The sequence below is a fragment of the Macaca fascicularis genome, chromosome 2 (assembly GCF_037993035.2).
Source record: "Macaca fascicularis isolate 582-1 chromosome 2, T2T-MFA8v1.1".
Taxonomy (NCBI): Eukaryota; Metazoa; Chordata; class Mammalia; order Primates; family Cercopithecidae; genus Macaca; species Macaca fascicularis.
In genome coordinates, this window is record NC_088376.1 from 132175380 (window position 1) to 132752095 (window position 576716).

At 40.9% G+C, this 576716-nt stretch overlaps 3 protein-coding genes, 2 long non-coding RNA genes and 4 pseudogenes across 26 annotated transcripts; 5 read left to right on the forward strand and 4 right to left on the reverse strand.

Moving 5' to 3' along the window:
• The first annotated feature begins 471 nt into the window (after positions 1-471).
• ARL6IP5 (ARF like GTPase 6 interacting protein 5) lies at positions 472-21745 on the forward strand. The gene is made up of 3 exons (XM_045385892.2): positions 472-673; positions 17575-17792; positions 20158-21745. Exons 1-3 carry the CDS (start codon positions 498-500, stop codon positions 20328-20330), a joined length of 567 nt encoding a protein of 188 aa, XP_045241827.1. The 5' UTR covers positions 472-497; the 3' UTR covers positions 20331-21745.
• A 1364-nt stretch (positions 21746-23109) lies between these two features.
• Positions 23110-71366, reverse strand: LMOD3 (leiomodin 3). Of its 2 annotated transcripts, XM_005547583.5 has the most exons (5): positions 71223-71366; positions 38546-38768; positions 37768-38084; positions 34416-35768; positions 23110-24743 (listed from the first exon to the last, which is right to left on the reverse strand). In XM_005547583.5, exons 3-5 carry the CDS (start codon positions 38059-38061, stop codon positions 24717-24719), a joined length of 1674 nt encoding a protein of 557 aa, XP_005547640.3. In that variant the 5' UTR covers positions 38062-38084; positions 38546-38768; positions 71223-71366; the 3' UTR covers positions 23110-24716. The 2 variants fall into 2 exon arrangements, with proteins under 2 accessions (XP_005547640.3, XP_005547639.3); XM_005547582.5 differs by lacking the exons at positions 38546-38768; positions 71223-71366 and adding an exon at positions 38178-38268.
• Positions 71367-78420: 7054 nt separating this feature from the next.
• Positions 78421-79237, forward strand: LOC141409698 (uncharacterized). Its single transcript, XR_012431351.1, has 2 exons — positions 78421-78572; positions 78887-79237. It is a non-coding gene; the product is annotated as an uncharacterized lncRNA (long non-coding RNA).
• An 8092-nt stretch (positions 79238-87329) lies between these two features.
• On the reverse strand, positions 87330-447447 carry FRMD4B (FERM domain containing 4B). 21 transcript variants are annotated; one of them, XM_005547586.4, is made up of 24 exons: positions 447067-447447; positions 345075-345202; positions 229926-229991; positions 227679-227773; positions 218460-218552; positions 202223-202307; positions 166910-166966; positions 166100-166122; positions 141530-141613; positions 138794-138859; positions 135218-135275; positions 133156-133242; positions 115437-115513; positions 113335-113473; positions 112678-112819; positions 111663-111796; positions 111454-111573; positions 110082-110307; positions 106293-106349; positions 104473-104620; positions 99736-99855; positions 98038-98849; positions 93666-93798; positions 87330-89317 (listed from the first exon to the last, which is right to left on the reverse strand). In XM_005547586.4, the coding sequence occupies exons 3-24, from the start codon at positions 229989-229991 to the stop codon at positions 89197-89199; spliced, it is 2943 nt and encodes a 980-aa protein (XP_005547643.3). In that variant the 5' UTR covers positions 345075-345202; positions 447067-447447; the 3' UTR covers positions 87330-89196. The 21 variants fall into 21 exon arrangements, with proteins under 21 accessions (XP_005547643.3, XP_073888776.1, XP_073888782.1 ...); XM_074032675.1 differs by lacking the exon at positions 218460-218552; XM_074032681.1 differs by lacking the exon at positions 166100-166122.
• LOC102119554 (uncharacterized) lies at positions 169863-176376 on the forward strand. Its single transcript, XR_001488840.4, has 3 exons — positions 169863-169952; positions 170062-170121; positions 176241-176376. It is a non-coding gene; the product is annotated as an uncharacterized lncRNA (long non-coding RNA).
• Positions 306040-306990, forward strand: LOC102119183 (small ribosomal subunit protein uS5 pseudogene; annotated as a pseudogene).
• LOC102118799 (large ribosomal subunit protein eL22 pseudogene) lies at positions 368388-369001 on the forward strand (annotated as a pseudogene).
• On the reverse strand, positions 381697-391900 carry LOC107128843 (RNA-binding protein 43 pseudogene; annotated as a pseudogene).
• LOC135969457 (histone H1.8-like) lies at positions 440434-443643 on the reverse strand (annotated as a pseudogene).
• Positions 447448-576716: the final 129269 nt, after the last annotated feature.

Sequence of the window (576716 nt, forward strand, 5' to 3'; positions counted from 1 at the left end):
TTAGTAAGACTTAGTTTTCAACAGCAGCTCATTCTCCAGTAACACTATAGTTGCCTTCCATTTCATTTCACTTAGATTGGCATCTGCACAGCTGCCAAAATTGTTCTCTGTAAGTCAGAGAACACACTCCCAGGTAAACCTTCAAAAAAGGTATTTCAAAGGAGGCAGCTGGTATTCGGACTGCTAGAGAAGGCATTGCCACCTCGCTTCAGACAGAGGATTTCCGCTGATTGCTTTCTGTCGTTTCATCTCTATTCTGCACTCAGTCCCTTGTTTTGTCTTGAGGTCCCTGTTTTCCTGTACCCAACCAAGAGCCAATCAAGAAGTAAAGAGGAGCAAACACGCCCGCCCACTCCCAATTTCCTTTGCTCTGCTGTCTGCCAACCGCAAAGCCGATCGAGACAGAGCCGCTGTCAACTCTTCAACTCAGCTCAGCTGATCGGTTGCCGCCGCCGCCGCCGCCAGATTCCTGAGGCGAAGAACGCGAAGCTGAGAACATGGACGTTAATATCGCCCCACTCCGCGCCTGGGACGATTTCTTCCCGGGTTCCGATCGCTTTGCCCGGCCAGACTTCAGGGACATTTCCAAATGGAACAACCGCGTGGTGAGCAACCTGCTCTATTACCAGACCAACTACCTGGTGGTGGCTGCCATGATGATTTCCGTTGTGGGGTAAGTGGGGTCCCCCTACCCGGGACACCGATCTGGGGAGAGCACAGAGGGGCCTCGGGGTGCAAGATTCCGGGATGTAGAGAGGCTCTCTGACCGCACTCAGCCCCTGCCCTGGCAATTCTGCAAGCGGCCAAGCCAGTGGAAACTTGTTCGCAGGGCGAGGCCGCGGTAACCTGGGATCCCCTTTTCTGCACCAAGGGCTAAGACTTGAGGGGGCCCCTTGAGGAAAGAGGACGGGGAAAATTTGCCAACCGCCGGGAAGAAAAATGAGAGGTCCCCCACCGCACCGCCCCCCACCCCCCGCCCCCGTGCCAGGATCGGGCTCTTGCTGGAAAGATATTTGTAGCGCCCTCGTCTTTTAAAAATAAGAAGAAAAAGGAAAGTGGTGTAACCCTACCCTGGGGCTGGCTAGGACGGCAGGGTGTGGACCCCGGGTAGTGTAAAAAGGGCAACCAAGTGGCGACGCACTTTGTTGGTTTCTCTGCCTAATGCCAGTCACACTGTACAGTAAAGCTGAGCTTGGGATCAAAAGGGTGGGTGTCTCCTGGTGGCGCATCTCCCATTGTGGGGTGAAGGCTGCCATGACTCTGAGAAGATGGCCTTCTGGCATTTTCTTCCAGCAGTGGCCAGGCGTGGTCACTTTCTCTGCCTTCGCTTCCTAGCCTGGGGTTTCAATGTATCAGAAGTCCTTTTCAATACCTGGTACTTACAAAGTATCCTGTATTAAGACTGCGTGTACACCTGCTTTCCTAGAAACCACCTTTCCTTGTAGTTCACCCTTTAAGAAATGCTTCTCTCGCTTATGCATGATGGGTGGTGATATTCTCAATCTTGCTGATTATCTCCTACGCATCTTTAAAGAAAAAGTCACCCTCAGACTTTATAAAGGACACACTTGCCCTTAAATGTCTGACATTTCTATTTCAGGGCAGAGGTAGAGGGAAGAAGGAGCAAGCTGGCTTGGGAGAAAAGGGAGAAATTCACACTTGAACGGTGTGGGAAAGGGTGAACAGGGTGGCTTTTCAGTTGGCTCACAGTTAGTTGGCTTATACATTGAGCCACCTCTCTGTGCCTGGCCCCATGCCAAGCTCCAAGCACACCAAGATGAATCAGACTTGAATTCTGGCCCAGGGGCTCCTGGCAGTTGTTGAGAAGCTAAAGGAGCAAACACACAGCACAGAAGAGAGGGGGAGACTTCACAGTTTCCGAGTATGGTTCACAGCAGTCACCCCCATGCCGAGGTGGAAGCTCACATGTGGGACTCTATAGACGACAGTACAGATCCTTCTTCTGCATTGCTTAAGGAATTCTTAAGGAATTGCACTCTGGGAATGGCTTGGTGTGTAGGGGGCACAGGCTCTGAGTGGACTCGGAACTAGTGTGGCAGCCAAGGTACAAATTAGTCAGGGCGGGGTGGGGCAGGCCCAAGGCCTGAGGCAGCTGCCTTCTGAACCTTCCCTCAGCTCTGTGCTTCAGGCTGCTTTCCTGGATCACTAAATTTCTTTCTTTCTTTTTTTTTTATTGAGACTGAATCTCGTTCTGTCACTGAGGCTGGAGTGCAGTGGCGTGATCTCGTCTCACTAAAACCTTTGCCTTCCGGTTTCAAGCAATTCTCGTGCCTCAGCCTCCTGAGTAGCTGGGATTACAGGCATGCACCACCGTGCCTGGCTAATTTTTGTATTTTTAGTAGAGACGGGGTTTCTCCATGTTGGCCAGGCTGATCTCGAACTCCTGACCTCAAGTGATCTGCCCGCCTCAGCCTCCCAAAGTGCTGGGATTACAGATGTGAGCCTCTGTGCCTGGCCAAAAATTTCTTTTTAAAAATTTTTATTATTTATTTACTGTTGAGACAAGGTTTTGTTCTGTTGCCCAGGCTGAAGTGCAGCACTGTGATCACAGCTCACTACAGCCTCAACCTCCTAGGCTCAAGCAATCCACCTACCTCAGTCTGCCAAGTGGCTGGGACCACAGGTGCGTGCCACAATGCCGGGCTAATTTTTTTTTTTTTTTTTTTAGAGATATGGTCTCACTGTGTTGCCCAGGCTGGTCTTGACTTCTGGGCTCAAGCCATCCTTTCACCTTGCCTCTCAAAGCACTGAGATTGTAGGCAGGGGCTACCGCGCCTGGCCAAAAATGTCTTTAAAACACAATAAGTAGTAAATAGGTTTGCATCAGTTGTTTTTTTTCCCCCTTTCTCTTTGCAGTGAAGCAGGAGGGCATCTTATCTGGTGATCTAGTTATGGAGGTATTTTCTTGAGGTAACTTAGATGTGGGGCAAAGTTTGACACAGACCAATAATAATTTTTAAAAAAAAAGCTTATTTTTTTCAAACATGTATGCTGCCCAGACGAGGCACAAGCTCAGGCAGCCTCGCTGCCTTTGATGGAATCCATTTTTCACTGTGAGGGCCAGGGGCCAGCCCTTTGACTAAATATAGCTCCGTCGGTATTGTGCCTTAGGCCACTAACTCAGGTGGTTTAGGGGTGTTGGCCCTCCTCATTTTCCTTTCAAATAAGAGTTGTCGGTTGTCAATAAAAATTTTGAAGTGAAAAGTGAAAAGTATCCATAAAGTTTTTAAAACTTATGCTTATTTTTAAAAACTTACAAAAGATACAGGCTAGTAGTAAAGGTTCATTTGAAAATTATGTGGATAAAATGTGAAATTTTCTTCATACTTCAGTAAAAGTTTGGTATATAACCTTCAACTGTTTTCTGTGTAACTGTAAACCCAGTCAGTAGTTTTTTCCACCAATTGTTATCTTTTCTTTCTTTATAATTTAATAATATAAATAAAGATTTATTGACTGCTCTGTGTATCAGATACTTTGCAAAGTATTTTACCTGCATTATGTCATAGAAGCCAATTTTTAAAAACTGTTATTTTTTTTAATTATTAAACCTGAGGCTCAGAGAGGTTAAATGATGTACTCAAAGTCACAAACTTAGGCTTGTGCCCTTAACTACTATTCTGTCTTGCTATGAGTCACGAGGAAGAAACCAAACATCTTCAGGGTTAGGGAGCTTCCTTGATTCCAGAACACTTCTCATTCTAAAGAGAACTATCCTCTTTCGGTGATGCTAGTAGATGGGTAGGTCAAAGCAGTGCTGAAAGCTGTTCATCTGGATCCTCCACAGACTTCTCTCTAGTTTCTCAGAGTATCTTGGTAGAGCGTATGTGAAAATGTGACCTGGATAAAAGAGTGTTCAACAGTGGTTCCATCCCCTGCTGGTGAGGAGAGCCTCAAGGGCATTGTAGGAGGGCTGTAGCCTCAGCTCTCCAATGTTGAAAACTGGCTTAGATGAGGATAGAGAAATCTTTAAGATTTCAGGAAGGGTGAGGGAAGAACATAGCAAATGCTGTCTAGATCCAGAAACATTGGAAAAAACTGCCCATACCAAGATGGAGATTAAGAGGGATTAGGATAGAGATAAATCTGTGTTTGAACTTCTGATCAGAAGAGATTGAATTATTTAAAAGGAATAGCGTGAATAACAGGTTAGGAAACTTGCATTTTGCTGGAAATGCCTTTGGATCCTTTACATTAAGAAGGAAAAGTGTCTAAGATTGAAGTTGCCATAGCTTACCTTCTGCATCCTTGATGTGAGACGTTTTGGGATAAAGATATTCTTTTCACATCACACAAAACAATAGAAGTCTCCACCGTGATCTTCAAAGTAAAAAACAAAGGCAACACCTAATTGCACTTGCAATTTAAGTATTAAGCATGTGATACATTCTACTTGTGGACGAGAACTTCTATATGCTTAATAGAATGCCAAATGATTTGAGCTGGAGAATTCTGTTCACTGTGTGTGAGCCATGGAACAGCAGCATCCTTCACCTGAAAGCTTGTCAGAAGTGAAGCATCTCAGGCCCCATTTCAGACCTACTAGGTTAGAATCTACATTTTAACAAAAGTCTCAGATGATTCATAGGTACATTAAAATCTGAGAGGCACTGGATTGGTCTGGCTCAAAAGAAAATTTAAATAAATATATCTATATGCCCAGGTGTCACCTTCCATGATTCAAAATGAATAGTTCTTGGCAGGGTCCAGGCATCTGTTGTTTTTTTCTTTTTCTCTAACTTCCTAAGTGATTGTGATATACACCCCTAGGAGAACCACTGATCCTCTTGAACCCTGTAACTTTCCGAAATATAAAAGCTTGAGGTCACAGGCTAATTGGAACTAAAGCTGCTAATAATAGGAAGTTAAATATTTTTTCCATTTTAAGCCATATTGCAAATTTTCTAAAGCTCTTGATTAACCAAATTCAACTGCATCCCTGACTCTTACAACATTTGCAATACTGTTGCTGTCTCATTCTAAAAAGTTCTTTCCTGGATGGGTGTAGTGGCTCACACCTGTCATCCCAACACTTCAGGAGGCAGAGATGGGAGGATTGCTTAAGGCCAGGAGTTTAAGACTAGCCTGGACAACATAGTGAAACCCTGTCTGCAAAAAAAAAAATTCTTTTCTGCTGTTAGAACTCATATTTTCTGGTGTGGCCTTAGAATCACCAACCACAAACAGAATTTGCAACATATAAAAATGCCTCTGCTGCTTCTCCAGCAAGAGAGGTGCATTTATGCTTGTGTATATACATTTGTGCCTCCCCATTTACATAGAACCATGTAGCTGCTGAAGGAATGAACCCGTGTTTTCTCAGTTAAGTAGCTCCTCACCATGTGGCCCGATCATTTGGCCTATGGAGATTTTGTAGGAGGGTAAAATTGACAGCTGCCACTTTATGCTTTCAGTTACTCAAGATTATAAGGAGTTTCTGGAAGGCTGGTAGTTCTAAGTTTGAAAAGAGCATTAGTGTAATCTTTTCAAAACGAATATAGCTCAGTGGCTCTGTAATATGTTCTAGGCCTGTGGCTCCCAGCATCTGGTTTTATGAAATGTTCATATTGTTTATACCTTTAAATGCTGCAAAGATGAAGAACCGAGTTTCCAGTTGGTAGAGGAAAAAAAGGGTAAGGCAACCCTGGGATGCTCTGGATCAGAATGTATTAAAATGATTATAGATAGAATGAGTTGCAGTCTGTTTATACTAAAGCGAGTGGAAATGTTTTTGAGATTAGTCAGCTTCAACACCAGTTCTACAACATTACTCTTATTTGTGTTGCTTCATTCATTGAATTAACAAAGAGTATGAAGCACTTACCAACTTCTCAGACACTGTTAGGAGATAGTGAAGAATAGGAGAGCTGTGTTTTCTGCCTTCACGGAAAGGCAGCAAGACCACACTGAACACATGATAATTTGTATACAAGTATAGCAAGTCTACAGAAATACACACCTACATAAACACATCCTTCTCAACCTGACTTACCTGATCTCCCCTGTTCATTATTATTCCAAATTCCAAATCTCTCAGGTGTTGGGAATAGGGGAGGCATTGAGTACGTAGACAGGAGAAAGGTTTATTAAATTTTACTTATCCTAACCCACAGCTCAGATCCTTCTATTCCATTGAACAAATACTGAGCACCTACCATGTGGCAGACACTGTCTAGGCCCTGAGGATACAGTCAGGAGTACAACTCCACCAGCCTTCCCAAATCCTCCCAGAATTCTCCTGCCCTTCCATGCACATTGATTTGCTCTTGAAGCTGGCATCTGTCTTCCTCTGATGGCTTGTGTGTTTCTTCTGAATACAGAACTTTTAAGAGGTCTGTCAACACACGGTAACATTGTAATCTAAAAATCTTTATCTAGGCCAGGAGTGGTGGCTCACACCTGTGATCCCAGCCCTTTGGGAGGCCGAGGAGGGTGGATTGCCTAAGCTCAGGAGTTTAAGACCAGCCTGGGCAACATGGCGAAACCCCATCTCTACCAAAAACACAAAAAATTAGCCTGGCTTGGTGGCATGCACCTGTGGTCCCAGCTACTCGGGAGGCTAAGGTGGGAGGATCTTTGAGCCTGGGAGGTGGAAGTTGCAATAAGCCAAGAACGCACGCCACTGCGCTACAGCCTGGGCAACAGAGTGAGACCCCATGTAAAAAATAAATAAATAAATAAAAATAAATCTTTAATAAGGATTGTTTTTCATTAAATAACCTCTGACAGAATGTGTGTGTGTGTGTGTATATATATATATATATTTTTTTTTTTTTTTGAGACAGGGTTTCACTCTATTGCCCAGGCCGGAGTATGGTAGTGCATTCGTGGCTCACTACAGCCTCTAACTCCCTGGACTCAGGTGATCCTCCCGCCTCAGCATCCTGAGTAGCTGGGACTATAGGCATGCGCCACCAGCCTGGCTAATTTTTGTATTTTTTTTTTTTTTTGTAGAGAAGGGTTTTTGCCATGTTGCCCAGGCTGGTTTTGAACTCCTGGGCTCAAGCAATCCTCCTGCCTTGGCCTCCCAAAGTGCTGGGATGACAGGCGAGAGGTATGCCTGGCACACCTTTGACACTATTTATGTAACTGTATTTATCTTAACTTCTCCTTTCCCCTCCCCGTCCAGCTGTTGTTTTTTTTTTTCCAATGTTGCCTGCTACTTTCAGCCTTTGGTTGGTAGTTTCTGTTTCCTTTCCCTAGGTAAGGATTTGCAATGATTCTAGGTAAGTGTGCAAATATATGAGTGTATTTTGGATTCCTGGCCCCCTGTCTTAGAGAGGAGAAGCTCTCAATCAGCTTAGGGACAGAGAGCTCTGTACAGGAAATCCAGTTCAAAAAGATCAAGACCATTCTTGACCTACCCACTTAATACCTAATTAAGCGTCAATATTGGAAATGTTTTATTTTTTTATTTTTTTTATTTTTGGACAAATGAATTCTATCCTTATCACTCAGCTTCAGAAAACTTAACCCTTAATACCGTCCTCTGTCTCTTGAATTGAGCGTGGCTTCCTGTTCCTAAGAATGCCTTCGAATCCTGTAATTTTAGGCAACACCTTCAGGCTAACAACTCAGGTTTGCAAGCATTCATCATTGATGTATGATAGGATTTCCTGGCCTTCCTTCTCATTATGCAATTTGCTAAGGAGACACCTGGAAGGCAGAAAGCCCTGCTTCTTCTAATCTGCTTCATATCTCATTGGTGCAGCTTCTGCTTGTCTCAGAGGAACAAAAAGAATGCAGACATTGGGGGTTAGTGAGGGGTAAATAGACAGGAAACTTGTGGGAAGGAAGTCTGTGTTACCAAGCTCATTAGCATTTGTCCAGCCTCTGTCTTCTCTCCACAGCTCTGTAAGAATTTGCCATGTGATAGTTCTCAGTAGCTTTTGTTTTGTTTTTTTAAGACAGAGTCTCGCTGTATCACCCAAGCTGGATGCCATGGCAGGATCTTGGCTCACTCCAACCTCTGCCTCCCAGGTTCAAGAGATTCTCCTGCCTCAGCCTCCAAGTAGCTGGGATTACAGGCATGCACAACTACACCTGGCTAATTTTTGTGTATTTTTTTTAGTAGAGACAGGGTTTCACCATGTTGGCCAGGCTGGTGTCGAACTCCTAACCTCAAGTTATCCCGCCACCTCAGCCTCCCAAAGTGCTGGGATTACAGGTGTGAGCCACTGCACACCTAACTTTTTTTTTTTTTTTTAAATTTACTAAAATCATTCAAGAAGAACAGTTTGTAAACAAATATCTTTCCACTTTTGTTCCCTGAAAAGTATTGATAAGAGTAACTGGGTTGCTAATTGTTGAAAGCATGTATGTTGAGGATACATGAGGATTCATTACACATTATTCTCTCTACCTATGTATATGTTAGAAGTTTTCCATAATGAAAAGTTAAAAAGGGTTTAATGAAGTCTAATCAGAGCTTTGTACACAACTATTATTTGAAGCTCTATCACTGTGGGAAGCATCAGATTTATGGTTTCTAATCCAAGTCCAACCTGTTGTTTATTAAAAACAAAATAAAATCTGATGGTTCCTAAGGCATGTCTTAGTATGAACACTTTTAACATGCCAACTGCTAAAAAGACAATGGTTGGTTTGGATGCGAGTGTTTAGTTTGTGCCAAATTACACAGGATACAGTAAATATTTAGGAAATGGCAAGAATGCAATAAATCCTCTAGGCCTTCCTAATTCAGTTGGTTAGGAAAATCTCACTATGACCTTTCTGTAACAGAAGACAGGCTCAGTTTTAACCTACTGTACAATCTGTTTTATTCCATGATCCTTAGGCCCAGGAGACACTGTTCTCATTTACTCAAGACTGATTTATGTCTAAAGCCCACATTTATGCCTACAGTCAAAAATCGCTCTTCACTTTGAGAGGCTGAGGCAGGGGATCACTTGAGGTCAGGAGTTCGAGACCAGCCTGGCCAACATGGTGAAACCTCGTCTCTACTAAAAATACAAAAATTACCTGGGTGCGGGAGGCTGAGGCAGGAGAATTGTTTGAACCAGAGAGTCAGAGGTTGCAGTGAGCCAAGATCGTGCCACTGCACTCCAGCCTGGCAACAGAGCAAGATTCCATCTTAAAAAAAAAAAAAAAATTAAAAATTAGCCAGGCATGCTGGCACTCACCTGTAGTTTCGGCTACTCGGAAGGCTGAGGAACGATACTTGAGTGCAGGAGATAGAGGCTGCAGTGAGCTATGACCGTGCCATCACACTCCAGCTTGAGTGACAGAGGAAGAACCTTTCTTAAAAAAAGAAAAGAAAAGGCACACGGAACTGGGCTCTGGTCAGAGAGTAAAGGCTGGCTGAGCTGAGACTTGAAGGAGGGTGGAGTGAGGCCTGTGCACAAACTATCCTCTCTGCCTGATTGACCTCACCCTGAGATGGCCAAAAGGCAAGGTGAGTTCTGGGGTAGATAGAAACCCTGAGTGGATGGGGGTGCAATCAGGAGATGGTGTGACAAAGCTGGCAGGTAGGCCAACTGCTAGCCCTGAGAGTTCCCTCATGCTAATTACTAAGGCACTTCTTCCTCTCCTAGCAGATACAACCTAAGCCAAATTTTGGCCTTGGCTCGTGGAGTGTGTGACCTGGATTCCAGGCTCCACTTACCCCCTCAGCCAGGCACCAACTCCACAACTGTATACAGTGGCCCTGGCTGCAGAGGCAGCAGGGGCCAGACCCTGCAAGGCCTTGTAGAATGTTTAAAGAATTCTGTTTTTAGTTTAAGAACAATGAGAAGCAAGAAAATGGTTGAGTGGGTTCATATTTGCAGTGATCCCTCTGGCTGATTAAGGACCACAGACAAACATCGCCAATTTAGAGAAGTCCACCGTGAGTAAATTGTTCCCCACTTTTTCAGTGAGTCAGCTTTCCTCAGGAACCACACTTCAAAAATAGCTTTTTCGGTTAGAAAATTGGAACTCAGTGCAAAGCTGCCTGCACTCCTCAGGAAATATTTTGCTGCCTCTTTGGTGGTTCTTTTTGGCCTTGCAACCTGACAGGAGTCATCAAATGTGGCCTTGAGCTGATGCGAGGATTTCTGTTATGGCAAACTTTTATTGCCAACTTTGCAATTGGTGGCCTTGGACATATTTATTAACTTGTATATTCCTGAGCTTGCTTATGTGTAAAATGAGGTAGGTTAGCAAGATCCTTCCTAGCTCTAAAATTTTGTGAGATTTTTTTTTCCCCTTTCGGTAACTTGTGGTTAAACTATAGATATAGCTACTGAATCACGTTGGCAAGTTTAGGACCTGTATCCATAGCCACCGTGTTTCAGAGAGAAATGAGAGTGTAGAGGGATTTTCCAGGATGATCCTTGGTTACAGTAGGTTACTTAGAGTGTGGGGGAAATCCCTAAAGCCGGTTAACAATACAGAATGGGATCTACTGTGAGTTGCTGCCACAACTGGCACCCTTGTTTTCTTGTTTCTCCCCTGGATCCCTTTGGATATGTTTCTTCACTTCTGTGGGCCTCAGTTTAGTTATCTGTATAATTGGACTAGACTGATTCATCTTTGAAGACTGCTACAAAATTGATGGGATTCTAAACCTTTTTACAACCATAAATGACTGCCCTAGAATGTGTAACTGTTATAGGGAAAGATTTATTATTTATTGGAATGGGGTAATACATGTTCATATTTTGAATATGTATAGTTAAAATATATAAACATATGTATTAATATATTTTTAATTTCACAATAGAAAAACATAATGGTTTTTGAGTTGCAAAACTAGGTCCTATTTCTCCCTTCCCTCTCATCGTCCTTTGTTCTTTTTTTTTTTTTTTTTTTTGAGACAGAGTCTGGCTCTGTCACCCACGCTGGAGTGCAGTGGCACAATCTCAGCTCACTGCAACCCCCACCTCCCAGTTTCAAGTGATTCTCGTGTCTCAGCCTCCCAAATAGCTGGGATGACAGGCATGCATCACCACACCCAGCTAATTTTTATATTTTTAGTAGAGATGGGGTTTTGCCATGTTGGCCAGGCTGGTCTCAAACTCCTGGCCTCAGCTGATCCGTCCACCTCGGCCTCCCAAAGTTCTGGGATTACAAGTGTGAGCCACCATGCCTGGGCCTCTTTCTTACTGAAGGACTACCAGTAAGTGAAACTCCACCCAGCAGACTCCAGAGGCAGTTGTCTACATGAGAGATGGGTGGCATATTTGTGGAAAGCTTTGTCCTAAATGTTTTTTGGGGTTTGTCGTGATTAGTGTGATAAACAGCCCAACTGTTGACTAAAAAGCACCTCAGGCAAGAACTGGTTCCCAAATTTCTGAGAATTTCTGTTAATCTCTAGAGGGTGTGTGTGTGTGTGTGTGTGTGTGTGTATGTGTATGTGTGTCTATGTCTTATTTTGCTCCAAGTGCAGGTAAGTGCCAGGGCATTGGAGTGGTATACATTTTATCAGATATAGAAGAAAATCATTTCTGCTCAGAGTAACTTTGTTAGTTTTTTCCATCTTGGAAACTTGGTTACTTTCTAATTATAGACTTGTTGTTGGGCAGATTATGAACTAAAACCAGTTCTATAGAACTTCAAACCGTGTTCTTTTCCCTTGAACGTGAACAACTGGAACAGGTGAAAGCAAATTTGGAATTGCTTGAGTTAGGCCTGGATTTTTCATTGTTCTTTGTCCTAGACTTTAGGCACTCAACTTAAATATGTATTTTACTTGTCTAGAGGAAAATAAAAAAGTTTGACATGAATTTTATTATATGCTTCACTTCATGAATTATTATTTTAATAAGTATTCCAGAATGAACTGAGTAGGAGCCCTTCTTTGATGCTTTGCTGCCAGCCAACCCTCTCCTACTTGCGGGGTGTGCAAAGGAATTTCCTTAAATTTCAAAATTTCAATCCTCCATTTGAGTTTTTTGTGTTGATTTGATCTTTACTTGTCTTTTCTTTCCTTTTTTTTTTTTGAGATGGAATCTCGCTCTGTCACCCAGGCTGGAGTGCAGTGGCACAATCTCGGCTCACTGCAGCCTCCGCCTCCCAGATTCAAGCAATTCTCCTGGCTCAGCTTCCTGAGTAGCTGGGATTACAGGCACTTGCCACCACGCCCTGCTAATTTTTGTATTTTTAGTAGAGACAGGTTTCACCGTGTTGACCAGGATGGTCTCGATCTGCTGACCTTGTGATCAGCCTGCCTCAGCCTCCCAAAGTGCTGGGATTACAGGTGTGAGCCACTGTACCCAGTGATCTTTTCTTTTCTTTTCCTTTTCTTTTTTTTTTTGTTAGAGACGGAGTCTCGCTCTGTCACCCAGGCTGGAATGCAGTGGCGCAATCTCAGCTCACTGCAAGCTCCACCTCCTGTGTTCATGCCATTCTCCTGCCTCAGCCTCCTGAGTAGCTGGGACTACAGGCGCCCACCACCACGCCCGGCTAATTTTTTGTATTTTTAGTAGACATGGGATTTCACCATGTTAGCCAGGATGGTCTCGATCTCCTGACCTCGTGATCCACCCGCCTTGGCCTCCCAAAGTGCTGGGATTACAGGCGTGAGCCACCACGCCTGGCCGATCTTTGCTTTTCTTTATGGCTCAGAAGAAACATTTGGGTAGGTTATAGGTCAATGTCAAGGATTTATAAAAGGGTTTTTTACATTCAGGAGCCTTTCCCCAATTCCATTTGTTCATTTTTAAATATCAGGGTTTTTTTTTTTATTCATCAAGGAATACATAGCCATTGAAAAAAATATGAAAATAAAAATAAGCAAATGGAAATAAACTCCCCTTATCCTACTATAATGTAGTCTTTGGTACAATTTCTCAATTTCTCTAAGTATCTTTGTATTTTTTAATTGAGACAGGATCTCACTCTGTTACCCAGGCTACAGTGTAGTGGCACAATCACAGCTCACTGCAGCCTTGACCTCCTGAGCTCAGGTGATCCTCCTACCTCAGCTTACCAAGTAGTGGGGACTATAGGTGTGTGCCACCACACTTGGCTAATTTTTGTGGGGTGTTATTATTTATTTATTTTTTTTTTTGGAGAGAGAGGGTTTTGCCCTGTTGCCTAGGATAGTATCAAACTCCTGGGCTCAAGCAATCCATCTGCCACCTCGGCTTCCCAGAGTGCTGGGATTACAGACGTGAGCTACCACACTGGCCTAGAATCTTTTGTGGTCTGGGAATTAGTTATATTAATCTCTAAGAGTTTCAAGGCCTCTTTATTCACTCTCCACTCTCTACAACCTGCTGAAGGGGATTGTGGTTTTGACTCATTAGATTCTTTCCTTCCTCAGTCGTATAAGGAAATTTTTGTCTTTCCCAGACCAATTCTGGGGTTATCTCAGAAGACAGGGAATAATCCAGATAAAATCAAATAGGAAGAAAGAAAAGTGCAGAGAGGCCAAGTAGATAGACCCAGATAACACAGAACCAAGAGGAGGGGGGAATCGGGCAGACAGAATGGCACATGTGCTGGGTATTGGGGAAGCTTGGGGCACTGGGGTGCTACAGACTGGCACAAGAGGATCTGGAGGATGAGCAGAAAACCAGGGTTTGGATTGGAGAAGGAACAGTTTTGCTGTGGTTCATCAATTGAAATTCCATTAATGTTGTTGGCAAGATGGGACAAGTAGAGATGGACTTTTGTGGTTGGCCTGTGCCAAGCGGGGGTTGTGGGTTGGAGAGCAGCTGCTTTTATATTTTTGTATTTCCTTTTTTTATATATTCATTTCTGATTATGAAATAATATACTAATTATAGAAATTTCTACTTCTTCTTCTTTTTTTTTTTTTTTGGAGATAGAGTCTCACTCTGTCACCCAGGCTGGAGTGCAGTGGTGCAATCTTGGCTCCCTGCACCCTCTGCCTCCTGGGTTCAAGTGATTCTCCTGCCTCAGCCTCCCAAGTAACTGGGACTACAGGTGCCCACCACCATGCCTGGCTAATTTTTTTTTTTTTTTCCGAGATGGAGTTTTGCTCTTGTTGCCCAGGCTAGAGTGCAATGGCACCATCTCGGCTCACTACAACCTCTGCCTCCCGGGTTCAAGCAATTCTCCTGCCTCAGCTTCCGAGTAGCTGAGATTACAGGCTCCCACCATCAAGCCCAACTAATTTTTTGTATTTTTAGTAGAGACGGGGTTTCACCATCTTGGCCAGGCTGGTCTTGAACCCCTGACCTCCGGTGATGTGCCCGCCTCAGCCTCCCAAAGTGCTGGGATTACAGGCATGAGCCACTGCACCCAACCCAGGCCCAGCTAATTTTTGTATTTTTTACTAGAGGTGGGGTTTCACCATTCACTCTTATTTTTTACTAGAGGTGGGGTTTCACCATGTTGGCCAGGCTGGTCTCGAACTCCTGACCTCAAAAGATCCACCCACCTCGGCCCCCCAAAGTGCTGGGATTACAGGCTTAAGCCACTGCGCTCAGCCTAGAAATTTCTACTTCTGAACTATCTAACTTGTATGATAAATCCACCTAACAGAGAATGCATTATGTATTACAGTTGCTTTTACCCACTCAACATATAATGTCTTCCCATATTATTAAATGCACTTCAATGTTTTAAAAATAGCTGTGTATACAATACCACAGTAAATTGTTGGCCATATAGGTTGTTTCTGAAAGTTTTTGATCATAAATACCACTAATATCAACACTGTTACAGCTCAATCTTTGCATTTTTGTTTAGTTCTTTAGACTATATTCTGAGGAGAGGATTTATTGGCTTGAAGGGTGTATTTGCAAGGATTTTGAATGAAATAAGCAACTTATTATTGTAGAGTTTAGTTTTAAATTATGTACAACTGGCTGGGCACGGTGGCTCATGCCTGTAATCTTAGCACTTTGGGAGGCTGAGGGGGTTGGATCACATGAGGTCAGGAGTTCGAGACCAGCCTGGCCAACATGGTGAAACCCTATCATTACTAAAAATACAAACATTAGCTGGGCGTGTTGGCGGGTGCCTGTAATCCCAGCTACTAGGGAGGCTGAGGCAGGAGAATTGCTTGAACCTGGGAGGCAGAGGTTGCAGTGAGCCGAGATTGTGCCATTATACTCCAGCCTGGGTGACGAGTGAAACTCCATCTCAAAAAAAAAAAAAAAAAAAAAAAAAATTGCAACTGCTCTTGCCATTGTTTAACTTTGTGCATCTTAATAGAAATTTTTAGCTTTTTCAAAGCAGTTTGACATTGATTTTATCCCTTAATTTCACCCATTCAGGTGTGAAAAGCTTTCACTCTTAATTTAAAAATGTTCAAAATTCCTTTTATGCTTCAGTAGGCAGAAACAGAGAGCTAAAATTTAAAGGAATTTTTGAAAAAGAATTGTTTATCCTGAATATGAATCCCAGTATGAGCATGAGTTCTTCATCTCTTCCATTTCAGAGAAAGTAAGCTCTTGGCATCACCTTCCCTTATCCTGTCTTCCCCCATCCCTCTTTTCAAATCAGCAATGTTACTATTCAGGGCATGAGGAAAACACACTACCCTCTGTGTCCTTCCCAAGTAAAATCCTCATTAGCCTCTAGGGTAAAAAGTTAAATAACTCATTGTACCAGCCCACCACAGATGTCTTGTTAAGGGTTTTGTATACACAGTGGCTTGGGGTGGGCGACTATAATGCCCAAAACTTCATCTAAATTTTTTCTTCTTCTTCTTCTTCTTATTATTATTTTGAGAGAGTTTCCCTCTTGTTGCCCAGGCTGGAGTGCAATGGTGCGATCTCAGCTCACTGCAACCTCCGCCTTCTGAGTTCAAGCGATTCTCCTGCCTCAGCCTCCCAAGTAGCTGGGATTACAGGCATGTACCACCGTGCCCAGCTAATTTTTGTATTTTTAGTAGAGACGAGGGTTCACCATGTTGACCAGGCTGGCCTTGAACTCTTGACCTCAGGTGATCCACCTGCCTAGGCCTCCCAAAGTGCTAGGATTACAGGTGTGTGCCACCATGCCCGGCATAAATTTCTTCTACATAATGTGTTTCCTCCATTATCAATAGTAGTGTAATTGCTATCACATACTAAACATTTGGCTTATATAAGAATGAATCTGGAACTGTGTGCTTGAAAATCTGCATTGATAACTCATCTCCTAATGATACTTTGGGCATTTAAAAACACTTATAATGAACTCTCTATGTGAGGAATCATAAACTCAAATACCTCCATGGGGCAAGCAGATTATGTAAGAGAGCGATTCAGGCCAGCTATTAGAAAAACAGTGATTAGACTTGGCATGGTGTGACTCATGCCTATAATCCTAGCACTTTGGGAGGCCAAGGTGGGTAGATTACTTGATGTTAGGAGTTCGAGACTGGCCTGGCCAACATGGCAAAAACCCACCTGTACTGAAAATACAAAAAATTAGCTGGGCATGGTGGCATGTGCCTGTAATCCCAGTTACTCGGGAGGCGAAGGCACAAGAATTGCTTGAACCCGGGAGACGGAGGTTGCAGTGAGCCAAGATCGCACCACTGCCCTCCAGCCTGGGCAGCAGAACGAGACTCTGTCTCAAATGACAAAAAAGAAAAAGAAAAACAATGATTAATAGCACCTCACTGTGGGCCTCTGTGTGCATGATGCAGTAGAGACCAGTGTGGACTGGGGCTCAGTGGAGAGCGTTTGTTCTGCCTGAATGAGCAGACACTCAAGCCAGCTGTTGACATGTGGGAAAGTGGGCCTAGCACTGTTAGCTTTTCTTGTTCCAGGAGAACAAGAAATCCCAAGTTTTATGGATTTTTTTTTTTTTTTTAAATACATGGGTTTCAAGTAAAAGTTTTTTCAAACACTGTACAGGCCAAACAAAAATGTGACTGTAGACTGGATGTAGCCCAAGGAGGCCATTATGTAGCCTGCATTCTACATTCATCCATCATGAGCTTCTATGAGGATTTAAATAAACCCTTAGAGCTAAGAAAACACAACCTACTGTGTACTAGAGCCCAGGATGTATGGAAGCTAAACATAGTACCTTCAAAAGAAGTTTTAGTCTTCAAAATTGTGGACCTCTAATGAGATAGGGACTACTTTGATGGGAACTGCCTGGGGTGTGATCTCAGTTCCATCTTTTTTTTTTTTTTTTTTTTTGAGACAAGGTCTCACTCTGTCACCCAGTCTGGAGTGCAGTGGTGGAATCTTGGCTCATTGCAGCCTCAACTTCCGAGGGTCAAGCGATCCTCCCACCTCAGCCTCCTGAGTAGCTGGGAGCACAGGTGTGTGCCACCACACCTGGCTAATTTTCATATTTTTGTAGAGATGGGGTTTTGCCGTATTGCCTGGGTTGGTCTTGAACTCCTGGCGTCAAGTGATCCTCCCACCTCGGCCTCCCAAAGTGCTGGGATTACAGGTGTGAACTACCATTCCTGGACTTCCCCACCATTTTCTAACCTCTGTGCCTTAGTTTCTTCATTTGAGAAATGAACTAGTAGTATCTCCTTTATAAGATTATGAGAAATCAAATGAGACAATTCGGATAAAGTATTAAAGTATTAGTAAGTTCTCAATAACTGTTTTTACTCCTCTTTCTCCTTTTGCTACTTCTATTGCTGAACTAGTCACCCCTCATTTTTTCTTCCTCATATTTCAGGTTTCTGAGTCCCTTCAACATGATCCTGGGAGGAATCGTGGTGGTGCTGGTGTTCACAGGGTTTGTGTGGGCAGCCCACAATAAGGACGCCCTTCGCCGGCTGAAGAAGCGCTACCCCACGACGTTCGTTATGGTGGTCATGTTGGCGAGTTATTTCCTTATATCCATGTTTGGAGGCGTCATGGTCTTTGTGTTTGGCATTACTTTTCCTTTGCTGTGTAAGTGAACTTGAGTTTTTTCTTCCATCATAAAAAAAATGTAGGAGCAATTATCCAACGGGAATTCCATAAGCTGTTTCTTATGTGCTTTGGCATGTCAGCAAAAGTGTCAGAATTTTCTAAAACAGCTTTCTACTTGTTATCCAACTAGACCCAGATAACACAGAACTGAGGTCAAGAACTATGAGGTCATTCTTTTTTTGTTGTTGTTGTGATGGGGTCTACTCTGTCACCCATGCTGTGGTGTTATCTCGGCTTACAGCAACCTCTGCCTCCTGAATAGCTGGGACCACATGCGCACACCCAGCTAATTTTTTGTGTTTTTGGTAGAGACAGGGGTTTCACTGTGATGCCCAGGCTGATCTTGAACTCCCAAGCTCGAGTGATCTAGCTGCCTCGGGCTCCCCAAGTGCTGGGATTACAGGCGTGAGCCGCTTGGCCCAGCCGTTTGTCATACATTCTTATGGGGACAAACAGTAAACAGAACAAAGACAAATCCCGGGTCATACAGCAGGAATGTGGCATAACCTACACTAGACCCCAGATTTGTCTAATACGAGAGTCTATTGTCAATTTTTAAGTGCCATTCCTATTGTCCTGATACAGAAATGAATGTATTTATTATTTGGAAGTAAACTATTTATTCTCCACTTGCTCAGGAGATCATAACTAGTGTTCAAAGTTTGGTAAGTCTATAGGAATAATTGGCTCAGAATATAGGTACTAAATACTCAGATTCTGGTGAGGAGATCTAGATATTCTCTAAGTTTTACATGAATTATTTACTAAGAGTCCAAACACTTGAAGCCTGAAATAGAGAAGAAATAAAATCCCAGCCTAATCAGCAGAAATCTGATTAAAATTCTAGTGTATTAAGTGACAGGCACATCCCTTTAACTTTCAATAACATTTGACATGTGCATTTATTCCACTAAATGAAATTATTTGCTTGTTTAGGGCTTTGTTAGATTAAGTCCAGAATATTTATGGATACATCCCATACCCTATTGGATAAAATATTTGAGTCAACAAATTCAAACATTTTTGGAATTTTCTTCAGGTTTTCTGTAGGTGCTATAGGCTTAGTATTTCAATGACACTATTTAATCAAACAGCTTGCTAATTTTAATACCTTTCCACATCAGAATCTGAGACAGGCCAGTGTAATGAAACGTATCAGAGGTAGACAGTTAAGAGTCCTGATTTCTATTCTTAGACTTGCTGGAAACCAGCATGTGATTTGGACCAGTCATCCTATATGGGCTGTAGCTCACTCATCTCTAAAGTAAGGAGATTATCTAATCTAATAATCTAATCACTTATCTAATAAGTGATTCCCAAACTGATAATTGTGAGGCTCATCCAGGATACTTTTTAAAAATATAAATTTCCCAGCCACATCTTTATTTTGTGGGTCAACAGTGGTACCCAACGATGTTATGTTTTTAGAAAGCTCCTCAACTCTTTCTAGATCCTCCAGATGAGTCCACATCAGTATTTTTCAAAATGAGGGTCCAAGATCCACCTACATCGGAATCATCCGGAGTCATTATTAAAATAATGCATTCTGGAGCCTTCCCTCAGTTGTAATAGTCTGAATTTGGGGTGGTGGAGACCAGGAATTTGCCTATTTAACAGGCTTTCCAGGTGATTTGAACGTACATGGAAGTTGTAAAACCACTGGTATAGATCATATGAGAGAGGGTTACCTGTTTAAAATACAGATTCCCAGGCCTGTCTCTTTAAGGCTCAGGTAGAGGAGGTCCAGGAAAGGCGACAGGGAATCTGTGGTAAAATAAGCAAGTCTGGGGAACAGTGGGCTATACAAACTCTGTAAAGCTCTTAGGTTTTTACATCTAGAATTCTATACCCAACACTTTGGGTAAAGCCTCTGGGAGGCACTTTACAAGTGACCTTTACTCACATGCTCCTGCAGGGAACAAGATACAGATAATCCCTGAATTGAGCAAGAGTTATTTTCTGGAAAGCCTCAGGTAAGTTGATTTTTTTGGTAGGATAGAATCCCATTGATTCACTCTGAATTTCAGGACATTTAAGTAGCATCTGCAAGGTGATGATGTCAGTGCATGAAGGAAAGGGTATGGCTTCCAGATAATGGTCCTTCCTGTTGAATACAGCATTTTCCTTTAATACAGGAAAAGAAAAAAAAAAACTGTATATGACTTGATGAAGAGCTTTACATAAAGTCCAAGGAGCCATTTGAAGGCTTGGATCAGTTAGAGAAGCAGACTGGACTGTAGCTAACTAAGGCAGTTTACTAATAGTGTGAAGAGAGGGAGTGTAATATTGATGTGGCAAAGGAGAATTATTGCTTTGGTGTTAACCAGGTGTCACTTCTCTGCAGTGATGTTTATCCATGCATCGTTGAGACTCCGGAACCTCAAGAACAAACTGGAGAATAAAATGGAAGGAATAGGTTTGAAGAGGACACCGATGGGCATTGTCCTGGATGCCCTAGAACAGCAGGAGGAAGGCATCAACAGACTCACTGACTATATCAGCAAAGTGAAGGAATAAACATAACTTACCTGAGATAGGGTTACAGCAGAAATTGAGTTGCAGTTTGCCCTTGTCCAGACCTACTTTCTGCTTGTGTTTTTGAAATAGGAGGTGCACGTACCACCCAATTATCTATGGCAGCATGCATGTATAGGCTGAACTATTATCAGCTCTGATGTTTCAGAGAGAAGGCCTCAGAAACTGAAAGAAAACCACCACCCTCCTATTGTATCTGAAGTTTTACGTGTGTTTATGAAATCTAATGGGAAATGGATCACACGATTTCTTTAAGGAAATAAAAAAAATTATGGCTTTTACAGCAACAATACTGTTACAGGAATAAAAAAATTGTCAAGTATCAAGACCATACAAGTAAATGAAAAGGCTGTTAAAGTAGATGACATCATGTGTTAGCCTGTTCCTAATCCCCTAGAATTGCAATGTGTGGGATATAGATTAGTTTTTATTATTCTCCTTTAAAAATCAAAGATGATCTCTATCACTTTGCCACCTGTTTGATGTGCAGTGGAAACTGGTTAAGCCAGTTGTTTATACTTCGTTTACAAATATAAAGATAGCTGTTTAGGATATTTTGTTACATTTTTGTAAATTTTTGAAATGCTAGTAACGTGTTTTCACCAGCTGGTAACTGTTGCAAACTTAATGTCATTTTCCTTAAGATGGTTACAGCTATGTAACCTGTATTATTCTGGACAGACTTGTTAAAAAACAAACAGACAAAAAATAAAACAAAACGAGTTCTATTTACCTTGCACATCTTTTGTTGTTACAGTGAAAAAAAAAAATGGTCCAAGAAAATGTTTCCCATTTTTGTATTATTTAGTTTTTAACTGGAACATTTAGAAAGAAGGAAATAAACGTGCATTTTATTAATTCCTTAGAGACACAAAGAGGACAATAATAGCTGATCTTTTGAAAGTTGAAAAACGTCTTTAGATGACCAAGCAAAAAGACTTTATAAAATGGTAATGAAAATGGAATGCAGCTACTGCAGCTAATAAAAATTTTAGATAGCAATTGTTACAACCATATGCCTTTATAGCTAGACATTAGAATTACGATAGCATGAGTTTATACATTCTATTACTTTTCCTCCCTTTCTCATGTTTTTATAAATAGGTGATAAAAATGTTTTGCCTGCCAATTGAATGATTTCATAGATGAAGTAGAAACATTTAGGTTTCCGTTGCATTAAATTGTGAAGACAACTGGAGTGGTACTTACTGAAGAAACTCTCTGTATGTCCTGGAATAAGAAGCAATGATGTGCTGCTTCTGATTTTTCTTGCATTTTAAATTCTCAGCCAACCTATAGCCATGATCTTTAGCACAGTGATATCACCATGACTTCACAGATACGGTCTAGAATCTGTACCCTTACCCAAATATGAAGAATAAAATTGATTAAAGGTTTTTTTGGTGAGACTTTATTTAATGCACATCTGTCTTAAATACCTGAGAAACCTGGCGACGACCCTATGAACAGTGAAGATGTTCTACATAGCAAACTTTACCTGTTTCAAATACTGTTTAGTGAAGCTTGAATACCTTATTAACTTGCAGCCAGAATAAAACAATTCTAGTGGGATCCTATTTTTAAGTCTGACATGAGTATTATATACACGTTAGCCCCTTCCATTTTCTACAAGGTGAATTCTGGTGACAAAATACAATCAATTTGGAGAAATTAATAAAAAAAAAAGATACTTGTAATTACTCATGGCCAGTGGTCAATTCTAGAAAGGTAATAATAGAAAAATATAACATATAAATATTATAAATTATGATTACATTTGAAAAACAAGTTAAAATCTGCAACTAAGATCTTTAGGCTTGGGTGGTAGAAAAAGCATAATGTGAACTGCTTCACCTCTTTTGGCAAAACCTGTGTATTGAGGACATAAGCTATGAAATTGGATCATCTTTTCTTCTTGTATATCTAAGATAAAAACCCTCTTACAGCACATTTTGAAATTCCTGACTTTATTAATAGGGTGGCTATAAAACAAATGCATAGGGGTGTTCTAGAATTTTTTTTTTTTTTTTTTTTTTGAGATGAGGTTTCGCTCTTGTTGCCCAGGCTGGAGTGGAATGGCACAGTCTCAGCTCACTGCAACCTCTGCCTCCCATGTTTAGGCGATTCTCCTGCCTCAGGCTCCCAAGTAGTTGGGATTACAGGCATGAGCTACCATGCCTGGCTAATTTTGTATTTTTTTTTTAGTAGAAACGGGGTTTCGCCTTGTTGGTCAGGCTGGTCTTGAACTCCTGACCTCACGTGATTCACCCACCTCGGCCTCCTAAAGTGCTGGGATTACAGGCATGACCCACCACGCCGGCCTAGAATTTCAACTACTAATTTACATTAAGTTTTTAATTGTGTTTAAAGTGCTTTGTCCTATCAGAGTTTAGCCTCTTAAATGTAGTATGTGCTAGACACTTAAAGTTTTGTTTGTTACAGCCCTTTCTTAGCTATCCTGCTTTGTATGCAAGGATGTTTTCTAACTAAAGGGTGAGAACAAAACTATCAGCCATTGAAAACTATATTTAAATTTGGATACTTTTGTACATACTAAATTATATTTTTAAAAAAATAGAAACACCATATTTCTTTCCCATGGCTTGTCTTTCCAAATAATGTTGTTTTTAAGTTTGTCCTTATTAGACCTATTCTCCTCTACCCTGTTTTGTTTGATACATGCCACTTATGATACCATAAAAGGAGAAAGAAGGCAGGTGCCAATTATTCACTCAGGTAAAGGAGAGAGAAAAGGCACCAAAACTTTTTATTTTTATTTATTTTTTTTGAGACGGAGTATCACTCTGTTGCCCAGGCTGGAGTACAGTGACGCGATCTCGGCTCACTGCAACCTCTGCCTCCCCAGTTCAAGCAATTCTCCTGCCTCAGCCTCCCGAGTAGCTGGGATTACAGGTACCTGCCATCATGCCCAGTTAATTTTTGTATTTTCAGTAGAGACGGGGTTTCACCATGTTGACCACTCTGGTCTCGAACTCCTGACCTCTGGTGATCCGTCCTCCTCGGCCTCCCATAGTGCTGGGATTACAGGTGTGAGCCACCGTGCCTGACCCAAAGCTTGGTTTTCTAATTTCTAGAGTTCACACTACTTCTATCATTACAAAAATCTCAAATTCTATGCACCTAGTGACTAGAATGAATAATTAAGGCCTCTAGGAATTTGGAAGGAGAACAGATTGAAGTTGTCTGGAAAGTTTTTTATGGAGGACACAGGACCTGACCTGGGAGTTGAAGACTGGGTAGGACGTTCATTAATGCGGAACAGGAGGGAAGTATTTTGGAAGAGTTAATGCGAGCAAAGGCACAAGGGTGTGCACAGGGATGTTTCATCAAGAGGAGTATAAAGGATTTGTGGGAGATGAGACAGGGTTAGTAAATTGGGGCCAGGCAATGGAGTGCCTTAAAGAATACAATAAGTAGTTCAAGTTTAATCCTGTAAGCAAGTTTCCTTTAAAATATGTTTGAGAGCGATAAAATCAGACTTACAGAGTAAACATATGCGTGTGTGTGTGTGTATTTAGCCAAAACCAAAAGCTTGTCAATAACTATATTATGTGAAACTTTTTTTCTATAAAAACAGCATGCTGTCTCCCATTGTCTCTCTATATATGAAAACTTGCTGCCAGGAAGTTTTCATCTATGCAGGGTTTACTTTTCCCGTTACTTTTCCTAGTGACACTTAGTTTTCACTAGGTTCTGTGGCTTACGTGTTCTGCCCCTCACAGGTACCCCTATAGAAAGAATACTCCAAAAACACCAAGGGAGTTGCCAAGCGAGAAAGCCAGGCAGGGTGGGAAACTGAAAATCTCCACTGATTCTCCAGAGAAGCGCTAAGGAACAATCCTTTCATTTCAAAGCATCAGAAGGGCCAGGAGCTCAATTCATCCTTCCCATTTCCATAGGATGAAACATAATTTGTTCCCTTTAAGATACTATGTGATGAATTATAGCAGAAGAGATGGAAGGAGAAAAGAATGGGAATACAATAGTTAACACTTCTGTTATATTTATTATTTACCAGAAGAAAATAATAAAGCAAACGTTTAAATTTTTTTTGAACTTCTGCTTCTGGAAACATGACTCTAAATTTCACCTAAGTCACTCAAATTGATTTCAAGTAGAAAATATTGCCTCTGAATATTATATTTTATCTCCTTCCACCTTCCTCTTCATCCCCTACTTCTTCATGGCCCAAACATTCTGCCTTTTACAAATACCCTTATCAGACAGTAGCATTGTTCCCAGTTCTGCCACGTGGATCCTAAAGTATTGCTGCTGACATAGTCTCCATGCTGTAATCCAAGAGCCACCATCCCCATTTCTTGTTCTTCTAGATGACTCTGTTGCCTCTTACGCCAGTTCTTTTGGCAGTTGCACCTGCGATTTAAGCATTTGAAGAAACGTAGGAAATTAATCCTGGAAATTTAAGAGCTTTACAGCAAAAATTACAAAATGTACATGCCTTAAAAGATACAGAATAGATTTGAAATTCCAGCCAAAGCACCCCCAAAGTCAAGATAAAACAACAGTCCTAACCACCATTTATTGGACATTTACTAATGCCAAGGACTGTTCCAAGGGCTTTGAGCACACGGCAAAGTACATCATGGAAATAAGAAGGCAGGTGCCCAAGTTGGCCTGGGTTCAAAGACTGGCACTAGCAGGTACTGGTTATGTGGTGTTGGGCATCAGTTTTCTCAGCTGTAAAATGATAATAACAATATCTAATTCACAAGGCTATTACACAAGTGAGTAATCCATGTTAACGCTTTTTTTTTTTTTTTTTTTTGAGATGGAGTCTCAGTCTGTATCCCAGGCTGGAGCGCAGTGGCACCATCTTGGCTCACTGCAACCTCCACCTCCTGGGTTCAAGCGATTCTCCTGCCTCAGCCTCCCAAGTTGCTGGGATTACAGGCATGTGCCACCATGCCCAGCTAATTTTTGTATTTTTAGTAAAGACAGGGTTTCACCATGTTGGCCAGGATGGTCTCAAACTCCTGGCCTCAAGTGATTCACCTGCCTTGGACTCCCAAAGTGCTGAGATTACAGGCATGAGTGCCCAGCCTAACACTTTTTTTTTCTCTCTAAGACAGAGTCTTGCTCTGTTGCCAGGCTGGAGTGCAGTGGCACGATCTCGGCTCACTGCAACCTCCGCCTCCTGGGTTCAAGCAATTCTCCTGCCTCAGCCTCCTGAGTAGCTAGGACTACAGGCGAGCGCCACCACACCCAGCTAATTTTTGTACTATTAGTAGAGACGGGGTTTCAACAACCTACCACTAATTTTTAAAACACTATCTCATTACATCCTACAAAAGCCTTGTAAGGAGGGAAATGGCTCAGAGAAGACAGTAACTTGCCTAAGATCACACAGCTAGAAAGTGGCAGAGCAAGATTTGAGCCAGGTCTGCCTGATTTCAGTGCTCATTATTATATACTGTCTGTAAAAATATCACTATAAGAATATAAAATATATGTTCTTTTTAAAAAAAGTCTTTCCTCTTTGAAGCACACTCCTAATCTGATGGTCAGAAATGTTTAAACATGAAATATAAGCCTGGCAAGGTGGCATGCACCTGTCTGTAATCCTGGCTACTCAGGAGATTGAGATGGGAGAATTACTTGAGACCAGAAGTTCAAGACCAGCTTGAACAACAAAGTGAGACCCATAAGGCAACCTCTGCCTCCTAGGTTCAAGTGATTCTCCTGACTCAGCCTCCCAAGTAGCTGGGATTACAGATGCGTGCCACCATACCCAGCTAATTCTTGTATTTTTAGTAGAGACGGGGTTTTACCATGTTAGCCAAGCTTGTCGTGAACTCCTGACCTCAGGTGATCTGCCCACCTTGGCCTCCCAAAGTGCTGGGATTACAGGTGTAAGCCACAGTACCCAGCCACCTGATTTTCTTAAAAGAGTTTTATAACAAGGCTAGGTGCAGTAACTGATGCCTGTAATTCCAGCACTTTGGAGGCCGAGGTGGGTGGTTCACCTGAGGTCAGGAGTTCAAGACAAGCCTGGCCAACATGGTGAAACCCTGTCTTTACTACAAATATAAAATTTAGCTGGGCATGGTGGCACATGCCTGTAATTCCAGCTACTCAGGAGGCTGAGGCAGGAGAATTGCTTGAACCTGGGAGGCGGAGGTTGCCTTGAGCTGGGATCCCGCCACTGCATTCCAGCCTGGGCGACAGAGACACCATCTCAAAAAAAAAAAAAAAATTATATATATATATGTGTGTAAAGCATCCCCCAGGGCAAAAAAAAAATTATGAAACAACAATAGAAGTCTAACACTGCAAACCCACTTCATACTTCTGCCTCATAGGAAAACATTAAGGACAAGGCAAGTTTTTAAAGGGTTTCAATTGTCATTGTATCTTAAGAAAGTAACTCATCTATCATGTATGTACCTTCCAGAGAACACTGAAGATGCCCAGTGTCCCCTGGGCATTTGTTTAACAATGACTAGGAATGTTTCTCCCTGTATTGCTAATGTCCACCTGCCAGTGTGATGAACCATTTTGGTCATCTGCTATGGCTCCTCTTGCAGCCAGTTCTTGGCCCACAATCTTTGGCTAGGAGTGTTTTTCCAGCATCGTGCCCACCAGAAAGGACCTTTGATGTGTGGCTGCCTACCAGCCTTCAAGCCAAGAGGACGTCCATGGCTTATGACCCTGTACCTCCCTTGTGCCAAGCTTTGAGAAGAGAGGGGTGTGACTGCACCCAGCAGGGCTCTCCCACGGAGAACACCAGTAGTTAAGAGAAACCATGAGTCAGGTATTTAAAATAACTGTAAAGCTGCAATAAATAGTTAAAACAGTGTGTTCTTTGTATTATGGAATGGAAAAAGAAGCATTTTATGTAAGTTATTCCCTGTATTTGTTTATATATGCATGGAAGAGTTCCAAAATAATATTTTAAATTTTAAAAAAATTAAATTATTTAGAGAGATGGGGATCTCACTATCGCCCAGGCTGGAGTGCAGTGGTGCAATAACTCATGCAGCCAGACCCTCCTGGCTTCAAGTGATCCTCTTGCCTTTTCCTCCCAAAGTACTGGTATTACAGGCGTGAGCCACCATGCCCAGCCCAGAATAATATTTGAAAAAGAAAATGTGGCACTGACCCAGCATAGGAAACCCAGACACATATTTACTTATTTAAAATATGACCAAGTTGGTAGTTCAGATCACTGGGGAAAAGAGGAATGAGTCACGAAATGATCACTGGTTAACTATTTGGAAAAGAAATAATAAAACAGCCTTTTTGCTTTCTACTGACTTTAAAAATTAACCCTTTAATCGATCCATAATATGAAATATTTTTTTAAAAACCGAAAACTATAAAAGTTGCATGAAAAGGCAGGCACACATTTTAATCATTTTCAAAGAAGCCATTTCTAAGCAGAATACAAAAGATAGAAATCATAAAAATAGCTAGCCATGATGTTATAAAAATGTAAAACTTACAAACAGAAGAGGATCAACTTGTGTTATTGTTAGAGAGCCTTTTCCCCCTTCGCTTGTTAGTTTTTAAAGAAAGTATGTCTAGTGTGCTTGTGTGTGTGTAACATTACACAGGGCGCACATATGCATACACTCAGAGGCTGGGAGGCAGGGTGGGTGGGAAGGTTGGTTTCAGCACAGGCTATTTAATTTGGTCTGCCTATATTAAGTTCCTGCTCTGGACCAACACCTCAGTGGGTGTCCAGGATAGAGATGAGCAAGACCTGCTTTGAAGAACTCAGAATCCTGTAGGAGAGTACACTGTGGCCAGAAGGGCTGTCAACCTGAAGCACAATGTAGGAGGTGCCATAAAAGAAGTGTGGACAAAGGGTAATGGAAATACACCACCTCCTGATGTTTTGTTGTAAGAAGTAGCATTTGAGTCAAGCCTTGGAAATTGGACAGATTCTAACAGATAGAGATAGAAGAAAAGGTAATCAGAGGCAAAGGGTGGTACAGAGGCAGGAAAGCAAGGCCCTTCAGGGAAGATAGCAGCAGACATGGTTTACCATAGATATCAGAGTCATAGTTGTCAAATGTGGTCCTGGAATAAGCAGCAGCAACAGCATTACCAGGGAATTTGTCAGAAATGCAAATTCTTAGACCCCATCCAAGACCTACTAAATCAGAGACTCTGTCAGTGGACTCAGTAATCTGTATTTGGCCCTTTGGGTGATTTTGATCCATAATAACATTTGAGAATCACTATATAGACTTTAGAAAAGTATATAAAAGACCTTTTTTCCCCACTACGCTTTAAAGGCAAGCAATTCTGGTTTACGTAATTCCTGGATTATACATGCTCTTGATGAGCTTGAAATGTTACATTCCTTTTTTCCTATGGAGGCTCCCTTTATAAGAATTGTAACATTTCCAAAGCTATGATCTATGTTTGGCCTTGGCTCTTATAGATCATCCTGGTTTCTTTATTGGAGGTCCCAAAAATGGGGGAGAAGGGGTCGAAGGGAAAAAAGGAGTTGAAGATAACCCTGGAGTTTTAGACCTGAATGCGTGACAGAATGCAGATAAGACAGACAACTGGGAACTAGAAACCACCAAAAGGCCTAAAAATGAGCAGCTTGGTCTGGGGACAGATTGAATGTGCTAAGAAAACCCTGAGTGATCTAAAGGGAAAGGGAGATTTGGGGATTGTTCTAGATTATGTGACAAGAGAAAGAGAAGAAAATTTCCCATTATGTGATGAGAAAGAGGAGAAAATTACAAAAGGATAGAATATAGAGAACCTGGTTAAAGAGAAAGAAGATTTTATAAATGTGGCAAAGAAAAAATGGCCAGCAATGAAGATGAATGCTCAAGGGTTTGTAAACTTCAATTCTGTAACCATAACAACTCCTAATGTGTCGTGGAGTCTGTTGATTAACTAAGGCCGCTCATGACATTTTTATACTGAAGTCTTTCTGGAGGAAAGTTTAGCAATAGCTTTAGCCAACTGGATGGGAGCAGTCCAGATATACGTGAGTAAGCCTGAAGTGAAATTGAGTGAATGTTAAAATAGTAATCTTGCGTGATTGGCACAGAAGCTTGGATATGATACAAAATGCAGCTGGCCTCAGTGAATTAGACAGTTGCTGCAAATGGGATTTTATCTCAGTGAAAAGTACAAATACTCATTTGAGATGATAGGAGTGAGCAGACCACAACATTTTTGAAGATGAAAGAATATTGCACATTTGTCAGGGAGGGATAGGCCTACACCAGCCTAATGTCTTTGTGCTATCATACTGACTCAGCTTTATTAACTCAGAGGGAAATGATTTAGTCATTATCTAATAAATTCAGTTTGTTAGATAAGACAAAGAATCTTAAAAACATAGCTAAAAACAACAAGAGCAAACTAAAAAAATTCTACAGAAGCCAAATAAATCATGTAAATGAGGGAAGCATGCCAGGTGCAAAGCAGTAAGGGCAAAAGAGAAAAACTAGAGGGTCCATGAGCATTCTCAAGGGTGAAACCAATGCACAGAAACAGCTGATTGTTTCCATGCCAGTGCGGTGTGGCCAGATCTGATGCTCCAAGTGGTGCTAGATATCTGGATTTTTTTGCATGTGGCATTCAAAAAACTTACACAATGATACCCAAGTCAAATAAAATGGGCCTGCAGATCTGACCTCATGCTTTACCAGTTTTCAATACCTGGCCCAGGGAGTAAATTTCTTTTAAACCGAATTGAATGGGTAATTTCTCAGAGGAGGAAGCATTTGAGCAAAGCAAGTATATGGATTTTCCTTTATTTTTTGCCAGCAACTTCATTTCAGGTATCCTAGGCCAGAAGCATGGGGTAGGGAGAGAATAAGCATTAAGTTTTTAAAAAAGACTTTTTAATTTTATTTTTTTGAGATAGAATCTCGCTCTGTTGCCCAGGCTGGAGTGCAGTGGCACCATCTCAGCTCACTGCAACCTCCAGCCCCCGGGTTCTAGTGATTCTTGTACCTCGGCCTCCTGAGTAGCTGGAATTACAGGCGAGCGCCACCACGCCCGAATATTTTTGTATTTTTAGTAGAGACAGGGTTTCACCACATCGGCCAGGTTGGTCTCAAACTCCTGGCCTCAAGTGATCGACCTCCTAAAGTACTAGGATTACAGGCATGAGCCACCACATCCAGCCTAAAAAACAATTTTAAAATACATGTGCTCTATCAAGTACAAAAATAATATTTCCAAATCTAGAAGGAAAATAACTACTTTTATTTTTGACAGAGGGTCTCACTCTGTTGCCCAGGCTGTAGTGCAGTGGCACAAACATGGCTCACTGCAGCCTTGACTTCCTGGGCTCAAGTGATCCTCCTGCCTCAGCCTCCTGTGTAGCTGGTACCACAGGTGCATGCCATCACACCAGGCTAACTTTTAAAAATTTTTTGTAGAAACAGGATCTCACTTTGTTTTGTTGCTCATGTTGGTCTTGAATTCCTGGGCTCAAGCAATCCTCCTGCCTTGGCCTCCCAAAGTGTTGAGATTACAGGTATGAACTACCGTTCCCCGCCAGTAACTACAATAAAAAATTTTTTTTCTGTCGGGCATGGTGGCTGAGGCCTGTAATCCCAGCACTTTGGGAGGCCGAAGCAGAAGGATCACTTGAGCTCAAGAGTTTGAGACCAGCCTGGGCAACATAGTGAGATCTCATCTCTACAAATTAAAAAAAAAAAAAAAAAATTAGCCAGGAATGGTGGCATGCATGTGTGGTCCCAGCTACTCAGGAGTCTGAGGTGGGAGGATCACCTGAGCCCTGGCGGTTGAGGCTACAGTGAGCCGTAATTGAGCTACTGCACTCCAGCCTGGGTGATAGAGAGAGACCCTGTCTCATAAACAAAAACACACACACAAAAAACTTTTCTAAGAAAAAAGTTTGTTTCTGAACAATGTTCTCATTAGGAACATCACACACACACACACACACACCCCTCCACAAGATTTCAAAACTGTGTTTTAATTTTAACCTCAGTTTTGAAAACCCAGGGATTTGGAGGGCATCTGTCCCAAACCCCCAAAACCCTTCATTTCATTTCACCTCTATCAAGTGAACATTGTCTTGTCTCATTTGATTGGGTAAAACCATCCCTTTCTGCTGGGATTTTGTGACATTACCATTTACAGTGTTTATTGTATTTTGAGTCTTAAGATGTATATTTTGGGATATTTCAACAGCTCTGAAATCAGAATGCATCTTAAATTTGATGGTGTTTTACAATAGCTGGCTGGAGACCCAAGTATGAACACATCATAGCTATCCATGCTATTATTACCTCCATTGAGTCATGTGCCCTGTTGATACGACACACACAGATGTATTGCCTCTTAAAATAGCTTTTAAAGAAAGATAAGTAAGCAAATGTGGTAAAGTGAGATGGTATGCAGGAATTCTTTGTACTACTTTTGACCTTCTGTAAGTCTAAAATGACCTCAAAATAAAAAGAAAACAATTAAAATATCTTTTAAAAGATTATACTATGTTTTGGCTTTAAAGCAGAAATTTATAGTACATGCAGAAAGGCACAGAAACAGAGTACTGGGAAGCAAATTGATACTAGTGAAGCAAATTTTCATTACTGCAATGAGGCACTTTCATATTTTTCTTGCTGCGCATTTTCCAGGACCAAATAGATGAAGTTGTGTGATATTTTGTAACTGAGACACATGCAAACAGATGCCTGTCACAGGCCAAGCCAGGCAACTGAAGGCAGGAGAAATTGCCCGTCCTTCAGAATAAATGAAGCCATTTCAAAGCCTAGGGAGATATGCAAGATTGTCATTCAAAAAACATGTCAGAGTTCACTTTGCAGCATGTTTTTCTTAGACTAAATTTTTTAAACCACCACCACCAAATACACTGAAAATTGGTAGCAGTTGTGAATTAAAATACGAAAAATGCAGTGCTTGGTAGGGTGTTTTATTCTTGCAATTATCACCATGAATTTATTTCAGTGTCTTTTGTTGTAGACCCTAGACCCAAAACTGTAGTGTTCTCAGTTCAGTAAAAGGCAGAGGAGCTGAAAAATTAAACCTACACTGTAGGCTGTGTGTGAGGTCGAGACTGAACCTGACTTACTCACCACTATATCCCCAGTCCTTCTCACCTGCCTGACATAGATATTTGTTAGATTAACAAATAAGTGAATGGATAGAATGGAATTGACCCAGGGAAAATGGATTTGCTCAGCAGAGCACTCAGAAGTCAGGGAGTTGGTTTAGATGCTCTTTTGAACTTCATTCCCTCTTCTACTCTGAATTTACATGCCACCTTTAACACAGATTTTTTTAAAAGACATCTCATCGTTCTTTTCAGACTGTTCTTTTCTGAACGTACAGCCACCAAGGTGGCTTGAATATTCTTTGCCAATGACTAGTTACTGGAAAAGTGGTAGAACTAGTTTCTCTCAAACAACACCCCAATTCACTCCCAGGGGAGTTCTGGCTGTCTAGAGAAGAGCAGGTGCAGAAAGTCTTGATGCTGTGCCCAAGGGCAGGCAAAGAACCATTGTCTGACCTCATGTGACCTCCGGCGATCTCAACCTGGCCACTGCTCCAGGAAGAATCAGAGCCTCTCTAAACCATAGATGAAAGTCAGCTTTGATTCAGAAGAATGGGCTATTGATAATTCTCCATTCCAGGAGTTGGGAATAAGGACCATACATATGTATATATGTGAAAGACTAGCAATTATTTCAGAATATCAAGCTCTTTAAAGCAGAAAAAGAGCAAGCATGCATAAAAATTCAACATGTCTTTAAAAAACACAAATCTGTGTAATAAAATAATATACTGACTATTCTGTCAACATAATCTCATGGCTATATTACACAAGATTTTAAAATAATATAGTTCATTATCAATCTCCCGTGGCCACCGAACACATCTTTCAACCTCAATAAATGCCATCATCATAATGACCAAAACATTTTTATTTCTGCAACTTAAGTTGCAAGGAAAATAACCTTTCCACTCAGCAGTAATTGTGAATCATGGTAAATATTAAACTGAAACAGTGATTTTAAAACCCCATGAATTCACGGTGATACCAACCTGAAGTTCATCATTTATCTGCCTAAAAAGCGAGCACTACAAATGTAATTTCAGACAGTCTCTCTTCATCTACTAAAAAGAACTGTTTCTATGCATTTTAGAAGCATTCAATTATCTACTATTGGCCCAATTTGGCCTTTTTTTTTGTTTTCTTTTTTGAGACAGAGTCTTGCTCTGTCACCAGGCTGGAGTGCAGTGGCACAATTTCGGCTCACTGCAACCTCCACCTCCCAGGTTCAAGCAATTCTCCTGCGTCAGCCTCCCGAGTAGCTGGGACTACAGGTGCCTGCCACCAAGCCCAGATAATTTTTGTATTTTTAGTAGAGATGGGGTTTCACCACGTTGGCCAGGATGATCTCAATCTCTTGACCTCGTGATCCACCTGCTTAGGCCTCCCAAAGTGCTGAAATTACAGGCGTGAGCCAATGCACCCGGCCTGGCCTCATTCTTATTTATTCCTCACTATAGCTTCCTGGGGATCTCTGAGTGTCAGCTCCATTGTGGCTGGAATGGTGTTCTTTTGAATATGCACTTGAAGAGGTCAGAAGAATGAGGTGAATTAAAGCTTGACTCTGGACTCAGAACCGGCTTTCAATGTCAGTTCTACCACTTCCTAGCTGTATCTCCTCCACATGTTATTAAATTCTCTAAGTTTCAGTATCCTTTTTATTAAATGGGGAGAATAACAGTACTTAGACTTATAGGGTTGGTAAGATGATTACATGAGTTAATTCATATAACGACTCCAGCCTGTAGTAAATGCTCCCTAAATATTAGCTGCTAATATTATTGTTACAGAAGTCATATAGGCGTACCTAGATATGGGGTGCTACAGGTATACATCCTTAGAGGTAACAGTAATTTAGTTCTATTGGTAATGCTCATTGGCGTCCCCCCGTTGGTCTCAATTAGTGAGTATCCCCTTACGTTAAAACAAATAGGGAATAAAGTTGGGATGCATTTTCTATGGAGGGTGCTCAGTCACCGTTTCTCCCTCCGTCTACTTACAGGTTTAAGATAGGCGACATTGCTGTGACGAATGTCGTTTAGCAGCTGATCTCTGGGAGTGATTTCCACCAATGGGGGTGGCCTGTTTCTCGGCACTGGCTTGAGTGTTTTGATGACATCTTTGAGGTTGGTTTTCTCGGGTGGTTCTCTGGCTTCCGGCATCCGAGATTTGCGCTGGATTCTCTTCAGCTTCACCACCCGGAAGGAGTCAGGGTCTGTCCTGTACTGCGGCGCCTGTGATGGCTTTTTCATCATTTCACTGTGTTGACTGAAGGGGACGTTTTGGGGGTTGGGAGGCCGAGGTGGCGGTGGCTGGAAGAACTCCTGCATTCTGGAATCTGGCATGGGTCCTCCCAACATCTCCCACATCCCAGGGGGCAGCCCCAACCCATTCTCTAACATGGCTATCAGCTTCTTCTGTTCCTTGAGTTGCTGCTGTTTTTGCTCCTCCTGTCGTTTCTGCCTTTGTTTATCCTGATTCCTGGTGAGCAGATTAGTGACCACCATTCTGGGACCCGGAAGCTCAAAATGGTAGCCCATCTTCAGGAGAGTGCTGTTTGCCTTCAAAAGCCTGGCTATTTCCATTTCAGCATGGTGACCCAACATGTGCCTCTGATTGTGAAACCGAAGCTCAGTTAGCATCTCATTAAACTGGAGACACCTCATGATGGCCACAATCCCTTTACCTGTGATGAAATTGGACTCGATGTTGAGAGTGGTGATGCTTCTATTTTCACGCAACATGTTAGCCAAAGCAAATGCTACATTCTCATCTGCACCCACATTGGCTAAACTGAATGTTCTGATGTGCTTGTTTTTCTTCATTGCATTGACAAAGTCCAGTAACATTTCTTTGGGGATGTTTTCAATGTTGTTCAGGTTGAGTTCCTTCATGTCAGGATCATTTTTTCTAACTCTCCTCAAGCTCCCATCCAGGTCTGTCTGGTTTCCTGAAGGCCTTGCACTTACCTTCAAAAAGCTGGTATCTAGAGCTAACTTCTTAGGATCTAATTTTGATATTTTTTTCTCACTTTGTTCTTGGGCCTCTGGTCTGTCTCTCTGTTCTTTGAATGCTTTGTCAGTTACCTGCTGGCAGTTGTTCTCACAATTTCTAATTTGTTCCTTTGCTTTGCCTTCCTCTTCTCTGCTTGTTTTTTCACTGTCTTCACCATCATCTTCTCCTTCATCACCATCTTCTTCTTCTTCATCTTCTTCATCTGTTTCTTGGACATTGCTGCTGCCCTTTGATTCTCTTTTATTCGCAACTATTTCATTATTGAGCTTTTCTTTTAAATACTGGGCCATATTTTTATTACGTTTGTCTATTTCTTCATGCTCTTCTTGAGTCTTTTCCTACAAGAGAGGTTTATGAGGATTAGAATACATAGCAGAGAAGAAATACGAAGTAGAGCATCAGCTACTGGAGATAAGAAAAATACTTGTTTAAATGAGCTGGTTGCTATTTTAAATAATGCTTATTTAAAGAGCTGATTGCTAAAAATGGGTGGTTATCCCATCCCATAAATAACAATATTAAAATGAAACCTTATTAATTTTGTTTTAATATTCTGTTTTTTAATGGTGTTTAATTTCAGAAGCAGTTAAAAATTGTTTTGAAAACCTGATAGAATTGTTCATCGATACATTGAAGCCTGGATTTTTTTATGCCAAATAGGCATCTAGTACTCAACAGTCCTGAGTCAGGGCAATAATTTCATTATTCCAATATATTATAAATATATTAGAATAATAAGGAAATTATTGCCCTAAAATTAACATTCCTACAATGTCTACTAATCTAGTGTAGAATGTACATGAACTTCCTCTGAGAACATAACATAATGTATGGAAAATTAGATCAGTTTGATATTTTGGAATATATGTATATTTAAAAACCTCAATTTTAATTTTGAATATATATATATGTATATTTAAAACCTCAATTTTGATTGTATTTTTTCAGTTCTTTGAAAACTGCCATGGCTACTCTGTCTGGGACAAGTTTACTATCCCGGTTTCTTTTGAAAGAAAGTGCCTAGGAACCAGAGCCAGCTGTAAGATGGAACAGGATTATGCAGACATTGAGAAATAATTGCTTAGTCTGGGAAATAAAATGGACCTTTTATCAATAATGTGTATTAGATTCTTGCACACCAATTATAATGCTTTTCTATGCAATATGTGTGCCTCATAGGTATCATTTTGAAAGCCAGTACAGCAAGTTGAGACACAGGTTCATCTGAGCAAAAATTTCATGCTCATAACTAGGTCGGAAGAGACAGTGACAAGTCACATTAACCACCTGAAGTCTTCACCACTGCATTTCTCATCTTGACCAGAAGGGGGAGCCAACTATCAAGCTGTTTAAGTTATACCAGAGGAAGAAAAAACATGTTGCAAGTACTCATTTTTACCCCCGACACTGAATTGGCTTTTAATCCATTGACCTCCAGTTGTAAAAAATCTGCAAATTGTATCGTGAACTCTAACCTGATCAATCCAGCTGTTTCTTTTCTTAATCTTAGTACATGTTTAAACTCTCCTGACTGTAAAACCAATTGACAACTTTCCTTAATTACAGCCAGCGTAGTAATTTAACAAGATGTGTCTTTGTCAACAGGCATAACCTAAAGAGACTTTACCTAGGAGGCATCTCTGTACTCTTTTTGTTAAGTCATTTTCAAGTGGAACATTAAAAAAAAAATTATACTCATGCACAGTAAGTTTGAAGAGTCAACAATTCTAGGTTTCAGATTTTAGAAAGTGAAGAACTAGCTTCAAAAACCACTTAATAGCCATCTATTTCTAAATGTCGTCACTGACAGCCAATACATAGTAATAATATAGGACATTTTCTGGTTATTCGACTTGGTTTAACTGCAGGGTGTGTGGCCAGACTTCAGGAGAACTGAAATGTTTGACACTGTGTGCAGAACACTGCATATGTTTGGATGTGCCAGAGAGACAGAGGCTACAGAACTGTCATTAGTTTCTCAAAGGGGCCTGCAATAAAAAAGAGAGAGAGAGTTAAGGACAACCGCCTGGGTTATGAGTTAAGAAACCAAGTATCGTGGCAATAGAACACAGGCTTTCTGACACAGCAAACCTGACAGCAATTTTTAAAAAGAGACATTTGCAAGAAATCACCCAATTTTCCCCTTGGAAATATAAATGTAAGTGTTTCAGAAAGTTCCAGTCTGGAGTAGGATTAAATATTATGGTTTAATCTAGATATTGGCAGAAACAAAGCAGAACGAAACCCTGGAGTCCTGAGAAATCACAGTTACAAAAGGGACACCTAACAGCCCAGCCCAGGCAGCCATTTCTCTGTTGTACACAAATCTCTGGTTACCTCGGATTTCACAAAGGTGACAGGAACTCGTTCGTCTTCCAACATGCGCCTGGATGCCTTTTCCCAATACATATAATCAACAAGAGATTTATGATTGAAGTTTCCTGTTGGTGGCTTGTCAGTTTGATCTTTCTGAATCATTCCCACGGGAAGGCTGGGGTCAGGGGCCATGACTTCCATTTCCGACTGCAGTTCTCTCAGTTCTTCAGCGGACAAGTTGGCCAAGATTTCATCTTCATTAATCTCCTCATCGAGAAGTTCTTCTTGATCTGAATTTCTGCTGTGCTCCGACATTATTTTTTCTAAATATTATTTTACTAGAAAAGAATAATCAAAGATGATTTTTAAAAAGAAAGAAAAAAAAGCCTCAAGAAGGTCCCCAAGTTAACAAGTGTCCCAAGTTAACACACCCTTGAGATATTTTTTTTTTTCCCCAGGAACCTCAGTGGTTTGCTGAGCAGCTAGGAGTGATCACAGCTAAGCTCTTGCCGGATCTATATTAAGCAGGGCTTGGCGGGTTGGGGTCAATTTATGGAACTACTATGCTGCTCTCTTTTCGGCAACTTGAGTCAGCTGTGCAAATCCATCTGACATTTCAGTACAGCTGCTATGTTTGCCAGAGACTAGCAGAGACCACAGAATCTCTGCAGGAATAAAATTAATTATCTTCCTATATGCCATCATGTTGCCACACACAAATTCATGCAGCTCGTACCTATATACCCCAATACTCCAGGGGATTCCACTTGTTTTTTTTTTTTAAATTAAAGCAACTTACAATATTTCAGAAGGGAAATCCAACCGGCAACCTGAATTCTTTTTGATGTGAAGAATTCACTTGAAGGTAGAAATCAAACTCTTAGGGTCTGCCTCTTCACTACAAGTTGACTGTGGAAGCAAATAAAGTAGTGTACGGTGGAGCAGAGGTCTTGCTATGTCATTCATCCTCTGTGTAAGCCGAACCTTTGCAAGATGTCCTATTTGCATCTAGATCCTGTGATCTAACAGATGGGGACAACCAGCACTTGAATTTCCACTAAAAGTGAGTTTAATATTTTAAATTATTTGCTTTTCTTATTAAGTATCCATTAAGCCAATATCAATGAAAATGGATCTAAAGTGAAATGTTAAAAAAAAAAAAAAATCCAGACCACTAATATACTAAAAGAAACCATGAGAAGATTTTTTTTCAAACCCTGAAGGGGCAATATGCAACATTTGTCCAAATTACAAATGTCCATTTCCTTTGACCCAGCAACTCCACTTTGAGAAATGTATCCTCAGATACACTACATGGGTAAAATGGCATGTGTGCAAGTTTACACAATATGGCAAAGTACAAAAGAGTGTGTTTTGCATGCTATTTGTGTGACAAAGGGTACAAGAATATATGATACACAAGTTTTATTATATATATCTTTAAGACATGGTCTAGCTTTGTCACCCAGGCTGGAGTGCAGTGCTGCGATCTCAGCTCACCGCAACCTCTGCCTCCCAGGCTCAAGCCTCCTGAGTAGCTGGGACCACAGGTAGGCACCACTACACCCAGCTAATTTTTGTATTTTTTGTAGAGACGGGGTTTTGCCATGTTGCACAGGCTGGTCTTGAATTTCTGAGTTCACGCAGTCCATCTGCCTCAGCCTCCCAAAGTTCTGGGATTACAGGCATGAGCCACTGTGCCTGGCCCGTAAATATATTCTTATTCAGAAATACACATTCATTGTACAAGAGTTAGGAAAACATAGGAAGGCAGAGAATAAAATTTTCCCCTTACCTCACTGTGAAGCTACCACTATCAACATTTCGGTTTTTTCATTCCAGTCCTTTCTTTAAAGCATATAAACTCTATCATTTTTTCTCATCTGTTTTTTTGACTGACAAGACAGGATTCTTTTTTTCTAGGCAACTGTGTACTCTACTACTAAATACTTTTTTATTGCCATTTGTTAGGATTCTTTATATGGATGCACCATAATTTATATAACCAATCCTCAATTGTTGGATGTTTAGAATGTTTTCAATTCTCACAAGCACAAATAGTTCTTTAATAAATATCCCTATAGCTAAATCGTTTATAAACACACAAGTTTATTTCCTTAGAGTAAATTGAACAAATTCCAAAAAGTGAAATTGCTAGGTCAAAGAAAATGAAGAAATTAAATACTTTTTATATGTAAATTAAAGTAACAGCAAAAACCACAATTACTTTTGCACCAACCTACTAGGACCCATCTCCAATCTATGTATATTAAATATTTACAGATACTATACATGTTGACTGGGCGCTGTGGCTCATGTCTGTATTCCCAGCACTTTGGGAGGTCGAGGCGGGAAGATCACCTGAGGTCAAGAGTTCAAGATCAGCCTGGCCAATATAGCAAAACTCTATCTCGACTAAAAATACAAAAATTAGCCAGGCATGGTGGCGGGCACCTGTAGTCCCAGCTACCCAGGAGGCTGAGGCGGAGGTTGCAGTGAGCCGAGATCACACAACTGCACTCCAGCCTGGGTGGCAGAGCAAGACTCCATCTCAAAATAAATAAATAAAAACAAACAAACAGATATACGTGTTACCATTCCAACATTTCATATATATGTAAGTTTGAAACTTGAGATATCCCTTTCCTTTCTCCAAAAGTATCCAAGGATTTTAGTTTCTTGTGTATCTGTCCAAGGATATTTTATTGATAAAATTTGTGAAAAAGGAAAAAAAAATCAAGTGTGAGTTTGAAATGGAAGTTAAAATATTTTCTTTCTACCCCAGTGTTTTATCTTGAGCACTCCAGGTTGAAAGGCTTTTCATACATAATTAATGCCCTGGAAAGGTATTTCCAATCTACTTGAATGAGAATTTTCGAAGGACACAGGTATGTACTGGCAACTTATCCTTGGCCTCTCCCCTATCAGGTCTTTTTTTTTTGAGACTGAGTCTCACTCTACTGCCTGGGCTGGAGTGCAGTGGTATGATCTCAGTTCACTGCAACCTCTCCCTGCTGGGTTCAAGTGATTCTTGTGCCTCAGCCTGCCCAGTAGCTGAGACTACAGGCGTGTACCACCACACTTGGTGAATTTTTGTATTTTTAGTAGAGACTGGGGTTTCACCTTGTTGGCCAGGCTGGTCTTGAACTCCTGACCTCAGGTGATCTGCCCACCTCGGCCTTCCAAACTGCTGGGATTACAGGCATGAGCCACCATGCCTGGCCAGGTCTTCCTTTTAGTCCCTGTAAAAGGGGGAAGAGTTGGCCTTGGTGGGCATGGAGGTAGACCACTTTGTAGACCACTGATTTGTGGACCATCATTTCATAGATTTTTCTTTGCAGAACAATGATCTAAAAAGACGCAGCAAAAAAAACCCAAAAAACAAAAAACAAAAACATTTTGTTCAGGGAGGCTTGGGAAATGTTATATTCTGCATTTGTGTTTTAGATACTTGTAAAGCACAATTAACTTTGAGAAATTCTGAGAAATCCTACACTAAAGAAACCAATTTTTTAACCCAACCCTCCCCAACCTTAAAATAATTCATACTTCAGGAAATACAGAGCTAAATATTAAAGAGGCGGCTCTGGAATCAGTATACCTGGATTTCAGTGTCAGCTGCATTTCTAAGTCATGTGATACTGAGCAACTTAGCCCATATCTGATAATAGTGTCTACCATATGCAATTATTGAGAAAATTAATGAGGTTTTATACATATATATGAGGTTTTATTTATATCTATATCTATAGATGTATATAGAGTAGGATGGTACATGGCACAGACTAACCATCAATAAATGTTCAACAGTATTATTCTCATAACTCATGGATAACTGCAGAAATACTTAAAGAAAAACAAAGGCAATGATAAAACGCAGTATGTTTACATAATGTAGTACATTTACATGTACTACATTTTAAAAGCCATTTTTAAGATAGAAACCATTATATTAACGGCAATAAACAAAAGAGCTTTCAAAAATCTTGTTGGTTTTACAGAAAGAAACTGAGAGACTTCTAGGTGGAATTGTGTATAAAGAAAATAGAAAACTACTATTTGCATATAAATATGAAACTCCCCCAAGCAATAAGCTTTTAGATTCAAATTCTCTTCTGATGAATTCCACTCATTTTAATGTGATCAAAATGCTTTTGATGATCAAGCTGATTTAGGAATTTCTGTAAGGAGTGCTCCTTCATCTGACTTGCATCTTGCTGAATGAGCGTAGGAAGTGGATAAATCTCTCCCAGCTGCTTCTACTGTGCATTTTATCCATATGCTGACAGGGAGGGTTTACTGGTGTAATTAGCCTCATTTGACACAGAGATGATTTAGTTGTACTTTTTCTTAATGATGTTCCACTGCTGCCACCTAAACAGCTTCTCATATCAGAATCCAGCTATGATACCAAAAGAATGTAGCTAGCTGTAGGATAATTGACAGAACGTTAGAGCCAGATAGGGCATCACAGATTATCTGGTTTTGAATCAGAGTCCTCAGGGGAAGTTATTAAGTATATTGTCTCTCTGGACCCCACCCAGAAGTGACTCAGGTCTGGGCTCAGGAATCTGTATGTTCTGAAAGCTCTCCAGGTGATTCTGATGTGTAAATAAGTGTGAGGGTCACAGAGCTACTGCAAGCCACTCCTTTTACAGATCACGCTCAGCGAATTTAAAACACATTGCACTCATTCATTTATTCAGCAGTATTTGCCCAGTGCCTGGTTGTGCCGTGTGCTGTGTTAGGCACTAGAAATACAAGAATGGTTGAGACAAAGTCACTTTCCAGTGATGAAGACAAGTAAATAATTGCTGGTTGCATTAAATACTGTGAAAGGAGATGAACACTGCATTTTAGAGAATCACAGGGGAGACCTACCTTGGTTAGGAAAGTCAGGAAAAGCCTCTCTGAGATAGTAACACCTAATGGATGAAATCAACCATAGGATAGGAGGGAACAGCAATCTATGCAGAGGGAACCAAGTGCAAAGTCCTTTAGATAGGCAAGATCTTGGGCTGTTCTAGGCAGTGACCCAAGGTGATACTCACATGACTGGACTCTGTTGTGCAAGGAGGATATGAGGACAGGGACCTAGGCAGGGGCTAGATCAGATAAGTCTTTATGACCTGGAGTGAGTTGGATTTCATTCTAAGTGTCATTGGAAACCACTGGAGGGTTTGAAGAACAGGAGTAACAGGTGATTTACATTTCTAAAAGATCACTTTTGCTGCTGGCTGGAAAATGGACTGGAAGAGTTAGGGAACAGGCAACAAAATCAGGAAATAAGTGAAGACCCCAGTCTCCTGACAGCCCTTAACACTCAAGGTTATTTCAGTGTTTAGATGATCTCAGAGGCCCTGGGTGTCCTGTTTTGTCATTACAAATAAGGCTTATTGTGTGCTGAGGAAGCGCCAGCATTTCTTTCTACAGCTCTGATCTTCAGTGATTACAGTGTTTTGCTGCATCCCCATACCCCCTGCTTCACACACCCATCCCCTGCAAGGAGTATACTAAATTTTGATAATAGAGAAAAAGCTCATGCCAAATAATAATTTCTGGCTAAATCTACAACTAAGAAATTCTAATATTTTAAAATAGACTAGAAAAAAGAGTTACATGCATGTTAACTGATCTCTGGTGAAAGATTAACATTAGTTCATGGTTATGTAGAAAAATTATATATATATAGATACATACATATATGCTTGAAAATGCATAAAATAGTCCTGGAAGGATACACAAGAATGGTTATATTCCTGAAGTAAGGTTACCTGGAGTGGGGAGAGGAAGAGCGGGGCTAGAAGACAGGTTTAAGAGGAAGAGTTTCCACTGAATACCCCCTTTTTTTTTTTGAGACAGGGTCTCACATTGTCACCCAGGCTGGAGTGCAATGGCACCAACATGGTTCACTGTAGCCTTGACGTCCCGGACTCAAGTGATCCTCCTGCATCAGCGCCACAGGTAGCTCAGACTACAGGCACAAGCCACCATTCCAGGTTAACTTTTGTTTTTTTCTTAATAGAGATGTGTTTTCGCCATGTTGCCCAGGCTGGTCTCAAACTCCTGAGCTCAAGCAATCCATCTGCCTCAACATAGCAAAGTGCTAGAATTACAGGCATGAGCCACCATGCCTGGCCTGAGTACTCTTGTATTTTGTAAAAACAACAACTATCTCTTTTGTTGTACCAGCCTACAGATTTCCTGATTTTTTGCTCAAGTTGAATTAGGACTTTTTGTGACTTGCAGCTTGAAGAAGTCCTAATATACTCTCCCACTTAAGTCCCTTCAGTGATTTTCTATAGCCTAAGGATGAATCCTAATTTCCTGACATGGCCTCAAGATCTAGACTCTGCTTCCTTTCCCAGTTGTGTTTCTCAGTCCTTATCTCATGCTATTTCAAACACAACCAACTTGAGGACCCCAAGGGGTGAAACTCCCTGTCATGCTCAAGTTTTGTGCAACTTGTTCCAGTTCTGAAGTTACCTCCTCCAGGAAGCCCTCCCTGACCTTGAAAACTGGGCTTGGTATTGCTCTGATGTCCTTGCCTAGAGCTGGGCACTTGCCCCCATGGTGTTGTCATTGCCATTTCACTGACCAATCCTTCCTCTAGGGACTGTAACTCTGTGAAAACCAGGTTGACTTTGTTTATATCATCAGTAATGCCTAGCATAGTATTTAGTGATATAAATTTTTTTGCAGCTAATCTCTTAATTTTTTAACCACAGAAACATCCAAACTGTGCAAAATAGTGGGCATTTCAAAACATCTGAAATCTGCTTCATTTGGTCATCATATCTGAAAACCTGAAATAATAACTTGAAGTCAATAAAGCAAGATGCTTCAAAGATAAGACTTGGGAGTCAGACTGGATCCAAATCCTTTTTGTGCCATTGACTGGGAAACCTAGGAAGTTCCTTCTCCCAACTGTGCCTCGTTGGCTCTGTGTGAGCAGTGGAAAAGCAGTTTAATTCAGTGGTTAAACACAGAGGCTTCGGATTCAGGATGTCTGGTTTCAGATACCAACTCTGCCCTGTCCTAACTGTGCCATTTGGGACAAGTCAACCTCTCCCTTCTCGGTTACTTCATCTGTAAATATGAGATAATAAACGTACCTACTTTATAGGATTTTTGAAAAAAACTAAGTGACAATCCATAGTAAACTCTTAGTAAACATTATTATACTTTCACAAGTAAATTGTGTCACTCTTTTCTGCCTAGAAAGTGCCTGATATCTAACAAATATTTGTCCATGACTGAAAAATGAATGACTTTTCAATTTTACTTTCTAAAACAGCACATATAATACATGCACAAAAACGTTTAAAGGTTAATACATTTATGAAAAATTCTGGTAAGAGGAAGCACTTCTTTCCTGTATCCATTTATTTTTCCATTCTACATTCATTCAGGATGTGAAGGCTGTGGATAAGCCATCCCATCTCTCCTCAGCTTCAAACCACTGGCTATAAATTGACACAACTATAAATGGTTTCCAAATGTCACTAAATAAATCAGTTCTGTCCTGTTTGTGGCATGCTATTCTCTTGTGCAATTCCATCTGGATCACCAAGGTTCTGCCCACTGGCTGCAAATTGCCTGAAGATTTTGTGAGTGTGATATGAATGCCTAGCTCTCTCCTCAAATTTCCCTGACCCATAGCTGCAACGCCTCAGGATGGGCTCTGAAATGTATGAGGCAAGCGCTTCTCTAAAGTTAAGACACCCAGCCTGCCTTGCCTCCACCAGCTCCCAGGATAGCTTGAATTACAAGAGGTTATGTATTACTTTACCTTAATTGTTTTGTGAGCCATCTAAAAAATTCTTAAATTAAATTGGTTTTATTTGGTTTAGTTTCAAAGGTTGATCAATTCTATATATTTCTGAAGTGTGAAAGGATGTTGCTTCAGTGCTACTAATATAGCTATTATACTAAATAGTACTGCTAATACCATTACTGCTATCACCACCACCACTACTGGTACCATTATTATTACAACCTCTGCTACTGAAACTGTAACTGCTACCACAACTATTGCTGCTGCTGCTGCTACAATTATTAATATCATTATGACATTCCTTCTGCTGCTACTACTCCTGGTGCTATGAATTTTACAGTTTCACTGCTAACATTTATTGATCACTCAACATTGCTAAGCTTGTGATAAGTGCTTTATATATGACATATCAATTTCTTCACACAACAACCTTGAAATATGGATACTTTTTTTTTTTTTTTTTTTTTTTTTTAGATAGAGTCTCAGTCACCCAGGTTGGAGTGCAATGGTGCAGTCTTGGCTCACTGCAACCTCTGCTTCCCAGGTTCAAGCGATTCTCCTGCCCCAGCCTCCCGAGTAGCTGGGATTACAGGCGCCCACCATCATGCTCAGCTAATTTTTGTATTTTTGTAGAGACAGGGTTTCACCATATTGGCCAGGCTGGTATCGAACTCCTGACCTCTGGTGATCCGCCCACCTCAGCCTCCCAAAGTGCTGGGATTACAGGCGCGAGCCACTGTGCATGGCTGAAAGATGGATATTTTTGTTAACCTTCTTTCATACATACTAAAACTGAGGTACAGGCATTTGAACTGAAGATGGCCTCTAAAAGTCAAGGCTCTTAATCAGCATCCTCTATTGCTTCCTCAGTTTAGCAGACATGGCACTCATGTACCTAAAAGGCTGGAATTACAAAGCACAGAAAGCAATTGCTCTTCTGAGTACAAATAAAAAATGGTGAAGACTGGCAGAATTTGAGTAACCAGCAGCAGAAATGCTACTGTTATCAGACACCTGTTGAGAATGTTGAGACATTGGCTGTAAATATTATTGGATCAAATCAGTCTGGAGAATGTTGGGTTAAAGAAAGCTAGAAAGGTCGGGCGCGGTGGCCCACACCTGTCTTCCCAGCAATTTAGGAGGCCAAGACAGGCAGACTGCTTGAGCCTAGGAGTTCGAGACCAGTTCTGGCAACATAGCAAAACCCCCTCTCCACAAAAAAAAATTAGCCAGGTGTGGTGGGACATGCCTGTAGACCCAGCTACCTGGGAGGTTGAGGCGGGAGGATCACCTGAGCCTGGTGGGTGGGGTTGCAGTGAGCTGTGATGGAGCCACTGCACACCAGCCTGGGTGACAAACTGAGACCCTGTCACACACACACACACACACATACACAAAAGAAAGCTAGAGAGCTTACTTAACCAAAAAGACTTAAACATGCCAATAAATATTATGAAATTTCTAAACCAAGGAAAATAGCCTTTTTTGAACTGATGACCACAAAAAGCTTTATTCTATGGGACATATTATGATTAATATTTTATTAAATGAACACATTTTGTGAATGTTGATCTAAGTCAAATGAAATCAAGAAAACAATATATATTATGTGCTTGCATAGAAAAAAAGATTGGAAGGAAATACCCTAAAATGTTACATCTCCAGCTGGAGGAATTACCAACTATTTTTATTTTGTGATCAAACCATTTTTGTATTTCCATAGAATAAATGCTGCTTACATTTTAAAACACAGAAAATAACTGCAAATACTCTTTAAGTTGATGTCAGAATAACTGCTTTAATTTTCCTACTAACTTGGGCTATGAGCAGCCTACTAAAACAGGTGAAAAATAAATGGGGATCTGATCAGATTCGCAGAACAAAATACTGTAACCCTTAACTCTCTGGCATCTTTTAAAACAACCCTGATATAGTTTGGCTGTGTCCCCACCCAAATCTCATCTCGAATTGTAATCTCCATGTGTCTAAGGAGGGTCCTGGTGGAAGGTGATTGAATCATGGGGCAAACTTACCCCTTGCTGTTCTTGTGACAGTGAGTGAGTTCTCAAGAGATCTGGTGTGAAAGTGCATGGCACTTCCCCCCGCCCCCCACCCTGCTCTGCCATGGTAAGATATGCTTCCATTCCCTTCACCTTCCACCATGATTGTAAGTTTCCTGAGGACTCCCAGGCATGCTTCCTATACAGCCTGGGAAACTGTGTCAATTAAACCTCTTTTCTTCATAAATTATCTAGTCTCACGTAGCTCTTTATAGCAGTGTGAGAACTAATAAAAACCCATTTGTATTTTTCTTTGACATTAGTAAAAACTGCAGGCAAACATCAAGTCTTTCTTTTTGAATATCTCAAAGATAAGACATTTCCCAACTACTTTGACAAGAGTCCACCTTACTGAAGACAAAGATACGAAAATGTTTTTAAACTAGCAAATCTATGATTTCCTGAATGTTGTCCCCAACACATTTTACCACACAAATTTATTTCTTTAATCAAGCTGTGGAATTAATGGGAATTTACAATTAATTAAAAGCCAGGGTGGTTACATCACAGTGTGAATATACTTAAAGCCACCCATTGAACTGTACTCTTAAAAATGATTTAGTACTTTTATTTTGTGTGCATATATATATATATATATGTATATGTGTATATACGTGTGTGTGTGTGTTTGAGATGGATTCTCACTCTGTCTCCCAGGCTGGAGTGCAGTGGTGCAATCTCGGCTCACTGCAACTTCTGCCTCCCGAGTTCAAGAGATTCTCCTACCTCAGCCTCCCTGGGAGCTGGAATTACAGGCGCCTGCCACCACACCCAACTAATTTTTGTATTTTTATTAGAGATAGGGTTTCTCCATGTTGGCCAGCCTAGTCATGAACTCCTAACCTCCGCCTGCTCCCAAAGGGAATATAGGCATGAGCCGCTGCACTTGGCCTGTTTTATGTATATTTTTAAAGCATATTTTCTTAAAAGCAAGAGTAAATAAATATATTTAGGTTAAATATTTTATTTTTAATGATCCTCACAACTGTAGGAATTTAAAATGTATTCATAGCATTGTTCATGGGACAATGCTGAAAACGACCTAAATGCCCAACAATGGGGTCTGATCTCATTTCTATAACCTAATGTCACAAAACCTAGTTTAAAAATTGACATATAGCTATGGAATGGTGTCTGTAATTTATTAAGTGAAAAATGCTTGCTATTAAGTGGCATATTTTGTTATAAAATTTTAAAAACTTTATAAAAACATATTCCATGTATGTATATGTTGTATATAAGCACAGAAAAAAATCAGACAGAATCTGTATCAATATGAAACAGTGATCTTTGTTTTCTTCTTAAATATTCCCAAGTCATTTGACTATTTTGCTATTGTAGATAGGATTTTATGATCAGAAAAACCTTCAACTATATTTCAAGTGTGTTGATAAAGAGGTAATATCTTTATGGGGGCCATTTTATGTTATTAAAATGTAGCACATTCTGTACTGGCATTAGCACAGTAGGAAGGATAGAAGACTCCTCTGTTTTCTTCCCTTTAAAGGAAAGAAAACTTAAGAGAGAGAAAAAAATTTTAAGAAAATGACAAAAGTAGGTGGGTCAGGGAGTCGAATTATGTGGGGAGATAATCCTATAATTAACAAAATCAGTATTTTGAATATTGTTTCACTTTAGAATAAACCAACTTATAGACTTAGAGGAACTTTAATCATTTTTAATATGTTAAGATAAACTATAATTTTAATCTAAGAATTATAATAGGTAAATATGAAAAAATAAATCTAAGATATTAGAATTAAACAATATAGTCATTGAAATAAACCATGCAAAGAATGAAAAATGAGTGCATTTTTGAATTGGGACACAGAACTGAGATGTCCAGAATGCAGAGGGGAGTCGAAAGGATAAAAGGCTGATTGAGGCGTAGAGAATGATTCTAAGGCTCCCACATGTTTGAAGTAAGAATTCCAGAATAAGACAGTGGAGGCAATTTTGAAGAAGCAATATGTAAGAGAATTACTGCTAATTTTCCAGAACTGAAGACAGACCTAAGTCCTTAGAGTGAAAGTATTTTATGAATACTGAGCAAAATAAAATTGAAAACATCTTAAACCAACAACAGTTTAAAAAAATTTGCACCTGGCCATACTTAGACAACCTGTAGTAAAACTACAGAATTTCAGAGAAACCACCAGAGAGAAAATACGTTATCTACAGAATAACAAAAATCTAAGTGACAACAGCTTTTCGGGGATTTAAGGGGAGGTCTTATCCCTAATAATAGATGCAAACATTCAGTAGAGTAATATAAACACATGTCTGGGCAAGAGAAGCTCCAAGTTCAGGACAGTGGCCTCTCTGGGCAGAGAAAAAGGAGAGTCAAAGGAAGATGGAATCAAGGGCCCAGCTATAACTGCAATATTTGATTTCCTTAAAAACAAATGTTTGAGGCCGGGCATGGTGGCTCATGCCGGTAATCCCAACGCTTTGGGAAGCCAAGGCAGATGGATCACTTAAGGTCAGGAGTTCGAGACCAGCCTGGCCAACATGACAAAACCCTGTCTCTACTAAAAATACAAAAATTAGCCAGGTGTGATGGTGGGCGCCTGTAATCCTAGCTACTCAGGAAACTGAGGCAGGAGAATCACTTGAACCTGGGAGATGTAGGTTGCAGTGAGTCGAGATCGCACCACCGCACTCCAGCCTGGTTGACAGAGTGAGACTCCATCTGAAAAAAAAAAAAAAAAAAAAAAAAGAAAATTGAGCACTGTTAGTGAGAATATAAAATGGTACAGCCACTATGGAAAACAGCATGGCAATTCTCAAAAAGTTAAAAATAAAATTATCTCATGGTCTGACAACTCCACTGCTAGGTATACGTCCAAAAGAATTGAAAGCGGGGTCTCACACATGCACACTTACATTCACAGCAACATTATTTACAATAACCAAGAGGTGGAAACCACCCAAATGTCTGTCAACAGATAAAGGGAAACAAAAAATGTGCTACATCCGTGTAATGGAATATTATTCAGACTTAAAAAGAAAGTAAATTCTGTCACATGCTACAACACAGATGCAGCTCGAGGACATTAAGTAAAATAAGTCAGTCACAAAAAGACAACTATTCTATGATTTCACTTATATGAGGGACCCAGAGGAGTGAAATTCATAGAGACAGGAAGTAGAATGGAGGTTACCAGGGCTTGGGCAGGAAGGGAATTGGAAGTTGTTGTTTAGTGAGGACAGAGTTTTGCCAGATGAGAAAGTTCTGGAGATCCATTGCACAACCACGTGAATGTACTTAACACAACTTAAAAAAATGATTAAGATGGTAAATTTTATGTTATGTGGGGTTTTTTTAATCATAATTTTTAAAATATCAAAAAAATATGAATATCAAAAAATATTTACAGCAAATAATTAGATTGACAAAGCTGCATGATATGACTACTAGTATTTATTATATACCCTTCTAGCCATTTTTTTCTGAATTATTTCACCAAAAAAGTCATTTTTAAAAAAATCGATGGTATTAAGTCCATGAACAAAAGAATAAATAAATTATGTCATAGGGATACAAAGGAAGACTGACTACTCAGCAATAAAAACAGATTTTTGCTATAAAAATTAAAACAGACTGAGTCATAGAAGCTAGACAGAAGTATACATGCAGTAAGATTCCATTTCTGTGAAAATCAAGAGCAGGCAAAGTGAGACTGGGCACAATGGCTCACGCCTAAAATCCCAGCACTTTGTGAGGCTGAGGCAGGAGAATGGCTTGAGCCCAGGAGTTCAAGACCAGGCTAGGCAACATAGACTCCATCTCTACAAAAAACAGAAAAATTGGCCTGGTGCAGTGACGCGTGCCTTGTAGTCTCAGCTACATGGGAGGCTGAGGCAGGAGGATTGCTCAAGCCCAGGAGGTTGAAGCTGCAGTAAGCCATTATCATGAAAAAAAGAGCAGGCAAAGTGAAGCCATGGAATTAGAAATTAAGAGTAGTTGCTTATGAGGAGTGTGGATTGGATTGACTAGAAAGTTGGCACCAGGGAACATTCTGGGATGGTAGCTACATCTTATTGGGGTGTTGGTTACATAAGTGAATACATTTCTCAAAAATAATCTGTTTTTACACTCAAGATGTGGGCATTTTGTTCAGTGTAAATTTTGCCTCAATGTATACATATATTCTAAAACAAAAGGTGAAGCAAAAAAAATTATACAGGCTATTTACAAGTGGAAAAAAGAACTGCAACACTGGTGACACCAAACACTTGAGGACACAAGGCAAAGGGCACTTCAGTTGATTGAAATGCAAGGAGAAATTTAGATAGCACAATTCTGTTACTCAAGAAGCATTCAGGACATTGGAGAAAAGGCCAGAGCTTCCAGAAACTTTAGAAGAGTAACCTGAAACCATATGCAGTTATTCAAGAATTTTATCAAATCTCACTAAGGTACAAACAAGCCTCCTCTTTGGTCCCTTTCCAAAGCAATGGCTGAAGAATATGGTCACTGGAAACAAGTTAATTCTCTCTTTAAAATAACTTGGCTTTAAGTATATATCATACATGTTCATCATAGAAAAACAGAAAATATAGATAAGTAGAAAAAAATAAATTGAAACCACAAGTTAACAGGTAAACATTCTTAACATGTTGCATGATTTTCCTCCATGCCCTTTTTATTTAAATGCTGTAATTTTTTCCTAAGATCATTTCCAGTCTTCTTGATCATGTGAGCGAATCTCACTTTGCAGAAACCTGTGGCTATCTTTGTTAGGGACGATCTAACAATCAGATTGTGTAACTACTCATATTTGCTTCCTAGGCTATGGTATAATCTTTTTCTTCCCACAAGAAAACATCTGTAGGTTTTTTTTTTTTTTTTTTTCCTTTTTTTGAGGCAGGGTCTCACTCTGTCACCCAGGCTGGAGTGCAATGCACAATCGTAGCCCACTGCTATGATTGGGCTGAAGCAATCTTCCCACATCAGCCTCCCGAGTAGCTGGAACTACAGGCAAGTGCCAATACGCTGGCTATTTTTATTTTTTATTTTTTGTAGAGTTGAGGTCTTGCTATATTGCCCAGGCTGGTCTCAAGCTCCTGGGCCCAGGTGATCCTCCCGCCTTGGCCTCCCAAAGTACTAGGATTACAGATATGAGCCCCACACTTAGATGGTATGATCTTAAAATACATTTTACATTTTCTCTTTTTCTAAAGATGAATCAACTGTCATCTAAGAGAAATTAAATTTGACTTAGAATGTTTTCTGTAATTCTAAGGGAGGAGTATTTCTCCATGAATATTTCTTTCCTATGAATATAAAATCACTGATACCTATACTTGTATATGAAACATGACCACAAATTGCTGTAGAACATGATTTCAAAAAAATGAATATACCAGAATTTACAAATCGAAATGTGCCTATTCCCTTCTATAGTCTTTAGACGTGCACTTACCCAAATGGTTCTGCCAATTTATCCAACCAGCTACACAATGCCTCTCTGAGAGCTGCCTTTAGACTACGGAGGATTCTGTTAAATATTCTCAATCAGGCTGTTCTTCTTTAGAATACAAGCTATGTAAGATCAGAAGCTGTGTCTGCCTTAATTTACTTTGTTATCCCCAGTGCCTAGAAAAGATGAAGAGGGAGTCGAAACTGATGTGTTGAGTGAATGAATGAATAAATGGTAATAAATTTTCATTTACTAAGGTCAAGTTGCTATTGAAATAATTTGTAGTCTCCCAAGATGATTATTCTTCTCCCTTCCTCCCCTATCCTCTCCCTCTTTCCATTGTGATTGGGGGTTCATCAATAAGGTTTAGGGTGATATGTAGCAGGTTTGGGAAGTTAGGCAGTGTCTAATTGTAAAGCCTTGTGAAACCTGATAAAGGGGTTTATACTCCATTCTAAATGCAACTGAAAGCTACTGAAGAGAATTCCAAGGGAATGAAATGAGTTTTAGAGTTATTTATTAATTTATTTTTGAGACAGGGTCTTACACTCTGTCACCCAGGCTGTAGTGTGCTGGTATAAACATGGCTCATTACAGCCTCAACCTCGCATGCTCAAGCGATCCTCCTGCCTCAGCCTCCTGTGTAGCTGGGAACACAGGTGTGCACCACCATGCCTGGCTGATTTGTGTGTTTAAAAAATCCCTGTCACTGCATGAAGAGAATGGATTTTGTGAGGACAAAAGCGGAAGGAGGGAGACATTTAGGAAGTTACTGTGAAAATCCAGAAGACAGAGGTAGTAACATATACTAGAGAGGTCACAACAGCACAGGTGAAAAGTGGATTGCTTCTGGATGTATTTTAGTGGTAGGACACACAGGGCTCCAGGAATCTAGTTAGCAGGATCCAATCGGAGGGTGACTTTTACATGCCTTACTGAGACAAATAAATTCCTACTATCTCAGCCTTCAAATTTCAGTTTAAAACTCAAATTCCAGCAAATGGACATCTGATTGGCTTAGCTAGGACACCATGACTGGCTGCTCCACAAACACTCCTATCTAATGGGAAAGATCTTAGAGAATCATGTGGTGCTCTAAAAACTAGAGGGTGGGGTGCTGTTCTTAGGATGTATGGTAAACACACCTGATAGCAATAAGTTAAGCATACCCTGAGAATGACCCTGTATGGCAGACACACCTGAATGCATGCTCTGAGCTAGAGAATCTGAAGTGGCCGACCTGGAGGTTTGTTCCTTGTCTATGAGGAACATCTGAGCCCCTGCCCAGTCCGATGAAATATTGGCTGTACAGGGGATCAAGGCCCTAAGTTTTGGGACAAATGTAAGTTTCCAGGTGTAGGTTGCTAGGGAAAGGATGCTAAGTAAAAATGCTATATAAACTGCGTGCCTTTTGTAAGTGGTTGAGGTTATTCTGCCCAGTCTGCTGCCACTAGATTGTGTGGTTCTCCCATCCAGCCCATCACCATTGGACTCTCTCCCTTGTATGTAACCCCCCAATAAAACCCCATGTCTCTTTTGCTGGCTCTGGGACTTGTCTTCAGTCTCTGGAACCTAATGCCATCCCCAGTGGAGTACATACGGGTTCAACATAACACAGGAGAAGAAGGAATAGTTGCTGGATTTACAAAAATACAACATGTCTCCTACATGCATGCTAAATTTATAATCACCTTATAGATTTTTTGTAGAAAAATGTCACAGCATATCACGTTATTGAACACATTAATCCTAGCTTATAAAACATTAAAGCATACAAGCAAAACAATATAAAAATTCAGATATTGGCCGGGCGTGGTGGCTCACGCCTGTAATCCCAGCACTTTGGGAGGCCGAGGTGGGCGGATCACAAGGTCAGGAGATCGAGACCATGGTGAAACCCCGTCTCTACTAAAAAATAGAAAAAAATTAGCCGGGCGCAGGGGTGGGCGCCTGTAGTCCCAGCTACTCGGGAGGCTGAGGCAGGAGAATGGCGTGAACCCGGGAGGCGGAGCTTGCAGTGAGCCGAGATTGCGCCACTGCACTCCAGCCTGGGCGACAGAGCGAGACTCCATCTCAAAAAAAAAAAAAAAAAAAAAAATTCAGATATTAAAACCTAATATTTTCTTCCATGCCTAAACTCTTCCCAAAATTAATTTCAAATTGACAAACTTTTCCATATTAATTTAAAAGTTTAAGTCCTTTACATTGTACTTTTTTCCAGAACTCAGGTGAAAGCTCCAAGCTCAAAGATAAAAGTCACATTTTCTCTCTCTCTTTCCTTCCTTCCTTCCCTCCCTCCTTCCCTTCTTTCCTTCCTTCCTTCCTCTCTTTCTTTCTTTTTGATGGAGTCTCACTCTGTCGCCCAGGTTGGAGTGCAGTGGCACGATTTTGGTTCACTGCAACCTCTACCTCCTGGGTTCAAGCTATTTTCGTGCTTTAGCCTCCAGAGTAGCTGGGATTAGAGGCATGCACCACCATGCCTGGCTAATTTTGTATTTTTAGTAGACACCGGGGTTTCACCATTTTGGCCAGGCTGGTCCCAAACTCCTGGCCTCAAGTGATCCACCGGCCTTAGCCTCCCAAAGTGCTGGGATTACAGATGTGAGCCACTGCACCCGGCCAAAAGTCACATTTTCTTTAGAGTATCCCAGGAGTTGCCTTCTCCATCTCTTTTTCTTTCTGTTCTGTACTTGCTTAGCTGGCATAATACATGGCACTTTATATTCTGCCAATGAATGCAAAGTAGAGGCAGCCATAAAGTAGTAGACAAACCACTTAGTTGGGCACAAGAAGCCTAAAGCCTGTCTCTCACAAGATGTGATTCCACAAACAAATCACCCTCTCAAAATGGAGCTTCCCCCTCTGTTAAATGTTGTCGAATATGTATATCCAACAGGTTGTTGTTGGAATCAACAGAGAGTGTCTGTGAAAGCACTTAGAAAATTGTGAAGAACTGTCCAAATGCAAGGTATTATTATTAATTTAGACTATTTCAGGATCAGGACTCCTGATCTCTTTACCTATAAGGTTATCTGTCTTACCCTCCCTTGTTTATACATTTGGACTAGAATATCATTGGTGCCATATTTTCCTGGCTGACCCCAATCTAAATTTCGAGAAGCAGCTTTTAGCACCTCCTCCAAGAAGCCTTTACTATTCTTTCCCTGTGTGAGGTATTTTCTCTTTAAACTCTCAATAACCTGTGCTACCCTTATTAAAACACGTCATGTTGTACTATTTCTTAGATAAAAGGACTTCTCTTATTAACTCGATTTCCTCATGCGTTAGTTCTTCCATTTCATGATTTTGTTGTCTTCCTTTTACAATGTTAGTTTTCTCACCTGTTTGATGGTTTCTATGTGTGCCCACCTTTGCATTTGAGATGAACTGTTAGCCTATTGTGAATGCTAATTATCTCCTTACTGAAGAATGACTACAGTGATTTTTAGTAAGGGCTCTACAGGTGCTATGATTTGCATGTGTCCTCTAAAGTTCATGTGTTGGAAACTTAATTCCCAGTGTAAGAGTGTTGAGAGATGGCACCTTTGAGAGGTGATAAGGTCATGAGGGCTCTGCTCTCATGAATGGGTTCATGTTGTTATTGTGGGAATGGATTTGTCATCTTGAGAGTGGATTTGTTCTAAAAGTGAGTTTAGCTCTATCTTGATCTCTCTTGCCATGTGATGCCTTCTGCCATGTTATAATGCAACAAGGAGGTCCTCACCAGATGTAGCCCCTCAAGATTGGACTTCCCAACCTCCAGAACCATGAGCCAATAAATTTCTATTTATTATAAATCAGTCAGTCCCAAGTATTCTTTTATAACAGCACAAAACAGACTAAGTCAGCAGGATATGCCAGTAGTTAGTTTTCTGAATGGTAATGTCTTCAGTTGACATTTTTTTCCTTTTCCACATTATGTAGAAGGGAGGAGAAATGACATTCTAATAGATGAAAGATAACTATTAGTAAAATGATCTAAAGTTTACTTGGTTATTCCTAGCATTCTTTTAACAAAAGATTTACCAATGTCTCAAGCATCAGAAAACTTCATAAAGACAAAAACTATATCTGTTCTTTATGTATTCACACTATTCGGTACACATAGAAGATAATAAAATATTTTGGCTAAGTGAATGAATTAGCCACTTAGGAAGAAACGGAAGATATGAGTAGTAAAAATAACCTGATAAATTTACAAGGTCAATAGGAACACAGAAAAAAGCCATGACTCATGTGTCCCCTTATCTACCCTGAAGAAAATGGCCCTTCTCAGAGTTTCTACCAAGCAACGGAACATACACAAGAGGATTTCACCTCCCACTCAGGACACAGGTCTCATCACCTTGCAATTGTTCACAACCTGGAAAGCAACCAGAGTGTCAATTTACATAGTGAGGCTGCTGGAGGTTGTATGACATCTTTTAAACAACTTGAGCCAAAAATAACCAATCATAGTGCAAAACAGCCAACCATACTGTAGCTGGTCTTCAAACTCCAAAAGTCACAATTAATTCACCTTGTAAACTCTTGTTATTGTAAATAAAAATCATGGTACTAGAGGTGACAAAATGCCACATATGTTCAGAATTGAGTTAGAGCCCATTCTTTTTCCTCCAGTTTTTAAGGCATAGCCAATATGCAGGATTATTTCAGAGCTAATTAGTTTCACTGGTTCGTATTTAATTTCTCAGCAAACCATTTCACTGGGCCATAAACGCTTTTTAGCAACACAGTTCCTACTATCTTCAGAATTTCATATTTGAAAACATCTCTTTCCTTCCAGGAGTTTAGACATTTAACCCACTCAGAAAGGAGAAAGAATCACAAAACTATGGAGAGAATTAGAATGAGAGATTTATTTGTGGCCACCCCACCATCTTTTTTTTTTTTTTTTTAAACATCACTCTCTCCCTAATCCTGTGACGAACATCATTTCTTAGGTATTTCACATACTTTCTGGGTTCTATTTTTAAATTAATGAAAGTGCATGATGCTAAGTGCTTCAAAACAAATTTCACACCATTGATTTCTACTGTGGTTTTTTCCTGATAAACATCACTAAGTGATCGATTTAATCATTGTTTATCATCTTTGTTTGCCAAACATTCCCTGACTTTGCTCAGCAAACGTTTCCATGTAACACAAACTGGCCCCCCTTTAAAAAATAGTTCTAGGTATGATGGAGACTTCTAAAATTGAAAAAAAATATTTATCTGTCTCTGTCCAAGGCCATCCACTGAAATGTAATCTGGGGATTACAGAGGGTCAGATGTTGCCTTTATAATAACAAACACCCAGCAACTAGAGGAATAAAAATGAGAGGCTCAAGGAAAGAGGCAAGGCTATGGGGACACAGTATTTGAATGTTAGTGCAGGAAATAATTTGGGAGGAGATATTCTACTACAGTTTTTACTAAAATAATTTTGGAGGCTATTTATGTGTAATAGCATGTATGATTTCTATGATTGTGATCTTTCTTTTTTCCAAAATGTATGTTTCAAAAATGAAGATAGCATTCCAAAGTTTCATGAAAAAAACAATTACTCGAATATTTTATTTAAAGTAAATCTATCTCTTGCATTTATTCTAATAGATTTTCCATCTTTCTTGGCATTAGTTTGTACATAAAAAAGTCACACTTCTCTTATATACATGTGTGTGTGTGTATATATATGTATATATATACACACATATATAATTTATTAGTCAGTTGTTTAAGTTAAAATACAATTTTAATTAGTGCAAAATTAGTTCTTGTCATTAGGTAAGATAAATAAACAGTGTAACTACCCAATTGCTACCAAGCCATCTGAATACCCTGCCAAGGCCATGTTAGAGCATGACCCAGCAGAAAATTACAACTACTACCACTGGCTGAGGCTCATGTTACAGATCAGGAATGATAAATACCTGGCACTTCTATTACCACTCTCTTACATCATGCTCATGTCTGACATTACTAACCAATCATAATACTCTCTCTATGCCCAGGAGCAACCTTCGAATCCTTCACAGAACCTCACAGTAGGCAGCCACTATCAATCAAGTCAGTGTTTGAGATGAAACCTATATTCAAATGCAATTAAAACTATTTATTAAGATATTAGGTTTTCATAAAAACCTAGAAGAAAACCTAGGCTATACCATTCAGGACATAGCATGAGCAAGGACTTCATGTCTAAAACACAAAAAGCAATGGCAACAAAAGCCAAAATTGACAAATGTGATCTAATTAAACTAAAGAGTTTCTGCACAGCAAAAGAAACGACCATCAGAGTAAAAAGGCAACCTACAGAATGGGAGAAAATTTTTGCAATCTACTCATCTGACAAAGGGCTAATATCCAGAACCTACAAAGAACTCAAACAAATTTACAAGAAAAAAACAAACAACCCCATCAAAAAGTGGGCAAAGGATATGAACAGACACTTCTCAAAAGAAGACATTTATGCAGCCAACAGACACATGAAAAAATACTCATCATCATTAGCCATCAGAGAAATGCAAATCAAAACCACAATGAGATGCCATCTCACACCAGTTAGAATGGCAATCATTAAAAAGTCAGGAAACAACAGGTGCTGGAGAGGATGTGGAGAAATAGGAAGGCTTTTACACTGTTGGTGGGACTGTAAACTAGTTCAACCATTGTGGAAGACAGTGTGGCGATTCCTCAAGGATCAAGAACTAGAAATACCATTTGACCCAGCCATCCCATTACTGGGGATATACCCAAAGGATTATAAATCATGCGGCTATAAAGATACATGCACACGTATGTTTATTGCGGCACTATTCACAATAGCAAAGACTTAGAACCAACCCAAATGTCCATCAATGACAGACTGGATTAAGAAAATGTGGCACATATATACCATGGAATACTATGCAGCCATAAAAAAGGATGAGTTCGTGTCCTTTGCAGGGACATGGATGCTGCTGGAAACCATCATTCTCAGCAATCTATCACAAGAACAGAAAACCAAACACCACATATTCTCACTCATAGGTGGGAATTGAACAATGAGATCACTTGGACACAGGAAGGGGAAATCACACACCAGGGCCTGTTGTGGGGTGGGGGGAGGGGGGAGGGATAGCATTAGGAGATATACCTAATGTAAATGATGAGTTAATGGGTGCAGCACACCAACATGGCACATGTATACATATGTAACAAACCTGCACGTTATGCACATGTACCCTAGAACTTAAAGTATAAAAAAAAAAAGATAATAGGTTTTGTTCTTTGCAACTATTATTAGGGCCTTGGGATACCATTCACTCCTTTTCCCTTTTAAAGTTCTGATCCAGAGAGTATATACACAGAGATCAATAGCAAAATCCAAAGGCAAAGTGCAAGTTTATTCACTGTTAGGTGAGACCACTGCACCCTATGGCAAAGCCTCGGACCTGGCTCAGGCTCAAGGACAAAGTGGGAGTCCTTCTTCTTTCTCTCATAGTATCTACATCATGGAACATGAGCATTTGGGATCTGTCTGTTGGCTAGGGGTGGAGGAAAGAGAAGTGGGGAAGGAGAGATGGGCAAGGGAAGAGAACAGTCAAAGGTGAGGGAAAGAATGAGCAGGGCAGGGCAGGCCCTAAAAGAGGCCTTGAATTAGCTTACTGATTTTACCACATCTCCTTACAAATAATAGGACACTTCTTGAGAGTTTACTATGCCGAAGGCACAAGGCACAGTGCTAAGTTTGATGTCATCATCTTACTTGGTAATCCCAAAACTCCTCTGAGGAAGTTTATCAGTTAAACATTGTACAGGTGGCGTAAGAATCAGAATCCCTCTGGGAAATGGGTGTTACCTTCAAGGCAGAGGTGGGGGCAGGGATAAGGGTAACTGACTAGGTGACACAGGGGTTGGGGCATGGAGAGGTTCTTACCCCTCTAGACCTGAGGGCAGGAGGCAGGAGGTCTGTGGAATCCAGAGAAAGAGCTGCAGCTACAGCAGAGGGCCATCTGGCCAGAGGTGTGGCTTTGGGTAGAGGACTACAGCTACTGTCCCATAGCTGAGAAGGCGGGAGCTAGAGCGATCTATTCTCCAACCTCTCTCTCTCTCCTGTTTCCAGCTAGTCCTCCCATTGATTGGAAACCAGAGGGCAATGGCCCTTTGATGTGGTTCAAGGCAGCTTCCCCTTGCAATGTAGCACAAGGGCACAGGCAGAACTGGATCTGGAGGTGCAAGCAGAATATCCAGCACAGGCGGGTGGCAGAAAACCCAAACATCAGTGACTTACCCATACAGGTTTCTATTGAAAAGAGAAGTTATAGCTGCTCAGCAGGGCAGTCGTTAAAAACCCAGCCTCCTGCGAGCTCTCCGCTCATGCTGGAAAGACCTCCTCCAGCCCTGGGTACCACACTCACACTCCAGGCAGCAAAAAGGAGGAGGGGCAAAGAGCAAAAGCCACGTTCCACCTGAGTCTATCAGGAAAACAATTAGTGTCCCCAGGATATTTTTACTTATATCTCATTGGCCAGAGCCAGGTCACGGGTCCTTTTCTGGGTGCAAAGGGAGCCTGGAGAGGGAAGTATTTTTAACTGAGCTACGGTCACCAGATAAAATACATAATAGCCAGTTAAATTTGAATTTTGAATAAATAATAAATCGTTAGTAAATGGGACATACTTTTACTAAAAAATTATTCATAGTTTATTTAAAATAAAATTTAACTGGAAAGCCTATATTTTTATTTCTAAATCTGGCAACCCTAACCTGGGCACATTGCCACCCAAACAAAATTGAGGGTTTTACTATGGAAGAAGGATGGTACAAATATTGGGTATGGAATGAGCTGCAGCTGCCACAGATGAGTACTCTTATTATTCCCATTTTATACTTTCAGAAGCTAAGGCTTAGAGATAGGGAGGAATTGAACCAGGTTATATAGCTAATAAGTGCTGAAACTGGAATTAGATCCTAGTTAGGTTAAAGCCAGTGCTTTTTAGCATGTATATTATCAGCCTCTGTGACTTAAGAGGCTTCAGAAAAGCAAAACAGAGGTCAAGAGCTCTCTAACACAGTGACTGCCCCATCAGTGACATGTGGCCTAATAGAGGCCATATTGTCACCATGAAAGTCAGATTGTTGCCAATCAGATTAGCAACTACACCTCTTAGAGCAGTGGCTCTCCACTGAGGGGAGGCAAGTTTGGGGCCGGCCCCCCCACCCCACAGAAGGGCACTTGGCAATAGCTAGGGATATTTTCAGTTGTCACCACTGGGGGGAGTGCTATTGGCATCTAAAATGTTAAGGCCAGGGATGGTGCTAAATATTCTGTAGTGCAAAAGACACTCCCCTCACAACAAAGAAGCATCTGATACAAAATGCTGCAATTCTAGAGGAAATGAGTAGAAAGTGTAGAAGAGCATCCCCCAGTACATATCCCCAGTACAAAGCAGGCTTGGACAAAGGCCCATATGTGAGAAGATTTCCCCTGCCATCTATATCTTTTTAAAAAAATTTCAACCATTTTATTTAAAATTGTGCCAATAAAAATGCAGGTGATGTATTCTTCTCATTTTTGCAATATGAGGGAACAAACAGGTTTACAAAGTTGCCCACATTACTTTAACATCTTCTTTATTATTACACATCTTACTGTAATGTATTTATTCTTATAGTTCCCACTTGTTTGTAAGCTTCTCAGGGGTGAGAAACAATGTCCTCAATTTGTTTCACTGGTACAATGCCTGGTATATGGTATGCACATATATTTTTAAGCAAAAATTAATTTGGTACCTGTACTCTAAACCTGAAATTAGTGCAATTAGTTCTTAATCTTTTAAAAATAATACTAAAAACCAAAAATTCTCTTTTTCTTGGATATAACCCTGAGATCAATTTGGTTGTTTATTACAACAGTAAGCAGTTTGCATAATACCTGTTTGTATACAGGCCTCGTTGCTTATTTCCCTAACATCTGTATCCGAGAGTACAACTGATCACATGCTATTTTCTTGCTTAAATTTGGACATTTAATATTTCCTACAGCACAGAAACAAAAATAAAGAATATGCCAGGGAATGATATCCTACAGCCAGAGAGACCAGGGCCCTCGCAAGGGACATTAGAGTTCAAAATTATGAAAACAGTTATGACTGCCATTATAGAACTATTTGTTTAAAACAAATAGCAGTATGCGCCCAAGGAATTTAACATCATTTACAGTCATGCGATCCTTAATGACAGGGGTATATTCTGAGAAATGTGCCCTTAAGAGATTTCATTGTGTGAACATCCTAGATTGCCCTTATGCACTCTATGATGTTCTTAGATGTTATATACTTAGACTATAAAGTAGCGCCTATTGCTCCTAGGCTACAAACCTGTATAGCATATGCCTGTCTTAAACACTGTAGGCAATTGCAACACAATGGTAAGCACTTGTGTATCTAAACATAGAACTTGCACAGTAAAAATGCAGTATTATAATCTTATGGGAACCACCATCCATGTGCGGTCCGTCATTGACTGAAACATTGTTATGCAGCCCAGGTCTATACTTCTTTACTAAAGCCAATCATAAGTAAAAGTAAAGGCTTGGCGTGGTGGCTTACACCTGTCATTCCAGCACATCGGGAGGTCAAGGCAGGAAGATAGCTTGAGTTCGGGAGTTCAAGGCTACAGTGAACTATAATCTTGCTGCTGCACTCTAGCCTAGGTGACAGAGCAAGATCCTGTCTGTAAAAAAGTAAAAATAAAAGTTAAAAAGTAGAAGTATCCCTGACCATCTCTGGGGATATGAAAAAAAGAAAAATAAAGAAAAAAATAGTAGTAAATATAATGCTTAAAATCATATTTGTAAAGCTAAATAGAGATTCTGTATAGATTATTTTGTGTGTGTATGGGTGTGTTTTAGACAGGGTATCACTTTGTCACCCAGGCTGTAGTGCAGTGGTGTGAACGTGGTTCACTGCAGCCTCGTCCACATGGGCTCAAGTCATCCTCCCACCTCAGCCTCCCGAGTAGCTTGGACTGTGGGTACACACCACTATGCCCGGATGTTTTTTGTATTTTTTTGTAGAGATGGGGTTTCACCATGTTGCCCATGCTGGTCTCAAACTACTGGGGCTTATGCCATCCTCCTTCCTCAACCTCCCAAAGTGCTGGGATTATAGGCATGAGCCACCACACCTGGCCTATTTAGATTATTTTGGATCAACTGCACTACTATTGTCTTCTCACTACATTGGATACAAATTTAGAAGACCAGAGTGCACACAAATTTAATCTTCCCAGATTGGCTTTTTTTTTTTTTTGATTCAAGAACAGCCTGTGTCAGAAAATGACTATTGATAAATGTTCATAGATTTAAATTTGCATGTAGGCTCCTTTTCACAGATTATCTTCAAAGGAATAGTAGTTGCTTTACTGATATCACTAATGAATGCATGAGAGCAGAGAGCTAGATTTGAGCCATAGTTCTACTTGTTACAAATATATTGATCAGAATCTAGTTTGGAACTATTTTCTTTCTTCTCCAATGTTTATCTGATTATCTTGCTGGTCTATGCACGGTGTCTTTTGATACTCCCCAACACAGATGCTAGGCTAAAGATGTTGATATCCCTTGAGATTCTTGCCAGATCTCTAGCCCAAACCTTACCCTGTTGAAACTGTGCCAGATCTACACTGGATGTCAAGCCAACAGCTTTTGAAGAGTCGACTGCACTGTCATTGCTAGTCTAGCATTATTTATATATCAAATCTATAAATTACCATTTGATGATCAAGGTGCTTATGTTAGCTGGAACCAGAATTTTAAGTTTATTAAAGATGTGCGTTCCATGAAGCTTTTCCAAATGGGACTTTAGCCAAAGGATATTGGTTACTTAAGTAACCAAAGGGGACCATTAAGAAACTGGATTCATTTCCAAAGTGATCCAATGGCATAATCCCAGGGAGAGGAACCAGCAAATGTAAATCATCTGCTCTGTTAGGAACTGTGAATATGTTTTCCCTGTCTACTTTTCATGACAACAACTCTTCATTACCATTTTAAGGATGCGGGAAATGCCCTTGAACATGTAACCTAATAAAGCATCAGTTTTTTTTTTGTTTTTTTTTTTTTTTTTTTGAGGCGGAGTCTCGCTCTGTCGCCCAGGCTGGAGTGCAGTGGCCGGATCTCAGCTCACTGCAAGCTCCGCCTCCCGGGTTCCCGCCATTCTCCTGCCTCAGCCTCCCGAGTAGCTGGGACTACAGGCGCCGCCACCACGCCCGGCTAATTTTTTTTGTATTTTTAGTGGAGACGGGGTTTCATTGTGTTAGCCAGGATGGTCTCGATCTCCTGACCTCGTGATCCGCCCGTCTCGGCCTCCCAAAGTGCTGGGATTACAGGCTTGAGCAAGCATCAGTTTTTTATATACAAAATGGGAGAAATAATAGTACTTACCTCATGAGTATGTTGTGAGGATTAAATGGGATAACACATGCAGAACTAAAGTACATGATAGCAATGTAAATACTGTTAGGTCTTGATTTTGTTTTTTGTTTGTGAGACGGAGTTTTGCTCTGTTGGGGTACAGTGGCGTGATCTCAGCTCACTGCAACCTCCACCTCCTGGGTTCAACTGATTCTCCTGCCTCAGCCTCCCAAGTAGCTGGGACTACAGGCATGAGCCAACACACCTGGCTAATTTTTGTATTTTTAGTAGAGCCGGGGTTTCACCGTGTTGGCCAGGCTGGTCTTGAACTCCTGACCTCAAGTGATCCATGTGTCTTGGCCTCCCAGATTGCTGGGATTACAGGTGTGAGCCACCCCGCCTGGTAGGTCTTGTTATTAATTTCTACTAACAGTGTGAGAAAGTGACTCCAGAGCCTTTCTTCTTTCCAGGATTCCACATAACCTTCAAATAACTATAGTAACAATTTTTTTCAGTGCAATCTTTTAACTACAGTAACATACAGAAGCAATTAACTACAGTAATAATTTTTTCATGCAATCTTAGGCCTGCCTCAGATGGACAATACACATTGACTTTTTTTTAATCTCCCAATTTGAACTATTTAATTTCCAGAACTCACCTCCAGCTCCCAAAACAGAAGGAAAAAAAAAAAAAAAAAAAACCTTGCAGACCAAGCAACATGTACATGCTCTTCCCTAATCTTAAATCATCCTTTCCTTCAGATTTTAAGAAAATCACGATCATTTTAGTCTGATGTGCTTAGATGACAGCAGCACAGAACTGTATTAGAGGAAGGATGATCCTTAGTTAGGCTTCCCAGACAGGAAACCTATATTTGGCTGGTGACCTGCAATGTGACCACTACCAACTGCTCACTGCTGACTCTGCTCTTGGAAAGCTACTGCCCGCTATTGCCTGACACTTGGTAGCGATTACAAAAGTAGCACAATCATGCATGGCCTAAAACTGTTTCAGTATAAAACATGTACCACAGTAGTCCTGTAACATTATAATGGAGCTGAAATATTGCTAACACCTAGTGATATCATAACTGTTATATCACAGTACAACCCTTTATCCTTGTTTGTGGTGATGCTGGTTTAAACAAACCTACTGCGCTGCTGATCATATAAAAATGTAGCATACACAATTTTGTACAGTACATAATACTGGATAATAATAAATGACTATGTTACTAGTTTATGTAAGCATAGTAATTACTATAGTAATAGTATAGTAATTACATAGTAATAGTAAATTACTATGCTTTTTATCATTATGTTAGAGTACATGCCTTCTACTTATTTTTTAAAAAGTTAACTGTACAACAGCCTGAGGCAGGTCCTTCAAGAGGTGTTCCAGAAGGCACTGTTGTCATAGGAGATGGCAGCTCCATGTGTGTTACTGCCCTTGAAGACCTTCCAGTGGGACAAGATGTGGAGGTGGAAGACAGTGATACTGATCATCCTGACCTTGTGTAGTCCTAGGCTAATGTGTGTGTTGTGTCTCTGTGTCCATGTCTTTGTTTTAAAAAGTTTAAAGAGTAATAGAAAAATAAAAACATTTAAAGATATGAAATATTAAAAAAAAAAAAATTGGCCAGGCGTGGTGGCTCACACCTGTAATCCCAACACTTTGGGAAGCCAAGGCAGGCAGATCACCTGAGGTCAGGAGTTTGAGACCAGCCTGGACAATATGGTGAAACCCCATCTTTACTAAAAATACAAAAAAATTAGCCATGCATGGTGGCAGGCACCTGTAATCCCAGCTACTCGGGAGGCTGGGGCAGGAGAATCACTTGAACCTGGGAGGCAGAGGTTGCAGTGAGCCGAGATCGTGCCAATGCACTCCAGCCTGGGTGACAAGAGCAAAACTCTGTCTATAATGTGTTTTAAGCTAAATGTTATTGTAAGAGTTAAAAAGTTAAAAATAAAATGTTTTAAAATAAGTTACAATAAGCTAAGATTATTGAAGAAAACTATTTAAAATAAATTTTGTATAGTCTAAGTGTACAGTATTTATAAAGTCTCCAGCAATGTTCAATAATGTTCTAGGTCTTCACATTCTTTCATGACTCACAGACTTACCCACAGCAACTTCTAGTCCTATAAGATCCTTTATGATAAATTCCCTATACAGGTGTTCAGTTCCTATATTTTATTTTTTTCATTGTTTGTATTTTTTACTGTACATTTTATGTTTAGATACAAAACTACTCAGCATTGTGTTACCTTTACCTATAGCATTCAGGACAGTAACATGCTGTACAGGTTGGTAGCCTAGAAGCAACAGGCTGTACCACATAGCCTTGTTGTGTAGTAGGCTATCCTACTTAGGTTTGTATAAGTACACTCTTTTTTTTAAGACGAGATCTTGCTCTGTTGCCCAGGCTGGAGTGCAGGGGTGATATCATGGCTCACTGTAGCCTTAACCTCTCAGTACACTCTATGATGCTCACAAAATCACCTAATTTCTCAGAATGTATTCCTATTCTACTCATGACTGTACATCTCCTTTTTTTCATATTTAACAAGATAACAGCAACCTCGAGCATGTGCACACACAGGCACAGAGTCAGAGTTCCCTTCCTTGACTCCACCTTGGTTTCCCACGCCCAGATGTCTATTGTGTCCCTAATCATATCACTTTGTGCTATGTTACAAGTACCTATCTATGTGACTTAGTCCCTGACCAAGCTGTAAAATCCTAGGAGATGGAGCCCATGTCTGAGACTGTGGTATTCCCACTGCCTAGCACATTATAGGTAATCAATAGACATTTAATAAGCAAACAAACAACATGTGGCAAACCAAGGAAATAAGAATGAATACATGATGCATTTGGACACACGTGTATGGGCATGGCAGTGCTGGAGACAAAAGGAGAGTTTTGAATGGGGTGGACTGTGGTCCTTGGACATTAAGTATTAAGCAGTAAGGTGGGCTAGAATATGGAGACTTTAAGTATTCAGGCCTGGTGATCTAGACGTAAAGAACAATTTTTTCCAATTTAAAAATTGCAGTAAAATATATGTTACATAAAATTTGACATTTTAACCATTTTTAAGTATATAATTGTGGGCATCAATTGCACTCACAATGTAATCCAACCATCACCACTATCTTTTTCCAAAACTTTTTCATCACTCCAGAGCAGTAATTCCCTATTCTCCCTCTTCCTTGAGTCCCTAGTAACCTATAATCCACTTTCTGTCTCCATCAATTTGCTTTTTGTTTTTATTCCTTTGGAGACAGGGTTTTGCGCTGTCTCCTAGTCTGGAGTGCAGTAACACAATCACAGCTCACTGCAGCCTTGACCTCCTGGTCTCAAGTGATCCTCCTGCCTTAACCTCTCAAGTATCTGGCTACAGGAATGTGCCATCATGCCCAGCTAATTTTTAAAATTTTTTGCAGAGATGGGATCCCACCATGTTTCCCAGACTTGTCTTGAACTCCTGCGCTAAAGCGATCCTTCCTCCTCAGCCTCCCAAAGTGCTAGGATTAAAGGTGTTTGCCACCATGCCTGGCTGAATTTGCCTGTTTTAGATGTTTCATGTAAGTGAATCCTACAGCATTTTTTCTTATGTATTTGTCTTATTTCATTTTGCAAAACATTTTCAAGGTTCATCTATGCTGTGGCATTTTTCAGTAGAGAAGTGATTTAGAGCCAGCAACATCTCGGAAAGACAGTGTTAGAAGATGTATAGGGGCGAGGTGCACCTCTTCCCAGTTGCTTCAGCACCTTGCTGGCTTGTTTACTCTTGTGGAGAGCCCTTATTATTTTCTAGGGGCTGGAAACCTAAATATATTACAAGTGTATCACCAAATTTTGATCAATATCTTACATTTGCTATGACTGAGGGCACGCATGGTTTATAGCAAAACCTGTTGGATGTTGATATCTGTTATAATGACATGGCAAACATAGGATACAATTGCTGGGAGAAAGGAGAGGAATCATAAACATCAAATTGGAAAACAAGCCAAGAGAGGGATAACTGTGGCTGCTTTTAGAGGTGAGCATCATTGTGCTGCAGCACCGGCCACGTGGTAATTATATCTGGTTTGTCACAAATGCATAGAGCTTTTGATACATTTTAGTGGTTGCCAAAAATGCTAGAATTGGAGAGCACGCTACATATACAAAATGTTTAAGAACAAATATACCTAGAGTCATAACATGCTCACATTTAATTTGTAAAGAGTCAACTCTATATGCTAGAGAGAGAGAGAGAAACAGAGAAAGAGAAAGAAAAATAAGTAAATTGTGCAAGTGATCCTGGTTGCCATTTCACTCAATGAGCTTATGTCCCAGAGTTGATGTGACCTGGGAAATACACATGAATTTTCATAGTTTCCGTTGTGTGATGTTGCACGACAGCATGAGTCTAGGGTTTAAAAAGACATACTTTTCATATAACTTGTTCTAAGAGAGTCTACTTCATCTGGGGCTCAAATAAAGAAGAATCAATGTATTCCAAAGTCAGTTGTATTGAACTTAATGAAAGAGGGCATATCACTTTTTAATGTAGCACATCTCTATTAGATTTTCTGGCACAATTTTGACCAGACACAATTTTCACCTTATGAACTGACTTTAGAACCTCACCTCTCCTCTGATTCTATATTCATCTTTATTGTAGAAGACAATGGAAAAGCAACAGCATCCTTCAAGTTTTCTTGGATATAATCTGCAGTGCTATTGAGATTTAGGAGTTGCAAACAGCAGAAATCAACTAGAGCTAGCTGAAGTGTAAAGAAAAGATACTGGTTGAGGGGATTTTATAAAAATCTGTATCTGTACATGCAGGTGTGAGGATGCAAAGGAAGCAATGAATGACTTCCAAGATCATAGATTTTCCTCTGAGTCTCGAGCTGAAATTGCATACGAATCACCTGGAGACCTTGTTAAACAGGCACATCATTATTCAATAGGTCTAGGATTGTAGATCATGTAACAAGCCCCCAGGTGCTGTTGATGCCACTGACCCTGACAGTAATTTGAGTAGCAAGATTCAAATGTTGCTATTTTGATAACAACCCAGTCTCTGAAACTTTCACTTCCCAATTTCAGATATCCAAGAGGGGACATGGTTGCCCTAGCTTGGGTCAGGCATCTGCCACTCCTGGATCCATCCACGACATCCAGGAGTATCAGGTCAAGAAAGAGCAAAATCACTACCATCACCACTAGCATGTAATGAATGTTAACCACTGGTCTGTCCCTGTGCTATGCATCTCATACATATTATCTCCTTTAATCTGCAAGTTAACACTTTGAAGTGAGGGGAGAAAACAGGTTTAGAGAAGCACGGTGGTTAATGAGTGTAAGAGCTGGTCTTTGGCCACATGGCCTGACTCTGGAGCTCCTGTGCTCAACCAGTTTCAAGATTTGGCCAGGAGAGTGGGATCCTTTGGGTTTGTGGGAGGCCAGTTCCAAGAGGAAGAGGACTCAGTCACCTGGGCAGTTGGCCCCTAGATTAACTATATAGCCACTTTATTAGTATTTGTGAACAAAGGTGGGAACAAGTTAGGTTACTGAACTTCTATGGTTTCCCCAATAAATAATACCCCTTTTTCCACCCAACTTCAGAAAAAGGACAGAGATGTCACATAGGAGTTCAAAGTATATATCGCATGAAGAGCAGCTAAAAGCAAGGACTGTGGGACGGTTTAGAATTCAGCTCCTCGCCAGCATGCCCTGGGCCTTGTCTGTATTCCAGACCTGGTACGTCAGGATCTCCACGTTCCCAGGGTCCCCAGGTGAAGGGTTGGGGTTCACCGACACTACCTGGAATTTCACAAGCAGCTCTCTCAGCATTCTTGTTGGTAGGAACCACCAAGCTCAGTTAACTCCAGGGCTGGGGAGCTGACCAAAATGCGTCCTCTCTCTGCAGCCAGGCTGATTGAAAGAGGCAGAAGAGGATTCCCTGACAAGGGGAAGAGGCGGGGAGGGGCCAGAGAGAGCTCTGCGGTTCTCGTGCCTCACACTGAATATTATTATAGTATCACCTGGGAACGAAAAAAAAAAATCAATAATTGGGTTTACCCTCAGATAGTATTATTATTTATTTTGAGACAAGGTCTCACTCTGTCACCCAGGCTGGACTGCAGTGGCACAATCATGGCTCACTACAGCCTTAACCTCCTGGTCTCAAGCTATCCTCCCACCTCAGCCTCTGGAATAGCTGGGACTACAGGTATGCACCACCATGACAGGCTAATTTTTCTTTTCTTCTTCAGAGATGGGGTTTCTCCATGTTACCCAGGCTGGTCTCAAAGTTCTGGCCTGAAGCAATCCTCCCTCCTCAGCCCCCCAGAGTTCTGGGATTCCAGGTGTGAGCCACCACACCTGGCCTGAATATTCTTATTTAGTTGGCGCATTGTAGGGTGGGCCAATTACAATGTCTTTTAAGAAGTCTTCTTAGATGGATATAACGTACACTGGTCTAGCTTCTGTCCTTCTGTGGAGACAGGAGTGGAGAGTGAGTGTGCCTTCTTAACAATTACTCTCCTACTTCAGTGTGGCATGGGGGAAAGAGCAGGGCTTCTCAGGCTTTTATGCACCTAAGCATCAGCTGAGGATCCTGTGCAGGTGCAGGTTGTAATTTGGTAGTCCTGACTGGGACCTGGAACACTGCCTTTCTAAGCAGCGCCTGGGGGTGCTTGCAGCTGGTCCTTGTACCACACTCTGAGCAGCAGGGAGCTACATCAGGGGTTCTCGGCATGCATGAGAGTCACCAGAGACACCTGTTCATGTGCAGGGCCCCGGGATTCCTAGCTCAGAAATTCTGATCCTGTGGGTTTGGGGAAGGGGCCAGGAATCTTCATTTTTAACAGCCATTTCTGGGGCAGGTGACTGAGTAGCTGGAGAGCTCCATGTTGACAAACACTGGGCTAGAGAAATATAATAAAACCTGAGAATTGCTATTAAGAAAACAGAGAGAAAGAGAGAGAACATCTGATTAATATTCTGTTCTCAACAGTCAATATCCTGATCTAGTAGAGCTATCTTTACTTCAATGTCATTATTCAGGGTAATTTTGAATAAGACTTTACCTCCCCAAGTCCTTCCCCTCAAGAAACTCCGCGTTTTAAAACAACCAGATTTTTTAAAACAACCAGAACCTGTTAGTCTCTCTCGATAGAGACAGATAGATAGATAGATAGACAGACAGACAGACAGACAGACAGACAAAACAGAGATTTATTCTCTCAGCATTTTGGGGCCAGAAGTTCAAAATCAAGATGTGGGCAGGGTTGATCCCTTCTAGAAGCTAAAAAGAAAAACATGCTCCATGCCTCTTTCCTAGTTTCCGGTGGCTTCTGACAATCCTTGCATCCTTGGCTTGTGGATGTGTTACTCCAATAGCTGCATCCATAGTCAAATGACTCATCTTCCCTCTGTGTCTGTGTCTGTTAATGCATAATTTTAGTTCAGAATTCTAAATTGTCTTCAGATTTGGGCAACTTTTCCTCTTCGTTTGGTGTGTGTTATAGTTGATTTGTGTCCCCGCAAAAGATCTGTTGGATTCCCAACCCCAGTATCTTAGAACGTGACCTTATTTGGAAAATAGGTTTTTATAGATATAATCCCATTTAAATGAAATCATTAGGATGAGCCCTAAACCAACTAGTTTGTGCCTTTTTTTCTTTTTCTTTTTCTTTTTTTTTGGGGGGGATACTGAGTCTTGCTCGGTCGCCCGGGCTGGAGTACAGTGGCGCCATCTTGGCTCACTGCAACCTCAGCTTCCTGGGTTCAAGTGATTCTCCTGCTTCCGCCTCCTGAGTAGCTGGGACTACAGGTGCGTGCCACCACTCCTGGCTAATTTTTTGTAATTTTAGTAGAGACAGGGTTTCTCCCTGTTGGCCAGGCTGGTCTCAAGCTCCTGACCTCAGGTGATTCACCCGCCTTGGCCTCCCAAAGTGTTGGGATTATGAGCGTGAGCCACTGCACTCAGCCAGGTTGTATCTTCATATGGCTGTGTCTTTACAAAAAAAAAAAAAAAAAAATTGCCAGCAAAACACCAGGAGCTGGCACAGAGAAGCATGGAGCAGACTCTCCCTCACGTTTTCAGAAGAACCAACCCTGCCAATACTTTGATCTCAGACCCTAGAACTGTGAGATAATAAATTTCTGTGGTTTAAGTCACCCAGTTTATGGTTCTTTGTTTACAGCCCTAGCAAACTGATGCAGTATGTATACACTACACAATTCCCTAAGCACTTGCTGGAAAGGGAAATAGCTTTTAAATCCTATAGGGAGGCCGGGCACGGTGGCTCAAGCCTGTAATCCCAGCACTTTGGGAGGCCGAGACGGGCGGATCACGAGTTCAGGAGATCAAGACCATCCTGGCTAACACGGTGAAACCCCGTCTCTACTAAAATACAAAAAAAATTAGCCGGGCGAGGTGGTGGGCGCCTGTACTCCCAGCTACTCGGGAGGCTGAGGCAGGAGAATGGCGTGAACCCGGGAGGCGGGGCTTGCAGTGAGCTGAGATCCGGCCACTGCACTCCAGCCTGGGCAACAGAGCTAGACTCCGTCTCAAAAAAAAAAAAAAAAAATCCTATAGGGAACACATATATAGATAACACATGGGCCCTGATTTCTAAGAGCTTGCAGTGTAGGAGAGAGGTCTACTAGGAAAGGAACTCACACACACATCCCAGTAATCCTGAAATTGGTAGACCATGTAAAGTGGTAGGCTGTGCTCTGGGGAGAATCTATTTATTTGAGAGGGAGCTAGGAAAGTTTCACTGGATGGATAGGCAGGATATGAATCAGAAATTGATTCTCAAAAAACTTAAAACAGAATTACCATTCAATGAAGCAGTCCTGTTACTGGGTATATACCCAAAAGAAAATAAATTGCTCTACAAAAAAGACACATGCGCTTGTCTGTTATTGTCTATTCACCGTAACAAAGACATGGAATCAGCCTAGGTGCCCTTCAACAGTGGATTGGATAAAGAAAATGAGGTACATATACACCATGGAATACTATGCAGCCATAAAAAAGATCAAAATCAAGTCCTTTGCAGCAACATGGATGCAGCTAGAGGTCATTATCCTAAGCAAATTAATGCAGGAAGAGAAAACCAAGTACTTCATGTTGTTACCCAGAAATGGGAGCTAAACATTGGGTACACATGGACATAAAGATGGCAACAATAGATACTGGGGATTATTAGAGGATGGAAGGAGGGAGGGAGGAAGCGGTTGAAGTGTTGAATAACTGTTGGATACTATGCTCACTACATGGGTGGCAGGATCAATCTTCCCCCAAAACTCAGCATCACACAATATACCCATGTAACAAACTTGCACATATACTCCCTGTATCTAAAATAAAAGTTGAGGCCGGGCGTGGTGGCTCATGCCTGTAATCCCAGCACTTTGGGAGGCTGAGACGGGTGGATCACTTGAGGCTGGGAGTTTGAGACCAGTTGACTAACATGGTGAGACCCCTTTTTCTACTAAAAATACAAAAATTGGCCGAGTGTGGTGGTGCACACCTGTAATCCCAGCTACTCAGGAGGCTGAGGCAGGAGAATCGCTTGAACCCGGGAAGCAGAGGTTGCAGTGTGCTGAGATCACACTACTGCACTTCAGCTTGGGTAATGGAGTGAGACTCTGTCTCAAAAAAACAAATAACCATCCCCCATCCTCCAAAAAAAAAAAATTTCTCAATTTTTTTTCTTAAATAGTAGCTAAAGTTCAGGCTAGCCTTGAAACATTTTCTCCCTCTTCATCTGCATGGAGCAACGTTATTAGAAGAAATAAATGCTGACAATACATTCAATTCACTGAACTCCAAGGAATTGAACCTTGCTAATGTTTCAGCTTCAGTTAGGCAGCATGATCACTAGTATTTTTAAAGAACAAGTTTCACATGTTCTCAATCATTTTCATTGCTCTGTGAATGGAAGCAAATCGTTGGGGTTCAGAATATTGCTCTGCCAACAAAACAATTTATGTTGCCAGGAGCTGGAGATCCTAAAAAACAACAAATAACATTTGCAGGCCAAACAACACAGGTCACCTAAATAATTTTGTGTATTTTATTCCAAGTCAGGCTTGTCATTTCTCATACCAAAGCATCTCAGCAAAGGCCAGAAAGGGGATTTGGGAAAGCCAAATGAAGCTCACGCTGTCCCTTTGCTTTTAAGCCTAGATAGATACCAAGCCAGTTTTCAATATTTCTTTGGCCCTTGTTACTCTATTAGAGCCATTTACTATTTCTGATCTGTGCTCAGCACAGAAATGGCAGGCCTGATCCAGCAGATCCATAACATTTTGAAATTGTGAGCTCTGTTTATTAAAAATGTCTGGTCGCCTGGGTGATGAGGTGAGGAAGATAGACTATCAGATAAAATAAAGATATGCATGGGACATTACGAATCCTAACAATGATTTGGTGATGTGCGCCTGTGGTTCCAGCTACTATCCCAAACTCAAATTTAACTGGGAATTTTATTTATTTATTTTTATTTTTTCTAAGAATTAAAGCAAACAATCTATTTTGAAGTAACTCAGATAGGTTTCATTTGTTACATCTAGTTATCTTGAAACACAGTAATCTTGGCCAGGTGGGGTGGCTCACACCTATAATCCCAGCATTTTGGGAGGCCAAGGAGGGTGGATCACATGGGGTCAGAAGTTTGAGCCCAGCCTGGCCAACACGGTGAAGCCCTGTCTCTACTAAAAATACAAAAATTAATTAGGCGTGGTGATGGGTGCCTGTAATCCCAGCTACTCGGGAGGCTGAGGCAGGAGAATTGCTTGAACCCAGGAGGTGGAGGTTGCAGTGGTCCGAGATCGTGCCACTGCACCACTCCAGCCTGGGCGATAGAGCCAGACTTGGTCTCAGGAAAAAAAAAAAAAAAAAAAGAAACACAGTAACCTTGACATAATGGTTGAAGAAAAGGGAGAAGCAATGTAAGCATAAATGCCTGAACATTTTACTATCTTTTATCAATAAACATTACTAGAATGTCATGCATTTGAATCCATCCTTTTTCTGAGGAGAACCCTCATTCTATCTTCTGCTTCCTGATATTGAAGCTGGATCTTATTACAAGGGTAGGATGCACTATGGAAAGCATGCCTGATTTTTTTGTTTGTTAGTTTGTTTTTTTGAGATTGAGTTTCACTCTTGTTGCCCAGGCTGGAGTGCAGTGGTGCGATCTCTGCTCACTGCAAACTCTGCCTCCTGGGTTCAAGAAATTCTCCTGCCTCAGCCTCCCAAGTAGCTGGGATTACAGGCATGTGCCACCACACCCGACTAATTTTGTATTTTTAGTAGAGATGGGGTTTCCCCATGTTGGTCAGGCTGGTCTCGAACTCCCGACCTCAGGAGATCTGCCCACCTCGGCCTCCCATAGTGCTGGGATTACAGGCATGAGCCATCATGCCCAGCCCGTACCTAAATGTTTTAAACTACGGAAGGAAAGCTACTTCGTCAGTTAAATCTCTGGATTATGCAGACTGACCACTGTGTTATTACATATAACATGGTGAAAAACACTATTATATATGGCTTATTGATAGGTCCACCTCAGTAATGTAGCTAAGCCTTAGATAGTCTGTTAACCACAAAGGCAGGATTTGATATCAGGTCAAAAATCAGATCCAACTATGACTTTGTGGTTGATGGTTCAGAGAACGCTCTACAACAAAGGGAATGGAGAATGCAGTAAGACAATATCTTTCTAACATTTAATTCAGGGAAAAAGTCATCGCCAGCACAGCTTCACATTAACTGGGCATTTTAAATTTGTATCTGCTCACCTGGCAAATCTAAATACAGCACTGGTAAAATTATACCCTGGAATAGAAAAACTGTAGCCTGAGTCACATGATGAAGGAGAGGTTTGTGTGAGAGAGAAGGGGGAAAGAATGAGCTTTAGAATCATTCTGATTTGGGCTTGATTTCGACTTGATCATGTGACCTTGGGCAGTATGTATGAGCAGTTCCTCCAGGCTTCCTTTCTCCCTCCCATCTGTAAAACGGGCGTCTATTTTACAGATGGGAGAAAGATGTCGCCTCTGGTTATTTCAGATGAAGGGTTAACTCAGTGCAGTGCAGTTCTGAGTCATATTGGCGTCTGAAGCCAAATGAAAAAATCAGTGATACTAAGCTCGTATTTATATAAAATTTTGACTTTTTTCGATTTTATTTATTTTTAAGACAAGGTCTGGCTCTATCACCCAGGTTGGAGTGCAGTGGCATGATTTTGGCTGACTGCAGCCTCAACCTCTCAGGCTCAAGTGATCCTCCCACCAGCATCCTGAGTAGCTGGGATCATATGCGTACATCACCATGCCCAGCTAAATTTTGTGTTTTTTTGTAGAGATGGGGTTTCACCATGTTGCCCAGGCTGATCTCAAACTCCTAGACTCAAGCAATTCACTCACCTCAGCCTCCCAAAGTGCTGGGATTACAGGTGTGAGCTACTGTGCTGGGTTAACATTTTTTTAATCATGGGAAAAAAAATTGCATGAAGTTGGAGTTTTTCAAAAGATTGCATTGAAATATTATTTATCTTGTCAACCAGGTTTTTGGGTGCACTCTCAAAATTCGCACGTGAGCAGGTACCTCACTCATTTAACCCTAAGCCTGGCCTTAGCACTCAATGACTGTTAAGTATTATTAATATTTAATGTTTGTATTTAATTTAATTAATATTTAAATTAAACAATGTTAAATGTTATTAACTCTCTTATATTCCATTTCTTTGTAGTATCCCATTAGAAACAATAAGGACAACAAACACTTATAAGGGCTCACTTTGTCCCAGGCACTGTGCTAAGCTCCTGAAGTACATCATTTTATTGAATCCTTAAAATTCTATGAGATTGTTACAATTATTTCCATTTTATAAAAAGTGGTATTTTTTAAAATTTAAGCTACTTCCCCGAGAAGAAATAGCTAGTAAATGGAGTTGTTGGGCATTAGAAATTAAGTTTTGTTTGTTTCTTTCTGCAGGGCTGCCGAAACTTGTTTGTATACCTCGTGTTGAGTTGAAGTGTGAATTCAGACTGAGCAACTCCTGCCTGCATTAACCCAGACAAGCCTCTAGATGTCCTCATTGACCAAGCTCCAGAATGCTAGGCCAGAGAAAACTACTTTTAGAAAAGGTTTTCTTTTTTTTTTTTTTTTGAGACTGAGTCTGGCTCTGTCGCCCAGGCTGGAGTGCAGTGGCCGGATCTCAGCTCACTGCAAGCTCCACCTCCCGGGTTTACGCCATTCTCCTGCCTCAGCCTCCCGAGTAGCTGGGACCACAGGCGCCCGCCACTTCGCCCGGCTAGTTTTTTTGTATTTTTTAGTAGAGACGGGGTTTCACCGTGTTAGCCAGGATGGTCTCGATCTCCTGACCTCGTGATCCACCCGTCTCGGCCTCCCAAAGTGCTGGGATTACAGGCTTGAGCCACCGCGCCCGGCCCTAGAAAAGGTTTTCTCAGATACTTGTGTAACATGGGAGTGCATATTTATGAGAAATATAGCAGCGTTGAGTGTCCGTGTGAGATGGTGATCATGACTCTAAAAATAGATCCGCTTGCTTATGTGATTTTCTCTGTGAATATTCAGCTCCTTGGCTACAGGTTGATTGCCGGATTTTGACACAGTTCTAAAGGACTGAGATTTTGATTGGCTGCAAATAGATTTGATGGATGGATGGATTCTTGACCAATGTTATGTAGATATGATGGAACCCAAATGTTTGTTTTAAGAACCTTTAAAACTGTGCCCAGTTAGCCAAAATTGTAACACATTTCTAAATAAAGACAAAGAAGAAAGAAAAGGTTTTCTCAGGCGTGTTCTTCCAGGGGAGTTTCTATATATTCTGTGCATGATTACAAACCACACTGGGCCTATCCTAGAAGGTTTTCAGTCTGAAAAAAGGCTCTGGGATTGAGCAGGGCCGACTTCTCTGTGGATGGGAAGGATATGACACCGATTTGCTTAGCCTACAATCAAGGGTTTGGGGTTTCTCAAACATCTATTATTGTCCTACTTGCTTCTGAGCAGGGGGGTGGCAAGCAGGTTTCCCAGGTGTCTTGTATCTACAGGACATGTCCTGTTTTAATTATTTTGTTTGGTGTCTTATATGGATTTTTTTCCAGGATGCCTTAAATGTCCTATATTCAGCTTTTTAAAAAATTAAATTACAAAAATTTGGTGGTTAGAGCTATTTTTCAAATTTAACTGGCCTCCTGTATTTGCATTTGTTAAATCTGACCATCCTACTGGCTGGCTTGTTTGCATTCGTATGAACATAGAAAAGGTAGGGACCTGTCTTTGAGGCAGCAGCAGGGCTGTCCTAGGATGTCGCAAGTGCTTGTCCTAGTCCTGACCATGCAGAAGAGCTGTAGCTGAACTGTTAGGCAAACACCTTGATCAGTCTGATTCCTCAGGTGAGACCTGCATGCAACCTCCCTGAACAATGGGCTCCAGAGTGGAACAAATTCATGCTTTTCAAAGTTTCTCTTTTATACATTTGTGAATTGGGATCCAGTCCTGTGTACCTTCTAGCTATGTAACTTGGGCAAACTACTTAACCTTTCTGAGCTTCTGTTTGGAATTAATAATTACAAACTTGCTGTGAAGATTAAATAAAAAAAAAAAGTGGTGGGTATGGTGGCTCAAGCCTGTAATCACAACACTTTGGGAGGCCGAGGTGGGAGGATCACTTAAGGCCAGGAGTTTGAGACAAACCTGGCCAACGTGATGAGACCCCATCACTACTAAAAATACAAAAATTAGCCAGGTATGGTGGTGCATGCCTGTAATCCCAGCTACTCGGGAGGCTGAGGTGGGAGAATCACTTGAACCCGAGAGGCAGAGGTTGCGGTGAGCCGAGATCGTGCTACTGCACTCCAGCCTGGGCAACAGAGCAAGCCTCCGTCTCAAAAAAATAAATAAAATAAAATAAACATAAATAAATAAATAAATAAATAGGAAAAAAGTGTTCCCAGTACCTACAACAGTGCCTGAGACATGAATCAGCCCTCAACGATGAGTTAGTTTAGTGCGGTCATTTCAGTGTTTAAACTAAGGCAGTGCAAATCCTCCAAACATTATCTTAATATTCAACATCTTCTGCCTTTTCTCCCTCAGAAAATAGTTTATATTATGAGTACATTCTAGAGACTTGATGTTATGCTGAGCTGGTTACGTGCCTTATCTTGTTCAGCCCACACAATGTCCTTGTGAGATATGTACTAGAGAGGAAACTGAGGCCCAGGGAAGTCAGGAAACTTCCCATAGTTCATATAACCAGCCAGTACCAAGGCCAGGAAATATTCAAAGCACAGCAGTCTGTCTCCAGGTCTGCATGACTTCAAAGCCTACATATTTAACCACTACTTTATAAAGATGGGGGTGTCTGCTTAGACACCCACTATCAAGTCCCTGGGAGGCTTCTTCTATGATAATTGAAGGGCTTCTGGAAATGCCCTTCGCAGTATTGGACTGTCAGTATTCTTTCTTTTTTTCTTTTCTTTTTTTTTTTTAAGATGGAATCTTGCTCTGTTGCCCAGGCTGGAGTACAGTGGCGTGATCTCGGCTCACTGCAAGCTCCGCCTCGCGGATTCATGCCATTCTCCTGCCTCAGCCTCCCAAGTAGCTGGGACTACAGGCATCCAACACCATGCCCAGCTAAATTTGTGTATTTTTTTTTTTTTTTTTTTTAAGTAGAGACGGGGTTTCACCGTGTTAGCCAGGATGGTCTCTATCTCCTGACCTCGTGATCCGCCCACCTCGGCCTCCCAAAGTGCTGGGATCACAGGCATGAGCCACTGTGCCCGACCAATTGTCAGTATCTTGATGAGATCTTTCTCATCATTGCTTTCCAATCCTTAATCTTCTCTTTTTTCTTTTTGGAGACAAGGTTTTACTTTGTCACCGAGGCTGGAGTGCAATGGCGTGATCATAGCTCACTGTAAACTTGAACCCCTGGTCTCTAGTGATCCTCCCATCTCAGCCTCCGGAGTAGTTTAGACTACAGGGGCATGCCACCACACCCAACTCTTTTTCATTATTTTGTAGAGACAGGACCTTGCTATAGTGCCCAGGCTGGTCTCAAACTCCTGGCCTCAAGTGATCTTCCTGCCTTGGCCTCCCAAAGTGTTGGAATTACAGGCTTGGGCCACTGTACCCAGCCCTGATCTTCTTCTAAGGCCATTTTCTTCTGAAAATGAGGAGGGTCACATAGAGAATGGTTTCTCTGGTGAAGTTCTGTGTGTGTTGGGAAGAAGAGGTTAGCTGCTGTGATGCCCCTCTAGTTAACCACATCTCATGTCTTCCAAGTACATTTCTTAAACAAACACCACTGCTCCTTTCCTCCAGCCTGTCTGCACAGGTAATTCCAACCCAGTCAGTGTTAATGGGCCCCACATCAGGAATATCTTCAAGCCATGCCCTGATCAGGAGTGTTGCAATTGAACAGCTTGAAAATCCATGAAATGCAGGCTACCCTAGACTGTTTTTTCTCCCCTTGGTTATTTTCACCCTGCTGATCTGATTTCCAACCTTCGCTTTGACCTTCCCTCTTTCTTCCTCCCCAGGCCTACTTTGGTTGTTTCTTCCCTTCCCTTTTCATTTTCATTGATTTCCATTTAAGAGAGGTGGTTGTTGAGCAACTGCTTCTTTTGTTTTGTTTTGGAGATGGGGATTTGCTCTGTCACTCAGGCTGTAGTGCAGAGGCATGATCATGGCTTACTGCATCCCTGCCCTCTTAGGCTCAAATGATCTCCCAATTCAGCCTCCCAAACAGCTGAAACTACGGGTGCGCATCACATACCTGGCTCAGTTTTTATTTTTTTCCATAGAGGGGGTCTCACTATGTTGCCGGGGCTGGGCTCAAACTTCTGGGCTCAAGCAATTCTCCTACCTTGGCCTCCCCAAGTGCTGGGATTACAGGCATGAGCCACTGCACCTGGTGAGCAATTGCATTTTTATAATGTCATGGTTAATAAAGAACATGATGGCCAGGTGTGGTGGCTCATGCCTGTAATCCCAGCACTTTGGGAGGCTGAGGTGGGCAGATCATAAGGTCAGGAGTTTGAGACCAGTCTGGCCAACATGGTGAAACCCCATCTCTACTAAAAATACAAAAATTAGCTGGGCATGGTGGCGGGTGCCTGTAATCCCAGCTACTAGGGAGGCTGAGGCAGAAGAATTGCTTGAACCCAGGAGGCAGAAGTTGCATTGAGCAGACATTGTGCCATTGCACTCCAGCCTGGGCAACAGAGCAAGACTCTGTCTCAATAAAATAAAATAAAATAAAATGAAATAAATAAAATAAAATAAAGTAACATGAGATGTGGAGTCAAACAGATGTAGGTTTGAATTTTAGCTTTACCACTTACTGTTTGGTCATGGAACCAAAGGAATATTAAACTTTCTGAACCTCCCTTTTCATATCCTCATCTGGGGATAAGACCATTTTTCTTGCACAGTTGTAGGGAGAATGAGGCGGTAATGTATGTCTGTAACCCACTGTTTATGGTGAGAGGCCAAAAATGGCAGCTCGCTTTCTTCTTACCTTGGTAGATTTCTTTAATCCTGGCATAATCTGTCTTCATATTCTTTTAGTTTCTAAAACTGGCCAAGCTTATCCTGGCTTTACAGCCTTGGCGAACGTTATATGTCATTCTCTTAAACCCTAGAGAGCTTCTATTCTGTTTGCTTAATTGTATCTTCTCTTACCAATCCTCAAGTCTAAGTTTAAACATCACTTTTCTGAAGGGGCCCATTGTGTCCCTCCGGTGTCAGCTATAGCTCCCACCCCTCTCACCACGCTTGGCTTTCATAGGATTGCCATGTTAGCTTACTGAGAGAGGTTACTTCTTTTTCTCCCCTATTGGCCTGTAAGCTTCAGGAAAGCAGGGCCCATTGTGTCCCCACTGACTATCACAGTGACTGACTGCCACATAGTTAGCATCCTAATATTTGTTGGACACATGGTTTTTCTTTTTTTTTTTTTTCTTTTTTTTTTTTCTTTTGAGACAGAGTCTCGCTCTGTCACTGGGGCTGGAGTGCAGTGGCATAATCTTGGCTCACTGCAAACTCTGCCTCCTGGGTTCAAGTGATTCTCCTGCCTCAGCCTTCCGAGTAGCTGGGATTACAGGTGCATGCCACTGCGCCCACCTAATTTTTGTATTTTTAGTAGAGATGGGGTTTCACCATGTTGGCCAGGCTGGTCTTGAACTCCTGACCTCAAGTGATCCACCCACCTTGGCCTCCCAAAGTGCTGGAATTACAGGCATGAGCCACCACACCTAGGTACAGTATATTTAATGATCCTGGTTCCCTCCAAATCATTAGGAGAAGTCAAAACATATTTCCAGATGCCCCACAGGGTGTGGTACAGTCCCAGTTGAAAAATCATGGATCTTTTAAACCTTAGGTACTTCACATGAATGTTATAACCATTCAAGAAGAGAAAATTACATGAAACTCGGAAGCTAGGTGAACTCCCATCCCCCTCCTAGTCCCAGCATACTATTCTTGCCAAGGCTTCTGATATTCAAAAGCAAAAGGAAATAGAATGTGTTTGTGCCTGTTTTAATGTTAAGAAGAGCAATCAGTTAAGTATTGCCAAAATGGATCTTTCGCATACTTCCTATTTTCTTTTGCAGAGGTGACAGATTCTCCCTGAATCATCAAAGGCAGAAAAGGATGAAAGTGGTGTAAAGACACTCTGATGGTGGGCTCAGATTCCAATCTGAGATTAATCTCAGATGCACTCCTTCCAAAGAGAATCCAGGTGAAGCCCACAGGTCCATACATCTGATAGGGCTGAATTTTGAAAGGGCTTCTCAAGGGCATTGGAGAAGAGCATTTCATAATTCACATTATCACACTGCCCCTGAACAATTCAAAATGGGGAAGGATCAATAGATACTTACAGTGCCACTGATCAATACTTAGTTTATTATGGTTATCTGTGATTTTAACAAGTATATTCACGAGTATAAGACATTTTATTGACTACAAAACAATTTAAGAAATGTACTTGATCCACTAGAAATAAATACTGTACTTGATCCACTAGCAATCAATAATTCAGCCCAGTGGACAACACCCGAGACTGGGTAGTTTCCTAGGTAAGGGTTATTTTGACCTGTGCTTGGACTGACTTAGCTCTTCTACCACTAGTAAATGAAAGAAAATTATGACTGTTATCTTTAAGAAGTAACAATGAGCAAGAAGAACTGGGCTTAGCATGTATTCATTCGATTTTCATTAATCCATTTAAAAAGTTATGTTGACTACTTTCACTCTTCCTATGGAGAAGTTGTTCCTGGATAGCATTCATGGAATGAGGAATTCATAGTTTAGTATTTGGAGTTTGCCAACTCAGGATTTACTTCCTGCTTTTCTCCTAATAGTGGTAAATTACATGACCTTTCTAATTCTCAGATTCTTTCTCTGTAAAATGGAGATTAGCTAGCACTATATACCCCATTAGGCTGTTGTGGGGATTAAATGAGAAAATACATATAAAGCACTTTTAAACACCAGCCTGGAGTACATTGAACTAGAATTCAACAAATACCAACTTGTTTTTGCAGCAGGACATACTTTCTTTTTTCTACTCCAAAGTGGCACAAGGATGGGGGTGGAAGGCATGGAGAGTAGTAGAAAAGACCCAGGGAGGTCCAGAGGAGGGGCACATGAAAAGACAGAAACAGGACATGGTGGCTCACACATGTAATCCCAGCACTCTGGGAGTCTGAGGAGGGCAGATCAGTTGAGGTCAGTAGTTCAACACCAGCATGGCCAACATGGTGAAAACTCATCTCTACTAAAAATACAAAAGTTAGCCATGTATGGTGGTGCACACCTGCAATCTCAGCTACTTAGGAGGCTGAGGCAGGAGAATTGCTTGAACCTGGGAGGCAGAGGTTGTAGTGAGCTGAGAGCATGCCACTGCACTCCAGCCTTTGCCACAGAGCAAGACTCCATCTTAAAAAAAAAAAAAGAAGAAGAACAAGAAGAAAAGAAAAGAGAGAAACAGGACATAAGAGGCTCACTAAACTTTTAAGCTGAAAAAGGAGTTAAGTTTTTCATTACCTTCTGGGCTTTGTGTACATGTCAAAAGATTTTCTCTTTGGAAATGGACTGTGTCTCCATGCCCTGTGAGATAACAGAGGACAACTATTGGCTTGTCTTGACAAGCATGGATGAAGCACCTCCCTTGACATAACACCAAGTCAGTGCTTAGTAAAGGGTGGTCTGTTACGTGGGGCAAGGTTAGTACAGAAATTGAGAGCTGGTGTTGAGAAACTTTGATTGCAATTTGACAGAGTAGTTTTATGTCTGTTGAATCTAATAATAAATAGGGATGTGTATTTTATGTTTTTTCAATTGTCTAATTTATCTTTTTCTGAATTAGCTTTTCTCCTCTAGTAATTTGCTTTCCATTTTACTTTATAAAACTATAGGTACACAATGGATTGGAAATTTTAAAAATTGGTCTTTCACTACTGATAGTTAGAGAAGCACTACTCTAGGAAATAATCTAAACTTCCCTATTGTACTGAAGAAAGTCATTCTTCCAGTTCTGGAAGCTCTTTAAGGACTCTCACATTTGTGGAAACTCTTTAGTCTGAGCCTTTGTTCCTAAGAACAGACCAAACTAATAGTTTAAAACAATTCTGGAATCTTTATTTCTTATAATATTTAAGCTTTTGTGAATACAAGGAAGAATTTTGAAAAATTTTCTCAAATGTTGAAAAATAGACAAATATCAAGGAAGGTGAGGCAATTTAAAAAATCCACCTTGCTAAATAAACATACATCTTTATGAGGTAGTTCAGTATGTCTTGATACAGAGGCCTAAGATATATTAGGCAAAAAACAAAACAAACAAAAAAACTAAGTTGTAAAACTGTACTTGTAATATGCTGGACTTTTAAAAAGTTGCTATATGCATAAAAAAAAATCCAAACAAATATACAGTAAATTAACTATCATATCTGAGAGTTAGTCTAATGGGCACGATTATGTTTTTGTTATGTACTATTTTGGTTTTGCATTTAAAATGTTTACCATGAGTATATGGTATTTTGTAATAAAAAAGAGGAAACTTACATGTTGAATAATGTACTCTTGTCACTTTTTGGCTTTTAATAAATAATGTAGTTTAATTGGTTCAACACCAATGTGGTTGAGAAATGTTTTTCAAAAGAGACGAAGAAATCCATGCAATAGGATTGCTGAGCTTCCATTTCTTTCTTCCTTTTTTTTTTCCCCTCTTGAGACAAGGTCTGGCTCTATTGCCCAGGCTGGAATGCCGTGACACGATTCTGGCTCGCTGCAACCTCCGCCTCCTAGGCTCAAGCCATCCTCACAGCTCAGTCTCCCAAGTAGCTGAGATTATAGGCACACATCACTACAACTGGCTAATATTTGTATTTTCATAGAGATGGGGTTTCACCATGTTGCCCAGGCTGGTCTTGAACTCTTGAGCTCAAGCAATCCTCCCACCTCGGCCTCCCAAAGTGCTGGGATTACAGGTGTGAGCCACCATGCCTGGCCCTGAGCTTCCATTTCTATACCATCTTTTCCTCTTTGGGAGCCAAGTGATACTTGCCCTTTCAAGGCATACTTGCAATTGTAATCATACCATTTCTGGAACAGAAAAATGTTATTTTATGCAAGATACATGTATGGAAATATTAAGGTCTCCCTATATTTCATTTCCACTCCCTTCTCTGCGTTATGTAGGATTAAAGGATGTCAGAGAACTAATTTCTTGAATTTAGAAGACCTGTTTGCCAGTCTGTGAAATGAGTATAAATTACCTGCTACAAATAAACAACATTCCCAAGATGAAAAAACCTAAAAATTCTCATCAGTCATCCTCAGTGAGACAAACTACTGTATTTCATCAATTCTAAGGCAACTTTATTGTAAGACACAGCATTATTTTTAATGTACTATTAAGAAAAAACTGCCAATTCAAGTAGAATATGCCATCAATCAAAAGATGAACCCTGTTTTCAAATGTAAATATTTAAAAATGTACAACCTGGAATAAAATATGGTAATACTATAACTAAAAATCCGAAATCTTGCCCAGTATGATTACTCGAAGTAGAACACTGCAACCTGCTTCACATGAAGCCCGGACATAAATGGAAGAATACATAAACATTTTCAGTAGCACACCTTTCGTTTATTGACCTATGTAAAAAAATAATAGGTCTTGAAAAGTCAGAACAATAAAAGAATATGCAAAAGGGTTATTTCTGTTTCTAGAAGGCTATACAAATATGCAAAAAAGGAATAAGTTATTTTTTTGCTTGTTTTTCCAAACATTTTCCCTAAACTTCATTTCTAATTATACAAATGACTAAGGACCAGTTTAACAAATCATTTTTATGTATATATTACATGCTTTGGAATATAGATAGAAAATGTTCCAAAAAGTTGTTCAGAAACTTTTCTATTCACAATATGAACAAGAAACTTGTATAAAAGAGGGAGGAAAGGAGCACCTTTTATGGAATTTTGAAACAAAGATGACAAAAAAGATCAAACTGGAATATGGAAATAATTTGCTTTAAAAAACAAACAAACAAAACCCTACAATAAACCATAGCTAATTAGTTCTTCCCAGGAAAGTATGAGGTAGTTTTAGCCTCATAATGAAATCCACTGCAGCTTGGAGTTTTTTGTCGTTGTCGCTGTTGTTGTTTTTTAACGTTAACCTTGTTTTTGTCACTTGGTGACTTGGAACTACTTGTGGAATTCAGACTTGTTTAATTTTCTAATGTTCACCATTTTAAGGCACGCAATTCATCTAAAATGACGTGGCTTTTTTTTTTTTCTGTTGTTTTGGATGCCTTCTGTATCATCTTAAAATACTTTTTCAAACTGATAATTATAAAAACTTTCCATTTTAAGTCTGCCACTTCAAATGACAGCCGAGTTGGAGAATTACCAGCCAGAACAATAGCTCATCATGCAATTAGTGGAGAAAGGAAAAAGGAGCTCAATGATATTGTACCTTAAAACATTCTCCAAGCAGACTTTGTCAATTATTCAGTGGGCTGCTTCCTTTTCCCCAATCTGCTACCATAAGTTATATTACAGGATGCTATGGTAATAAGTTTTTCCAGAACCCATTTTATGGTACTTATGAAAAACACCGCTCTTTATAATATCCTAAAAAACATTTACACTCATTCAGAACTTCATGAAAATCCAGCTTCAAGTAATTTTCCAATACTGTCTAAATTGTCCATGTCTGTGTAGAAAGAGCATGTTATTCTTTGTCAGCTCACGAATTCAAACTCTGTGAGGTGAGCAGTGACTCCGGAGCTTCTGGTTCCCCTTTTCTCATCCTGCTGAATTGTGCTCTGAGATTTCCCCTGTCTTTATTGCCATGGGACATCCTGAACGCCCTTTCATGGTTTTGAGGTTTGCCTTTAACATCTTTTATTCCCTTAAAAAGTGCTTGCTATTGATGAAGGCTTCACACTGAGTCCTCTCTTGGCAGTACTTCAACACGTGGGCAGACCCTGCAGTTAGGTTAGTGCCTAGAGTTTGAAAGGCCAAATCCTCCTTCAGGGGCTTTGTGGGGCTTCGTGTGTGATTCACTGATTCACTTCCAGGGCAACTAAGTCTTCTCTTCAACCTTTGATGTCTTTAGGTTTCTAAAACGAACATCCTCTCGGAAGACGAATACGATTTGCAAGGCACACTAGTGTGAGAACGCAGAGCTTGGTCAAGAGGTCCAACTGCAGTTCAGACTAATGTTCCAGGCTTTGAATCTTCATGCCAAAAGAGTCTCTGCTCACTACTCTCCAGGTTGTCTTCCAGCCGGTTTCCATCTGTACCATCCAGTTGACTGATTTCTGTGTATTGTCTATTAAAGAAAACCAGAAAAGTTACTACTTGTGGCCATATTTTTGTCCCCACAGCACAAAGACTACTACATTTAAAGAAGTTAGTAGGAAGCACTATTAAGAAAAATTTCCCAAAATGTAGAGATAAGGCAAAGGAGAAGGATGACTGCATGTTCTTTCAATGTCAAACCGGAGCATTGTTTAACAGGCCCATAAAAAGGATTATTTAATTCTCTGGAAAGACATACCTTTGTTTAACTTGTATTTACCATTGATCAGGACCCAGATTGTATTAAGTTACATGTTAACTTGTAGATTTTTTGTCTCAAAGCAATACAAATAACTTGTCTAGTAAAAAAGATTATGGTTACAGTTTTATTGCCCTATAGGATATTAACTGGTTTTGTATCTCATTTGGTAGTCTTTTCCAACATTCTCTCTTTCAGGGTCTTGAATTCTCTTTGAACCAGCTTTATCATTCTGCTAGTTCACTTATCAATGAGTTCAATAAATCTTTGGCCCATGCCCATTTTTATTTGTGTGACAGTTATATTTTTAACGTTTTAAAAATTATATTGTGACAATCACATTTTAAGTATTCTTCAAATTAAGGGAATATGCTAGATGCTTTCCTCAGGGACAAAATAATACATTCAGAAGGTGGCAGGGGCACGTCGGGACATACATGATATCCCTAGGGCTTATGGGTCAGGCATAATTGGAAGTGATCCAGGAAACAGCATCACATTAAAAAATCATAGGCATATTTAGATGGCAATTCCAAGTGAGAGCATCCTATCATACAAACCATTCTGATAAGCAAAACTGCATTATTGTCACGGTAGGTTAAGAGAGATTAGATGGTTAGTTGATTTCTTTTATATTTTACATTCCAAAGTATTTTAGTAAAGATGATTTTTTTTTAAAAGTCTTTGGAAGAAGAGCTTTGGAAATAAAGGTTTTTAGTGTTTTCATGTAACATAAAAAACAAAGGCAGATTTCATAATTTCACACATCAGTCAGTGCAAGCAAAACTCCTGCTATGCAAGAAGCAACACACAGATTAAAGGTACTGTACTTACTACAGCTGGCTACACTTAGCAAAAGAGAATTTACAACTGATCTCATTTCTGGAGACACAACCATTCTTGGGGATAGAAGCCCTTGGTTTTGCCTAGTAATAGAGTTAGATAGGAAAGGAGAAAGGGAATGGAAAATAGGAGGTGAAAGAAAAAAAGTTATTTGGAAATACAGTTTGCAGCAGTAGAGCCAAGAATTTCACTGTATTATGTACTAGGTAGCTTCAACATTTCTACTTTGGAAAGTTTATGCTAATGACAATTATGCCAATTGTACTAGAAAAAAAATTTATTGGTAAAAATTAGTACCTTTCTATAATTTTAAGACCTGGATACTCTAGGGCAAAGGATCTTTAAATAATATACACTTTATTTTAAAAAACAACAAAACACTAATATATTGCTATGCATTTCAAATCTTTGGCTTAAGGGAAAAATCTAGTTTTTCATTTTTATCTTAAAACCTAATTCCCTCTTATTTTAAAAATCATGTTTTCATAAAAACAATGTACAGAATTTGAGCAAATTTCTAAAGCTTTATGAATGATTGTTACTATCCTTGCCTTGTTAATAGGTTAAGTTAAATTGATCAGACTGTATCCTAAAAAGAACCCTAAATAAACAAATGGATGGGAATAAGCACTTCCGTATCTCTGTGGCCATAAGAGCAAAGTGGCACATCTTTCTGGAAAGCAAGAGCTTTAAAAAATACACTTTTCAATTTAATCCACTAACTCTAGTTATTGGAATGTATCCTATGAAAATAATCTGGGATTCAGACACATATTTTGGACAAAGATGTTAACAGCTGCAATACTGCGCTGGGCGCCATGGTTCACTCCTGTAATCCTAGCACTTTGGGAGGCCAAGGCGGGCAGATCACGAGGTCAGGAGTTCGAGACCAGCCTGGCCAACATGGCAAAACTCCGTCTCTATTAAAAATACAAAAATTAGCCAGACATGGTGGTACGTGCCTGTAATCTCAGCTACTTGGGAGGCTCAGGCAGTAGAATCACTTGAACCTGGGTGGCAGAGGTTGCAGTGAGCTGAGATCACACCACTGCACTCCAACCCGGGCAACACAACAAGGCTCCATCTTGGGAAAGAAAAAAAGTAAAAATGGCTGCCGTACTTTAATAAGAAAAAGAAAAATCTAAAAGCCTCTCAAAAAAAAAAACTTCAAAAAATGAGGAGCTGCTAAGTAAATTAGGGTTCATTTGAGGGGAATATCATCTTAGTCATATAAAATAAGGTTTAAAGAGTTTTAAAACACATGGGAACATGGTTATGTTATGATGTTAAGTTTTTTAAAACACGGAGATGTAGGATTTCATGTACAACATAAGATATAAAACTGTATGTACAATATCATTCCATGTTACGTGGACAGAGAAAAATGGGGAAAATATGCCAAAATGTTAAGAGCTGCTATCTCTGGATAGTGGAATTATGGCTAATTTATTTCCTACTTATTTATCTCTTTATTATAAAATTTCCACCATGAGCTCATATATGCATACGCATACACAAACAAACAATAGGGATTTTTAAATAGCTTCTAATTTCCTGTATGTTATGCCCCCTGTGATCCCCTATCAAGCCATCTTGGGCTGTCTGATACATATGAGCAGACTTTGTAAAAACAGATTTTCTCTAAAAATGCTTAACACTCCCTGAGTCCAATGACAGTAGTGTTAAGGATATTAGAACTGCGTAATGCACCAAAAACTGTATTATCATTTCTGAGTCAACAAAAAGACAAGTAAAATTACACAAACATGAAAATAATTTGCAAATATATTATTTAAAAATGGTTAGAACTAAACTGAAAAGGTTCGGTTCAAATTTTAGACCAGTCATGTTGGTTCTTGCTCCTAACTCATTTTCAAACATTATTTACAGAAGTCCAAGCTATGTGACATCTTCTGAAGTATATTTTCATTACAATTCTATTTTGAGTATACCCTTTGTTTAGCTGAGACAATTGGCTTAATATTTCAAGCCAAGAAAAACTCCCACTGAATGTGGAGAAAAAAAAAAAAAAAGGCATTTGGGCCTGAATATTTCCAATTTGCTTGTAACAGTGAGTGCCTTGATAAGAAACTGCTAAATTCTCAAATTTACCAGCATAGAAACCTTTATAAGTTGTAGCCTGTATAAGTCTTCTGTGCCTGAAGCAATATGACTTAAAGGAATCAAAATTACACATTCTAAAAAAACAGAAAATGTCCTACTTCTTGGTACCATGGGTGTGGATTATCTTTTGTGGGAAAGTAAAAGGGACAAATGACCTCTTCAAACTTAATTCCTATGGATAACAAGAATTTTTTTAAAAAGTAATTCAGAGTCTGCAATTAAAAAAAAAATCAGTTTTAACAAATTGCTGTTGTACATTTCCTCTAATGTTTACAAAGAACTACTTTTACAGACAAACAGGACAGCTGGCTGTGTCTGTTGCTTCATAACAAACATAGGATCAGATAAAAAGGCAGCAAATGTTTGAAATCCAGCCTACCAACTCTCTGAGGAACCTTGGTACGAACAGCCTTTCCTGGAGTAGAGAGATTATTCCTGCAAGGTTTCAAAAGAGACTTAAATGGACTTATCACTAATAGGATTTCAAGTACCATAATTTTTTTAAAAAGCTTCAGACTCAGAATTCAATGTACAGACTAAAGAACAGAACGCGTTAGATGAGAGGTTAGCAAACTTTTTCTTAAAGGCCAGATATTTTTGGCTTTGGTGTCTGTGCAAGTAGTTCTTTGTAAACATTAGAGGAAATATACAAGAATTCAATGTAATACTGAAGAACAGGGTCAAATTTGAATGAGTTAGATTAGGGGTTAGCAAACTTTTTCTTAAAGGCCAGATATTTTTGGTTTTGGTGTCTGTGCAAGTAGTTCTTTGTAAACATTAGAGGAAATATACAAGAATTCAATGTAATACTGAAGAACAGGATCAAATTTGAATGAGTTAGATTAGGGGTTAGCAAACTTTTTCTTAAAGGCCAGACACTTTTTGGCTGTGGTGGCCAGATATTTTGGGCTTTGGTGCAGCTACTGAGCTCTGCCCTCATAGTGCAAAAACAGCCACAGAGAACGTGTAAGTGAATGAGTGTGGCTATTCTCCAATGAAACGTTATTTACCAAAACAGGTGGCAGCTGGATTTGGCCCACAGGCCATAGTTTGCCAACCCCTGAACTAGATTATCTGACGTTTGTAAATTAGGATCCTTGAATTCTTTTGAACTGGAACAGGCTCCTAGGATTTTCAAGCACCGCCTCCTCACCTGCTTGGAGAGGGTAAAGGATTATAGACATTGCCATAGCAGCTGGTGTAAGAAGAATGTGCTGGAGTCTCATAATCCGACAGCCCTATGGTTAACTGGGTCCTCCAGTTCCCAGAAGCATTTGTAGAAGACACTGGAAATAAAAATGGAAAAAGATAAAATTAATGGAGATATTAAAAGTGAAAAATTGTTAAGGTCATTCAGATGAACACTGCAATCAGCTTTGTCAGAGCAGAGATTTAAGAGGGTTTGAAGTAACAGAGTTCCTATTCCAATTTAGTGAATTCCTGGCTATGTGACCTTAGGCAAGTAGTTTATCCTCTTTAAGCCTCAGTTTCCTCATGTATAGAGTAGGGATAATAATATTAATATATTCTGTATGGGTATGATACCAGGATTAAAGTAATTATGAAAATCTTTAGCACTACACTTGATACAGAGTAAGCACTCAATAAATGATAACTATTAATATTATTGAGAATAAGATTAATTGAAAGATAAATCTGTCAATTCAAAAAATAATTTAGGTTGGGGTCAGGCGCAGTGGCTCAAGCCTGTAATCCCAGCACTTTGGCAGGCCGAGGCGGGAGGACTACTTGAAGCTAAGAGTTCGAGACCAGTCTGGCCAATATGGTGAAACCCTGTCTCTACCAAAAAATACAAAAATTAGCCGGGCATGGTGGTGCATGGCTATAATCCCAGCGACTTAGGAGACTGAGACAGGAGAATTGCTTGAGCCCAGGAAGTGGAAATTGCAGTGAACCAAGATCACGCCACTGTACTCCAGCCTTGGTGACAGAGTGAGACTCTGTCTCAAAATAAATAAATAGATAAAAATAATAAAAATCATTTTAGGTCAGGCTCAGTGGCAAAAGCCTGTAATCCCAACACTTTGGGAAGTCAAGGTGGGAGGATCGCTTGAGCCCCTGAGTTCAAGGCCAGCCTCAGCAACATGGCAAAACCCCATCTCTGCGAAAAATACAAAAATTAGCCTGGCGTGGTGGTGCACACCTGTAGTCCCAGCTACTTGGGAAGCTGACACGGGAGATCACTCAAGCCTGGGAAGTCAAGGCTACAGTGAGCCATGTTTGCACCACTGCACTCCAGCCTGGGCCACCCAGCGAGATCCTATCCCCAAAAAGAAAATAACAATAATACATAAATAATTTTTAAAATAACTGGAAAGACAAGCAAGAAAACAATTCTCATATATTGCGAGAATCTTCCCATTCATGCTATGGTGTTATAAAGGTGAGATGATGATTCTGGGTTTGTCAGAGGCCTTGGAGGAAACGTGTTCCATAAGTTGACGTATTGAGACTTGACTATTCTTCAGCCAAAGATAACACTGGCCACTAGCAAGATCAAGGCTATTTTTTGTCTTAAAAAAGTGTGTGTATGGGGCGTGGGGTCGGGGAGGCGAGGTGGTAACTAGCACAGGAAGGAATTCAGGAAGAAGGGATTTAGTTCTACAGAAGAACTGAACTGGAACAAGACAAGGGCATAATTTGGGAGCAAAGCCCAACAAATGCCTCATCACTGGGTGTTTGTTGTCCTCTCTATAAAACCAGTTCTGCTCCATGCCTAGGATGGACAAGGTAACCACAACGCCATGATGCTCGTCCAAGACTCAGAAACCAGCACTGCTCTTTTCCATCTCTTTTCCTTTTCCGGTTTCTGGCTTCAGACCTACTCCTCTTCTCTCTCATCCCCACAAAGTGCCTGTGATCACTATAGGACAAACACATTTCAAAACTCATCTGTGGCCCTGCATGTCATGAGGTTTTGACTAACTGATGTAACACTCTCAGTTTGAGCTTCCAAGCCATTTCTGAACTGTAAATCAGAGGCTCTGAGCCTTGGTGGTTAAGATGTCAGAGCTAGGGGGCTGGGTGTGATGGCTCACGGTTGTAATCCCAGCACTTTGGGATGCGGAGGTGGAAAGATCACTTGCGGCTAGAGGTTGGAGACCAGCCTGGGAAACAGAGCCCAGTCTCTACAAAAAAAATAAAATCAGCCAGGCATGGTGGTGCGTACTTGTAGTCCTAGCTACTTGGGAGGCTGAGGCGGGAGGATCTTGAGCCAAGGAGTTTGAGACTGAGTGAGTTATAATGGTGTCACTGCACTCCAACGTGGTTGACAGACTGAGACTCTGCCTCTTTAAAAAAGAAAAGAAAAAAAAAAAAAAAAAGCTGAGCTAGGATAGATCCCCACCCCACCACTTAGTAGCTTCTGGACTTGGGTTATTTAAACTCTGTAGCCAGAGTTGCCTAAGCTGCAAAATTAGGATAGTAACAATAAGCATAACAATAGCAATCACTATATAGAACTGTTGCATACATTAAATAGGAGACTGCACATAATGTGCTGAATGTGCATGGCATCTAGTAAGCTGCCAACAAATAGTAGTTGTCATTACTAAAACTGAGTCCACCGAGAGAGCCTTCAGGTGGCTGGAAGGGACTACAAACCTAGGACTAATCTAGCAAATAACTGGAAATTTATCTCTCCATGAGAATGATGCCTGCCTGTTGTAATACATTTCTGCAGTTATAAAGTGGAGACAGAAATGAGGGGAAATCCAGAAGGGATTTCTGGGAGTACTGATTCCATCCCTGTAGTTCTTTAAAGAGTGATGCCTTTTGGTCTGTGGGGCCACATCTTGCTACTGTCAGCAAAGCTCACACCAGGTCTGAAACAGGAAGCTTCACTTCCATCTCACCTTTACTAAGCTAACAGTCAGGAATGTTGAGGTTCCTCAGTTACACCTGCTTCCCCTGGGTGCCACCCCAGTCCCGTGCTGCAGTGACCATCCACACGCATCTCAGCCCTCCTTGCTTGGTTTTTCCCTTGTAGTACTCTGCCCATCCTGCCCAGGTTTGACCTATGAAACTTTCTCACATCTTGAACTTTAAGAGGAAGAAAGGTGTTTTCTAGGTCAGAGCCATAAATAAGAAATAATTACAGAAGCCCTTTCATATGTTAGATGTGGTAATAGATGGGACATCCCTAGTAGAAGTCCAAAGTCCTGCACAAATAGGAGAAAACTTGAACCCAAATAGAAATCTCCATGGAAACGCCTCTTGTCAACAAGTATATGAAACTTTTTTTTACAGGTGTAGTTTTCAATGCAATGACTATTATGCAATGACTCAGGAATCCTTATACTATGTCTCACTAAGGTGTCATGCTAATAAGGGAGAAGGCGAGACTCGTGACCTATAGGTTTTCTGGCAGTTTGAGAATTTCTCGGAGTTTTAAATCATTTCTCAGAGTTTTAAAATTGCTTAATTTTTAAACATTCTTCTGGCTGCTGACTCTGAGTTCATCGTGACCAGGAACTAGTTCAACACTGGGTCCTCCACATTTTGAATGTGCCTGCTCATTTGCTGAATAAATAAAACCATACACAGAGCCTCCCCTATCTTCTATTTCTCTACTTAAAGTACCTAGCACAACTGGGAGTAGGCAGGAAGTCCTCCACAAATGTTAGCAGAGTTAGGGGCCAAAGTCAATATCAAGGGTAAAAAGGAAACATCTCTAATCAAAATTATCTTTGAAAATCCCTTAAGTCAACCATAACATAGGTATATATGAATAGTGAATTACAATGTGCGTGGCCAGGTACTGTGGCTCTTGCATGTAATCCCAATACTTTGGGAGGCCAAGGCAGGAGGGTTGCTTGAGGCCAGGAGTTTGAGACCAGACTGGGCAACATAGCGAGACCCGACCTAAGCCCTGTTTCTACCAAAAAAAAAAAAAAAAAGCAAATTACTTAGAACAGGGCTTAATCAATGCCAGGTCCTATCAGGATTCTCATGAGCCTTATGCAGGCACCTGAGCATTCAAAACAGTCCTTAGATGATTGAATCTTGGTGGTGAACAACGATGGATGTATAATTCTAATGTTTTCTGCTTACCTGAGGGTTTATTCTTTAAAAATATCAAACCTCAATGACGTGAACACATTTAAGAGATGTGCCTGTCAATGTAAATCCTAAAAAGATAAAGCAAGTGAAACCCCTAACACATTCCAGCCCGGGCAACAGAGCGAGACTCTGTCTCAAAAAAAAAAAAAAGCCAACAACAACAAAAAACCTAACACAGGGCAGCACAGAGAGCAAGTGCTCAATCAATATTTGCTGGATTTGAATCTACAGTTTGCTTCATTAGACTCGTGTACCGAGTTCTTTGGAGAGCTGGAAAGAACTGTTTTTAAGTTGGAAATTCTTATTGTGGGGTTCTACCACCGAATGGTTGCCACTCTTTTGACCTTGGGTACTGGTCTCATGATCCGTGAAGCGGTTCTGGGTGGGCAGGAAACATGATGTAAATAAAATCCAGGTGTCGTGTGTTTTTACAGTATTCTCACCTGAAGAGTAGGAGGATGCACGACTGCTTGGAGAACAAGGTACCTGCAGCCCCGCAAACCCCAGGCATCTCTGTGATCCCCTGTCTGAGTCAAAGCTGGTCTGCAGGCTGTGCCCCTGATCCTTCTGCCCAGTGGCCCGCTGGTACCAGCCACGCAAGTGCTCGGCGACTAAGGCCTTGTGGATGTTTTTGGTGATGTGCTCCGATTTTGCGGCAGCCTTTCTTGGCAGCCGGAGAGTTGCATATGGGTTATGGGGTACCCGGTCAACCTCATCTTCGTGAAAGGATCTGCTGTAGTCCCTCTGGCGCTCATATCCATAGTGGGCTGAGGACCGGTAGGAAGGGTTGACACTATACTGTCCCTCGGTGTCATTCTCATAGACATAACTACCACTGTAATAAAAGTCACACTCTGCATAGGGCGTGTACCCGGCAATGTAGTAACTGGAAGACGGTGGCTCCTGACTCTTTGAGTAGACACCATTCCTCAAACTATCCTTTTGTGCTAGGTTGGGCATGCTTCCTGAATTTGAAGTAGAAACATTCTGTTTCTTTGACCTCCTCCGACCCCTGGTGCGAGTGTCCAGGGTCTGGGTGGTGTAATAGGGGCCTGTAACTGGTGTCACACAGTAATACTCCGTGCTTGATTGGCTTGTATAAGAAGACCCGTCATCGAGGATTTCTGTGCTGCTGCTTCTTTGGGATTTGGAGAGGGAGAAAAATGGCTTATCGCTGTCCATCTCGGAGAGCAGGTGGGACTGGGACTCCAGGCTTCCACTCCGCTGGCGGCAGTGCTGAGAGGAAGATTCAGGTCTGAAAGAGGAGAAGGCAAATTTGTCAACACCAAGAAGAAAAGGAGGACCCAAATAGGAAAAAAGAATACCATGCTGAATGACTGAACAGCTCGTGAATCGCAATAGGACTTTGAAGGTTGCCAAAGCTGACGGCACAACAGAACCCATTTGTTCACCAAATCTATTGGCTCACACGTAAATTCATTACCATAGTCAAAATGAGAAAACAACCAGGTTCTGTTAGTTCCACAAGCGAAATCCTTCCTTAAGGGTAGGGAAAGACATAGACTGAGGATGCACAGTTTGCATCAGAGCCTGGAAAAAACAAAAACAAAACCAAAAAAAAACCCAACGTGTCTTTGGAGGGTCCTGTCTTCCTAGAGGATAGGAAGACATGGTACATTCAAGTGCAGGTCAGGGGTGTCTGGGCTGAGTCATGGCACTGCTATTTCCCAGCTGTATGAGCTCAGTCCAGATATTTAACCTCTCTGAATCTTGCTTACTGTTTTGTAAGATGACGATGAAAACAATATCTAATATCTACCTCACAAAAGGCTTGCTGTAGGGACTAAATAATCCAGTGCATATAAAACATTTAGCACAGCACTCACAAACATTTCCAAATGGTGCTATTGTTACTAACTTCATCCTCACCATTGAATAATGAATGGTAATATGTGACTGGGGAAATTAAGGTACTAAAAATCTAATGTATATTTGAACAAGTCAAATACATTTTCTTTGCCAACATATTTGAAACCATAAGTTAGCAGAAAATGTAAAACCATAAAACAAGGTCCTGCTATAGAAAGTCACTTGAAATGATTAAAAAACACAACAAAGCAAGACAGAACCTCAAAGCAAAAATCAACACAGCTAAAGCAATGAGAATGAAGCTCTCTTACTCCAAGTGGCTGCTGCTGTAGGCGTTTCGGGTAAGAACTGGCGTGGTGGGCATGCTTCGTCCGCCCTGGGGCCGCCTCTCCAGAGTTTTGTAAGGGCTGCTGTGTGTCGACAGCATTTCTCTGTGATGAGAAAAAGAATTCAGGAAATGATGAGTCTCTCAACATCTCTGGCAAACTTGTCATAAGCAGATAGGAAACTTACTAGAAGCCCAAGGAAAGGGAAAATAGGGAGAAAGATAGGAAGGGCGTCTTTGTGGTTGACTAAACCACCAGGACACTTCCTGGTCTGTTCTAGATGAGTTTTAGGGGAAGCATATATGGTCTGACTTTCTGAGTCACAAATATGTAGGGAAAGAAAGGACTTTTAATAAAGAGTACACTGAATAAAAAGACTCAAAGCAACTAGAGCTGTTTATGTAGGCACCTGAACATTCAAAACAGTCCTTAGATGATCAAATCTTGGTGGTGAACAGGCATGGATGTATAATTCAGTTCACTCCTTTTTTGTAAACAGTCTAGAATACTAAATAGTTATTGGCTTTGTGGGCCAGATGGTGTCTATAGCGACTACTCAACTCTGCCATTGCAGTGCAAAAGCAGCCATGGATAATATGTAAGAGAATGGGTGTGGCCGTGTTCCAAGAAAATGACCTATGGATGCTAAATTTCATATCATTTTTACATGTCATAAAATATTGCTTTTGATCCCCCCACCACCAGCTACCTAAAAATATAAAAACCATTATTAGCTCATGGGCTACACAAAAACAGCAGGACGGATTTGGCCACTGGGCTGTTGTTTGCTGGTCCCTGGACTAAGAGCAACACCCTTAAATCACTATGTCTACTTCCCAGCACAGTGACAACACAATTTGAAGTTATTTTTTTCTTTTTTCTTTTTTTTTTGAGATGGAGTCTCGCTCTATCCCCCAGGTTGGAGTGCAGTGGCGCGATCTCAGCTCACCGCAAGCTCTGCCCCCTGGGTTCATGCCATTCTCCTGCCTCAGCCTCCTGAGTAGCTGGGACTATAGGCACCTGCCACCACACTTGGCTAATTTTTTTTGTATTTTTAGTTAAGACAGGGATTCACCATGTTAGCCAGGATGGAAGTTAATTTTTTTTAACTAAAAGTAATTTTGATCAAATTTTACTTACTACAAAAGCAAGTCTAAGTTCATTGGAGAAAACTTTAAAAATACAGATAAAAAGAAAAATTTAAATGTCTATAATCTTTTTTTAGATGGAGTCTCACTCTGTCACCCAGACCTGAGGAGAGTGGTGTGATCTTGGCTCACTGCAACCTCCAGCTCCTGGGTTCAAGTGATCCTCCCACCTCAGCCTCCCAAGTAGCTGGAATTACAGGTGTGCACCACCAAGCCTGGCTAATCTTTTGTTTGTTTGTTTTTGTATTTTTAGTAGAGATGGGGTTTCACCATGTTGGCCAGGCTGTTTTCGAACTCCTGACCTCAAGTAATCTGCACCGCTCAGCCTCCCAAAGTGCTGGGATTACAGGCGCTCTGAGCCACCGCCTATATAATCTGATACCTTATATATAGCCAGTCAACACTAACTGTTTACAGATTATTTTTCCTAAGCACATAAACTTATAAGCATGTATCTATATATAAACATATGTATTTATTTTTTAACAAGAAAACATGAGATTTACTATATATTCTTTTTCAACACTCATTTTTTAAAAAGTTAAGTTGTATCTAACATTTTATGTTGCTTAATATTTGTCTACAGTGTTATTTTAATGACTGCATAGCATTTTATTGTATGGATTTACCATAATTATGTACTTTGTTTTCAATTTGCCATTAGTGTAAGCAAGGTTATAATGAGTATCCTACATGTAGTTAGTTGATTCGGTAGTAAAATTCCTAAATGAAATTGCTGGATCAAAGAGCAAGTCCATCATAAGTGACTGGAGATGTGGGTACAATAATTTTTAAGACAATGATTCCCAGCTATAATTCTTCCTTTTGCTGAAATAGCTTTGTTTTCCCTAACATAAGAAGCTCACTTGTCTCATGTTATCCAACAGGACTTTCTGCAGTGATGAAAATGTTCTGTGTCTGTTCTGACCAATATGATAGCGGTTGCTGAGCATTTGAATTGTGGCTAGCATGACTGAGGAACCAAATTTTAAATTTTATTTACTTTTAATTAAACTGGCTAGCACAGCTGTAGCTCCTTGGATCTCTTACCATTTCAGGCAAAAGTTCCTAAATGCGAATCCACAAACTGGGCTGATATGTGATAAAGTTTTCACTGGCCTTTAACAAATTAGAAATACAACAATGTGGCCAGGTGCGGTGGCTCACACCTGTAATCACAGCACTTTGGGAGGCCGACGTGGGCGGATCACGAGGTCAGGAGATCAAGACCATCCTGGCTAATACAGTGAAACATCGTCTCTACTAAAAATACAAAAAAATCAGCCGGGCATGGTGGCGGGTGCCTGTAGTCCCAGCTACTCGGGAGCCAGAGGCGGGAGAATGGCATGAACCTGGGAGGCGGAGCTTGCAGTGAGCTGAGATCGCACCACTGCATTCCAGCCTGGGTGGCTGAGTGAGACTCCATCTCAAAAAATAAAAAAAAACATAAAATAAAATAAAATAAATAAAATAAAATAAAATAGAAATATAACAATGTGTAGGTTATATTTTCATAAGTCACAATTTATCCAACTTGAATAATCTAATAATCTACCTTGATTTTGAGAATAATTTCCTTTATTTAAATTTTTTTTATTTTTATTTTTGGCCCTTGTAGAGCAAATACTTCCCATCTTTGCTGAGATGCGGTATAACATATTCAGTGAAATCAGATCGCAAGCTTTGGATCCTGCCAAGTTCTAGGCTACCGAGGTTCAAACCTTGATTCCCATGTTTACTAGCTGATGAACCCAAAGAAGTTATTCATGGTCCCTGGCCCTCAGTGTGCTTATCTGTAAAGGGTAATGACAGTAGTAACACTATCAGGGTTGTCATGAAGTTTAAATTCATTAATAAATTACCTAGGAAAAACATAAACAGTATCTGGGACACAGTAAGTACTCAATAGTGGCCAGGCGCAGTGACTTATGCCTGTAATCCTAGCACTTTGCAAGGCCGAAGTGGGCGGATCATCTGAGGTCAGGAGTTCAAGACCATCCTGGCCAACATGATGAAACTCTATCTCTACTAAAAATACAAAAATTAGCCAGGTGTGGTGGCGGGCGTCTGAGTCCCAGCTACTTGGGAGGCTGAGGGGGGAGAATCGTTTGAACCCGAAAGGCAAAGGTTGCAGTGAGCCAAGATGGCACCACTGCACTCCAGCCTGGGCGACAGAGCGAGACTCTGTCTTGGGGGGAAAAAAAAAAAAGTAAGTGCTCAATAGAAATGTTATATGAAGTTAATATAACATGAAATTAACATTACATTAAGTGAAATGTTAACTTCATTTGATTAGTATTACTACAACAATGATAGTTAATATATTTTTGATATAAAAATGTCATTTATTTCATGGATTCATGGTGCTATTTGTTTGAATGTTTCTTGTTTTCTTTTTCTTTTCTTTTCCTTTTTTTTTTTTCTGAGACAGCATCTTGCTCTGTTGCCCAGGCTGGGGTGCAGTGACACGATCATAGTTCACTTCAGTCGTGAAATCCTGGGCTCAAGCAATCCTCCTGCCTCAGTCTCCCAAGTAGCTAGGACTAGGTATGCAACACCACATCTGGCTAATTGAAAAAAAAATTTTGGGGCTGGGCACAGTGGCTCATGCCTGTAATCCCAGCACTTTGGGAGACTGAGGTGGTTGGATCACCTGGGGTCAGGAGTTCAAGACCAGCCTGGCCAACATGGTGAGACCCTGTCTCTACTAAAAATATAAAAATTAGCCAGGTGTGGTGGCACGTGCCTGTAATCCCAGTTACTTGGGAGGCTGAGGTGGAAGAATTGCTTGAACCCACGAGGCAGAGGTTGCAGTGAGCTGAGATTACACCACTGCACTCCAGCCTGAGTGACACAAAGAGACTCTGTCTATAAAATTTTTAGAGATGGGGCTTCATTAGGTTGCCCAGACTGGTAGTCTCCAACTCTTGAGCTCAAGTGATCCTCCCAAAGTGCTGGGATTATAGGTATGAGCTGCCACACTCAACCTGTTGGAAAATTTCTTTTTAGGCAAAGCAAACAGCTGGTAACTGTTTGTTTTTTAAGGATTGACCCATACAGCCAAATTCTGGGAACCACTGGCCTGTCATGTTTCTAAAACCTGGTCTCACTGCCCTGATAATGTTTACCTGAGATATCTGGGAAAATGCGTGGATTATGTATTTTACAGATTATGAGTTTAAGTTCCATGTGTATTTGCAGGACTGGAAATCAGTCCTGCTACTTGGTTTGGCAGAGTGGACTTAATTTCCTTAGACCAGTGACTATGAAACTGAACTGTGGACAGTATGTCCAAATCCAGATGATAATTAATGTCCCTATAAGTTAATATAGATCAAATAGACTTTAAAGTCAAGGAAATGGTCAAATGCATTTTAAAAGACTTATTAAAAACATTTTCATTTGCTGTGAACAACAAATAACTGGGTCAGTTTCTATGCCCCAGTTTTATAAGATAACATCTTTTGGAAGGATAAATAAAAACATGTAAAAATGTATCAACCATACATTGCATTTTGGAGGAAAAATTTCCTAGCTGTGAGGCATTAACCTTACTGACGATACGACCTCTCACCTGGACTGCCTGGTATCCACAAACTGTTCATTGATGGACGACTTTCTGAAATGTATTCGCTCAATACCAAGAGACTTGGGGGGAAGAATTCTTGGAGAATGAGGTACTGAACTTGATCGCTGCCCAGCAAGAGTGAAGGCGTCACTGGCTATAATAAGTAAATGGGTGAATGAAAAAATAAGTAGGCCAATTAATAGGTAAATAAATATCTTGCCAACATCTCAAAAAAGAAATTGGAAGATTTAGTGAATAAAATGTTCTTCCAAAGATGATATTTTTAGAAGATCATAACTTTCAAGAAGTTAATTTTTATATTTTATACACCAGAAAAAATGAAATTACTGAACACTCTTCTGGGACCTGAACCATCTTTTGCCAAATTCAACAGGTGTCACTCTGAGTGAGTAAAGCACTCAAGGGGAATGGGTAATACCGCAGCTTTTAAAAAGCTATGTTAAAGAAAACTTCCAGTGTGAACCAAGGGGAAGTTGGCCTGGATCATTTTTGTTCACCTTTACTTTTAAAGTTTTTAGGCCTCTTTGGCCAAAGGCTTATCCTGTCATTGAAAGTAAGGAAACTGACTTACGCTGCATCATTAGAGGCTTGTTATGTTTCCCACTGATATTTACATTTTCAAAGAGGGGTGGCAAGCATGACCAAACATCAGCTCACAGGAAGAATTCTGCAGTGGTGAAATTTTATGCACCATAAAACTTGGGGAAGATAAAGCGGTGTGGGGGTGGTTTCCTGGAATTCAAGTCATACCACAGAGATAGCCAACTCAATCATGATTAAGTACAAGAGATGACAAAGAAATACTCTATTAGTTGATAGTAAACCCATTCTATAATGAAATGTATTAAATGGCTGGACACGGTGGCTCATGCCTGTAATCCCAGCACTTTGGGAGGCTGAGGCAGGCGGATCACCTGAGGTCAGGAGTTCGAGACTAGCCTGACCAACATGGTGAAACCCCATCTCTACTAAAAATGCAAAAATTAGCCGGGCGTGGTGGCTAATGCCTGTAATCCCAGCTACTAGGGAGGCTGAGGCAGGAGAATTGCTTGAACCTGGGAGGCGGAGGTTGCAGTGAGCTGAGGTCGCGCCATTGCACCACTCCAGCCTAGGCAACAAGAGCGAAACTCCGTCTCAAAAAAAAAAAAAAAAAAAAAGAAAGAAAAGAAAAGAAATATATTGAACAAATACAGGCCATTACGATCAATGCAGCCTGCCCCTATGAAACAACAAAATGACAGGTAGCCCAATGTCTAACTGTGCCTTTCTTCCTAAGTAAAATAAACTTTCCTTTATCTAGAATATGAAAGTTTATTTCATATTGTAAAACATACAATGATTTTATTTCATATTGTGATGAACACAGTGATAAAGTGTACAATCTAATATCCTGGTTTTTATATGGGACTCCAGATACATAAGATGTCACCATTGGGAAAAGCTGGGTGAAGGAGTCTTTCTATTAATCATGCAGCTCTCCATGAGTCTATGATTACTTCAAAATAAAAAGTTAAGAAACACTTTAGAGAGCCTTAAAGTCCTTACTGAGAGACTTAGATACTCCTGTGAGGGCATTCTGATTTCCTGAGGTCATGTGATTTTTGTGGTCCTGTTATTAATACTGAGTTAACCTGAGTAGGTGTTAATCATACACTTCCTTTCCCAACCATTTTGCATAAATGTAAGTTAGTTTATTCTACTTCTTCTCAAAAGAAAAACAAATAGGCCTTACTTAACTAAGAGCATTATCTTAATTATTTCAGAATATCTCACATTGTTAAACCAAAAAAGGAAGAGCCACTTACGATCATCAAAGGTGGTGGTGTCAGACAAAGAGCTACTCTCTGAGGGGATTATGTCTTCTGTGAATAAAAATAACTGCCTTTAGTGCAATTGTGCATTTATACAATTAGAGGGGGCTGAGAGAAACAATTTTCAGTGGAGTGCATTTTATTTTCATTTCAATAAATGTAATTAATTACAGTACATTAAGAATAATTAACTACCGTAGCAAGAATGGACTCATATACTAATAAAAATCAAAACATTTTACATATGGTACAAATATTACATTAGATTATTTCTTAAAATGGAACAGACTTCAAGGGAGTGCTGGTTTTAAACTAGTTTTCAGTGTTTCTTCTACACTGGAAGAAAACTTTACCTACATATTTAGTGCTTACGACCAACAAACTGGAAAGAAAAATCATGCCATTCTTATCATAAATGCTAAATGTTAAATAAAACACATCTGAATCCTCATTTGAGAATCTACTCTTAATATAACTTGGCTTTCGACCCCTCCCTGAAAGAAAGGGCTTTTTTTTTTTTTTTCTTGTTTGTTTTTAGGACAGGGTCTCATTCTGTTGCCCAGACTAGAGTGCAATGGTGCGATCATGGCTCACTGCAGCCTCAACCTCTTGCGCTTAAGCAATCCTCCCACCTCAGCCTTCTGAGTAGCTGAAATTACAGGTACACAGCACCACGCTTGGCTAATTTTTTGGATTTTTAGTAAAGATAGGGTATCACCTTTTGTCCAGGCTGGTCTTGAACTTCTGGGCTCAAGCGATCTGCCTGCCTAGGCCTCCGAAAGTACTGGGATTAAAGGTGTGAATCACTATGACTGGCCAAGCTTTTCAACAGGTTTCTCAACAGTGGCACTACTGACATTTTGAACTGGATAATCCTCTGTCCTGGGGAACTGTCCTGTGCATTATAGGATTTCCAGCCTCCCTGGTTGAGAACCACTGAATTAGGTTTAAGTCTTGGTTTTGCCATTTATCGACTATGAGACTTTGGGCAAATTAATCTGTATCACCTGGCTCAACCCCACAATGGGGATAACAGCAGTATTTATCACGTAGTGCTGGGGTGAGGCGTTAGAATAACAGATGTAAAGCCCTTAGCCCAGCTCCCAGCATTACATGACACATGCTCAGTAAATGTTAGCTAGACTTAAATCTTTAGTTACCTAGACACTGCGTTCTGGTTGGCAATGGCCATAACACTCTGACTATTGCTGGTATCCATCAACTGTTAAAGAACATGGCCAGGCATGGTAGCTCATGCCTGTAATCTCAGCACTTCAAGAGGCCGAGGTTGGCAGATGACTGGAGGTCAGGAATTTGAGACCAGCCTGGCCAACACAGTGAAACACTGTCTCTACTAAAAATACAAAAATTAGCCAAGCATGGTGGTGATTGCCTGTAACCCCAGCTATTTGGGAGGCTGAGGCAGAAGAACTGCTTGAACCTGGGAGGCAGAGGTTGCAGTGAGCCAAGATCATGCCACTGCACTCCAACCTGGGCAGCAGATAGAGCTCTGTCTCAAAACAAAACAAAACAAAACAAAAAACAATAAAAAAAAAATACCCACAAACATATTCAGTAAAGATAAGTATCTCACATGCATTGATCTGCATTTGCAAATCATTCCATATTCAATTGAGTGCTTTGGCACAAAGTTCTAGGCAAATATAATCCTTCAATGTAAAATTCAAAACCATTATGAAGGGAAGCTCTCCAATCAATCTCTAATGTTAAGCTGTATCAGAGACAAGTGAACTCTCTCTATTAGACACACAGTGGAGCTTGAAGGCAAGGTGCCAGTATAGTCAGCTGTCAGGCATACTTTCACTGTAAAGGAGAACATTTGAATTTTGCACAGTTTGAGGATGAATGGGCCATAGCAAATGGTCATGAAGTTAAGCACAATGCTAATAACCCATATCTGTAGGTCCAGAAATTAACGATCCCCAAGGCCACCTGGATTTCACGTTCAGTCAAAGCTACTCTACATTCTCCAGCTGTAGTGGACTAACACTTGTGTGTTGATGCTGTGCATTCCCTTTCCAAAGGCAACGTCTGCTTTGTAAATCATTTGCTCTACACCCAAGTATATTCTAAACTCACTTACCTTATTTCATCAAATCTAAGATATATATTTTAAATACCAGTAAAAAATAAATTAATTGAAAAAGTACTGCCAAGTATGATTGTAACACACCATCTAGTGTGTTAAGAACTATCCCAAGGCTGGGCGTGGTGGCTCACACCTGCAATCCCAGCACTTTGGGAGGCTGAGGCGGGAGGATTGCTTGAGCTCAGGAGTTTGAGACCTGCCTGGGCAACACAGTGAATCCCCATGTCTACAAAACATTAGCCGGGCATGGTGGTGTGCGCCTATAGTCCCAGCTACTAGGGAGGCTGAGGTAGGAGGATCACCTGAGCCCAGGAAGTCGAGGCTACAGTGAGGTTTGATGGTAGCACTGTACTCCAGCTTGGGCCACAGAGAGAGATTCTGTCTCAAAAACAAAAACGAAAGCAAACAAACAAAAAAAACAAAACTATCCCAATTTCCTAGATGTTAAAATGTAAAGGAAAAAAACTCTCAGAATCAAAAAAATACAATCATATTTCAATCACCAGGCTGAAAACCATGCCAATAAACATGTAAGGTCAATTGGACTTTAAATCTACCTGGGAGTTCTCAGTTTACTTTTTTTTCTGAAAATGAAAGTCATAAATACATAATGTTGAGAACTTGGAAAATACAGAAGAATATTAAGAAGAAAATTAAGTTACTTGAAATTTCACAACTATTAGTATTTTTGAAATGGTTCTTGGCCAGTCTTTGTGTGTGCATATTTCTATAAAATTGAGATCATGTTGTGGTAACAATTTTATATCAGGCTTTTCTGCATTTCATGTTATATCATGACCATTTGCCTATGTCTTTATTTTTTAATTTTGTTTACTTTTTTTTTTTTTTTAAGACAGGGTCTTGCCCTGTCACCCATGCTGGAGTGCAGTGGTGCAATCATAGCTCATTGCAGCCTCAACTGCCTGGGCTCAAATGATCCTCCCATTTCAGCCTCCCCTGTGGCTGGGACTACAGGTGGGCACCACCATGCCTGGCTAATTTTTTAAATATTTTTTGAAGAGATGGTGTTTCACCATGCTTCCCAGAGTGGTCTCAAAATCCTTAGCTCAAGTGATCTGCTCACCTCAGCCTCCCAAAGTGCTAGGATTATAGGTGTGGAGCGCTGTGCCCGTGCTGCCCATATCTCTAAATAGCCTTCATAAATTACAGACATTTTTAATCAAGTTTACATACTTATAAAACTGAAATTCCAAACAATTTTTATCCTAAGAAACTTAGTTTTGTCAGGCACAGTGGCTCGTGGCTCATGCCTGTAATCCCAGCACTTTGGGAGGCCGAGGAGGGTGGATCACCTGAGATCAGGAGTTTGAGACCAGCCTGACCAAGATGGAGAAACCCCGTCTCTACCGAAAATACAAAATTAGGTGGGTGTGGTGGCGCATGCCTGTTAACCCCAGCTACTTGGGAGGCTGAGGCAGGATAATCACTTGAACCCGGGAAGTGGAGGTTGCAGTGAGCCGATATTGCCCCATTGCACTCCAGCATGGGCAACAAGAGTGAAAGTCTGTCTACAAATAAACAAGAAAACTTAGTTTTGATCATCTGGTTCTTCTTCCTATCTCTCACCAAATTAACTGGTAACTGGTTTGGACATGCTAGGTACCATTAAGTATTAAGTAGGGGACTCAAAAAAAACCTTACTTATTACTAACCTGGTAACACTGCTGCTTTCTGGCTGGGTTTCTTTCCACACCTAATTCGGTATTCGTTTATTGCATTTTCAATCTCCTGAAGCTTTTTCACTGCATCTGTGTAATCTTGCTTTCGCTTTTTCTTCACAGTTTTACAAAGGTCTGGCTCATTGGCAAGTTTCTTTGCAGCTTCCACCAGCTTTTGTTGTATTAGAAAATTACTCTCCAGTTCTTGCAAAGCAGGATCCTGCATTTATACAATGATAGTTTTATTTTTACGGACACATATGACCAACTCTTACATGCATTGTGTAATAAAACTTGCTGTGCACTTTCTTGAATCAGCTGTTCTTTGAGAACACTATCTTCCCAAATTTTACTGCATAGACATCCTTGTCAAACACTTTCCTTTACCCGTCTTAACTTGAACTTCTCATTAGTCCAAACCTCTTCCCTTTTCAAGGAAGGGAATGGCCTTTCATTCATTCAGTTGGTTGGGAGAAGATCACAGTTTTTATGGATATATTCTTAACTCAAAGCTCATGGATGCAGAAGGTTATATTCATATGCATAGTTTTAGAGAAAGATAAATTTGGGGTTGATCTTCTTCCTGGTAATTCCTGGTTGCATGACCCTGGATACACAGCTTCATCTTTTAATGCTTCAGTTTTTTCATCTGTAAAATGAAGATAACACCTACCTTATGAAAGTAGGATGACGATTAAATGAGATAATATATGTGCATTGCTTAGCTCAGAGATGGGTACACAGTAAGCACTCAATAAATAGCAAAGATTTCCAAAGAAGAAAACAGATAATTTTCTAAAGCTAAGATGGTCAAATTTCTACAAGAAACATAGGTATGGTCATATTGGCTGATGACATGCAAATGAGAAAGTATTATACATTCTATATTGGCTAACAAATATTTTAACTTGATTGTAACTCAGTGCTGTGCATGTATTATCTCATTTAATACTCACTGGATCCCCTGGAGGGAAGTCCAATCATTACCCCCATTTTACAGATGAGGAAAACTGAGGCCTGAGAATTGAGACTTTAGAGAGGCTAAACTATTTGCCAAAGGCTATTATTTAGTTTTAAGTAAACGAACCTAATGCTGGAGTTCTTAATTCTTATAATACTGCCTTCTCAATTGAGAAACATCTGGAGTTCACTGAATGCTGTCTATGATTTAGGGAGTAAAGTAGTGAGAACTCAATTTTGACTGGAGTGGGCATGAAAGAAAGAGTTCAGTTTGGTCTACACGATCCATCTCTGCTGGTGAGATAACATACAGCAGAGACTCAAAAACCAAAGGAAAAAGTCCACTACACTCAGACAGCTTTCCTGTCTCAGGATTAATTGAAAGGCTCAGAGGCGTTGATCATACCTCTTCACTCGGTAGCAAGTTGTCATCTAATTTGAAGGCAGTACCCACACGTCTTCTGACCTGAGGAGGCTTCTCGCCTACGTTCAGGGGATACTCCTTTGGCATTTTGCCTGTGAGCTCCTGTAAAACAGGACAGAATCAAGAGCGGATAATTGACACTGGCCAAAGTTGTCAAACACAATTCGATGAGCCCAAAAAAGCAGACTCACAGCCTCCCGCAGACAGATCTTCTTAAGCTCCTCAACTTTTTTCAGAAGTTTTTCTTGTAATAGTTTCTCCTTCTTCTTTAGTTCAAGGATTTTTTCTCTCTTTTGCTCCTCACTAACTTCTGAGTCTTGAGAACCTAGGGAATGAGGGAAGGGCAGGGAAGGTTTATACAAGGGATGTTTCCTTCCTTTCTAAGGGACAAAGGATTTTAAGCTAAAGCTGCTATTAAATGGTAGTTTATTTCTTTTCTCCTTGTTTCTCAACATAATAAAAGGAAACTAGAAAACATTCTCTCATTCTTCTGGGTATCAAACAGAATCTGGTAAGAAAATGTGCCTTTTTGCATCCTGGCTCAGTCATTTTGGGGGTAACGATAAAATGTTTAATGTCCCAGACACACCCAAGGAAAACTTTCATTTTTCTGAGCAGAAGAGAAGGTAAGACGGTCCTTGAAGAGTTGTTTCGAGTGTTCTTTTAGAAAGTAAGCAAGCAAGGAAAAGAAAAATCTGTGTGAAGGAAGGTCATGCTTCAGATTCACAAGTTGACAGTGAGATTTAGATGGGACGAATCGTTTTAGTAAAGTTACATATAGTTAATGATAAGAGATTCCAGAATTTTTACAGAGGAAGGGCTTAGGGGAAGCTATCACATTTAAGGGGTATGCTTGTAATCATGTTTGCACAGCATTTTATATTGCATGGAGAATTAGACAATTATCTGTATCAAAAACTAAATGCTGGAAAAAGCAGCTGCTGGGGAATATGTTCTTTCAAGCCACACCAAGGTACTCACCATCCTTGTATCTCATATTACGTGCACAACCTATTTATAATTTGACTTTCTACATATTCTTTAAACACTTAGCCTTAAAATTTTATTCAAAGCTGTTGCATACATATTTATTGACATGCTTATTTATTTCCAAAAGAATGGATTAAAAGATGAATTTAGAAGTGGTTTATGATGGAAAAAACAAAATAAAGATGGCTTGCACATTCTCTAATCCCAAGATGTTACCTGAGGAGATTAAACTGCCATTGCTTGCCATGATGAACTGACTTTTCGCCTCCAGTGTCACCAGCTTGGAGGCCCTTTGTGTTCCTGTCTCTGTCAAATCCATTGCAATCTCGTCTAAACTCCTGGCTGAAGGAATTTTTGCCTAAGAGGTATACAACAATGAAACAGAATTAACTCAAACATACTTCAAATTAATAAAACAATTAAGTTAACATACAATAAAAATATCAACACAAAGGATAATTTAGAATTTTCACATATTCAAGTGGCATTCTTCAGACCAAAAAATAAAACAAAGCGAAAAGTCCACAAGCCTTAAGCTTTGTAGTTAAAATGTTTTAATAACTATACATGATTTTCTCATGGTGTGGTTCAGTTACTAACTTTAAAATGTCACCGGCACCATCACCACCAGCAGTGTCACCAGTATATACAAACATGCATGGCAACAAGCTGGCCAGTCTTACAACTTATAAAGCAGCTTATATATTGCCCATCATTTAAACATATAAAAAATCTGAAATAGTTGGAAGTTAAACATAAAAAAATCTCAGAGAGCAAAAATATATGTGCTTGCATCTTTTGTGAGAAGGCTTATCTTCTAAACAGAATGCAAAACGGGAATCTGTCCCTATAGAAATGATGCCAGTTACTTACTTTGCTTTGTTTCCTGTCCAGGTAAAACTGATGCTGACTAATTGCCATTACCCAAATGGACTTGATGAGAGAAGAGTTAGCATACCATGTTTGCACAAAGAGGCCACTTTGCCCAAAGGTTCTTCTTGAAACTGAAATCCTGAAAGATTAAAGAAAGCACTCAAATAATTCCCCTCTGGCCCAGCATGATGCAAAATGTACCCTGAGAGCAGCATTGTAACAAGGCATGTTCCTCTTGTCTTCTGTTGCAAAAACTCTTATGCAAATGGCAACCAAGTTTCTGATTTTCTCCTTTTACAACAAAACGATTCAGACCTAAGTAATCTCTTTCTGGATAAACAGCATGTTTAAAAACACATACACGTGAACTTAAAAGCTGATAAAGAATCAGTCAAATTAGAGATTATACAAAACTTTTAGTTAGAAACTCTAAGGATGTATAGCCATCACAAGTGGTAAGGAATAAATGGGATAAGATTTATTTATTTATTTATTTATTTATTTATCTGAGACGGAGTCTCGCTCTGTCGCCCAGGCTGGAGTGCAGTGGCGCGATCTCGGCTCACTGCAAGCTCCGCCTCCCGGATTCACGCCATTCTCCTGCCTCAGCCTCCCGAGTAGTTGGGGCTATAGGTGCCCAACACCACGCCTGGCTAATTTTTTGTATTTTTAGTAGAGACGGGGTTTCACTGTGTTAGCCAGGATGGTCTTGATCTCCTGACCTTGTGATCCGCCCACCTTGGCCTCCCAAAGTGCTGAGATTACAGGTGTGAGCCACCGCGCCCAGCCGGGATAAGATTTTAAAGATGCAGCAACCAAGTGTGGGATGAGCACCTAATTCAAGGTAAAAGAGCATTTTAGATCTAGGTAGATTTGGCTGGCTCTGACATTATCAGATAATGCACTTAATGATAATGGCTGAAAATATGCAAGTCCAAAACTGTCCAGAGTGCTGCTTGTACACCAGATGGAAAGAGGAAAGGGGAAGGGGAAGAAGGAGGAGAGGAGGAGGGAGAGGGGGAGAGGGAAAGGAGGGTAGAAGGAAGGGAGGGGGAGTGAAAGAGAGAGAGAAACAGAGAGAGAACAGGCAAGAGGCAGACAGACTGTGTGTGTATGATGCGTTACTAATGTTCTTTTGTAGGAATTTTGCTTATCTCTTCGGGTCACCTTTTTATCACAGGTATTTCCTCCCATCCCTCTGGCCTCTAACCATCCATAACCATCTTGGGACTGAAAAGTTCCCACTAAGGACTGATTAGTAATTTCTCTTAAGGCCAGGTGCCATGGTTCAGCACTTTGGGAGGCCAAGGCAGGTGGATCACCTGAGGTCAGGAGTTCGAGACCAGCCTGGTGAAAGCCTGTCTCTACTAAAAACACAAAAATTAGCTTGGTGTGGTGGTGCATGCCTGTACTCCCAGCTACTTGGGAGGCTGAGGCATGAACATCACTTGAACCTGGGAGGTGGAGGTTGCAATGAGTCAAGATTGCATGACTGCACTGCAGTCTGGGTGACAGAGTGAGACTCTGTCTTGGCAGGGGGGTGGGGGAGAAGAATTTCTCCTAAGATATTTGAGAACCAACATCCTGACTTCAGTTAATGTTGATTACCTTGGCTTTTTTTTCTTTTTCTTTTAATGACCAAGAACACCAACATTTTAAATGAGCAAAAGATCTGAATAGACATTTCTCTACTAAAGATACATGAATAGCTGAGAAGCACATGAAAAGGTGCTCAGCCATCATTAGGCACGAGGCAAATGCAAATCAAAACCACAAGAAGGTACCACTTCAACCCACTAGGATGGCATAAACTATACATGCACACAAAACTAAAAGTAACAAGTGTCAGTGAGGATGTGTCGGCATTGGAACCACATATACTGCTGCTTGGGATGCAAAATGGTGCAACACTTTGAAAAGCAGCCTTGCTGTTCATCAAAGGGTTAAAGATAGTTACCATTTGACCCAGCAATTCCACTCCTAGGTATATACCCAAGAGAAATGAAAACATATGTTCATATAAAAACGTGTACACAAATGTTGATAGTAGCATTATTTGTACAGTAACTGGGTCACACAGAGAAAAAGTCTTTGATCCTCACCTTCGTGGATCATGAACTTCAACAGCAAATTTTTTCTCACGGAAATATAAGTTCTCCAGCTGTTTCCATTGGAATAACTAAGGAAAACAGAAAAGCCAGGCAGGGTTATTTATTCTTATTTTTACTCAGTCTATAAATCAGCTTAATAATCAAACAATTATAAGTTCCAAGAAGGTACACTGATACGATGAAGTATGAATATGTGATTCAGCCTTTTTACAAATCAACTATGACCTGAAACCATTTTATTCCTTCTTCTGACAGCAATCTTTAACTATTAAGATTCACCTCGCCAATAAATCTTCCTTGAACAATAAAACCAACCATCTGTGGAAGAATATGCACACTATTTTTCCTCTGACTCAACTATATAATAAGGAAACCTGCACAGATTCCAGTAAGCACCAGCCTTATCAAAGACATTGATTTCATAGTTAAATGGAAAGATATTCGAAGGGATATTTCAATAACATCAGAGACTGAATTTCAAAAGAATGCAAAGTGAAAGTAAAACGGAACCCCCATGCAGGGGTGATTCTCTGAGATACCAGTTTCCTACCTATGAAGAGAGTTCCCCTAAATGCCACGGAAACCTAGCACCAGTAACTGGGGGCAGAGAAGGGGTAGGAGGGAACACCAGAGCCTCTTCTTGGTTTCTGAGCTAGAACCTCCAGTTTTTGAACATAGCTCCCAATGTCTGCACACTCTGATATAGACACTACTGATATTCTATTGCTGTTGTCAGTTTGATTGGGAGAAACAAACTTTACTAGCAACGTGCATTTGAAAACCAAATAATTTGATAGAAAGCGGCTCATTCACAGAATTGAGGACGCCTTGCTGTGTTTTCTGGGCTGCTTCCTAAGCTCTTTATAAGACATTGTACTATCCTGAGCCTTGGTTTGTCCTGTCAACTTAGACTTCATGGTCAAATTCCTCTTCTCTGCCCCCAGACTTGATTAGGGAAATAACAGCACAGAGGTTTCATTATATTATTAGACTTTGGCTGGATTTTAAAATTATGTTCAAAGAATCTTAAAAGATTATTTTTAATAGTCTAAATAATAAGCACTTCTCTGCAATGCACTATCAGCAAAACCATTTCCTGACATACAGGAACCCAGGCTTTTCACAGACATGTAAACCTCATCATGTAAAGGAACAAAATGAGCTGAAGGTTTCTATACATACACTGGCATGGGAAAAAAAGTGTTCAGACTGGACCCCCCAATTTCAAACAGTGAAATAAACCAGTACACCCTAAAAACAGCCCTCCGTGGTCCGCACACATAGCTGTCTATAACCACAACACTCACTCAGGTTCAAAGAGGAATTAATAAAAGTATAAAGCTACATACCCATTTCTTAAAATCTCCACAAACTTGAGGTTTTCATTTCTTTAAATCCAGAGGTTCCAAAAATGGGACAGAAATGTGAGGGAAAACCTCAGGGTTCTTCCAACCTCCCCCTCCCAGACGGCAGCTCCGGTGAGTTCTGAACTGAGTTTCATAAGACACTTAGGTGTAACTCAATTTCACAAACTGAGCCTCCCACGGCTGACACACTACTGACATCAGCACCTCTACCGAGTGACACCTCCCTAATTCTACTCTTTCCTCCCATCAGGGAGAGGAGGGCAAAGTTCTCAGTGGCAGATTTTCCCAGAAAAGAGAGCTTTCTAAAATGGGGGGCAGTTGGGATTTGCCCGATACTTCCTGGGAAGTAAGTTGCTTTGAATCCAAGGACGAATTTCACCGGAGGCTGTTTTAGGAAGACATTTCTACCCTAGTTTACTCACCCTGGACATGAACAGGTTCTACAGGAAGAGTTACAATGCAGCTCAGCTGTGTTTTCCTTTGTGTCCATTCCCACACACATAAAAACCAGGGCTGGACTTGAAACATGATCTCTGAAAGTCACCACCTCCCCCTCTTATCACTTACAAATGTGAAACCCTAGTGCTTTGGACTCCATTCAGCCAGTCCCTGCATTGAAAGCAAATATGCTCCCTGCAAGCAAAAACTCTACTTAAAAGGTGAAGGACTTCGTCTTAGAGAATTTGAAATAATTAGATTGTAACTGGATTTGCACAAGGTCATGGGAACTAGAGTGGGTTTTAAGTATGAAAGGCAGAGAGCAGTTCATTTCCCCGCCTGAAATCTTAAAAGTTTGTGCAAAGTATGATTTCATATATGTGCATATAATAGTATAAATGTGGATTGGAGTGATACAAAATTCCGTGATTGCTTCTGTGGGCAGATGGTATGAAGGGTACGTTGTATAGAAACTTCAATATCACTAGTAATGTTTTCTTTTATTAATAAAAATAGGATGAAGTAAATATGACAAAATATTAGTAACATCTATTAAAGTGGTTGTACAGGTATTGTCATATTTTTAGGACTCTTGGAATTTCTCAAAATTAAAATAATAAAAGTTTATATATATAAAATGAATATAGGTTGGTCTATTTTATACAAGAGTGAGATTTTCACCATCTAATGAGTTGTAAGGTCCCTGTTTTAAACATTAAATATTATTACCATTTTAATTCTTTTCAATGTTTGAAGTTGCTAGGAAAATATTTCTCATTGTAGTGGTACTTGATCTAGCTGGCAGCTGGATATAAGCTGGCTTTTCTTTTGAAATTGCTGAAATCATTCTCCTATTGTGTTTTTTATTTCTGGACTCTTCATATCCAAGGGCCAGGATGCAGCTCTAAAAACGGCAATGGAGCTGAGGTGAATTCATTTGCTGAAAGATTGCTCATGCACCTTGCCTCAGACAGCACCTGGCACAGGGCAGGCAGTTGAACGGTGTTCATTCTCCTCCCTTTCTCCAGTGTTTATCTTAGAAGATAAATAAAAGGCACCCTCTGGTCAAAATCATGATAGGGGCCGGGCGTGGTGGTTTGGTCAGGTGCAGTAGCTCATGCCTACAATCCCAGCACTTTGGGAAGCCGAGGTGGCTGGATCACTTGAGGTCAGGAGTTCGGGACCAGCCTGACCAACATGGTGAAACCCCATGTCTACCAAAAATACAAAAACTAGCCGGCTATAGTACGAGAGCCTATAATCCCAGTTATTTGAGAGGCTGAGGCAGGAGAATCACTTGAACCAGATAGGCGGAGGTTGCAGTGAGCTGAGATTGCACCATCGCACTTCAACCCGGGCAATGAGAGCAAAAACCCATCTCAACAACAAGAAAAAGGCATGAGGGGATTTCAGACTAACGATCTGTATTTGAGGAAAGAGATCAAAGTTTAAAGGAAGATACAAGGAAGCTAAGTATGCTTCCCATTTTCTATTATTTGGACAATATTGGTGTCCATATAGGGTAGGACTATTACATATATGTATGTATGTGTATATATATAAAATATACGCATGTGTATGTACAAATACACTTGCAGTTTTCATATTAAAACAGAAAAATGTATTTTGCCCAAACCAAAATTTTCACTCTTGGAAATTAAAAAAAAAAAAAGAGGAGCTTTATTTGTCCTGCAATACAATTAAGAGTATGGAACTAGAATGTTTTCTATAGTGATCATTATATAAGCATAATAATCATTAATGAGTATTTATTATTGTCTATGTGGCACCTGCTAGTAGCTAAGAGTTTGAACACTATGTTGTTTGTAGATAAAAAATATCGGCCGGGTGTGGTGGCTCAAGCCTGTAATCCCAGCACTTTGGGAGGCTGAGGCAGGCGGATCACGAGGTCAGGAGATCGAGACCATCCTGACTAACACGGTGAAACCCCGTCTCTACTAAAAACACAAGAAAATTAGCCGGGCGAGGCGGCGGGTGCCTGTAGTCCCAGCTACTCGGGAGGCTGAGGCAGGAGAATGGCGTGAACCGGGTGCGGGGGACGCAGGTGGAGCTTGCAGTGAGCCGAGATCGCGCCACTGTACTCCAGCCTGGGGCACAGAGCAAGACTCCGTCTCAAAAAAATATATATTATATATATATATATATGTGCTGCTAGTGATGAAAGGGAAGTAGTTGCAAGGTGAAAATAAAACTATAAATTAGGTCTTCTAGATTTCTTTCTGCTCTACGCTCATCTTGAATGATCAGTTGTGCCCTCTGGTATCAAAAGAAGGAAGTAAAGAGTGACCGAAGAATAATATCTGGGATTACTTTGCAATTGCAAAAGTAAATAGACAGATAGATAAAATATTAAAAGAGGAGCAACATAAATAACATTAACAAAGAGATAATCAAGAAATTACAACAGGAGGAGAATTTATCTTAAGGTTACAAATCTTATCTTAAAAAAATAAAGTGTCAAAAATTTAAAACTGACACAGAAGATAGTGCTGGAATCAAGCCGTATTTTGAAACTGAGCTATATAAAATATCATAATCACAAGAAATTCCCTTAATCCTAAGAGAAAGTGAAAAAAGTATTGATGGTTTTAGAATAATTTGCTGCAGATGATTACACTTTATTTAACGAAATGAATGTGCGGAATATTTAAGCCACTTTGTTGAAATCTATAATTGTTAGATTCCACTCAAAGAACTACAAGAAATCACCTCCGCCCTATCCCACCCCACTATTACAATGGTTCCTAAATATCTGAGGCTACTGTCAAACTTTAGCCAAAAAAAAAAAAAAAAATATATATATATATATATATATATATATATATACACACACACACACACACATACACATATGCTATAAGGAAAAGCAGAGGGACCTTCAGGAGACATGGTACTTGTATTTCAGATATGTATTTCAGAAGCTTTGGGAGTCATTCCTTCCTTTTAATCAACAGATATTTCTTGAGTGCCATGTATGTTTGAGGTCTTGTTCTTGTCAGCAAGTAATGGACAGAGCCCCTCTGTTGTGGAGCTCACAAGAACCAAATGAACCAAGTCAGATTGCCTTGGTTAGAATTCTGGTACTGCCACTTATCGCTGTGTGATATTTAGCAAGCTGCTTAACTTTCCTGAATCTCAGTGTCTGCATCTGTAAAATGGGACCAACACCCACCTCAGAGAGTTGCCAGAAGGGGTCAGGGAAAGTATGTTTGTGAAGCACTTAGCCCAGTGCCTGGCTCAGAATCAAAATTCAGTAAGAGATAAAGTCAGCTCTATTTGTAATGAAGAACTCTCAGTTCACCTCTCCAATTTTATCACATGGAGGGCAGTCACTTAATAGCAGAAACAAAAGCAAAAACTGCTGTCTGGATCCCACATCTTTCCATTGTTGAGAAACAGTTGGGTTATTCGGTTAACATATCTGTGTCACTCAAACTTCCAATTCTGTGAGTTTCGGGCTTTATAAAAGCTGGCTGCTCTACTTCTGTTTATTTCATTGGGGGTTTCCTGATACACCCTCTAGGTAGGAAATTTGCTCATCATTTCTGTATCATGGAGGACATAAATGAGGAGGGAGGGGCTGGTCACGGCACACCCCACAGGCAGACAAAGCAAACTCCCTCCTGCCCCGAGTACCCAGGAAAGAAGGAATGTGCCCCAGCTTGTACAAAAATGCTGAGGAGTGTGCGCCTGCCACATGCTAGGAGGACCTCCCCGGGGGCATGAAAGACCCAGGGAAAGCCTTGGACAAAAAGGATCAAACTGTCTTTTTAAATCTTGATGAAATGAAAGTAGATGCCACCTAAAGGTTTCACACTAGGCCAGGACAGGAAAGACGTCGGGAGAGGCTTGGCTTTTTAATGGCACCTCACAGCATCTATAGGTTAATCATTTAACTGCAGATTCACCTGGAAATGACTACATTTGAGACAGTCACAGCTGCAGTGTATGACGGTACATTAGTGACTCACATGGTGGGGAATCCCCCTGCTATTATTACTTGAAGCCAAACAAAATCACTATATTATTGATTTATTCTTCTTTCATTTTGAAAGATTACACGTGATGCATATACTGTTAGTATCTTCCGGAATTTCACAGAATTATAGGCTTCTATAAAGCCCAATTGACCTACCTTCTTTCCATCAAATGTTTATGTGACAAAGTCCCTGCCCTCAAGGAGGGTACAGGCTATCGAAGTGACAGTCATACAACAAATATGCACAGTTAACACCAAGAGTGCCAGCTGGCATAAACTAAGTGCTCAGCTGTAGCACTAAGATGTTGCATCTGTTATCTTACTGAGTCTTCCCAACAACCACATGGGGCAGTACTATTTTAGCCTCACTGTGCAGAAGAGAAAAACTGAGGCTCAGAGAGGTTTAAGTAAATTGGCCAAGGTCACACAGCTAAATAGGGGCAGATATTGACACATAAATACAGCCAGGCTCCAAGATCCCCAGTGTGTAACCACAGCATGCCATTTTGCCTTTTTCACCTGGGAAGAGTGCTATATGGGCATCTGTTATGTCTTTAACAAAAAAAAAAAAAAGAAAAAGAGAAAAAAAATATATTTTTTCTGTCACCCAGGCTGGAGTGCAGTGGTGCCATCTTGGCTCACTGCAAGCTCCGCCTCCTGGGTTCACGCCATTCTCCTGCCTCAGCCTCCCAAGTAGCTGGGACTACAGGCGCCCGCCACCACGCCTGGCTAATTTTTTGTATTTTTAGTAAAGACGGAGTTTCACCGTGTTAGCCAGGTTTTGATCTCCTGACCTCGTGATCCGCCCACCTCAACCTCCCAAGTGCTAGGGTTACAGGCATGAGCCACGGCGCCCGGCCCAAAGAAAAACAGTAATTCTTATTTCTTCCTCAAATAAAAAAAAAAGCAATTATGGCAGCCATTTTTGGGATAGGACTGAGTCTGAGTCCCTTTAGATTTTATTTTATTATTATTATTTTTTTTAGGGTCTTGGTCTGTCACCCAGGCTGGAGCACAGTGGCTTGATCACAGCTTACTGCGGCAGCCTCGACCTCTCGGGCTCAAGTGATCCTCTAATCTCGACGTTCTGAGTAGCTGGGACAACAGGTACATGCTACCATATCTGGCTAATTTTTAAATTTCTCATAGAGATGGGGTCTCCATATGTTACCCAGGCTGGTCTTGAACTCCTGGGCTCAAGGAATCCTCCCGCCTTGGCCTCTAAAGTGCTGGGATTATAGGCACGAGCCATCACACCCAACCTGAGTCCCTTTAATTTTTCTTAGTGATTCTCAACCTGTGGTGATTTTTGCACCCCTCCCACTCCTCCCAACCGTCAACCTCAGGACATGTGGTGATGCTTAGAGACATTTTTGGTTAACACACTGGAGGGGAGGGTGCTAATAGCATCTAGAGAGTAGAGGCCAGGGATGCTGCCAACATCTTACAGTGCACAGAATATGATGCCCCCCACAACAGAGAACTATATGGCCCCAAATGTCTATGGTGCTGAGGTTGGGAAACCCTGACTCAGAGGATAATATTTGGTGATACAACTAGGCTTTGGTAGGTGAAATGTGCTGATGAAGGATATAACAATTTTTACTCTGAAACAATGAATTCTGGAGTCCTATTTCTTTCAGCTATGGCTGTTCACATTGCTTTACATATGCAAATGCTACCCACCAGAGGGGCTTACAACAATTGACCAAACTAGAAGAGTCAGCTGTGCTGAACTAAAATCTCATAAAAGTACCCAAATGGTATACCCTCCGGTAGTGAATGTTTTTTCCAGATGTGAGCTCATAAACTTACAAATAAAACACCATATCTTGGCCAGGCATGGGGGCTCACACCTGTAATTCCAGCACTTTGGGAGGCCGGGGTGGGGAGATTGCCTGAAATCAGGAATTCGAGACCAGCCTGACCAATGGCGAAACCCTATCTCTCCTAAAAATACAAAAATTAGCCAGGCGTGGTGGCGTGTGCCTGTAGTCCCAGCTACTTGGGAGGCTGAGGCAGGAAAATTGCTTGAACACAGGAGGCGGAGTCTGCAGTGAGTTGAGATCACGCCACTGCACTCCAGCCTGGGCGACAGTGACACTCCATCTCAAAAAACAAACAAAACAAAAACTCATATCTTAAATGCAAGGACTAAAACTCTTGAATATTTTCAGCAAAGTTTAGATGAAGAAGTTCCGGGTATTAGGAAATATATAATGTAAAAACCAGACCACCTAAAAAGATGTCACCTCACCCAAGTTTCCTCTGTGGCCGAATCTCTAACCTTCCAGGGCTGTTGTAATGACTTCCTGTTAAGACTCTCATCAGTGTGCTCACTGATGTATTTGATGCCACCAGGGCTGAGCTACTGCTCTGGGCACCGGTATAACTGTTATGGATATTTACAACTGGTATCCCTTCTTGTGGTTTTGTACCTAGTCTGGTTATTAAATATTTTCAATAAAATACCTAATTTTGAATATATTCTTTCTTTCCAGATAGATTGGCAGGTACTTGATGACAGAGATTGTGGCTTTTTCCTTAAATGAGACGAAGAATATAAAGTACTCATTCAGGGCCCCTGTAAATGCAATGGGCTTAATACTTTTTTTTTTTTTGGTGGAGGGGAGCATAAAATCAGGTACACTGCACTCTATAGTTAGAAATGTAGGGATAGATGAATTTGACAACTTTAGCTTATCACTGAAGCCTTGCTACCAAAAAAAAAAAAAGTCCCAAACCAGCCAATCATTGGTCACAAGCATATAATAAAGAAACCTTGGACAAGCACGATGGCTCACGCTTATAATACCAGCACTTTGGGAGGCTGAGGTGGGAGGATCACTTGAGGCCACGAGTTCGAGACCACCTTGGGCAATATAGTGAGACCCTGTCTCCATAACAGAATTCAAATAATTAGCGGGACACGATGGCTCATGCCTATAGTCCTAGCTACTTGAAAGGCTGAGGTGGGAGGATTGCTTGAACAGAGGAGTTTGAGGCTGCAGTGAACTAGCATTATGCCTCTGCACTCCAGCCTGGGCAACAGAGTGAGAACCTATGTCTTTAAAAAAAAAAAAAAAAAGAAAAGAAAACAAAGGAAATCTTTACCATTTACGCCTCTTCATAGAACTATTTTTTACAGTGCTTTATGTACTAATTGCTTTTCTCTGCATTCAGACTAGTCAATCCTATTTACAAGCTTTCATTTTTCTTCATGTGCCAGTGGTTCAACCATGTGGTAAATGCTTAGACATGTAAAAGAATAGAAAAAAAAACAACGGATGGCCAGGCATGGTGGCTCACACCTGTAATCCCAGCACTTTGGGAGGCCGAGGCGGGTGGATCACAAGGTCAAGAGATCGAAACCATCTTGGACAACATGGTGAAACCCCGTCTCTACTAAAAATACAAAAATTAGCTGGGCGTGGTGGGACGTGCCTATACTCGCAGCTACCTGGGAGGCTAAGGCAGGAGAATCGCTTGAACTTGGGAAGCAGAGGTTGTGGTGAGCCAAGATGGGGCCAATGCACTCCAGCTTGGCAGCAGAGCGAGACTCCATCTCGAAAACAAAACAAAACAAAAAAATAGACATATGATGGTTCTGCCTGCCCGGCAGCCACTTCCTCTTCTTCTAGTAGCATCTTCCATTTCTACATGGAACTCCATCAGCTTTAGCTACAGTGGTGAGCGGTGGTGCCATCTTGGCTCACTGCAACTTCCACCTCCTGGGTTCAAGCAATTCTCCTGCCTCAGTCTCCCAAGTAGCTGGGATTATGGGCACCCGCCATCACATCTGGCTAATTTTTGTATTTTTATTTTTATTTATTTTTTAGACAGGTTCTTGCTCTGTCACCCAGGCTAGAGTACAATGGTATGATCCTGGCTCACTGCAACCTCCACCTCCTGGGTTCGAGCAATTCTTCCGTCTCAGCCTCCTGAGTAGCTGAGATTACAGGCACCCACCACCACACCTGGCTGATTTTTTGTATTTTTAGTAGAGACGGGGTTTCACCATGTTGGCCAGGCTGGTCTCGAACTCCTGACCTCAGGCGATCCCGCCCTCCTCGGCTTCCCAAAGTGCTGGGATTACAGACTGAACCACCGCAACCGGCCTCCTCCCAGTTTTTATAACATGCCTATCTCCTTCCCATCGGCATACTCTGTTCTTTGATGAGAACAAGCCATACTGTTCTTTATGAGCTTTCTGCCCTTCAGGTCTCAGGTTAAACATCACCTTCCTCAGAAAGGCTTTCCCTGAACACACCAAACGTCCCCTCCCTGCATCCCATTACTGTCTCTCCATCTCATTTGTTTCCATCAAAGATAATTAAAAATTTATAATTATGTCTTTATTTCTTTGCTTACTTCTCACCAACCATCCCTCCAAAGACTTCAAAGGAAACAAATACAGTGTGACAGAAACTACTGATCTCCCCCAGGATCTATTTTTCCTTATTTTTAGGAATAGAACATCTTGAGTTACGCCAGGCGTGGTGGCTCACGCCTGTAATCCCAGCACTTTGGGAGGCTGAGGTGGGCGGATCATGAGGTCAGGAGTTTGAGACCAGCCTGGCCAACATGGCGAAACCCCGTCTCTACTAAAAATACAAAAATTAGTCGGGTGTGGTGGCATGCGCCTGTAGTCCCAGCTACTCAGGAGGCTGAGGCAGAAGAATGTCTTGAACCCGACAGGTGGAGGTTGCAGTGAGCCAAGATCACACCACTGTACTCCAGCCTGGGCGACAGAGCGAAACTCCATCTCAAAAAAAAAAAAAAAAAAAAAAAAGGACATCTTGAGTTAAAGCTTTGCCACCCACCTAGAGACAATACCTCCCAGCTGCCCTTGCACTCAGAGTTGATACTTTCCAAATGACAGAGGAGCCTGCCTAGGCCTCCCTCTTTCCATCTTCTTCACCAATACCCAACCAATTTTCTAAAAGTTCCATGTTTTATGAGAACTGCTTAAAATTCTAATTGTGATCAACTATGGGAGGGGAAGAGAAAGACCAGGCTGTACAATACACTTTCTATAAATTAAAGTATGGTGTAGAGGGGAAAATAACCCACTCGGTGAAATAACTCACTAACTCGTTGGGTCCTCATAATAATCTGTAAGGTGGACAGTAGACAAGAATTATCTCAATTTGATAGCTTAAAAAAATGAAGGCCCAGAAAGGTTGAATGACAGCTCTGAGTCAGCCAGTTGGTAAGTGGAAATGCAGAACTGGTTCTTATTTCAAATCCATGCTGTAGGATGGGAGTTCTCCTCCCACTGACTCTGCAGAAGATTTTAACAATCAGATTGATTACTGGTGTGGTTGAAGCTTAGATACACACTTTGTAAACAGGATGGACCAGTCTCTGGTTGATATTCTAAATCCAATTATTTTCTTTGATACCATGCTTTATTTGGCATTAATGTAGAAAGAGAACAACCCATGTTCTCTTCTCCTACAGTTAATCTCATCTAGAATTTCAGCAGTATCAGAAGTAGCTTCTAATCTAGGTCCAAGGTGGTACGGTCATGGTGGAAAGAAGAGCTTAGAAATGCTCAAGATAGCTGTACTTAAAAAAATATCCAAGTCACTGTCTTTAAATAAAATAACCTTGTAGTTGTATAAGAAGAAAACAGGAAGACTTTTGTGCTTGTTACTTAATTCATTTGGCTTTAGGTATTTGGGAATTCCAATATATAGAGAGACAGAAAATGAAAGCTAAGAACATTTTCCCACCTTCACATGCCCTGCAGTGATGAAGTTCACCTCAAGTCTTCCTTGGCATGATTTAATGCAAAAAGATACTTATCTTGAAAAGTATTTTGTCCCACTATGGACACCTCGACAGTATGTCATTTTATCTCTGCCATCTGACAGGCTCTGGCTTTCCCATGGGAAGCATTTGCCGAAGGGATACAAATCTGTCACGACATAGACGAATACTTGGCTCAGTCCCTGACCCACTGTCTGCTTCTTTATGAAGAACAGACATTTTTCCTTGAAGTACTGAACAATAAATACTTGGAACACAAGGCTGCTTTTTTTTTTTCTTTAAGTGAAAGTTCATCAGTCTTGAAGTCCAGATGTCTTGCCATTTGGAATTAAGTTCAGTTCTGGTATGTTTTCACATTCACTAAGAGTTTGCAATGTCATATTCATACACAAAGGGAGGATTATAAAGTAAAACTGCTTATTCTCTTAATTTTTAATACCCTGAATGTTTGTGGTTTGTAATTTTGGATTAAAAATTTTCCCTTTAATTTGCATCACACCTTCAGGCATGATGGTTAATGAATTAGGAGGTGAAAGAAGTGCTTACACGTCTCTGAAAACAGAAAATTTGAGGGTAGAGGCCACGCGTGGTGGCACACATCTGCATTCCCAGAACTTTGGGAGGCTCAGGCGGGTGGATCACCTGAGGTCAGGAGTTCAAGACCAGCCTGACCAACATGGTGAAACTCCATCTCTGCTAAAATACAAAATTAGCCAGGCATGGTGGCCGATGCCTATAATTCCAGCTACTTGGGAGGCTGAGGCAGGAGAATTGCTTGAACCCAGGAAGCAGGGGTTGCAGGGAGCCGAGCCGAGATCGTGCCATTGAACTCCAGCCTGGGCAACAAGAATGAAATGCCATCTCAAAAAAAAAAAAAAAAAAAAAAAAGAAAGAAAGAAAGAAAATTTGAGAGTGGATTCTTAGCTGTGGTTTTGTAGCAATGTTGTGTCCCTCTCTAACCAGTGATCCAAGAATATTTCCCATATTGTCTGTCCTCTCACTACTACTAATGATGATGGTGTATCAGCTATGGTGCTAAATTTGTCCTCTAGGTCTTACAACCACCCTACACAGTTAGTGGCAATACCCTTGTGCAGATGAGAAAACCACTTTTAAAGAGAGATTAAACAACATGCTCAAGGTGGCACAGTAAATAGACACCAGGGGCAGAGGTTGGGATGCCTCCCCAACTCTTGCCCTGCATCACTGTACTACACACTGATTGAAAACAACTTGTTGGCACCCTGGACTGGCAAAAACGCCATATAAATAAAAGACTTGAAGAGCATCTGCTGGATGCCCTGGGAGGTAGAACAAATACCTCCTCACTCTCAACATTCACAGGTGATAACTGATACAGAAAGGTCTGAAGGTCACTGCTGGGAGATCTTGGAACAACTCCTTTTCAAAACAGCTTTTCGGCATCAGTTTACTTATTCTTAATACTTATTCTCAGTAAATTTCCCTCCTTCTGGCCTGCTTTTAAGCCACATAATTGCAACAAGACAGGATGTGGCTCAAAAGGCTGAGCAACTTAAGGCCTCTCATTATAGCCTTTGTTTCATTAGAGTTTGCCAATTTGACCTTCATTCCTGCTGGTCCATTGGTAAACTTGCAGCCTGCACAGGTCCACACAAACAGCTGAAGCATGATCTTCCTTTAATAGAAGGCTGTGCTCATGGTCCTTTAAATTATGCATTCTTTCATTTGTGCAAACTAGGCCAGGAGAGGGACTTGTAGAACAGCCTCAATCCTTACATTGTCTGGACATAAAAATAAATAGATGGAAGCAAAATCCATTGTCAGATTTTAACAAAAGAAGAAAAGAAGAAACAAGCAATGGAACAGAGTAGACATCCCCTTAAAAAAAATGGAGAAAGAGAAGGCAAGAAAGTGATAACATAGGCCGGGCATGGTGGCTCACGCCTGTAATTCCAGCACTTTGGGAGGCCGAGGCGGGAGGATTGCCTGAGGTCAGGAGTTCGAGACCAGCTTGGCCAGCATGGTGAAAACCCATCTCTACTAAAAATACAAAAATTAGCCAAGCGTGGTGGCAGGAGCCGGGAGGCGGAGGTTGCAGTGAGCCGAGATCGTACCATTGCACTCCAACCTGGGCAACAGAGTGAAACCCTGTCTCAAAAACAAACAAACAAACAAAAAAACAAAACAAAAAAAAGAAAGGAAAGAAAAAAAAAAAGGCGATAACACAAGAAGGACTGTGTGGGGTCTTTTAAAAAATTGAGTGGCATGTTTTGGAAATGAAATAGAAAAACTCTGCAAATTCAAAAAAGGAAGTAGCTTCTGACCCTTTTCTAGACTCTGGAATGAACAAGCAAACCTGATTATGATCAGTGTCAAGCAATATTTGCCAATTTCTATGAAACTGTGAACATAAAGAAAGGCCTGTGAGTCATGAGTACAGGAGAGGAAATTAACTGCAATATTTACTGTGCAGATTCTGATTCACCACTATTTTGAGAGAAAGCCTGGTTGCTGTTAGCAAATGCATTTACATTCTGCTGGAAGCTCAATCTTATCAAGCCACTTTAGCTAATAAATTACTTGTGAGTTGCTTTAAGTAATACTTTACTTGGAAGATTCAGAAAAACCAGTAAGTTTTTCTGAATAACCAATTATTTTCTGAAATAACTCCTCAGTGTTATTTCTGAAGTAAAATTCAGAAGAGAAATAAGTTAGCAAAAAAATCTCAATACAAGTGAGGTCTACCTTAAGAAAACATGATAGGCAGTATTTTGGTCTTGCAAAATAGATAAACTAGGGTAAGGTATTTGCTTTGACTGCGATTTTTTATTATGCTCTGTAAACTCTCTCCACTCCTGCAAATGGAAACAAGTATGATGTCCATCAAAAGTGAATTGGTTAAAGAAATTATGTATTTCCACATCATGAAACACTAGGCAGCTTTAAAAAAAGTGAAAAGAAATCGGTTTGTAAGTAAGCTAGAGAAAAATGGCAAGGTATGAAACACTGTATATATTAGATTTCTCTGTCTTTGTAAATGCTTAGAATATACACTGACAAAATCCAAATGAACTGGTACCATTTTTTTAACAGTTGCTGGTTGTCATGGGGGAAAAATGGGGATTACAGAAGACTTCCTCCCCTAATGCATTGTTTTGTAGTGTTTGCTGCCATTTTTTTTTTCCTTGCCCTTGTGATTATTTCTTACTTTGGAGAAGAAAAAAAAAAAAAAAAAAAAAAAAAAGAAAACGAAAAAGCTAACAATAAATAAAATTGATTTTAAAAAATATTTGAAAAAATTGGGTATCCTTCATTTCTAATATTATTGATTAGAAATTAGGCTTTAGAAGTCAATTTTTGAAATACAAGCAGGAACAATAGTACTTATATTCCTTCTGGAAATTAATTAGGTATTCCTTAAATTGATCTTGGTCACAGAGCTTATAGAATAAAAATGTTAACATACGATTACAAACATGCTCTCTCACTGTCCTCTACTGCTTGTTGAATGATGCACTGTTGTTTTCATTGATTTTTTTTTTTTCTGACACAAGGTTTGGCTCTGTCACCCAGGCTGGTGTGCAGTGGCATGATCATAGTTCATTGCAGCCTCAACCTCCCAGGCTCAAGTGATCCTCCTACCTCAGCCTCCTGTATAACTGGGACTACAGGCATTTGCCACCAGGCCTGGCTAATTTTTTAAAGTTTTCTTTTTTATTCTCTTTTTTTTGTAGAGATGGGGTCTTGTCACATTGCTCAGGCTGGCCTTGAACTCCTGGCCTTAAACAGTCCTCCCATCTTGACCTCCAAAAGCACTGGGATTACAGGCATGAGCCACCACACTCAGCCTTATCAATAATTTCTAGTAAGAAGCCTCAATACCCTACTAGCCTGATCCAGGAAAGCTGGATCAGTATTGGAGGTTGGGGGTGGTGGGGATATGGCTTTCCCTAATCTACCCTTTTGTGTTATCTGTGTCAGTTTCACAACCATAAAATGGGGAAAAGAGGGGAGTTTTATTTATTTTCATAACTCATGGAAGACTGTTTGCACCAACTGAAGCTGCATGGACACTTAGAAGATGAAGAGTACGTATGATTATAGGGCTGCTTTATAAAGAGAATGGCTGTTTTCCTAACACACATTAAAGCAAGAGACAGATGGAAATGATAGGAGTTATTTAAGGCTGTGATGTCGGGTTGTGATAATGCAGGTAGCTGACCATGGTCTGTTATTAGAGGTCATTGTTTTACTCCTGTGCTTTCAGTGATGGCTGGATGGCACAGGGAGAGTGGCAAAACCAACCAGGGCAGCATGAGTCAGTCTTGATGTCACTGTAATACCGAAGGAGGCCAAGAGCAGCTGCATGGTGATCTATATGAATTCTTCAACTCTTATATGTGCAAAAATGTGTTGTACACTTGAGCTTGGATCAAGAGAAGCAGATTCAGCTGGGCACAGTGGCTCATGCCTATAATCCCAGCGCTTTGGGAGGCTAAGGTGGGAAGGCTGCTTGAGCCCAGGAGTTCAAGACCAGTCTGGGAAAAATAGCCAGACTTTGTCTCTAAAACCTTCTTTGTCTCAAAACACTTTCTAAAAATTATCTGGGCATGGTGGCATGTGCCTGTAGTCCCAGCTACTTGGGAGGCTGAGGTGGAAGGATTGCTTGAGCCAGGGAAGTCGAGGCTGCAGTGACCTGTGATCAGGCCACTGCAATCCAGCCAACGGAACACAGCGAGACTCATCTAAAAAAAAAAAATAATAATAATGAATTTTTTTTTTTTTGAGACGGAATCTCACCCTGTCGCCCTGGCTGGAGTGCAGTGGCGTGATCTTGGCTCACTGCAACCTCCGCCTCTCGGGTTCAGGCAATTTTCCTGCCTCAGCCTCCTGAGTAGCTGCGACTATAGGTGCATGCCGCTATGCCCAACTCATTTTTTGTAGTTTAGTAGAGACAGGGTTTCACCATGTTGCCCTGGCTGATTGCAAACTCCTGAGCGCAGGCAATCCACCAGACTCGGCCTCCCAAAGTGCCGGGATTACAGGCGTGAGCTACCGTGCCCAGCTAATAATGAATTTTTAAAAAAACAGCTTCATAATAAAATTTTAAATTGACATTATGTTAGTTATTTAGCCCTGGAAATCCAAATCTGATAGATTGTGACCCTCTTTTTTTTTTTTTTTTTGAGATGGAGTTTCTCTCTGTTGCCCAGGCTGGAGTGCAGTGGCACGATCTTGTCTCACTGCAACCTCTGCCTCCCAGGTTCAAGCAATGCTCATGCCTCAGCCTCCCGTGTAGCTGGGATTACAGGTGCCTGCCACCACACGCGGCTAATTTTTTTATTTTTAGTAGAGACGGGGTTACACCATGTTGATCAGGCTGGTCTCGAATTCCTGACCTCCTGATCTGCCTGCCTTGGCCTCCCAAAGTGCTGGGATTACAGACAGGAGTCACCATATCTGGCCTGTGATCCTTTAATAAATAGCACACAACTGATTTTTCTCTACAAAAAGCGGACATGTTCACTGCAGAAAATTGTGAAACAGAGATAATAGCATCAGAAGAAAGATGACTCATACCGCATCATTGACAGATCACTAGCACCAAAAAATTTGGCTGATGTCTTTATTATTCATTTATATGTCTACCATCCAATTCAAATATGTATATGTATAAATGTACACACAAAATTTACAAAATAAATGGCATCATCCTGTTCATACTAACATGAAATAGAAACCTAATGGTGTGAGCTTGTGGCTGGGCATGGTGGCTCACGCCTATAATCCCAGCATTTTGGGAGGCCAAGGTTGGCGGATCATTTGAGGTCAGAAGTTTGAGACCAGCCTGGCCAACATGGCAAAACCCCGTCTCTACTAAAAGTACAAAAATTAGCCGGGTGTGGTGGCGCATGTCTGTAATTCCAGCTACTTGGGAAGCTGAGGCAGGAGAATCGCTTGAGCCCAGGAGGCGGAGGTTGCAGTGAGCCACTATCACCCCACTGCACTCCAGCTTGGGCGACAAAGCAAAACTCCATCTCAAAAAAACCCAAAACCCCCAACAGCCTAATGGTGTGTGCTTGTCAACTATGTTGTGATTAACACCTTTTGAACAGTTTAAAGTTCTCCTAAAGTGATTCAAACTTACCTTCCGAGGCTTCACCTTGTCTTGTATATCATACTGGCCAATTCCCTTATAGCTGATTCCAAGCCACCAAGGAAGTCCTTGCTTATCCTAGAAGATGAAAAAGCATGAGAACCAAGACCTAGCTGTTAACTCTTCTAGAAATGAATAAAATTTACCAATTTCACCTTTTTTTTTTTTCCTTGAGACAGAGTCTCGTTCTTTCACCAGGCTGGAGTGCAGTGGCATGATCTCGACTCACTGCAACCTCTGCCTCTGGGTTTGAGCAATTCCCCTGCCTCAGCCTCCCGAGTAGCTGGGATTACAGGTGCACACCACCACGCCTGGCTAATTTTTTGTATTTTAGTAGAGATGGGGTTTCGCCATATTGGCTAGGATGGTCTTGATCTCTTGACCTCATGATCTGCCCACCTCAGCCTCCCAAAGTGCTGGGATTACAGGTGTGAGCCATCACACCCGGCAATTTCACCTCTTAACAAGTATCAGCAAGTCAAAATAAAGCTGTCTTGATAAACAAAACATTATTTAAAAACCTAACTTGTTATTAAAACATCTTGGAGTTTCTTCAAATAGAATCTTTAAATTGAAATAGTCCAATACTGTTAATACCATCAAAAAGAGTAAAGCATTACTGCTTTAATTAAACAGTTGGAGAAAATAAATAAAATGTAAGTAATTCAACTAAGAATTAATCCAGTAAAAAGCCAGTTATCCATTAAAAAAAAAAAAAAAAAAAAGCTCTTTCTCTCTTAATTAGTAACCAGTTATAAAAGGTTGGGGACGTTTCCAAAGAATTACAAAGATAAGAAAAGTGGTTCCAATTCCTGATGTTTATAAAACAATTAACAATGAACATTGAGATACTGAACCCTTTTGGAGAACTGTACAATTCAATGACAGGATGTTTGAATAATTGGTTTCAGGTACATATGAGGAGGTGAGTAATATTTTTTTCATAAATTTATCTTTTATGTTTTGCCAAAGCATAGAATATACTGACACAGCAAAAGGAAAATTTAGGCTTAGACAGATTCCTATATACAAACTGGAGTCAGTAGAAATTAAAGTTAAATTGGAGACTGGGCATGGTGGTTCATGCCTGTAATCCCAGCACTTTGGGAGCCCGAGGCGGGTGGATCACCTGAGGTCAGGAGTTTGAGACCTGCCTGGCCAACATGGTGAAACCCCATCTCTACCAAATATACAAAAAATGAAACAGGTGTGGTGGTGCGTGCCTATAATCCCAGCTAATCTGGGGGCTGAGGCAGGAGAATTGCTCAAATCTGGGAGGCAGAGGTTGCAGTGAGCTGAGATCACGCCACTGCACTCCAGCCTGGGCAGTAGAGCTAGACTCCGTCTCAAAAAAAAAAAAAGTTAAATTGGTACTGATTTTTAGCACAGGTATTCTCATTATGTAAATATTTTTTATCTAATTCCCCATCATTTTGAATTGTATAGAGATATGAACATTATCATAACATGAAAAGTCAATCAAGAACTGATCAATTATAAAATTATTTCTCTTCCAAACAAGACATCCTTAACACTTTCATCTCATCATCTCAAAATATCTGTCAATCTCTCCCTGCTTATAAACATCTGAAAATACTTTTCATCATCTCAAAATATTTCTTTGTTAATCTCTCCCCACTTATAAAACACCTGAAAATACAGTGTATGTAATACACTGATTGAAACATGGTATTGCAAATCCTGTAAAAATTTCAGCATTCCATGAAGCTGTTGAAATAATGCTGGGGACTGCATAATTTTCAAACAAAAGCATTCTCAAATGAAGATCTGGTAGCGCTAGAAAGGTGACCAACTGGAAAAAGGACCGATCAGCAAGCAAAGGTGTTTCAAAAGAGAATGATCTGAACATCTTAGGACGAAGAGAGGTCTTGGAAAAACATTTTACCATAGCAAGTATTTTGCAAAAATAATGTGCTTTATAATTTGCTACAAATGGCAAGGTAAAATCAGCCTTTTATATATTACGAGAAAAGCTGGTATTGTGCAATAACTCTTAATAATCATGAAAGCTTTGTTATGTAAAACGATTTACCTTTACTGCATAATAATGGACACCATAAGTTGGTAGAGCTTCTACTATTTTCATATACCTATGGAAAATAAATATGTATCACAATCTTATTAAAATAGTTATTTTCTCTTTTGGGAAAAGTGATTTAAAGAAACACCATGTTTCTACTTTCCTCACTATTAGAATAATTAATAAGTTTCACTCAGATAGAAACAGAATAAACTATTTTGGGGAGTAATATATTTTAGCTTATTCAAATGTTAGGAAAATGCTAATAGAACCTCAATTTCAAAATTACAGAAAATGTTACTTTCCACACATTCAAATGTTTACGGATTAGGAATGTACTGTATTATAAACTCCACTTGCACGTGTTTTTAAAATAAGCCCCTAATGATGCAAGCAATGAGCACCAACTTTTGGGTCATACTCATAAGTTAAACAATAAAGCTATTCCATATATTGCTTGTGGTAGAGGTTACATAACTAGAAACATCTGTCAAAACTCCTAGAACTATATACTTTAAAACTATGAATTATGTAAACCTGACTTAAAAAATATGTCCCCCGGAGGCCGGGCGCAGTGGCTCACGCCTGTAATCCCAGCATTTTGGGAGGCAGAGGTGAGTGGATCACCTGAGGTCAGGAGTTCAAGACCAGCCTGGCCAACATGGTGAAACCCCATCTCTACTAAAAATACAAAAATTAGCTGGGTGTTGTGGCGGGCACCTGTAATCCCAGCTATTTTGGAGGCTGAGGCAGAAGAATTGCTTGAATTCGGGAGGTGGAGGTTGCAGTGAGCCGAGATTGCACCATTGCACTCCAGCCTGGATGACAGAGCGAGAATCTGTCCAAAAAAAAAAATTTAAAAAGTCCCCCCAAAATAAAAATTAAAGCGATGATCCCGCTACTTGCTATTTTTAATTCAGTAGTGTTTATTGTACACCTTTAAGCCTTTGGAGTGGACTAAATTGTGTAACGCTTCCTCTCTGCCCTCAGGGAACTGAGGCTCTTGTTTTAACACAAGTAGATTTTTAATGACATTTTGATGATCAATTTCTCCAGAAATTGTAATCAATAATTTGACATATGTTTTAAAAGTAAATGGCCTACATGTAAATGAATATAAGAGGTTAAATGTGTCAAGGTCATGCAGCAACTAAACTGCAGAGTCAGAATTCTAACAAAATGGGCCGGACTCCACATCCTAGAGCCTTAATCACCAAGTGAAACCGTCTGTTAGATGAAGCCACACAATAATGATCAGAAGACTCTGCATTTAAGCGTGGCTACTTTTTTTTTTTTTTTTTAATTGTTTTTTAAGTTCTAGGGTACTTGTGCAGGATGTGCAGGTTTGTTACATAGGTAAATGTGTGCCATGGTGATTTGCTGCACCTAACAACACATCACCTAGAGATTAGGGCCAGCATGCATTAGCACTTTTCTCCAATGCTCTCTCCCACCCCAGCCCTCTCCTGACAGGCCCCAGTAAGTGTTGTTCCCCTCCCTGTGTCCATGTGTTCTCATTGTTCAGCTCCTACTTATAAGTGAGAACAAGTGGTGTTTGGTATTCGGTTCCTGCATTAGTTTGCTGAGGATAATGGCTTCCAGCTTCATACATGTCCCTGCAAAGGACATGATCTCATTCCTTTTTATGGCTACATAGTATTCCATGGTGTGTATGTACCACATTTTCTTTAAATTGATCCAGTCTATCACTGATGGGCATTTGGGTTGATTCCATGTCTTAAGCATGGGACTTTGTAATATACAGTCACGCATTGCTTAACAATGAAGATACATTCTGAGAATTGTGTTGTTAGGTGATTCTGTCCTTGTGCACACATCATGGAGTGCACTTACACAAACCCAGATGGTAGAGCCCACTACACAGTTAGGCTGTATGCTATGGCCTATTGTTCCTAGGCTACCAACCTGTATAGCATGTTACTGAGCTGAAATATTGCAGGCAATTATAATACAATGGTAAGTATTTGAGTATCTAAACATAGAAAAGATACAGTAACAATATGGTATTATAATCCTATGGACCCACCATTGTATATGTGGACAGAAATGGTACATGACTGTACTCACTAGTTTACTCTAAAACCCTTAATGGAAATTGTCACTACTTTTTTTTACTTTTCAGTTCAGAAAACAGGCACAATGAATTAAAATGTCAAGGATCCGACTTCAGGATGCTAACTTCTGATTTCTGCTGCAAAGATAACAGAAGGTGTGTTTTGATAAAAATGAGATTAGAGGCTGGGCACAGTGGCCCACGTTTGCAATCCCAGCATTTTGGGAGGCCGAGGTGGGAAGATTATTTGAGGTCAAGAGTTTGAGACAGTCAGGCCAACATGGGGAAACCGTCTCTACTAAAAACACATAAATTAGCTGGGCATGGTGGCACACGCCTGTATCATCCCAGCTACTCAGGAGGCTGAGGCATGAAAATTGCTTGAACCCAGGAGGCGGAGATTGCAGTGAGGTGAGATTGCATCACTGCACTCCAGCCTGGGTGACAGAGGGAGACTCTGTCTCAAAAATAAAAAAGAAAAAAAAAAAAAAAAAAAAGAGAGAGAGAGAGATTAGAGCAAAGAAGTAGGAGTGTGAGGAAAATCTACAATCTCCAAGTCCTTATTTCAGTTTTCACAGGCGTAGAAATAATTTTAAAAGTTTAGTGTAGCAACTTCTTTGTTTTTTTTTTTTTTTGAGGCAGAGTTTCTTTCTTGTCGCCCGGTTGGAGTGCAATGGTGCAATCATGGCTCACTGCAACCTCTGCCTCCCCGGTTAAAGCAATTCTCCTGCCTCAGCCTCTCGAGTAGCTGGGATTGCAGGCGACTGCCAACATGCCCGGCTAATTTTTGTATTTTTAGCAGAGATGGGGGTTTCACCATGTTGGCCAGGCTGGCATCGAACCCCTGACTTCAGGTGATTCGCCCACCTCAGCCTCCCAAACTGCTGGGATTATAGGCGTGAGCCACTGTGCTGGCCTGTTCTTAATAATGGGTGGTAACTCTGTAAGTCACAAAATGTAGAACTACGTTACAACAGCTAATTCTTAGTAGCATGAAGAAACAGATTATCTAACACCAATATACTATATACTTGATTCAAAGTAGAGTCACAAACTGGGGGACAAAACAGGGCCTCTAGATAGGTTTTATTTGGCTAACATTATATTAAATTTTCTTTAAATTACTTCCCAATGAGATAAGATTTAAAAATCTGAATTTCCAGCTTCTCTTGGAAAACAAAGGATCTGGCAACATTATGCCTGAATTCTAAAGCTGAGTAACTTTTCCTGTACTTAGGATGAAAGCTCACCTGTTTACCACAGTCCCCACCATTCCCTATTGCCCTACATCTGGCCTACATTTCTCATTTTTGTTACCTGCCTGACACTGGTAGGTATCTGAGTTGGTGACATCAATGTATAGAATGACCCAAGACATTTTCTAATTCATGGTAAGATATTTCTAACCAGATAAGGACTATGTTCACAAAAACTACACAACAGAAATCATTTCAAGTGATACCTTCAAATGAGAGATATTAAAATTATATTTAAGCAAAAGGAAAGATACTTACTGAACCACAGCCTGACCCCGAGTGAGACCTTTGATTTTCAAATAATGCTCAATTACCCTGTCCTCACTGTAAAACAAAGAAATGAGAAGGATTGCAATGCATGATTATCTGAGGTACAGTCACAGTTTCCACATTATCAGCAAACTTGAGAGAGAAAGCCTTCAGCAACTTGTTTGGTAGATAGAATTTGGCTTTTGTTTCTGTAGGAGATGGATTCCTGAACTTCAGACATTTGATGCCTGCATTATCATCTTCAACTTATATTTTATGTAGCATATTTATATAATATATATATTGCTACCTTTAAAACTTGAAGCACATGGCCAGGCGCGGTGGCTCACGACTGTAATCCCAGCACTTTAGGACGCTGAGGTCAGGAGATTGAGACCATTCTGGCTAACACAGTGAAACCCCGTCTCTACTAAAAATACAAAAAAGGAGCTGAGCGTGGTGGCATGTGCCTATAGTCCCAGCTACTTGGGAGGCTGAGGCAGGAGAATCACTTGAACCTGGGAGGTGAAGGTTGCAGTGAGCCGAGATCGAGCCATTGCACTCCAGCCTAGGCGACAAGAGTGAAAATATGTCTCCCCCCAAAAAACTTAAAGCTCAGTGGCTCATACCTGTATTCCCAGCATTTTGGGAATCTGAGGCGGCCAGATCACCTGAGATCAGGAGTTTGAGGCCAGCCTGGCCAACATGGTGAAACTTCGTCTCTACTAAAAACACAAAATTAGCTGGATGTGGTGGCACACGCCTGTAATCCCAGCTACTTAGGAGGCTGAGGCACGAGAATCACTTGAACCCAGGAGGTGGAGGTTGCAGTGAGCCGAGATTGCGCCATCGCACTCCATCCTGGGCAGCAAGAGTGGAACTCCATCACAAAAACAAAAAACAAACAAAAACTTAATTTACTAGAAAAGGAAACAATATTAATTTCTCAAGTGGAAAATGATCTTTTGCCATAATTGGATGGAATATAATACATATAAAATAATGATATCAAATGTTAGTTGTAGAGCATTATTGAAGAAATTTTGAGCATAAGGCCTATCCTCTCTTTGGTTAAAACAGGGAGATCAGCAAGTGTTAGGCATTAAAGACTTTGTCCTTGAATGATTCAGAAAGATTTTAAAAGAATTTAAACTGCTTCTGAGTCTGTGTGCAATCTAAAATACTCTATTATCACCACTTACAGACACATTGCTTTAGGAGAAAACCCTTTTATTGCCCTAGAGCAAAACCTGTTGACTGGAAAGGAAATCTCAAGTATAACCTAGAAGATGAAATATTTCTATCTCCATATGACTAGTCTTCATTAGTAATGTCTTTTTTTTATTATTATTAAAAAACTATCAAGGTCAGGTGCAGTGGCTCATGTCTGTAATCCCAGCACTTTGGGAAGCCAAGGCAGGCGGATCACGAGGTCAGGAGTTCGAGACCAGCCTGGCCAGCATGGTGAAACCCCATGTCTAATAAAGATACAAAAAATTAGCTGGGCATCATGCTGCGTGCCTGTAATCCCAGCTATTTGGGAGGCTGAGGCAGGAGAATTGCTTGAATCCAGAAGGCGGAGGTTGTAGTGAGTGGAGATCATGCCATTATACTCCGGCCTGGGCGACAGGGGAAGACTCCATCTCAATAAATAAATAAATAAATAAAACTATCGCTTGGCCGGGCCCAGTGGTTCACACCTGTAATCCCAGCATTTTGGGAGGCCAAGGCAGGTGGATTACCTGAGGTCAGGAGTTTGAGACCAGTCTGAGCAACATGGTGAAACCCTGACTCTACTAAAAATACAAAAATTAGCCAGGCGTGGTGGGGGGTGCCTGTAATCCTCGCTACTCGGGAAGCTGAGGCACAAGAATCACTTGAACTAGGGAGGTGGAGGTTGCAGTGAGCCGAATTCATGCCACTGCACTCCAGCCTAGGTGACAGAGCAAGACTGTCTCAAAACAAACAAACAAACAAACAAACAAACAAACAAAACTATCACTTGAAAATGACATGGTTAGCAGTTTCCAGAGTCAAGATGCTGTGTAGCTTCAGCACTTACTTTCACTATATATTTGGGAATATACTTCCAACTTCATACTAAACGTCTCAATATTGAATATTTATTTTGTAATGTCTATTTTGTAACATTTTAGCAGAAAGAAAAACCATCTTGAGGATTCAGACTAAAACCAAAGAGAATGTATTTAACAAGAATATAAGAATTTAAAGGAAAATGTAATTTAGGAAAAAAATGTGGGATGAAAATGGATACTATGGATTCATTAAAGTACAAACAACTAAACCAACTCAATATATGCAATATCTAGCTGTAGTAGAAACCTCTGGTCATTATGAAAGTCTCTGATCCAAGGAAATCTGTATTTTATAACACTTATATTGCATTCTGCTAGATTAAAGCTGCATTACACAGTGACTGCACATATACTGAATATTATATATTCACCTAGAAGCATACTCTACAGACATTTTATGCACTTGAAAGAAACATCAGCCAGCCACTCTTTGCAAATGACAGCAAGACATGTCTTAGTATAATGATCTCCAGTAAGCTTCGAGTACACCCTTTCACTGAAAGGATCAAGGTCTACCTGTGGTAACTTTATACAATTGATGGGCAATTTGATATTTTTCTCACTTACATTTCTTTTAATGCCCTGAAAAGCATGTAGTTCTGAATGGAGGCTATGAGAATGGGTCACCTGTTATGTGGATTTGGCTTACCAGTAGGCAAGGGATGGATGCTCCTGAAGAGTTTTGGTTGGAAAGGCTGGTAATGTCTTTAAATCTTTCCTGGCATTCTCATCACTAAAAAGAAACAGAATATGATGATGTCAGGTACTGCTATCCAAAAAATTATCCAAGCTGGTCACCAAATGAATGAGATCAAAAAAATAACTATTTACAGCATCTTGAAGCCAACATACACATGGTTATGGACTCTAACTAGAAACAGCCCCCAAATTGAACAACTGAGTTCTATGATGAGATGTTGAAGTTTATAATATTGTCTGCATGTGTCTATTTTACACATAACTATGATTATAATTGTACATTTTTCACATTGGATTTTTATAGAACATTCATCACATTTCATTATCCACTTTCTCCGCGTTCCTACAGTATCTTACTAATTATCTTTAGTGGCTACATAATATTCATCATAGTGGAATACTGGTTATCATGAAACCATTCACATAACATCATCAGTTTTTCATAATAGATATCATTGCAATGAAAAGGTTTATGTAGTTGTTTATATTACTCTTCTGTTACTTCCTTACAACCCTCTGAAATATAGCAGACCAACTCAGTCATCTGCAGAAATCTCTTGACTAGAAGATGACTGGAAAACGTGCTTCTAATGAAACCCAAGGTATCTCTTAAATCACATTAAGTGAACTAAAATGTACCTCATGTAAGGTTAGCTATTATCTAATTATAAAACGGCAAAATTCTAGTTGTCAAGAGAAAGGTGTGGTCTTTATAGAACTTTAAAAAAGGGAGAACAGGCCAGGTGCGGTGGCTCACACCTATAATCCCAGCACTTTGGGAGGCCAAGGCGGGCAGACCATGAGGTCAGGAGATCGAGACCATTCTGGCTAACATGGTGAAACCCCATCTCTACTAAATATACACACACACAAAAAAATTAGCCGAGCTTGGTGGCAGGTGCCTATAGTCCCAGCTACTTGGGCAGCTAAGGCTGGAGAATGGCATGAACCTGGGAGGTGCAGCTTGCAGTGAGCTGAGATCACACCACTGCACTCCAGCCTGGGCGACAGAGTGAGACTCTGTCTCAAAAAAAAAAAAAAAAAAAAAAGGGAGAACAGGTAACACTATCCAGTCATAGTTGGTTATGAGAGAAAATACTCTAACTGCTGAGTATTTAAGGATACAATCTATGAGGAAAAGGACATGATTATCTAGAGCCTATTAGAGTGTAGAATAAGCACATGAAACAGCTACTCAAAATTCTGATCAAATTGGTGTTCATCAAACAGCATAACGCTAACTCTTCCTACGTTCCCCTTCTTCCTATCTTTACCACTAGCTACCCTTCGATAAAAGGCTCCCAAGTGCCAGATACCATGCAACACACTTCTTGGGCATTATTTAACTCATGTAAGGCTCACCACAAGCATTCCCATACAGTAGATACTATTATTATCTATTGAAGTAGACGAGCCCCCCAGCTGGAGGACCAAACATTGAACCATTCCTTATTGCTATTACATTTCAAAGCCAGGGTTGTGGCCTTTCCTACAGGTGAAAGATCTAGCTTTCCAAATTACTACAGGAAATAGTCACTTGGCTCCTATTCTTACATAAGAATAAATCTCTCTATTCATTTGAAATCTGAGTGTTATGGCTTAACCACACTGACAATCTTGGGAAACTGGTTTGTGCTTCCTGAAAATCAAAATATACCACAATCCAATTCATTCATATTAAAGGTCAACTGTCAACTCCCAGTATATTTATTTTTCTTAATAATCTCTTTTATGTTCTGTCTGGCATACCACATTTACGTTTTTTTTTTTCAAACCCAAGACTGTCTGATACATTTACTCCTAAATTGTGATTTTTTTTAATGAAGGGCAAATGCATGCATATATTCAAAAATGATAAATTCAGGACAACATCGTGTTATGAATCATCCACATCAACCACATGCTTGTTGTTATATCTGGATCTAGGTGAACCATAGGCCATGTTTCAAGAACCCAGCCTAACATTCACTTACTTGGATTACAGTTAATTTTGTGGCAGTGGAGACCTCACTAGACTGGAAGTTGCTATTAATCATAAATTTATTTATTCAGTTAACAAAAATATGTAGAAATGAGTGTCACATGCTGGAATTGTTTTTAACTCATATAAATGCAGTCAGCCAAAAGGGAAAGGAGAATGGGGAAAGAAGTGAGGGAGAAATTTTGTCTGTCATTCCATTCAATAAGCTTATGGTTGAGAATAAGTACAAAACAGGTGACTTGAAGCTGTTGTCCTTAGTCCTATGTCTCTCAAAGCACAAGTATCTCATGACACTGAGATTTTTCTGGCATTCAGGCATTTAATACATGTCTGCTAAACTCAAGCAATCTTTATATCTAGTGCCTAAAGAAATAGCTGTGTGTTTCAACTGGAGAAAAATACCACCTGTGTTGGATTTATTGAAAGATGAAGTTTAGTCTTCAGCATATCATTTTCCCAACAGTTTTCAAGAGTAATTTGAACTATACACAATCAGAATCTACTCCAGTTATAAGATGTTATTTGTTTAGAAATTTTGGCTGAATAAATCAATAAATTACTAAAGGTTAATCATGAGCCAGTATCTGAGATAATGATGAATATTCACTCATTAAGACCTTTTTTTGGGTACTAATCAATCACTGAGAAGCAACTAAAATGTGCATTAATAGGGAAGTGGATTAGGGATCATTTTAAGGAGAATTTAGACTACCTTGAAAAAAAGTATTCTTAACCAGGCGCAGTGGCTCATGCTTATAATCCCAGCACTTTGGGAGGCCGAGGCGGGTGGATCACCTGAGGCCAGGAGTTTGTGACCAGCCTGACCAACATGGTGAAACCCCGTCTCTACTAAAAATACAAAAATTAGTTGGGCGTGGTGGCAGGCGCCTATAATCCCAGCTACTCAGGAGGCTGAGGCAGGAGAATCGCTTGAACCCGGGAGGCGGAGGTTGCAGTGAGCCGAGATTGTGCCATTGCACTCCAGCCTGGGGGACAAGAGTGAGACTTCATCTCAAAAAAAAAAAGTGGTTCTCAACATTGGCAATTTTGCCCCTCAGGGGACATTTAGCAATGTTTGAAGGCATTTTTGATAGTCACAACTGAGGAAGGAGGTGTTACTGGCTTCTACTGGGTAGTTCCTACAGTAGTTCCTACAATGCACAGGACAGCCCTCAACAACAAAGGATGATCCTGCCCAAAATGTCAATAGTGCTGAGATTGAGAAACCCTGCCTTCAATTATAAGAATCCTGAAAATTCTACCGTAATACTCTACAAAGCATATCTTTCAGACTTACAGAATTTTTCTCTTATGTCACTCTGAATATTAGACATCTCAGATGCAAATGTCTAATAGGGGCCAAGTGAGATAGGCATTAGAAAATCAACTGGGTAAGCGAGCTGAGAAATGGTAAGTCAAACTCAGCATCAGACCCGGGGACAATGAGAAATGGTATGAACTATGAAGAGAGGAGAACATCGTCCATGTTTCATATAAGATACAGATTTGACTGTGTGTGATGGAGATCAAAACTTTAGTTAATTTCTCTTCACATAAGTCAGAGCTGGCTGGGCATGGTGGCTCATGCCTATAATCCCAACACTTTGGGAGACTGAGGCGGGAGGATCCCTTGAGCCCAAGAGTTGGAGACCAACCTGGGCAACACAGTGAGACCTTGTCTCTACAAGAAATTTTTTAAAAATTAGCCAAGTGTCATGGCATATGCCTGTGGTTTCGACTACTTGGGAGGCTGAAGTGGACCATTGGAACCCAGAAGTAAAAGGCTCTAGTGAGTTATGATTGCACCAATGTATTACAGCCTGGGCAACAGAGTGAGATTCTCTTATTAAAAAAAAAAAAAAAAGAATGGAGAGAAGATGTCTTCTCAGTTTCTTGGTTTCTAGTTTCAGATAATTTGCTAACTGCAAATTGTCAGTAGTGAATGATTAAAGGAGACAAGTAATTTAGGCAAATTACTTGTCTCGCTACTTGTGGAATTTTGACTATCCCTCAAAATCACACTTTTTTTTTTTTTTTTTTTTGAGGCTGGGTCTTGTTCTGTTGCCCAGGCTGGAGTGCAGTGGCTCAATCATGGCTCACTGCAGCCTCAACCTCCAGCCTCTAGGGCTCAAGTGATCCTCCCACCTCAGCCTCCCAAGTAGTTAGAATCACAGATGCATGCCACCATGCCTGGCTAATTTCAAATTTTTCATAGAGATAGGGTCTCACTATGTTGACCTGGCTGATCTCAAACTCCTGGCCTCCAGCAATCCTCCTGCCTTAGCTTCCCAAAGTGCTGGGATTACAGACACGAGCCACCATGCCCAGCCCCCCAAAATTACATTCTCAGGGAAGAATATGGCCTTATTTCTTCACATTAGAAAAGGCTCCTGTTAATCTTCCAAATCTGGTCATTTGTACTATTGCAAAATATCCCTTGTGAATATATAACATCACTTTCCTATAAGAAGCTGTTTAATATAGGAATTTTCCAGCAAGCCATCACTGATATTTGAAGTGGTTGAGCTGTGGACGTGACTATAACACTAAAAGAAAAAGCCAGCAGAATAATTAAAAGATGACTGAGACAGACAGCCTGGCAGAAAAAATAGGCTAAACTCTTCAACAAGCAGTATATAGAAGTAGAAATCCAAATGGCCAACAGAAAAAAAGTGTTCAACTTCATAAGTTATCAAGGAAATGCAAATTAAATCCTCAATTAATTACTAATACACACCAGACTATCAAACTTTTTTTTATCTTTGAAACGGAGTCTCACTCTGTTGCCAGGCTGCAGTGCAGTGGTGCGATCTTGTTTGGTCCTAAACAAGGACCCGGGTTCAAGCGATTCTCCTGCCTCAGCCTCCAGAGTACCTGGGACTACAGGTGCATGCCACCACGCCCAGCTACTTTTTGTATTTTCAGTAGAGATGGGGTTTCACCTTGTTGGCCAGGATGGTCTCTAACTCTTGACCTCATGATCAAGAGATAGACCGCACCTGGCCACACTATCAAACTTTTTTTTTTTTTTTTTTTGAGATGGAGTCTCGCTCTGTTACCCAGGCTGGAATGCAGTGGCGCACTCTCGGCTCACTACAACCTCTTCCTCCCGGGTTCAAGCAATTCTCTGCCTTAGCCTCCTGAGTAGCTGGGATTACAGGCGCCTGCCACCACGCCCAGCTAATTTTTTTGTACTTTTAGTAGACAGGGTTTCACCAAGTTGGCCAGGCTGATCTTGAACTCCTGACCTAGTGATCCACTTGCCTCAGTCTCCCAAAGTGCTGGGATTACAGGTGTGAGCCACTGCATCTGGCGACTATCAAACTTTTAAAACTCCAATAAGATCTAGTTTATATGGAGATGTAGTGCAGTAGGAACTCTCATCCATTACTAGTAAGAATGTCAATTGGTACAATCATTTTGGAAATTTGCATACCCTATAACCCAGTAATCCTCTGCTAGATATATTCCCTAGAGAAATTTATATACAAGAATAAGATTTAGGGCTAGGCGCAGTGGCTCACGCCTGTAATTCCAACACTTTGGGAGGCTGAGGTGGGTGGATCACCTGAGGTCAGGAGTTTGAGACCAGCCTGACCAACACAGTGAAGCCCCACCTCTACTAAAAAAATACAAAAATTAGCCAGGCATGGTGGCGGGCACCTGTAATCCCAGCTACTCGAGAGGCTAAGGCAGGAGAATTGCTTGAACCCAGGAGGCGGAGGTTAAAGTGAGTTGAGATCATGCCATTGCACACCAGCCTCAGCGACAGAGCACGACTCTGTCTCAAAAAAAAAAAAAAAAAAAAAAAAAGATTTACACCAACATTGTTTACACAAAAGAAAAACTCAAATATCCCATAACATTACAAATGCTCAAACTGTAGGTATTCAAGTAATGGAATACCATGCAGCAAAGAAAATAGACAATAGCTACACGTAACATGAATTTCACACATATTGAGCAAAGATACAAGACCCCAAATAAGAAACACAATCACTATTTCACGTATATAAAGGTTCAAAACAAACAAAATGAAACTAGAAAGAATCACACATAAAGACAAGCGCCTGAACTCGTCTCATCTAGGAAGGGGCTGGTTAGTTCTTGGATGGGAGACAGCCTTGAAATACTGGGTGCTATAGGCTTAACAAAACAAAGACAAGAAAATATGTACCATAGAGTCAGAATGCCCATGAGGAAAGAGGGAATTTTACTCTAGGTAGGAAAGTACAATATACAATGAGGGGCAGGAGGCTTCTGGGGTCCTGGCAACATTCCTCACTGGCAGTGGTTATATGGCTGCATCCTCTTTTTTTTTTTTTCTCTGAGACTCTGGCACCCAGGCTGGAGTACAGTGGCATGATCTTGGCTAACTGCAACCTCCTCCTGCTGGGTTTAAGCGATTCTCCTGCCTCAGTCCTCCCAGCAGCTGGGACTACAGGTGTGCGCTACCATGCCCAGCTAATATCTGTATTTTTAGTAGAGACGGGGTTTTGCCATGTTGGCCAGGCTGTTATCGAACTCCTGACCTCAGGTGATCTGCCTGCCTCTGCCTCCAAAAGTGCTGAGATTACAGGATTGAGCCACCGTGTCCGGCCCAGCTGCATCCTTCTAATTTGTTCCTTATATCAATATACATATTTTCTGCATTCTTCTATGTGATATAATTCACAACAAAAACGGAATCAAGTATGGCCAGTTGAGTGGATGTAGGGAAAGCCGAAGTTCAAGCTCACTGCCCTGTTATGGTGAGGTGCTGCAATGGTGACGCAAGAGGTTAGAACCTACTGAACCAAAAATGAATCCACTGGGGTGTTAGAAACACTGGCATGTTATTCTAGAAGGTTAAGCTCGATCATTTTCAGAGTTTAGGATCAAACAGGATTTCACGTTTGAGCGGACTGGCAGTAGCTGAGTGCTTATTTGTTCCCCCTCCTGGGGAATTTGTTTGGGAGCCTGAGGCTGCAGGGATCTATGGAGCTTGTAGGAACAGTCAGGTCTGGCTTCTGCACAGAAGGCCCCTCCCTGGCTGGCTGGGCAGGAGGCATGATTTATGAGTCAGGATCAACCTCAGAGTTCAGAGGGAGGGCCCAAAAGTAGTAGGGGAGGTGAACAAGCCTCAATCGGGATGTCTCCGCCTTTCACCAGCAATAAATACATTCAACCTGACTGGACATTCCTGACCCTAATGGCAACGGCTATGTTATTTTAAAGATGCACTTGACCAGAACTGCCATGAGGGACTGGTTTCTCCGGGCCCTAGCCAGAGAGAATGCCCATAAATCTACATCACTTGCTACTTCTCAGTGACCAAACCAGAAATTGCTTCTCTCCATAATTTCAGCAGGAATTCAGATGTCACAATGAAGAACATGCTTGCATTTTATCTGATTATCTAGGCTGAACTCCTCCCTTAGGCATTCCAGATTCCTATTTCGATAACTTTCCAGAAGGAAGCTGCCCATGACCCTCTACTTAACTACTACAACTATTTCTCAGGCAACAATTCCTTGGGTCATTCTGAAGCCCTCTTTCATGGGCTGTTGTTTTTCTTTGCTGACCCCAAGTACCCCGATGGAATGTGCCAACCCCACTCATTTTTGAGAAAGCCACACGGCTGGCAAAACTGAGGCTACCCTTTGTGTGTGCTGGAGCACTTGTGTGGAAAAAGCCACCCCCAGCAAATGAGTGCACCTGCTTGTGGCTAATTGTGGGCTTGCACAGCAACAATCAGCCACCTGCCCTCAGAGACTGGAGTAGAAGGGAGTGCAGGCAATTAGCAAACTGGGCATGCTAGCACTTCCTAGAGAAAACTAAGACCCTTGCTGTCCTATGCTTGGTGTGAGGGCATCCTCTATTTCTAGAACAGCTTAAAAAAAAAAAAAGAAAGCCCAAGCCCCAAAGCCGCAAATTTCACTTTTTTTTTTTTTTTTGGTAGAGATGAGGTCTCCTATGTTGCCCAGGTTGGTTTCAAACCCTTGGGCTCAAGTGATCCTCCCATCTTGGCTTCTCAAAGTACTGGGATTACAGGCTTGAACCACCACACCAGCCCCGCATTTCACTTTTCTTCTCCAAACAAAGCGCTTCCTTACCTGAAACCTAAACCAAGGGTGCATAAAAAATGCATGTTAAATATAATATCCAAGTGGAAACAGCTACAGAAACTTCACGTTCTAAACCTAACCTGTTTAGAAAGTTAACTTGGGGCTGGGTGCAGTGGCTCACACCTGTAATCCCAGCACTTTGGGAGGCGAGATGGGTCACTTGAGCCCAGGAGTTCGAGACCAGCCTGGCCAACATGGTGAAACCTCGTCTCTACAAACAATACAAAAAAATTAGCTGGGCGTGGTGGCACATGCCTATACTCCCAGCTACTTGGGAGGCTGAGGTGGGAGAATCACCTGAGCCTGGGAGGTCGAGGCTGCAGTGAGCCACGATCACCTACTGCACTCCAGCCTGGGTGACAGTGAGACCCTGCCTCCAAAAAAAAAAAAAAAAAAAAGAAAAAGAAAAAGAAAAAAAAATTAACTTGGGACTGGAGTTCTTTTTTCAACTCAAAATCCTTATTTCAGAAAATGCATATGTGGACGTAAAAAAGCCATAGTTAAGTGCCTATTTGAACACTCAGTAAAGTCTAAAGCCTGTTATTAAGTATAAATGTACCATACAGCTTATTAATTAATCTGTTTTCAAATTTCTGATTAATCAGATTAATTAATTTCTGATTAATTAATCAGAGATTAAAAGATTATGACACGGGCCTCCCAGGATTTGGGCAAGTCATCACAGCTGAGAACTCTATTTAGTACTGTGTCCCATGCAAACCAAAGATTTACTGTTATTAGGAATGGAGCTAATTGGAAACATTTGCCAGTCTTCTGGGGATGCCTTGTATAGGCCTTGATGAGAAGTCATTTCTTTGTCTATGCTTACTAGAAACCTGTGATGACCCATCAAGGTTCTGAACTATACTGAAGGAATGGGACAGAGTTAGTGATCATAGCAGCTACAAAAGTTTATTTAGGCCAGGCGCAGTAGCTCATGCCTGTAATCCCAACATTTAGGAAGGCTGAGGCAGGCAGATCAGTTGAGGTCAGGAGTTCCAGACCAGTCTGGCCAATATGGTGAAACTCCATCTCTACTAAAAATACAAAAATTAGCTGGGCCTGGTGGCGCGTGCCTGGAGTCCCAGCTACTCACGAGGCTGAGGCAGGAGAATTGCTTGAACCGGGAGGTGGAGGCTGCAGTGAGCTGAGATCATGCCACTGCCCCCTCCAGCCTGGGTGACAGAGTGAGACCCTGTCTCAAAAAACAAAAACAAAAACAAAACAAAAAGAAACTGCATTGAATGTCTGTTAAATAGGTGTAACAGGTGCCAACTTAACTATCAATCAAACCATTTGAGCTGGATCTTCTATTGAAGGATGACAGATTGCATAAACAAGTAATTATTAAAAAGGATCTTGGTTACTATTAATAAACACCAATTTCCTCAACTAATCTACTGGCACTGATCAAGACCTGGGTGATTAGCAGTTTAAGAGCTTTTCACTGACTAACTTGCCTTCAAATTGCCCTTTATTAAAAAGAATATCATGTTTCTTTCAGTTGTTTGTAGAATCTGGCCTTCAATGATGAATTCAGCTTATTATCTGCTGGACTAAATAACTAGAAATTTCTAACCCTAAATTTCTTTTTACTGATTCCTAGGTAAAGCAATATTAAAGGTGACAAACACAAGAAAACAGTGATTATCATTGTACCCTCGTACCCTGACCGGCAGCATTGGCATTCTCGGATAACTTGCTGGAAAGGCAAATCTCAGGTTCCACCCCAGACCTACTGGATCAGAAAGGCCAAGGGTGGGGCCCAGCAATCTGCTTTTAACAAAGGGCTTAAGAACCACTGCAATAGGATAAACACAACATAAAACAGAGATTTTGACTGGGTGTGGTGGCTCATGCTTGTAATCCCAGCACTTTGGGAAGCTGAGGAGGGCGGATCACTTGAGGTCAGGAGTTCCAGACCAGCCTGGCCAACATGGTGAAACCCCACCTCTACTAAAAATACAAAAAATTAACCGGGTGTGGTGGTGTGTGCCTGTAGTCCCAGCTACTCAGGAAGCTGAGGCGGAGGCTGCAGTGAGCCAATCTCATGCCACTGCACTTCAGCCTGGGCGACAGAGTGAGACCCTGTCTCAAATAATAATAATAATAATAATATTTTCAAGAAAGAAACCATAATCAACTCCTTAAATTGGAGAGGTGGTCAGGGAGGCTGTGCAAAGCTTTTGGGTGGACAGCTCAGGAGGTTTGTTTTAGGAGACTCTAGCAAGTGACCTGAACTGGCAGTGACAAAATATGAGTGCTGTCATCTAATCCCCCAAAAGAAATACTTCTAAAGGGCCAGGCGCAGTAGCTCATGCCTGTAATCCCAGCACTTTGGGAGGCAGAGGTGGGTGGATCACCTGAGGTCAGAAGTTCAAGACCAGCTTGGCCAACATGGTGAAACCCTGTCTCTACTAAAAATATGAAAATTAGCTGGGCGTGGTGGCGGGTGCCTGTAATCCCAGCTACTCAGGAGGCTGACGCAGAAGAATTGCTTGAGCCTGGGAGGCGGAGGTTGCAGTGAGCCGAGATCATGCCACTATACTCCAGCCTAGACAACAGAGCAAGATTCCCTATCAAATTAAAAAAAAGAAAAGAAAAAAAAAAAAGAAGAAATACTTCTAAGCGACAACAGCTCTCTCACTGGCTATTACCAGGTGGCAGAGACTGGGCTAACCCTGTTCTCTATAGGCGTATTATGCTATTAACATCAGTGTCCCTGGTCCATGGATGTGAAAACAGAGAGTTGAGAGAGATTAAGCAATTTAAACTCACAAAGCAAATGCGACTCCAAACCTGTGCTTTAACCACTTTGCCTTACTCCTCCAGGATTCTAGGAAGAGGGGACAGGAAATGGGGAAGGAGCAGAGGAAAGATTTTAACTTTGAGGCTTCAGCATTTATCATTATGGTGGCCACTGATTAATTCCATCAAAATATGTATTGCTTAGGTGATGACAGTCTACCTTTTTCAACTAGATCAAACTGGATTACCCCAAACTGGATTAACCACATCAAGGATCTGAACATAGATAACAAGACTTAATGTGTTAGCAGTGTTTCTTGAACCATACCAAACCAGAACAAACCAAACAAAAACCATAGCCTAATTGTCCCTTAGTATCAAGGACACCAAATTAAGGGTTTTTTGTTGTTGTTGTTTTGTTTTGTTTTTGAGACGGAGTCTCGCTCTGTTGCCCAGGCTGGAGTGCAGTTGCAAAATCTCGGCTCACTGCAACCTCCACCTCCTGGGTTCAAGCGATCCTCCTGCCTCAGCCTCCCGGGTAGCTGGGACTATAGGCAACTGCCACCATGCCTGGGTAATTTTTATATGTTTAGTAGAGATGGAGTTTCACCATGTTGGCCAGGCTGGTCTGGAACTCCTGACCTCAAGTGATCTGCCCGCCTCAGCCTCCCCAAGTGCTGGGATTACAAGCATGAGCCACCGTGACCGGCCCCAAATTTAGTTTTTAAAAAACACTTTTACATGAGCTGCAAAACCAGACTCCAGTCATTTTCAGCAGAACCTTAAAACAGGGAGTCCAAACTGCTACAGGTGAGAAGTCCAATATATCAATTAAGGCTCCTTAACCCACACAAGGTATTTCTGAAGCCCCACTTTTTATACTGACTCAAAAAGCTCCAAGTAAGATCTCTACCCTGGATGAGTTATCTCTGTTACTGTTAGGGGATACTAAGGCCTGGGATGGGCTGAAGAAAAGAAGAAACAAGCCGACACTTTTATTTGCAGTCAATCATATGCAAAGGCAGAAAGCTAGAGCTCAAGTTCATTCAATGCCTCATGCCACTCCTGATTATCGCAAATGAGTTCAGAAAAACTGATTACAGACTGAGCTAATTGCGTAACAGCTAAAAGAAAGAGGCCTCCTCACTTTCTACCCATCCAGACTAAACTTAAAAGAGAGCAGTTCCACCCAGCCAGGTAAGCAAGGTGAATTCATTTGGTCCAACCCTTGAATGCGCAGATGAGAGAAACAAGACCCACTGAAAGTTGAAAACTTACCAAAGTTCCCACAGTAGGTGGCAACAGATCTAAAGGACCAGAGGTTTGTTCTCGGGACAACTGCAGGCCGGAGCACAAGAGGAGGAAGAGGAAGAGGAGAGAATTGGAAAGCTAGGGAGGAACGGAAGAAGAGGGAGGGGCCGGGAAAGGAAACGCCCAGCTGGCTGTGCCAGACCTTGCTCTCCTCCCCTCCTAAGCCACAGGGTCTTTCCATTCTTGGAATTTCCTCCCTACCCCATTTAAACCTTTCTTGATCAGACCTTAACCCAAGTCAGGTTGCAGCTATTTACAGAGTGAAAAGTGAGAACTGAAAGAATTATGTAAGCCTTTCTCCTGGCCTCTGGCCAAAGCTAGGGATGCCTCCCACTGTTTCTGAGCAAGGTGGGAAGTTGTTGGCCCATCCTTCATCCAAAGAAGCTCCTTCACAGGGCTACAGGTGTGAGCATGCAAAGAAGGCCTTCATGGGGGTTTAGGTGTGAGCATGCATTTCTAGGCGTCATGCATTTCTAGCGCCTTCACGGGGGTTCAGGTGTCAGCATGCATTTCTACACCACCTCCGGTCCCCAGTTCCCTCAGATCTCTCAGCTCCTCTTTCATAGGACGATAAAAGATATTATTTGGGCTTTTATTTTATTTACGTATTCATTTATTGAGACAGAGTCTTGCCCTGTCATCCAGGCTGGAGTGCAGTGGCGTGATCTTGGCCCACTGCAACCTCTGCCTCCTGGGTTCAAGTAATTCTCCTGCCTCAGCCTCCTGAGTAGCTAGGATTACAGGCACGCACCACCATGCACGGCTAATTGTTTGTATTTTTAGAAGAGACAGGGTTTCACCATGTTGCCCAGGTTGGCCTCAAATTCCTGAGCTCAGGCAATTAGCCAGCATTGGCCTCCCAAAGTGCCAGGATTACAGGCGTGAGCCACAGCACTTTGGGCTCTTAAGGTGGCCATCCTAGGCACTTGCTGTGTGCGACAAGTGGAAGCATTTTACTTACACAAACTCATTTAGTCTTCATAGCACCCAAGATGTTGGTGCTCTTTCTAATTTACAGATGAAGAAACTGAGATTTAGAAAGATCACCTAGCTGCCCATTATTTTACTAGAGCTAGTACACAGCCAGCCAGTACGTACCTAGGAAAAAATCAAAAAGACCAACCAACCAATCAGCTCTAGGCCTATGATTTACAGTAATAAGGTTTGGCCTTTAGAACTGCATTCAGTCCCAGGTCTCCCTGTTTCTAGGAGTTTTGTGGTCTTAGATAAACTAACCTTTGTGAGCCTGGGTTTCCATATTATAAAAATACGAATACTGACCTGTTGAATAGGATTCTTGGGTATATTACCATAGAATGTTATGAAGGCACTTGCCTATGTTCAATAAATGTGTTCTTTCCTGGCCAGGTGTGGTAGCTCATGCCTGTAATCCAAGCACTTTGGGAGACTGAGAATGAGGTGGTTAAATTGCTTGAGCCCAGGAGTTTGAGATCGGCCTAGGCAACATGGTGAAATCTCATATCTATGGAAAATACAAAAATTAGCCAGACGTGGGGTACACACCTGTAGTCCTAGCTACTCGGGAGGCTGAAATGGGAAGATCACTTGTGCCCAGGGGGCACATGATCTGCAGTGATCCATGATCATGCCACTGCACTCTAGCCTGGACGACAGAGCAAAATCCTGCCTCGGAACAACAACAACGTTCCTTCCTTCCTGATGGTAGTATAATAAACCAAAGATTTTACCAAACACTTTATTCCTACCACTCTCTGCACAGGCTGGTGGTGGATTATTACCATTGAGAAGAATCCCAAAGGGGTGATCTAGGTTAGAGTTGGCAGATTTAATATATTGGACATACTTAAAAATTTTTCATTGTTCATCTGAAATTCCAATTTAACTGGGCATCCTATATTTTTATTTGCTAAATCTGGCAACTCTAAGGGTGTATAATAAACTGCCTGGGAAAAGAACTTTGAAAGTAACTTGCCAAGTTACGAGTTGTGAGCAGTTTGGGGCTTGGTTTGACAGGGTCTATTGGTAACCAGTGGAAGCTCAGCGTAGAAACTCACTTTTTCAACATCATGATCCACGGGATTGGTGTCAGCCTTTTATTTTCTCAGCATTCTACCAAAGATGCATCCTGTAGCAGGAAACCTGCTTGTGTTCTGGGAAGTGCAGTGTCCTCTCAGCTAGAATTCCTTTGTCATTACATTTTTGTCTGTGGCCTAACTTGTAACAGGGGACAATTGCTCTGCCCATCTGCATGCTTGATGGGGATCAACTGTCAAGGTATTTGTTTTTAGGTCTAAGGAATTTCTAATGAGAATGAAAATGTGATGAGAGATTTTTCTAAACGTCAGCCAGCTCCCTGAGGACCCTGATTGTGTCTACTTTGAACCTTTAACTCTCTTAATAATGGGTAGAAGAAACATCATCGATAAGAATGACAGACTGGGAAGCAGGTTCACTTGAAAATCTGTAAATATTTTTTAAAAATTTTATTTTTCTCCTGTTAAATTCACAGAGACAGAAAGTAGAATGGTGGTGGCCACGGACTGCAGGAGGAGTGAATGGGGAGCTGTTTAATGGGTGCAGAGTTTCTGTTCCTCCAAGATGAAAAAGTTCTGGAGATTGGCCATACAACATAAACACGGCCAGTCGCAGTGGCTCACACCTGTAATCCCAGCACTTTGGGAAGCTGAGGTGGGTGGATCGCCTGAGGTCAGGAGTTCGAGACCAGCCTGGCCAACATGGTAAAACCCTGTCTCTACTAAAAATACAAAAAATTAGCCGGGCGTGGTGGTGCGTGCCTGTAATCCCAGCTATTCAGGAGGCTGAAGGAGGAGAATCGCTTGAACCCAGGAGGTGGAGGTTGCAGTGAGCCGAGATCATGCCACTTGCACTACAGTCTGGGCAACAGAGCGAGACTCTCTCAAACACACACACACACCCAACATAAACATTACTTAACACTACCAAACACTACTCTTAAAAAAGGTTGAGATGATAAATTTTATGTATATTTTACTACAATTTTTAAAAAAATTATTCTTAAATCTAGAGTTAGAAAAAGGATACATAGGCCAGGCATGGTGGCTCACGCCTGTAATCCTAGCATTTTGGGAGGCCGAGGAGGAGGGTGGATCACAGGTCAGAAGATTGAGACCATTCTGGCTAACACGGTGAAACCCCGTCTCTACTAAAAATACAAAAAATTAGTCGGGCATGGTGGCATGTGCCTGTAGTCCCAGCTACTTGGGAGGCTGAGGCAGAAGAATTGCTTGAACCCGGGAGGTGGAGGTTGCAGTGAGCTGAGATCACGCCACTACACTCCAGCCTGGTGACAGAGTGACTCTGTCTCAAAAGAAAAAAAAAAAAGAAGAAGAAGAAGAAGGAAAGACAAAAAGAGAAAGAACACAGAAAAGAAAACCAATCAATGCAGACAATGTTTTCTACAAAAGAATGGAAAGTCAAAGAAATGTGTTTCTCTCCTGGGAAACTTCCTACTAGACAAGTGAAAAATTACTTATGGTCAACTTGAAGTCCCAACTCTTTAATCCCTCTTCCTGTGTGTGTGATTCAATGTGTCTTTCCTGATCACACAAAAAAAATGGATTAACCACATTAGCCATCGGAACACAGATAACAAGACTGTATTGTTATGTGTTATGTTATCCCTTACTGTGTTTCCAGAATCAAACCAAAAGGCGTGGAAATGCTTATCGGTGGGGGAATGTAGAATTCTCCCTCAACAATGTCGTCCCACAGCTCCCGTAGACTCTGGATGGTTTGCACTTTGAGAAGTGGAAGTAGTTCATGTCATGCTACTTTCTATTCCTACCGAATGCCACACATGCCTGTGTCTCAGCCAGCCGCTACCTGAAGAGGCCAAGTATGCTGAGTTTCATTTCAGGACCAAGTAGCTATGATGGGTGTAACGGCCTGGTCCACTCCAGTGGAGAAAGAAACTGAGAACTCAAATGGATCAAGAGAGTTACTTCCTGTATAGGACTGATCCTCTGTGGTGTTAGTAACTGTCTAAAGATGTATGAAGGTGGGACTTAGGGTTTTTGTGTTCATTTAGTTGCATCAGGGTTTTTTAAGCTGTGAAATGCAAGGGGTTTTGAAATGTAAAATTTTTTTTTTTTTTTTTTGAGACAGAGTCTCGCTCTGTAGCCCAGGCTGGAGTGCAGTGGCCGGATCTCAGCTCATTGCAAGCTCCGCCTCCCAGGTTCACGCCATTCTCCTGCCTCAGCCTCCCTAGTAGCTGGGACTACAGGCGCCCACCACCTCGCCCGGCTAGTTTTTTGTATTTCTTAGTAGAGACGGGGTTTCACCGTGTTATCCAGGATGGTCTCGATCTCCTGACCTCGTGATCCACCCGTCTCGGCCTCCCAAAGTGCTGGGATTACAGGCTTGAGCCACCGCGCCCGGCCGAAATGTAAAATATTTAAGCTGTGAAATGCAGAAGCCTGACTTCTACTCTGATTCTGTGGTTCATAGAGTAGAGTGTGTGGTCCAGCAAGAGGCTGAAATAAGTGTGGAAAATGCTGCTTATGTGTCCCCTTCTGGGAGATTTATAGTGCTCATGAGCAGATTGAAAACTTAGCCAAGAGAACTCGGGGAACTTTGTTTAACTTTTAACTAAGTATTGTAGAGAGGAAAATCACTTCTCAAGCGCTTTTTTCACAAAAGTGTTTTGTTGATTCATCAAAGGCCCAACCTGAAATAAGACAAAAACATTCCATTTCTGTCAAGTAAGCCTTCTTTATTCTGCTGGCCAGGAAGGTAATGATTCTTACAAATTTGTGTTGGGATACAAAAAAAGAAACTGGCTGGGTGCAGTCGCTCACACCTGTAATCCCAGCTTTTGGGAGGCCGAGTCTGACAGATTACGAGATTTAGGTGTTTGAGATCAGTCTGGCCAACATGGTGAAACCCCATCTCTACTGAAAATAAAAAAATTAGCCAGGTGTGGTGGCTAATTTCAAGAATTGCTTGAACCCAGAAGGCGGAGTTTGCAGTGAGCTGTGATTAAACCACTGCACTCCAGCCTGCGCAACAGACCGAGGACCCATCTCAAAAAAACACAACAAAACAAAAACCCGAAAAACAAAAAAGGAAACCTCTAACAGTGGTAAAATGCATGTGGTATGGAGCCCTAATTTGCCACTGTCTAGCTATGTGACCTAAGTAGTAAGCTACTTAACAGCTACAAAGTTCAGTTTTCTTATCTAAAATGGGGACAGTGACAGTGCCATCACAGGGTTGCTGTGAGGATTAAACCTATTAATAACAGTAACAATGGCAAATATTGTTTATTGAGACAAAGAAACGGTTCCAGAGAGGCTAGGCAAACTACTCACAGGTACATAACAAGTGGCTGGGCCTGGATTTGAACCCAGGCAGTTAAATTCCAAAGCTCCTCTCTTCACTACAGCCTCCCCATAGCACTTTGCCCACGGGAGATGATATTTTTATTATTGATACTGACGGTAAAGGCTCTGGCAATGAAATTAGATTTCAGAGCTTTAAGTGCTCCAGAGGTGTAAGAACTAAGGGGCAAATTTCTTGAAAGTGTTTTTATCCTCCCTTCGTTAACTAGTCTCCAGAGCATCCAAGGAAATTCCTTTCCCATGGGAAATAGCTGCATTTTTTTTTTTTGGTAGCACAGTTGTAAATTGTGAATATTCCCTTCCCACTTGAAGCTAAGTGTTAACATAACTCTCATTCTGACCCAGCATTGAATTGCAAAATGTACTCACTCACTTTTTCTTACAAGTAGAAGCACCCTAATCACATAGTTACTTGGTAACTTTCACCTCTCAAAATCTTAAAAAAAAAAAAAAAAAGAAAGAAAGAAAGAAAAGGCCGGGCACGGTGGCTCATGCCTGTAATCTATAATCCCAGCACTTTGGGAGGCTGAGGACAGTGGATCACGAGCTCAGGAGTTCAAGACCAGCCTGGCCAACATGGTGAAACCCTGTCTCTACTAAAAAATACAAAAATTAGCTGGGCATGGTGGTGGACGCATGTAATCCCAGCTAGTTCAGGAGGCTGAGGCAGGAGAATTGCTTGAACCCAGACGGCAGAGGTTGCAGTGAGCTGAGATCACACCACTGCACTCCAGCCTAGGCAACAAGAGTGAAACTCTGTCTCAAAAAAAAAAAAAAAAAAAAAAAAGCTTTGCTTTTACAAACTTTTTTGTGGCTGGCAGCTGGGTGATAAAGCCTTGCCTCCTTGCCGTGTCAGCTTTCAGGAATTCTCTGTTTGTCTGTGTTGTGTTACCCAAGTAGCCTGTTATCTTTGCAGTTTAAGGGCTGACTTGGAAATTCAGACTGTCATCTATTTAAAGAAAATGGAAGTCCCCACTCCACTATTTTAATTAACTTTCAGAGAGCAGGGTTTCCTACTGGTTATGATAATGTTAACTTAAAATACTCTGAAGGAAACACGGCAGGAAGCAAAATAAAAAGGGGAGGACTGCTATTTTTAAAGGCATTCTAGGAAGAAGAGTTTGAGCAAAGCCATGAAGGCACATAGCATGGGCTACACGAAGAAAAAGGAAGAGAGGCATGAGCAGATACTAAGGAGTATGCACAGCAGAGAATGGGAGATTACATGTGTAATGCCGACCAAGTATGGCCTTGAACGCCAGGTTGTGGTGTTGGTGGGCAGGTGTCTGTGTGCAATGAGAAACTAAGAGATTTTTAGAAATAAACAACAATGATCAAATCTATGTCTTAGGAAGGTAACTGGAGGGTTACACGCAGGCAGTAGTGTGTGGTGGAATCAGAACAGATCTGAGAACTCACCAGCAATGTAACAATCTCTTTGGGCTTAAATTTTACATTTATTACTTTGTTCAGTGGAGATAACAGCTACTGTGGTAGGACTGAATGAAATCAGACATGGACATTTAAAATAATGCCATAGGCCAGGTGCGGTGGCACACGCTTGTAATCCCAGCACTTTGGGAGGCCTACAAAGGCGGATGACCTGAGGCCACGAGTTCAAGATCAGTCTGGCCAGTGTGGTGAAACCCTGTCTCTACTAAAAATACAAAAAATAGCTGGGCGTTGTGGTCCTCATCTGTAATCCGAGCTACTCGGGAGGCTGAGGTATGAGAATTTCTTGAACCCGGGAGGTGGAGGTTGCTGTGAGCTGAGATCACACCACTGCACTCCAGCCTGGGCGACAGAGTAAGACTCCATCTCAAAAAATAATACATAAAATAACACTGTAATACTCAATTATTAGCTCAACACATAATTCACACACACACACACACTTTTACAGTCAGGCTGAATGGGAGGGAATGAGGACTGAGAAAGTTGTGGTGCTGATCAACAGAAGGAAAGGAGGGAGCTATCTGACAGGTGGAAAAAAGATGGGAAGGGAAAGGGGAAATCTCAGAGAGCATTCAAGAGAGAATGGAGCTGTAATTCAAAGGGAGACAGTGGAAGAGGAGCTGGTTTGGAGGCTAGGCTGTTGGTGAGGTCAGCTTTGGAAATGCTCAAGAAAGAGGTGGATATTCACAAGGAGTGGACTAGAGCAGCCTTAAGAATTAGGTGTTCAGTCATTGTTTTTACTGAAAAAGTCACTTTGCCTAGGAAGGTATTTGGGTACATATTTTGGTCCACATTTATTTATTTATTTATTATGTTTTTTGAGACAGAGTCTCAATGCCTGTAGTCTCAGCTGCTTGGGAGGCTAAAGCAGGAGAATCGCTTGAACCCAGGAGGCGGAGGTTGCAGTGAGCCAAGATGGCGCCATTGCACTTCAGCCTGAGCGACAGAGCGAGACTCTGTCTCAAAAAAAAGAAAAAAAAAAATCCCAGCATTTTGGGAAGCTGAGGCAGGCAGATCACTGAGGTCAGGAGTTTGAGACCAGCCTGGCCAACATGGTGAAACCTCATCTCTACTAAAAATACAAAAATTAGTTGGGTATGGCGGTATGTGCCTATAATCCCAGTTACTTGGGAGGCTGAGGCAGGATAACTGCTTGAACCCAGGAGGTGGAGGTTGCAGTGAGCTGCACTCCAGCCTGGGTGACAGAGCAAGACTAAAAATAAATACACACAGTTGTTCATCATAGCATATTTTATATTAGCTTTATGGGGGAAAAAAGCTAATATAAATAACAACATGATAAACATCTTTTTTCCCATTATATGGGAAACAAGTAATATTTGTAACAATAGGGGAGTCCATCATGTCCATCAATTTGGTAAAATAAAATGGATTGCAGGAACTGTTCTAAGTACTTTACAAATGCAATATTAATTCATTTAATCCTCACAGCAATCCTATGGATTGTGTATTATAATTGTAAGTCCCATTTTTCAGAGGAAACTGAGGCTTGGAGATTTTAAATAATTTGTTCAAGATTACACAGGTAAGGCCGGGCGCGGTGGCTCAAGCCTGTAATCCCAGCACTTTGGGAGGCCGAGACGGGTGGATCACGAGGTCAGGAGATCGAGACCATCCTGGCTAACACGGTGAAAACCCGTCTCTACTAAAAAATACAAAAAACTAGCCGGGCGAGGTGGCGGGCGCCTGTAGTCCCAGCTACTAGGGAGGCTGAGGCAGGAGAATGGTGGGAACCCGGGAGGCGGAGGTTACAGTGAGCTGAGATCCGGCCACTGCACTCCAGCCTGGGCGACAGAGCGAGACTCCGTCTCAAAAAAAAAAAAAAAAAAGATTACACAGGTAATAAGTAGCCGACCTGGCATTTGAATCAGGCTGTCTGGTTCCACAGTCTTTGCTCTAACCACTACAACATTGCCTCATGGTATTTTATTTTGCCTGACTTTCTTTTTGTGTTTTTTATTTTTATTTGTTGAGACAGAGTTTTGCTCTGTTGTGCAGGCTGGAGTGCAGTGGCGTGATCTCTAGCTCACCGCAACCTCCACCACCAGGTTCAAGCAATTCTTGTGTCTCAGCCTCCCCAGTAGCTGGTATTACAGGTGTGTGCCGCCATGCACAGCTAACTTTTGTATTTTTAGTAGAGACAAGGTTTTGCCATGTTGGCCAGGCTGATCTCAAACTCCTGGCCTCAAGTGATCCGCCCATCTCGGCCTCCTAAAATGCTGGGATTACAGGAGTGCACCTGGCCTTGCCTGATTTTCTTTTCCTTTTTTCTTTTCTTTTTTTTTTGTGACACAGTCTCACTCTGTCATCCAGGATGGAGTGCAGTAGCACCATCTTGACTCACTACAACCTCCACCCTATGGGTTCAAGTGATTCTTTCACCTCAGCCTTCCAAGGAGCTGGGACTACAGGTGTGTGTGACCATGCCAGGCTAATTTTTTTTTTTTTTTTAGACAGTTTCACTCGTTGCCCAGGTTGAAATGCAATGGCGCAATCTCAGCTCACCGCAACCTCTGCCTCCTGGGTTCAAGCGATTCTCCTGCTTTAGTCTCCCAAGTAGCTGGGATTACTGGCATGTACCACCATGCCCAGCTAATTTTGTATTTTTAGTAGAGACAGGGTTTCTCCATGTTGGTCAGTTTGGTCTCAAACTCCTGACCTCAGGTGATCCACCTGCCTGGGCCTCCCAAAGTGCTGGGATTACAGGCATGAGCCACTGCACCTGGCGCCAGGTGCCTGATTTTCTCAGAAGAGTTTTATAACAAGGCAGGGTGCGGTGGTTTGCACCTGTAATCCTAGCACTTTGGGGAGCCAACATAGGCAGATCAGCTGAGCCCAGGAGTTTGAGACCAGCCTGGGTAACATAGTGAATCCCTGTTTCTACAAAAAATACAAAAATTAGCCAGGTGTGATGGTGTGTACCTGTAGTCCCAGCCGCTCAGGAGGCTGAGATGAAAGAACTGATGGAGCCAGGAGGTGGAGGTTATAGTGAGCTGAGATCATGCCACTGCACACCAGCCTGGGTGACAGAACAATGCTCTGTCTCAAAAATAAACAAAAACAAAACAAAGCAAAACTAAACAAAACAAAAACAAAAACAAAGAGGAGTTTTAGAACAAAACTTTGGAGGAAAAACATATCCTCTCTATTCGGGGGAGGAGAAGATCAGATAGGGAGAGCATGGTAATTTACGAAGTGCTCCCATATCTCCTCAAAACCAACCTGCAAAGCCATTGTTTTGATTAACCCCAACTTATAGATGAGGGAACCGAGGTTCAGAAAGGATAAGTGGCCACTCAGAGGGATGCTGCCAGTCTACGTGATTTCCAATCCCACACTCTCTCCACTACTTAGCAGAGTTTGGACAATTTCAAAACAGTGTGCGCCACTTCAACCCCATGATCACTCAGGAAAACCACCAGAAACAAGCTCAAGTGAAGGCAAAGGCCTGGACTGGGCTTGCCCAGAATTAACTTGCCAACCTTGATGGCCTAGGGCTAAAATATTTGAACAACTGAAGGACTGTCCCTTTTAGGCCTTCCTTTGCCTCAGGCAAGGGATCTTCCCTAAGGAAGGTTGTGAAATTAACCATTCTCTTTCTATTCTCCACCTCCCCCACAACTATAGGTTATTATAGCTTCTTCAGAACAACCTTAGTCTCAAAAATCTCATCAGAGGTAGCTAAGAGACCAGACAGGATGATAGTAATAATGAGGATAATAATAACTAAATTAATAATAGTAGCCCAAGGGTGTAGATTATTTGCTGTAAGCCAGATGTTGCCCTGAGCAACGTTTACATACATTTGATTCTCATGACAATTTTATGGGAAAGGTACCATTTTACTGATGAGGAAACTGAGGCTCAGAGGGCGTCAGTCACAGGTTGAAGGCCTAAGTGGGGAAGGTGGGTTAGCAATCCACAGATGATTGAGTGTGAGCTTTTGGGCCCTGAAACCCTCATTTACAAATTGACTTTATCATCACCCCCCCACATGATTTCTTACCTAGAGTTGTTTTTTAAAAATCACCCCCATAAATGACTGTGTTCCTTGCATATCTGATATTCCCAGGAAACGTGGTTTTTCCGGGAAAGACAAGAGTAGAGACACAGTAGCTTTTTTTTTTTTTTTGAGTCTCACTCCATCACCCAGGCTGGAGTGCAGTGGTGCAATCTCTGCAACCTTCGCCTCCCAGATTCAAGCAATTCTCCTGCCTTAGCCTCCTGGGTGGCTGGGATTACAGGTGCCTGCTACCTTGCCCAGCTAATTTTTATATGTGTAGTACAGACAGGGTTTCACCATGTTGGCCAGGCTGGTCTGGAACTCCTGGCCTCAAGTGATCCTCCCTCCTCGGCCTCCCAAAGTGCTGGGATTATAGGTGTGAGCCACCATGCCCAGCCTCAGGCGTGAGCCTTTAATGATACTAATGGTCTATAAACTACTTTATCCTCTTTTTTTTTTTTTTTAATCTCCTGCCCTTTTCTTTCCATTAAAAACAATTGGTGTTTGATTTTCATGATTTCTTCAAATTTCTTAACCTAGAAAAATGTAAATACACACACAGGGAGGGAGACAGAGAGAGAGAAAGCACAAACCAGAACTGGTGGGAGATTGTGGTGAGGATTTATGGTGTTTTAAGTGGCATCCTTGAACATTCTACCAAAGCCGAATGGGCAGATGACAAGAGTGTTGGGAATTTCTGAAGTGAAGTACAACTCCGTAACTGGAAGTTTTCAAGCTTGGAAGGCATTATTGTGTTAGTCCGTTAAGGGGCGCATTATTCAAAGACTTGGCTGGGAATGAGTGCTAGGCGATCTGTAAATAATCTACGAGTAAACGTCTACCAGGAGTCGAACATTAACATCGTAGAGGCCGGGCTTTCAAAGGGGTCACTGGCCTACAAAGGGAAGCGTTGCCTCCACCCTTTAACTGTTTCTACAACTCCAACGATTGCACTAAAAGGACAGAATGGAGCAGGTAGAGGGTGAATTCAAATATAAACACTCTCTGTGGATGTGGCCAGTGAGGCAGTTAGAACCAGTGAGTGTCTCCGCAGCAACAATACAACTGTTAGGTCAAGTGTATGAAGGGTGAGGCCCCTCTGGGGCAGCTGCGAAAGAAAGCCCCTATTAATCCCTTAACTAAGCAGCTGATGGATTTAATCTTTTTGTGCATACATTATAACTCTTCGAATACAAGATTATTGTAAGTTTTTTTTTTTATCAGCATAAGCTATCAAAGCTTTTTATAGATTTCTTCATCTCACTAATTAACAGATGACAGAAAACAGAACTTTGGAGAGCTTCTGGTTACAATTCGCTGGCATTCTGGCTTGAAAAACTGTAAGAAAGCGTCATTCCCTGATTCATTCACAAAAAGAATAGGTCTTTATTTGAGGAGCGAAGAGATCTCAGTCTCCTGCCTCAGAGTTCTACTTTCCTTTGATTTTGTATCCATTGTTATTTAAAATAACAACATAAAATGATTCTTTAGGGTTAGTTTGCATAGTAATATCAGAAAAGAAAATCATTACCTGGTATAATCTCCCTTGGCTTCCTAAAAACAAACAAACAAAAACAAATGGAGTTGATCAATATGTATTTTTGTTAAGCTAAATGAGTTTTATCTTGATTACTTCGCCTCTTAAAGTTCCTAAGTTTTGTTCGGAAGAGTGTTTCTCAGGACCGCTCTCCCTACAGCCATAAGAATTAGGCACTGATAAGAAAACGCTGACTGTCCTGTTAGGAATATTCCTTATTCTTAACAAAAGAAACATCTATATGTGAAAAAGCACAAATAATTATTTCTCATGGTACGTTTTTAAGATCACATGATAAATGCTTTTCATTCAAGTGGCACACTTTTTAGACTGGAGGAAGACCTTTTAAACCACAATACAGGTAAACAAACATATACTATTTGTTTTCCCTTTACTTTTTAAACCAGCATGGAAACAGACTAACGCCTTTAAGAACTAAAAGGCTCTTTTACTGGACCACAAGAAAATGTATACAAAAGTTACTAAATTTATATGAAAATTACAGCTGTTGTAACAACTGCTCCCTCAAGTATCCCAGAGCTCTCTTCCAGGAATATGACTTTAACTCTTTTCCTTCAGAGCAGGCTAAATCTCATTTTTCTTTGAGACTCACAAGATCACATTGTAGCTCATGCAAACTATTCGAAAGCAGAAGACGGTGGCTCACAGTTTTCATCAGCAAACAACTAACTGGCTTAAAAATCCAGCAGACACTGGCCCATGCAAAAGTTTCAGAGTTGCAGGCAGTTAACAAAAACGAACAAACACAAGGGAGCTGCTAAGAGGTAGTTTGTCCAATCTTACCTGTAAAACAAACGCGGCTAACTTGAAGATGGTTTCGCTGTCTACTTCGATTTGCCCCTGTTGGTGGAAAAGGAAAGCATCATTGAACATGGGGCTATCCTAGGTTGTAGCAAATGACTCTGAAGTTGAGGAAGCTGTCACAGCTTGGCACCTTCAGTTTTCGATCAAATGCAGATCATACCATTGCAGGGGAAAGTGGGGGGTGTGGAGAGACTCATTGAGGGTTAAGGGGAAACCACTCTGTGTGTGTGTGTGTGTGTGTGTGTGTGTGTGTGTGTGTGTATTTTAAATAGCTCTGGTGAGGGTTTATGTTTAGAGAGCAGTATTCAGGAAGAAATGGGAATGACTTTGAGGCTAAACATTCAGAAAACTTCTAAATGAAAAATTTTTATCTCTGCAAGTTCATTTTTAAGCACCCTGCAGATTTTCCTAGATTCATTTGTTGAGTGTTTTCCTGGGATAATTATTTTTTCCCTTGTGTTATAGTACAGTTATTTCAGTATACACACAATGCAAATATTATTAAAAATATAAATTCACTTCTGTGTCAAATGACACATTGTTGAGTTCACATTTGTACTATTATAGATAAAATGTGAGGCCTTAAAAATCAGTTACAGCAAATGCTTTGAAGACTAAAATTCTGTTGATTTATATTGAAGTTTGAGGAACTCTATCAGTTTTCCATTTTTTTTTTTCATCATTCAAAACCCCAAAGAAAAATTGGAGCTCTGGGCCTTGGTAAAGAATGCTTTTTCAGGGTTTGGTACAGTGGCTCATGCCTGTAATCCCAGTACTTTGGGAGACTGAGGGAGAAGGATCACTTGAAGCCAGGAGTTTGAGACCAGCTTGGGCAACATAGAGAGACCTCATCTCTACCAAAAAAAAAAAACCACCTTTTTCTGTAGCCCAGTAGGGATGCATAGTTATGTGCAGAAAGGGTATAGCTCTATCAATAACACTCATATGCACCTTTATATTTTTTAAATTGTGATGATACATGAAATATTATTACTGAACCATATTATAACAATGAATGGTACAGAGGGATCTTTATTTTAAAAAAAGGTTTCAGTGGTAATGTTAACCTGTAAGTTTTAACATATGCAAAAACAATTCCATGTAACCCCATTATTGCCTAAGTCCTGTATAATTAGTACTTGAAAGGGTATAGTGTTTAAGAACATGGAATTCCTGGAAATTGCCCTGCATTCTTTCTTCCTCCCTTCCACCTCTTGAATCTGAGCTGGAGTGTTTCCTAGTTATACCAAGTGCATCAATGGGGAGATTAAGTCATTTTAAAGTAAATATACAATAGACAGATTCACAGAGGTAGTCATGCTCAGTGAGGATTTCTGAAAGGATTGTGCTTTTCTCTCAGGTTTCCACGTGATTTGATGAGGGTTCTCAAAAAACAAACAATATTTTTAAACCCATAAAATAAAATGAGCAAATAAAAACCCCAGGGTGTTACAATGCCAGCAGTGATCATTATTCATGTTTCCCTTATATTACAAGATGAAAACAAATTAATTTCATCCTCTAACACACAGGCCGCCCTTCTGAAACCTGAGACAGAGGATCTGCTTCAAAGTTTTTTGCCTCAAAAGCTGACAGGCCCAGAGCCTTGGAATTCAAAGCTCGCCCATAATCTCTAGAAACAGATTACAAAATCAAAGGGAAGCCAAGCTGATTGTAGAAATCAACTGCTCTCCACCTTTCAGGCAGGAGACGGTGCTTTTCCAATCTGGTGAAAGATGATGAGGTGGTTCATCCAACAGGTGAGGTGGGTGTTGATCAAGACTAAATTTTAGAAAGGCTACATTCCTTAGTTCAAAGAAAAAGAAACTCACGGCAAGGGAAGACGGCTAAGAGGAGAACTCAAAAACATCATTGGGTTTGAAATTAGGCAGGAACGCAAAGGTAAAGTCAAATGTGTCTTAAAATCTCAGAGAAGAAAAAATTAAGATGTTAAAAACACTAAAGATGAATAAAGTGAATTGAAAATTACTGCCAACTCCTCTGCCATCCCACGATCCCCCTTTGCCTCATCAGAACCTTACACAAGTCACCTGAAAAATATTTCCGACACCATCTTCTCAATTTAGTAAATGGAAGTTCAGCAGACAGAAAAACCTACAGCAGATATTCTTAGGGAAGCAGCCAAATAATTTTCTACTTTAGAAGGGTTATTAAGTATAAAAAATGCTGAAATGAGGAACTGAGCAAGACAAGTACCAGGCTCAGACAGCTCCGGAAGAGTGGGGAGCAAATATCCAACTCACCTGTGGACTTTTCCACCTACACAAGTGGCCCCAATGCAGTTCTGGTGGAGGAGGGTGACGGTGCAGTGAAGGAGTGGGCTCTAGCAAAATCTTGTTCCAGGAAGAGAAGAGAATGCATGCTTTGGCAAAGGCCCATATTCTTTTAAAACCCTCGGCCCCTACCTCACCTTCCATTGAACAATCACTGTTCTAGAAACCCCAGGCCACAAATTTTGAGTCCTAATACTGACTGTCAACGTTCTTTGACTCATTCACGGAGTTTACTAAACAATACATCAATCAGGTGTAACATTATTTGCCTAGTTCTCTGCAATTTCATTTGGTGAAATTTAATTAAGACTTATAAAGAACTCCAGGATTTCAAGCCTGAAGTGTAAAAGCTGTTTTGGAAGTGCTGTCTGCCCAGGACGGAACATTTCTTTTACTCTCAACCATGGCAACAGAGATAACCTTATAGGTACTGGGCAAGCCAACACTTGAGAGAAGGATCTCCTCAAAGAGAGAGGTAACAGGATCCTTCAGTGGGTTTCCATGACTGTCATGGATAAACAGAGAGAACCAGAGAAGTGAGTCAGATGATGTGGCTGAATGCACAAAGGTAATATGAACAGTATCAAGTCCTGGTGCCACACCCTCATGGCTAATTTAGCTGGATTATAAATTCAATCAGTAGGTCACTGGGTTCAGGTGCCACACAGGACATTTCATTTTTGTCCTTGGCTTCTTGGATCAGTTGAACAAGACACCAGGCTAATGAGGTGATTATAGGTTTTGATTGCCAAGTAGGAGAACAGAATCAAAGACAGTTTTGGGGCTTGAAAGGGAAATTAGTGAAAATATGATTCCTATTTTTTTTTTTTTTTGCAGATGTTGAGAGGCAATGAGGATCAGGAAGATGAAGTGTAATGTCCAATCCCCTCGAACATGGTAAGTCTGGACTCCCTGTCCAGTGCTCTTTCCACTCTACCATGCACTAGTTAACTTTTTGTGACTCCAGTGCAAATGTCTCATCAGGAATCCTCCAAAGGTATGTTTTTGGTAAAAACTGGAAACAGGTGAGGCTGAGGAAAAATGAATCCAAATGCTACCTCCACTGTTGCTGGGACTGTATGTTATCAACATACATTCTCAAAGAAGAGTGGGAAAATATTTCTTAAGACTGGTTCTGCTCTTCCCATATGGACCAGTACTGCATGGAAACTTACCTGCACTACATTAATGAATATTAATACTGTGGTCACAAATACTTAGGATTTAGACATACTTGAGAAACTACTGGGACACCTCAGTTTGTTTCCAAGCCTACTACTAATGATCTATTTTAAGTATAAGTCTTTAAAATTAACTTGTAGAATACCAACAAATAAATGTAGAAGAAATGAAAAAGAAAGAAAATTACCATTGCACCTCTCCTAGTACTAACTAATTCAGGCAATAATCTTCAATAAATAAAAACTACTGAAGTCTGGCTTAGTGGCTCACACACATAATCCCAGCACTTTGGGAGGCTGAGGTGGGGTCACTGCTTGAGCTCAGGAGTTTGAGATCAGCCTGGGTAGCATAGTGAAACCCTGCTCTACAAAAGAGCAAAATTAGCCGGGTGTGGTGGCTCATGTCTATATTCCCACTACTAGGGAGGCTGAGGTGGGAGGATGGCTTGAGCCTGGGATATCAAAGCTGCAGTGTGTCGTGATCATGCCACTGCACTTCAACCTGGGCAACAGAGCAAGACCCTGTCTCAAAAACAAAACAAAACAAAAAACTCACAACTTTTTCTTTTTTTTTTTTTTTAAGACAGAGTCTCATATTGTCGCCCAGGCTGGAGTGCAGTGGCATGATCTTGGCTCACCACAACCTCCACCTCCCGGGTTCAAGTGATTCTCCTGCTTCAGCCTCCCAAGTAGCTGGGATTACAGGTGCCGGCTACCATGCCTGGCTAATTTTTGTATTTTTTAGTAGGGATGAGGTTTCACCATATTGGCCAGGCTGGTCTCAAACTCCTGACCTCAGGTGATTCACCTGCCTCGGCCTCCCAAAGTGCTGGGATTACAGTTGTAAGCCACTGCGCCCAGCCAAAACCCACAACTTTTGAGTGAAAGTTTGATGAGAAAAAGGACAGGATATTTACATAATCACAAATAACTCTCCATAGATTACGTATTAATCACAAAAGGGAAAACAGTAACTCTTCCAAGGGGAAGCTGACACATATCATCCTAACCCTGTGATGAGATATTGCCCATAGTGGGGCAGATTAGCTTCATGAGCCTCCTGATCGTGAGGTATGCATGGAGAAGGACACAACCCCACCTATCCTGTGAAACGAAAATGTTTCACAACTGGAAACTGGGGGTTGGGAAAAGTCTGATTTGTAGCATTAGTTGATGTCGGCAGTGTAAATACTCCCACCATGGCTGATTTCAAGCTACCAATATAACATCATAGAACACAGAGTTGGAAAGAGATGTGAGAATTAGCTCTCATGAGATGGTACAAGCTGGCTTCAGCACATCATGGTGTAGCATTCCTGTCAAAAATGCATTACTAGATCCAGTCATGAGGAACCATGAGACAGATCCAATCTGAGGGATATTCTATAAAACATCTGGCTTATACTCTTCCAAAATGTCAATATGATGAATACAAAAAAAAGAGGTTCCAACGTAAAGGAGACTGAAGAATCATGACAACTAAGTGCAGCATGCTATCCCAGATCAGGAGGGAATATTACAAGGACATTACTGGGACAACTGGACTGTATATTAGGCAATAAATAGTAGAGGTTTAATGTTAAATTTTCTGAATGTGATCATTGTAATAGGGTCATATAAGGGATGTCCTTGATCTTTTTTTTTTTTTTTTTTGGGGGGGGACAGAGTCTCACTCTGTCACCCAGGATGGAGTGCAGTGGCACAATCTCGGGCTCATTACAACCTCTGCCTCCCGGGTGCAAGCGATTCTCCTGCCTCAGCCTCCCAAGTAGCTGGGGTTACAGGCACATGCCACCACACCCGGCTCATTTTTTTGTATTTTTAGTAGAGACTGGGTTTCACCGTGTTAGCCAGGATGGTCTCGATCTCCTGACCTCATGATCCGCCTGCCTCGGCCTCCCAAAGTGCTGGGATTACAGGTATGAGCCACCGCGCCCGGCCTAGGATGTCCGTGATCTTAGGAAATATACAATGAAATATTTAGGGATAAACAGGTATGATGTCTGTAACTTACTCTCAAGTGGGTCAAAAAAATTTACATATGAAAGGAGAAAGCGCAAATGGGGCCAAATGTTAAAAACTGGTAAATTTGGTTTGGCAGACATACTGGCATCTTTTGGTACTATTCTTTCAACTCTTCTGTAAGTTTGAAATTGTTTCATAATAAAAGTTTGAAGCCGGCTCCAGTGAGTGGTACGTGCCTGTAGTCCTAGCTACTCAGGAGGTGGAGTGGGGAGGATCACTTGAGCCTAGGAGTTCAAGGTTGCAGTGAGCTGTGATTGTGCCACTGCACTCCAGCTTGGGTGGCAGAGCAAGACCCCATCTCTTAAAAAAAAAGTTTGCAAAAAGAAAAATATGGACATATATTCCTGGAGTGGTGGATATCTGTTTTGACTGGCAAGTACCCTTCTCTTTTTTTGAGCAGACAATTCCACTCTTTTGGATAATTACTTCTTTCCCTACTGGCTCTAGTAGAAACACATCATCATTTTTTGAGGAAGGATGGAACCTGCTCCAAGGACCCACTCAAGGATTTTCTGAATTAGACCAAAGGGAAGAAAGTTCCCTCTCTCTCTCTCTCTGGGGGCAAAGTTGGGAAGATGTGAGCTAGAGGGAATCAGTGGCCACAGATGGAAAGGAGCTACTTGACGTTGGTAGTCAACTGTATCCACTGCTGAGCAGGGCCAGACTTCAAAGCTTTTACAGTTCAAAAATAGACAAGAATGATACTCAAGCAGGGTGCTCCGGCTCACACCTGTAGTCCCAGCTACTCAGAAGACTGAGGTGGGAGGATCGCTTGAGCCAAGGAGTTCGAGGCTGCTGTGAGCTGTGATTGCACCACTGTACTCCAGCCTGGGTGACAGAGTGAGACCTGTCCTTAAACAAAAATAAAAGGTTGGGGGTAGGGGGACTATTTGGATGCTGTCTAGGATGCTCTCACTTTGAGAGCACCAACAAACAGTGCAAAGAACAGATGTAATAAGGACACAAATGTGTGAGTGCATGTAGCTGCCTGGAGTTTAACTCACATCTCATTTCTCCTGAGGACAGATCTACATGGAGGGAGGAATATCCTGGGTCAGAGAAATCCACACTGTTTTTGTTTGTTGGTTTGTTTGTTTGTTTTTGAGATGGAGTCTCACTCTGTCTCCTAGGCTGGAGTACAATTTCAGCTCACTGTAACCTCCACCACCCGGGTTCAAGTGATCCTCTCACTTCAGCCTCCTGAGTAACTGGGATTACAAGCACATGCTACCACGCCCGGCTAATTTTTGTATTTTTAGTAGAGATGGGGTTTCACCATGTTGGTCAGGCTGGTCTCAAACTTCTGACTTTAAGTGATTCGCCTGCCTTGGCCTCCCAAAGTGCTGGGATTACAGATGTGAGCCGTGGCGCCTGGCGACCCACACTGGTTTTTATACAATTAGGCTGGTGGTGGAGGGGCCATGCCAACACTGAAGACCTGCTACTACACTACAAGGCGATTCTTCCTAAGCCATAGAAACATATTCCTCTGTGCTAATGCCTATATGCCCCCTAGAAAGCCAGGCCATAGCTGCTACATTTGCACCCCACTCCTACTCACATCCTTTGGGTACATTATTTTCTCCCTTTTTGTCCAAGCTAGTTGTTAGAGGTAATCTTTATGGAGGACGGTCTCAGTGATATAATGCCCATTCATTCTTCTAGATCAGGGTTTTGCAACCTCAACACAACTGATATTTTGAGTGAGAGAATTCTTTATTGTGAGGCTGCTCTGTGCACTGTAGGGTGCTAGGCAGCATCCCTGGCCTCCACTCACTAGGTGCCAATAGCAGCCTACCCCTAGCTGTGACAACTAAAAACATCTGTAGACATTGCCAGATGTCCTCAGAATGGCCCCTAGTTAAGAACCACTTCTCTAGATTCTCTAAGTTTTGTTCTTGGGTTAGGCTAGAGTAACCAGAAACCTACATAAAGCATAAGGGCTTATCCAGGTAAAATTGCCTTTTTGGAACTGTGTTCTGGCATTACTCCACTGGCTTATGTTGAAAAACAATATAAGTAACAACCCTCAGAGCTCATTATTTTAGTACCTCCAATGTGTTGTTGAGAACACTGTTTATTATACAATATGATATCCCACTGGGAGGACCCATGGGAGAAGTTTCTGATTTTCCACATCAGTATTGACTGTGCCCCTTCTGAGCAGCTCCTTTCCTTTTACCTTAATGACCACTCTGAGTTATGTAAGTGATTGTAACTCCCTCTTTACTTTGGCTCTTAAGAGAAGTTGAATTATAAATTTGTGGGCTAAATGCTTTACACTAACCATGCTAAATGTTTTATACTAACCTTAATCTTGGCAGCATCTCGTTATTTCTACCTTTATTTTCTTACTTATAAATAACCCTAATTTCATCACTTACTATATTTTAGTATGTTTAGGATTGGCTTTTTTTTTTTTTTTCTTGAGACAGTCTCTGTCTGTCGCCCAGGCTGGATTGCAGTGGTGCTATACTGGCTCACGGCAGTCTTGACCTCCCAGGCTCAAGCAATTCTCCCACCTCAGCCTCCTAAGTAGCCAGGACTACAGGTGTGTATCACCATGCCTGGCTAATTTTTGTTTTTGTTTTTGAGATGGAGTCTCACTCTGTCACCCAGGCTGGAGTGCAATGGTGCAATCTCAGATCACTGCAGCCTCTGCCTCCTGGGTTCAAGCAATTCTCCTGCCTCAGCCTCCCTAATAACTGGGACTATAGGTACGTGCCACCATGCCAGGCTATTTTTCTGTATTTTTAGTAGAGACAGGGTTTTGCCATGTTGGCCATGCTGGTCTCGAACTCCTGACCTCAAGTGATCTGCCCGCCTCAGGCTCCCAAAGTGCTGGGATTACAGGTGTGAGCCATTGTGCCTGGCCATAATTTTTGCATTTTTTATAGAGATGGGGTTTTGCCATGTTGCCCAGGTTGGTCTTGAACTCTAACCTTGCTTGGGCTCAAGCAATCCTCCTCCCTCAGCTTCCCAAAGTGCTGGGGTTACAGGCATGAGCCACTGCACCCAGCCAGTACATTCAGTATTTACTGTTTTTTTTTTTTTTATTGAGGTAAATACGGTAAAATGCACAAGTCTCAGTGTACAGCTCAATACATTTTGACATGTGTTTGTTACTCATGTAATCATCTTCCAGAACAAGATAGCAAAATCAAACATTTTCACTAATTTTTTCATGTTAGGGAAATGTATATATTTGGTGTTTTTTTTTATTTTTGAGACAGAGTCTCACTCTGTTGCCCAGGCTGGAGTGCAGTGGTACTATCTCCGCTCACTGCAAGCTCCACCTCCTGGGTTCACGCCATTCTCCTGCCTTAGTCTCCTGAGTAGCTGGGACTACAGGTGCCCGCCACCACGCCCGGCTAATTTTTTTGTATTTTTAGTAGAGATGGGGTTTCACCATGTTAGCCAGGACGGTCTCGATCTCTTGACCTCGTGATCCGTCCACCTCGGTCTCCCAAAGTGCTGGTATTACAGGAGTGAGCCACCGTGCCCGGCCAGGGAAATGTATATATTTCTATAAACTATATTAAATCAATACAATTATTTTGCTAGTTAAAAAAATGTAAAATAATCTTGAAAAACAATTTCAATTTGCAATTTTTTTTTAATATTATCTTTACTGGTTTGAGCAATTTTAAAATTACCAACCAATTTGAGTATTTCCCTTGCAAATGCGTATTATTTGCTATTACCCATATGTGAAATGAGCCTTTGTTTACTTACCTATTTGAGAACCTATATTTGATCTGAGTTGTATATACATTACTAATATTATTAACCCTTTGTCTTATCTACTAGGTACAAATTGTGTCCTTCAATCTGTTCTCCTTTGACATGCCCTTCTCCTAGACTGTGAAGTCTGATCGAACTGGGACCTATCGCCCCACTGGAAGAACCGTGGGGCCACGAGCAAGTTATTTTTTCCGAAACTCAGCTCCTCATCAGCAAAATGGAAGATAATATTATTAACTTTACTAAGTCATTTGAAGCAGCAATCCCCAGCCTTTTTGGCACCAGGGACCAGTTTTATGGAAGGCAATTTTCCCACAGACCAGGGTTGGGGGATGGTTTGGGGATAATTCAAGTGTATTACATTTATTGTACTCTTTATTTCTGTTATGATTATATTGTAATATATAATGAAATAATTATACAATTCACCATAATCATAATCACTGGGAGCCCTGAGCTTGTTTTCCTGCAACTAGACCGTCCCACCTGGGGCTGATGGGAGACAGCGATGGATCATCTGGCATTAGATTCTCATAAGGAGCATGCAACCTAGATTCCTTGCACGTGCAGTTCACAATGGGGTTCATGCTTCTATTAGAATCTCATGCTGCAGCTGATCTGACAGGAGGCAGAGCTCAGGCGGTGATGCAAGTGATCGGGAGCGGCTGTAAACATAGATGAAGCTTCGCTTGCTCACCCACCCGCTGCTCATCTCCTGCTGTGTGGCCCGGTTCCTAACAGGCCATGGACTGGTAGCAGCCTGTGCCCAGGGATTGGGGACCCCTGGTTTAAGAGCATTCAATAAAGGATGAATGTAAAGCATTTGTCACAAACCCTAGCATCCAAAGACTCTCTTAATGTTATTCTCCACACTAATGGTTGCCATGTTGCTTCTTAAATTCATATAATTATATCTATTTTTAGATTCTCTCCTTTGCTCTGGGTGGCTGTTCAAGTTTTACATAGTTCCATAACATTTAATCACTGTTCATTACAGTATGTGTCAATATCTGATAGGATAAATGCTTTAATTTTCCATATGAATCTTTGACATTCTCTTATTTTCAAAGAAATTTTAAATTAATCTTGTCAAGTTTAAAAAAAGAAATAATAATTTGTCTTCCTCTTTGCAACCATAGCACATTTCTATTGAAATAACTTTTTTTTCAATTTGTTTTAGAAATGGGGTCACCCAGTCTAAAGTGGAGTGGTACAATCACTGCTTACTGTAACATCAAACTCATGTGCTCAAGAGATCCTTTGGCCTCAGCCTTCTGAGTAGCTGGGACTACAGGCACGGGTCACCATGCCTGGCTAATGAAATCACTTTATTGTGATCATAAAGTTTTGTAATATACCTACAAATATCACACATATTCCATGTGAGGATTACTATTCAGTATTTTACATTTTGCTATACAAATTTAGCAAATGCTTTTTTTCATCTATTATCTGTTTATTATCATGCAGGATTATTACTACTTTTAGTGTATTTAACTTGTAACCAATGTCTCACTGAAGCTATAATGTTAACAAGTTTTAGCTAATTTATATCCATTTTCTAGGCTTACAGTAAAATTGTCTCCAAATAATATTTTCATGTAGTTCTTTGCAATGTGCATGGTTTATCTGGTTGCATTACATGAAACAGATATTATATCTTACTGCATACCTCTTGTTTGTTTTTGTTTTTGTTTTCTTTGAAAGCAGACATTTTTAAATTTTCATTTTATTTATTTATTTATTTGAGATGGAGTCTCCCTCTGTCGCCCAGGCTGGAGCGCAGTGGCGCAATCTCGGCTCACCACAATCTCCGCCTCCTGGGATCAAGCAATTCTCCTGCCTCAGCCTCCTGAATAGCTGGGACTACAGGCATGCGCCACCATGCCCGGCTAATTTTTGTATTTTAAGTAGAGACGGGGTTTCACTATGTTGGCCAGGCTGGTCTCGAACTCTTGACCTTTTGATCAGCCCGCCTCGGCTTCCCAAAGTGCTGGGATTACAGGCATGAGCCACTGCGCCTGCCCTATTTCTATTTTTTTAAAAACAGAGTCTCACTCTGTCACCCAGGCTGGAGTGCAGTGGCGCAATATTGGCTCACTGCAACCTCTGCCTCCCAGGTTCAAGCGATTCTCATGCCTCAGCCTCTTGAGTAGCTGGGATTTCAGGTGCCTGCCACCATGCCCAGCTAATTTTTGTATTTTTAATAGAGATGAGTTTTCACCATGTTGGCCAGGCTAGTCTTGAACTCCTGGCCTCAAGTGATCCACCCACCTCGGCCTCCCAAAATGCGAGGATTACAGGCATGAACCACCACGCCCAGCTTATAAGTTGGTTTGGATCGACTTTTTGGCAGAGTCTACTAAGGCTTAACATACATATGCACTATGGCTCAGCAATTTTCTCCTAAGTATACACCTAGCAGACATGTTTGCATATGTCCACGCAAAGACAGGCACTAGGATCTTCAAGGCAGTGCTATTTGTAATAATCAAATACTGCAAGGTATACAAATGTCTATTTTATTTATTTATTTATTTATTTTTTTGAGACGGAGTTTCGCACTTGTTGTCCAGGCTGGAGTGCAATGGCATGATCTCGGCTCACCACAACCTCCACCTCCCAGGTTCAAGCGATTCTCCTGCCTCACCCTCCCTAGTAGCTGGGATTACAGGCATGTGCCACTGTGCCTGGCTAATTTTGTATTTTTAGTAGACCTGGGGTTTCTCCATGTTGGTGAGGGTGGTCTCAAACTCCTGACCTCAGGTGATCCGCCCTCCTCAGCCTCCCAAAGTGCTGGGATTATAGGCGTGAACCACCGCGCCTGGTCCACAAATGCCTATTAATAAATAAATGAAGCTTGGTATATTCATACTGTATACTACTATTCAGCAGTGAAAATGAACAAGCTGGGCACAGCTACATACGAGAATATGAATGAATCTCAAAACATAATTTGAGTAAAAACAGCCAGACGATAAAAGAATACATACTGTATGATCCCTGTCATACAAAGTTCAAAGTCAGCCACAACTACGAAATGCTGTTAAAAGCAATAGTAGGCCGGGTGCGGTGGCTCACACTTGATCACCTGAGGTCAGGAGTTCTAGACCAGCCTGACCAAAATGGTGAAACCCCATCTCTACTAAAAATAAAAAAATTAGCCAGGCGTGGTGGCAGGCAGCTGTAGTCCCAGCTACTCAGGAGGCTGAGACAGGAGAATTGCTTGAACCCAGGAGGTGGAGGTTGCAGTGAGCTGAGATCATGCCACTGCACTCCAACCTGGGCAACAGAGCGAGACTCCGTTTCAAATAAATAAATAAAATAAAAAAGCAATGGTAGCAGACAGAATAAGGACTGGAAGAGAAACTGTGAGGGGCTTCTCGGGTGCCAGTAATCTTCTGTTTCCTTGATGTTGATGCTAGTTATATGCACCTTTTTTTTTTTTTTTTTGAGACAGGGTCTTTTTCTGTCACTCAGGCTAGAGTGCAGTGGTACTATCATAGCTCACTGCATCTTTGAACTCCTGGGCTCAAGTGATCTTCCCACCTTAGTCTTCCAAATAGCTGGGTCTAAAGGTGTGTGCCACCATGCCTGGCTAATTTTTCATTTTTATGTTTTGTAGAGACAGGATCTTGCTATGTTGCCCAGGCTGGTCTTGAACTCCCGGGCTTAAGCAATCCACCCGCCTTGGCCTCCCAAAGTGCTAAGATTGCAGACATGAGCCACTGTACCCAGCCTATATGCACTTTTCAATATGTATTTTATTCTTTAATACAAAGTTAAGAAACAACTCCTGATCTTACTTGTATCCTTTTCCATCTGACTGAATGGCAACCCCATTCCTTTTTTTTTTTTTTTTTTGAGACAGAGTCTCCCTCTGTTGCCCAGACTGGAGTGCAGTGGCATGCTCTTGGCTCACTGCAACCTCTGCCTCCTAGGTTCAAACGATTCTCATGTCGCAGCCTTCTGAGTACCTGGGATTACAGCACACACCACCACACCCTGCTAATTTTGTGTTGCTGTTGTTTGTTTGTTTGTTTTTTGTTTTTTGTTTTTTTGAGATGGAGTCTCGCTGTGTCACCCAGGCTGGAGTGTAGTGACACAATCTTGGCTCGCTGCAAGCTCCGCCTCCCAGGTTTACGCCATTCTCCTGCCTCAGCCTCCGAGTAGCTGGGACTACAGGCACCTGCCACCACACCTGGCTAATTTTGTTTTTGTATTTTTAGTAGAGACGGGGTTTCACCGTGTTAGCCAGGATGGTCTCGATCTCCTGACCTTGTGATCCACCCATCTCAGCCTCCCAAAGTGCTGGGATTACAGGCATAAGCCACCGTGCCCGGCCTAATTTTTGTATTTCTAGAGACGGGGTTTTGCCACGTTGGCCAGGCTGGTCTTGAACTCCTGGCCTCAAGTGATCCGCCCACCTCAGCCTCCCAAAGTGGCCACCCCATTCTTAATCGCTTAGATCCAAGACCTCCATTGGCATTACTGGACACAGAGTTGGGCAGTGAGCAATCTGCACAACTGTATTTGGTGCCTCTGTTTATATCTCCTAATACATTATACATATTATTTATTTTCTTTAGTGTCTGATGCCCTACCTGGTGTCACCCCTGCCTAGTAGGTATAGTTCTTAAGGGCACGAATTGTTATCTGTTTTTGCCACAGTTGTAGCTCCAGAAGCTAGAACACTCCCTGGCACACCGCAGGTGTTCAGTATTTGTAGAAGAGCAACTGAAAGAGTAATGAAGTAAAAAGTTGGTGGGGGTATTTATAGCTTTCTTTTTAAAAAGGGAATGCTTCTTGTGTTTCTCGATTCACTATAGATTTGATTTGCCCTGATTTTTAGCTCAGAGTAAGGGACCCCAGGTTTTTGAACTGTGAGGACAGAGCCGAGGTTTCACCATCTATGAGAACTGTAAGCACAGTACCTAGACAGCAATTCTAGATATGTGTATGACACTACATACAAAGAGGTGTTAGATGTCAAAACATCATTTACTCTTCTGGATTTATTTTCTACAAAAGTAGCAGGAAAATAAATAATATCTATGTAATACTTCATGGAGTTTTGAGGACAAACAAAAATGAGACATAAAGATGCTTTGAAAAAGTAAAAAGCATTACAAAAAAACAAACAAATACAGGTATTTTTGTGGGTGTATATCACAGTTTCAAAGACATGAGCATTATGACCAAAGTATCTGGGCAGACCGCTTCTCAGAAACTTGATCACAATGAAGATAGGAGCAAACGGAGAGACAGAAAGTTTGTCACATGTGAATTAATGCTCAGTCGTGGGAGGATAATACAAATGTACAGATATGAAAATGCGGAAGGAGAGAAAACTAGCCAGACCATACTTTCCCCAGGTACCAGCCCAGGTATGGTTTGTGCAATGTCATAAAAGAAAGAAGTGAGGCCAGACATAGTGGTTCAAGTGGTTCATGCCTGTAAACCCAGCACTTTGGGAGGCCTAGGCGGAAGGATTGCTTGAGCACAGTAGCTCTAGACCAGCCTGGGCAACATAGTGAGACCCTCTTGCTACAAAAAAAAATTTTTAAAAAATCCAGACTTGATGGCGTGCACCTGTAGTCCCAGCTACTTGGGAGGCTGATGAGGGAGAATCATTTGAGCCTGGGAAGTTGAGGCTACAGTGAGCTGTGATTGCACCACTGCACTCCAACCTGGGTGACAGAGTGAGACCTTGTCTCAAAAACAAAACAAAACAAAACAAAACAAAACCTCAAAAGTGATGAGGACAAGCCATAAGAACACAGGATTTGACTTAAAGAGGATTCTGTTGGGCAAAGTGGGAGCATCAAAATGAATGACAGAGAGGAAATTTTTTTTTTTTTTTTTTTGAGATGGAGCAGCCTTTCGCCCAGGCTGGAGTGCAGTGGCACAATCTCGGCTCACTGCAACCTCTGCCTCCCAGGTTCACGTGATTCTCCTGCCTCAGCTTCCCAAGCAGCTGGAATTACAGGCACCTCCACCACGCCTGGCTAATTTTTGTATTTTCAGTAGAGACGGGGTTTTGCCACGTTGGCCAGGCTGGTCTCGAACTCCTGACCTCAGGTGATCCACCCACCTCAGCCTCCCAAGGTGCTGGGATTACAGGCATGAGCCACCGTGCCTGGCCTGAAAAATATTTTTAAAAAATAAAGATGGAGAAGAAGGAAAAATTATTCTTTACATATGAATGCTAACTAAGAAATGTTGAAGGTGATTCAATTAGAAATTTACCTTTTGCAATGACCATAGTACTAACTGACTTAGGCAAGATCACCACTGGAGGCCGAGATCATTGGGTCAAAGACTGTTAAGAAACAGGATGGTGGGCCGGGCGTGGTGGCTCATGCCTGTAATCCCAGCACTTTGGGAAGCCAAGGCGGGTGGATCATGAGGTCAGGAGATTGAGACCATCCTGGCTAACAAAGTGAAACCCCATCTCTACTAAAAATACAAAAAACTAGCCGGGCGTGCTGGCGGGCGCATGTAGTCCCAGCTACTCGTGAGGCTGAGGCAGGAGACTGGTGTAAACCCAGGAGGTGGAGCTTGCAGTGAGCCGAGATCGTGCCACTGCACTCCAGCCTGGGCAACAGAGCGAGACTCTGTCTCAAAAAAAAAAAAAAAAAAAAAAGAAAAAAAAGAAAAAAAGAAAGAAACAGGATGGTCGAGTAGCCTCAAAGTGTCAATTCCAGAAAACTTAATTACAAAGGAAAAGGTGACTTCAGAATAACCTGGCAGATACCACCTTAACTCAAACAAGACAGACTGACATCGCATACCTCTTTGTGAGATGCAACTGAGGCCATTTCATCATCTATAGAGTGTTCCTGCATTAGAAAATTATTAGACTAGTGATTCTCAAACTTTGGTGTATTGCAGATACCTGGAGAACTAATAAAGAATACAGAGCCCCAGGCTCATCAAAGTATTAATAGGATAGAAAGAGATAGGACAGGGTGTAGGTCTCTGTGTTTTCCATAAGTTCCCAGATGTTTCTGCTTCAAGTCCAACATGACGTGTGTTTGGAACCAGTGAGTTAGAGAAATCCATATTTCACAAATTGAGAGATCTTCTGCAAGACAGCTGCCCTGTACTCTTCAGAAATACCAGTGTAATAAAAGCCAAAGGAAGACTGGCCTGCTCCTGATGATAAAGGGGACTTCAGAGGTATGCCCACTAAATGCAATGTGTGACCCTGAATTGGCTCCGGGACCAGAAAAGGGTAGGAAAGACTAGAAATAACATTAGCTATCAGAGCAATTTGAATAAAGACTGTATATTAAACACAATTGGTGAACTATGGTTATTAATTTCATAAAACTCTAACCTCCACATGAGCAGAGATATCTTTAACTCACCACTGCACACCCAGCACCTATATAGTGCTTAGCACATAGAAAATATTTAATACATATATATATGTGTGTGTGTGTGTGTGTGTATATATGTATATATGTGTGTATATATTACTGGCATGCACCACCACACCTGGCTAATTTTTGTACTTTTAGTAGAGACAGGGTTTCATCACGTTGGTCAGGCTGGTCTCACACTTGTGGTCTCAAGTGATCCTCCTGCCTTGGCCTCCCAAAGTGCTGGGATTACAGGCATGAGCCACTGTGCCTGGCCTAATACATATTTTTAAGTGAATTAATCTATACCTTTTAAAAAACTAAACCTTTTGATGACAACGTTCTACCAGAAGATGCTGCAAAACATATCATCAGGACTATGAGCTTTCCTCCCAATTCTTATTTTTACTTTTCTCCTATTCTGAAGTCTTGAGGCTCTACTTCATTCCCTCTAAGACCAGGAAGAATGAGACTGTCACAAGGTCAAATACCAGAGACTGGCTCCACCGTTCTGCCAATATCTGAATCCTTCTTACAAACTTTTGTGCCAACACATTTTCAAAGCGAAGGAGTGAGTGTTGATGAGACTGCCCTGGAAATGAGAGGTGTGGTGATCTATGGCTAAATTGTTAGGCGATGCAAGACAGGCAGGTAGCCTAAATAGGTCAGGCTCTGCCAATAGGCACGGAGGTTCCAGGGCACCCACATCTAATACATATACAGGGAGACAATTGGAGAACAGATGAATAACCAGTATTAAACAAACACTTGGAACCAAGCTCTCAACTTCTGTACTTACCCTTCCACATTATAAGATTACATACACAGCAGACTTTAATTACAGCATTCTAATTGCTTAAATGCACCCTGGCACCAATGTACAATGACAATTTGAATTAGTAGCAGCAGGGCGTTCTGATGGAAAACTATTTTTTCTCTATTTAGAAAAAAGAAAAAAATGCAAGGTGCTTACAAGATAATCAATGATTTTAGAGGAAGAAAGGATGAATCAGGAGGAAGAAAATTATGGTCATGAAGTTAAAATTAAGCCTTTGACTAAAGAAGGCCTGGTAAAGTAGGTATCCTATCTGGCTGTTTTGCATGAGTAAATATGCAGAGATACTTTTATTTTCAGGATTATATCATCCATCTAATTGAACTGCTCATTTATTACTTTTTTTTTTTTTTTTTTGAGACGGAGCAGCCTTTCGCCCAGGCTGGAGTGCAGTGGCAACCTCTGCCTCCCAGGTTCACGTGATTCTCCTGCCTCAGCCTCCCAAGCAGCTGGGATTACAGGCACCTGCCACCACGCCTGGCTAATTTTTGTATTTTTAGTAGAGATGGGGTTTACCCATCTCTAGGGTAATACCATGTTTAAAATATTTTCACCAACATTCTTCTTTTATGTTATAATATAAGGTCAAAACAAACAAACAAACAAACAAAAAACAATTCTCCTGCCTCCCGGGTTCAAGCGATTCTCCTGCCTCAGCCTTGTGAGTAGCTGGGATTACAGGCATGCGCCACCACACCCAGCTAATTTTTGTATTTTTAGGAGAGATGAGGTTTCTCCATGTTGGTCAGGTTGGTCTTGAACTCCTGACCTCGGGTGACCCACCCGCCTCGGCCTCCAAAGTGTTGGGATTACAGGCGTGAGCCACCGTGCCTGGCAGATGAGAACATTTTATAACATAGTCCTCTTGGGAATTTTAGAATAATATCATCAATAACTACAAAAACAAGAAACATTTATTAAGTGCTTATTATCTGTTCCAAGAGCTTTGGATATATATTAATTCATGAGTCCTGTGAGAAGGTAATGTTATCACCCTCCCGCTTCACAGGTGGGGAGACTGAAGCTTGGGAAGACAGAACAGGCTGTTGCTTAAAGCCACCCAGCCCGTAGGTGATGGAGCTGAGATTTAAAGCTGGACAGTTAGGAATCCCCTACTTCTGATACCCACTTCCCCCATGTCATGCATCAAGCCAAACTATGGATTGTCTCTCCAAGGGGTATATAAACAATCCTGGCTGGTGTCCAACACCCATGAACTACTGACTTCACTTCAACCAAGAGTAAACTGTACTCTTTTTTGTTTGTTTGTTTTGAGACAGGGTCTCGCTCTGTCACTTAGGCTGAAGTGCAGTGGCATGATCTCGGCTCAAGCAATTCTCATGCCTCAGCCTCCCAAGTAGCTGGGACTGCAGGTGTGCACCACCACACTTGGCTAATTTTTGTATTTTTAGTAGAGACAGGGTTTCGCCATGTTGGACAGCCTGGTCTTGAATTCCTGGCCTAAAGTGATCTGCCCGCCTCCCAAAGTGCTGGGATTACAGGTGTGAACCGCCGTGCCCAACCTCATGTATTCTTTATAAATTTAAAATTGTAACCATTTGTGACTCATTTAACAAGTTTCCCTGAAACGGATATCTCTATGTCTTTTTCTTTCCTTTCCTTTCCTTTCCTTTTCTTCCTTCCTTCCTTCCTTCCTTCCTTCCTTATTTATTTATTTTATTTACTTTTTTTTTAGAGACGGATTCTTGCTGTCACCTAGGCTAGAGTGCAGTGGCATGATCATAGCTCACTGCAGCCTCAACCTGCAGGCTCAAGCAATCCTCCTGCCTTGGGCTACAGCGTAGCCAGGACTACAGGTGTATGTCACCAAACCCAGCTCTCTCAGTCTATTTCTTAATAAATCGACCTTGCAAAGGTTCCCCAAAATAGCACTCATCTTAGGCCGACTTAATTATGAAATGGAAGTCTTCAATTCACTCAATTTCTTCTTTAAAAAATATAAAGATAGCCCTTCAAACCTCCTCCTTAGGCCTCTTAAGCATGTGAAGCACTGCAGGAAGGAAAATGACATCTGCTTCTACTGTGGGTGAAAAAAATAGATGACAGAGAGATGACAGATGAACAGATAAATAGGTAGAAAGATGGACAGAAATAGTTGGTATGGATAAGTTTGGTTTTGTAAGTTTCTTTGCCATATTTCTTTTGAAATACAAGATTTGTGTCTTTAAGGAAATCAACCAAGCATTTTCTTCTTTTATTTTTTTTTGAGACGGCGTCTCGCTCTGTCGCCAGGCTGTAGTGCAGTGGTGGGATCTCGGCTCACTGCAACCTCCACATCCTAGGTTCAAGCAATTTTCCTGCCTCAGCCTCCTGAGTAGCTGGGACTACAGGCGCCCACCACCATGACCACCTAATTTTTCTATTTTTAGTAGAGACAGGGTTTCACCATGTTGGCCAGGATGGTCTTGCTCTCTTGACCTCATGATCCGCTCACCATGGCCTCTCAAAGTGCTGGGATTACAGGTATGAGCCACTGTGCCCAGCCCCAACCAAGCATTTTCAAAAGCAGGAAACATACAAAGAAATTTGATTTATTTTACAAAACTGAAAAAATATATTATGAAACGTTTTCATTCACTGGTACTCAAATTCCTAGCTTATAAAATTTGATATTTTCAGCTGAATGGACCATCTGCCTCCTCCACTTTCCTTTCAAGCATTTATCATAGTATTTTTATATGACTTTTTCTGAGTCACAATTTAGCTGTAATGCAATTCTTGTAGCCCATTTCTGAGGCGATGGTGTACCAAAAATATCAGTAGTAGGCTTAAATGTTTTAGAATAATTCATATTAAATCACACCATTATGAAATACAGGTCTTCCAACTGGATTTTTAGTAGCTTGTCTTGATGTATTCCACAAATAGAGTGTCTACTTGGGCTGGCGATATACCAGTGAACAAATAATTCAGCCTTTGTAAATTTACCCTGGCTAGTGCCAAGCTGGAGGGCATTTTCCTTGTCCTCTGCTTTATGACTATGTCCTTGTACATCTTTGGGCCTCAGTTTTTTATGTATGAAAAGGAGGAAAATGATCTTCTCCTTTACCCTCTCAGGGAGGTGACAGCCAAAGAACACAGCACGATGAAAAGGCCCTGAGGACGTGGGATTAAAGATGACAAGTATAACGAGCTATTATTATGAAAACTTTGATTTTCACAAACGCACAAGGCAGTGTATATCTGAATGCTCACAGTTTAAGACAAACATAATTTGAATGTCAGAAAAACATATGTGGAAAACCACATGAAATAGAGGTAGGTGAAATATTCATTATAAAACTTTCAAAAGTCCTTTAAAATATAATAATAGGCTGGGCACAGTGGCTCAGGCCTGTAATCCCAGCACTTTGGGAGGCCAAGGTGGGTGGATCACCAGAGGTCAGGAGTTCAAGACCAGCCTGGCCAACATGGTGAAACCCCATACCTACCAAAAGTACAAAAAAATTAGCTGGGCATGGTGGTGGGCGCCTGTAATCCCAGCTGCTCGGGAGGCTGAGGCAGGAGAATTGCTTGAATCTGGGAGGCGGAGGTTGCAGTGAGCAGAGATTGTGCCACTGTACTCAAGCCTGGGTGACAGAGTGAGACATCGTCTCAAAAAATAAAATAAAATAAAGTAATAGATTTATTCTTCCTTGTGGACTGGCTAGTCTTCAAACCAGCTCTGACGTTTAGTGTAGTGACTTTACTTGATCAATATCAGTCTTCTGATGATTAGTTATCATAAGAGGTACATTCACAAGTCTTTTATTTTATTTATTTATTTGAGACAGAATCTCGCTCTGTTTGCCCAGGCTGGAGTGTAGGGGTATGATCTTGGCTAACTGCAACCTCTGCCACCTGGGTTCAAGTGATTCTCCTGTTTCAGCCTCCTGAGTAGCGGGAACTACAGGCATGCATCACCATGCTCAGCTAATTTATTGTTTTTAGTAGAGATGGCTAAATTTTGTTTTTCTAGGTTTCAACATGTTGGCCAGGCTGGTCTCGAACTCCTGGCCTCAGGTGATCCACCAGCCTTGGCCTCCCAAAGTGCTGGGACTACAGGCATAAGCCACTGCACCCGGCCCATTCACAAGTCTTAATACAGAACTTACAGCTTACAACGTTCGATTTCTGTTACTGATCCTTTAAATTATTTCTAAATCTTGAAATGAGTTGAGGATTAAAACACATATACTCATATGCGTGTACACACACACAGACACACACACACACACACTTTCACATATGCAAACACTTTGAAATCCCAAATGCTAAAACTCAGCCAGGTTAGCAGATATTCTGAATGTATTTTAGTTCTTGGTACTACTAAAATTGTTGGTTGCTGAACTACATGGAATAATTCCAGGACAAGAACCATAAAAGTGATGCTGACAGTAATGGACAGGTTACAGAAAAATATGCTTCATGTTCTGTTCAGTTAAAGTGTGCTGAGACTAATCCTCTTATCTCAAGGCATTATAAATATGGATAGTAATGGGTCTTTCTATGAATGTGTGCTTTAAAAGTCTCTTTGCCATAAACAGGCAGCTAGAACGCTACAAAAGCATCAAAATATCTTCCTAAGTTTTAGGAGAACTCTTCTCAGAAACAGTCACATTTTGATTATTCAGAAGCTCTTTATTGACTTTGGGAATTCGTTTTTCCAATTTTTCTTCCATTCCTTCTTTGGTGCTGCCTACATGGTAATTTTAGCTCTAGGAAAAAGAAAGAAGGAAAGTCAACTATATTCAGGGCAGTTTGGCTGAATGGTTGGGATGGGAACCTATACCGGAAGACTTGGCTAGAATGAGGTTTCATGATCAACTGAATTCCCTTAATGTAGTATATGCTCAATGTCCCTCTCTCCTGGAGGCAATTAAAAGTTGATGACTTATTTCTTTGGAATTCTAAGAAAAAATGTTTGAATCTAACAGCATAGAAGTATGTCAACCTATCATTGCAACTAACTTTACAGTGATTTTCCTAAATGTCTCCAAAAGACACTTAGAGCAAGGATGGCAGCAGAGGTTATAACAGATACGCTGAGACTCCTGTGCTTTAAAATCTGATCATGCACTGCTAAAATTGTATTCTGATAGGTTCAGCATATTAAATTTCAAGGTTATAAGTATAGTATCAACTCTGGAAATTGAATTTAGAAACAGTAGCTCCACCTTAGGGAGAGAAAACAGAGTAAGATTGAAAGCTGAAAATGTCTAATTTTATGGTTGTTACTCAGAATTGATTTTTAATTTGGCTTGATCTTTTCACAAGCCTATTTTGCAAAATTTGATCAATTTAGTTACTAGTGTAAACTACATTTATTTTGCTCACTTGACAAATATTTACTGCGGGCCTATAGTGCATGCCAGGTTCTGTGCCAGTGTTTGGGAGATAAAGATGAACCCTGGTCTTACGAGTTAGTGTAATTGCGGGGAGTGACTGATGCATAAAGGAACAATTCAACGTAATAGAAACAATTAGAAGAATTATTTAAAGAATGTTTTGGAGGTGGAAAGAATTTAACCCCCTGTAGGAAATGGTGGTAGTAGACAACGAAAAAAAAAAAAGAATTTCTTAAGGGGCAGAGACTCGAGCTGAATTCAAAAGGATGGGTGGAAATTTGCCAAATGAAAATAAAGGGAGATGGGAAGGCGTTCAGTAGAAGGACAAGTATATCAAAAAGGCATGGAGGCTTGAGAAAGACAAGGATGCATCATCAGGGAAGGAGGGGTTATTTCAGTATGACCACAGTGGGAGTGTGGAAAGAGCCCAGAGTGATAAGCCAGGGCTTGCATGTCCTATGAAGGGGCTTGCTACACAATAGCAGTGGTAATAATAGCAAAAATATAAATAGCAAAACGGAGTCAGACACTCTTTTATATAGTTTGCATACATGTTAACTCATCCACTGAGGTAGAAACTGTTATTATTCTCACTTTAAAATTGATGAAACAAAGTCTTAAAAACATAAGTATGATGCCCAGGACAGAGCTAAGGCCAGACTCCCCACTCCTCCATTATGCACCTCCTCTGTAGCTGGCAGGGGCTGGCTAAGATGTTAAGCAGGGAAGATGGCTAAGTCTTGTTGATTTCACATTCTAAAATGCCTCCATTCTGCCATCTATTTGTTGATTCTTTATTATTTTATTTTTATTTTATTTTATTTTTGAAATGAAGTCTCGCTCTGTCACCCAGGCTGCAGTGCAGTGGCACCATCTCAGCTCACTGCAACCTCTGCTTCCCCAGTTCAAGCAATTCTCCTGCTTCAACCTCCCAAGTAGCTGGGACTACAGGTGCAGGCTACCACGCCTGGCTAATTTTTGTATTTTTAGTAGATACGGGGTGACACTATGTTGGCCAGGCTCGTCTCGTACTCCTGGCCTCAAGTGATCCACCTGCCTTAGCCTTCCAAAGTTCTTGGATTACAGGCATGAACCACTGAACCCAGCCTATTTGTTGATTCTTTAATCATTCACTCCTTCATTTACCCATTCAATAACCTTTTATCTAACATCTAGGTCCTACAGATTCCTACATAAAGGAAACCTGGTCCCAGTCTCACTGTGCTAGTTTATATTTAATGAAATTAAAATGTGAATTTTCAAGGCCTTCCTATACTCTTTCCCCAGGCTGCATACTGATTCTTAAAACAGAAGAACATATGGCATGAGGATGAAGAGTGGACAAGAGGTCAAAGTAGCTGAAATATATAAAATGCTAAAAGTGTAACAAAACTGATCTCAACCAAGCAATTGATCTCAACCAAACAAAAATGTATGCACAAAAGAAATATGTCAAAATAATACAATTTATGCTGTAATATTGAGATTATGGATCTTTTTGATTTGTTGTACTTTTCTGCATTTTCTAAATGTTCTACGATTACTAAGTATTACCTTTACAATAGGAAAAAACTGCAAGTTGTCTTTAGTAGCAAGCCTTTTGCTGTTCTAGATAAGGCAATCAGAAATTTTCAACATTCACTGAGTTTTATCCAGTAAGAAAAATGCCCAAGTGTTTTTGTAATGGATGAAAAGTGATAAGCAAAATGCTTTTATTCTCTCTCTCTCTCTCTTTTTTTTTTTTTTTTGAGACAAGTTCTCACTCTGTTATCCAGGCTGGAATACAGTGGCACAATCATGGTTCACTGCAGCCTTGACCTCATGGATTCAAGTGGTCCTCCTGCCTCACCATCCCAAGTAGCTAGGACCACAGGCATGTACTACCACACCCAGCTAGTTTTTAAATTTTTTGTAGAGACAGGGTCTCACTATATTGCCGGGGGTGGTCTCGAACTCCTAGGCTCAAGTGATCCACCTGCCTCAGCCTCCCAAAATGCCAGAATTACAGGTGTCATCTACCATGCCCAGCCATTTTTATTATCTTGATACAGCTTTGAAGAGGTAAATTTTAATGAATATACTGATTTTTTTCTTTATTTTTCTGATTTAAAACTAATCCAAGCTACCTGTTAAAAAAATTGGAAAAGTATAACTTAGAAAGCAAAAGCTTTTCCAATCTCACTCTCAGAAATAATAAACATTTATACTATGCTGTATTTTTATATTTCTTCCTAGGAGTACATTTCATATACATAAGCAAATAACAAAGTTAAAAACAATAATACTATATTCACTGTTCTGTACCTTCTTTTAACATTGAACAATGTTAGACTGTTTCATGTTAGTTAAGGAAGGTTAGCCTATTCTTGTTAATGGCTGTACAATATCCTATCATATTAATGATTTGTAATTTATATAATGAACTCCTATTGAAGTATATTTGGGCAGTTTCCAGTTTCTTACTATTAGAAATAATAATGTAAAATATGTTTTTATAGATATCTTTTCCTATTTCAATAAAATCTTCCAAAGAATAGATCCCTATGTTTGGTAGAGTCCTGGATGACAAGATGTATTCTTTTTTTTTTTTTTTTTTTTTTTTTGAGACAGACAGGGTCTTGCTCTGTTGCTCAGGCTGGAATGCAGTGGCACAATCATGGTTCTCTGCAGCCTCAAACTCCTGGGCTCAAGTGATCATTCCACCTCAGGCTCCTGAGTAACTGGGACTACAGGTGCGCACCATCATGCCTGGCTAATTTTTTTTACGGTTTGTAGGAACAGGGTTTCACCATATTGCCCAGGCTGGTCTCAAACTCCTGGGCTCAAGCAATCCACCTGCCCTCAGCCTCCCAAAGTACCACGCCTGGACTTTGGATGTACTCCTTTTATTATTATTTATTAATTTATTTGAGACGGGAGTCTTGCTCTGTCGCCCAGGCTGGAGTGCAGTGGCGCCATCTAGGCTCACTGCAACCTCTGCCTCCTGGATTCAAGCAATTCTCCTGCCTCAGCCTCCCGAATAGCTGGGACTACAGGCACGTGCCACCACACCCGCCTAATTTTTGTATTTTTAGTAGAGATGGGGTTTCGCCACGTTGGCCAGGATGGTCTTGATCTCCTAACCTCATGATCCACCTGCCTTGGCCTCCCAAAGTGATTTGATTACAGGTGTGAGCCACAGCGCCCAGCCATTGAATAGCATTTTCAAAAGTGTGGCCGGCAGTCCATTAATAAGTATTGCTTTAAAAAAGAATTTCACATACAGTAAGTTTGGAAAATATTAGGTTAAACCAAATCAAATAGGTTTATTTATTGCAGGACTTCTTGATGCCTGCCTGTATTATTTGTTTTTCTTTTCAGAAGCAGGTCTTGCTCTGTCACCCAGGTGGGAGTGCAGTGGCATGCTGATGGCTCACTGAAGCCTCAAACTCCTGGCCTCAAGTGATCCTCCCACCTCTGCCTCCTGAGCAGCTAGGATTACAGGCACACACTGCCTTACTTGGCTATTTAAAAAATTTTTTGTAGACACAGGGTCTTGCTATGTTGCCCATGCTGATCTTGAACTCCTGCCCTCAGGTGATCCTCTTAATGGGCCTCCCAAAGTGTTGAGATTATAGGAGTGAGCCACCTCATTGGCCCCAAATTGCTTCTTTTTTTTTTTTTGAGACAGTGTCTTGCCCTGCCGCCCAGGCAGGAGTGCAGCAGCACAATCTCAGCTCACTGCAACCTATACCTCCTGGGTTCAAGTGATCCTCCCACCTCAGAGTCTCAAGTTGCTGGGACTACAGGCACTGCACCTGGCTAATTTTTTTTTAATTTTTTTTTAGAGATGGGGTTTCACCATGTTGTCCAGGCTGGTCTTGAACTCCTGGGCTCAAGTGATCTGCGCGTCTCAGCCTCCCAAAGTGCTGGGATTAGAAGCATAAGCCACGATGCCCTGCTCCAAATTGCTTTTTATACTACTTTGGGAAAGAGTAATCAGTAACATCAAGGGATTTCAGGCATGCTCAGTCTCTCCAAGGTCCCTGACATCTTTTAGAAATATTATGTCTTAGTGTCTTACAAAGTATCATCAGACACATTACCTTTAAATTAAACACAACACATACCATCACATAAAGGATGAGGGTAATAAATAAATAAACACACACATACTACACACATACAAATGAAAAAATCCTTAAGACTTAGGATTTTAGGCCACAGGAAGGTATATTTGTTAAGTATTTTACTGATAATGCAGCACTCATCAGAGGCCCTGACCCTTAATAGGAATGCAATGATGTTTTAATTGAATGAATGAATGAATGAAGACAGAAAAATATGGTTTCTGGGGCCAGACTACATAGATCTGATCACTCCACTACTAATAAACTACTCAAGTTTAGCCAAATTGTTTAACCTACTTATACCTCCATTTCCTTATTTATTGAAGTAGTAATAAATAACAGTATCAGTTGTTGTGAGTGTTAAATGAGCTAATACACACAAAAAAACCAGTGCTTTCTATTTGGTGAGTTCTTTATTGTTTCTTTTAGAGACAGGGTCTTGCTCTTTTGTCCAGGCTGGGCTGCAGTGGCATGATCATGGCTCACTGTAACCTCAAACTCCTGGGCTCAAGTGATCTTCTTGCCCCAGCCTCCTGAGTAGCTAGAACCACGGGCATACGCCACCATGCCCGGCTAAGGGTGAGCTCTTAAGAGTTGAGTTGCTATCCTCCTCCTCCTCTTCCTCCTCCTCCTTCCCACCTCTGCAGAAAAGGGAGCTGAGGCTGTGTATGGTCTCTACGACAGAGCACCTCATAAGCCCTACTTGCTTTTCCACATTTTCTGTCTTTTCATTATTACCATATTTATATACACGCCAAAAGAGACAAGATGGCCAATACTATTTTAATTTGCCAAGCCTGTCTTCAGATTGCTGATTTTAAAAAAAGGGGTGTGGTGGTCCATGTTGGCTGATTACTAAAATCACAGATACGGTCCATGGCACCTCCAAGAATAATGACCTGGAGCAAGCCTACAGTCCTGCTTCATGCATTTAGGCTTTTCCTAGCAGGAGCAGGTTGCCCAAGGTAGACCACAGCCATGTTGAAGGCTTCCCAGGTTCCCCAGTATCAGTTTCGGCATTTCCACATCACCACACCTGGCACAGGTGGTTGTTTTGTGAAGGCAAGGTGTGCCCCTCTGCATTCTCACCAAGGAAGCCAAACAGGTTCAGGGGCCCTCGCTTGAACAACAACCCAGGCAGCAGCATGCAGTCTCCTCTGAAACGCTTGACCCACAGGGACAGTTCCTACCTAGTTTTCTTACAGGTTCTCTTCCAGCATGAGTGCTAGTGTGCTCCTGAAATATCCCTCTAGAAGTGGTGCTTTGTCCCAAGTCCAGCCCATTAAAGTTATCTGGCCCCTAATGTACAGAAGCACCTGATTAACTACTATGGACTAAGAGCATCAATGTGTACAACAATGTTCAGAATTAAAGGAAAGAGGGAGTTTAAACTCAGGATGTCACAGATATGCCTCCTCCATGAATAGACACACGATGCCAGAGTACATGACATTAACCACTGCACTTGCTGCCTGTCATTGAGCATGTCCATGACATTAACCACTGCAAACTCTGCCTTCTGGGCTCAAGCGATCCTCCCACCTCAGCCTCCCAAGTAGCTGGGACCACAGGTACATGTCACCAAGCCTGGCTAATTTTTGTATTTTTTGTACAGATGGAGTTAGTTATGTTGCCCAGACTGGTTCTGAACTCCTGAGTTCAAGCAATCTGCCACCCTGGCCTCCCAAAGTACTGGGATTACAGGCATGAGCCACCATACCCGGCTGAAAGTTTCTTCTTCTTCTTCTTTTTTTTTTTTGAGACAGAGTTGCACTCTTGTTGCCCAGGCTGGAGTGCGATGGCGTGATCTCGGCTCACCACAACCTCTGCCTCCCAGGTTCAAGCGATTCCCCTGCCTCAGCCTCCCAAGTAGCTGGGATTACAGCCATGTGCCACCATGCCGGGCTAATGTTTTTTGTATTTTTAGTAGAGACGGGGTTTCTCCATGTTGGTCAGGCTGGTCTCAAACTTCCAACCTCAGGTGATCCGCCTGCCTCAACCTCCCAAAAGTGCTGGGATTACAGGCGTGAGCCACCGCGCCCGGCCTGAAATTTTCTTCTTAACATATAATTCTCACTCATTCTTTGATGAAGGTTGTAATTAGTGTTGACTAAGTATTGTTAAGTGTTATTCAGTAATACCTGGAAAATGAAATTTTTAACTTTGTGGATGTTTAATTTCTTAGTAAATGTAGGTATTTTCATGTGTTTCCCCCTAGTCAAATTACACACTTTTGCTTTTTGCTTGACTTCTTAGGAAACAAGGGTTATCAGCACACTCATTCATTTGTTGAGTTAGTCAACAATCCACTGAATGCCCAATGTGTGCCATATTTCACATATCAAATTTTGCTGGCCGGGCGCGGTAGCTCATGCCTGTAATCCCAGCACTTCAGGAGGCTGAGGCGGGCAGATCACAAGGTCAGTAGTTTGAGACCAGCCTGACCAACATGGTGAAACCCCGTCTCTACTAAAAATACAAAAATTAGTTGGGTGTGGTGGTGCGTGCCTATAATCCCAGCTACTCAGGAGGCTGAGGCAGAAGAATAGCTTGAACCTAGAAGGCGGAGGTTGCAGAGAGCTGAGATCGTGTCACTGCACTCCAGCCTGGGCGACAGAGTAAGACTCTGTCTCAAAAAAAAAATTTTGCTTAGAGTGCTTAGAGTATTTTTCACAAAAGTGAAACATCTTTATTCCTTTTTCAGACCATCCTGGATACCCAAACTCAGAAACAAGGCACAATTATTTCTTTCAACACATTGAAGTGTCACCATCGGCTTATTCTCTATGCAGTATGGGTAATGATATTACAAAACTCATTGGGAGCCACCAGTTTTTCAAATGACATGCTCATAAGGCTGAATTTTATAAATCCATATGTATGTAGCTGTGCAGAGCTTCAGCAACTGTATCAAATCTTATCACAAGTCATATTTCTTACTAAACAAGTATGTAAGAAGACATTGTGGTTTTATCAGTATTTGTAAATAAGAGCTCTCTTTTCTTGCCTGTGTATTTCTGTTTTCAGTGGAAGGAAGGAAGTAGCTGTAGGGGAAAGCTGTCTGGCAGAGAAGAAATGTGTGTAGGGTGTGATCAGAGGTGTCGAACATCTCACTGGTGAGAAGAATGCTCTCTGTGCAGTGTGGTGGGATGGGGGTGGGGGGGCGTTCACTCTCAGATCTAGCTGAGTCCTGAGTTAACAGTAGCTACCAACCATCAGTGACTCACTTTTGCCAATAAATAAATCCACCTACGAGTGTTCTACAGCTGAAACTATGTTCTCATAAAACTTCTTTGCCTCTGTGGCCATGGTTCAGCTGATACTCCTTATGTGGAATGTTTTTGAATAATCATACATCTTAAGAAATTACTTGAAAGCTGCTTTATCCAAACAGCTACCTGATCCTGGAACACCTCTTGGAATTTGTTACCAGCCATCTGCATTATATGTATATATTTGGAGACGGAGTCTCGTTCTGTTGCCAGGTTGGAGTGCAGTAGTGTGATCTCGGCTCACTGCAACCTCCGCCTCCCAGGTTCAAGCGATTCTCCTGCCTCAGTCTCCAGAGTTGGTGGGATTACAGGCGCCTACTGCCACACCCAGCTAATTGTGGTATTTTTTTGTAGAAACAGGGTTTCACCATGTTGGCCAGGCTGGTCACGAACTCCTGACCTCAAGTGATCCACCTGCCTTGGCCTCCCAAAGTGTTGGGATTACAGGTGTGAGCCACCACACCCAGCCATCTGCATAATAATTAGATAGAAAATATCCAACTCTAAATTCCTACAGATAAAAATTTAAAAAAATTATCTCAATAACAGTCATAGTGCCTTACAATATTATGTTCTGTAAAAGTTCTAAATTATCTGACAAGTCATGAAACACTCCCATTTAGAAAGGAGCTCCCAGGCCAGGCGCAATGGTTCACACCTATAATCTCAGAACTCTGGGAGGCTGAGGCGGGTGAATCACTTGAGGTCAGGAGTTTGAGACCAGTCTGGCCAACATGGTGAAACCCCGTCTCTACTAAAAGTACAAAACATTAGCTGGGCTTGGTGGTGGGCGCCTGTAATCTCAGCTACTCGGGAGGCTGAGGCAGGAGAATCGCTAGAACCCAGGAGGCAGGGGTTGCAGTGAGTTGAGATCGCACCACTGCACTCTAGCCTGGACAACAAGAGTGAAACTCCATCTCAAAAAAAAAAAAAAAAAAAAAAAGGAGCTCCCAGCAACTGACATTCATAAAATGCAACAGCATTTAAAGGAATTCTGCTTTTCCTTGCTTTCTCAAGACAAACAGAATTTAGCATATAGAGGTACAAGAGAAATGTCAGGAGTTGAAAATCTGCCTTCTAACCATCTTTGCATTAGCAAGAGAAAACACTGGATCAATGCCAACAAAGCAGTGAAAAATTTTACAAGGAGCAATTGTATTTCTCTACATAGGAGAGGATGGCCAACTGTGGTTTATGAAATGTGCTCCTGACTCAGTAAATGCTGTGTTTGAAAAGCTGTGTTTGTTATATAGGTGTCTACTCATCAGTCAATCCTTAGAGTTCTTAGGAAAACCTGAGTCTCGAAAAGAGGGCTGTAGTAAAGTCTTTGATACTGGGAACATTTTACTTTCCCCATAGACTCAGCCAAAAACTCTGCTTTGAATATTTATACTTCCAGCCAAGATGGAGTAACAGGGACTGAATTTATCCTCTTAACTGAAAAAAAACAAAAACAAAAACAGACAAAATATATAAAACAACAGTTTTCATAACACTGAATATCCAGCAATGAAGATAGTGAACCTTGAACAAGGTGAGCCCTATGATTGCCCCCACTACTGTCAAGAGACGGCTCCAGGCTGTGGAGGGAGAAACACAACGGAACACAGTGAACTCCCTGAGCTAAGGAGATGGAGCAACTCCTTAGTCCAGGAGATCAAAATGAATAGAATTTGCAGAACAGACTGCCAGAGAAAAGAGAGCTGTGAAGAGAGAGAACCCTGAAAATCTATAGAGGGTGTCCTTTGAGGATTCAGTAGAGCACTGATCATTCCATGCACTGAAAGAAACTACCCAAAGTGGGAGACCATCTGAAACCATAAGAGGGAAGAGTGCCTCGTCCTCACACAGGGCTGGAGGTGGTGCCTATTCCCACCAGCCAAACTAAAAAACATAATTCACGGGGCATTGAATAGAGTACTCAGGAAGATCAGTATGCAGAATAATTAGCTACAGAATGAGCGCTGCTCTGGGCTAGCCTAACAAATAATAAAAGCAAGACCTGAAAAAACCAATCCATATTTGAGTAACTAAACTGCATTCCGAAACCAAACATCAAGAATATTTATAGGAATAAAAAAATATATAGCATTCAAAAAGATACAATTAATAATGCCTAGCATCCAATCAAATACTGCCAGGCATGCAAATAGGCAGAAAAACATCACCCAAAATACAGACAAAAATCAATCGAAAATACCCAGAGCTAACACAGACATTAGGGTAAGCAGACAAAGGCATTAAAACCATTATTATAACTATATTTAATATGTTCAAAAAGTTAAATAGTCACATGCAAGATGTAAAAAAGATCCAAATCAAACCTCTAAAGATAAAAACTCCAAATCAAACCTCCAAAGATAAAAACTCATGCCTGTAATCCCAACACTTTGGGAGGCTGAGGTGGGCAGATCACCTGAAGTCAGGAGGTCGAGACCAGTCTGACAACATGGTGAAACCCCATCTGTACTAAAAATACAAAAACTTAGCTGGGTGTGGTGGCACATGCCTGTAATCCCAGCTATTCGGGAGGCTGAAGCAGGAGAATCGCTTCAGTCCGGGAGGTGGATGTTGCAGTGAGCCAAGTTTGCGCCATTGCACTCCAGCCTGGGCAACAAGAGTGAGACTCCATCTCAAAAACAAAACAAAAACAAAAACAAAAACTCTGATGTACAAAATGGGATTAATGGCAGGTTAGATTACAAAAAACAGATGAGTGAAACTGAAGACAAAGAGAAACTATACAAGATATCATATTCCCCCAAATCCCCACAAATGCAAAGCATCACTGTGTGACAAGTTCAACTGGCCTAGTATATGTGTAACTGGGCTTTGCAAATGAGGCATACATGAGGCCAAAAAACAAAAAAAATCTGAAGAAATAATGGCTAAAATGTTTCTGAATTTGATGACAACAAACCAAGATGCTCAATAAATGCCAATGACATACACACAGACAGAAACACATGAAGAACGCTATATCAAGGCACCTCATAATAAAATTCCTCAAAGCAGGCCAGGTGCAGCGGCTCACATCTGTAATCCCAGCACTTTGGGAGGCTTCAGGCGGGTGGATCACCTGAGGTCAGGAGTTTGAGACCAGCCTGGCCAATATGGTGAAACCCCGTCTCTACTAAAAATACAAAAATTAGCTGGTTGCGGTGGTGCACACCTATAGTTCCAGCTACTGGGGAGGCTGAGGCAGGCGAATCGTTTGAACCTGGGAGGCAGAAGTTGCAATGATCTGAGATGGCGCCACTGCACTCCAGCCTGGGTGACAAAGCGAGACTCCATCTTTAAAATAAAAAAAAAAATTAAAAATAAAAATTAAAAAAAAAAACTTGCTCAAAGCAGAAAAAAGAAAAAGAGAAAAATTTAAAAGCAGCTAAAGAAAAAGATATTCCATACAGAAACACAAAGATAAAAATGACAGCAGACTTCTCATCAGAAACAATGCAAGCAAGAAGATAGTGAATCAATATTTCTAAAGTACGGAAAGAGAAAAACCGCCAACACAGAATCCTACATCATGTGTAATAGTTTCCAAAACCAAAGGCAAATAAAGATGTCTTCAGGCACAAGCTGAAGGAATTCACCACCAGTATGCCCACACTGTAAGAAATGCTACAGGAAGTCCTCTAGGCAGAAATAATCATAACAGACAGAAATATTAATCCACACAAGTGAATGAAGAGCAATAGAAATGCCAACTCCATGGGTAAATATGTAAGACTTTTGGTACTGTTTGAATTTCTTTAAAGTTAATTGAATATTTACACAAAAATAATAATGTCATGTGCATCTGTAACTTATCAAAAAGTAAATTGTATGACATCAATCACATAAGGGCTGAGAGGAGAAAAATGGAAGCATACTATTGTAAGATTATTATACTACATGTGAAGTGGTATAATATCATCTTGAAAGTAAATCTGATAAGTTAAAAATGTATCCTATAAACCGTAAAGTAACCATGGAAATAACAAAGAGTTATAGCTAATAATCCAACAAAAGAGGTAAAATGAACACCTAACATGCTCAATAAACCTAAAAGAAGGCCTGGAAACAGGCATGCAGTCTGGAGAGGGAATTCTGAGATCTCAAGCATTGAGATCATAACGTACAAGGGAGGAGCCAGGCTCCACTGGGCATCTCTTGGCCCATGGCTTCCCTTCCCTTCCTCAGGAAGTTGCTTGAGGAGACCACAGTGAAGGCTTTTAAAGCTATGCTAGTCTGCAAAGAGAAAAGACAAAAAACTGAGAGTGTTTAAAAACTTTTTTTTGTTGTTGTTTTTGTTTTTGAGACAAAGTCTAACTCTGTCGCCCAGGCTGGAGTGCACAAGCTCGGCTCTCTGCAACCTCCGCCTCCAGGGTTCAAGTGATTCTCCTGCCTCAGCCTCCCAAGTAGCTGGGATTACAGGCACACGCCACCACGCCTAGCTAAGTTTTGTATTTTTAGTAGAGACGGGGTTTCACTGTGTTGGCCAGGCTGGTCTCGAACTACTGACCTCGTGATCCGCCCATCTTGGCCTCCCAAAGTGCTGCGATTACAAGCATGAGCCACCGTGCCCGGCCGTAAAAACTTTTATAGCAATTTGACATGGCCGTAACATCCCAGCATGGGATTATTTTTCTAGCAATGCATGTTTATTGAATTTTATAAAAGTGATCTGTCCTTGATGCATTAGATAGAAATAAAAAACAATAAGAGAAAAACCCTGTCCTTACCACAGATAACTGAGATACTGCTTGAAAACATGTGGCTGTGAGCAGCCTTCCTTCCCTAGATTTAAGGTGGCTCGTGTGTGCAGGGATCAGAAGGCAGAAATTGAACTGAAATAAGGCTGGTTTTGAATTACTGTAAGTGTAGGGCATACCTTATTTAAAAGATTTCTGGTCTAGACGTTTTGATGATAATCTGATTGATCCATCTTTCTGTCTTTCTGGGTCACTCTGTCAATTATATGCTGCATTTAAAGTAGTGGGGATTGTGTATACTCAGGAATCCCCTGCAGAGGGTTGTCTTTCCCACTCAGAATTTGAGAAAAGATGTCATTTGTGCATGTGTGTAGTCGGCGGGTAGGACATACTCATCGAAAAGACGAACGGGGCACCTACCTTGTGCACGCAGGCCTTTGCATTCAGGAAAAACAGCTCCACGGTGGTTTTATCCTTTAAAAACGATATGCTCTCAATGTAAAACCTGAAAAACAGCAGAGGAGTTTGTTCCTTCAGATTTATTTTCATCTCTCAGCATTCCTCATTCAGTGTTCCCCGAAAGCAGCGCGAGAATTTTGAGAAACCTGAGGAAGGTTGTGCGTTCTTTTCCTTTTTAAAAGAAATGTGCACCACACGTAAGTACGTGATGGATGTATGTGTATGTATGCCTAAAATCTCTTTCGGCATGTTTTTGTGTCTTGGAAGGTGAGTTAAAGAGAAACCCCAGATGGTAATCAACCAAACACAAACATTTATTTGTGTTGCTCATTCTTTGAGACATGTTCTGGGAGTTCATAATAATACCTCAGACAGCTTCAAAAGAAAAGCCCAGGTGAACCCGGAGTTGAAAGCTGAAGTCGGCTGAGCAAGCACCACCTAACCCAACCCCAAACCCTGCTTGAGGCTCGGGGATTTTTAGACGGAGGGGCCTCAGGGCCTCACGCCTACCTGACCCCCATCCACTGGGTGAGTTTCAATCACACTTTTCAATCACTCTTTTCTTCCTTCCCATCCTTCCAGGCCCTGGGTTTTTCCTTTGGCTCAAAGCCAATCTCTCAGCAACCATCAATCTTGGTCTTTTCTCATGCAAATCAGGGTATTCTGGGCCTCACTACTCCACTCCCTTTCTAGGATTTTGCTTGTTCAATCTGTGAGACCACAGGTTGCAGGCAGGCCCCTCTCTCAGGAGAGCTCTGACAGCTCCGGGGTGAGGAGGGGAGGAGGCTGTCTTTAACAACTCTGTTTGCGTAATCCTGTACTGATGAGGCCAGCTTGCAAAGGCTGGCGCTCTGTGGTGGGCGAGTGGGCAAGCTAGGGGCCCGAAGTTTTCCTCACGTTCTGGAGCATTGGTGGATGAATAATGCATGAAGGGCCATCAAGCCCCAAGACAGCTCACTGCTTTGAGTCCGAAAGGGAATTTACTCTCAGACCAGTGAGAGTGAAGGCAAAGCCGGGCTAGGAAGTGGCCAGGTGGACCTATCCTTAGCTCTGCGGAATCCTGAGGGGGCTTGAGCCTTTGCTTCTCTTTTTCTCCCTTTCCACAGTGATGACACCTTTGATAAATAAATGCAGCTGAAAGGGCTGTGAAAGATTTTATCACTGAGACAGTAAAAACGTTCGAAACATTCCACCCTTTAACGTTGAGTCATCAAGGGAAGTTCCAGAAAGAGAACAAATCCTTTATATTTTTACTTACAAGCTTTTATCTCACTTATAAGTGAGGTTAATGAAGATGGAGGAGTGTTGGATTTATGAGAAGAGAAAGTTAAGTACGAAGGCGGTTAAGGAAATGAGGAGTTGGGGGGGAAAATAGGCTTTGGAATCCAAAAGATCGAGATGTAGTGTTTCAAGTCCACCATTTATTAGCTGTATGATAATAATGTTTCTTTGTGTCTTTCTAAATTGGGTGTCTTACCTCTGAGGAAAGAACAGAACTTTTATCTGAAGAATTCCAGTTCTTTCAATTTATCAGGTCTAGAGAGGCATTAAAATGGACAGCAATCAAGTCCTATTTCCCTCCTTGAGCTATGTATTTTTCTCCAGAAACTGCCTGGTATAGCCAAAACTAGCTGCACTGGACACATTAGTGTCCACTACCCCGGACACTATAACCCACATCCTGTAGCTCTACAATGGATAGCCAGGCCAGACGCAGTGGTTCACGCCTGTAATCCCAGCACTTTGGGAGGCTGAGGCGGGCACATCACTGGAGGCCAGGAGTTCCAGACCAGCCTGGCCACCATGGTGAAACTGTCTCTACTAAAAATACAAAAATTAGCTGGGCGTGATGGTGGGCGGGCACCTGTAACCTCAGCTACTCCGGAGGCTGAGGGAGGAGAATTGCTTGAGCCTGGAAGGTGGAGGCTGTAGTGAGCTGAGATTGCGCCACTGCAACTCCAGCCTGGGCAACAGAGGGAGACTCTGTCTCAAAAATAAAATAAACAAACAAACAAACAAACCCCCAATCACTGATCAACGTTATTTCTGTAAACCAAGGAGAATTAATTCCTGACAAACAACTTTTGTAACTGTCCCCTTTCTTGATTTGTCCTTTTTTTCTTTAAACACTTGGGCCTCTCCTTCTCCAGAGCACTTCTTAAGGCAACTTGGAAGTGTGTCCTGGGCTGCAGTCCTCAACCTTGTCCCAAATAAGCTTTCTATATTAATTTTGTCTCAGCTTTTCCTTTTGGGTAGACAGTATTCTCTTCTCCCATCAGTCTAGTTTCTTCTACTCTGAGCCCTGCTGCGTGGACTAGGAGAGTCACCTGACTCAAAGGCAGCCAAGATGTCAGGCGGTGAGGAGGCCTGGAAAGGAGCAAGTGCTACTCAACAGATGCTTTTTATATTGCATGATGAATGAGCCAACCGATTAACATGGGCTCTTAGAGACTGAGGGGCGGGTCAGGAGGGATTCAGTGGAGGCAGAGAAAGGCACTAAGCAGCAATCATGAGGCAGCAGAAGCCATGAAGTAGAGAGGGACAAGAGTCCACAGCAAGAGTTGATGGACCAAAGCAGGGTAGCCGAGTCACTGTGATGGCAGACACCAAAGTGAGGCGGACCAGAGGTTGGCTGCTGCTACAGGGCTAAGATGACCCATGTTACACAAGTTTCTGTGCATCTCCAAGAACCTTCCAGTTCAACTACTTGGTGGTGGCTGTTTCCTGCTTTCTTGGCTTTCCCATGCATTTGTATCCCTATCAATGAAGATAATATGAGCAGGCTTCCAGCGGGCAGCCCAATTAAGGGCAGCAGCAGGATCCCAGCCAACATTTCCCAAACTCTTACTAAGGTGCCTGCAATGTGCTAAGTGCTTCCCGATTGTTCTCTCATTTAATTATCACAACCACCTTGGGGAGGGACCTATGATGACCCTGATTTCACAGACTCAGACTCTTGAGTTTTAGAGATCTGCCTACCCGGTGGGGCTAGGTCTTGGTCTGGAACAATGACTTTGACTCTGTGGACAATGCTCTTAAGCAACATCTCCTGGGCTGCCACTCCCAGTTCACTCAACCAGCACTCAGCAGGAAGCTGAACCCTTAGTAATTGTGGGCATCTCAACAACGTAAAAAATAGGCAGAGAAATAAGACAAGTGTGACATTTTCACCAAAATGTTAACATATGTAGAAGTACATGTGTTCTCTATTGCTTCAATAAGCAAAACCACGGCAAAAGACTTAAGTTGAAGGATTTTGATTAACCTATAAAACATCTTTTTAAAAAAAGTTAGAGTAGTCTCAGAAGGGGAAGGCCTTTCCACAGGAAGAGATCTCCCTGTCCTAAAAAAATCCTAGGTCAGATTAGCAGAACTCAACATCTGCTTTCTACTTGAAATTTCTGAGATTATTTTTTTCCTTCACTTCTAATTACTTCAATAGACGTCTCTAACAGAGACTATTAAAAAACAGGGGGTCAATGAATTTTCTTACTAACAAAGCTCATAATAATTTCTTAATTTTATTTAAAATTTAGTCTTCACTTGAATTTCCCCATTGTCTCCAAAACTTATAAAAAATGAGTTCTGTGATTGTAACATTTAATAAGTAAAGCTGCACTGGTCTACGGCAACAGTCACATATGCAAAAGTCGTAAGGATCACTGGCTGGATATAAATGAGTGATGCTGACTAGATGGGTGAGACCTGCTTGGGGGACACCGGGACACATTTTTTCTACTCTACTAAAACTCCTTCATCAAGGTGTGGGTAGGTGACCCAAGGTAGGCCAGTCAGCTTCTCACCCTGGAGAATAAACATGATTAGAATGACCTAAAGATCAAAGATGGTTGGAGCTTATTTATTCTGCTAGCAGCACTCTGATGAAATTGTCCCTTGGTTTCTGCTCCCTAGATCCTTGCAAAAGCCCTGATCCCTGTCTTTTCTGAGTCCTTGTTAGTTCAGTTTTCCTTCCATTTTGTTTGTTAGCCACAAGTGGTTCTGTTGCTGGCAACCAGAGAACCCAAGTTAATACAGGGCTTCTTCTGTGCTAGGGATAATACAAAGTGCTCTACAGGAACCATTTTTTTTTTTTTTCATCTTTGGTACAACCAGATGCAGTAGGCAACAAATTATGAGCCCATTTTATAGATGAGAAAGCTTAGATACAGAGATGTCAAGTCCTCTTCTTTAGGCCATACAGCTAGCAAGTACTGGAGCCATGACTCAAACTGAGGTCTGTTAGACTTCTAAGTTCATATTCCAAGCCAATATGATATAACGCTTTCCTACAATAACAACCAAAATGAAATATAACATGTACACAATGCTGTGGGGGCCCACCAGCCTGATGCAATTAACTCAGCTTATGAATTAAGGGGAGAATGTTGCCAAACTGAAATCCATAGGACTAAGCGCCACAGGAGAGGGGACAGTTGAGCTGAGTCTTAAAGAATGCATGAGTTCACCAGGTAACACAGGTAGGAAGGGCACTCCAGGCGGAGCGCATATTAGCCAAACCAATCCTCTTGCTAGTCTTCGGGCATTGAAGAAACCACGTACAGGTTGCTGGGTAGCTTGGCGCCAAATCAGTTTGTGGTGCATCCAACTCTGAACAGATACCTTTGTACTAGAAACTGGGTTCACCTTGTTTTTGGAGCCCAGGCCCCTGACTACATCCTAGTCCCAGTAAACAGGTCTCTATCTTATTTCCCACTACTTTCTGGTGACCAGCCCTGGTGCCTCCTGCCTAGGCATCTGATTACCAGCTCTCTGAACCCACAATTCCATCTCTCCCTCAAGGGGACCATTGTAATGACTTCATATTTATGGAGTGTATGAAAAGTACATAGGAGCTTTGGGGGAAAAGGCTCTTCTCAGGCACACCTATCAACACACACCATGAACTGAAAATAAAATCTAGGACTTCTTAATGACATGAAATGGACTATCCCAGATTAATAAAATAAAGACCTTTTCTTTCAGCCTTTTTTTTGCAAAAGGATACTGTTTCCTTTTTGCATGCTTACTGTGAGCGATTTCACTAAGGTTCTGTTAAGTTGAAGCCCATGGTTAATTTTTCAGCTTCAGAAAGAACCCAGGCTTTTTGAATAGGCACACATTTTGGAGACAAACCTCAGCTTCACAAGCGTAATTTCTTGAGAAAAGAATTTGCTCAGGAAGGTTTTGTCTCTGCTATTTGGGCTCCTCCCATTAGCATTTTTTTCCTTTCTTGGTTGGCTTAACCACTCATTAGTGATGACAGAACATTACACCACAGTGACATGACAAAGACGGCTGGAAGGGACACAGCCCTGCCAGCCAGATGGCAACACATGGATGTCAAAGAGCACAACACCCAGTTGTTTGGAAGTGGCTCTCCTTTGAAGAGTCGCTTAAATTTACATGACCAATATTTTTGTCTTGTGGTATTTATTTCTAGTGGTCACAAGTCAACACTAGGGAGCGGGACAGACATTACTTTGAATCGTAGCTCCAACGCTGATCAGTCTTGAGGTCTTGGGGCAGCTGCTCTGCTCTCAGTGCCTCTTACTTCTCTTGCCCCACACACTGGAGAAATGACAGGGTTTGAAATGTGCTTAATGGAGGGGCGCTGTGGCTCACGCTTGTAATCCCAGCACTTTGGGAGGCTGAGGCAGGCGGATCACCAGGTCAGGAGACTGAGACCATGGTGAAACCCCGTCTCTACTACTACTACAAATACAAAACAATTAGCCAGGCATGGTGGCGGGCGCCTGTAGTCCCAGCTACTCAGGAGGCTGAGGCAGGAGAATGGCGTGAATCCGGCAGGCGGAGTGAGCGGAGATAGCGCCACTGCACTCCAGCCTGGGCGACAGAGCCAGACTCCGTCTCAAAAAAAAAAAAAAATGTGCTTAACATAGCAGGTGGCGTGTAGTTTAGTAGCCAATGAATGGCGGTGATTATTAGAATATTATTATCGCTCTACTGATGTGACTGTAATAAAAGGCACTGACTTAGTTGGGAACATCTTTAAAGCTTTAACTGTAACAACCAGAATAAAAATTCCAAGTATCTGGCCAGGTGCAGTGCCTCATGCCAGTAATCCCAACACTTTGGGAGGCCAAGGCAGGCAGATCACGTGAGGCCAGGAGTTCGAGACCAGCCTGGCCACCATGGTGAAAACTCATTTCACTAAAAATACAAAAATTAGCTGGATGTGGTGGTACATGCCTGTAGTCCCAGCTATTCAGGAAGCTCAGGCAGGAGAATCGTTTGAACTCGGAAAGAGGAGGTTGCAGTGAGCCGAGATTGTGCCACTGCACTCCAGCGTGGGTGACCGAGCAAGATTCTGTCTCAAAAAAAAAAAAAAAAAAAAAAAAAAAAAAAATCCAAGTATCTTTCCTACGTTCCTTCTCTCAAGGAAACAAATGCTACAAAAATGTCTGTTTTAACACAAAATGAGAAAATATTATGAAATGAATGCTCTTCTAACCAGTTTTGACTTTTCTTTCTCAACTGAGCATGGTTTCTTTGCTTCCCAGGGCCTTTGCGAGGTCCGAGTGATATCTTCAAAGAGGGTGAATTGGGCAAGAACTGCTCAATTATTTTGCATTCTGAACAATGCTGAGTTTGTGACTGGCGTCCAGCGAGGGCTAAATCAAAACACCTCATTCTGGGTTTCATTTAGTCACCATGAGTAATTTCAGGCATTTAACTGCAGCCACAGGCCTTGAAAGATTTCTATCAGATCCTCATCCACATTCTGAGCAGGGAGATATCTGTTTATTGCTTGTAATGACCCTGCAAGGTAGTCATATCTCACTTTATAATGCATGCTGAAGGCTGAAGTGTAATTTAAGTGTATTTCACTTTCTCCAAACACATCACTTTCTGCAAGCTATTATGCAGTGCTTATGGGAGTCCAATATGTTCCCTTTCATCTGTGGGAGGGGAACAGTCTTGGAGAATTCCCAGGGGAAGCACTGTTTGCTTCTACAATGTGCTCCTCTGCCAGGAATGCTCTTTCTCATTTCTGAATTTCCAGACATGGCTAGAACTAGAGAGGGCCTCCTGGTAAGCCTGTAGGAACCTGCCCTCTTGCTCCTTTCCCACAACATGACTCTTTCTGAGTTATCTGGAAGAGCTGGAGGCCCAAAAGAGTCAGGGCCTTGCTGTGACCTGCCAAGAAGGGGAGAGAGTCTTCTCCCCTAGGCAACCTGAAGTGTCAGGGGCATGTGAATTCCAAGTGCTTGCCTCTCCTCCTCTTTAAAACAGCCTGCTCTAGTCCTCCACAGGAAAGCAGGGACAGATGCTTTGAGAGGGAGTGGGGAGGGGAGGCAGGGGAGAAAAGTTGGGTGGGGAGGTAACATCTGGGCACGGTGAATAATGAAGATAAATGATAAGATCCTCTGCCCAGTGCAAAGGGGACTAGGTCAGACCCAAGCCAGACAATCCCAAATCTTTCATATTCAAAGGCTGTGACAGAAACATGATAGAATGTTTCACCCACTGAATATGTGGTTGAGGCAGCCTGTTATTTATAACGTAAAAATAGTTAACATTTATAGAGGGTCTACATTACCTGTTAGCACTTGGAATCCTCCAAAAACCCCCAAAGTAGGTGGGTGCTACCACCAGCTTCATTTTATAGGTGATGAAACAGGCCCGAGAGGGTGCCAGAAACTACACAGTGAGTAAGTGGAAGAGCTGGAATATGAACCTAAGAATGATGCTAAAGCTCTGTTCTCAATGTTTGGGTGGGGGTGTTTACCAATGCTGAAGACACTATTTGACTGTCAGCACTTGGGGAGTGTTATTGTTTATTTTGAAACAGGGTCTTGCTCTGCTGCCCGGGCTAGAGTGCAGTGGCCTGATCACTGCAGCCTCAACTTCCTGGGCTAAAGCCATCCTCCTGCCTCAGCCTCCTGAGTAGCTGTGACTGCAGGCACGCACTAAAATGCGAGGATAATTTTTGTATTTTTTGTAGAGACAGAGTTTCACAATGTTGCCCAGGCTGGACCTGAACTGGACTCAAGTGCTCCACCTGCCTTGGCCTCCTGAAGTGCTGGCATTACAGGTGTAAGCCACAGTGCCCAGCCTGGGAGCATTATTGACGTCAGTAGGTGGAGACCAGGGATCTGCTAAAGATCCTACAGCACAGCTTATCTCCCTACTATAAAGAATGGCCTGGTCCTCAGTTTCAATAGTGCTGCTACAGTGAAACCCTGCATTGAAAGCCGAGCTTCTAATTTCTGAGCTCTGCAGCTTCTTTCACCCTTCACAATATGGTTTCTTTCTTTTCTTTTTTTCTTTTGGAGACAGGGTCTTGCTCTGTTGCCCAGGCTGGAGTGCAATGGCGCGATCTGCAACCTCTGCCTCCCAGATTCAAGTGATTCTCCTGCCTCAGCCTCCCACGTAGCTGGGACTACAGGTGTGCACCACCACACCTGGCTAATTGTTGTATTTTTAGTAGAGACGGGGTTTCGTCATGTTGGCCAGGCTCTTCTCAAACTCCTGACCTTGTGATCCACCGGCCTTGGCTTCCCAAAGTGCTGGGATTACAAGCATGAGTCACTGCGCCCAGCCCCACCATACAATTTCTTTACTTTTGATGTTGCCTCTTCATTGTCCTGAGACACACACACACACACACACACACACACACACACACACACAGACACACACACACATCCTTTAAGTATTCATGGCCCATCTGTTTCTTAAAACTGTGGAAACACAGGCACACCCACCAAAAGATAGGACTGAAAGGTTTGAGAGGGGAGTGAGCAGATTTCTAAAAATAGTTTCTGATGCTTGCCCAGGGAATACACCAAGAAATAGAATCCTGTAAGAAACTGGAATCATGATCGAGCATGTGCTTCAGAGGATTCTGTGTCTTTCTTGAACTCTTGTGTGATAAGGATGTTGGATCCTCGAAGATGAAGGCCATTAACCGCCTGCCTGGAAGTTCAGAATAGGCTGGGCCAGTTAGGGGTCATGGGTGATACTGAGGCAACTGGCCTTTGTATTTCCCACGGTCTGGGGTATTGTGCATTCAGATGGGAGTGTGGTAGATGGGCAAGGACCTCTAGCTAACTCGCACACCTCCCGCAAGTAGCCTCAGCTCAGCCTAAGTAGGAGGAATCAGCTGTTTCTCTGGGCCTTTAAATCACATTCCTCCATGAAAAGATGCACTTTCCAGCCCTCTCGTTATTGTAAATCACCTACCCTCTGATGGCTTTAAACAAACGCATGCTTATCTGGTCACAAACATTTTATCCTTTCTTCCTCTTATCACTTTTCATAATTGCATTTAAAAAATTTGCTCAAGTAATATGTTCATTGTAGGAAAAAACACAGATGAGCGAAAAAGAAGAAAATAAAAATCGTCCCTACAATTATCCTACCTAGAGATTAACTATTGTTAACATTTTCAGCTTAGTTTCTATCTGTACAGATGTTTTATACAATATTTTACACAGAGTGTTATCATATCGCATGGACTTTTTGTGGTCCACTTCTTTCACCTAGAATATATTGGGAGCATCTTTCTATGTCAATAAGTCTCCCTCTTTACTACAGTCTGTCTTTATGTGTCACGTGTATTTGGCTCTCTTTAAAAAATTCTGGTGGAATGATGAGGACTCATGGGTTGTAGTCATGATGTTCCTTGAGTTAAACTCTTTCTAAAGATCTAACGTTCCAAAGACCAGGCCAGGAGTGATGAGAAGGCACTTTCCTACTACAGTAGGAAAGTGAGTTCTTCTCAGCCCTAAGAGTGGCAGACAATGCTTTAGGGTACCACTGAGTGGATACATGCGGTCCTAGGACCCAGCAAAAGTGACTTGGAAAGAGGAGGAGGAAAAGAAGGGAGAAGAAGAGGGAAGACCAATTGAAATGAAAAACAAAACAAATAATAAAGGGGATGAAAGAAGCCAAGATTCTGGCTTTGACTGGAACAAGGTGGTACCGGCCTGAGCCACCTCAGGTTGCCCTCCTCTGAGGGAATATGAGCTTCTCCAGTGAGGTCACGCCAAGGCCCTGCACTCCTAGTTAAATGCTTGCTTGCTCCTCACTGTCAAGCCTTTCAAATATTCACATCTGGGCTGCATTACCAAGAGGCCCATATGTTTGTGGAATATAATTTATGGCGACCAGATAACAACCCCCAGCCTGGGGAAGTCCCCCAGAAACCTGGTGGAGTTTGGACTCCTATGGAAATAGAGAACTGGTTAAATAAATTATGGTACCTAAATAAATTATGGTGCGTCTATACACACAGAGGTCACACACATATGTAGCACACCTCTTTGAGATTTTATAACTGGAAAAAAGAAGACAAAGGTTTAATCTTGAAGTCATAAAGGGAACACTATGTGCTTTTGCTTTACATATTTTCTTTTCTCTGTGCAGAAGCAGCATATGTTTCTGAGCTGCTCCCTCTATCCTGGGGAATATAAACCAGATATTTATTAACCCTTCAAATCTGTAGTACCTCAGGGTTTAGCTCAGGAGTAAATGAGACAATACTTGTCAAATAGCCTAGGGCCTGCTGGAGTTTATGCTACGTTTCGGTAGAGAGAAAACTTCTTGAGAGCAAGATCTCATGGAATTTTTCTTTTTCATAAATGCTACAATAAAAAAATTCCTTACATTTGCATAATGCTTTGCAAAATCATTTTGTATCCCCTGCTCTCTCTTCAATTCTCATAACCAACTTGTACCATCTCTGGTGAATGTGGAGTGAGACTCAGTCTGGTCCACCCCACTCACCTCTGGCCTGGACCATTGCAACAGTTTCCTAACTGGTCTTGCTGTGCCCTCCTGCCCCGTTCCAGTCTGTCCTCAATCCAGCAGCCAGAGTGAGTCTGTTTAAAATGGAAATTGGTTATGCTCTCAAGCTCAAAACTCATAGGCCCCAATACCCTACAGGCCAACCCCATGCCAACTCCTACTCATTTCCCTTTTGTAGGTTCTCTCCAGATACATGACTTCCTTCCAGGGGCTGGTACACACCAGGCATGCTCTTGCCAACCTGTCTGTGCACCTGCTGTTCCCCTGGCCTGGAAGAAACTTCCCCAGAAATGGGCCTGGGTCCTGGGTCCTTGTCTCATCTCCTGTATGTCTTTGTTCAATGCCACCTTCTTTGGGAGGCCTTCCCTGATCACTGTATTTAGAATTGCAGCCCCAGCTTTGCTAATATTCCCTTTTCCTCCTCCCTAATGGAACTTCCTCCATAACCCCTCACATAAGATGCTTTGCAGGTTTACTTTACTTAGTGTCAGTCTCTTTCCATTAGGCTGTATGCTTTATGGCTGCAGGATTTTTGTCATTTTCTTCTACCACTGCTAGATTTCCAGCATCTAGTATAGGGCCAGGCACGTAGCAGGAAATCAGCAACTATTTATCAGATGAATGGATAAACTGTTATTCTACAATGAATGCATTTGTTTATGTGTATGCAGACTATGATGGTAGAGATTTTTGCCTTCTTCACTATTGGGTCCTCAGACCTAGAATGGGGCAGAGCACAACGTAGCAAAACTCTAACACATAATGAATGAATGAAGGAAGAAATGTTTCTTCACAGCTTGGTGTAGCTCCTTCCAGGAATTTTCTCAGTATTTACAGATCTATATATGTTTATAAAACATACCAACTTCAAAAAACCTCAGTGTGATCACTTGAACTTCCCATGGCATAAATAGTAATCTCTGTTTTACAGAAGGACACTCATTCCCTATCTTTTTCAGATACAATGTATCTTTTCTCCTCAGATGCATGAACGATGAGATACATGACAACATCCCTGATAACAGTGACTTATTAAAGTAATGATTTATAAGAGGAGGGGTGGAGAGAGGGCTGGACAATGCACCCCTCCCTCCATGGCACTATATCAGAATCTGGGCTAGGAATGTGGAGTTGGAGGGGAGTAACTGTGTAGTCTGAAAAATTTCCCAAGATGATTCAGATATGCCCTGCCTCGCCTTCTGGAGAAGCTCTGAATTGCAATGTACTTTTTCATCTAATCTCTTTTGTTAAAGTGATTCATCATTTACTATAAAAGTGCCACCATAACCTACTGAACCTATCTTCATTGTTGGCATTAGGACTTCTAATTGTTTGCGTTGAAAATAACAGCGGTACACATGCTTTATGCTATCACTGAAGGGACTTCTTTTTCATTGTGCATTAACTATTTGGTGACCACACACCTCAGTGTCCATGAATGAGGGGCTTCTGTGCTCCATGTTCCAGTGCATGCAGCAGTACTGTGCTGACGCAAGAGGTGAGGACCCCAATCTCAAAAGAGGTCCCCTGCACTTCCAGAGGCTCCTAAAATGAGCGAACATCAAGACAGAACCAAATGCTATCTTTGGCTCTCTACTCTTCAGTCAAACAAGCAACCTGGAGATTTGTTGATGGTGTCTACTGGGATAGAAGTATTACCAATAGTTCTGTTTTCTCCAAACAGGAGGCTAGAGACCCTCTGAGGAGCAACTCACTTCACTGGAGCACAAAACAACCCCATTTGCAAGACCTCCACAGAACCAGCTACGCTCCACAGTGACCTCGGTCAGTTCACGAAATTCTTTGGCGTGTGCTTTTCCTTTATCATTTCCTTAATTAAATTGGAGTAAAAACAACTACTTAATTGGAATAACAACAAAGACTATTATGATCTCACTATACTGTTGGGAGGAAGAACTAAGTGAATAATTAAAAACTTGATAAGGGTTTTAAACATGCAAGTAGTTAAGGGAAAGTAATGCGAAGTGATTATGGGACACTCTTGAGATAACACTCCAAGTAAGTGCTGAAACTCATGAACAAGCAGCAGGTCACTCTGGAATTTCAGGAACCTGCTTGGAGAAGATAGAGAGCCTTATGAATGACTGTACAGAAAGGGAGATAGAGTTTACTCCTTTGGTATTCTGTGACCCCAAACAGACCAGATATTAGCTGTCAAAGAATCTACACAAATCTGGTTACTACCTAGATGGTACTTGTTAGATTTTCTGAAGACATATGCTTTCATTGAGTAGATGACACTACAGAAACACTACACCATGTGCACAAAAGATGAAAGGGCAATGATGTTAGGTGCAACCTATTTTTTTTTTTTTTGCGACGGAGTCTCACTCTGTTCTCCATGCTGGAGTGCAGTAATGCGATCTTGGCTCACTGCAACCTCCACCTCCTGGGTTCAACCTATTCTCCTGCCTCAGCCTCTGGAGTAGCTGGGATTACAGATGCCCACCACCAAGCCTGACCAATTTTTTGTATTTTTAGTAGAGATGGGGTTTCCCCATGTTGGCTAGGCTGGTCTCGTACTCTTGACCTCAAGTGATCTGCCCACCTTGGCCTCCCAAAGTGCTGGGATTACAGGTGTGAGGCACCGTGCCTGGCCAGCTGTAACCTAAATTTTAATAACAACTAGAAATAGCCTTAATGCTTAAATAAATAGATTTTTATATACCCAAGGAAAGATCTCCAAGTTGCAAAGAAAAAAGAAATTAATTCATCAAACGATTTACCCTATTTTTCTAAGAATGGGGGAAACTTGGGGGTCGAGGGGAAGGTTGGAGGTGGTGAAGAGTAATTTTTACTTTTCATTTCATTCATATAATTTGAAATGTTTATAGTGATAATATAATTCTCTCTGAAAAAGTATATTTTATTTATGTTGGGCCATTTTCCCTACACAACACAAGATTAAAACTTCACTATTCTCTGACTCCTGCTTAAGTACTAATATGCTGTTTAACCTCTTGCCTACTAGTTCTGTTTTTTTTTTTTTTCCATTGCCATGGACACAAGCATTCATGTCACCCTCTTTCCTGGAAACTGAGTGGTTTTTTTCTTTAGGATTTCTGTGTACTTTTCCATACCAGCTCTGCTCCTAGACAAATCACTACTAAGCTGCCTCCTTCCTGGGTTTTAAAAATATAATTACTTCTGGCAATTAAATTACTTCTTGTTGTTGTTACTCCAATTTAATTAAAGAAATTATATTCTAAACCAGATTTCAGACCCAAAAGCAAGAAAGAAATTGGAAGTGGCTAACACTTCATTTGTTCAGTATGGAGCAGCAACTCTCCACAATCCCCACTGATTCACACAAAAAAGAACTTTCCGTTTTGTTCTGAGACAGGGTCTCTGTCACTCAGGCTGAAGTGCAATGGCATGATCAAGGCTCACTGCAGCCTTGACTTGGGCTCAAGCGATCCTCCCACCTCAGCCTCCTGAGTAGCTAGGACCACAGGTACCCACCTCCACACCCAGCTAATTTAAAAAATTTTTTGTAGAGATGGGATCTCATTATGTTGCCCATGCTGGTCTCAAATTCCTGGACTCAAGTGATTCTCCCACCTCAGCCTCCCAAAGTGTTGGGATTACAGGCATGAGCCACTGTGCCTGGTCAAAAAAGATTTCTTTAAAAATGTATTCTGTCATATTCTCATACTTTTGAATTTCACGGAACAGACTCAATTAAAATTAAAAGTATCTGTAAAATGTGACAGAATGTTGCCAGCTAATCAGTAAAAAAGCCCCCCCCAAAAAAGGATGAAACCTATACCTTCATGGCATAAAACGAAGTACATTTTCATCTTCCAAAAATTAACATTATCAGGCATGGTGGCTCACGCCTGTAATCTCAGCACTTTGGGAGGCTGAGGCAGGTGAATGCTCGAGCCCAGGAGTTTAAGGCCAGCCTGGACAACATGGCAAAACCTCATCTCTACAAAAAGTACAAAAAATTAGCGGGGTGTGGTGGTACGTGGCTATAGTTCTAGCTACCTGAGAGGCTGATTGTTTGAGCCCGGGAGGCCGAGGTTGTAGTGAATCAAGATTGTACCACTGCACTCCAGCTTGGATGAGAGACTGAGATCCTGTCTCAAACAAACAAACAAAAAAAAACAAAAATTAACATATAATCAGAATACAGGACAATTCTTCAGGTTCATCTAGCTTTATGAGAAGAAACTAGATTTATAAGAAACTTACCACCTTACCTCATTTTATCATTTTTAACTTCCTACCAACAGAACAAAATTTATCATAAAATTTTCATCAAACTCAGGAAAGTGGGGAGAGGGGGTCAGCACATAAGAAGGGCTTTCAGCTCCATCAGTAATGATTTCACCTCAAGCTAGGTAGAGAAACATAGGTATTACTTCCTGTTTTTGTTTTGTTTTGTTTTGTTTTTGTTTATGAGATGGAGTCTCACTGTTGCCCACCCCGGAGTGCAGTGGTGCAATCTTGGCTCACTGCAACCTCTACCTCTGGGTTCAAGCGATCCTTATGCCTCAGCCTCATGAGTAGCTGGGATTACAGGAGCACATCACCAAGCTCAGCTAATTTTGTTTTGTATTTTTAGTAGAGATGGGGTTTCGCCACGTTGGCCAGGCTGGTCTCAAACTCCTAACCTCAAGTGATCCACTTGCCTCAGCCTCCCAAGGTGCTGGAATTACAGTCATGAGCCACTGTGCCCAGCCGGTATTACATCTTATAACATTTTTTGTTTGTTTGTTTTAGATTGTGAACTAAAAAAATAGTTCTAGCATGAGATGGATTTGAGAAATTACTGATCTAGTTGAATGCATCCATTTCAGGATACAGTTAAGTGACTTGCCCAAGCAGACCTCAGAGAACAAGTCAAGGACTCTGCATTATTTTCAGCAGTCTCTGTGCATGTGAATGGAATTCAGGTCCCTGTACTGTTAATTATTTCCTTAAGCGTTTGTTTGTATTTTATGCTCTATTCAAATTAAGGCATCAAATTGTATAAAATTCAATTATTTCCAAGTCTGTAGAAAACATTATTGCTACATAAAATGTAATAGCAAATGTTTGTCATATTTCAAATAATAGGAATCTTAAAGATATGTTGAGTGAGAAACAGGCTTATGTATTAAAATATATTACCCATGTTTTTCAGCTCTAAATTGATCTAAGAGGCTTTGAGGAATACAGGAAGGCAACTCTATCCTTCATCTTCAAAGAGAACAGCTCTACAGTATCTATGGTAACTTGGTCCTCAGACCCAGACAGTAGAGAATCTCTTTCAAATGATAATGTTCTGATAGGTCTCTCCTCTTTTTATTCGCTATCTCTAATCACCAGAAATGTAAAACACAGAAAAGAAAACACACACGAAAACCAAAAATAACAGAAAAAAAGAGGGATGCTAACTGGGTCTGTGGATACATACCTCACAGCAAAGTGCAAAACGGTTGGGCCTGGTTTCTTGGGCAAATCATGGTCAAGAACTCGGTGGTCTAACTGTAGCCAGTTCTGCTGACCTCTGTGAGAGCAAAGCAAAGAAAAAGGATTCAACAGAAAGTCAGAAAAGTTCAGCAACATACAGTGTTGGCAAAGCTGTGGGGAAATCGTTGCTCTCATATACTGATGGTAGGAGCACAAAAACTGTGAAAGCACTTGCTTCTGAACCAGCATTTCCATTTCCAGGAGTATATCAAGGCAAACTTGCACATGTGAGAAATAATTTGTATATGAAATCACTCGCTGTGGCATCATTTGAAATAGCAAAAGGGGTGGAAATAACTTCAATGTCCAAGAGGATATTGTTTAAAAAAATTATTTAAAACTATAGAGTGGCCAGGCACCAGTGGCTGATGCCTGTAATCCCAGCACTTTGGGAGGCCGAGGCAGGCAGATCACCTGAGGTCAGGAGTTCGAGACCAGCCTGGCTAATATGGTAAAACCCTGTCTCTACTAAAATAAAAAAAAATTAGCCAGGCATGGTGGCGTATGCCTGTAATCCCAGCTAGTCGGGAGGCTGAGGCAGGAGAATCACTTTAACCTGGGAGGCAGAGGTTGCAGTGAGCCGAGATTGCGCCATTGCACTCCAGCCTGGGCAACAAGAGTGAAATTCCGTCTAAAAAACAAACCAACCAACCTCCAACCCCCCCCAAAAATAAACAAACAAACAAACCAAAAAACTATAGAGTGAAATACAATGCAGCCATAAAACAGGCTGAAGAACATGGGTGTGGTGGTGCACACATGTAGTCCCAGTTATTCAGGAAGCTGATGCAGGATGATTGCCTTGAGCCCAGGAGTTCGAGGCTGCAGTGTGCCATGATCACAGCTGTGAACAGCCACTGTACTCCAGCCTGGGCAACATAACCAGACCCTGTCTTTAAAAAAAAAAAAAAAAAGCCAGAAAGCCTCTTTATAAACTTATTTTGAACAATTTCCAAGGTACAATATTAAATGAAAAAGCAAGATGCATAGCAGCAAGTATACAGCCATTTTTTAACTTAAACAAAGAACAAACATACATATGTGCATGTATATATTACAAAAATCTGAGAGGAAAAACAAAAAACTGGTAACATTAGTTGACTTTCGAGGTAAAAAACTAGGCCATATGTTAATATTACATTTTTAAGAAATATGAAATATTTTAGATAATCAAAGAGAAAACTTCTGGTTCAATGAAATACAATACACAGGTTGGGTGTAGTGGCTCACGTCTAGCACTTGTAATCCTAGCACTTGGGAGGCCAAGGCAGGCAGATCGCTTGAGCCCAGGAATTTGAGAGCAGCCTGGGCAGCATGGTGAAACCCAATTTCTACAAAGAATACAGAAAAAATTAGCCCAGTGTGGTGGTGCGTGCCTCCTGTCCCAGGTTCTACGGAGGTTGAAGTGGGAGGATCACTTAGGCCCAGGGAAGTCAAGGCTGCAGTGAGCTGTGATCATGCCACTGCATTCCAGCCTAGGCAACAGAATGATACCCTGTCTCAAAACAAAAGCAAAAACAAAAACAAAAAACCAGACACACAACAATAACACAGCTTTTTAAAAAAGTACAGGGTTGATGCTAGGCACAGTGGCTCATGCCTCTAATCCCAGCACTTTAGGAGGCTGAGGTGGGAGGATTGGCTAAGGTGGGAGGATTGCTTGAGCCCAGGAGTTTGAGGCTGCAGTGAGCTATGATTGTGCCACCGCACCCCAGTCTGGACAACAGAAGGAGAACTTGTCTCAAAAAAAAAAAAAAAAAAAAAAAGGCCAGGCACGGTGGCTCATGCCTGTAATCCCAGCACTTTGGGAGGCTGAGGTGGGCAGATCACTTGAGGTCAGGAGTTCAAGACCAGCCTGGCCAACATGGTGAAACCCCGTCTCTACTAAACATTCAAAAATTAGCTGGGAGTGGTGGCGGATGCCTGTAATCCCAGCTACTTGGGAGGCTGAGGCAGGAGAATCACTTGAAGCCAGAAGGCAGAGGTTGCAGTGAGCCGAGATCGTGCCCCTACACTCCAGCTTGCGTGACACAGCAAGACTCCATCTCAAAAAGAAAAAAAAAAAAGTACAGGGTCAAATACTCTCTGAGTGCCACTTCTGTATATATATTATGGGCTTACTGAGATTTAAGCATGTACTTGCTTATTTTACTTACTCAAGAGCCTCACCAAGTTCATAAACAGTTCTCTCTAGATTTCGACCCTTGAGGTATCAAAAGGACACTGGGGCTCAGAACTGTTTACGTGCCTTTTCCGAGGTTGTCCAACTAGTTCATCCATTTTAGGCTATAAATTCCCAGAGGGCATAGACCCTCTTTTACTTGCTTACATAAAATTCAATCTAAGAACATGCTGATGGTGGTAGGATAGCGTGTCAAAATGTAATAAAATCTAGAATGGGCCAGAAGACATTTTCAAAAACCTTTTAGTCCTTGAGTAAAAAATTAAAAAACAAAATCAGAAAATTCTAGGCTGTATTCATTATAAGTAAACAGGAAAAGTGAGAATAAATAATAATATTAGCAGTAGTAATAATAACAATAGCTAGTCTCTATTGAGCAATGACCCTGTGCCAACCAAGTTGGAACTCTTTATACATTAAAGCTATATTTTACAATAAGCCAGTGAGGAAAGTGCTAGAGCTGGGATTTGAATTCAGGACTTCCTTTCTTCCTCCCTACTCCCCGCCACCCCACCCAGTGGACTTGTATATAAAAGTACCCAGGACTTTCAGTACTGGAGAAAATGAGACCAGAGGGTTGAATCAGCTTTTATTTTATTTTATTTATTTATTTATTTATTTATATTTTTTTGAGACGGATTCTCGCTCTGTCGCCTAGGCTGGAGTGCAGTGGTGCGATCTCGGCTCACTGCAAGCTCCGCTTCCCGGGTTCACGCCATTCTCCTGCCTCAGCTTCCTGAGTAGCTAGGACTACAGGCACCTGCCACCACGCCCGGCTAATTTCTTTTTTTTTTTTGTATTTTTAGTAGAGACGGGGCTTCACCGTGTTAGCCAGGATGGTCTTGATCTCCTGACCTCGTGATCTGCCCACCTCGGCCTCCCAAAGTGCTGGGATTATAGGCTTGAGCCACCGCGCCCGGCTGAATCAGCTTTTATAATGACTTCTGACTCAGTCTCTGATACTTAGCCGGTTAAACGCTGGAAAGAGTGTGTCTTTGTTTCCATAGTTACAAGACAAGGCTTTTGATACCTGTTCCCAGCTTTCCTTGCAGGAATATTATAAAGATAAATAAGCTGATTAAGTAACACAAGGGGAGGTCCTTAGAACTACTGCACTTGTGTGTAAAACATAATAAGATAGGAGACTGACATTAAGAGAGTCTTACACTATATTTCATCAAGTTTAGGATGCCACTGATTTAAAGACACATCCCAGTTTCACAGATGGTCAAATGTGTGTCTTAAAATATATAACATATTTTATAGTATCAGATCTCAAAAGTTTTCTTAGGAAAGATGTATGATTTTAAAAGCATAACAGGCTAGACATGGTGGCTCACACCTGTAATCTCAGCATTTCAGGAGGTTAAGGCAGGAGGATCACTGGAGCCCAGGAGTTCAAGGCTGCAGTGAGCTATGATCATGCCACTGCACTCCAGCCTGGGAAACAGAGTGAGACCCTGTCTCTAAAAAGAAATTGAAAGCATAATGTATATTTGTATGAACTTGCATGGAATGGTGTCTATGAAAGAATGAAGCAAGTTGTACAATAACACATACAGCATAAACCAATTATGTTAACCACAGATGCATGCTCAAAACACTATTAAATATTGATGAACATTTTTAGATATATTTCTGGAGAGTCACACAGCAACTTGCTAGTACTGGTTACCTCTGTGGAAGAAACTACAGTTGCAGTGGGAAGGTAATCAAAAGGGACTGGGCTCAACCATGACATTAAAGAAGATATTCATGCATATATAATATGAAATAGTTTTTTAAAAGGATAAATTACAAATTAGATTTAAAAAAAAAATCTACCCACAATCTCATCAAGAGGAAAAAGTCTAGAAGAATTTTTTTTTAAAATGCCCATAATTCTACTACTGAAATGTAATCAAGGTTACTTATTGCTTATAACTTGCTTTTGTCAGGTTTTCCCATCAGTAAATATAATAGACCTAACCAATATCTTAAAAAGACAGCCATATCCACCCCTATCAGGAGTGCAGACCAACCACAAAGCAAGTTTTATTTTTGGCTAGAATTATATCAACAGAAGGCCCATTGTCACAGTCCCATTGGAAGGGACAGTGATCAAAAGTCACAGTTGTGTTGTAAAGTCCATTTGTTATTTCTTGGTTAACAAAGCTTATTTAGCAAAGCCTTTCAAAACATGAGAAAGCAAAACAAAAAATGAAATGGGTGAAGAGATGGAACCATTATGGTGACCTGAAGGGCTGGTGCCTCAGGAGGGCCGTGACTGCCCTCTAGGGGTGAAAGACTCACTCTGCACACAGAGCTGCGCAAGGCACTAACAAGCGTAATCTCAGAAACTCTATCCCTCTCCCTATAACGTGACCTTGAATCTGTTGTCGGTCATCATCACTGCTTTTATTATGTAATTGCCATCTATTTTTCCGTTTCTCCTCTTGGTCTGTGGATGAGTTGTAGACAGTAGCTACTTTCATTGACAAAATGTTCCTTTCAGCTTTGCCTTCCTCTATTTAAAGTTCACCAAAGGCAAAAGACGCTTGTGGCATCTAGGCTGGAAAATGCAACTCAGACGGCATCCTGGGAGGGCCCTCACTCAGTGGTTTTACGGGGGCGAAGGGAGGCAGGAGGGAAGTGCTGAAAGAAAATACTTTCCAAAAATATTTACCAGACAAAGAAAAAGCACTAGGCTTGTGACCAAGACATTCCAAGGAGACACCCTTAGACATCAGCAATTTTCCAGGCCCGCTCCCCAGAAAGGTAGAAATGGCCAATTTCCACCCCCTCAACAGCCCCGCTCATACTTCTTCTGAAAATAAACACGACTAGAGCCAGGAGACACCTCCCCAAACTGGTCATAATTCAGAAAGAGACTCTGCCTTCGCTTGCAGGGGAGTGCACAGAGGACATTTTGGAGCCAGGGTTCTTGGAAAGAACATAACTATAGTTACCTCCTTTGGCTCAGCCAAAGGCTGTGTGAGCCATTCTTCTCCCAGCGTAGTTTTGAGAAAGAAATCTCAGAGCAGACAACGAGAAGGGTGGCCCAAATAATTGAAGGAAGTCATTCCTATTATTCCTTTTCTTTTTAATTTTTGGACAGAGTCTCGCTTTGTCACCCAGGCTGGAGTGGCACAGTCTCGGTTCACTGCAACCTCCACCTCCCGGGTTCAAGTGATCCTCGTGCCTCAGGTGCCTGAGTAGCTGGGATTACAGGCGCCCGCCACCACGCCCAGCTAATTTTTGTATTTTTAGTACAGATGGGGTTTTGCTGTGTTGCCCAGGCTGGTCTCAAACTCCTGACCTCAGGTGATCCACCCACTTCGGCCTCCAAAGTGTTGAGATTACAGGTGTGAGCCACCACACCTGGCCTATTATTTCTTTTCTTTCTGAAGAGAAAGTCTTACAGTCTGAACCCCTTACTTATGCACTGTCTGGTTTATATTCCACTGAGCTTGGAGCTTTTCCCGAAGCCTCCCATGTGGCCAGGACCCTCTTTTCCAGTCTGCCACAAACATTGCAGCCTGAGGGACCTCTGACATTGCAAGTCAAAAGCCACATTCCTCCTCCCTATAACATCCTTCCATGGCCTGGATGTGCCTCCTCTATCTGTGTGACTAACAAGGCTCACCTATGATCTTGTCCCCATGATCATGCCAACGTCTTCAACCTTGGGCAAATGTACCTTGTTCGTTGCCATGTTCATTCATTTGCCCACAAAATAACTCTTGCCTAGAATGTCACCTCCCATCTCCCCTCCCATCTATTTAAAGTCTACCTGACCTGCAAGATCCAATTTTAGTTAGTCGTCTGTGTGACGCCTACTCCAGTCCTCCTTCAGTTTCCTTCTCAACACTCCCTTATTGCAATACATTGGGACGATAGCTCCCTTTTATTGTGGGCCTGTGAGATATACTCTGCATACCTCACCTGATTTAATAGTATTGAATACTAGTACCCTATTATAGGTGCCTTATGTAGTACATACTATATAAGTCACTATTATTATGTCCAGCATACAGATGAGAAAACTTGAGTGTCAAGAGATGTTAAGTAACTGATCTAAGGTCACACAGCTAGCTATCAAGATTGTCTGATACCTGCTCCTGCCTCCCTCTCAACCCTCATCCTGTACCACTTTGCCTCTTAATCTCTGTACTCTCATCACACTGGCTTTGTTTTTGTTTGGGACAGGATCTCGCTCTGTCGCTTGGGCTGGAGTGCAGTGGTGAGATCATGGCTCACTGCAACCTCCACTTTTTGGGCTCACGCAATCCTCCCACCTAAGCCTCCCGGGGAGCTGGGACTACAGATGTGTACCACCATGCCCCCTTACTTTTTTTTTTTTTTTGTATTTTTAGTAGAGATGGGGTTTCACCATGTTGCCCAGGCTGGTCTGGAATTCCTAGGCTCAAGTTGGTCTGACTGCCTCAGCCTCCCAAAGTGCTGGGATTAGAGATGTGAGCCACTGTGCCCAGCCTTGTTTTTTCTTTCTCAAAAAACAAATCACAAAAGTCATGCTCAGCCCCACCTCAGGAGTTTTGCACTGGTTTTTGTTTGTAATGCCTCCCCAAATTTTTGCACAACTGGCTCTTGCTTTTCATTACATGTCACCTCCTAGATCCTGTCCTAGTCCACCCTGTCTAAAACTGACCTCAAGTTTTCTTGGTCATGGCCTTTTATGTTCTTCAATGCAATTATACTTGCTGATATTCCTTTGATTTATCTGTTTGTTTACTTGTTATGCTAGACTATGCCATTGCAATATGAGCTCCATAAAAGCAGGGGCCTTGTCTGTGTTACTCCTAGCTGAATCCTTGTGATCTAGAGCAACACCTGGCATTGAGCGGGCATTCAAAAACTATTTTATTTTCTATTTTTAGAGATGGGGTCTTGCTCTGTTGCCTCGGCAGGTGTGCAGAGGCGTGATCATAAGCTCACTGTACCCTTGAACCCCTAGGCTCACGCAGTCCTCCCACCTCAGCCTCAGTCTCCTAAGTGTCTAGGACTAGAGTTGTACATCACCACACCTGGCTGATTTTTATTATTTTTTTTTTTTTTGGTAGGGATGGGGTCTCATTATGTTGTCTAGGCTGGTCTTGAACTCCTGGCCTCATGTAATACTCCCTCCCTTGGTCTCCCAAAGTGCTGGGATTACAGGTGTGAGCCACTCTTAATGTAAATATATATATATTTGAGACAACGTCTCACTCTGTCACCCAGGCTGGACGGCAGTAGTGCCATTGTTATAGCTCACTGCAGCCTCCACCTCCTGGGCTCAAGTTGTCCTCCCACTTCAGCCTCCCGAGTAGCTGGGACTACAGATGTGTGTCACCATGCCTGGCTGATTTTTTTTAATTTTTATTTTTGTAGAGATAGGGTCTCCCTATATTGCCTAGGTGGCTCTGAAACTCCTGGACTCAAGGGATCTGCCCATCTCGGCCCTCCAAAGTGCGGGATTGTAAGTGTGAACTATCGCACCCAGCCATTATTTTTTCAATGAATAAATTACTCCAATATTCATGTTGTTTACCCCTATTCTATGTGACCTCTGCCTAAATTATAGTCCTTATAGCAGTTACAATTTATACCACATAACCTAGCCATTGTATATTTATGGCTTTATGCCTTATACTGTTTGCTATGATTTCATCCACATTTGGAGTCAGCCTACATTTGTGCATGTTCAATCGCTGATTCGCAGGAGTTGATGCTGGCTATGGACGTCGGCATTTCCCATTTCATCCAGTAGAGGACAGGTCATACAGAGCCTCTCAAATGGTAGCTGCTGCGTGATTCAGAGTGAGGTGAGAGATGTCTAGTGTACTCTCTTCTGCCTTGTCGAGTCCTCTTTGGGAAATATCCTCAGTCCAGAATCAAAGTTTTCAGGTTTTTCTACTCCTCCTGATAACTCAGCTGCCTGGTTTTTGCCCAGCGCAAGTCCTGAGCCTGCTGGCATATCCTGGAGGTCCTAGGCTCACAGCCCACGCAGGCTGAGAATGATCAGAAGCCACAAGATGTTACAAGCAAATTAACTCTTTCTTGAGATGATTTTCCACCTGATTAAACTGAAGAACTGAAAAACATTTAAATTGGCAGCATTATGAAAAGAATGCTGGGTGGTTGGCCAACATATTTTATGTCTGGAACACATCTTCTTGCATTTTAATATTTAAGGAGCTCTTTGGAAATTATCTGCAGAAAGAGGAAGGATTCCTCTGATAATGTATTGGGCTGCATATAATGTGGCAAATTGGGCTGCCATAAAAAAGACAGACAGATACACACACACACACACACACGACACACACACACACACACACACACACACAGAGAAAAGAGCTAGTAAGTCCAAACACATTTGCTTAGTGTTAAATCCCCATGAATTTTATTTTTATTTACCTGCTTTGTTTTGGGGGAGCATATATATTGTTGACAAATACATACAACATTCAACAACTTAGCATAAAAGGCAAAAGGAAAAAAAGAAAAAGATAGTTGAGAAGGCAACATAAAATGGACCTACGTGGTAGTTTAAAAGTTCCTTCCGTATTAAACTATATACATGTTTTTTGAGTGGGCCACAAATTTGCCTTTAAGCTCTCTTGCCACCAACACCAACACATCAACTCAGTTTCAAGATGTGAGTTAATATTTAGTATTTCTATCACTGATATATAAGATAATTAGCAAGCACAATCACATTCAAAGACATGAGAAGCTACACTGGAATCAGGAATAACAAACTCACTACTACAAATTTCTAAAACACTTAAACAATATTTTGAGTTCCTAAAATGGTCCGTATCCCTTTTCTTCTCCCTTTGCAATAGTCCTAGGAGAAAAATCGCATATTAAAAAACCTTTAGCTAAGCAGGACACATTCTGAATCCCGGAGGACTTATTTCCTTTTTTGTTAATCATGGATGACAGCAAGTAGGTAGCCCAGGCAAACGGTAAAGCATCTAAAACTATTAAAAGACTTACGTGTCATCTATGAATGTTATTCCAAAATACTCCTTTTCTTTCAGGTTGAAATGTGAAGCCACTAGGTCCAGCAACTCTCTTGCTAAAAGTTTGGGCTGTCAAAATAAAAATCTGGTTAGAAGCAATTTGGTTGCCTCTCTCTTACTGCTACCACCTTCCTCTGCCCTAGACAGTTTAAAGCAGCTTTTGTTTATTTGTTTGTTTTCTTTTATTACCTGCCCTTGTTTGTGGATTAGGTTGATGTAATATAGACAATTCTTTAAGAATTGTGGGAAGGAGAAGAGATGGGAATAGGAATATCAATGAGACTATTGTTTTCATGTGTTTGCAATTTCCCCTCTAAGGTGCACTTACTAAGATGTTTTGGAAAAAATACTCTTTTATATGTAATGTGGTGCTAATGCCCAAGACAAAGAATATTAAACACCTTGCTGCTTGGTTATCTATGATATATAAAAGATTGTGGGAATCATTTTGCTTCTTGGTGGCCAGTTGAAGAAGCCCAAGACTCAAAGTTGTGGGGCTGCTAACGAAAATAATAATAATAATAATAATAATAATAATAATAATAGTTTCCATGTACTATGCTGAACTTATATCCATTATCATTTAATCCTTATAATGAGCTATGAGGTAGGCTTTTTATTTCCATTTTATAAATGAGTCAACCAAGGCCCAGAGTGGTTAAGCACCTTGCTTGATGTTACATAGTGAGTAAGGCCAGGGATCTGAACCTAGTCTGTCTCCTTCTAAAGCCTAAGCTTTTCCTTCCTAAGATAGAGAAATTGTACCCATTCCACACATCATCAGCAGTAACGAGCACCTAGTTAGAAGAAGGATATAATCTATAAGCTTTTGGGAAGCTTTGGATCTGCTGAGAAGAAGCATAGGCTTGGAACCAGCCAGAATGTCTGGAGTGATAATTGATGCTGGATTTGGAGGGACTGGGGAAGAAGAGGGGAATGCTTGCAGGAGGACACTCTGGATGGATTCTTTCTGAACTTTAAGTCAAACAGCTTAGGGTGTATTACGATGGCTGTTGGGGATAAAAATGGACATGATTTAAAGAAAAAAAAAAACGAAAAGAAACAGGCAGACATCTAGACTAAAGGTCTACTTGGGCAGAGCTACTGTTGACTGTATTATTTCACTCTAATTGAAGCCTAAGCATAGTGGGCTAGGGACAGGCCTCAGAAGAGAAAAGAATTTAGGTTTGGTTAGAGGAGAAAATTCTAGGCTAGCTGTAGGTGTGGCCTGTCCGCAGGGACTTTCACAATTTTTAAAGACTCTTGGTCCAGAGTGTTGGGTGAATAGAAAGAGAAGCATCAACAATTGAAATATCATCAGTTGGCTGGGCGCAGTGGCTCATGCCTGTAATCCCAGCATCTTGGGAGGCTGAGGAGGGTGGATCACTTGAGGTCAGGAGTTTGAGGCCAGCCTGGCCAACATGGTGAAACCCTGTCTCTACTAAAAATACAAAAATTAGCCAGGCGAGGTGGCGGTGGCCTGTAGTCCCAGCTACTCAAGACGTTGAGGCAGGAGAATCACTTGAACCCGGGAGGCAGAGGTTGCAGTGAGCTGAGATTGTGCTACTGCCTTCCAGCCTGGGTGACAGAACAATACTCTGTCTGGAAAAAAAAAAAAGTGATTTTATATATATAAAATCACTTATATAGTGCCATATATTTTACAAAGAGATTTCACTCACATATATAATCTAGCTTGATTTTTAACCATAATTCTTCTGAGAAGCCTAGGCAGTTCACAGTTGATGAAACTGGGTATTTCACTTGCACAACGCCATGTAGCTGGACAGTGGCAGAATACAGATTCTCACCTCACAATAATCCTTTCAGGAAGTACTACGGTTCCCAATTTCCTGACAAGAGGTCAGAGAAGTAATGTCAATTTCCCAGGGTCACAGAGCTATTAAGTGTCAAGCTGAGATTGGAACCTAAGTGTCTCTGAATCCATGTCACCAGGCTGTAATTACTCTAACATATGGACCAAGTTTTCTGACTTCGAAGATGCTTTTCTCCCCCTTGATCAATTCTGAGTCATTGGCTTTGAGGCAAAGATAACGGAGAAGACTGAATACAGACTAAGAGGCTCAGAGAGGGAAGGAGAATGAGCTGTCCCTGTGTGGGCAAAGCCTACCTGGGCAAGACTTATCTGTGTAACACCCACTTGGGCAACACCTACCCGGGCAAAACCTATCTGGGCAACGCCCACGTGGGCAACACCTACCTGAACCAGCAGCTCCAGTCTCCTATCATCGAGGAGGTGCACCTGGCAGTGCCTGCCTTCTGTCATCTGCAGAAACAAGACAGCAAGAGTGGTGTCAGGGCCACGGCTGGCAAGCAAACCTTTGGACTCATTGTGTCATTTATTTTAGATGAGATGTTCTCAGCCTAAAAATGGCTTTAGTTGAGTTAATAAACAGGCTTGGCCAGAAACAGATTTATTATATGGGAGTAACTGGGTTTAAAAGAAGAACAAATAGCACAGGCTAGTCAATAGATTGCAAAAATAATGTCCATACAGTCCACCGAGTTCAAACAATGCACACAAAATTATTCTATGGAAAGTAGGTCTCCATCCCAGAGGAAACTACTATATTTTTCCTGGAATTAATGTTTTATTTGAAAAAAAAAAAAAGCCAGCCAGGCACAGTGGCTCACGCCTGTAATCCTAGCACTTCGAGGCAGAGGCAGGCAGATCGCTTGAGGCCAGGAGTTTGAGACCAGCCTGGGCAACATAGTGAAACCCCGTCTCTACTAAAACTACAAAAAAATGCCAGGCATGTGGTGCACACCTGTAATCCCAGCTATTCAGTAGGCTAAGGCATGAGAATTTGCTTGAACCTGGGCAGTGGAGTTTGCAGTGAGCTGAGATCATGCCACTGCACTACAGTTTGAGTGACACTGTGAGACTCTGTCTCAAAAGAGAGAGAGAGAGAGAGAAAAAAAAACCCCTTTATTCAGCTGGGCACAGTGGCTCATGCCTGTAATCCCACATTTTGGGAGGCCAATCAGGCCAATCAGCGTGGATCACTTGAGGCCAGGAGTTTGAGACCAGCCTGGCCAACACAGTGAAACCCCTTTCTACAAAGAATACAAAAATTAGCCTGGCACAGTGGTATGTGCCTGTAGTCCCAGCTACTCAGGAGGCTGAGTTGGGAGAATCACTTTGGCCTGGGGCGTTGAGGCTGCAGTAAGCTGAGATTGTACCACTGCACTCTAGCCTGGGTGACAGAGAGAGACCCTTTTCCAAAAAAAGAAAAAAATGTATTTATTCATTGGTGTGTTTAACGTCTCTCTGGGCATGGTAGCATGCACCTACAGTCCCAGCTACTAAAGAGGCTGAGGTGGGAGGATCGGTTGAGGCCAGGAGCTCAAGACTGTAGTGAGCCAGGATCATACCTTTGAATAGCCACTGCACGCAAGCCTGTGGGCAACATAGACCTCATCTCTTAAAATAAAAATGAAAAGTCTTCATTTTGGAAACTCTCCCCCTACTTTTAGTCCACCAACATAGTTTACTATCACCACCATAGTTAAGAACAGTTAAGATACATAGTTAAGAACAGTTTGATATATATATTTTTGATTATATTTAGGTTTTTATTATTCAGAATTGCAATACTAAAAAAATCTTTGAATGCCAAAATACTCCTTGATTAACTCATGTTCCAAACCATTTTATCTGCAGAAATCACCATCCTGTTAGTTTAAGAATCCTCGCAGACCACTTTTATATGTATTTTCAGATATATATTTACATATTAAAATATTTCATATTATTTTACTTTAGTATATATTACGTTGAATGTATTGTTTTGCAAATGAAGCACTCTTAATATTTCTGCGTGAGTGTAACTATACAGAAATCTGACATATATGTGTGTATATGTGTGTATCCGTGTATGTGTGTGTATACATATTTTTTGTTGTTGTTGTTTCTTTCTTTTTCAGTTCGAGTTAGGACTATGCTTCACTTGCTGTTTTGCCTCTTGCTTTTTAAATTCAATGTTTCTTGTTGATCTTTCCAATGTCAGCACCTATAGATGGACCTCATTCTTTTTAAAGACTCCATAGTATCAATCATTGTGTGGATACATGATAATTAAATAAGAGACACATGTTGTTGCCAATCTTTTGCTATCACAAGCAATGTCACCATGAACTTTGCACATCTAGCTTTGTCCATGGATGTGGAATTGCTAGGTCACTTTTGAAAAGCAGGGGCAGCATTTTGTCTCTAAGCCGCTGTACAAAATGATAAGATCTAGGAACTCAGATACATATAAACCTAATTGAAGAAGAAAGTAGCCTCCATTACTGAGTACCAACAACCTATTCAGCATTGCATGAGTGTTTTATATACATTATTTCTGAGCGGCACAGTTACCTTCTGGGATTAGTATTATTATCCCCATTTAACAGATAAATTGAGGCTCAGACTGGGATAAGTAACCTGTTTTCAATGTGAAAAATACGAATTACTGAATTTATAGTTTTGATCGAACTCGGCTCTAAGGGTCTGAAAACTAGCTCAGCTGGTCAGATCATGGTATTATGAAGATGTGGCCCACAGGAACCACTGAGGTAGTGCTAAGAGGTAAGTGAGTAAGCTTTACTTTGTCTCATGGCCTCAGCCTATGTCCTTAATTCTGCAAAGCCAAGGTCAAATATACACCTTGGGTGGCAAGGGGAAAGGGAGCAAGTCTTTATTAGTTCTAGGCACTGAGCTGGGCTCTTTACATGCATTATAAAGCTCTGCAAAAATTTATGACATGGCAACATGCCCATTTTACAGACAGGAAATTGAGGTACAGAGTTTACGGTAATTTACTCAAAGTTACCTAGGCAAGAAAACAGTTAAGTCAAGATTTGAAATAATGTCTAACTTTAAAAAAAAAAAAAAAGTCATCTTTTTTCCTACTTTTCTATACCAGAGGAGGAAATAATTAAGAGAGAAATAAATAAATATGTCAGTGTTTCTATACCAGAAGAGGATATAATTAAGAGAAAAATAAATAAACGTGTCAGTTTAAATCACTTTACTTCTTCTGTAAAACAAGCTTCGAAAGCTAATCCTAGGTGTATGCCCTACAGAAAGATATAATAAAATAATGCTCAAAAGATCACACAGTATGAATCCATTAAGAAATATGTCATAATTGAGAAAATATTTAAAGCTACTCTGTTGTCCCATAATCCAAATAAGTTTATTTCCTGACTTTAAAAAATCAGGCTGGGCATGTTGGCTCACACTTGTAATCTCAGCACTTTGGGGGGCTAAGGCAAGTGGATGATCTGAGGTCAGGAGTTTGAGACCAGTCTGTCCAACATAGTGAAACCCTGTCTCTACTAAAAGTACAAAAAATTAGCTGGGCGTTGTGGCAGATGCCTGTAATCCCAGCTACTTGGGAGGCTGAGCCGAGATCGCATAACTGCACTCCAGCCTGGGCAACAAGAGCGAAACTCCGTCTTAAAAAAAAAAAAAAAAAATCATCTTTTTTGCCTTTCCATTTTGCTTTGGACCTCCCTCATATTAGTCAATATTCCTTTTAGCAACAGATAATTTTTATTCTAGACTATTCAATTGTAGATATCTTTTTGATGCACCTAACCATTTCATGACAAACTTGGGCGTTGGTGGCTAGGTTTTACTTGGTCCTGCCCCTTTGGCCTCAGTTGATTGGGCAAGGGATAGATACCTGACTCAAGCTGGGCTAATCAGAACCTCAGTCCAGGGAATCTGGAATTGGGTCTGAGAGGATTAAAAACTTGGGTGTTTATGGGCAGCCATTGTTTGTGTGTGTATGGAGAAAAGGAAAGCCAACTGCAGAAACAATGAGGGAGACAAATAGCTAGAAGGAGGCAAGAGAGTTGGGCATGGTGGCTAGCGCCTATAATCCCAGCACTTTGGGAGGCCAAGACAGGAGGATCACTTGAGGTCAGAAGTTCGAAACCAGCCTGACCAACACAGCGAAAGCTTGTCTCTACTAAAAAATACAAAAATTAGCTGGGTGTAGTGGTGTGCGTCTGTAATCCCAGATACTTGGGAGGCTGAGGCAGGAGAATTGCTTGAACCCAGGAGATGGAGATTGCAGTGAGCCAAGATTGTGCCCCCGCTGCACTCCAGCCTGGGTGACAGAGCAAGACTCAATCTCAAAAAAAAAAAAAAAAGGAGGCAAGAGAAATCATGTGACCTAAGAAGAAAAGCTTAAGAGACTTGTTGTCAGGGTTCCTAATGTTTTTCAGTCACTTATAGTCCTTTTCTTTCCCTCTCTTAAGCTAAGAGGGAAGATTCTGCTTTATTTATTTATTTTTGAGACAGAGTCTCACTCTGTCACCCAGGCTGGAATGCAGTGGCACAAACATGGCTCACTTCAGCCTCGACCTCCTGGGCTCAAGTGATCCTCCTGCCTCCACCTCCCAAGTAGCTGGGACTATGGGTACAGGCCATCATGCCTGGCTAATTTTTATATTTTCTTTGCAGAGACGGGGTCTCACTATCTTGCCTATGCTGGTCAGGAACTCCTGGGCTCAAGCGACCTGCCCGCCTTGGACTTCTGAAGTGTTGGGATTACAGATGTGAGCCATAGTGCCCAGCCGGATTCTGCTTCTTGCAACTAAAAGCATCTTCATAAGACTCCACAAGTTTCTGTGTCAAAACCAAAGCAAAAGGGTTCCAAAGCATAGACTCTCCAAATGATGTCATCAATATGAGAAGGTCATCTACTCATAATCACTGAGGCTCCCATTGATGACAATACACCAACCAAGAGAGGCTGACATCTGGGGAGGGGCATGAACAAACACCTGAGGGTTTGGTGGAACACCACACAGGGCAGGCTGGAGAGGGGAGCACAGATGAACTAGAGAGAAAAACACCAGGGTTACATGTCCACACAGCACACATGGTGTTCAATATTCACCGAGCTCTTTCCTCTGTGGAAAGATGGTTCTGCTGATAGGTTCCTCACAACAGTGCTTATGAATAAATATTAGTTGGTAATATTAGAAATCAGGTAATGCCACATAATTAAAAAATCCAGATTGACAACTTCTTTTGACAAATGGTAAGACCTGGAAATTCTGGGCTTGATTTCCTCCATGGCAACATTTGGCCAAAGCAGGGCAGAGTAGTTCCTTATTCTGATGAGGTTTGTGGTCTCTGGTTCACCCAAATGTATGTACGACCAGCCAGGCTCTGGGACTGAGTCCTGTCATCTGAGTGAGCAAACCTTGATTTAAGTGGCGCCAGCGAAGAGACACAACCAACACAAACAGAAACCCTGCTGTGGGCCAGGCAAAGTGCTTGACATTTAACACTCATTAATGTATAGAATTTCAACCTCTACACAAACTTATCAAGGGGGCATCCTCATTTTAACCACCAGGAAATAAAGGCCTGAGAAGTGATGTAACTCGCACAGGAGTTCTAATGCAGTTACACTCTGGATCGAAATCGTAGTTTATCTCTTACTAGCTGTGTTACCTTAGAGAAGTTACTTGACCTTTCTGAACCTCATAAGAAATGTCCTGACAGCATTTAATCTGAAACTCTGAGAATAAAATCAGCCACTTCTGAGGCCCACAATTACTGTAGTCCCCATTTGTTTGAAAACCAACAGCTACGCTTTTCTGTAATCTATATATTTTCCCATTTAAAAAAACACACATTTTTAACGGGAGGAATATTACTGACCCATTTTAAAGAAGATAAATACAGGTAAAGTTAACACGTCACTTAACAAGCATACGGCAGAAAAATGCTCCAGAGCTGCTATAGGGGAAATAAAGAAAGAGAAGGAACCACTGGTTTCTGGGTGTCTTCTGCGTGCCTGGCACCCAGCGAGGCGCTTTAATTACACCAGAAATACCACTCACAGGCACTTTCTATATTCCAGGTATTGCACTAAGCACTTTACATAATCAGTTCTCATGATGCTTACATGAGGTGGGTGCTCTTAGCACGCCAACGGATGTTAGAGAAATAATAAACAACAAGATTCATAAGTGGCAGAACCAGACCCAAATTCAAAACCCAAAGTGCTCAACCACTTAGCAATACAGATGGTACTACACACACTGTAAAGTGACAAATGGTGAGAAAACTTCCCACGCAGCCCATTTTCCATGGATCAGATGAGTGGGTACAAAAACAAAGAATCATGAAGCAGGCATGAAAACTCACTTGACTTCCAGAAAAAAATAATTTGAATAGAAGTAGTTAGAACTGCGGAACTGATAAATAGAAAGCATCTTAGAAGGTATCTATGAACCACTGCTTATTTGAAACATGGGGAAACTAAGGAATGGATGTGCCCAAAGCCACACAGCTAGTTAATGCCAGACCTGGGCTTAAAACTCAGGACTCTGACTCCCAGGCCAGAGTGTAAGTGACCTGAACAAGGTTACTCACATAATAAATACCATATTATTCAAATGTACTTTTTCCCCAACATGTCAATTGAAATTTCTTTTTAAATTATAACAACGAACAGAAAAAAATAAAATCCCAACTGGGAATTTTAAATGTATCTTAAAACCTGACCTGCGCCAGGTGTGTTGGCTCACGCTTGTAATCTCGGCAACTTGGGAGGCTGAGGCGGGAGCATTGTTGGAGCCCAGGAGTTTGAGACCTGCCTGGGCAACACAGTGAGAACGCATCTCTACAAAAAATTAACAAATTAACCGGGCATTGTGGTGTGTGCCTGTAGTCCCAGCTACTCGGGAAGCTGAGGCAGGAGGATCACTGGAGCCCAGCAGCAGTTCAAGACTAGCTTGGGAAATGCAGCAAGATCCTGTCTCTAAAGACAAAAACCACAAAAAACAAAAAACAAAAAAAGAAAACAGGAGTTATATTTGAAGAGAGCTGTATGTAGAGCACAATGATGATATTTACAAATACAGGATCATTTCTGAACCCCCTGAGACTATCAGAATAGTTTCAGAATTGACCCCTATCTAGTGGCAGCTAATAGTAGCAACGCTTCAGATGAAATAAAAAACATATTTAAAAAACGATCTCTTTGGAAAGCTTCTCTTCACATCCACTCTGACTGGATCCCCTTCCCACTACCTTCTCCCCTCATTGAACCCCAGGAATTCGAAGGCAATTACATGTGTTGGATAAAAACTCCCACCTCGGTCTCCAGCTGGCCTGTGTTTGCTCCCCAGCTGATAATAGTCAGTCCTCAGAGTGCAAGTGCTGATTACTGATGGAAAGACTTTGTCCATCTGGTCAGTGGTTAAATGAGGAAGATCAGAAGGGAAGTGAGAATTGGCTATAAGCCAGAACTCTGGTTTCAAGGAGGGACCTGATGTGGCAGCCCATGATGGGGTTCAAGTCTACATGAGAACACTCCCCCAACCTGGCCCCCAATCCCACTGCCTGGTTTAGGAGATGAGAGAGGAGAGTGGGTTGGTAAGAAACCAAAAGGCAATTCAAGACAGGGCAGTATGGAACCATTCATAACAACTGGGGTCAGCTTAAAAGGCAACAGGAAATAGCTACACAAAAAGACCAAAATCCCAGCCTACTTTGGTTTTGCTTTAGTTGTTCTTTGGAGCAGAAACATATGAAATTGGTAAGGAAGCAGCAAGCTTTTTAAAAATTTTTTCTTCTCTCTCTCGTTCCTTTTGACCTTTTCGAAAGCCTAGTGAGAAAGGGCCTGCTTCATAAAAATGCCTCCTCAGGATTTTCTGTGCGGTCACCTTCTAGAGTGAAATCTGCCATCTGGAAGGGTGAAAACCCAGCTATCTAAGTAGGTTTCGTACTTCCAATTGAGCCCTACAATGGTCCAAAACTAAGAGCTTGATTGCTTTGTTCACCACTGTCTCTGCAGGGCCTAGAACAGTGCCTGGCACATGATGAGACTATGGTATATAAATATCTGCTGAGTTAAGAAACGTCTTAACTGTTCAGAACCCAGACACAGCTAACACTGAAATACATTCACAAATGATTTTTTTTTTTTTTTTTCCACACAGGGTCTCATTCTGTCACCCAGGCTGGAGTACAGTGGCAGGACCACGACTCACTGCAGTCTTGACTTCCCCAATTCGAGTGATCCTCCCACTTCAGCCTCCCGAATAGCTGGGACTATAGGCAAGTGCCACCACACCTAGCTAATTTTTTGTACAGATGGGGATCTCACTATGTTGCCCAGGCTTGTCTTCAACCCCTAGGCTCAAGTAGTCCTCCTGCCTTGGCTTCCCAGAGTGCTGGGGTTACAGCTGTCAGCCACTGCATCTGGCTCACAAATGATTTAAACGGACAGAGCACAATCCAAAGTGAGGATGTTCCAGGCAACTCCCAAGCCCTGGCCCAGAAAAACTCACATAAAAAACACTCTTTCCACCCAGAGAACAAGGTGTGTTATTAAACTCCTCATCAGATGAGATATTCTGGAGGAACTGGAGAGCGGGAGAAGGATGTATCTAGGACGTTCTTACTTTGGGATCTATTGAGTGGATGGAGTTTTATATTTCATCCTAATGATGTCAACTCTAACTGAACAGGGCCCCTTTATATCATCTCTGGGTGTTGACTGAATATGAGCTATTGACACTCCCGTTCAGAGAATGGCCTAGACTGACACAGATGTCTCCAAATGGAGTCAGCTGTGATTTTCCCTCAAGTTCTTTCAAGACAGTGCCTACCCTCCCAATGTGCAATCACTGGAGACTTCTTTTTTAAGTGTCAATAAATGATTCTACTAGCTTCTAGCAAACACTTACTACATGTCACACGAGTATGGAGTGCTTCACATGTGCAGTGACTTCTTTCATGCTGCCAACAACCCTACCAGGGAGAGTCATTGTTTAGATTTCTCTCTTTTTTTTTTTTTTTTTGAGATGGGGTCTTGCTTTGTTGCCCAGGCTGGAGTACAGTGGAATGAACATGACTCACTGCAGCCTCGACCTCCTAGGCTCAAGCAGTCCTCCCACCTCAGCCTCCTGAGTAGCTGGGACCACAGGCATGTGCCACCATGCCTGGCTAACATTTTCTATTTTTTTCTTTTTGTAGAGATGGGGTCTTGCTTTATTGCCCAGGCTGGTCTTGAACCCCTGGACTCAAGCAATTTTCCCATGTAGGCCTCTCAAAGTGCTGGGGTTACGGGCATGAGATTTCTGTTTGGATTTCATAGATGACTGAACTGAAGTGCAGAGAGGTTAAGTGGTGCCTGGTCATAGAGTGATAAAGTTGGGTAGAATCTCAGGTTCCATCAGTCATACCAAAGTAGGACTCCTGTGCATCTCTTGAAGGTTCACTGGAAGTGGAGAAGGAAAAAGACAATGAGGGAGGAAGAAAAGCAGACAGTGTAAAAGAAGCAAAGGAGAAAAGGAAACTGAATGAGGGAAGAGGGGAGGAATGACAAAGAAGAGGAGAATTCAGTTTGGCAAAGCTGAAATTGAATAGTTGAGTACTGTGCCTTAAGAGAAACGCAAACAAAAATAATAGCTGCTGACTGTGTGCCTGATAACTATCCCAAATCCTTTCATTCATACACAAGGGCCGTTATGGCCAGGCATGGTGGCTCACGCCTGTAATCCCAGCACTTTGGAAGGCCGAGGTGGGCGGATCACCTGAGGTCAGGAATTTGAGACCAGCCTGGCCAACATGGTGAAACCCCATCTCTACTAAAAATACAAAAGAATTAGCTGGGTGTGGTAGCGCATGCCTGTAATCCCAGCTACTTGGGAGGCTGAGGCAGGAGAATTGCTTGAACCAAGGGGGTGGAGGTTGCAGTGAGCCGAGGTCGTGCCACTGCACTCCAGCCTGGGTGACAGAGCAACACTCAGTCTCAAAAACAAAAACAGGAAAAAAAATCCAAAACCAACAACAAAAAAAAACCAAACAACTCTCTCTCTCTCTCTCTCTCTCTCTATATATATATATATATGCCTTTTAAATGAATTTTCATAACAACTCTGTAAGGTGGATTCCATTACTACCTTCATTTTATGGATGAGAACATTGAGGCTCAGAAAAGGTACATGGCTGACCCATCCTACGAGGTAATAGGGCCAGGAAGAGGCAGAGTAGGATGTAAACCTAGGTGTTCTGACTCCAGAATCCATGCTCTTAAGGGCTATATTGCTTCTGTACAAAGTGTTTCCTATCTCATACATCCTACATATTAAATCACATGTAGCTTAGGCACTTAATATATCACCTTGATTGCAAAGCCTAACACTGCTCTGAAAAGCTTGATCTAGACTCACCAAACCAGAGTTGGCTGGTTCAGGCCACTGTCTCAAAGCAAGGCCAGAAGAGGAGCAAGGTTTTACAATCACCATCCCTTGGCTACACTTCCTGGCCCCACGCTGATGAAATATGGGCAGCTGCTAAAAATGGTGTCTATGTTTGCTATTGATCTTCCTTGGGCAGTCAGGATGGAATTAATCTTCACTTGCTGGGATGCTTCCATGGCTCTGTCATGCTTATGTGAACACTCAGGGTACAGGGCGATATTTGTCAGCTGTGTGGCCTCCTGGACCTGACTCCATATTACTCTGGGCTTAAGATGTAGCCTAGCACACATGTAATTAATTCAGTGTGGAAAAGCTCTGGATTATGTGTTTATTCATTCACTTAACCAATATGTGCTGAGCACTCTCTAAGTGCAAGCCCTGTTCTTGGTACTAATATACACCAGCTGATAAGACTGAAAGGGCATTATCTCTGGAGCTTGTCCTACAGTTCTCAACCTCATTGGTATTTGCAGCCAGATAACTCATTATCGTGGAGCATAGTCCTGGGCACTATAGGGTGCTAAATAGCACCCCTGACCTCTACCCACTAAATGTCAGTAGATCCTCCCCCATATGTCTCCAGACCTTGCCAAATGTCCCTCCGGGTGCAAAATCATCTCTTTAAGAACAACTGCTTTAGAGGTGAGGCGAAGAAAAGAAACTATTAACAATTAAATACGGCCGGGCGCGATGGCTCAAGCTTGTAATCCCAGCACTTTGGGAGGCCGAGACAGGTGGATCACAAGGTCAGGAGATCGAGACCATCCTGGCTAACACGGTGAAACCCCGTCTCTACTAAAAAAAAAAATACAAAAAACTAGCTGGGCGAGGTGGCGGGCGCCTGTAGTCCCAGCTACTCGGGAGGCTGAGGCAGGAGAATGGCGTGAACCCGGGAGGCGGAGCTTGCAGTGAGCTGAGATCTCGCCACTGCACTCCAGCCTGGGCGACAGAGCGAGACTCCGTCTCAAAAAAAAAAAAAAAAAATTAAACAAATACGATATTTTCAGGTAATAAGGGCTCTGAAGTAGATAAACTGGCAATAGAATTGAGTTCTAAGCATGTGCAAAACTCACTTCTCTTTACCCAGGAAGCACAAGAAATGAGGAAACTGATGGAGAAGGCCAGGTGCGGTGGTTCCCTCCTGTAAAACTAATGTTTTGGAAGGCTGAGGCGGGGGAGATTGCCTGAGCCCAGGAGTTTGAGATCAGCCTGGACAACAGAGTGAGACCCTGTCTCTACAAAAAATTAGCCTGGTGTGTACCTGTCATCCTATCTACTTGAGAGGCTGAGGCAGGAAGATCACTTGAGCCCAGGCGTTTCAAGTTGCAGTGAGCCATGACTCTGCCACTGTACTCCAGTCTGGGCAACAGTGAGACACTGAAAGGGAAGGGAAGGGAAGGGGAGGGTAGGGTAGGGGAGGGGAGGGGAGGGGAGGGGAGGGGAGGGGAGGGGAGGGGAGGGGAGGGACGGGAAGGGAAGGCAAGGGAAGGGAAGGGAGAGAAAGAAGGAAGGAAGGAAAGAAGGAAGGAAGGAAAGAAGGAAGGAAGGGAAGGAAAGGAAGGAAGGAAGGAAGAAAGAAAGAAAGAAAGAAATAAAGGAAAGAAAGAAAGAAAGAAAGAAAGAAAGAAAGAAAGAAAGAAAGAAAGAAAGAAAGAAAGAAAGAAAGAAAGAAAGAAAGATGGAGTGAACTTATATTGGACCACTGCTCTTGATCAAGTGGCTCCCAGTAGAGACTGGAGGGCTGCTGGTGTTTTCTAAACATTTAACTGCATGCTCCTTTCTGCCTGACAGAGTTTGGGAGAAAGTAAACAAGAAAGGCTGGCCAGTCAATGGACAGCCATTGTTGCAGCTCTAATGCCAACCTGGCAAGCAATTCCAGCCAGCTTCGGGCAGACATTCCCTGGGGAAGGCATTCTCATAAATGACAATCCCTTATCAGATTCTAGCCTGATCTCATAAGTCTGGTGAAAAGAAAAGCCAGGTTTTAAAGGAAGAAAGAAAAATAAAGAAGCAAAGCAACTTATTAAGCCTGGAGCTGAAGGCCACCAGGAGACACCAGCCTGGTGTCAATGAGACATGCACAGGATTTAGAGTCGGGAGGTTTGGGTTTGTGTCCCAGCCCTGCTATTTATCTAAGAGAATATCATGGTCTCTCTAAATCTCAGTTTCTGTCCCTATGAAATGGAAAGGATACAAAATCAGTCTCATTTGGGTTTGCCTCTTGTATTAAGGTAGGTTGAACTTATAAACTCTACCTTAGAAGTACGGATGATAATTGTATCATCAGTAATACACCATTTATTGAGTATAGGTTAGGTGTTAGGGTCTGTGCTAAGTGCTTGACATGTATTACCAGTTTAGCCTTACCCTCGTGCCGTGAGTACTATTATTAGAGGAAATAATGTCTAAGCTATTGAGTGCCATCCTGTTCTCCAGAAATGGTTATTTTAATTTGCTTAAGTGCTTATTTTTCCCAAGAAAAAAGTTTTCCTAGATGATTATTATTTAAGACAAGGTCTCTCTCTATCACCCAGGCTGGAGTACAGTGGTATGACCATAGCTCACTGTAGCTTCAGCCTCCTGGGCTCAAGCAATCCTCCCACCTCAGCCTCCCAAGTAAATGGAACTACAGGTGCACACCATCACACCTGGCTAATGAATTTTTTTTTTTTTTTTTTGTAGAGACAGGGTCTCACTATGTTGCCTAGGCTAGTCTTGAACTCCTGGGCTCAAGTGATCCTCCCGCCTCAGCCTCCCATAGTGCTGGGATTATAGGCATGAGCCACCATGGCCAGCCTCTTCTACATTATTAAGACATTAAGCTGTCATATTTAAGCTGACAATCAACCCACCAGTTAAACCCTGGAGAGACCCAAAAACCTAATAGCTGGGGATTCATTTAATCTCATTTTTCTAGTGATAATCAACAGACTAAATTACAACCACCATTTTTAGCTGTCCATATGTCCAAAGCTGGGGAAGGAAGGTGGTAAACTCTAACACCTTATTTGATTGTGACCAGTCATGTCTTGGGCAAGGATACCTTTGTTCTTACCTACATAAAATGCAAGTTAATATGTGTTGATGGCTTTGTCTATGTCATCGGCTTTTACATACATTTTCTCCATTGAGCTCCCAAACCTACCCTGTGAAGCAGATAGTTTCCACAATCTCAGATTCCAGGAGGTTGAGAATAACTTGTCTGAGGTCCCACAGTTTATAAGGCGCTGGGCCAAGCTCAAAAAGGTGCTCAACAAACAACATGAGAGGGAAAAATCAGGGCATATATCTACATGGAAGAAACTGCAGTGAAAAGCAAGATTCTCTTTACATTCTGACTGTGCTTTTCCAATTAGAAACTCCTATTAGGCACCAAGAACAGACTGTCAAATGTTTATTTTCAGAAAAACATGCAGGATATTTCTGCTGTTCCTCTCCCAAAAGAAACAGCCTCGTTGCTTAAAATCAGTTGTTAGGCTGTATTTTTAGACGTCATGGTACAGTATCAATGAGTCAAAAATAAAAAATAAAAAAAAAATGGGAGGGCACAGATACTGTAAACAGGAAAAGTCACAAAAATGGAACCAAGAAAAGCTGAGAGCACAGCCTGTGGGTTGGGGGCGGGGGGATTTTCATTTTCATCTGCAGTTCAGGTTAACCAGAAATGAAAGTGCTCCAGTCGCCTTGTAGAAAATGGAAATTTTGGCTTCAGTGATTATGCAAGTAGCAGACACCCTGTGGTCTGGAAACTTTTTGCTTTGCCAACTGTCAGTTTTCTCTTTTCCCGTGAAAAACAACCTGTAGGAAGGTGCAGAAAAGTACTGTGTCTTTCAAAAACTTAAAAGTCTCAAGTGTAACTTGTGTGAAGAGATACTGAAAATTAACTGCAGTACTTGTAATTTAAAGATATTCTAGGTATTGTCTATTCATGGTATAATACATTTGGAAATCCTGGGCTCAATGGAAGCCACTCACAAAGCAAACAAATCACATACTTAGTCCTGAGAACCTAAGAATTAGCAAAAATTAATGAGAAAATCAGAATCGACTTTACATTAATTTTGGAGTACATGCTTACTGTCAGAGTTTTCATGTTTCAATTTTTCATCAACCCTGTTAGAATGTCTCTGATTTATGCTTTCCAAGTCTCTTTATTTTTTGTGACTCGTGTATAGGTAGAGGCTGATATAAGCCCTCCTTAGGGAGTTTATAATTAAGACAAACGGATTGTATGAGGTCCAGAGTCCTAGCCTATCTCTGATTTGTTGGTAGAAACATCGTATTTGGGTAAGGGTTTTAGAAAAGCATCACCAAATTGTAAAAACAGAAAAGTCAAACTCATTTGGGACATACAGAAAAATTCTTAATCTTAACATCCAGGATTTGTTTCACTATCACAGAAGAAATATTTCCTCTCAACTTACAGGATTCTATTATTTCGTTATGAAACTTCCTTGACGCCTAATGCAGGCTGTGTTTTCAAATGCAATGCAGACATTTTTTGAAGCCAATGTGGGATTCAAAGATTAAAAAAAAAACAAAACTGGAAGCCACAGGTCAGGAGAACACAGAAATATGAAAAAGGAGTAAAAAAACAAAACAAAAAAAACACATTTCTTGGCAAGCACCAGGGAATACAACTGGGGGGAAAGATCTTTTGAGAGACAGAATGGTGGTGGAGAGTCGGCTCTTGGCCACTCACAAAAGTCCACTGTCCCATTTTCAAGCTGGTTGTTAGGTACAACCAATATTAAAGTACATGAACTTACAATGAAATAAATTGCATTAAAAGCAAAGGTAAAAAAACTCTTCACTTTCCAATTGTTTTACTACATTTACTATGACCTTTGCTCTTGTGGTTATTGTATCTGCATGGCAGTAATACCATTTAATAATATGCTACTGCTCATCTCTTCCCAGATCAGTAAGTCAGTCAAGGTGAGGTATTTATACCACAGAAAATGGCAAGTGCTGCAAATCAGTGTCCTTTTTTTCCCCAGAGCTGGTTGTGTCAGAGGTGTTTGCACTGGAGTGACTCCATCTTGAATAGGACCTGGGTAAAATAAGGCTGAGACCTACTGGGCCGCATTCGCAGGAGGTCAGGCATTCTTAGTCATAGGATGAGATAGGAGGTCAGCAGGGCTGGTATCACGAGATACAGGTCATAAAGACTCAGCTGATAAAACAGGACGCAGCAAAGAAGCCAGCCAAAACCCACCAAAACCAAGAAGGTGAGGAAAAAAGACCTCTGGTAGTCCTCACTGCTCATTATACGCTAATTATAATGCAATAGCATACTTTAAAACATTCTCACCAGCACCATGACGGTTTACAAATGCCATGGCAACGTCCAGAAGTTACACTATATCATCTAAAAAGGGAAAGAACCCTCATTTCTGGGAACCGCCTACCCATTTCCTGGAAAATTCATGAATAATCCACCCTTGTTTAGCATATGATCAAGAAATAATCATAAAAATAACCATCTAGCAGCTCTCGGTGCTACTCTGCCTATGGAGTAGCCATTCTTTTGTTTCTTTACTTCTCTAATAAACTTGCTTTCACTTTACTCTATGGACTCATCATAAATTCTTTCCTGCCTGAGATCTAAGAACCCTCTCTTGGGCTCTGGATCAGGACCACTTTCCGGTAACAGCTGAGAAACATTTACCAGCATGCCAGTGGAGAAAGTGATAGTCAGAACACTCAGGATGTGGAGGCCACTGAAAGACCACGTGATAAAGATGAACAGAGGCTTCAGGTTTAGAGAGAATTGTGTTCGAAGCCCAGCTTGCTTAACTTTAGTAGGACTTACTATTTTGAATCTCTAAAATAGATTTACTAATACCTTCCAGGGTTGCTGTGCACAGAACTTGGCAAACAGAGACCAGCATAAAGGTGACTGTTACAATTTATTTTTTTATTTTTATTTTTATGTTTTGAGACAGAGTCTCACTCTGTCACCCAGGCTGGAGTGGAATAGCACAGTCTCTGCTCACTGTAACTTCTGCCTCCCAGATTCAAGCAATTCTTCTACCTCAGCCCTCAAGTTGGCTGGGACTACAGGCATGCACCACTATGCCCAGATTTTTTTTTTTTTTTTTTTTTTTTTAAGAAGGAGTCTCACACTTTTGCCTGGGCTAGAGTGCAATGGTATGATCTTGGCTTGCTGCAACCTCCGCCTCCCAGGTTCAAGCGATTCTCCTGCCTCAGCCTCCCAAGTAGCTGGGATTATAGGCGCCCGCCACCGCCCAGCTAATTTTTTTTTGTATTTTCAGTAGAGACGGGGTTTCACTATGTTGGCCAGGCTGATCTCGAACTCCCGACCTCAGGTGATCTGCCTGCCTCAGCCTCCCAAAGTGCTGGAATTTGTTATAATTTATTATTGGGTACTGGGCTTAATACTTGGCTGATGAAATAATCTGTACAATAAACCCCCGTGACACGAGTTTACCTGTGTAACAAATCTTCACATGTACCCCCTGAACCTAAAAGTTAAAAATAAATTTATTATTATTATTATTATTTTTTTTTTTTGAGATGGAGTCTCACTCTGTCGCCCAGGCTGGAGTGCAGTGGCTGGATCTCGGCTCACTGCAAGCTCCACCTCCCGGGTTCACACCATTCTCCTGCCTCAGCCTCCCGAGTAGCTGGGACTACAGGCGCCCGCCACCACGCCCAGCTAGTTTTTTTTTTTTTTGTAATTTTTAGTAGAGACGGGGTTTTGCTGTGTTAGCCAGGATGGTCTCGATCTCCTGACCTCGTGATCCGCCCGTCTTGGCCTCCCAAAGTGCTGGGATTAGTTAAAAATAAATTTATTATTATACTTCAAGAAATCCGCAGTGCATAGCTCATTGATGAAGGTCTCCTGACCTTGGATGGCAACTCTAATATCAGATCCTCCATGTCATTTGCCTTTCCAGCTCTTTTGCCACTGGAATGTAAGTTCCAAAAACGCGGAGATTTGTTTCATTTCCTGGTGTTTTCCTAGCCCCTAAGATAGTGCCTAGCTCCTCCTGGGGCTCAATAAATATTTGTGGAATGAACGAATGAGTCAATCTTCCTTCATTTCCATCTCCTGCTCCACTTCTGAGTTTTCTACCAATTTCTTCTTTGAAGCTGAGTGACTCCTTTGTCTTTTTTTTTTTTTTTTAAATATTGTATATATTCAAGGTATATAACATTATGTTTTGATTCTTTTGCCTTTTTTTTTTTTTTTTTTTTTGAGATGGAGTCTCACTCTGTCACCCAGGCTGGAGTGCAATGGGGCGATCTCAGCTCACTGCAACCTCTGCCTCCTGGTTTCAAGCGGTTCTCCTGTCTTAGCCTCCTGAGTAGCTGGGATTACAGGCGCACGGAAATATACCTGGCTAATTTTTGTATTTTTAGTAGAGACAACGTTTCACCATGTTGGTCAGGCTGGTCTTGAACTTCTGACCTCGTGATCCACCCGCCTCAGCCTCCCACAGTTCTGGGATTACAGGCGTGAGCCACCGTGCCCGGCTGCCTTGTTGTTGTTGTTTTTTTTAAATTATCTATGTATTTTACAATAGAGACAGGGTCTCACTATGTTGCCCAGTCTGGTTTTGAACTCCTGGGCTTAAGTGATCCTCCTGCCTCAGCCTCCCAAAGTGCTGGGATTACAGGTGTGAGCCACCATGCCCGGCCTCTTTTGCCACTTAATTGCTAGATGCCTCCCAGTTGTGTTGCTGCTATCTTTCTGGAATCTTTTCCCTGCTGAAGGAGGCTGCCATGACCTTAAAGCACCGGTGGAAGACGTTTCCAGCTTTTTCATTCACAAGCAGATTTGAGCACATGTCATTATGCTCTGTCGGCAAGTTTCTCCCACTTCTGTTCTGCTCTGTTCTAATCTCAGTTCCGTTCTGCCTCCATCAGAAGGGACGTGTCTTGTGAGAGGAAATCTCACCCAACACTCAAGGCTGTATCCAGGGAACCAAATATTTTCCCCTGTGTCCCTATCTCAAAGCTGTTTCTTAGACTTGCTCTTGAATAGTATTTCTGAAGGGTGAGGAGGGTGGAGTGGGGTCACTTAAAAAAGCGTTGGTGCTTCTGGTAAGAGTGGCCTGGACAGGGGATTATGCAAACTCATTGAGGAGTCATTAAATTCCAGAATTTGAAATTTCGATCACTCTTGCTTTAGGCAGGGGATAACACTGGATGCAGCTGGCCACTCAGCCCCTTGGCACAGGGCCGTGCTTGGGAGCAGTCCCCGGGGAGTCAGACAGGTATGATATCTGATCCTGGCCCGCCCTCTAACTAAAGCTGGTGACTTTAGGCAAGCCATGTATCCTGTCTGAGTAGCAGCTGTGAAATGGAGATAATTTTGCCTAGTGCACTGTTAGCATTCCATACTATTACTTTTTAAAGTATGGTGTATTATTTAAGAAGTGTGAGGGTCAAGAGCACAGACTTGGACTGAAATCCCAGCTCTGCTCTATACCACCTGTATGACCTTGTATCGCTTACCTCACTTCTCTTGACCCTTGGTTTTCTTGTCTGAAAATGGAGAAACTCAGAGCACACTCACTTCCCAGGGCTGGGTGGCTCACATGAGATAAGATATATAAAATATTTGGCAGAGTACACACTCTATAAATGGTAATATTAATAATTGTTAATAATATTATACTTTTCACTAATAAAAATCAAGCAATTGGCTGGGCGTGGTAGCTCATGCCTGTAATCCCAGCACTTTGGGAGGCCAAGGTGGGTGGATCAAGAGGTCAGGGGTTCAAGACTAGCCTGGTCAAGATGATGAAACCCTGGTTCTACTAAAAATACAAAACTTAGCCAGGTGCGGTGGCTGGCACCTGTAATCCCAGCTACTTGGGAGGCTGAGGCAGAGAATTGCTTGGACCCAGGAGGCCGGAGGTTGTAGTGAGCCAAGATCACACCATTGCACTCCAGTCTGGGTGACAGTGAGACTCCATCTCAGAAAAAAACAAACAAACACCAAGCAATTGATACAGACTCCTTCAGGATGAATGCTCCCAAAGGCCATGTTCAGGTGCCGGGCAGGTGGTGAGCAGGTTCCACTCTGTCCCTGGACCTTGCAGAAGAGAAGGGAGCAGGCAGGTCTGGCCACATACAAACCTAGTCTGAAAAAAACAACAACAACAACAACAAAAACAAACCTAGTCTGAATGTTCCATCATCACCTCGCCTGTCTGGAGTGCCTTAAATTTTTAGTGCTTTCACCTCTATTTCCTCTTTTGAACTTTACAAGGAGTCTCAATGTGCCAGAAATGTCATACCCCCATTTTACAGATGAGGTCACTGAGGCGCAAAGAAGCAGCTACTCAGAGAGGGCACATGGCTTGCCTGAAGTCACCGGCTACTTAGAGGGAGGTCAAGATCAGGTATCATACCTGTCTGACTCCCCAGGGACTTCTTCCTCCCTTGTGGTCACAAAGGTAAATGAGACAAGACTCCTGATAGCTGTTCCTTTCTTTCTTTTCTTTTTATTTATTTTGAGACAGGGTCTCACTCCATTGCCCAGACTGGAGTGCAGTGGTGCGATCATGACTCACTGCAGCCTTGAACTCCTGAGCTCAAATGATCTTCCTACTTCAGCTTCCCCAGTAGCTAGGACTACAGGTGTGCACCACCACACTTGGCTACTTTTTTTTTTTTGTAGAGATGGGGTCTTGCAATTTTGCCCAGGCTATTCTCAAACTCCTGGGCTCCAACAATCCTCCCGCCTTGGCCTCCCAAAGTGCTGGGATTACAGGCATTATCCACGGTGCCCAGCCAGGAACTCCTTTTTTCTATCGCCTCAAACCATCTCCTGGTCCTTAACAAGAGCATTCACCAAAAAGCAGAGTTTAAAAATATCAAACTAAGATATAAGCCAGTTCCTGTATGCAATGCTTCATCTTGTGCCTTTTACAGTGGGAAGCCTTTCCATCACATTAAACTAGAATTGTAAGCTGAATGCAGCTCTCCCAAACCAGGGATGCTTTTGGGAATCTGCAGTACTCCATCGTTATGGTCTTGGCTGCCTCGATGGCTCAGCCTGCCAGTCCCTGAAGCCTTTTATTAGACTGCTGTAGTCAATGAAAAAAATACACACTTTTAAAAAAATTGGAGAATTCGGCAACAGTCCTGGAGATAAAAGCTCTGGTTTTTCTGGCTTGTGAACTATTCCAACTACTGTCAGAGTCCTGAAGGCTTTAGTGCACTGGCGCAAGGAAGAGTTTCATCAAAGAGAAATGATTTGCTTAAACAAGAAAAGGGAATCCCGTGGTGCAGACAGGGGTGGGACGTGGAGAAAAAAGATATGAACCTGAAAAAGTCAAATGAGCCAGATCACCCCCAGATTTCCATGAATATTTTGGTTGAGAATTAGAAATCCTTGTAGAACTTTCAGTTTTTTTCCATTACAATGGTCTCTGTGTTACAGCCAATTTGAGTTCTGGTTAGTTGCTACAGAAATTCATAGGTACCTCTTCTGCAGCACAGGAGTAAGGTATTAATTAAGCTTTAATAACATAGGGGACAATCTGGACTGTTTTTTCCCTGTAATTGGCAATTACTCTATTTTATCATTCTTTCTTCTGATTACATAATAAAATACCCAATTTCCATCAAATCGTGAACATGGTCCATTTTGCTGGCTTCATTCATTGTTTTGTTGGCTTTCCAGCGAATGACTATTTTTTGAGCACCTATTCTGTGCCAGGTTTTTGAGGATAAAGTAGTGACTACACAGTTTTGTTGGGGAGACGGTGAGGGTGGGTGTCAGATAATTGAATCTTATGCCATAATTGAAGTGACCAGAAATTATTTTTCTTTTATTTACAGATCATGAGATATGTCATTTAAAGCAAACTTCCCACTTTCCCAAGACAGCAGAGGCAAGGCTAAAAAAGGGAAAATCTCTTGCATCCATCTCTAACAGGTCTCTCTACAATAACAGAAGTGTCTAGAGTGTGCTGGCCACTGGATATGGCTAACACTCTTAAGATAATGAGGCTATGATCAGGTGTGTCAGCCTCAAGGAGAGGCTCCAGAAGAAGACAAAGCAGGCTGGCTTCACATCCTCTTTAATCACTGACTCTGTGGCCTTAGACATTTAACTAAGCTTTTTGAACCCCAGTCTCATTTGTAAAATGGGGGGATGATGTTACCCATAATCCTTAGCATAAAATCACCACTGAGGTCCCCCTCCCTCTCTTCCTCCTGGTGGTGATAGCCATGGGAGAAAATAAAATGATGGGGAGGCCAGGTGCGGTGGTTTACGCCTATAAATCCCAGCACTTTGGGAGGCGGAGGTGGGCGGATTGCTTGAGGCCAGGAGTTCAAGTCCAGCCTGGACAACATGGTGAAACCCTATCTCTACAAAAAAAAAAAAAAAAAAAAAAAGAAAAAAAATACAATGTGGGACTGAAATTAAATGATCTGGGGAATTTAGGGGGAAAATTTTGCTTCTTCGCTGTGCCTTTTGGATAACTCAGAGGTTAAGCACTGTCCTCTGTAGGCCCAGTTAACTGTGACAGCATTCTTCCTGCTGGGTGCCTTCCATTCAATGACCCCTGGGTTTCAGTAGTTGCTAAATAGGGGATTTGAAGTCTGAGCACCTGAGTCCAAATCTTAGCTCCACTGCTTTATCCACTGTGTAATTAGCATCCATTCACATATTCACAAATATTCATCAAGCTCTTATTGTGTTCCAGAGTTTATAATAGGCTCTGGGGACTCAACAGTGACACAAGCCAGAGAGTCAAGTGCTCCTCTCTCAAAGACTTGCCAGCGAAGGAGAAAGCCAGGAAACAAGCAAATCAAGCAACATACAGGGTGGTTTCAGATCGTGTTAAGTACCATGAAAATGAGAATACAGACTAATGTGATGGGGAGAGTTGTTATTTTAGACAGAGCAGGCTGGGTCAGTGGTTCACACCTGTAATCCCAGCACTTTGGAGGCCGAGGAAGAAGGATCGCTTGAGCCCAGGAGTTTGAGGCTGCAGTGAGCTATGAGTTATGCCCTGAGCTGTGAGCTATGGTCACACCACTGCACTCCAGCTTGGGTGACAGAGTGAGACACTCTCTAAAATGCTATAAATAAAGCAGTTAGGAAAGGGCTATTTGAGACGGCAACATTTAGTCAGAAATAGCAATGATGAGGATTCAGCCTTGGCAGATCTGAGAAAAGCATGTTACAGACAGAGGTCCACAAGTGCAAAGGCCCTGAGGCAGAACATACTTGGGTTAAGACATTGTTGCATAACTTTTTTTTTTTTTTCATTATTGCACTTTTTTTTTCCCCCGAGATGGAGTCTTGCTCTGTTGCCCAGGCTGGAGTGCAGTGGCGTGATCTTGGCTCACTGCAACCTCTGCCTCCCAGGTTCAAGCAATTCTCCTGCCTCAGCCTCCTGAGTAGCTGGGATTACAGGCACGCAACACCATGCCCGGCTAATTTTTGCATCCTTGTGATCTGCCCACTTCGGCTTCCCAAAGTGTTGGGATTACAGGCATGAGCCACTGCACCTGGCCCCATAACTGCACTCTTAAGGAGCCTTTCTAGGCACCTTTTCCCCCCAATACCTTCCTCCCCCATGAAATGTTAATACCACAGATATACTTTATATCTTATCTGCTGGGCAGGACAGACTTGTGGTTTTTTTGTTTTTTGTTTTTTGTTTTTTGAGACAGAGTCTCACTCTGTCACCCAGGCTGCGATCTCAGCTCACTGCAACCTCCACCTCCTAGGTTCAGGTGATTCTCCTGCCTCAGTCTCCTGAGTAGCTGGGATTACAGGTGCATGCCACCATGCCCAGATAATTTTTATATTTTTAGTGGAGACAGGGTTTTACCACATTGGCCAGGCTGGTTTTGAACTCCTGACCTCAAGTGATCTGCCCACCTCAGCATCCCAAAAGTGCTGGGATTATAGGTGTGAGCCACCACACCCCGCTGAGAACTGAGTTTTGAAGGGCTGAAATTTTAATACTGAAGATTTTCTTTACCCCTCAAAAACCAATTACAACTTCCCTTGGGGGTGAAGTCACCCTATGGAGAATGCACAATATAAGAAGAAAGAGAAAAGGCAACAAATGTGGCTGGAGCTTGGTCACCAAGAGGGAGAGAACAAGAGACAAGCTTAGAGTTAATGAGGGGCTCATCAGTGGTTCTTGAAGTGTGGTCTTAGGACTGACAGCAGCATCAACTGGAGCCTGTTAGGAATACAGAGTGGCACCCGGCAATCTGTGTGTTCACAGCCTTCCAGGTCACTCTCACGCCTGCTGAAGTCTGAAACCACTGGGCTAGATTCATGCACTGCATTGTAGGCCATAGTAAGAAGTATACAGTTTGTTTCAAATGCAGCAAAAAGCCAATGGAGGCTTTTCGGCATGGAGAAGATAATCTGGGGCTATTTATAAAGGATAAGTCTGCTTACTGTGAGGAGACCAGACTGGAGTGGGTGGAGCAAAAATGGAAGAATGAGAAATAATCCAAAAGGCTTTATGCACTGGTACTCATCTGTAAAATGGGCATGCAAACATGACCAACTTCATAAGGTTGCTGTGAGGATCAAATGAGTGAATACCCACAATGGCTTGGCCGGGTGTGGTGGCTCACTCCTGTAATCCCAGCACTTTGGGAGGCTGAAGTGGGTGGATCACATGAGGTCAGGAGTTCGAGACCAGCCTGGCCAACATGGAGAAACCCAGTCTCTGCTAAAAGTACAAAAAAATTAGCCAGGCGTGGTGGCACATGACTGTAATCCCAGCTACTTTTGGAGGCTGAGGCAGAATTGCTTGAACCCGGGAGGCAGAGGTTGCAGTGAGCCAAGATCATGCCACTGCACTCCAGCCTGGGAAACAGAGTGAGACTGTCTCAAAAAACAAAAACAAACAAACACAATGGCAAAGACATGAAATCAACCTAAATGCCCATTAATGGTAGAACAGATAAAGAAAGTGTGTCACATATATACCATGGAATACTACGCAGCCATAAAAAAGTGAGATAATGTCCTTTGCAATAACATGAGTGGAGTTGGAGGTCATTATCATAAGCAAACTAATAAAGGCACAGAAACCCAAACACTGCATGTTCTCACCTGTAGGTGGGAGCTAAACATTGAGTACACATGGACACAAAGAAGGGAACAACAGACACCAAGGCCTACTTGAGGGTGGAGGGTAGGAGGAGGGTGAGGATCAAAAATCTATCTATTGAGTACTATGCTTATTACCTGAGTAACAAAATAATATGTACGCCAAACCCCCATGACACCCAATTTATCTACAGAACCAACCTGAACATGTACTCCTGAAACTAAAATAAAAGCTAAAAAACAAAAAACACCAATAAAACCAAATTAGTGAATAGCTATAAATAACTTAGCACAGTGCCTGGCACATAGTAAGCACCCAATACCTATTAAAACTATTCTTCTCTGCCCCTTTGTTCTCTCTCCCAGACTCCTCATGGGTTAATATCCAAGCACAGATCCCTACACACCCCCTGCCATTTGCTTTAGATTCCTCTATTTATGCCAGTGTGACTGACTCAGCTGGTCTGTGGGCTGGTAAAAGTGTAACATGTTTGCAAGCCTGCTTCAGGTCATGGTGAAGGTCCTGGTGTTCTGTTCAGTTTCCTTTCATTTTCTTTCTTTTTTTTTTCTTATGAGATTTAACTATTGGCCTAGAAAGTGAAACTTAATGTCAAACCTGAGTTTTATAATCAGTTCTATCATTAACTTTGGACAGTTTTTGCATCCATAAAATAAGAAGTTCCACATGTGGGAAGGCGACACTAGAGAGTCAAGCATGGACTTTGGAATCAGGAAAGCCTGTGTGCGAGACCTAACTCTGACACTAGCCCGTGGGACTCTGGGCAACTCGTTTAATCCCTTTTAGTTTGTTTCTTTATCTGAAAAATATGGATAATGACAGTATCTGCCCCACAGAATTGAGAAGGCAACAGGAGAATTCGTGGAAAGCACCCAGCACAGTGCCTGGCACTCAGCGTTAGCCATGATGACTATTAATTACTGAACCTGTCACAGGAACGATGTAGCTACATGAACCATTAAGAAAAATAAATGCATCCCAGAACTTAAAGTATAATAAAAAAATGAAAACAAAAAAGGCAAATATAGTCCCGCAGGCCTCTAAAAAGGCGGAAAACATTTTGACTTGTGAGAGACGTCCATGGGACAAGTCAGCAAAACAGATGAAATATCCCCAGGCAGCCTGCTCTCCACATCCACAATATTAAATTGATGTGAAATAATCCAGCCAGCTCAGGAGAACACCCTTCAGTGGCTTCATATCACAGGCATGCAGGTCCCCCTGAGAGAGGATTCTTGACGGGGCAGTTTAACTTCAGAGCCAACCAATTAGGTTCTGATTGAACCTAATTCAATCAGAAAAAAGCTCCCATCCCCGAGGCGGCCTACCAAGCCCTGCACTGCGTGGTTCCTGCCCACTCTTCCCTTGGTCTTGTGTTAATTTCCTCTTACTCCCTGGGCCCCAGCCACATTGCCTTCCTCTGTAAGATCTCCTTTCTAGCTCAAGGCATGAGGGGGTGGGGAAAGTGCCTGACTAACCCAACTCATCTCTAAAAACATAGATTAAAAGTCATTATTTCTGTTTTTTATTTTTGTTAAACTTTTAGGCTCAGGGGTACATGTACAGGTTTGTTATAAAGGTAAACTCACATCATGGGGGTTTAGTGTACAGATGATTTCATCACACAGGTACTAAGCATATAGTACAGTACCTGATGGTTATTTTTTCTGATACTCTCCCTCCTCCCACCCTTTACCCTTGCCTTGGTGTCTGTTGTTCCCCTCTTTGTGTCCTGTGTTCTCATTATTTAGCTCCCACTTATAAGTGAGAACATATGATATTTGGTTTTCTGCATTAATTGGCTAAGGATAATGGCCTCCAGCTCCATCGATGTTTTTGCAAAGGATGTGATCTTGTTCTAAAAGTCATGTTTTCATAGGAGCCGTCGTGCGGTGGTTATGGGTGAAGATCCTGCAGTCAGACCACCCAGGGTTCAAATCATGGCTTAGATGCTTTGCCAGTGTCACCACCATGGGCAGACGACTTCATCTCTTTGTTACCTGGTTTCCTGATCTGCATCACGGAGGTAACACAGTATGAGGTTTAAGTGAGCTGATGCGCACAGAGTGTTTCGAATAGTTTTGGGTTCCATAGCTCTTACTATGAGCTTAATTGTCTTTTAGTTCTCTATACTTCTTTGTTGCATCAGTTTTCACAATTGTGTTTAAATAATGATGTATTTTGTTATTTAATGTCTGCCTCTAGGTACTTTGTCTTGCTAACCACTGTACTCTCAGCTTATAGCATGCACTTTGCAAAAGAGGCTACTCAATAAAAAATAAATAAAAAATGGAGTCGCAAAATAAAAAAAATGGAGTTGCGAAAAATGATTTAAAAATGGAGTTGCATATAAAATAAAAAAATAAAAAATGGAGTTGCATATTCATTTTACAAAAATCGGGAAGACACCATGGCACTCTTTTTCATACATAGTAGTTAAAAGATCACTGATTGATCAATGGTTTCTTTCAAAAAGAAGTAAAAAAGAATACTGTAAAGCAAGACGAGTGAGGCTCCTTGGACCTCAGTCCTTGTTCTAATGAAGAGGGCTGTTTGCATCTCAAGGTGGGCACTAGGAGATGTGCAGTTACCACGAACAACCTCCTATTCTTCCAACTCAAATGCAGCGGTTACTGAAAAAAAAAAAATCTCTGCAGACTTACAGATGAATCCCCTAAAGCCAGATGACTGTTCTAATGGTGAATACAGCAATTACTTTCAGGTCCCACTAGAATGACCTCACTCTCAACTCAACACAAGGCCAAATACCAAGAGGGAATCTGCCTTCTCTGCACCTGATGTTGCTAAAGGTATGATTCCTGCTCCCAGAGGAACAGTATAAATAGCTGCAGGAGTGGAGGTGGCAAAGCTTGCTCTTACATTCTAAATACCTTCCATAGAGCCCATGTCAATTACAGGACACCACACTTCTGGCAGGCTCAAATACAGTTAGATGCTAAAGAGTTCCAGAAAACCTTGTTTCTTGGGCATTGCTATGATTCGTAGTCCCTCCAAAATTCAGGTGTTGCCAATGTCTGTAGTATTAAGAGGCAGGGCCTTTAGGAGGTGATTAAGCCTTGAAGGTTGCTCTCTCTACTTAATGGGATTAAAGCCCTTATAAAATAGACTTCATGCAGCATTTGGCAAGCTTGCCTTTTCGCCTTTTGCCATGTGAGAATATAGCAAGATGGCCCTTAACAAATTGAGTGCCAGCCCCTTGATCTTAGATGTCCCAGCCTCACACTGTGAAAAATAAATTTCTGCTCTTTATAAATTACTGAGTTGCAGTTACTCTGTTGTAGCAGCACAAAATGGACTAAGACAGGCATCACACACAAAGGCCAAATAGTTTCTCACCATTTCTCTGAAAGATACACACAGCTCACTTAGGGCTGTAGTTCTTAAGCTGTGACCTCTCTCAGGTCTACTAATGACATTAGAGAAGCTTGCAAATACTTCCCCCCATAAACATAAGCACAATATGTTAATGAGAATCTTTCCAGGAAGACTTTTTATAACTTCCTGGACCCAGATTTGTATTCGGTCCATGTCCTTAAAGTGATTGAGAAACAGGTCCTTAAAAAGATGAACACTTGACCTGAAGGCAAGACCAAAGTCTGCAATGGACATACTGTGATTACTTATTTGTGAACTTTTGCCCAGTGAAATTCAGACAAAGTGCAGAGTCAAGTGATCTCATGTGTCCAAATGACAGAACGCCGATGGGATATCCAGACACTGTCAAGATGCAGAGAGATTCGGATGTGGGCTAATGAATAACTGGTTTCTATTTATATTATTATGAACATTACAGGCCCTGAAAAAAGATTACCCATTCATTACTTTGTACACTCAATCTTCTGATCCTGTCTAAATATTTTTATGACACCACTGTCATCATTTGCCATATTTGGGATAGTTGTATGATAATATTATTAAACAAAAGTAACTGCCACTTATTAGGTACTTCAGTGCCAGATGCTAGCTCTAACCCCCTCAATAACATTAAAATGTAGTTTTAATTCTAAATTGATAATAGTCTATATCATCTATAGTGATTAGATCAGGGTAATTAGTATACCCATCATTTCAAACATTTATCATTTCTTTATGTTGGGAACATTCAATATCCTCCTATTTGAAACTATATATTAGTGCTAACTACAGTCACCCTATAGTGCTATAGAACACTAGAACTTATTCCTCCTGTCTAGCTGTAATTTTGCATCCTTTAACAAATACTAGAGGCTAGGAAGGGTGGGGGAAGAAGGGATAGGGAGAGATTTGTTAAAAGGTAGTTTTAAAATATTTTATTTTATTTTTAGAGACAGGGTCTTGCTCTGTCACCCAGGCTGGAGTGCAGTGGCACAATCCACAGCTCACTTCAGCCTCGAACTCCTGGGATCAAGCGATCCTCCTGCTTCAACTTCCTGAGTTGCTGGGACTCCAGAGGCACACCACCACACCTGCCTAATTTTTAAAAATTTTGTAGAGATAGGGTCTTGCTATGTTGCCCAGGCTGGTTTTGACCTCCTGGCCTCAAGTGATCTTCCTGTCTCAATCTCCAAAGTGCTGGAATTGAAGGCATGAGCCACTGCATTAGGCTGAAAAGGTAGTTTTAATTACCCCCATCAGAAGCCCAGAGGGGAGGTCACTCAGTTTGTAAATGACAAAGTAGGATTTACATGCAAAGCCTCATGCTAACACTCCACTCTGGACACTTCCTCTCTTTGTCTGTTTAGTGTGGATAGAGCCTATCAAAAACAGAATTTTTAACCGTGGACTCCTGAATGCTTTAGGGTCACTGTTTGTTTGTCTTAGTTCACATTATTCAATTCTTACCTGGATATACCCCTGTCAATTTAATCTCTTGACCTAAAAATCATATTAATTAAACTCCACTACTTACAGCCATTTTGTCTTAACAGCTTTTTTTTTTTTTTTTTTTTCTTTTTTGAGACAGGGTCTCGCTCTGTCACCCAGGCTGAAGGGCAGTGGGGCGATCCTGGCTCACTGCAACCTCCGCCTCCTGGGTTCAAGCAATTCTCCTGCCTCAGCCTCCCGAGTAGCTGGGATTACAGGTGCGTGCCACGATGCCCGGCTAATTTTTGTAGTTTTAATAGAGACGGTGTCTCACCACATTGGCCAGGCTGGTATCAAACTCCTGGTCTCAAGTGATCTGACCGCCTCAGCCTCCCAAAGTGCTGGGATTACAGGCATGAGCCACCACACCCGGCTCGTCTTAACAGTTTCTATACTCCCCAAGAATGAGTTGTAAATGAACTAAAAGTCAAGCTTGTAGGAGCTACAGAGAGTCACTGGAGAATTCCTATTTATATTCCCCAGCTGGTCATGGCCTCATAAGTATAGTGGCTGCCTCTTATTCACCTCTGTAAGCCCAAGTCTGACACATTGCTGGTGCAGTACATACCCAGAGAATATGTGTTGACTTTTAAATAATTTGGAATCCAAGGGCCAGTGTCAAATTTCAATCTAAGAGTTGCATCCATTACCAAAGATCCTGATTTCTTCCTAGACAGCATCTCAATGTCTGACTCCAATTAGTGGCATGAGTAATTTCTCCATTTCCAACCTTGCCTTACTTAGTTTGTCCCTACCCATATACTGCCAGTGGCTCTACAGGCATCTGGGCCATTTTAGCCTGTGCCCTGAATTTCTTTCTATGTGAAAAGGAGAATATCAGTGGAAAGGAAGAAAGAAGGGGGAGAAAAAGGAGAGAAGGAGGGAGGAAAGGAAGGGAAAGAGGGAGAGAGATGGAGGTAAACAGAATGACAGATAGAGCTATAATATATTTGGGTAATAGGGAAATGACTACAAATAATTAGGAGTTACAGAGCATTTCTAAGCTGAAAAATAGCCTCAGCATTAGTCTAATCCCTTCACTCATCAATGTGGATTCCGAGGACTGAATAGGAAAAATTAGCTCCCAAGACCACATAGCTTGTCAGTAAGTGGCAGAGTTAGACCTGGAGTCCAATTCTCTCTCTCTTGTCTACTGGGCTTTTCAGCTGCACCATACTGTTGTATAGGATAAAGATTCTCCTTTATAGAAGACCAGCTTCTGGACTACTGTCCCTCCTGACTAGAAAACCTGAATCTAGAAACACCTAATAGAAATGATAGTATAAAAATGTGTTCCTGAAAGAGTAAGTACAACGTCTGCAGAATTGTTCATTTCAATTTACAAGGAAAGAAGAAAAGAAAACCAAAGGAGAAAATAAACCAATACAAGACAACAGAAGTGTGCATACCTTTACAGCCCCATCTACAAAAGCTTCCTCTAAGTGGGGGAAGAAAAAAAGCATGTGAAGTATACAGGGAATATGCCCAACACCTTCCTTTTCTTAGATTGCTGTTATTGGAATAATAAATTGATTGTTCAACGTTGCCAAATCACATAAACATATATTAATGTATAGTTTACCTGTACTCAGGTTTACTTTTCCAGTTTAGGAAAATATTGCATTTAAAAATGTTTCTAGTTTTCCAACATTAAGCGAGAAAAAAGTCTTAATTGGAGCTTGACAGAATCTACCTCAGGGACTCATACTTGAATTATGATCCCAAGACAGGCCTCGGCTGAGAACTCACTAAGATTTTCAGGTTGTCACAATATTTTTGAAACAAAGAGAAAGTGTTTTATTATGGTTTTACCTAGCACTATAGCTTTTTGTGATAAGAGACAAGACATATAGTTCTTTTCCTGGGGTCTTTTGTGCACCTGTGCACAGGCTTCTGCTAGCAATTGGAAGCCATACAGAACAGAAAGCAGAATCTCATTTGGATGCAGCTCTCACCTTTCTATGCCAAGATGCACGCACCCATGAGAAGAAATTCTTGCTGCATGAAATTCAGAGATGCTGGAAATTAGGCAAAATCATCCTCTGGCCCAGAAAAGACAAAGGGTGGACAGAGCATAGATTCGGAACTCAGGAGATCCAGAATCCAGGCTGTGCCCTGCCCCTAATGGGATAGGAAGTCTTAGAAAAATTCCTCATCTTCTCTGGATTTTAATCTCTTCAGTAACAGAATGAGGAGATTGGACAAAGTGACTTACAAGGTTTCTTCTGGAAATGTTCCATGGCATAAATATATCTAACAATTCTGCTCAGCCAATAAAATTTGTCCACCACCCATCACCCTGCCTCCTGATAGTTACTGGGAATTCTCTCCACATCTCTACCTGTCTGCAGGAACCTCCATTCTAGTAGTAACAACTTCCCTGCATACTCCAAATGTAGGACTGAACACAGTGGAACACACAGAGTATGCTCTGGAGTGGAACGTGGTATGTCTGGGAATATTTTAGACCCTCTGCTAAGAGCTGTAATTTCTGAGCCCTGAAAGGGCTGCATAACTAGATAGTCTGACTTCTCAGGAGGTTCTATGGCCTGAATCTTAAGAACAGGATCATTTATAATGAGGCTTTAGGTCACCATAATACCACTTAGAATCCAGGTCACAGGACTGCATTTGGATAAGATTATATTCTTTTCCATTTCTTCAGATATTGGATACCTTTAGATAGGACTGATTTAGAGATAATGGACTCATTTCTAAGGCTACACTATTATATTGTTATATTATGGCAAAAGGGTGCTATTCCAGTTCCTATTGTGATATATTTAATTTCTTTGACTTTTCTCTTCTCTACCCAATCCTACCCACTTCCTCTACAGACTTCCTTCTATCCCCGAGAGTTTTGCAGTCTACTGGATGAGATAATTTCCTTTGTTTTTTACCCAGACATTCCTCCCCTCCACCATCAACATCTACCCATCAGGGAAGAAAAATGGCCACATGGAGTTGGACTTAATGAGTTTACCATAACCACATTACAAGGCAGGAAAGAAAAAAAGCCTTCCCTTTAATAAGGATGTAGGACTTCCTCTGACAAATCATAAAAGTTTTATTAATTAATTGGAAGCCGTCCCCAAAAATGGCATTTCCGAGGTTTCTATCTTGAGCTGCTGAATTCTGATCACATAGAATCCTCACCACAAACTAGACTGGAGGACAAAATTCAATTTTCCTTCTTCTTTCTGGAGGCAAAACAGGGACCCACATCAAAGGATCCTTTCAGAGGGGCTGCTAATGAGCTCTAGGACACCACAGAATTTTTGTTGCCAAGTGTTCACAAAAACAGGGAAGGCCCCAAACACATCTTGCTGATGAAACGATGAACAATTATAAATCAAAGAGCATTTTTGTGCTGCTTACTGACACAGTTCCTGCCCTCTCTCTGTCTTTTCTACATCCATAAAGAAACTCAAGTTCTTAAAATTAAAAAAAAAGAAAAAGTAGAAAAAAGGAGAGAGTGGTGGGAGCAGAAGAAAGGGTGATGAGGTGGAATTACATACTTCATATTTGCCAAAGTTCTAAAGCAAAATAAGAAATCAGCCTTTCACGACCTTTAAAGGAGCAAAGATAGCATTAAAACAATGACAGGAAAACCCTCTGGACGATGGGCGTCTTTAAGGACCATCTTCACTTAGGTATCAAACAGAGCACATCCAACTCCGTTTTGGAAAAAGTAATTCCTTCAAAAGAGTGAAGATAAACATTTCTTGTAATTTCCTTTTCTGCAAGTTGGGTTCTGCAATATTAGTTCTTAGATTAGTCCACCCCCAGTACAATATTAAAATCTGCCCAAGACTTTGCTATGAAATGCCAGTTAAAGCTGAAGAAGCACCGTTACACAGTCTGCAGTTGGAAGATCATAAAAAAATCATTCTTACCTCTGAACCATCATGACCTCGGCTCATTTAAAGGAACTGAAGACAGTGCTTAAGACAAAAGACACACGTATTAAGCACTTGTGTGACTTGTGTGCTGTGTGTGTGTGTGTGTGCGCGTGCGCGCATGTGCTTGCATTTTCTCCAACTACAAACCAGTGGAAGTAGGAACTTAAAAACCCCCGACGCCTTCCGCTGCCATATAATCTCAAGGAAATGACCATACTGTTTGTTGCTTTGATTAGAAACAAAAGCCTTTCAATATGAGTCACGGGAGAAATGGGAAAATAAAAACAACTGAAAAACTTCTGCTATTTCTTTTGGCCACTCAAAGGCTTTCTTTACTACACATTTAAAACATGATGAAATGTCATCTACTGTTTTCTAAACTTCATTGATAATGCAAGCTTTAGTTTGGGCAATTATTCAGAGATAGGCCATGCCATGTACAAATCTAAACTTCAATTTCGGCTCTTCGTTCTACGCTTGTTCTGGATGAGGCTGGGAATTTAATGAATATAAATAAAAATAATATTTAACTCAACTTTGCTACTCACAGCCAGTTGATGTCAACAGCTTTTCCACTCAGAAAGAAACTCAGAATTCCATGGAACAACCTTAGTAAAATTAATCAGAGATGCCAGCCACAACAGAAAATCTTGGCAGAGTGATGTGGTCTCAGAAAAGATTCATTTCACCATTTGCATTTAATGAAATCATTACTATTAAAGTCATTCAGTGAATAGGAAATAATTAAAATATATTATGCTTGAAGGAAGAGAGAAAAACATATAGAATATAGGAAAAATAATAAATTTACTTTTTTTTAAAAAAAAAGAATGATTAAGTAAAAGCTTGTGACAGGGTATCATGCTCCTCCCACCTGAAAAAAGGAACAGTCTGGAATTTTGCTCAAGAGTATGGTACGGTTAAGAACAAACCATAAGACTAAGTCTCTAAGACTCTCTAGAGTCAGAGAAACCTGGTGTTTTACAGCTGTATATATCCGTGGGAAAGTTACTTGATCTTTCTGAGAATTGGTTCCCTCCTTTGTAAAATGGAGATAAAAATCCTGATATCCTTCAGGAGTGCTGGGGGAATTAAAAGAGATAGTTCATGGAAAGCTCAAAGAATTTGCCTGGGAGATACCACAGGTATCTAAATACAGGGTGGGGTACCTCCCTTTACCCCCACAAAATGTTAATCCCTCAGAAACCAGGGAGCAGCTTTATCTTCAAATCCTTGCAAAGACTCTAATTACTATGACCACAATATATTGTCTGGGGAAGACACGGCAGCCTGTAACAACTTCAGTCAATGCCAAATTTGGATGAAAATAGAAATCACTTGATGATATCAGTAGAAAAGGTGAGAAAAGGCAAAACCTTTAATACAGATTTAGTAATTATTTGTGAGCACGTGACCTCCCAATTGGAGGGGTTGGATGTTAGAAGAAACAAGTTACTTAAACATTATTTTATGCATATATACTTATAGGATAAATGGAAAAAGGAAAAAAAATTGCTGGTCAATGATATTCCCAGAAAAGTATCACATATGGAGACTGAAGAAGTGATATATAGCTCAAACAACTTGGGCAGAAGTGGAGATGCTGTGCTGTGATACAAGGATGACTCAAAGAAGACTTTTGTTTCAGTGCCAGCACACAGATGCACGTGAAGAAGTTGAATAAAATTATTCAATCAAGAAAGAAATCACTCCAGTTATTAACCTGCATAACAAGTGTTATGACACTCCTACTATAAGGAGTAAATTTTCTAATATTTCATATACATTTCTAAACTTTTATATAGGTTAACCCAAAACATTTGCTCTGAGTCTTCTCGTTGGGAAGGTGGGGAATTATTATAGTACTTTATTTGAGAGAACCTTCTATTTGTTAACATATAACAGTAAAAACTCAATACATGGTACCTTTTCTTACTGGGCTGGAGAGTCAACTGAGAGAACTAGTGGGACATTTCTGATTGTATGGTAAAAATGTTTTCACTGTTGAAGGACAATCAGAATTTTGATAGCCAGTTTCAGCAGCAAGATGGGCTAGATTAGGCAAGGATAAAACCAGGAGGCCAGGGCAGCTTGAGGGCCAGGTGAAGGTTGACAGATCAAATTCGGGAGGAGGCTGGGCAAGCTCAGGTTATGGTGTGAGAACACATAGAGATGGGAGTCTATCAGGAGTATTAAAATTAGGAGGCCAGGCGCAGTGTCTCACGCCTGTAATCTCAGCACTTTGGGAGGCTGAGGTGGGCGGATCACCTGAGGTAAGGAGTTTGAGACCAGCCTGGCCAACATGGCGTAACCCCGTCTCTACTAAAAATACAAAAATTAGCCAGGTGTGGTGGCACATGCCTGTCTTCCCAGCTACTTGGGAGGCTGAGGCAGGAGAATTGCTTCAACCTGGGAGACAGAGGTTGCAGTGAGCCGAGATCGCGCCACTGCACTCCAGCCTGGATGACAGACCAAGACTCCGTCTCAAAAAAAAAAAAAAAAAAAAAAACAAATTAGGAAACAGGATCCCTGCTTTTCTATGGGGACACTATCCAAATAACTGGGGGTTGGGGGGAACCCCATATCCCCATATAAAGAGGATGAATATGTGATTCCAGACTGACCAATAAAATCACTCTACCCCAATGTGTGGTTAATACTTAGCGTCAACTTGATTGGATTGAAGGATGCCAAGTATTGATCCTGGGTGTGCCTCTGAGGGTATTGCCAAAGGAGATTAACATTTAAGTCAGTGGGCTGGGAAAGGCAGACCCACCCTTGATCTGGGTGGGCACCATCTAATCAGCTGCTAGTGTGGCTAGAATATAAAGCAGGCAGAAAAATGTGAAAAGACAAGACTGGCCTAGCCTCCCAGCCTACATTTTTCTCCCATGTTGGATGCTTCCTGACCTCGAACATCAGACTCCAATTTCTTCAGTTTGGGGACTCGGATTGGCTCTCCTTGCTCCTCAGCCTGCAGACAGCCTATTGTGGGACCTTGTGATCATGTGAGTTAATGCTTAATAAACTCCCCTTTATATATATATAATATATATAACATAACATATAATATATAACATATTATATAACATACAACATATAATATAATATATAACATATTATATATAACATATAACATACAATATAATATATATTATATATAGTATCCTATTCTGTCCCTTTAGAGAACCCTTACGAATACACCCCATACCCATTAGTTATAGGGATCAGAGAAGAAGTATCTCTGTTTTTGTTTGTTCTGGAGTTACAAAGTTGCTTGGATGAGAGTCTGGGGCTACCAGGAAACCTCATGCCAGACAGAAGTGTTGGAGAGAGACAGACTCCAATGTCATTGTCTGAATTACTAAATGCCATTGAACCTGAAGTCATTCCCTGGCTTTTTCAGTTACTGAGTCTATAATTTCCGTTTCTGCTCAAGCTAGTTCTGATTTTCAAACAAAACTTTATTTGCGAACAAAAAGATCCTATCTAATATATCAGTTTGTGTGAGAAAAGATAATTGGAATCTGACACCATTAGTCCACTGACCAACACTGTTCGAGAATGTGGGTGCTTATAAACACAGGATTGGGGAGTTTGGTGGGGCTTTAGGAGCAAAGATGGGACAAGGGCATAGGTGCCAGGGATTCAGTCTTGAGGAAATGGGAGGAAATGGATAATTCCTGCAGGAGTGGGGTATCAGACAGGAGTTTTGCAATCGGTAAATCAGAAGGGGTCCCAGATAACTGGCATTCAAAGACCAGAACAGGACAGTGGCAAAGCTGATGCTATATCCAACCTGAAACAAATGTTCTTCCAAATGCCTTCTGCCATGCAGCCAGACACAAGGCAAGGTTTAACCTGGGATTCGGGAATGTAGACTTGGGGAGCCATGTTTAGGAGTCCCACTGAAAATGAAACTGTATCCTGGAATAGGTCCAAATGAAATATGAGCTTCTATGTGAAACTGTGCCTATAAAATACAAATTGTGACACAGTTGGATGATCACCTAACTGGTGAGCTTGTACATATGTATTGGTGACTTTGTGGCGGCTTTCATTGACTGTGAGGGTGGAACAAGGGAAGTATGTTCACCAGTTTAAGGAAAAATATGTGGAAGCAGGCTCCCGACTTTTATCTTTAAGAGAAGCTTTGCGTTTTATCACAAAAGTATCACTTTCATCACAGAACATTTCACAAACTGAATGAATGCCAGACGCACCATAAAATTGCAACAGAAGCAATGTATTATAGTTTTCCAAAACTCTGATGGCCGGGCATAGAACTAAACCATTTGTCATAAAAGTAAGAGGACAAACTTTAAGACCAGCTCATCTCTTCCTAAGTTTAGTGAGGTTCGCACTAAAGAAAAAATATTTCCTCATAACTTCTCATCTTTCTCTAATTCAGCCTCTAGAAACAGTTCAGTTCGGCTCAAATATTTCTTGAGCATCAAATACATGCAGAGGCCTTACAAGGAAGTCAAAGATGAAAACACCATGGTTCTGACCTTCGACAAATTTACAGCCCGGACCTGGCATCTCTCAAAAAGAGAAGAGTAATCACTTTATTTGTCACCTCATAGTCAACTCTGCAATTGAGGAATTACACATTCCTTTCACGCACATGCTGGTTTCCGTTTTTAATCTTTTATCAATCTGTATGTCAGAGCTTCTTGGATACCTGATGATTTTTCTTAAATTTGCATTCATTGCAAATTTAAGAAAAATTTTCTTTTTTGTAATTATTTTTACAAAATTACAAAAATATTTAAATTTTTACAATTAAAAATAATTGTAAAAAATTATTTAAAAAAATAATTTTGTAATTATTGTTTTGAACGCCTATCAGGTATTGGACATCAGAGCTGGGTGTGTGGCCTATGTACACCCACAGGATTCAATGTTCAGAAGGTCCTCATGCTTGGTTTAGCGTTCTGCTGTCTCACAATTCTTCATCATTTTTGAACAGGGAATCCCACATTTTCATTTTGCATTGTGCTATGGTTTGAATGTCCCCGCTAAAACTCATGTTAAAATTTAATTGCCATTCTCACAGTATTAAGAGATGGGACTGGCCAGATCAGGGGGCGGGGGGCAGGGGCACATGCCTGTAATCCCAGCAGTTTGGGAAGCCAAGAACAGATTGCTTGAGTTCAGGAGTTTGAGACCAGCCAGGGCAATATGGTGAAACTCCATCTCTACAAAAAACACAAAAATTAACCAAGTGTGATGGCATGTGCCTATAGTCCCAGATACTCAGGAGGCTGAAGTAGGAGAATCACTTGAGCCTAGGAGGTTGAGGCTGCAATGAGCCAAGACTGTGCCACTCTACACTCCAGCCTGGGTGACACAGTGAGACCCTGCCTCATAAACAAACAAACAAACAAAAAAAGAAGTGGGACCTTTAAGACATGATAATGAATTAATTCATTATTACAGTAGTAGATTAGTTATCATGGAGGTAGGTTTCTAATAAAAGATAAGTTCAGCCCACATTTTTCCTCTTTCTTCCTATGAACCTGTGTGCCCTTCTGCCTTCAGCCATGTGATGACCCTGCCAGATGCCAGTGCCATGTTCTTGGACTTCCAGCCTCCAAGAACCATAAGCCAAATAAATCTGTTTTTTTGTTTGTTTGTTTGTTTGTTTCTGAGACGGTGGGGGAACAGTGGTGAACAGGAGAGGTATCCAGAGGGGGGCATGAAACAAAAAATAATTTCATTCATAAATGAGGTAATTTCAGATAAGAGCAAGACTTAGGAAGAAAATAAAGCAGGAAGACATGATAAAGAGGGGTGGAGAATGCTGTCTGGGGAGAGTGAGCTCCTGAATTAAGACTGGAGGTCAGGAAAGAGCCAGTCACAGGAATAATTGGGTTCAGGACCATTTCTGCCTTGTTCAGGGCTATAACATGTGGAACCTGGAAAGTTCTCAACTAATATTTTGAATGAATAGAACTTCTGTTTAAAAAGGAAAAGTACCAAATACAGAAAATTAATTCATAATTTAGTACAAACTGGGACTGACCGATAAGGAACATTTAAGTTTATTTAAGGTCTCCTTCAGGATCACATGTTTTAGCAGCTGGAGGGGGTGCACCATGTCCAGGAAAAACAAACCTGATGGAAAAGTTCATTACTCATATTCCCCTCTAGACAGAAAAAGAGGGAAAACCTTTGTGCTAGGCAAATTTTCTTGCTTTCTTAACCATAAATGGAAAAACAGAGATGAAAAGAGGTAGGGAGAGAAGCAGGCATGGTAGGGGTTTCTTTTCTATCTGTTTCATAGGATGAAGGCCATGACTTTTGACTTGGTTTTACCATAAGGGACGTGCAGTTTTTTAGGTGACGCACATAAACTTTGTAAAATTGAGTCTCATCTCTGTGTTTGGAAAAATGAAAAGGGTCTTCAAAATTCATTCTTGAAATTCACTTTACAAATGGGAAACTGAGGCACTGAGATGTCTGGTAGCAAAAGTCTCCCCAGTTGGGGGTAGAAGAACAGGATTTGAACCCAGGGCCCATGCTCTTACACAAGGCCTTTCCATTTGGCCATTGTAGACAAGGTGGAATGCATCCAGGGGTTAACACTCAGGCATTCTGTTAGATTTCCTTCCTGTCTTTCTGCAGAACCTGGCCTTTTGTTTTGTTTTCCCCTTTCTCTCTCCCTTTGTATTCCTTTAAAGCCAAAACAAAGAAGTTTTTATAACGGAAAATTTCAAGTACACACAAAAAGTCAAAGACCAGTGTAATAACCACCTCCCATGTTTCCACCTAGTTTTAAGTTATCAACACCTGGCTAAGATTGTTTCATTTATATTCTCACCTACTTTCTGCCCTCCTGTATGTATGATTTTGAAGCAAAACCAAGACGTAACTAATTTCATCTGTAAATAATTCAATATAAAAGATAAGGACTCTTTTTTAAACATAACTCTAAATACTTAAAAAAGTTAACAAAAATTCCTTAATATCATCAGATATCTAGTCTTTAAATATCCAATTATCTGATTAATGTCTTTTTTCCCCAAGTTTGTTTGAATCAAAATAAAAAAAGAAAAGCTCCACATTTTGCAATTGGTTGATATTTTCCTCAGGTCTTTGTTAACCTACAGGTTCCTGTTCCATCCATCTCTCTCTTTTTCTCTCCTCTCTCTCTCATTGCAATTTATTTGTTGAAGAAACTAGGCTGTTAATCCTGTAAATTCTCCTACCACCTAGGTTTTGCTGATTGCATTCCCCTGGTATCACTTAAGATGTTCCTCTGTTTACTATGGTTCCTGTAGGTTGGTTGAGTCCCAAGGCTCTATCAGATTTCAGTTAGATCTTTTTGGCAATACTATCTCATAGATCACCACTTGTGTTTTTTCATTAGAAGAGCCATTTCTTTTTGTGACATTAGCAGCTGCTAATGCTCAATAGCTATATCATTTAATTAATTAGGGGTTGCAGTATGATGGCTTTCTAATTCTATTATCCCTTACTTACTAGCTAGAATATTTCTATAATGAGAGATTTTTTTTCCTTATCTATTAATTGGTTACCCAGTAGTATAATTCATACAAGAAAGGCAGAGAAAATGTTTGACTCTTTATTTGCCAGTTTCCAAAATAATGAATTGGGTACTTTCAAGGGTGGTCAAAATGTATTTTGTCATTATGAACATATGCATTTAAATATAATTTATGTGTTTCAATCCATTACAGTTATTTTCTCTTTTTTAAAATTTTCTTTACTGATATTCAGATTGGCCCATTTTGGCCAGTGGGAGCCTCTTCAAGCCAATTTCCAAGTCCTTGTGACATGATTTTAGTAGTATTTGTCAGCTTCCTTGCTCCCTGGGATAAAAAGATGCTCATCTTTTGCATTTACTACTCAAAACCTGGGCATTGTCTGTTACTGCTGTTTGTTTCATTTAGAAAATTACACTATAAATTATGCATAATAAAAATACGTATTTTAGGTATTACAGCCATGTTATCCACATCCCCACCAAGATATAAAACATTTGCAGAAAGCTACCACTGCCAATCTTTCCCTACCTCGCAAAAACAACTACTATTCAGATTTCTATCACAATAGATTAGTTTTTCCTGTTATAGAACTTCATACAAATTGAATTATAGAGTATGTATTTTTTAATACCTGGCTTCTTTTACTGAGCAAAATGTTTTTAATATTCATTCATGGTGTTGCATGCATTAGCAATTCATTCTTTTTTTTATCACTGAGTAGTATCCATTGCATGAATATAGTATAGTTTATTGATCTCCTCTCTTGTTAGTGGAAATCTGAGTTGTTCTCAGTTTGGGGGTATTAGAAGCTAATAAGCTATTAATATTCTTTCACAAGCTGTGTGTGTGCGTGCATGTGTGTGTGTGTGCACATGCATATGTTTTCATTTCTCTTGAATAAATGTGCATGAGTGGAGCTAACAGATCATAGGATTAATGTATGTTTAACTGCCAAACAATTTCCTAAAAGGTCATACCATTTACCCTCCCAATATATGAGAGATCTGGTTATCCCACATCTTTGCCAAAATGTGGTATTATAGGTCTTCTGAATTTTAGTTATTTTAGTGAATGTGAAGTAGTAGAAGCATTTGTGCTTAGGTGACTTTTTTTTTTTTTTTTTTTTTTTTTTTTTGCACAGGTATAGGTTTAATTGTAGGTGATAATTGTAGATTAATAATAGCAAGCACTTATGTAGTACTTAAAATGTGCCATACTCTGTTCCTGTTTATTATAAGTATGAGGTCGGGACTATTCTTATTATCTCCATTTTACAGATGAGAAAACCGAGGCATACAGAGGTTAAATAACTTACATGAAATCACACTCAGGAAGTAGCAGATGAGGGCTTTGAACCTACACAGTTTGGCTCCAAAGTTCAGGCTCTTGACTTGTATGCTCTTCTACCTCTCACAATTGTTAATAGGAATCCTTTCCAGTTCTCTAACATTTCACTGAGACACTGGTAAATATTTCTGTTTAAGACAACTATCACGAGGTCAGGAGTTCGAGACCAGCCTGACCAACATGGTAACACCCCGTCTGTACTAAAAATACAAAATTAGCTGGGTGCAGTGACGCGTGCCTGTAGTCTCAGCTATTCAGGAAGCTGAGGCAGGAGAATTGCTTGAACCTGGGAGGCGGAGGTTGCAGTGAACCGGGATCCTGCCACTGCACTCCAGCCTGGGTGACAGAGCGAGACTCTATCTCCAAACAAACAAACAAACAAACAAACAACAACAACAAAACCAAACTATCATGTTAATTTAAAAATCCTATACTTTTTAAAATAAAGAACTGTGAATTTTAAACAATTTCCGTCTACTCCTGCCCATCTTATTCTGAACTTAAACATTTTCCTTATATCAGCACGTCTCCAATTTTTATTATATTTTTCCTAAAAAGTTTTTTATTTTTGAATACTTTTGTTGTTGTTGTTGTTGTTGTTGTTGTTGGACAATTCTTCTGGAAGTCCTGACTTTCAAGTCCTGAGCTTATATTGTATCAGAATGCTTTTTATAGTAAAAAAATAAACAAAAAGTGAAAATAACTTTAATAATATGGATCTATATTCTCAGTATCTCCAGGTAGGGCAGTGCCAAGGTTGGTGAGGTCAGCAGATTAGCAATACCATAAAAGTCCCAGGCTTCTTCAATTTTTCCACCCAGCACATTCTTCTTAGGTAACATTCCCTCATGGTTGCAATATAGCTGCCATCCTTGAAGCTCTCACATCTCCACTCCAGAAAAAAGGATCACTTCTTTTTACCATGTGTTTTTTGTTTTTTTTGTTTGTTTGTTTTTTGTTTTTTGGTTTTTTTTAAATAGAGACGGGTCTTGCCATGTTGCCTGGGCTGGTCTTGAACTCCTGAGCTCAAGTGATCCTCCCATCTCGACCTCCCAAAGTGTTGGGATCACAGGCATGAGCCTCTGCCCCTGGCCTCCCTGCCTATTTTTAAGAGTAGACAGCTTTTTAAGAAATGACTCCCCATTGACCAGGGCTGGGTCCTATGTTTACCCTAAACCAATCCCTGGGAGAGGAATAAGGTCATCATGACTAGCTTCAACCACAGCTTCAAAACCAGTGTACTGAGGCAACCGGTGTACTGAGCCATTGGTCTTTTCAGCCCTGGAGGCGGTCAGAGACACTTCAGTGATCACCTCCAGCCTGAGCAGCCTCTTCCATTTTCTCCAGGTGCCACACAAACACTATCATTTTCTGTGCATTCTACGACATGAGAGTAAGTAGGGAAGCACTGGGTTAGAGACCAATCAGTATTTCCCCAAGTTATATGGGCAAGGGGGTGATATTGATCCCTGAACCAAATCAGGCCTCTCAGGATGAAAGAAGCAAACAATGGATGTTTAAATCAAGCTTAGAAAATGAACACAAAACAAGAGAACCCACAGGGAGCAAAGTGACAAATTATGTCACGTGACTATCTTGCCTGTCCCACCACCTCAGTTGCTGCCTTGATGATTCTGACTTCCAAACATCCTGTCCTTCTAGCTCAAACTCAGAAGACAGGAACATGCAAGTTTGGCCAAGCTAAACCAGGGGACAGACAGAGGACAGGCTGGCCCCTTGGTGGCCACGGCAGGAAGCATGCGCTGGGAACTGCTGTTTTGCCATCTGCCTGGTGGGCACCTCCAGAAGGAAGATTGGGTGCTAACAGTATGCCAGTGGTGAGTGGGCAGCTAAAAAAAATGACAAAAACATCATTGGGAAACTTCCTGCAGCAATTCCAATTTGCCTCTGAGTCAGCCTGGCTCTGGTTAAAGTCTATACACAAACAAATCCGTGGGTCAATGCATCTTCACCCTCAGGGCACTATCTCCAGAATAACCATGGCATTAATGGGATCCGCAGTTTCAATCATCTCCCGAGTAATCAGTTCTGGTGCCTCCCCAAATGAGACAAATGACAGTTTCATGGTCGCTCGTGGCTATGAAATCTCACTGAGACAATTCGACTCTGCTTAAATTATATTTAAGTTAATAAATATGAATTCAGATGGCCAAAGAAGCTCAAAAACCCCTGGGCATCTAAGACGAAAAAGAAAAAATAAATGGCGCATCATTCTATTCTCCTACCCCAAGCTTTCTCACTTGTGTTTTTTTTTTTAAAATAAATTAAGGCCTTGGTGATTCCTTCTCAGTTTATCTAAATGAAGTTTAGGCCATTTACAGAAGAGATAAAACAAAATTGCTGAAATTCACTAAACAGTAAAGGAGGAAACCACAGTATGAAACCAAACAGTATAGTGATTATAAAAAGCAATAACTATTCTCAGCCATTTCTAAAGCTTAAGATTTTAGTGCATAACAGAGAGGCTATGTGAACATCTATCTTTATGACACTTGGGTTTTAACCAGCAATGCTCTATATAAACTTATTTTAACTATACAAGGAAATTCCATATCACTCTGAGATGACAAATACTCTCCAGGAGACTAAAACCTGCTCTCAAGTCTGGCTCTAAAATTGTTCTCAAACCAATTTATACTGTGACAAAATACAGTATGTGTTTCCCCCAATGTTATTGGGCAAGAACAACTCCAGTATTCCAAGTATCATGGTCCTTAAGAAAGTTATGGAAATTGGACATCTCTACTAATAAATGAAGTAAAATAAAAACAAAGAAAATACGTATTTTTGGCCAGCAGACTGGTATAGATCAAAGTTGTTAGCTAAAGTGTGGACAAGAAAGATTCTTATTCACTTGATAGTAGCATAAATCAATACAATCTTTTTTTTTTTTTTTGAGATGGAGTCTTGCTCTGTTGCCCAGGCTGGGGTGCAGTGAAGCAATCCCAACTCACTGCAAACTCTGCCTCCCGAATTCAAGCAATTCTCTTGCCTTAGCCTCCCGAATAGCTGAGATTACAGGTGCACATCACCACGCCTGGCTAATTTTTGTGTTTTTAGTAGAGATGGGGTTTCACCATGTTGGCCAGGCTGGTCTTGAACTCTTCACTTCAAGTGATACACCTGCCTCAGCCTACCAAAGTGCTGGGATTACAGGTGTGAGCCACCGCACTCAGCCGGTACAACATTTTTGGAAAACCAAATTCCTTCCAAATTCGAGCAATATCATTTCAAAGTGCTCATTTCACAGAAATTCTCCCACAAATGTTTTATGTATAAGAATGGTTACTGTAGCATTGTCTTAGTAAAACTTAGAAACAGGTCAGGCATGGTGGCTTATGCCTGTATTCCCAGCACTTTGAGAGGCGGAGGGGGGCGGATCATTTGAGGCCAGGAGTTCGAGATCAATCTGGCCAACATGGAAAAATCCCATCTCTACTAAAAAAAAAAAAAAAAAATTAGCTGGGCATGGTGGCACAGGCTTGTAATCCCAGCTACTTGGGAGGCTGAGGCATGAGAATTTTTTGAACTCAGGAGGCGGAAGTTGCAATGGGCCAAGATTGCACCACTGAACTCTAGCCTGGGCAATAGAGCGAGGCTCTGTCTCACAAAAAAAAAAAAAAAAAAAAAAAAATTTTTGAGAACAACTTAATTTCATCAGTAGGAGACTGATGAAATTAATTATAGTTCATTCTCACCATTGAATACACACTTATTAAAAATAATGACATATATCAGTATGTAAGACATGTAAGTAAATACAGTTTAGAATAAATTATGTAGGATGATCTCACCTCTGTAAAAATTTATATCATAATAATATGATATGTATGTCACTATATCTTTAGAAAGTATCTGGTGAATATATACCCTGTTAATAACCATTAAAGAACCTTCATGTTCTAAGCCATGCATATCTCTAACAATTAAATTTATTAACATATGTTGCCTTAATGATAAAAACTCTATAGTTCTTAAAAGAGCACAAATGCGCCCTTTTCTTCAAAAGTATTCATATCAATAATAATCTTTGTGGTTTTTTGTTGTTTTGCTTTTTGTTTTGTTTTTAGACAGGGTCTCACTCTTTTGCCCAGGCTGGAGTGCAGTGGGACTATCACAGCCCACTGCAGCCTCAACCTCCTGGGCTCAAGTGATCCTCCCACCTCAGCCTCCTGAGTAGCTAGAACTACAGATATGTGCCACTATGCCTGACTAATTTGTAATTTTCGTAGAGATGAAATTTTGCCATGTTGCCCAGGCTGGTCGTGAACTCCTGGACTCAAGTGATCCACCCATCTCAACCTCCCAAAGGGTTGGGTTTATAGGTATAAGCCACCGTGCCCAGCGAATAATCATTTTTAATTGGACATACTAGACAAACCCTTGGAGACACTACTGCCCTTCTGGCACTGTGTGAATGGACACAAAGTTAAATTAAACAGATCTTTATTCTCCAGAAATGGTCTACACAAAGGCCTGGATCAAATGTTTTGAATAGGACATTTTACAAAATTGTAAAAATATTATAGATATTCTTGCTATAAAATATTTGATTTCAGAATAATATGAAAGTAAGAGAAGCAGACTTCCACTTACACTTCCACTTACACTTCCCAGAGGTAAAAATTATTTCTTAATAATTTGGGTTATACATGTCAAACCCCATCCCTCCACACACATGAACACATATACACATTGTTGGCATATATCCATAACAATACACATACATACATATATACATACATATACACACATCCCATATATTGTTCTGTACTTTGTTTTTGTTTTTACCCAAAAAATATATCGTTGACAATCATCTGGGCCAATTTTCAACTCCATTCTTTCTCCTGATCTCATAGAATTCCATAGTACCGAGGTACCATCATTTAATTAACCATTCTGTTTATTCTCACTGCTTTGTTATTTGAAATATGAAAATATGAAAATCCTGGCACATGCACCATTACATGAGAATGTCCTTAGGAGGATTTCTTGAAATGGAAATGCTTGGTCAAAGAGAACAAACATCTTACATTTTGACTGGAAACAACTAAACTGCCCTATAAAAAGGTTGCAACAATTTATCAGATCAATTATAATTTAATGCTTCTGCTTTAAAATATCCATTTCCTCTCATTCTTATTTTAGATAATTTCACCTATATGACATATATCAGTATGTAATACATGTTACAGTCCCATTTCTGGGATGCTTTTCCTTCTCTCTTTTTTATTTTATCTATTTTAGTGGCCAAGGCCTTTTTCTAAACTATAATTTACTGAGTTCTTGTCATGTTCTAGGCATCAGTTTAAGTAGTCACACAGCACTCTCCCATTTAAATCCGACAATATCATGAGATACCATGTTCCCATTTTACAGATGAGGAAATCGAGGCTCAAAGGGGTTGCGAAACATGCTCTGAGTCACTCAGCCAGTAAAGGATGTGGGCCAGTATTGGAACTCATACCACTTGACTCCAATGTCCTTAGCTCCCACAGGATATGTGCAAATCACACAAAGGAAACAGATAAAGCTGTTCATCCCATTACAACATCTATTAGAACAGACTGATGACATTAGACAGCAGTAAATAATGAATGCAGCTGCTTTGGCTGAGGAAGGCACTGTGGTTTCCCAGGCCACATCCTCTGTCTTTTTTCTCACAGATCCCTCAAGCCTGTGCCTACCCACCTTGTCCTTCTTGGACAGGTGCTTTGCATACTTCTTGAACAAATGCTATCGCCACATTTTGAGTATGTCTCACTCTTCTGCCTTACGCTTGATACTCAGTCCTCCCCAGTGAAGTAGCCCGTGGCATACTCCCACTTCACAGACAAGCCAGCCAAGCTGATAATGCAGGAGCTTCAGCACATAACTGTCTGTAGTACAGTGGTGCAATCACGGCTCACTGCAACCTCAGCCTCCTGGGTTCAAGCAATCCTCCTGCCTCAGCCTCTTGAGTAGCTGGGACTACAGGTACACACCACCAGGTCTGGCTAAATTTTTTGGTATTTTTTGTAGAGATGAGGTTTCACCATGTTGCCCAGGCTGGTCTTGAACTCTTGGGCTCAAGCAATTCTCCCATCTCGGCCTCCCAAAGTCCTGGGATCACAGGCATGAGCCACAGGCCCAGCTTGTTTTCTTCTTTTTAATCAAAGGAAACAGATGAAGATGTTTATCAAATTTTCATTTGCTGAACTTCATCAAAATTGATAGTAATTTTCTAAAGAATACACCTATTACGGAGTCTAACCATATTATTTGTTCTGACTATTTCAGAGTCACAATATAACTTCAGAAGTAATGTTGCAGGTTGGAGGGAAAAAAAGCGAAAGCTATCTTTAGTGAATATGTTGGCTCATGGTTTTACTTTCTGAAAAAACTTCAGATACACAGTCCTATATACACATAAATACATATATGTATTTGTACATTTTTCATATGTCATACATTAAGTATGCACACATATTTATTTCTTTATAGATTTAAGCATGACCTATTTAGCTCAGAGAAAAAACACAAGGAAAAGGCCAGGAGAAAAGCAAAAAGGGTAGAAAGAACATAATTAAATTTGATTTACTTAAAACACAATGCACAGATAAAAGTGTGGTGAATTTTTATAACCTAATTTAGTATATGAGCCTGAAAAAAATTAAATGGATGCAACTGTGTGCTGAATAAAGGAGACCGTTCAGATTCTGGCACTAACATCTTAAAAAAAAAATATTTTTCAAACTCAGAGTTGGTTTCTGAAGTTTATAGAAGGAAAAACACATTCACTTAAAAAAAAAAAAATCTCATTCCCAAAAAGAATTTGAGAGCAAAATCTTATGAACTTGGCTGGAACTATATCTGGCATCAATACCTAGAAAGTTCAAAATATAAAAATCCTAAGGAAGAAAGAGCTTCATAAATTTAAGCATGATTTGACAGTTAAGATTCTTTGTATCCTGACCAAAATTGTTTCTAACTTAAACACTGAGTTCATTTAAAAATTGGTAGTAACCTATTTACTAAAAGAAAATGTACTTTCTCCTAAGAAACATTTGGGAAATACCCAGTATGACTTTTTTCTTCAGCGATGATGATGGCAGATTGTCATTATTTGACGGTGCTAATTAGACATAATAGCCAGCTCTTGTAACTTAAAGAGTCAAATTCTCTATATATTGTCTATGCTTGCAGAATTTTGAAAAGCTTGAACACAGCCAAAGAGCTGGGGAAAGCAAGTTTTTAATTAAACACTAATAAAGGCCAGAAAAAATTTTGCTTTTGTTTCTGGTTTGTTTTTTTTTTTTCTCCTAAGAATCCAGGCAAATGCAACCAGAAGGCTCGTTCATCCTTTAACTCCAGTGGATGGGAAAGACCTGAGACAGGGTCAGAATGATTGAAAAAACGTACACAGAAATGCTAAAAAAAAAAAAGAGAGAGCAAACGGTCTGAAATGTCTGTCAGGAAAAACAGGGCACCTTCCAGAGCCCAACCACAGGGCTGGGTGCAGGAAATAGCGATCACTTGACAGGACTAACGAGAACTGCAGAAGCTGCCAAGTTCCCCGCCCTGGGCTGGGCACGGGTGGGTACTTGCAGCTGGCAGTACACACAAGCTGGTGTCCTTGAGGGAGCCCACTGGCACCAGGGTTAGAGGAAATAACCTACTCTGCTATCTAAAGCAACGTTTTTCTGAAATGGTCATTAGAGAAGCCAAACGAATGTATTCTCAATCAGCTTATGCTGGCTTGGGGCTATTTTCAATCATGAAAAAGAATAAACCCACACATACAAATGTATTTCAACATACATGGCTTTGTCCCTACATGAGGTTTCTAAAGTTTCACGGAATGCAAACATTGCCTTTGGGCAGAGTTCTGCTAATGCTGCTTCCCCCTCCTCCAAATGCTTGGTGTCTTCCCACACCACATGCTGCCTCTACCCTTGCCTAGGTCCCCATTGTCTCTTAGCTGGAGATCTGAAATGGCCTCCTGACCGCTCTTACCCCTGTTAAGTCATTCTCCCCAGAGTGGCTGGAGCAAGCTTCTTAAAGTGTAAAGCAGATTCATTTGTTCACTTAATCAACAAGTATTTCTGAAGCACATTTTTGGTTCCAGGTGCTGTTCCAGGCACTGGGGAGTCTAACAGTGGAGTCCCCTGCATGCCTTCAGCTATTAACAACGTTCTGGCAGGGGAAATGAGCATATCAACAAATATATTCATAAAGTCAGGTGGTGTGGTGAAAAGGGTTACAGTGAAAAATAAAACAGGCTAAGACATGGTTGGGAGTCACCTGCCTGGTTGGGGTGACAACTGAAGAGAGACCTACAGGAAGTGATGGGGTAAGCATCATGTAGACTTCTCAGGAATGAGATTCCAGGCAGAGAACATTCTGTGGGCTACAGCTCTGAGGCTGGAATGTGCTTGGCAGGTTTGAGGGACAGCAAGGAGGTCAGGGTTGCTGGAGAAGCGTTAAAGAGGGGAAGGATGCTGGCAGTTAAGACCAGAGGTTGGGTGTGTTTGCTGGAACTGAGGCAGGAGTTGGGAGGAGCCTAGGTAGAAGGAATACTGACCACACAGACACACAGGGGCCTTGTAGAGATAGTAAGGCCGGGTTATTTCCCAGAGTTGGGAAGTCATTGAAGGGATCTGAACAGAAAAATGACATGATCTGACTGACTTTGAACAAAATCACACTGGAGGCTAGGTTGAGAAAAGACTGTAGGGGTGGTTGGCATTTGTAGAGAGACCAGTTAGGAAGCTACTGCAACAAACCAGCTGAGAAATGAGGGTGGCTTGGCCCCAGAGTCATGGTGATGGAGATGATGATAAGTGGATATATAGTTTGAAGGTAGAGCCAAAGGGATTTGCTGATGGGTTAGAAGTAGAATGTGAGTGTTGAAAACTAGCCAAGGTTTTCATTTCAGCACCCGGAAGTGGAGTTGCCATTTACTGACAAATAGCTGACTACAAAGTAAGCTCCAAGAGGGCAGAGCTTTTTGTTGGTTTCTCGCTGTGTCTCCACTGCCTCGACCAGGCCTAGAATGTAATAGGCCCTCAGTAAATATTTGTTTAAATGAATGCACAAGTTATTCCTACATCTGAAACATCTTCAATGGCTTCCCACCACACTTACAGCAAACTCTAGAACACCAGGGCACCATGTGATCTAATCTCTGCTTCCTTGCCAAACCCACCTCTGACGACCTTAACATTTCTTGCAACACTTTGGCCACTCCACTCTGCTCTCCAGTCCTACAAACATCCTAAGGTCTTTCCTGCCTCAGTGTATTTGCATCTGCCATTACCTCCACTTGGAATGCTGTTCTCCTTGGTCTGCACATGCCAAGCTCCTTCTCATCCTTTGAGTCTTGACATTAATAAAACCTCGGAAAGAGGCCTTTTGTCACATTTCTCCCCGCCAGCTTCATCCCCAGTGGACTCTGAGCTCCACAAGGGCGGGGTCTACCTCTGTCTGTTACGCTGTTGTATCCCAAGTGCCCAGAAAAGTGCCTGAAAGGTAATAAATATTGTTCAATAAAAAGTGCTTTAATAAACAATGAGGCTGGGCATGGTGGCTCATGCCTGTAATCCCAACACTTTGGGAGGCTGAGGCGGGTGGATCACCTGAGGTTAGGAGTTGGAGACGAGCCTGGCCAACATGGAGAAAGCCTGTCTCTACTAAAAATACAAAAATTAGCTGGGTGTGGTGGCACACGCCTGTAATCCCAGCTACTTGGGAGGCTGAGGCAGGAGAATCACTGGAACCTGGGAGGTGGAGGTTGCAGTGAGCTGAGATCATGCCACTGCACTCCAGCCTGGGTGACAGAGCAGGACTCTGTCTCAAAAATAAATAAATAAATAAATAAACAAAAAATGAATGATGATATCTGATAGAATGGTAGTTTAAATGATGATATCCAGTGTATATCATAGTCCACTCTTTTTAAGCATTATATATGTGTGTATATGTGTGTATATACCTACACATATACATACACAAATATTCATTTATTTTTCACTATTACCTTAGAAGACAGGTATAATATTAATATCTCCAATTTAAAAATGAGGCACAGACATGGAGTAACTTGCCCAGGGTTATACATGTAATGGGTAGCAAAGCTGGGATTTGAACTCAGGCAGTGTAGTTCTAATGTCTGTGCCTTTAAACCCCTAAGATTTACAAGGATTCCCTTGTGCTGATGCAAAACACCTCCATGATTTGACTTTAGGGATAACTGGGGTGACAGGAGGAGAGAGAACTCTCAGCCAGGCGTTTGTGGATGCTTGCATGTTTGCAATTAGAAACAAACAACTTCACAAAAGACTTTGTCTTCTTTTGAAGTGGAAAGGCTACTTAAAGAAATAGACCAGGCAGTCTTACCAACTCTTTTTACTTTAGTTTAAGTGAGTTTATCAAATCCGGCTATGGTTACAGAGTTTGGTAGAGGGAGAGATTAGAGACTAGGAGAGTGCTAAAAGGAAATGTAGGTAAACGTAGAAAAGGAAGGGGCTGACTTTAGGTAAGTGGCAAACTAAGTTCATCTCATTCAATGACTCAAGTGGATGAGATTAGGATTTAGACACATCTAAGCTCCAATCTTAGCTCATGAACAAGTTAATTAACAACTGTGAACAATTCTGCATTTGCCAAATGGGTTTAATTATACCTACTTAACATCATTAGAAGAATTAAATAAAATGGTGAATATAAAATGCTCAGCACTGTGTCTGACATATAGAGAAATGTTTATTAAATAAATATAACTGGCCAGGAATGGTGGCTTATGCCTGTAATCCCAGCACTTTGAGAGGCTGAGGTGGGAGGATTGTTTGAGGGCAAGATTTCAAGACCAGCTTGGGCAACAACAAGATCTCGTCCAAAAAAAAAAAAAAATTGCTGGGTGTGGTGGTGCACCTGGAGTTTTAGCTACTTGAGAGGATAAGGTGAGAGGATCACTTGAACCCAGAAGCATAAGACTGCAGTGGGCTATGATTGCACCAATGCACTATAGCCTGAGACACAGAACAAGACCCTGTCTCAGTCAATCAATTAATCGATCAATAAATACTTAAGATGAGCCAGGCAGCCTAGTGAAATCTTTATTTACATAATCTTGTTTTGTCCCCTCAACAACCCTGGGAGTTAGGCACTATTATTTCCTCATCTTACAAAAGATAAAATGAGGCACCAAGAAGTCAAGTAACTTGTCCATGTCACACACCTATTAAGTAGGGTATTTGTGCTTAAATCCCAGTCAGAGTTTGCACTCTAGTATGATAACTTTTGGCTTAGGATCAAGTCTTTGCAAGGGGTTCAAATTTTTACATTTGAAGAGCTACTATTTCTCCATCAATGCTATCGTTAACCTTTATACCAAACTTAAAAGATCTTATTTTATCTTTTCATAGGTAAATAAACAGGCTTAGAAAGGGTAAGCAGCTTGGCTCAAGGTCGTATAGCCGATAAGTGATGGAGATTTGATTTTTATCCCATGTTCAGCTGACTCGAGCCCATTCTATTTCCCTATTTTATCAAGGACCTTTTCTCTGTTAGGTAATAAGCATCTAATCGAATTTTAATGAGACAAACTAATTCCTGTAAAAATATTTGCTGGCTACACTACCCAAGGGTAGCATGATGCTTATAATAACCAGGTCTTAGCAGTTGCAAATCTCAGGGTCAGATCAGAGGACAGCTTACACAGATGGAAAAGATAGCAGTTATGGGGTCCTTGAGCCTTTGTGCATGAGGATATTGAGTTCTTAGTACTATGGAGTGAGGGTCAGAGTTAGGAGGAAGAAAATTTAACAGTTTCCTGTCAGAGAGACAGAAATAAAGCAACTAAAACTTGTGAGCCTGTTTGCTTTTCTAGTATCAATCAAACAGACAGTAGCATTAAGATGCTAGTGCTGCCTGATATAATCCTGTGCCATAAAACCATGTGTCCACAGTGTGTCTACACAGTGGTCAGTGGGCCCCTTTCCTGGTGGCCATCCAGACTATAGTTCTTCATCTGGGTGGTGAGAGGAATAAGTCAAGGCTTCTGCAAACTTTAGAAGCTTCAAAGGTTAAGAAATTACGTGCATAAGAATTACGAACAATGCATATATGAAGATAATTTGCCAGACATCCATCCAACCATTTGTCTATCCATCCAACTGCCTACCCACCCACTTGCCCATCCAATCATCCATCCACCCACCCACCCATTTACCCATCCACCCATCCAAGCATCCATCCAACCAAACACCTACCTCTCTATCCTACCTACCATTCATCCATCCAACATCCACCCATTTAACAATCCACCCATCTACCCATTCATCCACCCACCCACCCACTTACCTGTCCAACCTTCCATCCATTCATCCATCCACCCCATTCCATCCATCCATCTATCCATCTATCCATCCATCCATCCAATCATCTATTTAACCAAGCACCCATCTATTGGTCCATCCATATAACATCTAACAGTGTTTTTAGTGCTTTTAAATATTAATACATTTAATTTTTATAACCATCCCAAGAAAATAACTATTTGATGTAGGTACCATAATTGTTCACATTTTACAGCAGAAAAAAAAAAAATGGAGCTTTGGAGAACTCACATAACCAGTAAAAGGTGAGTTAGGATTTGAACTCAGGCAGTATGAGTTCACAGACTTCATCTTTAAGCAGTAGGCTATGTTTTCACCCAATATTTTTTGAGTGAATAAATAAGTGAACAAATGAAAAAATTGTATCTTTATGTGTCATTTCTCTTAAAATAAAGCAGCAAATTTGTGGCCAGAGGCTGAGTGTTAGAGTCAGCTAGCATGTTATTCAAATTCCAACACTGTGACTTATTACCTATTATAATAAGTACATAAAATCAATAACATGGGCTTCATAATATCATATTGAAGAGGATAAAGGCACAACATCGAATAAAGTGTGTAAAATCTAGCAACTCTCCTTTTCAGTATATACCCTACAGAAAGTCTTGCTCATATGCACAAGGAGACAAGTACAAAAATTTTCACTGTACTGTTATTTAGAAATAACTTATGTCTATCAACAACAGATTGGTATATCCATGCAATGGGATATAGGGATTAAAAATGAATTTAGAGATAAATCCCAAAAACTTACCGAAAGAAAAATAAAAGCAGCAGAATGATGCATAAATATATAAGTTTTACAGACACACAGAGTAATATATATTGTTTATAGATACAAACAGATGTGACATAATTATAAAAACATGCCTGGGAATAAAAAACTTCAGGGAAGGATTTTCTAGGGAGCAGGAAGAAGTACAAAGGAGGTTTCAACTGATTCAATATAATTTTATTATATTACAAAAAAGTATCCAAAACAAACATGGCAGATTATTAATAAGATGCCTTAAACAGTGCTGGGAGCATAGATTTTTCCCTATATTATCTTTTATATTTCTGTATATTGAAATAAGCCCTAAAGTTTTTTCTTCTTAAAGGTAGTACATGCAAAGTGCTAAGCATAAGGCCTAGCATATAGAAAGGCCTAGCATATAGCAGCTGCTTAATGTCTAGTAGCTGTTACTCAAGTCAAGACAGCAAGGTTACATAAAAGTACTAGTTAAAGGGAAAATAGCTATTTAAGCAAAAAGCAACACACACACAAAATTTAAGAGACCAAAAAAATGACTAAAAAGGACATTAGGGGAAAATGGGACTATTTAATTTACCATATTTGCTAGCATTTTTTATAGCAAAAGTTTATTTCAAGTATGCCAGAATGTATATCTGTTATGTATGTACATATATACACAATATATCTAATTACATATGGGTGTTAATGTTAATTTTTTTATGAGCGCTTAATTTCTGCCTCCTTTCCATGTTGTAAGTCATATGGTCTTGTTTATAAAATTTAGAACTGCAAATCCGATTCCTCATTTGAGTCATTCAAACTTTTCCACAACAACCAACTGGGACATCAAAAATATAATGTTCAGAATAAACATAAGTAGGGGATGAATGAGAAAGTGATTTTACGCTACAAGCTCCACCAAGAAAAGATGGAATGTGAAAAACAAACACTTATTTGAAGAGTTCGGAGAGTCCGTTCTTGATGTTTTTCAAGCTGTGCAACAAAGGTTCAAAAATGCTTTTCAAAGAACCTGAGACTAATTTTGTTGAGTTTAGATGACATGGTTCTTTTAGAAATTTCTGTCAGGTGATGGGCTAAAAAATTAAGATGAAAAAATTAAAAATTAGTTTTTGGGTACCTTAGCATCTTAGTTCCCTGCCATAAAATCTTTGGTTACCAGAAAAAGTAGAAGATTGATTTTCTCACTGATAAATGGACTCATTTCATTTATCACTCAAGTTTTCTCTCCTTTCTGTATGTGTTAATCACTACCATAATGGTAAGTAGCTGAGTCTGTTGCTGTCCGATCCCTTGAAAAAAGTGTAGCAAGCGTCTCTGAAGACTGGCTGTGTTTTAAAGCTAGATTCTACATCCGCACATCAAGGCAATCTCACTCTCCACTTTCTTCCTGCTGGCCTTGCTTCACTGTGGGCTTTGGTCCTAGCACCTGTTGGGGAGGCACCTGTAGAAGGTGCTTGATGTCTTGCCCAAACTTATTTCCCCAGCTGTTGGGAGTGTTGTGAGCCAACAGCTCTCAGCCCCCTCTGGAAAGTGGAATCCCTTAAAGAGAGCTGCCTCCTCCAAGGTCATCCCATTCCCCTCTTCAAGGGTAGCCCATCTCCAATAATGGGTTAATGAGGGTGGGGAGAAGACCTAGCCCTCTTGTAACAACCTGGGACAACTCTCAGCTTCAGAGCTACCTGGGAGGTCAGCTACAGTTTTTATTGAGCCTGAATTCCAGTTCAAATTTTCCCTCTGCTTAATCCTACTTTTTCTTCTTCTTCTTCTTCTTCTTCTTTTTTTTTTTTTTTTTTTTTCAGAGACAGAGTCTCACTCTGTTGCCCAGGCTGAAGTGCAATGATGTGATCTCTGCTCACTGCAACCTCTGCCTCCCAGGTTTAAGCGATTCTCCTGCCTCAGCCTCCTGAGTAGCTGGGACTACAGGTGTGTGCCACCACACTTGGATAATTTTTTTGTATTTTTAGTAGAGATGGGGTTTTGCCATGTTGGCCAGCTGGTCTCAAACTCCTAGCCTCAAGTGATCTGTCCACCTTGGCCTCCCAAAGAGCTGAGATTACAGGCTTCAGTCACCAATCCTACTTCTTTTTTATTCCCTTCTCCAGGTGTAGGTCCTCAGAGGGCTCTCTAATAAACTTCCTGCTTGTTAATCTCCATTTCAGAGTCTGCTACCTAAGGAACCAAATCTGTGTCAGCATTCACGCTGTTCTGGGGCGAGGCAGAATTGGTTTGCCTGGCCCCTGTGGTTGGGTGGGTATGTGACCAGTTCTGCCAATGACTGAGAAGTGACATGAGCCACTTAGAGGCCAAGCATTTAACTGTCAGGACCAGACTCTGAAGAGCTCTTCACTTTCTATCACGGCATCTGGCAATGTTTAGGAATATTCTGTGGGCCTGAATGACAATAATCAACCAAGCTTCCAGCCAACCAGTGATTGGATAGGTAGATGAGCAAAAGTAGAGAAAATCATTGCTTTAAGCCACCAGGATCCTGGGGCTGTTTGTTGCCATGGCTAACCCCATCTATCCTGCCTGATACACTGACATCACTACAACGGCCTCCGAGTTTCCCTTGCCTTACTGCTTCCCTATGAAACACTTCCCAAACCTATCAGCCTCACGGCTGCCAGTGGTAATTCTGAATCAACTCCTTCCTTCCCCACAAAGATCTCCCCATAAACATCAAAATTCTAAAGTACAGGGTAATTCAAGTTCAGGCATCATTCTCAGTCAAAATCTCTCTGTCTTTGTCTCTCTATTCATCAAGGTTAAAAAAACAAAAACAAAAAACCCTCTCTATAATCCCCAACAAAAGTCATGTTCCATGCCTGAAATACCCTTCTACCTTCCTCCTACTTGTCCTCCAAAGATCAGCTTAAGAGTCACTCCCTCTAGGAAGCTTCCTTGGTCCTTCCCTTTTGCATTATTCCTGTCTGGTTTAGACTCCCTCCACTGATCACCTAAAAAGGCAAAGTCCATTCATAGACCTTGGTTTCCTTAACTGTCTCCCTTACATGAAAATACATTTTCTGAAGGCAAGACAAAAGTCTATTTTGATTTTGTGTGTCTAACACCTTGGCATAGGAACTGAGACTTGGTGAGCCCTTGATAATTACTTTAGGTATGAATGAATGAACAAATGAATAAATCAATCCATGACTCCAATCATTATATTTTACAGAGAAGGACCTAGTAAAGGTAAACTGAGCACTCATCCTGAACATTTGTTTTTTAATTTCTAAATAATTACAATTTTTTTTTTTTGAGACAAGGTCTCACTCTGTTGCCCAGGCTGAAGTGTAGTGGCACAATCTCAGCTCACTGCAGCCTTAGCCTCCCAGGTTCAAGCGTTCCTCCTGCCTCAGCCACCTACCTAGATGGGGCTACAGGCACACACCACCACACCAGGCTAATTTTTGTATTTTTTGTAGAGGTGGGGTTTCGCCATGTTGCCCAGGCTGGTCTCGAACTCCTGGGCTCAAGTGACCTGCCCACCTTGGCCTCCCAAATGCTGGGATTATAGGCATGAGGTGCCACACCCAGCCATGACTAGGTTTTTGATGAGAAAAATTTTCCGTATTCCTTTAAGTTCTGTTTTTCTGTGATAGAATTATGGATTTTTCTTCCTCTAGTATTCTCCACCTTTTTTTTCTTGTCCGGGGATTGGCAAACTTGTTCTGTAAAGGGCTGGATAGTAAATATTTTCAGCTTTGTGGGCAATAGTCTTGTATCAGCTACTGAACTTTAAGTAGTTCAGACACAACTGCTCAATCTTGCCGTTATAGTGTGAAAGCAGCTGTAGACAACATGTAATGGATGAGCCTGGCTGTGTGCTAACAAAACTTTATTTACAAAAACAAGAGGCAGGCCAGACTTTGCCCGCAAGCCGTAGTTTGCTGACTCCCTTTCTATTCCAACTAATTTAGAAGACTGTGGAGAGTGAAAGGTGAGGGCAAGCAAACTGTATACAGTATGAAATGTACAAGGGCTCAATAGGGAATTGTCCTTTGGAGGACTTGGCCTTTGCCAACCAGTGTGGTGAGATCCAGAGTTCAGGCGTTACCAGTTTGTGGATCATTGGAGTCTTGGATATAGCAAGATTGTCTCTTCAGAGACCCTAGTGGGAGATAGCTGTGACCTTCTAGATTTTAACTGTGGGCTTAGCTAAAAGAGGATGTGCTCTACTGTGTGGAACACAGTCCAAATACCCAGGGTCCACCCCACATAGGCTGCTGTGGGAAATTTCACAGTCTCTCTTACTTAGCATCCTCATGAAACATGTAAAAATGGGAATTTAGTTTCCAGGTGAGACTAGAGGGACTAGTCTTACCTATAGAAGCAATAGTAATGCCCCTAGCTACCCTCTATCAAGTATCTTCTCTGAGTTTAGTATTAAATCCTTTACATAAACAAGAGCTAACATTTATTGAGCATTTGCTTGTGCCAGGAACAGTGCTAAGTGATATATATGTTCCCTCATGAATTTCTCACCCTATTTCATAATGCAGCTACTTCTGTTCCCCCACTCTTACCCAGGAGGAAATGAAGCTCAGAGAGGGAAAGCAATTTGTCCAAGGTCAAATTTGCTCAAGTTGAGCCTACAGACTCTGCTGTGTTCTGTGTTGTACGATACCCCCTCAGGGCCAGCAACCTGCTTCAGGGGAGCTGATCCAGCCTCTTATTGGTCACTTAAATATCCCGGAGTCTGTGCAAGTTGCCTCCTGTTGGAGGCAATGATTCCCTTCAGGGTTTGCAAGAAATTCTACCTTTGGGACACTGGAGAGAAGGGGAAAACCTAATCCCAAGGAATAAACTGAGGGTTTTGTTAGAACATGTCACTCTTAATAAAAAGCAAAGGGTGTTGATTATTTTTTCTATAATATTCTGTCATCATTTTCCACCTAAGTTGTTTGTTAAACCAAATTAATTGCTATAACAAAACCCACCCAGGCAAGATATAAGGAGGATAGGGATATGGCTGATGAATCAGCTTTTAGCATGTAGCTTAAAGTGAAGGTGAACGCTCATGTCTGCTACTTTCGCCAAATTCAAGGCTTCACTCATAAAGTAAGTCTTTGTTCAAGGCAGCCTCAATGCAGCCTGAGCCTGCTTTTTATTTAGTCTCTTTACTACAGAAATGCCTTATAGCTAGTATCTTAATTATTCATGGTTTGTTGGCAAATTAAGTTACTTGCTTCTCCAATATCTAGAAATGGAGGAAGTGTTCAATTCCAAAGAAATTATGCCTTCCTAGTTTTGCTGGCCTGACAATAATGTTGTTGGAAAATATTTTATGAATAGGTGGGAGATCTTATTTCACTTATAGTATATGAAAAAAAGAATACCCCCAGGAGCCTGCCAGGTATTTCATGTAATGGATACCTCCCTCCCCACCCTATTTCTCTCTAGAGTGATTAAGCTTTGGCTTTCCTTACAAACAAGACTATTCAGACTAGAAGCAAGAAAAATGACACCTTTTTATCAACAAGATCATATAAAATTTGGTTCAGTAAAATATGTAACTCCCTGGTGTGTGTGTTTCTAGTCTGTATGCCTGAAAGCTGAGCAGTGCAGTGGAACAGTCCCCTCTCTGATTTAGAATTCATAATTATGGGATAGCAAATGGGTATTCTTATGATAAGCCCCTTAACTCAAATTCCTGTGGCAAAATACATACAAAAGTATTTGAGCATTAATCTTTGTACTTATCTTCAAAAATAGCTAATCTTTTTATGTAAAGAGCACTAGATTTGATATTCTAATGATGCAGTGGGCATCGTTGGTTGCATTTCAGCCAAGCATTTTGCCTTTCTTCCCTGGCAGCTCCGTGGTCTGAGGAAGGCCAACCTCACTCCTAGGTTTGAAAATGGATCCATTCCCCCTATAGCCTTAGCAAATCAATGCAATCCAGTGTTTCTTAACCTTTTAATTCATTGTTATCTGCTTAAGGAGCCTTTTTAGATTTTTGTTTGTCACCCCTCCTTATTTATTTATTTATTTATTTTGAGACAGAGTCTCGCTCTGTTGCCTAAGTTGGAGTGCAGTGGTGTGATCATGGCTCACTGCAACCTCCACCTCCCAGGTTTAAGTGATTCTCATGCCTCAGCCTCCCGAGTAGCTAGGATTACAGGCATTTGCCACCATGCCTGGCTAATTTTTGTATTTTTAGTAGAGATGGGGTTTTGCCATGTTGGCCAGGCTGGTCTCGAACTCCTGAGCTCAAGTGATCCACTCGCCTCAGCCTCCCAAAGTGCTGGAATTACAGGCATGAGTCACCACACCCAGCTACTTTTTGTATTTTTAGTAGAGATGGGGTCTCACCATGTTGGTCATGCTGATCTTGAACTCCTGATCTCAAGTGATCTGCTCACCTTGGCCTCCCAAAGTGCTGGGATTAGAGGTGTGAGTCACCGCGCCCAGTCCATTTCCTCCCATTTTAATGTCACAAATATACTGTATTTCTGTTTATATATTGCATGTATATTTGTGCTTTATAAATAAAAGAAGTGAATTTTTTTGCCATTCCCCTCCTCCAAAATAATTTTTGCCTCCTTTGGGCCATTTCACTCTCATTGAGAATGCATAAATTGTTATCCCATACTCTGTGCCAATCAGTGCATGGCATCAGGAGTGGATATAGACCCTAAATTGGAGTTCCAGCATGTAATCTGGGGCTTTTTTTTTTTTGGATAGTTGGTTGACATGAGAAATTCTTTCTTTCTGGATGTGTGGATATAAGGCCTGAAACTGCTGTGATTATCTGCTATTGTGAGGGAAGAAACCAGCTGAAGATAAAGCCAACACATGAGCAAGACCAGGACTGAAAGCATGGTTACCCTGATCAAACAATACCTGAAGTTCATTCTACGCTAGACTTTTCAGCTGTGACAAAAGTCATTTCTTTTTGCACTGTAGGCAAGTTTGAATTGTGTTTTCTATTACAATAAAAAAATCCTAACTGATAGAAAATATAACATTTATTGGATGTTTTCTAAACTTCAGGCAGCATGCTACATATCTTACATGTAAATTAATTCTTTTATCAACCTCTGTGATTAGTACTATTAATTTCTCATTTTATAAATGATGAAGCTGAAGTATAGTAAGATTAACTTGCTCATGGTCATATATAGGCAAAGATTGGATTAACTCCCTTGTCTATTTAACTTGCAGCCTAAGGTATTAATCACTTTATATTACTATCTTTTAGTTCTACACAATTAAGTCACTACTTTTTCATTTAATATTTGAAAAGCATTAAAAAATGATCTTTCTTTGCAAAGGATTATGTGGCACAATTAAGAATATTCAAAGGCTGAAAATATTTTTGAAAATCTTATTTTTGCAAAAGCACAGGAAATTTTAAACTTAGAAATCATTTTCAGGCCGGGCGCGGTGGCTCAAGCCTGTAATCCCAGCACTTTGGGAGGCCGAGACCGGTGGATCACGAGGTCAGGAGATCGAGACCATCCTGGCTAACACAGTGAAACCCCGTCTCTACTAAAAAATACAAAAAACTAGCCGGGCGAGGTGGCAGGCGCCTGTAGTCCCAGCTACTTGGGAGGCTGAGGCAGGAGAATGGCATAAACCCAGGAGGCGGAGCTTGCAGTGAGCTGAGATCCAGCCACTGCACTCCAGCCTGGGTGACAGAGCAAGACTCTGTCTCAAAAAAAAAAAAAGAAAGAAAAAGAAATCATTTTCTTCTGATTCTATATTCATAAAAGCCTTTGTTATTCATTTTTATTGATACATATTAGATGTACATATTTTGGGGGTACATGTGATAATGTGACACATTCATATAATCAAAGCAGGATAACTGGGATGGCCAACGCTTTAAATATTTTAATTAATTAATTTTTTAGAGGAGGTCTTCCTCTGTCACTTAGGCTGAAGTATAGTAGGGTAATTATGGCTTACTGCAGCCTTGAACTCCTGAGCTCAAGTGAGCCTCCTGCCTCAACCTCTTGAGCAAAGAGGACTACAGGTGCATGCCACTACATCTGGCTGATTTTTAAATTTTTTGTAGAGATGGGGTCTCACTATGTTGCTCAGACTGGTCTTAAACTCCTGGGTTCAAGTGATCCTCTCACTTCAGCTTCCCAAAATGTTGAGATTACAGGCATGAGCCATGGTGCCTAGCCATTAGCTTTTCTTTATGCTAGAAACATTCAAATTATTCTCTTCTAGTTATTTTGAAATGTACAATTTATTAATGTTAAAAATAAGGAGTGGGAACTTATTATTTTTTCTTTTTTTTTTTTTAAGAGATGAATCTCACTATGTTGCCCAGGCTGGCCTCAAACTCCTGGGCTCAAAGGATCTTCCTGTCTCAACCTTCTGAGTAGCTGAGATTACAGACGCACAGCACACTGACTGACTACCATTAATATTTTAGATGTTCTTATGAATTATGATATGGTATTGGCTCAGTCACCATCCATTTTATAGAAAAGAAAAATATATATATATTTTAGTAGCTCAGTCTCTCAAATTGCTATACTGCTTAAAAATTATCAATCAACCTTATACAGAACTCATAAGGTCTCTAGTTTCTGGAATCTTTATTTTTGAATTGGTCAGTGACAGTATTAGAGATAAGCCATAAATCCTCTGAATCCTTGGGGAGTGAGGCACAGAATCTCTCTGGTTGGCTACAATATTTGCGTTCCCTTTATGAAAGTTTCTCAAACATTAAAAAGAAAAAACAAAATTACACAAGGGGCACTTATTCTACAGACCAAACTGAACAGGGATTTCCCAAGAGAGGAAAAAAAAAGCTTGAAAGACAGACATGCTTCTGGTTCCAAAAAGCCAGGGAGCTAAGCAATGTGGCCAGATGGGATATGTCCACAATTCCCTAATACTCTCAAACTCCCACATGCTGCCCTGGTTCCCATTTCATATTCCTTTCATATTCCATTTCAAAATGCAAGATATCACAGATATGTTATATGAAGCAGAAGCAGTGAAAGCACAAATTCAGATGTTCCTCATATTTTAACTTGGATGACAAGGGGACGCTGACTCTTTAGATTTCCATAGGCTAACCTTAGGCGCTGGTCTTTTCATTTTGTCTGACTGATGGAAGACTATGTCAAAATCAAGTGCTTGATCATGTATGAGACACAATATAATGAGATACAAATTCTAGACATATTAGGAACCGGGTCAACTGGGGGGAATCCAGGAACTGCAACAAAGCTATTCCACATCACAGGAAAGAAAATATGATATTATGTTTCCACAGTAAACATCAGGTATATTTCTAATTAAACAATGCAGATTTTTAAAAATCTCAAATATATTAGAAACCAAAGCACAGAACTTTTAAATTCATAAATTACTGTCTTGTTTTGTTTTTTAATCCAGCCAAACTGCAGTCCCAGAGAGGATGAACAGTCTCCTAGTTGAGCAAAGTTGCTGCATTTTTTGCCTGCAGGATCGGACCGAGCAGAGAAATAAAGGGGCTGTGTTGTGTGACAGGGAGTAAATCCTAACATAAGCATTCCAACGTGGAGCCGGGCCACCCCTCCCTTCCCTAGCCTGTCATCCTCCTGCAAAGTGTTCACAATTTGCTGTCCTTCCTTCCAAAAGCCAGTAGACACAGAATCAGCTTTTCCTGGCTCTGCCTTACAAGTTGGGGCTGCCTGATGGAAAACTGAAAATCCAAAGGAAGGATGCAAATCCATCAAGGCCCCCTCTGCCAGCAAATTGGTGTGAAACCGTTGCTTCAGAAGCAGCCACTCCCACCCCAATGAAATTAAAAAGAAGGACTCATTTGAATGTCTAAGTGGCTTTCTGCAGACCCTCTGCTGCAAAGCAACAGCCTCCCTAGCTAAGCGCCAGCCAGTACACCATCGCTCTGTAACAGATGTCTGCAAATGCTGGGACTATCTCGCAAGTGCCCCCCATGCCCAATATGAAAAATTCACAAGCTCTGTCAAGCAATGGTTACCTAGAGCAGCATGCTGAGCGTTTGACCCAAGCAAGGGCCAAGCAGTCTGCTAGGAGTTTAAGAAGAGCTGGGGGGAGAAAATCATACAGGTGGAGCCGGCTTCCCACGAGTGCCGGGCATCCTGCTGGGGCCCTCGGGTGCCGCGCGCCCCGGCTCACCTGGTACACGTCCTGCAGCCCGCACCACGTCCGCAGCACCTGGTGGCAAGCCCGCAGCCTCTCCGTGTACCATCTCCGCAGCGTGGACACGGTCAAGTTCCACACAAAGCGGCTGCCGCTGAACAGCAGGTCCTCCACACCACACATGAACACCGAAGCCATGCCTCTTCCTTCGCTCCGAACCCGGGGGTCCCGGCTCTCGTAGCTGCAGCCCCGACCCCAGCGGCCCACCCGCCTGGGCTCCCGACGCCGACTTCTGCTGGCAGCCGGGGGGTCAAGCCTGCCACCAAACTCGTCTTTCACCGTGCGTCCTGGCCAGGCTCCGGCGGCATGCCCTGGGATTGGGTGCCCGCCAGCCAACGGCTGCGACTGGCACACAGAAGCCCAGTGTCCACCCCCGCCCGCTCGCAGCGCCGAGCAAGCTGTGCTAAGCTCCACCAAGCTGGCCCTCGGCGCTCCCCGGGCACGGGAAGCCCTGGCCGGCGAGGACTCCCCCTGGCGCTTCCCCAGGGCGCGGGGCAGGGACGCACGCGGAGCAACTCTTTGCAGGCTGAGAGGGGAGCTGCATTTCAGCACACTTAGCTTCCACGTCTTGCGCGCGCGCGCGTACACACACACACACACACACAAACACAAACACGCACACGCACCCCGGCCGAGTAGTCTCCTAATCTGCCTCGGGGAACACCTTACTCATCTTGCTCTGTTCACACTGATAAACACCTCGGGGCAGCCACAGATGCAGGAGAGAGAGAGAGAAAAAAAAATCCTCCAAACCATCCCTTTGGACCCTACTCCTGGGGGAATAGCCACGAATGTTTCCTTGGTTCTGTTGGAAGCAGGAGATGAAGGCAACAGTCTCAAAGCAACAGGCGGCCCTAGAACCTGCCTTTGCTCCTAACTTGAGGGTCTCAGAGAAAATGACAACCTCCTGTGGTTGCCAGCAGGAGGACAGGTTCCCTCACACCAAGATGCTGCTAATTCCAATGCAGCAGTCAGGGAGGAAAATAGAGTTCTTGATCCCCTGTAAATAGCTTGCCTGTTACTACTGCTGGGAAACAGAAGCCCATAAGAGAATCGGTGGTTTAGTTCTGGAAAATTCAGCCTCTGGACATGTCTAACCTCACCTGCCAGCACCAACCTGCGTGGGTAGTTTATTCTCCACTCAAAACCAAAGGAAACTGTCCCACCACTCATGAAGTCACTAGATAATTAATTTTATTTATTTATTTATTTATTTATTTATTTATTTTCTAAATTGTCCCTCAGGAATTGATACTGATTATTGGAAACATTTGGAAAAGGGAGCTCAAAGAGTACCACCTACCACCAGTCTCTATTTTTCTTTATTTATTTTTGAGACAAGGTCTGTTGCCCAGGCTGGAGAGCAGTGACTCAATCACAGCTCACTGCTGCCTTGAACTCCTGGGGTGAAGTGATCCATCTTCCCACCTCAGCCACTTGAGTAGCTGGGACTACAGGTGTGCACCACCAAGCCAGGCTAAGTTTATTATCATCATTATTACTATTATTATTATTATTTTAGAGATGGGGTCTCACTATGTTGCCCAGGCTGGTTTCAAATGCCTGGGCTCAAGCAGTCTTCCAGCCTCAGCCTCCCAAAGTGCTAGGATTACAGGCACGACTCACTGTGGCCAGCCTCTATTTTCCCTTAGAATGTATGAAGATTTCTCATAGCAAAAGTGCTGTAGCAAATTTCAGGATGGAGTTTTTTCCTGAATCCATCTGTAGGTCAATTGTCTGTATTTTCTTGGCTGTTTCACACCTGGGTTGTTATCTGTGCTATTAAGTGGCACCAAAAGGAAAGGTAAGGCACCAAAGCTTTTCTCCTGAACTAGCCCAGAAGACTCCAGAACAGATTATCGAGAAGTAAATCAGCTTGATTTCAGGTATCAAATGTGCTTTTAGAATCTTAATTCAGGTGAAACTCAATCAGTCAAAAGACGAAGAACACAAAATCTGTCCTCAAAGTGCCTGTTGTTTTCAGTGACTATAATCAGAAAACTTCTAAATGACATTCGTTTCTTTAATAAAATTGCCTAAGAGTTTTTGTTGAATTAGTTAATAGGACACAAGACTTGACCCAAGCTTTGCAAAGCTTTCTTCACAGTAAATCTCCTCTATATGCCATCACTATTAGTATTGAGAGTTTTTTTTTTTTTTCAAGATGATGGTAATGATGAATCTGAATAGATTTTACTGAATCAAAAGAAAATGAACTCAGTTTGAAAAAGAAATGTCATCATGCTGAATGGAAAACTACCGAACTTCAAAAATGGCCTATTAGTATGAGGAAATGGTCGTGGTACATTTTTTTTTTTTTTCAATGATGCAGTTCGACTGTGTTCTTGGAAATGTGGGGCAGCCAAGGGAATACCAGAATAAAACCTACAACAGGGTCAATTACCTCTGTCTCATGACACCATCCTCTCAGAAGAGAAGCTCTAGAAATACTCTGGCTGTTGGCTATCTGTGTGTAGGTCTAATGTCAGCAGTCACTTTCAAATTCCATCATTTTCATTCAAGGTTTCCAAAGTCAGGGCAATTTTTTAGAAGATAGGATGTGGTATAATAGGGGCTCTCAAAGTGTGGTCACTGGAGAACCAGTAGCTTTAGCATCACCTGGGAAGGTGGAGAGATGCAAGCTCTCAGGCAGCCCCAGAATCAGAAATTGTGGGGGGTGAGATGAGTGATCAGAGCTTTCATTTGGTCTCTGGAGAATTCTGACTCATGCTAAAATTAGAGAACTACAATATGATAGTATGGTGATTAGTAGCTAAATCTCCTAAAAGAGACACACCCGACTTCAGATTTCTGCTTCTCAGGACCTGTGAGGCCCTGAATAAGCTCCTTAAATCAACATCTCAATGTCCTCATGTGTACAATATATTATCGGTATTCACTACAAAAAGTTTGGGGAAAATTAAGTAAAATATTCTGTATAAGGTCTTTAGCATGGTGTCTGGTGAAGGGTAAGCATCCAAAGAAAACCAACCACCATCACCCCCCAAATCAAGAATTGTTTCAATTTTATGTATTCAGATAAAATAGTACAAGTAAAATGTGGGTTTTTAAAAATATAGATTTAGTGGGTATAAGTGCAGTGTTGTTATATGGATATATTGCATAGTGGCGAAGTCTGGGCTTTGAGTGTAGCCATCACAGAATAGTGTACATTGTATTCTTTAAGTTATTTCTCATCCTTCATCCCCTCCCACCCTCTGACCCTTCCCAGTCTCCATTGTCTCTTAGTCCACTTTTTTTTTTTTTGAGACATGGTCTCCCTTTGTCACCCAGGCTGGACTGCAGTGGTGCCATCTCAGCACACCGCAATCTCCGCCTCCCGGGGTCAAGTGATTTTCCTGCTTCAGTCTCCTGAGTAGCTGAGATTACAAGTGCACAACACCATGCCAGGCTAATTTTTGTACTTTTAGTAGAGATGGGGTTTCAGCATGTTGGCCAGCTGGTCTCGAACTCCTGACCTCGTGATCCGCCCACCTCGGCCTACCAACGTGCTGGGATTACAGGCATGAGCCACTGCGCCAAGCCTTCTTAGTCCGCTCTCTATGTCCATGTGTACTTATTATAAAATGTGTTTTTAAATTTCAACTAGTTACCTGCATGTGCTTTCCTATGACTTTCTGTTTGCTGAAGGTGAAAGTTGGTGGCAACTTGTTTTCAGGGAGCAGTTCTGTTGCTCTTTCAAGTTCCCAAAAATCTTTTTGAGCTTGATCTTCCCCACCAGAGGCAACTTCCCCTGTGGACTCAGAAAAGCTGGGTGCAAGACAGGAGAAGACATCTTATTCCCACTGACATAAACATTGATGCTTTTTTTCTTATCCAAATGGCTTTCCTCTTTTGTAGAAGAAGTTCGAAGGTCAAGACTGAGTGATTTTAGAGGGAAGGAAGTGCAACTTCCTCCACTCCAGGGACTGCAGTGGGTGGCAACTGAACCCAGATGTGCAGAAGTGGAGAAAAGTGCTACCCAAGTATGGCATCATCCTTAAAACGGACTAGCCACATGGGACTAACCAGATCCTAGACACACGCCCTTGAAGCTGGTCTAAAATTTTCTGTGGAAAAGGAGGTAAATCAAGCTAGCTTCAACATTGTCTTGCTTTTTCTTTCTCTTTTTTAAGAAGAGGATTTTCTTTCCTCCTCAGCACAGAGTTCCCAGAAATACACTGTAATTTTCTGCAGCTCTCTCTGGAGGCTTAAGAAGATGCTTCGGGTGACAGCATTACTCATACACCTGGGAATTGTGCTGCCGTAAAAGAGAAATTGTCATTATGCCTGAGGCTCCTGTAGGTTCCCCTTTGAGGAATCGGCAGGAAGAAGAGCATGAAAGCCAAGAAGATAGGACAAATTCCAACCCCTGTCTCTAGGAAGAAAGAGCAAGTTAGTGAAATGGCAGCTTCCAGTGGTCCGCTCTGCCTGGCAAAAACACAGAGCCCAACTAATGTCTGTGGTCATTTTTCAGCTGTACTCTCTGCACAACTGAAAAACCAGTGTGGGTAAACTGACAGATCATGGACATCCAACATAGGGCTTGAAGTGAATGAAAACAAGGTCTAGTTCAATGGTTCTCAAACAGGGGACAATTTTGTACCTCCCTCTCATGCTGGGACATTTGGCAATGTCAGAAGACATTTTTAGTTGTCACAACTGGGAGGTGCTACTGGCATCCAGCAGGTAGAGGCCAGGGATACTGCTAAACATTATATAATGCACTGGAGAGCCCCTACAGCAAAGGACTCTCCTGCCTAAAGTGTCCCTGGTGCAGAGGTCAAGGAACCCTGATCTAATTAAGTGCTACAGCCTGGCCAGGCACGGTGGCTCATGCCTGTAATCCCAGCACTTTGGGAGGCTGACACTGGCAGATTACTTGAGGTCAGGAGTTTGAGAACAACCTGGCCAACGTGACAAAACCAATCTCTACTAAAAGTAACAAAAATTAGCCGGGAGTAGTGGCGTGCACCTGTAGTCCCAGCTGCTTAGGAGGCTGAGGTGGAAGAACCGTTTGAGCCTGGAAGGTGGAGGTTGCAATGAGCTGAGATCGCACCACTGCACTCCAGCCTGGGCAACAGAGCGAGACTCTGTCTCAAAAATAAATAAAAAATAAAATAAAATAAATGCAACACCCTGTTCTTCCTCTCACATGACCAGTTGTGGAGAAACAGTCTTCCCTCTTGTTATTTTATTTCCAAAAGGCAAAAGAAATGAAGCAATCACTGTATAATGGTTTTTTGTTTGTTAGTTTTTTTTTTTACACAGTCACAATTTTGAGTATAATGAATTCAAAGTCTTTTGAGAAATAACCGGAATGACGTTTCCTATGATTTTCACTTACGATTTTTAGATACTTATCATCCAAAGGGAGAATAACTATCATAAGAACTATTAATATTTTTGTACTTCAGTTTTTGTTTTATCATTTCATTTATTTATTTATTATTTTATTTTTTTAAAATTATTATATTTTAAGTTCTAGGGTACATGTGCACAACGTGCAGGTTTGTTACATATGTATACATGTGCCATGTTGGTGTGCTGCACCCATTAACTCGTCATTTATATTAGGTATATCTCCAAATGCTATCCCTTACCCCTCTCCCTACCCCATGACAGGCCCCGGTGTGTGATGTTCCCCACCTTGTGTCCAAGTGTTCTCACTGTTCAGTTCCCACCGTTCAGTTCCCACCGATGAGTGAGAACACGCAGTGTTTGGTTTTCTGTCCTTGTGACAGTTTGCTAAGAATTATCATTTCATTTAAATCAGCGGCTCCATAGTACTAGAAGAAATCTTTCTTTGGCATGTTTATAGAAAAAACTCCCCCCACACTAATCCCAGGTGGAATGCTGATGCCTCCTTTGGGCCATGCACTGTTATGAAAGTCTCTGACTGTACACACGACAGGATATTGCTCCTCTCAGTTCACTTTTCTCTATTAGACTGTCAGCTATGTGAGGAACCACTGTGATGTGAAGTGGAAGCAAGGCTGGCTGGGATGGCTCCTCCTTGTGCAGGAGTATCCCATGCACTGGAAGGCATTTAGTGACCTTGGGCTCTGCCTGCTAAATGCAGTAGTGCCCCAGTCATTAGGACCACCACAACAGAAAGCACCTTCACACATTTCTAAATACTGCTGGGTGGGGTAGTAGCTGCCCTCATTCAGAAACCACTGGTGCAAGCTGGGAAAGGGCCTTATTCATATTTGTTTCCCCAGTGGCTGGCACATAGCAGGCAATCAATAAATGTTTATTGAACTGACCAATAAATGACTATTTGTCTTAACAGTGAATACAGAAAGTGGTTCATCCATTCCCAAAACACAGTCTTGTTCATTAGAAAATTATGTATTGAGTTCGCACTATGCATCAGGCAGGGAACTAAGCACTCAGAATACTGACAAGACTGAGATGATCTCGGTCTAAGTGAGTCCGAGAGGAGAGTGGGGAAGTCAGAAGAGGAATCTGAACAAGAAATGTAGAGGAGCGGGCACTGCCACAGGGGTTCTAATAGAGACAAGTGAGTGAGGATGGGGGGATTAAGGGATGCCTCCCTGCGCACGTGACTTTCAGCAGAGACCTGAAGGCTGAGTACAGGAGAGCCAGGTGATAATGGGGGTACATGATAGCAATCAAAGGCACAGGGAACCTTGAAGACAATGCTTGTGGCAAGAAGGATCCCATATTTGTAGAACATAAGGGAAAGGCACAAGCGGGATGCTTGACGGTTAGGGGACCAGGAAAACCCGGCAGGGAGGCTGCTGCAGAGTTCTAGGGTACAAAGAAAGAGCTTGAGGCAGGGCTGTGGGAATATCTACATAACACTAAGCTGAAGGAGTGTTCCTGTTCCTCAGTCCTTGGGAACTGTGGGGCCTCACACGCAGAATGGGGTAAGAGGTTGGTGGGCAAAAGTGCCACCCTCAAAGCAAGCTTCTCTTGTGGCCTCTGGGAGGGCTCCCCAACTATGCAGTGGCAGGCTCCTCACTCAGGGGGTGGGGCTCTGAATGCCTCATGTCCCTCTACATCCCATTCCAAACAGGAGGTAGGAGGCCGAGAGGCACAAATTCTGTTTCAGTGCCACTCAAGCCAGACGCTAGGTGACTGGCCTCCTGCTTTCTTTCATCTTTCCCTTTGACTAAGAGATTAAGGGACATCCTTCAGTCTCGGCCTCAAGCAGGAGGAGATGGAAGGAAACACGCAGAGGTGGTGGAAGCCTGAATTGGAGGAAGTAGCCACTGTCCATCTCATAGCCCAAGGCTGATCGGCAGGCTGCTTAACTTTCTGCGGCTGCCTTCATGACTATGAATGGCTTTTTGGCATCACAAAGGGCTAAAAACCCTACAAGCAAAATAATATCCACCACTAAGGCACCTATTCAGCATCTATTCTTTGGCTTCAGCAAACTCATTTCACTCATCGGGGGTGGAGGAGGGGGAAGTACAGCAAAACTTTCTCATCTCCCTCATCGGTTATTTTATCAAATTAAAGTCTCCTTGCTCAAAGAAAAGAGGAGGGATGCGATCTATATTGTCTGAAGAAGTACAAAAAAAAAAAAAAGCAGCATGTTGTGAGACTTTGTGTTGTACCCATTTTTACTAGTTAATCCACTGAGCAGACATTGGAAATTCCTGCCAGATCAAATTTTAGAAGTTATCTGTCTAGATGTAAAAGCATCCAAATGGGAGGATGGTTCCAGGGAAGCCCAGTGGACCGGAGGGAAATGGCCAACCGCCTTCTTTAAGGGAGAAATGGTATCAGTCTTGTGACTGACCTCCCACTTCCAGAATTTGTCACCTTTTATTTATACTTAACCTACATGTACTTCAACAATGACAAAAATAAAAAAGTTATAAATTGGTCTATATAGCACCATTTTTTCTATACTTATTAAGTATACTTAACCTACATGTACTTCAACAATGACAAAAATAAAATAGTCACAAATCGGTCTATATAACACCATTATTTTTTCTGAATAAATAAAGGCAGCTTCGCTTATATCATCAGTTGATTCTCACAATATATATTTTCCCAAGAACAAGTAGGAGAAAGCTATTTTGCCCCATTTCATGGATAAAGAAACTGAGGTACAGAGAAGCAGGATGATTTGCTAAAGGTCAGTAGGAAAAGCATTTATGATGGCATTTTTAAAATGGTGTAGTTGCTAATTTTTCAGTCCTTTTACTTTAATTAAAAGATAAAAGAATGAATTTCTTTTGTTTTTACAATTTGATTTGGGCCTCAGACTAAAATTTATAAGGTATTGTCTTAGACAGTTCAGGATGCTATAACAAAAGTCCCACAGGACTGAGTGGTCTAAACAACAGAAATTTATTTCTCACTTCCCAGCTCCAGAGCTGGGAAGTACAGGATCAAGGTGCTGGCCAATTGGTTTTCGGTAACAGCCCTCTTCCTGGTTTGGAGGTGGCTGTTTTCTCCCAAGACAGAGTTCTGGTCTTTTCAGCCCCTTATAAAGCCACCAATCCTACCATAGGGACTCCCAGTCCCATGGCTTTATTCAAGCCCAATTACCTCCCCAAAGCTCCACCAAATTCCATCACATTGGTGTATGGTATCAAATATGGATCTTGGGAGGACAAAACTATCAGTCCACAGCGGGCATGAATGGTTCTAGGATGTGTTTCACTACTCTAGGAACTGAACATGACAAAAAGTCCATCCTTTGGGTTTACCCAATTTAATTAAGAATAAAACAATGATCTAAAAAGTCAGGAAATAACAGATGCTGGTGAGGCTGTGGAGGAAGAGGAAGGCTTTTAAACTGTTGGTGGGAATGTAAATTAGTTCAACTATTGTGGAAGACGGTGTGGAGATTCCTCAAGGATCTAGAACCAGAAATACCATTTGACCCAGCAATCCCAATACAGGGTATATACCCAAAGGATTATAAATCATTCTACTATAAAGACACATGCACACATATGTTTATTGCAGCATGATTCACACAGAAAAGATTTGGGATCAACTCAAATGCCCATCAATGATAGACTGGATAAAGAAATTGTGGCAGATATACACCATGGAATACTATGCAGCCATTAAAAAGAATGAGTCCATGTTCTTCACACGGACATAGATGAAGCTGGAAGCCATCATTCTCAGCAAACTAACACAGAAACAGAAAACCAAACACCGCATGTTCTCACTCATAAGTGGGAGTTGAACAATGAGAACACCTGGACACAGGGAGGAGAACATCATACACCAGGGCTTGTCAGGGGGTGGAGGGTAAGGGGACGGAGAGCATTAGGACATACCTAATGTATGCAGGGCTTAAAACCCAGATGACGGGTTGATAGGTGCAGCAAACCACCATGGCACATAAATACCTATGTTAACAAACCTGCACGTTCTGCATATATGTCCCAGAACTTAAAGTAAACTTTTTTTAAAAAAAGAATAAAGCTATGAGAAAAAAAGAAAATCTATAATGAACAGTAATTTTTTTTATGGTAGAAAAAAGAGCAGTTACTTGAAATTCAATGGCTCTTCACTCCTATACAGTAAGTGACAGAAGGAAAACAAAAAAAAAATGCAAAATCTTTATTCTCCAAAGATCAACCATACTATGTAGGTGTACATAGTAGACAACTGCAATACATTGAGAAACAGAAATTACCAATAACAGTGGCTTGCAAAGTATTAAAATATCTCAAGGCCGGGTATACTCTGACCATCAAACAAATATGAGCAATAGGTTATAAAAATAAACTATTTTTCCATTATTGCTAAAAATACAGAAAATTTGGTAGGATTATTGCTAGGAATTTCAACTATTTGGCCCTTAGCAGTCAGAGCAAAAGAACAGAAAGGAAAAGTCTAGCATCCCAAAAAAGGGACATGAAAGTATTTCTTGTATCTTGCTATCCTAAAATTAACTTTTTTTTAGGATAGGAACATACTGTTCTCAACTACAAAATGAATTGTATACAAGAAGAGCAGGCAGCAGGAAGCAGCATACTACAAGCCTTGAAACCTATGGCTATTTTATACAGGGGAGAAAATAGTTGTGTATTCCTCAGACTAAGTGTTCAGGGAGCTTTAGGCAGTATTTGACAGGAAAGAAGAGAAGAACTGCATGATTTTGTCTTGAGTCAATAATACAGAAAGAAAAGACGGGTTTTACTTCTGAAGGGACTAGCACCAGAGAAATTTAAGGTAGACTTCCTCACCCTAAAACAGTTCCATTATTATCTCAGTCTGGTGGGTTTATAGATAATTTTGGTTTATTCTTTGTATGTTTATATATTTTGGCAGAAAATGTTGGTTGTCTGTCCACCACCTATTCCCCTCTTTTTCAAATAATCTTATTTTGCCAGTGTCCTTTTTCTATGTTGCTGGTATGAACTATTGATCTAAGGGAAGGCATAACACCCGACTCTGGCAATAAGATATGAAGTGAAGCTTTCCAAAGAGTTATAGAAAACAGGGGCTGGGTGTGGTGGCTCATGCCTGTAATCCCAGCACTCTGGGAGGCCAAGGTGGGTGGATTGCTTGAGGTCAGGAGTTCGAGACCAGCCTGGCCAACATGACGAAACCCCTTCTCCATTAAAAATACAAAATTTAGCCAGGCATGGTGGTACGCACCTGTAATCCCAACTACTTGGCAGGGTAAGGCAGGAAAATCGTTTGAATCCAAGAGGAGGAGGTTGTGGTGAGCTGTGATGGCATCACTGCACTTTAGCCTGGGTGACAGAATGAGACTCTGTCTCATTAAAAAAAAAAAAAAAAAAAAAAAAAAAAAAAAGAGTTATAGAAAACATATCCCTCTCTGAAGAGAAGAAACATCACAAGAATTTTGTCAGCATATGAAAAGATGCTGAACATTATTAATTAGTCATTGAAGAAATGCAAATCAAAACCACAATGATATACTACTTCACACCCATTAGAAAGGCTATAATTAGAAATAAGGATAATAACAAATGTTGGCAAAAATGTGGAGGAATTGCCATCTTCATACATTACTAGTGGGAATGTAAATTGGTATAGTCACTGTGAAAAAGACTGGAGTTCCTCAAAAAGTTAAAAATAGAATTACCGCTTCTTCTCCGAGAAAACACCAAATGGTGGATGACGCCGGTGCAGCGGGGGGGCCCGGAGGCCCTGGTGGCCCTGGGATGGGGAACCGCGGTGGCTTCCGTGGAGGTTTCCGCAGTGGCATCCGGCGCCGGGGTCGCGGCGGTGGACGGGGCCGGGGCCAAGGCCGCGGAGCTTGCGGAGGCAAGGCCGAGGATAAGGAGTGGATGCCCATCACCAAGCTGGGCCACTTGGTCAAGGACATGAAGATCAAGTCCCTGAGGGAGATCTACCTCTTCTCCCTGCCCATTAAGGAATCTGAGATCATTGACTTTTTCTTGGGGGCCTCTCTCAAGGACGAGGTTTTGAAGATTATGCCGGTGCAGAAGCAGACCGGTGCTGGCCAGCGCACCAGGTTCAAGGCGTTTGTTGCTATCGGGGACTACAATGGCCACGTCGGCCTGGGTGTTAAGTGCTCCAAGGAGGTGGCCACCACCTTTCGTGGGGTCATCATCCTGGCTAAACTCTCCATTGTCCCCCTGCGCAGAGGCTACTGGGGGAACAAGATCGGCAAGCCCCACACCATCCCTTGCAAGGTGACAGGCCGCTGCGGCTCTGTGCTGGTGCGCCTCATCCCTGTACCCAGGGGCACTGGCATCGTCTCAGCGCCTGTGCCCAAGAAGCTGCTCATGATGGCTGGTATCGATGACTGCTACACCTCAGTCCGGGGCTGTACTGCCACCCTGGGCAACTTCGCCAAGGCCACCTTTGATGCCATCTCTAAGACGTACAGCTACCTGACCCCTGACCTCTGGAAGGAGACTGTATTTACCGTCTCCCTATCAGGAATTCACTGACCACCTTGTCAAGACCCACACCAGAGTCTCCGTGCAGCGGACCCAGGCTCCAGCTGTGGCTACAACATAGGGTTTTTATACAAGAAAAATAAAGAGAATTAAGCCTGAAAAAAAAAATCATATGATCCAGCAATTCCATTCCTAAGTATATGCACCACAAAAGTGAAAACATGCATTTTAAAAAACCTGTACACAAATGTTCACGGTAGCATTATTCATAATAGCCAAATGGTGGGAACTATCCATATGTTTATCAGCTGATGAACAGATTTTAAAAATGTGACATATCCATATAATGGAATATTAGTCAGCAATAAAAAGGAGTGAGGTATATACTCAAGGGAATTGAAAACACTTGTTCACACACACAAATTTGGACATGAATGTTCACAGAAGCATTCTTCATAATAGCTAAAAAGTAGAAACAACTCAAGTGTCCATCACTTGATGAGTGGATATACAGAATGTAGTATATGTATACGATGGAATACTACTCAGCCATAAAAAGGAATGAAATACTGGTACATACTACAACATGGATGAATACTGAAAACATTATGTTAAGTAAAAGAGGCCAAACAAAAAAGTCACATATCCATAGAGACAGAAAATAAGTTAGTGGTTGCCAGGGAGTTGGGGGGTGAGGTGGAGTGAACAGGGAATGAGTATTAATGGGTATGAAATTTCTTTTTGGGGTGATGAAATGATCTGACATTAGATAGTGGGGATAGTTGTGCAACTTTGTGATTATACTAAAAACCAGTGAATTGTACACTTTAAAAGGGTGAATTTATGGTATGTGAATAAAAATCAATCGATTAATAATGAAATAAGCAATTGACAAAAAAATAGATAACTTTAAAAAAAGAAATGAAATCTACGCCAAGACATGGATGAATCTCAAAAATACTGTTAAGTGAAAGAAGCCAATCATAAAGGGCCACATATAGTATTGATCCCATTTATATGAAATGTCTAGATTAGGCAAATCTGTATAGATAGAAATTAGATTAGTAGTTGCCTAGGGCTGAGGGAATTAGGGAGAAATGGGGAATGACTGCTAATTAATACAGGGATTTTTGGGGGGATAATGAAAATGTTCTAAAGTTAGATTATAGTAATGGTTGCACAACTCTGTAAATACATAGAAATCCATTGCATTGTACATTTTACATAGGTGAACTGCATGGCATGTGAATTATATCCCAATAAAGCTGTTACCAGAAAAAAAAAGAGGTAAAACCACAGAAAACATCTTAACTTGTACCTGTATTTGCTGAATATTCTACAATGAGTGTGTAATACTTATATCTTCAGAAAGAAGGTGTTCAAATTTCTCTTGATTTGGAAAAAAATGCTGTTACATAAAACAAGGTAAAAATCAGAGCAGAAAAAATACTGTACATGAGCTCAGTTATAAAACTAAGTGCGTACATGTAAGGGGAAAAAACCTAGAGGAAAATACACTAAAAATTTATTGACAGTACTGATTTCTGAGTTCTGATCATTGGATGATTTTAATTTATTGTGGTGGAGGAAGTTTTTCTTTCTGTTTTTCTATATTAGCACATACTACTTCTTTATGCTTTTGTTTTATTTTTTAATTGACACAATCATCACATATTTATGGGATACACAGTGATGTTTCAATACTTATAATGTGTAGTGATCAGATGAGGGTGATTAGCATATCCATCATGTAAAACATTTGTCATTTCTTTGTGCTGGGAATATTCAATATCCTCCTTTGAGATGATTGAAACTATATATTATTATTAATTACAGTCACCCTACAGTGCTATAGAACACCAGAACGCATTGCTCTTATCTAGTCGTAATTTTGCACATACTACTTTTTGATTTCTAATTGGAAACGCACATGCAATCATACAAAAGCTTATTCAGCAATGAAATGTAAGCCTCCCTCACATCCTTGTTCCTCAGTTCCTCATTTCCAGGGCTGCCATGTAAGATTGTCCAAGACGTCGCTGCACAATGGCCCCTGGCTAAGGCAGTGAGTGGGGGCTGTAATCTAGCCAGGGATCTGCTGGATAAGCCATAACTCGTGGCTTTGAGAAAAAAAGTCCTTTTCATCTTAACCACACGAAAGTGTTATGCAACCAAGTGGCCATTCTGCCCTTTTCCCCTGCCCAAAGATACCACTGTTCCTAGTTTCTTGTATATCCATCCTGACATAGTCTATGATATCCAAACATATACCGCATACTATAACTTATATATAAAAGTTATTTTAAAAGAGTAAAGAAATGGCAATACAATGACAGCAAAAGGCTGCACAGTATAATCAGAATTCCAGTATTTCTACAGAAGTCATTCAAGGCACTATGGTAAAACTGGATTTAAGGAAAGAAAAAAAATTACTTGGAACAAATAAATCTTAAGGTAAGAAGCCTAAATGCAATGATTGTTGAATTGTTTTCCACCTGAGCTGTCCTCAATTCACATGAATTGTTTATACAGCAAATGAAATTGGTTGCATCCATTGTCAAAGGGGTTCCTATTTGGTACCTCACTCATTGTGCTCCCCACAGCTTTGTGGAAGCTTGTTTGTGGTCCAGTTTCCACTGCAGAAAACTTTAGGATTTTAATCTTCTGAGAAACCTGAGAATGGGTGTCCCCAGGTGAAATGTGGCCCTTCCATTTCATTCACTCTTGTGTCCTTCAGAACAAGAACTGCTTCAACAGGCAATCCAAGGCCACTCTCTCCATTTGTATCCCCACATCTCTACGTTCGTGCCATCTGGGGGGGAAGTCTTAACTCGTTCAGAGCAAATGATGGTTAAATCAGTAATAAGTCACATTATGAGATCTGATTGTAAGGATTGCTCTGTCACTCTGCAGAACTTTTGTCTCTGTTCCTGTTTTATGTTTTGCCTCATTACAGAGGGCCATACTGGTCTTCTTTTGGGTTCTAATGCTTTTGCCTCAGGCTCTTTATATTTGTGGCTCTTTAAGTCCTCAACACTCTTCTCCATCCTGAGACTGAATCCAGTGAACTCCCATTTATCTTTCAAGCCTTAGCTTTAATGTTGATCCCTCAAAGCAGGTGAGTGCCCCATCGCTGCTGCTTAACTTCCCTTCTCATTACATCCACCATATGTAAAATTACCTGCTAAGGTTTGATTCTGACACCAGACTATAAGCTCCATGGGTGCAGGGACCATGCCTGTCTTGTGACCTTATATTGTCATTGCTTAGTATTAGGTTGGTGCAAAAGTAATTGCAGTTTTTGCCACTGAAAGTAATGAGCTCAGTTGTTAATTACTTTTGCCCCAATCTAATACAATACCTGGCTCATATTAAGTACTCAATAAACCTATTAATTGAGCAGATGGAAATGTAAAAGCTATGTCTTTCCTTGTTTAAAAAAATTGAGGCTGGGCATGGTGGCTAACACCTGTAATCCCAGGTGTCTGGGAGTCTGACACGGGAGGATCACTTGAGGCCAGGAGTTTGAGACCAGCATGGCAACATAGTTAGATGCTGTCTTCACCAAAAAAAAAAAAAAAAAAAAAAAAAAAAAAAAAAAAAATTAGTTGGGTGTGGTGGCTCATGACTATAGTCCTAGCTACTTGATAAGCTGGGTTTGAATCCAGGAGTTTGAAGTTGCAGTGAGCTATGAGCTATGACCATTCCACCGCACTCCAGCCTGGGCAACAGAGTGAGACCCTGTCTCTTAAGAAAAAAATAGTGTACCATTTAGGAGAAAATTTAGAATTGATTGAAAGCCAAGAATAATAAGGCTAGAAACTACTCCTTAGGTATTGAAGCATTTTCCAAGGAAGAAGCCTGGAGAAACCTGAGGCTGGTAGTGGGTTAAAACTAACTACTGGATGAAAAAACAAACAAGAGTGCAATGGTTGAGACCCAGGAAGGCAATCCAAGATGGCTTTAGTGTAAGACATTTCTGTATACTGAGAAAGAAGGTGGTGGGCAAGGTCTCTGGATGTGACCTACCTTACTCTTAATGACCTACCTTACCGTTAATTTGCCCTGATTCAAATAAATCTTGACAGTAGGAGCAAGGATTATCTGAGACATATTTGGTCCTCCTAAGTGGCTTAGTTCTCTAAAACCCCTTTCAAGAGTGCTTTGGGGCACTCAGAAACTAGCTCTGCTTCTATTACACTGAGTTATGCTAAGAGCAGGATAAGATGATGTGGACTTATTTGCCTTGTGGATTTGTTCCCTGTTTCTATTTCTAAAATAGAATACTTAAGTCTGTTAACTGATTAACTACAGGAGTACAGAGAATGTCAATGGTTACCGGCATTCTTTACTTCCATTTTGAATGCCCTTTTCCATACACACTACTATATGGTTTTAGAGAAGATAAATAATTACAATAAATAATTTAAGATATGCAGCATAGAAATATATAAAATGCAAACATCATGTTTACATCATAAAGCACAGCTACATAAACAACAGATTATGTTCAGGCCGAAGAAGAATTTCTAAAACCCACAATCACTGAAATATGGTTGTGATGAAAGTAGAACATCCAAATTAATTTCCTTCTATAGCAATGGAAATATATGGAGGCAGAGCCTCTTCAACTATTCCATCCAAGTAAACTGCATGGTACAGAGGAAGGGTATCAGGGGTCAGGGGGTTGTCCCAAAGCAATTTTAGCAATCAGAAATTGAATTTGCCGATTTTATCTTAAAGATTCCTGAAGACGCCGGGCACGGAGCGCTCAAGCCTGTAATCCCAGCACTTTGGGAGGCCGAGACGAGTGGATCATGAGGTCAGGAGATCGAGACCATCCTGGCTAACATGGTGAAACCCCGTCTCTACTAAAAATACAAAAAACTAGCTGGGCGTGGTGGCGGGCGCCTGTAGTCCCAGCTACTCGGGAGGCTGAGGCAGGAGAATGAAGTAAACCTGGGAGGCGGAGCTTGCAGTGAGCTGAGATCCGGCCACTGCACTCCAGTCTGGGCGACTGAGCGAGACTCTGTCTCAAAAAAAAAAAAAAAAAAAAGACTCCTGAAGATTTTTTCTTCTTCTTCATAATGTATCTTTGGTTTTCTTTCTAAAAATTCAATCAGTAAAACTGTTGTTCCAGGAAGATGTGCCATGTTTATTTTGGGTTTCCTATAATCTCTCAGGACATCTCTCAGGAGAAGAGTGTATCTCTCTTCCTCTCTTTCTTTTCTGAGTCAAGGTCTCACTCTGTTACCCGGGCTGGAGTACAGTGGTGCCATCACGGCTCACCACAGCTTTGATCTCCTGGGCCCAAGTGATTCTCCAACTTCGGCCTCCTGATTAACTGGTGCACATGTGGGCACCACCACACCCAGAAATTTTTATATTTTTTGTAGAGATGGGGTTTCGCCATGTTGCCCAAGCTGGTCTCAAACTCCTGGACTCAAGTGATCTGCCCGCCTCAGCCTCCCAAAGTGCTGAGACTACAAAGCATTAGCCACCCTTTCTGGCCAAGAGCGCAAATATCTCAGTGTAAGAAGCACACACAGTGGTCAAGAAGAGGAGATACAACCACTGTAATCTATATAGACCTCAGAAAAACTTTTAGTTTAGTAAAAAAAAATGTTTTCCATAATAAATGATTAAATGCAGTAGCCTGTGCATAGGCAATTCTTCTGGGATCTTATACAGCCTCCTGTCTCAACATATATTAATACCACAACTGCAGTGAATTTCCTATTTCTCATGTCTGCCCAACTGTTGCAGTCATGGGTGATTATCCAATATCCGCTCTACCCAAAAGGACAGGCCTAGGGCAGGTATGGTAATCCCATCCTCCCTGCCAAGTGATTGGTTTAGGAAAGGGCATGTGATCTGTTTTGTCCATTAAGACCAAAGGGGATACCTACTGAGGGGGCTTCTGGGAAACCTAGCTTAACTCTGGTTGAGCCATCTTGTTGCCACCATGAGGATGAAGCCAATACAGAGAGTTGATTTAAACAAGGCAATTACCAAGATGAGAAACTGGAACCTTCAAGTATTGTGTGTGAGCTGCCCTACCTCAGGATATCTTAAGATAATAGATTCCCTTAAGACATGTGAAATAATCTCTTTCCATATTACCTTATTAACCCAATTAATGTGTGGGTTCTCTGTTACTTTAGGAGATCTTTAATGATATCCTTTACATTGAACTAAAAGCTTTGACAAGGGGAGGATGTTTTGTTTATCTTTGTATCCCAAAACCTAACACAGTATCTCAGATATAGGAGATGCATAATTCATATATGTAGGGCTGAACTGAACCAAATATCAAACATAAGATGTACAAAATGAATTTCCCATTGCCTCTAGATCTCCTGGATACCAAACAGCTAAATAAGCAACCCAGATTATAGACAGTATGACACGAGAGTAGGTGAGAATTATTGGCGTCAGGAGACAGTACTACAATTGACCTCAATACATTAGTCAGATTGCACATGACAGACAGTAAATCAAAAATAATCAGGAATCAATGAGATATACATATGAAAATCACTGTATGGAGAGTGATTGAAAAAGACCCCAGAGGATTATTGTTTAAAGGAAGCATAGCCCTGGACTTTTGGTATTACGGCACTAATCATTCAAATACAGAATACGACAGAGAAGAGAAACGACATTTTCATATCTGGAACATCCAGGAGGATATGCCAGCAGTAGCTAGATGTTTGGAGGATCCTGAAGATATTGGGTCTGTGTCCACACTAATAAAACACAAAGGCTAAATCAGATCCCCTCCACTTCATTTGTAAGAACTGCCTGGATCACAGAGGTGCTTTGAAACTTAGCAAGGATTCAGGGGCTTCTAATGAACACCCAAATATTCCTCAGAAAAGAAAAAAAATCATTCCTTCCTGATATTCCTCAGAAAAGAAGCTATGTGCAGGCACTGACTCAGGGGGTTTCACACCCACCAAGCCATGTTAGTGTCCTCAACAACTCAGAAGTATTCTCACTATCCCCATTTTAAAACTGGCTCAACTGGGCAGTTATTGTCATTAACCAAGGGATCCAACTAATGGTAGATACAAGGAATGCCATGTAACATAGAATTCTAACAGAGGCCCTCTGCTAGGAAAACAACAGGGCTCAGTGATAGGAAAATCTCAGTAAGGAAGGAAGGAACACTTCCCCGAGAAATGAGTGAGGAAGCTAACCCCATTCCTGCCGTTGCTACTAACTTCTGAGACTATGAAATGTCAGCACTATTCAAACAGTCATAGAAACCTTCACAGAAGGGAGATACAGGCAGGACAGGTTTTGGAAGTATAGAAAGCTTAAATATACTCCTAATGCCATCAGCTTGAAAATAAAAGAGGCATATGGACATCTGAACCTTACAAGTTCAAGTGTACTCCACTTATGAAGTATAGTACAGCATTCTCTATCTCTATTCCAAAAGTGTGCATAAGCACTCCCCCTACCCCAGCGTGCGCGCGCACACACACACACACACACACACACACACAGGTTTCTCTTTGCACATTTTATTCTTTTATTTATTTATTCATTTTATTATTATACGTTAAGTTCTATGGTACATGTGCGCAACGTGCAGGTTTGTTACATATGTATACATGTGCCATGTTGGTGTGCTGCACCCATTAACTCATCATTTACATTAGGTATATCTCCTAATGCTCTCTCTCCCCCCTCCCCTCTTTTCATAATAGGCCCTGGTGTGTGATGTTCCCCTTCCTGTGTCCAAGTGATCTCACTGTTCAATTCCCACCTATGAGTGAGAACATGCAGTGTTTGGTTTTCTGTTCTTGTGATAGTTTGCTGAGAATGATGGTTTCCAGCTGTATCCATGTCCCTACAAAGGACACGAACTCATCCTTTTTTATGGCTGCATAGTATTCCATGGTGTATATGTGCCACATTTTCTTAATCCAGTCTGTCATTGATGGACATTTGGGTTGACATGGAGTTTCGCTATTGTTGCCCAGGCTGGAGTGCAATGGCGCGATCTCGGCTCACCGCAACCTCTGCCTCTTGTGTTCAAGCGATTCTCCTGCCTCAGCCTCCCAAATAGTTGGGATTACAGGCATGCAGCACCACGTCTGGCTAATTTTTGTGTTTTTAGTAGAGACGGGGTTTCTCGATGTTGGTCAGGCTGGCCTCAAACTCCCGAGCTCAGGTGATCCACCCGCCTCGGCCTCCCAAAGTGCTGGGATTACAGGCATGAGCCACTGCGCCTGGCCACACATTTTATTCTCACCAGAATCAGAGACATGTTTATCCCTAAGATATTATTTTGTTAATTTTAGAGACAGGTTCTCTCTGTCACCCGGGCTCTGGAGTGCAGTGGCGCAATTATGCTCACAGTCTTGAACTCCTGGACTCAAGCGATCTTCCTGCCTCAGCCTCTCAAGTAGCTAGGACTATAGGCATCCAACACCACACCTGGCTATTTAAATTTTTTTTTTTTTGTAGAAACAGGTCTTATTATATTGCCCAGGTTGGCCTTGAGCTCTTGGCTTCAAGTGATCCTCTTGTCTTAGCCTCCCAAAGCACTGAGATTACAAGCCTAAGCCACGGTGCCTGGTAGCCTAAGAATGCTTTCTTTTAGATTTTCTTGAACAAAAGTGCAAACAGAAAATACAGTGTTAGTGTATTTTTGCCCATGAGATTTCTCTCCATAACAGAATTCAGAAAAATTAAAATTAAATAAATGCACAGACTTTCTGATCCAGAGGATTCTTTCATAGCATTACTTTCTTAAATTTTAAGGATAGAAAATGTAACTCTGGCTTTGAGATATGATTATTAGAGTTAGAAGAATCAAATAATAACCAGGTACTTTATGTTGATTTGCTTTCATGAAACAGCCATTAATCATTTCATTTTCACAATGACCTGTGAAATAAAGTATTATTATGACCTCTATTTTACATCATCATTATTATTATTACTTCTTTTTTTATTATACTTTAAGTTCTAGGGTACATGTGCACAACGTGCAGGTTTGTTACGTATGTATACATGTGCCATGTTGGTGTGCTGCACCCATTAACGCGTCATTTAAATTAGGTATATCTCCTAATGCTATCCCTCCCCCCTCCCCCAACCCCACGACAGGCCCCAGTGTGTAATGTTCCCCTTCCTGTGTCCAAGTGTTCTCATTGTTCAATTCCCAACTATGAGTGAGAACATGCGGTGTTTGTTTTTTTGTCCTTGCGATAGTTTGCTGAGAATGATGGTTTATTACTTCTATTATAGTAAAGCTGAAACTTAGAGAGGTTAAAGGAGTTAATGGGTTAGGTTCAGACACTGAAGTATCCAGAGGTCAATAATCCGGGCAGAACTGTGAGTTTTGTGCTTGATACTGGATGGAGTTGGGCATAAATGAAGTAGGTCAAGACAAACAGAAAGCAAGTTCATGTGAGCAGCTTGGAATGAGAACACTAATCAAGAAGACATTGAGAAGGTTGACAGTCAGGTGGTTCAGAACCCCAGACTCCACAGGAATAGAAAGAAGATGCAAGAGATCTTGTTATACTCAGGTATGGCTACCAGGAGAGCAGGGATCCTGACTGTCTTCATCACAACTGTGTCCTTAGGGCTTATGACAATGCCTGAAAATAACAGGCAGGAATGAAAGGGATTAAAAACTTGGTCCGACAGCCTAGAAGAGAAATGTGGGGTGCCAGCTATACAGAGGCTATAAAGTCTTTGTCAGAGCTCTTTGCTCATGAATGATGGAAACATAATTATAACTAATTTAAGCAACCTGGAATTTATTGGCTCATACAACAAACTAGAGAATAGGCAGGGTCAAACAGACCTTGTAGATGCCAAGAATGTTTTCTTTCTCCTTGCTTTTGCCATTGCTTCTTTTACGCAGTTCATTCATGTTCTCTGGTGTGTTCCTTTACACATGTCATTCACTCCGTTGGGTGTGCTATCACAAAAGGGTATAAAACCACAACCAAAGGCACATCCAAGTGTATGTCCTTATAGACTCACAATCAGAGAGGAAAGAGAGCTCTTCTCTGCTAGCTCCTGCAGGTTAAATCATGGGCAAGGATGCCGATTGACTATCATAGCCATTGTAGCCAGGTTAGAGGACATAGTAGTCTGTGTAGCGACTGGCTTAACCAGAAGCAGACGCCATCCTGTGGTCCAGGAGGGCGGGTACCATGACTGGCAGTCCTATGCAGGGCAACTTGGTCAGATGTGTGAAAAGAACATTTTCCCCAATAAAAGGGAGTTCCTGTTACCAGAAGAATGGTAGAAGGATGTTGGGCAGCAGAAGCAGCCAATCTTCCCTACAAGGTCTCTTACCTTTGAGGCAAACATATCCAAGCGAAGGAAGGAACCATTGCTAAGCCATGACATTCTAGTTCTGGGATATGCCACAACATCTGGCTCACTCTGATACCATGTGTCCCAGTCCTACCCTCCTTGGTGCCAGAAATTAAACGATCCCTGATGACCTGCTTTCTGGTCTGCAGACAAAACCTCCTAGTTCCAACTGAAATTTAAATTTAACTTGGTCCCTTATAGTGAAACAGTACTGTGGGATAGGTACCATATTAATAGCATCAACCTTTTTATTAATGTGATTTCAAATAATATTTTGCATTTTCAATGACTTGGTTACGTGGCACCTTGGGTATAATAATTATTAAATTCTTTCATCTGTTCCGAAGCAAAGAGATGCATTGCTTTGTTTTTCACCCAAAGAATATCAATAATACCACATTATTAATTTTATTGGGATCCCCTGAATCTGAAAGCTTAAAACTTTATTAAAAAGGCCCTCACCCTTGCACTTCTTATTCCCTTTTCCATAAATCCAACACAAAAACACATGAGGTGCCAACAGCTGAAACCTTTTGCCAAGATGGGCTTAATGCTTTTAAATGGCCAGAAGCACACTCACACTCTCAGGGCCCCACTTCTAGAGCTCCACGTTTAATGAACAATGGCTCTTGGAAAACCTCATGCTGGATTCCAGCCGATACTCACAGCTCACAACTTTGCTGTCAAGATGCCAACTGTGCAAGGCCCTAACAAGAGTTTCCCAGTGCATCGGGCTCCTCCCAGTCAATAGCTGTCATTCCCACAGGCTCAGCTGGTCCTCAGCAAGTAAGAAGGAGCACCCTCCCCACCAACTGACCCTTTAAATAGCCTTGCCACATTTCCATTGTAAAATATTCACTTTCCTTTCTGTTCTCTTCTCCAACTTCTGGGGAAACAAGTGAGAAACTGCTAAGTGATGCTGCCTCCTTGTTTGCAACTTTCCTATCATCTCCTCTTCAAAAAAGCCGGTTCAGTCAGTTTTGTGGCAGTAAACATGGCCTTCGGGGCAGGCTCTAGAGCTGTCAATAATGACTATGTTTAGCCACGTCTTACCAAATGTCATTAATGTCAGGTTTTGTTTTTGTTTTTGTTTTTTTTTTAGAGACAAGGTCTTGCTCTGTGTCTAAGGCTAGAGTGCAGTGGCTCAAACAGCTCACTGTAACCTTGAACTTCTGGCTTAAGCACTCCTCCTGCCTCAGCCTCCTAAGTAGCTGGGACTACAGGTGTGTGCCACCACACCCAGCTAGTTTTTAATTTTAATTTTTTTTTTTTTTTGTAGAGACGGGGGTCTTGTTGTGTTGCCCAGGTTGGTCTCAAACTCCTGACTTCAAGAGATCTGCCTTGGCCTCTGAAGTGCTGAGATTACAGGTGTGAGCCACCACACCCATCCTAATGTCAGATTTTTAAGCAAGTATTTGCACTAGTATTTGAAGAGTGTCTTTTGGAATCTTCCTGAAATTTGTATAAATCAGAACATGGGGTGAAGGTGACTTGGTTTAAGGAAGAAAGTGGTAATATAGACGTTGCCACTCCAGCCCCTGGCAATACTATATATATCTTTTACTGAACGTAAATTCAACAAGTGCTTGGGTATAAAAGACAGTAAGGATTAGCATGAGAAAGAAATAATGTAAGTGATTCCACCTATGAAGCCACTTCATAAAGGTGAGCGTTAGATGGGACTTAAGAATATTCTCAGTGGGGCTCAGTTCCTGGATACCTCTCATGGTGTCAGCACAGCACAGTGTAATGACTCTACTATTTAAAGGGAGGCATTTTTCATACAACCCGGTCCCTAACCTCAAGACAACTACTTTATCTGGTGCTTAATCTAAGAAACAGAAATAGTGACTTAAGTTGCAACTCTGGACTTAACAAGAGGTGCAATGTGTGACATGGCAACCCAAACGATGTTCAAGGGTTACTTATTAAACAGGATTTTTGTCTTTGTGATTTTCTGATCTGATGGTGTCCACTGGGCCAGGGATGGAAAGCAGTTTTCCACTCGAATGCCAACTCCAGTTGATTGGTAGTGGCTGCCTGGGCACCGCTTCAAGAAGGATTCTAAGGCCCAGTGGGAAAGAGTGCTATGATTGATCAGCAATATCTGCCATAGGCCCAGACGTGGCTGCAGAAGTGTCACCCATTTCTTTCGCTGAGAGGGAAATGAGGGTTGTATTGTGTTTTTCCTTTCCAAATACTGGGCATTTGATTTTTTTTTTTTTTTTTTCCTTGTGGAGCCAGGGCTAGCTGAGGTTTTTGTTCCTGGCCATGTGGGGGAAAAAGGAGTTAGGAGGTCATGGAAAAGCATCTGTGGAGTTCACTGACCTAGGTCATCAGGGTCAGCACACTTTTTAAAAATACAGTCTCAATTGTAGCTACTCGACTCTGCTGTTGTAGTGGGAAAGCAGCCAAGACAATACATCTCAAATGGGCACAGCTGCGTGCCAATAAATCTTTATTTACAAAACAGGCCATGGTCAACCCCAATCTAGATTGTGAGAGATATGGGTAGGAATTAATGCACAGATGGTGAAGGTGAAATCAGGGGAAAATTTCTTTCTAGAAAGGAATTTAGGAGCAAACCTGAAAAGTCCCTTTTGAAGTGATGAAGAACCCTGAAGTCGTCGGACCTGAAATGTTCCTTTCAATTAAAAGTCAGTAATGCAATCATGGGCTCCTCCACATGCAAGCAAGAGGCTGCTGCCTATCAAGCATGGTTCAAGAGCCAAGTACCCCCAAAGGCATCATCTTGCTAGTCTGAAATTTCCGCCAATTGATGCTTTCTCCAGAAAGCCCTTGTTGAAAAGCAAAGCTGTCTCCACGGAACACTTAATCCAATAACCTACCAGCACTTGGAGAACATATTAGTTAAGAGAGAGCAGGACTGTGATGGAGCAGAACGTGGGACCTGTAAGTTTTGAGTGGAAAATGCTGTAAAACAGGAAAATGATATCATAAAAAGGAGTCAGGGCTTGTTGCACTGGCTGGACGGGCAGGACTTGGTAGGGAGAGTGGGGGGTGAACAATAAACAAGAGCAGCTCTGCTGAGCTGGAGCCAGCAGCATTTGAGAGAGCTGCATGGAGTCCTGGCAGGGGACCAGAGCCACCTTAGAGCAGGGATGGCGCCAGTAGCAGGAATTTCAAGCAGGGAAGAGTCGAAGACTGGAGGGCTCACGCCCAAGTTGCACCTGGGGACCACTGCTTAGAGTGTTTTTCGGAGAGGCCAGTGAGAAGCTCAGGTTTGAAGTCAGATTCTATCAACCTGGGGTGAAATCCCAGCTCTGCAGTTACCCACCTTATAATCTTGGAGGAATTATTTAACACTTTAAGGCTCTGGTTTGCCATCTGTAAAATAGAAAAACAGTTCCATCCTAAGGTTGTTCATGAGGAATATATGCACGGTGTCTTAAAAGGCCAGTTCTTGGCTCACAGTGAGTTTCCAGGAAAGAGAGCCTATAGTCATCCCACTATTCAGTCTCAGCAGAAAACTGGCATCGCTTGGTTCAGCACTTCTTTGTGCTGAATGTGTGAATGCAAAAGGGAAGAAGGCAGAGGTTACTAGCGGATTCTGGCTCAGTCTTTACCCTAGAGCTAGATGTCTGAACTTCTCTCTTTCTTTAAGTTGAAGAAGCAAATCCACTTGGCTGTTGAGACATTTCCAACAAGAATTCATTTAAATCAGAAACTCATACAACCAGGAGATTCCTAGGCATTGTCCCATTTCTCTGTGTGCACCACAGAAAGCTTGCAATGACCCAGCAAAAGGAGTATTAGTGCCTCATCTGTCCTCATAAGGCATCAGGAACACAATGAGCTACTTCCCAGTCACCTCTGGACAGCCAAGGGGTTGGCCAGATGGCATAGTGACCACCAGCATTCATCCTCATTCTTCTTGCTGAGAAAAATCTCAATTTTTATACATTATCTACCCCTCCCTCACACAACTCAGGTGCTAATCCCCCCTTCAGGGGGAAACCTAATTGGCATAAACCAATTGCCATGTGAAGGGACCTGGGACAGAAGCCAGTTCATCAGAGAGAATCTCAGGGCTACTGCTTGGAAATCTGGGATAAAGGAACCCTCTCTTCTCTGTATATAGAAAGCTGAGATGTGAGGACTAAACTGCCACAGCCATTCTTGCTACTAAAAAGGAAGAAAATCTGATAACAAACCACATGTGGAGAAGGCAGAGTAGAGAGAATTCAGAGAACACTGGCAGCCTCTTCAACTGTACCTGAAGTTAGAACCCTTAGGTTCTCAGTTACACGAGCCAAAAAGCAGTTCTTATGGTTTAAGCTGGTTTGAAATGGGGTTTCTCCTGGTCATATGGATTCTTCCACTTTCAGGATCCCCATAACCCCCAGCAATGCCAACAAGAACTCCACCCTTTCCTCAAATGGCTCAGATTTCCTGACAACAAACACAATTTCCTAGTGCACAGAACAGACCCCTGGCTTGCTTCCCTTAGACCATGAAGCAAAAGGACAAAGGAACAAAGGTGAACTTTGGTTGGCACCTTCCTCTCTGAGCCCATCTCTTGCTCCTGACCATTCCTCTCCATCAGGACACTCGGGCCAACTTCAAGTTCCAAAAGCAGGTCCGATATCAGCTCTTAACTTCTGCTAAGTCTCCAGATTCTACTGGCACTCCTGTGCCTAAGAGTGAATGTGTGAGTGCAGGGGTAAGCGTGTGAATATCTGCGTGAGTGTATGGGTAAGTGTAAGCGTAGGAATGCGTGTGTGAGTATGCGAGTGTACGAATGTGTATGTAGTTTGCAAGACCTGCACAAGCTGTTTCTGGAAAAGTGCTCCACCTAGGGGCAGACAGTCAAACTGATGCCCTCTGATAGCACGGGTAGTAGGCATGGCCTGGAAATGGCCATTGAGAGGAAGGAAGGAAAATAGAATATTTTACCCATGAGGTTCAGCATCTTCTCTTAATAAAAGTAATGCCTGAAAGGTTATGGAACAAGGGGAAAAAAGAAACATATATATATATATATTTGAGACAGGGTCATGCTCTGTTGCCCAGGCTGGAATCTGGAGGTATGATTCCCTGCAGTTAGAGCTCACTGCAGCCTCTAACTCCTGGGCTCAAGGAATCCTCCCATCTCAGCCTCTCAAGAACGATATTTCTAATTACAATGGAAAACAGTACTTTAAACAAATCGAAGTTTGAAAATTTATACTTGGCCTATAGAAGAGGGGCTGTAAGCCCTAAGGGGTCAGCCAGGTGAAATCCATGAGTCCTATGGATCCCATTCTCCTGTGGCAAACTAGAGATGGCATCCCTATTGAAGCGGGGACACCGCCATTCAGCCCCAAGTGATAATGATGGCCAAGTGGTGCCAAAACTCTGAATTAAAAACAAAACACATCAGAACAATTTGTCCAGATTTGTACCGGAACTATCCTAATTTTCTGCATGGTGGCTACTAATTCACAAGGTATTCTAACTGTAAGTCACCAATTTGCAACTCATGCTGTCCATTCTCTGTTGTTTCTTAAAACTGAAGAAGGTTTAACTTAGGACTCCCTTAAATTTTCATTGTCCTGAGAGTATTTACAAATATGACTCAACTCACAAAAATACAATTGACCACCCACACCTCAGTCTGAAGCAAGGTATACCTGGATGATTATACATGCATCTAGGCAATACAACACAATTTAAACCTGGGATAGAGAGGGAGAAGTTGACAGCACTGAGTTTCTGAGTTATGTTTTTCATCCTACAGGATATGAATCACCCCAGGCTCCATCCCTTAGCAGGGTAAATCTCTTTGTCAGAAGCATGAGGAATCAGAAATGTTCTGTCTCCTGACTTCATAAAAATATTTGACTAATGAACAAAGTCTCCAGTTCCAAAGGTGATCCTGATCTCCTGTCTAGGGAAACTTTTAAGAAGTTCATTGAATCAAGTAGTGAGTAATTTACAATATCCTGGATAACTGTCTAGGGACATGGTTATAATATAACTCACACTGGGATTCCAGTTAACTATATACTAGCCTCCAGTCTAGTTTCACCACGTGCTTCTTAAAGTGGAAGATGTCCAAGGTCCTTGCTTTTGAACAATTATCTTTATCAAATCAGAACAAACCCCTGACTGAGTGATTTTTAAATTTTATTGTTCTGAAGCCCAACTGCAAAAGTAAGTGGCTGAGTGTTCAGAAATACAGCAGGAATATTACCCACTTGCTAATCTAGCTAGAAATTGCACTGCTCTCTAGATGACAGTAAAAACAGGTAACATTTATTGAGTACTTACTATGTGCCAAGCACTACTTTCAACACTTTTCATCTATAGATTTATTACCGTGCTCAAAAACCCTAGGGAGTGGGTCCAATTATTATGCCCATTTTTCAAATAAGGCAGAGAGGGATTAAGAAAATTATACAAGGTTTTCCAGTTGGTAGCTGGTAGAGCCAGGTTTGAACCCAGGAATTCCGGCCCTACAGCCCAAGCTAACTGCTTTACAAGACTAAGATGCAGATTCGATAGACCTTTTGAATTAGAATAGAAGAAATATAGACTGAGGACACTTGATGTCACAGGAAAAGAGTGCCTGGAAATCAAAAGTTGTTACTGGAGTCAGACTATGTGGTGGACTGGTCAACTTTCAGAAGTCTGATTTTATTTTACTGATTGCTATTCTTTTGATAACTCTAAAGTTAGTGAGAGCAGATGGGACTGAAAGTGGGTAGAAGCAGGAGGAAGAAGAGATAAAGGTGGAACATGGGCTGCTTCAAGTACCCAAGGCAGTCACGTGCTCAAAGTTCTTCCCTGTAGAGGCCAAAGAGAATTTCATTTGACTGTTTCTGTTTAAAACACAAATGGCTGTATTGTAACACAATGCACACTTACAAAGCATTCATTCTTTCCTATCCATTAATTTACTTAGGTTATCTAAGAGCAGAACTTGAATGAGTGAAGAGACTAATTTCAAGTCTTACTTGGGTAACCCTTACTTACAAGGGTTAATTTTTCGTGTTGAGTGATGAAGCTGGGGCCTCTGAGTGGATGAATGAGCGGTCAGAGGAGACCTAAGAGAATTCCAGTGACAAGCTCCACTTTGTTCCCAGTTCCTTGAAGTTAGGTGGGAAGCTTCACATGCACCAGGCACGAAATCAAACCTTCTCTGTGGTTACCTATTATCACCGATGGGTCTCTGAGTCATGGTTTCTTCTTTTGTCCCACTACTGTAGTCTATTCATACCTCTATTACAGTAATTCCATTGCCTGTGATAATGGTTCATTGCTATACTCTTGATACGCAGCACAGTGCCTCATGTGTACTAGGAACAAGAGTCAGGTTTGTTGAATGACTGGATTAAAGATGCTCAACTAGACTAACACATGAAACTAGTCAATAATATGAATAAAAGTAATCATTAGTATTTATTGAGCATGAATGAGCCAAGTGCTTACATGTATTATAACTTCATTTAATCTCTCAACCACTCTATAATGTAGGCATTATCCTGATTATCTCCATTTTACAGTTAAAGAAATGAGGCACAGAGAAGTGATTTCCTCAAGGCCACTTAGTTAGCCTGGACTTGACCCCAGGCCATCGTGATGTTAGAGCCAGATCTATAAACGCTGAACTGTATCTCTCCCTTTATTTTACTGTCCTGACTGAATGCAATCAGGCACACTATGTGTTCTCACTAATTCTTCTCAAATACTTTCCCACTATAGTGACTCTCTCAGAACGGTACCTGCCCATAGTCACAAATCGCTGTAACCCCATTTCATAACCAGGCTCCCTCAAATGTCATTAAATCCTAGCAGTGGCTTTAAGATAGAAATAAATATGCAAGATGCTTGAATTAGCAAGGTTTCCCATTTTCCTCTTTCCCTAGCTTTAGAGTTGACTTGATTGCCTCATTAATCTCAAGGGAATGTGTTGCATTCACCACACGTCCAAAAGATGTGCAGCATTTCACAAAGCAGCAGAATGAAGACAATAAAACCCTGCATCTCCTATGCCGGGAGCTGCAGAGTGTGGACAAGAAGAAAATTGGTGCAAACGGCTCCTAGCTGTTTCTCAGAGATGTAAGAAAAAAGTGGAGAGAAATTTCTATTTCCTTATTTTCTTTTGTTTACATTAATGTCATTCCATGCCTTTGGGAAATCAGAACTTTCTGGAATTTCTCGATTCTGGGATGTTTTGTTGAATTTCATTTCTTCTTACTAAAGATGATGCTGGCTTGGAGAAGAGACTTGCATATGGTATATTCCTCAAAACACGTATGTTCCCATCTCCAGAAGGAAACTAGAAAATATCATGCAGCTACATTTCATTTATAGGGAGAGAGTGCTTCTAGAGGAGAAAGGTGGTTGCAGGTAACAGATGCCTGTCTGAATAAAATCATAAAAGCTTGCAGAAAACACATAACACCTACTTCAAAAGACCTCAAACAGGAAATAATCAGGGTGCTGCTTTAACAATGGAGATACAAACTAGGACAAGACTGTCCATCAAGCAGATGAGTAGTACAGATCAGACATGGGGAAGGAAAAAAACCACAAAACAGTTCTGCGCTAAAAGTATGCTTCCCCTCGCTTTTTACAAATCTATACTATGTGGCTAGAAACCATGCATTGTATAAGAGATGGTTCTTCTTTTCAGCAAAGGAAGATAAAATTAGAAGGTATTCCTTCAATGAACATGTAGTGGCCCAGGGGCAGAAAAAGTCAATGGTAATCTTAGGGCATGATCCGCCTGCCTCGGCCTCCCCAAGTGGTGGGATTAGGGTTGAATCAATAGATGCTGTTTATTGCTCCAGGTGAGCAGTGCCATCGGGTTGATGTAAAGCACATTTCAAGGAGCTGCATTTCAACACTATTATGAGTGTTGCATGAGGTCAAGGGTGTGCCCAGAAAGCAGGCCCAGCCTATGCAGGTAGCTGCATAGGGTGTACCCAGAAGTGCAAGTAGCTGTGTTGTCTTCCAGGGACTCCCATGAGGAACTCTCTAACCTTGGCTTCTACTATACTTATGTTGAGACTCACGGCGAACAAGCTTTCCTTCCTTCCTTCCTTCCTTCCTTCCTTCCTTCCTTCCTTCCTTCCTTCCTTCCTTCCCTCCTTCCTTCCTTCCTTCCCTCCCTGCCTCCCTCCCTCCCTCTCTCCTTCCTTCCCTCCCTCCCTCCCTCCTTCCTCCTTCCTTCCTTCCTTCCTCATGGAGTCTCACTCTGTCACTCAGGCTGCAGTGCAGTAGCAAGATCTCGGCTCACTGCAACCTCCGCCTCCCGGGCTCAAACGATTCTCCTGCCTCAGCCTCCTGAGTAGCCGGGATTACAGGTGCGTGCCACCATGCCTGGCTAGTTTTTGTATTTTTAGTAGAGATGTGGTTTCACCATGTTGGTCAGGCTGGTCTCGAACTCCTGACCTTGTGATCTGCCCGCCTCGGCCTCCCAAAATGCTGGGATTACAGGTGTGAGCCACCGCGCCTGGCCAGCTTAAAAGCTTTTTAAGGCATTGACCACTGCCCAGTGAAAAAAAAAAGAAATAGTCAACATCCATATTTTGTGAACAGGCAACAATATGAGTGAATCCATCAAATGGAGATAAAGAAAGCCCCATACTGACTTCTCAAGGCTTGGCACCCACCTCTAAAAGGATGCAGAGTCACAAGATACTATGGATTGGGGAGCAGATCCATGCCCCCAATTGTTCTTTCATTTCAACCATATGCCCCTGACCTTCAAGAGTCTTCTGTGTCCATGGTCAAGCCCCATGTACCTCTCTGGTGCCCCTTGCTCCACGCCCCCTCTTCCCCCTCTGCCCTCTAACACACTACAACATCTGGCTGCAAGGCCACTGCACACCCTGTTGCCTCCATATGGAACCCTTAGCCTCTTCCTTTTCCTGGTTAAGTCCTACTCAGTCTTCAGCTGTCAGCTAAAGAGTCATGTCCGGAGAAAGCTGTCCCTGATTCCCTCAGCCTAGGCCAGGTTCTTCTGATAAATAACTTCTCAGAACAGTGATTCTTTTCTTCAACTTACCTTAGTCTGCAATTACACATTTATCTATGGGACTATTTAATTTTGATCTTTTCCATGGGGCTGTGGGGTTTTGAGAGCTGGAAACTACTTTGTCTGCTTTTGGTCTCTATTGTTTCTCCATCCTTCATGGCACATTGTAGGGCTCAAGGAATATTTGTCGAGTAAAGAAATACTCAGTGTTTTCAGTTAACATATTAAGGACCAGAAAAAAAGACAGTAGTACAGGCTATTATTCATCTTTTATTCTCAGTGAAATTAATCATTTATTCAAGATGAAAACTAGACTCCCCTGCTGAATAAAGTACCCTGTCCTCTGAGTTAGAAAGATTAACTATTAAAAATTTTATATAGGTGAATCACTTTTTGCTTTGACTGCCAGGGCACACCAAGTAGCTCAAAGCTAAATTTTGGGTCTGCGCTTAATAACAGGTACTGTTTTGCAGGTGGTTCTGCGTAGTGCATTTCTAAATAAGCATCCCCAAAGATGCAAAGCAGGTGTTCTTAGCTGCTGAACGCTTACATACAGGAAGAAAAAGCAGGTGTTCCAAGGATCTTTCAGGGAGAAACTGCTTTATTAAAAAATTTTTTGTAGAGACAAGGTCTCACTCTGTTGCCCAGGCTAGAGAGCAATGGCTGTTCACAGGTACCCACAGTGCACTGCATCCTTGAATTTCTGGACTCAAGTGATCCTCTCACTTTGGCCTCCAAAGTAGCTGGGGCTACAGGTGTGTGCCACTGCACCCAGCTAAGAAATATTATGTTAGATTGCAACCCACTGAAATCTGGCCAAATTATCTTCAGGCTCAAAACCCTCAAATGCAAACCTGTTTTGTGTTTTTTTTTTTTTTTTAATTATTATACTTTAAGTTCTGGGATACATGTGCAGAATGTGCAGGTTTGTTACATAGGTATATATGTGCCATGGTGGTTTTATGCACCCATCAACCAATCATCTAGGTTTTAAGCCCCGTGTGCATTACGTATTTCTCCTAATGCTATCCGTCCCCTTGCCTCCAACTCCCCAATAGGCCCCGGTGTGTGATGTTTCCTTCCCTGTGTCCAGATGTTCTCATTGTTCAACTCCTACTTATGAGTGAAAACATGCAGTGTTTGGTTTTCTGTTCCTGCGTTAGTTTGCCGAGAATGATGGTTTCCAGCTTCATCTATGTCCCTGCAAAGGACATGAACTCATTCTCTTTATGGCTGCATAGTATTCCATGGTGTATATGTGCCACATTTTCTTTGTCTAGTCTATCACTGATGGGCATTTGGGTTGGTTCCAAGTCTTTGCTATTGCAAATGGTGCTGCAACAAACATATGTGTGCATGTGTCTTTATAGTATAATGATTTATAATCCTATGGGTATATACCTGGTAATGGGGTTGCTGGATCAAATAATATTTCTGGTTCTAGATCCTTGAGGAATCACCACACTGTCTTTCACAATGGTTGAACTAATTTATACTCCCACCAACAGTGTAAAAGCATTCCTATTCCTCCACATCCTCTCCATCATCTGTTGTTTCCTGACTTTTTAATGATTGCCATTCTAGCTGGCATGAGATAATATCTCACTGTGGTTTTGATTTGCATTTCTCTAATGACCAGTGACGATGAGCTTTTTTTTCATATGCTTGTTGGCCACATAAATGTCTTCTTTTGAGAAGTGTCTGTTCATATCCTTCGCCCACTTTTTGATGTTTTTTCTTTTTCTCGTAAATTTGTTTAAGTTCTTTGTAGATTCTGGATATTAGCCCTTTGTCAGATGGATAGATTGCATAATTTTTCTCCCATTCTGTAGCTTGCCTGTTCACTCTGATGATAGTTTCTTTTGCGCACAGAAGCTCTTTAGTTTAATTAGGTCCCATTTGTCAATTTTGGCTTTTGTTGCCATTGCTTTTGGTGTTTTAGTCATGAAGTCTTTGCCCACGCCTGTGTCCTGAATGGTACTGCCTAGGGCAAACCTGATTCTATTATAAAGCAGACACCATCGCCATTGTGTTCGTTTCATATGGCTACTGTGACAAATTACCATACGCTGATGACTTAAAATGGCTGAAATTTGTCGTTCAGGTTTGGTGTTTGATCTGCTGGGGTTGATAAGCAAAATAATCCCTGGGAAAAATCTCAGAAGGGGGAGTGGCTTGATTAAACCAGCAGAATTGCTTTCTAGCAACAGCTGTGACTTGTATGAAAAGGGATATCAAAAACAACAACAACAACAACAACAACCACCCTACATTCTTTTCATCTATGGAGCAATCATATGTCTCAGGTGCCATGGTTTCTACCTTACATTCATGATCAGATTTATTTCTCACCAATAACCCTACAAAGTAAGCATTTTGACACTTGAAAAAAATTCAGGCTCAGGAGGTTAAGTGATTTTCTCCAGGTCACTGACCTAGCAACTGGCAGAACAAGGGCTCAAATTCAGGTGAATGTGTCTTCCGAGTCACTGTGCTAAACTCCCTCTTTCTGAATTAGAGATGTTCAGGTTTCAGATGAGTCAAGATGTTTGATCTGCTGGGGTTGGTAAACAAGATAATCCCTGGAAAGCACTTCAGGGACCTGAACGGGACATGAGAATGGAGAAATGCCCAATAATATGTAACACTCATACTGTGGAAGACTATTTCACAGCCTCTTGTGTGGATTTAAGTAGGTAGTCTACTTTTACTCTGGTCTAATATTTAATTGACCATCATCAGAAGAAGCCAAAAGCTCTTTGGAAAAAGAAAGGTGGATCCAAAAGAGCAGAGGAGCTTTGTGAAGCAAAGATGCCAGGGAGGATAAATGGCCAACAATGTGTTACCAGATGTGCCCTCCCTGAGAACACTGGACTTGGCAGGGGTAAACAATGAGAGAGGAAGTCAGAGACGGAAAGGACCAGGGAAAGTTCAGGTCTCCCTCCCTCCCACGCCCTCACTCCCCATTGTGGCTCGCACTGAGTCAGCCCAGATGGGAAGAAGGCAGAGACCTCACCCACCCAGTGCCCAACCTATCCATGGCCTGGAAGTAAGTGAGGATGAGATTTGTGAGGGCAGCTTAGATACACCCAGGCGCTACTTGGTCCCCCTTTTCCTCCATCCTCACATAGCCCCAGTGATGCCAGTAGTCGGATCCCTGGGAGAGAGTACACCAGCCAGGCCCTTGGATTCTGGTGCCAGCCCTAGTATTAATTACTGAATGACTTTGCATAAGGCACTTTGTGTCTCTGGGCATTTCTTGTATGAAGAGTCATCTGAGGTTGAATTAGATTAGGGATTGCACATACAAGTGCCAACAGAGGCCAGGCAGGTAATGAAAATGTAGCAGGCTCAGTACAGGATGGCAGGGAACAGTGGGGACTAGAGAGCACATGTTTTGTCCAGTGAGGGCATCCCCAGTGTCTCCAGATCCTCCAATTTTTTCACGGGAAGCCACAATTCAGACCTTTATATAAAGTCTCCCAATCTTTAAGTGTTGGCAACAAACCAAGCCTGCAGGGCAGTTGGCAATCTTGAGTCTAGATGTGCCTTGCCCCAAAAGCTAGTCACTAGCCACATGTGACTATTTCATCTTAAATTAATTACAATTAAACAAAAATTAAAAATTCAGTTCCTCAGTCACACTAGCCACCTTTCAACTGCTCAGCAGCCACAGGTATTAGTGGTTACCATACTGGATAACACAGATCTGAAACATGTCCAACTTTGTAGAAAATTCTCTCGGATTGCCCTGGCCTAAGAGATGTTTAAGATAACGTTCGGCTATTAAAACGAAAAATAAAGACAAAATGAAACAAATATTACTTTCTTAATTGATAGGAAACAACACTACTGGAATTTCATGGCATAACTTTAACACAAAAATATCGGTGTCATTATTTTATTTTCACTCTGATGAGTTCCCTTCAGTTGCATTTAAATTGGTTTCTGCAGATCTGTTAATAGAAGCAGCCTGATACTTCCTAATCTGCTTCAACATACAAAGTACATTCATAGGGATTTGAAATCTAAACTTACATTAAAAGGAGAGGGGCCGGGTGTGGTGGCTCACGCCTGTAATCCCAGCACTTTGGGAGGCCGAGGCTGGCGGATCACTTGAGGTCAGGAGATTGAGGCCATTCTGACTAACATGGTGAAACCCAGTCTCTACTGAAAATACAAAAAATTAGCTGGGTGTGGTGGCGTGCACCTGTAGTCCCAGCTACTCAGGAGGCTGAGGCAGGAAAATCGCTTGAACCCAGGAGGCAGAGGTTGCAGTGAGTTCAGATCATGCCACTGCACTCCAGCCTAGGCGACAAAGCGAGACTCAGTCTCAAAATAAAACAAACAAAACAAAAACAAAAACAAAAAAAAAAGGAGAGGGGGCAGGGGAGACAGAAACCCTGCTAGGTGAGGTATCACTTCCATACAGAGCTTTTAACTGCCTGTGCAAGAGCCTCCAATGTGATAAGCTGCAATGTTTTAGGTCAGGAGTCAACAAACTTTTCTATAAAGGACCAGACTGTAAATATTTTCAGCTCTGTGGGCTATATGATCACTATGGCAATTATTCATTTCTGCCTTATAACATGAAAGCAGCTATCAACATGTAAGCAAATGTGCATGACTTTGTTTCAATAAAACTTTATCTGTGGACACCAAAATTTGAATTTTGTATAATTTTCATGTGTCAAATAGTTACTTGATTTCCCCCCACAACCATTTAAAAATGAAAAAGAAAAAAAATTCTTAGCTCAGGACAGTAGCAAAATAGGCATTGTGCTGAATTTGGCCCACAGGCAGTAGTAGCTTGCAGACCTCTATGCCCTGAAAGCTCTCTGATGGAGAGACTGGTGAACCATAGGGCAGGGAGAGCTGAGCTCTGACTTATATATATGACTCACTGGGCATGAGTCCAATGTAAGTTGTATAGTTAGCCAACGTCGTTCAGGAATGAAGGGAAAGACCATAAGGGCCCTTTTTTTGTGAGACAAAATTTATTGACATAGTCGGTCCTCATTATTTACAAATTCAAACTTGCCTACTGGTTAGAATTCATTCACAACTCCAAAATCAATACTCAAGGTACTTTAAAAAAAAAATAGAGACAGCATCTAGCTCTGTTGCCCAGGCTGTAGTGCAGTGGCACAATCATAGCTCACTGCAGCCTTAAACTCCTGGGCTCAAGTGATCCTCCTGCCTTGGCCTCCCAAAGCGCTGCAATTACAGGCATGAGCCACCATACTTGGTCTTTGCTCGAGGTATTTTTGCAATCATTCTCTGACTTGTGGGGAACAGCAAAAAATTTGAGTCACCCAATGCTCCTGTTCTCAGCTTAGGTATAACAAAATAAAGCATTGTCCTTTTGTTTCAGCTCATGTTAGGTACACGTGTCCCTTTCATAGTCTATTTACCAACAGGTTTTTCACATGTTGGTGTTTTTGGTTGGTGATTTTGCTGTTTAAAATGCCCCCCAAGGACAGTGCTGAACTGCTGAATTAGCTGTAGTCTGAATGTTTGTGTATTTCCAAAATTCATAGTTTGAAGCCTAATCACCAGTGTAAGAATGATAGGAGATAGGGCCTCTGGGACATGATTAGCTCATGAGAACACAGCCCTCATGAACGGGATTAGTGACCTCATGAAAGAGGCCCCAGAGAGCTGCCTTACCCCTTCTACCAAGTGAAGACACATGAGAAGGTACCATTTATGAACCAGAAAGTGGACCCTTCTCAGTGTCTACCAAATCAAGTGGACTGTCAAGTGGCATTAGCAGGACCCTCATCCATTGATGCCGAATGGGCTGGTGTCTTCATGGTGAATTTCCCAGCCTCCAGAACTGTGAGAAATACATTTCTGTTGTTTATAAGCTACCCAGCTTATGGTATTTTGTCAGAGCAGCCCAAATGGACAAAGTTCCTAAGTGGAAGACAGATGCAATGTCCTTGTAAAAAAAATAATATGTCTTAGATAAGCTTCATTCAAACATGAATTATAGTACTGTTGGCATGAGTTCAATGTTAATGAATCAACTATATATATTAAATAATGTGTCTTTAAACAGAAACACACTTAAAACAAGGTTATGTACTGACTGGCTGATGAGAATGTTGTGACGAGGTTTATAGCAGCATAACTCATTTCCCCCTAGGTGTGATGTTTCAGTATTTGCTAATTTGGTGTTCATGGCAACTTTATTGAATATAACTAGCTCAAATAATGAGAATTGACTGTATACTGACACTAAAAAGAAGTCATTGTGATATGTCGTATATTCCTTTCTGCTACCTTATAAATTGCAGGCCGGGTGTGGTGGCCCACACCTGTAATCCCAACACTTTGAGAGGCTTAGGCAGGCGGATCACGAGGTCAGGAGCTCAAGACCAGCCTGGCCAGTATGGTGAAACCCTGTCTACTAAAAATACAAAAAAAAAAAAAAAAAAAAAATTAGCCAGGCGTGGTGGTGCAAGCCTATAGTCCCAGCTACTCGGGAGGCTGAAGCAGGAGAATTGCTTGAACCCGGGAGGCGGAAGGTGCAGTGGGCAGAGATTGCACCACTGCACTCCAGCCTGGGTTACAGAGCAAGACTCCATCTCAAAAAACAAACAAACAAACAAACAAAAACAAAACAAAAACAAATTGTGTTTAAGCTTTAGTGAGAAAGGCTGAAACTATTTTAAATAAAGTTTTTGGATGACTTCATGATTTTAGGTTTCCATAATTCTGTGGTTCTGGTCTCCCAGATAACCAGGCTGTTGTCTGGTACTGTGTGTGGCAATAGAAAGTTATTTTAAAAGTCTTCACTTAATAGGTCATTTATCTGCCAACCCACAAACTGTGCTCCAACTAGTGAAACACTTCAGCAGGACTCCACTGGAGACTTCACTGATGAACATTTTGCTGCATTGTACGTATTTAACACAGCTTTCTGGACTGCCTGGATGGTACTGCATACCAACCATAATTAATGACTCAAATATAAGTATTCACTGCCTGCGTCAACCAGAAGACCTGGCACCTTTATTACATCCTTGGATGTGATTGTTATTTGCAAACACTGCATAAAAATCACTGGCTTCGTCTTTTGGAAATGCATCATGTGGGGTGGTCCAACAGAGGAAGTTATTTGGAAACGGAAGAGGATGTTGGGGACTGGATCCATTTGAGAGCTGAGGTTCAGACAGAGCCAAAAAAAAAAAAAAAAAAAAAGGTGTTTCAAATGCATTTAAAAGTATATTAACAAGTAAGCTGATGTGTCTTTGGGACACACACTCATTTAAAAAAATTAATGACTAACTTCTCTTGACCAAATACTATTTTTCTGTGATTACTTATGCAGTTACTGGTGTTAAGGTCCTCATCATGGCCTCAGCCTCTTCCCCAAGCATTTCTAAATACTATATGACATTATAATGCTTCCTATGTGCCAGGCACTATTCTAGGCACTTCAAATATATAAGCCCATTTAACCCTCAAAAAATCTTATGAGGTAGGTACAATTATTATCGTCTTCATTTTATAGATGAAGAAAGTGAGGCATAGATATGTCATGTCACCTTCCCAGGGTCACACAGCAAATTAGTGGCAGAGCCAGAATTTGAATTCAGGGAGTCTTGTTTCAGAGTCTTTTCACTTCACTCCCTATTGCTACATGGACTCTCAATAAAGCACTGAATAACTGTGCAGGAAACCCAACTCCAATGCAACAAGGACCTTTATACAGTCGTTCTTCTCACTAGCAGGAATATTCAACTCATTATTCTTTCTTTTATTTTCTTTCCCTTCCTAATTCTTTTATTTCGTTACTTCTTCTATCAAGGCCTCATTACGTACAGCAAACTTCACCCTTTTTGGCATATAGTCTGTAAGTTTTTGACAAACATATACAGTCACGTAACCATCATCACAATCATGATTGAACAGTTCTAGCACCTCAAAAAAGTCCTTCATGTCCCTTAGTAGTCAACCCTTATCCCCACTCCAGCCAAGGATGACTCACTTTGGGGCATCCATAAGCCCCAAAGGATCTTTGCACAGATTTCAAAAATAGAACTTGAATTATATGGGCAATTTATAAATTTTTATTATCACTGTCTCTAACTGGAATTTAGTGTTTCTTCAATTGTGAATATAGGTAACAAACTATAGAAATATTAGCAGTACTTGTGACTCAGTCACCAATAGAAACCACAGATATTTTGAGATCACATCATGGTGGTTACATATATTGCAAAATATTGTTTATACTCCTGACAACTTTGACATTACAGTAGTTATTAGATCTATTACTAGAAATTGTTTTTTATTGCATTAATATATAAGAACCTTTGTTTTTATAATATATAAAATTTTTATAGTATTCAATGTTTTAGAAACTGTTATTTCAAAATAATTTAAGTTTAATTTTAAAAGATATTTTTCTAAGAAAGTGTTCATAAGCTTTGCCAACTTACTAAAGAAATCCCATTTTCTAAAGCATGGCCCTAAGAGAAATCTCATTTTGGCAAAACAAGTCATTCTTCACTTATCCCACCATCCTGGGCAACAAAGAAACAAAACACACAAATAAGCAAAAAACGCTCTGGCTATTCATCAAGACAACATTTCCTCCAAGTGAAAGATAAAGAAATAAATAAGATTCAATTACTGCCCAGACTGATGGAGGAACTACATATCTTTTTTTTTTTTTTTGAGACAGAATCTTGCCTTGTAACCCAAGCCAGAGTGTGGTGGTGCCATCTCAGCTCTCTGCAACCTCCACCTCCCAGGTTCAAGTGATTTTCCAGCCTCAGCCTCCCAAGTAGCTGGGATTACAGGTGCGAACCACCACACTCGGGTAATTTTTGTATTTTTAGTAGAGACGTTTCGCCATGTTGGCCAGGCTGGTCTCCAACTCCTGACCTCAAGCGATCCGCCCGCCTCGGCCTCCTGAAGTGCTGGGATTACAGGAATGAGCCACCACGCCCAGCCAGAATTACATAGCTTCTCTTAAAGCTCTTTCTTTAAGCCAAATGATGCCACTGCCGTCTGCCGAGGAGGACTGTTCAACAGTACCACCTGCCTCTTCTATGGAAATCCGCAGAGACTACAAGGACGCTTGCCCTTCCAGTTCTCTGCATCTGCCACAGGGCTGACAGGGACCTCAGACAGAGGAACCAGCCATCTGTGAGCTCAAAAATGACTCTACAAGGGAGAATGGGTTATCAGCCACTCTAAAGATCAAGCAGAAGCTGAACATTTACATTCTCCAACTATTTGGGATTACTTTTAAATCAGGATTGTATTGTTATATTTATATTTATATATTTTTTAGAGACAAGATCTCGCTCTGTCACCCAGGCTGGAGTGCAGTGGTGTGATCATAGCTCACTGTAGCATCGAACTCCTGGACTCAAGCGATCCTCCCACTTTGGTCTCCCAAAGCAACAGGATTACAGGTGAAAGCCACAGCACCGTCAGGATTGTATTATTAAGGCACATGTGCCTTAGTCTGTCACCTCTGAATTGTTTCTCTCTTACTAATATAAGAAGCAAATCCACAGAAAAAGAGGGATGGAAATAAGCAATTTTCATAAGAAATACAGCCAATAAATATACAAAAATCCTTCACTGATAATCAGAAATAAATATTAAACAAATGAGATATTTTTTCTCCTATTAGATTGTCAGAAACAGAATTACTTTTATAAGACAAAAGAATTGAGGTAAGATATATATTGACTACCTTAAATCCTAATGTGGGATTTAAATAAAAAAGCAACTTCTTTAAAAATTCAAAGGTGAATTTAAAATTTGCTTAGGAAGGTCATTTCTGAAGCTGATTTCAAGAGACAAAGCTAAAATAATGAATGTAAGATTCTAAATAACAAGTTATATAGATGCAATATAGAAAATTCATAGGTGCTGTTGACTTTAGCTTTGGTAATTAGGACTTGAACTATAACAGTCTTTTATTTCTACCTACCCCCAACCCTCTGCTTTTATGTACTTTACCTCTCCTTACCTCTCTATAGCCAGACAGGGACTTAGGCAAATAGGAAGGTAGGTGATGGGCTATTATTGCTTTAAAAGGCTTTCATCTCTTCCATGGTTTTTCGTGGTGTTATTATCTCTCATCAGTAGTTAATTTATATAGTATTTCCATGATGCCTTCTTAACAACATCCAGTGTATTAGCGTCACCTCCTACTTACATGGTAAATTCATTTCAACACTGCATTGGCCAGAAAGGACATGCAGTAAATGTTAATCAATTCTACTGCCGTAAGAAACACACATGGAGTTAAAGTTCACAAGAAACAGAAGCTAGAGGACTATCAGCATAGTTGAACTTGCTGCTCATTAGTTCACGATCACACTCCCCCAAGGTGAAGAGAGACATTGTCACCTGAAACCAGTGCTAGCAGTAGTTATCCTGTTCGCACAGCATAGCCTACTGCCCACGGGGGAAAGTTCACTTCCAATGCACAATATTTAATTGAAAAATTAAATATTGACCCTGCTGGCCAGCCTACACCTAAATCTCATCTCTAATTGATCTGCAGTTCAATAACACGCATGTCTTCTTTTGCCCCTACCTTTCGTGATGGCTTCAGCCGAAACATAAAAGTGCTTTAAAAGATTAATAATAGTTCCACCTTGGTGCCAGGTGCAGTAAATTCCCAATTCATTCAATCCTCACAGTGATGTTTTGCACTTGATACAAAGTAGATGCAAAATAATGTTTTATAAAAGCACCACAATGGGGTAGGTATTATTTTTAATTTTTTTTTTCCAGAAGACTTAGGATTAATTAGTAACTCTCCAAAGACCCCAAAGCACAGTAAGTGGGGGAGCCAAGAGTTGAACCCCATCTAACTCCAGAGGATATGCTTAATGACTACACTATATTACCCTCTTATTCTTTAATGCTAAAATAAGCTTTCAGCATTAAAAAGAAATGAAACTGTCAGATGACAATTAGTTTCAAAGTCTACCATAACAGGTTAGGCCTTTTAATACCTTTAATACCACAGCTTTTACTAAAGATTGATCAAGAACTCAGGCCATTTCCTAAATACCTCACACAAAGGCAACTCTAAGCAACTGCTAATTAAAATACGGCATATGCCATGTTATCAATAGGAATCCGAAGTTAAACAACAGCATGGGCTAAGTGTGGAGCTTCTGGCATATGCTGGGATGTAACAAGCCTTCTCTTTAAATCAGGTGTTGCACCCATATACTTTGCTAAGGATAAGGTATGAATAAGGAAATGCTGGGGCTGTAATGAGTAGGTTTTCATTATTGTGGATTTGAAATAAACTTTTAAAACTCTGTGTGTGTGTGTGTGTGCGCATGTGTGTGTGTGTTGGGTAGAGGATTACGGAGATTAACATTCAAAAGACAGTCAACAGAGAATAGTCCAGAGGTGGAAGGAATTTACAATTTAGGCTTAGAGTATTTTCACATTAACACCAATCTATTGGTAATGCCTGCCTGGAGTCCTGTTTCCGGAAGTATTGTGAGACCTGAGTTCTATAAAGAAAGGGTGCTGTGTTGATTAATTATGTCTGTCCTGGCAGGGGAAGGGAGGGTAGCATATTAACTGCATAGTTGCTTTTCTCAGGACTAGAACATTCACAGGAGTGCCATATTTGTTCATTATCACAGAGCTATCTCAGAGCTGCCAACTAGGACTGAAAGGAAAGATCACACTGCAGACCCAGGATATTTAAATCAGAAAATAATTTGAACAGTGAAAACACAAGGGTCTATGGGATTTATCCTCAGATGTAATAAGATAAGCCCACAGATGCGCTTGGGGGCTGAGATGACAGAAAGGCCACTTGGCTGAGAAACAGGAGGGAAAAAGAGCCAAGCAATATGGCTGAGAATTTGTTCTCCATACTGGTACAAGAGAGCTTTGTAGATTTGCTATTTCTTTGGCTCAGCCTCATAGGTTTTGGAAATGTGACTATTTATAGGGATTCTTATTTTTCTTATTTCCTTCACTCATCTCTTAAAAGTTTTAAGCAAAGTCTACTTGAAAAATGTCAGCCTGTCTCAGGTGTGCAAAGAGAAAATTAAGTTTTGTCAATGTTTGGTCAGAATATAAAACGAGGGGAAAACTGACCTCTGGTGGTAGATTTGGAAAATCCCTAATACAAAGATTTCCAAAAAGTGATCCAGGAAGCATTAACTCCTCAACATTTTCCATGGGAGAAGGGCTCTGTGGTAAAAAGAACTCTGGGAAACAATTACATATTATATAAATATAAATACATAATATAATATAAATATATTTATATTTATATGTTATATAATATATTGTTATATATTATTTAATATACCTGTTTTTTGGCAACTCATGGTGTTTATCTAAGTCCTTAAGAATTCCTGCAGAAGAGAAACTATTTAATGCCTTTTAATTCAGCATTTCCTAAATTTGTTTGAATATAAACATGAACTATATTTTTAAAATGAACCTAATATTTTGGGAGACATGAACCTTAGGGAGAAGAATATAAGATCACGTTTTCCCCATCCAATATGGAGAATTCCTTTCAGAGCTCTTCTCTGATAAAACCTTAGAACACTTGTGTTTTTATATGTAGCCTTCCCTTCCATGTTCTCCTCCATGACTGTGTTCAGTAAGAAGCTAGGTAAATGTTTGTTTGTTTGTTTTTTGTTGTTCTTTTTCTGAGACGGAGTCTTACTCTGTCATCCAGGCTGTAGTGCAGTGGCTCCTTCTCGGCTCACTGCAACATTCACCTCCCAGGCTCAAGTAATTCTCCTGCCTCAGCCTCCCAAGTAGCTGGGATTATAGGCATGCGCCACCATGCCCAGTTAATTTTTGTATTTTTAGTAAAGACTGGGTTTCACCATGTTGGCCAGGCTGGTCTCGAACTCCTGACCTTGAGTGATCTGCCCACCTCGACCTCCCAAATGCTGGGATTACAGACATGAGCCACCACACCCAGCCAAGGAGCTAGGTAAATGTTAAAGAATAATTTCCCAGTTAGAGACAAATAATTTACATATTTCAAGTTAACAAGCATCTACTGAAGAAAAGCTAGTAGCTGTATCAGTGCACTCAAGCTTTTCAGTTGTAACTATGCATTAGAAATCTTAAAAAGGTCAACATAGTTTATAGATGGCTCTTCTAATACAGAAGCTCTTCAGAACTGGGAGTTGGTAAAACAGTGGCTCAGACTATTTTGTGCTCTGGGGCCATATAATTTTGGGGTTTGATGACAACCAGTTCTGCATCTCACTAGCTGTGTGACCTGGGGCATATTACATAACCTCTCTGTTCTCAGTGATCTCATCTGTGAAATGGAAATCACAATATCTCCTAGTTCTGCTGGGGATTAAATAACTTAACCCTTGTAAAGTTCTTAAAAGAACAAGTGTTAACTCATTTAATCCCCAGCAGAACTAGGAGGTACTGTGATTTGGCAGTTGGCTAGTAATCTGTTGTTTCTTAATTTGCACCACTAAAGTTAGGTGTATGAGGCATCATTTAAAACGAAAACAGGCCTGGCCCGGTACTCACACCTGTAATCCCAGCACTTTGGGAGGCCGAGGCAGGTGGATCATGAGATCAGGAGATGGAGACCATCCTGGCTAACACAGTGAAACCCCGTCTCTACTAAAAATACAAAAAATTAGCTGGGCGTGGTGGCGGGCACCTGTAGTCCCAGTCACTGGGGAGGCTGAGGCAGGAGAATAGTGTGAACCCGGGAGGCGGAGCTTGCAGTGAGCCGAGATCACGCCACTGCACTCCAGCCTGGGCGGGAGAGAGAGACTCTGTCTCAAGAAAAAAAAAAAAAAAAGAAAATAGATTTTTTTTTCTTTTAAAAATACCGTACTTTTGTTTTAGATCCTGAGACTACTAAGAAATTTTAGCTGATTGTCACTAAAATGTATTATGGTGGTATTTTAAACTATTAACACTTTTTCTTTGGAAAAATCAGGAAAGTTTTCCTCTTCTTAATATTAAAAAATCTGTGGTAAAACAGATAAAACACGAATTGATCATTTAAACCATTTTTAAGTGTACAGTTCAGTGCTATTAAGTACATTCACGTTGTTGTGCAACCATCACTCTCATCCTTCACTAGAACATTTTCATTATCTCAAACTGAAACGCTGTGCCCATTAAACTGTAGCTCCCCATTCCCTCTTCCCTACAGCTCTTGGCAACCACCACTCTGCTTTCCATCTCTATGAATGTGACTACACTAGGTACCTCATATAAGTAAGATCATACAGTATTCATCCTTTTGTGACTGGCTTATTTCATGTAGCATAATGCCCTCAAGGGTCATCCATATTGTAGCATGTGTCAGGATTTCATAATACACACCATTTTGGCAGCTTTTTTCACTCTTTTACTTAATACATTTGAGAGATCTACCTGACACTTTTCAAAGGTCTCACCGTATTCTATTAGATGTAAGCACCATCATTTATCCACTCCTCTCTGATCAGCAACCATACAAATTGCTCCCATAATTTTGCTATTATAACAATGTTAAAGTGAACACACTTGTGCATATATCATTTTGTATTTGAGATAGTTTAACTGGAAGATAAATCCCTAAAAGTTATGCTACCTGGTCAATAAGAATGTGCATTTAGAATTTTGATAAGCACTGCCAAGCTAACTTCTAAAAATATTGCCCCTACTGGTATTCTCATCAACAGTATACAAGAGCCTTTTTGTCCATATCCTTCCAATGAGGAGTATTTAAAATATTTTTTGTCCTTGCCAGTCTCATAGGTGATGAGCATGGTTATTTAAAATAGGTATCCCGACACAAAGAAAAGATAAATATTCACGGTGATAGATATCCCAATTACCCTGATTTGATCATTACACATTGTATACATGTATCAAAATATCACATGTATCCCTAAAATGTGCAAAACTATGACATATTAGTACAAAATCCACATACATGAAATAAAAGAGGTATAAGGGAGGACTTGCTGGTATGCAATGCGGGCAGAAGGGTGCTCGGGGTGAAATTTGAGGGCATCAGAGTCCTCTGACTCTATTTGGAGACCTCTTCTTTTTTTTTTTTTTTTTTTTTTGAGATGGAGTCTCACTCACTCTGCTGCACAGGCTGGTGTCCAGGGGCACGATCTCTGCTCACTGCAACTTCTGCCTCCCGGATTCAAGTGATTCTCCTGCCTCAGCCTCCCAAGTAGCTGGGATTACAGGCATGCACCACCATGTCTGGCTAATTTTTGTATTTTTTGTGGAGACAGGGTTTCATCATGTTGACCATGCTGGTCTCAAACTCCTGACCTCAAGTGATCCACGCACCTCAGCCTCCCAAAGTGCTGGGATTACAGGCGTGAGCCAGCACACCCGGGCCTGGATGACTCTTTTTATTGATCCAAGGCAGAGAACAGTATTCCAGTACAAACAGGACTAGAAAGAGTTCTGCTTGGTACTATAATCAGGACTGATATTGAGTAGAAATGCACACATACAGCTGTGCTTGGTTAAGATACTGGCAATTCCACCATAGTGGTTGGCAACTGACCAGTCCCCTGAGCCCCACTGTTGAATCCCAGCCACCTCCCCACAATCCAGCACCTCAAGGGTAAAATCTACTGCCAAAAGAGGCCCTTTTAGACCCTGCCAATGCCTATTTAGGCTGATCCTTATTTGTGCTGAGAGGCTGTTAATGGTTTCAATATTGCTCCTGCCTACCTGGGTCTAACTTTTTGTAAGACTCCCTTCTATTTTTGAGCCTCTAGCACTGTTGTAAAGATGTTGTCTGTCTATTTCAATTACAAGATCCTGTCTTTCTCATTCATTCTTTCACTCTCAAAATGTTTATTGAGTACCTCGTATATGGCAATTGCTGGAACAGGATCCCAGAACATTACTGTGAAGAGGGCAAATGCTGTCCCAGGCCTCAGGGAACTTATACACCAGGAGGGAAGGCAGGTGAAAAGTAACTGAAGAGACAAATTAATTCCTGCTAGTAATGAGTGCTATAAAGAAAACAGGGAAGGCTCTAAAGGTGAGTTAATGAATGACTAACTTCTGCCCTCATTGCATATCTGTGCATCTTCTCTTATACCTACTTTAAATAATCAAGTTCAGCACCTATCAGGCTGGCAACAATGAAACAATTTCGGAATACTCCTTGTTGCAGGGATATGGAAAAACAGGCTCTCACATTCATTTTTGATGAGAATGACAGTGGGCACAATATTTGTGGACGCTCACTTCTCAGAGGGAGCTCCTTTAGTAGAGAAGCCAGAGAAGCCCCATTCTGAGACTTAAAGGAAAAAGATACAGGAACAACGGAGGGTAAGAAGCCAGGCAGCATTGTGCAGTGGGTGCAAAAAATCCAAGTGGAAAATCACTGCTTATGTTTTAGAGGGAATCAAAGAAGGCAAGAATGAGCACAGGGAGCTAAGGAGGTGAGGTTAGAGACAATGTCTGGGACCAGGTCAAGTCCAGCCTTACAGATTACAGCAAAGAGTTTAAGACAGTCTTATTTGTAACTTAAGAAAAGTCCTGCATCCTTTAAGTCTGTATTCTCCAATGCTTCTCAAGGTACTCGAATCAAGGAGACAATCAGTAAGAGTTTGTTTGAGAAGTACACTGATCCCCTGTAGCTTTCTTCTATCTCTGCCTGGCACTCTTTAGTTCCTTTGACAGCTGCTTGAACAGTACAAATATGCCCAGAGTTAAAGAACTGGTATCTTCCACTTCCCCAACATCTGTTATGCTCTTCCACATCTTTGCCCCCTTTAAAACAAACAAATGAAATTTCCATCCCTGGGTACACTTTACTCAATGATAAAATCAACCAATAATTACTGAGCACTTTCTATGTGCTCAGCATTCTTTCAAGTGCTTTGCCTATATTGACTCATTTCATCTGCTGAGCAACTCTGTAAGGTAGGTTTTAATATCTCCCACATTTTACAGATGAGGAAACTGAGACAAAGGGAGATTAATCATTTTGACCACAATCATGCAAGTGGTAAGTGGTAGGGCAAGATCTCCAGAGTCAACGTCCTTGACTGCTACATCTCTCCAGCAGGCGCCAGCATGTGGAACTGCAATGATTTCACCAGAGGAAGCATTTTGAGACATAAAATGCTGTTCCTAACTGTTGCACATTTCACTTACGTGCAGTTCATAGTTTTGCATATTTTACATCGATGTTCTTCAAACCGTTTTTGTCTGTCAGATATGAACTTCTGAGAGCATCTCATGAAGAAACATTTTGAGACCTCATCTGGTTGTGTTGCCTACATGCCTGGCAGTTTGGTTTCTATAGCATTGCTACCATTATGACAATGCTTGTGCAACTGTTCAAATATTCCATCCTCTTCTTATTATATTATAAAAGCAGTGGAAAATGGAAAATAAAACCCAAGTAATGATACTAAGCATACAAAGCACTCCCTTACTCCAATTAAGCTAAAGATGAAAATCATTGCACATATAAAAAGAATCAACTATTTGCTTTGCTCAGTTGTCCACTGGACTTAAGTTGGTGAAGCTGCTCAACTGCGAATAAAAAGAAAATACTTCTATAAATGTGTGTATAAATATTGGAAATATGTCTAAGGCATAGTACAATTAGTACATTTTAATTTTTTTTGTTTATTTTGCTCTGTAGGAAAAGACCTATAAAATGTAAGCATATCATTCAACTTCGGGGTGTTTGACTTTCATTTGAAAGTAGGGGAGTAACTGTATTTATTAATTTTCTTCATCATTTGCTAGTAATGCAAATATTTTGCTAATATGCCATATCACATATCACATCCTGTCCAAGCCCTGCTTGACAAGTCAATGCGTACTCACATGCAAACACACATAAACTCACTTTTCTGTTCTATCTAACATAACAAAGAGTTCAGCATTTACAGAAACGTCCACTTACCTTTAACTAGTGAGTATTCTCTTGCCTTTCTTTTGTTTTTACTGTAATAATCTTGAGATTTTCTTTGCTATGCATAGATGTCATCTTTTTCTTTCACATATTCTTTCTTCTGGATTTCTCATCAAAGCCTGTAATACAGAAGAGAGAAGCTCCTTAATTTCTGTAGGCACAGGCGGAGAAACTATAAATCTCAAGTCAGTGACACTTCTAATTTATTTCTAATTTTCCCCAGGCTGACTACAGTTTAATTACAGTTTTAGAAATTCGCCTAATTACATGAGATTTAGAATAGAGTTCTCTCGAAATACAGATGAAATTGAGGCTAGTCTCCTTAACAACTAAAGATTTCATACCAATTTGTCTTCTTACAGGATGCATGTCACTGAACACACCGTTTTAGACTTCTACTGTCTCTGTAGGAGGAGATTCTGAAGTGCTCAAAGTTATCTACACTCAGTTGCAAAATCAGGGCTGTCAAATGGGAGAGAGAACTCAGTAATACATCCCCTCGGAAGCCATGTTTCAGAGTTACTGAAACCAGAATGGCATTCCTGAATCTTGTTTTTAACAGATGTCAGTGTGGTGAGAATGAAACACATCATGAATACTGATGAAATCTAGCGTGCATATCACGCCATAAGATATCCTCATGTATACGTAGTTCTCATTCTCCCTACTACAGAAAAGAAAACAGCTTTCCCCCCAGAAGCTCCACTTAGGTCAATAAGCATGCTTCTCCCTTGTCACTTGTGAGGTCACACTGTTTCACACGCACCCGTGTGTAAAAACAGGACAAGGAGGAAGGCAGAAGTGGCAGATGTGGTATCCCTTGTTCTGCCATGTGGTAAGTGAAACTCTCTGTGGCACCATCCGCATGGCACCTCCCCACACCACCTGCCCCTCCACTCCCCCTGGATGTGCAAGGCATCTAGGTGCAAGGTGGCACAAGAAGCAGGAAGTCAATGGGATTTCTTCACAAACACCTTTGCCCTCTCTCTCCTTACTGATGCTATAGAACAAAGCCATTTTTCTAGCAGGAACTCAACATTCAAGGAGCTTAACTCAAATGAGAGCATGGAAAGGAGAATAGGTTGAGAGTTTCTTGCAGGCAATATTTTTTAGTACCCTTTTAGGAGGAAAGCATGTTGGGCATGGAGTCACGGTTTGGGTAGTACTAAGATCGGTATGAAGAATTCTCACACCCAGTCATCTTCTTGGTCCTCATGATCTCTCGGTGAAACATTAGGCAAAAAAAGGATACACTAGAGATGTGTTTTAGTCTAAGCTCCCACTTTACAAATAAGATAGATAAGGTCCAGAAAGAGAGAGAGAAAGCAACTTGTAAAATGTTACACAGGGCAGAGCTGGAACTGGAATGACACAGTACATTTTCTGCCTTATCACATCATCTCTCCACATCTTTCTTGTGTCTGCCTGGAGACAAAAGCTCCTTGAGGGATTAAGCCCTGTAAACAATGATATACCAAGCAGTGTCTAATGTCATGTGCAAAGAACTAGTTAAATCCTTTACTTCTTTAGTGGGTGTTAACAAAGACTACACAGCTGCTGTCAACTTGGATCACAAAGACAGAAAAAAGAGAAATAAACAGATATCTTCTGATTGCTTTCAATAGCTACTATTTATTAAGTGTACAACATAAGCCATACACTATGCCAGGCACATCACTTGTATTCTGCTAATGCTTCTAGAAACTCCAAAGATAATATGGATGCTATTATACTAGGAAGGTAAGGAAAGGAAGTCAGGGAAATAGATACCTTGTCTGAGGTTACACATAACTGGTTAGTTCTCAGATTCCATTCCTGCCTGCAATAAGCAGCACTATAAACCAAAAAAATATGCATCTATTTGAAAACCCCAGAATCCAGGAATAGAAACAAAGTGGATAGTATTTGGAAGGAAACTAAAGAGAGAAAGAAAGGAAAACTGAGATAAGAGCATTGTGGGAATCTATCTTTTTTTTTTTTTTAAGATGGAGCCTTGCTCTGTCGCCCAGGCTGGAGTGCAGTGGTGCGATCTTGGCTCACTGCAAGCTATGCCTCCTGGGTCCACGCCATTCTCCTGACTTGGCCTCCCGAGTAGCTGGGACTACAGGCGTCTGCCAGCACACCTGACTAATTTTTTGTATTTTTAGTAGAGACGGGGTTTCACCATATTAGCCAGGATGGTCTCCATCTCCTGACCTTGTGATCCACCCATCTCGGCCTCCCAAAGTGCTGGGATTACAGGCGTGAGCCACCGCACCCAGCTTGTGAGAATCTATTCTATAAGTGTTAACACGCAGGAGGGATATGTCTTAAGATCTATGAACACACCAAATATGCAAATATAATTAAAGCACTTGACTCCACCTATACAATTTGGTACAAGATACTTGTGATATTGGGTATCTGGGAATGAGCAAAGAAATTTAAGATCTCAGTGAGATGGGGTAGATGAGTTACAATCACCTACTGTTGTTAGTTTGCTAGGGCTGCCATAACAAAATACCAAAGACTGCACGGCTTACACAACAAAATGTATGTTCTCACATTTCTGCAAGCTGAAAGTTCAAGATCAAGGTGTCAACAGGGCGGGTGTCCTCTGAGGCCTCTCTCCTTGGCTTGCAGATGGCCACCTCTTTACATGGTCTTTCCTCTGTACCCAAACACCCCTGGTACCTCTTTTTGTGCCCATATTTCTTCTTATAAAGACAACAGTCACACTGTATTAGGGCCCATCCTCAAGGCCTAATTTTAACTTCATCACCTCTTTAGAGACCCTATCTACACACACAGTCACATTCTGAGGTGCTATGAATTAGGACTTCAATATATCAGTCTAGGGGCTGGCATAATTCAGCCCTTAACACTCACCAAGCGACTAGTTCTGGTACCACAGAGATGAAAATCCAGACACCTGAAAAGTAACAACCTGTCATCAACCTTCAGTGTCATTCATGAAGAGGTGAAGCCTTCTAATATTTGAATTCAAGTGTAGGAATCTAAGGGTTTACTACAGGTTTTAGGTTTTTAAAAAAAAAAAAAAAACGGAGAGGAAGGCCATTCAATAAACCTTGGTCATGATGGTCTAAACCAAGTGTCAGAAAACTACTGCTTGCCAGTAGTTTTAAATCTAGCATGCTGCATATTTTTCTAAATAAAGTTTTATTGGCACACATCCATGTCTATTCATTTATGTATTCATTGTCTATGGCTGTTAGCGAGCTACAACGGCAGTTGAATAGCTGTAACAGAAACTGTCTGGTCCACAGGGCTGAAAATATCCACTATCTGGCCCTTCACAGAGAAAGTTTGCCAACTCCTGGTTTAAACTGTGTTAATCAGGTTCCTTTACAGTAGGGCTTTTCAAGGTCTTTCCAATCTTCAAGGGGAAGATAGACAGTAAAATTGCATCTTACCTGGGAGGTAGTTTCTAAAGTCAGTTCAAAGTGAAAACTGTGTAGAGTCAAAATAACTGGAAAATCCCTTAGGGAAAGTGCCAACATAGAGCCCACGAACTACATCTTCATGAATATAGGCAGTTTTTCCTTCAAAGTTGCGACAGATAAAATTTTCTTCAAGCACTACATAAAAGACTCTATTTATGGACCATTTGTATAAAAAGATGCGTATCTTTAAATAACAGAATCATTCTCAGCATAAAAGACTTGAAAAAACTGAGACCAATCAAAGGACAGGACACTGAGTTACCATCTCCTACTCACTTGCTGAATTTGCAGAAGTTATATATGCGCTGGAAATGACTCTACTGGAGTTTGCTTCCTTTCTCAGCTTACTTAACCAGAGAGTCTCCCTCCCTCACTTTTCTTATCCCACAGAAACCTCTAATATATGAAATCTCTAATAATAAATCTCTAATAATAAAACCTCTAATAATGCAATCAATATTCTGTGGAGCACACTTTGGGAAATGCTGAAATACTAAAAAACATAGGTGTTATGGATCAATCAATCAGACAGAAATATGTACAATGCTTTCCTAACACTGATAATAAAAAAAACTATAGGATAAACCGCAATGAGATACCATTTCACACCCCCTAGGACAGATATATGGGGAACGAAAGGAAAATAAGAAGTGTTGGTGAGAATGTGGAAAAACTGGAACTCTAGTGTATTGATGATGGTATTGTAAAATGGTGCAGCCACTGTGAAAAGCTGTTTAGTAGTCTCTCACAAGGTTAAATACAGAATTACCATATGATCCAGCAATTCCATCTCTGGGCAAATACCCAAAAGAATTGAAAGGAGGGCCTTGAACAGATATTTGCACACTAGTGTTCATAGAAATATTATCCACAATTACCAAAGGTGGAAACAATCCAAATGTCCATCAACAGGTTAATGGATAAACAAAATACAGCATATACATACCATGGACTATAATTCTTTTCACCTTAAAAAGGAATGAGATTCTGATATATGTTACAGCATAAATGAGTCTTAAAAACATTATACTAAATGAAATAGGCCAGACATGAAAGGACAAATATTGTATGATTCCACTTACATGGAGTGATTAGTATCTGGAATAGTTGAATAGTAATTACTATCTAGAACAGTTGAATTCACAGAGACAGAAAGTAGAGCAGAGTTTACAAGAGGCTGGGGGTACTGGGGAATGGGAAGTTACTGTTTAATGGGCATAGAGTTTCAGTTCAGGATGATGAAAAATGTTCTGGAGATGGTGGTCGTGGTTGTTCAACATTGTGAATGCATTTAGATAGGGTCCTACACTGTCATCCAGGCTGGAGTGCAGTGGCACAATCATGGCTCACTGCAGTCTCAAACCCCCAGGCTCAAGCGACCCTCCCACCTCAGCCTCCCAAGTAGCTGGGACCACAGGCATGCGCCACCACGCCCAGTTTTTTTAAAAAAAATTTATAGAGATGAGGTCTCACTATGTTGCCCAGGCTGGTCTGGAACTCCTAGGCTCAAGCAATCCTCCTGCATCTGCCTTCCAAAGTACTGGGTTCACAGGCATGAGCCACTGTGCCTGGCGAACTGTAATTTTTAAATTGTTAAAATGGTAACTTTTATGTTATCTATGTGTGTATATATACAAAATACATAAAATAAAATATAAAATATTATATACACTAGTGTATATACTAGTATACTATTCATACTATTATATATAACATACACTATTATATATGTAGTATGTATTATATAATAAATATTAATCAAAATATATAATACATACTATTATATATCAGTATATTATTTACAATAATATTTAATACTATATTAAATATATATACCATATATACTATACAGTATATACTATATATTATATATTATATATGCTATATATAATATATGCTATATATAAATATATATAATATATTATATAGTATATATGCTATATATACTATATATTATATATGCTATATATACTATATAATATATTATATATGCTATATATACTATATATAATATAGTTTGGGCCTCAGTACATATATAGTATATATAGTATATACTGTATATATAGTATATATTATATAATATAATAGTATATATATATACACACTGTTGAGATAGGGTCTCGCCTTGTCACCCAGGCTGGGGTGCAGTGATGCAATCGTGGCTCACTGCAGCCTCAAACCTCTTGGTTCATGTGATCCTCCCACTTCAGCCTCCTGAGTACCTGGGACTACACAGGCAGCATTACCACACCTGGGTAACTTTTAATTTTTTTTGTAGAGACAGGTTCTCGCTTTGTTGCTCAGGCTGTTCTCGAACTCTTGGCTTCAAATGATTCTTGGGCCTTGACATCCCAAAGTGCTGGGATTACAGGCATGAGCCACTGTGTCCGGCCTTGTTATGCATATTTTACCACAATAAAAAAATGTTCAAGACAAAAAAGGATGTAGAAGCAAAATTGTAGGAATGGGGATGGGGCAGACTTAAATTATTTAGACATCACTTGAATGTGTCATTCTGCTAAAAAATCTAGCTGTTGACAAGTTCCTGGCTTGCTTAGGTGACAATTTCAATACTTGGAAGGCAGAGGATGCTACAAGGGGAAGTGTTCATCCAGGAAAACCTTTTGGGCAATAGAGAAATGAAGCAAAAAAGTGGTCACACACTCTTGGAGTTCAAAGCAGTTGAGAGAGGGATGCTGGGGTCCTCGCTTGGCTCCTCTCTGGTTCCCGTACTGCCTCCCACCACCCAATCTCCATCTTCACCCTTCCACTCACCCCCATTCACTGTACATTCAGCAGCCAAAGTGGGGGTAAAATATGGAAATATACATAAGAAAATGCAACAAACTCCTATCCATGCGCCCATCATTCAAAACTAACAAATGTTGTTTTCATATTTTTTCACATCCTGTCTTTACCGTTTTAAGTGATAGAACCACACAGAATTTATCTTCTATGTTAATTTCTCCAGTCCAATTCTTCCTTCATCTTCAGAGGCAACCATTCTTCCGAATTTGGAAGATATTTAGTTCGTGTGTGTGTGTGTATGTGTGTCCAAATATATTCTATGATTTTGTAATTTTAAACTTTTTATAAAGTGTATTATGCTGCCTATGAAATTTTACTCAACATGGTTTTTTGAGATCTAGATTATTAACTTTTGCATAGTGTTCTGTTGTATGACTGAATTATAGTTTAATTCTCCATTTGTGGACTGATGGCTATTTGGGTAGTGTCCAATTTTTGTTATAACAAAGGATGTGACAACACACATCCTCATGGTTCTCCTGTACACAGGCCTCTCTGTTTAGTTGTGAGAGGTGTTTGGGGAACAACCTACATGAGAGTACATGGCAGCACTGTGTGGGTATATGCAGGAATTTCTCCTGGTAAATCTCACCTGGGGTGGTCCAATCCTCCAAGGTATTATTTGGAAATGTGGGACAATCTTTTGTGAGATGGGGATGGAATGGGGGGATGCTAAATTTTCTACAGTGCATGAGAGTCCTGAATAACAAAGACTTGTCCCACACAAAACACCAACAGTCCCTCCTTTGAGAAATGCTGCTGATTTCTGTCCCGAAGCAGAATCTTGGTGTTGTAGAATCTGTGTGTTTAGAAGTCTAACTAGGGAATGACAACTTGCTCTCCAAAGTACCACCTGCCACGGCTCAGAGTGCCTATTTACCTCAATTCTTTGCCAAGTCTCACTGTCAGCCTTTTGAATTTCTGCTATTCTGACGGGCATAAAATGCAGTTTAATTATGATTTTTAAACTTGCATTTCCTGCTTTTATTACCACTGTGGAAAACCTTTTCATATTTTTACTGCTCATTCATGTCTCCCCCTTGTGGAAGTGCCTGTTAATAAGCTATCTATTTTTCTATTGGGTAGTTTAAATTTCCCTTTTTGATTTGTAGGAGTTCATTAGAGATTCTGGAAACTTGCTTTTGGTAGTTATTTGGGGTTGCAAATGCCTTCTACCAGTTTGTTGCTTGTCTTTTTATTTTATGGTGCTATGCTATGCAGAAATTATACATTTCGATATAGTGAAATTCATCCAATCTTGAGTGTGATTTTTGAGTCTCTAGTTTATAAAATCTACTTTATTCTAAGATTCCTTTTTTCCCCATCTAAAGGTTTTATATTTTTATTTCTTATATTTAAGTATTTAATCCATCTCACAATTTATTCTTGTACAAAGTGTGACGTAGGAATCTGATTTTTTCTTCTTATGGGCTATCAGTTGTAACAATACCATTTACTTTTGATACTGTGTTTTCCTCTGTAACTTCTAAAGCATCCTATAACATATAGAAAGAACCATATTTGTTTAGTTCAACATTGGGCTCTCTTTTCTGTCCTATTGATCTATTTTTCAATTACCCTTCACCAATAATACTATCTATGGCTTTATAATAAATTCTTGAATGTGGCTGGGCATGGTGACTCATGCCCGTAATCCCAGCACTTTGGGAAGCCGAGGTGGGTGGATCACTTGAGGCCAGAAGCTTGAGACCAGCCTGGCCAATGTGGTGAAAACCCATCTCTACTAAAAAAAAAATACAAAAATTAGCCAGGTGTGGTGATGCAAACCTGTAATCCCAGCTACTTGAGGGGCTAAGGCACGAGAATCGCTTGAACCTAGGAGGCACAGGTTGCACTGAGGCAAGATCATGCCATTGTACTCCAGCCTGGGCAATAGAGTGAGAGACTCTGTCAACAACAACAACAACAACAAAATTATTGATTACTTACATTTTCATTCAAATTTCAGAATGCTGGGGATTTTGCTTAGAACTACAATGAATTTATAAATACTTATAAATACTCAACATTTCATGATATTGATCTTCCTCTTCCACGTATATGGTATCTCTTGTCATTTCTTTAGTTCTTTTAAAAATAATTTACAATAACCTTTTTTTCCTGAAGCAGATGTATATTTTCTTAAAACTTACTCTGAGTTTCTGAGTGGTTTTGAGCTCTGGAGTGATTTTTTTCAAACCCAAATCTGAAGATAGCAAATCACCCCTCCCCGAATGTAGCTCCTCTGAGACTTTCTGTTACACTTAGAATGAAATTCAAACTCCATACTGGAGCATGATTATAGGACATGGTTTCCTATCTTCCTCCCGGACTTATATTGTATGTTCTGTTAGTCATTAAGCTTTGGCCACAGTGGTTTTCTTTACTTTTTTTTTTTTTGTTTTTAAGGTTAGTCAAGTGAGGCAGTGAGAGTGGAGTGGTTTTCTTTATGTACTCAAACACACCAAGCTCATTTTATTTTGGGACACTTGTCCTTGAGGCTTTGTTTTTTCTGGAATCTTGTTCCCCAGATATGCATATGGCTAGTTTCTTCCTGCTGTTTGGGCCTCAGTTCAGATGTCTTCTCTCAGAGAAACCATCCCTGCCCACCAGAGAGTAGCCCTCCAGTCATCCATAATGCCATAGCTTCTTCATTTCTTCACAGCACTTGCCACTATTTGAATTTATCTTCTTTGAACTCTTTATTGGTGTATCATTCCCCATGATAGACCATAAGCTCCACATGATCGAGGACTTGCTGTCTTGTTCTTTTCTGTGTCCCCAGAACCTACAACAATTCCTGGCACGTGGCAACTGTTCAATGAATATGAGCTGAATGGATAACTGAGTGGAAAAATGAACTCACATGGATCTCCCCCAGTGCCCCTGGTTGCTCCTCCTGTGTCCTCTTATATCAACAAAGGAGTATTTCCTTTCTCCCACTGGCCACGCATATATTAGCAGTAAATAATGATGTAAGACATTTCTAGTCTCTTGAAGAAATAGTTTAACTGCAGAAATACTTATAAAAGGGATTCCAAACACATTTATGTTCTGCATACCATGTTTCCAAGTGGCTTAGAATAGTGAAAGTGCCACTGTCTATTCGGCCCATTTCTACTCCTAAGAGATGGCTATTAAGTTTATTTGCATAAATCCAGAAACTTTTTATCCATTTACAAATCCCCAGCTAGCTAATCTATCTTAGATTACACAATTTGAATGATTCAACAAAGAAGTTTCTTTTTTTTTTTTTTTTTTTTTTTGAGATGGGGTCTCACTCTGTCACTCAGGCTGTGATGCAATTGTAGCCTGCAGCCTTGAACTTCTGTACTCAAGCAATCCTCCTAACTCAGCCTCCTGAGTAGCTGGAATTACAAGTGCACACCATCATGCTCAGTTAATTTTTTAATTGTTTTGTAGAGATGGGATCTCACTGTGTTGTCCAGGCTGGTCTTAAACTCCTGGCCTCAAGTGAACCTCCTGCTTCAACCTCCCAAAGTGCTGGGATTATAGGCATGAGCCACTATGCCCTGCCAAGAAGTTTTATTCTTATTGAAAAAGTGTTATTTTTAAGTGAATCTGAATTTGTTAAGAAGGCAGATTGTCAATCCCACTTCTAGAGGTTCCGATTCCACAAACCAGAGGTGCAGCCTTCATTTTCAATAAGCACCCTAGATTATTCTAACACATGTAGTCCAACAACCATTTATGAGAAATACTCACCTACATTAAGGCAATTTAATGTCATCCTTATTTAAGACGATGCAGCCTCCCAAACACTAGGGGGCAGATGGAGCCACATGTGCACCCACTGACTTGCTATGTCGTGTCCCCTTTGCCCAAGAAGAGGGCATAGCGGATCCATGTGCCTCCACTGAGGCCCAGAGAACCGGACCTGCTTATGAAGCCACATAAACAATCAGGAAACAGCTCAAAACTGGTAGTGAGGAAATGGGTTCTAGACTCTGAGTGGCTTTGGGCCAGTTTCTTTATATGCAAAATGAGAAGGTGGGCCAGTATGATGTTGTGATAGAATAAGAAATCTCTATTTGTTCTTCCCCAGTTCCTGGCACAGAGTTTCTGAAACTCTTGTAACTTCCGGAGTGATTGGGGTAAGAGGAACATCTTTTGTTACTCTTAATAAGCCCCTTTCAACCACATCTGAGTTTATGTTAATGAGATGTCTGGGGGATTCCAGCCCCAGACAGCTTCAGGGTGGGGGATGGTTGCCAGAGGAACCAACCATGTGATTATAGGTTTGGAACTTTCAGTCCCACCCCCTGACCTCCAGGGAGGGGAGACAGGCTGGAGGTTGAGTTCAATCACCAGTAGCCACAATGTACTCAATCATGCCTAATTAATGGAACCTCCATAAAAACCCTGACCAATGGGGTTTGGAGAGCCTCCTGGTGAATGCATTCACTTTTTGGGAGAGCAGCACACCCCAAACTCCACAGGCACAGAAACTCCTGCTTTTTGGACCCCTCTAGACTTTACCCTATATGAACATCTTCATCTGGCTGTTTGTCTGCATCCTTCATAATATCTTTTCTAATGAACTGGTAAGTGAAGTGGTTCTCTGAGTTCTATGAGCTATTATAGCTAATTGTCAAACATGAGCAGGCGGTCATAGGAACCCCTAATTTGTAGTTAAGTTGGTCAAAAGTGCAGGGGGCCCAGGACTTGCACATGGTGTCTGAAATGGGGGTTGTCTTATGGGCCTGAGCCCTTAACCTGTGAGGCTAAAACCACCTTTGCAAAATTACGACAGTAAGAGAAATCTGACACAGCCAACTCCATCTTGCTTCCAGCAACACACACTTGCTGTCCTCATTCATTCCTGGGTGTAGGCCAAGCTAACTTTCAAAGGCATTTGGTTTATAGTTTAAGCTTAAAACAAGAATGACAATAGCCCTTCGGCAAACTAAACTGCCTTTGTAAAACTAATGAAAGCCCACAAGGTTCGAATTACTTACCTGAATTCTGCTAAGATGTAGGCACAGTTAAAACAATAACCAGCCATTGTTCTGGAGCTCACAAGATCTGTAACTTCCCCAATTACTCCTGTAGATACATCACTATTGTAGAACCCAAGATTGGTCTTTTGAGATGTTTTTCAGACTTTTGCATTTTGATGACTAACTTCATCCATATCAGGGACTCAGCTGGACCTGTGGCCCCCACCCAGAGGTTGACAGCACACGAGGACCATTTTCCACACCCCTATGATTTCATCTCCCAACCAATCAGCATTCCCCATTCCCTAGCCCCCTGCCCACCAAAGTATCCTTGAAAAACCCTAGCCTCTTTGGGGAGACTGATTTGAGTAATAGCCCCAATCCTTCCCTGGCCAGCCTTGCATTAATTAAACTCTTTCTTTACTGCAAAAATGCTGTCTCAGTGAATTGAGTTTATCTGTATAGCAGGCAAGAAGAACCCGTTTGGGGGATTACAGTGTCTGATGCTAATTTCAGGTCGATTTTGTGAAATCAAAATTGAACTGAATTGAATTAAGGACACCCAGTTGGTGTATGAAGAGTTGGAGAACTGATTGCTTAGTGTGGAAAACCCACACATTTGGTATCAGAAGTGTTGTGATTATTGAAATAAAGTTGTTTTATTCTTTCAACCACATAGTTGTAAAAGTGCATTCCAGCTCTATCATTTTATGGGAGACTTCAATATCTCATGGATTTCTGTGTGATTAGGTTACGCCTGGGTCTCACCCCATACCTTCCAAATTTTCTAGGAGGAACTTATATCATGTTTGTAATGGAGAAGAAAATAACCAACACATTTTAAAAGATAACATTTCCCATTATTACTCAAGCAGGATTTTCACAAGCTAAGATGATTGCTTCTGTTTCAGTGCTAAGTTCACTACTCATCTCCATAAACATAAAGAAACAACAAAATCTCTACACACACTTATCCACCAGATTGTTTTAAACAATTTTCAAACTTGTTTTAATAGGCAAAACTGGCTCTGCAATGCTAAACTAGACGTAAATAGCCCAAGGATCCAATTTCAGCCAAAATCTCATACCACATGGAGAAATTAAGCAATTCTTAAATATTTAATAATACTCTGTAATTTTTTAGACTCCTGGGCTCCAAAATTTCTGACAAAGTAATTCCTAAGCCACAATTAACAAAAATAGGCAACCTTCCAAAAAGTTTCGCAAAGCCAAAGTAAACTCCTCTGAGCACTCCCGCTGCAGTGAGAGTGATGCATATGAGTGACATAGCCGCCAGAAATGACAGCAGCCAGAAAGGGTTTGGAGCTTGCCCTGAACTGGTGTCTGCTGAAAAGGCTCATAAAAAGAAGGTTGTGATTAGAAGATCATGACATTTCCAGCACCCACTTATTAGCATGTCTGGAGAATCACAGAACTCTTTACAACGAGTTCACGTCACAGGATATTTACAAATACTGCTATTCCAGTCTTCAGAGCAATTTGGTCTCTGCTCTAATAGCAGACGAAGGATGCAGACGCCCTAGCCAATCACTGCAGGTTGCCTCCTAAGAAAGATTCCTGCCACCCCTTGGTTGCTCAGGACATAAACCTATATATTCTTCTTCCCCATCATCCCACTTCTCATTCATCAAACCCCCTGCTTAAAACTCCTCAGTGACTTCTGATTTTACATAGACTGAAACTTAAACTCCAGCTCCTATGTGGATACCTATCTACCTCTGAAATCTCATTTCATGCCAGTCTTCCCTTTACTCTCAATACACCCCACAATGGCCTCCTTTTCCCACCTTATGGGTCAAGCCCATTCTTACTGCAGGGACTTGGCACTTGCTGTGTCACTGCTTGGATCATTATTTCTCTAGATCTTCACACAGCTGGCTCCACCTCGTAATTCCAATTCAACTCACATGGGCTTCCCAGATCACTATATCCTAAATAGTATTAAGCTACATTTGTGTTATTCTCTACTCCTGTTTGTTTTCTGTCTGGTCCTGAAATTACACTGTTTATTTGCTTGATGGTTTTCTCATCCCACTAGAATTTCACCTCCAAGGGGAGGGAGATATTGCTTTGTCCTGTTCACTGCTACATCCTCATAGCCTGGGACAATGCACATAGTAGATACTCAGTGACTATTTGTCAAATAAATGCATGTGTTTTATTTATTTATTTATTTAATTTATTTTTTTCTGAGATGGAGTCTTGCTTTGCCACCCAGGCTGGAGTGCAATGCGTGATCTCGGCTCACTACAACCTCAGCCTCCCAGGATCAAGCAATTCTCCTGCCTCAGCCTCCTGAGTAGCTGGGATTACAGGCATGTACCACCACGCCTGGCTAATTTTTGTATTTTTAGTAGAGACGAGGTTTCACCATGTTGGTTAAGCTGGTCTCGGACCCCTGACTTCATGATCTGCCCGCTTCGGCCTTGTAAAGTGCTGGGATTTGCAGGCGTGAGCCACCGTGCCTGGCCTACAAATTTTTTTTTTTCCTTGAGATGGAGTCTCAATCTGTCGCCCTGGCTGGAGTGCAGTGGTGTGACCTCAGCTTACTCTGCCTCCCTGGTTCAACTGATTCTCCTGCCTCAGCCTCCCTAGTAGCTAGGAATAAAGGCACACACCACCACACCTGGCTAATTTTTGCATTTTTAGTAGAGATGAGGTTTTGTCACGTTGTCCAGGCCAGTCTTGAACTCACCTCAGGTGATCAGCCCGCCTTGGCCTCCCAAAGTGCTGAGATTATAGGCGTGAGTCACCCGCACCCGGCCATGTGTTATTTTAGATTAAATTAGAACCCAACTTTTCAATGTTCTCCCTCTACTCAGAGTTAAAACTCAGTTTGTTGCTTGGAAGACAAGTTAATTTGCAGAAGAGACATATCTCACTCTCTATGAATATCCTCATTGTCACCCCACAACTAGTTTAGAATCTCTGACATAGTACATGTTCCTCTGAAAACATAAGACCCTTTGGAGACATCAGTCAAATGAAATGTAAGCCTCATTGACAAGCTAAGATGACTCTTACAGTCCTTCTTGAGGGAATGATTGTGTAGGTAGTGACTGCTGGAAGTGAAGTGCTCAGAGTCTGAGTGGGTTGATCCACATGTCACACAGATTGAAGCAGGTAGAATTTTTTTTTTAATGCTAGGGAAATTTTGCTGAGGTACTCTGTGTTCTAGCCAGGCATTCAATATAGGGGTGGTTCATTTGGGGCTCAAATGAGAGGATCAACTAACTGAAGTTTTAAATGGGTGTCAGATGAAGGGAATTCCACCCTGACTTGCACAGTGAGCTACAGAGTGGTAGTGACAGCCAATTTTCTACACAGTATCATAATTTATAAATCTCTTTTATATACTCATCATCTCTTTTGCTTCTTAGGGAAAATCTGTGAGGTTGGCCAAATGTAGTTATTGTACCTATTTCATATATGTGAAGATGAGACTCAAGATTCCATAATGAGTAAATAACCAGAAACTTGATTTGCAATCAAGATCTTATAAGATCATCTTCTAGAGATCCTAATGTACCAATAAGAAAGATATTGAAGAAGGCATTTAAAAAATCAACTTTATTCAGGTATAACATATATACACAATAAAATATTCCCATTTTAAGTGTGGAGTTAAACAGATTTTAACAAATATATACACTCCTTACCCACCACCACAATCAAGATATGGAATCCTTCTCTTTTTTTGAACAAATTTAGGAGATACATTGTAAATTTTGTTACAGGTATATAATGTGTAGTGATCAAGTCAGGGTATTTAGAAGATAACAAAACATTTTTCTCTCTTAAGAAGTTCCTTTATATCCCTTTGTGCTCATTTCTCTCTCTTACTTCCTGTCCTTCCCTTAGGAAACCACTGATCTGCTCTCTGACATTACATATTACTTTTTCTAGAATTTCATAAGAATAGAATCATATAGTCTGAATTTTTTTGTGTCTCTGGCTCCTTTTGGTTTGTTTGTATGATGTTTTTGAGATTCATCCATGTTATGGCACATATTAGTAGTTTGTTCTTTTTTATTGTTTCATTTTATAGTATTCTATTGTAAGGCTATGTCACAATTTGTTTATCCATTCACCTTCTGATGGACATTTGGATTCTTTCCTGTTTGGGTTATCATAAATGCCACTCTCATGGACATTCCAATACAATTTTTTTTTTTCCTTTTATTGAGACAGAGTCTCACTCTATTGCCCAGGCTGCGATCTCAGATCACTGCAACCTCCGCTTCCTCGGTTCAAGGGATTCTCGTGGCTCAGCCTCCCAAGTAGCTGGGATTACAGGCGTGTGCCACCACACCCAGCTAATTTTTGTATTTTTAGTAGAGACAAGGTATCACCATGTTAGGCAGGCTGGTCTCGAACTCCTGACCTCAGGTGATCCACCTGCCTCGGCCTCCCAAAGTGCTGGGATTACAGGCGTGAGCCACCACGCCTGGCCCCAATACAAATCTTTTGTGGGCATATATTTTCATTGCTTTTCAGTAAATACTTTGGAGTGGAATTGTGAGATTCTATGATCCAGGAATTTTTAATTTTATAAAAAACGGAGATCTATGGTCTAAAATGGTTTTACCATTTTATGTTTACACCAGCAGTGTATGGGAATTCCAGTTGCTCCATATCCTCGCTGATACTTGGCATTGTTAGTCTTTACATTTTAGCCATTTTAATAGCTATGAAGTAGTGGGCATCTCACTGTAATTTGAGTTTGCATTTCCTAGATGACTAATAATGTTGAGCATCATTTTTGGGGGCTTATTGCTCATTTGTATAACTTCTGCAAAGGGCAATTTGAGAGACAAGAGATACAAATAATTTTGTGTCTCATGCAAGAATTTGTTTTATTGTAGAAACAATTTTGAAAAATGCAACCTGGAAAAAATTATAAAATATTCAGACTATAAAGAATAAAGAAAACTTTAATATGGTCAAAATGCCCACATTTTTAATTTTTTCTTTAGTATACACTCCTTGAATTTTTTTAGTAAACATTCATGCAATGCTCTAACAAACTGGGGAGGCTGAGTTTTCAGGTAGAAGCGAGCAAAGAAGGAAAAGGCTTTGCTCTCTTTATTTCCATTCCCTAGACTTCATTTTACAGACGATGGGCTCAATTATTCACAGCATCTTTTTATATCTAGCCTCGTAAAACTGTAAGGTGAATCATTACAAAATTAATATTCAACAGGCTTTATATAACTCTGTTTAATTCAATGCATAACTCAGATTTTTATCACCCCAAGGCCTCTCAAGATCTATAAATGCAACCAACTTAATAAGATACCATGTGTTTTAACTCTAACATTACCTCAAAGACCTCCATACCACACAACCACTAAATTTAGACTAGATAACCAAATAGACATCTATGACAGAAATGAACTGTATTTAAAAAGTCAAGTCCTGCATGAAGACTTGCATGATGACAATGAAGATTGTGTTCTAATACATTCGTTTTGAGAACCTTACAGTTTTGATTTTAAAAAGGAGCTTATTTTGCTTCCAGAGCACTAAGCTACAAGTGTTTTATGCCACATAACCCAAAAGAGTTGACTCTTAAATAATCATCACTTGCCAGGAGGTGAAAAAGCGGATGAATGCATCTAGATATTACCTCCTGGCTCCCATTCAAATAAATGTGTATAACTTCCATCCTAAAAGGAATCTTATAGATCATCCAGCCCTGTGATCACATTTTCTGGACAAGGAAACCAAGGCCCAGACAAGTGAAATGATCAGCCTGAGGTCAGACAACCAGCTAAAAAGACTGAATGTGAAATCCAGGTCTTCTGAATCAGATTCTAAATTCTTAGTCTTGTGATTTTTCTTCCTAAGGCTTTTGTTTTGTTTTGTTTTCAATAGTTATACAGGTTCAATGCAGAAATTTTGGAAAACCCAGAAAAGCACAAAGAAAAACTGTTAGACCAATTTTTAACAATTTAAAATTGTTAATCCCAATACTTGAAGATAATCACTCAAACTTTTAGTAGGGCACTATGATATAGAAACTAAGAGGGCTGCTTCTGGAGTACACACATTTGGCTCCTTATCCTGACTCCCATGCTTGGCAAGCTTGTGGGCGTGGGAGTTACTTTACCTTCTTCAGCCTCAGTTTCCCTGCCAGTAAAATGGGGAGAACAAGGTCACTGATTTCTCAAGGTTGTGAGAATGAAGTGAGATGAAATTTGTAAAGCATCTCATACAATGCCTGCAGACAATAATCATTAGCCATCATGATTATCTACTTTCAGACATTTATTTATGTTTACGTTTTCATGCTTTAAAAAAGTAAACCAGCTCAGGCCAAATGTAGTGGCTCATGCCTGTAATCCCAGCACTCTGGGAGGCCCAGGCAGGAGGATCACTTGAGCCCAGGAATTAGAGACCAGCCTGAAAAGAATTAGCCAGGCACGATGGCATAGGCCTGTAGTTCCAGTTACTTGGGAGACTGAGGTGGGAGGATCGCTTGAGCCCAAGTTCATTCCAGCCTGGGTGACAGGGTGAGACACTGTCTCAGAAAAACAAAATAGGCTGGGGGTGGTGGCACACACCACTAATCCCAGCACTTTGAAGGCCAAGGCAGGCAGATCACCTGAGGTCAGGAGTTCAAGACCAGCCTGTCCAACATGGGGAAACCCCATCTCTACTGAAAATACAAAAAGTTAGCTGGGCGTGGTTGTACACGCCTATAATCCCAGTTGCTCGGGAGGCTGTGGCAGAAGAATCGCTTGAACCCAGGAGGCGGAGGTTGCAGTGAGCCAAGATTGTGCCATTGCACTCCAGCTTGGGCGACAAGAGTGAAAGTCTCCCTTCAAAAAAAAAAAAAAAAAAAATGCAACAACAACAACAAAAAAAGTAAGCCAGTTCTGTGGCCTTTTTCCATCTGATGGTACATTTGCCATGAAAAGTCATTTTCTGATGACCTTCCCACTAAATCAAACTTTCCAGAGGAGTCCAAATTTAAACAGTGATCTGAAGAGCTGCACACTGGGGCTCTGACTAATAAGAAGAAATTCCCACAATCCAGCTAATCCCTCAGAGTTTTAGGTTATGTACAAGGCTGCAGCCATATCCTAATGATGACTTCTAGCAGAGCTTCAGAAAGAATGTGGCTCCCTCCCTCCCCTCGGAGCCTCTGCCTTTTCAGTGCTTCCAGGAACCAGCAGGGCCCCAAGGACCTTTCCACATCAGGGGAATCTCAAAGCATGATGTGTGATGTCTTCATAGCCAGGGTGGTGATTTCCAAGTAAAGTAGGGATGGTTTTTGAGAATTAAAAAATGTCCTGCTGTGATCTCTTTTCTTTCTATCCTACACCAAAACAAACAAACAATAAACCACTACCTACATTTGTGAGACTCCAGAAAGAACTGTTGGCCTGGCAATGATCAGTGACTGATGGGTGATAGCTGTAGGAAGTGCTGTGATAAGGTTTATGAAGCTGTAGCCTGGATCAATGGAAGAGTATATTGTGATTGATTAGGAATGTCTGCATTGGAAGGTGGCAACAGCAGGGTGGTACACAAGCCATGGTGCTGTCCTCCCTGGTCTATTTTAATGTATTCTCTTTATAGGTATGAAAAATAAGGTTTACAGCAATGAGGTATCATGGCTTATCCATCCATGAGTACAGAGTATGGCAAAACTGAAACTAGCAACCATTCCTTATGGTTTGTAGCTCAGCAATCCTCTCTCCATGCCAGGCTGCCTTTCTTCTCTGGTGGGTGAGATGGTTTCCTTCTTATAACCACTAGGTGGTCCTGGCATGTTACAACCTATTCAGAGATCACTTCCATAATGAAAAAATTATGCCAAGATAATTTAAAAAACCCACCAGTCCCAGTTTTGTGTTAAGGCTCTGGCAACAGCCAGCACACAGCTGTTGCGAGGAGGCATATTCTCTTTTGACAAAAGACAGGTGGCTGGTTGTGTCATGTTGGTCTGAGATAACATAATGTGCAGAAAGAGAGACAAGCAGGGAAGGAGAGATTTCTTTCCCAGACTCTCACATAAATGGATTTCTTCTTTGCCTAATGGAGCTCTAAATAAATAAAATACAAAACAAATGTTTACAATATTGTTGAGACACTGAGTTGCTGAGAGATAGCTGTAGAGTTTTATTCTAATTTGTATCCTCTCCAGGAAAATGGAATTCAACACAAACTTTATAATGGTAGGAGGAAGAAGGTATCATCATTTATTCCTTCATATGTTCACCCGATATTTACTAAGTGCCAGGCAGTGCAAAGTACTAGGGATACAACAGTGATCGGAAGATGAATAGTTTCTGTCCTCACATGAAGTCTACTGGGAAAGATGAACTATTAACAAGCATTGTAATAAGTGTGTATACACAAAGAAGAAGATAGTATTGAGGGAGCAACTGGGTAGAGGTGAAGGATCAACAGGATTGGCATGCTTAAGTAGAAAGGGCATGTGATTTGGAGCTGGACGAAAGTGAAATTGTTTCTTGCCACTTACCAAGTGGGTGACCTTGAGCAAGTCATTTAGACTTTCTACCCCAATTTCCTTATCTATGAAACAAAGCTAATAATTTCTACCCTGTCAGAATTATGCTAGGTATTGAGTTAAAGTTTATTAAGTTCCCAGGGAAGTCTGTCACAGAGTATGAGTTCAACACATATTTGTCAAGTGAATGAAAGAATCATTATGAAATACACATTGGATCTCTAATAGAAAAAGGGACACTTGGGCAGAGACTGATGAAACAGAGAGAAACTAGACATTAGTCTTGTCTTATACCTATTTAGAGACTGAGAATATATAGCAAATAGCAAATTCATAAAGAAGCACATTTCATGTAGCTAGGTCAGGGAGTACTCTACAACAGAACTATTTAACAGAAACATAACACGGGTCACAAATGAGAGGCACATGTGTAATTTTCAGATTTCCGCAGCCACATTAATAAAAGTAAAAAAGAAAAATAGAATGTTTAGTAATATATTTAACCCAACATAGCCAAAACATTATTATTTTACATATAGCCAATGTAAGTTTATTGATACAATATTTTGCATTCTATTTTTTCTACTAAGACTTCAAAATCCAGTGTGTGCTTTATATTTACACTACATCTCAATTTGGCCTTGCCATGTTTCAGATGCTCAGTTGCCACGTGTGGCTAATGGCTTCCATACTGGACAACACAATTCCAGAAGTGTGGGGATGGGAGAGTTTATTGAAGACACAGACAGTCAGGTGGGCTTAGGGAAGAGGTGAAGAGATGGGCTTGAGTAGATGGGCATTAAAAGACCTGATTTGGTGTTTTTACAAGCTGTATCTATGTACAGTGTCTTGTGTTGCAGCACCTTATAGAAGCCTCCTTCATCTGGCTGGCTCTGTGTCAGGGACCTTCTGAATCTACTCCTGGTGCAGGGGTCATACTCTTGCATTTGGTCCTTACTCTCTGATGGCACCTTCAGACTCTCAGATTGTCCTTTGCTCTCTGGTACCCTCTGACTTGGCACCGTGCATAGCGCCTGGTACCTGGAAACCACATGTATGTAAAAGCAGACTCCTTGGCTGCATAATACAGTTCTAAATAAATAAAATACAAAGTGATTCCTGGAGCTAGCCAAACTCTGGCTCTCAAAGCCACTAGGACTATCAGAGTTGTCCTCTAGCCTAGGGAGACACACAGAGAGTGTCAAGTTTAAAAAATCCCAGGAATATTACCTGTAGAAGACCAGTCTCGTCATGGATTCCCAGTGGGGGAGAGATGGGCACGTGACCTGGCTGGAGGCATGGCATTTGGCAGAGAGGAACTGGAAAAAGGAGGAGATGATGACCTGACCCTTTGAGAGCAGGTCCTGGCCAAGTGCATTCTCTAAGGTGAAACGCAGAAAGGCAATCCATGTGGCCAAGAAAGGTGCAGTGATATGTACCAGAAAGAAATTCAGATGACGGATAAAGGATGAGTGAGAAAAATGGATGTGAAAGGAGGGAGGCAGAAGCCTAGAAAACAAGAGTCCCCACAAGAACCTGGTATCTCCTCACCTAAGCAAGCATTGATGTGTCCCCCACACTAGGACCCAAGCGGGATCGCAGTGGTGGGCTGGACCCAGGTCTGCCTCCTCCTCAGGCCTATACCATCCCACAGCCCAGGGCAATCAAATAAGTAAGAGAAGTAGATTGGATGAGGAGGCAGAACACATTCTCCTGCTGTATACCCAGTGATAACAGTAGCAATGAAGAAGGAGGAATTTGAGTGGGCTTTAATCTCAGTTCAATAGTATCATCATAGGAACTCCTGTCCCGTGTGTAGAAGGAGATACTCCCTGACTCTACCCAACTAACAGCAAGTAGGAATGTGACCCCAAGTGTGGCTAGGTATTTTAATTTTTCCGAAGTTTTAACTATGGATTTTATGTGACACTTTCCAATTTTTTAATGTTTTTAACTATGTTAATAAATTTTTAAACATTGTGCTGGCTCCTACTATGTGAGCCAAAGAAAACAAACCACAGGGCTGGCAGCTTGAGACTTCTACTGTAGGTTCAGGATCCTATTCCACCATCACCTGGCCATTTGTAGCTTCTCACTTCCATTTTGTTCTGAGGCTTAAATCAGAACGACTTGACATCAGTTCCATTTTGCTTTGAGGCTTATGCACATCAAGGGCTTAGCTTAGTTTCTGGCACATAGTGAAGGCAGTTAATAACTGGTGCCTAGTATCTGTAAAGAACTTCTGAGATTTATTTCCAACTATTATATAGGGATTGAATCACAGGATGCCCCCAGAGACAAAACATCTGAAACAGGGCTCCTCTCCCTCATATGATATGATTCCCTATCTCTTCATTTCCATTTCACAGCTAAGATTTATGACACTTTCATTTTACTTTGTCAATTCATGAAACTCAAAGTCGTTGCACAAAGGAAGTGAGAAAAACAAAAAACAAACAAACAAACAAAACAACAACAAAAAAAACGCCAACCGAGGTAGAAGTGTAAGTTGATATACGTTTTCTAGAAAGTAGTTTGATCATGCTCAGCAAAAGACTAAAAAGAACGCATATGCCTTTTGACTCAGCTATTCTATTTCAAGGAATTTAGCCTAAGGGAAAAATGATGGTTTTTCATAAAGGCTTAGTCCCAAAAATGTTTATGACAGTGTAGTCTATAATAGAAACAATTAAGGAAATTAAATGCCCGTAAAGAAGAGATTGGTTGCAAAAGTTATGCTACACTAGAAAGCTGATTTTTCTCCATCACAGCCCCCTCATTACTTTCAGAGCACTTACTATGTTAATCGTGTCTCCTGCAGTAAACTCCAGGAAAGCACGGTCCTTGTCTGTCCTGTTCACCATTGTATACACCATTGTTTATGAGCTGGCACACAACAGACACAAATGAATATTTAAATACATACAAGACAGTTTATGTAGTATGATTCCATTTTTGTGAGAAAAAAAAAAAAAAAAAAGCAAGCATGTGTCTGTACGTTATTAGTGCTTTCCCCCAGATGGGGTCAGCAAACTAGACCCTGGACTCACTAAATAAAGTTTTATTGGAACACAGCCACACTCTTTCTTTTACATGTTGTCTATGGCTGCTTTTGTACTAAAATGGCACAGTTGAGTAGCTGCAACACAGTTTGTGAGTTTGTGTTGCCCACAAAGCTAAAAATATTCACTATGTGGCCCTATAGAGAAAAAGTTTGCAGACTCCTGCTTTAAATGGTAGAAGTTCCTTTTGTGCTGTCTAATTCACACAAACACACACACACGTGTGTGTGTATTTAACAATGAACATGTATTACTTTTGTAACCATGAAAAGTTAAAGTTGTTTTTGCAAAAGAAAGACAGGAATGAAGGAACAAAGAAAAAAGAAAAAAAGTAAGGAATTATTTGTTCATGTTTACCAGTATAGAAAAATGTCCACAGCAAGCAAAATTTTAAGTGTGGTATGAACAGGACGGTTATATTTTTGTAATGTCTGGATAAAGAACTGAAAGGAAAAAACGGTTAGCATGGCTGTATCTGGGTAAGGGAACTATAAATGGCTTTTATTTCCTTCTTTGTTCTTCGTTGTATTTTCTCAATTTTCCAGAATAAATATGCTTTATTTTTGTAATAAGAAAAAGAGAAAATAAGTTATATTGAAGATAGAGAAAATAAAATGTTAGTCTACATAAAAAGCAACAATGTTAACTCCACTGCCGCCATGGCACCTGTGAAAAAGCTTGTGGCCAAGGGGGGCAAAAAAAAGAAGCAGGTTCTGAAGTTTCCTCTTGATTGCACCCACCCTGTAGAAGATGGAATCATAGATGCTGCCAATTTTGAGCAGTTTTTGCAAGAAAGGATCAAAGTGAACGGAAAAGCTGGGAACCTTGGTGGAGGGGTGGCGACCATCGAAAGGAGCAAGAGCAAGATCACTATGACATCTGAGGTGCTTTCTCCAAAAGGTATTTGAAATATCTCACCAAAAAATATTTGAAGAATAATAATTTACGTGACTGGTTGTGCGTAGTTGCTAACAGCAAAGACAGTTATGAATTACATTACTTCCAGATTAACCAGGACGAAGAAGAGGAGGAAGATGAGGATTAAATTTCATTTATCCAGAATATTTTGTATGAGTTCTTGAATGAAACTTGGGAACCAAAAAAAAAAAAAAAAAGCAACAATGTTTCTACCAGGTTTTGAACATCTACTTGGGGTCCTGGGAGTGTGTCCCTTTGGGCACATTGCTTGTCATTACTGCCCTCCACTAAAATGGTAACATGGCCAAGGTTGAAGTGTTAAAATCTTGTGCCACTTTTTTTTCCCCTAAATTATTTATGTTGTCCTCCAAACAGAATGGATGTTTTTCTTTATATTAAAAAGTTTTAAAAAGTCCACTGAATTATTTCTGAAGCACAGTTTACCATTTCTATCTAGACTAGAAAGTATATTTAGAAAAGAAGTTTTCTGGCTTAGTAGCCGACCCTTGTCCCCACAATCACATTTCCCTAATTTCAGCCTTAGCTGACGTTGACAGTTCTAGCAATATGGACAGCTCCCACCGCATTATTCCACCATTTGTCTCTCTGCTTTTAGGAGGAGGTAACACCCGCCAGGGGCAGCCCTCAACAATGGGGAGCAGTGGATAAATGCTTCAGCCTCTGGGCTGCAGACTTGGCAGACAGGAGCCCCTGTTGCCTATAGAAGCCATCTTTCTTGGCTTTTCTCCATCTCTTGTTCACTCTCTCCACTTCCTTCTCCTGCTTCCTGGGAATCTCCTCTCCCAAAATAGCTTCCTGCACCCAAGATACTGTCTCAGGTTCTGCTTTGGAGGAACTCACACTAAAAGAGTTCGTAAGCAAATGGCAAATTAATAACAAAAATTACACCACAGAGCCCAGAAAGCTCTCATAGATGGAGTCAAATAGAGCTCATTAGCTTCTAGGATACATGTGCTCATTACATGACTATTGATTAGATTTTTACATTGGGCCATGTGGGCTGGGTATACTATGGTGAACTAGATAGACACAGTCTATGCTCACAGAGCATGAGGCATTAAACAATGATTATGCAAATTATACTAACAGAAAGGACAGGAAAGATGGGAAAATACAGGAAAAACTAGTCTAGTCTGAGATTTAACATGGGTTTCTGAGAACACAACATTTAAACTGAGCCTTAAAGTAGGGGTTAGCCAAAAAGTAGGGAAGAGCTACAATGTGTCCTCAGCATACGAAGACTGAACATGGAAGGCGGACATTTGATGGGCTAATTAATCATGTTACAGGATTTGAAGATTTCAAAAAATATATAGCCAGTCAAATTCTCCCCTTTCATCTGACATGGTTAAATATCCTGTGAGCAGAACAAGTATTTGGATATCTTCAGGGTATTAATTACTGAGAGGACCAAAGTTGGCCGTTAAGATTCAAACATGGTTTGGAAAAACACGCTTGTAATCAGAGCCAGTGTACTTGGTAGATTCTACTCTTATTACCTAGGGAGAATGTGGGTCTTCCATGAGGTGGCAAAAAAAAAAAAAAAACAACAGTCTAACCTTGAAGCTGATGGGCTGGTTTAAAAAAAAGGAGTCTAATTTGCTCCAAAGACCCACTGCTTCCGATTCACAAAGATGTCATTTAAAACTGGTTTGAAGAACACCTGCCTGCTGATTCATTCTGAAATGGGGAATCAACTCAGAAGAATCTGATCCTTACAAACCTCTAGGGCACACACACTTCCTGAGACTCTGAATGTGCTTAACCTCCTGCTAAACACACAGTGCTTTATGTGCTAACAAAACGCAATAAATACACCATTGGTACTTCTATGTTTATGATCCACTGCCTTTTTTCTTGCAGCGATCTTGTAAGAATTTCACTTCATATTTTTATTATTCTCACTGCATACTAATACTTCAAACATTTCAGTAAATTATGGTTCTCTGGTTCCTACTTCAGAATCATTTAACTGATTTAATGAGCTCTGTCTAATTATTGCATTTCACCTTTCTTATTAAAGTGCAGCAGTGTTTTGGCTGAAATAGCTGGTAATAGCTCAAATACTCAGAAAGGAAAAAAAATGAGGATGGATAATGCAGGACTCACTACAGCGCATTTTATGCTAGACATAATTTTTAAGAATATACAGATATATGTATACCTTAATCCACTCATACATTCATTACATATTTATAAAATGCCTGTATGTGCTATGCATTTGTGAAAGATACCAGAACAGCTTTAATGGTGCTTTCTTAGATTGGCATCCTTTTATCAGGGGCACAAAACACACTGATTAAAAACTCTGGAGTCAGACTGCATATATCGAAATCTTGGCTTCACCATTAGCCATGTGACCTTGGGCAAAACAATGAGCCAATCCGTGCCTCAGTTTTCGCATCTGCAAAACGATAGTTAAAGTATTATTAGCATCTACCTCCACAGGACTGTCGCGGGCATTAAATTAGTCAGTACATACATAACATGTCAAAAGACTACCACGGGCATAACAGGCACTTGGCAATTGTTACCTCTTTTGTGTTCCCTATTGAATTGTGCTGGTCTATAACAAACTCACAGCAACTGTAGGTGTCTCTATCTACTTATCTATTTAATTAGTTATCCATTATTTATTTTTATTTATTGTTTACCTCCATCAAATTATAGGATACATGAACAGAGAGACTAAATGCCCAGTGCCCGGCATTGTGCTTGGTTATAGTAAGGCACTAGTAAATGTTTGTTGAATGAATGAACCAAGGAATAAATGATTCTCTGTCAGCATGCATGACCCCTCTCATTCCCCACAGCCTTTCGCTTCAGAGATTTCCATCACACATGTCTATCATACGGCATTTGTTGGAAATTCCACATGGTTTTATACCCAGATGGTGCCCGTGACAAAGGGAAGGCGTTCTGGCATGCGTGAAAGTTACGATGCCAGATGACAAGCCAATTCACTGTATTATTCATCATCAAATGTTGTTGGCCAGAGAACCGACTGCTGTCTGCTGAGCTCCACAATGGTCAAGTGAAGAGGCTGATTTTTAACGGAAGGTAGTAGCATCTTTAGAGAGACAGGGTGATGTGGTAGGAAGATGAGGTTTAAAAAGTGAGATGTTCCTCAGTCTTGTCTCGGCTTAGCAAGGTTGGGCAAGTCACTTCACTCTTTGGGGCTCTCGGATTACTGTATTTGTAAACGGAGGACACAAATTGTCATCAGTAATTCCCCAAACTGGTTGCACACCAGAATCTTCTGGAAAGCTTTTTAAAATACAGTTTCTTTTTGGCTAGCAGGAGGCAAATTTTTAATAAAAAGGGCCAGATATTCCAGGTTTTGCAGGCCATATGATCTCTGTCACAACTACTCAGACTTGACTCTGCCATTATGTAACCAAAGCAACCACAGACAATATGGAAACAAATGGGTGTGTCTGGATTTGACCAGGTTGCCCACAGGACACAGCTTCCCGAGCCCTCCTCTAGGCCATCTGTGGCCTCCCAGCGTAAGGGCCAGTTCTCTGCAGATTTACAAAAGCTCCTCTAAGTGACGTCAGCAGCAGAGATGTTTGTGAACCACCAGATACATGATCCATAGGGCTCCTTCCAGCTCTAATTGGAGCTGAGATTCTACATTTCTTATTTTCACCATGAGAAACGGCTATTCTTGGTCAACACTATCTAAACAATAATTCTCATATTCTTTCAAATGCATCACATTTGGATATTAGCTTTCTACATCTGAAGTTTCTGGTCTCTCAAAATTCAATTTGCTACTCTACCAGGAAGAGTCTGAATAGTTCCTTCCATCGTGTTTAGATCTAAAGCACCTCTCTGTGTGTGTGATATCCCCGTCACTTCTTTGTAAGTGACATTTTCATTAAGTTGCAAACTAGAGGTTTAATATTATCTTTAAGGCAATAAAGCACACAGTACACACCTCCACTTTAAGAAACAACGACACATAAAAATGTGAAATTGGTGAGGCCTGGTGGCTCAGGCCTGTAATCCCAGCACTTTGGAAGGCCGAGGTGGGAGGATTGCAAGAAGCCGGGAGTTTGAGAACATCCTGGGAAACATAGTGAGACCCCCATCTCTAAAATCAATAAATCAATAAATAAAAGTAACCAGGCTGGGCAACACAGTGAGACCTCCATCTCTAAAATAATAAAAATTATCCAGGCACACACCTATAGTCCCACCCACTCGAGCAGCTGAGGTGAGAGAATCACTTGAGCCCAGGAGTTTGAGGCCATGGTGAGCTATGATTACACCACTGCACACCGCCCTGGAGGACAAAGTGAGACTCTGTCTCAAAAGAAAAAAAAAAAAAAAAAAAAGAAACAGATCATGGACTCTTAAAATAAACAGTGAAATTATGAAACAGTTAAGGGGTGTTTATAGTATTTGGGCTACGCTAGGATTTCCTTTGTATAGAAAACCTCTTTTCTACTGAAATCATGACTGTCAGGTGATAATACATCCTGTATTTTTCCAGGACGGCCCCAGTTTTTACCTGTTGTCTCTGAGCAATTAACAGAGTGCCACCTTTCCCTCTCAAAAGTGCCCCCTTTGGACGATACATAACATGGTATCATCCTTCCTGTAGGTGAAATAGCCAAAATGATTGCTCCATTTATTTTATACTTGGTAAGAGGCAGGCCTGCTCTGGGGGCCTTCTCTATGTTATCCCAATGAATCCTCACGATATTTTGCTGATGGGTGATGTCCTAAGGTTGGGTCTTTCTAAAAGCAGACCCTGAGGCAAGGAGTCAGGGACGAGGAATTTTTCTGGGAAATATTACCAAGAAGCATAGGTAGGGAAGTGAGGAATGGAGTCAGGGAAGGGAAGGATGCCAAAACATGGTGCCTTCGGGAACAGTAACCAGAGCCGCAAGTAACCCAAGCTCAGTATTGCCAGGAACTGTCTGAGACTGTGTGAGCATGCCTCAGAATGTTCCCATGGAGGGGCTAGCAGGCCGCAGTTTTATCCTGCAGTTTTACTCCTCATTGGTTGAGGGTCACTCCTGGAGATGTTCCGTCTCCTTCCCTGATGTCTGGCCTGTGTCACAGGGAGAAGCAGTTCACTCCTATGGCTAGAGAAAGCCCTCAGGTAAAAGACACAGACAGCCTTGTCAGTGTGCGTGAGAACTGTCTGAAGACAACTTCTGGGGTAGGCCCAGGGCCACTAACAGCACGGCTACAGGGAGAATGAGGCTTGGCAAGGTTAAGTCACTTGCCCAGAGCTACATAATTGGTGGGTGGTAGAGACAAGATCTTGACTCATGCATTCGGCTCTGCAGAGCTTACCCTTAGCCATGCATAGACCTCCCTGTGCCTACACCTGAGTCACTTGTGCATCACCCAGTATCTGTGCACTGGCCTTGTTTCTGTCCTGAGAGGCCCTGGCAATGGCTCGCTGTACAGCCAGGGAGCCAAGGCCTCTGCCACAGCCACCGACTGAGGTACCTGTGGCAGGCGATTCCTCCTGGTCTCTCAGGGAAATGATCGATGAACTCTTCTTCCTCTCTCCCCGTGCACTGCTCAGAAGCATAATAATTTCATATGGCTTCTCCCAAGACACCCCTAGAAGACCATGTAGCCAGCTTGTCACAAAGCCAGCTTTCTCATCTATGATGCACTTCCTTGTATTCACCTCCTTGCCCTCCCTGCTCACTCACTATTCACACTCACACCTGCTTCCCTGGGATTGCACTCTGCAATAAAGTGCTAGTACCCAAGCTTTCATTTTGTAATGGAACATAATCTGCATGCAGTAAGTTTTGACAAATGCCTACACCTATGTGACCCACCCTTGCATCCAGATCTAGAGCAACCATCAGCCCAGGAAGTTTCCTTAGGCCCCTCACCAGTCAATCTGCTCTTCTCACATTCCTAGGCAACCACTGTTCTGATTTATTTCAGCATCAAGCTTCACCTGTCCTAGAATATCGTATCAATGGAATCGTGGAATCTAACACATACAGTTTTGCCTGGGGGATCTGTTTTTCGGGGAACCTGGGTGAGGTTCTAACTTGGTATATTTTGAGTTTTTCTCATAATTCTGGTCCATTGAAGTACATGTACCATACATCACTTCCATGGTAGACCAAAATAATTACAAATACTGGTATTTAAAGTTCATGATCAAAATATTTTCATGTAATGAGTGATATTCAAAGCAATGACCTGAGTGTATCATAGATCCTATTTTTTTATCTTCATAGTAAGTCTTTAGGATAGCTATTATCTTTGGCTTATAGACTAGGAAATTACGGCTCCAGTTAGGCTGAGTAGTGACTTGAGATGACACAATGTAATAGAGGCAGGGTTGGGATTTGAGCCAGACTGCATCTGACTCCAAGTCTTATGCTCTTTCATAAAATACTCTACTTATATAAGTTATCCGAAGAGAAACTCCTCAACTATTAGTAACCATGACTCTAAGGAAGTCCATAAGCAAACTTTGGCTCATAATGCATAAAGCTAAAGGTATAAGGAAATTTGCAAAACTAGGACTCTCTCTGCACAAAGAAATGACTGCCTTATCTCCTAAGTACAGCTTTGAAAGGCTCTCTATTAGAGATCCACCCAGTAGAAAGATTACTGGGTATCAGAAGATTATTAATCACTTATTCCCACAGCAGGCAGGTTCCTGAAACACTACTCTGGAAGCAAGAGGGAGTAAACAGTGAATAGGTGAAGCCTCACCTTGATTCATTTGGAAAAGTACACTATACCCTTTACTTAACTCATGTACCCATTCAAACATATTTGTGGGGCAACTACCATGTGCATACTCTGCTGCTCCCAATTCTGAGGTTATAGCAGCAAACAAGGCTGACTTTCTGAATAAATGATCAACTGATCTGTGTTAAACTTTTGCTTATAGTAATTAAAAATACATGCTGGTCACTTTTTTTGCCCATCAATACCTATTCTGTCAGAAATGGGAAGGGTATGTTGGCCAGGAAGTTTTCTGGTAACAGGACAGAGGCATTTTTTGACCATTTAGAGAACACCTCGAAAATATGCTAGCTTGGCAGGTGAGTGCAGTAGGATAACGTAATATTAGCGGTAATATTAGCAGTGCCCTTACCCATAGACTATGTGCAGGTCAGAAAGTAAACTGTCACCTATATATGATTACTAAGGCAGATACGGCCTGGGAATGGTGTTTTTCTTTTTTCTTTTCTCTAAAACATGAAACTGGGACCACAGATTAAGTAAAGACCATGTGATACTCAGTATGCAATGGTTTGTAAATGTTTTAAATGTGGAGACCCCTTTCTTATAGAAGTGGTCCTTCTACGACAGGAAGGAAAAACTGACAGAATTAGAATATCACTACTTTGCAGCTCTTAACGAATTAATGGATCCATCACTGATTGCTAATATCCCAGAATGACCACCTGATGCAATGGGGCTCCTAATGCAATTCACCTCCTTGCCCTCCCCCAGGCAAAATTGTATGTGTTAGATTCCACGATTCCATTGATATGATATTCTAGGACAGGTGAAGCTTGATGCTGAAATAAATCAGAACAGTGGTTGCCTAGGAATGTGAGAAGAGTGGATTGACTGGTGAGGGGCCTAAGGAAACTTCCTGGGCTGATGGTTGCTCTAGATCTGGATGCAAGGGTGGGTCACATAGGTGTAGGCATTTGTCAAAACTTACTGCATGCAGATTATGTTCCATTACAAAATGAAAGCTTGGGTACTAGCACTTTATTGCAGAGTGCAATCCCAGGGAAGCTGGTGTGAGGGAACACACACCATCAATAAATTAGTCTTGAGAAAACAAAATTGAACCTGAATCTTAACAACTATTTCGATCCAACTACCAACAAGCATCAAACAGAACACTGAATTACAACATGGCAATGAAATTAACAAAATCCAGACTGTGAGAAACTCTGCAGGTCAAATAACCAATTTTCTTCAATGTCTAAACTGCAAGGGGAAATAACAGAGATGGAGGGAAAACTTACAGATTAAAAGAGGCTTTATAGACATACCAACCAATCCCCAAAAGCTGATGTTATTTGGACCTTAATTCAAAAACAATCTTCAGCCGAGCACGGTGGCTCACACCTGTAATCCAGCACTTTGGGAAGCCAAGGCAGGCGGATCATGAGGTCAGGAGATCAAGATCATCCTGGCCAACACGGTAAAACCCCATCTCTACTAAAAATGCAAAAAAATAGCCAGGCGCAGTGGTGGGCTCCCAGCTGAGGCAGGAGAATGGCATGAACCCAGAAGGTGGAGGCTGCAGTGAGCTGGGATTGCACCACTGCACTCCAGCCTGCGTGACAGAGTGAGACTCCATCTCAAAAAAAAAAAAAAAAAAAAAAAACTTCAGAAAATACAAAATTCCATGAGACATTTAGGTTAACATTGACTGGATTATTCTTTTTTAAAATTATTATTATACTTTAAGTTCTAGGGTACATGTGCACAACATGCAGGTTTGTTTCATAAGTATACACGTGACATGTTGGCTTGCTGCACCCATCGACTCGTCATTTACATTAGGTATTTCTCCCAATGCTATCTCTCCCCCAGCCCCCACCCCCCGACAGGCCTCAGTGTGTGATGTTCCCCACCCTGTGTCCATGTGTTCTTATTGTTCAATTCCCACCTATGAGTGAGAACATGTGGTGTTTGGTTTTCTGTCTTTCTGATAGTTTGCTGAGAATGATGGTTTCCAGCTTCATCTATGTCCCTGCAAAGGACATGAACTCATCCTTTTTCACGGCTGCATAGTCTTCCATGGTGTATATGTACCACATTTTCTTTTTTTTTTTTTTTTTTGAGACGGAGTCTCGCTCTGTCCCCCAGGCTAGAGTGCAGTGGCGCGATCTCGGCTCACTGCAAGCTCTGCCTTTTGGGTTCACGCCATTCTCCTGCCTCAGCCTCCCGAGTAGCTGGGACTACAGGCGCCCGCCACCGCGCCCGGCTAATTTTTTGTATTTTTAGTAGAGATGGGGTTTCACCGTGGTCTCGATCTCCTCACCTTGTGATCCGCCCGCCTCGGCCTATGTGCCACATTTTCTTAATCCAGTCTATCATTGATGGACATTTGGGTTGGTTCCAAGTCTTTGCTATTGTGAATAGTGCCACAATAAACATACGTGTGCATGTGTCTTTATAGTAGAATGATTTACAATCCTTTGGGTATATAACCAGTAATGGGATTGCTGGGTCAAATGGTATTTCTAGTTCTAGATCCTTGAGGAATCACCACATTGTCTTCCACAATGGTTGAACTAGTTTACAGTCCCACCAACAGTGTAAGAGTGTTCCTATTTCTCCACATCCTCTCCAGCATCTGTTGTTTCCTGACTTTTTAATGATCGCCATTCTAACTGGTGTGAGATGGTATCTCATTGTGGTTTTGATTTGCATTTCTCTGATGACCAGTGCTGATGAGCATTCTTTCATGTGTCTGTTGGCTGCATAAATGTCTTCTTTTGAAAAGTGTCTGTTCATATCCTTCACCCACTTTTTGATGGGGTTGTTTGTTTTTTTCTTGTAAATTTGTTTAAGTTCTTTGTAGATTCTGGAAATTAGTCCTTTGTCAGATGGGCAGATTGCAAAATTTATTCTCATTCTGTAGGTTGCCCGTTCACTCTGATGGTAGTTTCTTTTGCTGTGCAGAAGCTCTTTAGTTTAATTAGAAACTGGATTATTCTTAAATGTTAAAGGTATGATATTGTTTTTGTGGAAAAACAGTCCTTATCTTTTGAGGATACACACTGAAATATTTTCAGAAAAATAATATGATATATGAGATGTGCTTCAAAATAATAAGGAGGGGAGAAATGGGGTACTGATATAGCACAGTCGGCCATGAGTTGATAATTGTTGAAACCTGCGTGCTGGATACAGGAATGATAATCATACATTTTGCCTTTGTTTATGTTTGTATTTTCTCATAACACAAAGTTAAAATCAACAAACAGAAAAGTAAAAAACTTTTTTTGTTGTTTTTTTTTTTTTTTTTTTTTTTTTTAAAGACAGGATCACTCTGTCACCCAGGCTGGAGTGCAGTGGCTCAATCATGGCTTACTACAGCCTTGACCTACTGGGTTCAACTGATCCTCCCATCTCAGGCTCCTGAGTAGCCAGAACTACAGGCATGCACCACCACACCCAGCTAATTTTTTATTTTTATTTTTATTTTTTATAGAGTCAGGGTCTCACAATGTTGCCCAGGCTGATCTTGAACTCCTGGGCTCCAGTCATCTGCCCACCTTCTCTTCCCAAAGTGCTGGGATTACAGGTGTGAGTCACTGTGCCTGGCTAGAAGTCTTTTAAAAAATAAAACCTTAATGAGAATCCCAGTCTTCTGCGCAAAGCAAAAGTTAGAAAGCCAGAACATGCTTATTTGTCCCCATCTCTCTCCCCCAGAGGTCCTGCTATGGTTTCTAAGGCACTGGTGAGATGGAAAGAGCATGGGCTTTGGAGCCAATGAGAAGTGAAGGTACTCTCTGGGTCTGCAATTTGACATGTCACTTTGGTTCTCTGAGCTCAACTTTCCCATCTCTGGAAAGAAGCTAATAAAGCTAAGAAATACTTCACCAAGAAGCACTTGTGACTTATTAAGAGAAGTAGCATCTGAGTGGTAAATAACTGGCATTATTTGGACACAAATCCATCTGCCTCTTAAAATCCACGCTCACAACTACCACACTACACAGTCTTCTAGTGTGGCACCTGACTGTTTGTGAATTGGCTATGGAGATTCACAGCCAGTAGAGACCTAGGTTCAAAAAAGTTGTTTCACTCATTGTAGGCAGTGAAACCTGTGGTCCCCCAAATCAAGCTTCCCATGTTTCAATCCTAGCTCTCCCATTACCAGCTACATGACTGAGCAAGTCACTTGACCTTGTCAAGCCTCCATTTTTAATTCTATAACATGGGTTAATAAAAGAATGTGCCTAGGGTTTTTTGTGAGAAATAAGTGACACAATCACAACTGTAGTGTCTCAGCTCTTCTCAACCCCAGTATATACCTCCCATCTCCAGAAGAAGAATATGACTAGTCTGTCCAAGCACCACATTCTCCTGATCATGACTGGTTTAGGTGTGGGTACAGAATCCATGCTAGGTAAATGGGATCCTAGCAGGGGACCTTCTGCTACAAATACTAAAAAGGAGGGTGCTGTTTCCTTTTGGACACTGAAGAAATAGGAGTCAGTCAGGAACTATTAGGCACCGACCAATGTGGAAAAAAGCAGAACCAAGGGATACATTCACCTGGGCCTAAAGCTACCCTGAGAAGTTTTAGTCACACCAGCAAATAAATTCTCCTGTTGGTGTAAGCCATTCTGAACTGATTAACAGAGTTTTTGACAAAGAGCACATGTGCAATAAATGTTAGCTATCACTTGAAACATGAAAACAGACCAAATTTTTCCTGCTACCTTTTATTCTGTTGCTTTGCTGGGATTATTTCTTTTTATTTAAAGTTTTATTTTTTTAAATTACGGGTCATTTCAGACATATGCAAAAGCAGAGAAAAAAGTGTCATGAACCCTCATGAACTCCAACAATTATCAATTCATGAATAGTCTTGTTTGGACTACGTCCCTCCCACTTATTTCCTTTTTCCCTTTTCATTTATATTTTTCAGATCCTTTTATAGTGTTTTCTTGCATAGCAGACACTGTTGATGGCCTACCCATCACTCATTTCCCAGTTATTCCACCCAGTGATGTTTATTTCTTAAGCTCTCTCATGCAGCCAGAGATACGGACCTGTTTGTATTCAAATCCTAGAGATGGACCCGTTTGGCCTAGGGGTAATTTCATTTCCCTGGTCAGTAACAGGGTCAGGAATGCAATAAATATTGGGTGTTGAAACTTGAAAGGGACACTACTGGGGAAGGGAGATACTTATGGACAATTTTCTGCTCTTAAGGAGCAGCCACAAAAAAATTGTCTCTCTTTTTCCTTTGACTTCTATCCCGTCTGGACGTGATGCTCAGAACTGCAGCAGCTATATTTGCTACTAGCCTGAAGATGAAGCTATTACCAAAGATGACAGAGGATAGGCGGAAGGAAGCTGAGACCTTAATATTATTAAGCAACTGAAGCAAGCAAGCCAAGGGACTGCTCCACCTCTGGACTTGCTGTTCTGAGAGTTAAAAATCTGCTTCATTGTGTAAATCTGTTTGAGTCCAGGTATCTGTTAATTGCTGCTGAAAATAACCAACTTTGCCATCAATACAGACCTATGACCTGTATAGTCTGAGTTTCAAAAGCTGAGTAAGGAATCGTATTGGGATGATGTAACAAAGATACCCTAAAATACAGTGACTTCAACCAGATAAAAGTTGATTTCTTTCTTATGTTAAGAGTTTTCAGAGGTGTTCCTGGACAGGTTAAGGCAGCTCTACCATCATCAGGGCACAGTTTCATCTGCCATCCTTAGCATCCAGCTTCTCATCTCAGTCAGCTGTTCCGATTCCTACCAACACATACATGCAGACACCCAATCTCTTTAAAAAGAAAACCTATAAATTAATCTCACACATCTCACTTAGTGACATGGCTGCAACCAATTGCAAGGGAGGCTCGGGGATGTAGTTGTTATTCTGGGTGGCCATTTGCCAGTTCTATTACTACAAGGAAAAGGTAGAAATAAATATTGGAACATAGCTGCAATGGTCATAAGGAGTCATCAGAATGCAGTATACGAAGTCTCAGCTAGAGAAGAAGCAGAGAGGCTTAATTTGATTTAGTTCAACTGACTCTTTAATTAAAACAACTCAGAAATGTAACCAAAATTTCAAAGAAATGTTCTTAAGTGCCTCCCCACACGATTTAGCAGAACTTATTTACTTAGATATAGGTAAAAGTACACATCCCTTTCATCTTTTCTTTTTAGGTGAATCCCAGAAGGATCTCAGCAATCAGCAATACCTTGCTGGCCCAGTTTATTACCTTGTGTATGTGAAATAACTGAACTTCACTGATTTTCCTTGATTTCAAATCTCTTTTCCTCAGTTAAACTGCATGACAATGGTTTAATTATACTTTGCTCACTGGTCACCAGAATCCCATAGTAAGCCCCTACTCCACAAGATTGTTACTAATCACAGTAATTCAATTTATGGAAAAATAAAGACAGACAAATAGAGAAAAATGATAGAGCTAAGAGCACAGCATTCTACAGCCCAGCTGAAATAGCTGTTGATAAAGGTTTTGTATAATTAAGATACAAGCGAGACTTTGATTTAGCGCCAGCAGGTTTTAAATGATGCATGAGAAGCCACCAAAGCAAACCCCTTTCTCTATGGTCCCCTCAGGGTCAAGTACCTTGTTTCAATTATAATTTCACCAAATTGCTGTGTTGCAGTGAATGTTTCAGATTAACAGCAGTATAGCACAGTTCTCTGTGGGACATAATCAGAAAATCTAGTTCAGAGGTTTGTTGAAATATACCCCAAGACACCCAGCTGCAAAACACATTAGAGACTCCAAGATGATGGGAATATTTCGGACTGGTATTCTCCAAAGAGATTACTTTTGCAGAAAACAAGTTTATTATTTATGGTGGTAAATAAGATTTCTCAGTGCAGCCAAAGAGGTTTCTTGCAATTACATTGAGAAGGCACCACAGTGCAGTCCATTATGGAAATCATATTTACATTAATAGGGAAAGCTTTTGTTTTGCCAAGATGTGTATTTCTTTCTAAAGCATACTCATGATGAGTTTGGAAGAGATACTAAAATGTTTGGTTTGTCTTTTCATTCCAAATGACTCTATTCCTTGGAGAAGCATTTTGTATAGTAAAACACCATTTTGCGAGTTCTTCTTCAAATTACCAGTCTAGTTTTTTTTTTTTTTTTTAATTTAATGCTTTATTTGAGAAGAAATAATTTCATTTCTAGGTGGTCTTTGGTATGTTCAAAGAACAAAGAGAAGGTTGAGGGTTTTATTTAAAAAGAAGAATGTTACTTGCGGTCTTAAGAGAAAGTTCATTGGTATTAGTAAAGCTCTGGGAAGCTGGGAAGCTCCAATTGGTGGGCAATGGCCACAGGTAAATTAGTCCTAGAGTTGCAACAAGTTATCTCAGCAGCTGTAGACAAAACTGGTCTCAGGCTACGGCAAGCAGTTTTGAGTAGCCAGGCTCAAAGAGAACTACATTCCTAGGGCAAAGTTGTATGTCCTAAGTACTTTTTCCCCCTAGCTTTTTGACTGTTTCAACTGGGCATGACAAGAATGACCCGATTCATACGATCAATTTGCACAATTATAATAAGAGAATCAACATTTTATGTAAGCACTTAGGCTAAATAAGTAGTAGTAAAACCATCCCACATGGCCAGCAGGCTTGAAACAACAGAATTTAGTCAAATAATGATTACCTGCATCAGCAATACTGTCCATCTAGGTAGTTTCCCAAGTGATTTTTGCCAACACTCTAATTCTACACGCAGTAAACACGAACTGTAAATGTTAAGAAATTGCCCATGGCATAATAGCCATCTTCCCAACTTCTCATATCTTAAGGCTACTTCTTTTTCTAATCATTTGAAGTCACAGAGAAGGTAAGATTCTCTCAAGGGGTTTGGTGAGGTGTTTTTTTTTTTTTTTTTTCAAAGCTTTATTCCTTAGATAATATCTTTGTAATCAAATAGACTGGGCTAAGTCTCAGCCTCATTCCTTGTCAACTGGATCACTTCAGAAAAGTGTTTTAACTTCTCCAAATGCTAGTTTCCTCCACTATAATATGAGGATAGTTAACACTGACCATGAAGGGTGATCATAAGGATTAATGAGATAAGGTGTGTAAAGCTAGCCTCACTCATGGCAATGGTCACTGCTCAGCAAGAGAATGCAGCCCTTATCACTCTATTGCTGAGATTTTTATTAACTAATCTTTTGCCTTATTAATTTCATGACCCCTTCTTAAATAGGTTAGTGTCAGAAGAAGATCCTATAATGTCAATGTGTGTCCTATAAAGGTTAGTTAGGACTCCAAGATATCTCAAACTTAATTGTTCATATCCCCATTTAATGATTCTTTCCTTTTTTTTCCCCAAAATAAATGTCTCTTTTCTAAGCTCTAAGTGAAGAGCATGTGACCATTCCTCAATGAGCTCCTTTATATGTTTTGGATTGTTTGGTTGAGAACCAGCTTGAGTACTTTTTAGAAAAATTGTGGGGATTTCACCATCCACTCTCTTCTGACTCAGAATATGGAATTTGTTCAGTGTGCTTTAAAAAAATCCACATTTCTGTTTCAGGTAAAGAAAAACATCTGTGTTGGGCAGAAGTGTTTCTCCACTTCTAGTAGTCTCAGGTACTAAGGTCTCAGCTGACTCCAAAGAGTTATTGCTTCTCTGCAGATTCCTTTGGGGGCTCTATTTATTCTACTTTCTCCCCTCACTGGTAAAATTTGTCCTTTTTTTTTTTTTTTTTTTAAAAAAAAGAGAACTTGCTTTTACTTGCAAAGATTCTCTGAGCCTCTTTGACAACTAGAAATGATCCTTCCATGGAGAGTCTTCCACTGGCTTCCAAAGGACTGGAGCTTAAAGTTGGGAATTTCTTTGTCAGGTTCATTACCAGAATTTCTAGAGTAACTTCACTTCCAAAAACAGAAAGATCAAGGATAGCATTTACAGAGCTGAAGATCTTGTCACTAAAATGAGAGACTGTGAGTTCAGCATGTCTTCCTTGTTAGCTGGTGTTTCTTTTGTCTGATGACATTTTCTGCAACTTTTTTTTTCTTTGCATATTACAGATGTAACTCCCTTGGATTCTTGTTGGATATATCACATCTTCAGCATCTCCACCCTCATTCTTAATATCTTGGAAGGGCCTCTTCACTAATACAGCCAATAATTGATCACTAAAAAGGCCAACCAGAAGACCAGCCAATTACAACTGTTCTTTCAAAGCTTTGGATTCCTTGACATTCAAAACTGATACCCTTCTGATGTTTCCATTTCTGGCCAATGCACCAAAATGTTACAGTTTTGCCAATGCACCACAGTGTAGCAGTCTCTCATAGCCAGCAGCCTGAGAAGTCACCCAGAAGTTCTCTGTCTCACTATCAAGAAAGTTAAGGAGTGTGGATACCAAGGGTGAGGTTGGAGTGAAAGTTTAATAAGTGAAAGAAGAAAGATCTCCGCTGCAGAGAGGGGACCTGGAAGAGGGTTGCCACCAGTCCGGTGTTACGAGGACATCCCATGGGGACTTGCCATGGATCAAATGTTCAGGTATTACCATATTGGGCATATTGGGAGTAGAGTGCTCCAAAGGACCAGAAGTTTTATCCATACCAATGGCTGTAGTAGCATGTCCAAGCCTTCAAGTGAGTCTTTCTTTTTTTTTTGACTTGGGGGGTGGAATCTTATTTTTGACTAATTCCCTCTGAGCATTATTTCTAAAGAAGAGAAATTTAAGATCTAACTTCCATACAGGGGGGTTATACTCATTAATCCCACTCCGTATGACTGCAAATTGAAGAGAAACGATATTCCCCAAAGGAATGAAGGTTGGAGGAAAACCTTTAACCCTTCTCTCCAGGAGTAATTTATCTGACAAGGATGGCAGAAGACCAATTATTGGCCTCTGCTTTCTTTGGCCTTCTCTCTTCCTATACTCCATACCTCCAGTAAGCATGTATGTATTCTTGGGCTTGACAAGGGTGAGGTCAGGTACAATCTTCTATCCAACTGGTGGCTCTGTCCACTCTACCATGTCAACTCTTCCCAAGTTTAGACTCCAAAGTCCAGTTACAGGGTTACAATATAATAAAGTACATTTCGACTTCCAGTCTAAACTACATTCTACAATTTGGCTTCATTGGCAATGCAGCACATATCTGAATCTCCATCTCACTCCTCATTCTGAACTTGGAGATTTGATTATCTTCCACAAACCCCATACCTGATATGGTGTTCATATAGCCATCTTGCATTTGACCCTAATTTGCCTCTCCAGCCATATCGATCTCTCTTTTAATCATTCGAGTATATACACTTTTATTTCCCCAACATCCTTAGGTTTTTGTGTCCACTGAAGATTTAACTGATGGCTTATAATTCATCCACGTGGGCATTCACAGTGTTTTTAAATAATGAGTTTAATACAACTAATATAATTTAAGAAAATCTGTCGTTGCTGAATATGACATAAAAATTTAGGTGAAAAGCAAAGTAGCTTTGGGCAAGGGGTTGAAGAAGCCACCCTACACAAGGTTTAGTCAATAAGGAGAAAACCCAGTAAATCCAACAGGAGAAGGCTGCTTCTACTAGTCCCACCTCTAACAAATGTTATTGGTCTTTCAAGGGTTTGCTCTTAGGTTCCCAAACTTCTCCCATCCGAGCCTTCTCCTATCCTGCAACGTAACTTCTCTTCTCCCTCTTTTCCAACCTTCCCTACACAATTCAAAAATTAGAGATGCCCTACGGTCATCCAAGTTCTCTTCTAAACTGCCAATGCCCAAGGGTTGGTAAAGTCCACCAGTGATCTATGCAATGGTCTGAATTACTTGCTTTCCTCTGTTTTCTCATCTTCAGCCTGGTCTTAGCTCATGTATTGCTACAGAATCTTGAATACATGTGACAGAAACCTGTTCTAGCAAACCAAAGTTAATAAGAAAGAAAGGAAGAAAGAAAGGTATTGGAAAGGCTTTAGATAGTTCCCAGAATTAAAGGCAGAGTGAACAATACAATTCTGGTAGAGTAGGAACCAGGGTATATCTGGGGAAACTCAGCAGCATGAAGTTACAAATGGTCATTCCAAAACTACCATCTGAGGACCCTGAGTCAAGTTCCTGAGTAACGCTGCTCAGTTCCTGCAGTGGTTCTCATTGTTCTAGTGTATGTTCAGTGGGGAATTGGGGATGGTTCTGTGACTGACAGTTTATTAAAATCTCCAGCCCAAAAGAAGGAAAGTCAGGGAAACAGTGGAATTCCTGGTACTTAATCTATGAGCACTTCTGTTCCCAAAGCTACAAGTCTAAATGCTACATATATGATTACAACAGCAAATGATGAACACTGAAAAAACCAAAGAATTACAATTAGAAGATACGTTCTAATACCCTGATTGCTTTAAACACTGGAACATTGCTGCTGATCTCCATCCATTCAGTCACCATTTAGGTATATTAAGCACATGCCACATGAGGGGCAAGAGTGAGCAAAGACAGACAGAGTTCCTGCCTTCACAGAGACTACTGTCTGGTGTGGAAGAGGGACTGTTTAACAACTGCTTAAACCAGGGATAAAATGCTATGAAAGAGGAAAGAGAGGATGGTAGGAAAGCCTATAGACAGAGCAATTCATGTGGTCCAGGAATTCTAAACGCTTTGGGAAGAAGTGGCTTTTAAGCTTAGACCGAAAGAATGTATTTGAGGGAAAAAGAAAATGTCTTGCTGTTGGTTTCTAAATTACACAATACACAGCAACGTGACATCAAGTGTATGCCCTTACCTCTTAGGGCCACAGTTCTTAATATATAAAACAGGGCCAGGTTATTACTTACCTCATTAGTGCTGTTGTGAGGATCAGAGTCTGAGGTGTCATAAGCTAATTTCCTGACCTGTGCTTATATTTTTTCTTTGCTCATGATAGGGTTGGTTACTGAATGAGACTCAATTATATAATGATCATTTGTTACCTATCAGGACTTTTTTGGTTATAGATGAACGAACCCCAGTATGAAAATCCCTAAGCAAAAAAGGAAAGTTTAGAGAGGCTACTTTGATATTTCACATAATAGTTAGGCAGTAAGAATGGCAGGGAGGAAAGAGGGTCTTGGAAAGGATGTAGTCAGGGGCTCAAATGCAGCCAAGACACTTCACTCTTTCTGCCTGTCAACTTCAATTCCTGGCTCACTGACTTCTCCTATAAGGAGGAACACTTGGCCACGGCAACTCTCAAGCGTCACCTTTCACAACTTCAGTCCCTGGAGAAAGAAAATCTCAACCTTTAGTGCCCCACATTCAAGAATCTGATCCCAGAGAAGGGCTTCAGTTGACCTTGCTGGAGTCAGGTACTCGCCTCTGGATAAACTAGCAGTCAGCAGAAAACAAGGTACTAGAGTATAAAACAGTGGCTCCTACAGCAACCAGGGAAATAAGGCTTCACAGAGACATTCTCAAAAGAAGGAGACACAGGCAGAGCCAAGCAGAAAATCTCATAAATGTGGACTAGATCTTTTTTTTTTTCCAATGCCAAGTTCCTTCTTTAAAATGATGCAAAAGCTGCAACTAATTGAATAAACAAAGCACACCAATTATTTTAAAAGCTGAAATTCTGTTTGGGGACAAAAATCATCACCTGGGTTTCAGAAATCACTGAACACACATTTATTAGCTTTGCTCATGCAAAAGTTTTCCTGCAGACCTGTAGTTCAATGCCCCATTCTAATTAGATGCTAGCTTTCTTTAAGGGGTAGGGAGTAGGGTGGGGGTAAAAGCTGTAATGTGATAGAGTATTTTAAAAATAACCCTAAAGAGGCATTGTTGCTGAGAGCTTCTATGTGGCCCTAAGAATATCACAGAACTTAGTAAACTAAGTTGGGAATTATGAGCCATGCCCTGGAGACCTCTGAAGTGTGTCTGCTCCCACACTTAATGATCAAAACCACACTCCCACAGGTGACTGTTTTGTGAAGATGTCTAACAAGAAATGAGAAGGAGGAGAAAAAGGGGAAGGAGGAAGAAAAGAGAGAGAGGGATTGGGAAGAAAAACGAAGGAGACAGGAAAATGACAGCAGTCTAACTGGGGCAATGCTGTAACATCTTCCTTAAAAGAGCATGTTTCATGTGAACATTTCAAACAGTGGAGATTTTTCTAGAAGCTTATTGATGCCAATTTCCTTTTAACTGAAGAATCAAATCTTTAACCAACAGTTCCTAAAATATATTAGAGGGGACAGGAAGTACATCCTTCGTCCGGGGATTGTCATAGGGTGGGGCTTGTGCCACTGCCTGAAATGACCTCAGATGATCCCCATAGGGGTGCCTAAATAACATGGCATCCCAGAGTAAACAGTTACTCTGTTTTGGTTCACCTTTAATCCCTCTGAATTAATATGTGACAGTGTTTTGCACTTCTACATATTTAGTACTTCTCTAACGCCAACTCTATCCCCTGTTGTACAGAAACAGCAGATGCTCAGCTAGGCAGGAGGACCTAGAAAGAACTGAATAACATGGTGTGTTTCATTGCACTGAATATCCCAGTAATGTTCAGTTTCAATAATATCGGTCTTCCTTTGAGAGTAGGCATGTAAAGCTGCTTCCTAAAAATTTTTTTGTAGTTCAAAAAAGGCAGTACATTGAAAGAAAAACATCAACAGTGGTGGTACCAGATGTTCCAAAAGTACTCTCTTAGTTACTAAGTATGTATGTTTCTAGGTCCATGGGTCAAAAGGAAGACTCCATGTTGCCAACCCATGTCAGTGCGAGAATAACAGTCTAATATTTTAGGCGAGAAGACTGCCTGTGGCTTCTAAGGCCTTTGCCAGAGCGTCTTGGATTTTAAAATAAATCTTAAGAGCTACTTCTTTCCTTCAGTCCAAGATCGTATTTTCCCTTATGAAGCGCTTACACTGATGATAATAAAGATTATAATGATTTAGAATCCCATAGAGGTTTCCTCTGAAAATCTTTAGTCTAAGAAGATACTTTGGAGTCTGTGATAGAAAGTATGCCAAGGTTCAGGATTTGACTAATGAAAAGCTTAAAATGGATTGTAGAACTGCCTCACCTCATATGAATGATGAAACACTGGAAAATATGGGACCATATTGGGAAACGGTCACCAAAGGGACATTTCCCTACAATTCATGCTGGGAAACTTCATGAGGAGAAGACACAGAAAACCTGGAAACTGCTGGTGGAAAAACAGTTATGGATCTCTTTGCCAACTTCTAAAAATAAAAAGCAATAAACGTCAACCAACTGTGGACCCTTATAGTTATTTTTAAAATCAACAGAAATAAAATGGAAGACTTAATTTCCATTATGATGACCTTATCAAAAGCCCCAAATTACTTTATTTGAAAGAAAATGTCACTTAAAAATAAAAACCAGTTACATTCAACAAATAAATAATGAAACCAGAACCCTGCTCAGTGAGGTTTTTGTCGGTTCAATTTGCCGATTTGGTTCTCCTTGAAATAAAATACACCTTAGCTTTCTTTTCCCTTTAAACAAAAAATCTTGGCAACTGCATTCCCCTGTGTCTTTGAATTTCTCTTCTTTTTTATGCACGATTCTTTAAAAAAATTACCTCAAAGCCTTTTGAGCAAGGGGTAGGATGTTTTGAGCAAGGGATGGGAAGTTAAAATAATCTTAGTGCATTTATTTAGGAGATTACAAATACAAGGAGTGAAGAGCAACAGAAGAATGATTTACAGTTCAAGACAAAGAAGAAGTGGTCATAAGCTCTGTAAGACTGACTTCCCAGTCAGATTCCCACAGGGGCTGGATGGAGAAGGTGGAGGCCTGGTTATAAGACACAATGCATTCTAGAATTCTACCAGGTGCTATTATATATTTGTACCAGGTACTATTGTTACAAGATCTTTGGGGTGTCGATTTTCTGGCTGGAAACCTCTGTGGCCAATGGTGCCTTTGCTCGAGTTCTTGTCCTGTGTCCAGGAAGACTGAGGTACACAGACAAGAGGAGGGTAAGTAAGATGAAGAGGAGCTCTATTAAGTGTTAGAACAGCTCAGAGGAGACGCACAGTGATTAGCTCCTATCTGTAGGCAGGTCATCCCATCAAATGTTCAGCTCTCAGTGGAGAGGAGTCCCTGGAGAGGGTTATTATTTTCTACAGCTGGTATTCCTGACTCTCTGCAGGACCCTGAAGCTCTTAGCAGAGAGGATAGCTCCTCTCTGCTGCCGGTTGTCCAGTCATCTCCAGCTATCAGCAGAAAGGATAACTCCTCTCTGCAGCTGGTCGTCTCATCGTCTCTCCATCCTGTCTGTCCTCTGCCCTGCTCTGGCTGAGCCTGAGGCTTTTATGGGCCTCAGAGGAGGGAAGTATGTGCTGATTCATCCATGGGCAGCCATGGGCAGGTCCAGAAAAAAGCACCATGAGTTCCTCCTCCAGTAGGCAGGACTAGCAGCTTGGTTCCCAGGCTTCACGTCTGTCCCGGCCTGAAGGTGGGGCTTCTCTGGGGACTCCCCAACCTTCTCCCCAGGAGCCTGTCTGCCTGCCATGACCATCCATGGCACCCAGGTTGCTGGCACCAAGGGGCACCTGCAGGCCAGTTCCCAACTGTCCTCAACCCCCCTCAGCTTCCCCTCCCATGCTCCTCTATGCCCAAAGCCCTGAGGGGTCCAGGGCAGCAGGGGGCTGGCATGTCAGCACTGCCCTGAGGGTGCACACACCTGGTTGGGCTGTGACAGTGCTTAGGTTTGGCCCCAACTCCACTCAGAGATTGGAGTGGGTGCCAGGAGTGGGGGAAGGCAAGGCAGCTAGAACAGGCACCTCAGAGCCTGCAAGGGCAAGTGGGGCCTTTGAGGCCCCCCTAAGAGTGCAGGGATGCCTGGATCTACAGCCGCAGTTTGAACAGTTGCAGCTGTACCAGGGTGGGGGGCTCCTGCCTGCTTTGTGAAGCAGGAGGCCCAGATCTGCAGCCAGGACTTCGGCGGCTACAGCCCCACTCAGGAGAACAGGGCTCCTGCCTACTCTCAGCTCCCAGAAGCACAGAGGTGCCTGGGTTGCAGCCACAGCTTGGGCAGCTGCAGTTGCAACTGGGGAGCTCTCACCCCACCAACTTGGAAGGGGTAGGGCTCCCGCTTGTCCCTGGTTCCTGCTGGCTCCATGGAGCATGGCACCTGGCCCAGCCTCCTCACAGCCTGGGGTTGGGGCTCCAGGTCCTTGCTGGGCCTGGGCCAGCATACAGGGCAGGGGCAATGTTGCTGCAAGCTCCTCCTGTAGCCCTGGTGCTCGGGGTGACCCAGAGCTCCGCCTCACCTGGTGCGACCCAGCCCAGCTCCATCACGGTATGGTGGCCCCCAGGGCAGTGGGCTGCAGGTTTGGGGCTGTCCACCTCCCTGTGCCCTCCCTGCAGCAGCCAGTGTGATGGCAGTAGCCACATGAGACAACCCATCGCTGCCGTCACTATTATGTATTTAGCATCTCTGTAACACCAATACATGCAGATATATGTATTCTAGAATATAATAACTACAGATGATTCTAGGTTGAGATATAATGCATTCTAGAATACAATGCATAGTGGTGGTGGACATACACATACATTGGCTACATGGGGCAGTTCAATAGAGCAATTGCATGTAGTTGCCATGTTGATCATAAAGAGTCTTGCTCTGAATTTTTCCCAAGTTGGCTGGAAATCTGGTTATTGTTGTTTTTGATATGAAACATCAGGTTTCTAACTGTTGCCAACTAATTCGAAACATTTATTTTTATTATTTTCTGTAAGTTATTGGGGTAAAGGTGGTATTTGGTTACATGAGTAAGTTCTTTAGTGATCTGTGAGATTTTGGTGCATCCATCAACCAAGCAGTATACACTACACCATATTTGTGGTCTTTTATCCCTCGCCCCCTCCCACTCTTCCCCGCAAGTCCCCAAAGTCCACTGTATCATTCTTATGCCTTTGCATCCTTATAGTTTAACTCCCCAAAACATGTTTATAAAACACTATATGGACAAAAGAAAACATATTTGTAAGTTCGATTTGGCCTGTGGATTGCTGGTTTGAATCTCTGTCACGTAACTAAGCCATTAAGTCTTGGGAACTGAATCTATAACTTCACTCTGGAGTGAGCAGAAGGGGATTTACATTGAATCTTGGAAAGAAAAGGGGGGAAAATGTGTATAAGAAGAAGGGAGAGACAGTGGCAGACATACTACATGGGGAGGAAAGCATAAAAGAAGCCCCGAAGCAGGAAGGCTCAAGGCATTGTTGAACAAACACTGAAGAGATTAGTTTGGTTAGAAGAGAAAACCCATATACTGATGTGAGGCAAAGTAGCAAATGTTAAGAAGCAATGTTTGCTCATTTCTGCTTGCCAGAATAATTTCACAAAGCCTCTGACTCTGTGAAGATATGCAACTCTCCGGAAAGATACTTTGAAAAGACAAAACAGGATCGATAAAAGACAAAACATGTCCCTGCCCCCAAGGTCTCTTGTTTGAATCACTATATTCCCTAAAAGATAAATGACCCTAGACCTTGCCTTTCTCTATACTTAAGATAACGTCTGACAGGGTCAGTGATTATGCCTCTGTTATCCATAACCAGATGTACTCTTATACCCAAACCTTGATGTGATTCTGCTTTAACGTGATTTCTGAACAAATCTGAGTGATTTTGCATGTACTGAATCTCCACCACCTGTTCTTGAGCACACTGGGCTGAAATGCTGTGCTGGAGCAGTCTCATAGAACCTCTTTAAATGGCTAATCCCAGGCTACAGGCCTGAGTCTATAGTCACCAGTAAGGCTTCTGAATAAAACTAACTTTAAATCTTTAAAAGTTTTTTTTTTTTCCTTTAGATGACACTGAGAAAGTCAGAGATAAGGCGTGTAAAGCAAATGAAGGATCAGATAGATAAGGATCTTAAATATTAAGCTAAGAAATTTGAATTTTATTTCATAGGCAAGGAAGATTTGGGAGTCTAGAGATTGGGTTTTCCAATAGAACTAACCCAGTCTATCTCGAAGAGAAAGAGACTACAGGAGAAGAGATTGGTCAGGAGACTCCACTATCTCAGAACTGGTGGAGGCAAGAAGAATTGAAAGCTAGTGAATGAGACAGATCTATGGCAGTGGATAAATCCACAGGACTCATAATCTGTTTCCTCTTAGAAGATGTCAAAAGATCACTCTTCTGTTTGGGTCCTTTGGTATTTGCAGGCATCCTAGTGCAAATATCCAGGAAGACATTTGGAACCTGAATTTAGGAGGCTGTCCAGGGATGCTGAGGCAGTTGGAGTGCTAGCCACATGAGGATGGCCCACAGACAAAGGGAGAGGATTCACGGAGAGAGGAAGCATGAACCTGGGAAGATGAATACCCAATATCTATGTTTCTTACAGCTTACCTCAAAAACTTTGCTAAATTGAGAAATCACTACCCTTGAATTTGTGATTAAGTGATCTCAAATAAAAATGCATTCTGTTTTATTTGTATTATTGTATGTATCACCTAATTTAAATGTGCCCATTGTAAAATTTCATCTCTTCCACCAGATTATGTTTTAAGAGGAAAAAGGAAAGAAAAGAAAAGAAAGAAAGAAAGAAAGAAAGAAAGAAAGAAAGAAAGAAAGAAAGAAAGAAAGAAAGAAAGAAAGAAAAGAAAGAGAGACAGAGAAAGGAGCTTTGGAGTAGATATTGCCTTGTCAAGGGTGGTTAAAATGGAGCCCAGTTAAGGATCTGAGAATTACCTGAAGGCTCCTTCCAGTTCTATGAGTAAATAACACCAGAGCTTTTGTCCAAAAATTCATTTTATAGACAGAGAAATTGAAGGCCCTTCAATTCAAAATTCACCTGACAGCTATCAGTTGCTTTACCACGCAACCAGAGCTTGGCTCTCTGAAGGCTTCACATCATGTTAGAAAGATGGCACTAATTAAAAATGTACCCACCTCAGAGTCCAGAAATTAACTTCTATGGTCAACTGATTTTCTTCAAAGGTGCCAAGCCAATTCATAAGGAAAGCACAGTCTTTTCAACAAATCATGCTGAGACAACTGGATAGCCACATGAAAAATAATAAAATTGAACCCCTACTTCATATCATATAGAAAAAACAACTAAAAGCATATCATAGACATAGCTATAACAGTTTAAGGTATAGGCCTGGCACTGTGGTTCACACTTGTAATCCCAGCACTTTGGGAGGCTGAGGTGGGCGGATTATGAGGTCAGGAGTTCGAGACCAGCCTGGCCAACACAGTGAAACCTGTCTCTACTAAAAATACAAAAATTAGCTGGGCATGGAGGCGGATGCCTGTAATCCCAGCTACTCAGGAGGCTGAGGCAGAAGAATCACTTGAACCCAAGAGGCAGAGGTTGCAGTGAGTCAAGATCGCGCCACTGCACTCCAGCCTGGGTGACAGAGCAAGACTCCATCTCAAAAAAAAAAAAAAAAAAAAAGTTTAAGATATAAAACTCTTCAAAGAAAAGACAGTTATAAATCTTTGTGACCTTGGGTTAGGCAACAATTCCTTAGATATGACACCCAGCACAAGCAGGAAAAGAGAAGGTTGATACATTGGACATCACTGAAATTTTTAAAAATTTTGTGCTTCAAAGGACACTATCAAGAATGTGAAAAGACAATCTACTGTCTGGGAGAAATATTGTAAATCATATATCTAATAAGAAACTTATATGCAGAATATATAAAGAACTCTTATAACTTAATACAATGACAAATAAACCAATATAAAAATGGGTAAAAAATATGAATAGACATTTCTCCAAAGGAAATATATAAATTATATATATATATATATACACACACACACACACACACACACACACACACACACACACGAGCCAATCTAAAAATGGGCAAAGGATTTGAATAGACATTTCTCCAAAGAAAATATATAAATGAAAATATATACATGAAAAGATGCTCAGCCTCATTATTCATTAGGGAAATGCAAATCAAAACCACAGTGAGTTGCCACTTTATAGCCACTAGAATGGCTATAATAAGAAAGACAGATAATAAATGTTGGCAAAGAGGTGGAAAGAAACAAGAATCTTCAAACATTACTGGTGTATATGTAAAATGGTGCAGCGACTTTGGAAAAGTCTAGCAGTTCCTCAAAAAATAAACATAGTGTTGCCATATAGCCCAGAATTCTATTCCTAGGTATCCACTGGAGAGAAATAAAAACATATGTCCATCCCAAGATATGCACACAGATGTTCACAGAAGCATTTTTCACAAGAGCCAAAAAATGAGAACAAGCCCAATGTCCATCAACTGATGATAGGTAAATAAAATGTGATTTATCTACACAATAGAATACTATTCAGTGATAAAAAGGAATAAAGTACTGATAGAGCTACAACATGGTTGAACCTCAAACACATTATTACGAGCCAGTCAGAAAAACCACAATCTTATGATCCCACATATATGAAATGTCCAGAATAGGAGATCCAGGGAGATAGAATGTGGATGAATGGTTGTCAAGGGCTGGGGGAGTTGGGAAGATGGGAAGTAACTGCCAGTGGGTATGGGTTTCTTTTTGGGATGATGAAAATATTCCAAAGTAAGGTTATGGTGCTGGTTGCCCTAATAGGATTACACTAAAAGCCACTGAATTGTATATTTTAAACATGAACAAACATTTTAAATGAGATGATGGTTTATAAATTATATCCCAATGAAAGCTTAAAAACTTTCATCTATCATGTGCTGCATGAAGTTCTCAGCACTAGTCAGACAGGGTCTCTAATCTTGTTAGTCTCTTTTCTTTAAGATCTTTGCATCAGTTCTGCTTTTTGTCATGAATGCCTTGATTCTTTCTACCACAAACTTGCTTCTCTTATCTTCCAAAACAGCATCAAGTTCCTGTCTCTCAAACATGCCAAGCTTGTTCCTGTTTCAGACGTTTGCAATGGTGCTTCCTTCTACTTGGAAAGCTCTCTCCCCTGCCTCTGCAGGACCGCCTCCTTCTCACCACTGAGGTTCAACTCAAAAGAGAGGTCTTAGACTTCCATAGCTCCAGCAGCCCACAGTCACCACCTGCCTCTCATTGTATCTGTGTCATCGCAAGTACCTACCAGTAGCTTTTGTCTTGGTTTCCATATTCCCATTTGTATTTGTTTGCTTGCTTGCTAAAGGATTTACTGTGCATCTTCCTCACTAGATCATATGTTCCCTGAGGACGGGAGCTCTGTCATAGCTGCCCCCACCACACCAGGCCTATAATAAGAGATGTTGGCCAATGCCTTTAGGGTGAATGAAGCACTAGATAAGGTTGCTTGCTTCTGCCCTAGTAATAGGATGAAAAAGAATGAAGCCTTTTCCCTCTCCGAAACTCCACCCTCATTCATCCCCATCCCTCCAAGAAGGAGCCAGAATTTCCTTAACAATTTTTTGATGCTAAAAACCTCTCCCCGAGAGACTGATTTCAGAAAAATAAATTCCTCTTCACCTAAAGGTGCAGCGCCAGCTCAATGAAAATTGTTTCAGTAAAACTAGTCTCAAGCAAGATCAATAGGAGGAAAGAGAAAAAAGCAACAAAGACTAGCTTGCACTTCCAATGCAAGGAAAATCAAAGCAGAGTCAGTCCCAGGGGAGTTCAAATACTAGAAACAATAGGTCGGGAAGCCATGCAGCCATTACCCAGACAAAATGAAGATCACTCCAGGAAAATGAAGAAGAGAATGAAGCATAGCTTATTGTGGAGTTTGTCCTCAAATTTATAGCTGACTTTATGAGAAGAACTGCAAAGCATCTAGTCCTTCAATATTGAAAGACGGAAGAAGGAAGAGAAAGGAAAAAAGAAAGAAAAAGATAAGATGAGAAAAAAATGTTTTAAAATAAAAAAGCAAAAGCATTTCCTCACCTAATCCTCTTCTGGTTAAAAGAGCTAGTGAGAGAATCAAAAGAAAGAAAATGACCCCTATTTGCAATTAAAGAAAACTTTACGTAAAAGCACATATCTTATTCTATTTTCTGAACTTCTCTTCTGCAAAAAGAACAAAAAGACAGAAAAAGAAGAAAAGAGACAAGGTTAAAGTTACAAATACAAAACCAAACAAATGATGCTGGTTTCCTTTTTAACCTAAGCACAACACAGTCAATTAATAAAATGCCAAAAGGCTTTCACAATTTACCTGTTACACCATGAGAGACATCACATCCAAATAACGTGCTGATATGCAAGCCTCCAGCTAGATTCACAAGAGGAACGAAGACCAAGTTCAGACACAGCAACTCACACCATTCCAACCAAGTCTCCAGGTATGAACATCTGAAGACCAGTAACATATCTCAAAGACCACTAAATTATTTAAGACCATCATTCAGGAAGTGTTCTCATGCTCAAACAAGCGGAGATCAGAGATTAGACCTAAGCCCCCTCTTCCCCCTCCTCCGCCCTACCCCCCACAAGTCCCAAGACAGTCTGCCAAGAACAAGTTTAGTATCAGCTTATCATAGGCTCTAGTCTTAGCCTTGCAATTACATCCTGCCCTGGCAGGAAGCTGAACCTGGCAATCAAGATTCCCTCTCATCTCTGTTTTCTATATCTTGCATGCTTGGGGAGGCGGCAGAGCATGTGGTATGACCACATGCAGAGTGAAAGTTTGCAAGACCTGCATTTGAATCCTGATTTTGGCACTTCTCCCGTGTGAGCTTGGCAGCTCACTTCACCTCTGAGGGCCTGTTTCTCACTGGTGAACAAGGGCCAGCGATCCCTCTTTAAAGGGTTATGAACATCTCATAATTCCTGGCAGCCAGTAGCTTGCTCAATAAGTGTTAGTCCCCTTTACACAGTAAAATTATTAGCTAAACAGAAAACCAGCATTCTAACCTGGGCAGGTCTCTTTGATTTGAGAAAAAATGCATGCTTTAATTTACATCATCTGATTGTATTTTGTGGATCAGTATAGACTGTTTGTAAATCCTTCTGGAAGAAGGCATGAGATATATCCGATACAAATATACATTCTTGGAGGAATCGAGGGACCTTGCTGTGTGCATAAATTCAGTCTGCCCTTCTGCGACCCTGGAAGAAACCATTTTGTCAGGGAACCACTCATCCCTAATTTACCTGATTTGTAATTTCAGGGTTTCATAAAGTGAAGGCACAACTATAATTACCCTTAGTACTCCATTTAGGCAGTCATAAGTTTTGACAAACTCTGATGCTTGGCAACCTAACCTTCTAGCATGTCTGGAATGTCTTGTATGTCTGCTTAGTTATTTGCAAGCTTTCTAAATAGACCTCTACCACTTCATGGCTGGTAAGCGTTTCCAGTTACATTTTAGTCCTCTTGTTGGTCTTCTAAGTATGATATATATTCTATGTTTTATGTATGAGTGTTTCAAAGATGAGGGATAATTCACAGCAACCATCTCTGTATCTTCAGTCTCAGGTGCTCCATTAGGATTCTTAAGTGACCGGATGAAGTCATTATCGAAGCAAGAGCTGTTACTTGAAGAACCGGCAAACTGAAATTTTATCTTACAAGCAGCCAACAATGCACATTCTTTTATACGCAATCAAAAGCACAAACTCGCACTCACACGCATGACTTTTAGCTTAATTTCCAGTGTAACATTTAGAAAAGGGAACTGTTGGCCAAATAAACTTGTCAATTTATCAAATTATGAGGGGAGAGTAAAGTACAGTACAAGATCCAATCTTACTGCCTCAAGTATTTGAGAGGTGGGGTCAAGAGTTACAAACTCAAAATGCTGCTAAGAGCCAATAAGACAGAAAACATAAGTATATAATCAAGGCCACGTGGGAGCAATAGGGAGTGGTGGGGCTTGGGGCAAACTGGAAAACCATCCCCCATCTTAATCTTTTTTTTTTTAACTATTTTGCTAGCCAAAAAAAACACATTGTGAGCTGCATTTAGACCAGGTCTGGCTGCTATCTGAAAATTCCTAGTTACTGGAATGGAAAGTTAGGTACAAAGTAAGGAAACATTTTAAGGTCCTAGAAGTTTGACTACTGTATCCAAGTAGATCTCTCTGGTTCTCTACACCAGCACTCCCTTTATTCGCCCTCCTAGCATTTACAGCCTCTGTAATGAGTTTACCTTTTTATTTGCTTACTTCTTTAGAATTCTCTCTCTCTCTCTCTCTCTCTCTCAATGGCAGGGGCTGTGTTTATGTTGCTTGTGGTTATCATCAGCACTCGCCAGCGTGAGGGACGTAATTTGTTCTCATAAAAACTGCTGAATGGATCAAGCAAGGAGTATGATACGTTTTGTCATCCTATGACATATCTTGTTCATCTTGGGACCCCAAGCACATAGTAGTACAATAGTAATGATAAGTACTGGGGTGCAGTACTGGAGTGCAATCATAGCTTGCTACAGCCTCAAACTCTTGGCCTCAAGCAATTCTCTCGCCTCAGCCTCTGGAGTGCCTGGGACTACAGGTGTAAACCACTGTACCCAGCTAATTTTTTTAAATATATTTGTAGAGACAGGGTCTTGATATGTTGCCCAGGCTGGTCTCGAACTCTTGGCATCAAGTGGTTCTCCCACCTTGGCCTCCCAAAGCACTGGGATTATAGGCATGAGCCACAACACCCAACCATGATAGTATTTCTTGGATGAAATTATTGGTGATCATGTTCCACCACGAATGGTTAACCACAGGGAGGTGGTTTATGTTGGGTGGGTCCAGGGTCTAGAAATAGATGTGGTCACTAGGCTGAGGAGATGATTGGGCACCAGATCCAGCTCTGCAAGGAAGTTCAGTAAGACAGAAAATAGCAAGTTTTATGAATACTAATAAAACATGACTAGTAATCTAAGCAAGTTGCTGGCATTGGGGATGTCTGATGATGGCTAAAAATAGAGAATCCAGAAAGGGTCAGTGTTCCCAGATAAAGGTATGTAGTCTGCCTCAAGTAAGCAACTGATAATAGAACAACAATCATGAGAGCTGAAGGCTGAGTTCACACGTGTTGCAAGGGGCATGGTAGTCAAAGTCACAACAGAGAATAGGTACTAAGAAACAATCAGCTGAGTGTGGTGGCTTATACATGTAATCCCAGCACTTTGGGAGGCCAAGGTGGGTGGATCACCTGAAGTCAGGGGTTCGAGACCAGCTTGACTAACATGGTGAAACTCTGTCTCTACTAAAAATACAAAAATTAGCTGGTCATGGTGGCAGGCACCTGTGATTCCAGCTACTTGGAAGGCTGAGGCAGGAGATTTGCTTGAACCCAGGAGGCAGAGGTTGCAGTGAGCCAAGATCACACCATTGCACTTCAGCATGGGCAATAAGAGTGAAACTCCGTCAAAAAGAAAAAAGGAGGGAAGGAAGGAAGGAAAGAAAGAAAAGAAAAGAGGGAGGGAGGGAGGGAGGGAGGGAGGGAGAGAGAGAGAGAGAGAAAAGAAAGAAAGAAAGAAAGAAAGAAAGAAAGAAAGACAGACAGACAGACAGACAGACAGAAAGAAAGAAAGAAAGAAAGAAAGAAAGAAAGAAAGAAAGAAAGAAAGAAAGAATCTAGGTACCCAAATTGGGTTTAGCATTGTAAAATTCCAGAAGTGGTTGCAAGGTATACACTTGGTCTCAGCATCCAGGTTGAAGCTCGAGTCAGGCCCTAGTGTTGGTTGTGTTAAGTTCCCCAATAAATTCCAACCCCACTAAGGACACATTGAGTGCCAATTCCTAAGAGAATACACTCCTCTTTAATGTAGAGACAAGAACTTCCAATCCTGCCTTTTGTCTTGAATGACTTTAATACTAGAATGTTGCATTTCAGAACAGGAGAACCTGTGTGAGTTAATGCTATTACTGACATTAGCAATCAGGACTTTCTCTACGAAGAACAGAAAGATAATCCAAACTCCCTTTAGAAAGAAAGAGGAATCTCTTGGCTGCATAAACACACCATGGGAAGGCAGAAGGAGAGTCGGTCTTGGAGCTTATGCTCTCTCTCTGCCCCTGGGCTGTGTCACTCTCTGTCGTTGGCTTTACTTTCTTCTGAAAGAGATGGACTTTTCCTGTGCAGAATCAATGTAGCTTGGTAGACAAGAGCATGAATTTGGGTCATCCGACAGACTGGGTTTGCATCCCACCTCTGCCCCTTGACCTTAGTCAAATTATTCATCTGTTAAATGGGCATAATTAACGGCACCTCACTCTTAGGTTGTTGCAAGGATTAAATGAGCAAATATATGTAAGGTACTTAGCATGGTGCCTGGAACATGGAAAGGACTCTGTCGTTATTGGTAAGAAGCAGCTCTAGCTCATAACCCAACCATTCTGATAGCAGAGGGAAGAGAGGAATTCACCTTGCCAGTCCTACTTAAAAACGACATCTATAGGAAGGACACTTATTAGCACAGTCTGCAATGGTGGCACCAAATACGTGAGGTATAGGGTCCTGTATCAAAAGGGGAAATGTTGAGAGATAAGGCGGAGATGATTCTGTCCACCAAAATTTGTGCTCCCCTTCCATACAGAGTTGTCACTCATCCAGGGACTATATTCCCTAGCACTCCTCTTCTCTTTGCATGGAGCAAAGGGCATGTACATGGCTACTGCTTGTTCAAGTCATGGGCAGAATCAAAGTGATGTGTGATTATTCTAAGCTAAAGCTTTTAAGAAAGATTGTGTTTTTTCCTTTTTCTGAATGGAGATAATGATGAAGACATTGGTTCTCAATCCTTATTACACAATGAAATCAACTGGAAATATTAACCAAACTAATTCCAGGCTTGATAGTAAATGAGTGGCTCTCAACCAAGGGGCACTTTTGCTCCGTGGGGGCAAGTGGCAAAGTCAAACGACATTTGTTGTCTTCACAATGTGAATCAAGGAGTCACTAGTATCTCATAAGTAGATGCCAGGAACATTGCTATTATCATATGCTAAAATCCTGTGACATGGAACAGCCCTCTACAACAAAGAATTATCTGGCCCCAAATGTACTGAGGTTGAAAAACCCTGGAAGAGGCCTGGATGCCTGAATCACTGCATAGAGGGAAGCAGCCTGTCAACCTGGAACACCCACCTTGAAGTCTTATCTTGAAGTCTTATCTTGAAGTCTTATCTTAATGAAGAATAAACCTCTATTGTATTTAGCATTGAAATTTGGGGCCTGTTTGTTACTAGTGTTGCTAGTGTTACTTTCAGTAACACAAGAAGAAAGATATGCTAAAGGGATTGTGATGATTTCAACTATGAAATGGACATACAATATATTTTATTGTTGTCTGACTAGGTTGAAATATATATTTAAATTGAGGGCCATTGTTTTACCTAAAATTTACTAGTAATTCACTACACAGATTTCCCTAATTAAAACCACCCAAACCAGTATGCAGTGATTTTATGGCACAAGAACAGACTATGAGTATATGGTTTGCATCCTGGACAAAAATCTTTTTGGGTCTGACCTGAATAAGTAGGTTAGTTTATATTTCAAATATTTTTGCTGGGCGTGGTGGCTCGCACCTGTAATCCCAGCACTTTGGGAGGCCAAGGCAGGCTGAGCACGAGGTCAGGAGATCGAGACCATCCTGACTAACATGGTGAAACCCCATCTCTACTAAAAACACAAAAAAATTAGCCGGGCGTGGTGGCAGGTGCCTGTGGTCCCAGCTGTTTGGGAGGCTGAGGCAGGAGAATGGCATAAAATCGGGAGGCAGAACTTGCAGTGAACTGAGATAGCGCCACTTCACTTGAGCCTGGGTGACAGAGCGAGACTCTGTCTCAAAAATAAATAAATAAATAAATAAATATATATATTTCAAATATTTTCATTTATACTATTTCCTCTGTTTTACTCAGTAAATGTTAAGTTAATCTTCCATATCATCTTATTAACCATTGTTTGTAATGAAGACAAATTAGATTTGGAAAATATGAGTAGAAAAATGGTTACAGATGGTGGCTTTAGTAAGTATTGTAAAAATGCCAGACGCTCAAATCTGTTTGACTATTTATGCAAGTTATTGTGAATGCTTTGAAATTCATTAATACTGAACTCTTTAGAGGTTTTGTTATTTCAGGAATTTTAGAGAAAGAGTCAACACTCATAGTGTTTGGGTTCAGGAGGACCCACTTTCTGCTCCAGGAATGACCCAGGACTGGCCTATCAAAACGCTGAACCCTCTGGCCATATTGATTGATTTAGAGATGGGTGAGTGACCCAAGCTCATCCAATTTGGGTCAATCTTGGGACTTGTGCAGAATCTGTCAGCAGACACATGCTCTTTTTTGTTGGTTCAGAGGTACAAGACTATAAGCCATAAGCTGTGGCCAATCATCTTTCTTAAGAATGAAGCCAGCATAGAGTATAGGTGAAAGATGAAAAAGAGAGAGAGAGAGACAGACAGAGAGAGAGAGAGAGAGAGAGAGAGAGAGATTAGGTCCTGATGATGTCATGAGTATCCAGGCCAAGTCATACTTAAAGCTTCATTAACTCAAGCCAATAAAGTCCACCTTTTTGCTTAAGTCGCTATGGGTTATTTGTCACTTTCAATTAATGAATACTTTCAATTAATATAGGTGAGATATATTGATTGTATCTGACCTCCAAGAGTTACATCTCTATTTGTTATAGTAGGTTATACTTTTATTACCAATTATTTGCTCTTCTCCCAGTAACAGCTTGCTTCCCCATCCATTGCCATGTGACTGGCACTGCCTACCCTGAGGTAGGAGAATACCTCTCTAACCCACTGATGTAAACTCGGACCATGTGACTTGTTTTGGTCAACAGGCTGTGGAAAGAAACAACATATGCTGTATCCAAGCAGAAGCTTTAAGGGCTATTACAAGGTCCTGTCATAATTCCTTTTTTGTTCTCTGCCAAGTAGCTATCCCATCTTAGAATGAATCCCCGAATGGAGAAAATATTTGGTGCAGAGCCTCAGCTGACCTACAGCTAATGCGTACCATGAACAAGAAATAAATTTATTTTGTTATAAACTACTGATATTTGGGGATAGTTGTTACTGAAGCATAACCTAACAAAAACTGACTAATATACTTGTTATCTTTGTAATGCTTGTCAAAGTACATAACTGAGTATAAATCTCGAGCACCTATCATGTTGTCTATAATTTATATCCTGTAAGTTACCACAAAGGAATTTCGGATGATTGATTGCTTCTCACTGTTTTAGTGTTCATGGCCCAGTTACATGCAGTGGTGGTCAAAAATATGGGCTTTGTCTTTGTGGTTTAATGACTGGTAAGTTACTGAACTTACGAGTCTCAATATCCTCCTCCTCATAATAATAATAATAATAATAATGCTTTCCCCATGGGATTCTTGTGTATACAGAGTGAAACACAGTGCAGGGGACATGGTAAAACACTCAGGAAACAGCAACTGTAATTTTTACCATTATAGAAGAAAGTGCCCTGATGGAACTTTTTTTAAGACATAGAGTCTTGCTATGGTGCCCAGGCTGGAGTACAATGGTTCTTCACAGGCAGAATCATGGTGCATTGCAGTCTCAAACTCCTGAGCTCAAGTGATCCTCCCACCTCAGCCTCCTGAGTAGCTGGGACTACAGGCACATGCCACCATGTCTGGCTGAACTCTTTTGATGTTTCCAGAAACAACCCCTCCATGGGTTGTAGAGTCCAAGGTGAGCCTAGCTAACACTGAGCACCATTCCCTAAGAAATAACATTCTGGGGAGGCTGCTAAGACATTACTTTTTAAATTGCATGTATACCATCCAAGGAAGAGTAGCTGGGGAGAATGCTGCCGAGGAAACTGGATGGGGGCTGAGAAGTGGGATAGCTGTTTATCCTCGGAATTTCTTTGCATTCTGAAGCTCAGTGAAAAGAGAGCAATGCCTCCAGAATTGGACCTCAAGTGAGAACTGAGGAGGACACCAGAATCAAGCTGGCGTGTTGGACATTCATCTTCATTTATGAGTAGCATTTGGACAATTTGTTTTGCTAACGGGCTAAGGTTACATTGATTGAACTTATCATTTAATATTTTTGGAAAAGGCAATAAGGGGATTTTATGACAAGAATATTTTTTAGGACAATTATCTCCTGAATAACAAAGGGTATGCCTTTTGAATGATTTGAATGGATTGAAGACTGCATGTGTGTGTGCATGAGAGAGAGGGAAAGAGAGAGAGAGAGAGAGAAAGAGAGAGGGAGAGAGAGAGAGAGATCTGAAAGCATAAGAATATGAGAATAGTTTTGCAAATACAGCATGCTCTTCAAGGTATTGAGCTTAGAAGTATTTTCTGGGAATTGTTGATAGTTTCAGTCTTCCTCTTTTCAACAAGGATTCATCTTTCTTTGTTCAGGTACTGTGGTATATGAATATACTCATATAAGTTTCATAGCTTAGAACTCTACAACATGTAACTGTTAAGAGTTCTAAGAGTAAATAAACACTTAGCAGACACTTATTAGCATCTCTTATAGAGGAGAAAACGAGGCTTACAAGTATTCACTGATTTGCAGATGGGCTCACAGGCACTCATTTTTATTCAAAGTTTATATTTATACCCAGGACTTATTCCTTCAACGAGTATTTATTGAATATCTACTGTACACCAGAAGTATTTCCAACTTAATAATATCATCTAATAAATTTCCTACTATCATGAAGCTTATGTTCTATTTGGGAAGATAGCTAAGCAAAAAAAATATAATTTAATATCATGAAAAATAAAACAGGACAATGTGATATAAGTGATAGTGGCACATTAGAAAGGATACTTGTTCATAAAAGTCCTTTGTAAAGCAAAGACACTTGAGCTGAGACAGAATTGATAGGAAGGAATTCTGGGTATGAAAAGCATTCCAGATGGGGGAAAAGTGAGTGCAAAGGTCCTGAGGCAGGAATCAGCTCGGCAGATTTTACAACAGGAGGCAGAAAACTAGTGTGGTGAGAGTGCCCTGAACCCAGGAGAAAAGGGTGTAATTGGGGTCCAAGAGATTATAGACTCTTTTGTGCCACAGTAAAGAGTCTGACTCTTATCCTAAGTGCAGTGGGAAGCCATTGATCTGAGTAGTAGTTAAGAAGTTCCTGCTAGGTCCTGTGTGGAGAGTGGATTAGGTAGAAACATAGAGTGCATGAAAAACAACAGCTGAGGAGAAAGGCGGTTGGTTTGCACCATGGTTGTAGGAGAAGAGATACAGAGAAATGGGTGAATTTGGGATATCTTTTGGATGGGAGCTGACAGGAGTTTGTTGTTGGACTAGATGTGAAGGAGAATGATAAAACAGAAACAAGGACGGCTTCTAGGTTTATGACCAAAGTAATTAAATTGTGAAGCTTTGTACTGATGATGCAATCCACATCTCTATACCTCTCCAGTAATCTCTAATTGTGTGTTCTGGTGAGGAATTCTCCCTACTGTTGCGTTATCTTATTATTCTATCTGCAGGGAGCAGGGAGAAAGAGAGAGAGACAGACAGACAGAGAGAGAGAGAGAATTCAGACTCATCTGCTCCAAGCCTTCTGATGTTAATAGCTGTGGCTCGATTATGGGCATTGGCTCGGCCAATGATAGAAAGTGTTTTAGTGTCCACTTCCTTAGATTTAAAGAAGACAAAGAGTCTAACAATATTGGCCTGACCGGCCTTCCTGTTGCCCACTGCTGACCTGTGTCTGAAGTCCACTTCCTGGATCTGGCTTCATGGCTTGGCCAAGAAGACTATGTGTACATGCACTGACAACATGTGATGACAGACTGGGTTCCAGAAGGGGATCTGGACCATGGTCAAGGACATCTGAACGTCCCCAGAGGCCAGAAGATGACAGCCTGGCCCCTTTGGCTCCCTGCCTTCTACAGGCAGAGTAGGCCAAGCCCCAGGACCCAGAGCTGTGGCTGAGCTGGGTCACCACTGTGGTTTGGACAGAGAGCAGGGTGGGGTGCACTATCCCCGGGCTGCTCTGGAGTTGGCTTCAGACAAGAGACTAAGGTCAGGCATGTGGTCGAGATCACACGTATTCCTGGCAGAACTCTCTCATTGGGACTTATGAAAATAGATTTTATAACATCAGCTGCACTCGGCAATGATAATTTCCTGGTTGAAGATGCACAGAGGATCCCTAGGATATATATTCTTAAAGAAGACAGAAATGTGAAATCATTGCACTGAGCGGGTCATCCTTATTCCTTGACACTTGGTAAAGCCTCCTGTGTGGGCATAGAGGAGAGTTTCCCTGAGTCAGGATGCTGGCTGATGGTTCAGGTGAAGAGAATTAATGAAGAAACTACTTGCAGAGGTGTAGGCTGGGCCAAGGGAACTAACAAGGAATGGGAGCCACCTAAAAGGTTAGCAACAAGGGCAAGCAGTTACTACCCCTGGGACTCAAGGGTACAAAGTGAGGGCACGTAGTTACCTGAGCCTGGTAAGAACCGGAACCACAGAGAATGCCCCCCCCCCCCACCCCCTAAGCCAGGGCTGGAGTCACACAGAGGGAAGCAGTGACTGCCACAGAAGTCACACAGAAGTGGGAGAGAGAAAGGAAGGAACACCCACGCTCTATTTTCTGTCCTCTCCTATAGGGGAGGGAGGAAGCAGAAAAGGGAAGAGGATCAATCAGGAAGCGCAAATGAAGAATCCCCAGGACAGGTGGGAAAGTCATGCTCTCCACATCACAGCATTAGCATTGTCTCTCAACATGTGTACACACAGGCATGTACACACGCCCCTCCTACCAAAAAAGAAGGCCAACTTTGTATTTTTAAAATATTATCCTGGAAGCAGTGTGGTGTAGTTTAAAACACAATTTTATGTTTGGTGATATATCCTATCCGTAAGAAAATTAAAAAATCAGGCAATCCCAAATTTGCATATTTATTAATGTATAAATTGTATATGGCAACCTTGTCCAACCCGTGGCCCAGGATGGCTTTGAATGCAGCCCAACACAAATTCGTAAACTTTCCTAAAACATTATGAGATTTACGCATGCATTTTTTTTTTTTTTTCTCATCAGCTTTCGTTAGTGTTAGTGTATTTTATGTGTGGCCCAAAACAATTCTTCCAGTGTGGCTCAGGGAAGCCAAATATTAGACACCCCTGGTACATGGCATATATGTATTATCATAGTAATATACTGTGTACAGTATAGCACACTAGGTAAGAGCATGGATTCTGTAGCTCAGCTTCTTCATAGGGTTGTTGTAAGAATTAAATGAACATCTGCAGAGGCCTTAGGACAGTGCCTGACATGAGGCAAGCAGAATATGTGGTACATTATAGTATAAAACACACCTCAACACAGAAATTTGATAAGGCTGAGGTCAAAATAGAGACATAGACGTTGAATATGTTTCTCCAGGCCCCATCATGCGTGCTTGCGTCAGGGTATATACTTCCCACTTTGGAGATCACCAGCTAAAGAGTTAGTATTTGCTACCATGCAGACCATCCCACTGTGCTACCTTGAGTAAATTCACCCATTGCAGCCTCACTGTCCTCATCTGTAAAATGATAAGTTACTAGTACCCTGGTTGTTGGAGGACTAAATGCACTACATCCAGTCAAACACTCAGCCCAGCACACCAGTACTCAATACAATGTTACACGTGATTATTGTCATAAAAGGAATGGTCACTGTATTAAAATCAACAAAGAGAAAAAAATAAAAATTGTCCATACTCCTATAGGATTATATGCAATCACTGTAAAATAATATTGGCATATGCTTTTTTGAGACCTTCTTCTAAAGCTTATACACATATTTTGCATAATTGGATCATACTGTACATTCTGTGGTGGATCTCTTTTTAATGGCTACAAAGTATAACATCTTATAGGCTCAGAATAATTTATTCACCCAACTCTATTGTTGGTCATTTATGTTATTTTCCAATATTTTTTCATTTTAAGTAACCCCAGGATGAATAATTTTTTTAACAGCTTCATTGGAATATAGTTTACACTTCATAAAATTCACTCACTTAAAGTGTACAATTCAATGGTTTTTAGTGTATTCAGAGTTGTGCAACCATCACCACAATCTAAGTTTGGAACATTTTTGTCATTCCCAAAAGAAACCTATATCGAGTGTAGTCATCCCCAAACTACCCCTCCCAGACCCAGGCGACCTCCAATGTACATGATATTTCTGTAGATTTGCCTATTCTGGGCATTTCATATAAATGGGATCACAAAATATGTGGTCTTTTGTGTCTGGCCTCTTTCACTTAATGTTTATGAGGCTCATCCATGTTATAGGTCTACCAATACTTCATTCCTTTTTATTGCTGAATATTCCATGGAACAGATATACCATATTTTATTTATCCATTCATCAGTAATGGATATCTGGGTTGTTTCCAAGATGAATAATCTTATAGGTTAATCTTTGCACACATCTTAGTTGGTTCCTTTGAATACATTCCTAGACATGAAAATGCTAGGTCAAAGATGACACACATAATTTCTAAACTTTTGAATATCAGGTACTTTTAATTCAAGCTTTATTTCTCACTTGAGCACACTACTTCCTTTCTCATTTGAAGGGTCACTGCTCTTCATCCTATCAACTACAGAACTTTTCTACTCTTTCCTTGTGATGCCTAGAGATATTTGCAACTTCTAATCTTCTAAAGCAACAGCCCCCAGGGATTCTATCCTCTATTGGATATCAGAGGCTCTGATGGACAATGATACTCCTCAAGGAAACAAATAATGGCCAGCACAGTGGCTTATGCCTATAATCCCAGCACTTTGGGAGGCTGAGACCAGAGGGTTTCTTGAGGCCTGGAGTTAGAGACCAGCCTGGGCAAGATAGCAAGACCCTGTCTCTACAAAAAATTAAAAATAAAAAAATAAGCGGGGCATGGTAGCACATGCCTGTAGTCCTAGCTACTCAGGAGGCTGAGGCAGGAGGATCACTTGAGCCCAGGAGTTTGAAGTTACAGTGAGTTATGATCGTACCACTGCCCTCCAGTCTGGGTGATAGAGAAAGACCCTATCTCAAAAAAAAAAAAAAAAAAGAAAAAAAAGAAAAAGAAAAAAAAAAGGAAACAAACAGTATTTACTTGTATCATTCTTTACCATTTTCAACTGGAAGCCCCCTGGAGTGTGACATTAATGAAAATCAACTTGTAAGACTTGTAAGTGGCAGACAGTCTCTTTAAAGCATCTCACTTTGTCCTTGTAAGTAGGTGTTTCTACTATCAACCTCTTGAAAGTGGTTAATATCCAGAAAAATAATTTCTTATTCAGTAAAATTTTGACCCAAGGTTACACAGCACCTAAGAAGCCAAGTATCATTAGGCTCATAACCTTATTTATAACATGTTACAGATAAACTGACTTTCTCCTTCTTAAGAATTTGAAGGAAATGAAAATTTCTTTTCTACATGCTGTGGATTTTAATCCAACATAACTGTTAAATTCTCAGGGCGGCCTCCTGGGTGAAATCTACTCACACGTTTTCTCTATTATATGAAAGGATCCTGTGGGGAAGGCAGCTGGTGGGTAAACACCAGGCTTAAGCCTTAGTCAGTGTGAATCCTGGATAATGTTTACAAATAGAATGGTCTCTGCAGCAACCAACTAACAGTAGATAAGAGAGCTGCCTCATTTACAGCTGCGTTTAATCTTTCCAAAGCCTGAAAAATATTCGCTGAATGCTGGTGAATAGGATGGCTTATCGTGCCCTCACCTTCACCCCTGGACACGCTTCCTCCACTGACCTTTCTGGTCACAAGCAACAAAGGTGGTTAAAAATACTCCATTCTTTGTACAAAGAACATCCACTGCACCCCCAAGAGCCTTAATGTTATCATCCATGATGTTGATGGATTGGCCCTGATCTTCACCCCACTTCCTCTTAGGAACAACATGCATTTATGTTGAGAAGACAGTCTGGCGGGGACTCATAAGTGTTGGAATTCTCTTACATGTTAATTAGGGGAGGCAATTTACATAGGATATCCAATTTCAACATAACAAATGCCCACAAAGTAGGTGCTGTTATGCCCATTATAAGGATGAGAAAGTTGAGGCATAGTTGTGCTGTGTGTCCTGGAACCCAAGTGTTAAAAGAAAAAAAAAAATTCTTATTAAATACAGACTTCTTATGAATGTACTTAGGAAGTTAGGAAGTGTACTAATTCCTCAGACCAACAAAGGTAACTCTACTGCCAAATTCTTTTTTTTTTTTTTTTTTTCCTTTTAGAGACAGGGTCTCATTTTGCCACCCAGGCTGGAGTATGCTGGCAACATCATCACTCACTGTAGTCTCGACCTCCCTGGCTCAAGCACTCCTCCTGCCTCAGCCTCCTGAGTCTGAGACTATAGGCAGGGGCCACCACACCCAGTCACAGCTAATTTTTTTTGGGGGGGGTGGATAGAGATGGGGTCTCACTATGTTGCCCAGGCTGATCTTGAACTCCTGGACTCAAGCAATTCTCCTGCCTTGGCCTCCTAAGGTGCTGAGATTACAGGCATGAGCCACAGCACCTGTCATCCTACTGTTAAATTCCTGCCTCTCAGCTGGAGACAGTGCACACTGCGGTGACTATTTATTTTAATATAAATGCTGCAGTGCTGTACTTTCCAAGGTGTTAATTTCAGAGAAAATGTGCCACCAAAAATGGGGTGGGTCATATGATCAATAAATTTTGTTAAATTAAATTATACAGGATTCCTGACTGGACCTTCACAGAGACTCTAATATAGGGATGTGTATTGTGAAGCCCCAAGATGGGTGAAGCATCAATACTATTTTTGTGGAACACAAATTAGCCTTTAATGGAGCTGTTTTTTGTGACACCCACAAGCAGAATGAACTTCCTAATGGCCATTCATTTTTGGTTTGATTTTTAAATAGGCAGCATATACAGACAGTAAATTTTTAGTATCCAGAGTTATTCAGTGCAAAGTCCATCTCCCTTTAACCTTTACCTCTAAAACTCTCTCTTAAGAAACAACTATTGGCCGGGCGCGGTGGCTCAAGCCTGTAATCCCAGCACTTTGGGAGGCTGAGACGGGCGGATCACGAGGTCAGGAGATCGAGACCATCCTGGCTAACACGGTGAAACCCCGTCTCTACTAAAAAATACAAAAATCTAGCCGGGCGAGGTGGCGGGCCCCTGTAGTCCCAGCTGCTCGGGAGGCTGAGGCAGGAGAATGGCGTAAACCCGGGAGGCGGAGCTTGCAGTGAGCTGAGATCCGGCCACTGCAGTCCAGCCTGGGCAACAGAGCAAGACTCCGTCTCAAAAAAAAAAAAAAAAAAAAAGAAACAACTATTGATTTCAAGTTCTAAGATATTCTAGGCATATGCAACCATGCATGCACATGTGTATGTATGTATATGTGTAAGTTGGTGTGCGTGTTTTTCAGTTTCGAGTCACACTACATACATTGTTCTGTGCCTTGTATTTTTACTTAATAGATGTTAGAAATCACTCCATATCTGTATATATAAGGCTGTATCATTTGTTTTAATACCTACATAGTATTTTATGGTATGGATGTGTTAAATATGTTTAACCAGTACCATACTGATGGACATTTAGAATATTTCCATATTTACTGCTACAAACAGTGCTGTAGTGGGTACCCTTGTACATTTTTCTTTGCACCATGGTGTTTCTTTTATCAGCTTTTGATCTTTAGAAAGGGGCATCATAATATAATATGATTCTGTGAGGTCAAAAATGGCTCAGGTTTGCAGCCTTCTGATGGTCTGGCTTGATCCAGAGATAGAAGAATTTAGAGTTTACTGAACTAAGCCCTAAAAAGAATTATCAGAGCTTGTTCAAAATAGAGGGAAAATAAGTTTTTTTTCCAGAGGTAAGAAAAATTAAGGTTTTTTAAAAATCCTATTTCTTTTAAAGAGGTTTTGGGTTATATGCATGCTCCTACGCATGGCCATATGGAACTTAAGGCATGAAATCTCTAAGAACAGGGATTTCCCACATGGATAACCTTTGATTCTTAACTGAAAAAGTAACTGCTTTATTCACCCTGGTTCAGAAGCAATAGTTTTGCTTCCTCACTATCTTGTACTGCATTTAATTTCTGCCAAATAGCATTTCATTGACTCTAAAACATTAAAAGTTGTTCTTTCTCCTGAACGTATTTCTCTCTCTCTCTCTCTCTCTCTTTTTTTTTTGTTTCCTGAATGGCAAAAAATAACATAATAAAGGGTAACATTTTATGGAAGAAAAAAATAAAACTTTTATTTTATTAAATGAGGTTAATGTCTAGTTGGAATTCAGCAACAGAACTTGATAGAAAGAAGGGCTCCCATATTTTGTTCAACAACTTTACTGATGATGTCTTCCATTTTTTTAAAAAATCAATTTTATCAACAGGGTTCAATCGCAGAACAGGCTGGGGAAATCTCCTTGAGGACAAATTCCTGTTGGGACAAATTACATGGCTTCCAACACGGTTGCTCCAGCTATTATTTTGTTATTTCCTAGTCAATGAGAATAGGGGAAGGGAGAAAGAAAGCATCCTCCTAGCCCAAACTTAGATATATGAACACAGCTGACTACAAAATAGGCTAGGGACAGTAGTCTCTAATTGGGCATCCACCTGCCCAGATAAAACTTGGAGGAATATTGTATCACTGAAAGGATAAAAGGTAAGCAATCAATGGGTCAAAGAAGAAATCACAAGGGAAAATTAAAAATATCAGGTGATTTAAGAATATTTTGCATTATCTGGTCCTCATTTGGGACAGTACAGAGCAACACATTATAGGCACCATTCATCATAAAGTGCCATCACCCTGGGTCAGGCACAACAACCCATGAGGTGGATCCTCACAACAACCTGTAAGGTGGGTACTGCTGTTATCTCCATTTCATAGACAAGGAATCTAGAGCACAGGACAATCTCAAGACCACACAGCTAGAATGTTACAGAGCTAGAATTTGAGCCCATTGTTTTAAAACCTTATTCTCTAGACCAGGTCTTGAATTCTTTTAAACCCAAATACGTGTAATCACCTGTTGAGAGCAGAAGTTTTGTCTCTGCTCCCATCTAGCTATGTCAAGTGACGCATGGATGATCTCCACTGTTCACAGGCTTCTGCGGCAGCGGGGTTTGTTCTACATTTGAGCAGCCCTGCTCCAGAATGACATAGCTCTCCAGGCCAGACGGTGAAGCAAGTTCTATGACACAGGTGATGGTTTCAAGGAAGGAGAGGTTCTGACCATTTTATTACCTCCTCTGGGACAGAAGCGATCACTTGCAGTGCCATCTAACTCTGCATCTTCACTTGCAGCCAGTTGAACGGGCAAGTCCCTTGCCAAATTCCAACAGAAACATTCATCAGAATTTTCCCGTAGGAATTTTTGCAAAAACTAGCTGTTCCCTCCCGCCATGTTGTAATAGGTAGAAATGGTCATCTAGTTAGGGGTACACAGAATCAAGTATGACAAGTTATCAATTTCCCATTTTTCAAGGTGCTGGAAGTGAGTCATTAAGTAAATCTTGACTATTAGGGTGTCTTCAGACCTTTAAAGAAGCATTTGATGAAAGGATTCTCAGAAACGTGGGTTTAAATTTGATTCTAGTCCTGAGGGCATCTCGTCAATTGCATTTGTCTGCTGCAGCTGTATAAACTCATCTACTGCTGGAAAATCTCAGAAACCTTGTACAGTCATATGTCATTTTATTGCACTTCACAGATATTAATTTTTTGTTTTGTTGTGTTTTTTACAAACTGAAGATTTATGGCAACCCTATATCAAGCAAGTCTATTGGTGCCATTTGTCCAACAGCATGTACTCACCTTACGTCACTGTGTCACGTTTTAGTAATTTTACTAAAATTTTAGCAAAATTTGATACTAAAGCACATATCAAATATTGCAATCAAGTAAGTCACATGATTTTTTGATTTCCCAGTGCATATAAAAGTTCTGTTTACACTATACTATGGAGTATAGTATAAAAAAATCATGTGACATGCTTGATTGCAATATTTGATACTCACTTTATTGAGGTGGTCTGGAATCAAACCTGCAATAGCTACAAGGTATACCTGTGCCTCCCAAGGTCTCTGTTTCCTCCTGAATATTCGTCCAGAACGATTTTGTCTACTTTAAGAGAGGGTTCTGGGATTAAATTACACAATCCCTATAGAATTCTTAGTATATAGTAAACTGATAGTAATAATAGCTATTTTCGTGATTAGTTGAAACTCCACAAAAAATTAGAGAGATGACAATTATTGTAAGATAAAACGACAGTGTCAGAAGCAGTAGCCAAATAAAGATGAGAAATGAAGTCAGTCCAGAAGTCTATATAAAAACTATTAAGCAATTTATCTTATGGTGATGATTCACAGATGTTTTATTCATCTCCTTGATAATGAATTGCCTTTGTATTACTTTTATTATCGGACAAAACAATAAAGCAATTTCCACTTGGGGAGAAAGAACTTAGATGAAGTTCAGGTGTTTCTGAAATTATAAATCAAGGGTAAAACCAATTCAACTTTCAAATTCTCAGTTTTCATGCACTCTCCAAGGAAAGGAGCCCAGCCTGTGAGCATACTTATAGATCAAAATTTACACATTTGGCGTTACAGAGCTCTAAGAGGCCAGGCAACAAGCAAGCCAAAGGTGTTGATGACCACAGCAGGCAGGCTCACACTTACTAATACTACTTGCAGCCCTAAACTCCCATACACGACTCTATAATTTCCAGACCACCCACATTTACACTAACAAGTCCACATACAGGGTACAACAAGCATTCTCATGCAGTTCTGTCATCATGCCCAGTTTTCATGCCTGACCTTTTCTCATACTTCAGAACATTCTGACACTTCCTCTCTGCCTAACTTCAAAGCAGTGAGCATGGGAGAATAATTTACATTCTTATAGTTGACCAATAAATCTAACCATTTTTTCCTCACAGACCAATAGAGCATTTTATTTACATGTGGGGTCATTTATAAATAGAGTACTTTATTAAGTTCATAAAGATATCTCAGAACAAACACCATTTTTCCAAGTACAATGAATGAATTCTTGGGGTTAAGATTTTGTTGAGATTAGATATTTTGACCTGACCAACTGCCATAAGGACATTTATCACATTAAATTTTATCAAACACAGATCTACAGTTTCATGGTCCCAGTAGTTGTATAAGCATCACTAAAGAATCTATCTATTTTGCATTTCATTTTTTTCCCTAAGGCAAATCCTCTTTAAAACCATGTTAGATAAAAATTTTAAAAATCTTTTTAAACTGAAAAAGAACTTATAATTTTTTTTAATGTTCAGGTTGCCTCTGTTTAAAATGTGCCAGCCACTGTGCTAGGCCCTGAGGATACCCAGGCAAAACACACACAGTCCCTGCCTACATGGAGTTTAGAGTACAGGGGGAAGCAGCAAGGAGAATATCATGCCTATATAATCACACATGCCTGTATAATTAAAAACACAGGATGCAGTGGGCACAAGTGGTGGCCATGGAAACACAACTCTCCAACTGCAGGGAGCATACCTGACTGACAGCCCCAGCTGTTGCTCCTCTAGATCCTTCAGGCCACCCCCAGTCAATGGCTCCCATTCCTATCAGAGGCAGAACTTGTCTAACATGCATCTTGGTCTAAGAACACCCCACTGGCATCACTGAAGTGTTCTTAGAACTGAGTAGAGTCTGAGACTCTTCCTATCCACTCCTTCTTCCCTCCCTTTCTCCTTTCTCAAGGATCAGACCTGCATTTGTGGTCCGAAGGCTCTCCCTGTCTATTCTTACCCCTCTTACCCCTGCACTGTATCCTGCACAGGTATTTTCCCTGGTAAGTCCCTTGGATATCTCATCCACTTTTGGCATCTGCTTCTCAGAGGACCTGGACTATATACAACATAGAGGAGAGTACAACCTAGTCTGAGGGATCAGCGAAGACATCTTGGAGAGGGAAATAAATGAGTTGAGATGAGTACAGGTAGAAAGTAATGATGCTAAGAGGAGGCAATGAACATTCCACATACAGAAATTAGCATGTCAAAGATCCTCTGTCACAGGACAAACGAATAAAGAAGAGAGCTTTATGTTCTTTGCCTAGAATATGAAGCAAGAGAGAGAAGAAGCTGCAGAGGTAAGCAAGGACCAGATAAAAAGAAGAGGAGCAAGAAAATCATCTACTCTGGCTCACCATAGTGAGGCACTGCATGGTGCTGGAGTTAAGAGGCAAAACCCTACATACATAGACTTGGGCCCTACTTAATGCTTTCATAATAATTTATTTACTTATTTAGTTTAAATATCTTAATAAGGAAGGCCAACAAAGAAGAAAGCCACCACTGCATAATTTCTTGGGTCAATGTAGCACTTTTGGTAAAGCTAAAGTATTCATATCGTACAGGCTAAGCTACTATAACAAAGAGACCCTCAAAATACAATGGTTTAATTGAGATAAATTTGTATTTTTTTTCTCACATAATGGTCTAAAGAGAAACAGAGAATCTAGGGCAGGTGGATATTTCTGCTCTATAGAGTTACCCAAGGATCCATGATGATGGGTGAGCTCTGCCATCTTTCAAACATGGCTTCCAACGTGGTTGTCCCAGATATTATTATTTCCTCATTTCCTAGTCAATGAGAATAGGGGAAGGGAGAAAGAGCATCCTACCAGCCCAAACTTAGACACATGAACAAAGCTGACTGCAAAGTAAGCTAGGGAAAGTAGTCTCTAACTGTGCATCCACCTGCCCAAATAAAACTTGGAGGAATGTTCTATCATTAAAAGGATAAAAGGTAAGCAACCAATGGGTCAAAAAAGAAATCACAAGGGAAATTTAAACATATATTGAGACAAGTGAAAATGAAAATATTACATACCAAAATTTATGACATGCAGTGAAAGCAGTCATAAGAGGAGAGTTTGTAGCTGTAAATGTATATATTACAAAAGAATGATCTCACATCAACAACCTAACTTTATAACTCAAAGAACTAGGAAAATAAGAACGAATTAAACACAAAGCTAACAAAAGGAAGGAAATAATAAGGATTAGAACAGAGATAAACATAATAGAGAGTAGAAAATTTATAGGAAGTCAATGAAACTGAGTTAGTATTTTGAAAAAATCAACAAATTTGATAAGCTCTTAGATGAACTAAGAAAAAAAGGTAAGACTCAAAAAACTAGAATTAGAAAGGAACTAGATGTTAGAAGGAATGTCATAGAAATAAAAGGGATTATAAGAGAATACAATGAACAATTGTATACCAACAGAAACATAAGAATTCCTAGAAACACACAACCTATCAAGACTGAATCATGAAGAAATACAAAATCTGAACAGACCCGTAACTAATAAGCAGATTGAATTAGTAATCTAAAACCTCCCAACAAAGAAAAGCCCAGGACCAGATGGCTTCACTGGAGAATTCTGCCAAACATTTGAAAAAGAATAACACCAATCCTCTCCAAACTCTTCCAAAAAAATTGAAGAGCAGTAAACACATCCAAACTTATTTTATGAAGCCAGCATTACCTTAATACCAAAGCCAGACAAAGATGCTGCAAGAAAACTACTGACCAATATCCCTAAAAAATAATGATGTAAAAACTTCAACAAAATCCTAGCAAACAGAATTCAACAGCATACTAAAAGAATTATATAGGGCAACCAAGTGAGATTTATTTCTAGAATACAAAGATAGTTCAACATGCAAAAATCAATCAATTTACATATTACCACTGTAGTTTACATTACATTAACAGAATAAAGGACAAAAACTACAGAATCAACTCAATCAATGCAGAAAAAGTATATGAAAAGACTAAACACCCTTTTATGATGAAAATACTCAACAAATTAGAAATAAAAAGAAACTACTTCCACATAATTAAGACCATATATGAAAAACCCACAGCTAATGTAATATTCAACGGTGAAAGACAAAGCATTTCCTCTAAGATCAGGAACAAAACAAGGATCCCAGCTTTTGCCAGTTCTTTTCAACACAGTATTGAAAGTCCAAGCCAGAGCAATTAGGCAAGAAAAAGAAATAAAAGGCATCCAAATTGGAAAGGAGGAAGTAAAACGATCTCTGATCACAGATGACAAATCTCATATGTAGATAAACCTAAAGATTCCACCAAAGAATCTGTTAGAATTAATGAACAATTTCAGCAAGATCGCAGGATACAAAATCAATACAAGAAATCAGTTGCATTTCTATACATTTATAATGAACAATTTGAAAAGGAAATTAGGGAAACAATTCCATTTGCCATGGCATCAAAAAGAATAAAATATTTAAGAATAAGCTAACCAAAGAGGTGAAATAGTTGTACATTGAGAACTACAAAACATTGCTGAAAAAAATTAAAGAAATAGGCCAAGTTCAGTGGCTCACGCCCATAATCCCAACACTTTGGGAGGCCAAGGCGGATGGATCACTTGAGATGAGGATTTCAAGACCAGCCTAGCCAGCAGGGTGAAAGCCTGTCTCTACTAAAAATACAAAACTTAGCCAGGCATGGCGGTGGGCACCTGTTGTCCCAGCTACTCAGGAGGCTGAGGCAGGAGAACTGCTTAAACCTGAGAGACAGAGGTTACAGTGAGCTGAGATCATGCCATTGCATTCCAACTTGGGTGACAGAGCAAGACTCCATCTCAAATAAATAAATAAATAAATAAATAAATGGAAAGACATTCTGTGTTCATGAATTGAAAAACTTAATAGTGTTAGGATGTCCGTGTTACCCAAAATGATCTACAGATTCAAAACAATCCCTACCAAAATCCCAATGGCATTTTTTGAAGAAATAGAAAAATCCATCCTAAAATTCCTATGGATTTTCAAGGGACCCTGAATAGTCAAAACACTTTTGAAAAAAACGAACAAAGTTGGAAGACTCATAGTTCCTGATTTAAAAACATATTACAAAACTGCAAGAATCAAAGCTATGTGGTACTGGCATAAAGACACACAAATAGACCAACGGGGTAGAGTAGAGTTCCCAGAAACAAACCTTCACATGTATGGTCAAATGATCTTCAACAAGCAACCTAAATCACTCAGTGGGGAAAGGTGTCTTACATGGCAGGAACAGGAGCAAGAGAGAGTTGGGTGGGGCAGAGGGTGCAACATACTTTTAAACAGATAGATCTCAAAAGAACTCACTATTATTTGTATCATATACTGATACAAATACAAATAAGCTAACCAAGGAGGTGAAATAGTTGTACATTGAGAACTACAAAACATTGCTGAAAAAAATTAAAGAAATAGGCCAAATCTCCCCAATTTATTTACATACTTGGTCTTTTATTTGTATCAGTATGGACTCATGGATATTTTATTCTTTGGGTTATAATTCAATACTATTTTATTTACTTTCTTGCTCAAACTGTTGCAGCTTTGGCCATTGAGATCTCTTTCATTAGGCTCCTGTGCTCCTCTGATGTATTCCTATCATTGTGGCCAAAAATAATTTTCAAAATATTAAAAACATAATGATGAAACTAATAGATATAGAATATGCATCTAAAGATTTATTTAATTAATAAAGAAACCAGAAGGATGATAGAGTTCAAAGGAAAACACAAGAAACTGACGCAAATATAGTTTCTAGGTGGAAAATATAATGCCGAAATAAGATTGCTAAATTAGAAACAATGCTGGTTAATGTCATGCACTGCATTAAACCTGTAACTTTTGGGATTAACATCTCTCATGAACAAAATCATTTGCATCTTTGAGTAAGCAGAGTAACCGCCCCCAAAAGATAGCCATGTCTTGGCCAGATGCAGTGGCTCATGCTTGTGCTTTGTGAGGCTGATACAGGAGGATCACTGGGGCCAGGAGTTCAAGACCAGCCTGGGCAACAAAGAGAGACTCCATTTCTACAAAAAATTTAAAAATTAGCCAGGTGTGGTGGTGCATGCCTATAGTCCCAACTACTCAGGAGGCTGAGGCAGGAGGACTGCTTCAACCCAGGGGTTTGAGGCTGTGGTGAGCAATGATGGCATTACTGCACTCTAGTGTGGGCAACAGACCAAGACCCTATCTCTAAAATAATAATAATAATAAAGATTTCCATGCCCTAATTCTGGAAACTGCAGATACATCATTTACACGACAAAAGAGGTTTTGTTGCAGATGTGATAAAGTTAAGGATCTTAATATGGGGATATTACTTAGGTGAGCCCAATGTAATAATAAGAATCCTAATAAGAGAAAGGAGGCAAGAGGGTCAAAGTCAAAAAGAGATTGGAAGATGTTATACTGCAACTTTGAAAATTGAGAAAGGAGCCCAAAGTCAAGGAATATAGGCAGATCCTAGAAGGTAGAAAACACAAAGGAACAGGTTTTCCCCCTGGAACTTCCAGAAGGAATGCAACCCTGCCAACATCTTGATTTTAGCCCAGTGAAACCCGGCAAGGACTTCTGAGCTGCAGAGCTGTAATGCAATAAATTTGTGCTTATATTAAACCATTCAACTTGTGGTAATTTGTCATGGCAGCAATAGGAAACTAATACAATCTCTACCAGAGAGAAGTCATCAGATCTTATCAGTTTTCTATGAGTTAACATTTAACACTATGGAATCTGGTCTCTAAGCAATAATTAATCATCAGTCAAACAAAGTTATTATTCCCTAGAGAGCTGGAAAACTGCTGGGTGGGTTTGATGGAACAGAGCTCTAATAGGGTGTTTAACAGTCATCTTTTTGCTGTATTCCCACATCTTGGATAACCTTTCTTAACATGTCTTTGCTGTGCCCATATTTCTCTCAGAAGCATTCACATACTTCCATACCTATCCTCCCTCTGGAGGGTAGCATTGTTACTGCACACTAACCCATTATTTGGGGGCCTTTGATAGCTTTGGACTCTTTACACATGAGGCCTTTGAAAGGGCAATATCTTAAGGGTAAGATTTAATGATCAGGCAATTTACCTTGCCTTTGGAAGGATTCAGGTCATATCCCTGATACTAATGCTACTTTCTGTTAAACATTTCTTAAAAATCCATTGACACCAAAGTTTACACATTAACTGACATTGTTCCTGAAGCCTGAATCTGTAAATGCTTATTTCTTGTTTTTTTCAACAATATGCAATAGGTATAACATACTCCCTTCATTCCACTTTTTCCTCTGTGATAGTTTGCCCAAATACCACCCAGTGTCAGATTGATTTGTTCAGTCCAACAATCTTCTGAAAAAAAGAGCACCAGTCACATAAATAGGTATCATAAAGATTAAGAAAGAATTGAACAGAGAAAAAAAAATTTTAACTGAAAGTCATGTTAGGATCAGAGATATAACCCAAATCCTTCCAAAGGGAAGGAAAATTGCCTGACCAAGTCTCATCCTTAAGATATTGACCTTTCAAAGGTCTCATGTATAATGAGTCCAAAACTATCAAAGGCCCCCAAATAATTGATTAATGGACAGTGACAATGCTACCCTCCAGGGACATTCTGTGAAAAGAACCGGGCTTCCTGACTCCAATCTTCTGCTTTCAAATCCACCCTGCATGCCCCACCCATCCTCTTCTTCAGAAAGCACTTTAACGGCTCACAACATTTTTGAGCCTCCTTACTGCTTTTAACTCAAGTGTGGAACCTCACATGCCTCTGTTACCTATCTGGCTCCATTCCCACTGCACATGTTCCAAGAAACCCCTGCTGGCCTAGTGCAGTGGTTTTCATACTTAAGTGTCCATGAACATCACCTGGAGGGTTTGCAAAAACAGCTTGCTAGGCTCCATCACAGAGTTTCTGATTCTGTAGAGAGCAAAACTCAAGAATCTGCATTTGTAGCAAGTCCCCAAGAGATGCTGCTGCTGCTGCTGCTGGTTTAGACATCAAACTTTGAGAACCACAGGAATCTGAGCTCTGGGCTACTCCTTTTTAAAAAAAACTCAGAATAGGCCGGGCGCGGTGGCCCAAGCCTGTAATCCCAGCACTTTGGGAGGCCGAGGCGGGCGGATCACGAGGTCAGGAGATGGAGACCACTCTGGCTAACACGGTGAAACCTTATCTCTACTAAAAAATACAAAAAATTAGCCAGACGCGGTGGCGGGCGCCCGTAGTCCCAGCTACTCGGGAGGCTGAGGCAGGAGAATGGCGTGAACCCAGGAGGCAGAGCTTGCAGTGAGCCAAGATCGTGCCACGGCACTCCAGCCGGGGCAACAGAGCGAGACTCTGTCTCAAAGGAAAAAAAAAAATAGGGAAAAGGCAAGACCATATACGATTTGGCGCTAGAAATGACAGTATTCCATTTCTACTATCCTTTTCTTAAAGAACTCCATGGTCCACATGGTAGCAGAGAATATGACACCTGGTGTTATCTCCCCTTCCACCCCTTGGACCACAGCTGGCTGCAGCAAAGATCGACCCCTGACCAAGTTAGACCAATCCCACATGTTTGGAACAAGGATTTTGAAGGTGTCAGAGTTACCTGTGGGGAGCTATATAATGTTTAGGACTGAGCCCTGTGCAAGTCAAGGAAGGCAGGCTGGAGAGACAAGGAGGGAAACAAGATCAGCCCCCTGCAGATCTAGAGCAATTCCTGATAAGATTCTGGTTCCTCTGAGACCTGGATGGACTCTTTGCAAAGAGTGCCGGTAGATTCTTCTGGGGGCAGTTGTTCTCAAATACACCCGTGCAGAGGCAACATCCAGGCAGCTTGTTTCTGTGTTGACATCTCAGATTCCCCTCTAAAGAATATGTTGAGAAGGTGTGGGCATGGCACAGAAATGGGGATGTTTAATAAGCACCCCAGTGATCTTGATGGAAGTCTGTGGGTTATATTCTGAGAAACACTATCCTCCATTTGTTTGTTTGTTTTTAACTCCAGCCCCTTTGAGTGGGTGTCTTGTTCTTAGAATCAAAAAGTACTAATTAAGGCAGTGCATATTACCAAGGTTTGGGAAGTAAAGGCAAGCCACTAGACAAAGTGATATGTGGGTCCTCCGGGATGAGTGAAATTAGCCAGGTGGAATGTGAATATGCGTATGGCTCAGGAGGGCAGGGGAAAGGTAGGTTGTGCAAAGGACCTCGGTCAAGAGGGAGTATGGTATACCTAAGGATCCAAAATTCAATGTGAATAGAGCAGCAGTGTCTGTGTGTGTGTGGCGGGGGCTGGCAGGTGGGTAGAGAGAGAACACTGACCAACAATCAGGAATCCCCCTGTTGGAAAGCAGTCATCATCTTACTGCTTCCCATGGGCAATACTCTATTCCTCCTCATGCCTCAGGGATCCTGCTGGCTTTTTGGCTGCTGTCCTCTATTTTCTCTGCCTAGACCCTTTCCCTCTCTGGCTAGCTTCCCTAACATTTCTAGAATCAAAACCCTACAATTTAATTTTTTTATTTCCATAGGTTTTCAGGGGGAAGAGTTGGTATTTGGTTACAGGAGTAAGTTATTTAGGCGTATTTGTGGGATTTTTGGTGCACCCATCACCCGAGCAGTGTACACTGAACCCAATTTGTAGTCTTTTATCCCTCACTCCCTCCCACTCTCCCCTGAGTCCCCAAAGTCTACTGTATAATTTTTATGCCTTTGCATCCTCATAGCTTAGCTCCCACTTATGAGTGAGAACATATGATGTTTGGTTTTCCATACCTGAGTTACTTCACTTAGAATAATAGTCTCCAATTTTGTCCAGGTTGCTGAGAATGCCATAAATTCATTCCTTTCTACGGCTGAGTAGTATTCCATCACATATATATATATATATCTCACAGTTTCTTTATCCACTCATTGATTGATGGGCATTTGGGCTGGTTCCATATTTTTGCAATTGTGAATTGAAAACCCCACATCTTTAAAGAGTACTTCACGCTAAAGCCTACTGTAAAAGGGATTTCGGGTGTATACCAGACACCTCTTGGGCTGCGCCCTGCAACCTCTCTTCTGGGCTGCTCCCTGTCTCAGCTACACCACAGGTCTCTCTCTGTCCTGCGGCTTGGCATGGGATGGCTGCTGGGAGCCGCTCAGTGTGAGGGAGTTAACACCCAAGAAGAAACCCTTGGCCCAAAGGGGACAAGAGCCCATGGAAAAATATTCTTTTTTTCTTCCTGGTGGGTAGAAAATTCTAAGGTGCATTTTACATAGAATCTCAGAGCATCCTCAGTGGGACTGAGGTCTGGTGGCCACTTTCCAATCCTTGCTCCTGCTCCTTGAGATTTCTTCCCAGAATAAACCATAGGCACCCAAGCTCTTAGACAAGCCGACATCAATAATGACCAAAGGGAAGGATTAAGGTCATCAGAATATTAGAAAGGCTTATTTATCTACTCTGGTCTACCTGAAAATGCATATGGGCTTGTTCGGGTCTCTAGTACTCTAAATTTTTCACTTTGTTCTAGATATTCCCATGAGAATAACCTTAGTTCTGTCTGGAGTGAGTTTGGATTTTATTCTGGGAATTAGCACTTCCAATCCTATCTGGACCAGATGGGGAGATTCTCTGTGTATAGCTTGATGGAGTCAGTAATGGTTTCTGTTCCTTTTACCTAATCCTCGCAGGGACAGTGAGGGGGGACCCCAGATGGTCCCCCACCCTGCATCAGGGCTGCTCTCCCTCCCACACAGCAGATGTGCACCCACTATGGGGGTCTGGCCGGGCCCTACCACTGGGGAAGGCACTTCGACTTCTGCCTCTGAGGAAATCTTCAGTGAGTCTCACAACAAAATTAACTTCTTGGCAGTCTCTTCTATTGGTCTTTGTGTTAGTTTCTCTGGCCCTCAGAAGTCCTGGCCTCTCCCCTCAGTCTGTATCTCTCTTTCTTAATTGGTTTTTCCCCAAGCGTGTTTTTCCTAGATCAAGCCACCATCATCGCTTGACTGAAGCATGGTTGCAGCTTCCTAGCTAACTTACTGATTGCATTAATCATTTCCTAACCTAGTAAATATCCCATGTGACTTTTATTTTAAAGTGTGAGTCAGATCATGTCCCTCTCTGCTTAAGAAACTCCATTAACTTCCCATTTTACTTAGAATAAAATACAAATGCTCAACCATGGCCTACAAGGCCATCTTTGATTTAATCGTGCCTCACCACTCCCTCCCCTACTCACTATGTTCCAGCCACACAGGCCCATTCTCTATTCATAAAACCTACCAAGCATGTTCCTACCTCTGGACCTCTGCACTCACCATACCCTCTTCCTAGGAATAACCACCCCCCAGACATTCCCATGGCGGGGTCCTTCTCAGCTTTCTGGCTCAGCTGAAATGTCGTTCCAAAGACAGACTTTCCACAGTAGCTAATCCAAAGTAACATTCCCTCCTCAAGTTGCACCCTCTCGCTCAATCACCTGTTTTTTATGGTCCTCACGGTCCTACACAATTCATGTTACATAGTAGACACTTAATGTTTCCTGAATGAATAAATCAATGAATGAACCCTCTAGCAAGTTGTGAAGGCCACACACATTTATGGGTGCTTTAACTACTTTGCTTTTTATTCTAAGACGTGTTCTGACTCAGATTCTTTGGATACGGTAAGGCCTTAGGGTCAAAGACTGCTATTTTAGACATCTATCCATATACTACTCAGTAAGTCATGCTAATGTCCCCAAAACCACCTCCCATATCTCAGTGGGCTAGCACATCAAAGGTTGCTTTCTCATCGTTTCCAGATCTGATGCAGGTCAGCTTGAGGGAGGAGAGGAATTCTGTCATAAAGTTTTTTTCTAGTGAGTCATCCAAGCCCGGGGGTCTTAGAATCAGGCCCTAGATCTTCTCTATCCAGAAAGCAGATGAGGGCAAAAAATCTCAGGGAAGCAGTGAGTTATCATGGGCAAGCAGTTATTATGGGCAAGGCATAGGCAAAACATTTAACACTTCTATCCACATTCCATTGGTCAGAACACAGCCTCCTCCTCCCCCATACTCCAGCAAGAGAGGCTGAGCAATGTAATCTGTGTGCCACCCAGGAAGCAAAGAAGTGGAGTTTGGTGAGTATTGGGCCATGTGATAGCCTATTCCATCAGGCTTCAGATGACATTATTCGTCATCTGAAACTGGGGTCCGTCTTGCCAGTCAAGCATGCATTTCCAAGCTAAAGCACCACTGGAGGCTGCTGCTGTTGGAAGGATGTAAGCATGCAATGGATGCAAAAATAGTCCCTTCTCTCGACCTCTTGCATCCCCATCTCCAGCCAATACCTCCCGTGACAGAACCTAATCAGAAGCCAGCTAATAAGGGAGCCTGGCAAATGTAGCTTACAGACTTTGACTCTGGATCACAGTTCAGCGCATAGCAAGGTGGGCCTGGAGATGAGAATCAATAGCTAAATAACCAGCAGAGCGTTGAGCTTATTAATTCAACAGAGATAATCAAGAGGCTTCAAACCCTAGGTTACTCCATAGGTTATTTTTCTAAGGCCTTTTCTAAAGATTCCTCCTCTGAGGGAATACTTTTCAGGAATCCATTCACATGCTCAGAAAAGCAAAATACAGGAAAGTGCATTTAAAAGAAAATTTTCTGACCACCTGGAGAGGCCATATAATAACAGGTGAAAAAAAAAATTAGAGAAAAATTAAGCACCAAAATATTCACTCCTATGTGCAATGGACAGAATGATCATATCGTATGATTATTCTGCTGGGACGCTGGACTCTATGCATTTGAAAAAGGATGAAGAAATTAATCCATCCTCATAAGAGGATGACAGAAGTGGCTAAGTAGTCCTTTAGCGCAGGGCTTTAAGCCTTGAAAGCTATTGGAAAGCTCAATGTAAAATAAGGTTAAGGCCCATTCACATGCACAAAGCTGAAATGGCGGGGAAGGCTGGTGGTAGGGGAGGAGCTTAGGGCAGCACTCAGGTATTGGTGTGGGGTACCACACCAATAGAAGACCCTCCCTCTTCTATTTTGACATCATGAGCCCATGCTGTCTGGTTTCAAAGTAGCAAATTGGTTGCTGAAGCTCGTCTTGTTTCAAAGTAGCAAATTGGTTGCTAAAGCTCCAGTCATGGTATCTGTTCTAGACAGCAGAAAGAGGAAATGCAAAGGCAAAAGACTATGCCTCCCACCTGAGTCAGCTCCTAACAACAGCCCTTCCTGGAAGTGCCGCAGAGCCATATTTAATAGTGTGAGAGGATGGGAAATGTGATTTTAAACAGAGCACACTACCCCCCCAACTAAGATTGGGGTTCTGTTACCAAGAATGGGAGAAATGGATGTCAGGCAGGCAACTAGCAGTTGGCCACAAACACTAAGGATGTGGCTTCCCAGGTGAGCCAGGGAAAAGTGCTGACAATGAAGACATTCAGTTCTCCCCTGAGCAGTTGGTTCCGTTACCTTCACTTGCCACCTTTACCACCCTACCCAGGGAGTCCCTCTGTGAGGGATCAGAAGGCACCAGCCAGCAGAGACTGTCCACTTGATCATCAGACATATCCTTTGTCCCAACGAACTGGATTGCATCCTTTACCTAAGATAAGCAAATGCTCACCACCATCGTTGGTATGTATAGGAAGGAATATATGCTCATTTACCATAGATGACCCCACCTTTCCAGAATATAGCAAAACCAATTCTAGGTCTCAGAGATAGCAAATGTAAAGTTTCTAATCCTGCCTGACTTGGTCAGCAACAGCTCAGTATTATGAATAATGAATAATGATACAAATAACAGTAACAGCCATCCCTCATTGATTGTTGACCATGTGCCAATCACTGTGCTGAGCATCTTATCCTAGAGGCCCACTTGGGAGTATTAAATGTGGAAATGTATCAGTCTCAGAAGAGGTTTAGATTTGTTTTTTATTCAATGTCACCCAGGTGTTAAGTCACAGAGTCAGGATTTAATCCAAATCTTCCTGACTCCAACCTCCATTGATCTTTCAGTTAACTCCAAATTAACTGAGGCTGTCATGTGTTGAGCCTTTGTATTAGTTAGAATGTAGATGCTTGGATTTAATGAAGACCAAAGGAGAGTGGTTTAGATTAGTACTGATTCAAGTCCAAGTAGTAAACAGTCTGGCAGCAGTTGGGGGCTGGGTAGTACAGCTCTGCTCCACACAAAGGTGGGGGAACCCATACCCCTTCCATATTGATGCTCTGCCATCCTATGGTTGAAGATGGCTCTCCACACCTCCTTGTTCCAGCTCAAGGGAAGGAAGGAAGAACAAGTAGAAGGTGTTTCCTCTAAATGGGATTAACTCAGAAGTGACAATTCCTCTCACAGTTCTTTAGGCAGAGCTTGGTCACATGGCCACACCAGTGACAAAGAAGTCTAGGAAATGTAGCCCCTACCTTGACAGCCACATGCTCAGACAAAACTAAAAGGTGGGGACTATTTCTAAAAGGAGGAGAGGAAATGGATTTTGGGGACAAAAAGCAGTCTCTGCTACACTTGCAGATTGCATCATAGGAAGAGAGACTGGACTCTTTGCTTCAGAGGAAGAGCTGGGCACTGCCCAACCAAGACCACACAAAATGGGGAACTCTGCTAATGGAGAGCGGGCAGAATGGAAGTGGGACAGCCCAAAACTGCAGCTGGGGCACTGCTCGGTAATTATACACCAGAAGAAACAGTGACCATAAGAGCTGAAAGGAAAACAAGCTGTTATTGTTGTAAGAAAAATAAAACAAAAGTTCTTGCTAATCATGCCACCCAAGTTATACATTTATCCTCCCGGCTCTTGGCCATAATGGAGCTCACAGTCTTTTTTCAGACTCCCCTTTCTCAGAGCACATGGGGTGGGTAGATGTTGGTTTTTTGGACGGGGGAGGAGGTGGGCTGGGTCTTTATGCTGGAAATACCCATTCTGGCTCCTCCCTCTGGACCCAGATCCCAAGGTGGTAGATGTTTTGATGGTACCTCAAAGGGATGGAGCCACTGTTGAAAAGCACTGCAGGAAAGAAGCCAAAGTGGTGGGCTGGGCAGATCTGGAATTATCAGAAGTTCATAATTAACACATGCAGATCCATTTTATGTAGGCTGTGAGGATTCACAAAGGCCCAGGCTAAGCCCTCAAAAGTCTTCTTGCTGTTATTTGCACACTCATAGTAGATTCTTTATCAGTGGTAGCCTGAAGCCTGCCACTGTACATATTATCTCTAATCTTTTTTTTCCCTTTCCTTTTGAGACCGAGCCTCATTCTTTCACCAAGTCTGGAGTGCAGTGGCACAATCATGGCTCACTGCAGCCTCAACTTCCCTGGGCTCTGGTGATCCTCCCACGTCAGCCTCCTGAGTATCTGGGACTACAGATGTGTGCCACCATGCCTGGCTAAGTTTTGTGTGGTTTTTTTTTTTTAGAGATGGGGTTTTGCCATGTTGCCCAGGCTAGTGTCAAACTTCTGGGCTCAAGCGATCTGCCTGCCTTGGCCTCTCAAAGTGCTGGGATTACAGGTGTGAGCCACCATGCCCGGTCTGTCTCTTTAAAACCACCATAGCAGGTGCTTTTGGCATCCCTCCCACTCCCTTGTCCTTACCATTTCAGAGCACAGTGGCTTGCTTCCAAATGCCCGCACCTGAATTTCTCTGCTGAGGACTTTCTTGTGCTGCTAGAGTCCTACTTTGCCAAGCACGGGATACAGCATATGCACCTACAAATTATTATAACACTCCACCTCGCAGAAGTAGCCCTCAGTTAACTGCGCAGGAATTGGTGTATAAATACCTCGGCTCCCTCAGATTTTCCCTCAGATGGGAAAATTTGTAGGTACATGCACTCCACTGGTTCCCAGAGCCTCCCCAGTGGGAACAAGCTCTAATAGCCTACGGTGGTAATTGAATTGATAACATACTTTTTCAGGGGCTGCCTTCCATTCCCTGTGTCATTTCCTGACTGCCCAACTGATGTTTCCAGGACTTCCTAAATAAACTACTTGTAGTCTATCTCAGGATCTGCTTCTGGGAGATCTTAAATAAGACACCCTGTGAAATAAGTTATAATCCCCATGAGGGTAACAGGCTGGCACCATAAAAAGCGCACTGGCTCTGGAGTCAGAATGACCCAGATTTGAATTCCAGTTTCATCCCTTACCAGCTGTGTGGGGCTGAGAAAATTGTTAGGCTCTGGTGTCTCCATTTTCTGGTCTGTTAAATGAAGCCAATTATACCCACCTTGCAGAACCGGACAGCTTTCAATAAAACGATTCCTCTGATTTCCCTAACACTGTCCCCAGAACATAACAGGCACTCAACAAGAGTTAGTTTTCTTCCCTCCTGTCTCCATTTTACAAATAAGGAAACTGAAACTCAGGAAGGTTTCCTGACCTGTACAAGGTTAAAAAGTTGGTTAAGTGACAGATCTTGGATTCAAACACAAATATCCTCATTCCAAATCTACTTAAAACTTTTCCACTGCGCCTCCCATATCCACTTCAGGGCCTAAATTTCCTGACTTGATACACAAAATCATTTTAAACTTCAAATTCCCAGGTCTTTCTTTCCTATTGTGCTCTGCAGATACCACATCTGGCTTCTGATCCTCAGAGATTCCCACATTCTGGTGCCATTCACACCCTTTGCTATTTGTGCCCTCCATTCTGGGGCATGGCTCTCTCTCTTTCCCGCATTCAGCTGTTACACACACTTTTAATTTGGGGGTAAAGATTTTCACAAGTTCATCTCTGGGTAAAATACAACATCACTGAAAATAGATGAAAATGCAGGAAAAAAGGATTACAGGTAACTCAGGGACAAATAAATGTACATCTGAACGTTTTACTCTTAGACAAAGGTGAGGAGTCCTTTCCTGGTTCCCCCTTGAAAAGAACACCCAGAACCCTTCCGGGGTGGAGCGCAAACATGCCAAGCTGCTTCTTGGTGAGTGAGTGGAGGTCCCAAAAAGGAAGAAATATCCAATGTTTCCAAATTAACTCTCCCAACAAATAGTGCTGTTACCCAGCAGCTCAGCCAAAAGCAAAGCAGAGGCAAAGACAAAAAGGAAAACCAAAGTCATTCTGTTCAACTCACTCAGATTTTTGCAATTAGAAATCTAGAAAAAAGCTATTTTTATTTCCAACTTTACATTTGGGCTAATTTTTAAAATACACTACTATTTGGAAATATGTTTATATTGCAGGAACATAATCTTTCAGGGGTTGAACTTTGAAAGGTCCTATGTGTGACCTCACCTACAGTACAGTGACCAATCTGTCATGGTTTTAGTACTAAAAGTCCCTTGTCCCGGAAAATTTCTTAGTCCTGGGTAAACAGAAATGGTTGGTCAACTAATTAGAATACAAATTTGATTCTCAAGTCTGCTCTTTTAAAATACAAATCTCCTTAGGCAGGTCAAAACAATTCACCAGTGGTAATTTAGGGTTCTGATAGCTTCTCACAAAATACCCCACAAAAATGGTCCCCAGTTTAAAAATCCATGAGGATTTCCTATTAAAGGAATCACAAATGCAGACACTGATAGAGACAAGATTCCAATACGTGAAGAAAGCAATTTGCATAAAATCTTCCAGTCTACTCTTTACTTATACAAGGAAATAGAATCTCATTCTTCCAGAAACCCACAGCCCATTTAGTCCATTACCTTCCCTCCTTTGATAGACATGGGATGGACAAACATCTCTCTACCCAAGAAAAACTGCTCAAGTGTGATTTTTAAAAATGGCAATTCTCATTGGGACTCAATGGCAAGGACTATGAGGACTATGGGTTTCCTTCCCTCTCTTTCTTTCTTTCTCTCTCTCTCTTCCTTCCTTCCTTCCTCCTTCCCTCCCTCCTTTCCTTCCTTCCTTCCTCTTTCCTTCTCTCTCTCTCTCTCTCTTTTTCTTTCCTTTTCCTTTCTGTCTCTCTCTCTTTTTTCTTTTTTTGAGACAGTCTCACTCTCTCACCCAGGCTGGAGTGCAGTGGTGCAATCCTGGCTTACTGCAGCCTTGACTTTGTGGGCTCTGGTGATCCTCCTGCCTCAGCCTCCTGAGTAGCTGCATCTACAGGCCCATGCCACCATGCTTGATTAATTTTTTATATATTTTTTAGTAGAGATGGGGTTTTGTCATGTTGCTCAGGCTGCTCTCAAATTCTTGGGATCAAGAAATCCACCTGCCTTGGCTTCCCAAAGTGCTGGGATTGTAGGAGCCACCACAACCAGCCTATGGTTTTCTTAGTCTGGATTCCTCCAGAAGCCAGTCCCAGATAAGGATTCAAGTGTAAGATATTTATCTGAGAGGTCATCCCAGGAAACAATAGTAGGACGGTGCATAAGTGAGACAAGAAAGATAAGGCCACACACATACACAAAAAGGACTAGCCTATTAAGTCACCTATCACCATGGGCGAGTGGAGCTTAACCCCATGAGGAAACTCTGGGAAAAGGTGTACAATATACACCCCTTAGTTTCACTGGATGGGCAAGGGAGCTGGAGTATCCACAGGCCAAACCCTGTTCATTTTTGGAGGGAATGGATGTTAATTCCCCTGCATTTCCAGCCCACCACTTCCACAGCCAGAGAAAGTCCTCAGACAAACCAATGCAGGTGCTGGCAGCGGGAAGTGAAGCTGGCATGCACGACTACGGCCAGGGCAAAGATGTAGGGACCAGCAACACCAGCAGCATCTGCTACAGCAATCAACGCAGAACCCATGAGCCACCAGAGTTCTGTGCTAGTCAGTTGCTGCCATGTGGGAATGCAGCCAGTGTTGCTAGAGCTTCTGAATTTTTAAAAGAAACCAGGGATCCAGATTGTTTTGTGGAATTTCCTGATTCATACTTGCTATTGATTGATTCAAATATTTTAAAAACAGTCTAGGGAATAACCAAGCATATCTATAGGCAGAATGTAGCCTATGGGCCATCAGTTTGCATCCACTACTCTAGTTTAACCTCCTTATTTTATAGATAAGGAGACCAAGGCCCTAGAGGACAGTGACTTGACTCAGGGGATGCTGCAGATTACCACTTGTCTGGGTTCTGCAACCAGTTCCCTTAACTCCCAGGCCAGAGTTCTTCCTAACCCACTGTGCTGCCCACACTGCCCACTCTCTCCTCTCCACACCCATCCTCAAAGGGCAGGAGCCTTATCCCTGCCCTCCACTGCACTCAGAGCAAAGGAAGTTTCCCTTTCTTCCATCAAGCACTAAATATTTTGTCTCGCTAGAAATGTATTCCTTACTATTCTTAATTTCACAGAAGTTAGACAGTGCTTATTTTGTCCTGGGCACGCTTCTAAATACTTTACAAATAATTACTTTCATTCTCAAAGCAACCCTATGAAGCAAGGATTATTATTTTCCCAGTCTTAAAGATGGACAATTGAAATGCAGAGAGGTTAAGATACTTGCCTGAGTTGAAGCAGTGATGGAATTAGGAGACAAATTTTGGCAGCTATCTCCAGAGCCACAGATTGACAACCACTACTCAACACTGACTCTCAATCACCTACCTATTTAGACTCTTATAATACCTCGATTGGATCTTTTTTTTCTATGATAACAGGAATTGGCAAAGGACGGGCTCATGGGCCAACATCTACCCCCTGCTTGCTTTTGTAATAACAAGTATACCAGAATACAGTCACATCTATTAATTTATGTATTGTCTGCAGCCATTCTTGACCTACAAAGGCAGAATTGAGGAGTTGCAATACAGGCCATAGGGCCCACGAAGCCTATTTTATTTAGTGCTATAGCTTGGATAAGGGTTGTTTGTCCCCACCAAATCTTATGTTGAAATTTAATCCCCGACGTTGGAGGTGGGTCCTAATGGGTAGTGTTTGTGTCATGGGGATGGATCCCTCACGACTAGATTAATGCCTTCACTCAAAGGTGAGTGAGTTCTCACTCTTAGTTTTCACAAGAGCTAGTTGTTAAAGAGTCTGGCATGCCCCAACCCTCACCTCTCCCCTCCTCTCTCATCATGTAATCTCTGCACACACCAGCTCCCATTCCCTTCTACCATGAGTGGAAACAGCCTGACCAGATGCAGCCCTATCTTGGACTTTCCAGCCATCAGAATCATGAGTCAAATAAAACCATTTTTTGTTTTTTTTTTTTGTTTTTTTAAATAAATTACCCTGCCTCAGGTATACCTTTACAGTAACACAAAATGAACTAAGACATTTAGTATCTGGCCCTCCACAGAAAAGGTCTGCCAACTTCTGCATTACAGAATTGCCAAGCTTTCCTCTGACTGCAAGTTTCTTGATTATGCTGCTTAATCATAATGCAGAAAATCCTATAATCCCTCCCAAAGCCTTAGCATACACAGTGATGAATTCACAGGTTAGACTTCTAGGAACTGCAAATATGCAGATGTCTGGGAACCCAGAAATCATCAAAAATACCCTCAGAACTCCACTTAAGGAAAAACATAACAGTAAGTTCCACGAAATAGGCACATTTTTAATCTTGGGTCCTTACCTGGGCAAAGGCTTTTAAAGCAACAGGACAGACAGAAATACCCAAAGAGGGGTAGAGAGGAGAAATAGAAGAAGTGGCTTTTACAACAACTGGCAATAGGCATCTTGCAGTTAGAGAGACATGGGTTCAAATCTCAACTCTACCACTTACGACTTATCTCTTAAACTTCAATTTTTACCTGTAAAGTAGGAGGAATAATAATGATCATTTCTTGGAGTGGGGTGGACAGTTTAGCCAAGATTATAATGTATATGAATTCTTAGCATCCTACCTGGGATTTGCTAACTACTCAGAGGAGCTCTATTATTAGTAATAAAGGTAACTCTAAAAGAACATGGATCTGTGACTATTTACACAGAGGCTCTCAATCCCACACAATTCAGCTGTCAAATAATAACAGGATTACAGCACAGAACAAAAAGCAATCTTTATCATGATAACCCCAAGTCAGGAAAAGATGTAGCCACATTATACGCACCAAGCAAAAAAAAGTAAAGAAGCATGTGCCATGTTTTCATCAAAGAAAGTTTAAGCAAAAAATCATGTGTGTACAAAGAGATAAGCTTCAATCACCTGGAAAAATCACTTAAGTGAAACAAATTACTTATTCCTTGACAACACTATATAAATGAAACTGTACATGCGGTAGAAAAAATGTTTGCATTGTAGGCTCTGCAAGAAGACAAAGTTACATTTCCCACTCATTGTTTAGTGAAAGCATCTATGGAATAGCATGAAGCCTTGCTGACAAACTGCCAATTTTTAAATACCCTTTATCGGCATCATTTTCATAGCTTTTCTCTGAGATCCAGAAAAGATCAAAGATCAGTTTCCAGGATGCTTTTCCAAGTGTAATCAAGTTCAGTGCTAGAAAGTACAATGAGAACCACTCACGATCTGAACTGTTTAAAGCATCTGAATCGTTGCAAAAACAATTTCTTCCTCTTAATGTGTTTGAATCAAACTTTTGACCTCTAGTAAACTGGATGCCCCATTCTTTCAGGCAGTAAAAGAGCAGCTAGACTGGGAACCTGGAGGTATATAAAACACTACACTACTTTTTTTCCTCTTAAAAATACAAATTGAATTACTTTAACACAGTTGGAGCAAATGACCATGATATGTCCTCAATTTAAGTCTTACAGCCCAACTGGGATGGCGTTCTGTGTTCCCAATCTAGGGGCACATGGTTTTCATTAGTTTGTCAGGATTCTGCATTTCAGTTTGCACATTTAAATAAATGCAATTAGTTCATTTGTGATGGCCCCACATACCCTTATCTTTTCTGATTTATTGAATAAGCCACACTCTCTTAATGTTTTGAGATTTGTCTAAATACTAAAAGGTTATTTGATATGACAAGTTACACAAAATACCACTTTTACTGCATGGCAAATAATTATACTGAAACTATCCACTGATACACCACTGCTTAGGAAGCCTTTTAAGTGCATCTATCTGACATTTAAAAAAAATTAAAGTGAGACTAGTCCAGCCAACACAGACAAAGTGCAGGGTGCACACTTCTGGTTGTTCATAGCATAAAATGTTTAGAGGTGGAAGGACCTCAAGTGTCAATACCCATTTGACAAATCCAGAGAGCTAATGAGCATGCTTCTGGTCAGTCTGCTGCCAAGGTGGGATCAGAACTTGGCCTTCCTGGTTCTTGATTCAGTGCCAACTCCACCTCCCCTCTCTCCCCAGCCCCTCCTTTATCTGGCAGAACTCGGGTTGAGTATTAAACTTGGATGAAGCAGGGCCAAAGCTGGCCGTACATGCTTTGTGCCTGTCCCGCATTCTGGTCACATATGAGCCTTCTGCTCTTTTGCAAAGACTGAATTGATGGGATGGGCTCAGTCAGGTGCAACAAGGGAAGCCCGACAATAATCCTCAGCCACATCCATTGCTGGGTCCCCCACCGACGCTGTCGGCTGTTATAAGCACCAGCTGGAAGATGGATGCTGGTATTTCCAGAAAGACCTTTTGAATCAGGAGGGGCTGTGACAGGCCCCATGCTGTGGCAAGAGCATAATTATTTCCAATAACTGTCTGTCTAGGCTACTTAGTGATTTCCAAAGCCAAGCTCCTCCTCACTGTGACAACACATTCAGTGTTTATCTGGGGGAGTTTTGCACTTACTTCTTATGGAAGATCACAATGCCGAAAATTCCATTCTGGTAATAGTTTAGTCAGCAAGGCAGAAAGGAATGACATCTTTTATAAATAATGATTAAGGACAACCTATTTGATAACTTTGGATGCTTGTTCAGGATCTGTTGTAGGGGGCAATAGTCTCATTTGGAACAATATGAACCATTAGAATCTTCTGGGAGGCAGGCTCTTGGGAGAAAAAGGCAAGCTCTTATGCTGAGACTGCCAAGGACAACAAAAAGCAGAGACTTGTGCAGCATGGTAGCAAAGAGCACAAACTCCATTCTGAGTTTGAATTCCAGGTGTGTCACTTGCTAGCTGTGTAATTTTGGGCAAGTCACTCGCCCACTCCAAGCCTCAGTTTCCACCTCTGCAGAATGTGGGTTACTGTGGGTCATTGTGGAGATGGAATTAAATGCTGCTTGGAAAGTATTTGGCAAATGCCTGGCATCTGGCACTTATAGGGGCTCAATAAAAGGTAGCCATTATCATCAGACACCAGTTAGTGGGGCTTGTGCTTTGAAAAGGGGACTTATTCTGATCCAACATTCCATGCTGATTCTCTGTGTTCATCAGATTGTTGCTGAAATCTCCGTTTGGGCCTTTTTTTGAGGCTTCCCTGCTACTTCTGTCCTTCTTCCCACTTGTCAAATGCTCTGGAACTCTCCACTTGCTGTGCAAATCTTTCAGGCCCAAGCGCAATGCCATCCCGTGCACCCCCTGCTACCATGCAGTAGCTCCAGACAGATCACCATACCTCTCATTTGGTGTCTGGATGGGGGAGTTCACCTTCCATGTTCATTCACATCTCCTTTCCCTGACATGATTACGCTTCTGGGAGACAGGGATTTGCCTTATATATCCTCTACAGCACTCAATACACGCCCACGAGTCTTCCAGGTTCCCTGATCCCTTGCTACACAAAGTATGGTCCACAGACTAGCACCATAGGCATCACTTGGAGCTTGTTAGAAATGCAGTCTCAGGCCCCATCCCAGATCTGCCGAATCAGAATCTGATCCGCAAGTGGTTTGTGTGCACCAAGTTCAGGAAACATCTCTCCAGTCCAGTATTTCCCAGACTTCAGTCATTCACATCTTCCCTTCATAGGTTTTGCCATTTTCCAGTACTATCTACACTGTGTTTTACCTAACACATATTTTTACACTGACATGATTTCTTTCTCAGCCTCGTTCTAAGCAACACTATTCAATCTGTTAATAGTTTGCTCAGCAAGGCAGAAAGGAATATAATCTTTTGCAAGACATGAAGGTATAAGTGAATTTTTTTTCTGGTACACGTTAAAATAAATAGCCAATAAGGAAAAATGTTTCTCTATCTATCATCTAAAATTAACTCATATACCACCAGGGATATACCTACCCACTTTAGCAAACACAGCTCTAGACTTTTTGTAGCTGGATTAGAAGACATCTAAGTCCGGTGCTCCTGAACGGTGTCTGTGCCCACTCAGCATAGTTATCCTATGGGGTGAATGCACTTGTCTTCAAGACAGAGATGGTTGTGGGAGGCTGAAAACCTAGGTTCTAGCCCTGCGCCATCCCTTAATGACTTGTCATATCACAGCCTCTCTTTGGGGCTTATTTTTACGGGTTAGCTGATCTTAAGGCTCCCTTCCAAGTCAAAAAATATGACATTATAATTATGAGATCAAAGGCTCCGGAGTCAGAATGACCTGGAGTTGAAACTAAAGCTCCATTACTTGTTCATTTCATTGAATCTCAGTTTTCCTCATCTGTAAAATGAACAATAAGCGGACATAACACCCATCTCAGAGGATTTGTAAGAAGAAAGAAGACAACTAAAAAATGCCTAGCTTAAAATGTGGGACATAGTTGGTGTTCAACAAATAATATGAATTATTAATTTTTTCCTAGCCTCTACAAAGCACAAATTAATAATGGCTAGAATGTTTTTAGTATTTACTCCACCACAGTTACTACATGAAACACTTCTTTGTATTTTGTCACTTAATCCTCAAAATAACCTGATGAGATAGGAATTCTTATAATCCCCACTTTATGGATGAAGAAATTGAGGCACAAAAAAGGTTAAGTCACTTGGTCAAAGCACACCTTTAGTAAGAAGCAAAGATAGATCTGAGTGTAGATCCTCTGAAGCTACAACCAGTATTCACAACAATGACCTGTCCTGCCTTCTTATAAAACACTAGTCAACATGCACACTTTGCAAACTCAACAAATATTATGTGATTTTGGCCAAGTGGCAACCGCATAACCAGTTTCCTTGGCTGTATAGTGAGGGGTGTTAGGAGTCCCCACCTCATAGGGTGTGGTGAGCATTGAAATGAGGGCACCCTCATGGACATCACAGAGCAATTACCAGCATAAGTGAATTGGTAACCATGTGTTGCCATTGTTACCATTAGTTCTACCATTATTTGTTGAGCCTTTACATCTGCACAAGATTTTGTGTGTATGTGTTGGGGGTGGGGGAAAGAAACAAAAGTCTTTATTGATAAATAGCTTACGATGAAATAAATAGAGCAGTGGTTTGTTGAAGAATGAAAACTAGGGCAGAGGCTCGGTCTCTCTCCACCCCTGCCTCCGGCCCTAGGATACAGCCCTCTGGCTAGACACTTGGGATGAGGAGACTGTAATGGGCAGTCCAGCTTTTCCTGAGCCCTTGGGGGTCTCTGTCTTCCTGGACAGGTGTGCAGGCACCACCTTGGAGCCACTGTCCTTAGCAACAGAAGCAGACTTAGCGTTTGGCCCCTGCCCAGCCCCCTAGGCAGCTGCCCTTTAGGAGCCTTGGCCTTGGCCTGCCACCTTCTGGTTGAGGAAGCAGCACCATTCTTGACCTTGCTGACAGTGGGTTTTGAACACTCTTACTCCCAGCTTTGGTTTTCCTGTGGTCCTCAGCATCTCCTTGGCTGCTCCTGCTGCCTTTGGCCTTTGCCTTCCTACTGAGCCTGCTGGCACTGGAAGGGGCCTGCGTGGCCTTGTCTGGCTTGGGGGTGCCTTCCTAGCCTCGCCCGGCTGTGGCCTGGTGTCCTTGGCCGCGCCGCCTTGCTTGCGGGCCTTCTCTGTGGCTGCACCTGGCTTGGGAGGAGCCTTCTGCACCTCTGCTGGCCTCTTGGCTGCCTTCTTCACCTTGCCCGCGTTGGGAGGATCCTCCTTGGCCTCACTTGGCTTCTTGGGGCCCTTCCCCTTGGCCTCTCCCGCTCTCCTGGGGACCGTCGGGGGGCCATCTTCCTGGGCTGGATTTTCCTCTTGCGCTTGGGATCTAATTTGAAGCTGCCAGTGGCCCCCCTGGCTTTGGAGTTGAGGGGTCTGGCGAGGAGGCTGCGGCACGTGCCAATGGCCAGCGCCTACTTCAGCAGGTACCTGAAGCGGTGGACGTCCAATGTTGGGTACTTGTACAGGATGTAGAGCTTGATGGCCACCGCCGACGTGCCCCAGCACTGCTCCCCCACCTGCAGAGCCTCTACCACCCTGTGGGGGGTGGGGGAGCTGGGAGGAGGGGAGGACAGTGAGGGGGTAGGAGGCGGCACCCCACCGGGAAGCTGCTGCAGCTCAGGTCTGGCTTTTCAGATTCAGGAGAATCTGGCTTTTCAGATTCAGGAGACCTGGATGATCCTGCTATGGAAGTCAGAAGGAGGGTGAGGTGCCGCTGGTAACGCTCCCGCTCCCGGGAGGGAAGGCATCTGGAGTTTTATCTTTCAGTTATGGTAAGGACTTCCTCAGTTTAATTATTTTAATTTTTTATTTTTTGAGACAGCGTCTTGCTGTGTTGCTCAGGCTGGAGTGCAATGGCACTATCACGGCTCACTGCAGCCTCAACCTCCTGGGCTCAAGTGATCCTTCCACCTCAGTCTTCTGAGTAGCTGGGATTACAGGAATGTGCCACCACAGCCAGGTAATTTTTAAAATTTGAAGTACGGATGAGGTCTTCCTAGGTTGCCTAGTCTGGTCTTGAACTCCTGGGCTCAAGCAATCCTCCTGCCCCGGCCTCCCAAAATGTTGGGATTACAGTGCACCCCACCAGGAATTCTTTATCACATAATTTAGTCTATTAAATAGATGCCTACTCGTGGCCCCCTAAAACAGTAGCCTTTATACATGGGGTGGCCATATAATTTATCGTCCAAACCGGAGGCATAGACATTAACAAGGATTGACCCAGGCAAGCCCTACTTCTAGGGCCCCTCTGCTGTGAGTGAACATTGTCCTCACAGCTGTACACACTAGGGCCCCCTTTCCCATTGGATAACTGTACATAAAGTGACAGAGGACAATTAAAAGCAGCACATCTCTAACGACAAAGTAACACAGACCCAAGTAAAGACCTCAAGGCTGAAGAGCTGCAGAATAGAGCACTCATTTGCCCTGGGCTTTAAGGAGGTGTATTCTTCAAATACTTTGTTCTAAGACACTACTTAAATAACTGCTTTCATTAGATTAGCACAGCAAATTGATTCAAATAAATGTCTTCCAAGATTTGCACATAAATGAAAACAGGATCACAATCACCCCCTTGTAAGAGGTTTTGGGACGGCTGTGGGTTTTTAATCAATATATCTGCCTTTTTCTTCTCAGTGTCATTGGAAAATAAAGTAACTACTATCAATTTGACTTGTTCTGCATCTTGATCTCATAAGTCCTGATATTGACCACGTTAAAAGTGACAGCTAAAGTTTTCCTTACACACATGAAAAATCGTATTGATAACCTATTTGCCTGAATACAATTCAGCTCATTTTCCATTATTTGCGGCATCAAAAAGAAGAGGAATCAGCCTATGTGCATTAGGCACTTGTACCCTGCGGTGAATATTTATTCCAGACTTTCTTAGCCTTAATTTCCCCCTTTTTCCACAACTGTATTCATGTGGCAGTCCAGCCCGCTGATGTCCTCCATCTATATGGTCTGGGTAGGACTCCACTGCTGGGGCAAAGCCCTCAACCTCTGCAGAAGCCACTTAACACAGATTTCCTCCAGCCGTGCTAATTGGGCGAATCAGAGCTCATTTTGAAACTTTTTGTTCAACAACTGGGGAAGGGGAGTTTTTTGGTTGCTGGACTTGAACTTGAAACTGCGTAAACCACCAAGTATACAGTCATCTTGTCACCCAAGAAGGACCCCAATACACAGAGGCAAGAAGAAAAAGGCAGACCTGAGGAATGAAAAGAAACCAGATCCTGAAGTCACTGTTTAGCCCTAAGCAAGATGCTCTTGAAGTCAGTCCTACCCGTGTACCTTTTAGTAACCTGAACCCATATGTAAGAAAAAATATATATATTCTATATATGCATATATATAATACCCTAATTCCACTTAAATTTGGGTTTGTAACTTATTATCAAAATAGCACTAACAGATACATGCATCCCGTGGCAGTGCTTTTCAAACTTTTTGACGGCTAAGAATCACATTTTATACTGCAACCCAGAATGCACATAGGAGTGACTCAAAGTTTCATGAAATTACAGAACTCTTAGAACATATGATGATGCTGACACTTGTCTTGTTATACCTAAAAAAAATACTGGTAGTAACCCACTAAATGGATTTTATGACCTTCATATTGAAAAAACACTGTCTTATGAGATTAGGTTAAAAATTGATTTCACCAGGAAGAATGAGATAAGAAATGACATGATAATTTCAGTAAATCCAGTCATTGGGGAGAATAAGAGATTTGGCCTCTAAATTACCTAGAGGGTTTATCAAACATCTGGCAACAGAAAATTGTTATCTTACCACTTCTCTCTAACTGCCCATGGCACATATTTGTCAGAAGAGGAGGAAAAAAAAACATTTTACTGGCTTAGAAATACATGAATTATCCCCCCAGAATCTTCCATCTAAAACAAAATCACAACCACATCTAACAACCACATACGTAAGTAAAGGAAGATACATGTAAGACCTGCTGATGCGCTGAGTACATTATTTATCTATAGGCTGATAGTCATTTCAGTGAGCCTCAGCAGTCCCGAACATATACAAATAGTGCATTCATGATACGATCAGATCTCTGGGGCAGATTTAAAGGGAGAAATAGAAAGATCACTTGCAGTATAAGCCTCAAACCTTCACTTATGTGTGTAAGATAACTATGAAGATTTCCTGCTAGATAATTACTGCAGGCTGGATAAGGCAGGGTATTTTTAACTGTTTTCCATGTACCCTATTTGTATTGTAAGTTAGCCAAAACTTTCTTTTGGTCTGCTCAAAGCATGCAGAGTCTTGATTAAATCTGTGGAATCAAATGGAGAACTAGGATTCTCAGGCTTGCTGAAACTAGAGGCCAGTGACAATAAACATTACTGAAAAAACTTCAGCTGATTTGACACTTGGGAGTGGCTATGAAGTTAACTCCTCCCACGCTTTTCTAGATTAGGCTCAAATGCAACCATCTGCCTGTTTGAGAAACCCATTCACTTTTCTGCCACTAACATGGAAAGTTATTAATTTCAAAACAAAGTGAAGTTTAATACAGGAAAACAGGATCGTGATCACCATGATCACTTGCAGGGGAAAGATCTTCTGAGAACTTTCCCATGGATAATGAAAATTAAACCTTAAAATACGGTATTTAGGTAATTTCTTCATGTTCCAGCACCATATTGTTTAAATGCATTCCACCTGTATTTCTGAATTTAAGCAAATAAAATGTTTGATTAATATTACTTGCAGATGTCACAAACAAGTGATTAAACTTCTACCATTCAATAAGTCCTTGGAGTTGTCTAAATTTTTCTCACCCTTTTAGGAAATGTAAGCACAGTTCAAAAGGGGTGTGTGTGTGGGAGTGTGTGTGTGTTACTTTTTATTACAACATTTTCAGATTACAAAAAGAAAGAAATGGCCGGGCGCGGTGGTTCACGCCTGTAATCCCAGCACTTTGGGACGCCGAGGCGAGTGGTGGATCGTTTGAAGTCAGGAGTTCAAGCCCAGCCCGGCCAACATGGTGAAACCCCGTCTCTACTAAAAATACAAAAATTAGCCGGGCGTAGTTGCACATGCCTGTAATCCCAGCTACAAGGGAGGCTGAGGGAAGAGAATCGCTTGAGCCTAGGAGGCAGAGGTTGCGGTGAGGCGCGATTGAGCCGCTGCAGTCCAGTCTAGGTGACAGAGTTCCGGGAAAAAAAAAAAAAGAAGAAGAATTGTAGCAACACCAATACATCCACCACCTGTCTTGTGACAATTTAGAGACAAAAATACATAGAGTGCTTACTGAGTGTCAGTCTCTCTTAAACACCATCTTTTTAAATTTATTAAAAATATATGGGCCGGGCGCGGTGGCTCACACCTGTAATCCCAGCACTTTGGGAGTCCGAGGCGGGCAGATCACAAGGTCAGGAGATCGAGACCAGCCTGGCTAATGCGGTGGAACCCCGTCTTTACTAAAAATACAAAAAATTAGCCAGGCATGGTGGCGTGTGCCTGTAATCCCAGCTACTCGGGAGGCTGAGGCAGGAGACTCGCTTGAACCCGGGAGACGGAGGTTGCAGTGAGCCGAGATCGGGCACTTGCACTACAGCCTGGGCGACAGAGACTCTGTCTCAAAAAAAAATATATATATATATATGTGTGTGTGTATATACATATATATGTGTGTATATATACATATATGTGTATATATACATATACATATGTGTGTATATATGCATATATATGTGTATATATACATATATATGGTAGTTATTATTGTTATTATTTTCTTCATCTGCATTAACACCACCATTGCAGCACATCCCTTTCGGAGGCACTGTCTTGTTAAGAGCCTGGCACCTGAAATTAGATCTTATATAAACCACAGATTACTGGTGGGACTTCCGGTAAGTTACTTAATCTCTCTCTAGGGCTAGGTTTACCACTTCATGGATTACGGATGATGCCCCAAAAGTGCCTACCAGGATACCTGGCACACAGTAAGCTCTCTAAACCACCATTCTTCACAGCACGTGTATGACAGATGAAAGTGCGTCTTGGTGAGGTTAAGTAAGGCGAAGCTGCTTTTCCTCCCCTCTAGACATTTGATTTGGAAACCTCACAGATCCATTCCCTTTAGGACGGGAAACAGCACGTTGGGGATCGCGCTATAATCTTGTACACATCTTCCGACTTGGCTAGTAAGTTTCTAGGGGCGCCACTGCCTAATCTCCAAGCATCAACCAGCTTTCCGGAAAGACTGCCGCTATCAGCACCCTAAGGTCTTTTTTCCCGAAAGGCCCTGCCTCTAGTCGCAGCCGTCTGGGTACCAGCCAATACACCAAATCAGTTCGCGAAGTTCAGAGGACTTGGCTCTGGTATGTTTACAAGTCCTAACAGATCGCAGGAATGTTCAGGATAATTATTACTCCACCCAGGAGCGCCCAGCCCAACCCTCTCACATCTGGAAGGAAGCGGCCACACAAAGGAGAGCGAGAGAGAGAGAGACCTCCTCCCGCGGCTGCTTTCTCAGGCCGGAGAAGATTTAATACACGTCTCACCCCTTTTGTGAACAAGAGCAGGCACTGTTCAGTATCTTTCAAAGCACAGGACATCCAATGCAAGGGAAGAGTTTGTCCTCTACTCCAAACGAAATGGCACTTCTCAAAGTAGGAGCTAAAGATTATATTTATTTTTTCCTCCCCAGATGAAAATGAAAAGTGAAATACTCCACAAAATAAGAAGCGATTCACATGCACACTGCCTCTCCAACATAGGAGCGGCTAGGATCTGACACACCTATTTGAAAAGCGCAGCCAAACCAAACCCTTAGTGTCCGCTGCTAACTCCAGGGATTTCCCCCCACTCTTTTCGCTGCCTTTTGGAAGTATCTCTGGGGGCCGGATCTGGGCTTCATCAGCTCTTCTCCCGACCTCCCACGAACGCGCGGCAACCAAAGCACGAGGTCCCCGGCGGCGCATTTACAAACCCCACCAACGCCAACGCCTCGAAACCGCCAAACTTCCTGTCTCCATACCACCAAAGCGACCAAAGAGCCGTGCCAAGTGCCCCAGGGACTCCAGCGGAGGCTGCACCAGACCCTGAACCCCAGGGCGGGGTTTTCTACTCTCCCAAGCTCTGGGGATCCGCACCTCCGCTGGGGGTCTCCAAACGTGCGCGCTGCGCCCGGGGCGCACCGGGCGCGCCTGTGGCCGCGTCTTGCGGCCGCGCCCTGGCAGCACGCTTGGGGAGCCTGGGGCGGTCGCCCACCTACCTGCTCAGCCGCCTCCTCCCTGCGGCGCTCCGGGGCTGTAGACCGCTACTTTATTGTCTCGGCTGCGCACCGCGCGGGACCTGGAGACCCGGCTCTGCGCCAGTCCTGCAAGTCCGCTCTGCGCTGTGCCTTTCTCGGCGGCAGCTGCCTTCCTCTTCTTCCTCTTCCTCTCTGTCCAAGCTCCAGTTCAGCACGTGAGCCACGCAGCCCGACTCCCGGGCTCTCTGGGCAGCCAGCGCCTGCCGCATCCCCCGGCCCGGGTCTGCAGGTCGCCCCCGCCACCGCCGCTCGCAGTGCGTCCTCGCTTTGATCCACACTTACAGCTGTGCCCCGGGCCGCCTTTCTCGCGTCCTTCGGTCCTGCCTACCTCCTTTCGCTGTCAGCCGGGGCTTTCGGCTCCCTCTCTCCCCAGCTGCCCCCGCCCGCCGCCTCTCCGGGGGCTGGGGCGGCCGCTGCCAATGAGGCTCGGCTGATGCGCTGTTCCGGCCCAGTCATTGTATCGGGAGGGGAGGAAGAGGAGGGGGAGAGGGAGGAAGGGAGGGGGCGCCCTCGGCCCCAGCCGCGCGCGGCTGCGGGCTGGGCTAGCCTTCCCCGACAGAGAAAGGGCGCCGGTGCCAGGAGGAGGGGAAAGAGGGGGTCACCAGCCCGCGCCTCTCCATCGCTCCCTCTGACTCCTCCAAGCGCTGGGCGGGACTTGATTCTGCCTCCCCAGCTTCAGGCATCCCAGGACCTGAATGCTGTTAGAATAAAGGGTATGAGGCACCGGTGGCTGAGGGAGGCGCAGAATGCACCCAGCCACCCGAGAGGGGCTGGCGAAATGACTTCTGAGATCCCCGCAAATCTGAAGCCATTGCACTTGAAAGAAAGAAAGGAAAAGAAAAAAAAAAAAAAAAGGCGAGCCTATCCCATACCAGGCATTTATTCTTCAGAACAATTTTTGTTTTATTATGCGTTCCTCACAGGAAACTAGGGAGGCTCAGAGAGGTTAGCTCAAAATAGCTGATGAGTGACAGGGCAGAGATTCCAACTTGATCTGGTGCTGAGTGTAACACAGCAAATGGGAGAGGAAGGAGAGGAAAGGAGGATTCTTCATGAACGACTTCCTATTGAGAGTTTTTCTATTCTCTTCGAATGAGTTGACAAGGAGAGCACCAAAGATGCTCTGACAGGGCTGGGAGAAAATACTTCCCAAACAGCCTTAAATATATGTCCCGTGACCAGACTTCACTCCTCTACCTACCATGAATTAATTTTTCTCTACACACTATGAATTAATTTATTTTAAAAAGCAAATCCATTTTTAAAAATAATTCTCACAACTACACAATCACATAGCTTTGGATTTTTGTTGAAAATTAAATTGATTTATCCAATGTCAATATTTTAAAGACTCCACAGTTTCAGTGACCCTGGTTTTGGCCTTTCTTCCTCCTTCTCCTCCGTCTTCCCCTCCTCCTCCTCCTTCCCCTACCCCTCTTTCTCCGCCTTCCTCCCTTCTTTTTTGACAGGTCACCAGTCTAGAAAAAGAATGGGAGCACTGGGCATCTTGATTTCGCAGGCCCTGGTGTGGCTGCTACTGACATGAGGGAGCAAGTAGCAAGCAAGATCTGAAGTAGTAAAGGCTCAAGATGGCATGATGTGGAATATTGTATGTGTGCAGAATGAGGTTTAATTACATTTGCTTCTGATGTCGAATGGATTGTTTGCTTTTAATTAAATAGAATATATTGAATGAATAGCTAACATTTATTGAGTGGTAATTACATGCCCTGCCTCCACCCCCTCCCCCCAAGACTTGAGCTAAATAAGCACTTCACTTGGCATCATCTCATTGCATTCTCCTGGGAGAATGGGAGTGGACTGAAAGCCCCCTGGGGCCAGGGTCTACCTTTGCCTTGTTCAGCATAAGGCACATAGCAATAGCTATTCTGTGTCAGTTGAGTTAAGGGAGACCTGTTTTACTAAGGAGGAACCTGAGGCTCTGAGAGGTTAGTTGACCTGCCCAATAGTATGAAACTGGAAAGTGGCAGTGCCTATCTATAAATGCAGATGTGGTAACTCCCTACCCATTGCACAATAACAATCTATTCAACAGGTACTGGAGCATAAGGACCCCAGGTAGGGGAGTGATGCTGTGAATAATGGTTTGCCCAGTGCTCACAAATGCCACAATTTCTCCAGAGAGAAAATAAATACATGTAGCACAGTTGTTAGAGAACACTACAGAGTGTAAGGCAAAATGGAACAATGCAGGTAAGATGTACAACACAAGGCTGGGCATCTAAGAAGTGTTTGGCATTTATTACGTTTGGGGAAAAAACTGGATACAGACTATTACACAAAAATGCAACATAAGAGATGTCAGAAAGGTCCATCTGTATGGGTGAGAGTAGTCCAGAAGAATTTCCTTGAAGATGTGGGATATTTACCGGATTTTCTTGGAGCAAAGGGGCTCTGGCTTAAAAATGGGGGCTCTGGGGTTGTTCTATCTGGGTTTGAAGCCCAGCTTTTCAAAATACTCAGCTTTTCTAGACTTCATTTGCTTTTTCTGTTAAACAGGGTTAATAATAATGCATTACTTATAGGGTTATTATAAGGATTAAATTAGTCAATATATGGAAAGCATTTGGAATAGTGCCTCATGCATGATAAATGCTCAATAAATACTAGCTATTATTATTAAAGGAGGGAGACTGCTTTCTTTCCAACTTCAATCTTGTGAAAAATAAATATTTATGGAGTATTTATGGAAAACAGCAAAATTAAAACCACAACACAATTGAACCTACAGAACTTTTTTCCTTTATTTTATCGTAATACAGAATTATCAACCTGGCTGCATATTAGAGTTCTGGGGGCTGTTTTTGTTTATTTGTTTGTTATTTTGTTATTTGTTTGTTTGTTTTCAATACAGGAAGCAATTATATTAGAATCTCTGGGGGGTGGAGTTTGGGCATCAGGATTTTCTTAAAGCTTTGTAGGTGAAATCATTGTACAGTAAAGATTGGAACCACTGAAATGTCCATAGGATGTCCATAGGAACTACCTGAAACCTACTCATGGACTACCTATTTGGATTCTGTATTATATATTATAGACTTGGCTGGGGTAACCACATCCAGAGGGAAAACAACACATCTTTACTCTTTTGTGCGACTAGCAAATACCTAACTCTAGGATAGGTACTATGCAAAAAAAAAAAAAAAAATTAAAAAAAATTTTTAAAAAAAACAACCAAACAAAAATACTGCAACAAACAAGATAAAAGAAATGAGTCTTGCTATTCAGAAGCTCATAATTTAGTTGTTGTGATGAGACAAATATATATGGACAAAGTGACAGCAAGGAGCATGAAGAGGAAACAATTCTGTCTTGAAATATAGAATTTCCAGGTGAAAACTCAGGACCTACCAACTGCTGTATATATAATAAAATGGTTTTGATGCAAGAGGGTGTTAGAAATTCCCCAGACCCCCATTTCAAGCCCTCAGTCTTATACAGTATGAAGGAGTGTGACTTGAGATTCAGCTATTGAATTAATAAGAACATGTATCATAAATATTTTATTTTCTAAATTTAAAGTTATTTATTTATCTGTACTAAGTATAGATATATGCTCATGGGAGTTTTTTTGGTTTTTTTTTGTTTTTTTTTTTTTAAGATGAGATCTCGCTCTGTCACCCAGGCTGGAGTGCAGTGGCACCATCTCAGCTCACTGCAGCCTTCATCTCCTGGGTTCATGCAATTCTCCCACCTCAGCCTCCCAAGTAGCTGGGATTACAGGGGTGCGCCACCTCGCCCAGCTAATTTTTGCATTTTTAGTACAGATGGGGTTTCACCATGTTGGCCAGACTGGTCTCCAACTCCTGATCTCAGGTAATCCACCCATCTTGGCCTCCCAAAGTGCTGGGATCACAGGCGTGAGCCACCGCACCCCGCTGAGAAGTTTTTGACAATATAAAGAATACATAAAGTAGAAATGAAAAATTACTTGCAAGTTCACTACCCTAAATGAGTACCTTTGACATACATAGTCCAAACTTTTTAAAATGTACATGCAAACACAAAACATACAAATCAGCTATTATATTAATATGCCATAATGTATTCACCCAAGCCAATTAGTTATCTTTGATTTTTATTTTTCTTTTATGTACAATTTTAAAACCAAGGTTAAAAGGAGGTCATATGATTCCTACAGCACTATCGTTTTCTTCAGAGTGTTTCTGCCTTTCAAAGATTTCCTGCTGGTTATTCAAATTTGAGACAAGAGCATATATACTGCTTGCATATTTTATAGCTAAAGGATTGTGAGTGGGCAGACGTTCATTAATTTGTAACAAGAAGCCGTGCTCATGTCCATTAAGTGTTTTGTACATGTGGTCTCATTTGATTAGTGACCCTGTGAAGTAATCATCACCCTTTTTTGCTCCATTCTACACATGAGAAAATTAACCCAGGCAGGTGAAATAACTTGCTCATGGTCCTATAACTATCAAGTCAGTAGCTACAATTTGATCCCAGGTCTGTTTGGCCCAGAGGGAATGAAGGTCTAGCCCACCATGACAGGAGACACATGGTACTTTTGTTGTGAATGTAATGACTGGGGTAGATCTCAGTGATTTCTGGATTTTCAATAGACTAAAAAAATTGAATCACAATGACATTGGACACATAAAGGAAACCATACTTGTTGCTACTCAGGGGCAATCATGTTTTCTTTCTAAAGCACTCTCTAGATAACTAAGAACTGCTAATGAGAATAACAGCCACCCATTGATATACTTCAAGATATTTTTGCTACTTCTTAAAGAGTATCATTGCAGCATATATTTCTGTGTAAGCCCTAGATATACTCTGCACCTTGAAGACACAACACACTGTAATCAACAAAAAGGAGAACCGTTACTTCATGCCTCCATGGGATGTTCATCATCACTGATGCCTTATCTTTCTATTCAACCCCAGGGCCTTGAGATGAAATTAAAGCTTTCCTTTCACTAACCGAACCAAGGCTGATGTGTTTTATGCTCAAACGTAGCACAGAATTATTAGGTGGTTATCTCCAATCTTTGAATATGTAAATAAACATAAAATAAGTGCTTTGCTTTAAGTGTACTAATTATGATACCCTGAAATTAAAACAAAATAAGGAAACTTAAATAATTATATTTAAACATAAACAGAAAGATCATTGGTTAAATCACAGGAAATTGTCTTTCTGTGGATTATAGGTCAAATATTGGCAACTTCATGGGGTTGAACATAACATGAAGCTGTTGCTGATTTAGCTGTGACTATGAACATGTGGCATGAGGCTAACTCTGGTTGCACTTGCTTCCAGATTATGGAGGTAATGTAATTGAATAAGAACCCTGTGATCATGCATACATAACTGTCTTTCGAGGGCACACCAATAAGCACTTCTTACATGTGAAAATGCTTTTTAATAATGTTCTTTTGGCACTTAGCCGGCTAAAATGCCTTGGCGAGAGGCCAGTGCCACAGTCCAGCTCCATCGTGGATAGCCTGAGGGTTGGCAGTCCAGTGGAATCTTAAATCAGAGTATTCAGAGACTATCAATTTTCCTTCCAAAAAGCAAGGATACTCCATGGGAAATAAAACAAATGTTCCTTTTTTTTTTTTTTTTTGTAACCATGTTACCTAATCACAAGGATCCCAAACTGATTAGAGTAAATAATTTGGTAATTACATTGGGAAAGACTCCTTTTCACTGGAGAGGTTGCAAACTGGCATGGGTTTTCATTTGTATAGTGTTTTCTAAGTTGCTAGTGATTAAAAATTGGAGATTTCAACATAAACATCTGGATTAGTGTGTGGGTGTGCCTGAGTGTATTTAGAGGGAAGATTCCAAATGCAACCTACACCATTTGATGTTGTTCCATTATTTCTAAAAATAGATTTTAAAAATGTCACTCTGGATGTGCCAATTTTCTAGAAATATAACTCCCTTTAAAAATTAGGCCCCTTTTTCATTATTCTAGGATTGTTTCATCAAAATGCATTATTTTCTTTAAAAATGAATAAAACAGGGAAACAAAAGTCCCATGAGTTCATCAGGGTTTTCCTTTCAACTCCAGACCTGAATAGAAGAGCTCTTCCAGTTTGATTGCGGACTTTGCACAGTTTTCTTATGCCTGCTTCAGTTTAGGTATTCTGTTGACCTTCTGTAACACCTTTTTCTCTTAGTATCAAGAAATTATAAAACTCGAAGGAATTTAGAAAACTTTTGGTCTGAGGGTTACAAGTTCAAATGCTTAGGTCAGGCAACAACTCATGTGCAGAGGGTCAGATGTATGTCAACAGGGAATAGCGGAGACTATGGCAGTTGGAGAGCATGTGCCCTGTCTACAGGCCCGCCTGCCCCCGCTCAGTAACAACCTATTGTTGAGATAGCAGTGTTGCCAGAATTGCTTTTCAAGAGAGGCCAGAAATGTGGATTTTTTATGAATATCTCTTGATTATAAAACGTTGACAGCTAATTTGAAGCCGTTTTTAAATACTTAGCCAAACAAAACCATATCTACTGGCCCCATATAACTTAAGAGCCTCCAGTTTGTGGCTGCTGATAGATTCCAACCTCTTCATTGTGCAGATCAGGAAACTGAGGCCCAGAGAGTGAATGTGATTTGCCTAAGAGTAAAAAGTAATAGTACAGGAAGTAGAACCTTGTCTGCTTGGCTTCTGTCCTAGGGCTTTTCCAATACAAACATCTGCTTCTATTTTCTTGCTAAGATTTAAATGATGTTCCTAATTACATGATTTCAAACATTGTACATTGTTAAGAAAATAACAATATTCATTGGCTTTGGAGCACACAATTTACAATAAGTGGTTTTTCAGCCACACGATCACATAGTCTAAATTGCTCCTAACATTTATAAGGCCAGCATAATTCTACTTCCATTCATCTACTAAGTAAACTTTATTAATCTCTACTTCCCTACACTTCTTCTCCCTTCAACTGGTTACTAAATCTGACCAAATTTGGAGAAAAAGTAAAATATTTAAGAAGAACCAGGTTGACTACTCTACCATGAATAAGAACTAGGTGGGGAGAAAAAGAAAAATACACTTGTGAACCAGTGACTGTAAAAACTAAGCCATGCATATATAATGTTTCAGGGCAGTTTGCTTATTTTGCCAAAGCAAACAAAATACACAGTAAACTTGTAAGAACCTCGGCACACTTCAGCGAAGGAGTGGAGATAATTTTTCTAAGAGTTTCAGTAACTGAAAACTTCCATTATATGTCTGAGATTGTTTTTATTTTTTCTTTTTCAGAAAAATTTAAAAACAGAATAGTTCAGAATAGATGATAACAAACTTCCCTCCAGCTACTACTCAGGATTGTCCATTGTCCTTTGTTTTTCATCGGACAAAATAAAAAACTTTACAGAAAAGCTGAAGTTCTCTTTGTTCCTTACTACCAACTTAATTCTTATTTCCAACTCCCCAGAAGTAACCATTATCATGAAGTTTGTATCGATGCTTCCAAATTTTTGCATGGCTATACATACCCATGAATATAATATAGCTTTGTTACTTACATTTTTAAATTTACATACATGATATCCTACTATATGTAACATACCAGAGCCTGTGTGTTTCCTCTAATAACAGCCTGTCAAAAATCTGTCCATCTGACCTAAATCAGATCAAGTAAAAAAATAAAATAAAATCAGGAAATAAATAAATAAAAATTAAAAATCTATCCAAGTTGACGAATATGGACCTAGTTCATTCCTTTTAGCCACTTTATGATATTTTATATCTTATTTGTTTATGTCGGTAGATGGCTACTAGGCCATTTTCAATATATGAGTCATTTTATTTTAAAATATTTAAAGTAGGAACTAATTTTCCAGAAAAGATTGACAATCAGTATTAAGCCAGTAGTTTATTACGCTATCCAAAGGGTAAGGAGAAAGATATTGTATACTTTCTTCTAGACCCAGGACTCCTGACCCTCTAGTATGTCAGACAGTTCATTGGTCCCATTGTATGGAAAATTTGTTATGAATGACATTTTTCTGAAGGGAGGGTTGATAGCTCTTATGAGATTAAAATCTGTCTGTGCCAACCCCTAAAATAAAGAATAGCTATTTTTAAATATCTTCCACTCACCATGGGAAGTAATCATAGTGATTACTTCCTCAGTTCTGCTTTCTTCCACGATTTTTGAATGAATTGCCATCTTTTATTGTGGCTTACAATTAAATTAAATTCAACAGTTAAGCAATGAAAATGCACTGAATATCAGTAGCTGGGACAAGTGCCAGTAGCAAGGACACAAACAAGTCAAGAATAGCCCTGTGTTTCACTAACACAAAAGTCTGGTGAGAAAGGTAATGTCAAAGCCAATGTAGAGTTTCTCAAAGGGATGTCTCTATTGACACTTTTACTGGATAATGATTTTTGCTGTGGGGGCTGTCCTATGCATGATGGGATGTTTCACAGCACCCCTGGCCTCTGCCTACTAGATGCAGTAGCATCTACTCAGAAGTTGTGACAACCAAAAATATCTCCAAGCTCTCTCCAATGTTTCCCAGGAGGCAAATCTACCCAGCTCAGAACCGCTGGCTTAATGTGATGAGCAATGCCAAAGAGAAGTATGGGTATCAGTCTGTAAAATGCTTCCTTGGATGAGCAATCTGTGCAAAACAGAGGCATGAGTTCATGCAGGGGAAGAAACACTGATTGGAGTACTCACAGAAGGATGTACTTGTCTTGGCAGTGCCACAAATTATTTTATGACCTTGGTCAAGTTATTCAATTTCTGTACAACAGGATGGTTGGATAAATCTAGCTCTAAAATTCTACAGTATCCTTGAAATCTGAGTCCTTGGTGAATTATCAGAAAGGGTGTGAGGGACTAGTATTTGGAAGCTGCTGCTATTTTGGGAAAAATAAACACAGAAAAGTGCTCTGCTAAGTATAGAATGTCATCCAAAGCAACCTTTTTATTAGAAAACATAGCTTCTGGATACATTTGCCACATTGCTTCTTTTTAAATGATCTTGCCAATTGCTTTCCTCATTATAAAGCAATCTTGTAGACTCTATTAACAGGAATTGCTGGCTGTTTATCTCTCTTGTAAATTTGTTCTTCAAGAAAGGGGGCCAGATTTATAATCAACGACATTTTAAGAGTTCATTCTCTTAGCCACAGAACACATATGACCAATGAAAGCTTCTCTAGACAACTCAACCAATGTGACCTTGGGTGAATTGTCCTGAAAGATACAGTAATGCCAGTTCCACTAACAATATATCTTTGATTTCTGCTGTGTCAGTGGTGATACGGGCACAAGTTCATTTGTGCCTAAATGAATACCAGAAACAGGAATCATTAAAGCAATTGCTTAATAGCTCTGGCTTTTAGTTCTCAATCTTACCAGGATTCCAAGTGAACAGAAAGGAGATTTGGCACTGGACATTCTCAAACTCTCCCCTGTGGTAACTTATGTATATGCTGCCATGCTATCCCTGCCTGAAAGTCATTTCCCTCAGGTCTTTGCTTGGCTGACTCTTTCTTTTCATTTAGGGACCAGCAAAAGATCACTTCTTCAGAAAGTATTGCCCTGCCCACCCGAAAGAAAGTAACCCTCCACGTTGTCTACCTTAATTGTTTAGCTTTTTATCGACTGCCTTCCCTTACCATAAGATAAGCTCCATACACATCAGGGCCTTTTTAGACTATTGCTTATTGCTATATCATCAGCACCTGGAACAGAATTGGCACCCAGTAGAGATTCACTAAGTACTTCTTGGAATTAAATGCTGCCCCTTCCCTCTTTGCTTAGCTAACTCCTATTAATCACTGGGACCTCAGTTCAGATAGCATGGCCTTAGGAAAATCTTTCCTGGTGATCCAAGGCCTGTCAAATCACCCAATACACTCTGAATAACAGCATACCAAATACACTCTGGATAATAGCATAAATCTCTTCCTCCTCTTGACATTTTCTTGGTTCTCATTCAGGGATAACTTTGTCTCCCAGGGAACATTTGACAGTATCTGGAGAAATGTTGGTGGACACAATTGGGGAGGAGGGGTGCAGTGGTTACTACTGTCACCCAGTGGGTAGAGGCCAGAGACGCTGTCATAGGTACGATAATGCACACAAGGACCTCTCAACAACAAAGAATTATCCAGCCCCACGTGTCAGTACTGCTGAAGTTGAGAAGCCCTACCCTAAACAGATTGGCAATTTTATACTCATTTGTGTAATTCTTTGCTTAATGTCTGTCTCCCCTACTAGACTAAAAAATAATGACTAGAACTTAGGATTTAAAATCCATGAAACTTTATCCAGCCACTCAACTATTAGGACCACCAGGCAGCTCACTTAGCTGTTGGCTTTGCCAGTTTCTAGATGGAGTTAATAATGACTTACATTAGAAATAGTTCAAATGTTAGTTCTGTTTGGTAGGAATAAAGCACAGTGGATATTTAACCATTTAACCATGCGTAATGAAATCCAAGAAACAAATCCCCAAATGCAAAGAGTGAAGTACTGGAGAATATTCAAGTATTAATATACAAAATACTCAACTGTAGGAACACATGAAAGAATGTTGCTGTGGCCTTATAAGTAGGACCTATGGCTTTGGGTAATGGTGGGGTAGAAAGTAAATTGACTCTATAAACACCTGAGACAAAATATGTATAAAAACAGCAACTAGGCGTCCTCTCCATTTGAGAGAAGAATAAAGTTCAATAAGGAAGGAGATTGAATATTCACATACACCTAGGATGAAGAAACATTTGTGCACTGGTCATAAGAAAGCTTTATTAGAAAATGGCAGCTCTTTGATACCGGTAATGAGAGGCAAAAGCTTCTTCCCCTTAAACTAATATTTGATGGGTCTAAAGAGGATGGTCTTGTTTATGTGTTATACCACTAAATGGATCAAAACAAAGTAAGTAATGTTCATGTGTCCTTAAGATTGCTTCCTAAATTTTCAATATGAATTCAAAATATCCAAGGATTCATTTTTTGATTCTATGCTTTTAATGAAAGGATTCTGTCTTAAGTTGCTGGAGGCCTGATGTAGCATAGACTGGTGGCCCTTGTACTTCACTGAAACATGTGCATCACCAAGAGATTGTAATACATGTTTTGAATTGGATTAAAAAAAAAAAGATTTAGTTGAATTCTCACTGCCTTTAAAGTTATCCACAAAGACCTCCTTACTGGCTTCCTTTAGGGATTCAAAAGGCTTAAAATTTCTGTCCTTCTTCACAAATGCAATAACGTGAAGTGAGAGACCGTAAGGAAACAGATGGTAAGAGAAACTTTGTTTATTTTCTTTTTATTTTTGATTTTAATCTTTTCAAGTTTCCAAGGACTTAAAACAGATGTTTGTGACCTGCTTTTATTTTTTTTCAAGCTAGTAAAGAAAAGCTGACCTCAATGTTTTAGGGAGAATTCTGTTTAATCAGTAGTTAAGATTTGATCTACTGAGTTCCCAGATAATTTTTTAATCATTCAGAATAAATCATGACATACATTTTTAAACAGTCATCTTTACTATGTGAACCTCTTCTGAAAGGAAGGACATTCTGTAAAAATGCACAGTTCTAGTCTTGAAGTAGACTTCAACTATTCACTTTAGTGCCAATTGCTAGAGAAGGCTCTATTTATAACCTCTAGAATCCAGATGACATCTTTTATCCTTTACAACTACACTTAAAGGAATGGGAATAAGAGTTTTCTTTTGACACTCACTCTCCCACCCCTGGACCTCAAACCTCTGGCTGCAATTTCCCGGGGATATTCCATCTCTTATCAGTGGTTCTCACCCAGGAACAAGTTTGTCCCCACAAGGCATTTGACAAAGCCTAGAGATATTTTTGCTTGTCTCAAGTGACTGGATGGTGCATGTGCTACTGACATTTAGTGGGTGGAGGCCAGAATGCTTCTAAACATTGTACAATGCATAGGGCAGACCTCCACAACAACAAAAAAAATCCAGCCAAATATCTCAAAAATACCAAGGTTGAGAATCCCTGATCTATGATTTTTATCCCTAGCATTAACGGAATCGAATGTGTTTGTGCATGACAGACAGTTTTCAGTAGAGTATTTTTAAAACAAAATTAGCCTTTACTTTCTTATCTTTCAAGCGAGTTAAAATATTAATGGGAAAATCAATGATTTCCTCAATTAAGCCTCCCAGCATCAAGACCCCATTATTGACCTTTCAAAATAACTCTTCTATTTTGGTACCTGGGAAAACCATATAATTCTAGCTAGCGAAGATTCCACCGGAAGAGTTATCCAAGGAAATCCGGGGCTGGCACCCTCTCTGGGACTTCAGAGAAAAGGCTATTGATTTTCTGTAGTCTTTTATTTTTAAAAAACGAGTGACACACTGTTGTGGTAAGTTTTTATCCTATATAAAAATGCCAAAATAAGTAAGTGCTGTCTCAGAGGTATCATTGAGGGCCCAATGTTCTTAGAGCTGTGCTGTCCCTAAATGTGTGGGCCAAAGGGAAGGAAGCCCAAGGCGCCTACCTTGTGGGGTTACCTAATAATGTTCTGCCTAGTGGATGTGTTCAATAAATGCGCACAGGCCAATTTTTCTCAGGTTAGATTTTCCCAGAAGCAGACTCTGAGTTGAGAATTGGGTTCTCTCGTGAAAAACTGCTGAGGGAATGGGGTAAGTAGGACAGGAAAGGGAACAAGGTCAGGCAAGGATGTCACCTCAAGTCAACCCCCAGCTGTAGCCTCACCTTCTGGGGAGCTCTGAAGCATAAAGTACAACTCAGTTTACTCACCTGGAGACAAAGGAGCTGGGTTTTTATACTTTCACACCAGTCTGTCAGTGGCTTCTCGGGTGATGGGAGGCCACTCTCAGGCACTTTTGGCTTTGCATCCAGAAAAGGGGCTCAATCCATCCTCTGAAGAGGGTCTCACAGGGGAGGATTCAGCAGTAGAGCAACGGACACTGGTGGTCAAACGGATCTGAGGGGGAATCTGCAGTTTCTACTGCTTCATAGTCTTAAAGTATGGCAGGGCATGCAGTTTATGGACTCTAAAACATTCATTCATTCAGTCGATCATTCCTTCAACAAATACTTGTTGAATTTCCACTGTGCACCATGAAATGCAATGAACTGGAGATAAATGGTGCACACAAAGTGTGTACAGCAAACGGGCTATGGCAATCTAATGCTGGAGCCAGGAGTGAAGCCTGCTACAGGAGGGACATCTGTTCAGCCTGGGAGATATGATTCTGGAGGAGGCAACAGTGAGTTTGAGAATCAAAAGATAAGCCAGAGTTAGCCCTGTACAAATATCTAGAGGTCAGGGTTGGGTAGCAGAACAGTGAAGATTCTCCTACTCCTTCCTATGGACCAAGGTGGACAACATCCTGGATAACACTTTGGGAACTAAAAATAGTGGAAGAATAGGAAGCAAAATAATAGGGTGTGCTTAAACTGTGAGCCCTTAAGCAAATACTCATAGGCTCTTTCCTCTCTGGAGCCAGAGACATCATTGCAGTATTTTCTGGGGGCACCATTTTTTGGAACTTGTCCCAGCATGTGTACCAGTGAGGACCAGTCAGCTATTTGAGAGCTGTTAGCTTGAAGGGCTGGACTAGCTGGCACCATGGGTTTCCGTATTATTAGTGTGGAATATTGCCAGAGGTGCGATGTCTTAGGCAGAAATAAGAAGACAAATAGATTTATGTGTTTTGGGTGTTTATGGGTACCTAGCACAGGAGCCAGGTCCTAAGGACTCTCTGCTAGGGCTGGCTAGTAACTCTCAGTCACTGAGTCCCAGGGGAGGGGTTGGAATGGCTGTGAACAGCAGGAGACACGGATGAGTTAGGAACAATGGCTTTTTACCAACTAGGATAGAAGTACAGTCATCCTTCAGTATCCATGGAGGATTCCATGACTCCCTGGGGATACCAAAATCCACAGATGCTCAAGTCCCCGATATAACATGGTATAGTATTTGCATATAATGTATGCACATCCTTCCATATACAGTATTTAAAATTATCTTTAGATTACTTATAATACTTAATACAATGCAAATGCTATGCAAATAGTTGAATACTATGTTGTTTAGGGAGAATAATAACAAGGAGAAAAGTCTGTGCATGTTCATTACAGACACAACACCCATTTTTTTTCCCCGAATATTTTTGATTCTTGGTTGATTGAATTCGTTCATATGGAACCCACAGATATGGAGGGCCAATTGTGTTTCACTATATTTAAAACTAGCAGGCCCCGGGTACCAGCTGAATATTATGTGAATGAAGGGAGATGGATAAAACTTTGTTTGTTTGTTTTTAAGTTTTAAATTATGTAGTCATTTAATCCATACAATTATGTATGACATACAATTATGTATGACTTTTCCATTCCCTGCTTTGGATAGACATGGTTTCAGTGAATATTTTATTTTTCTCTTAACTATAAGACAAGTCATAGGTGTAACAACCATGTTACATACATAATAACAACATGTACATGTAGCAGTAGTATTGCATACATAACATAAATGTAACAAACAGGAACAATAGGGAGTGGTGGGAACTGTGGCAAACTGGAGAAGTGTGCCTGACCTAATGGGTGCAACTGCTACTCAGCTGAAGCCAACTGGGAACCATGTGGGAATGCAGGCCCACTATTGCCAACAGTTCTGATTTTTCAAGGGGAGCCAGAAACTCCAATTTTTAAAAGATTTCTCTCGATTTTGAAATGTTGACAGCCAATTCAAAAAAATTTTTTTAACACTATGTGAAACAAATAAAATATGTCTATGGGCCAGATTTGATTTATGGACCACCAGTTTCAAAGCTCTTTGTCTCTGAAGAGCTAAATTTGTGTCGGTCTTACTGCTCTTCCACCTCTCTCCCACCACCTGTTCTTTCAATTCCTAGAATTCCCATGGGCTGATGGACCAGAGTAGACAGTTCCCTGTAGTTGAGGCAATCCTTTGTTTCTTACAGTGATAGTTAGAGCTGACACAGGTGCCAGGGGACATTTTAGCTGTGTATTTGAATGGTGGAGATGATTTAAGTCTGTTTATGTTGACGTTCTTGAGAAGGATGGTCAGGGTTGGTGGAGGTTTCACAGCTAAGCTCAAGATAAGGACAGTCAGTTGTTTACTTCACAAAACTGGAAAACTTAGATTTGAAGTTCTCAGGAATGGTAAAGAAAAAGAAGCAACAAACAAAAACCCTCAAGTGACTGATAAATAGCAATCTAACTTCCTACCTACCTTGGTTTATCAACCTTTTCTATCAGATATTTCTCTCTGAAATAATGATAGGTCATCTCTGCTCTAGGTATGGGGACCACAACTTGCTTCAAAGTCAGCATTCAAAGAAACAAGAACTGAAATAAAATGGAATCACATCACATGTGTGCTGAATGTACTCAAATTCGACTATGTGACCTTGGCTAAAAGAGAAATACCCTTTAATTCATTCCTTCTCTTTTCCACCTTTCAAACTAGACTCTAGCCTCCACTGCTTCAGGACAAGAGAAGCCACAGCCAAATTGTAAAAAGAAACAAAGAAATTAATCCTTGGCTTTTGATCTTCCAGGAGTCTAAGCTCTGCTAATTTAAGGGCAGGTAACGAAACTTCAAGGGAAATTTTGAATACATGTTTTTTTTTTTTTTCTTCTTTTCTGACTGTAAAAGCAGATTTCTTAGAAGATGAAATTTATTGATAATTATTAAAATAAGTATAGTCATAATAGCTATTATTTATTGAGTGCCTTCTACGTGTCAAGCACTGAGCTGAACAGATTAGTATTTAACACTCATAAATATTAGCTTCTTTAATCTTTCCAGCAATTCTACGGTTCCAGGCACTATAATTATTCCCATTTTACAGATGAGGAGACACAGGCCCACATATAATAACCAGCCTAAGGTCCCATGGCTATTAAGTGACAGAGTCAAGATTCAAACTCAATTCATCTGACTTAAAAGCTTATGTTCTTTAGTGGGAATATTAAGATTTATCCCCTTACCAGTGGTGGTGAAGATTCATTATTAGTTTAATAATAATAATTATAAGAAGTCCTTACTAAAAACAGTGTGCCAGGCAATGAACACATGAAGAAGTACAGTCCTGCTACCTGAGTCTTCAGTCAGATTGAAAAAGCAGAGATCTAAATAAATGACTAAAGTCCAAAATGAGAGCTATGATAGAGGTATCCCAGAAGAAGAGCTCTGAGTTTCTTTCCCATGTGTATATTGTTGTCAATTCCAGCCCTCAGCCATTAGACCAGTTGGAATCTCCCAGTTAACTCCTCAAATTTCTGAGTACAGAATATTCATTGGTGGCCAGGCACAGTGGCTCACGCCTATAATCCCAGCACTTTGGGAGGCCAAGGCAGGCAGATCACCTGAGGTCAGGAGTTCAAAACAAGCCTGGCCAACATGGTGAAACCCCATCTCTACTAAAAATGCAAAAATTAGCCAGGCATGGTGGCAGGCTTCTGTTGTCCCAGCTACTCAGGAGGCTGAGGCAGGAAAATCGCTTGAACCTGGGAGGCAGAGGTTGCAGTGAGCTGAGATCACGCCATTGCACTCCAGTCTGGGGGACTTCGTCTCAAAAAAAAAAAAAATTATATGTGTGTATATATATATAATTTTAAGAGTATATATATATATTATATATATTCGTGTATATATATATACACATATAATTATATGTGTGTGTATATATATATTTTTATATATTATATATATTCATTGGCAAGCTATACCTCTGTCCAAGTCAGATAGCATCTACTCACCCTTCTTAGTTTTCCTGAGCTTGTTAATAATCGTGAAGTCTGCAACTTTTAATATCTAATTGTTCTGACATCATCCACAGAGATTTCCTCCTGGGGCAGGATTTCCTAATGTCCTCACAGTGCAATTTTTGTTACAGAGAAGGCTGCCAAGCATTAGGCAATTGTCAAACACTAACAGGCTGTAGGGACAATGGTTCTTCTTTCTCTTTGGAGTCCAGCCAATGGCCCAACAAAATGAAGCAAGCCTGGAAGGAATGTACCATCAAAGGCACTGCAGAGGCATAAAGCTAAGCATTGACATCTTCCCATGCATTTCAGGGTATTAGGCTTAGATTTTACCAGGCTAAGAAGATAAAGATTGATCTTTGGCTGCAAAACAAGAATTTATTACTAACTGCTATGGTCTGAATGTTTTTGTCTACCCAAATGTGTTAAAATCCTAACCACCAAGGTGATGGTATTGGAGACAGGGCCTTTGGGAGGTAACTAGATTGAGGGTAGACCCCTTATGATTGGGATTAATGCACATATAAAAGAGATCCCAGAGAACTAGCCACTCCTTCTCACCATGTGAGGACACAACTAGGAGGTACCATCTATGAACCAGGAAGCAAGTCCTAACTAGGCACTGAATTTGCCAGTACCTTGATCTTAGACCTCCCAGCCTTGAGAACTACAAGAAATAAATTTCTGCTGTTTATAAACTGCCTAGTCGATGATATTCTGTTACAGTACTCCAAATGGACACTGACCAAAGATAAATGTAAGCAAAATTATCCTTCTATCTGGCATATTTGCTGAGAATATTTTTTTCTCTTGATTTTTACAAACACTCTGCAAGGTAGTATTGCAAGGAAGAACAGCAATGCTGCTATATTCCTTGGAGAAGATGGTTCCCTGGGAAGTAATATCTCCAGAGGAATTGCTGAAGTTTTTGGTCTGTTGTTAAATAGTCTTCATAAAGACCTGGAAGCAAGACAGTAAAACATAGGCATGCTTCTGGGCTTCTCATGACACTCAATGCTCCATAGAATCATCCTGTTAAATCTCCATGTATCCTATTAACATTTATTATAATAGCTATAATTTATTGAGCATCTACTCTGTGCCACGCACTGAACAATGAGATTTATATCCATTATCGCTAATCAAAAGGTGAGACACAATTGGCGGAACTCAATCCACGTTGTGAGTCTCTATAAGACATGCCTCTTCAATGGGAATATCATCTCCAAAGATGTGAAAATTAATGTAGGGTGATAGTGAGGGGGAGGACTTACTCTTTTTACATATATAAAACACAGATATACATAAAGAAGCCAAACAGACACACAGTATATTTGTGGTATTAAAGTTTTATGTGGTGAGGGGAAGTGATTAGGAAAAAAATGTCTAAAAAGGCTCAGTGTGGGGTGATAATGAAAAAAAGTTGAGAAACACTGCTTTAAGAGATATAGTCAACTCTTAATTTTTTGTTGAATTTTATAATATTTATTTTCTAATGTGACAATTTTGAGCTATTTTGATAATTAACATGTAAATCATGACTCGAAAATTTTAATTTGTATAGCTGATTTCATATACTCTTGTGTAGGTTCTTTCATGTTTTGGAATTCTTAAAGAATATTTCTTTCCTTGGGTCCACAGGAATTTTCAACAGATTTGGGGCACATTCCAGCATGTATGGAGTTCTGCTTCCCTACCATATAATTCATGCTCCCTGATGCTGTGCCCATGGATAATTCCCACAACCACTAGGTGAGGAAGATGTTATGATTCTCCTTTTTACAGATAAGGAAACAAACATTGTGAAAGGTTGAGACATTCATTTCCTCATGATCTTGCAGCTGGTTTGTGCGGACTTGGCATTAAAACCCAGTTCTGGAAGAGTCAAAAGCCCATGCATGTTTGATCCACTGCTCTGGAGTTCTCAAAATGGTGTTCCATGGGCCAGATACAGTCCACAGACATGGCTTTTGTGTGTGTATGTGTTGTTTTGTTTTTGTTAACTTAGTGTACTTAAAATATTTAAATTTGCTGCCAACACTTAAAAATTAAGAGATCTTTACAGGAACAAGTCTGAATTTCCAACTTTTCTTTGAAAACTTAGGGGCTGTGGGCTTCCATCCTACATGGGAACAATTGACTGAAACTAAGGAGAGGATACTTTTCAAAATAGGGTTTGCACACTCTAATTTGCCTAGGTCCCTGCCCCTTCCTACTATCTTACACCCAAAACCCCTTCATTCAAATGTCCTGTAGGAATTTGACTCTATGACTCCCAGAATATAGTGTGTCTGTTTCCTTTGACTTCCAATGTTTTCTAAATCCTGTGTGTCTCTTCAGTATCTTTCCTTCTCACTCATCCATGCAATAATTTTAAAGTGATATATGAGTCCACTTTAATTTACTACTTTATTCTTTCTGATTTTCTAGATCTCTCAAGCAGAGCAACTTTATCAGTGATATTTAATAAAATGAAACCAATTTTCTTTTTCTTCTTTCAATAGCCATGTTATATTTCACCTGAAAATCCTTCTAATTCATTGCTTATTTCCTTAGGGTCTCCATTTCTGAAATTCATATGCTGCTAAGCCTTAAAATACTCATTCTCTCCCAGCCTGTAGTTTTGAGCTACACTGCAAGGGCATATCAATTTTACTTCACAGTTGGAGTTTTGATTAGTATGTAAGAACTTTTCTCCCCCTTGACCTTTTATGGGTTAAACAGAGCCTATGGGTCTATATAAAGCTCTTTCCTTCTTGAATTCTTTCCTTGCAAGTATCTTTATTTTGACTTGTAGTACTTGGTAGATTAAGTGCTTGAAAAAGAAGTGGTCTGCCTGCCAATTCAGGAAGAAGAAGGAAACGTTCAAAAACTTGATCAGAGAGGAGGAGGAAACACTCAAGGAGTATAATTTGTTGGGGCATTCCAGTCTGTCAACAGCTCCATTGCTATGAAGACATGAAAATGCAAGAAATAAACACAAAGCAAAGACCATAGTAGATAAGAAGAGGCATTTCCATCCTGGAAGCAAATGTCTGTGTCCTCGCATGGTGGTTTTACACTGTTCCATTCGTCACTGTGGAATGCACTTTTCACCAACAACATCTGGCTCTCTAACAACGATGTAACTCACTGAAGAACACACAAACACTATCAGAAAACAAACAGCTGTATTTTGATATATCCAACCTAACCCTTTCTTTTGTGCTATTGCTTTAAGCATTTTATTTGTGTGTAAATCTACTTTTAAATAAAAAAATCACAGAATACAGAATTTAACATTTTTTGCCCTAATTTATTATACATGTATTCATTGTAGTGTTCTCTCACTTATTCATTGGACCCATAGTTTATTCATTCACACATTCATGCGTTCTGCAAACATATGATGAGTTTGTTTTTTTTTAAAAAATCTTCCACTGTGAAGCTTTTACAAATATACATGCTAGGGCTGCAGGCCCAGACATTCTGATTTGTTTGATCAGTGGGATCCAGTAATCAGTATTCTTAAAAAGATTTCTAGGTATTTCTACTGTTATAAACAGTGGGAGCCAGTAATCAGTATTTTAAAAAAGATTTCTAGGTATTTCTACTGTTATAAACCAGTGTTTAATGAGAAATATGGCATAGAGTGTTTTTTTCCAATAGAAGTGATTATTTGAAGCATTATAGTGGCAGATTTTTGTATTCAGAATGGACCTGCCTTGGCATAAATGACAATAATATGCCTTGATAACTAATAACGATAACGGTTAACATTTACTGAGTGCCATAGGTACTGGGCTAGGTACTTCATACTTAATACTTTATGTAATTTCTACATTGGCCATGTAAACTAGGTACTTTTATCTTTGTTTTGTGTTGAGGAAAAAACATTCAGAAAATGTACTTAACATGACACAGATAGAATTAGTTTAACTATTGGGATTTGAAGTCCATATTTCTCACTCCAAGTTATGGTCTTTCTGCTCTGCACACTCATTCAGAATTTTGGTTTTGACATCCTATATTCATAAGCATAACTAATATTTTTCTTCATAGAGCATCTTAGGCACATGACCTCATTCCATAGTGCTATTCACACAGAGAAGTTAATCGTGGCAGAGTGGAGGCACTGTGGTTTCACAGAAGAGAGTGAAGCAATGAAAACCACTCAGCTAGTTCTGCCTAGAATTTGAGTTACAAATCCTAGACTTTTCCTACTGTGCCATGCTTCCTTGTTTCTTTTTCATGTTCTGATTCAGAAGTTTAGGCGGGCAACGACTGCCTTGGCCCTCTCAGTGAGCAATACAGCTGGTAACGCTATGCTTTGGCCATAGCTGATTGGCTCAAAGGTGGACATCTGTCCTGGGTTGACCCAATCAAATTCATTCTCTCTCTTTCTGACTTCCCACTGGTCTCTCTCCCAGGTATTTAGAATCAGCACTTGAAAAGATTGGTCAATTCTACCTGCAGGTGTTGAGCCTATATGGCAATGTATATCAGCAATGGATGAACTCACCTGAGGACGGTTTCTTAAGGGCCAGGAAAACTAATAACGGAACTGATGTTCACGGACCAATAGAGATATCTGGTGAATCCCAAAAGAGAGAGACAAGCACAAAGAGTAGCTCCTTTGACTTCTGCTGACTCTCTAGATACTATTTATTCTTTATTGTGATGCCTGATCTTAATTTATGCCCTTGGGTTTTGTGAGCAACCTTTGACTTGATACAACAAACTCCTTTTTATTTGAGCAAATTGAGTAAGTTTCCCATGCTTTAAAACAAACAACCCTTGACTAAACTAATGACCATGTTTTAGAACGCGTATAAATTTTATCATTTTGGCATCCTTAGAGTGAGCTACATTTTATTCCTAAATAATCTAGTTACTCTATCAATCTGGACTATTTAGACTGCCAATCACAGAAACTGAAATCAAACCAGCTTAAGGGAAAAAGGGAAATTTATTTAGCTGTTGTAATTGAAATATCCAGGCCTTGCTTTAGGCACAGCCGGATCTGGTGACCTAAATGAGGAAACTGCTTCTCTCCCTCTCTTGACACCATTTTCCTCTCTGGGAGCTTCATTTGCAGGCAGCCACCTAGGGGCAAATATGGTCACCAGTGCTTCCTTGTACGCATCCTATTGATTTACCAATCCCAGTAGAAAGAGGGGGCCTCTTTCCAATTAGTGCCAGGGAAAGATCCAAGCCTGATTTTCACTGGCTCACACTGAGATCTCAGCCCAACATTGAAGCAATCATTATGGTCCAAGAGATGAGACTCCTCATTGGCTGGGAGTTTGGCATGTCTCCGCCTGGAGCTAGAAATGGCATCTCTTTCTTCTGATGGCAAGGACTGAGTGAATTGTGGTTTTCCAATAGGAAGGCTTGGGATTTATTCCTGGAGGGGATTCTGGGCAAGCAAAAGAGGGCCTGTTCATTAACTTGTTAATTTTCCAACCTCCTTCGTTTTTCAGCAGTTTGCTTTCTTATCTAAATAATTTTTAAAACCTAATTCATTATTGCATTCTTTATTATTGTTATACAGATAGAGAGAGAGGGTCTCACACTGTCAGGCTAGGATGCAGTGGCACAATCAATCATAGCTCGCTGCAGCCTTGACCTCTTGGGCTCAAGTGGTTCTCCTGCCTTGGCCCCCAAAGTGCTGGGATGATGGACACATGCCACCACACTGGCCTGCATTCTTAATTTTTGTTGTTTTTTTGTTATTTTTAAGGAATTTACTGATGGTATCATACAGGTTCTTTGTTAGCCTTCTTGTTTATACCACCTGCTTATTTATTTTAATGTGGTATATTTTTTTAAAAAATTATGCTTTAAGTAAGTCATATTATCTTTGTATGAGGTAGTTATTACATTCACTGGGAATATAATTTTAACATGAATCAGAATATAATGATTCCAGCCCTTTATCCAATCACTAATCCAGATTGTTCTAATATCCTTTGTGGTACTCTTTAAACTTTTCTTACAAATACCAATGCATGAATCCCATGAGTCTATAAACATCAGATTAACAAGTAATTTTGGGAACCCAGAGAGAAATTTGGGATGAGGGGAGAACATTTCATCCATTCTTTAACTCTGGAAAATTCTATGACTTTGTAAAATCATCCTAGTTGTTAAATCCAAAGGACATTTTTTTCAGTCCTTAAGACATTTGGAAGATTTTGCTGCTCTGGAAATATTTGTTGATCTACTTTTCCCTCTTGAAATTCTTTACTTAGCTGGGGGCCGTGGCTCACACCTGTTATCCCACCACTTTGGAAGGCCAAGGCAGGATAATTGCTTGAGGTCAGGAGTTCAAGACCAGGCTGGACAACATAGCAAGGCTCTGTCTCTAAAAAAAAGAAAAAATTAGCTGGGCCTGGTGGTGCAAGCCTGTAGTTCCAGATGAGGCTGAGGTGGCAGGATTGCTTGCTCAGGAGTTTGAGGCTGCAGTGAGCTATGATTGCACCACTGCACTTCAGCCTGGGCAACAGCAAGACCCTGTCTCTATAAAATAATACAAATTTTAAAAGTTAAAAAACAGAAATTCATTAATTCTTTTGCTTCCCTAAAAAAGTATGCTTGGTTCTCCTACCTCTCTGCCCACTCATTTGCTGTCTCTTCTGTGATCTCTTTGTCCTTCTCTTACACTTTCTTCTTCTTTTTTTTTTTTTTTGAGATGGAATTTTGCTCTTGTCACCCAAGCTGGAGTGCAATGGTGCGATCTCGGCTCACTGAAACCTCCACCTCACGGGTTCAAGTGATTCTCCTGCCTCAGCTTCCTGAGTAGCTGAGATTACAGGTGCACACCACCATGCCTGGCTAATTTTTGTAATTTTAGTAGAGACAGGGTTTCACCATGTTGGTCAGGCTGGTCTTGAACTCCTGATCTCAGGTGATCTACCCACCATGGCATCCCAAAGTGCTGGAGTTACAGATGTGAGCCACCGCACTCATTACTGTGGTCCTCCAGACTCTGCCCTTGGCCTTCTGCCCTCCTCACCTTGCCAACACACTCACTCAATCCGATGTTCTCATCCACTTGCATATTTCCAGTCCACATCTACTTACTGATGTCTCTTAAGACTAGAACTCAGCCTGACCTTTCTTCAGAGCATTTCAGATTTATGGATGCAATAGCTGACAGACGTCATGCACATGTCCCCACACATTTCTGAGGTAACACATCCATAATTGACCTTGAGATATTCCCCAGAAATCCACTTCCACTTTCTCTCTACCATTGCCTTAACACAGATACTTTTTATCTTTCACCATAGCTTCCTCCAGGTGTCTCCCCGGCTATAGTCCTGTTTCCTAAGCTCACTCCCAAGCTCATATCCCTCCATGGATCTCTAGCACCTTCAGGATATATTCTAGTCCAAGGGTGGGAAAACATTTTATTAAAGGACCAGATAGTAAATAGTTTAGGTTTTGTAGGCCAAGAGGCAAAATTGAGGATATAATGGAGGTACTTAGGCAAACATGTAAAAGACAGCTACTTAAGTTTGGGTGCAGTGACTCACGCCCGTAATCCCAGCATTTTAGGAGGCTGAGATGGCTGGATCACTTGAGGTCAGGAGCTCGAAACCAGCCTGGCCCGCATCATAAAACTGTGTCTCTACTAAAAATACAAAAAATTAGCCATGCGTGGTGGTGCGCACCTGTAATCCCAGTTACTTGGGAGGCTGAGGCAGAAGAATTGCTTGAACCTGGGAGGTGGAGGTTGCAGTAAGCCGAGATCATGCCACTGCACTCCAGCCTGGGAGACAGAGCAAAATATCATCTCAAAAAAAAAAAAAAAAAAAAAAAAAAAAAAGAGTAGCTACTTAAAATGGAAAAAGCCATTTTTAACTCATGTACAGAAACCAGTGGTGGGTCAGATTTGGTCTGTAGGCCGTAGTTTGCCATCTCCTCACAGGATGCATATAGTCCTGCATGATCCAGGCCCTAGTCTTCTCCATCCTCATTCTCACCATGCACTTTACATGGCAGTAAAGCTGCATGGCTTACGGGGTCATACTCCATGCTGTTTCCTGCCTCCCAGCCTTCCTTATCCTGCTTCCTCTGCCTGGTGTGCTTCCTCTTTCCCCAACTCCCCTGCTAAACTAACTCCCACCCATCTGTTGCTACTCAGCTCAAGGACCTTTTCTTCTTGGAAGAATTCCCACACTCTCCTGGGTAACCTAGAGGCTCCCTCCTGAGCTCCCACAATTCCTTGCACCTATTCCTATCATCCTCACATGGTAGCGCAACTATCTGTTTCAATGTCTGTGTCAAGGACCAAACTGTGATTCCTTGATGAGCAGAACTGGATCTTAGTCATCCTATATCCTCAGGGGTGAGCACAGGGATTGGCTCAAAGCACACACCCAGTAAATGCCTATTGGCACTTGATTATAGCTAAATCTATTCTTCTTTAGTAGAGGAAGAGTATTGTGTCATGTTCTTTGAAACACCTGTACTACAGCTTAACCACCTACAGTGTCAATGGCCTATTTCTAACTCAGGGAGATCTATTCAATTGTAATAGTTTGAAAGTCGTTTGTGGATGGCTAGTTCCTTAGGGTGGTGGATGGTGCTAATAATACCAAGGGTACAGATTCAATAGCTGTTTAGTAGAGAGCGTTTTGCTCTCCCGAGTGACCACAGGCTATACCTCCAGCCCAGCTGGCTGTTTTTCACATTCCTGCCATTTGTCACAAGGAACGCTAGACTCTAGACACAGACATCCATCACCCATGGTCAGAAAAGAATTGTTCAAAGCACACACCTCTGATTAGAAAATAGAACACACTCCTGTGGAAAATGAACAACATATAAAGAGAATATTCAATATACAGAATAGTATAAAAAACAAATAAATAGAGAAGTAGAGAAAATAATTCAGCCATCATTCCACCAACAGAAGGAAACCACTGTTGAAATGTGAACACTACTCTTTTTACTGTAATTTTCATCTTTGCTATGTTTCTATTTATTCACCGTAGCTTCCTGATTTCTCCCCCTACTCAATATTATATCTAGAGCATTTTCCCAGGCTTCTATCATTCTTTGTATTATTTTAAATTCTTGCTTTTTAAATAGCCCATCAGATGGCTATACCGTGACTTACACCATCATTGCTCATTTGCTGGAAAGATTTGTGGCATCCAGAACAAAACAATGTAACACAAAAGTCTCCCTTTGTCCTAACCCTCCAATTCAGGTTCAAATGTTAGTCAAATTTGTTTGTTTTCATACCTAAAGAAGGAAAAGATAGCATGGAGAATTGGAATTTGGACTGAAATAAATGAGATAATTTCATTTCTCCTTTTGTTTTGTACATGAGAAAACTGAGATGCAGAGAATTTATGACTTATCCTGGAGGCCACTACCAGGACAAGAGTTTTACTACAAACAATTCAGAATTCTTTCCAAGAATTGTGGTTCAGGGCCATGCTGACTCAGGGAGAGAAATGAAGCAACAGAGATTGTGACTGTCTTTCTTTTTCAGCATATCACTGACAAGTATGTGCTGTTTATATTTCTAATTGCTGAAGGTGATCCCTGCAGGTTCAATGGTATCTCCTGTATTCCCTTCTGGAAACAAACCAGCAAGTGGAAAAAAATTATATTCTTTGTACAAATGGATGAAAATAAACATGTAAATATCTTATTTTTTCTTATTTTTTCAACATATTTATGGGAACAGAATATCTTATTTTTTCAACATATTTATGGGAACAGAAATACTCCCATTAAACCCAGGTCATTAGGACATAGATTTTGTCATATTTTACCAGTGAGTGAAACTCACAAATGCATTAAATGATCTTTTCTGCAAAGAATCTTTAGGCAGAGAATAGCATGAGTGAGAAATAAAGACTCAGATAAGAGAAGAAGTTCATCTAGGCTGGAGCACTTGTGAGCAGAATGCAGGATTGTAGCATTCACGTTCTATTTGAGAATCACAAGCATAGAAGGAAGAATAAAAAATAGCAACCCTCATATACTACTTACAGACATAATGCTCACGTTTATTTGTCTTGGCCATCAGCTTTTTCTGTGGAACGTGACCATATGCTTCGCTTTCTAGGAGCGTAAGCATTTCTATTCAATATGCTAGCTGGGGAGCAAAAGATGGCTTTACAGCATATTTAATTCTACCCTTGACTTTGAAACGAAAATGGATGTCAGTTTCCCCCACCCCATCAAGCTGTTTTCCAAATGTTAAACTCTTCTGTCTTTCATCAAACCTCTTCCTACCTCATCTGTCAATGTCCTTTTATCTTCACAAAAATTTTCTACTCAAATTAGATTAAAATAAACTTTCTGTCTTACCTGCTGAGTGCTCCACAGTAATACTTTCTTAGTTCTTAGAAACCTGTGTACTCAGAGGGGAGACCTAGAAGCAGAAGGCCTCAGAAGAATTCCCAAGGAAGATAGCATCAGCCCTATTGTTCTAGGGAGGCATCATCGAAAGAGAGAGAGAAGTGTTTCACTCACCTGCCACCAGCATCTTTTGAGGAAGGGAGGACACAAGTTATTCATTCCGAATAACAGGGACCTTTTAGCTTTGCAAGTGCAGACGCTTTACTTTTCATGTCCTCTCATGCAAATTTCCTGTAAGAGGGGCGGAGAGAGGAGGAAGCATTCAAGAATCAAGCTATGATAAAGCCAAGCCAGCAGTCCTAATTTATTGAGCATTTCCTATATGTCACTCACTGCTAAATTTTTCACATTCTTTATCTCACTTGGATCTTCATAAAAACCCTAGAGTTAAAGCTATTAGTATTGTCTTCTTGTACACTAGAAGACCAAAGGTCAGAGCAATTAAAACACTTGTCCAATTCACATAGGTAGAAAGTGACAGACCTAGGATTCAAATCCAGATGTCACTGGATCTCAGAGCCTGTGCCTTCAGCTATGACGTAATCTGTCTTCCTAGGAAAGTGTCCATGGATGAGGCTGAGGCAAGAAATGGAAACCAGGTGGGAACTTGAAACAAGAGCAGAGTTTGTGGGAACAGGAGACAAAAGGAAACTGCAGAGATTACTTGGGAAAGTGGAAAGTGGTCGCCTGACCTGGTGTGGGTGGAGTGGGTTCAGGAACATAATCTCCAAATGGCCCTGCCCCTCCGGCTTTACATTGGCTTCACTCGTGTTGAGTGCCTGCTCTTCTTAAATGGTCCCTTCATTGTCATCTCTGTCTAGATTCTCTCCAGTCTCATGTCACATTCTCTCTCCCACACTAACTCCCACCATCCTGGGCTTTGGGTTCCTTGAATATGCTGTGTGTTCTCCGCTTTTTACCAGCACTGTTCTCTCTGACTGGAATCTTCTTTGTCCTTCCTCCCTTAGCCTGATTAACTTCATATGGGATGCCACGTTGCATCATGGGGACAAGTGTAGATGCTAGAACCAGGTTGCCTGGATTCAGTTTCCCAATCTACTTTTGCTGTGTGTGTGTGAGCTTGGCTAAAGGATTTAACTTCTCTGTTTCCTCAACTAAAAGACTGTTGTGAGGATGAATGAGTTCAAACATGTGACATGCCCAGCACAGTGCCCAGCAGAGTTCAGAGCTCATGGGGCATTAGCTATCATTGTTCCTCATCCCCCCAACCTTAGCTGCCCCTCATCTGGGAATTCTTCCTGACCCTGCTGAGCTGAAGCTACGTGGCACTTTATGGGGTGTTCTGACATGGCACCTACATCCCTGCCTTACAATGGTCTGCATCCTCATCCATCTCTTCTGATGAACTTTAAGCTCCTTTAGGACAGGAACCACATGGATCCTGTTTTCTACTGCTCTTTACTATACCTCCAGTGAAATACTTAGCACATGGTTGCTCTCGATAAATAACTGTAGCGTTGCCTGCTCCGCAAGTTCTTACATTTGGTTTTTGATTCCTGATCTTAAGTGCCAATTGCGGGGTCAATTTGCTCCATCAGGTATCAAGTTCCCAGGAAGAGATCTACCATTCATCACTTTTGTTTGGGAAATGCTAATTTGGGATCCTTTTTCTTGGGTGCTAATTTTGCAAGCTGTGTCTTCTAGGTAACCCATCATGGGCCATTATGACCCAAAGATCCCCCTAAACACTCATGTTCTTGGCTTACATGACCTGAAGGAAAAGAAGAGTCCTAAAAGGCAAAGGAAACTGATGTACATTGTTCTTATTTAAAACTTTATTATGGAGAATTTCAAACATATTTCAAAGTAAATAGACTAGTATCCTGAACCACTGTGTACCAATACCCCAGCTTCAACAATTACCAACTCAGCCGATCTTGTTTTATCTATATCTTCATTGACTTATTCCCTTCTATTATTTTGGTGCAAATTATGTTTATTGTGTCATTTATTTCTTTATAATTGATGACGTTGAGATTTGGAAAGGTCAAGTAATTTTGGAAAAGTTAAGGTCCTCAGTCATTTTCTTTGATTCATTCATTCAAACAAACATATGTATGTATCTATGTGTCAGGCACTGGCAAGTGATAAGTAGTGAACCAGATGTACAGAATCTCTGCTTTCATATCTTCTCGGGGTAGAAAGATGAGTGGATCAGATGAGAAATAGTTGAACAAACACAATGAAGGAGAAAATTTTCGATAATGAGTAAGTGCTGAGAGGACAACAAAAGAGAGAATGCATAGAGATTGAGGTTTGGGTGGTGCTATGGCTTGCATGTATCCCCTCCAAAAGCGTATTTTGGAAACTTAATGCCCAGTGCAAATAGTGTGGGAGGTGGGACCTAATGGGTAGTGTTTAGGTCATGAGGGTTCCAGTCTCATGAATGGATTCATGCTGATTATAAAAGGGCTTGAGGTTGTATCATCTTTGCTCTCTCTCTGGCCTTTCTCCATGGGATGACACAGCAAGAAGACCCTCACAGGATGTGGTCACTTGATTTTGGACTTCCCGGCCTCCACAACTGTGAGCCAAATAAATTACTGTTCTTTATAAATTACCCAGTCTTAGGTACTCCGCTATAGTGGAACAAACAGGACTAAGACAAGTAGTAAGGGAAGGTCTCTCAGAAGTGGGGCATTTGAGCAGAACTCAGTAAAGACAAGTGAACCATGAGAAGATCTTAAAGCAGGAAATTTCAGACAAAGGGAACGAGTGCAGAGATTCCAAGGTGGGAATAAGCTAGAATATCTGAGAAAAAAAGAAGAACCAAGTGGTTGAAATGTGCTAAATGATAATTTTCAAAAAAGGGTAAAATCATGACTCATGCAGATTTAACATACACAGTTGTTAAGGAATTAATTTAATTTAATTTATTCATCAATGAGAGATCATAGCAGATGCTATAAACGGTTCAAAAGAGAAGTCACAACAGCACAAATTTATATGGAGTTAAGGATTTTTTTTTTTTTTTTTTTTGAGACGGAGTCTTGCTCTGTCGCCCGGGCTGGAGTGCAGTGGCCGGATCTCAGCTCACTGCAACCTCCGCCTCCCAGGTTTATGCCATTCTCCTGCCTCAGCCTCCCAAGTAGCTGGGACTACAGGCGCCCGCCACCTCGCCAGGCTAGTTGTATTTTTTAGTAGGGAAGGGGTTTCACTGTGTTAGCCAGGATGGTCTCGATCTCCTGACCTCGTGATCCGCCCGTCTCGGCCTCCCAAAGTGCTGGGATTACAGGCTTGAGCCACTGCGCCCGGCCGGAGTTAAGGATATTAAAGTGAATGTGTAAACAGAGACAAACTAGTTTCTTCAGGTGGGGAGGAAAGCCCATTGAATTTCTAAAGAACAGTACATGTTTGCATATCTAGAGCCAAGAGTTATTTGGCATTGCCAAATTACAGAGCTGTAAAATAGCTTTCATAGAATCTGAATCAGGTAGCCTGGTAGAATGTCTTCTAAAGTCTAGATATTGTATAGTGTTCATGGAAGCACAAATTATTCCCTCCATTCTGATTGAGAAGGATAATAATAGGAGATGAGATAGAAGTAGTTAGGGCCCAGATCCTACATGGGCTCCGGACCCCCTTAACAACTTTCAATTTTGTTTGAAGGGTTCCAGGAAACCATAGGAGGGCTTCAGAGCCAAAGAGAGGCACCCTCTGCTTTACCCATCAGACAAAGTCCACTTTGGCTGCTGGGTGAAGATCAAACGGCTGTGGGAGATGGAATTAGTCAATGACTAAAGTGTATTATTAATATATAATTTTCAAAAAAGGGCAGAATCCTAATTCTCATACAAATATTTAAAGAAAACGCTTGTTAAAGATTTTATTGAATTCATTAATCAGTGAGGGAAACTGGCAGTTGACCTAGTGAGAGGCAAGGATGGCTTACAGGTAGCAGTGAAGATGGAGAGAAGAGGGATTCAGGATCAGGTGTAGAATTAGAGCTGAAAGAACTGGTTCTTGTTTTACCTAGAGTCTTGTTGCTAACTGATACACAAAGAGAAAAAAACCTTGAAACTCCAGAACTGGAAAAGGTGGGTAAGGAAGAGGAGACCTTAGCCTTGTAAATAAGGTCAGGTGAATTAGCAAGAAAAAGCAGAGCTAGAGACTGCAGGCACCTAATTTTGAGAAAGGGAGTGAAACAGAGGGTAAACAACACTGAGGCCTGAAATCTGCACCAAGTAAATGTACAATGTGCCATTGTGGCTAATGATAATCCTTAGATTTACTGAACTGCTAGTCTGGAAACTCCCTCACACTTAATGTGAATAGTGAATTTGGCTCTGCAGGGGAAATGGGACAAAAAGGTACCAGTCTGTAAGAGAAAGGGGTTATAGCAGAGGTTACAATCCTCAAGGGTTCACCGGTAGGTGGAAATACAGCCCGTCACTCCTTGCTCATCATTACATCACCCCGTGATCCGATAATTTACCCAGTATAAGTGGCAGCAGAAGGCCAATTATGGGAGACTTGTTTGGGGGCTGCCTGAGGGGACTTCCTCCTTTACAGTTACTGTGTCCTTGTTTGACAGATGTGAAAATCAAGTCCTAGAAAGGCTAAAAGAGCTGCCGAATGCCACAAAGAAGTGGCGTTGTCACTGGAAACCAGAGTCTCACTCTCAACACTACTCTTCTCACTGCACCGTACAGCCCTAGTTCTACTGTGCCAATTGGTTCAGAACAACATCAAACTCAACTTTCTGTATCAGCACTATCCAAAAGCACTTTCTGCAATGAAGGAAATGTATAATTATGCTGTCTGATACATTAGCTGATAGCCACATGTAGCAACTGAGCACTTGAAATCTGTTAGTGAGACTGAGGAACTCAATTTTAATTTAATTTAAATGTAAATAGACACATGTGGCTGGCTAGTAGCTACTCTCTAGGACCGTACAGTTTTCTACCGCAGCAAACTGTACATTTCCTAACAGGGCTTCATTGTGGACATTTGTCAATTCCTTTTTGCTTGAACACCTTTCCTAGGTTTCAACTCCTGGCCTTGAATAGTCCTCCCACCTCAGCCTGCCAAGTAGCTGGGATTACAGGCCTGAGCCACCATACATGGCAATAAGAGTATGTTCTACAATAGCTACAAGTAGCTAAAATTTCTAGTATGCTTATTTTACACTAGCCAATAGGCTAAGCCCTCTATATATATTATCTTAATTAAGTTTTATAGTGATTCAGTTTTGTTTTTCTCTTTATTTTATAGGTGAGAAAACTGCAGCTTAGTAAAATCTAGTATGTTGCACTGAGTCACGTAGTTAATAAAAAATGGAGGCAGGATTTGAGTGTAGTTCTCTTTGGCTCCAAACCCCATGCATGGTTCCATTCAAACTATTTCACTGCTTTTAATATGCAGAATCTTCCTGAGAGAGGTGGGAAAAATAAACCAGATTTCTGCCCCCAAATAACCCCAAGGGCAAAAAACAAACAAAAACCCCCAAGCATATTTTTCTTCAAGTTGGTAATTTAACACTCTTACAATTGAATAGTTCCATCTTGCCAAGATTTCTTTTCAAAATTCTGAAAACTCACTCACTTTTCTCTACAATTCCTTTGCTGAAAATTGTTTTAGGATTCTCACTTAACTGTCACAACACAGCTTTGTAATAATAAAATTGCTTCAGCTAATTTTTTTTTTTTTTATTTTGAGATGTAGTCTCGCTCTGTCACCCAGACTGGAGTGCAGTGGCACTATCTTGGCTCACTACAGCCTCCAACCCCTGGGTTCAAGTGATTCTCCTGACTCAGGATCCTCAGTAGTTGGTACTACAGGTGCCCGCCACCACTGCTGGCTATTTTTGCTTTTTTAGTAGAGATAGGGATTCACCATGTTGACCAGCCTGGTCTCGAACTCCTGACCTCAGGTGATCCACGAGCCTCGGCCTCCCAAAGTGTTGGGATTACAGGCGTGAGCCACCGCACACGGCCAGTGGTTTTTAATGAAAATTTCTTAATTTATGTTTTAAATTTTGGTGTAATACAACAAATGAAAGCCTTCCTTTCCTCTCTTAACATCAATTGCTTCTCACAGAGGAAACACCAAAATAGCTAGGTATGTTAATCTCTAGACATTGATACATTTATAAACAGATGTACATTCTATATAGAGTTTTTAATCATTTGATTTATACAGATGGAATTATAGTATGCCTACTGCTCTGTTCCTTCACTTGTTCTTTCATCTCATCATGGATCTCTCTCCATGGTGGTGTATATACAGCCATCTCATTCTTTTTAACAACCCCGGTTATTTTGCAAAGCAGAGTTTAAATGGTCATTATAATATATCATATTCTCTTTTCCCCCTGCTGGCTAAGCACTCACACCAGGCTCATAAAAAGAATGCTGGGTCTGAAGTTCTTTAAAATGAGCACTAGTCTATTTCCCCTTCTGATATAACTCTTGGAAAGTCATTTTTCTCTTGCATGTATTTCATTCTCTAGAGTGTTTCATTTATTCCTGCCTGGAGCTAATCTTCAGTGTAAAGGAAGCTTTTTTTTGCCACCCATTATTCTGTTTAAAAACAAACAAACAACAACAACAGAAACAATTGGGGTTCCCAAAAGGATAGACCAGCAATGTCTTCTAGCAAACTCCTTCAAAATGATCCTCTCTGCAACCACATTTGTCAATGTGAGAATTATAAGGGGAACGGAGAATTTAATATGTGTTGGGACCTCCCCTCCTTCCAGTTGTGTGTGTAGGAGACTGTAATGAACAAGCCGATTAGTATTTAATGCATTAATCTGTACAATGCTCTCCTCAATAAAGCTTTAATTATTTAGATGGTCTTGAAGGCAGCCAATGTACTTAATACACTGCTCAGGGAAACGTGCAAATCACCAGAGCAAGGGAAATTGCAAGTCAGAGGAAAATGGTCAGCTCCTAGTCACAGTTGACCAAGTCCTCCACAACAAGACTTGATTTCCAGCTGGATCATTTCACGGGGCAGCAGCACTGAAGCTCTTAGCTTGTATGTGCAAGGGGCTTTGAAAATCATGTACATCCTAAGCATTTAATTTTAAAGGTCTCCACGGGGGGGTGGCCTCTGTGAGCTTGACTAAACTGAAATGTTTTGGTTCAACAAGGAAGAGAGACAATGGGGAGGGGTCAGAAACCAAGCTTCTGGAAAGCCCTCCCAGTTCTGTCTTCAGGGACCAAACCGGCTGAGGCTTTCTGTCACGGTTCCAGAATGAATAACGCACACAACTAATTAAGAGTAGTCTCGAATAATTAACATCTGTGCAACCAGACAGCTTTGCCTCGGGACCATTTAGAAGCAAATCCAAAAGTGAATGGGACACAATCAGCAATGGTTTCTGCGGGAGATATGCACCCCCCACCTCAAGACACAATTCTGAGAAGCATTTCATGAGGCTGTTCAAAAGGTCCCAGGGACCTGCAATGGTCACCCAGAGCAGTGGCAGGTGACTCCCACTGGGCTTTACAGTGTCCCTGTCACCTACTATGTCTCTCTCCCGTCTCTCACTCCCTAGGATCACTTCCCACATCAACCATTTCACACACACACACACACACACACACACACACTGAATGGCACAGTTTGGAAGCAGATGATGCTTGACAGATTCTGCTTGGGAGGAGGTAGGGGAGAGGAGGTGGCATAGAGGAGGGAAAAGATCTCCATAACTGATATCAAGAGAGTTGAAATTAAAGTTGGGATAGAGCAAAACAGAATGAATGAATTCAGGCTAAAGATCCACTGTGATATAAATCTTATACTTATCAGATTAGATTAATTAGAATGATGTACAGTTCAACACAGACTTAATTTTTATGTTATTCTGTTTTATCTCCCCTTTGTTTCAAAATTAGCCATACTTTTTTGTTTACACAGAAACATACATAAAATATAAAACAAATATGTAAATATAAAATATATATAACATGAAAATAATGTTATAATATATATTTCTGCTTAAGTGTGAAAAGAAAAGAAGTTGGTGTCTGTGGCTTCCTCTGATGTCAAAGTCAGAAAGTGGGTCCCCTACAGATAAAACTTAAAAGAGGTTCATTTTTGTATTACAAACTCTTTTGTATCTTTTCAATTTTGTATCATATGCATACATTACCTAAGCAAAAAAGAAAGTTCATTTTAAAAACATGCTTTTGGCAGTAATAATCTAGGACTCCTCCTCTTCCAGCCCCCTCCCTAGCAATAGTTTGGTGTATATCCTTCTAGATCAATGGTTCTCAACCTGGCTGTGTATTGAAATTTGTGTGTGTGAATGTTTGCTTGTGTATAATTATACACATTATGTATGATCAATAGATATTTGTATATTGTTTGATGGTCTTCTTTTTTTTCTTTCTACTTCTTTTGGCTACAGAGTAGCCAATTTTAGGTTTGATTCTTGCTGAATCAGTATTGCTGATTCTAAATTTGCCCTTTCCATAGTAATGCATAACAGGATAAATATATTTTCATATATATAATATATTTATCTCTCTTTACATATATATGTGTGATTGTGTGTATGTATGTGTATATATTATATATATATATTAGTAGTAAATAACTCAGATTGTTTCAAAGTCATACAAGCCAAAGAAAGGTATTTTATTTGAGAATACCGAGATGTCTCATGGAAGTTAAAGGTAGCTGCTTAAATAAACACCAAATTCACAATGACCTGACAAAGGAAATGTTTGTTTTTCACTCATTTCACAGGTTAGTTGAGTCTTTGCCAGGTGACCTTCCACAAAGTCATTCAGGAACTTAGACTTCTTCTAGCTAATGGCTCCACTGTGCCTTGAATCTTCTGCTGGATCCTGTTCCCTGGCCAGTCAGTGAACACAGAGAGAGAATGAGCTGAGCCGGGCTGTGGGAGAATTAAGGTACCCCGTCTGGAAGCAGCACATCATTTCTGTCCATAGTCCATCAGCTGGGACTCAGTCACATGGCATCACTCAGCTGCAGGGGAGGCTGGCAATGTGGTATAGCAATGTGCCCAGGGACAAGAGGAGAGCATGGGTACTGGCAAGTTCCAGAAGCCCGTCGTAAGCAGGAAGTGTAGGCTGGCCTAAACAAATACATGAGCAATGCGTAGCAACCCCAGCAACTAGGTCTTCTCTCATCCTCTCTCTGGTACTGCATCATGTGTCTTTGCTTCTCCCTGAACAACTAAATACATCATTCTTCTCTCCCCTCCCCTCTTTCTCTTCCTCTCCCTCTCCAGGTACACTTAAGAGAATGTCTGCGGTTTGCCCGCCAGACAGAGTGTCTACTCTCAAAATAATTATCTAATTTTAGTCCTTCTGACACCACCTAAGAGTTCAGTTTGCTATGACAGCCTGATAGGGATTTGGACTTAGTGGGGAAACGCTTCTTTGAGGAGTAACACTTAAGCTGAAATCTGATGAATAAGGAGGGAGAAGCGGGAAGGGTCAGGGTGGGGTGAGACAGGGGAATGTCTCAGAGAACTCCAGGCAGAGGAAACAGAATTCCTTACACTGCGTGCCAAGGAGAGGTAAATGGTGCCACCCAAGCTGTATGTGGTGGGGTATACGGCAAGCAGAAACTTGTCGACCATCATGAGAATTTTCTATTCTTTCCCTCATGACAAGGAAAATTAATCCTTTGTCTTTAAACATTTACTTTTTAAAATAGGGACCACTCTAACTCTTAGGCTTTTTCTTAAAAAAATTGCTAGGGTAGTATAATGAATGGGGCAGAGAGGTTTTGGCTACTGTGGTAATAGGGATTGTACTACACCTGTTTGGCTAGTCATAGGAATTGGAAAACCCGGTCATGACCAGGCTATGTGATAATGTATGAAAATCACATAGCTCCCTCTTCTTCAGATTAGCTTGTTCATGTCATCAGGAATATGTCACTAAGGGTTAAAAGTCTGGAAATTTTTTATCATGTAAAATTGCCTGAAAATTGATAAATGCAGCAATTATCAGGCAAAGATTGAGCTGAAACATGCCAATTCTATTTATGCTAAGATTTAATTTATAGTGTGTTTTATATAGCTAGCTACTCGTTGTTTAGCTAATTGAAACATTAACTAATTGAAACATTAGTGACATTGAATCTCTGTCCAACAATCACTACAACTCATATTTATTTGTTGTGGATGGAAAGTGAGTGGGCAGAAATGTGTCATTAATGATGTGTTGGCGTGGCATTTCCCAAATTATGAAACATAACCTGAAATATTAAAATATCCTCTTATCAAGTGCAAAGTTAAATTTAAAAAAATTGTTCTACTACATGTGTGTCAATTTCTTTATGCTGATAGTAATACTACAAACTTAGTACAAAACTAAAGTGAAATGCTATCCAGGACTAAATAAACCCTAACTAACTTTAGACTATTTGGGCAAGTATGCAACAAGAAAAATAGACATAACTATCAATATTTTTACAATTGGGAACTGAATTAACTATAAATATCTTATGAAATAAAACAGCTTTAAATTATCATGAAAATTATATTGTAATGTCTTGCTCTTTGCTCTCTGACAGTAATTTTTTTTTATGTGAAATCCCAGCTGTAGTGTTTACTAGGTATCTTGTGTCCAGAATTGGTGGGTTCTTGGTCTCGCTGACTTAAAGAATGAAGCCGCACACCGTCGCGGTGAGTGTTACAGCTCTTAAACGGGGCGCGCCTAGAGTTGTTTCTTCTGATGTTTGGGCGTGCTGGGAGTTTATTCCTGCTGGTGGGTTCCTGATCTCACTGGTTTCGGGAGGTAAGCTGCAGACCTTCACTGTGAATGTTACAGCTCACGAAGGCGGGGTGGACCCAAAGAGTGAGCAACAAGATTTACTGTAAAAAGCAAAAGAACTAGGATTCCACAGTGTGGAAAGGGACCCCAGTGGGTTCCCACTGCCGGCTCAGGCAGCCTGCTTTTATTCCCTTATCTGACCCCACCCACATCCTGCTGATTGGTCCATTTTGACAGAGTGCTGATTCGTGCATTTACAATCCCTGAGCTAGACACAGAGTGCTGATTGGTGTGTTTACAATCCTTTAGATAGACAGAGTGATAGAAAAGTTCTCCAAGTCCCCACTAGGTTAGCTAGATACAGAGTACTGATTGGTGTATTTACAAACCTTGAGCTAGTCACAGAGTACTAATTGGTGTATTTACAATCTCTTAGCTAGACATAAAGGTTCTCCAAGTCCCCACTAGACCCAAGGGCCCAGCTGGCTTCACCTAGTGGATCCCACACCAGGGCCACAGGCGGAGCTGCCCGCCAGTCCCGCGCGCCCTGCGCCCGCACTCCTCAGCCCTTCGGCAGTCGATGGGACCCGCTCCGCGACGCAGGGGGCGGCGCTAGTCGGGGAGGCTCGGGGAGCGCAGGAGTCCACGGCCGGGGTGAGGCTCGGGCATGGCGGGCTGCAAGTCCCGAGCCCTGCCCGGCAGGGAGGCAGCTGAGGCCGGGCGAGAATTCCAGCGCAGCGCCGGCGGGCCGGCACTGCTGGGAGACCCGGCGCAACCTCTGCAGCTGCTGGCCGCGGCCGCTCTGAGTGCAGGGCCCGCCGAGCCCGAGCCCACGCCCACCCGGAACTCGCGCTGGCCCGTGAGCGCCGCGCGCAGCCTGGGTTCCCGCCCGCGCCTCTCCCTCCACACCTCCACGGAAGCAGAGGGAACCGGCTCCGGCCTGGGCCAACCCAGAGAGGGCCTCCCACAGTGCCGTGGCGGGCTGAAGGGCTCTTCAAAAGCTGCCAGAGTGGACACCGAGGCCGAGGAGGCGCCCCGAGGGCTGCTAGCATGTTGTCAACTCTCAATATGACCTTAGGTAATTTATTTAATCTTTCTGAGCCTCAGTTTCGTCATCTGTAAAATGTGTATCTTAATTGGAACAGATTCTATGAACTTGTTTTGAAGATTAATTGAGATACTTTATCTAAAGCACTTAGCACAATTCCTAGCACTTAATGGAAGTCAGTACCCAATAAAGAGTAGTTATTACCTGTAGTAGAATTTTACTACAATCCTTCAGAAGCACAGCTTCCAAGTGTTCACTCAGTAAAATATAGTTTTGAAATACCACTAGATATTTGGAGGTAGATACACAAACAAATACAAATGTTATTGTCCCTACCTTTGAAAATTTATAGTGCTTTTGTAGGGAACAAGACTAAGTAAGGTTAAATACCCTATGAGGAAATAGGGGATTAATGATGAATTGATGTCATAGATCTGTGTTTCTTGATTTTAGACTTTGTTTAAAGAAAAGTGTTATGTCAGTCACTCAGGATTAACTTAAATTATTTTTACTATAATGCTATTTACATACAGTATGCACAAAGATAAATGCATGTTATAAACTGCTTCTTGCTCTAAGGTACCTATGAAACAAAAGAAAATAAGGAAATTAAATACAAGCTACAAAATCATTAAAATTCAAATAAACAGCATTTATTTAACATATTTAATAATGTTGTTTCCTGAAACCAAATGGTGCTTTAGAGATTTTTGGTTTGGGAGGTAGCAGGTGTCAGACAGGGATTTCTGGTAAAGGTGGAATTTAAGATAGCAAAGGTGAGGAGGAATAATATGTGCAAGTTCTCCTTAGGAAGTAAGTTGGCTGCCTGGCAACCTGAGTAGGTGGTTTGTTAGATAATTTTGATGAAAGGAAGGAAAAAATTAAGATAAGTGAAAGTTGTAAAGTTAAGAAAATTTCTTTCAAACTAGGGGATATCTGTGCTTGTTTAAAGTTGCAAAGAAGGAAACAACTGAGGAAAAACCAGGAAGGGAGAGTGTGTCAGTGTCACTGTAGTACTGATCTTCTCATCTATCCTGCCCGTTCTCCTCTTTCTCCCTTGACAAACTCCTTCTACCCCACTCCACCCTCTTCACTGTGATTGGTCTACGGAATGGTCTATGAGCTTAGTTTAGCCAATCACATTGTTTCTCCTGAGATTTTGAAACCGGAGCAGTGAACCAGAGTGTTAAAAGGAGTCTGACATAAAAGGAGTCTGACATTGTCATCTTATGGCGCCAAACCAGAGGAAAGAACCATAGCTTCTACTGCCAAGCTCTTTACCAGGTCTTGATTTTTCAACTCTTTTGGATAAATCAGTCTTTGCCTAACCTAGCCAGAATCACATTAAATGCAACCAAAAGAGCCTTAACTGATACATAAGAAGGGGGTTCTACATGTTGATGTAAAGACCCACACTTTTTGGGTGGGGGGGGGCACCTAAGGGAAGCATAAAGGATGGGTGTTAGTCACAGATAGACAGATGAAGGGGTTCAGATTAAATGACCTCAAGCTTCTTAACAAAGTAAGAAGTTGGATTGTCTGCCAAGCATAAGACAGTGGAATGTGATTATAAAAAGTGTTTAACATTTGAAGACATTTTAATCTTCTTAGCTCATGGTACAGAATCTATGTAGTGAGAGATCTGACATTGTTCAGAAGATGTGTGACTAAACTAATTACTAGTCATTGGAATTTAGGGTTAGAGGAAGGAAGAAATTGGATCTTATGTGTGTCAGGGAATGGGTAGAGACAATCTTAAACAGTATGGTAACAGAGCTAAGCATTATCTGGAGGAAAGGTGAGGGCAGAAGGCCCCCCTGCAGTAGCCCAACCAAAGTGAGAATTTGATAAGTTTTCAAATAACTCGGGATTACCAAGGGTTGCAGGAGTGAGGGAAATGGGGAAGTACTGGTCCGAGGGTACGAATTTGCAGTTAAAGATGAGTAGGTTCTGGATCCTAATGTACAGCATGGTGACTATGTTAATAATTTGTTATGTACTTCAAATTTGCTACAATAGTGGATTTTGAGTATTCTCACCACACAAAAAAGTAACTATGTGAGGTAATAGATGTATTAATTGGCTTGATTGTGGTAATAACTGCACAATGCATACTGATATCAAAGCATCCTGTCATACATACATACACCTTAAATATATACAATTGTTATGTTTCATATACCTCAATAAAACGGAGGAAAAGGAATAATTAATGAATGGGGATTTATTCTTTGTTTTTGCTGAGTGATATGTGATTAAATTTCTCTCCACAGTCTTTCATAGAAAAGCTTCTATAAGTGTCCCACCATGCTTTTCTGCTTGGAGTCAGTAGCCATTTATTTGTGCAGGGAAACCAGGGAAGGATAGAGTAAAAGAGTTGGACAAGACGCAACTCTCATAGGGTTATGCAACCAATTTTTTGGGAACCAAGAAGAGACAATAAAATATTTTCAAGTAAGAATCTGCAAAAGAAAAAGTTGTTGGTGTCCAAGGACTTGCTCTGACAATTCTATATTTTGAGGAACCTGCAATCAAAAGACAAAAGGCATACAAAAATAGAGGTGGTATAGATTCTGGCTATAAAAGACTAAGAAGGTCAATAAATCCTCTTTCCAGAAAACAACTATAAAGTTGGACAGAATTGTCGAAAACAGTCATTTCAGGGCCCTAGAAATCAACCAAACAGAAACAACAAATGGACAATCATATATTCGTGGAAGACTGCACAATTTCAGGTAAGAACTGTAGGAGTCTATGGCTTTCTTGCCTATGGCCACCACCATACCACACCCTGAGTTGGTCAGTACAGTAGTTTTATCATACAGAATTAACCATGAAAGCTAGTAGCTTTGTTGGTGGAGGATGCTAACTTGATTTAGAACAGAGAATGGAAAACCTGTTCCCAATGGCAAAGGAGAAAATCTTACAGCTCTCTGAGCCTGTAATTGTGGTCCTGACTGGGATGAGTTGTAGATCAAAAGATTAGTGAGAACTTTATAGGGAGACGAGTTAGCTATTGAAAAGCTTAATAAGCATTCCACAAGTCCCTGACTTTGTGGTAGCTTATATATTTGTAAAATTGATTACTAAGAGAGCTCAGCAGAAAGGAAATACTTGGGCAGACTTGAAAAATGCCCAAATTGTTAATGCTTTCCTGAAAGTATCACATTACCACCAGCTGAGAGTGGGAGCCTTATGGGCTCAAGGTGTTTGAGCACAAGCACCAATCAATCGTTGGTTGACCACTAGTTTATACAGATACAGACTAAAACATAAAAGTTAAAGAAAAACTGAGCAGAGACGTTGTAGGCTGCAAATTGGGGTGACAATCTGGTTCTGTAGATTAAGTACAGGTAAGTTACTTAAAACAACAACTAATAAAAAAAACAAATATTACTCGAGGAGAGAATTGCTATAAAATGTCATCTAAAATATCCAGTTTTCAATAAAAAATTATGAGAGCTGGAAAAACAGGAGACTGGGATCTATATTCAAGGAAAAAACCTAGTCAATAGAAACTGCCTCTGTATGGACCCAGGTATTGGATTTAACAGAAAATACTTCAAAGAAGCTATTATAAATATATTCAAGTAATTGGGAAAAAAAACATGTTTAAAGAACAATAGCAACAAAACATGATGGCCATGACTGAACAAATAGGGAATATTAATAAAGAAATAGAATTTATTAAAAAGAGCCAAATGAAAATACTAAAGTTGAAAAATACAAGTATCAAAATGAACATTTCACGAGATGGGCTAGTTGTTAGTAGAACTGAGATGACAAAAGAATCAGTGAACTTGAAGACAGATCAGTGGAACTGATTCAATATGAAGGATGCAAAGAAAAAAAGATTAGAGAAAAAATTAAAAACAGAACTACCATATAAGCTAGCAATTCCACTTCTGAGTATATGTCCAAAGGTAATAAAATCAATATGTCAAAGAGATAGCTGCACTCCCAAGCTCATTATAGCATTATTCACAATAGTCAAGACATAGAATCAACCTAAGAGTCCATCAACAGATGAATGAAGAAAATGCGGTATATATACATAGTGGAATTCTGGAAGGTAAATACTGTATGATATCACTTATATGTGGAAAATAAAGTCAAACTCATAGAAGCAGAGAGTAGAAGAATGGCTACCAGAGGGAGGGAGCAGCGAGAGGATGTGCTATTCCGGAGATGTTGATCAAAGGATACATAATTTCAGTTAGACAAAACAATAAGTTCAGGAGATCTACTGTACAACGTGGTGACTATAATTAGTAATAATGTATTGTATACTTGAAAATTGTAAAGAGTGTAGATAAGAGAATAGAATCTAGCCACAAATAAAAATAATTACACTCCATGATCAAGTGGAATTTACTCCAGGAATGCAAGGCTGGTTTAACATTAGAGTGCAGTATGGGATCTGCAACCAGTTTGATTCAGCTTGATGAATAAATTAGCTATCAGTGTTCTTGGTGGCAAGCAAGAGTAACCAGTTCTGATGTACTTAGGCAAAGAAGAAATTCACTGGAGAGAGAGGTAATTCACTGAATTAATAGGCCAGAATCAGGTATAGGAAACAGGCTCAAAACCCAAGGGAGGCCAGGCGTGGTGGCTCATGCCTGAAATCCCAGCACTTTGGGAGGCTGAGGCAGATGGATCATGAGGTCAAGATATGGAGACCATCCTGGCCAACTTGATGAAACCCTGTCTCTACTAAAAATACAAAAATCAACTGGGTGTGGTGGTGTGCACCTGTGGTCCCAGGTACTTGGGAGGTCAAGGCAGGAGAATTGCTTGAACCCAGGTGGCGGAGGTTACAGTGAGCAGAGATCATACCTCTGCACTGCAGCCTGGTGACTGAGCAAGACTCTGTCTCAAAAAAACAGAAACAAAGCAAAACAAACAGAAAACCCTCAAGGGGATGTGTGTCCAGAACTACAGTCAAAATTAGACCACAGGATCAGTTTAGCCTGCTGCTTATAGCCTCTACTGATATTAAAATTGGCTTAGATCTGCAAGTGCCTAAATTCTGCTGCTGCTTTCATAAGAGTCAATATTAACTGTCACATTACTGACTCCTGAGTCAAATGCCAGAGAGGGAGCTGTTGACTGGTTGTGATTAGGTCAGTGGACTATGCTCTAGCCATTGTAGCAGTGTGAAGCCATTAAAGAGTGTGAAGACAGAAATTCTCAAGACTTTGAGCTACAAAACATTGAGGCAACAAAAGCCATGCTTTGAAGTTTGAAAAATGCACAAGGAAGAAGCATCTTCCTCCACTTCTACACCAAACAGGCTATTGGAATTGTTAGGAAAATAATGGCCATTCTATTTAAAAAGTTGAAAGCATTACACTCTATGCCCTTCCCTCACCTTCTTCCTTCCAGGGAAGATTGAGCAATTCTGTGAAATAGCATTTCACCTATGTATTTCTAGGGTCACAAAGACAATTTAAACGAAATGGTTTACAAAGATGTACTCTACTCCTTTGGGGCTAGCTTTGTATGACAATACTTATCACATAAGACATTAATGTTTACTGCTTTACTGCTAGAGAAAGGTCTGGTGCTGAACTCAATTTTTGCTACTTTGTACTTAGCCTTTTTCCACTTTCCCCCTCTTCCCCCACCCTGATCCTTTTAGGATTTATACATTATTGAAAAACAAAGTCTTCTAGGATGATTAAATTTTTAACTGATAACCCTGAACAGTGGTGACCCTGTCACAACTATACACACAGTGTTTTGTACAGTTTGGTTTGTTTCAGCTATAGAAAGTTTACTCAATTATCTTTTCCAGGATTACTTCCATTTAAAATATTCTGGCTCTTTCTTTTGGAGTACCTATTAATGATTAGGTATAATTTCCATTCCAAATCTATTGAATTGTCTTATTGTCTTTGTCCTTTACTGCCGAGACTAGAAGAGCATCTTGACTTCATCTTCTATATCAGTGATTTAATTCTCAACAGTGACTATTTGTCTCTTTTTTATCCTATATAAAAATTTTAATTCTGCCATTGCAATTTTGATTTTCCTATTATCGCTCCTTAGCCCATCAATCTCATTTTCATTCCATTTTATTTTCATTTCAATTTGATTCCCTTATGGCAGCCTTTTTGGTCATATAGAGGTCATATCTTTTTGCATTCAATTATGGACATCAAGCATTTTTCTGATTTTTCCCGTTTTTGTGCATAATCATTTTTGGAGGATAGCTCTGAATCTTTAGGGTAATACTTTTTTTTTCCTTTTTATGCCATATTTCTTCACAGATTTCTGTTGAATTCCCCCCACCCCGTTCATTCATATAGAAGAATGAGAGTCCATTTAATCTCTTGTTTGTTAATCAATATGGTGCAAGAATTGACAATTAATCCATACTTTGTCCTCTTGGTTGCATGTGCTATTTATTAATATATGAGTATTTTAAAGGAGGCTGTTTTTATATGTGAAGCACTCAAAAAAAAAAAAAAAAAAAAGGCTACTAACCTAAGAGATAGCCTTGGAAAATAATGGCGGGTGTATAGTTCCCATCTTTATTCTCAAGATCTTGCATAAATTCATTGAGTGCAGCTCTGTTGATCTGTTGTGATCTTGCACTATTACCACTAGGTAGCATTTTATAAAATACATGAAAAATCTACAATTTCCAGCAAATACCAGAGGCATGTCCTTTGTCCTCTCTTGTTATTCCTCTCAGCTTCCTGTCCATTTGATTTCTGGGAGCTTTGGTCTCTTATTAGATGTAAAAAAGAGACCGGCCTGGGGTGGGAGGGAGTGAGAATGAATGGAAGAAAGACAGCACCATGATGGCTTCAAAAATAAACACCTGTAATATAGGGGACATATGTGTGATTTACAAGTAAGTCTAATCTGGTAGTTTGAAGGGGCCTGACAGATAAAGGCTCTTCCACTTCCTATTAGTTAGTCATTACAGTCAGTGGAAATGTGTGAAACATATTAGCTCTAGGCTGACCATCAGCCCTAGTTTGGCTTATAGCTCTGGGGTTTCACCACGTATCATGGCTTCCTATGTATTTTAATGGAAAGCTGTGAGAGTGTGCATCAAAAGCTGCTGATCAGATGCTATTCTAAACCAGAAGCCACAGGGGAAAACTTTACCTGAGCACTTACCCAAATGATGATGAATGTCAAATTAGTGGAGTCTGAAAGCAGGAGATCTTATTGTATAAAAGCAGAAGAATGATCTTTTCTCATTAAACAAGGGTCTCAGCTTCACATCATCTAATGTTAGAGAAAAACTAAAATTCGATCTATGATGGTGCTTTAACATGAAAGAAACCTCATTTTTGTTTTGTATTTTATTACGCTGCAGCTCTCCTATAAATTAGAAATAATCATGACACTGTGAGAATTTATTGACACCATAAATATGGTGAGATTATTTTATAACAGTGTTACTCAGTTCTCCTCTATAAATGCTTATCTTCCATATTTCTGTTTCTCTAGAGGAGACAAAGCCTGACTCTAGCACCTCACACTTTAATGAATTTATTGGTAGATATATTTTTTAAATGGTCAACATTTCTTTCTTTGTCCATGAAATCATATAATAAACTCATAGACTATTCTTAATCACGTAGTGTCTTTTTTATAGTCAAATGTTGCAATTCACAGATTAGTGTCCAATTTTCTTTGAACCTTTCATGATTTTAATAAAACCAGCAGACATAAACAGGTCCTGTGACAGGCAAAAAGACCCTTTTTTTTTCTGGGATTATATGAAAGTGACTGGGTTGCACATACTATTAACATATGAGGTTTTTAAAGGGGGCTCTTTTTTATGTAAGAAGGAGTCTCAAAAAAGTACACAGTGCCATTGTGAAAATAACAGCCTTTACACTTGTCAAGGGAAATAAAGAGGCACCAGGCTGCTATTTTTCAAATTATGCAGCATTGATTTAGTGTAGACTGCCACAGAACATTCTTCATAAACCTGCTATGTTAAAATGTAAATGCTTAATTCAATAATTTTCCTCCAAGCTCCTTCCACCCTTGCTTTGTCTTTATTTCTCCAATTCTTTGTAGGAGATTAGAGGACTCATTATTCATGGGTCGGGAGGAAGTCAATGAATCATGAAGAAAAGGTTTTTATGAAGGCAAGTCACTATCTCATGTTCAATATGCATAAATAATAATAATTTATTGTCATGAATCAATGACCTGTTTTCTATTTATAGCTCTTGTCCTGAGAAAAATTAAGTGCCACATAATTTCCATGTAAAAAGATCAATTTATGAGCCACTTGTCTATCAGAGGCGAGCCTCATTTGGAAGTAATGAGTATGCCAGTGAATTGCATTGTTTCTTTCTTTTGGAAACAATACAAGCTCAAACTTTTGACATCCACTCTTGCTCTTTGACAAAAAAGAGCAAATGGTTTCAAGAGTGAACACTAAGTAATTTATTGCAAAGCACAGTTGTTCTTGGCCACAGTATATTGGTTTGACTTTGTAGTGCTTCTAAAAAGGTATATATACATTTTCCCAAAGTGTGTATGTCCAACATTATGTGATGCCAGTGGCACAACTGATGACACTGATGACATGGTTTTTATTTAATGTTTTATAAAGCAATTTGCTTCTGGGTACTTTTAGAAGCTACAACATCAATGTTGTCTGGTTAACTTTTTTGGTCAAATCTTTTGTCAACTAAGCCAAGGAAGGTTTTTTAAATTGAGGTATAATATGTATACAGCAACAGACACAAATTCTAAGCGGATAGCTTGGTGAATATTTACATATGTCTATGGCCATTGTAACCACTATCCAGATCAAGATACAAGCATTTCCAGCCACTCAGAAGGCTCCTTCATGCCTTTTCCCAAGATGTAACCAATACTTTAATTGCTTTCACTAATCGTCTTTTTTATATCTGAACTTACAAATGGAATCTATAATATGAACTCTTATGTCTACCTTCCCATAGAGGCCAGTCATAAGAATGATTTCACTCAGTTGTTCTTTGGATTAGGCTAAATTGCTAGTTTCTCTGATTTTTTAAAGAGGTCCAATAGCAGTGTCATTTTAGAAATAATACTTGCCTTTTCCTCATATGGTTTTGGGTGGAGTTTTGTCCTCTTTGGAGAAGGAACATTCATTCACTCATTTATTTATTCATTCACAGAATATGTATTAAGCATCTACCATGTGCCATGGGACGTGCTGGTGTAGCCAGGAAGATGAAGAAAAAAATGGACATGGTAACCAACCCCATGGGTTTGCAGTCCAATGAGGGAGACAGAAAAAACACCAAGTAAATGTACAAGTGGTGGTCAGTGCCTTGGAGTAAAAGTAAAGGAGGTGGATATGATGAAACAGAGTAACAGGAGTTGTATTTCAGATGGGTTGTTCAGAGAGGGCCTCTAAGGAAGTGATATTTTAGTGGAAGCCTGGAGGGTGAGAAGATGACAGGTAGGTGGAGAGTTAGGGAAAGAACAATCAAAGCCAAAGAACAGCATGGGCACGCCTGAGGTTGAAGAACATCTGTGTGGAGAAACCAAAAAGTCTGATATGCCCACTGGATAGTGAGGGAGGGAGAAGAGAGTAAGATGAAATTGGAGAATAGAGAAAGGCAGTAACCTAAAGGACTCTCCACAGTTTGTATGTGAAAACTTGACATTGATTTCAGTCCTGAAGGTCTTGTGATCTGGAGTTCCCATTGGATTTTTGATTATAATGAGTCAGTACATCAAGAGTACCTTGAGGCTGTTATCGGGGTGGGCCTCAAATGAGGACACAGCGATGCTGTACACATAGTGAGTATGTATGTATGTATAGAGACAGGATCTCATTCTGTTTTCTGGGCTTGAGTACAGTGGCATAATCATAGCTCACTGCAGCCTCCATCTCCTGGGCTCATGCAGCTCTTCTGCCTTAACCTGTTGAGTAGCTGGGACTACAGGCATGTGCCACCATTCTTGGCTCGTTTTTTCATTTTTTGTAGAGATGGGGGTCTCACTATGTTACCCAGGCTGGTCTCAAACTCCTGGGTTCAAGTGATCCTTCCACTTTGGTCTCCCAAAGTGTTGAAATTGCAGGCAAGAGCCACCATGCCTGGTTCCAATATTGAATATTATGACTCTTATTTTGAAGTATCTAAAGGAAGAATTGAGGAAATATGATTTCAGACCCAAGTCATCGGCATCACACTGGGATGGAATTTTGGAATTCTGATACCAATTCAAACTCTAGGATATCAATTCAGGTCCAAGTACTTTTTATTTTGAAGTAGTGGCCAGACAAGTATTTTATCACTGACCTTGTTTGGAATTGTCAGAGCATGGTTCTAAAAAAAAAAAAAAAAAAAAAGTAGGCAGACTTTGGGTTGATTTTATTGTTGTTTCAAAATTCTCTGCAGAAAATGTGCCATTTATTGCATATATCCAGGTTTCATGTACCGACTTTGATACATCTATCTTCTGAAACATTAATCTTGGGAAAGTGTTATATTAGCCACAAAAGTAGTTTAAAATTTAGAGGGTGAGGAGAAAGGACCCTTTATTATCCCCAATTCACAAATTCTGGAATTTCATGGTAAAAATATTTAATTAAATATAAAGGAAAATTATAAATTATCACTAAAATCAAATGAAATACTCATTCCACTTTTCATGAGATGGTAACAAGGTGGTATATGATTGTGTAAAATATTTATAAAAATTAATTGTGCTAGATAAAAAGTTTCACTGCTAGTACTATGAGTGTTTTGAACTGTATGGTATTGCTTAGAGCAGCGGTTCTCAAACTTTTTGGTCTCAGGACTCCTTTGCACTCTAATATTGAGAACCCCCTCCAAAGGGCTTGCCATAGAAAATTCTGGAAATTGGCCAGGTACAGTGGCTTGCACTTGTAATCCCAGCACTTTGGAAGGCTGAGCTGGGTGGATCACTGGAGGCCAGAAGTGCAAGACCAGCCTGAGCAACATAGCAAATCCCATCTTTACTAAAAATAAAAAATTATCTGGGCATGGTGGCACACATCTGTAGTCTCAGCTACTAGGGAGGCTTGAGAATTCCATGAGCCTGGGAGGTGGAGGGTGCAGTGAGTTGAGATTGCAGCACTGCACTCCAGCCGGGGTGACACAGAAAGACTCTTTCTCAAAAAAAAAAAAATTCTGGAAATTACTATCTCATGTTCCTTAGTCATACAGAAGCTCACATTCCATTAGACATCGGAGAAATGACATCATGACAATTCATGAAGCCTCTGGAAAACTCCACTGTACTCCATAAGAGAATGAGAAGAGAAGAGGCAAATAATGAAAAGGGCTTTGATTTTTCAACTCCTCAGAAAGAGTCTTAGGGGACCCTGAAGGGTTCCCATATCACCCATTGAGAATTGCTGACATAGAGGTTGACAATATGAGTGTAAAGGTAAACTGAGGCTGGAGCCGAACCGGGAACGAAGACACAAGGCAAATGGCAGTGAGAATAGCCTTTATTAGGACTCGCGGGCGAGGTTCCTTAGTCCAAAGGTGCGGGCCGAGGAAGTCGTGCTGAGGGAGGAGGGTAGGGGCTTTTTATAGCCCGAGAGGTAGGGAAGCTGGTTGTACAAACAGGGCCTAGGAGGTCTTGAAACTACTAGGGCAGGAGTCGAGTAAGGGTCATGAGGAAGGGGTCTTTGGAAACTGTTAACCGAAACTGCTGTTTACGAACTTGTGGAATGCAGGTGAGCTGCAGGTCATGGGGGAGTATGGTTGCTCAACCAGAACTCTGATGCATGTAAGTCTGCGGGTATGTACAAGGGTGAAGGGAGTCTTTAACAAAAGGCCTGCTACGCCGGGTAACGCCACCATGTTGGGTCTAGATTCCTGCCTAACAATAAGTTTTAGAAAATGAAGTTTACCTCCCAGCTGCATCATTACTGGGATTCTCTGAAAATGATACCTTTAGCTGTTAAATGGGCACAATAATAGTTACCTCACTAGTTTATGATGGGGGATATATGGTAAACTATGGACAGTACATCAACTATTAATCTTTGGATTACACACAACAGAAAACCCAACCAAACTTACCTTAAGAAAAAGGGGCACATTTCATGGCTCACTTTTCTTAAAAAGGCAAGAAGAGCTACTGTTTGATCTAGAGTTTGTGGGGTCATGAGGGATCTAGCTCTGTGTTTTGTCCTCCTCTGAGTCTTGGCTTTGTTCTCAGAATGACCTCCCTCATCACACAACAATGGCTGCAGAATTTCCAAGCCACCCATCCTCATGCCACACCCACCAGCGGAAGGGAACTTATCTCTTTTAGTGGCTTCCATGAAAGAGAGAGGCAGCTTCTTTTCCCAGTATCTGGATGCATGCTCATTTCCAAATGAGTATGTTTAATTTACATATTCATTTCCATATCAATCACTATAGTGTGTTAGTGGGAGGGAGGAAGACATGCATTTATTTGAGGGCATTTGAAACTCATCCCCAGAACTAAGGGTGAAGTCCATCTTACCCAAACCTTGTGACCGCCAGTATGGAGTGCTGATTCCCCCAGAGGAAAATTGGATGGATTGGGTGCTAGAAAAGAGAGATAGAGTCTAGGAGAAGACAAACGGCCACAATAGTATGTAAATAATCTTGCATATAATAGCTGTGCAGAAATGAAACCCAGGCTGCTGGAATGCAGTGGTGCGATCTTGGCTCACTGCAACCTCTATCTCCCAGGTTCAGGTGATTCTCCTGCCTCAGCCTCCTGAGTAGCTAGGATCATAGGCGTGTGCCTTTCTCCCTCAATCTGAGAAATCCTTTCTCACTTCTGGGATCACTTCCCTAGTGAACAGCACGAAACCTCTCTGACCATATAATTATGAGGGGTGACTGGCATGGGGGAGATACTTGACTCAATCAAACCAGCATGAAAACCTGGCTGCCACAGACTGTCAATCTCAATAAACATAATTTTATGCTGTGAGGCATTTTGTAGTCTAATAGTGCTGAAACGGCCAAAGAGAATGACTCTGAAGGGAAATGAAAGCTGCACTAAAGAAGAACAAATAGCTTGTCAGTGGAGGGGGGAAATGTGAGTTCAGATGTTTCTGTATGCCAGGCTGAGATTCTGACAATTAAATGCTGAAGATGAAAATGCTAGAGTTCAACTTCCATAAATAAGCCATGGCTCCAGGGAAGACCTGGACTCCTGAATTAAAGGAGGCCATATTTTCCAAACAGTATCACTCTTCAGAAAAATTCCTAGCTGAGTTGTTTTTCTTTAAAGCAGCATTAATTTTGGTCTGAAAATTTCAATCCTTAAAAGGCGCACACTAGTGAATGACATTATTTTGACATGTCACCTGAATATCAGCACAAACTGTAAAACATTAGAGATATCAGAGTTACTATGATGTCTCTAAATATTATTATTTTTCCACAAGCATAAAGAGGAGCGTGAGGCCTTTTACCTGCTGTGTTTCTCTTTTCAAGTTTATTTTAGGAATTTTTGTTGGTAACCCTTAACATTTTTTTCTTGCCAGCAGTTTTATTCAAAGTCTAGCACATTCTGTTTCACTTCTTCTTAAGAGAAGAAAGAAAATGCATTCAACAAGAGACTCAAATTTGGCTCGGTTGTAACTCTGCCTTCTTGTTCAATGACTCCTGCTCCCACTCTCCTTTACAATATGCACGATTCTATAGACAGCTGCACACAACTATTAAATTAGAAAATTTAAAAAGAATTAATCCAGCCATCCATTGATTGGGTCAGCAAACTTATTGGAAATTTCTCTCTCTCTCTCTCTTTCTCTCTCTGTTTCTCTCTCTCTCTCTTTCTTTCTTTCTTTCTTTCTTTCTTTCTTTCTTTCTTTCTTTCTTTCTTTCTTTCTTTCTTTCTTTCTTTCCTTTCTTTCTTTTTTCTTTCTTTTCTTTCTTTCTCTCTTTCTCTCTCTCTCTTTCTCTCTCTTTTTCTTTCTTTCTTGCCCTCCCTTCCTTCCTTCCTTCCTTCCTTCCTTCCTTCCTTCCTTCCTTCCTTCCTTCCTTCCTTCCTTCCTTCCTTCCTTCCTTCCTTCCCCCTCCCCTCCCCTCCCCTCCCCTCCCCTCCCCTCCCCTCCCCTCCCCTCCCCTCCCCTCCCCTCCCCTCTCCTCTCCGACAGAGTCTCGCTCTGCTGCCCAGGTTGCTGGAGTGCAGTGACGCAATCTTGGCTCACTGCAACCTCTGTCTCCCACGTTCAGGTGATTCTCCTGCCTCAGCCTCCTGAGTAGCTGGGATCATAGGCATGTGCTACCATGCCTGGCTAATTTTTTTTTTTTTCATATTTTTAGTAGAGAGGGGGTTTCACCATGTTGGCCAGGCTAGTCTCAAGTTATCTACCCACCTCAGCCTCCCAAAGTGCTGGAATCACAGGCTTGAACCACAGTGCCTGTCCTATAACTGTTTTGGGACCAATGTTGTAAGTATTTCATTTCATAATAGAAATTTGGAAAATATTGCATGGTTTAAATAAGACCTATCCATAATTCTACACAGTAGAAATGACCATTGATCTTACTAGACAGTGTTTAGTCCTGCTTTGTTCATGGAACATTATATCGTTAAGATTTTATGAATTCAATAGAAAACACTTAAAAAATTAATGCAAATAACTAGGGCACCAATTCCTTGTCCTAAAAATGGACAATATAAGGGAAAGATTAAAGGATTTATCCTGTTTCTGTATAAACTATATTTCAGTATAATCAAATGGACTTGATTGATTTGTGAAAATTGTTTATAGAAAGAATTCTAGCAAAAAATGTGGAAACAATGATATGATTTTTAAAATTACCATTTTATGCTCCCTAATGAAAAAATACCATCAGGAGATAAAACAATTAGATAGAAGTTTTGATGGATCAGGCCTTTGCCCACCTGAACCTACTGATCACTGTTAGCCTACTAAGAATGGAACAACCAGGCATGTGCCAAGATGTGATGCAATATGAAAAACACAACACCACCCTTAAAATGTTCTTGTTTTAGAAAGGGAAATCCTGGCCGGGTGCGATGGCTCATGCCTGTAATACCAGCACTTTGGGAGGCCAAGTCAGGTGGATCATTTGAGGCCAGCGGTTCAAGACCAGTTTGAGCAACATGACAAAACCCTGTCTCTACTAAAAATACAAAAGTGAGCTGGGCATGGGGGTGTACATCTGTAATCCCAGCTATTTGGGAAACAGAGGTTGCAGTGAGCTGGAATCGCACCACTGCACTCCAGTTTGGGTGACAGAGCAAGACTCTGTCTCAAATAAATAGATAAATAAATAAATAAAAAGGGAAATCCACAACCACTAGACTGGCCAAAATTAAAATGACTGACATTACAAAATGTTGGTGAGGATGGGGATGTGGAGGAACTACAATTCTCATACCTTGTTGGTGGGAATGTAAGTGAATCAAACATTTTGGAGAACAGTTTGGTAGTTTGTTATAAAATGTAATGCATACTTACCATACAATCTAGCAGTTTCATTAGAAAATAAAAGAAATATGTTCAAAGATCTGTTCACAAATGTTCATAACAGCTTTATCTGTAATAGCACAAAACTGAAAACAAACTAAATGCCCCAAACAAATAATTTGTGGCATATTCATACAATGCCAACAATTGCCATTACTTGGCACTTAAAAGACTACTGATAAACACCATGGCTTAGATGAATCTCAAAAGCATTATCTTAGTGAAAGAAGCCGGATACAGAAGAGAATATACAATATGGTTTCATTAAAAGAAATTCTAGGCTGAGTGCAGTGGCTCACACCTGTAATCCCAGCACTTTGGGAGGCCGAGGCAGGTGGATCACTTGAGGTCAGGAGTTTGAGACCAGCCTGGCCAAAATGGTGAAACCTTGTCTCTACTGAAAATACAAAACTTAGCCAGGCATGGTGGTGCGAATCTGCAGTCTCAACTACTCGGGAGGATGAGGCAGGGGAATTGCTTGAACCCAGGAGGTGGAGGTTACAGTGAGCTGAGACTGCCTCATGGCACTCCAGCCTGGGCAACAAAGTGAGACTCTGTCTAAAAAAAAAAAAAAAAAAAAAAAAAAAAAAAAAAAAAAAAAAAGAAAGAAAAGAAAGAAGTTCTAGAATTTTTCAGAAAAAATAAAATACGCAACAATTTGCACAGCTATCAGCAATGTTTGCAAGTCCCCATCTTGGTACCCACATCATCATTGAGAATTATCAGTTTCTAAAATGTGCTAATTTGATGGGTAAAAATGGTTTCTCCTTGTTTTAAAAATTGCATGCCTTTGTTTCATAGTAAAATTGAGTCTTTTTCATTTTCATAAGTTTTGTTTGTTTTTTCTTTTTGTTACTAACTTTTCTTCTTGGAAATTATTGTTCAGCTACATTTTTCTAATTTTCTATTGCCGCCATGTTTTTTTTTCCTTATTGACTTATAAGAGTTCTGTATAGATTAAGTATATAAACACTTAGTCATATTTATGGTATTTTTTTCTGTTTGCGTTTTTATGTTTTGAAGAGCAGAGTCTTTTTCTGTTTGTTATAATGGTCAAATTTATTGTTCTGTTTCTTCAACATTTAGTCCATACTTTTATCTCCACAGGCAGAAATAGAACAATATTTGCTCAAACTTTTCTTGTCATTTTTTATAATTTTACTTTATATAAAAGTTTACATTAATTTGGGTTTACTCTGGTATTCGGTGTCAGGTTCGAATTTTCCTCATTCTTTTTTGTATGTCAACAAATTTCACAACACTTTGTTTTTTCTTTTTCTTTTTCTTGTTTAGATAGGATCTTGCTCTGTCACCCGGGCTGGAGTGCAGTGGCAAAAGTCCTAGCTCACTGTAGCCTCTAATTGCTGGCCTCAAGTGATCCTCCAGCCTCAGCCTCTCAAGTAACTAGGACCACAGGAGTGCACCACCATACCCAGCTAATTGTTTTTTTTTTCTTTTTTTTTTGAGAGACAAAGTAGGCTGGGTGCAGTGTTTCCCACCGTAATCCCAGCACTTTGGGAGGCCGAGACAGGCAGATCACTTGAGGTCAGGAGTTTGGAACCACTCTGGCCAACAAGGTGAAATCCCGTCTCTACTAAAAACACAAAAATTAGCTGGGCATGGTGGTGGGCACCTATAATCCCAGCTACTTGGGAGGCTGAGGCAGGAGAATCGCTTGAACCAGGTAGGCAGAGGTTGCAGTGAGCCAAGATTGCAGCATTGCACTCCAGCCTGGGAGACAGAGTGAGACTCCATATCAAAAAAAAAAAAAAAAAAAGAAAGAAAAGAAAGGAGACAAAGTCTTGCTATGTTGCCAGGCTAGTCTCCAACTCTTGGCCTCAAGCATTCCACTTGCCTTGGCCTCCCGAAGCATGGCAATACTGGTCATATTTAAATATTTAATGTGACTTCTATTTCTATCTACTTATTTTTGAGAGTTTTTTGACTTTTATCATCCACTTAATTCTCCAAACACTTATTGACTTTGTTCTGTTTGCCAGGTACTGTGCTAAGAAGTGGAGATAAAAATCTGGAAGGACAGACAGACAGCCTTTAATGTTTTATGTAGAAATGTATGAGTGCCATAGCAGCAGAAAATAACTAAAATAGCTAATGCTTAGTGCTTCCCATGGCCCAGGTACTATGTAAGTGTTTTATATATAATAACACACTTAATCCTCCAAAAAATTATCTGAGCTAGGTTCTATTCTATTCTCTATTTATGTTGAAAATTGGACACAAAGGGTAACTTGCCCAAGGCTGAACAGCTAGTTAGCAGCAGAGCCCAGATTCAAAACTGGGTAGTTTAAAAAATTGAAACCCTCTTACTTTGCTAGTGGGAATGAAAAATAGTGCAACTGCTATGGGAGACAGTTTGACAGGTCCTCAAAAAGTTAAAGATAGAATTACCATATGACCCAGTAATTTCACTCCTAGGTATGCACCCAAAAGTACTGAAAATATGCATTCAAATACTTGTACACAAATATTCATAGCAGCATTATTCACAATAGCCAAAAGGTGGAAACAACTCAAATGTCCATCAGTCGATGAACATAATATAGAACAACCACACAATGGAAGGTTTTTCAGCAAGCTTCTGCAAAAGTAATGTAGTACTCATACATGCTACAGCATGCGTGAAACTTGAAAACATGCCAAGTGAAAGAGCCAGACACAAAAGCCAGTCACATATAGTTCCGCTTCTGTCAAATAACTAGAAAAGGTAAATTCATGAAAACAAAAGACAGTTTAATGATTGTCAGGGAATAAGGGGAGGAGGGAGTGGGAACTGACTTGTTAATGGGTATAGAATTTCCTTTGGGAGTATTGAAAATGTTTTGGAACTTGATAGAGCTGATTATTGCACAACATTGTGAATGTGTTAAGTGTCACTGAATTGTACACCTTAAAATGGTTAATTTTATGTTATATGATTTTTTCCTCAATGAAAAAGGGGGTTTGGTTTTCTTACTGAGTTTTTGCCTTTAACCACCCACTATACTGCTGTGTACAATACAGAGAAGTAAACCAAATCTTACTCAATCCCGAGGGTGAGGAGTAGCTTTACAGAGGAGCTGATACATGAGCTGGATATGGAAGAATGTGTAGGGGCCCACCAAACAGATTGTGTGTGTGTGTGTGTGTGTGTGTGTGTGTGTGTGAGAGAGAGAGAGAGAGAGAGAGAGAGAGAGAGAGAGGTGGGGATTCTAGATAGATAAAACAGCTTGTGAAAATTCATGGGTTCAAAACAGAGGAAGTGAAAGCAGTTTGATGACAATGGAATATAGGGCTTTAGGGGAAAAGAGGGTAGGGTCAGGGATGAAGTTAAAGACTGATATTTAATTTAATAAATATTAATATTTATCAATTGCACATTTCCATAGGCCAAAGATTGGAAATTTCTAGAGATCTTTGTGGATAGCAACAAAAATTCATGTTGGCTTAGGATACTTATTATTACAATGGTGCCCAAATATATTTAACTGCTGAACTCCAGCATATAAAGATGTTTGCTTGTGAATCTCTCATTGTAGTCTTTAAGTCAACTCTAGATAACTTTGAACATATTTTTTACACAGGTATTCATTTACTTTTCATGCCGCTAAACACATAGCAATTTAATTTTTACTTACCTGTGGCACTCATTGACCATATCCCCTTGGTACTGAACATTTCTGGGCCTGCTGACCCCTCAACTTCTAAATGCCAGTGGCTGAGTTTCCTTGTCTGTTTTTTGCCTTTGTCACAAGAACCCACACTTTCCCCGTGCAAAGCAGGTCAGAAATGCTAGGGAATTATAACTGTCAGAAGTAAGCATCAACAAATGACTGATAGGAATTGATGGACACATACCCCAGCTCCCTCTCCCTCTGGATGGAATAACTCTAAGGTGCATGTTCAACAGTCTCCCAGAGTCCCAGACAGAATGAAGCTCCAGATGCTCACAGTAGTAACTTGCTCGATAATTCCCCCTTTATTTGCTTCATTTACTCCCTTGTCTTACTTCTCTGCTCCCCTACTTGCCTTCAAATCTTTGTCTTATGGTTTGCTCTGGGAGAAACTCAAATAAAGATACAGATTTTAGTCCAAAGTCACGTCCTCAGTAGCTAGTTAGGAAAAGAGAATCCACTTAGGTATTTCAAACACAGGAGATTTAATACAAGGGATTGGTTACCAAGAGAGAAGGAATGATACCTAGATTTCGGAAGCTATTTTTCCCTCTGGCTGGAAACCAGTAGCCTACATTGGAGCACAAACAGACAAATAACACTCAGGGAAGTATTTTCTGACCCCCAGACAAGGTAAAAACAAAACAAAAAAACCCCAAGAACCGCCTATTGTCTACTTTCATGGCACCCAGTTGCTTTAGTTTAACTCTTATTTCTGTGACAATTTGATTAATGTCTGTCATCCTCACTAGATTACAAATCCAAGAGGGATTTGTAATCCAGAGTACGAGCTCACTAAATACCTGTTTGAAGGAATGACTAAATAAGTGGTGTGCCAGAACAAGCTTGTACCAGCTCATGAAAGCCAATTATGCAATTCTCTTTCTAACTCTATGTTCAGTGATGTCAGGTTGGTAGTTTAAAATTAGCCGTTATGAGAGTATTTATACCACAGAAATCAGCAGACATTACAAATAGGAGCTTCTCTATTTGAAGAATTCAGCTGTGAAACATTTACTGGTATACCACTAACTGAATCCTATCTAACAATGCAAGATAATACAATTTATCCATTTCCATAGCTCCGTGATTATGACTTTCATGAAATGTCTTAGCCTCTGTCTATATTTGTGGAAAGAGAGGAAGAAATTTTCAAGGAGTTTTCTCTTAGGCATGGTTGGCTCACGTACCTTCAAGGACATCTGGTGTAGACTTTTCCTATTTCATTATTTAGCAAATAGAAAGAAGAATAAAAAAGAGCAAGTTAGATTGGCAACATGGTCATCCCTTCCAGCATTCATGTACACATGCAGTTCTGACCCCTCAGCCTGCTCAGCAAATGCAAGATGCAGAGATGCCTCCGACCAAGCTGTCTTTCAAACCTCTGCCACCCTAGGTGCTTGCTTCTCTAGATTCAATATTTTAATATGGACATATTTCTGTACATAGGAAAGTAAACGTTTTTCATGAGATGCCCAGGTTCTACCCTGTAACCTTATCTAAGCACCTACAAATACTGCATAGAAAATTGTAGCTTCACCTACTAGAAGATTGAAATTACTTTTATGGAAAAGGGAGGTTTGTGAGCATCTGAACATCTCCCAAGACTGCTCTTTGAACAAGTCAGTGCAATTAGGTTGTAGAAAACTATACTAGGATGCAAGAAAAATGGTTTAATGTATATTGAATTTAAAAGTAGCATCTTTTAAAATGTTTCCTATCATTTCATTTCTTATTATTTTCATGTTTGCATACCTGGCGCAAAAGCAATGATGGGCCAGACTGCTGGGTCTTGGTGGGAAACAAGACAAAGACACCCAACTGTCCTAGTAACCATGATACTCTTCCCTGCCACACATTTACAGGTACAAATAATAGTAATGCAACATAAAAATAATATGATTATTCCACTGAAGAGGTCTTTGATGCAGCAAATTATTAGCTTTATTAAGCATCAACCCTCAATTTTCTGTGTGACAAAGCAGGAAGTACATATGAAGCGTTTTTGCTAACTTTTGAAGTACTGTAGTTGTCTTGAGGAAAAGCACTTGTGCAGTTGTTTGAGTTGTGAGCTAAACTAACTGCTTTTTTTCGTGGGACATGATCTCTGTTTCATAAAACTACTTTTCATGGGATTGTTATTCAATCTGGGACATTTGTTTGACCATTTTCTTGAAAATGAGTAAAGTGACACTGTTACTACAAAGAAAACAACGGACAGTATTTATTGCCAATAATAAAAATCAAGCTTTCCGGTGAAAATGTTAATGTTGGAAATTTTTATAAGTACTACTGTTAGCTTGACACTATGAATTTGACACCATGAGTTTTTCCAATGAGATTGGTGGTAATATTAACGTATGTGTTTTTTGGTATTTTAATGAAATGCGCAGTATTTAGAAGATCAGCACAATTCAATAAACCAACAGTTTCCAAATGATCGACTAGATGGTGTTACAAAATCATATAGGGCTAAAAGATCCACTTAAAGTAAAAGTTAGACGAATGGATTTTAGTGACACAGAATACAAAAAGGTCATTGATAAGATTCCACATTGAACCTAGCCTTTAATAAACTACCACTTGTCTTCCCATAATGATGGCAGAGTGAGAGCAAGCCCAGAAGCCCACAACCACCGTGTTTGCATCATGCTTCCTAAAACTCCATTGACACAATGAATCACACAGCAGAGCCCCAAGTCACAGGGTGGGTGTGAGTGCTACAGAGTTACACAGCAAAGGGCATAGAAACAGGGTAGGGTGATGAACCTAGGCCATTTTTGCAATCAACCAGAGCTATAATGATGACTATGGAGTCTCTCATTCTGTGCTGGGTGGTTTGCATCAATTAGGCCAAATCCTGAAAATAACCCTAAAATGTGGTGATTTGTGTAACAAAAAGTTCTTGATTGCAAGTGACCAGAATCCTCACACAAGCTAGTTGAAGCAAAAGTGAATTTATGGGTTTACTTAACTGGAGGTGAACCAGTTAAGGTTGCTTAGCATGTCTGAGTCATGGGATGGCTGAATCTAGGGGCTCTTGTGAAGTTTCTGATGCTTTCTCTCCATAGCATTCAGCTTTGGTTTTGTCTGTATGTTAGATCTTTTCTGCAGATGACATGTTCTCTGAAGCCCCGAGAGTTGCTCTCAGCAATTCGAGGTTTACATAGTACTCTCAGTTTGCAGTCCCAGAGAAAGATGGGGCATCTTTCCCAATGGATTTGTTCACAGAGTCCATTGGTGGCTCTCCATGACCTGGAAATGGTTATAAGTCGATGTTTGTAAAGGAATCCTAAAGCCAAGAGGTTGGAGAACGGCAGAACTAGATCATCACTAACATTCCTTCCAGTTCTAAAATTCTAAAATTATTCTGGTATCATTTGTTATCTCCTGGTTGAATTGTGGTAGATTTTACATTTGGAAATTGTAGAATCTGAATCATTATGGCCTATTTTATTTATTATGTTACATAAAATACTCCCCACACAAGGTGCTATGTGCTCTTGGAAGCAGGCTGCAGGAGGAGATAACACTGCAGAGACTTCTTCTAACCCTAACCATGTTCATAAAGAAGAAATAGCAAGACCAAAAGATTTATCTTCCGATGGAACCGTATTGCCAATAGGATTACATTTTGTATAGAAATTCTTAATTCACCAATTGATTTTTTATATATCTCTCTAATTTATCTGTCCCAAAAGGAAATCTAGCTTAAGGAGGCTAAATACACAGGTTCAATTTTTGGGCCAAATTCAGCCAACGGGAGCAGCTGCCAGAATTGCCAGACTGTGAAGGATCTTGAGGCCAGAGAAATCTGTGTTGATCAGAGATGTGTGCCATCCTTAATTTAGCTTGCCTTTGCCTTCAAGATCTAACTAAAAAACCAGACATGTTTTATATGCCTATAAGAAACATCGTTGGAAGGGGGTCTAACTATTTTGTGAGTCACGTAGAAGGAACTACACAAAAGATAATTTGATAGTTTAAGCAGAAATAAGCAGCACTTATTGAACTAGCTTTTTAAAGTAAACCAAAAAGCCTCAAATATCTTGTTCATCCATTCAATAGACATTTATTAGAAGCCTCCCTTAGTCAGGTACTATGCCAGGTTCTGGAGAAGCCAAGATTTCTAAAATTCGCTCCATTATCCCCTGATATCATACAGTCTAAGCTCAAACAGCCTAAAACAATCTGGTTTTTTTTTTTTTTTTTTTTTTTTTTTTGGTGAAAGGGACAACCCTGGTGTTAGGTAAGTTTTTAAGGGCATGTTGTAGGTTATTATTGCTAAGCAATGAACCTGACCCAACAGAATCAATATTATGGAATTGTCTAACCCAAAAGCAACATTTTTAACACCCATAGTAGCTTTCTGTTCCAAGACTCTGTGCGTAGTTTTGGCACAGGCTCTGAAGGAAATTGTGTGTATACATTCAATTACCTTTATAGGTACAAATTATCCTTTGCTGCTTTCTCTAATGAGAATATGACTTATGCTTCCTTGCCTAAAATGAGACCCATTATACTCTATAGTAAACATGTGGCTGGATGGGTTAACATTAGCTCTTAAGCTCTGACAGCTTTTATTCTTCTGTTTTGACATGTCTCACGGCTGCACGGTACAAACAGAAGGAATACCCGTGGTAGTCTTCACACCCCTCATGCAGTATGTGATGGATGGTTTCTACACTGTAATTAATATTTTGGATCCTCACTCATTAATTTGGCAGAGAAAAAATAGTAACCCATATTTGACAGTTGCGATCTGACTAGCCAACCTAATTATGCTGGAAGGGAATAAGCGGTGACATTGTTCATGATGAAGTCTTTACCTCCCAAGTCGTAGTTGTTATATGGCATGCGTATCTCTCCTTTGTAGTGGTCTTGCAGAATGTCATTGCAAAATCCTAAAAATGCACAATAAACGGTTTCCAGAATGTTCTCCTTTGAGCCAGCTGCGTTTAACTTGGTAGCACTGTTCAGCTATCACAGGGACAGGCATATAAGTAAGCAGCAGGAAAGATAACAATCCACTGGAATAACAAAGAACTTTGACCCTTGAATTGTATTTTCTGCTAAAACTTCCCCAGTGGTCTTTGTGTCTGGGTGGCTGCGCGCTTAGAGGAAAGATCATGGGCTTTGCAATTAAGCAGATGTGGATTCAAATCCTGGTTCCTCATTTACTGTGTGCTCTCAGGCAGGATTATTAACCTGCATAAGACTATTTCCTCATCTATAAAGTTGTGGTAGTGATGCTTATCTCTTAGTCATAAAGGTTTAATAAAATACTAAATATTCTGTGCTTAGCATCAAGCTGGTGCTCAGTTCATGTTTTTTCCTTCCTCTTGGATCTAAACCATCTTGTAGAACTTCCATATTAAGGGACATTTTTATCAACTCTCCAACCTTTTATTGTTTTTTTAATATCTTAACCAAAGGCTGGTAAATTTTTTTTTTACACAAGTGCAGGGTATAACATGGAAACGGAACATTTCCCTATTATTTTTAACTTTATTAAGTTTAACATTATATCCATGATGATTGTTTTTCCTCTCTCTTGCCACTCTGCTCTTTTTTTTTTTTTTTTTTTTTTTTTGAGACGGAGTCTTGCTCTGTCGCCCAGGCTGGAGTGCAGTGGCCGGATCTCAGCTCACTGCAAGCTCCGCCTCCCGGGTTCACGCCATTCTCCTGCCTCAGCCTCCCGAGTAGCTGGGACTACAGGCGCCCACCACCTCGCCTGGCTATTTTTTTGTATTTTTTTAGTAGAGACGGGGTTTCACCGTGTTAGCCAGGATGGTCTCGATCTCCTGACCTCGTGATCCACCCGTCTCGGCCTCCCAAAGTGCTGGGATTACAGGCTTGAGCCACCGCGCCCGGCCGCCACTCTGCTCTTTTAAATAGACAAGCACTCAAGAAATAGCTATTTATTTCTCACTTTTTCTGCCAGTGGGGTGACTTATTCTGTGCTCAATTGAGACTGAAAAGAACGAATATTTGTTATTCCTTCCACCCATTTTGTAAGACTCATCTGTCTTCTGGTCACTGACTCCAGCTGCTGCTATGATCCATTGCTGGACAGAGCGGCAGACGTTTTAGAACCCACAGAGGACATGAAGACCATTAATTCTTTTCTAATTCTTTCACATAGCCATGGCCAATTTTACTCTGGCAGAATGTGGTGTTGGTGGGATGGGCCATGTGGTGTTTCTCTGACAGGGGACCACCAACTGTCAGCTCTGGCTGGTGCTCATCTCTCAGAAAGACCAAACGAGTCATTTCTGACAAAGGCACTGGGGATGTCTATTCTTCATGGACATTGTGTGTCCAAGTTTCTCCTTAGTCTAAGCAACAGAAATTTCTTCCTCTGTTTTCCCCAAATAAGCTAAGCTCCAAAGTATCTCAAGACTCAAGAGAGATTACTGTAGCTGGATGTGACCAGTGGCCACTCTGGGGAGGAGAGAGAGAGGAAAGAGGATGGCTTCTAAAGTGTCAGCAGCCAATGGGAACATGAAGGTGGCTCAGATGCATTCAATAGCAATTCGTCTTGGTCTCCTTCACTGAGTATTAGGGTCAGCGGGTGGGGGAGATTTTCCTGGTACCCCTGGCACATAGGAATATAACCTAAAACTCCTTAAATTGTCTTATCAGTTGGTCATGTTTCAGCAAAATTAATTCTTAAGTTGTGCAATTAGTTGTTTATATTTTGGCAAAAGGAATCCATGGGAGAAATAAAAAGAAACTGTCCCCAAGGACTTATATTTCTCTCCCCTTACTGAGTTGGAAAGTAGGGTATTTAAAGTGTCTTACATTTTAATAAGCATAAATTTGTTTTTCAAGTGCTGATTGGGCTTCAGAAAATGTGTATTATTACTGCTATAGGCAAGCAGCTCTGTGGAATAGAAAGAGTGCAGACTTTAAAGCCAGAAAGATTATGGTTCAAATTGTGGTTCTTGGCCATTTACTTTGTTGCTTGTTGCCTTGGCAAATACTTCCACCTCTCAGATTCTATTTCTTAAGATTCTGTTTCTTCATCTACAGAATGGTGACAACAGTACTCAAGTGATTTACATCATTAGCATATCTTTTCCAGGGTCCTTTCCTTTGGGTATCAACTCCACCCACTTTTCATAAAACTCAGGAAGAGTTAACCCCATGATGGGTTGGAAGATGACCTGATCTTGGCCAGAGTCCTCATCTTCCTGGCCATGGACATTAGTTCAGTAATAGACATATGATCCAGGCCAGGCCAATGAAAGTCTGCCAAGTGACTTTTCTGCAAAATCCATGGGGAAAATGCCTTCTGTTCTGAGATAGCAAGTAGGATGATCAACTCATTCATATCTGCCAGGGGTTTTCTTGGTTTTAGCACTGACTGTCCCCCCATCTCAGGAAACTTCTCAATCCTAGGATCGTTGGTCATGATATTGTTTGGCTGTGTCCCCACCCAAATCTCATCTTCAATTTTAACTCCCACAATTCCCATGTGTCCTGGGAGGGACTCAGTAAGAGGTAATTGAATTATGGGGGTGGATCTTTCTTGTGCTGTTCTTGAAATAGTGAATAAGTCTCACAACATCTGATGGTTTTAAAAAGAGGAGTTTCCCTGCACAAGCTCCTTCTCTCTTTGCCTGCCACCACCTGTGTAAGACATGACTTGCTCCTCCTTGCCTTCTGCCATGATTGTGGGGCTCCCAGCCATGTGGAAGAGTAAGTTCATTAAACCTCTTTTTCTTCTCAGTCTTGGGTATGTCTTTATCAGCAGTGTGAAAACAGACTAATACAGTAAATTGGGACTAGTAGAGTGGGGTGCTGCTGGAAAGACATCCAAAAATTTGGAAGCAACTTTGGAAGTGGGTAACAGGCAGAGGTTGAAACAATTTGGAGAGCTCAGAAGAAGACAGGAAAATGTGGGAAAGTTTGGAACTCCCTAGAGACTTGTTGAATGACTTTGACCAAAATGCTGATAATGATATGGGCAATGAAATCCAGGCTGAGGTGGTCTCAGATGGACACAAGGAACTTGTTGGGAACTGGAGCAAAGGAGACTCTTGTTATGTTTTAGCGCAGCATTTTGCTCCTGCCCTAGAGACCTGTGGAACTTTGGACTTTAGAGAGATGATTTAGGGTATCTGGCGGAAGAAATTCGTAAGCAGGAAAGCATTCAAGAGGTGACTTGGGTGCTGCTAAAGGCAGTTATAAAAGGGAAACAGAGTATAAAAGTTCAGAAAATTTGGAGCCTGACAACGTGATAGAAAAGAAAAGTTCTTTTTCTGAGGAGAAATTCAAGCTGTCTGTAGAAATTTGCATAAGTAAAAAGGAGGCAATGTGAATCCCCAAGACAATGGGGAAAATGTCTCCAGGGCATGTCAGAAGTCTTCACAGCAGCCCCTCCCATCATAGACCTGGAGGTCTAGGAGGAAAAAGTGGTTTTGTTGACTGTGCTGTGTACAGCCAAGGGACTTCGTCCCTGTGCTATGTGCAGCCAAGGGACTTGGTGCCTTGCGTCCCAGGCACTCCAGCTGAAAGGGACCAATGTACAGCTTGCGTCATGGCTTCAGAGGATGCAAGCCCTAAACTTTGGCAGCTTCCACGTAGTGTTGAGCATGTGAGTGCACAGAAGTCAAGAATTGGGGTTTTGGAACCTCCACCTAGATTTCAGAAGATGTATGGAAATGCCTGGATGCCCAGGCAGCAGTTTGCTGCAGGGACAGGGCCCTTATGGAGAATCTCTGCTAGGGTAATGTGGAAGGGAAATGTGGGGTTAGAGCCCCCGCACAGAGTTCCTACTGGGGCACTGCCTAGCGGAGCTGTTAGAAGAGGGCCACTGTCCTCTAGACCCCAGAATGGTAGATCCACTGACAGCTTGTACTGTGTGCTTGGAAAAGCCTCAGATATTCAATGCTAGCCTATGAAGGCAGCTAAGAGGGAGGCTGTACTCTGCAAAGCCACAGGGGTGGAGCTGCCCAAGACCATGGGAACCCACCTCTTGCATCAGCATGACCTGGATGTGGGACATGGAGTCAAAGAAGATCATTTTGAAGCTTTAAAATTTGACTACCCCACTGGATTTTGGACTTGCATGGGTCCTGTAGCCCCTTTGTTTTGGCCAACTATTCCCATTTGGAATGGCTGAATTTACCCAATGCCTGTACTCCTGTTGTATCTAGGAAGTAACTAACTTGTTTTTGATTTTAGAAGTTCATAGGTGGAAGGGACTTGTCTCAGATGAGACTTTGGATTCTGGACTTTAGAGTTAATGCTGAAATGAGTTAAGACTTTGGGGAACTGTTGGGAAGGCATGATTGGTTTTGAAATGTGAGGACATGAGATTTGGGAGGGGGCCAGGGATGAAAAGATATAGTTTGGCTGTGTCCTCACCGAAATCTCATCTTGAATTGTAACTCCCACAATTCCTATGTGTCATGGGAGGGACCCAGTGGGAGGTAATTGAATCATGGGGTCAGGTCTTTCTCATGCTGTTCTTGCAATAGTGAATAAGTCTCATGAGATCTGATGGTTCTAAAAAGAGAAGTTTCCCTGCACAAGTTCTTTACCCATTACCATCCATGTAAGACATGACTTGCTCCTCCTTGCCTTCTGCCAAAATTGTGAGGCCTCCCCAGCCATGTGGAAGTGTAAGTCCATTAAGCCTCTTTTTTTTTCCCTCTGGCCTTGGGTATGTCTTTATTAGCAGTGTGAAAACAGACTAATACAGTTACCTTCATTGCAAGCTGTGAGGATAATTTAAACCTGGAGTTGCTTTTAGGGGCTCTGTGGAAAATGTTATCTCCAGAATGGATCTGTCACACAGGGGAAACAAAATTGAGACATGGATTGACACGGAACATTAAAGATCCCATTTGGGTTCCTATATCCAGCCATGCTGTAACTCAGACATGTTAAGTAACCTTTCCTGGTTTATTTCCCAATTAAATAGACTTTTGCTTGATATTGTTTTTATGGGCACTCTGTGACTTGCAGTCAAGAATCCTTATTATCACAGCACTGGGTTATTGTCAAGATGTAACCTGCTTTATGCAAAGCTTCTAGCTCAAAGAGAAGCTCCAAGATCATCATCATAGCTCTGGTTAATGGCAAAAGTGGTCTCAACTTGGCATGCCTCATGCCTCCCTGTATCCATGCCCTGTACGGCATGGATACATTGTAGTGACTTTCTACTCTGATTTATTTCTTTTGTGTAATGGGATGTTAGCAAACATGATGATTGAGAGGCTCCGTCTTCCATCACCATGAGAAGGAAGTGCCTTGGCTAGTCTGTTGGCGATTGAAACCCACAGAGCAGGACCGATCAGCCAACAGTGAGCAGAACGCTACTGTCAAAAGATAAAATGACAACAAATTTATTATAGATCTAGTTGGCTTTTATTTGAGATTCATGAATCCAGATGGCAGAAGGAGAGCTCTCAATGGGCTGTGGCAGAACAATGGTTTTTGTAAGATGAGGACAAGGAAACAGAACAATAGAAAGAAACCTGATTGACTGACATCAGGTTACTTGTGGTTATTTTTTGTCAAGGGTTAAAGCAGAGGGGGCTTCCTTAGTTACAATGTAAAATATATTCCTCACTGTGAGTCATGGTGAAAAAGCTGTAAAGCTACTACAAAAAATTAGCTATTCCTGCTGTTATTTCTAAATGTTATTAATAAGCTAAATTTTGTCTATGGTAAGTTAATTTCTCTCCCATTCCTCACCCACTCACCACTGATTCTTACTCCAGTAATCAAAGAAAGATTTCCTGACTTCACTACCACAGAAATGGTAGTGTTCTCACAGTCTTGTTGGAACTATCATATTTCAGATGTATATGGCCTTTGGAACCTGCTTTTTCTCCTTTGAAGAGACAGGAAATCTTGTCCTTTTTTTTGATCCCAGAAGATTCCTTTGCATTGAGTGAATATTCTCCAATACACCCAGTCAGATCCACAAACACAAGCCAGGCAGGGTAACTCCACCCCAGAAAGACCAGATATGAGCTGGGGATTTGGACTTTTAAATTGAATTTAAGTTTTTTGGTTGCATTTACGCTGAGAGGCCTCTGGTGGCTTAAACATGATAATCAGTCAGGAAGCTCTGTAACCAAAATTTATATACAGTTGTCCACACACTAAGGGGGTCATCAAAATCAGTGTTGTGATTAATAGGTAATGAAGGGCCATTTCTGCCCATGATTTTGTCCATTTACTCTCTGTTAAATGGTGCCAACCAAGCGGAAAAGATAGGAAAAGATGTGAAAGGTAAATTATAACATAAATAATTGTCTACAGTCTTGGTGTCTGCTATTCCCTGGACCCCGCAGCCAGCACTTTTTGTTTTGTTGATACTGAATCTTCTTGTATAGCTGGGCCTATTTGATAACTGTATTTGTAAATTCTATTTAGACTGGTATAATGCATATATGATAGAAAATGTAGAATATTGTCAGGATGATGTCTGCTTATGGCATCTTCTTGTGGAAAGCAATCAGGAAGCTAAATTAAAGGAAATTGCCCTTCCTCCTATGAGAAACTGTTTTGACATTTACACTGACAGTTACATAATGAAACCCTGGTGTTTTGGTGATGATCTGGGCGGTACCCGGCTCTGCAGGCACTTCAGCTGTGATTACCTAAGAGGATTATTCCTCCTGCTCTCCTCTGTGTGGTAATGAGATTGTCTTCCATTCCAGTGCACAGCTTCTATTGGTTTCTCAACTTTCACAAGAGGATGCTGAAGGGCTCTACCCCTAGTAGGGTTTCCCCTGAGTCCTTTGAGTCTGAATCCACCCAGAAGTGGAACAGTTGCTTTCTAATCCAGCAGTTAGAATCTCGTTTAGTATTGTCCTTCTGCTTTCGAAAAAGTGGAACTGTGTTTCGTGCAGGGGTTAAGAAAAGTTTTGTAAAGTCAAAATTGCCTTGAAAAATTCCTGAAGTTGATTATAAAGTACATTGTTTTTATATCCATTATTAAGGCCAACAGACAGTTTTTCTTCCAACCCTGAAACAGATGGCTGGTTCTGTGGTTGAGACCAGATGAAGTAGTTGGCTTGCATCAAAGGACCATGTTGTCTGAGAAATACATCGTTTTATGCAACAGAATCACACCTCGGGACAACAAGATTCTCACTCTCTGAGGGGAACGAGGGAAGTGAAATCAACTGAAGGACACAGCTTTGTGTCCACCTACCTCAGGCTTATTATTGTGACGTGCATATCAATTTAGTGAATTGCTCACTGTTTTAACATTGTTTACTTTCTGTCTCATCTTTCTCTGGTCCAATGGAGCCACAAGACTCCACTGGCATAGAAATTTTGGCAGCCTACTTAAAGAGAATTAGAAAACTCAAAACAGCATGAAACAAGTCACAGACAATTACAACACTGTCACCTCTACAGCACAACCTCATCTTACAGTGTCTAAACAAGTCTCCAGTTAGCATGCTTCTTACTTTATCATCCCTCTGTCATATTGCAGTTTGGATGAGACTGTCATCAGCCCTAACTGTGCTCTCTTATATGTTCAAGAAACAAATTTCTCACTTAGTTTTTATCCAGCCCAGCCTTCATTTACCAGTAGTACTGGTAAATAGGCCCTTTGAGGAAAAAAATAAAACACTTATTTGTAGTGTTTGCTGATTTGCACAGTGTAAATTCTTTCAAGGCTGATTTTATGCTACCAATATGAAGCTACAGAACATGAACTTAGAAATAGCAGAATCCACTCTCGAGCTGACTCCTTTCATTTGGTCTTGCAGTAAATAGGACTTGCCTCTATAGAGTGCCCTATGATCCATTTGGCTCAGTATTCAATTGCTATAACTGCATATAATATACATTCTAGATCAAGCTTGTCCAACCTGCGGCCCATGGGCTGCATGTAGCCTAGGACAGCTTTGAATGTGGCCCAACACAAATTTGTAAACTTTATTAAAACATTATGAGATTTTTTTTGTGGTTTTTTTTTTTTTTTTTTTTTTTTAAGCTCTTCAGCTATTGTTAGCGTTAGTATATTTTATGTGTGGCCCAAGACAATTCTTCTTCTAATGTGGCCCAGGGAAGCCAAAAGATTAGACACTCCTGTTCTAGATACTGGAGACAATTTCACCGCACATCTATGAAAGATTTTTTTTTTTGTTTTTTTTTTTTTTGGCACATACCTGTGGTATGATACACTGGCTGAAAGTCATTGCCCTAGGTAGTTGCCAGGGAATACAACCAATTGCTCTTCCAGATATTCTAAAATCTTCTTTAGATCAAGCCTTAATGGCAGACACCAGGTTACCTGCTGTTGCTGATAGCCTTACTCCATGAGGCCAACAGTTTATACAGTGGGAAAGCGCTCCAAAACAGCCTGATGAAACATGACTGCATGAATTGTATGAATGTTGTTGAGGTGGTTGTTGTTGGGATGAGGTAGTATCTACTGGCCTCATGAAGATCATGCAAGGAGATTTTCATCTGTTCTCAATATCCAGAATGGTTATGCTGCTGAGAATTTCTTTTTTAAATGCTATTAATCCTGATTTGTTTAATTGATCAGGTTCCCTTTTTTGTTTTTATTGGCAGTCAGGAAATACAACCTCAAATTTTCACTCTACTCGTAATAAATGTGTCAGGTCATTATGGCATCCCTTCTTAGCTTCACTGCTACTTCTTATTTCAGGCATTCATTCATTAAGTAAAGATTTGAGTATGTATGTGTCAGATTCCACCCTACAGACTTGAGATGCTCTTTAAAAAGTTTCCTATCCCCTGATACTTTTGGACTAGTAAAATCAAGCATTGAATAAGTGATCATGCAAATAAACATATAATTCTGAATGATGCTAAGTACTCTAAAGAAAAAACCCAGGATGTAAACTTAGATAGGGTTGTCACTTTATGCCACTGTCCTTAATCCTCTTTCTTTCATCTGCATTTTACATTGTCCCATCATGTGCATTTTATGTATACTTGTAAATGAATGGCTTTAAGGGTTTTTTCCCTGAAGAAATGGATTAATGACCACATAATGAAAGATATGTTTTTCCACTCAGGGTATAACAGTAGTTTTCATTTAAGGACGAAAGCATATCTTGGAAATTTGACATGCATTATAGATTGTAATAAAAGTAAGTAACAATAACTAGTAGACAACACACTTACCATGTACTTTTTTTTGCTTTTTGATTTTATTGTTATTTTTAATTGACACATACTAATTGTACATCAGTGTGATATTTTGATACTTGTATACAATGTGTGATGATTAAAATAGAGTAATTAGCATATTGATCACCTCAAACATATATTATTTCTTTATGTTGAAAACATTCAAAATCTGCTCTTCTAGATATTTGAAAATATACAAATTGTTGTTAATTATAGTCATTCTCCAGTGCTATAAACACTAGAGCTGATTCCTCCTATTTAGCTATATTTTTGTATCATTTAACCAAAATTTGGCTACCCCTTCCATCTTTAGTAACCACTAGTTCACTCTCTACTTCTGAGATCAGCTTTTTAACTTTCACACATGGATGAAAACATGTGGTATTTATCTTTCTGTGCCTGGTTTATTTCACTTAACATAATGCCTTTCAAGCTCATGTTGCCGTCAATTACAGAATTTCATTCATTTTTATGGCTAAATAGTATTCAGTTGTGTATATACCACGTTTTCATTATTCATTCATTTGTTAATGAATGAATCAACTTAGGTTAATTCTATATCTTGGCTGTTGTGAATAGTGCTACAATAAACATGGGACTGCAGCTATCTCTTTAACATACTTACTTCATTTCCTTTAGAGATGTACATAGTAGTAGGATTGCTGGATCGTATGGTAGTTCTATTTTTAGATTTTTGAAGAACCTCCATACTGTCTTCCATAGTAGCTGTACTAATTTACATTCTTACCAAGAGCCATGTACTAGATCTTGTTTTAAACATGTCACAGGTGTTAGTAGTTGGTGTGCTATATGTCCTGACTCCCTCTCCAGGATTGGTACATTCTGATAGCTCTTAGTGGTCAGCTCTCACCAGGAATTAATTTCCCTTGGTGAGAGGAAGCTGCCTTGCCCAAGTTTGAGTGCCTTATGGGGACAGCCTGTGTCCAAAGACCGTTGGATAAGAGTATAACATTGTGGTATCCATCATAACTGGGGACAAATTGAAAGGGTCATCAGAGTTCCAGAGCTGAAGTTTTCTTGTAATTATATCACAGCTCCTTTTCTTTTTTGCCTAATATTGCTGCCATCCCTCCCTAGAAGAGCTGATCCTGTGAGCAGACCCTAATAAACTTCCTGCCTCTAATCTTTTCAGAATCTGTCTCTCCAGGAACCCAACCTATGATGTACAGTTTTCACGTAACTCTCAAATTATTACCCTCTTTCACAAATGAAGAAACTGAGATATGATGGAGCTGGGTGTGGGTTCAATTGCACACAGGCAACATGGTTACTATACTGGAAGGGTATCTAATGATGCACGCTGCAGTTGTGATTTAATACTATCTTTAGCCTTTGGCAATAATGTTGTGCTTTTGCTTCTGTTTGACTATTTCTAGGGACAAGAAACTCACTATTTAATAAAAGTAGATTTCATTGTTAGTCAGATCTAACCATTAGGACATTTTTGTTTTTGTTATAATAAGATACATTCTGTCTTTCTTTAATGGCTGCCCATTGGTGTAGCTCCTGCATTGTTGCATGATGCAACAAAATTCCCCAAATATTTCAAGAAAATCATGGTTCATTTATACTTCCCTCCAGGCTAGGACAGTGCTACTCAAAGTGTGGTCCCTGGACCAGTGACATTGGCATCAACAGCGATCTTGCTAGAAATGCAAATCCTTGGGCCCACCCAAGACCTACTGTAGCAGAATATCTGGGAGTGGGCTCTAGAGCTCTGTGTTTGCAAGAGTCCTCCAGGTAATTTTTAGGCAAGCCATCAGAAGCATGTTTGAGAGGCAGGCATTCTTTGAGGCCATGCAGTGCCCAATAGCCTATGCATATGGTATTTTGGTTTCTCAAAATATTCAGGAGTTGGTTCTCTTCCCTTTGGGAAGAACCACAGCCAAGCATTCCAAAACTGCTTGTTTTTAGCCTGCTTACACATTTGCCTTTCGAATTGATTTCAATCTTCCCAGCTTCCAATCAGTGGAATAATCCACCACGTTTTTACCCTGGAGACTGATCTAAGAAGTGATAGTGGTGGGTGGCTACTAGCTGTGTATACAGATGGTAGCTGTTTGGATCTACCAAAAATTATGGTTCTTCGATGATCTTTCTGCTGTGTCTCTTTGTTTAATCCTAAAAAATACACAGTGAAGAAGCTCCCAATCCCACTTTGATAAACAATTTTTGATGGTCTGCATTGTTAGACTACGTTAGACTTTAAACTACTTCTTATCAAGTAGGAAGTTAAATGTGTTGAGCTCTTACTAGGTGACTGGCCCTGTGCTCAAGTTTGACAGGTGCTATCACATTCAACTCTCACAATGACAATGAGGAAACTGAAGCTTAAAGAGATTTTGTTATTTTCTAAGTTTACAAAGCTGAAAGAAAGGCAGACCTAGGAGCTGAAGCAGGTCTGTTTTCCTGAGCCCATGCCTTCCATCAAAGTGTGATAGTTCTCTAGTTTTAGGTGTTGTTTTAGTTATCTAATGCAGAGTAACAAATGACAATACATTTAGCAGATTAAAACAATACATATTGATTATTTTACATTTTCTGTAGGTCAGTAATTCAGGCATAGTTTCATTGCACTCTCTGATTTAGGGTCTCAGCAACTTGCAATCCAGGTGTCACCTTGGAAAGTGTTCTCATCTGGAGGCTCAATTGGGGAAAGATCCTCTTCCACCCTCCCTCAGGTTGTTGTCACTATTCATCTCCTGTAGGATTGAGATGCTGATTTTCTTGCTGATTATCAGTCTAGGGAATGCCCACTTTTCCTTGCCTTGTAGACTTCTCCAAACCCCTCAAAAGGGAGAGTCTCTTCCTCTAGTCTGCTGAAACAGAGTCTTATATAATGTAATGTATTCATGAGAGTGCTATCCCATCCCTTTGCCCTATTCTATTGGTTGGAAGCAACTCACAGGTCCTGCCCACTCTCAAGGATGGAATCACACGAAAGTGGACACCACAAGGTAGGAAGTTACTGGGGGTTACTGTAGGGTTTATTCATACTGATGTGCATACAAAAATCATTCTTATGATAATTGTTTAAGATCCAGATTTCTGGCCCTCAATCCCAGAAATTCTGAGTCATGAATTGTATGGTGGGCCCAAGAGCCAGCATTTCTAATAAGTACTCATGGATAATTATCGTCCTAGTAGACAGGAGGAGCCACATGTAGAAAAACAATGCCATAAACTTGTCCCATTGCACTGAAAGCAATTTACCCATTTCTTTTGCCTTCTTACTGCAGGGAGTTTCAAAGAAGCTGATTACTATTTATTAGAAATCATTCCACTAAATATTTGTCTTTGGCTTTCTTGGGAAATAAACCTTGCTTTCAAGTTTGACCATTGGCAATTAATGCCAGTCTACTCAGTTAGTTGCTCTGTTGATATCTCTCCAGGCTCATTTTGCCTGAGGCCTGCATCCCGTATATCTGCTAGCATTTTCTGCTCTAGGAAACGTTTTTAAAGTTGACAACTCTTTCTAGGCTAGTGCTCTAAAACTAATGGAGAGATAAATTAGAGTAGCCAACCAACCCTCTTTGCCAAGAACTGAGGGATTCTTTGGGATGCAGGACTTTCTAGTGCTAAAACTCAGAAAGTCCAGGTATACTGAGACAATGGGTCACCCTTCTGTTGTTTGCAGCAAAGAGAAGAATTTAAGGAGCAAGCAAACAAGTTCAAGTTTTTTTAATGACTTTCAGTGCTTTCTTCAGTAGTGTTTCTTCAGCGTTTATGACTTTTAGTGCTGACTTCCATGGTTACTTTCACCAGAATAATACTTGGTAACTCTGTTAGGCTGAAAAATAATGTCCCCCAAAATATCTACACTTTAATCCTGGAACTTGTGTTAACCTTATTTGGAAAAAGGGATGTCCCAGATGTGACCAAATTAAGACCAAAAAGTGAGGAGGTTATCCTCGTTTATGCAGGTAGACCCTCAAAAGTTTATTTACGAGAGAGGCAGGCAGAAAAAAATTATGCAAACGAAAGGGGAGGAGACAGTATTACTATTAAGGCAACGATTAGACTGATGTGTCCACAAATCAAGGAATGTGAGTGACCACCAGAAGCAGGAAGAGACAAGGAAAGGATTCTCCCCGAGAGTCTCCAAAAGAAGCATTATCTTGCTGAAAACTTGATTTTAGCCCAGTGATACCGATTTTGGATTTGTGATCTACAAAACTGTGAGAGAATACATCTCTGTCATTTTAAACCATAAAGTTTCTGCTAGTTTCTTAGAGCAGCCATAGGAAATGAATACAGTTACCCTACCAAGTTTCCCTTGCCCCCTAGATTTCAGTTGGAGTCTTTGGTTGCAAACCTAAGCAAACAAACAACTTGTTAAACAAACAAACCAGTAAAATGGAAAGATATGGGATGATTTTGAAGGAAACACAGAAGATACAGTCTTGGGAAAGGAATCAGGGCAGAAATAAATGAGCAATCTCTGTGGGAAGTGGCCAACATGGTGTATCAACTCAGCTGCTCTCAGTCTCTGGTTCATTTTGCTCAGGAATCAAAATCCAAAATAAGATAGCATATCGGCATTGCCTACCTGTGATAAAGGGAGGGTGAGACACCTTGATCCACAGTTCCTCTGTGACTGTATCCAGTGACGAAAAGGATTTCACTGGAGCCGGAATCAGATGTTGTATCTGGAAGAACAGACAAGGAAAAAAAAAACAGCAGATATCTGCTATACTTGGTTCTTAAGTGTGGTTCCCACAACCATCAGCACCAGTACCACCTGGGAACTTGCAAGAAATGTGGATTCTTGGGCCCTACCTCATACCTACAGAATCAGGAAGTCTAGGGTTGGGTCCAGAAATCTGCATTTCAACAAGGTGTTTCAAACACCTCCAGGTGATTCTGATGTAAGTTAAAGTTTGAGAACCATTGATTGGATTCATTGCTTGCTTGTTTTGATCTAATTACTACATTTAACAAATTTTTCCTCCTCTCTTTGTTTTCTTTCTGCTATCCTAGTTTCAAAGAAGCCTTTAATACCTCTTGCCTAAATAATTTCTAATTGATCTGTCTGCTCTGGCCTTAAATGCCACAAATTGACTTCCCATGCAAGTTTCAAAGTAAACTTTATAAAATACATATATGAGCATTTACTCCCCTGATTAAAATTCTTTAGTGATTTCCCATTATTTTCATCAGGAGTTCATCAGGAGAACTGCCACTACAAGATAAAGGGCTCCAACATTAAAGCTGACTTTGAATATTCAGATATATAGCATATCTAGAATATGTACATATAGGGCAAGTTGAAAAGCTCTCTAAGATTCAATGGTTGAAAATGTGTATTTATAATATTTTAGAAAGGTTGATAATTAATATCATAAACCTTGTTAGCCACACTTATTACCTTAAAAGGTTTGTTGAAAAGGCAGGCACCACCTCCACTATTCAGGAAGTCATGATACTCTTCAACATTACACTGGGTGAACTTTTTAGGAAGATAATAGCTATAAAAGAGAAGAAAATCAATAGCTGGGTTCAACTCATCTTTCTCGTTTGTGAATATGTCTGAAAACTGAACACTTAAAATTGTATATTACTCTTTAAAATGAGGGAATAAAGTCTACTTATGTATGACATTTATATTCAAAAAAAAAAAAAAAAAGATAAAGGGCTCTGGGGCCCTAAATAAACTTGAAAGATAATATAGACCACAAAGACTGCAACTCGTAGGTAAGTCCTAGTGCTGAACTGAGCGCAGAGACAGTGGACTGACAGGGGATGGTGACATATGAACTATTGAGACACTGGCCAGGATGGCTAAGGGAATGCTAGTATCACCCTTCCCCTAACCCTAGGCTACACAGCTTGTGGCTCCAAAAGAGACCTCTTCCCACTGCTTGAGGAGAGGAGAGGGAAGAATGGAGAGGACTTTGTCTTGCATCTTGGATACCAGCTTAGCTACAGCAGGATAGGGCAGGAGTCAGAGTTGTGAGGCTCTTTTCAGGTCCTAGCTCCTGGATGACATTTCTAGATACAACCTGAGTCAGAAGGAAACCTGCTGCTTTGGAGGGAAGAACCCAATTTTGGCAGGATTCATCACCTGCTAACTTAAGAGCCCTTGGGCCTTGAATAACCAGCAGTGATATCCAGGTATTATACCAAGGGCCTTGGAGGAGACTCTGAAACTTGCTGGCTTCAGGTGAGACTCAGCACATTCCCAGTTGTGGTGTGTATGGGATGAGACTCCTTCCACTTAAGAAAAGCAGAGGGAAAAGTAAAAGGGACTTTGTTATGCATATTAAGTACCAGCTCAGCCACAGTGGGATAGAGCATGAAATGGACTCTTGGGTCCCCAATTCCAGGACTTGGCTCTTGGATGGCATTTCTGGACCTGCCCCGGGGGCAGAGGGGAGCCCATTGCCCTGAAGGGTAAGTCTCAGGGAAGGCAGCGTTCACCACAAGCTGACTGAAGAGCCCTTGGGCCCTAAGGGAACATTGGAAGTAGTCTGGCAGTATCTCCCATGGACCTATGGTGGTGGTGTCCAGGGAGTGAGGCTCTGGCTTTGGAAAGGGGAGAGACGAGTGGAATGGACTGTGTCTTGTGATTTGTGTGCCAGCTCAGCCACAGTACAATAGAACACAAGATAGACTTCTAAGGTTTTTGACTCTAGTCCCTGGATCCTGGATGCCACCACCCCTTGACCTGCCCGGGGCCTGGGGGAACTCAAGTAGGAAATGGAAAGACAGAGGCTTGGTTGGCTTTGCTACCTGCTGATTGTAGAGACCCAGGTTTTTCAGTAAACATAGGCTGTAGCCAGGGAGTAATTACAGTAGGCCTTGGCAAGACCCACTGCTATGTTGGCTTCAGGTCTGACCCAATGCAATCCTAGTGGTGGTCGTGGTGGCCACAGGGGTGCTTATGTCACTCCATCCCTTAGCTCCAGGTGGCATAGAACAGAGACTTCATTTGATTGGGAGAAATTAAGGGAAGAGAACAAGAATCTTTGCCTGTTAATACAGCGAATTCTTCCAGATCTTGTCCAAGACCATCAAGGCAGTACCTCTATGAATCTGTGGGAACCACAGTGTTACCAGGCTTGGGGTACTTCCTAAAGCAGATACAGCTTAATCACAGCACTTAAGTTATTTCAAATATCTGGAAAGCCTTCCCAAGAAGAAAAGGTACAAACAAGACCAGACTGAGAAGACTACGAGGAATACCTAACTCTTCAATGCCCAGACACCAAAGAACATCTACTAGCATCAACACCATCCAGAAAAACATGACCTCACCAAATAAACTAAATAAGGCACCAGGGACTAATCCTGGAGAAACAGAGATATGTGACCTTTCAGACAGAGAATTCAAAATAGCTGTGTTGAGTAAACTTAAAGAAATTTAAGAAAACACAGAGAAAGAATTAAGAATTCTATCAGGTAAATTTAACAAGAAAATTGAAATAATAAAGAGAATCAAGCAGAAATTCTGGAGCTGAAAAGGCAGTTGGAATGCTGAAGCAATGCATCAGAGTATTTTAATAGGAGAATTTATCAAGCAGAATAAATAGGTGAGCTTTAAGACAGACTATTTGAAAACACATAGAAGTACAAAGGAAAAAAAGAATAAAAAGCAATGAACATGCCTACAGGATCTAGAAAATAGCCTCAAAAGGGCAAATCTAAGAGCAGTTGGCCTTAAAGAGGAGGTAGAGAAAGAGAGAGGAGTAGAAAGTTTATTCAAAGGGCTAATAACACAGAACTTCCCAAACCTAGAGAAAGATGTAAATATCCAAATACAAGAAGGTTATGGAACTCCAAGCGGTTTTAACCCAAAGAAGATTACCTAAAGGCATTTAATAATCAAACTCCCAAAGGTCAAAGATAAAGAAAGGGTTATTTAAAAAAGCAGCAAGAGAAAACAAACAAGTAACATACAATGGAGCTCCAATATGTCTGGCAGCAGACTTTTCAGTGGAAACATTGGAGGCCAGGAGAGAGTGGGATGATATATTTAAAGTGCTGAAGGAAAAAAACTTTTGCCCTAGAATAGAATATCTGGCAAAAATATCCTTCAAACATGAAGGAAAAATAGAGACTTTCCAAGACAAACAAAGGCTGAGGAATTTCATCAACGTCAGACCTGTCCTACAAGAAATACTAGAAAGAAAACTTCAATGAGAAAGAAAAGTATGTTAATGAGCAATAAATCATCTGAAGGTACAAAACTCTGTTACAGTAAGTACAGAGGTAAACACAGAATATTATAACACTGTAACTGTGACATGTAAACTACTCTTACCTTAAGATGAAAGACTAAATGATGAACCAATCAAAAATAATTACAACTTTTCAAGATATGGACACTATAATAAGATATAAATAGTAACAACAAAAAGTTAAAAACAGAGAAACAAGGTTAAGGTGTAGAGTCTTCATTAGTTTTCTTTTTGCTTGTTTGTTCGCGCAAACAGTATTTAGTTATCAGCTTAAAATAATGGTCTATAAAATAGTATTTGTAAGCCTCATGGTAACCTCAAACCAAAAAATATACGATGGATACATAAAAAACAAAAAGCAAGAAACCAAATTATATCAACAGAGAAAGTCATATTTACTAAAAGGAAGACAAGAAGGAAAGACGGAAGAGGAGATTACAAAACAACCAGAAAACAAATAAAATGGCAGCAGTAAGTCCTTACTCATCAATAATAACATTTAATGTAAATGGACTAAACTCTGCAATCACGCAGAGTGACTGAATAAATAAAAAAAATCAAGACCCAAGGATCTGTTGCCCATAAGAAACATACTTCACCCATAAAGACAGATAGAATGAAAATAAAGGGATGAAAAAAGATATTCTATGCCAGTTGAAACAAAAAACGAGCTGAAGTAGCTATACTTTTATCAGGCAAGATTATAAAACAAAAACTATAAGAAAAGACAAAGGAGGTCACTACATAATAATAAAGGGGTCAATTCAGCAAGAGGATAGAACAATTTTAAGTATATATGCACCCAACATTGGAGCACCCAGCTATATAAAGCAAATATGATTAGAGCTAAAGAGAAAGATGGGTCCCAAACAATAACAGCTGGAGATTTCAACATCCCACTTTCAGCATTGGACAGATCTCCCAGGCAGAAAATCAACAAAGAAACTTTGGACCTAATCTGCATTATAGATCAAATAAATCTAATAGATATTTGCAGAACATTTTATTCAATGGCTATAGAATACACATTTCTCAGCACATGGATCATTCTCAAGGATAGAACATATGTTAGGTTACAAAATAAGCCTTATAACATTCAAAAAAATTGAAATAATATTAAGCATCTTCTCTGACCACAATGGAAGAAAACTAGAAACCAATAACAAGAGGAATTTTGGAAACTATACAAATACACGGAGATTAAACAGTATGCTCCTGAACAACCAGTGGGTCAATGAAGTTAAGAAGGAAATTGTACAATTTCTGGAAACAACTGATAATGGAAACAAAACATACCAAAACCTATGGGATATAGCAAAAGCAGTACTAAGAGGGAAGTTTATAGCTATAAGTGCCTACATCAAAAAAGAAGAAAAACTTCAAATAAACAACCTAATGATGTATCTTAAAGAACTAGAAAAGCAAGAGCAAACCAAACCCAAAATTAGTAGAAGAAAAATAATAAAAATCAGAACAGAAATAAATGAAATAAGGAAAACAAAACAACAGATCAATAAAACAAAAAGTTGGTTTTACAAAATGTCAAACAAAACTGACAAACCTTTAGTCAGACTACGAAATAAAGAGAGGAGATCCAAGAAAATAAAATCAGAGATGAAAAAGGAGACATTACAACTGATACTACAGAATTTCCAAGGATCATGAGTGACTACAATATACCAATACGCTGGAAAATCTAGAAGAAATGGACAAACTTCTAGATACATGCAACCTATGAAAATTGAATCATGAGGAGATCCAAAACCTGAACAGACCAATAATAAGTAATAAGATTTAAGCCATAACAAAAATTTCTCACTAAAGAAAAGCCCAAGACTCAATGGCTTCACTGCTGGATTCTACCAAACATTTGAACAGGAACAAATACCAATGCTACTCAAACTATTCTGAAAAATAGGGAAGAAGGAAAAACTTCCAAACTCATTCTAGGAATCCTGATACCAAAACTAGACAAAGACATATCAAAAATAAAAACAGGCCAATATATTTGATAAATATTGATGCAAAAATCCGCAACACAATATTAACAAATTAAATTCAATAATATTAAAAAGATCATTCATTATGACCAAGTGGGATTTAACCCTGGGATGCAAGGATGATTCAACACATGCAAATTAATCAACATGATATATCATGTCAACAGAATGAACAGCAAAAACTGTATGATTATTTCAATTAATGCAGAAAAAGCATTTGAAAAAATTCGACATCACTTCATGATAAAAACCCTCAAAAAACTGGGTATAGAAGGAACGTATCTCAAAATAATAAAGGCCATATGTAACAGACCCATAGTTAGTATAATACTGAATAGGGAAAACCTGAAATCCTTTCCTCTTAGATCTGGAATATGACAAGGATGTCCACTGTCATTACTATTATTCAACATAGTACTGGAAGTCCTAACTAGAGCAATTAGACAAGAGAAAGATATAAAGGGCATCTAAATTGGAAAGGAAGAAGTCAAATTATTCTCATTTGCAGGTGATATTATCTATTTGACAAAACCTAAAAACTCCACAAGACAACTATTAGAACTGATGAATTCAATAAAGTTGCAGGATACAAAATCAACATACAAAAATCAGTAGCATTTATATATGCCAACAGTGAACAATCTGAAAAAGAACTTTAAAAAGTAACCCCACTTAAAACAGCCACAAATAAAATTCAATACATAGGAATTAAGCAAAGAAGTGAAAGATTTCTGTAATATAAAGTATAAAACACTGATGAAAGAAATTTAAGAGGACACTGAAAAATGGAAGGATATTTCATGTCAGTGAATTAAACGAATCCAATTGTTAAAATGTCCATACTAACCAAAGCAATCTACAGAATCAATGCAATCCCTACCAAAATACCAATGACATTCTTCACAGAAATAGGAAAAGTATCCTAAAATTTAAACGGACCAAATACCCAGAATAGCTAAAGCTATCCTAAGTAAAAAGAACAAAACTAGAAGAATCACATTACCTGACTTCAAATTATACTACAGAGCTATAGTAACTAAAACAGCATGGTATTGGCATAAAAACAGGCATGTAGACTAATGGAACAGAATAGAGAATCCAGAAACTAACCCATGCACCTCGTGAACTCATTTTTGACAAAGGTACCAAGAACATACATTGGGAAAAAGACAGTCTTTTTCATAAATGGTGCTGGGAAAACTGCATATCCACACAGTGAAAAATAAAACTAGACTTCTATGTGTTGCCATATACAAAAATGAAATCAAAATGAATTAAAGACTTAACTCTAACACCTCAAACTATGAAACTACCAAAAGAAAATTATTGAGGAAACTAAGACATTAGTTACTCAAAATTTCTTGAAAAACAGCCCACAAACACAGACAACCAAAGCAAAAATGGACAGTTGGGATGACATCAAGTTAAAAAGCTTACGTACAGCAAAGGATGCAATCAACAAAGTGAAGAGACAACCCTGCACTGAACTGCATTGTTCACAATAGCCAAAATTTGGAAGTAACCTAAGTATCATCAACAAATAAATGGATAAAGAAAATGTGGTACTTATCACAATGGTGCTATTCAGCCATAAAAAAGGAGATCCTGTCATTTGCAACAACATGGATGGAACTGGAGGTCATTATGCTAACCGAAATAAGCCAAGCCCAGAAAGACAAATATCGCATGCTCTCACTTATTTGTGGAATCTAAAAATCAAAACAATTGAACTCATGGAGATAGAGAGTAGTAGCTTTTCCCAGCACCTGGGAAGGGTAGTGCAGAGTGGCAGGAGTGGGGATGATTAAGGGTTATAAAAATTAGAAATAATGAATAATACATGGTATTTGATAGCACAACAGGGTAATCACAGTCAATAATAATTTAATTGTACATTTTTAGATAACTAAGAGTATAATTGGGTAGTTTTTAACCAAAAGAATAAGTGCATTTGAGGAAATGGATACCCCATTTTTCATGATGTGATTGTTGTACATTGCATGCTTATATCAAAACATCTAATGTACCTCATAAATATATACACCTAGTATGTATCCACAAAAATTAAATAATATCTTAAAAAACTGTACAGATCAATATGTATCTTACTGTATTGTGCACATGTATTATGAACGGCATATTCAGCAACTAGACAATGGCTTGAATCTTAGAAAACGTCAGCATTCCTAACTTTCTTATCATTTCGCATTCCTTTCTTATTTTGTAATGTGATCTAAGTGTCAGATTTAGAATAGACAGTTATTGTTTACCTTTGCAACATTTTACAAAGTGAGTTGGTATTAACTTTTTAAAAAAATTTTATGAAATTTCTAGACATAGTGTGGCCAGAATATGGAAGTTAATTAAATGTTGCCTGTGGAATAAAGTTTGAATAGAAGCTTTGCCAAAAAAAAAAAAAAAAAAAGAGTAGTAGCGAAGAACTGCTCATAGGTGCTTCTGGGACTCTTTGAGTATGGATGAACTCCAAGATCTAGCTGAATTTCATTTAAATAGCAGAGAAAACACGCTCTTTTCTAGACAGACTTGCCATAATTGGCAGAAGCTGTAAGATTTTTAAGTGTCTTTGGCAAAGTTCCCAAAAAGGCAAGTGCTTAAACTTTCCCAGAATTCGTGCATGTGAATAAAATAATAGCCAAACCTGAAAACATTAGACATGAGCTTTTTACACCAAAGGGATTCAAGTGTGAAATGTCTTCATCCTTCTATCTTTCCTTTAGACAGAGACCCTAGTAATTTTTCTACTATCAGAGCAAATATTGTTATTTAGCAGTAGAATTTAATATGAGGATTGCTTTGTTACTTATTTACTTATTTACAACCTGTGCTTTTCAGTTAAGAATTTGCCATTTAACAACAAAGGTTGCTTTACTGAAAATTTAGGAGATAGAAGTAAAGATTAATGAAGCCACAAGGAAATAATGTCACAAATATAGAAAGTAAGACCTTCAACAAAACAACTCATTTGGTTTCTTCAGAAGGTCAATGTCATTTTAAAAATCGGCAGAAGAAACTGGCCTAGAATGAAAATATAGCACTCAAACACAAAGCATGGACCTCGGTTCGTCTTTGAAAAACAGCCATAAAAAGCATTTTAGGAAGAATTCAGGAAATTCAGTTAATAGAAACTGAGTATTAGATGACACAAGGAAATTGAAGATACCTTATTCTTAGGAGATGCAAGCTGAAGATTTTGTTGAAGTATGCACTGCCTGCAATTTACTTTGAAACAATCCAGCTACAGAGAGGAAAACAGCAAGGAAAAGAAGGGGAATGAAGAAAGGAAGGGAAATGACAAAAAATAATGTTAAAAGTTGTTTTAACATAAAAGTGTGATGAGTAAATAGGTGTTGTGTTATTTTTTTCAACTTTTGTGAATGTTTGAAAATCAATAATAATTTGTCAAAAAAAAAAGAGAGCAGAGACTTTGGAGCTGAGTCTGCCTCCTTGCTCTGCCACTTACTAGCTTAAGTTATCACAGTTCTCTGAACTTTGGTTTTCTCATCTGTAAAGAGAGGATAATAATTTACATTCCGTAAGATTGTTACAAAAGGCATATAAAATGACACTGTAAAGCATAGCTGTGTTTTACACATCTACTTCACTGTTACCTATCATTGTAATAATTACAAAGATTATTACCATTACCCATGACTAGGGAATTAATACCTTTTATTATAGGTATTATTACCTATCATCTGTTTTTAAGGTACAATTTTGGCTTTTCAAAGCACTTTCATAAATATTCTCTTTAAAATTCACCCTAAATTAGCTGGGCATGGTGGTGGGTGCCTGTAATCCCAGCTACTCAGGAGGCTGAGGCAGGAGAATGGCTCGAACTTGGGAGACAGAAGTTGCAGTGAGCTGAGATCGCGTCATTGCATTCCAGCCTGAGTGACAACAGCAAAATTCTGTGTCAAAATATAATAATAATAAATAAAATTCACACCAATCCTGCATTATGAGCAAAAAATGGGGAAAATGTTCATATTTTCTACTTACTATTACCTAAAACTTTCTATATATTAAACTTATTATACTAGAATAACTGTGAATATATGTGCACTAGAATGAAATAAAAACTACTTACAGCATTGCTTTTCAAAAATAAACACCTACTCTTTAAAATATACCCATGAGAAATGCTTTGAAAATATAGTTATGTATTTTTGTTGTTGTTGTTCATTGAACCTAGTTTTATTTTTGAATGTTTTAAAAAATTTTCTCTACTTTTATTTTAGGTTCAGGGAATACATGTACAGGTTTGTTACATGGGTAAATTGTATGTCACTTGGGTTTAATGTATAAATGATGTTGTCACCCAAGTAATGAGCAAAATACCCAAAAGGTAGTTTTTTGACCCTCACTCTCCTCCCGCCCTCCAGCCCCCATCAAGTAGGCCCTGGTATCTATTGTGTCCTAATTTCTGTTCATGTGTACTCAGTGTTTAGTTCCTCCTTATTAGTGAGAACGTGGTATTTGGTTTTCTGTTCCTGTGTTGGTTCGCTTAGGATAATGACCTCCAGCTGCATCCATGTTGCTACAAAGGACATGATTTTGGTTGTTTTTAATGGTTGCATAGTATTCCATGATGTATATGTACCATATTTTCTTTATCCAATCCAGCATTGATGGGTAGCTAGGTTGATTCCATGTGTTTGCTATTGTAAATAGTGCTGCAATGAACATACACATGCATGTGTCTTTTTCTTTTTTATTATTATTTTATTATTATTATTGTACTTTAAGTTCTAGGGTACATGTGCACAACGTGCAGGTTTGTTACATAGGTATACATGTGCCATGTTGGTGTGCTGCACCCATCATCTCGTCATTTACGTTAGGTATTTCTCCCAATGCTATCCCTTCCGCAGCCCCCAGCCCCCAACAGGCCCCAGTGTCTGACATTCCCCGCTCTGTGTCCATGTGTTCTCATTGTTCACTTCCCACCTATGAGTGAGAACATGCAGTGTTTGGTTTTCTGTCCTTGTGATAGTTTGCTGAGAATGATGGTTTCCAGCTTCATCCATGTCCCTGCAAAGGACATGAACTCATCCTTTTTAATAGCTGCATAGCATTCCATGGTGTATATGTGCCACATTTTCTTAATCCAGTCTACGATTGATGGACATTTGGGTTGGTTCCAAGTCTTTGCTATTGTGAATAGTGCTGCAACAAACGTACGTGTGCATGTGTCTTTATAGCAGCATGATTTATAATCCTTTAGGTATATACCCAGTAATGGGATCACTGGGTCAAATGGTATTTCTAGTTCTAGGTCCTTGAGGAATCACCACACCGTCTTCCACAATGGTTGAACTAACTTACACTCCCACCAAACAGTGTAAAAGCGTTCCTATTTCTCTACATCCTCTCCAGCATCTGTTGTTTCCTAACTTTTTTTTTTTGAGATGGAGTCTCACTCTGTCACTCAGACTAGAGTGCAGTGGTGCGATCTTGGCTCATGGCAAGCTCTGCCTCCTGGGTTCATGCCATTCTCCTGCCTCAGCCTCCCAAGTAACTGGGACTACAGGCACCTGCCACCATACCCAGCTATTTTTTTTTTTATTTTAAATTTTTAGTAGAGACAGGGTTTTACCTTGTTAGCCAGGATGGTCTCGATCTCCTGACCTTGTGATCCACCCACCTTGGCCTCCCAAAATGCTCGGATTACAGGTGTGAGCCACTGCGCCCGGACATTTCCTGATTTTTTAATGATCCCTATTCTAACTGGCATGAGATGGTATCTCATTGTGGTTTTGATTTGCATTTCTCTGATGACCAGTTATGATGAGCATATTTTCATGTGTCTGTTGGCTGTAAAAATGTCTTCAGAAGCATCTGTTCATATCCTTTGCCCACTACTTGATGGGGTTGTTTGGTTTTTTTTCTTGTACATTTGTTTAAGTTCTTTGTAGATTCTGGACATTAGCCAGACGGGTAGATTGCAAAAATTTTCTCCCATTCTGTATGTTGCCTGTTCACTCTGATGATAGTTTCTTTCTCTGTGCAGAAGCTCTTTAGTTTAATTAGATCCCATTTGTCTATTTTGGCTTTTGTTGCCATTGCTTTTGGTGTGTTTTAGTCATGATGTCTTTCCCATGCCTATGTCCTGAATGGTATCGCCTAAGTTTTATTTTAGGGTTTTATGGTTTTAAGTCTTACATTTAAGTCTTTAACCCATCTTGAGTTAATTTTTGTATAAGGTGGGAAGGGATCCAGTTTCAGCTTTCTACATATGGCTAGCCAGATTTCCCAGCACCATTTATTAAATAGGGAATCCTTTCCCCATTGCTTGCTTTTGTCAGGTTTGTCAAAGATCAGATGGTTCTAGATGTGTGGTGTTATTTCTGAGGCCTTTGTTCTGTTCCATTGGTCTGTATCTCTGTTTTGGTACCAGTACCATGCTGTCATGGTTACTGTAGCCTTGTAGTATAGTTTGAAGTTAGGCAGCGTGATGTTTGCAGCTTTGTTCTTTTGGCTTAGGATTGTCTTGGCAATGAGGGCTCTTTTTGGCTCCATATGAACTGGAAAGTAGTCTTTTCCAATTCTGTGGAGAAAGTCATTGGTAGCTTGATGGGGATGGCATTGAATCTATAAATTACTTTGGGCAGTATGGCCATTTTCATGATATTGATTCTTCCTATCCATGAGCATGGAATGTTCTTCCATTTGTTTGTGTCCTGTTTCATTTTGTTGAGCAGTGGTTTGTAGTTCTCCTTGAAAAGGTCCTTCACATCCCTTGTCAGTGGGACTCCTAGGTATTTTATTCTCTTTGTAGAATTGCGAATTGGAGTTCACTTATGATTTGGCTCTCTGTTTGTCTGTTATTGGTGTAAAAGAATGCTTGTGATTTTTGCACGTTGATTTTGTATCCTGAGACTTTGATGAAGTTACTTCTCAGCTTAAGGAGATTTGGGGCTGAGATGATGGGGTTTTCTAAATATACAATCATGTCATCTGCAAACGGGGACAATTTGACTTCCTCTTTTCCTTTTCTTTCTCTTGCCTGATTGCCCTGGCCACAGCTTCCAATACTATGTTGAATTGGAGTGGTGAGAGAGGGCATCCTTGTCTTGTGCCAGTGTTCAAAGGGAATGCTTCCAGTTTTTGCCCATTCAGTATCATATTGACTGTGGTTTGTCATAAGTAGCTCTTATTATTTTGAGATACATTCCATCAATATCTAATTTATTGAGAGTGTTTAGCATGAAGGGCTGTTGAATTTTGTCGAAGGCCTTTTCTGCATCTGTTGAGATAATCATGTGGTTTTTGTCTTTGGTTCTGTTTATGTGATGGATTACATTTATTGATTTGCATATGTTGAACCAGCCTTGCATCCCAGGGTGAAGCCGACTTGATCATGGTGGATAAGCTTTTTGATGTGCTGCTGGATTCGGTTTGCCAGTATTTTATTAAGGATTTTTGCATCAATGTTCATCAGGGATATTGGTCTAAAATTATCTTTTTTTTTTTTTTTTTTCCCCGAGACTGAGTCTCACTCTGTTGCCCAGGCCAGAGTGCAATGGCGTATCTCAGCTGACTGCAAGCTCCACCTCCTGGGTTCATGCCATTCTCCTGCCTCAGCCTCCTGAATAGTTGGGACTACAGGCACCCGCCACCATGCCAGGCTAATTTTTTGTATTTTCAGTAGAGACAGGGTTTCACCATGTTAGCCAGGATGGTCTCGATCTGACCTCATGATCCACCCACCTTGGCCTCCCAAAGTGCTGGGATTACAGGCGTGAGTCACCATGCCTGGCCAAAATTCTCTTTTTTTGTTGTGTCTCTGCCAGGCTTTGGTATCAGAATGATGCTGGCCTCATAAAATGTGTTAAGGGGAGGATTCCCTCTTTTGCTATTGATTGAAATAGTTTCAGAAGGAATGGTACCAGCTCCTCTTTGTATGTCTGGTAGAATTCGGCTGTGAATTCGTCTGGTCCTGGACTTTTTTGGTTGGCAGGCTATTAATTATTGTCCCAATTTCAGAACCTGTTATTGGTCTGTTCAGAGATTCAGCTTCTTCCTGGTTTAGTCTTGGGAGGGTGTATGTATCCAGGAATTTATCCATTTCTTCTAGATGTTCTAGTTTATTTGCGTAGAGGTGTTTATAATATTTTCTGATGGTAGTTTATAGTTCTGTGGGATCAGTGGTGATACCCCCTTTATCATTTTTTATTGTGTCTCTTTGATTCATCTCTCTTTTTTTCTTTATTAGTCTTGCTAGCAATCTATCTATTTTGTTGATCTTTTTAAAAAACCGGCTCCTGGATTCATTGATTTTTTGAAGGGTTTTTTGTGTCTCTATCTCTTTCAGTTCTGCTCTGATCTTAGTTATTTCTTGCCTTCTGCTAGCTTTTGAATTTGTTTCCTCATGCTTCTCTAGTTCTTTTAATTATGATGTTAGGATGTCGATTTTAGATCTTTCCTGCTTTCTCTTGTGGGCAGTTAGTACTATAAATTTCCCTCTACATACTGCTTTAAATGTGTCCCAGAAATTCTGGTACATTGTGTCTTTGTTCTCACTGTTTTCAAAGAACATCTTTATTTCTGCCTTCATTTTGTTATTTACCCAGTCATTCAGGATCAGGTTGTTCAGTTTCCATGTAGTTGTGTGGTTTTTGAGTAAGTTTCTTAATCCTGAGTTCTAATTTGATTGCACTGTGGTCTGAGAGACAATTTATTGTGATTTCTGTTCTCTTAGATTTGCTGAGAACTGTTTTACTTCCAATTATGTGGCCAATTTTAGAATAAGTGCAATGTGGTGATGAGAAGAATGTATATTCTGTTAATTGGGGTGTAAAGTTCTGTAGATGTCTATTAGGTCCACTTGGTGCAGAGCTGAGTTGAAGTCCTGGATATCCTTGTTAACCTTCTGTCTCATTGATCTGTCTAATATTGACAGTGGGGTGTTAAAGTCTCCCATTATTATTCTGTGGGAATCTAAACCTCTTTGTAGGTCTCTAAGTACTTGCTTTATGAATTGGGTACATATATATTTAGGATAGTAAGCTCTTCTTGTAGAATTGATCCCTTTACCATTATGTAATGGCCTTCTTTTTCTCTTTTGATCTTCGTTGGTTTAAAGTCTGTTTTATCAGAGACTAGGATTGCAACTCTTGCTTTTTTTTTGCTTTCCATTTGCTTGGTAGATCTTCCTCCGTCCCTTTATTTTGAGCCTATATGTGTGTCTCTGCATGTGAGATAGGTCTCCTGAATACAGCACACTGATGGGTCTCGACTTTTTATCCAATTTGCCAGCCTGTGTCTTTTAATTGGGGCCTTTAACCCATTTACATTTAAGGTTAATATTGTTATGTGTGAATTTGATCCTGTCATTATGATGTTAGCTGGTTATTTTGCCCATTGATTTATGCAGTTTCTTCGTAGCATTGATGGCCTTTACAATTTGGCATGTTTTTACAGTGGCTGGTACTGGTTATTCCTTTCCATGTTTAGTGCTTCCTTCAGGAGTTCTTGTAAGGCAGGCCTGGTGGCAACAGAATCTCTCAGCATTTGCTTGTCTGTAAAGGATTTGATTTCTCCTTCACTTATGAAGTTTAGTTTGGCTGGATATGAAATTCTGGGTTGAAAATTCTTTTCTTTAAGAATGTTGAATATTGGCCCCAACTGTCTTCTGGTTTGCAGGGTTTCTGCAGAGAGATCCACTGTTAGTCTGATGGGCTTCCCTTTGTGTGTAACCCGACCTTTCTCTCTGGCTGCCCTTAACATTTTTTCCTTCATTTCAACTTTGGTGGATCTGACAATTATGGTGTCTTGGGGTTGCTTTTCTCAAGGAGTATCTTTTTGGTGTTCTCTGTGTTTCTGGAATTTGAATGTTGGCCTGCCTTGCTAGGTTGGGGAAGTTCTCCTGGATAATATCGTGAAGACTGTTTTTCACTTGGTTCCATTCTCCCCTTCACTTTCAGGTACACCAATCAAACATAGATTTGGTCTTTTCACATAGTCCCATATTTCTTGGAGGCTTTGTTCATTTATTTTTACTATTTTTTCTCTATTGTCTTCCCTCTTTATTTCATTAATTTGGTCTTCAATCACTGATATCCTTTCTTCCACCTTATCGAATCAGCTATTGAAGCTTGCACATGCATCACGAAGCTCTCATGCCGTGGTTTTCAGCTCCATCAGACCATTTAAGGTCTTCTCTACGCTGTTTATTCTAGTTAGCCATTTGTCTAACCTTTTTTCAAGGTTTTTAGCTTTCTTGCAATGGGTTAGAACATGCTCCTTTAACTCAGAGAAGTTTGTTATTACCGACCTTCTGAAGCCTACTTCTGTCCACTCGTCAAACTCATTCTCCATCCAGTCTTGTTCCTTTGCTGGCAAGGAGCTGTGATCCTTTGGAGGAGAAGAGGCGCTCTGGCTTTTGGCATTTTCAGCTTTTCTGCTCTGGTTTCTCCCCGTCTTTGCAGTTTTATCTACCTTTGGTCTTTGATGTTGGTGACCTACAGATGGGATTTTGGTGTGGATGTCCTTTTTGTTGATGTTGATGCTATTCCTTTCTGTTTGTTAGTTTTCCTTCTAACAGTCAGGCCCCTCAGCTACAGGTCTGTTGGAGTTTGCTGGAGGTCCACTCCATACACCTTTTGCCTGGGTATTACCAGCGGAGACTGCAGAACAGAAAATATTGCTGCCTGCCTTCCTCTGGAAGCTTCGTCCAAGAGGGACATCCACCTGTATGAGGTGTCTGTCGGCCCCTACTGGGAGGTGTTTCCCAGTCAGGCTACCCGGGGGTCAGGGACCCACTTGAGAATGGCATTCTGTCCATTCTCAGAGCTTGAACACTGTGCTGGGAGAATCACTGCTCTCTTCAAAGCTGTCAGACAGGAACGTTTAAGTCTGCAGAAGTTTCTGTTGCCTTTTGTTCATCTCTGCCCTGCCTACAGAGGTGGAATCTGTAGGGGCAATAGGCCTTGCTGAGCTGCAGTGGGCTCTGCCCAGTTCGAGCTTCCTGGTCACTTTGTTTACCCGCTCAAGCCTCAGCAATGGCAGATGCCCCTCCCTCCGCAGGCTGCATCCTTGCTGGTCGATCCCAGACTGCTGTGCTGGCAGTGAGCAAGGCTCTGTGGGTCCCATGCCCAGGCATGGGAGGGTATCTCCTGGTCTGCCAGTTGCTAAGATTATGGGCTAAGCACCGTATTTGGGCTGGAGTGTACCATTTTTCCAGGTACAGTCTGTCATGGCTTCCATTGGCTAGTAAAGGGAAATCCCCTGACCCCTTGTGCTTCTTGGGTGAAGCGACACCCCACCTTGCTTTGGCTCACCCTCTGTGGGCTGTAACCACTGTCCAGCCAGTCCCAGTGAGATGAACCAGGTACCTCAGTTGGAAATGCAGAAATCACCTGTCTTCTGTGTAGATCTTGCCGGGAGCTGCAGACAGGAGCTGTTCCTATTCAGCCATGTTGAAAGTACACACATGTTGTCTTTTTCATAGAATGATTTATATTCCTTTACATTACATTCCTTGACCCAGTAATGACATTGCTGGTTCAAACAATAGTTCTAAGTTTCTTGAGAAATCTCCAAACTGCTTTCCACAGTGGCTGAACTGATTTACATTCACACTAGCAGTATGTAAATGTTCCCTTTTATCCTCAACCTCACCAACACCTGTTATTTTTTAACTTTTTAGTAATTAGTTATTCTGACTGGTGTGAGATGGTATCTCTGTGTGGTTTTGATTTGCTTTTCTCTAATGATCAATGATATTGAGCATTTTTCCATATGCTTGTTGGTTTTATGTGTGTCTTCTTTTGAGAAGTGTCTGTTCATGTCCTATGCTGATTTTATAATGGGTTTGTTTGTTTTTTGCCTGTTGATTTGTTTGAGTTGCTTATGGATTCTGGATTAGACCTTTGTTGGATGCATAGTTTTTGAATATTTTCTCCCATTCTGTAGGCTGTTTACTCTGTTGATACTTTGTTTTGCTGTGCAGGAGCTCTTTAGTTTGCTTAGGTATCACTTGTCTATTTTTGTTTTGCTTGCAATTGCTTTTAGAGACTTCATCATGAAATCTTCACCAAAGCCTAATATGTCCAGAATAGTATTTCCTAGGTATTCTCCTAGCGTTTAAATAGTTTTAGGTATTACATTTAAGTCTTTAATCCATTTTGAGTTTATTTTTGTATATGGTGAAAGGAAGGGTCCAGTTTCAATCTTCTGCATATGGCTAGACAGTTATGCCAGCAGCATTTATTGAATAGGGAATCCTTTTCCCATTGCTTGTTATTGTCAGCTTTGTCAAAGATCAGATGGTTGTAGATGTGTGGCATTATTTCTGAGTTCTCTATTCTATTTCCTTGGTCTATGTGTCTGCTTTTGTACCAGTAACATGCTGTTTTGATTACCGTAGCCCTATAGTATAAGTTTGAAGTCAGGTAGTGTGATGCCTCTGGCTTTGTTCTTTTTGCTTAGGATTGCTTTGACTGTTTTGGGCTCTTTCTTTGTTACATATAAATTTAGAATAGCTTTTTTCTAAATCTGTGAAAATTACATTGGTAGTTTAATGGAAATTGCATCGAATCTATAAATTGCTTTGGGCAATATGCCCATTTTAACATTATTAATTTCTCCTGCCCATGAACATAGACTGTTTTTCCATTTGTTTGTGTCATCTCTGATTTCTTTTAATGGTGTTTTATAATTTTCATTGTAGAGATCTTTCACCTCCCTGGTCGACTGTATTTCTAACTAATATTTTTGTGTGTGTGGCTATTGTGAATTTGGTGCTCAGCTTGGATGTTATTGGTATATGGAAATGTTATCGATTTTTGTACATTGATTCTGCATCCCGAAACTTTACTGAAGTTATTTATCAGTTCTAGAAATCTTGAGGCAGAGACTACGGGGTTATAGAATCACACCATCTGCAAAGAGAGAGTTTGACTTCCTCTCTTCCTATGTATATGCCTTTAATTTCTTCCTCATGACAAATTACTTTGGCTAGGGCTTCCTAGTATGTATTTTAAAAAAAGACATTTGAAGCAATTAAATATTTTAGTGTTAATCTTTGCAACCATTACTTAATTTGAAAGAAACAGTATTTCACTGTTTTTTCTTTAAAATATTGTATGAGTTAGATGGTAACTGTATTAGTCAAAGTTCTCCAGAAAAACACATAGGATATGTATGTGGGGTGTGTGTGTGTGTGTGTGTGTGTGTGTGTGTGTCTGTGTGCGTAGAGAGAGAGAGATTGTAAGAAATTGGCTTACACAATTATGGATGCTGTAGTTGGCAATCCGGAGACCCAAGAGAGCTGATGGTATGGTTGTAGTCCAAGTCCAAGGGCCTGAGAAGCAGAACAGCCAAATGTGTAAATTACAATCTAAGTCCAAGTTTGAAGGCAGGAAACCAATGTCTCAGCTTAAAGACAGTCAGGCAGAGAGGGTAGATTCTCTCTACTCTGCCTTTTGTTCTAATCAGGCCTTCCACACATTGGATGAGGCTCACCCACATTGGGTTGGGCAATTTACTTTGCTCAGTCCACCAAATCAAATGTTAATCTCATTCACAAACACACCTAGAATCATATTTAACCAAATGTCTGGGCACCCAATGGCCCAGTCAAGTTGACACATAAAATTAACCACCATGGTGACTATGGCTTATCATGGGATAAATAATTCCATTGTATCCTGTTTACAACAAGACTTGAACATGAGACATAGTACATACTTGCAAATCAGGGCAACTAATACAATAGAAAGTTTTATTGATTTTTAGCATCTTTCTGGGAGATACAAAACATCACTAGCATTAAAAGCCTGGATGGGGAAAGACGTAAGAGTATTCTATTCAACACAGTTTTGGAGGTCCTGGCCAGAGCAGTCAGGCAAGAGAAAGAAATAGAAGGCATCCAGATAGGAAAAGAATAGGTCAAACTATACCTGTTTGCAAATAACATGATTCTATAGCTAGAAAACCCCATAGTCTCTGCCATAAAAGCTCATTTAACTGATAAGCAACTTCAGCATAGTCTCAGGGTACAAAATAAACATACAAAAATCAGTAGCATTCTTATCCCCCAATGACATCCAAGCCAAAAGCCAAGTCAGGAATGCGATTCCAGTCACAATTGCCACAGAAAGAATAAAATATCTAGGGATACAGCTAACCAGAAAGTGAGAGATCTCTACAATGAAAATTACAAAGCACAGTTGAAAGAATTAAGATACTACAGAAACAAATAGAAAAACATTCTATGCTCATGGATAAGGAGAATCAATATTGTTAAAATGGCCATACTGCCCAAAGCAATTTATAGATTCAATGCTATCCCCATCAAACTACCAATGACATTTTTCAAAGAAATAGAAAAAAACTGTTAACCAATTTATATGGAACTGGCTAGGTGCAGTGGCTCACACCTGTAATCCCAGCACCTTGGGAGGCTGAGGCAGGTGGATCACAAGGTCAGGAGATCAAGACAATCCTGGCCAACATAGTGAAACCCTGTCTCTACTAAAAATACAAACATTAGCTGGGTGTGGTGGCACATGCCTGTAATCCCAGCTACTCAGGGGACTGAGGCAGGAGAATCGCTTGAACTGGGGAGGTGGAGGTTGAAGTGAGCTGACATTGCGCCACTGCACTCCAGCCGGGCAACAGAGCAAGACTCTGTCAAAAAAAAAAAATTCATTTGGAACCAAAAAAGAGTCGAAATAGTCAAGATAATCCTAAGCAACAAGAATAAAACAGAAAGCATCATGTTACCCAACTTCAAATTATACTACAGGTCTACAGTAACCAAGATAGCATGGTACTGGTACAAAAACAGACACATAGACCAATGGAAAAGAATAGAGAGCCCCAAAATAATGCCACATATCTACAACATAGCTGACAATAACAAGCCAGGGGAAAGGACTTTCTATTCAATAAACAGCGCGGGGATAACTGTCTAGCAATATGCAGAAGATTGAAACTGGACCCCTTCCTTACACTATATACAAAAATCAACTCAAAATGGATTAAAGACTTAAATGTAAAACCCAAAACTATAAAAACCTTGGAAGATAACCTAGGAAATAGTATTCTGGACATAGAAACTGGCAAAGATTTCATGACGAAGAGACAAAAAGCAGTTGTAACAAAAGCAAAAATTGACAGATGGGATCTAATTAAACTGAAGAACTTTGACACAGCACAAGAAGCTATCAACAGAATAAACAGACAAACAGCTGGACACGGTGGCTCATGCCTGTAATCCCAGCAGTTTGGGAGGCTAAGACAGGCAGATCACTTGAGGCAAGGAGTTTGAGACCAGCCTGGCTAATATGGTGCAACCCCACCTCTACAAAAAATACAAAAAAATGAGCTCAGTATGGTGGCACATGCCTGTGGTCCCAGCTACTTGGGAGGCTGAGGCACAACAATTGCTTCAACCTGGGAGGCAGAGGTTGCAATGAGCCAAGATGGCACCACTGCACTCCAGCCTGGGTGACAGAGTGAGACTCTGCCTCAAAATAAACAAACATACAACCTACAGAATGGGAGAAAATATTTGCAAACTATGCATCTGACAAAGGTTTAATTCCAGCATCTATAAGGAACTTAAACAAATTTACAATAGAAAAACAACCACATGAAAAAGTGGACAAAGGACATGAACAAACACTTTTCAAAAGAAGACATATATGCAGCCAACAAACATATGAAAAAGCTCAGTATCATTAGAGAAATGCACATCAAAACCACACAGAGATACCATCTCACGCCAGTCAGAATGGCTATTATCAAAAAGTCAAAAAATAACAAATTCTACAAGGTTGCAGAGAAAAGGAAACACTTCTACACTGCTGGTGGGAGTGTAAAGTAGCTCAACCATAGTGGAAAGCAGTGTGGCAATTCCTCAAAGACCTAAAAATAGAACTACCATTTGATCCAGCAATCCCATTACTGGGTATATACCCAAAGGAATATAAATAGTTTTACCATAAAGACACGTGCATGCATATGTTCATTGCAGCACTATTCACAATAGCAAAGACATGGAATCAACCTAAATGCCCATCAACAGTAGACTGGATAAAGAAGTATCATGCATATACATCATGGAATACTGTGCAGCCATAAAAAGAATGAGATCATGTATTTTGTGGGAACATAGATGGAACTAGAGGCCATTGTTCTTTTTTTTTTTTTTTTTTTTGAGACGGAGTCTCGCTCTGTCACCCAGCCAAGAGCGCAGTGGCGCCATCTCGGCTCACTGCAAGCTCCGCCTCCCAGGTTTACGCCATTCTCCTGCCTCAGCCTCCAGAGTAGCTGGGACTACAGGCACCCGCCACCTCGCCTGGCTAGTTTTTCGTATTTTTTAGTAGAGACGGGTTTTCACCATGTTAGCCAGGATGATTTCAATCTCCTGACCTCGTGATCCACCCATCTCGGCCTCCCAAAGTGCTGGGATTACAGGCTTGAGCCACCGCACCTGGCCGAGACCATTATTCTTAACAAACTAACGCAGAAACAGAAAAACCAAATACTGCACGTTCTCACTTCTAAGTGGGAGCTAAATAATGAGACCCAATGGACAAAGGGAGGGGAACAACAGACAGTGGTGAGAAGTGACAATGTGTTGGCAGCCCTCACTCTCAGCACCACCTCGGCCTCCGGCCTCAGTTTCCACTCTAGTGGGGCTTGAGGAACCCTTCGGCCTGTCACGGCACCGTGGGAGCCCCTCTCTGGGCTGGCTGAGGCTGGAGCCTCCTCCCTCTGCTTGCTGGGAGGTGTGGAGGTGTGGAGGGAGAGGCGTGGGGGGGGGGAACCGGGGCTGTGGGCCAGTGCGAGTTCCTGCTCCCCGCACATGGAGCAGCCACCAGCACCGCAGGCCCAGGGCAAGGCTCAGGACCTGCAGCCCGCCATATCCGAGCTCCTCCCCCTACGGTGGGCTCCAGCGTGGCCTGAGCTTCCCCTATGGTCGCTTCCCCTATGGTCGCCGCCCCCTGCTCCGTGGTGCCCGTGAACAGCCCAAGGGCTGAGGAGTACAGGCTCCGCTGGGGACTGGCAGGCAGCTCTGCCTGCAGCCCCTGTGCAGGATCCACGGGGTGAAGCCAGCTGGGCTCCTGAATTGAGTGGGGACTTGGAGAACTTTTATATCTAGCGAGAGGATTGTATGTGCACCAATCAGCACTCTGTGTCTAGCTCAGGGTTTGTAAATACAACAATCAAAACTCTGTGTCTATCTCAAGGTTTGTGAATACACCAATTGGTACTGTGTATCTAGCTAACCTAGTGGAGACTTGGAGGACTAGCACTCTGTGACTGTCTGTCTAGCTCAAGGATTGTAAATGCACCAATCAGCACTCTGTGTCTAGCTCAGGGTTTGTAAATATATCAATCAGCACTCTGTGTCTAGCTCAAGGTTTGTGAATACACCAATTGGTACTCTGTATCTAGCTAACTCTGTATCTAACTAACTAGCCCTCTGTGACTGTGTCTAGCTCAAGGATTGTAAATGCACCAATCAGCACTCTGTCAAAACGGACCAATCAGCTCTCTATAAAATAGACCAATCAGCAGGATGTGGATGGGGCCAGATAAGGGAATAAAAGCAGCCTGCTAGCAACCCGCTCTGGTCCCGTGCCACATTGTGGAAGCTTTAATCTTTCGCTCTTTGCAGTAAATCTTGTTGCTGCTCACTTTTTGGGTCCATGCTACAGTTATGAGCTGTAACACTCACCGCGAAGGTCTGCAGCTTCACTCCTGACAGTGAGACCACGAACTCATCAGAAGGAAGAAGTTCCAGACGCATCTGAACATCTGAAGGAACAAACTCTGGACACACCATCTTTAAGAACTGTAACACTCACCACGAGAGTCCACGGCTTCTTTCTTGAAGTCAGTAAGACCAAGAACCCACCAATTCTGGGCACAGTGGGGCCTACCTGAGGGAGGAGGATGGGAGGAGAGAACGGATCAGGAAAAATAACTATCAGGTACCAGGCTTAGTATCCAGTGACAAAATCGTCTGTACACCAAACCCCAGTGATCGAAGTCTGCCTATATAACCTGCCCATATATTCCTGCATCTAAATAAAAGTTAAAAAAAAGAATTAGGAGTATGTGGCAGTGAAGGGTTAGGTCTTGGTTTTGTTAAGGTCATTGGTGACAGTAATAATTAATAATAATTATAATAGCAGTTCCCATTGATTCAAGCTTTGCCAGGCATTATCCAAGTTATGTTTCTTACGTTACTTTGGGCAGGTATTTCTGAGCCTAATTTTTCTTCTCTGATAAAACTGAGCTATTAATAACTACCTAAGTGCCTCCTCCTCAGGCAAGAACCAAATGAGATAAGATAGGTGAGTGTGCTTTAAAAACTGTAAAGTACTCTACAAATGCAGAGTGTCATCATTTTCCGTTGAAATACCAAGCTGGGAGGAAGTGAGGGAAGGAGGTTTTCATTCCTCTCTGTAAGCCTACCGCGGCACCCTGTGATCTTAGAAGTGCTGGAGACCTGTGTTTGGAAGACAAAATGCATTTCTTTGGTGAAATCAGAAGGGACAGGTTTTTTATTGCTTCTAACCCTTCCAGAATTTGAATTTTCTTCCCTTTCTGTGGTCATCAGTTGCAATTTTATAGACGCCATTGTGCTTATCCTAAGGGAGTGACAAGGAAGGAATAATACCTACCACAGGGGGCTGGGCCAGAAATGAAAATGTGTAAACAATAAACAAGTTATATTTTTACTTCAAATAAAGTGTTATTTTTTTTTTCAACTTCAAAATATACTAGTTTGTGATACGATACCAAACCATGGAATGCAGCTCCTAGGAAGACACAAAATTTGGAGATAAAATTTTTTCTGCTTTTCAGCTTTTGGATCATTTCAAATACTATTGATACTCTACTCATGCCTAGACACCAAAGGGTGAATGTAATTAAAATGCAATGAGACTGTGCAATCAAATAAAAAATGTTCTTCACCCATGTGTCCCTGGTACTTATGTGCTATGTGTCACCCCAGAGAGGGGAATCATTGAAAATGTTGCATTTTATACAGTGAGACTGAGTTAATAAAGCAAGAAAGACTTTCAAGTAATAGTGGATTCATTCTAAAACTGAAGATCATAGGATGTAGTGCTTCTTCCCTGTTTATTATACGGGAATAACACTTGTCTGTGTACTTGGAAGACCTGGATTTTGGGGGAGCTCCACGGAAAATTTCTTTCTCTTCCAGATGTCATAGGAAATAGCATAACTATTTTTTTCCCTACAAAAAAAAAATAACAGTGTAAATATATAAGTAATCTCACAGTGTCAGCCTGGAATGATGTTTTTAAAGTTTTACATGCCATCAGTCAGGGTATAGTTTCTTTCTAGATTGCAATGGGATCTGTCAACTGTACTATCCTAGGATCCCAGTTTGAGTCTCTGAAGGTGCTAGAAACAGTATTTCAAAGTCAGGCAACTGCATTAATTCAAACTTCAAGCTGTTATTCCCTGAGGAGATATGAACTGGGAGAAGAATGGGACAAAAAGAGAGTCCCATCCTCAAGGCTCTGGGAGCTGTGCTCTCTGACCCTGTTGACCTAGGAAAGTTGTATCAAACGTCTCACCATGTCACCGCTTTGTTAACTCCCACTGTTCACCACAAACCAGGAAGGACGGGAAGTCCCCTACACTGTTTTTGGCAAAATTAATTATGTAGATATTAAGAACCTAGTTATGAATTTAAAATGTAAAATGTGGGCTTGGGCACAGTAGCTTATGCCTTTAATCCTTGTACTTTGGAAGGCCTGGGAGGATGAAATTCTGTCTCTACAAAAAATGCAGAAGTTAGCTGGGCATGGTGGTGTGCACCTGTGGTCCCAGCTACTTGGGAGGTTGAGGTGGGAGGATCTCCTGAGCCCGGAGGTCGAGGCTGCTATGAGCTGAGGCTGCACTCCAACCTGGGTGACAGAACGAGGCTGTTTCAAAATAATAATAAAGTGTACATCTTTTGATTTACTGATTGCACTTCTAAGAGTTTACCCTAAGGGGTAAATCAGATGAATACACAAGGGATTATGTCAAAGTAGGTGATGAAATTTTGTATAATCTTAAAGAAGAAAAGAAAAAGAGCATAATATTCATCAAGAGGGAACTGATTAAATAAATTGTGGTTATGAAGATATTAAATGCAATGATATAGAATAATTTATATTTTAATTCATTATCACTTATTAATGTCAATATTAGTAAATAAATATTGTTGAGTGAAAAGCACATTATAGAACCCTGGAATCCCATGGAAGCAAAGTGTGTGCTTGGGTGTGTGTAACTGTGCTACAGAAAGGTTAATTACCAAAATGTTTATCAGTGTTCCTCTCTGGGTTACAGAGATGTGATTTTTATTTTCTTCTTTATGTGTAGCTGTTTTACTAGACATTCTATAAAGATCATGTGGCATTTTGATAATCGAAAGCTCATTTTATTCAGAAAAAATGATTCTGTCTTCAAAACCCACCTAATCTCTTAATTATTTACTAAAATGAAGCAAGAATTCTTTCACTTGGTAAAAGATTTACTGGTTTGTGAAGAAGAGGAGTCTATGAAACTCAACAGTGTATATGACATTAGAAATTACAGGATTTGGCATTATATGAAAAAAGATACCTGCTTACATATATTTATCACAGAACAATTCACAATTGCAAAGATATGGAGCCAACGTAAGTGCCCATCAACTGATGAGTGGATAAAGAAAATGTGGTGTGTGTTCACCATGGATACTACCCAGCCATCAAAAAGAACGAAATAATGTCTTTTGCAGCTACTTGAACGGAGCTGGAGGCCATTATTCTAAATGAAGTAACTCAGGAATGGAAAACCAAATACTGCATGTTCTCACTTACAAGTGGGAGCTGTGCTATGGGTATGCAAAGACATACAGAGGGGTATAATGGACATTGGAGACTCAGAAAGGGGGATACTGGAAGGGGGTGAGGGATAAAAAGCTGTTGCATACAGTGTACAATGCTGTGTTGGGTGCACTAAAATCTCTGACTGTACCACTATACAATTCATCTATGTAACCAAAAAAACACTTGTACCCCAAAAGCTATTGAAATAAAAATTATTTAAATAAAATGACAAGACTTGGGAGTCAAGACTCAAGCATAAACTGCAAATTTGTTGTTACCATGTCAAAATCATGTCCATTTTCGCATCTACAAAAGGAAAGTCATAATCATCACCTGACTCAGGCCCTGAGATGCTACTAATACTCGACATTTTATAGCATTTAAATTGTTATTTAAATTGCATTTTCACTATGTCCTACAAGGCTCACTGGTGGACAGTAGCATCTGCTCTCCTTTAAAACATTTTTAAATGTTAATTTTTTTAGAGCCAAGTCTTGCTTTTTCACCCAGCCTGGAGTACTGGGGCACGATCACAGCTCACTGCAGCTTCAAATACCTGGGCTCGAGCAATCCTTCTGCCTCAGCCTCCCAAGTAGCGAGGACTACAGGTGCACACCACCATGCTTGGCTAACTCTTTTTTTTTTTTTTTTTTTTTTTGCAGAAGCATGGTCTCACTGTGCTGCCTAGGCTGGTCTTGAACTCCTGGCTCAGCCTCCCAGAAGGCCTGGGATTATAAGTACGAGCCATCACAACCAGCCCCAATCTCCTAAGTTAGAAGAATATTCTTGATATGATAAAATGTTCACAGCATATATTGTAATTAAAATTGGCAGGCTACAAGGCAATGTACAACTATAATAAAAATTATAATAGGAACAGTATATAATAAGAGTATCTATTAGGTGTCCCCTGTGACAGGAACTGAGCTGAGCACAGAATATGTGTTTTCTTACTCAGTCCCTAAAGCAACCCTAGGCTGTAGAGACTATTTTTTTAATTCCCATTTTATAGCTGAGCATTTCATTTTACAGCAAATCATAAATACTTGTCCAGGATCCAGCTGAGATTGGAATCCAGGTGTGTTTGAACCCAAGGTTCAGACTTTTAGCCGCCCTGGGGTGTGAGAGTATGTGTGTAGAAAAAGGCCTGCTCAAGGAAGAAGGAGGAGGAAAGAGTTAAGGAGGACGATTGTGCATCAATCTTCCTGGTGGTGACAGGTCTCTTAGTGTCAAGATCAGCTCTGCCATTTGCAACAGTAGGAATTACAGTCTTTCAAAATCTGTTTCTGGTCATTGCTGAACCCAAATTTACATGAAAACAGACCCTTGAAGTCAACCTCTTAAGTTTTAGAAAAAGATATTCCTCCCTGAAATTGGAGTGACATCTCCAGTGAACTATCCTGGCAGCAGAGTTGTCCCCTGCAGCTGACCAGTGGAGGTCAGCCAGCCCCCGACCAGGCAGCAGATGAACCTCAGCCACCTGTCGGCCACAGCAGCTGGAGGACCCCCGGAAGCGATGGCTCCAGAAGGTGACCTCTGTGTGTGACACACAAGTGTGGTGAAATGGAAACATCCATGTTGATCTAGTGCCATCTGGGATCCCAGTATTAACTGTGCACAGTTTCCCAACATTGTATCAACGTCTTGCTCTATGTGAAAGTCTATAAGCCCCAGTTATCAATGGATTTCAGCTACTATCTCCAAGACATGTGACAAATGTTGTTCAGATACAACACACTTTCCAAGGGAGTTACCCAAATTTTGACCCAAAATATTTTGAGGGGAAGTAGAGGCCTACAAAAATTTGTGATATCCGTAATAACTATTAACCATACAGTAGTACCAGGTTGTCAGTACAGTCTGAGCCACAAGAGGCAGGTGGTGGACTATGAGTAATTTAAGTTTTTAAAGCATTTCCCAATTCTGGTTGTGCTAGCTGTTTTTCTACTCAAGATGAATATCAGGATGCAGCACAGTTACATTACGGTGGGGACAACCTTGAAGCTCTTCTAATTTAAAATTTTAAAGTACGTTTATTTGCCAATTCTACTGTTGGAAATGTTACAGTGGTGTCCCTATCATCCGTGCATTTAAGTTATGCAAACTCAAGATACATTGCTATAGTGAAAATACAGAAAAATTACATGGTAATATATATCCTTTTAGAGATATTTACATATATTTATACATATATATTAATACATGCAATTGTGTACAGATTGCATGTATAAATAATACTACATATTTATGCTGCGTGTGTACTGTACTTTATGGGTAATTTGAGGAATTTCCAAGGGTAATTTTGGCTCTAAGCACTTTTTGCTTTAGGCAACATCTGCCCTCCCCCACTCCTTCCCCTCCCACTGTCACCACCACCGTTTCAAATTGAAATTCCATTGTGTTTGTGATATCTTACTTTTGATATTTCTCATCAGTGGGTCTAAGATCCACAAAGTGCTATCAGCTCATGGTTAACTCTAAATATTATTCATGACTAGTTCAAGGTAGCAGCTGCTTTTTCTTGGTTCAAATTTGTGAAGCTGGCGTCATCATCTGTTAATATTGCATGCCCATCCCCGCTGGGTACCAGACACTGCATTACTCTAAAAATATACTTCCTTTTCCACCAGGCTTTTTGAGTAGTCTGAAAACTGGTTTAACTGCATGCTTTTTGTTTTTGGTGTTGGTAGCAATGGAAAATGGGGTATGATAATAATTTCATTGACATCAAGAAAGCTTGGGTTTGTTTTTCCTGCACAAAATAGAATTATCTCTGTAAAACATCCATCTGACTTTGTTTCTCTTCCATGCTTAAAATCCTTCAGCAGCTCCCGCTTACCCACATGATAAAGTCCAAACTTCATGTACACATGACTTAGAAAACTGCTTTTTCTCCCAGCATGCCTCTCCCTATATACTCAATGTGTTCACCACAACAAACCCTTGTATTGCTCATGTCAGGGTTTTTCACAACTTCACGCTTTTGTCCCTGCTGTCCCTGCTGTCTCCGCTGCCAGAAATGTTGTCATGGTCTCCACCCACTTAGTGGGTTTATACACCCTGAACACCATGCTCAAATATCACTTCCTTTGTACTACCTTCTGTGACTTCCTGAGCCAGACCTGGCCATGGCTTTTCTTATTTATCTTTGGTATATTTTTATGCTTCTATTCAGGCAGTTATCAACCATTAATGAAATGATAAATTTAAACATCCATCTCCTCTATTAGGCAGTGAATGCGACAAAAGCAGAGGCAATACTTTATTTACCTTTGTAATCCCAGTACCTAGCATGGGGATTGGAACCCAGTGGCTCCATATATGCTGAATGAGTGAAGAAATGAATGACAGACAGAGGTACAGTCTTAGAAATTCATTCATTGAGGTGTTTTTCACCCAAGATGCAGAGATAAACTGCAGGAGTTCAATGAATTTCCTCTAAAATGAATGCAAAATTGTGATTGAATCTCTGTGTGTATACTTGTGCATACATTTATCTGGGTAGCTGGTCCATAGCCTTCATCATATTCCCAAAGGAATGTAGGATGTAATAATGGGGATACAAATCACTGACATAATTCAATCTCCTCAGAAAATTAAGATCTCCCTTTCTCCTGCTGCATGACATAAACAACCAACCAACCAAATAAACAAACAAAACCAAGGGGAATGGGGGCTTTTGAAAGGAATGAGTAGGCAGGAATGTCCCTGAAAGATGAGGTCTGCATGATAGTCTTGTTTCAGTCCTGAAGGGGAGGCGGGCACCCAAAATATCAGTGCCCAGAAGGATTTGGACCTAACTAGCATGCAATGCACGCCTGGAGCTTAGTTCATTCACTCTTTTGTCTGTTGTGGAATTATCTCATTACAAGAGGGATGTGGGTGGTAACAAGTGAGGTGCCTTCTTCTCCCTTCCTGTTGAGTCATTCTCCAAATAATGTCTCCATGAAGTTCACAGTATGAGGGGAAGTAACATTAGCTTGAGGATTTTTTGTTATTTGAAATCTGTAACTAAATAACAGCACTACTCATTGTGGCTTTTCCTTTCTTTCTGGTTTCATACATTTCCCTTACATTTTCAACTGGGTGAGTTATTTGCCATTTGCTCTCCTAACCTGGTGTTTGTGCAGCATCACTGGCAAAAGTTAATACGTGCTTCTTGCTGCCCCAGGGATTCTTGCAGCTCCATAATGATGGAATTAATCTATAAATGTGGTCTCTAAAAGCACCTCTGGGTCTCAATCTTTGAATGAAAGGCAGAGTGGAATGGAAGGGATTTGTTGGTTTCATTATCATTATCTAAATGGATGCAAATGCAGCAGATTGAAAATGCTCATCCTTACCAGAAATGATAAGAATCCAAAGACCTGCTATTTGCATGTTTAATTGCAATGGCACATTGAGAGACAGAATTACTGAGTGGGGGTTATGGGCGCTTCACCAACGGTAATTGTCCTCCCCACTTATTTTTGTCATCTTGACGAGTGTTAGAAGATGGCTAGGCTTTCTAAACACTTGTGCGCTTCCAACTAGGGAGGATATTTTGGCACATTAGGAAAACATGGCATGAATTCAAGTGAGCTGAGTTGCATTAGCCCATCTTTTCTGGTTAGTTCTGGTTACATGGTAACTTTCCATGAAGTGCCTTCCTTTTCTTGGCAGTAACATTTACTGAGCACAGAGTTACATTTCAGTTACAGAACCAAGCTCTTTACACACTTCTCTCATTTAACTCCAATCTCTGAGGTAGTTTCTATTATTATTTTCATTTTACAAATAGGAAATCTGAGACAGAGAGAAATCAAGTAACTTAGCCAAGTTTATATAGGAAATGACTAAGTCAAGATATAAATGCTTATTTGTCTGATTCCCAAGCCAAAGTTGTTGGTATGTGAAATCGCTTTTTTTCTATCATCAAAGCTCTCATTTATCAACCATTTATTCATCCATTCATACATCAAATATTTTTTGAGCAACCACTATTTGCTAGCTATCATGTGCAGTAAACAAAATGGAAGCAAAACATTGCCCCTGCCTTCAAGTACATGTTTGAAATAACCAAAAATGAAATTCTGTTGTTTCTTTATGCTGGCATCAACAGAGCATCATTTTTGCAACCTTCCTCCTCATCACCATCATCATCATCAGAATTACTTTTTATTGAGCTTGCGAAAGTTGTGAGAATCAAAATGGAGTCGCTTGTGTTTAAACAAACAAACAAACAAAAAGCCATGACAAATAGAGCCAGGGAAGGCTGTGAAGAGAGGGTCCTCAAACTTCTGTGCCTGATAAGAAAAACTGTCACAAAAGACTCTGCAAAAACTGCAACCGTGCCAAAGGCCATCACACCCTTGCACAAAAAAATGCTTCTGTGGAGACATCTGCCCAGCAACCGCCTGTCCACCTCAGACTGATGTCACTCTTGTTATTGATCTCTGCAGCCAAGGAGAGTCATTTGAAAACAATTACGTAATTCTCCTCATTTTTCCTTTAAAACCCTTTGTTTCCCTTTACCTCCCTGAATACACACACCGTTTACTATGGCATGCATCTTCCCATTGCAATGCCTATTCCTAAATACGTATCTTTTATTTTAGAGAGGCTCTTTCTGTTTATGTTCATTGACAAGTCCTTAATATCTGCCAGGTGATGTCTTGGGCATCATTTACTTCTAACAACCTTTCGAGGTAAGTATGATCATCCCCACAATATGGCCAAAGAAACTACAGCTCACAGAGCTTAAATGACTTTGCCCATGTCACCCAGCTAGTAAGTGGCAGAGCCAGCTTTGAAATCCAGGACCGTCTGATTCTAAAGCCTCATATTTTAATAACAATATCACCTGAGGATTCTGAGACCACTCTAAAAACCAATGTCACTTAAGGATTTTTTAGAGACTACTTTAAAAGCAATATGGATAAAATGCTTAATGAAGAACCAAGGCTATATGAACTGAGTTCTCAGCCCCTGCCGGTACTGTGCTAGAAACCGTCCATGTATGCTCTCATTTAAGTATCTCCAGAGCCTCCATAGATCTTGTTAGTTCTATTATGCAGATGAGGAATCTGAGGCTCAGAGAGATGAAGTAACTTGCCCAAGGTCACACACAGGTGAGACAATATTTAAGTCCAGATCTGCTTGATTTTAAAGCCCTCTATTTTACTAACAACATCACCGAGAGCATTCCTAGGGCAAATGCTTATTTTCAGAAAAAAAAATCCAAAAAGTCTTACCAAATAGGAACCCCTAAGTTAGTTGCCTAAAGGATACAGGCTGCTGGTAGGCTCCATCTTAACAAGGGTTTCCCATCCCCAGATCCATGCAACATTGTTTTTCTCCTATTTAAAAAAAAAAAAACTCTTTTTTCCACCTTCTTGCTTGGTAGGAGGACAGGGTGTGTGTGTGTGTGTTTGCGGAATGGAACAATAAAAAAGAGAGAGACATGCTTAGAGATAAAGGGATTGCAGAGAACTCAGGAGATCCAAGTTGATCCGAAGACTCTGGGGTCTGGCTTTTTGCAATCTCTCTTTATCTGTTGATAATGGCTCACTTCTTGATAAGTCAGCAGGGGGTTGGGGGTGGGGAGTCATTTTTAAGGAGAAGGAGAGCCTCTGTATTAATTAAATCCTTTAAACATATATAGTAAAAGGGCAAGAATCCCACCACTCACAATTTTCCCTGGAATGTTGCTGGATTTTGGATTCTGATTCAGCTTCAGAAGGCTGGGATCCCATGGAGCATTAGAAGGACTGGCGTGATAAGAACAAGATCATGTATTAAGTGCCTATTACATAACTGGTGTGACGCTGAGGACTTTGCGTTCATTATGTCTGCTACAGTTTGAATGTGGTGTCCTCTCCAAAATTCATGCTGAAACGTAATCCCCATTGTGGTGGTATTAAGAGTTGGACCCTTTTAGGAGGTGACTTAGTCATAAGGGTGGAGCCTTCATGGATGCCCTTATAAAAGAGGCTTTAGAGAGAGTTTTCCTCTCTTGTCCTTCTGCCTTTGGCCACTGAGGACACAGCATCAAGGTGCTATCTTGAAAGCAGAGAGCAGCCCTCACCAGACACCAATGCCAGTGCCTTGATCTGGTACTTCCATCCTCTAGAACTGTGAGAAACAAATTTCGATTCTTTATAAATTCCTCAGTCCTTGGCATTTTGTTATAATAATGCAAATGGACTAAGATAACTTCATCTGACTCTTTCACCTACCCTGCAAATGAGGCAGCTTTATGCCCTTTGGCTAGGAGATTGTGGGTTCAGAGAGACAAAACTTTTCCCAAGAGACACATAACGTTCTCTAAGATTGTACAGCCGGTATGACATAGACCTGGGATTCAAATCTAAGATTATATTTTAAGTGCAATTTACTTCTCTCTTCAGTGGCCAAATATCAGCACTTGCTTCTTCTGGTTAAACATAGTTTGCTGTCTGACATCCTTAACTCAGCCATTGACGCCTGAGTCATGTCCCTTCTTTATCCCCTTTCTCATTGCCAACATGTAATGGGCTTGCAAGATGGAATGCCTGCCCTACTACCAGTCCCTTCTAGGGAATCCCTACCCCTAAGTATTCTTTATGCAGGAATTCAAAACTACATGTTGATCAGATAATCCCAATCATGAATTGGGAATAGACAGTTCATCTAAGAGTAGCCAACCAATAGCAGGCTGGCAAGCTGTGGGGTGAGCTACAATGAAAGCCTTATTCATTGCCATGTGCTGTGGCTCAGGCCTATAATTCCAGTTACTCAGGAGGCTGAGGTAGAAATGCTTGAGCCCAGGAGTTCAAGGCTGCAGTTACCTATGAGCATCTCACTGCTCTCCAGCCTGGGCAACAGAGCAAGACCCAACTCTTAAAAAAAAAAAAAAAAAAAAAAAAAAGGCCAGGTGCAGTGGCTCATGCCTGTAATCCCAGCACTTTGGGAGGCTGAGGTAGGTGGATCACCTGAGGTCAGGAGTTCAAGACCATTCTGACCAACATGGTGAAACTCTGTCTCTACCAAAAATACAAAAATTAGCTGGGCGTGGTGGGACACACCTGTAGTCCCAGCTACTCAGGAGGCTGAGGCAGGAGAATCACTTGAACCTGGGAGGTGGAGGTTGCACTGAGCAGAAATTGTGCCATTGCATTCCAGCCTGGGCAACACAGTGGGACCCTATCTTAAAAAAACAAAAAAAAGAAAGTTTGATGTAGGCAGGTATGATGGTTACTAATAAGTTTCATTCTCCTTCTTTTACTGTCTACCCCACCCCATCCTTAGGGTTCAAATGATGTGAAATACTGAGATACAGAGATGGTGTTGCTAGTTACTTTTAGAAACAGAAACACAAAGATGTCCAGAGAAAGGCCATAAAGAATTTGGGGTCATGAGGAAAGCAAAGGTATGAGTTAGCAGAGGCTATGGAATGATGGGTATGGAAGGAAGTTCAGTATAACAGCAAGAGATCCATCTGTTTCCATTGCTGATGGTACAGCAGACTGCCTTAAATCCTAAACAAGCTGTCCATTACACCCGAGAAATCCTATCCCAACACTGGGATTCCTGCTCTTTTGGTGCTTACCTTTACTTTCACTTAAATCTGATTACTTAGAATAACATGTTGAGTTTTCGGAATTATCCATGATTACATTCACAGATCTGAACAGACAGTGGAACCTAAAGAAAAAGAAAACCCCAGGGCAAAAGGAAGGTGACTCCCAACATGAGAAAAATTTTTATTTTTTCCATTCAGCTCTATTCAGAATGCTAAAACGTAAATATAAATTTAGATAGAGAAACATTTCCTAACATTAAGTTAAACAGATCCCTGGAGTTGACAGAGAACATTAACCTGCTCCAACTCTTTACCTAATCCATTCATCTCACATAAACACCCAGCTAGTCTTTTTGTCTGTGTTTGAGTACTTCACCAGTGGGGATAGCCCTCTTGTGCTATAATTGCCAGGAGGTACGAATACCTAAAACTTTTGCATGACAAGCAACTAAGATAAAAACAACATAACACAGAATAACATATTTCTAACACTTCCAAATGACAAATATTTCTTTATTGTGCCTGGCATGAGAGTGAGCAAGACAGGTGGAAATCCTGTCTTTGTGGGGTTTACATCAGTATTTTCAAATTTTTATTTAGAAAAATTTTGAACATACAGAATAGTAGAGAGAATAGTGTGATGAACACTTACGTTCCATTATCCAGTTCAACAGTTGAGTATGTACAGCTCTTTCTGTTTCATTTTTACGCCTTTTCCCCTAAGTCTCCCTACCACCCTGCTGAATTATTTTAAGATAAATCCCAGGTGTCATATCATTTCAGCATGTGTTTCTAACAGATAATGACTCCTTTTTCTTCATATAACCACAATATTGTTATTCACACTTGAAAACATTTAACAATGATTTTTTAATATCATCTAATTTCCAGTCAGTTTTTTTCTTCAATTTTTTCTTTTTGTATTAAAAATATCTTTTTACAATTGGTTTGTTTGGAGTTTTACATTACAATGAAACATGCTCTTTGAAAAAAAAAACACAGCTAAATCTTGATATTTTATTCTCTATATGTAGTAAAACCTACATGGAAGACTACTGATTCTATAAAATGTATACATATAAACGAAACCACTAGCTATCTTTTAAGTTTTTTTTATTTTTTTGCTTTTTTTCTCTACTTTTAGAAGCTTATCTTCTAGAGATTTTTATAAGCTTGATATTAGACATCACCCTTCTGTTTTCTCCAAAATTATTTTCTTCTTTTTTATCATGTGGCTTTCTTTGTTAATGAAGCACAGATCATGTTTGCAATGTGATAGTTCTGAACCTTGGAAAGCCTGTTATTCTGAAGGCCTAACATCCTCAGAAAACATTCACTGAAAGGCCACTAGAATAATAGAATGGTAGGGCTATTGATCCAGCAATCCTACTTCTAGGACTGAATACAGAAGAAAATATGAGAGCAGAAATAAATATTATATTTCTATATTATATAATCATATAAGTTGTTTAAAATTTTTCAGTTATAAATAACTATAAGGTAAACATCATCATGTATAATATGTATATTATTATCATGCTATGTTATACATTAAACATATAGTTTATAAATTAAATCTATTTAATGACATATTTATATCTTATGCAGAATGATATCCATACCATTGTTTATTTATAACATTGAAATTTTTAAAGTCCATTGAATGGAATTGGTTAAATAAATTAAGACTAACCTCCACAATGAAATACTATAAAGCAATTAAAAATTATTATGAGTATAAAAAAACCTAAAAATTATTATGGAAATCTTGTATCAATATGGAAAGATAAAGTATTTTAGGTGAAAATATTAGGCTGTGAAACAGTATGTAGTATTGTTATGCAAGATCTCCAAGTTGTATTAATTTTAAAAGGTGCAAAAGACCTGAAAACTATATATATATACACACACACATATATATACACACATATACACACACATATACACATATATATACACACATGTATATACACACACATAAAGTGATCCCATTTGTAATTACTCCATGTAGTCCCTGATACTCAAATGTATATATACATGAATAGAATAGCCTGGATGACTATATGCCAAAATGTTAGCAGTGATTCTGTCTGGGTAATAGGTTTGCTTGAATACATATTTCTTAAAATGTCTGTGTTTTCTGAATATTTTAATAAGTATACATTATTTCAATATTATAAAACTTTTATGTTCTTAATGTTAGGTTAGAAAAAATTACTGGCTTAAGGTTACAGGTAGTTCATTTCAAAGCAAGACCCAAGCCCTCCCTTGAGAATCATGTTATTTGCTTCTTTTCCACTTAAGGCACGTTTCCTGGCAGAATGTTTCTCAGTTGCTGTGTAAATAGGTTTTGGTTATGTCTATTCTACAAAGTGTCTAAGCTTGGGCCAGACACACCTGAATCACAGCATTGGCCCAATCTGGGACCACCACAGGCAAGACATACACACAGGCAAGACATGTGCAACAGGTATCAAAGGCATTGAGAGGACAGAATAATGGTCAATGTCAAGGTCATTGTGTGAAGCTGTGCAGGTTGAGCTCTGCACATCTCCTGAGGTTGAGGGGACTATTTATATTAGAAACTATAAAAGTTTCTGTGCACGATGGTTCCCTGAAGATGTACAATGCCCAATCTGTACAACGGTGTGGCAAAGACCCAAGTTCCACTAGGGAAAGAGGGAACTTCCTGGAAAGGAAGTCGCCTTGAAATCGACATTTCAATACAACCCAATTCTGAGTGATTTAGTAACATTACGTCGTTGTGCTAATATTTAATGGTGTTTGTTTGTTTGTTTGTTTGAGATGGAGTTTGACTCTGTCACCCCTGCTGGAGTGCAGTGGCGTGATTTCTGCTCACTGCATCCTCTGCCTCCTGTGTTCAAGCGATTCTTTTGCCTCAGCCTCCCGAGTAGCTAGAACTACAGGCACATGCCACCATACCCAGCTAATTTATGTACTTTTAGTAGAGATGGGATTTCACCATGTTGGTCAGGTGGTATTGAACTCCTGACCTCAAGTGATCTTCCCGCCTCAACCTCTCAAATGGCTGGGATTACAGGCATGAGTCACCGTGCCCAGCCCCAGTAAATTTTTATAACACCTACAGTGAATGTAGGTAAGACCAAAAACTATAACAATTAAAGATGTTGAGACTCTTCTCAGAAATCAAAGAAATTCTCTTAATTGAAAAAACATCTTCAGTGAGCCTTTAGTGTACTCTTGGGCATATTAGGTTTATCTGTGTTTAAATTAATCAGATTTTCTCAGAAGTAATTCCTGAATAATATGAAACTGCATATACACTGATGAAAGTGTCTTTCCTACATTGGCTGACATGAATCAGCTTTTTCTTTCACTTGACTGCTTAAGATAATTACTTGTATTTGTGAAGAATGCCTCTCTTACCTAGACATTTCCAAGACATTCCAATGATAGAATTACCCCCAAGTTTCACACAGAACATTAGGATTTGTTCAGTTTAAATTAAGAAGTCTGACTCAACATTTATTTTTAAATAAAATGGAAATCCCCGCCCTTTCCACTTTTCTTTCTCTTTCCTTTTGTTTTCCATTTCTTTTTTTTCCTTCCTGGTTTAAATTCAGCACAGCAGGTGAACAATTTTATAAGTAACTATATTAGGGGTACTGAGAGCCAAGTTTCTCAATGCCAGAGAAGATAATTACAAATGTGGAAGGAATAAGGCTAGAAAAATCCCAGTAGTGTTGGATTGGAATTTTAAATGACAGTATAAACTAATGGTTTTATAAAATCTATACACAGAGGAACATAGTACTTATAAATATCTGTTTATATATATATGTCAATACGTACAAATATTTTCAAACGCTGTCTATTGCAAGAGCCAAGGAACAATGACAGCCCAGTAGCTACAAGCACATTGAGCACTCAGATCTTGGTTTCTAAATACCGTCTATTCTCCAGGTACTTCTCAGAGAAATGGTTAGTTCCAGGGTTGGGGCAGGGAAAGTGCAATGTGAATATGAAACATCATTTTGTGTCAGAATGTAAGGAAATGCTCAATGAACAATGCATTAAAATATGTAATAGTTAGCTTGAAGCAGCTCCCAGTTGCCAAATTGGGAAGATTTTGAACATCAAAATAAATAAGATAGTAAAGTATTACCCATTCAATAAAATAAGAATTCATGATTCTATACTAACATACATAGATAAATAACAAATGGAGAAATAGAGGTGGTAGATTCAGGTGGGATTCATCAATGGATATTCATGCTGGTAAGTGGAGATATGATAAGAAATGGAATTTGGGTGTAATTATCAAAAATCTCCCCTATAAAATACTAATCAATGACAAAGGGAAAATTGGTGAATGTAAGGTGCAAAACTGTAGACAGTAATTTGACCAGGCCTTCAAGGTTAGCATCATCAGTGAGGAGACAAAGCAACATCACACACCTCCCTTTGTGATGTGCAGAGAAGAGCACAGCATCATTTCTGGGTGTTCCTGCTGAGAATATATGACCAGAATTTGATCATGAGGAAATACTGGTGAACCCAGAGGGAAGGTCATTCTACAGAATGAAAAGCCTTTCCTCTTTAAAAGTGTTAAGTATGTGACATACGGGAAAGATGGAGGAACTGTTCCAGAGTACAGAAGTTCAAAATGGCATGATAACTACTAAATGCAAAACATATCCCTGGACAAGAAAGGAAAAGCTGGCAAAATTTGAAAGGGATCTGTGCATTGGATCTGTGTTGTGCCAACTGGGAGGACTGGATGCTGGTTTTGTAAGGGCACGTCCTTGTTTCCTGGAAACAGACACTGGAATATTTAGGAATGATGGAACATCATGTCTAGCTTGCTCTCAAAAAGGTTCAGAAAAATGATAGTGACTATGTATAGAGAGCATGGGAGATGGAGTCAATGCAACACCTTAACAACTAGGGAATCTAAGAGAAAGAGATTCAGGACATTTTCGTCCTGTTCTGGCAACTTTTCCTTAAGCTAGCAATGATTGTTTTTAAAAGTTTTTTTAACACACTTAAATAAGTGGGGAACCACAAGTGGTTTTTACATAATATAAAAAACATAAAACAAATAGCAGTATTATCTCCCACTTACTAAGTGCCAGGCACTGTAGGTACCTTATCTCTTATCCTGAGAGGAGCCATCTGGAGAGAGATTATTGTCCCCTCTTCAAAGAGGAGATAACAGGCTGATAGAGATGAAGTTATTTCCCTAAAGTCACTCTGCAAGTCAGGGGCAGAGACCAGATTCAAACCTGGGCAATCTGATTCCAAAGCCCACACTCTCAGCCACCATGCCATGTTGCCTCTGTGTAGAATGATCCAAAAGACCATGACATTATTAGTATTATGATTAAGCACTCCTTATGGACCAGACACCATGTTATGCACTCTTTCATGCATTCTGTCTTCCAAGCTTGCAACTCTGTGAAGACAGCAGCTGTGTTACCTCCATTTTACACTTGAGACACGGGGGCTAAGAAAAGCGTGGTTCACACAATTGGAAAGTGTGGGAGCTGGCGTGTGGAATCCAGTTCTGTCATTACACCAAGAAGAGAGAAACTTCCTGCTGAATGGTGACAGTGCAAAAGGCACAGAGGGGCCATTTACAAGTTTTAGACCCCAGGCTTTGGGACTCCACTAATTCTAAATTGCCTTGATGAAGTTGCCTTGGTAAATATACAGAACAGATATACCCTTATGCACGGTGGACACAGTGCCTATGACCTAGGACACATTTAGGAGCCCCCGAAAATGTGATCATTTCTTTTAAAATCAGATTACAAAATCAATATAATCCAGCTTGGATTATATTTGTCTTAACACCAAAGTAATGATAAAATATAATCTTTTAGAAGGAGCTCATGAAGGCAAAAGTGTCTAGGGCCTGTGAAAGTTACAATGTAGCCCTGCAAATGTATTTTATACAGATCTGTGATTGTGGAAATGTGTCTTGGTCAGGATACTCACAAGCCACACTCTGCAAATGAACAACTCTGGATTAGGGATAGCTTCACTCAGGACAGATTGCACTATTTAAGATCTTCCGCAGCGGGGAAATTGTAACTGTATTGACTTCATGAAGTTGACAAGAATTGGCCACAGTGAAAAAAATACTCAGTCTACAGGGATAAAATATTAAAGTCATATCTCAAAGCAGCAACAAGATAAAAGCAATAATGGGCTTGTGATTCAGCAGATGTCCTTTTATTGTGTTTTTGTTGTCATGAGCTATTCTCCTACAGATCTTTTCGTGTTTGTGCTTGACAATATCATGTTAGTGTCACAATTTTATATGATTCTACTAGTCAGCAATTGAAAAACTGGTCACATGAAAAAAGTAGATGAGGATTTTTTTTTCTTTTTAATTCTGTGGTGTTCTCTATCAGCTAGAGTACATTTTATTTTGAATCAAGGGAAACTCAAACTATTTTAAGCCAAAAAGGAAGTTATTGAATCATGCAACTCAAAAGACCAAGACCAATCTGTCTTTAGGCAAGGCTTATTCAGGGTTCAAACAAAGTGACCAGAACCTAGTTCCTTTCCATCTCTTACTGTGAGAGCTGTCTTCAGTGTGTCACTTTCCTTCTCAGTCTACATGTGATGGCAAGACGGTGACAACAGTTCCAAATCTCAAGGAAAAGAAAGATGTTTTCCTAACATTCCCATAAAACTCTTAGGATTCATTGGACCAACCAGCTTGGAAAACATGCCCACCCCTAATCACTGTGGCCAGTGCTCATTGGCAGAGGCCCAGGTTATAAATTCTGCCCCAGGCTAAGATATAGTGACAGCTGGATCCCTCAATGAGAAGTAAGAGTGTGTAAAAGCTATCAAGAAAACAAACAAACAAACAACAACAACAACAAAAAACCCAAAGTCTCTATGTGCTCCCAGAACTTTGACTTCAGCCTCTACTGAGATATCCCCAGACATATATATAAGAGGAGGTCTTGGCTAGGCACAGTGGCTCATGCCTATAATCCCAGCACTTTGAGAGACTGAGGCTGGCAGATCCCTTGAGGTCAGGAGTTCAGGACCAGGCTGGCCAACATAGCAAAACCTCATCTCTACTAAATATACAAAAATTAGCCAGGCATGGTGATGCATCCCTGTAATCCCAGCTACTCAGGAGGCTGAGGCATGAGAATTGCTTGAACCTGGGAGGTGGAGGTTGTAGTGAGCTGAGATTGCACCACTGCACTCCAGCCTGGGTGATAGAGAAAGACTTTCTCCAAAAAAGAGGTGGGCTGGGCTGGGTTTGGTAGCTCAAGCCTGTAATCCCAGCAGCCTGGGAGGCCAAGGTGGGAGGATCACTTGAGGCCAGGAGTTTGAGACTAGCCTCGGCAACCTAGAAAGACTCTGCCTCTAGAATAGAATAGAATAGAATAGAATAGAATAGAATAGAATAGAATAGAATAGAATAGGTAGCCAGGTATAGTGGTGCACGCCTGTTGTCACAGTTAGGAGGCTTGACTCCACGAGTTCAAGGCTGCAGTGAGCTATGATCACCACGGCACTCCAGCCTGGGCAATAGAGTGAGACCCTATATCTAAAAAACGAAAAAAGAGGTGGTCTGGCTTAGTGTTAGGGACACAGCCTCTAGAGTTACAGCACCTGGCTCATTCCCTTACATGTTGGGCCCAGAGAATTCTGTGCCCAACATCACACAGCTAACAATGTGGGAGAGTCATGGACCCAGACCCAGACCCCTGTACCACTGGCAGACAGTGGCTGGCAAAAGTCCTTCTCTCCAAAACTCCTTCCCTCCCACTGCCTGACCTCCAGCAGTTTACATTTTCACTGTTTCTGGTCTATTTACTAGGTCAGTTACTCTATGAAAACAAAACGACATGAAGTTTTGTAATACAGTGTCAACTCTCTCCCTGGTTTGAAAAAAACACTTCTCCCACAGCGTTCAGACCAATGATGTGAGCTTTCAAGGAACCCATATATGGAAAGAGCTGAATCCATTATTTTTTCTTCTTTTCTCATTAGCCCATCACTCTGATAAGAAAAAGCAAACTAATTAAATGAACTCCAGGAGCTTTCTGATAGAAACCAGGAGACATCAAAGTCTTTCATGAATAGTACTAGGCAGGTCTAAGAAGTCACCTTATGTCTATAGCATTCCATTATTTCCCAAACATCGTCATTACTGAGCATGAATGCAGGAAAATGGGATTAACTTCCACAAAAACTCCCAAGCTTTTATGTATCTAAATATATTGGCAATGTTTATTTGTTCGTTTGTTTGTTTAACATAGCTTGCCTAATGAAATTCTTCTCAATGCTGCTTTCTTGGGAATTATGCTGGTGGCTCTCCCTGGCTTTAGGTCACATACCTCTTTTCCTCAAGTGCAAAGATGTCATGGTTATAATGGTTACTACAAGGGACAGTCATTTCCAACTGGCTTGCCCTAGTCGCCTTCTGTTCTGAAGGTTTGTACAAAGGTATCCACCCACATCTGGGCAGGCTTCTTCATTCACTCAGGATTTTGAAACTAAAATCTGAATATAACTCTGTGTTCTCTTAGCAAGTTCCCGATCAGGAGAGCGAGATACAAATGGAGACCTCTGCTAATCCTTAGTCCCTCTTTTGTATAGATCCATACCCCACTTCAAAATGTCTTTCTTTTCTCTCTCTCCTATTTTCTTCTGGTAACTAATTAGATATTCACTTGAAATCTCCCTTTAAAAAAAAATTAGATAACTTTGTCCAGGAGTTTTCTGAATTCAAATCCAGCCCATCTCTCCACATCAAACATATCCCATTTGAGTGATATTTCTGGGCTCATATTTGTTTTCTCCTTAGAGGCTTTAAGCTCCCCGACGATGAGACCTTGTCCAGCTTCCTTCCAGGACCCACAACAACATGCCATACTTTTAAGGCCCCCAGTAAAGATTAGGTCAGTTCCTCTTCAGAGTAAGTGAAGAGTTAAAAACACAGACTGAAAGTTCCTCAAGGGGTTTTGTTATTTCTAGATTTTGTATCTTTATTTTGTTATTTACACATACAGGATTTATAGTACAGAACATCTTATGATACAAGTTACATATAAAAGGCATTGTTATTCGGCCGGGCGCGGTGGCTCACGCCTGTAATCCCAGCACTTTGGGAGGCCGAGGCGGGCGGATCACAAGGTCAGGAGATCGAGACCACGGTGAAACCCCGTCTCTACTAAAAATACAAAAAATTAGCCGGGCGCGGTTGTGGGCGCCTGTAGTCCCAGCTACTCGGGAGGCTGAGGCAGGAGAATGGCGTAAACCCGGGAGGCGGAGCTTGCAGTGAGCCGAGATCGCGCCACTGCACTCCAGCCTGGGCGACAGAGCGAGACTCCGTCTCAAAAAAAAAAAAAAAAGGCATTGTTATTCCCTCTGCACTCTGAGTCTCTCTTTTCTGGAATCTGCAGCACAATGTTAAATTAGAATTCGAGGAAAATTAATATATCAAATAGGGTTCTAAAGCTGACCAGCAATTGTTATTACTACATTATACAAGTCCATATGTATGCACTGAGAACCTTCATGTCCCTGGCACTGTTGGACAGCCTGTGGGCATACATGGGAGGAGGCAAGGGCAATTTCTATTTTCAAGGGTTTGGAATGTTAAGGAAATCCAAGGGAATGTCTTTTTCATAGAAAACCTATAGGACCCTATTGCAGTAAGTTATGGAAGCTGCCCCTGAGGGTAAGCTTGGATTAGTGATTCTCAGACATTTGTGTGTTTGGACAATTTATGACACTACCCATATTTGAGGTCTGACATGAGACTGTCGATAAAGACACTAGACACACACATACCTGCTGCTTATTATGACAATTATTTCATAAAAGTGAGGACATCTTAGTATTTTTTGAAAAAAAGATAACAATACTTTCAATGGATTAAATTCTGATTTATAAAAAGAAATCATGCTGTATGTAGTTTTTTCCCCCTAATTCACTGGGAAGTGACAGAAATTCTGCTACCAGTCCCAGTCTGGGAGTCACTGTGCAGTAATTGTGAGGGCTCTCCATGTGTGAAGTGCTTATTTGTATTATGTCTAAGGGAGACAGTGAGTAAGTGGCTTGGCAGCTGCAGGGATGTTAATCAAGATCTAGCAGGCTCAGGAGCTTTCTGTCTGCTCCCCAGAGCCCATTTCATAGCAAACATCAGGGCTATTTGCCTCTGGTTCCTGGGAAACGAGTACACATTGCAGGAAGGAGGTTTAGCTGGCTGTCACCTGCCCATGGGCACCCTAGGAAGTTTGCTGGGTGTGGAAAGGAAATAGTGTGAATTGCAGGAAGCATAAATCCTGATAGTGCTCTAGGGTGGGATCATGAGCTCTGGGCTTCCCCAGGTTTTAACACAGCCTTCACTTCAATTTCATTCCTGGGCAGAGGGAGTAGCCAGAAATAAGCAGTAAGACCCTATATGCTACACAATTGTAAGCTGATATTCTATGTCTCACTCTAATATTGTCCGCCCTGGTGGAGACATTGAGCAGGAATGATTGATTCTGGTGTGCTATGGCCTCAAGTGAGGAGCTCAGGACACCAGAAAGCTTTCTGTATGTTTGCTAGACCCCTTGGAAGGTTTAGCAAACAACGTAGATCTGAGAAAACTCAGACCCAGAGTTTCTAGGTCAGCCACACAGGCACATACTGCACCTCAGGGTGGAGGTAACCTAGGCAGACCTGGAATCAGGAAATGGGGTTATTCTTTCCACATTATTTTTTACTGCTGAAGAGGAACTGAAGAGGATAATTAGAACTGAAGGTGCCGTGAATGTATATGAGCGGGAGACTAAGAGAAATAGAAGGGGGGCCATATATAATTTTCAATGTTATAACAGCTACATTAAACAAAGTAAGAAACAAAGAAACAGGGTGAAATTAATTTTAATAATTTTAATAATACGATATATAAATATATCAAAATAGTAATATTATAGTACCAATGTATTATAATACAAAATATATGAAAATGATCATTTCATCATGTAATCAATATACAAATTATTAATGAGATTTGTGCATTTGCTTCTTTTGGCATCAAGTCTTTGAAATCCAGAGCGTATGACACAGCACATCTCAATTCAGACAAGCCACATTTCAATTGCTTAGTAGCTACATGTGGCAAGTGATTATTATATTGGACTGTATGGATCTAGATATTAACAATCACATTTTTTTATTTTAAATATCTTATTTTTTACTTAGTATCAAAGCAGAAAAATGTGCGAAATAAAATAAAATTTAAAACTAAGTTACAAAACAGTACTGAATTTTTGCTTTTATTTTTTAAAATGTGGATATATAGATAAAAGTTGAAGAGTTATTTGTCAAGATGAAAACAGTAGTTGCCTATGAGAGGTTTGGTTAAAGTGGATTTTTTCTTTTAATTTTTTTCTTAATTTTCTATATATTCCTTTTTTCTATAATGAACATGTAATATTTGAATAATGGAGAAGTAATACATACATTATTTATTTTCATCAAATAATCCAAAGCAAATATGACAAAGTGTTGACATTGTTAGTTCTGAATGATGACTAGATTAGGTATTTAGAGTAGTATTCATTATGCATACGCTATTTTAAAATTTTTCTCTCATAAAAAATTAAAACCTTTTTAAAATTTGCATATGTTCACTAAAGACAAATTTTAAAAATATAAATAAAAATAGAAAAAGCTAATGCATGATTTTGTGAAAGCATATATAGTATGTATATTTTTATTTTATTTTATTTCATGTCATTTCATGTCATTTCATGTTATTTTATTTTATTTTATTTTATTTTATTTTATTTTTTTATTTGAGACAGAGTCTTGCTCTGTCGCCCAGGCTGAAGTGCAGTGGTGTGATCTGATCTTGGCTCACCGCATCCTCCACCTCCTGGGTTCAAGCAATTCTCCTGTCTCAGCCTCCCGAGTAGCTGGGATTATAGGCACACGACGCCCAGCTAATCTTTGTATTTTTAGTAGAGATAGGGTTTCACCATATTGGTCAAGCTGGTCTCCAACTCCTGACCCCAACTGAATCCACCTGTCTCAGCCTCTCAAAGTGCTGGGATTACAGGTGTGAGCCACTGCACCCAGCCCATATTTTTATTTTTAAAATAAATATAGAATAGTATAAGGTTTCATTCTGATTTTTTCTTTTTCACTTTAGTTTTTCTCATTTACTGGAAGTTGGCACTTCTACCGATACGGCATCATTTTAATGACTCTGTAGTAGATAGCAGCCCAGCAGGGGTTGCCTCATAAAGGAGTTGTAGGACTGGATTTTATGCCTGCACTGCACAGGTTTAAATCCTAGTTCTGCCATTTCCAGCTACATAACGATGGAAAAATTACATATGTACCTTAGTTGTTTTTTGTATTTTTATTTTGGTTTTGTTTTGTTTTAATCTGTAAGATGGGGCAAATAATAGTATGCACCTTAGAGGTTTTAACGTTTGTAAAGTACCTAGAATAATGCTTGGCACAAAGTGAACTCTATGTAAGTGTTTCAAAAATAATCCTAGAAGTCAATTCTCTGTAGAGTTGAATCTACCTTACTTGGAACCAACTTATTATCATAACACTGAGTAGCCTAATGTTTAATTCTTTAACCTTTTGATGAAGTAATAAAGAATAATTTCAGTACATTTTAAATTGTTTATTTTAACCAGTTCATGGAGATGTTTGCTTTCTAACTAAAGATTATGAAACTCCTCCCACTCCTGTGACCTTAACTTCTCATCTGTGCCTTTCACTAGTATTTCCCAAGATATGTTCTAAGGAATACTTGTTCTGGTGAGTATTGACAGGCAATAACTGAAAAAAGAAGAGGGGCTTCCAGGTTAAATTTCGGAAATTCTTGATTAAAGAGGTGTAATGGGGTATGTTTTGTGCAGGCCTTTACCATGCAAGTCTGCGTTGACAATTTCCAACAAAGGACATAATATGAAGTTGTCCCATCTTTTCTCAGCACACTGGGGACTTGTGTTCTTCTCAATATACTTTAGGGAACACTACTTTATACTTTGAACAACAATTTCAATAGTACGATGCTTTGTTAATGGAGGTCTCGTGTTATTCAAATTCCTGGTAATCTCAGGCTCAGGCAAAAAAGATTTTGGTTCACTTGTTTCTGTAATTGTTTTTGGAATATCTTTCCCAATGGTTTCTTCCCCAGAATATAAGTGAATTTTCTATTTTTCATGTGGCATCTGGGCCTTTCTACCTGAGGATTGTGCAACATGGGTTCATACTCAAGTAGCAAGAGATGCAGATGAGGGTGAAGTGAAACTGCAAGAGCCCCAAGGCATTTTCTGAAAATTGTTACGTGCGTTAGTTTTCTATGCTGTATAACAAATTACCAATTTAGCAGCTTAAAACAACATGCTTTGTCTGAGGGCGGTAGTTCATGCCTGTAATCCCAGCACTTTGGGGGGGCCAAGATGGGCGAATCATGAGGTCAGGAGTTTGAGAACACACTGGCCAACGTGGTAAAACCCCCATCTCTACTAAAAATACAAAAATTAGCCAGGTGTAGTAGCAGATGCCTATAATCCTAGCTACCTGGGAGGCTGAGGCAGGAGAATTGCTTGAACCCAGGAGGCGGAGGTTGCAGTGAGCAGAGATTGCACCACGGCACTCCAGTCTGGGTGACAGAGGAAAAACAACAACAGCAAAACAAAACAAAAAAAGAAAAAAACCACCACGCTTTATTATTTCAGTTTCTGCGTGTCAAAATCTGAGCATGGCTTAACTGGTTTGGAGTTAAGCAATGGAGGGGTTGTCTGGGGCTGAGGTCTCATCAGAGGCTCAAGTGGGAAAGAAATGGCTTCCAAGCTGTGAAGGTTGTTGGCAGTACTCATTATTATTCAGCTGTAAAAATTATGGTAGTGTCCTTCTTCAAAGGACAATCTCTCCCCATTTTACTAGGACAGATTCTTATGTAATAAACATAATCACAAAGTTGACATCTCATTACGTTGCAATATTTATTGGTTAGAAATAAGTCACAGGTCCTGGATTTGCTAAAGGAGAGGAAATTATATAAGGTATGGAGCATTGGGAGTCACTTTGGGGCGTGTTTTCTTTGGAAGAGTTAATGGTTGCATCCCAGTTAATCCAGTTATTTCTTTATGTCATTTGTATCAACAGATATATTCTAGTTTTTTGTTTTAATGTGCCCTCTCTCTGAATCTATCTCATCTCTTTGACTAGATTTTAAAACTAAAAGGTAAGGCTAACATCTCTGAGTATTCTTCATAGCTACTAGTGTGGATCTCAAAGTAGGCTTTTACTAAATGCTTGTTGCATACATGAATGAAGCTTTTGGCCTATGTTAGGTCGCCCCTTCCAGGCTGAGTGATCTTTGGCAAATTGTTTAATTATTCTAAATCTCAGTTTCTTTGACTATAAAATGGGGATAATCATACTCCATGAAGAAATCTTGTAAAAGAGTAATTTGAACACTATCACTCCTCTGTCCTCTGCTTTAAATCTTCAATGACTCCCCATGCACTTGTAGTTAGTTCAGATTGCTCAATTTTGGCCTCTAGGCCCTACATGATCTGGCCTCTGCCACTCTCTCTAACCCCATCTCCTGTCACTGTCACCCACTCAATAGGGTGGACCACAGAGAACCCCTTAACTTGCCTAATTATCCCCAGTTCCTTCCTGCCTCAGTGCCTTTGCATTTGCTGTTCCTCAGCCTAGAATGTTCTTCTCCCAGATCATATCACCAATTTCTCTCTCTTTTTTTTTTTTTTTTTTTTTTTTTTTGAGGCAAAGTTTTGCTCTGTCGACCAGGCTGGAGTGCAGTTGCTAGATCAGGGCTCACTGTACCCTTGACCTCCCTGGGTCAAGTGATCCTCCCAAGTTGCTGGGACCACAGGTGTGCACCACCATGTCCAGCTGATTTTTGGTAGAGACTGGGTTTTGCCCTGTTGCCCAGGCTGGTCTTGAATTCCTAGGCTCAAGCAGTCTGCCTGCCTTCACCTCCCAAAGTGCTGGGATTACACCACATTTGGCCATTTCTCTTTCGCATTATCATTCAGGATTCACCTCAGAAGTCAACAACTCTAAAAGGCCCAGCCAGACCACCTCCATTTGCCTGTGCAATTTATTACCCTTCTTTATTTTCTTTATAACAATGATCACTTCTGAAACTCATACTATTTGTATATATGTTTCTTATGTGTCTCTCCTTGCCAGAATGCAAGCTTCATAGAGGCAAGGACTTGATTTCCTTTCCACTGGATCCTCAGTTCCAAGCAGAGGACCTGAGATATTTGTTGAATAAAATAGTGTCATTTTGTAATATATATGTAAATATACATATATATTATGTGTAAAAGCACAGTTCCTGAGACATAATTTAAAACAGACATATAAACAGAAGGTGGTACGAAAAATAAGTAGAAATAGTTTTATATTCAGGATAGTAAAACTGGGGTTCTAGCCAGAACTGGTAAACTCTAAATTCCTTCCTCTAACCACTTGAATTTTTTTTCTATTTATCATTACTCAGTTATAACAGAAAAGGAAGATACCTGGCGAACAGATTGTAATTTAGTGCCTGGTACACATGAATAGCAGCAAAATCTAATGATATTGGAAATTCATGAGGCAAAAAGAAGTGATGAATCACCCCTGTTCAATCCATACTTTTTTTTTTTTTTTTAAGAGATGCCCTGGGGTATCCCTCTGATGCCCACTGGTCTCGAACACTTGGCCTTAAGTGATCTGCCTGCTTTGGCCTACCGAAGTGCTTGGATTACAAGTGTGAGCCGCCACACATGGTCTTTTTTTTTTTTTAATGATTTTTAGTGATGCAAATTCATTTCTATTACCTTAATCTATAATTATGATTGATTTATTGAAATAAACCCATTGTTTGGGATATTTAGAAAAGCAATCCAAATTAATAATCTAATTTTGCTTTTCCAAAGGACTGAAACAGTTAAGTGTCAGCTGCAGTGTGCTCTTGTAAGAAGTGAACAGTGCCTATATTTTTGCATCTATTTGCTACCGCTTTTGAAAACAACTTTTGGGAAGATGGGTGAGGGGAAGGAAGGTAGAAACTAGCAAAACTCTTTGTCAGACATTGCCATCTGCTGGTATATTCCCAAATTGCAGCCCTGGACTCATTTCTTGTCAAAAATGTAACTTAGGTGTTCCAAATTCCTCTGTTACTCAAATTCATGTAAAATCTGGGATTCAGATTCAAATTATGTTTGAAAGTTAATGTATTCTAAGTAAAATTTCAAGGCATTAGAACAACTGAATAAATGGTTTCTCTATTGTGCTGAAAAAAAATGCCAATTCCAGATTTTAAAAAAAAATCCCCATGAAAAAAGATCATCATTATTGTTTAATCATCTGCATGGGGTAAATCAGCAAATTAAAGAGCCTGGAGCCCTATGCGCTCTGCAGTTTACTAGGTTAGGGCTAAATTAGCTTAATTCGTTTGGTCAAGTGCCCATCACAGCACTCCTCCTTCACTCCATGTGGAGCTAATAAGAACTGACAAGTCTAAAATATGAGACTTGCCTTTGCTCAGCACTAACCCAGAGCCTGTTGCTAACCATAGCCTTTAGTGTGTCCTAGTCTGCATCTGCTGCAGACATGGTCGGCAGCAGCGCAGGACTTGGCTGATGTTCAGGCCACAGAGAACTGTGAAGGGAGCTGACTGTTCCTGTGATGATGGGTCACAGCACAACAGCAAAAGGAGTTGACTATTCCTGTGATGATGGGTCCACAGATGGGGAGGCAAAGCCAGGATTGCACCTGATGGCCATGCTGGCTGCTCTTCTATGGGATGCGCCCCAGCCACATGGGTTGGCGTGAATATTCTGTACTGGACTTTTCCCGCTTTCAGATCTTCCCTGAGTTGGAAAGCAAATGCACTTTCCCCAGGGTTAATGGGGTTTTACTAACAGTTGCGATGATCTTCCTTAAAGTTAGCATCCGGCAGTCTTTACAGGAGCTTGCTTTCTATTTTAATTTAAGTGTGTGTGGGTTTGAATTGACTGTCACCGCTTGGGATGCCATAGGGTGTTCAATGAAGTCTCTGCTTAAACAGATGTGAGTTCCAACATACCTGGCTCCTTATCAGTTAGGTGACCCCATGCAATCTACTGATGGTGGTGGCACTGAGTTTTCTACTCAAGATTTTTTGACTTCAGGTCCACATATAACCTCATATAGGGACTTAGGAAGTTCATGAACACCCGCTTGAAAGTATATGGGTTGTGTATGAGTTTGTATCATGTGGTTATACACATTTTTGTTCCTAAGGCATCCCTAAGCTTTCATCAGTTGTTAAAAGTGGCCTATAACTTCTCTCCCCACTCCCAAAGAGTTCAGACTTTCTGTGATTCTGCTGTTAACTGATGATACTAATGGCATACAATTCACAGGGGTTGCTGTGAGGATAATTTAAAGTGGGTAAAAATCATAGGCAGTGTGCCTGATACATGTAAATATTAGTTTAGGTAAGAGTATCAGAGCAGAGTTCAAAACTATTACTAAAATTAAGAGCTACAGTAAGTGTAATTTGGACTTCCTGTGAATGGACTTACTGGGAATCACTTAATGACTGGCAGCACCCTCCTGACCCGCTGCAGTGTAACTCCTTTAATTGGTCTGATGATGTTATTGCTATTATCCTCATTGGGCCTGATTTTCCTGAAGGGAATTGAGCTGTGTGACCTTAGATGAGTTCAGATTTTTACCAACAATCTTCCATTATCAAAAGCAGAAGAAAATGCTTCCTGTGAAATCAAGGGCTTTCAGGTAAATATAAGGGTTTAGAGAG

What these genes read in the sequence shown, in the direction of transcription:
- ARL6IP5 (XM_045385892.2), top strand. Translation starts at nt 498, where the DNA reads ATGGACGTTAATATCGCCCCACTCCGCGCCTGGGACGATTTCTTCCCG. An exon ending in ATGATGATTTCCGTTGTGGG is followed by an intron (nt 674 to 17,574) that starts GTAAGTGGGGTC and finishes CTCATATTTCAG; the next exon opens with GTTTCTGAGTCCCTTCAACA. An exon ending in CATTACTTTTCCTTTGCTGT is followed by an intron (nt 17,793 to 20,157) that starts GTAAGTGAACTT and finishes ACTTCTCTGCAG; the next exon opens with TGATGTTTATCCATGCATCG.
- LMOD3 (XM_005547583.5), bottom strand. Translation starts at nt 38,061, where the DNA reads ATGTCGGAGCACAGCAGAAATTCAGATCAAGAAGAACTTCTCGATGAG. An exon ending in TCACCTTTGTGAAATCCGAG is followed by an intron (nt 35,769 to 37,767) that starts GTAACCAGAGAT and finishes CCTCTCTTGTAG; the next exon opens with GAAAAGACTCAAGAAGAGCA. An exon ending in ATGTCGCCTATCTTAAACCT is followed by an intron (nt 24,744 to 34,415) that starts GTAAGTAGACGG and finishes CTTAAATCGCAG; the next exon opens with GTGCAACTGCCAAAAGAACT.
- FRMD4B (XM_005547584.4), bottom strand. Translation starts at nt 295,108, where the DNA reads ATGGCTTCGGTGTTCATGTGTGGTGTGGAGGACCTGCTGTTCAGCGGC. An exon ending in GCCAAGGGAGATTATACCAG is followed by an intron (nt 141,614 to 166,099) that starts GTAATGATTTTC and finishes GTTTCTTTTTAG; the next exon opens with TGATGAGAATGCCAGGAAAG. An exon ending in ACTTGCTACCGAGTGAAGAG is followed by an intron (nt 110,308 to 111,453) that starts GTATGATCAACG and finishes GTATAAATGCAG; the next exon opens with GATCCTGCTTTGCAAGAACT.